Consider the following 473,667-nt stretch of genomic DNA (forward strand, 5'->3'; position numbering starts at 1 on the left):
AGAGACTATGCTATTTTAGAATTTTTTTTTATAAAATGCTAGTGGGAAGAAAACTTAACATTTCATAGGCAACAAAACAGATACTACATTTAATACAGTGTTTGTGTGTATTAATGCACACCTCTCAAAAACAAAGGTCAGTTAATTTAATTGTGTAAAGATAAAGAGAATGAGGTTGAAGGAAGAAGAACCGAGAAAGCAATATACACATATAAAGGGGAAACAACACAAAACACTTACAAGACATCAAAATTCAGATCAATGTAACAACCAGCCCTGATTCCTGAGGACTGGTGATGAAACACACCTGTTTGCCCCTCTTTTAGAAAGGTAGATGTCAGCCTACAGGTTCAGGAGGAGGCATGCACTGCCTGAAACTATCAGTGGATAGGTTTGTTTTGGTCAAGTCCACATCTATTACAATAGAAAGTTCTATCACTAGGATGAAAGGAATTAGGAAAAAGTGACGGCACTCTTAACATCAATAAAACATTATTAAAATTGAGAATATAGCAAAAAATAACTTGTGGTTAAAAATAAAATAATCAAATGAGTAACAGCTGTTTTAGGATTTGACGTCTATATGGCATTCTGACAAAAAACATCAATGAAACTTTTTTTTTAAACTGAGAATATATCAGAAAATTATTTGGGGTTTATTTTTTTAAATGCAAAGTAATAACAGTTATTTTCAGATCTGAGACACACACACGAGACATATATATGTGTGTATATATGTATGTATGTATGTATGTAAGTATGTATATCAGAATCACCACCATAGTAGCAATAGAATTAAAGAACTAGAAATCCAATGCAGCATTTTCTTCTCATTGAATGAATGGGAACTTCAGGAAATCTTTTTCTTTCCTGGAAAATTGTCTGGAATAAGATATTACTCGTAAGCATGTTGGAGAGAGAACAAATGGGACAGCAGCTTACAAAACCTAGCTCAAAGAGATAGATGCACAAGTGCAGCACACTATCATATATCTACACACAATAAGTGATGAAACTGGGGTGTGTGTGGCTGAAATGAGAGGTTTTGTAATATATGCTTAGAAGAGCACAAACAAGATAAGGAAACTAAGAAAAAAATTGAAAGGGGCTAAATTAGGATAATTGCCTTTCCCCCTCTGATTTATTTTACTTTTATTAGTCCGTTGAAGTCCTCTGGAAGGGTCAAAAATATTTGCTTTTGTTTTGGTTTCCAGCCCTTTTTTTTTCAGTCTCAATAATATTGAGAAGAATCCAGCAGTATTTCATTTATTTTTTGGCACCCACAATTTTATATCATAGTCAAGAACTCAGAAATATGGGGGAAAATGCTTCTGAAAAGTCAAAAGAAAGTTCATATACTCAAGATTAGCTGACGTGTTTTATGCAGAATCATACAGAGTCAGAAGGAATGTTAGAATTCATCTACTCTCACCACCATCTAGAAGTCCAGACTGATTTGCCCAAACTAGTGACAGAAGGATGATCTTAGTCCAGGTTCCTCTGTCTTAAATCCAGCATGTATTTCATTGGGCTTACGACAACTCCATTGGAATCATTCTGACTCTTATTTGTACTTTCAACATAAATGCCAACTTTAGAGAAGAAGGGAGGAAAAACTATAATTTCAAAAATCATGGCTGAGTCCGATTAGAATTGGGCAAAGAGCTCCTCCCAAATACTAAGTCATGAGAAAAGAAGTGGGCATAAACCACCTTCATTGCTGGGCATCAATTACCACAGATTCTTCCTGTTCTTGACATTTCATTGGTAAAGGGAATTCTCAGGTGAAGGGATTACTTCTTCTCATGCAGCAGCAGCTCTTACCTTTTCTGCAATTTAAAATCTTAGAGAATCCTTGCTTCAAGGACTTGGAGGTTATATGTCTTGCCCCCCTTGTATCAGAAACAACCCAGGTCCTTTCTCCCTGGTCGTCCTCTATATACATTAATTATTCCATGCAAATTCTCTATATGATTTAGTAGGATAGGAAAAATGTAAAATAGCTGTTAAGACATTTCATTCAATATAATTCTGATAGTTTTTCTTGTTGAAAGGGCAGAAGGACGACTCTTTAATTATGTGAAAAATTCACTCATGAGAAACACTTTCCTTTCTATATGGTTTAGTAGAATAAGGAAATGTGTAATACCTTTTATTAAGACATTCATTCAACATGATTCTGATAGTTTTTCTTGTTGAAAGGGCAGGAGGGATGCCTCTTTTTAATTATGTGGAAAATTCACTCATTAGAAACACCTCTTTTCTTGATAGTGTTGAATAAATGAAGGCTGACCTTATTGTCAAGGCTTAAAGATTCGATATCAAATTTAATTAATTTAATTAAGGTTTCCAACTTAATTAGAACAGCTACTGAACTATGGTACAAAGCATCAGTATCAACTTTTGTCTTTGATATTTTCAGGACCAAAAACATGTTGTTCTTAGAACACCTTCATCTCCAATGATTGCCCTGATCCAAAGGGGGCCAGGTTTGAATTTTAAAAAAGATTATTTCCCACTTATAAACTTCTTCTGTACAAGGTTGATGATGGCAGACATCGATGCAAGATGGAATTACCTGACCCAGTTGACTGGAACCCAGTGAGAGGCTTTGCTCAGCTTCTCTAAGACCCCTTTGAGTTCATTGTATGTACTCTGGAGATCTTCATTCACCAAGACTGCATCCACCAAATGGCCATAATGCTGATCAATGAAGGCTGCTGAGGAGAGCATCTCCTGTTGCTCTTCACTCTGCAAAGAAAGGAGCCATTATGGCAGAACAGGGAAAAAAATCTTAGTAATGATCCCTGCTAGCATCCATATAATGCTTTAATGCTTTATAACCATCTAATTTTGTCTTCACAATCCTGGGAAATAGATACTATTAATCCCATCGTACAGTTGAAGAAACTAAGAGATTTGTTCAGGGTCTGATGGCAAAAAAAGTAGCCAAGGCCACATTTGAACTCAGGTCTTCATGATTCCGAGTCTATTGCACCACCTAGCACTTTTAGAAATGGGAATATCAACCACACAAAGCCCGTAAGGACTCAGTGCCCCACAGTGTTCCCTCCTATTTTTAAAGTTGCAATCAGGCAACCATGTTATTAGAACTTTGAGGACCTTTAGCTGTGTTTACTTTATAAAGTGTTAGAGTAGATGTTTTCTAAGTTTTCTTTAAGCCCTAGAAAGGATGAATATGACTAAGATCATATTCATAAGCTTAGTCATGAATTCATGAATATGGGTGGTTAGTGTTTATAATAAAAATTAAAAAGCTAAATCCTCACTAAGTTACTTAACCCAAATTAAATACAGTCTACTAGCATTGAATTCTTCAATATAGTCAGGTACTGGGCTAAGTGATAGGGATACAAAGAGAAGTAAAAATAAAAAGTGCCTGCTTTCAAAGAGCTCACAATCTAATGAGAGAAGAGAGCTTGCAAACAATTACGTATAAGCAAGATATGGATGGGATAAAATGGAGCTGGTTTTAGGGGGAAGGTATGCAGAAGAATCTGAGAACCTGTCTGAAGCCCAGCTCTTACATTTAATATCTTATTGAGACTGTGTGAACATCTCAGGGCTTCAAAATGTCCTGGTGTATAATGAGATGGCATTAGTTAAAATGACACAAAGTCCTTTCCAGTCCTAAATTTATATTTGTCCCAGAATCATAAGGGGCAGCTAGATGGTGAGATAGATAGAGCATCAGTGGTCTGGAGTCAGACACTGAGACCTGAGTTCAGATACTTATTACCTGTTACCCTGTGCAAATTATTTAACCTTGTTTGCCTCAGTTCCCTCATAAAATGAACTGGAGACGGAACTGGCAAATCACTCCACTATATTTGCCAACACCCCTTAAATGGGGTGTCCAGAGAGTTGTACTGGTTTGAAACAACTGAAAAAGGGTCATTAGGAATAAATGTGAAGCAGATCACATGACTGGATGCCCAATTATGCCAAATTAAGGGCTTCTGGGTTCATTTGGATGCTCCTGTATAAATATACCTTTAAAACTCAGGGACCCTGACACCTCCACGAGGCAGAGAAAGGGATGAAAGAACAAATGCTTTCTCGATTCCAGAGCCAGAAGTCTTAGACATCTAAATATTTGTCATGAAATCAGGCCAAGAAGTAGGATTCATACCTAGAATCCTTCATACCTAATCAAAACTTCCAGTCTTGAAGCCTGAGTTTTCTCACATTTAAAATTAGCATGAAGTACCAGTAACACCTTCCACAAAGATTTATAAGGTCATGGAATCCAATCCCCTCATTTTAGAGATGAGGAAATTTGGGTATACAGAGGTTAAGTGACTTCTATTACCTTATTAGAATATTCTAATTATTAGAATCTTTAAATTTGTTGCATTATTAAAGAGGCAAAATAGCTCTTTAAAGTTTTGACATTAGGAAATACATAATTGCATGGGGAAAAGGGAGCTACTCTTGGAGCTATAAAAGCAGAGTCAAAGTCCTGCCTCTGATGCATGTACACAACAGGTCACAAGTTTTCAATATTCAGAACATGGCTCTAAGACTCAAGATCACATCCATACCATGAATGTTTTCTTTTTGTCTTTATAACCCTATCCTTAAGCACAATAACTGGTGCTTGATAAAAAGCATCTTTATTTCCTGACTGATCATTGAGAAAACAGAAAATGAGATGTGCCACAAAATAAACTACTAGTAAATAAACTATCCTGCACAACTAGAGGCAGATAGGCAATGCTATGGTGCTCATAGTGCCAAGCCTGGAGTCAGGAAGACTCCTTTTTCTGACTTTGGATACTTATTAGCAATAATAAGTAATAACTGCTTTCCTTATATATATTTCTCATATTTCCACCTCATTTGCTAGAAAGGGAAGCGGGATCACTAAAATTCGGACATGACTGAAAAACCACTCAACAACAGTTTACACAAAGAGACAGCCTAATTTAGTAGTTAATTGAGCTAAAAGGAAGATCTGAATTCAAGTTCTATCTTTGACACATAATTGCTGTGTGACTCACATAACCTCTCAATAATCTTGGCAACTTTCTAGAGGTGTTCTTAACCTGGGAACTCTAAACTTATTTTTAAAACATTTTGATAACTACATTTCAATATCATAGATTTTTTTTGTAATACTTTGTACTTAGAAACATTTTTCTGAGAAGGGATCCATAGGCTCTACCATACTACCTAGTGGGTCTGTAAGAAAAGGATTAAGGTCCCTTAGATCCTAAAATAAGCTGCAGAGAAAGTTCCAATCAGCATTGGTAGAAGGGTTTTTCTTCTCAGAAAGTTCCCTAGCCCAGTGAAATCATAGGTATAGATCCTGTCCCTGGAAGTGACATACATTCAGACACCAAGATTAGAGGGGAAATATCAGAATAAACTTATAACCAAGTCTTTGACTTTTACAGCTTTTTAATAAAGACACGGAGAGCCACTCACTCCTCAAGTCTGAGAAGGAAGGGCCACAGCTTGTCAAAGAAACTGTTCTAATTATTTTAGTATGTATGTTTCAAGAATCTGTGATTTCCTGGCTGAAGTTAGAACTGGAATTCCCCTCTTTTCTATTGATCCCTATCTTTGCCATTTTACAGTTGGGGGAACTGAGAAACAGAGAGGAAAGTTGCCTCTTGCCCAAAGTCATACAGGCAATTCTGGTAGGAAGATACATATCTGAAGGATAAACTGATTCAAACCAGTTGAACCTATCAGCACTCATGAATTTAGGGTAAAATCTACCTCCTTCCCTTTTGTAGGACAGCAGCTTCCTAGTAGGCAGAAAAGAATTTCACAGCTTTCAAGGGCTCAATTCAATTATTTAAGCATATGACATCTATATATGCAGCCTTAACCTCACTCCTGAGCTCCAAACACACTTCACCATTTCAAACTGGATGTTCCACTGACATTTCAAACTCAATACAACTTAAATAGAACTCATTACTTTAAAAAAATTCCTCTTCTAATCTTGGGTGCTGATGAGGGTACTGCCATCATTTCAGTTATTCAGATTTACAATCCTGGACCCCATCCCTTTCTGCCCCACAAATCCTATCAGTTTCCAAATTTTGTTACTTTTGTGTCCTCAGCATCTCTCCAGATACACAATTATCATCCAACATCACTCCTTACCTGGACCGTTGCCTTTTATGAGAATTGCACATGTTTTAACCTATATTGGATTGTTTGCTGTCTTGGGGAGCAGGGAGAGGGGAGGAAAGGAGCAAAATTTGGAACGCAAGGTTTTGCAAAGGTGAATGTTGCATATATTTGAGAGGGATAAAACAAAATTTTGCATATATTTGAGAGGGATAAAACAAATATCATTCTATGGAGACTTCCTGCCTCAAGTCTTTTCCCATTCCAATCTAACTTCCATTACCCCAATGAATTTCCTAAAGGGAAGGTCTGACCATGTCACCTCTTGACTCAATAAACTGCAATGGTTTCCCTGTTCCTTCTAAGATCAAATGTAAATTTCTCTGAGAAATTTTGGCATTCAAAGATCATTACAATATGGCATCTTCCTACCTTCTTAGTCTCCTTACATATTAATTTCCCCCTCACATTCTACAGTCTAGCCAATTGGGTCTATTTCCTATTCTTCACACACCATGCTGCTTTGCTCTGGCTATCCTGCTTGCCCAAAATGTTAACACCCCCTAAAATCCTTGATTTTCTTCAAGATTCAACTCAAGCACCACCTTTTTCCCTAGTCCTTCCCACTGCATCTTAGCAATGGAACAGAATGAAAACCACTGCCCACTGACAGAGAATTTCTCTCATATTTATTAGCTTGAGCCTCTGGAGAGCTAAAGATTTGCCTCGACATCCTATGGGAAGGAAGAGAAGCCATCTTGCAAGAGTGGTGAGATCCAAAATAAGAAAGTAGAAGCAAGGATGAAAGCAAGAGGCAAACAGATCAGTCAGATGGAGCAACTATGTAAGCCTAAGTGCTCATGAGAGTTGGGGTATTCTGTCCCTGTGGTTTGTCTTCATTTTTGAAGAGGACTAGAGACATCACAGGTGATGTCTTAACTTGTGTGTGAATTGGATTTAAGGTTATTCACCAGGATTTTATTTTTATCATAAAAAAGTGATGTTGATTCTTTGGGATTATTTAGGAATCTACAGTGTATGTTCACTCCTTATTCTAGAGAATTGTCTAAGCATTTTTTTCTTTTTTTCAAAGCTGCAGAAAAGTTTTTTTTTGAAGCAGAGCTGCAAAAGTCAGCAGCTTCGCTCTTTCTTCCAGTCACCCAAATCCAATATCTGGACAAAACTCAAGGCAAAGGGGGATAGCCTGACATGGAGTGGACGACTTTGGCATCTCTGATGTCTGACCAAGCTCTCAGGGCACCACAGAGCCTGCCTCAGTCACTTCCATGGCTAACTATCTCAGATGCCTTCATGGCTGTCCAAGCAAATTGTTCTCATCCGCCTATTCTTCAAGGGAGAAGTCTTCACGTGTTTGAGGCTGACCCATAGGTATGAGACCTGTCAATTACCCTCAACCTGGGTTAGCCCATCTGCCAAGATGGTTAACTGCAGTATACGTGGTACAACTTTTTGGAGAAATGAACCACACGACTTAGCAAAACAAACTAAGGGGAAAGGAAGCCCAGATACTAAGACAAAAACTTAGCAGAGATAATATGGAAAAGGTGGAAAGAACAGAACTGGCAAATCAGGACTTTGCTATCCTTTGTCTTATTCCTATTCCCTCCAGAGAGAGAACTAAGCTTGTTTCCCAATCACTGTTTCTAAAGAGTTTATTTTGTTTCCTCTTTTGTGGTTTCTCTGATATAAAGTATTTAACTACTGAAGTGTGTGTGTGTGTGTGTGTGTGTGTGTGTGTGTCTGGCACAGAGAGAGAGGTAACAGGTGGTAAATTATCTAGGAGAGAAGTGGATAGATTTTTATAATAGCTGGGACTTTCCCAGAATGGGGGCTGAGAGTTTTATAGAAGAAAAAAGGATTGATTCATGTTTTTTATAGCTTCCCAAAATCAGATAAAGAAAAGATGGATCTAGGCCAGTTCTAGATAAGATTAACTTGGCAGTTCCTAGTAGAGGGAAAGGGTGAGCCATCTGGATACTGGTTTTGCTGAGTTAGTGACCTCAAACATCCCTTCTTTCAATTGTCTTCCCCTGGAAAATCTGAAAGGGAAATCATTTCCCTCAGGGATGAAGCCAAGGGTTTTTTTCCAAAAAAAGTGGCCCCTGAAGGAGGGAACTGGAAAGATTGGTACTCCCCACATCAAGGTGGAGGTTGAAAAAGAAAACTCAGATGAATTCTTTCCCCTCACAGACTTCAACAGCCACAACAAAAACCTCTTAAAATTATTTGATTTTATATCAAATGTGTCTCATTCTGGTATTAAATTGATATATCTTAAAGGCATTGCCAAGGAAACACATGCTCTGGAAAGTACTACCATGCTAGAAAGGCTTTGAGGATAGTCCTAAAGACAAATCATAACTGCTCTCTGAGGACCATCCCAACTAAGTAGAGAGAAGTTCATCATCTATAGGCTAGCCACTTGGGGACAAATTCCTTGGCCATGGCAATCCATGAAACAAAGGACCCCTTTTGATTTCCTCTGTAACATGGCAGACCGATGGAAAAGAGAATAGATAAGTTATTACCATGTCCCCTGCTCATCAGGGATGGGAGCTGGGGAGGAGGAATAAGCATATAGTGCTGACTTTGTGCCAGGAACTATGCTAAGTACTTTTATAAATCTGTTCTCATTTGATCATCAGCACAATACCTACCCCACACAACTGCTAGCTTCCATATGATAGCTATTATCTATTCATGTTGTCTTGTCTTCAAGAAGGTGAGTTCCTTGAAGGCAGGGATTATTTTAATTTTAATTTCACTTCCCCAGGGCTTAATATGGTGCTTAGCCCATAGTAGATTATTAAGAAATACTTCTTGACTAGTGGATTGATTCAATTATATGACTTAGTTTAGTTTATTAGGAGAGTAACAAACTTCACTTATGACTTCAATTAGCTCAGAAGCCACCACTGGTCTTCCAATGTGGTTGTGGCTGAAAATTTCATCTCATTCCCCATCCTCCCCTACTTTTCCCACCCACCCCCTGCTCTAGCCAATTCCAGTATGAGACCTTCTACATTTATTCATACTCACTTTTAAATCTTGTCAAGTCTTGGCAGAGCTTGGGCTGTGCTAGGGTAGCCTTCTTGAACCTAGGGCCATCACCAGTCATGATTTAGCATCAGAAGGGGATTTTAGTAGTGGGACAATAGAGGGATGCTATTTTCCAGTTAAAAAAACTAAAGTTGAGAGCAGATAAGTTACTTGATCATCACACAACTTGAAATGTCAGTAGTAGAATTTAAAATCCCTTATTCCAACATAAGAAAACTCCCTCAACCAACAAAGATTGACACCTCCTCTTTATAGGAAGTTGCCTAAGAGCACTGAAAAATTAAGTGAGTCAACTATGGTCACTCACTTAGTTAGGATCAGAGGCAAGACTTGAACATAGATCTCTATCCAATAATCCAGTTTCACCTCTCTTAAGAAAAATAGAAGAGCTAAGGTAAGGTGAGGGGGCCGTGACATTGAACCCACAAGCAAACTTGAAAGCCACATTTTATTTTCTTCTGAAAAAGTCAACTTTTATTTTCTCATAAAATCATAAAATACCCTATCAGCAGATTCTTTGGTTTTTGTAAAACTCTTGTTCCTTTCTCTTGAGTATTGTCATTGTTCAATTACCTCCAATGATTACCTTAGGTTGCAATTGTCTCCTTGTGTATTTTGTTTTATATATTTTTGTATTTTTATCCTTGAGGCCTATTTCCATCATATCACATGTCTTCTGTCTGCTGGGATCCATGAGTAAGTGAACATTTTCTAGCAGCTAATACAGGGGATTTTAATCTAGATTTGTCTATCTGATTTCCAAAGATATTATCTATTCCCTTGCACAAATCTCTGACAATCTCAACTCATTTACATGTGAAAGGAGGGTCAATGATATCTAATAAATTTCATTCAGTAGGATTTATTACTTAAAATTTAAGAGATATAGGCAGAATCCCAAATAAGAAAAGCATTAGTATTTTCATGAAAGAAAAATATGTGATGGTACTCTGAAGTAATGAGAGAGAGAGAGAGAGAGAGAGAGAGAGAGAGAGAGAAAGAGAGAGGAGAGATGAAAAAAAGAGAGGGAAGGAGGAAGGCAGAGAGACAGAGACAGACCCATAAAGAAAGGCTTCCAAGCAAATAAAATTTTAAAGGGAATATTTAACCTATCTAAAATGATGAACTTAAAAAAAAAAAAAGCTTTAGAAAGTAACTATGCAGAAAACCTATGTTCCTGGAATTATGCTAAATGCTTTTATAAATCTGTTCTCATTTGATCATCAGCACAAAGGTGCTGGGGGAAGACTGATTTTGCCTTTCTTTGTAACCTTAGCATTTAGCACAATGCCTAGCATAGAATGCTAGGGAAGGGAAAGGGAACGAGTATTTATTAAGATCTCACTATGTGCCAGGTTTACACTAAGTACTTTACAAATATTATCTCATTTGATTCTAATAATCCTGGGAATTAGGTGTTGTTATAATTATTTTTGGGAAACTGAGGCAAAGCTAAATGACTTGCCTGGATCTGACAGCTAGTAAGTATCTGAAGCTAGATCTGCACTCAGATCTTCCCAACCTCAGGCTTGGTCCTCTAGCCACAGAGCTTCTAGCATTTCTAAATGAGATTCTGAAAAATCTCTACATCAAGAAAAATGTAGGTTTTCAGCCTGATACGTAGAAGACCCTGAGCCAGGTTTCTTTTCTTTGGGGCAATAGGAGGCCACATTTCTCCATGCAAATGCCAATTTCTCTGAATATCAGACCTTCAAGTGCTTCAGGAATCAAATTTCTAATCTTCTCCTTGGGTAGTAACTAAAAGGATCCCACTTAGTAAATATTGATGGGAAAGAGAGTGGGGGGGGGGAAGACAACTTTAAAAAAAGCATTTTAGGTGAATAGGATTGAAGTTAATGACCAGATCTCTTAAGCTAGAACAGAGATGTTCTGTTTAGGCTAGGAAGCAAGGAATGGTGCAGTGGATGGAATATTGGAACTGGAGTGAAGAAATTTTTTTGAAATCTTTCCCCTGATACTTACCAGCTATGTGACCTTGGATAATTTCTCTGAGACTTAATTTCCTTACTTCTAAAATAATAACTACCCCACAGGATTGTTGAGATGCTCAAATGAGATAATCCATATATAGCCCCTTGAATCTTTGTCTTGTAATAAATCAAATTATTACCCACATCACATGGAGTTTTAATTATTTAATTAACAACTTAAAAGTGCTACATAAGTCAGTTATCACTATTACTAAAACTGGGCAGCTCCTGACTATGACAGCTCTCCAACCACAAATCTATGATGGAATTATGAAAAATTAACTTGCATTTACTTTGAATTTTTTGTTTTCTTTTGATTGTATATCTTGTTCCTCTCCCCCCAAGAAGTGATAAACTCTGTTTGAGCAGGTCTTGATTTGAGAGTCTCGAGTCTGGGATTATAGTTCTGATCTATCCCCAAAACCCAATACAATGGCTTAACACAGAGTAGAAGCTACATAGCAAATGTTTGTTGATTGATTTTTCAGAAACGATGCTTAAATCTCTTCAGTGAAAATTCTGCCTTCTCAATTCTGCCTTCTTCAGGCTTCTCAGGAAAGGTTATGTTAGCATCTGGATAAAAGAGGAATTTCAACCAAATATAGCAACAGGGAGAGAACACAAGATAGGGCCGTGTTTAAATCCCATTCCTCTTACTACCTAAAAAACCTGAAATGAGTTATTAGTTTCTCTCTGGTTATTAGTTTCTTTCTCTGTAAAATGAGGGGCTTGGGCTAAATGGTTCCTTTTCCAGTTTCAATTCATGGAATATTACTTCAGTTTGATGCTGTAGATTATTTTAGAAAGCCAAGAACTTTATTCTGGTCCAAGTTGGATGGGGGGTGGGGAGAAACATGAGACACACACATATAGAGAGACAGCAAGTGACAGAGACAGAGAGAAAAAGAAAAGGACATAGACAGAGACAAAGAGACAGAGAAAGAAATAGAGACAGTGAGAAAAAGAGAGAGACAGAAATCCACAGAAAAAGACAAAGATAAAGAGAGAAAGAGAGAGGAGGGGAAAGCAGAGAGACACACAGGGAAAAAAGCAGAGACAGAGAGAAAATTAGACAGACAGAGAAGACAGACAGACACAGAGAGTGGAAAGAGAGAAACAGACAAAAAGAGATAGAGCCACAGAGAGAGACAGAGAGGAAATGGGAGAGAGTCAGCTAGCACTTATTAAGGACTTACTGAATATAAGGAAATGTATCAAGCACTAGGAATACAAAGAAAGGAAAAAATAAACAAAACAAACTAAAACCACCATCCTTCTTCTCAAGAAGCCTACATCATATGTGTGTATTTGTGGAGTGGACAGGGACCTATGGGGAAGACTGTCAGTGTAGAATTGAAAGTTTGTTGAAGTATTGATTCAGAATAGAATCCACATTTGACTTTGGTATAGAGTTCAACAGATTCATTTATAGCTTGTTACATTCTGGGAATCTAAAAATCCTCCTAAAATTTAGAAATTAGAAGGGATCTGAGAGGTCATCTAGCCCTAACCCTTTAAAAAAAAAAGGATGAAAATAAGCCCCCAAAAGAAGTCATCTACCCAAGACTTAAAAGAAGGCAGTCTGGTTTGAGGCACTGAGGTATTACAGCATATCCTGTGTGTCCACAGCATTGGACCTGGATTTGATTTCAAATCCCACCTTAGAAATTTATTATTGAAGGATCCAGAGCAAGTCACTTAACCTGCTTCAAAACCTGCTTCAATTTTCTGATCTATAACATAATACCCTCTACCTTTTAGGGTGGTTTTGAAGAATAAATCAAAATAATATTTTAAGAGTGTTTTGCAAACTTTAAAATGCTATATAAAATGCTAGCTAGCTAGGGGCAGCTAGGTGGCTCAATGGATAGAGCCCCAGCCCTGAAGTCAGGAGGACCTGAGTTCAAATCTGGACTCAGACATTTACCACTTCCTAGCTGTGTGTGACCCTGGGCAAGTCACTTAACCCCAATTACTTCAACCACAAAAAAAGCTCAAGTATCTGAGCTAGAAAAACAGGAAAAAGTCATATATATATATATATTCATAATAACAGAACATTGTTCTTCCCCCTCAGCATGAAAACCAAGAAGGTTACTTTAAGGCAAAGTAAAAAAAAAAGTTCAAAATCAAAACTTTCATCCTTTGCCTGGAGAGGCCCTGAGCAGCAAGCCTTTAACTTTCTCTGATGGAACAAGTCAGTATTTCTCAGCTTCTCTCAAAGAATACTTTGTAAAGAATCTCTTTATATTCTAATAATAAGAAATAGGAATTTAGGAAAAGGGAATTAAATGTTATTATAATCATTTTGAGCAAACTGAGGCAGACTAAAGACAGGGGTCACAGGGGTCTATGTGTAAAAAGCAACTTTCTTTCCTTTCCAGGGGACCCTTGGGATATTTTTCCACATAAAGATCATTCAGGAGAACTTTGACCACCAGACCTCCAGAAGAGAGAATACAAAAGGGTTAACTTACAAGAGGACCTGAAGTTTCTTCAGAAGTTGGTGACATTGATGAGTTCCTCTTCCCTTCTTGGATGCAAGGTTTTACAAATATAATGTAGGGTTTAAACTCAGGAGTCCTTAACTGTTTTATTGCCTGGGAAAAGGAAATGGGAAAAGGGGGAAGGGCTATGATTACAAAGCAGGATTTTTTAATCGTACCATCTTGGCAGAAGCACCAAGACAAAGACATCATTCAACTCAGTGGACATGTCTGTAGCTCCCTAACAATGACATTTCTAGTCCCCTTCAAACCTCTTTTCCCTCAGCAATAGAATTTTCAAAAATCAGAGAGCTAAAAGAACAAAAAGCCTGTTTTTGTTGGAGGCTTTTAAAGAATTTTCATTGATTTTGGTCCTACATCTGGATTTTTAGGTTAAGTGATTTGCCTAGAGTCACACAGCTAGTAATTGTCTGAGGCCAGATTTGAACTCATTTTCTCCTGACTCCAGAGCTAGTATACCATCAACCACCTCCATGTCTATTTTTTAGAATATATTCTCTGAAAGACCTGATGAATGTCTAAATCACCAGGTGACAAAATACCAATAATTACAGGATCATAGATGGAAGGGGCCATGTCATTTAAGTCACAGTTCCTCATTTTACAGATAATAAAACCAATCCTCAAAAAAGATTATGTGTGTGACCCTGGGCATGTCACTTAATCTAGTTTTATGCCTTGGTTTTCTCACATGTAAAACTGGGAGCATCATAACACCTATTCCACACTACCCTGGTAGTGTAAAATGAGATATTATATATGTAAAATGTAAATTGAGATAAATGTAAAATGTTTTATAAACCTAAAAGCACTTTATAAATGATAGCTATTATTAATGCTGGTTATTTAAAGATGAATTAACCCTCTCTCTATGTCTCTTCACAGTCCCCCAGTGAATAAATCTTAATATTTATTTTTATTTATATGTGGCCTACCCTTATGACTCATTGTGCTATTGAGTTGACCATGTATTCTTAAAGGCAATAACAGTAAAACACAAGCTTTGGGAGGCACTACCAAGCCAGAAAGGTTTTGAGGATGGTCCTGGAGGCAACTATAACTGGACCAGTCCAACTAACTAAAGAGAAGTTCAGCATCTGTAGGCTGGGATACCTGGTGTTAGATTCTTTGGCCATGGCAATTCATAGAATAAAAGAAAATATAAAATATCCCTCAACAGTGGCAGAGAAAGGAGGACAGAACATGCTTTAAGAAAAAACAGTCATCAGACTAGCTTTAAATAGTCACTTAGCTGCTAATATTTAAGGGAGGATGTGGACACATAGGATAAGGCAGGCACAGATGGGAAGAAACACTCACATTAGGGAGATCACAGATTCTCTAAAATATTGAAATGTATGTGAATACAAAAGTTAATAAATTGTGCCCCACTAATGTAGGACTTGTCACAAGATTGAAAAATCCAACAAAGTATTACATAAATGTTAGCTATTACCAATTATCATCATAATGTTATCATCATGATCAGCCCTGGATTACATTTTATTTTCTGCTTTTCCAAGAAGACAAGTCTTGCTTAAAAATCAATCGCCCACCAAAAAGGAAAATGACCCATGTTCAAAGGGCTTTGGGAAAATTGGAACATTAAAGCACTGTTATTAGACCTGTGAATTAGCCTATATATTCTGCAAACAATTCAAACCTATGCCCCAAAGTTACTAAACTATTCCCTGGATATCACTACTAAACTCATGCCTCAAAGTGATTAATAAAAAAAGAAAAGTACTATGTGTACAAAAAATATTTATAGCAGTTCTTTTTGTATTAGCTAAGAAGTAGAGAGTAAGGGGGAATCCATCAATTAGGGAATGGCTGAACAAATGATGGTATGTGAATATAATAGGATACTACTGTGCCTTAAGAAATAACAAAAAAAAAGAAGAGTTTCAGAGAAATCTAGAAAGAGATATGAATTGATGAATTGAAGTGAGCAGAACCAAGAAAAAGATGTTTACAGCAACAACATTATGGAAATGAACAACTATAAAAATTTAGATTTTTAGATGTAATAAATAGGTGGATGGATGGATGAATGGGTAAAATCCATAAGTATTTATTGAACACCTGCAATGCACCGGTGCTAAAGACACAAACCAACCCAAAAATGGAACAGTCCTTCAAAAAATTTACAAAAAAGGATATGAAAATCGGTAAATGGAAGGTTTAAATAAGATTTCTAGGAGAATAGGCAGTTTTTAATTTAAGTATAAGAACTGATGAAAGCTATTCAACTAGTTAATGGTTTCTCTACAAATGATGGTATTAAATATAAATTAATCTTATTTATTCATCAAAGGTAATGGTCTCTCCTTGTAAATCTTTTGGTAGAAAGGGTTAAAATCTATGGGTGCCTAATAATAATAAATCTATGTCTTTAATATAACCTATAACTTGGACTTTTTATTAATTCTTCTGGCCAGTCCCCTAAAGGACAGATTCCTCCTACTTTATCAGCATCCCCAGCTTTATACAATAAACGTGTCTCAGGAAATTTGTAAAGTAAGATGGATTCTACTTTCCCATTGAATTCTGTTAGGGAAGATATGAATGAGTTCCTATGAGAAGGGGGAGAGTGTAAAAGAAGATTGGGTTAACATCTTTAAAAAAATGTGATGGCAAACCCATGAGATGGCAGAGGTTTGGTATTAGCCATGCTTCTGAAGCACCTTCTGTCTTTCCTTTTTTATTTCTTTTCCTTCACTTTTCCTGATCTAGGATCCATAACTAACAAATTTTAAACCTGGGACCAGGTCACAAAGTGTACCCTCACAAATGGTGCTGGAGAGACCAGAGGGGTGAGGAGATGTGTCAGCAATCTGGTAAAGGATTTTATCTTCCAGTATGCATTCACATTCTAGCTATGCTTCTTATTACTTGTGTGATTTTCGGTAAGTCACACAATATTTAATCCTTAAAGTCTGATTCTTCATATTGTTGTTAGTTAGTTGTGTCTGATTCTTCATGATCCTATTTGGGAAAGATACTGGAATGGTTTGCTATTTCTTTCTCAATCTCATTTTATTGATGGGAAAACTGAGACAAACAAGGTTAAATGACTTGGTCAGGATCACACAGCCAGTAAGTGTCTGAGGCAAGATTTGAACTCAGGAAGATGAAGCTTTCTTACTTCACTATGCATTATGGAGCCATCCTAGCTGCCTTAATCTGAGAGGTAACTGGGGGGGGGTATTAGAATTAGCACTAGAGTAGTGATGTGGTCAGCCTTGCATTTTGGGAACATCCCTTTTCAGTTGTGTGAAGAAGGATGAATTGGAAAGGGGAAAGGCTTGCGGCAATTAGAGACCAATCAGCAACTACTGCAATAACACAGGATAGGGGAAAAGGACCTGATCTATAGGTTAATTATATGAATAGAGGAAATTGATGTGAGAGGTGTGGAGGAGAAGGAAAAAAGATATGGCAACTGACTGGATCTGTGGATATGGCATTGGGATGAGCAGTTGAGAATGACAATCATGTTGTGAGAGCCTACTGAAAGTTTGGAAGAGGAAGGAGTTTTCAGGAAAAGATAATGGGATCTGGGTCCTAATTTATCCATATCCATACCTATTCTTCCTATGTTACTCTCTCTGCCCCTTACAAAATAAAAAGTGGGCAGGAAGGATGTTACCTACACTGCCTCAATTGCAGAATCCACCCTCTCTGGGGAACCTGCCAGAGTCACAAAAAGATCTAGGGGCAGCACTGAGGTAGGAAACTCCATCACCTGTGAAGCTGCCGTGGGTAGCAGTTAATTTAGGATTTTACTGTCCTAAACCACCTCACACTTGACTCAGAAGAGTTTCTATTGCAGTAGGAGTGAAGGAGGGAGTTAAAGGAGGGGCAATTGTGTTAGAGACAAGTCCCCGTAGCAGAGAAGGTAGAATGCAACTTGTTTTCCCACCCTCTGGTTAATCACATATCCCATGGGTGTGTGAATCAGGCCACAGATGCCTAGAGTAATAAATATCATTGCCCCACCATTAAAGCTCACAGCGCTAGTTGGTAATTCCCGAACTGCCAAGTCCATAAAACAGGTTTCCATTAAAAAAAAAAAAAAAAGATGGCAGGAATAAAAAGTTGTTAAAAGACTGGTCCCATAACTCACTTCTGGTTCCACATCCACCAAACAAACTTTGTTTTGGGCTATAACAGACTGAATCGCCTCCAGGCTGGTACCATAGAGATTTTCTTTGTATTCTCCATGCTCCAGGAATCTAAAATATTAAAGGGGAAAGAAATTTACTTCCTGGGATCTCTGATATGGTCAAAGAAAACTAAGGAAGTTCATTTAAAATTGACCTCTCTTCCACTCCTCTCTTGGTTTCCTTTTAAGAAATACTTTCAATTTGCAGGGAATGTGGGAGTGCAGGACAGAAATATGAACACATACACACATACCCACCACACACATATCTATTTGGCAGACTATTTGGCAGACCCACCAACCTACTTGTTATGGTGCAAATCAGCCTCAAATGCTTGTTTAGAAACAAAATTATATTCCACTCCTTCTTTTTCATGACTCTTCCGGGTCCTGGTTGTATCTAAAATACAAAGTGAGAGATCATGGAGTGAAAGTTTTAGGAGCCCAGCTCCCTAATCCTTTCTAAAACTTGGAGCAACCCCCACAGTCTACATGAATATAAATGCTTAAAATAAAACATTATCAAGAGAACCAATTATGTTGAAAGAAAGATAGGATTTTTCCTGTCCATCTTCATGGATCCCCTGAAATCTATCCGTCAACCCTTAAGAATTAAGAACCTAGAACTAGATACTTTCCAGCAAACTGGTTCTAAAGAAAATTACTACAAAAATGAGGATTCTTTCCCATTGTCTTTCATTAGAATTGTAGGATATGTTCCTCTGCCTCAAAAAAATCTAACTCTTAGGTATAACCAAATCACATAACAAAGAATACAATCCATGATATAAAGGAGAAACAGAATAATGACTGCAAAATAATCTTCTGGGTCTAACTGGAACTTCCATCTTGCTAGCTACTTACCCATGACCTTCTATAATCCTCTGCGCCATATTAAAACATGGTAAGACAGCCACTTAAGTGGGAACACACACAATCTTTATTATGATAATAAAAAGAAAAAAGAAAGGAAAGAAGGGAGGGAAGGAGGGAGGGAGGAAGGAAGGAAAGGAAGGAAGAAAGAAGGAAGGAAGGAAGGAAGGAAGGAGAGAAGAAGGAAGGAAGGAAGGGAAGGAGGGAAGAAGGAAGGAAGGAGAGAAGAAGGAGGGAAAAAGGAAGAAAGGAAGGAAGAGAGGAAGGAAGAGAGAGAAAAAGGGAGAGAGGGAAGGAGGAAAAGGAAGAAAAGCTGAATTTTTTATAGTAGTCCAAAACTGGTGTCCATGGATTGGGGAACACCTAATCAATTTGATATATGGTGTGGTGCCATTAAAAGAAAGAGGACTAGATTTGAAGTCAAAGGATCTGAGTTGGAATCTCATTTCAGTTTCTTGTTACCTGAGTGGTCCTGGACAATTCACTTAATCTCTATGTTCCTATTTCCTTGGGTATTTAAAGAAAAAGTTAGAGGGAAAGGGAAAGAAAAACATATTTTTATAAGCTTTTATATTAATACCAGGCAAGGCACCTAGATGGTACAGTGGATAGAGCAACAGCCCTGAAGTCAGGAGGACCTGAGTTCAAATGTGATCTCAGACACTTAAGATTTTCTAGTTGTGTGACCTTGGGCAAGTCACTTAACCCCAATTGCCTCAGCAAAAAAGAAAAAAAAAAATCCTAAATTTGCCTCTATGAAACTTTCACATATTGCTCCTTTGGGATCATGTAGAATAATACTAATTTCTCTTCCACTTAAGCACGTGTCAAGTACTTAAGAGAGAATTATATGCTCTCCAAGCCCTCTTTTCCAAAGGCTAAACATCCTCAGGTTCTTTGACTGATCCTTATGTGGGGTGGATTGAAGGCCATCTTGTTTACCTTCTTCTGATGACTTTCTAATTTATCAGGGTCCTTACTTAAATGTGTTGTATAGAACTGAACACAATATTCCTAATATTGACTCAAGTAGAGCTTGCAATATACTAAATATAGTACAGTTTTGTTAAGCCTACATCTAAAGAGAATGTTGTACCCAATGTATGTGGGAGAAGGTCTAAGAACCTTTTTGCTGATGCAGGAATCCATGTTTAAAAGGAGTGTATTTCACTCCTTTTATTATGATTATTATGATATAGTATTTCATCTATATCAGATTGCTTGCTGTCTTGGGGAAGAAGGAGATAAGGGAGGGGGGGAAGAAAATTTGGAACTTGAGGTCTATAAAGATGAAGGTATTTTGAAAAATAAAATACTATTGCTAATGCAGGAAATCCCCTATTCTACAATATCCTGACAGTCTTCCAACTTCTGTTTGAAACAACCCAGCACCTTTGAGACAACCATTGCATACAAAAGACAATGTTTTTCCATATTGAATTTCCATGGATTATCTGGAATTGTCATATATTTTGAAGGTACTTGACTTTGGTATCTCCTGTCATTCAGATAGCATGTAAGTCAGGTGGCAATCAAGCAAGGCTGGACCAGAACCAGGACAGAGAAGCAACGCACAAACAGCCCCTTACGTGGAACAGCCACGCCATATTGTTGGGGATTCTCAGCCACCACCTTCTGTTTTAGCTCATTCAGTCTGGCACCCACAGAACCTGCAGAAAATGAACATGAAGTTAACAAAAGGCCCAGCCCCCTTTCTTGAATCCCAATCTTCCCATCCTCTAAAGAAAATCACTCACCAATTAGGACCACGAGCCGGTGTCTCTCTCCAGGCTGATGTTGGTATTTAGTCACTTCTTCATATGTCAGGAGCTCAGGAGGCTCTGGCACCTTGCCTTCGTTTTGACTGCTAGGTCTTTCTTTGCGGCTCAACCTGAAGCTCCTCCGGAGCCCAGCTGAGAAGTCAGAGGAGAATATTACACTAATTTGGAACCAACCCAGAAGGGATTCTCCTAGCCAACCCCCGTCAGCCTTTCTTGTATAAAACAGTCTTAGGGCAAAAGATACCATCTTGCTTACTATGCTAAAGTGTGGAAATGAATGAGGAGACTCCAAAGAGATTCTTTCCCACTGGATAGAATCATCCCAATATCTTTTCTTGGAATCTCTCTTGGAATGGGAGTTTCTCTGATCATTTAAAAACCTCACCCCTTTATCTTAGCCCTTCTTCCTGGGCTGGAGCAATGCTGGAGGAAATATTCAATTGTGCTGACTTGTCCTTCATAAATTTATATTATCTTATTTCCCTACTGCATGGAAATCCTTTTACGCTTCCCTATTTGTCTAACACATTCCCCACCAGTCTTTCCAAATCTTCTCTTCTTTCCTTGAGCCTTCTATATCACCTCCTCCCCACACCAAGCTGAGAATCGTCATTTATGCTTGACTTCTCCCTCTCCCTCATACCTCATATCCAATCAGTTGCCAGAGAGTAGTGATTCTACCTCCACAACATCTCTCAGAGCTATCCTCTTCTCTCTGTTCACCTAGCTCAACACCCTAGTTCAGATCTATATTATTTTTTTCTGGGTGACTGTAATATCCACCTAACTTGTCTCCCAACTTCAAACATCACTCCCCTCTCCAAAAGATTCTTCATATAACCATCAAGACATGGATCGCCTCTATTTCCAAAGCTGGTCATGTCATTCCCCAGTCCAGAAAGTCCCAGCACCTCCTTATAGTTTTCCCCATAGCTTAATTTACAGACTCTTCTGTTTAGCATTTAAAGCCCTTTACAATCCAGCTCCAGCTTTCCTTTCCAGACTATGTATTATTCCCCTTCACATACAACAAATTACACCTCCTACTCTAAACCTTCTCATGGGCCCCATCCCTAAATCCCTACTTCCACCTCTTAAAATCCTTAGTTTCTCCCAAAGTACAGCTCCTACAAGACACCTTTGCTGGTACCTCCTGCCCATGTGTAATTATTTTGTGCTGACATTATACAGATTTTGTATTTATATAAATGTGCATATGTTGTTTCCAAAGCATACCTGCTTCTTGAAAACAGGTGTTGGGTTTTTTTTTTTCCTTTTTCTTTATCTCCAGTGCCTACCACAGTAGCTGGCACTTTAAAATGTATGTGGATTGATTGCTCTTCTTATACTCACTGGGCCTGGGTCTGAGATCACAAGGATCTCAGAAGAAAGCTAGCACAGAGGTCCTTCACTTTTTGTGTGTAATGGATCTTGTGGAATCCCAGTGAAACCCATGAAATCCTTTTCAAAATTTAATGATTACATTTTTAATAATGAAAGGAAATGCTCAATTTTAATTAGAAAATAGGGAAAATAAAGATGTAAACTTTTCCCATTCAAATCCATGAACTCTCTAAAATCTATCTATGGACCTTAGGTTGGAAGCCCTTGGTTTAACAATTTACAAGAAGGAAAATCTATAACCTCCCAAAATTGGAGTCCATTCTAACTCTGGACAGCTGTAATGGCTGGGGCTTTTGTTCCCCTAATCTCTTGTGTTTATTTACCTCTTTGCATCTTCCATCTAGTTCTGCCCCCTGAGGCTAAGTCCACCAAATCTAATCTCTCTTCCCAGTGACAACTTCCAATTCTTTTAAAACAGTTAACAAACATCAGCTTGATTTTCTCTGCTCCAAGTAACTAAACACTGGTCCACCCCCAATTCCTTCAAGTAATTCCTACATTTTAAAGTCTAGATCAGGGTGGGAAACCCTTTTTTTTTTTGACAAGGGCCATTTGGATATTTATATCATCATTTGAGGGCCATACAAAATTACCAACTCAGAACTTAATTATGAGAACTCAAGCAGGGGGAGTCTGTCATACAGCTCATCATCTGTGGTGTCAGAGAAAGGAAGGAAGTCTCCCAGATTCATCTGGTAGCTCTGCTTTTGCTCCCTTTTGGACTATTATATAAGGCACTGGCTACATCTGGGTCATGAACAAGAGGTGGGGGGGTCCTTACCGATGTAATGTCCATTGTAGTAACCCTCACAGTCACAGTTCTCTGTAAATCAAAGAGAGAAAAAAGAACAAGGAAATGAGATCCAGATCCAGGAGAGAATGCATCTCCCCTGCAGTGGGAGGGACAAATTCATATCCCAGAAGGGACTGTAGGGGCTGAAAGTTGGACAACAACAAAAAAAAAAAAAATCACTCCACTCTGCTCATTTGCTCAGGACCTGAGGGAAATTAAATGAGGCCTTCTGGCAGATGACCCAGAAGGAAGCCAGGTAGAAATCTTGCTGGGCTGGCAGCCTGAATTGCTCTCATGTGACTGTGGTGAACCTGTTGATTTTCTGACTTTAGGCCCCAAACAGCTTTTCTAAATTGGTTATCCAAAAGCTTTAATAGCTTAATGCTATACTAAGGCTTTTGAGACAATCTATATTTCAAGAGGTCATCAGTAGCTAGCATAATCCCCTACCTGAGTTACAGAACACTTCCTAGTCTCCCCCAGTTGGCAGAATTAAGGAATCAAGTCAGGTTTAAAGAAGAATTTTAATACAGAGGGAAAATGTAGGTCTTCTACCCAGCACTCCTTCCTGATCCCTTCTAATTATCCAAGAGAACATCTTAGGATGTTGGGAGATAGGGCAGGGGAACAGGATCAATGCATTTAGATAGGTTGAGGCAACCTTTTGCTTGCTAGGAAATTAGCTTTGGCACCAATTCAGATGCCAAAAGATCAGAAAAGTAGGTATGTTTGCTAAAGAACATGTGAGGATCACACAAAAGCCCATCCCCAACACCCAGGGAGTCTTAAATTACTCTCCCCTCTCAACTAGGTTAGACAATGGATGGCTTCCAGTGCCAAAGAATCTAGAGCAGGAAGATGACTGAAAAACGTAGTCTAAATCTTTATTTTACAAGTAAGAGCTTGTCCAAAGTCACACATGTGGCAAGCAGAACTCAGAGTCAGATATGAATCCAGTGATGCTATTTCTCCAGAGAAAGATGTGTGAATAGCAGAAGAGAATACGAAGCAAGCACAGGATAGTGGTTGGAGGTGGTTTTTTTTTTTTAATATCACATAATTTGTGAACAGCTGTCAGACATTTGAGGGGAACACAGAGGAGGACAGAGGCTAGTTCTCCCTTCCACCAAAACAAACGAAGAGCCTACCTTTATCACAAGACTGATCATCTTCCGTTTGCACAAAAGACAGATAAAGCAGAATTAGAAAGCAGAAATGTGGAGAAGACAGCCCACTGCTGAGGGGCATCAGCTTCCCTGGGTGCTGAGGAACTCTCCATATGTCCCCTTTTCCTCTGCCCCAGCAAACCAGTGACCTGAACTGAAATGGATTATTAAACCCAGCAGCTTTGGTTTAATTAGTTTGCCTGTGTTTGGCTCATTAAAAACCCAGAGGAAACCAACTTCATTACATGCATCTTAAGCAGCCTGATTGAAGCTAATTTATTCATGGGCACCTTTTGTTTGTCTGTAATTTCCTGGGGACAGTTTTTAACCAGGAACACTTTGCAGTTGGCTTCAATGCTGGCCTTAAAAACAAGCAAAAACTTGAAGGAGACCTGCTCTTTGGTGGCTGAACAAGGAAAGAGATCATATTGCCTCCTTCCTCAGGGATTGGAATTACTACTGACTTCAGAGCACCTGTTTCCATTCTGAACTTGTCACCAATTCAGATGCCAAAAGATCAGAAAAGTAGGTGTGTTTGCTAAAGAACATGTGAGGATCACACAAGCCCATCCCCAACACCCAGGGAATCTTAAATGGCTGAGGCTATGTTCATTCAGGGGTAGAAGAAGATAATAAAACACACCTCCTTTTTTACTCTCCCCTCTCAACTAGGTCAGACAATGGATAAAGCATTGGAGTCAGGAAGAGCTGAGTTCAAATTCAACCTTACATATTTACTAATGGTGAGACTCTAGGCAAGTCCCTTAACCTCTGTTTTAGTTTTTTCAACTGAGGGAAATTAAATGAGGCCTTCTGGTAAATGACCCAGAAGAAAGCCAGGTAGAAATTTTACTGCTCTCATGTGACTGTGGTGAACCTGTTGTTTTTTTTACTTTAGGCCCCATACAGCATTTCTATATTGATTAATTCAAAAGCTTTGATAGCTTAATGCTTTTGAAGCGACCTTTATTTCAATAAGTCATTAGTGCCCAGCTATAGAAGGGGGATAATAAACAAATGAAATAGTATTTTTAAAGCACTCAGCTCCTATCTTCACATTTCTATTAACTTTTATCTAGGGACCCTCACAAGCGCCAAATTTCCAGTCGATTGTAAATTATTTCCTTCTTCTCTCCCTTCCAATCCTCTACTGCCCTTCCCACCAAAACTTCACAGGAAGATAGCAGGGAAATCTAAAATCATGCAATCATAGAATGTTAGAAGGGAACTTAAAACCCATCTAGTCCAGTCCTATAATTTGATAATGATTGATGGTGATGAGGATGATAGTATTTCTATAAGACTTTAAGGCTTGTAAATCTCTCTAAAATTATTTCATTTTATCCTCACAACAATGCTAGGAGGTAAATGGCATTATTATTCCCATTCTACAGTTGAAAAACTGACGCAGAAAAAAATGAAATCACCTGATGATAATCTCAGAGCTAGTAAGTATCTGAGGCAACTCAAGTCTTTCATACTACAGGTCTAATCTTTTCTTCCCTCTGCTACAGGGGAGAGAAATATCTAAATTTACAAAATTAGCCGAGTGAATAGCTAAAACCAAGCACCACATCTCCTAACCCCAAATCCACTGATTTTCCCATTGTGTGAAAATCAAATTGGGGGATTTATTATCTACTTCCTGCTTTCTTCTCCAGTTTACTGGAGTAACTCATACTTTTGCAGAGTTTTCAGCTTTAACAACCTCGTGAAGGTCATGCAAGTATCATCATGCCCATTTTAGAAATGAGAAAACTAAGACTCAGAGAGATGATATGACTAATTGGTCACAAAGCCAAGAAGTATCAGAGTTGGCATTTGTACACTCATCCATTATGAGTGTAAATTCTTTGAGAATAAGAATGATTTCATTCTTCATACTTATATCCCCAGCCATTGTCATAATCCTTAACACATAAAAGGTGCTTTAGAAATACTTGTTGATTGATCCAGCTGGTGGAAAAATTGCCTAATTCCAGATCCAAAGCTCTTGCCATTTCACCAAGTTGGGCTCCCTCCCCTGGACCTAAACCCCAAGGGTGTCTCCCCCTGGGGCAGAAGCATTCTCTGCTGAGATTCTCCCAACAAACCCAACTTACACGATGGCTTTTTGATGCTCCGTGGGCTCTGCAAAGTACCCATGGCTCTCCTGTAGGTCAAGCGCCTATAGAAAGATGCAAAAGGTTACCTGGGATTGAGGGACAGTGGAAAGAAAAGCCCTAAGGAGCTGAAGAGCAGGTGGCAAACACCTGCTACCTGCCTTTGTTGTAGAGTGAACTCTAAATGACCTTCCTTGGACCATCAAAAGACATTTTTCAAGGGAGTTGGTTAGAATGCTGATAGAGGCAGGACAGAGAGAATTGGGAGGGGGGAGGGGCAATCAAGTGCTCCTTCTGTGGCCTATTACTTGGTTATCTTATCCTAGCTAAGTGTTCCAGGAGTGGAGGCTAAAGAACGCATCCATTCATCAGGAAATCACTCTTCAACAGAAATCAGGTATATCCCAAATAATAATAATTAATAATATTACTAACTCCTTAGCTAATTTAATTTTAATTACTATTACTAATAACTCTTTAATATTAATTGCTTTTTAAGACTTGCAGAGCATTCAATAAATATTAGCTCATTTGATCATCACAATAATCCTGTTACATAAATACTGTTGTTACTATTTCGAGAATGGATCTCCTATCTTTCCCTGGCTGGAAGTGCAACAACCGCCCACAGGGCCCAGTACTGATCTGCTTGGAAGTTTTGACATATTCCAATTTTAACCTGGCTCAGTTAACTCCTCCTTAGGTTGCCTTGTGCTTTTTTTAGGGGAGTGGGCAGAAGGGAAGTGGGGGGCCCTCATACCATATTAGGGCAAGAATTAGTTCAGACCCCTGATTAGCTTTAGTCCTACTGCAGCTCAGAACTCTAAACTCAAACAAAGCTCATGCTTATCAGCAGGAATTACAAACCGTTCCACCAGATACCAGTTCCTATACCCTGAGGTAGATGTCACTATTATCCCCATTTTACAGATAAGGAAATTGAGACAGAGAGGTTAATGGTAACTAATAAGTAAGTATTTGAGATAAGATTCAAACTTCCTCATCTTCTGGATCTTGTTCAGCATTCCTCTGCTCCATATGCAGTAGATAATAATAATGATTTAAATAGCACTTACTACTTGCCAAGCACTAGGCTAAGCACTTTACACTTATTTCATTTGTTCTTCACAACAGTTATAGGAAGTGGGTGCTATTATTATCTGCATTTAACAAATAAGGAAATTGAAACAAATACAGATTAAGTGATTTGCCCAAGAGTCACACAGCTAGAAAGCAGCTACAAAGAATTAAATAAGTCACTGGCTAAGATAGCTAAAAAGAACCTTAGAAACTATCTTGAATAATATGTTCACTTTACAGAGAGGGAATACTCAGGAACAGAAAGAGGAAGCAATCATAGTATACCTAAAGAATATTTTTAAAAGCTACTGCTGGTCAGCAGAGGACCAGTGCTGGAGTTAGGAGGATGTGAGTTCAAATTCAGCCTATTCAAAACTTGCTAGTTGTGTGACCTTAGGCAAGTCACTTACCTTGATTATCTTTTTTTTAAAAAGTAAATGAGGTTAGATTATTCCTACCTCTTTAAAAAGAGAGAGAGGGGAAAGAAGGAAGGAGAAAAGGAGGGAGGGAGGGAGGGAGAAAGGAAAGAAGGAAGGAGGAAAAAAAGAAGGAAGGAAGGGAGAAACTATAGGTCAAAAGAACACAATTTATTATTTTCCTAGAATAGTCCTGACAACAGACAATGTATCTGGTATCTGAGATCCACAGAGAAAATCTTATTAAATTGAAGGAGGGCCACAATCTACATCAATAGAGAGAGCACCCAGACTGATTATATCTGATTACATATGATTATATCTGAAGTACCAAAGGAAGAAATCTCTTAGTCTTTAGAACTAGGAGAGACCTTAGAAGTTATCTGGACCAGCCACCTCCCACTCTTGGATTTGTTCAGTTGTGTCCAATTCTTCATGATTCTATTGACATTAGTTCTTAAACTGTGGTTCATGATCCCATATAGGGTCTCATAACTAAATTTACAACCACTAAATTATGATTGTCAACAAATATTTGATTTGTATACCTACTTTATATATCCAGGGTGACATAAAAATTTCTCAGGCAAAAAAGAGTCACAAGTGGAAAAATTTGAAGAAGCCCAACCATAGACCATAGCATGCTGATACTGTCCATGGGTTTTTCTTGGCAAGTATACTGGAGTCATTTGCCATTTTCTTCTCCAGTGAATCAAGGCTAACAGGTTAAGTGGCGTGTGTGTGTGTGTGTGTGTGTGTGTGTGTGTGTGTGTATACATCTCCCTTAACTAACCAGCCAACAAGCATTTATTAAGCATTTACTACAAAAAGATAACATGAAATGTGCCCCATCCTCACCAAGCTTCCATGCAATCAGAATAAAGTGTGTCCATACAGTACCATACATATATACAATGTATATAAAATGAATAAAAGTAATGGGGGAGAGGGAGGGGGAGTACCAAAGATAACATTATTTTCATTTTATAGAGGAAGAAGTCACAGCTCAGAACATTTAATAGACTAGCCAATGCTCTTGATACTTACATATCCAGGACTATCAAGGGAGGAATTCACACTGGGGTTTTTCTGTAAGCCCTTTTTTATCCACTCTTGCATGCTGCAGTTCCAGCCTCCGTCCCCCCAGCTCTGCTAGGTCCCAGGTGACTGATAATATAGACCCACCTTTCTTGGAACTGCTTGGAGGGAATGAGACCGGCACGGAGGTTGGTGTCCCCTACACGCTTCGCCTGCCACCATGTGGGGTCATCTTGGCTCACCACTTCAAGGATATGTCGTCTCTGAAAGGGTAACCCTGCCTCCTGACAGGGGATAGCTTTGTCCTCCCTGGGGTTGTAGTGGAAGAGAGCCCTCATGAATACCTGAAAAAGGAAAAGAATCTTGGAGTGAGGGTCCCAGACTCTTCTGCCAAGGGAAAGCTCCTTCATAGCCAAGGTGAAGCAAGGGGAGGAAGAAGAAGATACAACTACCTGGATGATCAGCCTTTGAGGGAAAAAAATCAACATCTACATAATCTGTTGTCTAAATGGTCCTAAAAAACTTCCATTTAGCTGTAGTGTCAAATAGCCAGCTCTGGCTTTTATGGATCTATGTAAACACTTAGTCTAGTTCTGAGATTGCAATCCCAAATTTATGATAATAAAGGGACACTTGGATTAAACAGAAGTAAAAGGAGTGAGGGGATCCTCAAGGAGATTACTGCCTTGTCTTCATCACCACTCTGGTTTTTTGTTTTGTTTTGTTTTTAATGGCCAGGCTCCTGAGATTTACATAACAATTTCTCTTGTAAACAATATTTTCTAGTCTTGAAAAATATGCATATATTCCAGCTAAAGACCAAATTGTAATTAATGTTCACTGGGAGAGATGGATTAGCTTGGAGAATAGAAAATTAAACAGAAACACATGTATGAATTTGCTGATTGTTCTTTCTTCTCTTGTGGGCATCAGTTATTGTTCAGTTCAGTCATAGATTAATTCCACCAACTGAGAGAACAGTAAAGACAATGTGCCAACATAAATATTCATTTTCTTTTATTTTTTAGAGAAATGACAGCAGTCTTCATTAAGGATTTTCAGAATACCAAAAAAGGATATTTTTAAAAGGCAATTAATTACTAGCTATGAAAGCAAAAAAGTAATCACAAGCACAAATGATTGCTTCGACAAGTTCAAAAATTATTTCTGATATACTAATAGCCAGAGAGTTCAGTTGTTGTTAAGTTATGTCTGACTCTCTGTGACTTTTTTTTTTTTTTTTTTTTTTTTTTTTTTTGGCTGAGGCAATTCTGGTTAAGTGACTTGCCCGGGGTCACACAGCCAGGAAGTGTTAAGTGTCTGAGGCCATATTTGAACTCAGGTCCTCCTGACTTCAGGACTGGTGCTCTATTCACTACATCAACTAGCTGCCCCTTTTTTGTGTCTTCTTTTAGGGTTTCCTTGGCAAAGATACTGGAGTAGCTCACCATTTTCTTCTCCAGATCATTTTACAGATGAGGAAACTGAGGCAAATTGGGTGAAGTGACTTGCCCAGATAGTAAGTAACTGAGGCCAGATTTTAACTTAGAAAAAGGAGTCTTTTCCAGTCCAGACTGGACTTATCCACTGTGCCACTTTGCTGCCCCAAGCTAACACATAAATAAACAAATAAGAAATATAACTGCTGGAATATAATAACTTCTTGGTTATTAATAATAATGATGATTATCATTATTTTTATAGTTATTATTATTATCATCATGGCTATTAATGGAGAAAGCACCTTAAGGTTTGTTAAGCACTTGACACACATTATATCATAACAACTCTGGGAGGTAAGTGCTATTATCATCCCCATTTTATAGATTGGGAAAGTGAAACTGAGATAAGATAAAACTTGCCCAGTGTCACGCAGGAAGTAGGTCTGAAAGGTTGGATTTGAAAAGCCTCTCTGGCTTTCAGGAATGTATCTCTAACATTCATTTGAAATACAGCATTTTAGCAGCTTTGTCCTTTCTCATCTCAACTATCTGATGCTGTAGTCAGTCTCACATTCTACCCTGATATGTTTCCTCCCCTATGTAGAGATCCTGAGGGAGAAATGAAATTATGCGCTGTTTCCAAGTGAAAATCTCATTTACCTCAGTGGCCAACGTGGTTTCCCCTCACTGGTAACAAAGTCAAGTCACCTTCTATGATATGCTAACCAGTAGGGCTTGGGTGAGGTAACAGTGATAGAGACACTAGCACAGGCTACTAGAAAGAAAAGGGTCAGTTAGCTCAGGGTCTCTCTCACTTCCTCTGTCATCTGTTGAAAGGCCATTTCATCCCCAACCCTCAATCCCCACCTCAGGGGACAGTTTATACCTTGCTATCTTTTAATCGATCTTCTTCTTTGATGGCTGGAATGATTTTTAAAGTGATAGATCCTTGGGACTGGGCCTGAAAAGTAGAGAATATGGAAAAAAATTCTTCTTAAATGAAGTTCATTTCCATTTTTTTCCATTCCTAAAAACTCAACTTGAAAAAGAAAGAAAGGAAAGGAAGGAAGGAAGGGAGAGAGAGAGAGATGGGGGGAGGGGAGAGGGAGGAAGGGAGGAAAGAAGGAGAAAGGAAGGAAAATAAAACAGAAAAGAAGCAGTTTTCCTAAATTTTCTGTATATCTCCCTTAATAGAAGTATCTACAAATAAAAAAGATGCTCAGATTGACTCCATATTTCAGCTCACTCTCCTGACAATGAATTTTTCAAAATGCTTCTTTCTTATTGACACATTTTGTCCTTTACTGGGTTTCAATTACTTTCTTCTCCTCTCCTCCTGTCTTCATCATACCTTTTTCTCTTCCTCTATTTCTTCACTATTACCTACCAATCCATAATCTCTTGTTTTCTATTTTTTAGGAGATGTTTTTGAGGCTGCCCCCATACATGCTTCTTCCAATTGGTCTTCTATTTTCTAATCACATTCTTCTTTTCTCTGCTTTCCTTCACTCTTTTTAAACTGCTATCCATCCTGGATGCTAATACCCTAACCCTACTGGTGAATGCTCTCCCTTTGACCAATCGGACAAAATTGTACAGATTTTCCATTTGCAACTTACTCTGACATCAAGAAGAGAGGAAGATAACAAATAAGCATTTATTAGGCACTGATTCCATACTCTGTCATCGGTACCATGCTGAACATTTTACAATTATTAACTTGATCTTCATAACAACCTTGGAAGGTTTTTTTACACCAATTTTACAGATGGGAGAATTGAGTCTCAAGTTAAGAGTCACAGCTAGAATGAGGGCACTGGTTGAAAGTAAAGTTGGATCATCCAGATTCAAATCCTGTCTTTGCTATTTCATTCAACCAACAAGAATTTATTAAAGTATCTTTCTATTTTGAGTTCCATGTTAGACTTGGGAAGTAAAAGATGAAACAGGCACTACTTTTGTGACTTTGTTGTAAGTCATTTCTCTGGGTCTCAGTTTTCTCATCTGTGACCCAAGGGAGTTAGACCAAATGATTTCATAATAGGTGCCTTCCAAATCTAAATTTAAATTGAGTAAATTAGGTCACTTTCCCCAAGGGAAATAGTTTCTAGGAGTTGGGGAAGGGAGGTAGAGGCCTTTGTAAAGGGTCCATCTGATCCAAGATCCTTTCAAATACCAAGCTTTCCAACCAGATATCTCCAAAATCTTTCTAACTTTCACATCATTGACATGAAAAGTCCAGGAGAGTGTTTGAGGGACAGAAGGGCAATGACCTAGAGATGAAAGAGATCTCAGAGACCATTTAGTCAGACTCCCTCTTTTTAGAAATGAGGAAACTGAGCTCCAGGGAAGTTAAATTATTTGTTCAAGTTTACACAGTTACTAGAAACAAGTGTTTTGATTCCCAGGATAGTACTCTTGCGATATATCATGTTGCCTTCCTCATTCTTTTACATTCTCCAGGGAGTCACTTAGCTAGAAATCTGGGGGAATTTTCCTACACCTCACTTGCAGAACTATAAAATGGAGATAATAGTATCTGTCCTTCAAATGTTGAAGGGGATATGGGGAAAATAGGATATTATTGCATTGCTGATGGGGTTCTTAATTGATCCAACCATTCTGGGGAGTAATTTAGAGCCACTCCCAAGAGCTAGAAAGTTTTGCATACTCTTTGACCTAGCAATACCACAATTATGACTGTATCCCAAAGAGGTCAAAGGAAAAGGAGAAAGACCTGTATTTGCAAAAATATTTATAGTAGTTCTTTTTTGTAATAGAGAAGAATTGGAATTGGAGGAGATGCTCATTAATTGGAAATGGCCGAACAAGTTGTAATATATGATCATAATGGATAATTCTGCTTTATAATAAATGATGATCAGGATGCTCTCGGAAAAATCTGGAAAGACTTGCATGATGCAAAGTAAAATGAGCAGTACCAGGAGAACATTGTACACAGTAACAGTAATACCATAAGATAATCAATGGTGAATGACTTGGCTATTCTCAGGAATGTAATGAACCAAGACAGGGGATATAGTGAAAAATGCTATGTACCTTCAAAGAAAGAATTGTTAAAGTCTTAATACAGATCAAACCATACTTTTAAAAAAAAACCCTCTATTTTTTGAAGGGTTTGGTTGGTTTTTTTTTGGGGGGGGGGTTGGTCTGTGATTTCTTTCACAAATTGTTTGCCTTCCTAATGAATGGAAAGGAAGATGAAAATTTAAAACTCAAAATAAATTTTAAATGAACGTCCCAACATGTGGTTGGAAAAAAAATAAGATTTAAGAAAAATAGCAATAACTTTCCTTCCTATTTCACAGGGATGTTTTGAGGACAGAATAATCCTATGTCAGTTTTGGCAGCAGTTAGCTTTTGTCAAAGAGTTCACAGTAACACCTCTCCTATTAAAATGGGAGTTACTAAGGCTGGATGTGATGATGAGACATAAGGATTGGATGAGGGGGGATGAGGAATAAGAAATCTATAAGATCTGAATCCAAATTCTTCTCCAGTCCCTTACCTAAGTAAGATGCTTGCTTTCCCTTTTATACAGACTGTATCCTATAAATACTCCCTCAGCTAATTACCTCCAATTCATGCCATATATATCATTTGTACATAACCATTTACAATGTTGTTTCCCTCTTACTGTAAGCTCCTTTAGGGCAGGGACTGGATTTTGCCTTTCTTTCTTTGTATATCTCACACTTAGCACAATGCCTGGCACATAGCAGGAACCTGATAAATGCTTATTTACTGTTAAATGACTATAAATAGGAAAGCAAAAATATTAACCTTGAGCCCTTTGGGCTCCCAGAAAGTCATCAAGATGAAACACCCCCAAAACCCCAATGAAACACTCACCAGAATTTGACTGATTTCATCCGGCCGCTTATGCAGGACCACAATCCCATTGACTTCCCTCAGCTCATCCCCAACATGTACCAAACCTGAAAAAAGACAGGAGGTAATGGATGAAGGAGGAGGAATTGTGATTCCTCATTTTCCACCTCCTTAACCAAACCACCAGTGACCCTGCCTTGTCCCGTGAAGCACTTGTAATAATGTCACCTTTAATGTTTTGAAAAATAACAATAATTCATTCTATTTCTTATTTACAAATAAATTCCATGCTTACACACACACACACACACTCAACTCAAAGGAGGGGAGCAAGTTTAGAGATACAGGAAGAAGGTTCATTCACTGAGAAGCATTTATTAAGCACCTATTATAAGGTAGATAGAGGACCAGTCTAGAAGTGAGGAAAACCTAGGATTGTGCCTCAAACATAATGTGACTAACTGTGATCCTGGGCAAGCCAATCAATAAATATTTATTAAACACCTATTAAGTGCCAGGTGTTGTACTAAGCATTTAAGTTGCCTCAAGTGCCTCAAGAATAATTTTAGGAATACAGTAGTATGAGAATTACTTGCAGCAAGCAACATTTTTATAGAGTTTCACTTTATGACAGCAAAGGTCATGAGTTTGTATTCCTACTGGCACATGAGCTGAACATCTGCTGCCCCTGACTGGATGAAACTGCTTATTGAAATAGGGCTGATTGCATAAGTCAGGGTTTTGTTGACATTTTTTTTGATATTGTTGAACATATGGGCTTTTTCACAAAAATGTCTTGAAATAATTGAAGAAAATCATAACCCTTTGGGGAGGTCATCCACTCAGAAATCCACATTATGTCAAATTCCTGAGCTCACCTTCTAGCGGGGTCTTGGGCAGCCTTACCTTGCCATGTCCTGTTGGAAATCTCTGAGGTTAAATCTTCCCTATTCCAGTACTGTCTTTCCCTTTACCCCTCCCCCATGCCACGTGCTCTCTCCTAACCCCACCATACCTTGTAGTGTCTGTCTTAACTCCACCATGCTTTGTGGTGTCTCTTCTGACCCCACTTTCCTTCTTATTGCTAGCTAGCTCTTTTGGGGTGCTAAGCTTGCCAGCTAAGGTCATGTCTCAACCTCATGGAGTGTTTCCTTTCTCCTGGTAAATGGCAAATTCCACTAGGGAACTTGCCCTTTCCTTCATTAATTATTAAAACGCCTTTCTATGCTCTCCTAACACTATTTCATATTTACCATTCCTGATGTCTATTTTATTCCTTTTTTTTGTCTGTAACCTATTGCTTTAAATAAATCTACCTTTTGCCAAAGAGAATGGCCATTGTGAATTCTTCACATGACCAAACCCCAGCTTTTGGTTCCTACCATCATCTGGTTTCTACATCAACCACATCATTATATATGTTAAAAAATAAATATAATCTATAATACATTATAATATATTATATGTGTGTATATCTGTATTCATATAAATAGCTACATATAGCTATAGAGATTATATAGAGATAATCTATCTATATGTCTATATTTATACCTATCTATATATATATCTCTATCTATCTATATGACTATATATATATATATATATATATATATATATATACACATATAAACAAAAGCTCTCTGGAGGGTCCTCAGTAATTTTAAGAGTATAAAGGGGACTTGAGAACAAAAAGTTTGAGAACCACTCATTTAATTGTTTTACTTTTCCCAAGTAATTTACACATCACTATCGGAGTGCCAGAGGAATTGCTGATCCACACTAGTGGAAGAGGTTTCCACACAGGGATTTCTTTACATCAATAAAATCATAGTTAAAACACTAAAAAAAAAACCAAACCCATAAAGCACTGTCTTGGCACAAAGATCAAATGAAAATATCCCTGCCTTCAAAAAGCTTACATCCTACTGGAAGGGTACAAACAAGCCAATAAGTAAAGATAATGTAATTGGGGTGGAGTCGGGGGGGGGGGGGGGGGAAATAAAGTCTTAACAAGAAGGCAAGTCAGAAAAGGCTTTCTAAAGGAGGTGACAAATACCTTGAGCTCTGAAGGAAATTAAGAGGCAAAGGTTAAGAAGTGCTTTGGGAGCTAGCCTGTGAGAAGGCAGAAAAGGATATTCTTTAAGATATCTTAATACACACCCATCTCATTGCTTCTATGTCAGTAAAAATAAAAAATGTCACAAAGTTTTAAAAACCTTTGAAGCTAGAATCCCCATGTTCTCAGGGGCTGGGATGACAGATTGTCCTTTGTTCCATTTACTAAATAGGAATTGCCCCCCTCATCCTCAAAGTTCTTTGTGGTCTATGCTTACTTTACCTAAAATAAATTTCTTTTTTCTTTTTGGACTTTTGATAAGTACTCCATGTTTACCTTACAGCAGGAACTCAACCTTTTTTTGGATCATGGAGCCCACTGGTATCTGGTGAAGCTGATAGACTACTCAACATCATGTTTTTAAATGCATAAAATAAAATATGTAAGATTGCAAAGGAAAACAATTCTAGTAAAATAAAAGTGTTGTTTTTCCCTATCCAGGTTTACAAACTTACTGAAATCTATCCACATAACCCTGAGAACCACTGGAACCCAGGTTAAGGATTCATGCCTTAGAGAAAATTGAAGTTTCCTTCAACAGGAAAGGAAACCTATGCTCCTGAGACTGCTGGTATATGTCTCCCCTGGGAAGTTTGGGGGACAGTATAGCATTTAAGTAGAATGACTCCATCACTTACCACTCCGATCGGCTGCACCCCCTCTCATAATTCTGGCCACAATGACTGCCCCTGAGTGTTCATCCCTCCTGATAGTAGCACCCTAAATCAGACCCCCAGAGAGAAAACAAATAACTGAGGTGAAAATACCAAAGTCCAGTTCCCTGAATGCCCTTTCTTCTGATTCCAGGGAAGGCTAGGCAAATTGGGTTTGGGGTTGGGGATGGGGGAGGGAAAAGATTCTCCAACACTGAGAGGAGACAGAGTTCTCCCTTACATAAGATATCCCTCAACAGGAAAAGTCAATGAGAAAAATTAGAATACCACTATGACTATCTTGCATCTATACAGTCAGTCAGATACTTATTAAGTTTTTCTCAGTGCAAAGTATTGGTAGAATGAATTAAATTAAATCTTAAGATTAAGCCAGAAATTCTGGTGCCTGTGGATCCCTTCTCAGCATAACCTTTTTAAATACATATAATAAAATCCATAGGATTACAAAGGACATCAATTATAATGAAATAAAATTATCAACAATTTTTTTCAACACTTTTTTAAGGTTTATGGACTACAGGTTAAAAACCCCTGGTTGATGTTTTCATACCTGTTATTTTGTTTCTGCCTGTGAAATATTATACCCATTTTTCAGGGGAAAAAACTGAAACAGGAGCGATCTCCATCTCTCTAGCTAAATGGTTTCTCTAAAATCATCAAGCACCAGATTTGAACTGAAGCTATTACCCACTCCCACCCCTAAATCTCAGCCCTAAATTTTTAGCAGGAGAACAAATTTTAGCCAGAATCCACAATCACATCAGCAGAATTAGAGAGGGATGACCAGGGCTCTATATTTTCTCAAATGTGTTTGAAAGGTTGAGGGAGAGTAGGAGATTGATGAATAAAGTGACTTCTGATGTTTCAAAGAAGGGAACAGAAAAACTATTCCCCAATTTACTAAGAGAGTGGATGAGAATGAAGAAAGAAGGAAGGGATAAAGAAGGATGGAAGAAGGGAGAAGAGGAAGCCAAAAGGGAGGAATGAGGGGAAGGATAGATGAGGACTAAAAGGAATTATGTGAGGAATAAGAGTAGGGGAGACAAGAATAGGAGAGGAGGATGGGGGGTTGATAGGAGGAAAAGATGGAGGAATGAGAGGAAGGGGATGGAAAAATGAGAGGAGGGGAATGGGAAGATGAGAGGAGATGAATGGGAGAATGAGAGATGAGTGGAGGGAGGAATTAAAAGGAAGGGATGGAAGAATGAGACAAGGGAGATGGGAGAATGAGTGGAAGATAAGAAGAGAGGAATGGGAAAATGAGAAGAAAGGAAGCTGAGGGAATGGAAGGGGAGGCAGAGAATTGGAGATGAAGGGAAGAGAGAATGGGGGTAAGAATATGGGAAAATGGGGTATGAGAAGTTGGAAAGAAGAAGATGAAGGGATGGGAAAAGGGAAAAGAGTGATAGGAAGAGGATCTATTAAAGGATGGGGGAAGACAGATTAGGGGAGAGTGTAATGAGGGGGAAGTACAATATACATACCAGAGGTTCTTTGTTTTTCACAAGACGGACAATTTTCACTGACTCCTCATTAAAATCTTCCTCGATATTCTCAGGCAGAGGGGGAAGAACAGGGTCAAAATTCTTCTGAGCAACAGTATCATGTACCATGAGCACAGCCTGTAGGGGACCAAGGAAAGCTGAGGGCTAGGACCCCTAGGAGACAGACAATGGCCCTGTGGCAGCCACTGCTCACAGACTCATCAGAAAACCACCACCATGGAAAGGCTTCCTAGGGATGTTCCCAACAGAAATGTCCCTGACTTTGTAGCAAGAGTAGCCCTTCAGGGCATGGCTGTGGCCCATTCTCCCCATATGGCATTAACATCACACACAAAATACATGAGTTGAATGAGCTGTGACTTTTTTTTTTAAGAGAAATAAAATATATGCCCAGCAATTAGTGAATGGCTGAATAAATAATGGTATATAGATAAAATGGGATGGAAATGAAGAATATAAAGGAATCTTTCTATGAAATGACAAGGAACAAAGAAAACACAACCAACAGAACAGTTAGGGATTGGAGACTTGTGTTTTCTCTGGTACAGAGAACTCCCAAATGAGAACAATCCTTCTACTAATCCAAGTTGGTACCCCTCTGTAACTTAGAGTCTTGAGAGAGTTGCCTAAAGCACTGAGAGGTTAAATGGCTTATACAAGATCACAAAGCCAGTATTCAGAACAATAAACACAATTTTTTTCAACCAAATCTGTAATTCCATCAATGTAGGAAACTTTCAGAGAAGAAACTTCTACCAAAGCACAATAATGACAAGAATGTAAATAAAGGCATCAGAGGAAAATAACACAGTTTCGGTCAAATGACAGACTTTTAAATGCATACAGGGATGATTTCATCTTTCATTTTTGTATCCTCAGTACCTTGTACATTGTTGTTGTTGTTCAGTCATTTCAATTGTGCCTGAGTCTTCATGTGCCCATTGGAGTTTGCTTTGCTAAGATACAAGAGTGATTTTTCCATTTCCTTCTTTAGTATATCACAAAACCAGTAAATGTCTGAAGCTAGATGTGAACTTAGATGCCACTAACTCCAAGCCTGATGCTCTATCCACCACATCATCTAGTTGGCCAGTCTTACACATAGTAAGTGCTTAATAAATGCTGTTGACTGGTTGATCCTTCCTTTTTGTTGCCAGTCAGTAAACTAACAGGGAAAGTATTTTCTAAAAAATGTTCCTTAGATTTGAGAGGAGAATGAATAGAGTTAAGAAGAGGACAAGTGGGGGCTAAAAGAGATGAGGAAAGATGGAAGGATGGGGAATGGAGGAGAGGAGGGGAAATGGGAGGAGGAGAGCATGAGGGATAAGAGAAAAAGGGAAAAGATGAGATAAGAAGATGGGAGAATGAAGCGGAATAAGAGGGGAGGAAGGTGTTTGTTGTGTTAAAAGAAAATATATTAATGCCATTAAGAAAAAAAATTATCTGGGTAAGGACTAAGAAATGCCAGGGGTCAGTACCCTGAGATGGGGAGTGGACAGCAGCTGGAGCAACTCCCTCTCATCACTGTGAACTGATGCAGCTTGTAGCTCTTCTATAACCTAAACACAAAGAGAACACCAGAGGAAAAAGGGAATTAGCTGAATGCTAAAAAAAATTTCCAACTAATGATAGATTTTTCCAATTGTTCCTAAGCAGTTTTTTTGGTCAAAATAGCTGCTCTTGGGACTTTTGACCCATGGTCCACCCCCAAACCAGCTGCACAACAAAGGAGTCTTATTACATCCTTTGCTCAGGAACTGGGGGATCAATTCTAGGCTTTATAAACATCCCAGGCTCTGGGATGTAGACATGGGAAATCCCTGTTCTGGCTCACAGCTCCCCAGTTAAGAACTTACCAATAAAAGTTAATGGGTCAAATTTAGAGCTGAAAGATCTTATTCAATCTCTCTACTTTAGAGGGAAAAAAGGGAAGGGATTAAGTGATTTCCCCATTGTTTTGAGCAAGCTAGTGGAAGAAACAGGACTTTAAAACCCAATTTCCATAAAGTCTCCAACTATTATGATTACATAACATCTTAGGGATCATCTAGTAGAATCCTTTCATTTCTGAAATGAGGTGCAGAAAGGATGAGTGTTTTGTCCAAGGTCAAATAGAAAGGCAAAGACAGAGTAGGGGAAATTTGGGGGGGGGGCTCACAAGCAGGGCTCTCTCTCCACTAGACTGTGAGATGTTCAGTAGAGAAACAAAGGGGAGAAACATTCTGTGCTTTTTAGTTTCCAGGGTGAATGCCTTCTAGATAAAGACAACTTCCAATACAGAGAGTGGGAATCTACCAGAGAGGGGACACTTACATCTTCTGCAAGGGCAGTGGCACTGTGCAGAACAGGAGTTGGGCTCTGTCTCTCATAATAGCGAAGTTTCTCATGAATCTGAAATGACAAGTGAGGGTTCTGGAGAGTGAATACAAACCCAATTAGCTCCCCAAGCCCTCCACCCTGACCAAAAAAGTAAGGATTTGGGGAGAACGAACTGTAATCTGGGCCCCAAAGCATGTTACAGGCCACAAGGTTAGTCACTCTATAACAGAACTCTTTCTGAGCCAGGGGAAGAACAGAGCTTCCTGAACACAGAGGAATGAATGAATGACCTTTAAGAGTGCCCAGGGAGCTAAAAACATCTGGAAATTCCAACTGGACCACATGAAATTTAATTGAACAAGCATTTATTGATTGTACATGTATAACTTAGATTATTTGCTGTCTTGAGGAGGAGGGGAGGAAGCAAGGAAGAAAAAATCTGGAACACAAAATCTTATAAAAATGAATGTTGAAAACTATCTTTACATGTAATAGGAAAAATAAAACTATTGAAAAAAAAGAACAAGAATTTATTAAAGCACCTTCTATGTGGCATGCATTGGGGATACAAAAATGAAATACCCATATGCTTGTAACAAGGATTTTGTTCTTGTTTCTCAATTGGGGAAGGTGTATTTTCATTGGTTGAAAAAATAATAAAAAGATTATTAAAATTTGCTTAAGGGGAAAAAATGAAATAGCTCTGCCCTCAAAGACTTATAATATGCATGGGAAAAAAAACGAGCAGTGGGAATGAAACAAAAGTTTACCTTCATTAAGTAACTGAGGCTTTTCTCACTAAAGACATCTCTCAAGAACCCCATTTCTTCTTTATGGTTGGAGTCTGGTCTGAGCTGAGAGGTCAATAGGGCCAGGGTTTCATGCAACCCTGAGGAAAAAGGAAGAGAAAACAAAGAGGCAGGTAGAAAATGAAAACTAAACTGGGAACTTCCTTTCCTAGGAAGTTCAAAATTATAAGGAAAGTACTTTGTTTCTTTTTTTTTCCCCTTTTGCTGGGCAATACAGATTAAATGACTTGCCCAGGGCCACAGAGCTAAGAAGTATCAAATGCCTGAGGCTAGATTTGAACTCAAGTCCTCCTGAGTCCAGGGCTGGTGCTGTATCCACTGCACCATGTAGCTGCCCCCACCAAGTATCTTGAAGGTCATGTAGTCTAATCCTTTCATTTTATACATAAGGAAACTGAAATCTAGAAGAGAGATTTAATAATTAGCAGAGACAGGATTTGAACCCAGGTCCTCTGACTCTAATCTCTATTACTAATTTTTCAGGGTAACCTCCATTTTTCCTTTTACTAAAAATGTAAATTTTAAATGTAACATAAAAGACTTCAGACTGCAAAAAGATTTTGGACAATCATACACTAGTTAAGATATATCAAGAATTAGTTCTACTCTTTTTATGCCAGATCCCCGTTTAACTAACACCCGACTCTATTTAACTGGGGTTGAGACACCTACTAAAAAAAACAAATGCACAATCCCACCAATAAGACTGGGGAGGTTCAGTGTGGTGAGTCCCAAATTCGTCTATAACAAGTCAATATAAAACACCTTGCATGAGGCTCTTTCCCCAATTAAGCTCAGAAAATATTTTCTAACTTATATTTCCCTCAACAGTGTTCTAATCTAAACTTAAATCTGGGAACATTCTGTTTCAATTGTTTTCAACTTTTTGTGACCCCATTTGGGATTTTCTTGGCAAAGATACTCCAGTGGTATCTGCTCCACTCACTTGACAAATAAGGAAACTGAGGCAAACAGGATCAAGTGACTTGAGTGGGGTCCCACAGCTAATAAGTGTCTGAGGGCAGTTTGTAATCTAGGAGATGTCTTTCTGACTCATCCTGGATACACTGTGGTGCCCTGCCCAAGAGGATCCTTAAGATCTTTAAAGCTGGAAGATTTAAAGGTTTTAATAGGTTCCACTATTATTTAATTTTCTCACTGCCTGATTTTTTTCCACCCCAATCCCATGGGCCTTGGGAGAGAAACTCACCTGAATCTTCAGACAGCACTGGCATGCTTGTCCTCCCAAAGGAAACTTTCTGGTTAAAATGAGGCTTCTTCTTCTGTTGCCTAACATGGGGAAGAGAAGAGGGAAGGAGGTTCTGCCCCAGGATTCATCCGGCCAATAACTAAGAAGTGTCTATATTCAAGTTTAGTTCTGATTAAGTTGTAGGACATGGATCAAAGAGGTAGCCCAGACTAGAGATCTTGGACTTGATATGACTTTAGGCAAATCACTCCTTTAAGGTCATCAGTTTCCTTCTCTGTAAAATGAAGAAACTACCTTTGATGGCCCCCATCCAACATTAACATTCCATGGCTCTCAGATTTTTCTTCTGAGGATGAAAATGTATTGTGTTTCTTTATGGCAGGCTTTGGCTCAAACAAGTTAATTAGTTTCCTAGCTGACCATTCAGTGTTTTTCCCTATGGAGACACTGTCCCTCCTGCCATCTCTCTTAAGATACCCTTGAATGTACCTCTGCCCTCTATCAACCAGTCACAAATCAACAAGTATTTATTGTATGTTCATCATGACATTCCCTTTCTTTTCTCTTCCCTCATTTTACCAATCTTTCAAGCTCCAGGACGAAGGGAAAATAGAAAACGGGAGAATTGAAAATCAAACCAATGAGTCACCCAACCTAGGATTCTACCACTAATAGCCCTTAAGAATGGAGTGGCAGTCATATCCCTTTTTGGGGAGGCTGGAAAGGAGGAAGGGAATGGTACCTTCTGATCCTCTCCCACCCAACCCATAACTATAGCAGCCAGAGATGGATTTCAGGGATGTGTGTACCTTCCTTTGCACCCCTCTTCCCAAAGTTCTCATCCCGCCTGACTCCCTCCCTGGGTGATACTAGAAAGTCCGGATCTCTTTGGAATTGGGGAAATGAAAAAGAAAACCTGTAGCCGGGAAGAGGTTGTAGGAAGGAAGAGAAGAAGGGTCCTGGAGATTGCTAAAGGGGAGGGCCTGGGAAGGATGGATGCAGGGGCAGCGGGAAGGGGAGGGGGAAGAGGAAAAAAAGATTCAGAGAAAGGAGTATGTTTTAAAGGAAAGAAATAGGGTCCCTTGGGGTCCAGAGCAGAAAGGGTCTGAGCGCCCAGTTGGCCCCCTCTCCAAGCAACGAGCTCTTTGAGAGGCAAGCTCTCTATGAAGCCGGGAATGTGTGAGAATCGGGAACTGCTGGCCCATACGATCTACTCTCTGCAGACCCTCTCCTCTTCTCCAGTGTCCTGGACCTCTCCCTCCTTCCTCAGCTCTCCCACCGGAGAATTCTACCTACCCTCAGTTTTAGAGCTCTGCCAAGCGGGGTCCAGGGTCCAGGCGCTGGGGGTTGCTGTCCAAAAGCTGGGGCTGCTCTTTTGCCCAGGCCGTTCCAGCCTCTCGCTCCGCCTTCCCTGGCTCCTCCCTGCGCTGCCGCCGTCGGGTAGCGTGTGGGTGGAGGAGGAGAAAGAGCTGAACGGAACAGTAGGAGACAGATCTGATCCCCCACAGAGTGTGGCGCCGCCCCTCTAGCTCGCCCCATCTTTCCTCCCTGCTCATCTCCGAAAGAGCCTCTCACCCGTATCCTCTGCCCTCTATCCCTCAAAACATTCATCACCTCATCCAGACCTTTGCAGTTCCTTCCTCACCATACTCTTCGCCCACCTCCCCCTCACAACTGGCCCCAGAAAACCCAATTTCTTCAAGCCTATCCTCAACCCACTTGGGTCAGGCTGACCTGAAAATAGAATCTAATTTTATCAAGGCCGCTACTTGTTATGTATGTTTGTGCGGAGACGGAGCGGGGGAAGAGAGGGGTGCTTAAGGAGAGAGAGTGGGGGAGAACGATGTGTAATTCTTGGTGAAAAAAAAAATGAAAAAGAGGATGTGGAGGAGGGCTTGAAAAGAGAGCCCTGGGGGGCTGGAGAATGTGTGCATTGAGGTGTGAGTAGAGCGAATGTTAGCAAAGGTCTGCAAAGCATATATGTACTGATACGCTGGAGGTGAAGAAGCATCCTTAGAGCAGGTGGATGTGTGGATGTGTGTGGAGGGGGGTGGGGCAGGGTTGTGAAGGGAGGGATAGAATAATATTCTGGGGAGGGGGTGGTCAGAAAGGACGCCAGAAGCTGACGTGTGTGTGTGTGTGTGTGTGTGTGTGTGTGTGTGTGTGTCTGGGAAGGAAAGGAATTTAGTATCTGGGAAGATGTCCAAAATATATGACAGGAAAGTTGGGGAGGGTCCCCCAAGGATGTTAGCTCACAGAGAGACTAAACTGGGGTCCCGTCATAGGGAAAGGAATGGAGAATTTGCATGGAAGATAGCGTAGAGGTAAATAAAATCAACACGACTGGAATCCTTAGCACGTGGGCAAATGCAATACATTTGGGACCAATAGGAGTGTAAAATTTCGTTGTGAGCATCACTACTACAAATTACGGATCAATGTTTTGTTGACTGGCCAGACTTAAAAGTACAATTCCCCCCCTGAGATCCAGTTTAAAACACTAGCTCACAAAAACCAGATGTTTTAAAAAGGATAGACTGAGCAGGAATCTGTGGAGAATGACATGGGAAGACAAAAGATAAATCCCCCAAACTGTGTTTCGCATTACACAAAATACCTGATATAGAAGAGATCTCAAAGATCCATCTAAACAGGAAGCCTCTCTTCGCTGACTTTGTTGCAGTCCTGTCTCACTTAAGTCCAATTCAGTAACAGGTCAAAACATTACTCTAGTGATGTCATTGGTCCTCTTCCAGAAGGAAGGATGATCAACTGAATGAAGGTCATTCTTCCCCAGTTTAAATATTCTCATTAACATGGAATTTTCTCTCTTCCAAGACAACTCATTTTACTTTTGGATGGCTCTAATTGTTAAGAAGTTTTCATACATTTCTTTGTCACTTCTACTAACCACTACTAGTTCTGGACCTTGGGAATGACCAAAATAAGTTTGTAGCAATTGTATCATGTATTTTCTTTCATCCTATTTTTCCTTACTGTTCTTTTCTCTCTTTTTTGATCCTATTCTTCCTAAGAAGTGTATTTTATGACCAGCAGGATGAATATAGAGAGACTTGGAGAGAATTACATGAACTGATGCTAAGTGAAATGAGCAGAACCAGGAGATCAACAATGATACTGTATGAAGATGTATTCTGATGGAAGTGGATTTCTTCAACAAAGAGAAGATCTAACTCAGTTTCAATTGATCAGTGAGGACAGAAGCAGCTACACTCAAAGAAAGAACACTGGGAAATGAATGTAAACTGTTTGCATCTTTGTTTTTCTTCCCGAGTTATTTTTAGCTTCTGAATCCAATTCTTCCTGTGCAACAAGAGAACTGTTCAGTTCTGCACACATATATTGTATCTAGGATATACTGTGACATATTTAACATGTATAGGACTGCTTGCCATCTGGGGAAGGGGGTGGAGGGAAGGAGGAGAAAAGTCGGAACAGAAGTGAGTGCAAAAGACAATATTGTAAAAAATTACCCAGGCATGGATTCTGTCAATAAAAAAATTATAATTATTTTAAAAATAATAATAAAATATTTTTAAAGTGTATTTTACACTGCTTCCCTAACCCTACTAAAAGTCCCTCCTTCATCCTCTTTTTATGCTCTCCTATTTGTCTGTAAGTTAAAAAGACTTTGATATTCAACTAGATGTATATATTATTTCCTCTTTTCCTCATTGCTTGCTCTCCATTCCATCCTCCCCCAAATAAAAAATATTTTCCATTCATACTTCTTTTGTATGAGATAATTTGCTCTATTTTATCTCTCACCACACAATTTTATTTCTTAGGATTATCCCATCATAATCAACTCAAACTCAAGCCCTCTATCTATGAATAATCATTCTAACCACCCTAATCATGGTTATATTCTTAAGAATTATAAATATAATTTCCCTATAAAATATAGCAAACAGTTTAGTCTTAAGTTTCTTATGATTAGTCTTTAATGTTTACCTTCTTATGCTTCTCCCAATTCTCATATTTGAAAGTCAAATTTTCTGTTCAGTTCTAGTCTAGTCTTCAAGAATATCTTTAAGTCCTTGAATTCATTAAATATCCATTTTGCCCTTGTAGGATTACATTCAACTTTGCTGAGGAGGTTATTCTTGGTAGTAAACTCAGCTTCTTTGTTCTTTTATAGAATTTCACATCCTTTGGTCTTTTAATGTGAAAGCTGCTAAATCCTGGGTTATCCAGCCTGCAGCTCACAGTATTTGAATTGTTTCTTTCTAGTTGCTCATAATATTTTCTCCTTAACTTAGGAACTTTGAAACTTATTTATAATTTACCCATGAATTTTCATTTTTGGATCTCTTTCAGGTAGCAATTGGTAGGTTTTTTATTTCTATTTTGTTTTCTAGTTATAAAATTTCAGGACAATTTTCCTCAATAATTTTTTGAAGTATAATATCCAAACTCTTTTTTTTTGATAATGACTTTCAGGGAGTCCAAGAATTCTTATGATCTCTGCTTAACTTGTTTTCCTGGTCAGTTTTTTTTCCCTAATGAGATAATTCATGTTTTCTTCTTTTTTTCATTCTTTTGATTTTGTTTTGTCAAATTTTTAAGCTCTTCTAAAAATTACTCTTGGGTTTGCGGCCATTTTTGGAAGTTTTACAAGTAGCTGTTTTGACTCTGTTGTCTTCTGGGTTTGAACCATTATCTTCTTTATCATCATAGTAATTATCCAATGCCATGTTCTTTTTCTGTTATTTGCTTTTTTAACAATTTACTCTGGGTCAAATTCTGCTCTTGGGATGTAGGAGATAATGTATTTTCTCTTGTGCATGTGTGTTTTGTGATGCTGTTTTTAGAGTTCCATCTGCAGGCTCTAAATTTTGTTTCATCCAATGTGCTATGATCCAAGGCTAGGTGTGGCCATTCCTCTTCCAGCTTCTGTCTTGGTTTATAAGTGATCTCAGACATTCCTCTCCACCCCTGAGCCACTACTAGCCCCACTCTCTCCATTACTGCTGCAATGTTCTCATTCCCTCACAATCCCAGAAATCTACTACCAGACTCAGTTCTCCCTTATCCCTTACCATCAGTTCATGTTTCTGCCCTGAAACAAGAACCGAAGACTGTTCTTCTGGTGAGCGACTGCATTCAGTCCTCTTTATGATGAAATGATGATCAGGGTCCCCATATTTCCCAATGCAACAGAATATACTTACTCATCTCCCATAGCCACAATCCAATCAACATGCCTAGGTCTCTTAGCTATTGCTAGTAGAGAGTCCTCAGGATCTTCCTCCAAGATCATCTTCCTGATCCCTCCACTGTTAGTCAGACAAAAAGTTCTCAAAGATCTGGCTGCCACCATTACAGCTGCTCCCAATGCTTGCTGTTTATTGATAGGTGGTATCTACATTTGGCTTCAGTAAGCCACCTCAGTAGATCAGATCTTTCCTTAGCATCAGCTCAAGTTGTCTTAGTCCAGTCAGGGTTTCTTTATCTTTTTCCACTTGTGACTCCTTTTCACCCAAGAAATTTTTATGTGACCCTGAATATATAGGCATATAAAATACATATACAAATTTAGCATATGCTGATAAATCAATTTCATGACCTCCATTCAGTTACATGATCTCATGTAGGGTTAAAAACCACAGCTTAAAAGGCTGGTCTGGATGACTGACTTATCCTGACTTTTTAATACTTCTGCCACTCTAAAATTCATTTTGAAGCATTGTTTTAAGTTATTTGGAGGGAAATTTGGAAGAGACAGGTAATTTCCTGCCTAATTCTGCCATCTTCTCTCAATCTCATATGGTGTAGTTTTCTCCTGGGTTCCTATAGAGTCCTGAAATTGCCTTTTCTCAATGTCAATTGTTTGTTCTCAAACAAAAATGCAAGTGTTACTGAAAGTTATTTATATTCTGGGAATGCTGCTAAGATGCTGATGAGAAATCCAAATATTCTGACTTTCTAAAGATCATCAGGTCATTGAATGAAAAAAGAGGGGAGGGGAAAAGGGGATTGAAGCTCATTGCCTTTCCTCTAAGAGAATTTCCTGAGAAGGGGCTTGATTGTAATGGCTCCCCTCTGCATTGACAACTTATCAAAACTGGGTTCCAAACTGGATTGTTCTTTTATAAAAGACTCACAAGATTGAACAAGTTTCTCCAGCCAGTCCAATTATATTTCCTGAATTATGTCACTTCATTTCATTGAATAGCTTTCAGGGATTTCTAGTCTGATGATTGATTCATTGATTCAGTTCAATTCTTACCTGGTTGAGGTAGTTACTTAAAGTGGGGCCAAGTGTTTGATTAACTCAATTAAAAATAAACTAGGTGTCAAAATGTATAGAGTACTAGATTTGGAGTCAGAAAGGAATTTATTAGTCATATGACCCTGGGCAAGTCTTTTTAACCTCTATCTACCTCAGTTCTCTCATCTGTAAAATGAGGGTAATAATCATACCTACCTCCCAGGGTTATCATGAGGATTAAATGAGAAATTACTTGTGAAGTACTTTGCAAACCTTATGGTTTTGTTGTTGTTCAGTTATAGCTGACTCTTCATGATCCCATATGGGGTTTTCTTGGCAGAGATACTGGAGTAGTTTGCATTTCCTTCTCCAGCTCAATTTACAGAAGAGAAAACTGAGGCAAACAGGGTTAAGTGACTTGCCCAGGTTCTCACAGCTATTAAGTTTCTCAGGATGCATTTTGCTGATCTTCACCCACAACTTCCATGTCTCATCTCTATGACATTGTACTGGCCATCTTTCATGCTTGGAATATCTTACCTTTTCAACTTCTGCCTTTTAGAATTCGGAAGTTTCTTCAAAGCTCAGTTTAAATGCCAACTCCTCTATAATCTCTTTCCTGATCCTTCAATTGTTAGTCTCTCCCCTTACCAAATTATTTAGAATTTGCTTCATTTATATTTTGTCTATAAGGGGGAATTGATCAGGGACTATCCTAGATAAATTTAAAATACCCAGTTAACCTGATGTTGACATGTTGGCCATTGTTAGATCCTGGTTAAAGAGAAAAGTTCCCCCAAACCACATGGCACAGGGAATTCCTAGTGATTAACTGATTGAAGAATCAGCCACTATTTCTTGTGACCCATAAAATTAAGATGAGCAGACTCTTTAAGGCCCTAACCTCTTAGGAACTCATTCTTTGACTATTTCCCTGTGGCTTCTTCCAAAGTGTAACAAAGGACTACAAGAAAACCAAGTCCTCAACAGCTGAGAGCCCCAAAGAGTCTGCTCAGCTTAATTTTGTAGGCCACAAGAAAGAGTGGCTGCTTCTTCAATAAGCTAATTTCTAAGAGTCCCTTGTGTCCTATCAATTGGGGAAATTTCTAAAGCAAAATTTATGTCACATATCCTGCCTCTGCCTCTCCCGTCTCAACATCTTCCTCCTCCTTCTCCCTTTCTCTCTCCCTCCCTCTCTCCTTTCCCTCTTTCCCTTTTTTCTCCTTCTCTTCTTTTTCCTCCTCCTCCTTCCTACTCTTGTCTTCTCCTTTTCCTTCTTCTCCTTCCTCTTCTGCTTCTTTTGCTTCTACTTCTGCTTTTTCTACTTCTTCTACATCTCCTCCTCCTCCTCCTCCCCCTCCTCCTCCTCCTCCTCCTTCTCCTCCTCCTCCTCTTCTCTTGCTCCTACTGCTGCTTCTTCCTTCTCTCAGTTCTGTCTCTGTCAGTCTCTCTCTCTGTGTCTCTCTCTTTCTCCAATTGATCCCAGCATGGCATTTGGGGAAAAAAAGTCCTGGGCAACCACATTTTAACTTCTCTAATCTTATCCAGGAAACGGCAGTGTTAAGACTTATTCTTCAGGAGTTATTCTGGGGGTAGAATAAGATAATACATGTAAAAAATTATGACATAATACATAAAACACATATATTATGGGAAAATCACCATAAAAATGAAAGAGTTTTTGGATGATGAGATGGGTGCTACATCCTATAATAATGTGTTCAACATCTTGAACTTTCCTGTTGAGGTTCTCAGGTAGACCAGCGACAAAGGAAGATGAGGAACTCTTATTAAAATATTATAGAGCTTACTATGGTGACCCTCTGGAACAACAATTTTAAGTAGGCAGTGAAATTATTAGTTGTTGTACAATATAAGGTCTTGACATAGTTACTCTATGTATAGGGGACGAGGCAACAATAAAGGTAAGAGTTACTTACTCAGAGTCACATTGGTTGTAAGTATCTGAGGCCAGATTTGAACTCAGGTCCTACTTCTCCAGGACTAGATGCTCTGTCCATTGTGCTACCTAGCTGCTTCCCTCTAACTCCATTTCATAAAGGAGATGGTAAGATGCCTCTTACCCAGAGACAGAAAAGACCCAAATGAATCCTTAGCAAGCTGGTAAAACTTTTTAGAAATAGAAATAGAAAATAAATTTCTATTAAAACTTACAATTCTAAGAGTCATGGTATAGTAGAGAGCTGACCATAAAATCACAAAGACCAATCTGACATAGACTTTCCGTATGACCTGAGCAACACATGGTTTCTTGATGCTTTAGGCAACTGTCTGGGATTATAAATTGCAAAGAAAATATTGATCTTTGTTGATAGAAGTTCCTTTATCTAGGAGCTCTCCATAGCAATGAAATTACAAATCCTTTAAAAAAAAGTCCACATACATCTTCAACAATGAGATGAACCAAATCATTTCCAATAGACCAGTAATGAATTGAACCAGCTACACCCAGCGAAAGAACTCTGGGAGATGACTATAAACCACTACATAGAATTCCCATTCCCTCTATTTTTGTCTGCCTGCATTTTTGATTTCCTTCACAGGCTATTTGTATACTATTTCAAAGTTCTATTCTTTTTGTATAGCAAAATAACTGTATGGACATGTATACTTATATTGTATTTAATTTATACTTTAATATATTTAACATGTATTGGTCAACCTGCCATCTGGGGGAAGGGTGGGGGGAAGGAGAGGAAAAGTTGGAACAAAAGGATTTGCAGCTGTAAGTGCTGAAAAATTACCCATGCATATATTTTGTAAATTAAAAGCTATAATAAAAAATAAAAGTCCATAAAGGCCTCATTTCCAAAATATATAGAGAATTAACTCTAATTTATAAAAAATCAAGCCATTCTCCAATTGAAAAATGGTCAAAGGATATGAACAGACAATTCTCAGATGAAGAAATTGAAACTATTTCTAGTCATATGAAAAGATGCTCCAAATCATTATTAATCAGAGAAATGCAAATTAAGACAACTCTAAGATACCACTACACACCTGTCAGATTGGCTAAGATGACAGGAAATAATAATGATGATTGTTGGAGGGGATGCGGGAAAACTGGGACATTGATGCATTGTTGGTGGAGTTGTGAACGAATCCAACCATTTTGGAGAGTAGTTTGGAACTATGATCAAAAAGTTATCAAACTGTGCATACCCTTTGATCCAGCAGTGTTACTACTGGGATTATATCCCAAAGAGATTATAAAGAAGGGAAAGGGACCTGTATGTGCACGAATGTTTGTGGCAGCCCTTTTTGTAGTGGCTAGAAACTGGAAACTGAATGGATGTCCATCAGTTGGAGAATGGCTGAATAAATTGTGGTATATGAAAATTATGGAATATTACTGTTCTGTAAGAAATGACCAACAGGATGATTTCAGAAAGGCCTGGAGAGACTTACACGAACTGATGCTGAGTGAAATGAGCAGGACCAGGAGATCATTATATACTTCAACAACAATACTAGATGATGACCAGTTCTGATGGATCAGGCCATCCTCAGCAACGAGATCAACCAAATCATTTCTAATGGAGCAGTAATGAACTGAACTAGCTATGCCCAGAAAAAGAACTCTGGGAGATGACTTAAAACCATTACATTGAATTCCCAATCCCTATATTTATGCCCACCTGCATTTTTGATTTCCTTCACAAGCTAATTGTACAATATTTCAGAGTCTGATTCTTTTTGTACAGCAAAATAACGTTTTGGTCATGTATACTTATTGCGTATCTAATTTATATTTTAATATATTTAACATCTACTGGTCATCCTGCCATCTAGGGGAGGGGGTGGGGGGTAAGAGGTGAAAAATTGGAACAAGAGGTTTGGCAATTGTTAATGCTGTAAAGTTACCCATGTATATATCCTGTAAATAAAAGGCTATTAAATAAAATAAATAAATAAATAAATAAATAAAAGTCCAGGAATGCATCTTCTACTAGGCAGTGGGTTCAAGGTTTCTCTTCCCTTTCTTTTCCTTTCTTCTCTTTTTTCATTTTATTTCTTTTCTTTCTTATCTTTTATCTTCTTTTCTCATTACCTCTTCTCCGTCTCTCTGTCTCTCTGTCTGTCTCTTACCTCATTTCCCTACCTCACCTGGATTGGAAGCAGAGTATTGTACTGGGCAGTGCACTTTTGCCCCCCCCCCCCCATTTACTGTGTCTAGCTTGGTTTCTTGCTGTGAGTGGGCTACAACTATGATCAGGAATTAATCCCAAGAACCACCTGTGTCCTTCCCGGCTATGGGGAGCATACATCTAAAGGCAATGGTGCAGAGGGCTTGGGCAGTTAGAGAAGAATTCAATCCTCATCCTTGATGTCCTAAGAATATTGCTTTCCGTGGCTTCATCCCATTCATGGGATGGGGGCAGATAGATAGCCTTAGACGTTCTTCTTCCAGGACTTTTCCCCTCAAGGTACAGCAGGTTCAGGTAGAAGGTAATGAAATTCCTGTGTCTTGGTCACAGGGGCCCAGCACCCCATGTCTATTGAAGCCCATGAAGAAGCCTCCTGTCAACCAGGAGGTGGGGACCTCCTAATTGAAGCTAGCTATCCTAATTGAATATGTTGTAATCATAGTTGGCAGCCCAGGCACTCAGTTCTATACCTTCTGAGCTAGATGGACCCTCTTCTCTTTCTAGAACAAGGTTAAATACATTTCATGAATTTGAATATCTGGTACTTCTTCCTCTGAAGCTACAGCCACCTAGGGTATAAATTCCACTGCTCTACAAGTAATAGAGTCATATATATATATATATATATATATATATATATATATATATATAAAAGTGGTCATTCCACTGGTCATTTCAGCACACTCTTTGAGTGGTTTTCCCAGCTGTTTTCCAGCTTTAAAATGACCTTATAAATCCTTTTAATGTTCACAGGTTCCCCTGTGGAAGTCACCATAGGCCTTGTTGAAAAAATTAACTCTGTGACTTTTCATGGCTTTTGATAAAGTTATGCTCCCCAAAACTTCTGGCCAAGATGGAATGAAAAAGAAGCAGGCGACTGTCCACTTTAGCAAAAACTTGGAATTCGTACCAGACTGAATAATTTTGATCAAGAAATCTAATGAGAAACTACAGTAAGGTAATTTTTCCATCCTGGAACTCCCCAAAAGCCACCCAACAGACCACAGGCACTATGAAAGGGATCCCCTGTCTCACAAAGACTAGTTTATAGACCTTTGGGTATAGTTTCAAATTTCTCTACAAAATGGTCAAATCCATTCACAATTGCATCAATGCATTAATATCTCATTCTTTTCATATCCCCTCCAACATCTGTCACTTTTCTTTCCTGTCTGATTAGCCAATCTAGTAGGCATGTGATAATATTTCAGAATTGTTTTAATTTGCATTTCTCCAATCAATAGTGAGTTAGAGCATTTTTCATATGGTTATAGAAAGCTATGATTACTTCATTCGAAAACTGAGCTTATCAGTTTTTTATATAAATTTGACTGTTCTCTATATGTTTGAGAAATGAGGCCTTTATTAGAGACACTTGCTTCAATTTTTTTCACAATTACTCTTGCAAACTGTATTTCTCCCTTATTTATTCAATACTCTCCCTCCTTTGATCCTGTCTCTTCTCAAAAGAGTCTTGCTTCTAACTCTTCCCGAATCTGCCCTTCCTTCTATCACTTCTCCCCTTATCCTCTTTCCTCCTCTTATCCTGTAGGATAAGATGGATTTTTATACCTAAATGAGTGTATATGTTATTCCCTCTTTCAGTCAATTCTGATGAGAATTCATTACTCATTCTCTCTTATCTCCCCACTCTTCCCCTTCACTGTAAAAGCTTCCTTGACTCTTTATTTATTTATTTAATTGTTTTTCGCTGGGGCAATTGGGGTTAAGTGACTTGTCCAGGGTCATACAGCTAGGAAGTGTTAAGGGTCTGAGACCAGATTTGAACTCAGGTCCTCCTAACTTCAGGGCTGGTGCTCTATCCACTGAACCAACTAGCTGCCCCTACCTCCTTGACTCTTTTAGTTATGATAATTTACTCCATTCCACCTCTCCTTTTCCTCTTCTCCAAGTAGATTCCTCCCTCATGCCTTAATTTTATTTTATTAGCTATCATCCCTTCACATTCAACTAACATGTGTACCCTCAGTCTATATATATTTCTTCTAATTGGCCTAGTAATGAGAAAGTTCTTATGAGTTGCAAGTATCATATTCTCATGTAAGAAGATAGTTTAACCTTAATGATTTCCATTTCAGGGAGTGATTGGTAGTTTATTTCAGCTTCTATTTTCCCCTTTGGTTCTAGAATATTAAAGCAGTTTTCCTTGACAATTTCTTGAAAGATGTTATCTAGGCTCTTCTTTTGATTATAGCTTTCACATAGTCAAATAATTTTTTTTTATTTTTATTTAATAGCCTTTTATTTACAGGATATATACATGGGTAACTTTACAGCATTAACAATTGCCAAACCTCTTGTTCCAATTTTTCACCTCTTACCCCTCACCCCCTCCCCTAGATGGCAGGATGACCAGTAGATGTTAAATATATTAAAATATAAATTAGATACGCAATAAGTATACATGACCAAAACGTTATTTTGCTGTACAAAAAGAATCAGACTCTGAAATATTGTACAATTAGCTTGTGAAGGAAATCAAAAATGCAGGTGTGCATAAATATAGGGATTGGGAATTCAATGTAATGGTTTTTAGTCATCTCCCAGAGTTCTTTTTCTGGGCATAGCTAGTTCAGTTCATTACTGCTCCATTAGAAATGATTTGGTTGATCTCGTTGCTGAGGATGGCCTGGTCCATCAGAACTGGTCATCATATAGTATTGTTGTTGAAGTATATAATGATCACCCTGGTCCTGCTCATTTCACTCAGCATCAGTTCGTGTAAGTCTCTCCAGGCCTTTCTGAAATCATCCTGTTGGTCATTTCTTACAGAACAGTAATATTCCATAATATTCATATACCACAATTTATTCAGCCATTCTCCAACTGATGGATATCCATTCAGTTTCCAGTTTTTAGCCACTACAAAAAGGGCTGCCACAAACATTCGTGCACATACAGGTCCCTTTCCCTTCTTTATAATCTCTTTGGGATATAATCCCAGTAGTAACACTACTGGATCAAAGGGTATGCACAGTTTGATAACTTTTTGAGCATAGTTCCAAACTGCTCTCCAAAATGGTTGGATTCGTTCACAACTCCACCAACAATGCATCAATGTCCCAGTTTTCCCGCATCCCCTCCAACAATCATCATTATTTTTTCCTGTCATCTTAACCAATCTGACAGGTGTGTAGTGGTATCTTAGAGTTGTCTTAATTTGCATTTCTCTGATTAATAATGACTTGGAGCATCTTTTTATATGATAGTCAAATAATTTTAAAACTGGATCTATTTTCCATGTTGATTTTTTTTTCCCTAATGAGATAACATTGTCTTCTATTTTTTTTTCATTCTTTTGCTTTTACTTTATTGTTTCTTGATTTCTCATAAGGTTATTAATTTCTATTTGTGCAATTCTATTTGTTAAATTATTTTTAGAGGGTCACAGTCAGTAGGGAAACTCTGGGTGAGGTATAAGACCCTTCAGCCCAAAGGGAACCTGCTAACAACGTCTGGTTCGGCTCCCGATCTTCCCTAAGGGCTTTCAGCTTTCCTGAGAAGTCAGAGGGTGGTGACAACATGTGTTGTAATTGATACCAAGAGGCAATCTACATACAACAGCAAGCTCTTTATGTGGTCCCACCACAGTAGATACTTAGTGCATGCTCAGTGTTGTTTTGGTTATATAAGGGTAGAAGGGTATATAAGGGTGAAAAAACTTGGAATAAATGAACTCCATGTTTTAACCATCCTCAGGAGTCTCACCTTATCACTCCTCCACTAAGATGGTATATTTTAATCACCCCAGTATGGGGGCTCTAGAAAGCACAGTACGTTTTGTCACTTCAACTTGGGGGTTCTAGAAAGCAGAACACAACATTAATATCTATGTATAATCAGAAAAACAATAAAACAATTAAGTTTATAAAACAATTTTTATCATACTTTATCGATTTCCTTTACCATGTCCTAGTCTATTTTTAAAAGTTTTTTTTCTTCAGTGTTTTTATATCTTCTTTACTAAGCTGTTGACTTGTTTTTCATGATTTTCTTGCCGCACTCTCATTTCTCTTTCCAATTTTTCCTCTATCTCTTTTACTTAATTTTCAAATTTCTTTTTGAGTTCTTCCATGGATTGAGACCACTTTATATTTTTCTTGGAAGCTTTAAATGTAGGAAGTTTGATTTTGTTATCCTCTTGAGTGTGAGTTTTGATCTTCCTTGTCACCATAGTAATTTTCTATGTTCAGAATCTTTTTCTGTTGTTTGCTCATTTTTTTTTTTAGCCCATTACTTCACTTCTAATTTGATGTTAAAGTAGGACTTTGCTTCCATGGTGGCAAACACACTGACCTAAGCTTCAGGGATTTTGTGCAGTTGTTTTCAGAGATATTTCTAGGGCCCTGTAAGTTTTCAGCTCTTCTAAAGTGGTATGATTTAAGAAGAGATGTGTTTACTACTTTTCTGGCAAATACTCTGATCTTTGAATGACCACAAGCACTCTTTTCTGTCCTAGAACTGTGAGGACGGTCTCTACTCCACTGTAGCTATAAGCTGGGACTGACATCTTGAACTGGGATCAGGTTCCAAATATGGGCAAAGCAACAGTCTTGACTCAATGCTAGCAAAGAGAACCCTCTAACATCTTTGTGACCAGGTGTTCAATCTCCTTACCATTTGTAAGCTGAGAACTCCAGAAGCTGCTTTGCTGATGCTACTGCTGATTCAATGGCTCCCAAGGCTCACTCCTGAGTTGCTGGGGCTGTCCTGGTGCATTCTGTGCTTCAGTCTCATGTAGGTGAAACAAACCTTTCCTGCCAACTTTCCAAGTTTCTTGGTGTCTTTGGGCTAAGAGGTCTGGAAACTGCCACTGCTGCCATGGATTCAATTGCTCGGGCCAGGGCTATTCTGTCATGACCTATGCTGAACTGTACTCCCTCCCTCACCCTGGTGTAACAGACTTTTTCTGCCAACTTTCCAAGTTGTCCTGGGCTGGAAAATTGTTTTCATGCCATTTTTTTCTGGTCCTAACACTCTAGAATTTATTTAGAGTCATTATTTAAAGCTATTTGTGTAGAGGGCCAGTATGGAATAAGTCCACGAACAGCAAGAGTGTGGTCCAGGGATTACTTGAGACCTACTCATTTTAGGGCAAACTATTCAAACTATATCAGCTCCCCATCTCTTTAACAATTGTAAAGACATACTTGGTAAATTCAAGACAATCTCGATAGAGTGTTTGCAACAGGAACAAGGCATTTTAACTATATAATGAATCAAAATACTTGAGGTAAATACATTAGTATAATCATTTTTGCTCTGTATTGAAAATATCACTACTATTTACAATTCTGTTGATGTTGATGAGCATCACAACTATTCCATTTACAATTCTGTGTTGATAAGCATCTTGGTATTAACAGTTAAGGTGGATACAAAAATGCCCTAGAAGCTAGCAATTTTGTAACACTAATCTAAAAAGTATATAAATGCTGACAGATTAATAAATGGAGATTGCAAAGCACATCTTCTGCCTGGCCGCTGGTTCTCATTCACACTTATAGTATTTACTGGATCTGGACCCCAACATATTTGGAAGAATTTTGGGGAAATCTTAAGTGAGTCCCTGCCTTTACTCCATCATCTTGGCTCTGATTCTTGATTTCCAATTTTTAGGCACTACAGAAAGAGTTGCTAATATATATAACACTCTAGAATTTGTTTAGAGTCATTATTTAAAGTTATTTGTATAGAGGACCAGTATTGAATAAGGCCATGAACAGATATATATTACAAATGGGTGCTTTTTCCCTTTTCTGGATGTCTTTGAGATATAGACCTAGTAGTGTATAAAACTACAGAGTTTTATAGTCTTTTGCACATAGTTTCAAATTGCTTTCTAGATTGGTCAGATCAGCTCACAACTCCACCAATAATTGTATTAGTGTCCCAGTTTTCCCATATCCCCTTCAACATCTTTTTTTTTTTTTTTGCTATATTAGCCACTTTGATGTGTATAGGGTAGTGCCTCAAAGTTCTTTCAATTTCTCTGATCAATAAATGATTTAGAGCATTTTTTCATGTGAACTATAGATAGCATTAATTTCTTTGTTTGAAAACTACCTGTTAATATCCTTTGAACATTTATCAATTGGGGAATGACTTGGGTTTTTATAACAACTCAAAATATTTAATAAATTTGACTTTTGTTTATATTAAAAAACACAAAATTTATAAATTTGACTTACTTCTCTATATATTTGAAAAATGAGACCTTTAAGAGAAATATTTTTTTGCAACATTTTTCCTGTTTTTTTGCTTTCCTTATAATTTTGGTTGCATTGATTTTGTTTGTGCAAAAACCTTTTAACTTTATTTAATCAAAATTATCTATTTTACATTTTGAAATGCTCTATATATTTTCTTTGGTCCTAATTTTTACCTTATCCATAAATCTGACAAACTATTCCATGCTCTCTTGATTTGTTTATGGTATCCCTCCTCATATACCCATTTTAACCTTATCTTGGTATACAGTGAGAGATGTTGGTCTATGCCTAGTTCCTATCATCCTATTTTCCAGTTTTCACAGCAGTTTTTCTCAAATAATGAGATTTTATTCCAAAAGCTTGGATCTTTGGATTTATCATATACTGGATTAGTATAGTCATTTATTATAATGTAATTTATACCTAAACAATACCACTGATCCACCACTCTGTTTCTTAGTCAGTAGCAGATTAATGTATAAAGGGAAAATAAAAGAATGAAACATTATTTCTCATCATTGAGGTACTTGGGGGCAGAGGGGTAAAAAAAATGGAAGGGGTAAGGGAACAGGCATCAGATAAGCCTCACTCTTATAAGAAATGGACAAAAGAAGGGACAGCTAGGTGGTCCAGTGGATAGAACAGCAGTCCTGAAGTCAGGAGGACCCGAGTTCAAATGTGACCTCAGGCATTTAACACTTCCTGGCTGTGTGACCCTGAGCAAGTCACTTAACCCCAATTGCCTCAGCAAAAAAAAAAAAAGGACAAAAGAATATGTCACCTGTGTCCTGACAAAGTTAATGGACTCATGTTGCAGAAAGAGGAAGCAGAGTTTTAGTGGGTGACCCATATGCATATGGAAGGATACAGAAGGAGACTAAGGACCTTCAATCAGGATATCTCTCTAGGGATTGTCACTACATTAATATACTATTTTAGATAGCAACAGGGTGGTATAATAGACATAAAGGAAGAGGGTCTAAAAGGGAAACCCTCCCTATTAAATTGTTGTGGAGTGCCCTCAGCAAGTCACCAAAACAAGGAATATAGTCTCAAAGTATTTCTCATCTTCTGAGAACCAGTTTCTTGATCCTGCTGTCATGATTTAGAGAAGGGGTAAGAGCATATTTCTCCTTCCTAGTATACAAGACCCCCAAAACCAGTCCCTTCTATCACCCCACAGGCTTTCTATATTCTAGTTTCAGAGGAGTTCACTACTTTGATAAGGTTTACCATTTTTCTTCCAAGTTATTTATTCTCCTTCCATATATATATATGATTATTTATTTCATTTTTTAAAAACTTAATTTTTAAAAAATTTTCCACAAGAACAATCAATTTTTTCCTTTAATACTCTGCTAGAATTTCTCAAGAAATTTCTCATATCTTTCAAGGTTTTTCATGGGCTAATGTTGCAGAATTATCCATGCATATGTTTAAAAAATAAAAAACTTTAATAAAAAAAGAAAAAAGAGAATATGTATTTTAAAAGTTAATATGCAGGTATAACCAGAAAAAAATAAATTTAAATAATGTTAAAAATAAAATTTAAAAAATTACTCATATCTTCTTTGAGAGAATCTCTATATTTATAATTGTTGGGTTCACTGTTTGGGGTTTTTTAAAATATATATTCATATATATATATATATATATATATATATATATATATATAGTATCTTTGGCTTATCTATCTTTCCAGTTTTAGATCATGAATTGGGACTTTATGCCAAATCTAAGTTCCACTCCTTCCAGCATGTTTTTTGAGGTAGTCAGCTCAACTTAGTCTCACCCAGAGTCATCTAGATTCTTGCACTGATTTCCTCCTCTTCTTTTTTCTTCTTTCTTTAGTTAGGGCCCTTGGATTTCTAAGGTTGAGGGCACTGAATATTGAGAGTCCTTTATCATATCTCCATATAGTGTTAGGACCCTCATTATACTGGAAAGTCCCTGTCTGAGCCCCATTGATCCTGATTTCTGGTATTCTCTGGACCTTCCATGGGTCCCACCCATGAGACTTAAAATTTTGTTTTAAATATTTATTTGCATTCTTCTGTTCTCTATTCCCCCACCCTTCCTCTATCCTTTGAGAAAGCAAGAAATGATATTACACACACATACATGTAAGTATATATATATATATATTCATGCAAACATTTCTGCATTAGCTATGTTGCATAAAAAAGCAAGAAAAATAAAGTGATAACTAACTTAAGAGGGATGGGGAACAATGATTTTTTTATCCTGTACTTCCATTAGAATGTAAGCTCCTTAAGGATAGAATGTTTTTTTTTCTCCTGTATTTGGAAGATATGGCTCATTGCATTGTTCATTCAGTTATATCCTACTCTATGCAGGCCCATTTTGTCCATGGGATTTTCTTGGCAAAAACAGTGGAGTGGCTTGCCATTTCCTACTCCAGTGTGCCACCATTTTACAGATGAGGAACTGAGACAAATAGAAGGTAAGTAACTTGCCCACACTCACAAAGCTAGTAAGTATCACGGCTAGATTTGAACTCAGTCTTACTGACGTCTAGTCCCATGGTCTACCCACTCCATGACCTAGCAGTCTCACAAGACACATAGTGAGCATTTAATAAACATTTGTTAATTTGAGGCAGCTTATGCAAAGACAGAGATTGGAAATGAAAGGTCATGTACAAGAAGCAATTGGTAGGCCAGTTTGTCCAAGACTAGAGAAAAGGCAAAGAGAAAATTTGGAGGAACAGAAAGAATTAAAGAGTTTTTCCATTTCAGTTCCTCATTCCCAAGAAGGGGAACAGATACATGCTTTAAGTGGAGATGAGGAAAGAGAGGAAAAGATCAAAGAAAGATTAAAAGGGCTGGAACAGTGTCTCGGGAATAATAGGGGAAGCTGATTTATGGTTTTCCTTGACAAAATGCAAAAACAAAAATCCACATTTCTCATCACCTTTCTCTTCTCTTCTTCCCCTCCCCATAATTTAAAATCAGCCCAGAAACAAGACAGAGACTATTTAGGGTCTTCTTATCAACCTTCTGCTGCCACCCCGTGGTCATTTTCATATACTACTCCAGGGCCCTTGAACTTGAATGGAGATGGATATGAGGCTGTGCTGGAATTGAGCAGTCAGGGGTCAGGGCTAGTTGCAGACTGTGTGGTGGCTACTCAGGGCTAGCAAACGCAGGGGAAAAAAGGTTTGTTATTTTCCCAGTGGCAGGGTTGGGAGGGGGGCAATAAGGGGGCAAAGAGGGGAGCTCCTGGTTTCTGTGGGTTCTAGGACAGAGTAGGTCAATCGACAGTCACAGGAAAGAAACCTGAAGAATCAGCGGACAGAAATCCCTCCCACCCATATGGGCAAGCACAATCCCTTTCCACATTCCTCCTCACTCTTTGGAAAGTGGAATGGGTGTGTGCTTGTCCATATGGGGCCGGAGGGATTTCTGGAGGAAATGATGCTTCTGTGGGAAACAGATAAAAGGGGAAACTGACTGTTGTGATCTCACTCTCCTGCTAACACTTTGAGAATCAGTGGGAGTCTCATCTAGCTCCAACAAACCCTTCTCTATAAGGCCAGGACAAAGAATCTCCTTGCCCAGTCCTTCTGAGTCAGCCCTAGAACAGACAATGAGATTTCTGCTACTCTGGGGGTGGATCATCATTCCAGGTAAGAATAGAATGGATTTGCCCAGAAAGCCCTGGCATGACAGGAGGGACCTGGGGGTTTGGGCTGAAGGTCTGCAAGATACCCCAGCCCATCCAGAGTTTGTGTTTGAGCTTTGTATTTTCCTCCCCTATTACCAACCTTTCAGGCCAAGTCTGATCAACCTACCTGCAGCCTCCCTCCTCACCCAAAAGCTCCCAAACCAACAATATCCATTTTTCCTTTTCCAACTTGAGATGGCAAGAGAGGTCTTGGTGGTTTCCTGAGGAGAGATGCTCAGTCCTTACAGAAGGGCACCTGAGCTCAGGATCTTGGACAAGTTACCAGGCTATTCTTGCCTCTGTTTTACAATGAAATGAGTTCATTGCTTTCCTTGTCTGACACCTTTTATTCTCCCAGTTGTGACAATGGAGCCCCTATTCCTGACTCCAGGAAACTGGGGGCCCTCAGAGAGTAGTAAGAGGAAGAATCAGAGCAGTGCCGAGGGGGAAAGACCTCATTCCTTCTTCTCTGCAGGAACTAAGCCTGAGTAACTGCAGGAATTGCCAACTTGATTCTACTTGATTTCAGGTTATGGAGCCATGGTGGGTCCGAAGGAAGTCAGTGGGCCAGAGGGAAGCTCTCTGTCTGTGCAGTGCTCCTATGAGGATAAGCATCGGGAAAGGAAAAAATACTGGTGCAAAAACAATGGATTAATTTTTAGTCCCTGTGCCACTGTCATCATCACAGAGGCAGGGAAAGAAGAGACAAATGGCGAAGTGTCCATCAAGGACAATCCCCAAAATGGAACATTCACTGTGATCATGAGGAAAGTCACCCAGAAGGACGCAGGGAAATATCAGTGCGGGATTTCCATTTTTGGATTTGATGAGATTTTTGAGGTGACAGTGGTTGTTTTTTCAGGTAATCTTTTCTCCTTCCAAACTAAGAGGACTGAGTCCAAGATGAGCTGGGGTGGGAAGGATGCTATGGGGTTGATCAGAGAAGAGGAATAATGTATTCTGAGAGTGAAGGATTTGGCGCAGTTTTGAACTTTCCCTCACCAAGATGACAAGTATGTTGTACTCTCTATGTACTTCAGTTTCCCCAACTGTAAAGGAAGGAGGTAATGATCTTTTATAAGAGCAAGAGTATAAATAACCACTAGAAGATATTCTTTATATTCCACACAAGGTCCCCAGAAGTAAAGCCCCCTCTACTCTCCTCAGGACACCACAGACCCACTATTCCCTGCAGTTCTCAGCTTTCCACCACCACCCCAAGCAAAATGAGGTTTTTTGGTTTGGAACTGAGGATCCTAAAAAGGTTGAGTAGTCTGAGCCATTGAGAAGATTGTGGGTCTTAGGACAAAAGTCATTTAGAGTTGTGGGGATGGAATCACTAATAGCTTTGGATGCTTGAAGCCAGGACCACTGAGGGATACAAGAGAGGAAAGAATTTGAGATGGGGTCATAAATTCATTGAATTTCTTAGTTATAAGGGACTTTATGGCTTAATTTTCTCTAAAGTTCCCTCTCTAAGACCTCAAGGGATTATTAAATGACTCATCTGAGAACATACAGTTATAACTCAAATATTCTTACAGGATACTTTTTCATCATCTATAAAAGGAAGGAAATAAGCCTTTATTAAATTACTATTTACTCTGCATTGTGCTAAGCACTTCATAAATGCTTAATATTTAACACATACACATATTAAGCCTCACAACAATGCTGACAGGTAGGTGATATGATGATCTCTGATTTACAGTTAAGTTACTTGCCCAGGATCTTACAGCTAAGGAGTATCTGAAGTCAAATCTGAACTCAAATCTTCCTGAATCTAGACCCAGAACTGTGTGGATACAGGGCCACCTAATTGACAATTGCTTCTTCATTGACTTCACTGGGGAAGGGGCGGGGGTCATGAAGAGGCTTGGAGCTAAAACTATAAGGGAAATTAAGTAGGGCTGGCCAGAGATCAGGAAAAATGAGACTTCTTTTTTGTATAGGACAAAACATACCTAGATTTTCAATAGGTGTCACATGTTAGCTTGGCTAGGAAGAGAATGGTCAACTGAGAAGCCCATGCCCAATCAGTTTTTATTGGGATGGGGATGACATTACAACTGAATAAGAAATGAGAGGACAATGGAAGATTTTTGAACAAGGAAATGACATGATCCAATGGGAATCATAGGAAGATCACAAAGATTATACAGTTATGGGCTGGATAGATTACAGGGAGTGATACAGATTGGATCCTCAGAGACCAGCAGGTTAATGAAGCAATCATAGTGATGGATGGAAAGGCAAATATGGAATAAACAGCAGAATGAGCAAGTTGTATGAGCCGAGGCAAGTTTCCTCATCTATAAATGCATAGGAAGTAATGTTTATACACATACAAGTCTCTTAACCACTTTAGGCCCCAATTTTCTCATCTGTAGGGATTGACCTAGGTTAGTTTAGGTGGTCTCCAGGGTCTTTTCTGGATCTAAATCCAATGGTTCTCCAGTATTTTCCAATTTTTAACATCCTAGAAATGAGTTTATATTATTAACATAAGAACATAAATGAGGATGATTTCTGGCAGAATAAAGAGAAAGGAATGGATGTTTTTACATGTGTATTTTGAAAGAACAAAATCAAAGACTTGGTAGCTGATTTGGATGTGGAGAATGAAGAACAAGAAATCAAAAATGGTTCAAGGTTTTAAGCCTGGGTAACAGGTGAAAAGCTTCCAGGAATCAAACGGGACACTGGCAAAGATTAAGGGTGGTGTTGTAGTGGAGAAAACTAGACTTGGACATTGAGAATTTGGATTGTAAACCTCTTCTTCCATTTAACTACCTGTGTGACCTCAGATAAATAATTTAAACTCTCCGGACTTCAAGATGCCCTTCTATAAAATGAAAGGGTTAAGTCCCTTAGAGATATAAATCTATGAATCAATGACCTGGTATTTGAGGATTGTCAGCTCCACTGCTAGGATTCCCTCTCTATCAAGGAAAACTGAGAGGTGTCTTTATTCCCTTTCAATGAGCACAAGAGACTGATTGCCCTTGACTGAGAGATGGAGTAGCTGGGACTTCCTCATATAGAAAGTTTCATTTGGAATCCTGAGCTGTTCATATCTGTTGTGATGGTCAGTCATTATCAGTCCAAGACAGGATTCTGCCTTCTCCTTTCTCTTTTTAGGGCTCGAGAGTTCTGACTCCCTAAACCCCTCTCTTCAGCCTCCCTCTACAAGGAGTGATCAGCAGGGGGTAAAGGTTTGGGAAACTCGGTCTCCAGAGCTGAGTGAGTGATTGATTTGGAGGGTTAGGGTTGGGATGGGATGGGGACTGACTTCTATGCTAGAGAAGTGTTGTGTCAGTAAGGCAGTGCACTGTGCCCCTGTCGATAGAGGGCAGGAAAAGTAGAAAGAGATGCTGCCTGTTATTAGCCCCCATCTTCCTTTTCTGTATGATCCTGATCAGTGTGTCCATTAACATAAAATCAAAGGATATTGAATGAGGAGGTGTGCAATGATGTAATGAACTGTATTAGCTCAAGATCCTATTGTTCAATTTTTCAGTGGGAGTATTTGCACCTCAAAATTAGGGAAACACTACAGTTCAAGGGATGATTTACTATTTTTTCCACTTATAGACTTGGGAAAGTAGTGAGATAAATGTTAATATTGCAGATTAAACTTAAAATGTATCTTCTATGCAATTTTTTCAGAGAACCTGTGGTTAAACATTTACCAACATTCCCCTAGTTATGGGTGAACAAAGCAAAGGTCTGGGGTCATGGTATAGGGTTTGGAGTCCGAGGGGCTGGGTTGAGCAAGTCATATCCCTTTTTAGATATCAATTTCTCCTGTGATATATTGGAGGTTGAACCAGCTGATCTCTAAGGTCTTTTCTATCTCTAAGTCTATGACTGTAGGAACCTATGATTTGTTCCTGGGACAGGAAATGGAGCTCAGTTGCACAGTTCATATTATTCCTAATCAGTGGAGGGATTGGGTATACGAGGACAGTTGGGATTCTAGAGGCAGAAATTCTATGGATATATGCAGTGTGTGTTGATGCAGCATACTTGATAAGTAACTTATTATCCTGGATCATAACCAGGGGTGAAATGGATAGAGGAACACAAGTACTTCTGTCCAGAGTGGTCAGATGTTCTTGAAATGTGGACTATTCAGAATGGGTGGGATTTGGGCTTTTTTGAACCCATGTGAGCCAACTCCTATTTGAAACAGTTCAGAGAAAATGATGAGGGAAAGGGTGAGACTAAAATATTCTTTTTTTTTTCACTTGTAGCATCTTCTAATGTTTATTGGCCCAAAGACAGGATTCTGCTTTCTCCTTTCTCTTATAGGACTTGGGAGTTACATATCCCCCAAACCTTCCCTTCAGCCTCTCTTTACAAGAAGGGTCCAGCAGGGAGTAAAAGTTCAGTCAAGAGTGATCACCCCCACCCAGGAAAAGATAAAGCCAGCAACATTCACAAATGTGGGGACCAGGGCTGCAGTCCTTCGAAGGGGCCAAGAGATTCTTCAGACAAAAACCCAAGAAGATGTGGTCCAGACGGTCACTTCCCACTATAGCCCCAGGGATACGAATCCAAGGTCCAGGTGAGCTCCAGAGCTGAGATCTCCTCCCTGAGGGCTGCAGACCTGTCTTGTCTCTCACTCTGATAGTGAAGGTCAGAAAAAGATTCTCCCTCTCCCATCTCCCATCTCTCTCACTCTACTATGCCCCTTTCTCTCTCCCTTCTCCCTTTCCAATATCCCTCTCCCACCTTCTTCTCTTTCTGTTCCCAGGATTTCCATCCCATTGATCCGTATTCTGGCTCCATGCATCATCCTCCTGTTGCTATTGGTGGTGGCTATCGCAACCCTCCTGATCCTATTAGCAAGAAGAAAAAAAGGTGAGTGCAATGGATTCTTGAACTGCACCTCCAACATGCCCTCCAGCTCTGATTTTCTATGGTTCTCATCTGGCATGGAATTAGAAAAATTGTCACCTTGGTGAAATATTTGCTGGGAGCAGAGAGAGAGGGAAATGATGGAGGCAAGACTCCTTTGGAGTATATTGTATAAATCTATCTCTGCTCCTCTACTCACTGAGTGACTAGGCAAGTTACTTCTTCTGTCCCAGCCTCAGATTCTGCTGTTGTATAAATTTAGAGAGCAGGACTAGATGTTCTTTAAGGTGACTTCCAGTCCTGAATCCAAGACATCTAGACATCTTCAGCATCAGGCTATGTGATTCCTCTGATCTCTTCTTAGCTTCAATTAAATCAAAAGAACACATTACATCTCTACTTTGTACAAAGTTCTCTGCTAAATAGAGTTTTGTACATAAGATGCCTGAGCAAGGTTGGAGTAGCTTCAAGTTTGGGATTGCTGCTGTAGGTCCTATCTTGGCAGGCAGATGTGGGCAATGTAATATTATCTCAGATATCCCAGCATATATCTTGAGCTACAGGAGGTCTGAGTCTAAGGTTGATAGGATAGGATTGGCAGAAGAGGAATAGACACTGTCCCAAGCAGACTGCACTGGGATAACCCATTCCTGGGGGTCTAGACTGAATTGAGCACTAGGTTCCCTTGGTGCCAGAAGAAGCGCAAACCCCCCAAAATTTGAACGCTTAGAGGTAGACTGAATAATCTTATTTTTCCAAGTTCTTTTAAGTTCTTTTAAAAAGTTTCCCTGAGATTTCTTGCCACTCCTCTCAGAGCAGTTTTTATTAGCCTTCTACTTCTGGAATCTCTTTCAGCTCAACTTGTAGTGGAATCAGGAAAGAATGGACAGTTTCACTACTCAAATTCAGTAAAGGAATCACAAGATTGATGCCCAATCCAACAGCATTCTCACGTTGAAAGATTCTCACTCTTGGAGTCTTAAAATCAGATGTCTGGATTCCATCCACTGATTCCTCTCTCCAGGACCTGGACACCTTCTGTGATCTTGGGCTTCACGAGTGGGTCAGGAAAAGGGCTGGCTTCGGAATGAGTCTCACCTCCACCTCTTACTTGCTGTATGAAGATGGACAAATCAGTTAACCACTCTGAGCTTCATTCAGTTTCTTCATTTGTAAAATAACACAATAATACCTAGAGTACCTACCTCACAGGGTTGTCGTGAGGCTCCAATGAGACTGTATATAAAACGCTTTGTAAATCTTAAATGTTGGCTATGATTATTAGCCTTTGATTTCTTGACAAAAAAATGGGTTGCTGGTTAGTGCCTTCTTCCTACCCACAGGAAACATCAAGAAAAGGAGTTCAACATGGGAGGAGTGGTGACTGGGAATATTAGCCAATTCCTTGATCAGTCAAACAATCTGATTTATGAAGTGTCTGCCATGTGGTAGGTATTGTGTTAGACTACGGGGATACATAGAGAGTGAATTAATTCCTACTCTTAGAGGACTTATATTCTTGTATGAACACGTTCCCAAGGGGGGAAAGGAACCGGAGAAAGAGACAGAAATATCAAGAGCAAAGAGCTTTGGTTCAGAGAAATGGGAAGAGCCCTAAGGAGTACATGAGGATATGCAAGGTTATGCTCCCTACAGGGCTTGATCCCTCCCATATGTCTTCCTCCATCCAATGCTCCCCTTGCTTATGGCTAAGCCCTAGAAATTTAGGCAGAGCCAAGGAATCCTGGCAGAAATCAAAGAACAGGGGTAATTCAGATATCCCCATTGCTAGAGGCAGATGCTTTAGTAGAACTCTCACCTTCCCTTACTGGAAAGTCACTCCAATTTCAGGTAAAAAGTAAAAGGTGATTCAAGATAATCAAAATATCCCTAAATTCAGAGTCGGTCCTTTGGTCAGTTAATAAACATACATTAAGTGCTTAATAAATACTAGTCATTATGCTAAGTCCTGGGGATACAGAAAGAGGAAGTCACAATCTTCAGGGGATCAGCTGCCAAGATTTATTAAACACCTTTTTCATGACAGGTACCAGGAGATGTAGAATTATAAATCTATCTCTGCTCCTCTACTCACTGAGTGACTAGGCAAGTTACTTCTTCTGTCCCAGCCTCAGATTCTGCTATTGTATAAATTTAGAGAGCAGGACTAGATGTTCTTTAAGGTGACTTCCAGTCCTGAATCCAAGAACTTCAGTTTTCAGAAAAAAAACGTTCTCACTTTTCCCTACATTCCCATCCCCCTTCCCTTGGTTGTTTACAATCCTGTCTCACACCTCATTTCCAGAGAAGGTGGAGACTAAAGGGATTTTGCCTTCTTTCCTGGCGCCTGAGAAAGACAAAAGATATAGATCCCTGATAACCCTTGGGATCCAGCTTTAGGTGGGGGTAGGAGACACTCTTGGCATTTTGGGTAGCAAGAGGAAACAGCTGTTGTTTTTCATAGGAAAGACCACAAGGCCAAAAGTGCCTCCAAAAAATGAGGGATTTGGGGCAACTTCCTTTCTATTCAGTCCTTGATCAGTCAATCTCCTGCCTCTATGCCTTTGAAAAGCTGTTATCCCATATTTGGAATGCCCTCCTTCCTTACCTTTGCCTCTTAGAAACTCTAATTTCCTTCAAAGGGACTTCTACATCAGGCATTTCGGAACCCCCTCCCCCAAGTTGTAACAAGAGAGGAAAGGCAAGGAAAAGGAAGCCAGTAGAATTGGAATTTGGTCTGGTCCATCCTTGATTAGTTACACAGGAATGTCACTCTTTAACCTTATTTCCTGGGGACAGAGAGAGCACATTTGAGATGTTGACCAATGACTTAGAAGTAACAAATAGAATAAGTATCTAATAAGAGTTTCAGAATGCCTAGAAGAGATACCTGCAGCCCCATTCCCAAAATTCCCATTCCTTCTACCAGACTCCAGAAAATGTGACTGTTGGAATATGTTTCACAGACTGCAGCCAAGAGACCCAACACTTTCTATATTCCCTTTAAGGACCTCACTTTCTTCTATGAAAAGAAAAGAATAAATCATCTCTAAAGTCATATGTAGCTCTGGCCTTCTATAAGATTGTGAATCTCTAAGGAAGAACAGTCAAAGTGATAATTAATGATGTTCTTGCAATTTCTCTGTCCAATAAGAATCAGTCCCAGGACTGAACAGCACCCCATGGTGCCATTAAAAGGCCTGAAGGAAGGAGAGGAAAGACAAGAAAAACAGTAAATACTTCACTTTTAGGGACAATTTTCTTCACAAAGTGCTTTTATATTCAATTAATCCTCAACTTTCACAAGAGTAACATTCCTAGAAAATGGCATGAAAATCAAAAAAGGGAATGTTGATATATTAAATCTATAGGAAATAGGAGATTGGGCTCTCTCAGCCACCAAAAATTGCAGTTTTTGCCAGAGATTGCTGAAAATACACCAATTTTTAACAAAAATATTAATTCAGATAACATGCACTTTTTCTACCACAGTAATCATAAAATAAGCCATAAAACATAGCACACAAAATAAAATTGGTAGCATGAATTTCAGAGCAGCGAGATTGCACAATGGATGGAATGCTAGGCTTTGAGTCAGGAAGATTCCTCATCCTCAGTTCATATCTGGTCTCAGACATTTACTAGTTGTGTGACTCTGGGCAAGTTATTTCACTCAGTTTCCTCCTCTGTATTATGAGCTAGAGAAGGAAATGGCAAACCATTCCAGTATCTTTGCCAAGAAGACCCCAAATGGGGTCACAAAGAGTCAACTAAAACAATGTAAAACATTATTTCTCTCTGGCAAAATTCCCTAGAATTCTGTGATCTTTTGTGCTTACATCTCAATTTTAAAACATATTCTAGGCAATATTCACTTTTTATAACACATGAAATATGTATGCATACCATTAATATTGTATAGCAAATAAAATCCTTAAAACTAAAACATTTTTAATCTTCCACTGTGTCAGATGACATTATGAGGGCCTTTTACTGTATAATATACTATTACAAATCTCTCTACCTTGGCCACCCTCTGAAAACCAAGGGAAAGGCTGCTGGAACTATAGTCACTGCTGTCAGAAGACATCAAGACTGATGGGATCTTGAAATTACCTCCAACTTCCTGACCTGCATAACTAGTGAACAGCGTTGGAGATCATGAAAGATACACCATCTTGAAATAATTCATCCGTGACATCTGCTTTGTATACCATTTGAGATCGTTAAGGAGCTAGAAATATGGGAAATCCTTAAGGATCTAGAAATATGGGAGCACAACAGAAGCAAGTTGATGTTTGAACTTGAGACTTCAATCTAAGATGGGATTGACAGCTTCACTATCTCTGGCTAGTTGGTCAATTTGCCAAGCCACCCTAGTAGGAAACAAGCCATTCCACAAACTTCCACAAGTCACCTTTCATTTTTTTCCACTACCGTGATTACCAAAAAGAAAGTGAAAATGAAGTTACTAATAAAAATCACATAAATGCTTGAAATCAGTAAATGTTGAAGATTGATTGTACATTATCTCATTTGGTCAGCACAACAAGCTTATGAGATAGGCAAGGATAATTATCTCCATATGACAAATGAAGCAAGTAAGACTCAATCATTTATTAAATAACTGCTATTTGCCAGGAACCTTGATAGGTACTGGGGACAGAAAGAGAAAGAGAGAGACAGAGACAGAGAGAGAGACAGAGACAAGAGACAGAGAGACAAAGAAAAGAAAGAAAAAGAAAGAGAGAGACAGAGAGAATGAGAGGGAAAGAGAGAGAAACAGAGAAAGAAAGAGAGAGAGAAAATGAGAGGGGGAAAGAGAGAGAGCAATATAAAAACATGTTGTATGTATATATATGTATATGTGAGTGTATATTATATATAGAGAAAAAGACTATAAAGCTATATATGTATATGTGTATATACATATATATAGAGAAAGGGATCTATAAAGATATATATATATATATGTTTGTGTAGAGAGAGATATAACGACATATATGTATATATGTATGTGTATGTATATAGAGAGAAATAGTTATATATACACACATATATATATATAAAAGTATATATGTGTATAAATATATTGGAGGCTATAAATATATATATATTTATGTTTGTGTAGAGAGAGCTATAAAGACATATATGTATATATGTATGTGTATGTATATAGAGAGAAATAGTTATATATATATATACACACAAATATATATAAAAGTATATATGTGTATAAATATATTGGAGGCTATAAATATATATATATATATTTATGTTTGTGTAGAGAGAGTATAGACATATATACGTATATATATGTGTATGTATATATAGAGAAATAGTTATATATATACATACATATATATAAGTATATATGTATATAAATATATTGGAGGCTTTTATAGCCTCCATATATATATATATATATATATATATATGGATATATATAGGCATGCATGTGTACATATGTGTATATATGTATTGTGTATTTATATTATACACACATATATGTCTTTATATTCCTAGCACCTATCAAGATGCCTAGCATATATTTATATCAATATATGCTGTGTATATGTGAATATGTATATATTATAATATATATTTATAAAGATGTAAATTAAAATTCTCTGCACTGAAGGAGATCATATCCTGTATGGGGAGATAATATGTGTGTACTTATAAATATGTAAAATAAATCCAAGGCAATTTGGTGGGGAGTCACTAGCAATTAGAGAAATCAAGAAAGGCTTCATGGAGGAGGCAGCATTTGAGCTGAGTTTTAAAGGAAAGCAGGAATTTTAAGAGAAGAAGTGGGGAGAAAGATAGAGTTCTGTCTGGGTCATATTGAGTGTGAGATGCCCACAGGATATCCAGCTCAAAATGTTCAAAAAGTGGTTGGTGATAGAGGAGTGGAGCTCAGAAGGAAGACTAAGGTTCGATACAGATTCAAGAAATCTTCACAGAGATGGTAATTGAACCCAGGGGAGCTAAGAAGGTCACTAAGTAAGAGAAAGTGGAAAAAAAGAGAAAGGTGCCCAAGACAAAGCCCTGGAGTATAGGGCTCATGATATGGATGATAATCTAACAAAGAAGGCTGAGAAGAGGTCAAACTGGGAGGAGGAGGAGGAGAACCAAGAGAAAGGAGCTTCATGAAAACCCCAAAAGGTGAGAATGTCCAGGAGGAGGTCATAAAGGCTCTCAGATGCTTCCCAGAGGTCAGGAAGGAGGAGGACCAAGAAAAGGTCATCAGATTTGGTCATTAAAAGTGATGATTTGCATTTGAGTCATGAGGTCCAAAGTCAGATGTAAGAGGTTGAGAATGAGTGAGAGTAAAGCAAATGAAGACAATGGAATGCAGGCAGATTTTTTTTTTCCAGGAGTTGGCTGAGAGAGGAGAAATATGGAATGAAAGCTTAAGGGGAGATGAGGTCAGGCAAGAGGCCTTTGTTTTGTTTTTTCCAGGAAGGGAGTGACCAGAGCATGTTTATAGTCAACAAGGAATGATCCGGTAGATCTGGGAAAACTAAGTTTAGAATGAAAGGAGAGATTATTATGGGGGCCATCTATTAAAGAAGTCAGGAGGGATTAGGATCAAGAATACAGGTCATAGTAAGGTTCCTAAATACTATGTGAATTCCAGAGAACTAATGGTAACATGCTGCCCACCTATTAGAGAGAGCACAGACTCAGAGTATATAATGACACAAATTTGGGGGAGGGGACATGACCAAGGCAAGATTCATATTACTAAATATATTTGTCACAAGGATTTTGTTTTTCTTTTCTTTTCTCTTTTTTTTTTGGGGGGGTGGTGTTTTTTGTTTTTTTGTTTTGGTGGAGAAAGGAATATGGGATGGAGAGAAAAATAAATGTTTGTTAATTGAAAAGACAATTTTTCAAACAGAAAAAGCTGCAGAAGACACAGACTTTAAGCATCAGAGTTCTACATGGTGAACCTGAGCTGATCCCCTAACTCTTAATCCAAATGCCTCAGTGATATGAGGGGAAAGGATAGAACTGGGGAGGGGAAAACATCAAGAGATCTGGGTCCTGCTCTCTGCTGTAACAATGAAATGGTTGGACATGGGATAATAATATCTAGACTTGAAATGGAACTTTGATGCCATCCCATCAAACCTCCCCATTCTGCAGTTGACAAAGCAGAAGATCAGAATGCTTTTAATGGCTTCTTCAGTACTACAAGGTAAATAGCAAAGTTAGGATCTGAAATCAGCTTCCCTGATTCCAAATCTATTTCCTGCCCTCATTCCTGTCCTCACCTCTCCCCAAGGACTTCAGGACTGGGATGCTCAGCCCATCTCTGGGAGATGTATTCAGAAGATAGATAGATAGAAGGAGGGAAGGAGACAGAAGACAAACAGATGGATATATAGAAAGAGAAAGAGAGAGCTGGAAGGAGGAAAGGAGATAACAGATGAACAGATGATAGATAGAGAGATGGAAGGAGGAAAGGATATAGATGGATGGATGAATGGATAGAGAGATGATAGAGGGAAGGAGAAAAGGAAATAGCTAACTAGCTAAATGGATGGATGGATAGATGGATAGATAATAGAGAAAAAGGAGGGAAAGAGGTAGATAGTTAATATAACCAATATGAGGATTTTCTTTTGCTTGATTATATATGACTGTAAGAGAAGTGGTTTTTCTTTCTTTGTTTTCTCAATTGAGGAAGGGAGAGTGTAAGAGAAAGAAGGAAAATCTTCATGAAAATAAAATTTAAATTTAATTTTTAAAAAAGCAAAGATAAGAGGGGAGGCTATGGAGTCTGTCTGAGACCCATAAATCAGTGCCTCTAGTTATAAGATTATACTTAAGCACCATCTTAAGCACCATTAATCAACTCTAGCCCCAAGAAGGAGTATTGAACTAACTTGGAGTACTACACACCTGTCAGATTGGCTAAGATGACAGGAAAAAATAATAATGATTGTTGGAGGGGATGCGGGAAACCTAGGACACTGATACATTGTTGGTGGAGCTGTGAACAAATCCAACCATTCTGGAGAACAATCTGGAATTATGCCCAAAAAGTTATCAAACTGTGCATACCCTTTGATCCAGCAGTGTTTCTACTGGGCTTATACCCCAAGGAGATACTAAAGAAGGGAAAGGGACCAGTATGTGCCAAAATGTTTGGGGCAGCCCTGTTTGTAGTGGCTAGAAGCTGGAAACTGAGTGGATGCCCATCAATTGGAGAATGGTTGGGTAAATTGTGATATATGAATGTTATGGAATATTATTGTTCTATAAGAAATGACCAGCAGGATGAATACAGAGAGGCTTGGAGAGAATTACATGAACTGATGCTGAGTGAAATGAGCAGAACCAAAAGATCATTATATACGTCAACAACGATACTGTATGAAGATGTAATCTGATGGAAGTGGATTTCTTTGACAAAGAGACCTAATTCAGTTTCAATTGATCAATGATGGACAGAAGCAGCTACACCCAAAGAAAAAACACTGGGAAATGAGTGTAAACTGTTTGCATTTTTGTTTTTCTTCCAGGTTATTTTTACTTTCTGAATCCAATTCTCCCTATGCAACAAGAAAACTGTTTGGTTCTGCACACATACATTGTATCTAGGATATATTAGGACATATTCAACATATATAGGACTGCTTGCCATCTAGGGGAGGGGGTGGAGAGTGGGAGGGAAAAATCGGAACAGAAGTGAGTGCAAGGGATAATGTTGTAAAAAAATTACCCTGGCATGGATTCTGTTAATAAAAAGTTACTATAATAAAAACAAACAAAAAAAAAAAATAAAGAAGAGTTAAAAAAAAAAAAACTAACTTGGAGTCTTTCATCCTCCTCTCTCCTCCTCTCAGCTTTAGAACCACTGATGACAAGACCAAAGCCAACACAGAATAAAGGAATTCAGCCCTAACTGGTTAGGCCTTAGTGACATAGAGGGACATCAGTGGGCCAGTTCTATAATAGTCATGCACTCACTACCAGATCAATCCAGAACTCAGGGCAAAGAGGAACAATTAGAAGGTGGATTGGATAGAGCATAAGACTTCGAGTCAGGATGACCCAACTTGAAATCTTGCCTCAGACTATTACTAGCTATGTAACCTTGGGCAAATAAGCCTATTATTCTTTTTTTTTAATAGCTTTTTATTTACAAGATATATGCATAGGTAATTTTTCAGCATTGACAGTTGCAAATCCTTTTGTTCCAACTTTTTCCCTCCTTCCCCTACCCCTTCCCCCAGATGGCAGGTTGACCAATATATGTTAAATATGTTAGAGTATAAGTTAAATACAATATATGTATACATGTCCAAACAGTTATTTTGCTGTACAAAAAGAATCGGACTTTGAAATAGTGTACAATTAGCCTGTGAAGGAAATAAAAAATGCAGGCAGACAAAAAAAGAGGGATTGGGAATTTTATGTAGTGGTTCATAGTCATCTCCCAGAGTTCTTTCGTTGGGTGTAGCTGGTTCAGTTCATTACTGCTCTATTGGAACTAATTTGGTTCGTCTTCATTGTTGAAGATGGCCAGGTCCTTCAGAATTGATCATCATATAGTATTGTTTTTGAAGTGTATAATGATCTCCTGGTCCTGCTTATTTCACTCAGCATCAGTTCATGTAAGTCTCTCCAGGCCTTTCTGAAATCATCCTGCTGGTCATTTCTTACAGAACAATAATATTCCATAACATTCATATACCACAATTTATTCAGCCATTCTCCAGTTGATGGGCATCCACTCAGTTTCCAGTTTCTGGCCACTACAAAGAGGGCTGCCACAAACATTTTTGCACATACAGGTCCCTTTCCCTTCTTTAAAATCTCTTTGGGATATAAGCCCAGTAGTAACAGTGCTGGGTCAAGCCTATTATTTTTTTTCTCAGTTTTCCCATCTGTAAAATGAGGATTATAATAACATCTATTTCCGAAGGTGTTATGAGGATTAAATGAGATATTTTGAAGGTTTAAAAAAATTTTTTTATCATATTCATTTGTTTTATTTTCGAGTTCCAAATTCTCTTTCTCCCTCCAGCTTCTCACCCACTCACTGAGAAGACAAGCAACATAATATACACTACACATGTGAAGTCATGCAAAACATAGTTCTGCATCAGCCATATTGCAAGAAAACAATCAGGAAAAACAAAGAAAGCGAAAAAAATACTTCAATCTGTACTCAGTATTCAGCAGTTCTTCCTTTGAAGATAGATAGCACTTTTTCATAATGATTCCCTTGGAACTATGGCAAGTTATTGCATCGATTAGAATAGAATAGATTAGAAGTCTATCACAGCTGATCAATGTTTCACTATTGCTGCAACTGTGCGCAACGATCTCCCAGTTCTTCCCACTTAATTTTTCATCTATTCATATCTCTCCATGTTTTTCTGAAACCACTTCTCATCATTTCTTTCAGCATAATGGTATTCCATCACAATTATATTCACACGTTTTTGAGCCACTCCCCAATAGATTGATAAGCAACCCTTTCATTTCCAAAAGATCTGGTATAAATATTTTTATACATATGGGTCTTTTTCCTTTTTCTTTGCTATGAGATACAGATTGGGTGATTATATTGCTGGTTCAAAAGGAATGAACAGTTTTATAAACTTTGGGGCATAGTTCCAAATCATTCTCCAAAATGGTTAGACCAGCTTACAACTCCACCAACTATTTTTCCACATCCTTTTCAGCAGTTATTTTCCTTTTCTGTCATATTAGCCAATCTGGTGGGTGTGAGGTAGTACCTCAGAATTGTATTAATGTACATTTTTCTAATTATTAGTAGTTTAGGATAATTATTAATTAGTAAATTAGAATAATTAGTAATTTCACATGATTATTGATAGCATCGATTTCTTCTGAAACTGACTACTCATATCATCTGACCATTTTTCACTGGAGAATGACTCAAATAAGAATAATCATAAAGTGCTTATCCAGGAACTCTGCACATAGTATATGCCTAATGAAAACCTGTTTCTTTTCTTCCTTCTTCATCTGTAAAATGGGGATAATAATAGGACCTTTTCCCAAGGCAATTGTGAAGATCAAATGAATTAATATTTGTAAGTGCTTTGCAAACTTTGAATCATTATATAAATGCTAATTATTATTACATAATACAAGTGGAAATAATTGAGCTTGGAACTTAGGAGGCTTGCCTTTTAGTCTTCATATACACTAGCACAGCCTTATTGACTTCATTTTCATTCTCTATAAAATAATAAAGGTGGATTCAGCGATCCCTAAGATTTCTAGCTTTGACATTGTATGAGATATCTCTTTCCCACTCTTCAGGACACGTTTCTCTCCCTCCCTCCTTCACACACACACACACACACACACACACACACAGAGAGAGAGACACTCTTATTCTATAGTACAAAATACAGTAGAAGGAAGGATGCTCCACAGCCTCTCTGAATGCATGGTCCCTTGTTATTCAAAGGGCCCATTGTGATGCTCTATTGTCCATGTGTGTTTCTCCAAGGTCCTCCAGAAGCAGCGCCTAAGCAGTTCCTTGAGTCAAGAGGCAGCAGGACAGGGAGCCCTTTGTCATGTCTTTCCTTCATTCTCTTCAAGCCTTCATTCACCCTCTCCTCTCTGATACCAGGGGGATCTCCTGTTCAGTTTTCAATGTTTTTGTTCCAGCCCCTGGAGAGTGAGATGCTGGGGAAGAGAAGGAAGCAGGAATGGGTCCCTGAGCACTGGGAGAGGGGAGAAAGGAATGGAGAATTCCCCTCAAGGACAAGATGGAGTTGACCTACAGAACAGGGGAATCTTCTGCAGTCACCATTACCTGCAAGCAAAAGGGATGAACTAGGTTTCTGCCTTGATCTGTCTTTGATCTGAGGCTGTCCCACAGCCTACTCCAACACTCAGACCACTGATCTTTGCCACAGCTAGACCTTGTAGAAACAGCAATAGCTAGGGCTGCTAGAACTATCAGATTGCCTATTAAACAATGTAGGGAAATGGGGAAGTGGGATGTTTTGCTCCCTTTCCTCGTATCCTCTCAAGTTTGTAACCACTAAATGATGCCCATGGGACTAATCAAATGAATGGGGAAAATACATCACAGGATCACACAATCTCTTCAGGTCTTATATCCCCTTTGTCCCATTTTAGCCTGTTCAAAAATAGCTCCATCATGATTTAGATGTTCTAAATCCCTTCAAATTGTGCTTGTGAGGTTGTGATATCTATTTGATGTAGCCTTCTCCCAAAACCAACACACACACATACACACACACACACACACACACACACATAGTGTACAACAGTTGGCTATAGGACTCCTTCCTACTTAAGATAGACATGAATGCAGACTTTGGATTCAAATTATCCAGAGAAGCTTCTCTTGAGCCTCAGTTTCTTTCTCTGTAAAATGGAAGAGTTGAACTAAATGATCTCTAAGGTCTAAATTCTGGTAATAGGATTGGAGAGAGCAATTTGCACCAAATGATGAGATTGGGGTCTGGCATCAAATGATGGGGTTCAATAGCAATTCAGATGTGAAGAATTAAAAAGGGCCTTTTCCTTGCCAAAAAGCATTTTTAGGGGGCTGAGGCAATTGGAGTTAGGTGACTTGTCCAGGTTCACACAGCTGGGAAGTGTTAAGTGTCTTGGATCAGATTTGAACTCAGGTCCTCCTGATTTCAGGGTTGGTGCTCTATCTACTGCGTCACTGAGCTGCCCCCCAAAAAGCACATTTATTTATGAGAACAAGTGATAGACAAAATGAGAAGGTAAAATAGACAGCAGGAATGGTAAATATGAAATCGATTTGGAAGGGTATATATTAGCAAGGAAAGGGTCTTTAACAATTAACAAAGGACTTATTTCAACCTTTTTCCTGCCTCAGGAAGTCTGGGAAAGATCTCCTTGAAGAGACTTCAATCCCTCCCAGAGGCTCTAGAAATGTTCATAGGGCCCAATTTATGTTTATAAATAGGTTGGGGGATAACTGCTCCTATTTGTATAAACTTTCCTTTATTGGAAATATTAGGTAGGCTGGAACCCATTCTTTAAGACTCCAAACCCTTTCATTCCCTAATTCTCACAAGTCAGAACTAGATCCTGGACCCCAGTTATCTTCTAGGAGAACAAAGCTGGGGTGGGAGAAGAGAGAGGGGAGAAAGGAATGGAGAATTCTCCTCAAGGACAAGATGGAATTGACCTACAGAACAGGGGGATTTTCTCCAGTCACCATTACCTGCAAGCAAAAGGAATGAACTAGGTTTCTGCCTTGATCTGTCCTTGAGGACAGTACTTTCCAAAATAAGACTTTAGCATTACCTCAAGGGATACTTAATCAAGGAGGGAAAGGGGGGATAGGAAGGGTTGGAAAGGTAAAATTATAAAATTTATCACTCCTCATCTTCCCCTTGATGGACAAAGGAGGGAAGAGGGAGTTGTCTCCAACATAACAATAGTTATTACTTCTGTATCATGGAGGTTAGGGGCCCAGAGCACCCCACATTTGGAAAATTCCTGTAAATTTTTGGCCCTCCTTTCATACCAGAGAAGTCTGCATTTCTTATTCATGAAGGCCTAACATTCACCTACTCTGTATTCTCCATTCAAATGCTCAGCATCTCTCCATCTGTCCCTTAGAGATCTCTCAGGATAGTTATAACCTAACCTTGAGACCCAGGGAACCTGTACACGAGCAGCTGAGTGAGAACCTCAGAGAAAGTCTGCCCTTCTCCCTTGTACCTGGTGTGCCCAAACTCTGATGCCCAGATCACCTTGGGGCTATAGCATCTGGTTCTTGGCTTGCTTTGCATTTCAAGGCAATGATCTATGAGTCTGCTCCTCCACCTCTTCTCATTTTCATCAGGCTAATGAGTCAACAGAATGAGCAGGAAGGCACGGGTGGATTCCAATCTACATCACGGATTTCATTACAGATCATTCCCTATAAAGATTCCCTTCCCCCCAAATCCATCCCTCTTCCAAAATTCCCTATTACTGTCAAGAGTATAACCATCTTTCTAAGTCATCCAGCTCACAATCTATCATCCTTAATTCCCCACTCCCACATAATCCAATCAACTACCAAATCTTGTCATTTTTCTCTTTCTCTATTTCTGTTTCTGTCTCTGTCTCTCTGTCTCGTCTGTCTCTCTGTCTCTGTCTCTGTCTCTCTCTTTCTGTGTTCCCCGTCTCTCTCTCTCTCTCTCTCTCTCTCTCTCTCTCTCTCTCTCCCTCTCTCTCTCTCTCTCTCTCTCTCTCTCTCTCTCTCTCTCTCTCTCTCTCTCTCTCTCTCTCTCTCTCTCCCCCCGTGTCTCTGTCTCTATATGTTTCTCTCTCCCCTCTCCCTCCCTTCCCCCTCTAACATCATTACCATTGCATAGGCATAGCCTACCCATGAATACTGAATATTCCTTTGGCTATTTAAGTTATTTTCAATTAATCAACAAGTATTTATTAAGAGCTTACTATGTGCCAGGCTCTATGCTAAGTTCTAGGAATACAAATAGAAGAAAAAAGAAAGACAATCATTGGACATAGGCAAACAATAGAAACCTAGGCAGCAATCAGGATGCAGCTAAGGCATTCCGTTAAATATGGAGAATCATTAATTAGGGCTCTTCCCCAAAATGATTTTTCTTAGAAGAACTAACTAATGGAGGAAAGGGCTTGCAGGAACCTTTTCTTTGTTTCTTGAAGGAGTATTTTGTAATTTAATGATATAAGTATCAAATGTACTTTGGTAGACTGAATCCAAATACTTCACACTTTTTATAGTAATTTTAAAAATATTTCCCTTTCTATCATTGCTTTTTGGATTTTGTGGTTATTATATGAGAATGCAATTGATTTGGGGGAGGTTTATTTTGCAGCCTGCAACTTTCTATAGCTAATTCCTCAATTAGTTTGTTTGCTCATTCCCTTGGATCTTCTAAGTAAACTATCATGTCATCAGCAAATAAGCATAATTTTATTCCTTCTTTGTCTATCTTTACTCCATTAATTTACTTCTCTTTTCATCTTGCTAATAATAGTGGTCCCTTTAAGAATTGATTTATCCTTTCTTTCTGATTTGCAACCTCACCTAGCTGATGGATTATCAATCCAGGAAGCTAGGACCTTTGATTCACAAATCCTGGTCCCTTTGAATTCCAATAAAAGATCCGGGCCTGACCCAGCCACAACCCGGATCTGAGCCAATTTGGGCTCTCCCAGCCCCATTCTAATGATCTGCTCAGGTTTTCCAACCCCCACCAAGCAAACTCAAACCCCAACTGAAAGCCCAAAGGAGCCAACTTGGGACTCCACCCACAGGACTCTTTAGCTAAATCTCTCATTATAAAAGAGCCAAACTAAAATCCTCTTTGCAGAGGGTCGAAACATGCCAGCCTTACACCTGGCACGCCAGGAATTTCTGTCCATTAGAATCCTGTTTCCAGTGTCCTTTTATCTCTTTATCCTTACCTATTTCCCTAACTATACTTTAACCTTACTTCCAAACTCCATAATAAACCTCTTTTATCAATCTAGCTTTTCGGGCCTGTAAATTACTTTGCAGAGGACTCCCGCAGCCACTAGACCTCATTTAACTCCATATCCTTGTGCCGAATCCAAAGGGATTGCAGGGGAGCTCTATTTGACTCTCTGTAACCCGAACCTGCCACTAGACCTCCATTAAACCCTAATTTCATTTAGGTACCCTGTATCTAGACCTCATCAATAACATTCCTGTAACAATATTAAATAATATAGAGGAACAGCGTTGTTTTTTGTGTGCCCTCACAGGCTCATCTCTACTTGGTGCTCTGTATGGTGTGTGCTCCAGTACAAATCCTAGCTACAACAGATGAAAAGCAAGAAAGATTGGAAAAGCGGCCTAGTTTAGTTGTTGGTCATTTGGAAAGGGTTAATTTTCTAATCCTGCAACAGTGATCACAAGGAATGGGATAATCTGGAAATCCACCCTGCTGAAGGCCAAGAGGGTAACTAAATACTGAAGCTCAGTCTGAGCTCATAAAACTACAAGAGAGATAAGAGAAAACGCTGGGTAGAGAAGAAAATGGGTGATTGGGGAAGGTGAGAACAATTTGTGTCTTCTAAGGTTGAGAGAATGATTTGAAGTCAAGAGGGTAGCAGCTGAGAAGGGGAATAAAAGAGGAGTGGGAGAAAGAGAGTGGTGTTTTTACCTTTTATAGTTAGTATCTTAAATTCCTAATTAAGCTTATACCTTTATGTGTTTAGACTTCCTTAAGTCCCAGCTAAAACTCCTCATGTCATGGTCCTCTTCCAGAACGAAGGACAAACAAGAAGACAACTATGTCAACAACAAAATATTACCTTCTACAGGAATCCCTACTTTAAATTCCTTGATTCTGGTTATTCCCTATGTTGATCATCTGAAATTTATTCTATCTACAACTTTTCTATATGTAGTTGTTTGTATGTTGCCTCTGTAGACAACAATTAGACTGTAAGCTCCTTTTAGGAGAAGTTATTTTTTTTCCCTTTCTCTGTATCCCTCACACTTAGCCCAGTGCCTGGTATATACATTGCTGATGTTGAGTTATTTCAATCAAGTCTGACTTTTTGTGACCCCATTTGGAGTTTGCCATTTCCTTCTCAAGTTCATTTTACATATGAGGAAACTGAGGCAAACAGGATTAGTGACTTGCCCAAGATCACACAACTAGTAAGTGTCCGAGGCTGGATTTGAATTCTTCAAAATTCCAGGCTCAGAACTCTGTTCACCCACCTACCCTTTTTTTAAAGCCTTTAAAAAAAATTTTTAACACGTCTTCTTTGTCTCTATTTCTTTCACTTTACTTTTTGTAATTCTATTAACTAGACTAAGGGTAAAATTAGTTAAACCCAGGTATCCTGAATAACTGCCTCCCACAAGACAATAATAACACTGACAACTCTAAAAGGAACAGCATAAAGTAGAGGAAGACCAGTTTTTATTCAACATAAGGGGAAATTTCCCAATAATTAAAAATTGTTCCTAACGATAATTGGGAAGTCAAGAAGTAATGAGTTTGGGGGTTGTGTTTTAATCATATGAAGTATTCAAGAATAATTGGAAGACAACTTTTTAGGAGCATTGCACAAAGTCAGACTTTGACTTTTTGAGTTACCCTCCAACACTAAGACTGTATCAAACAATACAACCAACTGCTGCACCCCCCCAAGACTTGGGGGTGCTTTGTCCTCTCTTTCTCCATTAAGGATCCCAGTGCTCTGGATTCATGCATTCAGTCAGACTGGATTAAACTCTACACCCTGACCCTTACCTCAGTTCCCTAAGTGAAAGGCTGCTTACGGCTTTTGTCCCCATAGGAAAGAGTAGGAAGGTATTCAGAATATAGCATGTCACATATGGGACAGCTATTTAATTCCTACAAACAAATGAAATGCCTGGCTTTTTCAAAAGCTCTCACTAGCTCACATTAACAGCCTTAACTAACAGTCACATCCTACTCCCCACTGCTCCTTAAGAATAGGGGTTGTACCTTTTTCTCCTTTGTAAGCCTAATGTCTTGCACACAGTAAAACCTTGTGAAATGGTTTATCACTTTTCACATAAGAAACTGAGGCAGACAGAAGTTAAATTGAACTCAGTTCTTCCTCATTCCTTCCTTCACACAACCCACTGCATATATTTCAAATATTGCACTGAAAGAGACAGATCCTGATGTATTCTTGAACTTTGCTTGTGGAAGCACCAATCCTTCACTCCTGGACACTCAATGAGAACCATCTTCTCTATTCCTCCTCCCCTCAAAAAAAAGTTAGAAACACCTTCTCTGTTCCTCCTCCCCTCAAAAAAAAAGTTATTGGCATCTGTTTCCTCTCCCTTTGCCTCTCTCCATTCTCTCCTGGAATCTCCTTTCATTTTATTCCTTTTTACTTTATTCCTCACTCCCTTCACTTAGATACACTCAGGGCTCACCTGGTGACCAGTTCATTCAACCTGGACAATAAATAGCTGAAATGAATGTGCAAAACTTTATGCAATGCTCCTGAAAAGTTGTCTTCCAATTATTCTTGAATACTTCATATGATTAAAACACAACCCCCCAAACTCATTACTTCTTGACTTCCTAATTATAGTTAGGAACAATTTTTAATTATTGGGAGATTTCCCCTTATACTGAATAAAAACTGGTTTTCCTTTACTGCTCCTTTTAGATTTTACTGCTTCCTCGTTGCTCCTTTTAGAATTATCGTGTTATCCCCTACTCTTCTCCCAGCCCCAATCTCCCACACAGTTCCTATGTTAGGACTGTACAGACACCTAGCGATCAAAGGCAGGAAATTCACCTCCCAGATTCACTCCACTTTCTCATACCCCATCATTCATCCCTATTAGGAATCTGAGCCACTGCTGAGTCCTACTCCAGATGTGTGGAATTTGTAGCCTGATTCTTTTGTTGCTTTTAATTCTGAGGACCTTCCAAATCTCACTTGGTCATTTCTGTTTCAATACAGCGATATGAGGTATGTGCAGTAGATTGAGTGTTGGAATGAAAAAGAAATGAGTTCAACTTACTAGCTATATATGATCCTTAACCTCTGCCTGCCTCTGTTTCTTATGTGAAAAAATGTTAATAGCAGCACTATCTCACAAGGTTTTACTGTGTGTAAGACATTAGGCTCACAAAGGAAAAAAAGGTACACTCCTTAAGGAGTTAATAAGGATGGGGAATCTCACTATTAATTAGTTATATGTAGTCAAAACCAAGGTTCATTCAAAAACCCTGACCAGAAAAAAAAAACCTTTAGCTTTCTTCTGGCTCTTTTTTGCTTAGCTGCTGTTCTGATAAGAGAAATAATTATGAAAGGGGAGATGCCTGAGGCCTTCCCCATCTGAAGTTAATATGTGGCCTTTTTGTTCTATCTGTTTTTGAGTTTTTTCAGATGAAAGAGTATTGGTGACAATTATAGACCCAGTGGGCTTTAAAAGGCCAGAATATGGAGTCACCAGAAATTCAGGATCTGGAATCCATGCCAATTTTCACAATAAGCCCATCTCAATATCGAGGTTCTAAAGAATGATCTTTGTTTGGGACCCCAGACCAACAGTAGCTGAGAATAAGACATATCTAGCATCTGTGCTGCTTGGAAGTGGACTCATGGGAGTGGATGATATAAAGAAACTTGTTAAGTTGGAGCCCATTTTGCCAGAAATCAAGACGAAAAAAAAGGGAGAGTGTGGCCCCAGCTGTTGGGAGAACATGTTCACAACTTCTGTTCTTGCTTTATCTTTAAAGTAAAATATTTTGTAAAAGTTAATTGATTATAATTGGTTAAATGGAACTGAGGTGCTAAACACTTAATAGTGGGAAAAATATAACAGAATGGGTGCTTGAGCTGAAAGCATTAGAGAAAGCTGTCCTATTGCCCTTGAAGGATACTCCTAGGACTCCAGGAAGGAGATATAGTCAGCCTCACAGTTATGACTACATTCATAAATGAGTATGATACAAAGTAGACTCTAGGAAAGGTGACTATCAGAGAAACTTCTCTAAAATATTCTAAGAAAAAAATGATCATTTTTAACTAGTGGGGAGGATTTGCAAAGGTGCTCTGAAAAAGCTTTAAGGAGGTGATGAATCCCTGAATTGGTCCTGGAAGGAAGAAAAGGATTTTAACAGAAGCAGATAAGGAAAGTTTGATTTAGACACAGAGGACAAACATACACATACAAGGAAGGAAACTACTATTAATTATTTTAAAATTAATTATTAAGCACCTATTATGTGCTAAGACTGCTTAATGTTTTGCAATTATTATCTCATTTTTATCTTTACAACAGCCTCAGGAAGTAGGTGCTATTATTATTCTCATTTTACAGTTGAGGAAACTGAGGCAGATTGAAGTTCAGTAACTGGATCACATAGCTAGCTAATGTCTGAGGCTTGATTTGAACTCAGGTTTTCCTGGCTCCAGCATTATTCATAATTTTGTAGGAGACAGAATAGTATAGGGAGAAAAAAAGGAAGAGAGCCAATTGTTTACTTTGGCTTAAACAGAGATTTGTGAAGAATAATGGGAAATAATCCTGCATCCCATACCCAGGTCCCAGGTTTGGTTCACTTTTGTTTAAAGAACTTATCTCTCATGAGATTGTAGTGTACCAAGTAGTCTGTCTGGAACTAATCACTCTGCCCAGTAATAGCAGTTAGTTAAAGTCTCAGAAGAAGGGCACAGGGAAGCAAGGATCAGAAGACTATTCAACCTTGCCTACTTGTGAAGGATAAGATGGAGAATGAACATAGTTTTTCTGACTTCTTCCTCACAGAATTCTAAAAGAGAAAGAAAGAATGGAAGGAAGGAAGGAAGGAAGGAGTTGGGGAGGAAAAGAAAGGAGGGAAGGAAGGAGGAAAGAGGGAAGAAAGAAAAAAAAGATAGTTTCAGAAAGCCAAATTCAAAGGCATCATTTAAAGAGCAGAACTCTGGGATGTATCTGCTTAGATGCTTCATCTCCAAAGCAATGCTCTTTAAATTGAGAGTCTGGGAATCCTAGTTAAAAGAGAAACTGCTTAATGAAGTCTCAGGAAGTTGTGAGCCTTTAAGGATCTGTTTCAAAGAAGGGAGAAAAAAAGCTTTGAAATGAACATATCAACTGTTGGAATATAAATAGGTGATTCTAAAATGCTTGAAAAGCTGGCCTTCTTAATTATGTTTTTGGAAATCTTATCATTTATTTAGCAGACTCTCCCCCTGACCACATCCTCACCCTTAGAATCTTTGATCTCCCCTTCCTTTGCCCCTAGCCCACTAGAATTCATCTCAAATACCAAATAAATGAAGTATGAATTAATGAGGTCCTATTTTATTGTACCTGGTAATATTTTTGCTTTGTCCCAGAATTTTAATCTCCTAGAGCCTTTTTAAGCCCTTCCTAATATCCCTGCCTTCTATTTTTTTTTCAATCTGTTTTACAATCACATTTCTTGATTAAGTTTTTCTTATTATATCATTACTCTGCATAGTTTTTCTCTCCCCATTTTTTTCTTTTTTGGGGGAAGTTATTCTGCTCCATTTTTGACCCTTCCTTCCTTCTTTCCTTCTTCTTTCCTTCCTTTCTTTCTTTCAATAAACATTTATTGAATACCTTTCTGGTATTAGATACTGTCAAATGCTGAGAATATACAAAGAAAAACAAACAAACAAAAACCCAAAAGCTATCAGTCTTCCAGAAATTAAGTTCTCCTATGATTCTACTTGGTCTGTGAGGATAGGAATAGTATATGATTTGTGAAGCAGAAGATGCTTAATGAATATGTTTAGAATTGTTTTATTTGGATAGTTTTATCTTCAATTTTATTTTTTTAAGTTAAACACATGCAGTTCTCTTAAACATATTTCCATATTTGCCATATTGTGCAAGAAAAAACAGACCAAAAGGAAAAAACCAAGGGAAAGAAAAAGCAAACAAAAAAAAAAAAAAAAAGGTGAAAGTATTATGATTTGATCCACATTCAGTCTCCATAGTTCTCTCTCTGGATGCAGATGGCATTTTCCATCTCAAGCCGATGATAGTTGGTCATCACATAATCTTAAGGTTACTGTGTACAATGTTTTCCTGTTTCTGCTCACTTCACTCAGCATCAGTTCATGTAAGTCTTTCTACGCTTTGCTGAAATCAGCCTGTTTATCCCTTCCTATAGAATAATAATATTCCATTACAGTTACATACCACATCTTATTCAGCCATTCCCCAATCGATGGGCATCTACTCAGTTTTCAATTTCTTACCACTACAAAAAAGCTCCTACAAACATTTTTATATTTGTGTGTCCTTTCACCTTTTTAATGTTCTTTTTGATACAGATCAAAGGGTTCCAAATTACATTGAAGTTCCAAATTAATCTGCAGAATGGTTGTATCATTTCATAACTTCATCAAAAAAGCATTAGTGTCCCTACATCCACTCCAGTATTGATCATTTCTTTTTATTTTAGCTAATCTGAGAGATATGAAGTGATACCTCAGAGTGGTCTTAATATGCATTTCTTTAATCAATATAATTTGGAGCCTTTTTTCATATGTCTAGAAATGGCTTTAATTTCTTTAACTGAAAATTGTCTGTTAATATCCTTTGACCACTTATCAACTGAGTAATGACTTGGATTCTTATAAATTTGAGTCAGTTCCCTATATGTTTTAGAAATGAGACCTTTATCAGAAATACTGGCTATAAAGTTTCCCCCCCCAACTTTCTACTTCCTTTCTAATTTTTGCTGCATTGGTTTTGTTTGTGTAAAACCTTTTTTAGTTTAATATAATCAAAATTATACATTTTGCATTTCATAATATTCTCTATTTTTTGTTTGGTCATAAATTACTACTCTTCTCCACAGATCTAACAGATAAATTATCTTTTGTTCTACTAATTTGCTTATAGTATCACTATGTCTAAATCATGAACCCATTTCAACCCTGTCTTGGTAGAGGGTATTAGATGTTAGTCAATGCCTAATTTCTGACACACTATTTTCCAATTTTCCCAAAAGTTTTTGTCAAATAATGAGTTCTTAAAGCAGAAGTTAGTCTTTGGTTTTATCAAACACTAGATTACTATAATTATTGACTATTGTGATGATCTATCTTTTTAAGGAGACCTCAAACTTTTATCTCCAGCTCTGGACCCATCTTGCTTTGGCTTTCCCTAGAGATGTTAGACTCCTCTTCAAGTATATCATCTCTTACTCTTCCATCCCACTCCCTTCCTAGTTAAGGCTTCTGACCAGAGCAAAAGAGTTGGGCATCCTATCTTGAAGGAATTTGTTCCTAAAAGAGTTGCTGAAAGGCACTGATCAGAAGATGTCAGAAGATGTATTCCTGTTTCAACCCCTACTAATTGTATCATCTCAGGCAATTCACTTAACCACTTTCCAGCTTAATTTCCTCATCTGCAAAATTGAGATCATGATATCTACCCTATTCATCTTGCAGAAATATAGAATGAAAAGATTTGGAGATTTAATACAGCACACCTTTTTGTGTGGGTTATTATTAATATAGTCATAATACTCAGGGATTTTCTTGACAAAGTTTAACTACCATCACCCATCACAGAAGTTTTTAAGTTGCATATATCCAATGGCCTGATTCTAATTTGACTGAGTATGTTGAATGAATGACTGAGTGAATGAAAAAAGTAATTATTAAATATTTACAATGTGCCAAGTACTGTGCTAACTGAGAATACACTGGGAATACAAATAGAAAAAATGAAAAAAGTGAGTGAAAAAATTCATCCTTGCTCTTAAGAAGCTTGCCTTCTAGTTGAGGGAATATGATATACAGAATTCAGTTTTGTTTCAGGGCAAATAAAATCCTAAGGATATGGTGGTAGATCAGAATTAGGCCTTCTTGAACTTCTTCCATTCAACCAAGAAATTTTTACATGACCTCAGGTATACAAAACAACATTTACTGATAATAAATCACAATTTTGTGACACCCCCCCCAATTAAGTTACATTACTCCATATGAGATTCCTACTCACAGTTTAAGAAGCTTTGGTTAGATGATAAAGCCCAGAGTTCCTTTGGTTATATCGAGTGTGCTAGGGAACAAACAGAAGGAAAGCACCTAATATCTTTGGTTTTCATCAGAAGGTTGAACAGCCTTATGAGCAGCCAAGAATAGCTGAGCAAAGGAAGAAGGCAAGGGGAAAGGCCATCTCTGATGGAGGCAGCTCTTTCCTGCACTAGTCCCAGATAGTATCACTTCCCCATCGCCTGAATATGAAACAGACATAAGTGGGGGAGCTCTCATAAGTCTGGATGATAAATTGCTATCAGTAATGGAGCCGCTCAATTGAATCATCTCAAGATGTCCTTAATTACTATTCTTGTTGAATGAATACTCTTCTTCTTCTATAACTAAATAAATCTCCTTTTGTTAATTGTCTCATTATCTCCCTCAGTATTAAATCTAAACTATCAAGGGACTGGTCTGAATCAGGTCCAGGCCAGAGCAGTTGATCTGGTTGGGATGATTGAAGCATATTTAATTCATCAAAATGGGAAGAAAGACCCAAGTTTCAGAGTAAGGTAAGCCTAGATTGACCTTCATGCTTCCGGTGGTACTTTTGGTGATATCTCTAAAAATGGGGGTCCTTTACTATGAGACATTCATGACTATTGGAAATTGAAGGATAAACTGTCTATGGCCATTTAACAGGAAAGATATAATGTGAATAAAGCTCTGTGTTCTTAAGACTATACCTTGAAGATAATTGTGATAAACTGTCAAGAGAAATGATTCATCAAGAAGCCTTACTAAAACTCTAATCAGTATTAGTCAGTTCATTATGATTTTATAAGGGGTAATGATTGTTAGCAATTATTTTAAAATGTTCACCTAGTAATATAAATTTAGTCAATCATCTATTAATAGGTACAAGAATAAGCAAAATATAAATCCATACTATTGTATGTCACATAGGAATAGAGATTCTAATGGAACTCTAAATACAGCATTAGCATAATGAATTACTTGTTTACCAGATATGGAACTCACTTGCACAATCACAAGAATGTTGATAAAGATATTTCTATTCTGTTTTGCTTAAATTCCAAGACCAAACCATATTTTTGGAAATATATATATTTCTGCCATTTTATCCTATCTAACTAAGGAGGAGTCCATCCAGTTTATAATCCCCTAGTCAGTAGAGATATTCCTTGCTTCATTCAACTCATGCTGCTAACATATCATTTTTGCTTATTTTAACTTTAGCCAATGAGATTCTGTATTGTCATGCCTCTTTTGCATATTTGAGTATCAAACTTTATTAATACAAGGCCCATGGAAGAAGGGGTTAGATCATGAGGAAGATCTGAGGTTCGCTGCATAAGAAGGGACCATGGACCCTTTAATAAAGTGTCATTGACTCAGAGTCCTGCCTCAGTTTCTTTTATTATAGGTTAGACAATTTTAATCCCCATAGTGCATTTTAAGCTCTTCATCTTTGTTGGGTTTTCAAGCCTGGGGATTTAAGCCTCCTATAAGTTCTTCTAAGGAATCCCTCCAAAATTCAGTTTACCTTCAAAGCAGCCTAGAAGGATTGAATTTGGAGGTGGAGATGGATGTGTAGAAATAGAGAAGAAATGTTCCTCTCATTAGAAAAGTACAAATCCAGAAGAACTAGTTATGCTGAGCACTTGCTGGAAACATGCTTTTGTAGAGTTAGTGGTCATGATTGCCCAATGATGACAGGGGGAGTTCTCCTGGAAAAAGGAAAAAAAAAAAAAAAAAAAAAAAAAAAAAAAAAAAAAAAAAAAAAAAAAAAGGACTCTCTCAGCTGACATCTGTCAACTACTTGTTTTTAAATGATTTTTTGGAAATGACAATGCAGCTAAATCAGCAATCCTCAATCCTATAACTGTATATGGACATAGCTAGCCAATAAGGGTCCCCAACAGTGAGAGAATGCAAACCAAGGCAAATCCCTGCGATTTTAGGATTGTATAACTGTGCCAAAGAAACTATTTTGAGTTTTGTTCTTTTTTTTTTTTTTTATTTGCTGTAATCTGGAATTTGAGAGGCTAACCACAATTTTGCCACAAGGATTTTGTTGTGATTCTTTGGTACAAACCACAAGGGGAAGTACATAAAATGACAATACTAGATTCTCCCCAGGAGCCAGAGACATTTTTAGAATTGTGGATATGGTCCCTTGTTTAATTAGCTGAGGATGGGCATGGGAGCTATATCACTCTGAAGTTTCTACCTACCACATGGACCTAATTATTCATACCTGAGACTGTCTTTCCTGGGCTCTCCTAAAATCAGTCATACCTTTCAAGGGATCTTTTTCTATTGTTTCCTTTTCCTTTCGTTATTTTTCTGTTTATGTTTTAGTTTTTCTCTTCCTCTTTTAGTGCTACTTGAATTCTAATATGAAACTAAACTATCAGGAGACTGCCCTGAATCAGGCTCTCTTGTTTATGTAAACTTGCTTCTGCCCAGAAGTCTGGTATGCACAGCCCAGCCATCTCTGTAGCTTTTGGGCCCTCCAAATGGAATCAGTCTTCCTCACTCTTCCCTCCTCAGCCAATGAGACAGAGATATGTCCCTGTCTCTTTACAGAGATCAGAACCTCTCCTCTAATCTCTACCCAGTGCTACCATTAATCACCCAAGCCAAGGATTCATTCTCACTGGATTTCCTTTTATGTAAAGGGGAAATAGGTCCATACGTAATAACAGTGATAATTAGCAATTGGGGAACAAATCATTTGTAAAGAAACAGCTGTTGAGTTACTGTGACGGGAAATAGAATCAGCTCCTTCTCCCAAGCTCAGCCCTCTCCTGAAAGGAAAAGAAATAATCTACAAGTTTAACAGAGACGTGAGCTTTGAGCTAATCCCTCTTTAACAAACAAGTAACAGAGGAAGCAAAGCACCTTCTGGCTCCTCTGGAATCTCATCAACAGCTTTTCAGCTAGAGGGAAGGGTTATCCCCTTATTTTTCTGCTATAGGAGCTCTTAGGATTTTAAAGGTAGGGAGACATGGGAATAATAGCCCCTCCATGAGCCATTTGACCAGGTCTCTACACTTATTTATTTGTTTGTTTGTTTGTTTATTAATTAATTAATTAATTTATTTATTTTAATAGCCTTTTATTTACAGGTTATATGTATGGGTAACTTTACAGCACTGACAATTGCCAAACCTTTTGTTCCAATTTTTCCCCTCCTTCCTCCCACCCTCTCCCCCAGATGGCAGGATGTCCAGTAGATATTAAATATATTAAAATATAAATTAGATACAAAATAAGTATACATGACCAAACCGTTATTTTGCTGTACAAAAAGAATCAGACTCTGAAATATTGTACAATTAGCCTGTGAAGGAAACCAAAAATGCAGGTGGGCAAAAATATAGGGATTGGGAATTCAACGTAATGGTTCTTAGTCATCTCCCAGAGTTCTTTCCCTGGGCGTAGCTGGTTCAGTTCATTACTGCTCCATTGGAAATGATTTGGTTCATCTCATTGCTGAGGATGGCCAGGTCCATCAGAATTGATCATCATATAGTGTTGTTGAAGTATATAATGATCTCCTGGCCCTGCTCGTTTCACTCAGCATCAGTTCGTGTAAGTCTCTCCAGGCTTTTCTGAAATCATCCTGTTGGTCATTTCTTTTTTTTTTTTAATTTATTCATTTTTATTTATTATAATAACTTTTTATTGACAGAACCCATGCCAGGGTAATTTTTTACAACATTATCTTTTGCACTCACTTCTGTTCTGATTTTTCCCCTCCCTCCCTCCCTCCACCCCCTCCCCTAGATGTCAAGCAGTCCTATATATGTTGAATATGTCCTAGTATATCCTAGATACAATATATGTGTGCAGAACTGAACAGTTCTCTTGTTGCACAGGGAGAATTGGATTCAGAAGATAAAAATAACCCGGGAAGGAGAACAAAAATGCAAGCAGTTTACATTCATTTCCCAGTGTTCTTTCTTTGGGTGTAGCTGCTTCTGTCCATCATTGATCAATTGAAACTGAATTAGGTCTCTTTGTCAAAGAAATCCACTTCCATCAGAATACATCTTCATACAGTATCGTTGTTGATGTATATAATGATCTCTTGGTTCTGCTCATTTCACTTAGCATCAGTTCATGTAAGTCTCTCCAAGCTTCTCTGTATTCATCCTGCTGGTCATTTCTTACAGAACATAATATTCCATAACATTTTTTTACCACAATTTACCCAACCATTCTCCAATTGATGGGCATCCATTCATTTTCCAGTTTCTAGCCACTACAAGCAGGGCTGCCACAAACATTTTGGCACATGCAGGTCCCTTTCCCTTCTTTAGTATCTCCTTGGGGTATAACCCCAGTAGTAGCACTGCTGGGTCAAAGGGTATGCACAGTTTGATAACTTTTTGGGCATAATTCCAGATTGTTCTCCAGAATGGTTGGATTCGTTCACAACTCCACCAACAATGTATCAGTGTCCCAGTTTTCCCCACATGCCCTCCAACAATCATCATTATTTTTTCTGTCATCTTAGCCAATCTGACAGGTGTGTAGTGGTATCTCAGAGTTGTCTTAATTTGCATTTCTCTGATTAATAATGATTTGGAACACTCTTTCATATGAGTGGTAACAGTTTCAATTTCATCATCTGAAAATTTTCTGTTCATATCCTTTGAGTGTTGGTCATTTCTTACCGAACAATAATATTCCATAATATTCATATACCACAATTTATTCAGCCATTCTCCAATTGATGGGCATCCACTCAGTTTCCAGTTTCTGGCCACTACAAAGAGGGCTGCCAGAAACATTCTTGCACATACAGATCCCTTTCCCTTCTTTATGATCTCTTTGGGATATAAGCCTAGTAGTAACAGCGCTGGATCAAAGGGTATGCACAGTTTGATAACTTTTTGAGCATAGTTCCAAATTGCTCTCCAGAATGTACATAATTCTACCTGGCAGGTACAATATGGATAGTAAACAATTTTAGCTTCCATCTACCAAAGCTTCCAAAATAACGCCAGAACACCAAGTTCAAAAACATCACCAAACTAATGAACTGACTTTAGTTCATTAATCTAGCCCTTATTATATAGGTTCTACAAATTTTTCTGGGAAATGCAGATGATATAAAAATAAAACATGTCTTAAAAAAAAAGCTAGCCCAGACATTGAGCTTCAAACTCTATTTTGCACTAAGATGTGCTATATAAATTATGTGATAACTGAAGGATCCCAACACTGATTTGGAGAGAAAGCTGGGAGACATCCACTTTCCTTCCTTTGTCCCTTTGCCCAAGCTCATGCCTCAAATATCCTATCCTTTAAAGTCAAATGCTGTGTCCTCCATGAAATCTCCTCTGATTTCCCCAGTGAGTAATGATTTTGTTCAACTCAACTCTCAAATATCATTTTGTTCATGACTTTATTAGGTATCTAGCTTATGGCAGGAGGGCAGGGGTTTATTTTATTTTTTAAAATTATTTTTGTAGTATGTCATTTTATAATTAAATATAAAGATGGTTTTCAACATTCATTTTTGTAATATTTCCAATTTTTTTCCTCCTTCCTTTACCACCCTCCTCCTCCTCATGCTAGCAAACAATCTGATATAACTTAAACATGTACATTCATTTTTAACATATTTCCATATGAATCATGTTGGAAAAGAAAAATCAGAACAAAAGGGAAAAACCACAAGAAAGAAAAAAAAAAGTGAAAATAATATGCTTCAATTCACATTCAGTCTCCTTAGTCCTCTCTCTGGATGCAAATGGAATTGTCCATCCTAACTGGAATTGCCTTAGAATAGTATACTGCTGGGAAGAGCTAAGTTTATTTTAGTTGATCATCACACAATCTTTCTATTGCTGTGTACAGTGTTCTCCTGGTTTTGCTCACTTCATTCAGTATCAGTGACAGGAGCTATTTTATTAAAAGCACTCTCAGCTCAATCTGACCAGAATTCCAATTTGACCAGACCAGATCTGATTCTGGAAGGTGACCCCAAAAGAGTTATTTTTTCTTGCTGAATGATTGTCCCCAGCTGGAGTAACTCTTAGAGAGTCCCCTAATATATTAGTCATGGCTCACAATTAAGTTCCCTAAATTAGTAGAGGGTCCCTAGTTCCCATAAAGGCATTCAAATTATTAAATATAGTAAAGAATGGGATAAACTTAATTTTATAGCACAGAACAATTTAAAGACTTAAAGAACTCACAAAGTCCATAAGCAGATACAGAAAACACATAAGAATGTCAAATATCCTGTGTCAAATTTTTTAGGTTCTTCCAGAAGAGAGATGATCATGGAGTTGCTAAGTAGTACAACTATTTGTTCCTGAAAGCACTAGTCTCCTTTAAAATTCACAATACCACCCTGTGGTTAGCATTATCCCTGCTTTTCAGGGATGTAGAACAAGCAGTTCCCTTTCCATTGTGCCAGAATTGTGGGAGTAACTCACTGGCTTTGCTATCCAGATAGGACCCCAGGCAGGAATTATATGGACAATCTTCATTTAAAGATGTACTGTATTAGGAAATCCCTTTTCTCTTCAGAAAGTTGGACTCCTGAATTATCAAATTCAGGAACTCTTGAACCAAACCCCAAATCTGGTTCCACCCAAGAAATCTCTCTTCTCTGTACAGATGGTTGGATTCCCAAATTCTCAAACTTAGGCACTCTTGAACTTGAACACAAGGCAATCCCCACATCTGCTTCTATCCAGGAAATCTGTCTAGATGGTTTGATTCCAAGTGCCTGAGAAATTCAAAACTCTCCATCCTCAACAAAGAAGGTTGGGGTCTAGGATACTGCCCATAAAATACCTCTCAGGGCATGGGTCTAACTTGGCCATTTGCTTTACAAGTCACTATCAACTGCTCCTGGCCTTCCTACCCCTCAGATTTCAGAATACTTTGTCATATTGGTTTGTCTCCTGAAGGAGTGAGAAGAGAGGAAAGAGAAACAGAGAGGTCTTCTCAGAGTTCACTTTCATAGGTCATTAATGTTGGAAAGTGTGATGGATTTGGAGTTAAAGATCTGTTTTCAAATTCTGATTTTCCACTTACCATCTCTATAGCTAGTCACTAATTTGGGGTCTCAGTTTCATCATCCATAAAATGAAGTTTATTGGATTAAATGGACTCTTAAATTTTACCTTCCAGCTCTAAATCCATCATCCTATAATCTTTGAGCCTATAATTGAGTTCCCTGTGTCCTATTAGTAGGGTTACAGTGGATATAGCCATACTACATGGGGAGATGCCCTTCAGATATCTCCAAAGGCCTCATAATCTCATCAAACTGAATGGAAATTATGACTTTCTAGAACAATTCTCTCACAATAATGATGATGATAATGACAATACACATTTCTAAATGCTTCCAGAATTCAGTGCTTTTTTCATAACAATACTTTATAGGGGATGGTGCAAGTATTATTATAGATGGAGAAACTAAGGTCCAGAGAGATATCCAAGTGTCAAAACTTGGATTACATTACAATATTTTGTCAAGCATATTTGTTTTGTGCTATACTATATCGTACCACAGTGTAAGGGAAGATTGTTGTTCAGTTATATCCGATGCCAATGCTGTCCGCAGGGATTTCTTGGCAAAGACATTAGAGACATTTGCCACTTCCTTCTCCAGTAGATTAAGACAGAAGTTAAATGACTTGCTCAGAATCACACAACAAGTAAATATCTGAGTCAGGTCTTCCTGACTCCACATCCCCAGCTGCCTAAAGTACTGAAAAGCTAAAGGACTCATCTCAGTCAGTAAATGTGAGAAGTACTTGAACCTGGGTTATTCTGAAAGGATAACTCTCCCTCCAGGACGCCATGCTTCTTATAGTTTATATTTCATCATGTTATATTGTATTTTCTATATATGTCATCCATCATAAACCATAGCAATATATATTGTTATATTTTATCTGTTATAATGGTTGCTAAGTCACTTTTCAGTTATGTTCTACTCTTCAAGTTGGGTTTCTTGGCAATAATACTTGCCATTTCCTTCTCCATCTCTTTTTAACAGATGAGGAAACTGAGGCAAACATGATTCAGCGACTTGCTCAGAGCCGCACTTCCCAGCGATGATTTGAACCCAGGAAGATGAGTCTGACTCCAAGCTGCCTCTGTCAACCTTATTTGTATCATGTTATAGTATCATGGAATATAATATAATTCATAAAATAGATCATGCTATACTACTACATCACATTCATAATATACTATATTATGCCATGTTGTATATCATGCAGGGGTCCTCAAACAACGGCCTGGGCCAGATGCGGCAGCTGAGGACGATTATCCCCCTCACCGGGGACTATGGAGTTTCTTCATTTAAAGGCCCACAAAACAAAGTTTTTGTTTTTACTATAGTCCGGCCCTCCAACAGTCTGAGGGACAGTGAACTGGCTCCCTATTTAAAAAGTGTGAGGACCCCAAAATCCCTCAGCGAAGTAGCTGCACTAAATAGTGAAGTTCTTTACTTCCCAGAAGATGACAAAACCATAGGATTGCATACAACAAGATTAGGCAGGACAGGATATGTACGATAGGCAGCCGGGTGACGCAGAGTTCTGACTGTTGGTGTTTCTTTTCCAAAACACAGCCAGGTGATAAAAGTTCAGATCTTTTTTTGTGTCCTTCAATATAGCCCGTTTAGCTCAGGGCTGTCTCTCTGCTTGGTTCCAAGAGCTCTTGCAGCTTTGTCCTTGGCTTCTGCCTCTGCTTTCTTCAGCCTCCAGCCAGCACCAAGCTGCAAGATGCAATGAATCCCTCTCCTCCAAGATAGAGCTTGTGGGCTTCCTCCCAGAGAGGAAGTGCTCCTCTCCGACCCCTGGGAATGTTCCCCAATAACTCCCTCTAGTGGCTCACTGGAGCTGTATTTATGCTACTTCTCAGAGAGTGGGATTGTGGGATATCTCCCAGCATGCTCTCTGGCCCTACGAACTTTAAGGGAGGTGTGATTTTTATTTATTTATTTATTTATTGTCCATCAGCTGTTTCAAGTTCAGGCCCAAAATATCTCCTTCCAAGACCAAATCAATCATATTGAACCATGCTAAATTAGGTAATTATTGTCTCTTTCAACTCTGATGGCTTAAGTTTGTAGAGATTCCACCGTCTGACCGGATTTGCTTCCTAGCTGGGTGGCGCTAGAAAAGTCGCTCACCCTGTTTGCCGGGTTCGGATTCAGCCGCAGCCACTAGTAGCCGAGTCACTTTGGGCAAGTCCCGTAACCCCGTGCCCCTCAGTTTCCCCAGCTGTGAAATGGGAATAGTAGCAGGACCTGCCTTCCAGGGCCGCTGTGAGGACACAGGCGAGGCGCGGAAAGCGCAGAGCCCGGCGGGACACGGCTAAGCGCGGAGCGCGCTGCGCTGGGGTGATTAAGAGTAACATTGTATTTGTATGTGATAACTGAGTGTCCTTCTTTTACTTTTATGAGTTCCGCGTGCCCTATCCGTGCTTCCCGGATAACGACGCTACGAGCCTCCCATTCAGTTCCCGGCGCAGCATCCTCAGGGCCCGAGCCGGCACGCGCCGCCCCTCCGGCCTCCCAGCAGGGCTGCGCAGGGCACCAACTCGGTGCGCAGCCGCAGAGGCGGGAGGCGGAGCCTCGCGGTGACCACGCCCGCAGGCGGAGCGTCTTGCCCCGGGCCTAGCCCCGCCCCCGGGCTCGGCTCGCTCCCCGCCGCCGCCGCGGTCTCTCACCCCGTCCCTTTGCTCTCGGCTCCGTCTGCGCGCGTCCCCGCGCCCGGGCTGCAGGGTTCTGGAGCGCGCCGCGGCGGCGCGCGCCTGGGGGGAGGGGGAAGAGGAGGCGGCGTTGGGGGGGCCGCCGCCGCCGCCGCCGCCGCCGCCGCCGCCGGGGCAGGAAGATGGTGGCGAGCGCGCGGGTGCAGAAGCTGGTGCGGCGCTACAAGCTGGCGATCGCCACGGCGTTGGCCATCCTGCTGCTGCAGGGCCTGGTGGTGTGGAGCTTCAGCGGCCTGGAGGAGGAGGAGCCCGGGGAGGTGAGCCCGGCCCCGGGGTGGGGGCCGGCGGGGGCGTGCTGCTCAGAGGCAGCGGCCCGGGGAGGGGGCGCGGGGCGCCGCTCCGGGGGCGGACTCGAACCCGCGGCTGGGCTCCCGGAGAGCGTGGGGGTGCGCGGCCCAGAGGCCGGCCGGGGGAGAGGGGGCGAGGGCCAGAACCCCCTCCCCCACCGCCGTCCCTCTCCGGGGGGGGAGCCCAGCCCCGGCGGGGGCGGAGGGAGGGTCCGGGTCCTGGGAAGTCGCGAAAGGGGGCCTGCGGCGGGAGGGAGAAGAGGCGCCCGGCGGGGAGAGGATCCCCAGGGAGGCAGGGGAAGAAGGAGGGAGCCCTGTGAGCTGTGAAGGTCAAGGGGAGGGGAGCGGGCTGCGGAGGGGCAGGCTGAAGCCGGGAAAGCGGGGTGGCCGCAGGAGTGCCGCTTCTGGGGGAGTGAGCTCAAGACCGGCCACGGGAGCCCTGGGCCAAACTTTTAGAAGTTAGGGCCGAAGGAGGGAGCCGGGCAAGGGGCAGGTGTGCCGGAGGGGAGGGCCCCACCTGGGAAACTTTGGGGACCTCCGCCTCGGCGGCCCAGGAGGAGCGGGCTGCACGGGCCGGACTGGCAGCTTGGAAGGAGCGGGCGTACGGCAGACTGGGACTCGAGCCCCGTGCATGGGGCTCTGCCCCCCCAGAAACTGGAGAGCGGGGGACCTGATGGGGGAGGGGATTGGGTCTTCCACGGCCCAGAGAGGGAGTCTCTAAAGTGTCTGACTTGGGAGGACCCGGGAAATGTGGTCCCCCTCCCAGAGGAGAGAAAGGAGCGTTAGGGGTGTCGGGAGGGGAGCGGAAGACGCCCCAGGGGGTGGGGATAGCTTGCCCGTCACCCCCTTCCCTGAATGGAGCAGCCTCTGCATTTTGCCCACCCCGGGCTCCCCTCCGACGTCCAAGAGCAGAGTCTGTGCAGAGGTTCCAGCTCCAGCCTTTAATTTCACACAAAACTTTCGTTCTGTTTAGACATATAGTAGTCCTGGTCAGGTCTCACTCTGCTCCGGCATCAGAAATCTCAGTCCTAGTAAGGCAAGAAGAGGTCATGTGTTCTCCCAAAGGCTGCTCTTTCTGTGACCCATCGCCCTGCTGGGCTGGGGTTCTCACTTCCAGCTGAGTGCTCGCGCAGAAAGCGCAGGCCGGGAGACACGGCTTTCCTTGGAGGGACCCTGGCAATTCCAAGGCCCGGAGCTGGGTCCCCAGTCACACTGATTGTTTGCGATGGGCTCCCTGGCTGTGCCTGATGAGTCCCTCCCCTGCTTGCTCTCCACCTTCCCAGGATGAAAGGAAAGGGAAAAGAAGGAATGAAGAAAAAGGAAGCTGAATCTTAGCCTTACAGATTCACACGTCACAGAATATCTGAGCTGGAATGGTCGCTGCTAGTTCAACCACTTTATCTTACAGGGACTCACAGGTGTCCCCAGTCATGCAGAGTTCTTTTTCAGCTCCAAAATAAGAACAAGACATTTCTTCTGCTTTCCTTGTAGTGGGGCAGTTGTAGACGCCCTGGAGATGGATGCTGCACACAACTGGTGTTGTTTCTGAGCAGCTTAGGGAGCTCTCTGTTCTCATTTGGGGGTGGGGGTAGCATGTCTCTTATATTAATCCCCATCCTCTCAACCTGGGGATGGAAAGCTGAGGTGTCACAGTCTAGAGACACATAGTTCCTTTTTGCCCTCTACCCCGTGTCCCTGAGCTCTGTTGAAGCAGCAGGGTTAGATTTAGATTAAGAAAAGTACGTCCCATTCAGAGGAAGCCAGGGCCCTGAGGTTTCCTTTTGTCCTCTGTGACAAGACACACACTGGTGAGGAGGCAGGTAAGCAAGCATCCAGGACAGATGAACACAGCCAGGTCACAAGGGCAGTCAGCCCATCCCCCTCCACTTGGTGCAGAGGGGAAGCTGGCTTTAAGCTTACTGAGGTGATAAACTTGCAAGAGAGCATTGTGTCTGCTGTTCAAGGCCCTCTAGGGACAATCGTGTGGGGAGCTTTCATCATACCTGTGTGTTCTCACAGATAGCAGGGAGACTCCACAAGAGTGGAAGAGCTTTCCCAGATATCAGCCGATGGGACCCGGAGGGGCAAGGAGGAGGGGTGGTTCTTTCTCAGACCCCCCCAAGGTCACCGGCCAGGTCCGACCCAGAGGTCTCCCAGTGCTTTCTTCGCCCCCGGCTTCCTCTCAGCTTGTCCTTCCTAGAGTCAGTCAGCTCTGGTGCAGTGCATGGAGATGCCCATTTTCCTACCCACATCCTGTCCCCAGGCCACAGAACTGCTTGGCCTGTTGCCTTATTTTCTGCCCTCCTCCTTCCTTCCACTCCCTTCTCTCCCCCTCAGCCATAGTGTCTCTGACATCAGCACCCACCCCAGAGAGACCACAACAGTGTTCTCTCTCCTATTCCCACCTGCCTGCACCTGGCAGTGTCTTTTCACACCTACCATGTGGCACAGAACTAGGCTAATGAGCCATCTAGCCTGCCATAAACTTGAATTAGTGGAGTCTTTTACTGTCTAACTTTTCCTGGAGACTGCTTCTCCTTAACAGGTATAGAAATGAAGAGAGTTCTCTGTCAGACCATCCTTTTCCCCCCTAAAGGATTGCTATTCCAGCCTGGAGACCCTCCCTTTCCCCCCCCCAAACCTCTCCTGGGAACCTGTCAGGAGAGAAGATAACACAGCTTCCTTTGTTCTGTTCCCAGGGGACCTCAGTGTCCTTAAGGCAGGGCTCCTCTGATTCCCTCCTACTTTTAGGGAGCCCTGGGCTATAGTATGGCTTGGAAGTTGGGAGCTACCAGGGGAGAAGAGAGAAACCTACTTGATTATCAGGCAGAAAAATAGAATCAGGGACAGCAAGAGTCCAGATGGGTTGGTGTGGCTGGAAGAGTCAGCCCAGACTCTAGCTAAAGAATCCTGTGGAGGTTTGGGGAGTCCAGGGAATCGGGAGAAAGGAGAGGAAGGTGTCCAAGGCTCCCCTAGATCCTGCTTTCTGCTTCATGGTGAATTTTCTCTTGCCACAGTGATAAAAGACTAGGAGAGAAGGGGGAGTTGGAAGGATGTCAGGAGCAGGAAAAAAAATTCAATTTGTATGTATTTCTGTAGCACTTACAGTGCATCTTCCTCAAAACAGCTCTCTGTGCTATCCCTCCAGAGGAAGCTGTGGCTCAGAGTTGTTAAATGATATATGTGCAAGGTCACACAGGGCATAAGTATCAGTCAGGACATGCACCAAGAGCCTCTGACTCCCAGGTCCTGTGTCTCTCCCAAAGTCTCCTGAAGTGTAAATGGCTTGGAGGAATTAGCCAAGGGGCCAAGCGGTGCTGGAGTGGGAACCACAAGGCTCGGGCTCTGGGTCCAGCTTGATCCTTGGCTTGTGTGGACTTATTTCTGTGGGCCTCTGCTCTCTGTAAAATGGTCAGCCCTTCCCTGTCCCAAACAAGTGATTTTCTTCTTCCAGGCTTAGCTCCCAAGCCTCAGTGTAGCAACAAATGGGTGTAGATGACCAGGTTGACAAAAGTCTGCTGGTTCATTCATTCCTTTACGTTCATTTACGTATTTATTTGCAGAAAGGGAGACAGAGGAAGCCACGGCCACCAGACCCAGGCGAGGGCTCTAAAGACAGAGATAGTTCTGCCGGTCGACGGGGAAATGCTGGCCGGAGACACGGGCGCTGGAAGGGCCGAGCGGATAGCCCAGGGGTGTTGGTGGCCAAGGTGGTGAGAGCCGTGACGGGCAAGCACAGATTTAGCCGCCGGGTTCCCCCCATCCCACCCCGAGAGCCCCTCAGCCGCCAGAACCTGAGTACTGGGGGTGGAGGAGAGGTGCTACCTGGGGCAGGTGTTGCAGGCGCCTTCCAGCAAGGCGACACGGGCAGCGTGGAGGGTGCTCCCCAGCCCACAGAGAATGGCTTCACCCCCAAGTGTGAGATCACGGGCAAGGACGCCTTGTCTGCCTTGGCCCGGGCCAGCACCAAGCAATGTCAGCAGGAGATCGCCAACGTGGTGTGTCTGCACCAAGCAGGGAGTCTCATGCCCAAGGTTGTGCCCCGACACTGCCAGCTGTCTGGTGAGGCCCCAGAGGATCGGGTAGAACTTCCCTCCCTCCCCTTACCACCCAACGCAATTCTAGCTCTTTGGTTTGGGGACAGTCAGCTCTGTCCTTGCTTGGGAGGTGTGGTGGAACCCAGCCTGGGGAAGAAGCTGCCCTCACAGGGAGGAGGTGGGGAGCCCTCGGGGCGAGGGGCCTGCTCTTTGTGCCCTCTCACCCTCCCCTCCTGCCCTGCCCAGGAAAGGTGAGCCCCATGATTCAGTGGGACGAGAGCAGAGTGCAGCTGCCCCCAGGCCGGCCCTCGGTGCGAATTGCCTACATGCTAGTGGTTCACGGCCGTGCCATCCGGCAGCTCAAGAGGCTTCTCAAGGCTGTGTACCACGAGCGGCACTTCTTCTACATCCATGTGGACAAGGTACCCCTGTGGGCCAGTGGGGAGGGACAGCTGAAGCCGGGGGGGGGGGGGGAACCTGACCCGGGAGAGCCCAGGGATCGTGGGGCAAGGACAGAGGAGGAGCCGAGAGGCTCATGCAGCTGTGCCCACGGCTTGTTTCTGCTCCCAGCGCTCCAACTATCTGCACCGAGAGGTGGTGGCTCTGGCCCAGCACTACGCCAATGTGCGGGTGACCCCCTGGCGCATGGGCACCATCTGGGGGGGTGCGAGTCTCCTGAAGATGTATCTGCGTAGCATGCAGGACTTGCTGGAGGCACCTGGCTGGACCTGGGACTTCTTCATTAACCTTAGTGCCACCGACTACCCTACCAGGTACTAGGGGCTCCTCTCCCTTCAGGACCCTGGGGGGTCAGCTGGGTCAGTGCCAGCAAACAGGGATTTTTAGGGAGCAGGGGAGAGAACATGAGGGGGCTTTGAGGAAATGAGAGAGATAAAAAATCTTACATTTTGTGCTCCCAATTATTGTTATTATTATTATTTTTATTTTTGCTGAGGCAGTTGGGGTTAAGTGACTTGCCCAGAGTCACACAGCTAGGAAGTGTTAAGTGTCTTAAGTCAGATTTGAACTCAGGTCCTCCTGACTTCAAGGCTGGTGCTTTATCTACTGTGCCACTTAGCTGCCCCCAGTTATTTTATTTAGGCCTTTATACATTTCTAAGAAGGTACCCTAGGCTTCATCATGATTTGAAAAGGGGTGAAGAAGTGCACTTTGCAATCATTATGTCTAGACCATCAGCAGCCCCAAACAAGGATGTCCTTCCCTGCCTCTCCCCAGAAGAGAGTCATCAGGTCACAGATTTAGAATTGGAAAGGACATTGGTGGTCCATTTTATAAGTGAGGATTACAAAGGGGCAGCTAGGTGGTAAGTGGATAGAATACCATGTCTACACTCAGGAGGACGTGAGTTCAAATTCAAATTCAGATACTTCCCAGCTGTGTGGTCTGTGTAATTTAACCACAATTGCCTTTCCTCCCCTCCAATAAATGAACAAATGAAAAATAAAAATAAAACTAATCAGGGTTGCCTCTGGGGCTTCCCCCGGTTACACAGGGAGATAACAGCAAGGCCAAGATTGGAGTCTTCAGAATCCAAATACAATGTTTTTTCTGCTGTATATATTAAAGCATCTCAGCTTGCAATCACTAAGTTGGGAAAAATATATTTTCTAAATACCAAAATTCAATTGTAGTGAATTGAATTTTCTGTAGAGAAATTGACTGATTAGATTTATACTGGAGCTGTGAATGGGCAGAATTTTTTGGAAATCAATAAGGTATTATCCAATTAGGAGTTGAAAAGCTGTTCATGCCTTTTGACTCGGGCCTCCCTTTATTGGGACCATGTCTTTAGACTATTACTGATGGGTGGGAAAGACTTATGTGTGAACAGTATTCCTCAGAGTATCATTTGTAATAGAAAAAAACTGGAAGGAATCCCACATGTTTAGTAATTGAAGAACGGCTGAACAAATTGTAGCATGCAAAGAAAATAATGATTTGTATGTAACAATATTATCCCACCGCTTAAAATTACAAATAAGAAAAATACAAAGAAATGTGAGAAGGTTTATATGAAATGACTCAGAATGAAAAGAAGTGATTCTAAAAACATTTTTGTGTTCTTGTGGTTCCATCCTGTCTGATTCTTTGCAGCCCCATTTGGAGTTTTCTTGGAAAAGATATTGGAGCAGTTCAGCATTCCTTCTCAAGCACATTTTACAGATAAGGAAACTGAGGCAAACAGGGTTAAGTGACTTGCCTAGGGTTATATTGCTATGCTAGTAAGTCATATTGCTAATAAGTGTCTGAACTCGGGTCTTTCTGATTCCAGGCCAGACACTATCCCCTAGGCCACTTAACTGCCAAATAACATTAGACACACTGGTTTTGACTGCATAAGTAACAGTCATTAAATAGGCAAATAAAATAAATAGACATAACAATTATAAATCATTTTTCTAATTATATATTATATAATTTCTTCTATATCTAAAAAATAAGATAAATTTTTAAAATAGGCAGTAAAATCCAGGGAAAAATACCCAAAAGGAAAAGAATTCAGAATACCCTGAAACAAACTTAATTTTTTATTTAAAGTTAATATACATTTTTCCCAAATAATATTTTCTTTTCCCAAATACATACAAAGGTAGTTATCAGCATCCACTTTTACAAAATCTTCTGTTCCCAAGTTTTTCTCCCTCTCCCTCCTCCCCCCACGACAGCAAGCAATCCAATATAGATTTAACATTATTCTAAACATATTTCTAAGATTAATATACACTTTGAAAAAAACTGTTTCCTACTCCAGGACCAATGATGAGCTGGTGACATTCCTGTCCAAATACCACGATAAGAATTTCCTTAAGTCTCATGGCCGGGACAACTCAAGGTGAGAATGAGGATGAGTTATGTGTCAGTAGGGAAGAGGAAGCATGAGCTGTTCAGAAGGATCCCCATTATATCCTGCCCTGCAAATTAGAAGGATTGACTCACTGATTATCAGTCAGGTTTGTAAGTTTCCTGATAATTACAAAGTAGTGAATGGTCCCGAAGTCCATCAAGCAGCTGGTTAGGGGTGTGGGACAAACCTTTTCCACCCTAGATTTGAAGATCTCTTCCCACTGGCCCTGCCCCAGCTTCCTCCGACCATGCTGTCTCTAAGTCCGTCCTTCTGTGTCCTTCCTCAGGTTTATCAAGAAACAGGGCCTGGACCGGCTCTTTCACGAGTGTGACTCCCACATGTGGCGCCTGGGAGAACGACAGATCCCAGAGGGCATCGTCGTGGATGGTGGCTCGGACTGGTTTGCCCTGACTCGCAGCTTTGTGGAGTACGTGGTCTATACAGACGACCCTCTCGTGGCTCAGTTACGTCAGTTCTATACCTACACACTCTTACCAGCTGAGGTGAGTGATCAGTCCTTAAAATCGTCTGGAGGGGTGGGAATGCGAATGACTGATGGTGGCTAAGAAGAGATGGTCAGTAGAGGCACGTGGCACCTCATGAGGGGGCTGGCTCATCTCCCTCTCCCCTCCCCACAGTCCTTCTTCCACACTGTGTTGGAGAATAGCCCTACCTGCAACACCCTGGTGGACAACAACCTGCGAGTCACCAACTGGAACCGTAAGCTGGGCTGCAAATGTCAGTACAAGCACATCGTGGACTGGTGTGGCTGCTCCCCCAATGACTTCAAGCCTCAGGACTTCCTTCGGCTACAGGTGCTGCCCCTGCCCACCTAGAGCAGACTAGCTTGTTGTCCCTGTGTGCCTTTCTGATCCAGGAATGAGGGGACAGGGGACTTTTAATTTCCTGGGCAGAGTGGGATGAGAGACAGATAGCCAGACATGGGGCTGGTGAATAAGAGTAACAATTGATTTCATATCCACTCCTTCACACACATCCTCACCCTCTGTAGAGAGCCCCCTACCAAGGGAATAGACCTCTACCAAAAACCTACCAAAGGTTTGAGTGAGGGGTCCTTCCCTGCAACTTATAAAGTTGTCTAGAGCCAGGCGGTTAAGTGACTTTGTCCAGAGTCACATAGGTGTTTGAGATGGGCACTTGAACCCAGAGCTTCCTGGATTTAAAGCCAGCTCTGTAGTCCTGTTATGTCTCATATACCACTTAGGGACAGCCAGGTGGCTCGGTGGAGTCAGAAAGACCTGAATACCAATCCTGCTTCAGATGTTAACTTTATGATTCTCTCTCAGACAGTTTCCTCATCTACAAAATGGGGGTGCTAACAGTCCCTGTTGCAGGATTGTTATGAGGATCAAAAAAGATTATATTTGGAAAATACTTTATAAACCTGAAAGTACTATATCAATGTAGTTATCAACCTATTCATATTTAAAAAGCACTTTGCATATACTCTCTTATTTATCCTGAGTAACTGCAATAGCTAATTCCAGTTTCTTAATCCCCATTTTAGTAATAAGGGGATGTGGAACAACATGATGTGGAAGATGGAGAGTTGGTTCAGGTCCTTTCTCTGACACATACTGACCAGCTGACCCTGGGCACCCTCTCAGAGCTCTAGGCAAATTAGCTTCAGAGAAGATGCTGACCTGCATTAGTAGAAAGGAGTTTCCTATACCAGTGAAATCATAGGGTTGGTTATGCATTTAGTAATAATAATAACTGCTGTTTATATTGTACATTATGATGCATTGGAACTCTAGGCCTGGAGTCAGAAAGGCTCATCTTGTGAGTACAAATCTGGTCTCAGACACTTCTAGCTGAGTGATCCTGGACAGGTTTGCCCAGGATTGCCTCAGTTTCCTCATGTATAAAATGAGCTAGAGAAGGAAATGTCAAACTACTTTGGTTTCTTTGCCAAGAAAACCCCAAATGGAGTCATGAAGAGTCAAACATAACTGAAAAATGATTGAACAACATTTTGAACTTTTAAAGTTTGCAGGATTTGTAAAGATACCACAGATCATCTCAAAACAAACTACTCCAAAGAGTTGATGCTACAGATATCATTATTATTCCCACTTTACAGATTAGTAGACTATGCTTCAAAGATGTTAAATGACTCATGTATGGTGATATAACATGGAATACACACACACACACACACACACACACATATATATTATAACATGGAAGGTTACCCCAACTGGTTCCTGACTCTTAAATCTAACATTCTCCCACAGCAGGCTACTCATAGAGAGCCAAAGAATATCAGAGCTGCATTGTACAGCTGACAAAATATTTTACAAATGAGGCCCAAAGAAAGGAAACCAATCAATCAGTAAGCATTTCTTAAGTGCTTGCTATATTCCAGGCTCAGGGCTAAGGGCAGGCAGTTATAAGGAAAGACAAAAATAGATCTTGTCTCCAATAAGCTTATGGTCTAATGGACCATAACAAGTTCAATAACTAGTTAGTGGCAGTGCTGGGACTAGAACCTGCAGTCTTCTAGGTTCTGGCCCAGTGCTTTTTGTACCTTATACCATGCTGTTTTCTAGGACCCTGCAGTTGATCAGTAGTAGATCAAGGCTCGGATCTCCTGGCACTTTTAGAAGCAGACCCTTGCTACATACACATTCAACATCAATTCAGAGGCTGACTTGATCCTCACTGCTATCTTTGGGAGACAAAACTGGGGAAATGCAGGGATCCTACAAGGAAGTTGGGTATAAAAATGAAGCTATCCTTGAGGTTACCGAGAGGCGATATGGAGATGGAGTTAAAGCTGAAGTCAGAAAGACATTTTGCACATTTACCTGGCTGGGTGCCTCTGAGCTAGTCATTTGAAGCTTTAGTTTCCCCATTCTTAAAATGAGAGGGTTGACCTCTGAGGTCCCTGCCAGTTCTAAATCTAGCCAAAATCTTATTTATGGCTCCTTGTCCTTTAGTAAGATGTGGGTAGAACCCAGAGATCTCTTTGCTCCATGTGGTGATGTGTGGCTTTTAGTCTCTGCAATCCCAACAACTGTCTTATGTTATTTACATTCTAGCAACTCTCCAGACCTACCTTCTTTGCTCGAAAATTTGAATCAACTGTGAATCAGGAAGTGCTGGAAATCTTGGACTCTCACCTTTATGGTAGTTACCCTCCCAACACGCCAGCGCTCAAAGCGTACTGGGAAAATGCCCACGACATTGCCGATGGCCTGGGCGGGCTCAGCGACGTCATCCTCACTGCCTACACAGCTTTTTCCCGCCTCGGCCTACGGCATGCTGCTGCCATGGCATCCCCTCCAACTAATCAGCTCTGCAGGTGGGAGACACCACCCCGGTCCGCTTGCTGAAGTCAGTCATTCCCTCTTTCTTCCCGTTTTGATCACCCTTTGTGGACAGTGTCCCATAAAATTTAGGGGATACAGAAGGGTGTGGAAACATGGTCCCTATCACTGAAGAGTTCCTTCTTTGATGGGCAAGATGCTGTCTCTTTCTTTATGGAGCTTTCATTACCATGAGGGATATAATCTTCCCCTTATCTCAAGAATTCTGAAACTAATGGGGAAGAAGGAATACATAAATGAGGATTTTTTAAAAAGGGAGGGGGCATTAAGAGCACTTGGAAAAGAAAACTGTATAAATGAGAAACTTATGCTGTAGCGAAGTGGAGGGTGGAGTTGATGCAGGGTGGGGTCTAGGAGGGTCCTTTCTGGGACTTCCCATTCCTGACCTGTTTCCTTGACCAATGTCTTCATCTCTCCTTCCCCATCCCCAACATCCATCATAGGTTTGAGCCTAAAGGCTTCCCATCCAGTGTCCACCTGTATTTCTATGATGACCGTTTCCAGGGCTACTTGTTGACCCAGACAGTGCAGCCTGTGGCCTCTGGGCCCGAAGAGGCGCTGGAGATGTGGCTGATGCCTCGGGGGGCCCTGAAGCTGACAGAACACAATGGTCAGGCCAACCGGCTGCAGAACCTGGAGGTGGGATGGGGGCCTTCATCCCCTTATCCCTTGTCCTCTGCCCCCATTCCCCTGGTACAACACTACATTCATGGGTGTCCTTTGGTCTAGAAGGCAGTGATGGCCTAATATCCCTCCTCTATGTCCTTTCAGTCCAATCTAGATTAAATGAGGGGTGGAGAGAAAAGCTTTTGGATCTCAAAAATTAAGCTTTGACTTCCTTAGACAAATATTTATTGAGCACTTACTATATGCTAAGCACTGTGCCAAGTGCCAGGGATATAAACAAAAGACAAAAATGAAACAGTCATTGTTCTCAAGGAGTTTACATTCTGGTAGGGCAGACAACATCCTATAAGTACATGCAAAATACAAAGGTCTTTTTGGGGGCTCTCACTCTGCTTTGTAGAGCATTCTCCTTCCTGTCATTGCAGAGTAGTTGAGAAGAAAACTACATAGTGATCATGCAGTCAGATCTCTTCATTTTAACAACACAGAGGAAGGGGAATAAGGTGCCTCCCCTCCCCTTCCTACTCATCCTTCTGCAAAGACCACCACCAGCATCTTTTCCAAATGCTTCTTCCTTCCTCACAGGTAGGCACAGAGTGGGACCCCAAGGAGCGTCTCTTCCGGAACTTTGGGGGATTGTTGGGGCCTCTGGATGAGCCAGTAGCCATGCAGCGTTGGGCCCGTGGCCCCAATCTAACAGCCACTGTTGTTTGGATTGATCCCACCTTTGTGGTGGCCACCTCATATGACATCACAGTCGACTCTGAAGCTGAGGTCACTCAGTATAAGCCTCCCCTGAGCCGGCCCCTGCGACCTGGTGCCTGGACCGTCCGCCTGCTGCAGTTCTGGGAACCCCTGGGAGAAACTCGCTTCCTGGTGTTGCCCCTGACCTTCAACCGCAAACTACCTCTCAGGAAAGGTAATGAATGATGATGTAGCCCCAGGATCAGTCAGAATGGGGATTATGAGGCCCAGAGAAGGATGAGCTTATGGCCACACAGCAAGTGTTCCTCTTGGTAGGGATGAGGCTGGGATTAGAGAATCCTGGTCCCCAGACCAGGCTAGGGATTCTTTCTTGACCTGTATGTGGGCTTGTCCAGCAGAGTGGGGAATACTGATTCTGTGTCCTTCCTATGCTTATTGCAGATGATGGGAGCTGGCTACACGCTGGGCCCCCTCACAATGAGTACATGGAGCAGAGTTTCCAGGGCCTGAGTGGAATCTTGAACCTTCCCCGGCCAGAGCAGGCAGAAGAAGCTTCTCGGAGGCACTCTGAATTGACGGGCCCTGCCCTGGAGGACTGGACAGATAGCACCTTGGGCAGCTTCTGGTCAGTGGCAGGGCTGTGTGCCACAGGCCCCTCAGTCTGTCCCAACCTGGAGCCCTGCAGCCAGACCAGCTGGAGTTCCCTCTCTCCCGACCCCAAGTCAGAGCTTGGTCCCGTCAAAGCTGACGGCCGGCTGAGGTAGCGGGACCACAGTGGGAGCCCGGGGAAAACCCCGGGGCGTTGCACCTTAGGAACTCCATGGAGGAAGAGGTGATCAAGGGACCATCCTCTCCCATGGGTGAGAAGTTGGGGTCTATCCTCATTGTCCCATTCCCCCCTCCATTCGTTGGCTGGAGTGAGCAGCAAGTGGACCCTGATGGGCTACTTATCAGACAGTTCCAAACTGGGGACCAGAGAAGAGCAGAGAAAACTAGGGTTCCTTCAGTTACCGAGCCAGTGCTGCTCCTGTGCCCTCTTCAGTTTGTCTAAGTTCTACTTGTTTTTTTAAAGATGGTTTTGTGGAGAGGGCCTAAAGACAGGAAAAAGAGAGAGGAGTGAAGTGCAATAAAGTCTCAGGCAGCCCCAGGGAGATATGGTGCCCCTAGGATCTGCAGAACAGGGAACCAACCGGGCACTTCAAGGAGGTTTCTGAGATAGCCTGGGTCCCCTCCCTTTTGCCCCAAAAGCCCAGGTCAGTAGAGCTGAGGGCAAAGGATGCTGCTGGTCTTGTCCAAAAGAAACAAACCCAATCAACAAACAACCCATCTCTAAAGAGTTCCTAGATAACTGGGTAATCTGTGGAACCAGGCACCAGACAGGCCAGGAGGCCAGAGAGGAGATACAGGAAAGGGAAATGTTCAGGGCTCCTGGGTCTGATGGTCTGCTGTCTCCTTTATGTGAAATGGGTGCTGTCCTGAAACACCCATGGTGCTGACAGATTAGGCTCTGCAAAGCAGGAAGCTCGAGGGGTCCTGGACACAGGTGGTTCCTGTGACAACAGGAGTGAACTAGAGAGAGCAAAGCAAGAACTGCCCTCTCAGGTCGTTCCTGAGAGGGAACCAGAGCAGTGGTGAGCCTGGAGCGCTGTGTAAAACCTGAAATATGCAACAGCAGAAATATATCTCTTACATCTCTAATAGAGTCCCTAGTGTGCTTCCTGGAGGAGGGGCTCCTGCTGAGGGGAGTGGGCACTGGAGCCTTATGGTGCACTCCAACAGGACTCCAGCTGGCCCCTCCCTATCTTTTATCCCTCCCCCCATCTTGATTGCCACAACCTTGACTCCTCCCATAAGCCATTCCGAGCCAGCTCTTTTCTCTCCTTCCCTCTACCAGATTACCTAAGGAACTCCAGGGCGCCATGGAGATGTTAGGGGCATCATATCTGGGTCCACTGGACTTCAGGGATAGGACACTTTGCCCCCTGGACTTTTCTTAGGGATGGCCCCCAAATTTCTGAGCCCCTTGAAACTCTCTAGAAGGCTTAGCTGTTTTGGCACTAGGCAGAATCCTGGGCAGTTTTGATGGTCATTTTCATCCCAGGTGACCCTTCTGTCCTTTAATGTCATTTATACCATAGTGTAATTGTTAGTGGTTTACCTTCCTGTGGGCTATTTGCATTTTATGCCTTATCCCTAATTGGGGGATGAAAAGAATAACTAGTATTTATGTAGTGCTTTAAGTTTTACAAATATTTTACAGATTTTATCCCATTTGATACAACATTCCCAGGAGTAGGTGCTATTATAATCTTCATTCTACAGTGGAGGAAACAGTCTGATATGAGGTTAAGTAACTGGCCTATAGTCCCACAGTAAGTGGCCACTGAGTGCACTTACCACTGTTTTCTATATCACTGAACAGCTAGGGTTTAACTGGGGATCAGAAGTGCCATCTACAGATCACCAGTAACCCTTCTTTTTACACATCAAGGTAGGAAGGAAGCTAAAGGAATTTAAAAGAAACAAGTTTGGGGTGGGGGAGGGCTTGAGAGGATGGAGAAGAGAGCTTGGGTACATAGTACTAGAAGAGGCCATTTTAATGAGTTTACAGATAGGGAAGATAAATGGCTTGCTCCAGTCAGAAATTGGATCCATGAGTGGATGAGAGAAATAACACTCTACTATAGCGAGTCACATCCTCTTCCTAGAAACCAGCAGTCTGGACCTAAGGCCACTTTGAGAAGCCCTCGGTTCTTCGGGAACCACACAAGGTGGGCAGTGAGGAAGGATGAGAAAGTCCAATTGAAGAGATCTGGTTTCTAGGGAATATTATGCTACATCACCAGGAGAGGGCGTCCTTAACTAGGAGCTTGCCACACAACTCCCAGTTTTGGGGATGACCCAGAAAATGGAAGCTGGGAACTCAAAGCAAGTGAAAACGCCTCTGGATTCAGAGGCAGTTTTGGTGATCTGTTGGGAAGTTATTTTTCTGATTTTAAAGATGGAAAGAGCCATGGCTTCATTCTAGTTAAAAGCAAAACAACAAACTTTGATTCCCAGTTCATTTAAATATTTTCCAAGGACCAGCCAAGTTTGTGTAAAAGGGGAACATGGAAGGCTCACCACTGGTAGTCTGATGACTGGAATGAGTTCTTTGCCCAAGGCAACCCATGAAATAGTTTGTGTGTGTGGTGTAGTGTATATATTTACAAATCCAATTGCAACTAGCACTTATATACTGCATATATTATTTCCTTACAACAACCCTGGGAGGAAGGTGCTGTTATTATCTCCATTTTATAAATGAGGAATCTGAGGCTGAAAGCACTTTATATAAATCTGAATGTCACCCTAAGTCCCTAATTCTATCCATCTATTGAAACAAAGGTAATTCAAATGTGATTATGTATGTGTAAACAGAGAAAAAGAGTGATGAAATGAGAAGATGGGTGACTTTGGGTGAAGGAAGAAACCAACTGATATTTATGAAGTCCCTACTATATACTTGGGGACATGAAGACAAATGACATCCAGTCCTACTCTCAAGAAGTTTACAATCTATCTGTAGAAACAATAGCTCCACATAGAAGATATACATAGAATTAAAGAATAATTGGGGTAGCAAGGGAATGACTGAGAAGTAGAGCAGGAAGACCCTCATGGCAAGTCTGGCAGTTAGACTGAACTCTAAAGAAGGCTGGGAATTTTCAAGTGGCAGAAATGTAAAAGAACTGTTCTGGGGCAGGGAAAAGGGGAAACTCTTTTGAAGGATCCAAAATGGAAGATGGAATATTGTGTGTGGTACAGCAAAAAGGCCATTTTGAAGTATAGGAAGAAGAGAAATATGCAATAACTTTGGGAAGGGCTTTCAATGCCAGAAAAAGAGGGTTTTTACTTTTGATCCTGATGGACTGAACAGAAATACGTGTTTTAAAAAAATGACTTTGGCAGTTGTATGGAATATGGCTTAGAAGGGAAGAGAATGAAATTAGGGAGACTAATTAGACTGTCAGTGAGTCCCAATGCATGATAAGAACATAGGATCAGATCTGATCTCTGACACACCAGTTGGTCCACCTGTTCAAGTCACTTAGTTTCTCAGTACCTCCAAGTTAGGTGCTGGTGAATCAAAGATAAGATGGGACAAGCCTTTCATAGCCTATCTCCCTTCTGCCTTTCCAGTCTCCTTATATAATTTTTTTTCCACATAATCTACCATCCAACTTCCTTGTTCTTCCTCTCTCAGGACACATCACCGGAATTTGGACATTTTTTCTGGTTGTCCCTCATACCTGGAATTCTCTCTTTATCTCCTGGCTTCCATAAAGTATCAGCTAAGATCCCTACTTATGCAAAAAGCCTTTCTCCTTCCTCCTTGGTTTTAGTGCCTTCTCTCTGAGATTACCCCCAATTTATCCTGTATGTATCTTGTTTGTACATAGTTGTTTGCATGTTGTCTCCCTCATTAGACTGTGAGCTCTTGGAGAGCAGACTATACTTTAAAACTCTTATTTTTGCCTTTTCTTTGTATCTCTACTACTTGTCATGGTGCCTGTTACACAGTAAGCACTTAATAAATGCTTGTTGCTTCAGTCAAGGTTACATTGTAACAGGAGAGGAGAGACAACATGCAAAATATATACAAATAAATGCAAGTTAATTTGTTGAAGGAAGCAGTAGCTGCAGAGGAAATCTAGGAGATTCTTCAAAAGAGATAAACACAGAAAAGGTCAAGGAAGATTACTATGGGATTGGGAAGAAGACCTTTTAAACTTAAACAGTTCTCTAAGACAGTGAGCAGCAGATGAACGCCAGATACACACCAATGGAGAGAATTTCCACACTTTCCTCATCAGTAAAATGAGCTGGAGAAGGAAATGTCGAAACTCTCTGACAAAACAGCTCATTTTACTGATGAGAAAACAGGCAAACCAGATTAAAGGACTTGCCCAGGGTCACCCAGCTAGTAAGTGTCTAAGGCCAGATTTGAACTTGAATCTTCCTGAATCCAGGTCTACCATTCTTTACTGTATCATCTCCATGACCTTCCTTGTACATGGTAGGTGCTTAATAAATGCTTATTCCCATCCCCTTCTTAGAGTCACCTGTATTCTAATGGAGGAGACAAACATATAAAATATATATTATCAATACAACTATATTTTAAATAGGAGTGAAATGGAAGTATAAGGGAAGGCACTAACATTTGGGGTGATCAGGGAGGCCTCTGGTTCAGAGGAGAGGCTCTATGAGACCTTCTGAAGGCAGTATTGTTTCTTCCTCTGCACAGGCTCCAAGACCAAGGCAGCAGAGACAAGATAACAAGCAGAGAGCTTGGGCTAGGAAAAGCTTTTGCTCCTGCCATGCAAATAATTAAGACTTGGGAGTTTTTCTTGAAGGTGCCTTCTATTCAACTTAAACCATGTGAGGCTAATGTATTTGTATTGAGAGATGCAGATAAAAAATTTTAAAGTGTGGCAGCTTTGAAATCCTCCCTTGTATGGCTCCTGGTGATAGAGCGAGATCTGGAGGGAGTTTGGGGCTTCAAAGACTATACAATAACCCCTTTGGAGAATCCAAAAGGAAAAAAAAAAAATGAGTGTGGGGAGAAAGAAAGAAAGAAAGAAAAGGCCAGGTTGCTGCCCTGAGGAGAGCAGCTTTTGTATTTCTGCCATGTGTGTTTGGTCTCTGTGGCAACGGGAGACACATGGCTCCATGGAGTAGCCCCCAAGGCTTGGATGCAGCCAATTAGGACTGGGAGTCCGGTTTCTTGATCCAATGGGAAGTGCAGATGGGTGGAAAGGAGTTTGTCTCACCACAGGAGGGGATTGGGGGGTGGGTCGAGGGGACCAAGATGCAAAGATTCAGTCTCAATTGGAGGACCAATGGTGCCAGCGTCTGGAGCTCCCCAGGGGCCGATGGGAGCTTGAGTCTGAGCCAGGGGGTGGGGAGGCTAAGTCATCCCAGCAGGTTTTCTATGGGAGCCACGTGCTGCTATAGATGGAGCAGCTTCCTGGCAGTGCCTGGTTCAGGGCCCACCACTGACGGGGCTGAGCAACTCCTGGGAGCACTGCCTGTGGCATGATACCGCCCTGGACAAAGGCCTGACCAAACCTAGAGCCTCCTCAGCCAGATCAGAGGGCAGGAAAGGCTGAGAACCCCCCCCCCATTGGCATACGGGGACTGATGCCTATGTAGGCCCATCCTGGCCAGTGGTGCTGCCTGCCTCAGGGTTAGCTCTTGAAGTCAATGCCTTCTCCCAGTATCCCACTAATCTGTATAAAAGTTCCCCAACCCAGGATCTCCATGGACACGGACATTCTCGCCATCGCTATTGCCACAGGTGAGTACTCCTGTCGGATGAGACAGACTCCCTTGCCCCTAGTCCTGAGAAGTGAACCCTGCCTTTCACTCAAAGTGGTAGAGTATGGGACAGCTGGGCCACAGGCTGTCACCCCCATCCTGGGTCACCTTTTATCCAAAGAACACTAAAGAGGTGGGGAAGGAGCTGTTTCTTCTTGGAGTTGGAAGTATGGATGAAAAGACAAAAGGGACAGAAAGTTAGATGTTACATTTTAGGGCAGGGAGTAACAAATGGGAAAGTGTCCAAAAAGAGGATGCTGAGTGAAATAGAAACTGTCCTGTGAAGAAGGTGCTAAGGATGGTTAATCTGGAGGAGAAAATTTAGGGAGAATGTGATCTTCAAGCTGCTGTCATTCAGGACAAGGATTAAAATAACTGTATGGTTCTCTGGAGATAAATTTTGGCTCCATATAAACACTTTCTAATAACACAAACTGTTCAGAAATGGAACCAACTGCCTTAGATCATAGATTTAGAATTGGAAGTTTTTGGAAGTCTTAGCAGAAGCCTTTTATTTAAAATGTGCAGAAACTAGGTTCTAAGTGACTTCATGGTCACATGAAGTAATGTTTTCACTACAACCACATTGACAGTAACTTGCCCATCCTGAGAATGCTTAAGCCAAGGACAAACACTGACTCCTTGTATGATGCAGATGGGATCCTGCTTTGTCTAGAGATTTGAATATGCCCCTCTTTAGGGCTAAGACTCCTATAAAATCTAGAAGTTACTTGAGTCAAGAAGTCCTGAGTTGGAATTTTTCTCAGACAGTTGGGACCTAATGCGCCGCTTGCTTAACTGCTAGGCCTAAATTTATTCATGTTTAAAAGAGCACCTACTTCAACTACCTAGGGTTGTTGTGATGACCAGCTTATTAAAAATGCCTGGCAAACCTTACAATACTAAATGTTAGCTATTATTATTAGGGTTTACCCAAGTGGATTCCTAAATTCTTAGCTCCACCACTGATGCTTGGGGTGGTCCTAGGGAAAGTTCCTCCCCAATTTGTTCAGTTTCTTTGTAAAGTGGGATTATTTTATCGTCAAATCTCCCAAGGCTGATGGAAAGAGGTAAATCACAATCTCCGAACTGGGAGGAGTCAGAGAGATCAAGTCTCACCCCCTACTGACCAAATAGTTCACTCAAACTTCCCTGTCTTTTCAGGAGCAAGGAGTTATATACTCTGCATGTTTCCAAGGTCAATTATGTAATCAGAAACAGGAAGCCCTGAGCTTCTGCCTTAGTTTCCACAACAGGATATTCCCCCAGGCAAGTCATGCTGCCAGTATCATGGGGGAGGAGGGCTGGGTCTAAGGTGGACAGGCACTAGCTACTCCCCCAGCCTTGGGGGAAGAGCTGGGAAGGTTCAGGAGGCTGGGCCCCTGACTGTGCCTTGGTGTGGGGGTGGGTAGTGTCTTTCTTTGTGTTTGTTCTGGCCATCTTGCTGCTACTCCTCTACCATCGGGACCCCCAGTGTTGCCAACTCCTCTGTTCCTGCCGCTTCCTCCAGGGTCCTAGCCAGTGTGTGAGTACTTACCTCCCTTTCCCAGCCTTGCCTCTACCTCCCCAACATATCCCTGTACTAGACACGTGCATGGAAAACATTCTTGGGAACTGGGGCTTTCTTTTCAAAGCAGCAAAGGACACTGTCCAGTCCTGCTTGCAATGCACCCCTCTTCTTTCCAGGACCTTTAGCTTAGGGTCTCTAAGACTGGGATTGCTTAACTTCCAAATCAGTAACAGGTTGGGGAAGGGTTAACTCCTGGGCTCTTAGTCCTCAAGTCAGGAACAGTGGGCTGGGGAAGGGTTAACTGCTGCTGAGCCCTCCCCCCACTCCCATTATTGTCCAGAGCCAATGCAGAGAGCCCTTCTTTAGGAAGACAATACTTTTTCTCACGGTCTTAGCAACAGGGCCCTTTCACTTTATCTAGCTTTGAGAGGAAAACCCAGGGTCCCCTGCTCCTGAAGTAGACAAAGGACAGAGAAAACCAAAATGGAGTAACCTACGAAGAGACAGTGCTTAGGAACATAGACACCATCAGCATTAAAAGCTTATCAGAGGTTTAAAATCTGACCTAGCAGAATGAGTTGGGAGTAAGGGGAGGGAAAAAAATATGAGAATCCCAAGGACGTGGGCCTTTGTTCAAGAATCAGGCAGGTGCTCACGGACCTGAGGAATCTAGAGCTGGGTGAGGGTCAGATGGTTCACCTTTGCTCATTCTCCCCTAGGACAGTCCCCCTCCCTACTTTAGCAATAACCAGGACTTGATGGGACCCTCAGCCAGATCCCAGACATCAGAGAGGATGAGAACTAGGGTGCAGGTGAGTTGGTTCTATTGCAAATAAAGGAATGAGGGTTAAGACTTTTATGTAGAGAAATCAGAACAACGAATTCAAAAATGGAGAATGAAAACAAGGAATGGGCTATGAGAAACTGGAGATATTTGTGTTGAAAAAAGGATCCTTAGATAGGTTGAAAGAAACGGGAATTTGGGACACAAAACTCAAGAAAAATGTTCAGAAAGGAAATCCATACAATGGCTAATGAGTACACTTGCTCTGTCTCCTTCCTGAAAAGGAGAGGGTCACTGGATATTGTTGATTATAGGGGCACTTCCAGGGTGATGAAGTATTCTGTGTGGGACTGCCCAGTAACTATCAGCTGCCCCATTGGTATCCCCCACGTCTTCCCAGCTATGAGAGTGTTCGAAAAAAGGACCGGCAGCAACAGATCCACCGACTGATTGCACATCGTTTTGGACTATGGGCCTGCAGAGAGGTGGGTCCTGTATTAATCACCTCTTTGGGGGTTTCTAAGAAGTTGTTCCCTACTAACCCTTATCCAGTCCCTCTCCATTCTCAGCTTATAGAGTTCCCTCATTTAAATCACTGATATAGACAACATCTAAGACATCTCTGGGGCAGAGGAGGATAAATTTTCTTTACTGAGGGAAGGACAACCCCTGTAACAAGACTTCTACAAAGGGCACTGAGGGGTTGCCGGGTGAGAAAATTATTCAGCCCAACTTGCTTCTACAAAGGGCCAGAATCATAAAGGAGAAAAGAAAGCTGAATGGAGAGGCCAGTGGATGGGCAAAGTGCAGAAACCAGAGTTGGGGCCGCTTCCCTCTTTATAGTTATAAGAGCTGACACGTCTGCTTTTTTCTCCAGCTTCCACCAACCTATGAGGAATCCCTGGGTTCACTCCCTGAGGTACCCCCCAGTCCTGGCTCTGCCCCTCCATTCCAGAGAACAACTGCCTTCCCTACTCAGAGAAATACTGCAGTGTAGGAGCATGCAAGCAGCCTCCTCCTGGCTACCTTCATATCCCAGACCAACACAGGCAGCAAAGACAGTGCCAAGTTGCCATCGGTGGAATCCTCTGCCAAACTCCAATTGTGCTAGATGCCCTTTGGAGCTTTCAAGGTAGTGCAACAGGAAGGGCTCATTGATGCCACATCTTCAGGAATGCTATCTGTGGCCATCACCCCTTCCATCTCCCCAGCTTCTATTCTCCTGATAGCTTTCTCCAGTGTTTGCAAAGAAGTGATGAGCCTAGGATTACTGCCCACAAGCACAAAGGATAAAGTGAATTATAGAAAAGGAAGTCTTGTTCAAGAACACAGGGAAAACAAGGAAAAGATTTAAAAGTGGATTTCAGGAGTCCTAATCTTTTCTGTTCCAACTTCCTGAGGTTTCTGGAATGATCAGAAATGGATACTTTATTCCAATTCTAGAAACTCTTGATCTCTTTAGGCTCCTCTTGGCAGAAATAGCCAGAGGGACCACAGCCACCAAGCTAATCACTTATATGTGCCACACCAGACAAGAGGCTGACAGGGGGATGTGTCTTCTCCCACACAGAGTAGAATAAATAGTATAGGTAAATACATATTCAATCCTGACCCCTCAGTTTTAAAGCCTAAGCTACCAATCAGCTTTTAGCACTGAAATCCCTTTAAGAATATATCTTAAAAAACATTTTCCTTACTGCCACTTACAGTGTTAGACGAAGGTATGAAAGGAATGTGTCTGAAACATTCAGTGTGATAGGTTTGGTGTTATATAGTTAACCAAAATCAATTGGAAGGTCCAGCATTCCCTGGAAAGACAAAAGTTCAATCAAGACAAACCAGTGATTTATGTTCTTTGGACTTTTACCTGCTGCTTCTGCCATAAACTCTTCCAGATAAGAACCCAGGAAAAAAATGAAGAGAAAAGAGGGCATTTCTAGGTCCACTTTGTGAAACTGGAGTATGGTAAGGAACTCAATAGTTCCATTACTCACTACCTAAGAATTGAAGTCTTCTGTACATCCAAGCTTACCCAGATTTATTTTTCAAATGATATGAACTCACGGTTTGAACTCATTTTATTTTGGACCTCAAATAAATCCACCCTCATTACTCCTTGGCTGGTTGCTTCATATAGTCTCTTCTGTGTTTGCAGTCAACCAAACTCACTCTCTCAGGGAGACTTGTTTCCACCCTGATTCCATGGCATCTAGCTTGATCTCCTTCTGGCATTTTGACTTTTATTTTCAACCAATGACATGGTCAAAAGGCTCAGAGCATAGCCACCAATTTGAAGGTGCCCACAGGCTTGGCAGGGACAACATGGACAAAAGTCTTGTAGAGCACAGCACCCTTGGGCAGTTGGGTGACCAAGTCTATACCTTCAGGACTGCTGGGACTGGGCACATATACTTCCTTTGTGTAGCGGACAGTGCCCTCTTCTAGGGCATATAGACACTTGTTCTTACCCAGTCCTACCTGGAACACACAAAATCTTATCAGCCGAATAGCTAGGATATCTCTGGACAAATGAAAAAATCCCTAGGGCTTTAGGGAATACCTTCCATAATGATTCTATTCACTGGAAGCAGACTTTAGGATGGGAATGGGGAGATACTAGAAAGTTAGATAGTTCAATTTCAGGTTCTGTTTTCTAATGCCTGAATTTCTTTCCCTTCTACTGCCTTGCCATTGATTCTATAATGTCTCCAATAATGTGACAGATGGACAAAGTGAGCACCACCAAGGGCTAGGTTTGTAAAGCATGTTCAATTACCATGGGAAAGGAAGTGCTAACTCTTAAAACATAGCCAATTTATCCTCCTTCAACAATATCTTTCCCTAAGTCTAGGAAAACCTACTTCATACAGGAAAACTAACCAGGGGTATACTCTGAACTCAAGTAAGGAAAGCAGGTCCTATGAAGAAAAGGAGAGGCCGAAAGGGAAACTCACATGAGCTCCTGGATGCCAGCGGAACTGACGCTGAGTTCCAATGATGTTACCAGCATGAACATATTGACCTAAAACAGAGAAAGATTTCAGGGGGGGCCCTGAAACATTGAACCACTAGGAAGAATGGTTACAAGAGGCATTAATTCAGACTCCTAAGGAATAATGATGAATCCTTACATCGTGACCTAAGTGTTTTAACTCAGCTTCTGAACTTGCCACAGTGTGGTATTTTATAGTGACTTGAAATCACTCACATGGAGAATTTCCTTCTCCAGTCATATCTGAGTCCCCATGCCTTGTCCAAAGGCAAGCTCCAAAGAGGACCCTCATGTGCTAGGCTCATAGTACAAAGCATGGGGCTTTCATCATTTTCTTTCAGAAAAACAAGAGGGTGAATAGAGAGGGGACCACCCTGAAATACACACTCACCCTCCAATTTCTTGATGCCATAGTGTTTGCCTGGTGACTTCCCGCCAAGATTTTTTGAGCTACCTCCAGTCTTCTTGGATGCGTATCTAACAGAGGCAACCATGACCTGAGGGGGAGACAGCCCTGCAGTAACTGTAGAGAGATGACAAGAAATGTTATTCAGGGGGAGAGCAACCCAGACAGATCAACTGTCCCTTGAGAAACCATGTCTCAAAGAAAGCATTTACAGCGTTGAGAAGGGGCAGTAGGTGGAGTAGTAGTCTGTTAGGAGATCCAGAAATGGCACCAAATGTGTTAGTTTTCAGGGAGTGTCCTGTGGCCCTTGGCTGTTCCTGGACAGTAAACAACCAATTCCTTATATTGTCTGGAGCATAAACACTAAAGGGAGTCTATAAACAGAAAGAAAAAGAAAATAAACACCCTGTACTCTGGGTACATCCAACCCTGTCAAGGTAGAACACAGACTATTTGAGAATGAGGAGAGAGACAACAGTGCCAAAGGACACCCACAGAGCTACCCACTTTGGTTCCACTGAACCATCCATCTAGAAAACCCTACAAAACATACACAAAAACAAATTAATTGCTTTTTAAGCTAAAAAGTATAGCCTTGTCTAAAGGAACCCTCACCTCTAGCTCTTGGCTGTTTCAAACTGGTAGGTCTTAGGCCCTTCCTTCTCCCAACACCTAATATAGGAATTCATAATCTTTTTGGAGTAGCTTGATTTTGTGACTCTCTTCCCACCACCATTATAAGTGCTGACAATTATTTTTAAAATAAAAATTAATTTAAAATAATTTGTTTTGGAAATTTTGCAGCACCCTGAATATAGAGACCTCTTTAGTGTTATATCACAAACTCAATATTGGTAATCATTACCTCAGGGTCCCTAGATACAGTTACTGATTATTTAGAATCATATGTAGTCTTTTTTTTTTTTTTTAAATTACATATAAAAACAACTTTTAACTTTCATTTTTTTAAATTTTAAGTTCCAAATTCTTCTCCCTCCCTCCCTTCTCTCTTCCTTAAGGCAATTTGTGATATACATATATAATCATATAAACTCTCTTTCCCTATTAGCCAAATATTTGTAGTATTAAAGACATTTAGAAACTGCAGGCAGAAGATATGGGAACTCTTCAGGTGGCTAAGTCTTTAGAATCTCAATGACATAAGGAGCTCTCTTTAGGATCAAATTGTCTATGAAAGAAAAGAATTAGATCACTTAGTTCAGTCTGCAGCCATTAAGCTGGTCTAAACCCAAGCTCTCCCAAACTGTTTTGGTATAAACCGAGTTTTACAGAATAAAGAAGCCTTGGCTGCATCTCCAGTAAAACATAGTTTAAGGAGTGAACTCTACCCTGAAGCAGCGCTTCTGAACCTTGCTGATAATTTCCCTCAACAGTCTGGTCAAGTCTTTAATTATTTATTTTTTCTTTCCTTTCCTAGGGTCAATGTTGAAAAATTATGCTCAAGTCTCTAAGGTTCCTTTCAGTACTGGATCCTATGATCCTCTGGCTTTTTTGGATCATGGTTTCCTTTTATCTAAGATAAGGGGTTGGGCTAGAAAGCTCTAAGGCCCTTTCCTAGATCTATGCTTCTATGAATCTCTCTAGAACAGGGGTTAATTAACCCTTTTTCTATAAAGGACTCCAGAAATCTAGTGAAATCTAGTGAAGTCTATGGGTCCCTTCTAAGAATGTTTTTAAAAAGAGAAAAATACATTGTTACAAAAGAAACCAATTCTATTGAAATAGAGTCAGCAAAACATTTTTTGAACCTTTGACTGTGAACTCCTGCTTCAGAAGTTATCTAATTTAACTTCTTGATTCTACAAAATTTAATTGAAATACCCAAGGTAAGCCAGCATGTTAAACCCAGGGTCCTGTTTTTAATTCCAGTGCCGTTTCCAACGACAGAGGTATATATTAGGTAACCAAGACCCAGTGAGGCCTCAGGGATAAACAAGCTATTTACCAGAGAGGGGTTAAAGACAGAGATGCCATAGTGAGGCATGGAAAATTTCTGCTAGGCAAAATTATGGAATCTTAGGAGTTAGAAAGGACTTTAGAGGTCTAATCTAAACTTTTACTGTCGTAGGAATGTCTTTTATAAAACCCATCTCACACGCCTCTGACTGAATATTTCCAGGGACAATGAATTTTTTACTTCACAAAACAGTTCCACTTGTAAGAAAATCCTTTATGTTATGTTATATGACAACTAACTTGTTTCCCTATAATATCTAGCCTTCAGTCAGCTGGTCTGAGTGACTACAAACTACTTTGCTTAGTATTCTGGATACCCCACTGTCTTGACACAGCCTGTCTTTCCAGCTTTATCGCATAACTAGAAGGAGTCAAACTCTTGTTATTACAGCCAAACACATATTGGCCCCATTTCCCCAAACCCTGGATCTACCCAACTTCATGCCTTTCTTTAGCTTATAATAGGCTTATAATGTCCTTTAACTTAGGGAAATGAGATAACGGGTAGAGAATTCTAATGTGCAATCAGAAATCAGAAAGAGACCTGGGCTCAAGTTCCACCTCTGAGGCAAGTCCCGTAACTGCTAGGTGTTATAGGTTATAAATGGCGGGAAATATGCCAATATGCACTGATATAGGAAGCCTCTTTAAAAAATGCAAATCTACAGAACTATCTTTTCAAGCCTAACTCAAATATCTCCTAGAAGAAGGCGGCTCTTCCTATTTCCCTCAGGGAATCCCACTTAGACTACACTCGAGACTACCTGGTGCTATCTGCGTTTCATTTGGTAACTAGAGAACCCATTAAGTACTGAAAACATAACCTTCGGTGCCTTAGCCAAACTTTGCATCTTACCCAGCATGCAAAGCTCCACCCTGGATATAAAAAAATAAAAAGGTAAGACAGCCGGCGCTGTATGCAGCCCTGCACTCGGCAATAAAAGCCAGTGATCCTTCCCACTAAGTCTTCTCTCGGACCAACATCGCCCGCTCTTTTATCTCCGCGGTTCTCCCCCTCCCTGCAGACTGTACTCGGTGTTCTGCACGCCACGCTGCACACAACGCTCCTCACGTGGCCCGGCAGCCACACAACACAGCGGCGCTCATAGGGTGAGGAAATCAGGAACGCCCCCCTCAAATCTAGATGCTACGCAAGCCCCGCCCCCTTCCCGCCCCCCAACCAGAAAGGAGGAGGTAACGGAGGGCCACTAGGGCAGCGCTTCTCGCCCATTAATCACGTGACCCGTGACCGCGTCCTTCCTGAGGTGAGGAGGGTGACGTGGCCCGCACTAATCCCGGCTCCCTCAACCCCTGTCGCGGCCCTCGTGGGGCAACCCCATCAGCCCCTTCCCCAGGAGGTGAGCCAAAGCAAATTACCCGCTCCCCTCGCCAAAACGGGGCCCGTTTTCTGCGCCAGCAACGCCAACAGCGCCGACGCTGCCATGGCTACTCTCTAAAAAAAATCTCCCGCTTCCGCTTCCGGTAGCGGTGTTTCCGGGTCTCGCGATATTTCGGAATTTTTGAAACGTCTGCGCGCGTACGGAGTCGGGAGACCCTTCAGGTGAGCGGGGAACTTTCTTCTCTTATGCACAGCCTCAATTCCTCCCCCCTCCCTCTCCTCGCTGTTCCCAGGAAGTAAGGAGAGCTAAGGCGACACGAGACCCCCCCCCCCCCCCCGGTGTACTGAGGGTAGTCAGAGTGAGGAAGTCCCATCTCTGGGAGAAGTCAGCGAGAGAAGGCTTTAAAAAACAAGGCGTTTTATGGCCAACAGAACAAGCGTTTTATGAAGCGCCTACTACGTGCGGGACACCTGCCTCGCAGCGCTGGGGACCCGAATAGAAAGAAGGAAACAATCCCTGTTCAAAAAAAGCTTTCACCGACGGAGGAGACGGCGAGAACGTTCTGGATGCATGCGGCATAATAAATAATACATATTTGGTCCATTTCATTAGCGATACAAAGTATTTAAGTGCAAACTCTTTTAGGAGGGAAGGTGCTAGTTGTTGGGTGGGAATCTTGCAAAACATGATGCTTGAAGTACGTTTTAAAGGAAGGACTCTGAGATAGAGGTAAGGAGGGATCCCAAGCGAGGGAGAGGGCCGTGACAAAGCACAGAGTCGGGAGATTGAATCTTGGGATTTAGAAACGGAGAGAAGGCTAGCTGTCCGGAATTTAGGTGGAAGGGGAGGGAGTATTGCCATACGCAGCCGTAGATTTGCGCTGTGCAAGAAAAAAGGAAGGAAGGGATTGCCAGGCACACTGGAAGATGGCTCTAAAGAGCAAAGCGCAAGCATCGTGGGGTGGCAGGGTGGCTCCGTTCTATGCCTGGTAAGGGAGACTTTTGGTAGTGGGTTGACTTCCTGAGTAGTCCATTTCTTCAGAGAAGCATTAGTCCTTGACGGAGCGCGGTAATTCCAAATCCAGTAATCCCTTTCCACTGGAATTCCACTTGCATCTTGAAAAGAGCACTAGGTTCCAAGTAAGAAGCAGCCTGATCTTGGTGGACAAGGTACTCAACTTAGTGGGAGTCGCGATGTTGTCAGGTATTTAATTATTATGAGATCCTGGGCCAGTCACTTTTCTCCCTCTAAATAGAGAGTTTTGATTTGATGGTTTTTCAGATCCCTTTGAGGCCTAAATTATGAACAGCATCTCAAAGTCTCCAGTGGCTCTCATTTAACAAATGAGGAAACTCGGATACACTAACTTGCCCAAGATGGCACAGCCAAACTGGAACTTGAAACCAAGTCTGCATAATGTCACACCTAACTTCCCAGCTCACCTGTTTGATGTCTGCTACTGCTTTGCTCCTCATGATGACTTCAGTCATAAAATTACAGGATTAAAAAAAAAATTTTATGTTAATACTTTTAAAAAATCATTGTCACTTCTAAATAACACCGTCATGATGTCATGTTTAAATAAAACAAATCAACACTAAGCCAAAAATGATAGGATTTCAAATTGGAAGGTGAAATAACTTACCAAAAGTGATGGAGATAGTAACAGGGTCAAAATTTAAACTCAAGTTTGGTGGCTTCCAAGTTGAGTGCTCATTCCATTATACCACATTCATTCATTCTTTAAGGCTTCCACTATGGCCTTCCCCTGATGCTCACTAGCTCTTCAGGAAGAAAAAATGTCTATAGGATAGGTATCTTTCTTACCCCTTTAAATTGTGGTTTTCATTACACTCCATGATTAGAAGAGGTTCATTTGATTTAGTAAAAAGTGATTTAGGGACAGCTAGATGGTGCAGTAGATGGAACACCAATCCTGAAGTCAGGAGGAGCTGAGTTCAAATTTGGCCTCAAACATTTAACACTTCCTAGCTGTGTAACTCAGAGCAAATCATTTAGACCCAATTGTGCCTTAGCAAAAAAAAAAAAAAGATTTACATCCAGATGCTTTTACAACTTATATGAATGTGAGGAAAGTTATTTCAACTTTCTTGAGTTTGTTTCCTTATCTGTAAAATGGGGGCGAATAGTACTAGTATTGCCCAGTTTCTCAGGTTGGTTGCAAGAAAAGTTCTGTGTTCAATACAAAGTTGTATATGGGATCCTATTACTGATCTTACTCATATGTGAATGAATCAGACACTATATTCTGTATCTCCCTCACAGTGGTCTCTTTGCAGGGAAGCTTGAAGGCATTTTAATGATGGATCTGAAGAAGATACCACTGGATACCAGTGAGAGTGACTCTGAGGAGTTACCAACATTTACCTTTCTGAAACAGAAGCCATCTTTAACAAAGAGCAGCCAAGTTGTGGTCCACAGCTCAGATGCTGAATGTTCCTCTTTATCTCCAGGGTCAAAAGAACTGCCAGTAGTGCAAGAGGCAGCCAGATCTGTTTCCCCCAAAGAGCCAGTTACAGTGCTAAGTAGTGAGAGTGAAGAGGAAGGGGAACTTATTCCTCTGGTGCAGAGACTTCAGTGCAGAATAACAAATAGTTTATCTAAAGCACAAGAATCAAGTCATCATGATTCAAGCTCCCAAGCTAAATGTGCTTTGGGCCATCAACACAAAGAAGGAACAGCAGGTAAATGCGAAGAACATCCTTTTCCAAAGGCCCTTGTTCTCTTTAACTCTTCCTCAGTAAAAGATGCTTCAAAAGAATCATGCAATCATCTTTCAGCCTTCTCATCTGCCTTCCCAGTGCAGAGTAGAAATTTATCAGCCATAGAGGAAAGCTCAGTGCTTTCTCCTCCCCAGAAAAAAACCAAATACACTCAGAAGGAAAGGGGAAAAGGTTGGCAGGGTCCCTTCCAAACGCCTCCAAAACAGAAGGAAACTGAGAAGAAACAGCAGGAGAGAGAGAGGAAGAAAGCACTGGCCAATATGCTAAAAGCACAGAAGCCAGAGGAGTGTCTGAAATACATCACAGTTGTATTAGATCCAGGTATTTTTGCCTTTTCTTCACTTCACATTGAATTGCCTATTCTCCTGATCCTACAGTGACAGTGCACTTTGCAATTTGCTGCAGCTCTCTTACAGCTTGAAGGTGGTGGTCAGGTCCTCAATGCTCTGCAATCTATGGAGTGTCATTGTGCAGTCGAGGCACAGACTGTTCCATGTAGCATTACTTGGAAGAGGAGAGCCAGTGTGTCTCAGGTAAAGGCCTTTCCAAAGTTTATGTATTCTTCCCAGAGTCCTTTATCATAAATAACTTTTGTCCCTCAAGTTAGTCTGTCACATTATTTCTCTGGTTTGGGGTCCATCATGCCTCCTGTTCCCTCTTTTCCTTCCTCTGCTCTTTCAGAAAGGTACGTAGACAGAGAGCTGGCCTCAATCAGGTAGACCTGATATGACCCCAGACATTCTCCCTATGTGACATGGGGTAAGTCACTTAACCTTTAATTACCCTCTCAGTGCCTCTGTCAATTTTCTAAGAATGTTATGTAAAAAATGAGTAGCTGGTCTACTTTGGTGAAAGTTGTTTGCTGGCTGGATTTGTTTGTAACCTACAAACTTCCGGCCTCTTCAGTCATTGAATCAATAAACATTTATAAAATATATGATTAATAAACATTATTATTGTATGCCAGGCACTGGGGATACAAAAGGTAGTAGACAGTTCCTGCCCTCAAGAAGCTTACAATCTAATGGGGGAAGACAACAAATATATACAAAGCAAGCTACATACAGGATAAATTGAAAATAATCAAGAGTTTCTCTGGGGATTAGGGGATTAGAAAAGGTTTGCTGTAGAAGGTGAGATTTTAGTTAAAGGAAGTCAGAGAAGTCAGTATGAAAGAAGGAAGGAGGCATCTATTGTAGATAGCTTTTTTGAGGGCAAAAGGGCAAAAGAGAACATATAACAATAGCAAGGTATGGAAGGATCAAGTAAGTATTTTTTTTTTTTTTAGAATGGGAGAAACAGTAGAGGATAAACCATTAGAAAGAGATTTAAAACAAATGAAAGAGGTGGGGATGACAGAGTGGTGAATCTTTTGGAGAAGTTAGGATGGAATGTAAGTGCTTGAACAAGTAGAAGAGGTAATAGAACGAGGAAGGCCACTTTTATCATATGAGACAGATATCAAGGAAGCCAGAGTTGCAGATGCAGAAGGCATCTGAATGATGGGACATGAAAAAGAGGGGAGAAAAGGGAGCTCATTTCTAATGTTTGTTTGTTTGTTTGTTTTCCTGCAAAGTATGAAGCAAGGTTCTCAATTAAGAATATGAGAAACAGAGTCATGAAAAAGTTTAGAAGAGCCAGTGTGGAGAGTGGGAGTTGGATTGCCCAGCAGCAGTGAGGGCCCAGTTCAGATTGTGTAACAAGAATTTGTAGTGGATCCATTCAGAACAGTTGTATGATTTTCTCCACCTTCATTCAGTAGCATTTGGATAGAAATGATAGGAGTGACCCAAGGAAGAACCTTGACTGGGCATAATCAGAGATTCAAGAGGACAGTGAAAGGTTAAATTGGTTCACCAAAGGTAAAGGTGGGGAGAAGAGAAAGAAGTGGCTAGTGCTGGTGAGATAGCCTGGGAGAGAACTGAGAAGGATTGAAGGTCACAGTGTGGGTGAACAGTAGGCTTATGTAAAGGAAGACAGGGAGAGTTGAAGAGCCAGTAGATTTGGTTAGGTGGAGGGATTTCAAAATCTTTGGTACATTTGGGGGTGATGGCAAGATGAAGCGTATGACCATTTTTGTGTGTGACTAAGGTGAGATAGAAGAGTAACTCATGAGAGGTGAATAGATTGAGGAATTGAGTAGTAGGATATTTGAAAGAGAATACATATGTTGAAGTCCCCTAGTATGAGGGTAGGAATCGAAGAGAAATTATAAGCTAGATTTTGAACTAGTTGAGAGAAGGGACACTAGACAATAGCTATCAGGATTTTGAGGGGACAGTTTATATGAATCGCATGAATCTCAAAGCTACATCGAGTGATGGAGGAAGTGGGAGAACTTAGAAGTGGCAAGGGTTATTCCTCCTCCTCTACCTTAACCAGCACTGAGAAGAATGATTGAAGAGTGCCCAAGAAGGCTATCTCATCAGAAGGGAGCTAGGTTTCAGGAAAAACTAGTAAATGGAAGGACTAAAAGAGGAAAAGTTTGTTGTCTATGGAAAAGGCATTTCAGAAGACACAGTGGAAGAGCTGGGTGAAATCACAATGAAACTTTGAAGTGGGAGGATTGAGGGGCATGGGAATAAGAAATAGTAAAGTGGAAGGTATGTGGAATGGAGTTTGGATGATGATCTATAGTTCAGTCACTGGGATTTGAAGAGTATATATATTTGAAGAGCTATTCCATACTCCTTTTTTTAATATGACAGATGTTATAAGTGCCAGGTATAGGCTCCCTGGTTCTGCTTTAGCTACACTCATCCACACCTGGCTCATTCTCTTGCTTTTTTCTAGCCAGTAGAAAAAGCATGCAATAAACCAGAAGGGGGAATATATTGTCATTTGTCTACCAGGTGGTACTCTACTCCAATATCTGAGTATGAGGGCTTTCTGAAGAAATAATGTTGCTTATACAAAAACAAAAAAACAAAACCTTTCCCCCTGGACTTTGTGACTGAATACATTTATTTATACTCGCTACCAAATTCAAGTCAGTTCATGGAATGTTGTTTTAATTATGAGGATCCTGGGATTTTCTATATGACTGTACTCCATCATATGTGGGAATTTTTTTTTCATCCAACCAATTCAATACTTCCATTTCACTTTTCATATACTGTTATGGCACCAAAAAAATTAACGAGTTGCATGTAAAGAGCCATTCAAAAGGCAGTACTTCATACTTTCTTCAGGTAGTGAAATGATTAGAAGTTATAAATCTGGAACTTTCATTAATTGGGACAAAATACAATTATCACTGTAGGAGTGGAAAATGTGGCCTCCCTCAATTTTATCAGTTGAGATAGCTCCCAGAATCTCCCTGTTCAGGTGTTGCAGAATCAGTTTTGATCTAGATCTAATTCCAAGCAGTAACAAGTCCTGTAGCCTTGAAAATCAGCTTATGTATATGAGTCTAGTTCGGCTTATAAAATTTCTAAGATGGAGAAATTTCATTTCAAAAGAAAAAATAGTGACTTCCCCCCCCATAACCTTTGGTTGAAGACAAAATATTAGAATTTTAGAACTTCAGGGGACTAAGAAGGTAGCTAATACAGCTGCATCATTCCTCTCACTCTACTTTTAGGACAGCTGCTCACTCCATTGTAAAGGCTGAAAATCCTGTCTTTGGAGAGTAACATTTTGAGAGGGCCTCTTGGAGATTTAGGAGAGAGGTGATTGACTGCCTGGAGATCTGAGTTCTAAAGGACTTGGCAAAGCTGTAGGCAATTTCTGGGCGCATTCAAACAAGAACTATACCTCCCCTAGTGATACCAGTAGCCCAGATGCTTTGTTGTGTGTGTATGTGGGGGTGGGGGCTGGGGGTGTCTGTCATTAAGCAGTGGCTATTATAGTTGCATAGGGAGACCACAAAGATTTAAGTGGTGTCTGTTATTGAAAACATGAATGCATATTGTGCACTTAAGATGTTAGAACAACCAGATTTAAGCATGATGTATGCCTTTATATTTAGTTTAATGTGATATATAATCTTGACAGATGATACTTTTCTGGGTAGGTAGTCTCCCAGAAACTTACATCAACATTCTACTTCTTTCCCAATCCCTGCATATTCACTATCCTCTCCCTCTTGACAGACTGGAGAAGGAAACTTGACAGAAGAGCCGAGTATTCTGGTGCTGCTCCAGGAAAAGGAGTTTATGACAATGATCTCCAACTCAAAGCAGGTTGGCTGACTGGGAATAGCAATACCTTTAGGAACAGCTGAAGTCACTATTGCAATTACACTAATTACCATTTCCTAACTCTTACTTAGGACAACCCTGAACAGAAGGAAACTCTGCAGAGCTTTGTAACTTGGGTTACAGCAAGGACACTGGGGAAAACACTCTCACTGGCAGTCGTGGAACAGGAAAAATATTTTAGGTTTGGATTTGCTCTGGGGTAATTTTTAAGGGCTAGGGAACTGAAATTCTTTCCCTAACCAAAATCCATCAATAATGTACATGCTGCATCTCTTATGGTATTCTTCTACCCAATAAAGTAGGGACTTTCCTCTCAGTTACTCCCACTGAACAGAACTAGGCCTAGAGCTGCTATCCTTTCATTTTTCTTATTAGCTCTTCAAAACCCCCAAGGAGGCAAAAACGGGGAGTCATGGTGAACAGAGAGCAAGCCAGAGGGAAGGTAAATCAGAAGAGATCAAATAACACAGAATTCACTCCAACACTGTCCAGAGTAGCAATAGAAATGGTAAGTAGAGCTGCCTCTTTCCTGAGCTTGTCACATAACAAGTGGACACCCATTTTTATTGGTAGGCAATATAAAAAGGGAATTTTTTGCCACACTTCCTGAGGATCTATATTGAGCGTTGGTTAGGTAACAGGATCTCTGAATCATGTTAAGTGACAGTGAGAATAGGCTGCCTACACCGTTTTTATTTCTTTCTGTGCCCCAGGTTTTCATTGTTGATGTGCTTTCTAGGCTTTGGTGGAGCTGCAGCTTCACACAGAAGCCCAGATTAGAATCCTGAAGAGCTGGAAGGAGCTGGCTGACTTCATCTGTATGTTCACCAAGGCTGTGGCTGAGGGACCCTTCAAGTAAGTAATATAGTAAGGACAAACTTTAGGTTGGGCCTATCCATATTTTTGTATTCAAAGAAAACATCCCTTTCCCATGATCCTGGTTCCAGTGCTCTTAGAGGACCACTGAAGATGAAGATACTGCCCAGGCTGACTTAATGCTCCTTCCTTATAAGCCCAGTAGTAGTAAAAATGCATGGAAAATTCCCCTAGTTGGTAGCAGGATACCAAATACTGGAGCAGCAATACTTATATTGATGGATTTTGTTGGAGAGAACCTGAAGTCCCTGTTAATACACTTGTATGTTCTAAGTACATTCTTTTCATCATCTATTTGGAAGAGAGTTGGACAAAATTTCCCACGATGTAGTTGAGGTTCTGTAGTCCAACCCCAGTACAATTAAAATCTTTTCAGAGCAAGACTTCCAAGTCCCAACCTGCCCATTTATATCAGTGTGCCTAATAACAAAAATTTAAAGCTATTTAGTATGTATGCTAAGATAAGCTCAGTATTGATGTCACATGGTGGGCATGGAGCATTATGGAAATCAGTTCTGTTGGGATTGATTTAAATTGATATTTTGGGAGCTGGGTGAGAAAAGATGGCTTTTTACACACTGTTCCTTTGAGCTACGTTATTTATGTTCATTTGGGTCATTTGTAGGAAATCTCGGGACTGCACTAATTTTTCCTTCTGTCTGGCGAGTGACTGGGCTGGAGGGGTGAAGGTGGACTGCTCTGGTAAAGGACTTGCCCTGGTCTGGAGGCGGCAGATTCAGCAGCTAAACCGAGTTAGCTTGGAGATGGCCAATGCAATTGTAACTGCCTATCCCTCACCTCGGCTCCTCCTACAAGTAAGCCAAATACATTGTAGCATCCTACATTTTAAGTTTGACATCACCTTTAAGCTGACAACCTGCCTTTTAACTTCACAAATGAAATGTCTCATTCTCTACTAGAAAGTAGGATTTTAAATCTTGACTTTTATCCATGTGACCTTGTTAATGTCACTGACATTGTAAAATGGGGTGACGGATACTCATGTTGTAGCTTGGCAAAAACCAGCTTGTTGTGAACAGAGCTGCTTTTTCCTCCAAAAAAAGAAGCTGCAGCTCTCAGCCACTGAGGTAAAGGGCTAATTTGTTAAAGGTATTTTGACAACATTTATTGGTTTTTTTTAGGCATATCAGAAGTGTTTATCTGAGCAAGAACGTCACAATCTGCTTGCAGACATCCAGGTGCGCCGAGGGGAGGGTATAACATCTACTTCTCGCCGGGTTGGACCAGAGCTCTCTAGGCGCATCTATTTTCAGATGACCACTTTGCAACCAGATCTCTCTCTGGATGTCTCAGAATGATTCTTAATCAAAACGGATGGCTGAAAGCACTCTAGTATCCTCTTACAGAAATAAGTGGGAGCAGTGATCCTGTCAGTTCAGTATCATTCCCCTTCTTGAAGGAAGCTAGCATGACTATACAAGAGGGTAATCTAGAGAGAACTTGTTCCCCATTGTCAATTTATCGAATTCTTCCTTACCCATCAAGTTAGGCAAAAAGTTAAATCTACATGCAAATGGATCAAAGATATCCCACAAGACACTTATTTTAATAACAATTATAAAAACCTAAAAACAGTCCATTATAAAGTTTAAGAAATTCTAACAATTGTGATTGAAATGGAGAGTTAAAGCTCTTGGTGGGTTTGTCTGTGGGCTTGCTCACTATAACCAATCCCCTCACCTTTTAGAAAATCACAACATGGAATGGAAATCCCTATCAATTGGGCAGGGGTGGATCCACTGTATAACTCTGTATACTTGCTTAGTTATATGCTTATACAATAAAGTAATTATAGAAATGGTCCCAGTGCCTGAAGGAAAAAAAATATTATAGTCATTTTTTACTACCACTCATGACATGTGTTTCAAATAAAAATAGTGAAAATAGGAACAAAAAATCATTTTCTCAATGCTAGGAGAGCCCTGACAGGTAGGCAATTCCACATCACTGTGCTAAAATACTTGTTTTGTCCTTGGAATTGGTAATATCCTCCTCTTATCCCAGGAGGCGTTTTTTTTTTTTTTTTTTAATCAGATATTTTTCCAGTGAATAAGCATCATCAAGGGGCAATAATTCCTTTCTCCCTGAGAAAAAGACCTAAAGCAAAATTAACCCCCTGTGTCTAGCTTAAACTGGCTGTCTGGCTTTGTTAATATGCAAAAAATTAATTTTGCACAGTATTGCTGATGCCTCTTATCAAAAGGCTGTGCTATTAAGAGGCAGGAAAACAGAAATTTGAATTTGGTTTATAAACCTTAGCTCTAGTAAAGTAGCATCTATTTCCATTAAGAATGACCAATGCTGCAGATAATAGCCCTCCATCAAACAGCAACAAAAGGTTTTTTCCTGATATGCCTTGCCTCTACTTAGAACCTTTAGGTGGTCCCAGTTTTCTTAGAAGTGGCAGGAATGCAAAAGTCTGCATGAATATAAAAACTAATTCTAGGTTGCCACTGAGAAGTAAAAGATTTCTTCCTTCAGTACTAAAAGTCAGGCCATGTTCCTATCTAGGCTCCTGAGTTTATATAGATGTGCTGAAAAGTTTCTCAACACTGGATTAGGACAGCTGGATTCAGGCTATCACAAATTATGCCACTACAAAATCAGGGGGTTGGACATTATATGTTGCCAAGATCCATAATCCAGCTATTAAAAAAATCCATTATTTTTGTAGGTACCAAATTGCTTTAGTGTCTGATACAAAAGAAAAATAGGTATTTTATCTCAGACAGTGAGTTTTGCATTTGTTGCCTCCTGATCTGGTTTTTGTTGTCAGCGAGATCCTGGCCCAGGAAGTTATGGATAGATTTGTGACATACAAAAATATAAATGTGGAGACAGCTGACTTTTAGTAAAAATATGCCTCACCTTTACATAGCTTTGGATACCTGGATTAGAAAAGGGGAACGTTTGTGTACTCCCCTTTAGCTTATTCCTTTAGGTATGCAGGCTACTGCTCCTCCCACCCCCCCACCCCTTTTCGTTTTCTAAATCTACAGGGAACAGAATCTTGCATAAGGAACAGAGGCAAGTTCTAACATGGATCTCCTAGGACATAAAAATGGGTGTCTCAGGTACCAATTAATTGCCAGTTGGTGATGATATAGTAATAGGTCCAATGCTATAAAAGGTAGTGTCTGGCAGAAGACAATTCCATAGGAATCCTGGCTCCACAGATGATGAGGCAGCCAAAGCTGATAATACACTTATTGCTGAGAGTTTGGCTGTAAGACTCGCTGCAGGATCTCATGGCTACGAAGCCCATGGACAACATTCTCATAGATGGTGTTCACATTGATGCAGAAAGGCTGCCATTGTAGATCCGTCACCTGACAGGCAACTAAAACTCCTGTGGCACTGAGGAGTACCATCAGCAGCAGCTTTAAGAAAGCCCAGGACCAGGAATGCTTTTGAGGGCGAGACTTCACAGAGCGGGAACCAGACTTGGCCTCTGGAATAACAAAGCATGTTAGAAAAGAGAAGGCTCTAGTGGACAGATCCTCCCCACCCTGTTCAGAAATATACCAGAATCACATTCTGCTAGTCCATTCGTAACACTTTTTAGAAAGGAGTAACAGGAAAAGTGCTTAAGATTGTTTCTTGGACATATTCAAAAGGATCAGATGCAGCTTTCCCCTCATTTGGCTTTTTTTTAAAAAAAAGTAATCTAAAGCAAAGTTTACATATAATCTTGATGATGAAAGTTTCCCTACACAAAATACACCAAGTCAGAGACTGACTTAGAATTTGGACACATTGGTCTGGATTACCAGAGAAAATGTTATTTCCTAAGGCACAAACCCTTATGGTATTTCCAAACTACAATTCATTAGCTTAACAGATGTAGTTCCTGACACTGAACACACAAGACAATTCTGAGCTATCACTTTCACTGCAAAATTGTGATAACATACTTGCAGGCTGATGTGTCTCCTTCTTGGGCTTTTTCTCCTGTTCCTTTTTATTATTAGCTGCTTTGACAGCATCATATTCCTTTCTCCGACGTTCCTTCTCCTCTGCCTTTTCCTTCTTTCTCACTTCTCGTTCTTGGGCTTCCTTGGCTCGCTGCTTGGCCTCACGCTTTTTCTCTATTTCTAAGAGTACAAGAAATAATTACTTTCCCTACACTGCCATAATGGAAACAGTATAGGTTTTTAATTGTAGCCCAGCCATTTTTATGCTTGCTTGTTGAGTAAGTCTAAGCCTCAGGATTTCTGTAAATTGTAATGACTGGATCAGATGATCTGAGGTCCCTTATGTTTTTCCTACAAACCTATCTAATTCATTTTCCAAGAAGAACTCCATCTAGTGGGAGGGAAATTAAAGACAGGCTGATTTATAAAGTAAAGTTAATGAACAGTTAAATCTGACAAGGGATAACTTTTATGCTACAATTCTGGTCTACAATTAACATGTAGAGACCAGCACAAAATATTTCAACAGACAATCCTTAAATCATGAACCAATCACTTCAAGTTTAAGTTGGCTCCCTGGAATACAGAACACTTTATTCTGCAGAAACAATAATGTTTAAATTCCAAGGTGATCCACAGAAACATATTGAATCTTTCAGTCTCTACCAAAATCCTGCCACCCCAAGCAACAAAAAGTCCTGCCAGTAAGGAAGAATGAACCTATCCCCTATCATAGCAGCACTCTATTATATGTAAGGAACAGTTAAATTAGAAAGTCCATGTATCAGAGAATGCCTGTAATTATATATGCTAAAACATATATATCCCACAACTACTTGTCAAAATTCTCCATAAGCTGGATGAGGAATCACCTACCTACTTCTACTTACCCTGCTGCTTTCTAGTTTTTGATATTCAGAAAATATCACTTTTGCTAAAGATACCAATGATTAACTTGACAAAAATCTGGAAGGAGTCTTAAAATCAGAAATATTCAAAATCCATATCCCCAATCCCAAGAAAAGTTAATCCATTCATCTTCAGAGACTTAGCCCAGAGCCCAACCCTGGTGATTGGTGACTAGCCCACATAGCTATCTATGTTTAGTGACTAGTCCAAGGTACCAGACCATGCTCACCTTCACATCCCATCTAGCTCTTACCATCTAGCATGCTACCAATCTCCTGGTGCCTCTTCCCCCGTTTCTTCTCTTTCCAGAACAAAAAAACTCCCTTCCCTGGTCACTACTAGCATAACACATGTAGTACTCCTAGCACTTACATAGTGACTAGTACATAATAAGCATTTAATAAGTATTTTTTCATAAAAAAAAAAAAAAATAGGAACTGACCTCTCTCAGCCTCCAGCCTTCTTTGTTTCTCTCGTTCTTGATCAGCCTGAACCACTTTCATGTGTTGCAGTACCTGCAAAGAGTCAGTACTACAGCATTTACATATGAAAAGAGCAGTTCAGCAAAACTAAACCAACATACTGACCACATCTGACATGGAGTATATGGTCTCTTACCTCTCTGATGAAGGGCAGAAAATACATTTTCTCAGTTCTCTCCTTGGACCATGCTTAGTCATTAAAATTAAAAAGTGTTAAGTTTCCTTTGTTATATTTGCACTGTCAAACTGTGTAATATATACACACATACCCCAGTTCACAAAAGTCCCACACTTCTCTGAATTCCTATTTGCTGTTTCTTTTTTTTCCCCCTTTCCTTTTTTTTTTTTTTTTTTTTTGCTTAGGCAATTAGGGTTAAGTGACTTGCCCAGGATCACACAGCTAGGAAGTGTTATGTGTCTTAGGCCAGATTTGAACTTAAGGTCCTCCTGACTTAAGGGTTGATACTCTAACCACTGCACCAAGTAGCTGCCCATTATTTGCTACTTCTAAAGCTACATAATATTCTTCTTTACATTCTCATACCACAATTTGTTAATCCATTATCAAGCAACTGATGAGTACTTTTGTTTCCAATTTTTTGCTACCACAAAAAAGAACTCTTAATTCTTATAATTAACTATACTAGCTCAAAATAACCAAGTCCTAGAGTTGAACAAGCAATATCTTCAAACTTCTTCATGCCCTTTTATCATTTAAGCATTTGAGACTTGTAGAAAATTGTATTCCTGTCCTTGCACCCCAACCAATCATGGCTGGACAAGATGCTTAATTCATTAAAGTAGTGTGGGAAAAAAAAATATAGGCCAAAGGAAATATTCTCTTGAAACACAGCTCCATTTCACTCCTCATCCTGAAAGCTCTTATCAGCTTCAGATAAACTGAGACATTGGAAAGCAACAAGGGCCGCTCCAAACTTATGTAAGATGTAAGGAAAGTTTTTTTCCCCCTTTTTAAAGAAGATACTGTCTATTATGAAACAAGGGAGTAAAATCTGAACTGTTAGATGTTAGGATACAATGAATATTTCCACATTTTGCTGCCATATGTAGGCAGGAAATTACAATTTACCATGATAAACACAACATTGGACACTTATTTTCAAATGTGTTGAAATGTGTCAAGACTTGGGGTCCTGACATCTCAAAACTAACCATAAACAGTAAAAACAGGCAGAGGAGGTCAGATACAGTGAAGTAATTTCTTCAAAACAATTTGCAAGTCCCAGGGGCCAGAGTTTAAAGAGTACTAGACTATATGACACAGAACTGAAACTTGCTAAGTTCAAATATGTCTAAAACCCTTTGAAAGGGAAGTACATCTTAATGCATGAGTAGACTATTCAAACAACAGGTGTTTGTTTCACAGAAAGATCTGGAGAAGAGCCAAGCACATCAGCAGAAGTTAGCCAAAGTTCAAATTCTCTGGAATGCTAGACTCTTAGGTGTTTAAATTTACTACCACCCCCTCAATTCCTGTTATAATGCATATTAACCATAACCACAGCACAGAAGTTCATGTAAGATAATAATTAGAGATGATGGAACTTAAAACCACCACTATGAAATGTAAGCTCAATTAACACTGATTAGTAGATATTTCCCTATTACACCATTAAGAAATTAGATAAGTGGTATGAACCACAGCATTCTATCTAACCTGTGAAGTAGAAATATAGTACAGTAACTGGGATTATATCCCAAAGAGATTATAAAGAAGGGAAAGGGACCTGTATGTGCACGAATGTTTGTGGCAGCCCTTTTTGTAGTGGCTAAAAACTGGAAACTGAATAGATGTCCATCAGTTGGAGAATGGTTGAATAAATTGTGGTATATGAAAATTATGGAATATTACTGTTCTGTAAGAAATGACCAACAGGATAATTTCAGAAAGGCCTGGAGAGACTTACATGAACTGATGCTGAGTGAAATGAGCAGGACCAGGAGATCATTATATACTTCAACAACAATACTAGATGATGACCAGTTCTGATGGATCAGGCCATCCTCAGCAACGAGATCAACCAAATCATTTCTAATGGAGCAGTAATGAACTGAACTAGCTATGCCCAGAAAAAGAACTCTGGGAGATGACTAAAAACCATTACATTGAATTCCCAATCCCTATATTTATGCACACATGCATTTTTGATTTCCTTCACAAGCTAATTGTGCAATATTTCAGAGTCTGATTCTTTTTGTACAGCAAAATAACGTTTTGGTCATGTATACTTATTGTGTATCTAAGTTATATTTTAATATATTTAACATCTACTGGTCATCCTGCCATCTAGGGAGGGTGGGGGGGGGGAAGAGGTGAAAACTGGAACAAGAGGTTTGGCAATTGTTAATGCTGTAAAGTTACCCATGTATATATCCTGTAAATAAAAGGCTATTAAATAAAAAAAATAAAAAAATAAAATAAAATGAATGAATGCATGAATATTAAAAGATTCAAATATTCATCCCGAACATTAAAAAAAAATAATATATATATATATATATATAGTACAGTAACGATTGTTATGGGACAGGTCAATTCTCCGAGAGCCTCCACAGCTGTGGATCATAACTTCGGAAGGGGTTGCAAGGCAGCCTTTACTGATACAGATGTTGTAGACTGGGAACGAGATAAATTGGAGGCAGAGGGAAGAGGAAAGAGACAATGCAACAGCCTCTCAGTAAGAGAGGTCAGAGAAGAGCAACTGCCTCTCAGTCTCCTTGTATCATTCTCTCACAAGAGATCTATTCTGGATTGTACCTCCAAGGAGCCACTGTTAGATAGTTCCCATGTATTTCAGCAGCTCTCCCATGTATTCCAACAGACTATGATTTAAGAGATGAGAAGAGCACAATGCCTAGATCTATGATGGTGGCCTTGTGTACCAATTGCAGAGTGTGTTGATGGACAGTTAGCTGTGGAGGTGTTTTTAGTTTTCATATTAGTAAAGGCAGAACATGTTATCTCCTAATATACACACTAAAGTTAAATAATAACCAACACTGATATTTTGCTTTAAGATTCGCAAAGTGCTATATATAACTCATCCCTTTAATCAACAAAAAAGATTTAAGAGAAAAAACTAAGAGATGCCAATAATACTATGGGAACACAAGAATCAGGGAATACCTAAAGATGAAATACAGGGGCCACATACTTACCCTGATAGCGCTCTGCTTACATTGCTTCTCATCCAAGCAATCACCAGCTACTTTGGCCAGGACAGGATCTAGAGGGTTATCTTTCAGATCTAGCCATTTCAAGTTCTAAAGGGGAGACAAAGACATAGATTAAGCCAGAATTCACAAACATGTTTATCCAAAGTAAATAAACATAAAAGGAAGAATGTAATTTGGGTTATAAGTGACTGAGGCAGTCATGTGAAATAATTCCCTCTTCAGGAAAGAAGAGACCTTGCCAAAATCTCTTCAGAGATAATACACTAGCGTGTAAGACATATTTGTCAGTGTTTGGCATTAGGGAGAATTGTTACCTTAAGTTGAGCAAAGCTGACAGGCAGAGTGACAAGCCTATTGTTGAGGAGGTCCAAGTGTTGTAGGTTAACCAAACGACCAAAGTCGGCAGGCAGTTGCTGCAGGCGATTTTTACTCAAGTCCAGTTTCACCAGGTGCGTTAATCCACAGAACTCAGACTAGAACCCAAACCAAAGACAATTTAGAACGCTTAAAGAGATTTCAATGACAGACCTAGTCAAACCCTTGCACATATTGTCAATGAAGGCCATACCATCATCAATAAATTAAAACAGCATAATGGAAAGAAACATGAACGTGGAATTTGAAGAAATTTGAATTCAAATCTGGCCGCTGACAACTATTATCTGTGTAATCCTGAGCAAGTAACCTAACCTCTCCAGGATGCTTTTTACATGTATAAAATGAGAATTAAAATGCTATAGTGTCAATTTTTTATAAAGCTGAAAGCACTCTAAATGTCAGCTATTGTGATTTAATAGCACATCAGATACTGTCCCAAGAGTACAGATAACCCAACAGATATTAAATAGGGAAGAGAGTGGTAAGAGAACTACATATGCAGAAGAATGGCTTCCCGAAAAGGTAAAATTTCAAAAGTTTCATGAATTCCGACTCAAATAATCAATACTCATTGAGCATTTAAGGTGTGAAGGCAGGGCAGAGAATAGGAAATATAAGCAAAACTCAATCCTCCAATTTAGTGAGTAGTGACTTAAGTGCCAAAAACTGAAGCATCAATAAAACATTTTAAAAATTATATTGGAAGTTCAGAAGGGGGACACAAAGAGGGCAACTTTGTTACTAGGGTGTTAAACTATGGACTTTTAAAAAAATTTCATAAACTGATGTTCACGGTGGTTAATGATTAAGTTCATATCACAATTTTTTTTTTTTAACAATCCTACCCTCAAGTATGTTAATAACTATAATTTAAAGCAGAGTATGCTAAGTCCTATAAGAAAAGTTTAAATACAGTGATATAAATATAAAGGAGGGAGAGAGCATAGCCAATTTGAGAAAGTGGTGGGAATATGGAAAAGTGCTCATAAAAGATGAATTCTTCAAGAACAGATTCAGACAAATTTTGCATAAGATACTTATTCAGATAATAGCAAATTACCAAGTTTGACTACAGTGTAGGAGACACACACACACACACACACACCCTGAGAGTGCCCATTACCCTATAAATGCTCCAAGGAAAACCTGAAGTTATTTCAATTATCATCCTATTTTTCCAATCTGAATTTTCTCCCAAGGCACAATCAATACTTTTGGTGCCTTTCCACAGCTTACAAAAACTTTCTTTGTTTCTATTCCCTTTTTTGTTCCCTTCTCTGTAAAATAAGAGGACTGATTATTTTAAAATACTTTCCAGTGCTACCAAATCCTGATCCTGACTTAGAATACAATGAGCAGTTATCATGAAGTCTTGAGAAAGTGAAAAAGTGAGAGACAACTTTGACAGTAAACTAATCGTAGATGTTCAGCTACTGTCCAATTGTAGGTATTTTTTGCCCATTGCCAATTAAAAAGCTGTATTTTTGTACAAGCAGGTTTTTAACTTTTCACTGTATTTTTAAGATAAAACTTAAATCAATGGAATCATTGGTTTAAAGGTGATTAGTGTTGTAATTCTTGCTGTATACTTTCATCCTGACTTCCAAAAAAATTTGACACCACTGTGCCACCAGCAATGCAGTATGGTGCCTATTTCCCTGTAGCCCCATTTTAGCGCATCTTTAGGACTGTCTTTTCCATTCTTTTGTGAATTTACATGTACATGTCCTATCTCCCAATTAGAGTATACTTTGAAGGCAAGGACTATATTTTTCATGTCTTCCCCCTCCTTTCCCTACCTAATTAAAGGATTAAAGGATTAAAGTATGCAAAAGATGTTTAATAAAAACTTATTCAACTTTTTTTTTTTTTTTTGAAATAACAATCGGGTCAGTGCTAAATGTGATCACGAAATCTGGCGTTAACTAGATAAAAGACAACCAGGACCTGAATTAAGTTAGCACTTATAGGAATGGAAGATAAATGGCAGATTTGAGAGGAGTTGTGAAGTACAAAGCAAAAGGAACTGGTAACAGACTGGATGGAATGACAAAAAGTGGTTAGTCTCAAATTTATAGTTTCTTACTTGGGCAGCTGATGAGCTAGTGGCCATAGAGATGAGTCCAAGGCCCAATAATCCTTTCCTGTCCCCACCAAGGAAGCATGTTGTTCCTAAAATACCCTTCTTCCTAGGAACTCAAAGCGATTCACAAAATTGTTTCCATTCTCCTCAGTGATGTGAGGCATGAAATATTTTCCTCACTTTGCAAAGGGATAATCTGAGGCAAAAAGAGAATGAGTGACTTGCCCACATTGTAGATAAAGCAAGGATTAAACCCCAGGTTTTTAATCTCCTAATCTGGAGCTTTATCCACTCAATCTCATATCCCTGAGTCTTAATGCCACCAAAAAAAAACCAACCACAGCCTAAGCCATTCTATGACAAGCCTCTCTTGTTCTGGAATTTGTCAATTTCCCTGCAAAACCCGTTTCTCTTCAGGACTTCATTATCATTTCTAAAGACTAAAAATCTACCATCTTTGACTCCTTCCTCCTTTATCTGCCACCTGTAATCACCAAATTCTGTTTTTACCTCCACAAGATCTCTTTTGTCCATTCATTAACATGGCCAGTGTTCAGGTGTGATAATTATACTTCAGTACCCTAACTGGCCTCTCTATTTCAAAAGAAAACCCCCTTTACATGATAACAGATGAATCTTCCAAAACACAAAACTCTAATCATAAAATAATTCATACTCAAAAATCTTCAGAACTGAACAACTTCAAAGTTCCTTCTGGCTTTCAATATTCTCTGATTTGTACCCAACTTTTCTTTCCAGAGCCCCCATATTAAGCCCCCTTTACAACCTACACATACTGCCCAGAGCCTTCCAAATATGCTAATTCAAACATAGTAGATGTCAAACTCCATGCTTCTGACAGTTTTAATTTTGGTGTCTTAAGATATGGCTGCTTTTGACCTAATCCAAACTTCCCTCTTGAGTATGTTTCTTAGCTTTCAAAACTTCACATCCCTACTGCTTCTCTTAGTTTTTTAGCCAGTTCCCAAGAATGGCTTTCATGCATAGCTTGTGCTGAATCTGCCCAAAAGAGGAACTAGTAATCTGTTTTAATTCTCAAACTGGGAGCTTTAATGACTTAAATCATAAATCATTTAGAGACACCCTCTGCTGGCCCCAATGTCCCTCCTTCTACACTTGTTAGCCTCTAGTTCCAGAGATAAAAGCACAGACACCCGAGTTCCTTAGATTTTTCTTCACATACATATACACACATACAGGTGTACATACACTCCACACGGAAAAACCATATTCCTCTCCTCTTATACATGGTCTAAGACTCTCTGCTTTTTATATATGTGCAGTTCACCTGAAATGATCATTCTCTCCAACTTCCACCTGTCTACCATGGAAAGCCCTAATGCAAATTACATCTCTCAATCTCAAAATAATTTTTACCAGTAGAAAGGACATTAAAAAGGCATTATCATATGCATTGCACCCTAAGAACTGTGGGACTTTTTCATTCAATTTGCAGCTAAAACCTCCCATTTATCATCTCCATTGGAATGTAAGCTTTTTAGGGCAGAAGTTTGAATATTTTATCCCTATCCCCACGCAAGCCAGAAGTAATTTCTTAGAAATTTCTCTAAGCTTCCAAAGCACTATTTTCATGAAGAAAGAAAATATTTTATTGTTTGTATACTTCCTCAGAATATATCACAGGGTCTTATATATTACATATATTCAGTAAAATAATGAAATAAAGACTATCCTTATCAATCTTCTCCTCCCAAAACCAACTACTAGCCTCCATATATTTGAATAGAGCCATTGGCTCTCCCAAGTATTTATGCCCATAGCAAATCCCTCAGCCTGAAGCAAGAAACATCCCCCCCAAGTGCTCCAAGAAGAACCAGAGTCCTTTGTAGAGCTTACCGGTAATGAAGTCAGTTTGTTGCAGGACAGATCCAGTACAGTAGCCTTTGGGAGAGCAGCCTAGAAAAAGAGCAGAGGAGAAATGTAAAATCCATATTTGGTCAGGATACTTGGTGACATCTATGTACTACTGGAGTATTTTCTGGAATAGGGGAGTTGTAATGAGCTAGAAAAGCACGAAACCAGAATGAAATGCTGAGGGGGGTTCAAAAAGAAGAACAAAAACTGAGACCAGTCATCAGTTATTTATAAAATTACATTAAGAGCAAAGTGTGGCTATAGGGCATACAGTGAAGGAAAACTTGGATAATAGAAGAGATCTTAAGAATTTCAGAAACAATTCATAAGAAATACATCTTAAAAAGTCTTCAGAACCACCCCTTCTTCTGGCTAGCCCAGGGATTTTTGACATTTTTTGGCCTGAACACCTTTGACAGTCAAGTGAAGCTTAAAAAGGTCACTTCTCAAAATAAAGCTGTTTTTGTTTTCCAAAATTCGAAATTGAAGGTAACTCTAAATTTCCATGAAAGGTTAATGGAAATATAATGTTTTTCTAAGTTTATGACCCCCATCTTCTCCCAAATATCCAACTAACATTAAGAACTCCTGCCCAATTTGCCAACTCCAGTCTGTTTGGGGATGAAACGAGAATGGTCTCGCCTTTGAATTAAAATTGGAGACAAAAAATTCCAATTCATGATATTTTACTTCTAACAGGACCCAAATAACTGCAGAATATTACAGTTAAAAGCAACTCTGGAGGTCACTAGCCTGTCCTAATCCACTCCATCTACAGTTAAAGCACAAGATGCCTACAAACGTAAAGTGACTTGCACAAAAACACAATGCTAACAAGTGGTAGAACCAAGATTTAAACCCAGGTTTTTTAGGTCGAATACTGCTATCCCCACCTTTGGGGCAAGTGACTGCCCTTCCTGGGGCTTCACACTTCCTTATCTGCAATAATGAATAGCCCCATCCCCAAGGTCTTTTGCCGTCCTAACGCTCTCCCAGGTTTGAGAAAACGACGGTCACTCTGACAGAGAGGCCAGTTCAGCCCAACTTTTCCGGTCCGGCAATCCTCAGGCTAGCCGCCGGCAGAGCAGAATTCCCAATTGTCCCCGAGCCAGCCACACCCAGATCCCCGGGAAGGCCTGCTCCTCCAGGGCCCCAGGGAGAGACGGTGGGATCCTCCCTCCTCTGAGGTCTCGGAGCCATGACCGTAAGTCGGAGCCCGAGAACCCCAGCGCGCCTCGGCCCCTCACTGTACAGAAAAGGAAACTGAGGCCGGGACTGGAGAAGGGGCATAGCCCGAAAAGCCGGGGCGGGCCTGGGAGGGGGCCTCCGTGGCCCCAGCGAGGGAGGACCCAAGCCCCCCGCGTGACACGTGTCCAGTCCCGACTCCTGGGGCCCGACTCCCGCTGCCGCTCGGACCGGGGGCGGCGCCCACACTGACCAGCTCCTTGACGGGCACCTCGGTGAGGTCGCCGAGGCTCAGGTCCAGCTCGTTGCCGTCCAGCTTATCGCGCAGGCTAGCGCCCTTGCCTCCGCTCTTGGCCATGGTTCCGAGAGGTGTAGGGAGTGGAGGGGGGCGGCAGGGGCGCGCGAAGAGGCGGGGGGAGGAGGCGGCTTCCGGCGGCGGGCGCGCGCCCTGACGCTCCGCTAGGCTCCGCGCGGCTCCACAAGACGGCCGTTTAACGGCCGGAGATCCGTTTGCCAAGCACAGCGTCAGGCGGCTGGAGGCCGGACACCGCCGCGCTCCTGCCCTTGCGACCTCCTCGTATCCGTGGGACCGATGCTGCCACCGCTACCCTCCGTCCAGGATACAGTGACCAGAGACGCCGCAGCGCCGTTCCCGCCTCCGTCACTGCCGCCGCCAGCCACTTCCGTGTCCACGTCTTCCCTCCGGGAGACACCGAGGCACTCGGGTGGAACCAGAGAGGCTCGCGCATGCGCGAGCGAGCGCCCCACCGCCCCCTAATGCTTGGGAGGCTCCCGCGAGGCGCACTGGAGAGCACTGCCAGTGCCCCCAAGAGGAGGGTGGTAGCCTACGCACGCCCGGGTGTTAAACCCTGCACTGTCCTGGGGAAGTTCTAGTCAGTCAGCGCGCCTTTCCCAAGCATCTTCTGTGTGCGGGGCACTAGGGTGGTCGGTTCAGAAACGAAACTGTCCCTGTTCTCAGCCTGTTTCAGGAAGGAGACGAGATAGCTGCAGTGCCTCACACGCGCGCACACACGTACACGTATGTCCTCACACATGCACGTAACTGAAATCAGAGGCCTCATGCGTGCGCGCGCACGTTCCTGCCGGGCGCCCGCTACCTGCGTAGTACGTAGTACGGATGCAGATCCGTCCGAGGCTTCGTGGGCTACAAATAGAGACTCAGGAAAACCTGGCCTGAAGTTCAAATCTGGCCTAGATGTTTATCCGCTGCAGGGCCGGGGGGGGGGGAGGGTCACTTAGCCTCAGTCTGCCTCAGCTAACTCGTCTGCAAAATGGGGAGAATAGCACCTGCCTCCCAGGATGCTGGTTCGGACCAAACGGGATATCTATCAAACACCCGGCTCCCGGCGGCTGCTCCGCTTATCCCCTGCCCGTTCCCCTTCTCTGCAATGAAAAAATATTTGCACTTTGCAAACTTTCAGATATCTTACAAATGTTGGCCATGATTGTTGCTGCTGTTGGAAGCTTTGTCTTCTACTACTACTGCTGGTTGTCCCCTTCCTCTAGGGCCGGTCACAGAGCTAAGGGGTCAAGTGACTGACTGGCCGGTCCCGTGGCTTCCGTTGGATTTACATCCACTCTCCAGGACCTTTGCTGCCTTAGGGGGAGACGTACAGAATCCTAACCAGTGCTCTTTGAAACCTTTTTCTTTGATTTAAAAGATACCAATCTCATTCTGTTTTACACAGATTAATAAATAATCACCATCAGCTCCGAACTAGCTCGTAGGAGTGTGATTATATAAACAAAAATAAAAATGATTATATAAATAAAAAATATAAAAATTTATATAAAAATATAAATAAAAAAACAAATTTCCCCATTTCTAATGGAGACACCATCAGCCTTCCAATCTCCCAAGTTCAAAACCCCCTACGGCCTATACTTCGGAGATTCTCAAAGTATGATACAGAGACCACGTAGGGGGTCTCTGAAACCCTTTTAGAGAATTTGCAAATGCAAAATTAATTTTTATGTTTAATATTAGTAAATGTCTACAAATATAACTCACATGAAAACTCTTTGGACAAATCTTCAATAATTTTTAATAGTATAAAATTAATGAAAACAAAAGTTTGAGAACCACTGGTTTAGCTGCTGTTATAGTAAGGAATTCTACAAGCTGGAATCATGAATGAAACCAGCTTCTCCATGTAGAAGATGAAGGTGAGAAGGGAGTAGTTCTGGTCATTCAGATTAGCCAGTACAAAAGCAACAGAGAAGAGACACTGAATGATCTGTGTGAGAAACATCGAAAAGACAAACAGTCTGGACCAAAAAAAAGTAGGAAGGCAAGTCATGTAGGATGAGACTGAAAAGATAGGCTCAGATGGGCAAGGGGCTACAAGAGTTGGAGAGTAGCTTTTTTTTTTTTTTTTTTTTTTTTTTTTTTGTAGGGATAATAGGAAACAACTGGAATTCACTGAGCAAGAACATAATATGATAAGACCCACACTTAAGAAAATCTACTTTGGCAACAATGTGGAAGATAGATTTAGAAACATAAAGGGCCTATCCTGTCTATAGGCCAAGTGTGTTACTTTTCACCCTTCCCCCTCTAGAGAGAAGAATGGGTCTAGGTTAACAGCTTACCTCATTTATTATATAGCACAGTCCTACCAGGTTCCAGTCCGAAGTCCCTCTTGGGCTTGAGTCCCAGCCAGCCTCATTTCTTGGGGCCTTCTCTGCTACATTAGCAATAGCATCTAACCTGGAATTCTATTCTCCAGGTTCACCGTGGCTCAGTTGAGATATGGGGACTCTATTTTCTGCACTTAAAACTGAAAAGAGCAAATGAAACAGAACCACATCTCAAGCACGTTTCTTGGAAACAAAGGACTTAATGGAGGGAGGGAAGATAGTCCTTACCATCCACCCAGCTCAGTTCATGATGCCCATGCTGTGGATGAATTGCACCATCCCTGCCTAGCATAAATTGGAAAAAGAAAAGAAGAGGGGAGGGAAAAGTAGAGAGAGAAAGAAATGTATCCTAGTTCTTGTAGGTGAGGTAATCAGGGTACCACACAACTGGTCCCAGTCACACAACTGGTAAATGTCAAGTGTCTGAGGTAGAATTTGAACTCAGATCCTCCTAAATCCAGGATCTGCACTCCATCCACTGTGCCACCTAGCTGCTGTTATAGCCTGATACTTTTAAAGATAACCAGGGGTCCTCAAACTATGGCCTGCGGGCCAGATGCAGCAGCTGAGGATGTTTATTCCCCCTCACCCAGGGCTATGAAGTTTCTTTATTTAAAGGCCCACAAAACAAAGTTTCTGTTTTTACTATAGTCCGGCCCTCCAACAGTCTGAGGGACAGTGAACTGGCCCCCTATTTAAAAAGTTTGAGGACCCCTGCAGTAACTGTGGAAAGATACTGTTCCTATCCATATAATAGGGGATAATGTCTTTTCCTAGCAGCAAGTCCCTGATGTTTTTCACGACTCTGTAATGTGTCATGGCTTCTATATTACTGCAAAAGTTTCAATCATGATTCTGCCACAGCTAATAACCACATATTGGGAAAAGCCTCTTTGATGCCTATAGAATCCAAACTGGGATACATTCCCTAGTCAGCCCAGCTGTTCCTTTGGGTCTAAGTATTCGCTAACTTAGCTGTGGGGTGTTTATTTGTTTACTTGTTTTGGGGTTTGATATCTTTAAATTGCCTCAACAATGTTTTTTCCTTCCTGTTTCAGGTTAAAAAGACTAAAGGTGGCTCCTTTTTAATGAGCTGTGAAAGGTCAGTACAACAAACCACTGGAGGGTTGAGAATAGAGTTTGTATTGGGTTCAATAATCCAGCACTGAGTCTCCAAGGAATGAGGATTGACAGCTCTTTGGAATTTAGCCCAGTAGTAGCTGAGACATTTGAATTTGAATTTGATGAGATCAGTGCTATGTAGAGATTATGTGAAATCTGAACTCACTCTCCCCAGAGCCTGAAGTGGTACAGGAATGGGTATATTCCACAGGTACTGAGAGAGAGAGGGGAAATAGTTCTACTTATGTTTTTGTTAACTTCAAGTTTCCCTTTCTTATAACTTCAAATATCCCCCTATAAAAGCTAAAATTTTGGATACTTAGAACTAAGGGATTAGTTATTGTGGTTGATAGGGAAGTATACCAGAATGGGGTTCAATATAATGATAATTTTAAAAGATGTCCCTGGTTCAAGGATGCTTCTACATTTCCGAAGGAAATAATGTAGCTGATCTCACTCTGAAAGAGTAAGGACAATTTATTGCTAAATAAGAACTAGAGATTAGGGTCTGGATTTGGGAGTAGAGATGGGGAGCAATAACTAGGGCAAAGGAGTAGGGACAGAATCCTTGAATTATAAATATTGATGTTTATCAAATTGTTTCTTTCTTCCACTTCTGTTTCCAAAGAAATAGAAGAGTAGGTGAGAGGAAAGTATAAAAATATAGGATGGAGGAAAACACAAAATTTTCCTCCTTCAGGGTATTTGTAAACACATGGTGGGGCCCTTGGAATCACAAGGAGCAATGGTGTCTAGGGCAAGCACTTCAGCAAGGATGCTCAGACCTAACTCCAGAATTCCAAGATCCCTAGCCACTTGTCTTGATATCATAAAGGATTTTGAATGGAGAACACTTTGAATCTTAAATATGAAGGTAGGGAAAGGTAGTTAATTCCAAGAAGAAGAGGTTAGTGTAAAAACTTAAGGAATCCAGATTGAGACCAAGCAGGGCAGACCATCACATCTAAAAGTACAAAAGGGGACAGAGGTTAGTCCTGGAACAAAGCTCCAATTCAGGAACTATAGCTGGAGGAATTAGTAAATCAAAGATGACACCAACCAGTATCAAAAAATCATTATAAATCTAAAGATTCCCCCAAAAGGAAAGAGTAACTCCATTGTAATTGCAAGCAGAGATTCAAATAAAAAAGGGGATTTTCCACAAAGAATACATAGACAACTAGAAGAAATGACACAAAAGATATAAAATAAATAAAAGCATAGGAGGAGACTATAACAACTTAGAAAGCAGTAAACTTTATTTCCTAAAAACTAGAGTAGACCACTGAAATCAATGATTCCATAAGACAAGGAATATTAGAACATGATAAAAAAGATTGAAAAATAGAAGAAAACATAAGTTGTCTTATATCAAAAACAACTTTCCTGGAAATAAGTCAGAGAGATCATTTAAGAATTATTGTACTCTCTGAAAAACATGATCTAAAAATACTCAATAAAACCAATTCTGAATATTATTTTTTTTAAGAAATCACAAAAGAAAGTTACTCAAATTTATTATTAAAAGATGAAAAATAAAGATAGAATCTACTAAGCACTTTCTGGAAAAAAGAAAAAAGAAAAAAAGAAAAGTTCCAGGAATATCATAGCCAAAATCCAAAGCTTCTACATATATATTTTACAACCATCCAGAAGGAAACAAACAGTGTAAGAACCAAGGAACACAGGATCATCCCTAAACCTGGCAATTTTTGCTAGAAATGACAGATTTGGAATACATTCCATAAAACAAAAAATATTTTCTTACAAAGACAAATAACTTACTTTGCACATCTGAGTATGATTCTAAAGGTGGGATGAGAAGGAAGGGGGAGGACAGAGAAGGTATTTAGGATTGGGAGAAAGAAAATAATGGATCTTTAATGAAATAGGGAATTTTCAAGCTTTTCTGGTGAAAAGATTAGAACTGAGTAGAAATTTAGAAATGCAAACACAAGAGTAAAGAGAAATCTAAAAAAAAAAAATAAATTTATATGAATTATTAGAAGGATCTACAAGATGATGTAGTACTCACTGTCTTTTAAGGAAATAACCCTTCAGGACTTTCTTTAAAGAGAATTGAGGGAATCAAAGAAGAATAACAGAAGAACTGGTTGGTTCTGTTCTGAGGGTTTTGAGAAAGGAAAGAGAAGGGAGACCAAATACCAGAAACACACCCCTCCGAATAATTTGGTGTAGAAATACATCAAACTAAACAGCAAAATAAGAAGAAATGGGAGGATGGGAGGTGAGGAGGAAGGAAGGTGTTTGATAAGAAAGAGAATAATAGAAGATATTTGATAAGAAAGAAAGGGAAGGTATTTGTTAAGAAAGAGAAAAATAATGTCCCTGATCCTGAAGGGGAGATTTTGCAAACTTTAAAGAAAAAAAAGAATTAGAATATGGGTAGAGAGGGGTGAGGAGGGGGATACCCATCAGACAATGGCTGAACAAATTGTGGTATGTGAGTATAATATATTTTTGTGCCATAAAACATGATAAAAGTGATGCTAAAAGATAATCCTGGATGGTGCAGACTGACCCAAAATGAAACAAATAGAACCAGGAGAGCTGTTTCTATGAGGATAACGTCATACAGATAAACTACTTTGAAAGACATAAGAATTCTGATTAATGCAGTGACCACACATGTCTCCAGAGGACCATGATAGAACATGTCACCCACCTCACAAGTGATAGACACTAGATGAACAAAGAGATATACATTTTGGATACATGGCCCCTCTATGGATTCCTTTTTGCTTGATTATGTTTAGTTGTTTAAAAGTCATCCTTTCCCTATCTTGATTTTTTAAATTAGGGATTGGAAAGGATAGGAGAGGTTAAAAATATTGAGGAAAATAAAGGGACCGTTGAAATATTGGTTTTAATAGCAAAGAAGAGAACAGAAGAAACCAAAGAAGGAAGCAAAGTTATACGGGACAGTTTTGAAAGAAGTAGTAGTAGTATTGTGGTGGTGGTGATGATAATAATAGTTGTTGTTGCACATATATATGTTATATAATGTTTTAAAATTCTGCAAAATGCCTTATGACTATTACTTTATCCTCACCACTACCCTGGAAGATAGGTAACATTATTACTTCCTTTTACAGATGAGGAAACTGAAGCAGACAGAAATTAAATGACTTCCCAAGTCACATGACTGGTATGTGTGTTAAAATTGTGTATTGTTAGGGTTCCCCTTCCCCACATTTATAAATTGTATAAAGTTGTAATAGTGGGAACTAAGATTGCCAAGGGGAACCAGAAGTCTTGTACAAACTATCCCAAAGATCAAAGGAGCATAATTTACAAGTCATATCTATTAATCAAAAATCATACCCTGGTAAGATGTACTGAATCAAGGGAAGTCATCTAGGGTTTGCTGTAGGACTTTTTAGTTCTGTGATGTGCAAATCTCAGACATCTGCACTAAGATCAGCAAAAAATCAAATGGTGCTGGTGAATTTGTGATAATGTGTTAACTTTAATGTTTTACTGACAATTTTGAAGTATTTTGAATGTGTTAATGAACTAACCCCAAGGTAGCACTTATTATAATTAGTTTGATTTCCCCAAAACCCTACAAAGTGAAACTTCAAAGTCTTGCCCCCCAAACCCTCATTCATTTCCATCAGGTCCATGATACTGAGTATCCCCAACTCATGCCTCTCTGTCTTCCCTCCGTTTCTCATGCTGCCTGCTTTTTTTCAGCACTATATTTCCATCCCCATGCTATCTCATTTTGTACCTCCTTCATTAGTTGTCCCAATACTTTCTGTACCTATTTATTGCTACATCTTCTGTGAATTATTAAAGTGTAATTGAAATCTCCCTTCCCACTGTCATCATGGTCTTTTTTGGCAAGTATCCAAAGAATAGAGAGTGCTTCCTCCATTTCATAAATTATCAGTTCAGTATCTGAACTCGTTTTCCTGACTTTTAGCCAACCCTCTATCCACTGCCCCATGTTCCCCATTAAAATTTTATCTTCTACTGGAAGTCTTCCTCAATCCCTAATTAATTCCAGTGCTTTTCCTGTATTAAGTTAATCTGATATATGGCTTATGCTGTATATATTTACTTATCTTCCTCATTAAATTATAAGCTTATAAGTATAAAATCTTAGGGATTGTCTTTTAACTATTTTTGTAATCCGTACTTAATGTAGTGCATGGCACATAACAGACCATAAATATTTATTGATTAATGATTGACTTAGTTTTCCCTAATGCAGTGAATGTATTGTTACTTAAAAATAAAACCAGTCAACATGAAGTAGATATCCATGGTTTTGTATACAGTTGTTTGTTGTTTTTTTAACTACCTGTAATGTAAGAAATGTTACTGTTATTTAAAAATAAAACCAACCAGCATGAAATAGATATCCATGGTTTTGTATACAGTTGTTTTTTAGTTCTGCTGGAAGTTTTTTTTATAATTTTTTTTAAAGTTCTAGCTCCTGCTTCTATTTTCTCTATTTTTAAAAATTCTGAACTTAGCAAGTATAATTAAGGTAAGATGTATGCATATAAATGTAATGGGCACTTAACACATAGGACAGTTCCTCATCTAGAGAAGCTGCAGATGGACAGAGCATAATTGTTCAGGAGAGTTATGAAAATGCCCTGGGGAGAAGGCATTGACATTCTGTAACTGGTTCCAATAGACTAACTTCATAATGAAGATAAGAATCTTCAGAAACCTTAAAAAAGGCCTTAGAAAAGTCTATGATCTTGAGGTCATTTTTGTCTTTTGTTCTTGGGGATCTTGGTGACTCCTTGGCTCAGACTGTCTAGAAGAGACAAGGCTGTGAAGTAAGAAAGAAGCCTGTTGGCCTCCTCCTCTGAGGTCATGTGGTCCTGTGAAAGGGTCTTGGCCCTTGGTCTCTGCATTTGTTTCTTTCTGTTGTAGATGAAGAAACTGGACCTCTTCAATCTTATGAATTTCTAGAGCTCAGGAAGGTATCTTGACTTTCTAATTTTTCCAGCATCTTTGGCAGCATCAGTTCCCTTAGGGAGCAAGGAATGATCTTCAGGAGTGAATTCTGGATCTAAACCATAGGAAATTGAGATAAGGACTCATCCAATAGAGAGGCCAGATGTGAATAGATGGGCCTGATTTTATGTAGAGTGTGAGTGTCCCCAAGATATTAGAGAAAAATGTACATTGGTTCTTTGAATAGCTTTGAACTAAATATCCATTTTTTTCCAAGTCAATCTTTGTGATTTTATTTTTTTGAATCAGAAGTCAGCAACTTTAGCCCTTTAAATATCCATTTGTAAAAGCTAATTAATGTTAAATAATTAAATGGAGCTTGAGAGGCTAGTCACTAGCAGTTAGCAATAAGGAAACTGAGCTGGGAGAGTTTAAGCCAATGACAGTAGTTAAAAAAAACTATAACTCCCCACTGTCTTGGGGACACTGGAACCCTGAGGAAAAGATGTAACTTTCCTGGCTCTAGAAGAGAAAACCTTTATACAAAGTAAACCAGAAAAAGATTATACATGAAGTTGCAAATCTGTATGGCATTAAATATTGAAGTATTTAATTAAAATACATTTCTTTTTCAACTCTATCTTCAAAATGCTGTCTGTATAAAAATATACCTTCTCTCTTTCTGGATCTTTACTTTTGTTCATCACCTTTCTATGTCTATTTGTCTCTTCTGCCTAATTTCAATGTATATGATATACTCTTAGAGCTGTTAAAATTCAGCTCCTCATATGAACCAGTAAAGTATTTCACATATGCATCCCTAAGCTAATAGTTCTTCAGTGAACTCTGAGTATTCCTGTATACTTTGGAAGTTTACACTTCTGTTTTCAAAGAAAGACTTGGGAGAATGTGAGTATAGCCTACTGAAAAGCCAAAGCTAAATGATGCCAAGTTTATCAAACTTTTAGAATGTGTATTTAAAAAGTATATGACCATAACTTCCTATGGAAGGTGACAACACAAAGTAACATAGAGAAAGGGAAAAAAAATAGGCCTGCTATGTACATGAATTTTTTTTCTTTTTAACTTCTTTATTTTTAAAAAAATACATTTTAACAAAATAGGATTTATTTGATAGTAATATAGATGTGTTGTGTGATGTGGTTTTTTCTTTGAAATCTAAATTATATTTCATATCTAATTACCTAGGTCATTCTTTTATTATTATTATTAATGATATAATAATATATTATTACATATAATATGTATTATATAATAATATAATATAGTAATAATATATAATAATAAAATTATTATTAAAATAATACTTTTATTGTCTTCTTAGGCTATGCCTAGATAAAAATAATTTTTTAAAGTTTTATATTCTTACCTTTGTTCCAATAGAAATGTGAGGTTCCAAATTATTTTTTATCTTTAAACTATAAAAGAAAAGTTATCTCCAGGAAAAAAAAATTCAATTTTATTTTCAGTTCCAAATTCTCTTCCATTTTTCCTTCATCCCTACCATGAGAAAGCAAGAAAAACACATAATCAAGCAAAACAAATTTCCACATTAGCCATGCCCCAGAAAAAAAAATGACTCATCATTTCTCTATGTGGAATTGGGTATCATGTTTCTTCCTGAGTGCCCTGGAATTGTAGTTGATATAAATTTTCAGAGACACAGTAATTATGTTCTGGGCTAGATACAAACTATCTATCTGTTTTTGCCTTTGTTTTTAAAATCAGAACACTGACGTATTTGTGCACATGAGCTAAGGGGGAAACTATGAATGCTATGATGTAGAATGTTTAAGTCATAATTTTGAAAGTAGAAATTTCTGAGTCTTTTAGATAAATAGTTTTGATCCACACACAGTGTAAATGTTAAAATTATATGGGCACTCCTAAGGTTTAAAAATATTTTTTTTCCCTAATCTTGTGATTAGGAATCTAATAGACTTTAGAATCTTAATTGTATATTTCATGACAACCAAAGTCCACAGTTTTGTCTGATCTTCTCTTCCATGTTAAAACACGGAGGCTGTTTTAACATTTATTTGAAAATGTACTTTGTAGTTCCAAAAACTAATATGATAGAGGAATTAGAGATTTTCAGTCCCTTTATTTGGGTTCTTTAACTTTCTTTCCATTCCTGTTTAATTTTGTACTTTGTTTCACTATTTTGATCATCAATTATACTCCCAAATATGTGACTTCTGGACATGCTATTATCTTCTTTCCCTTTTGCTAAAAAAGTGGCAAGTTTCTTTTGAATTTATTTTTGGGAGTTGGGAGTAAATAAAAAAGCTTAATTAAATGCTTACTATGTTCTAGAGATTGGAGAAGTAAACAGAAAAAAAAATACAATTTTGCTCTCAGGGAACTCACATTCTAATGCAGACAAAAATTTAGGTTTCAACTACAAATCAGGTGAAAAGATCCCAGGGACTAATTCTGAATAGTAGAGTCAAAACCTTGGAAAGTAAATTGCAAGAATTTCAGTCTTTAAGATAACAATTTCAGAAGGTTCTTAATCACTTACAATTAGAGAAACTCAAATTAAAACAACTCTGAAGTTTTGTTTCATATCCATCAGATTGGCAAAAATGACAAAAGACAAAAATGATCAATGTTGCAAGGGCTGTAGAAAGGCAGATACATTAATGCTCTGTTGGTAGAGCTTGAATTAGTCCAATTTGTCCAGAAAACAACTGTCATTACTCTGAAAGCAAACTATGCATGCTATGCTTTTGACCTATTGATACCACTTCCAGGCATGCATGTCAAAGAGGTGAACTAAAGAAAAGTATTATACATATACAAATATCTATAATGGTGAGATCAAAGTATTTACTGGAAGCAGAGTGAATGACAAGACTTAACCGAATGTGACTCATGGATATAATGATTGTATTATTATGTCTTAAGAAAGGATTATGGGAAGACAAAAAGACAAAACCAAACCAAGCCACCTGTGTACCGGTTAAGCTAAAATCTGTCAGAGAACATTTTATTGATTTTTTATTTCTGGAGAGAAAGAGAATTCAGATCTTGGCCATATTCTCCCTTCAATTTCTATAGTTGACAAGAAAAAACTGCTACCAATGTCATTTTTCATTTCACATGTTTAGGGAGTTTGTTGCTTGAGCTGTTAATTCCCTTTGGAATTCTTTCTTCCATAGCTCTCATTTCCTTTCCAATTTTCCCTTCAAGCATAGTCTTTCCTCTTATAAAAACATTTTTAACTTTCTTTAAAAAAAACTTCTTATTGTCATATCATAGTTATTACTCAGTTAAAATATTTTTAAAGACAGAAGGAAAAAGCACCTTCCTATCAGGATCAGGATCTATTGGGAGGAAGGAGCAGCCACTTTGACTATATTCTTCATTACTCCATCTAAGACATGGGCAAGAACATGGTAAACCTGTTTGCTTAATTTAAAAGTTGTTAGAGGATATATATACATGTCTCTATGTTGTCTTGGAATGGAAATTCTTTGGAGAGATGGTAGAGCATGTAGAGATATTATGTAAATGATATTTGCTTATTCCACTGTAATCCTTTTGATTGTGTAATGAGAACTAGGGATTGTCTTCAAAAGGATACTATTTAACAAAGCCTCCACCATTATGTTCAGATGAACAATCTTAATGGATTTTGTTGATTGAGATTACAGCATCTAGTGAGAAGCGTGCCTGGAAGGGAGAACAGGAGGATTCCTTCCGTCCAAGCCTATGGGGTCAGTGAATACAGGTATTGGTTTTCTGTGTCCTTTGGTGTTTTATTTTAGGTGAAGGGAATCAGAATCCAGGTTTTATAGCCAGTTCAGCCTTGATGCTCTAAAGAGCTAGAAAGGATTTTTAAATGTACTTTCTGGACTCAACAGGTTATAATTGAACCAGTTGTGAAGCCAGATTTAGAAGTAAACTTGGAACCAATGCTATGTAGAAACCGAGCTAAATTTGAGTTCACCCCTGGAGACTGTGCCTTTAAGGTGTTGGGGGGAGGGCGGGAAATATCTACCCTTTTGCTATTGCTATCTTTGAGTATATAATACTTTGCAAGCATTACCCTCGCAAAAATTAGTTAAAACTAGTTAATAAGTAATTAAAAGGAAATGGAGCACTAGTAACTGATGGCTATAGTGAGAAAAACATATAGGACCCTGAACCAATAGCAATGAAGAACAGATGCCTCAATGTGATTTTCCACCCAGAAACTACTATTGCCAGTCACTCCTAATTCCCAGGCCTTCAGAAAAATCTCTGGCCACTGTCTAATACAGTGCTTCTTACCAATCTTAACTCAATCAGAGGTCTTCAGAGATCTCTGGTCACCCCTTCAGTGAGCGGTGGTTCTACTTTCAACAGAGTTCTCAAGGACAGCCACATGCAAACTTTAGATCTTTTATTCTGCGTGTTCACATCCTGCCCTAACTGACCTCCTGCTCATTCCTAATGAGCTCCTGACGAACTCCTAATAAACTCTTAGTAAAACGCCACCTACTTCCTGGTCCCCACAGTTTATATAGGGTCTGTGAGGTCACACGCATAGCCAATTAGAGAAGGAGACACCACCTGTTGATGACAAGGATCTCAATGTGACCAGAGCTTCCTGCCCACAAGGCAGTCTGTGCTGGTTACAGAAAACCACATTGGGGATCTCAGGCTTCAAGGCCTTTGTGCTTCCTGACTGAACTGTCTGTGCTTTCTCTTCAGACCCTTACACCCCAGTCCCTCAGAGATACCTTAAAACTCTGAAGGGGAAATATAGTAGACAGACTGTGGGATAGTAGGTTGAAACATTTTGGTTACATGATGAAGTAAAAGAATTGCAATAGAACATGTCCATCACTCTCACCTCACATTCCCTTAAACTCAGGGTGCACACTCCTGCAATATGAGCACCAGTGGGAAGAGTGATCGTACATGGGAACACCAGAAAAAATTCAGACACATGGGGGAGCAACTCATACTTCTTGATAAGCCAGAGCCTCCTGATTTGTTTTTCTTTGCAAAGACTTCAAACTGCTTTTATTTGACCTGTTCTTTGCTTGTTACAACATATTTTCTGGACATGTTGCTTCATTGAGCTTTGATTTTCTTACCATATAATCTCTGTTGGCAAATACTCTCTTGGATATATATAATCTCCTATTGGCTATTGTTTTTTAGGATCATGTCTATAGGACTATCCATGCCATATTGGGTAACGTATAATAGATAGAATCCCTTTAATTTTTCAAAATTAACTTTTATTTCAAATAAAGATCAGTCTTCTCTGCCTCTTGCTTCCTTTCCACACCCCAGTGAGAAAGCAAGAAAAAGAAAACCCCTGTTACAAATACATATAATCAAGCTATGATGTTCCTGAGAGTTTTCATTTTTAAGTTTCTTTCAGGAGGTGACTGATAGATTCTTTCTATTTCTACTTTACTTTCTGGTTCTAAAAGATCTGGACAGTTTTAAGAATTTTCAAAATAAGATGTCTAGGCCATTTTTTGGTCATGGTATTCAAATACACCAATAATGTAAAATTTTTATTCTCTTTGATCTGTTTTCTCAGGTTGTATTTACAAGTTTTACTCTATTTTTCATTTTTGACTCTGTTTTAATATTTCTCATTTCTTCATGGAATCAATGGCTTCTGTTAGACCCATTCAGGTGTTTAGGGAATTTATTGCTTGAGCTGTTAATTCCCTTTGGAATTCTCTCTTCCATATCTCTCATTTCCTTTCCAGTTTTTTCCCTTAAACATTATCAGTCCCCTTATATAAATATTTTTAACTCTAAAATCTTCTAGGAATTTTAACTCTACCTATGCCCACACTGTGTTTTTTTCTCTAATGCATTGCCTATAGATTCTATGAAATCATTATCTTTAGTAATTGTCTTGAATGCTCCATCGGTATAATAGTTCATAATATTGGGGTTCTGTTTGCCCATTCTTCCAGCTTACTTCCTGATTTTGGACTTGATGTTAGAGCTGGATTCTGTGATATTTCTAGAGGAAAGATTTGGGTGGGTCTTGTCGCTATTTTTTAAAATAATAACTTTTTATTTTTCAAAATACATGCACAGATAATTTTCACATTTACCTTTGCAAAACCTTGTGCTCCAAATTTTTCTCCCTCTTTCCCCACCTCTCCCCTTCCCTAGACAAGTAATCCTATATAGTTTAAACTTGTGTTGCTGTTTTCTTGGGGTATAGAGTGTCGTTATTTTAGGATCTCAGAGTCAGGCTGGTGACCTTCAATCTTTCAGTGCTCTTAGAGTGAGCTGATCTAGGGTAAATCTGATTGCTTCTCCCTTACCTTTTCAAATTCCTGACTTGGGGTTTGGGTCTGAGAAAGAATAGCAAGAGCAGGACTCTGCCCCATCAGTCAAATAGAAAGCTTTACTGGTTTCAAGCAGCAGAATTGTAGACTCTCCTTATACCTGGGAATCCCACTCTGAATATTCCTCTGCAGGCAATGTTAGACATGAGAAATAAGACCCAGCTTTAGGCCAGAGACCTGAACCATACTGTGGCTGCAACTGCTGTTGCTGTTTCTGGTTTCTGAACTTTCTCTGCACACTCACCAGGGTTCTCCCTACCCAGGAATTCCACTCCTACAGGCTAGTCCTTTTCTCACTCCAATCTGAATATGAGGTCTGGGACTAGGTAGTGGGTGACAAAGTTGTCAGTTGGCACCTGTTCCCTTTGCAGTATCTTAGTGTGGATCTAGGGTATGGGTCTCAGACCCATGAGACCTCCTTTTGCCCTAAAGCACAATTGTCTTCCCTAAGTAGGGTGTTAACTGATTTGCCCCATCTCCAATGTCTGACAACCAACCATCCTATCTATCTTCTTTGTTGAGCCAAAAACTTGTGTTTTTGTTTTTGTTTTTCTGGATTTCACCATCAGGAGTTGATCTGATATATTTTCTAGGTTTTTTTGGAGGGGAGGGGGGTAGTTTATAAACAGGAGTTTACTGCATTGCTTCCCCTTCCTGATAATTGGTTGAATATACTTGAATCATGGGAAATCCACCCAGAGCTTATGGAAAGATAGATAGATAGACAGACATATAGATAGATGGTTAATTAATTATATGGTCAAACAGAGTGCCCACAGGTTAATATTAGGAATTTTCATTTTGAATCCTGTTTGTTTAGAGATCAAAGTTTATTCTGTTACAGATAGTTTAAGATTCTTAGATACTCAGAAAGATCCTCTCTGGCTTATTTGAGCCAGAACAAAAGGTTAGCTAAGGTCAGCATTCTATCATCTACTTGTCCTACACTCCTGTTTTTATTGTGCTTATCTGCCAACTGTAAATAAAGCTCTGATGCTTCATTTTGCCCAGGAGAAAAATTGTTAATCTCAACATATATTTTTAGTCATGGCCAATATGGAAATGTATTTTGCTGGACTATGCATGTTTAGGAAGACAATTTTCTTTTTTTTTTTTTTTTTGTTAACAACAAAAGTTGTTAGGGAGGTTCAGTGGGGAGGTAATGGGAGAGATAGAGTATAAATGAATAAAAAATAAACAAATATATTTATTTTAAAGAGAAACAAAAAGAAAACCCTTAGTCTCTCTTCAAGAAAAATTGAAAGGAACTTTTGAAAACTTATATGAACTGGCAGCCAGGTAATACAGTAGAAAAAGCACCTTGCCTAGAATCAGACCTGAGTTTAGATTCAACCTCAGATACTAGCTGTGTACTCTGGGATAATCATTTAACCCCTGTATGACTCAGTATTCCCTTCTGTAAAATGGATATATCTCTCAGGTTGTTACAAGAGTCAAATATCAATTATGCTTCTCAAATATTTAGAGAATTGAATAAAATTTATAAGAATACAAATCATTCCCCAAATGATAAATGGTTAAACATAATGAACAGATAGTTTTCAGACAAGGAAATAGAAGCTATCTATAATCATGTGAAAATATTTTCTAAAATGATGAAAGAAAAAACAAGTTCAAACAACTCTGAGTTACCTGTCATACTTACACATTAACATGAAAAGAAAAATGATAAATGTGGGACAGGATGTGAGAAAATGGGACACTAATGCATTGTTGATAGAACTGTGAACTGATCCAACCAATCTGGAGAGCAATTTGTAACTATGGCATAGTTCATACATAATTAATAATGTATATCCTTTCACCTAGCAATACAGATAAATCTGTATCCCAAGATCCAAAAAAAGGAATAAGAACTTGTCTGTATAAAACATAACAACTCTTCTGGTGGTAGCTAAAAACTGGAAATTGGGGGGGTGCCCTGTAATTGGGAAATGGCACAACAAATTGTTGTATATGATTTTAATGTAATATTGTTTTACTATAAGAAATAATGAGCGGCATGATTTCAGAAAATCCTGGAAAGACTTATATGAACTGATGCAGAATAAAGTGAGCAGAACTAAGAGAATATTATACATAGTAACAGTGACATTGTATGAGGAATAATTTTAAATGATAGTAATATACCGATTCAGGACAATCCCAAAGGACTCACGATAAAAACTGTTATCTGCTTTCAAAAAAAGAACTGATGTCATCTGAATTACAAAACAAAGTTTCCTTCCTTCCTTCCTTCCTTCCTTCCTTCCTTCCTTCCTTCCTTCCTTCCTTCCTTCCTTCCTTCCTTCCTTTCTTCCTTCCTCCTTTGTTCCTTCCTTCCTTCCTTCCTTCTTTCCTTCTTTATGGTGGATGGACATTTAAAAAGAGAAAAAGAAAGCTAAACTTTTTGGAGAAACATAGCATAAGTTTATAAAAAAGATAGCTTTCTGAGTGCCATACTACTATTTAATAACAAATATTGACATAGAGATTTAATGATTAACTCAGTGCATGGTATATTGGGGTAGTTTGAATAGGGAAAGGTAGAAAGAAAACTTGAGGGAGATCTCAGATCTTGGGGCACAAGATTTCAAGGGTCAAGGAACACAGGACATCAATCAATAGGGGGAGGAGAAGGAGACAAAGAACCAAAGCCATTCTGTGGAGGATCCTGAAGACATTTCTTCCAATTAAGGAATAGGACTAATTAAAGAAAAACCAATTTCTAATACAGTAAAACATTAAGTCTGCCTCACCTAGTGTAACCAAACATTGTTAGTGTTCTTTGTAGAAGACCTCGTATGGATCCCCATATCGAGCAGCATGATACAGGGAGCAGAGTACAATCTGTTCTTCTAAAATGTAGTTATTCTAGAAGAAAGGGCAATTATCCCCTGGGGAGCACAGCCCACACCCACAGGGTTGCATATTATAACATCAAAACCACTAATACTAAGAGGAAATACTGAATAGGAAGAGTTTAGTGGTAGAAGGCATATGTATCTAATATATTATATATACATGCATTGTATATGTATATATATTATATATTATGTTCATAATACATAATTAAATATAATACACAAAATTATACAAACTAATGTAAATATATAGAATGTAAATAATGTGAATATGGTATGTACATGAATTATATCATTCACAATATAATGTAAATATACTATATAAAATATGAATCATGTAATGGGGAATACAGAGATGTGGGAGAAAGGAGGTTTGATGATATAGAGTGATTACATTAGGGAGTAGGCATCCTGCCATGAGCATACTCTAGCTCATAAAATGTGAGTCAAAGGAGTTCTTGTAGGAAAGAAACACATCATTAGAGAATTGGGAGGCTTGGAGTAGTTGGGCCCACAATGTTGATCTACTTCCTTTAAGTTGTCCTTATAGAAATATGCCATTATGTACTAATAAACTAATATAATAATGAACTAATAAATTACATAAACTAATATGTATATGGCACCTTACTGTATTGCAGTAATAATACTTACTGTATTATTGTGTTAAGTGCTTTACAATTATAATTTCATTTCATCCTCACAACAATCCTGGGAGATAGGTGATATTGTTATTCCCATTTTACCAATGAGGAAACTGAGGCAAGCAGCAGGTAAGTGGCTTTACCAGTGTCGTTGTTGTTCAGTCACATCCAATTTTTAGTGACCCCATTTGGGATTTTCTTGGCAGTGATATTGGAGCAGTTTGCCATTTCCTTCTCCAGTTCATTTTACAGGTGAGAAATGGAAGCAAATGGTATTAATTAACTTGCCCAGGGTCACACTACTAGGAAGGGTCTAAGGCCAGATTTGAACTCAGGAAGATGAGACTGGCTTTCTGATGTCAAGCCCAGCACTCTATCCACTATAGGTGCCATCTTGCTGCCCCTGGTGTCACAAATAGTGACTGAAATTAATTTTTAAAAATTCTTTTCCCTCCCTCACACCTTCACCACATTTGAAAAAAACAAAACAAAAAACCTTTGCAACAAATAAACACAACCAAGCAAAATAAATTCCTACTTTGGCAAGGCCCCAAACCGTATGTCTCATTCTGCATTCTGAATCCAGCACCTCTGTGCTAGGAGGTATGTAGTAAGCTTCATTCTAAGTCCTCTAAAATGATGTTTGGTCATTATATCAATCAAAATTCTTAAATCTAAGCTGCGATATAATATTGTTGCTAGGAAGCAGGAGAACATTTTACACAATAACAATAGCATTGTAAGACAAGTAACTTTGAAAGACTTAACTCTGATCAGTGCAAATAACCACAACTGGCTGCTGTTGACAATAGTATTCTGTTATACTCATATATAATACTTTGTTTAGCCATTTTGCAATTGATGGGTATTTCCTTAGTTTCCACTTCTTGCCACCACAAGAAGAGTTGCTCTGAATATTTTGGTAACTATGAATCCTTTTCTTCTTTCTTTGATCTCTTTGGAGTATATGCCTAGTAGTGATATTGCTGATTCAAAGGGCATGAATAGTTTAGTAACTTTTGGGCCATAGTTAGTTTGCTTTCCAGAATTGGTTAGACTAATCAAAGGTAACAGTACAATGTTATTCATGGAGTGCTGGTGTCACTCTGATGTGTGTGACTCATCCTGCTCAAGCATCTCCAAATCAACCAACTAACCAACCAACAAACACTTACTAAGTTCTTACTACATACCAGGCACTGTGCTAAAGGCTGGGATCATAAAGGGAGATTCTGTCCTCAAGAAGCTTACATTTCACTGAGGTAACCAACCAACAAACACTTACTAAGTTCTTACTACATACCAGGCACTGTGCTAAAGGCTGGGATCATAAAGGGAGATTCTGTCCTCAAGAAGCTTACATTTCACTGAGGAAGACAATATATAAATAAATAGGTACATATAAGATACTACATACAAGATACAAGTAGAAGGAAGGAAACCTTAGAGGTTAGGAAGCAGGAACAGTCTTCTGTAGAAAAAAGGTCATTAAATTGAGAGTTAAATGAAACTAGGGCCTCTAAGGAGTGGAGTTGGAGAAGGAGAATGTTCCAGGCATGCAAGATAATCAGAGCAAAGGCATGAACTAGGACAGGCTGGAGTGTGTAAGAAGCAGAGACTAACCTGGTCTGACTGGATCATGGAGTGCATGGAGAAGAATAAAGTGTTTGTGCATCAGGAATGAGAAAGCAAGCTAAGAGTCGTGGACAGTAACAAGAAAATGTTTCTGTCCTTGATAACCACTGAGCTTGCTTCTGTGTTCCTTTTTCTAAAGAAAGCTGCCAGATGAGTAGCCCATGAGCTCTCAACATAAAACTTACTAACAATCTAGGCAATATATGCTAAGTGCTAACTAAGGAGTCTGCATGGCTGCTATGGACACTTTGGGAGAGAAGAATGACTAGTTTGAGTCAGGGAAAGAGACAAAGGCAGAAAAATACAGAGATACAGAGAGATGAGAATGTGAGAGAGATACACACATATACACACACATACACACACACACACACATACACACACATACATACACATATACGCTCACAGATTCGCTCACTTGTATAAACACGTTCTTGGTTGTATTGTCTAGTCGAAAGTGATATATTGCGGGAGGGGGGAATATAAACTCATGTCTAGTAAGGTTTATTAATATAATAATATGTCTATCGATCATTGATTATATGAATAAATTAATTGATATTTAGTATATATCTTAATATCTAAACACTATATATCTGTATTGCTTTTATCTAATTAAATGTCTAATCATCATTCATATATTTGCACCATAATGGAAATAAACGCGCGTCCGATATTAATTCTCAATTGATGTCCATTTAAAATGTTGTTGGCCTTGTTATGTAAGTCTGCACTTTTAATGGCGTCCCCCAGGCTTCCACCCTGCTGATAAACCACCCCCAAATTAAAAACTACCTAATGCCGTAACGATCACTGGAGATGCTGCGATATGAGGCCAAACAGCATTGTTACCATCACAAATGCCTCTACGAAAAGCATGGTTGAGCTGAAATAGGAACAAATGGGCCTGAAGTAGCAACCAATAGCCAGTCAGGGGAAAGAAGGTTCATCCACAAGTTATGGGCTTGCTCTGAAGGATATAGTGTCTTCAGATGGCGGGTTGCTGATCTCTTGTGAGTGGAGGATAAAGGTATTCCTAATGGTGATGATCTGCTAGAGGAAGTAGGTTTGTTGATCTCAGTCCATGGAGTTGATGTCTATGTATGCCAACATTATATGTCTTATGTAATATATACATATTATGCATTATGTACTATTATGAATAATATTAGTTTAAGATATGAATGTATTTATTAATGATTAGCAATATATTATATTAATGTATTTAGTAATAAATGATTAATATGTACATTATTATATGATAGAGAAATATAAATGTATGTTCTATATACATAAATATATCTTTATACATTGATATATGTATATACATGAATAGATATTTTTACTTAAATTAAAAATTTGCAAAAATTTTGCAAAAAAAATTTAATACTGGGATAGTATACAAATTGAATTTTGCAATAAAAATAAATAAATATTTTTAATGCAGGAAGTAGTTTAAGTAGAATATCGGCTTTGGACGTTGATGGCAGGGCATGATGCCTTCTTCCTGATGGGTCCTAGGAAGGAGTTTACCTTCATAGCTGACTTACAAGGCCAGTATTTTGGTTAAATTACTTGGACTCTTCATTTAGGTTTTAGTATATAATTTTCGAATAGCCCTGCAAGAGGTATTAGGACAAGAATAAGCAAGAAGGAGAGTATAGAGGCTAATTGACTGATAATAATGAATGGCTGTTCTACGGGTTGGCCGCCAATTCAGGTGAGTGTGACTAGGTTGGCGGTGAGAATTCAGAATAGGGTTTGGGAGACTGGGCGAAATATTATGCTTCGTTGGTTAGCGGTGTATAGTAGTGGGATGATTAGAAGAATTAGGATGGATGCTAGTAAAGCGAGAACACCTCCTAGTTTGTTAGGGATAGAGCGTAGAATAGCATATGCAAATAGAAAATATCATTCTGGTTTGATGTGAGGTGGTGTATTTAATGGGTTGGCAGGTGAAAAGTTATCTGGGTCTCCTAATAAGTCTGGTGAAAAAAGAGCTAGAAGTAGAAGTACAAGGAGAAGGAATATGAAACCTAGGGTGTCTTTAATAGTAAAGTAGGGGTGAAATGGGATTTTGTCTGAGTCTGGGTTGATTCCTGAGGGGTTATTAGAGCGTGTTTCATGAAGGAATAGTAGGTGAACAACAGCTAATGCTATGATGATAAATGGTAGAATGAAGTGAAAGGCGAAGAACCGTGTGAGAGTTGACTTATCTACTGCGAAACCCCCTCAGATTCATTCTGCTATAGTGGTGCCGATATAGGGGATAGCGGATAATAGGTTGGTAATTACAGTAGCACCTCAGAATGATATTTGGCCTCAAGGAAGGACATATCCGACAAATGCTGTTGCTATCACGGTAAGTAGAAGAATCACACCGATGTTTCATGTTTCTTTGTAGAGGTAAGATCCATAGTAGATTCCTCGACCTACATATAGAAACAGGCATATAAAGAATATGGAATCCCCGTTAGCGTGCAGGTTACGAAGTAGCCAGCCGTGGTTAACATCACGGTAAATGTGGGCTACGGAGGAGAAAGCAGTAAGTGTATCTGAAGTGTAGTGTATTGCTGGAATAGGCCTGTGAGGATTTGAATAATTAGGCAGACTCCTAATAGGGATCCAAAGTTCCATCAGGCAGAGATATGAGATGGAGCGGGTAGGTCAATAAAAGAGTGGTTAATAATTTTTAAAAGAGGGTGTGTCTTTTGTATATTGGTCATTAGTTTTTGTAGTTGAATTACAACTATGGTTTTTCAGGTCATAGGTTATGGTTTAAGTCCATACTAAAACTAATATGGAAATGATGCTTATCTTTGTGTTGTCCTTGATATTAATTTTTGGGTTTGTGGCATTTTCTTCTAAACCCTCACCTGTATATGGGGGTTTAAGTCTTGTGGTTAGTGGAGGCTTGGGCTGTGCTATTGTTGTTAGTTTAAATAGTATGTTTTTGGGGTTAATTGTATTTTTGATTTATTTGGAAGGAATGTTGGTAGTGTTTGGTTATACTGCTGCTATGGCTACTGAAGAGTATCCTGAAAGCTGAGTAGGTAATATAGTGGCTTTTAGTATACTGTTGCTCAGTTTATTGATAGAAATGATTTGATTTATAGTGTCAGGGGAGGTAGAGGTGGTTACAGCTATTGAATTGTTTGATTCGTTAGGTAGTTATTGTGTAGGTCAGGATTGGAATGGAGTGTCTATGTTATACGGTTGCGGGGGCTGGACTATGGTGTTGTTGGGTTGGATTTTATTTATTACTATTTTAGTAGTTTTGGAAGTTATTCGTGGTTTTTAGTTATAGGATTAGAAGGATTAGTGTTATAGAGATTATGAAGGAAAGAAAGTAATATTTGATAAGTCCTTTTTGAGTTGAAGTAATAACAGAAGATATGGAACTGTGTAAGTTAGCTTGGCCTTTTGGTCCAGTTTTTTCATATCCTAGATCAATTAGTATGGTAGCGATGTGTTGACCTATTTGTAGACTTGCTAGGGGGTTTAGTCGATGGAAAATGTGTGTGAAGTAACCTAGTATATTTGAGAAGTTATGTGTGTGGATTAGAGGTATGATTGGTATTTTGTTGGTTAATATATTTAGTTCAATTGAAATTAGGATGCCTGCAACAGTTACTATTAGGGCTGAAATTTTTAATAGGGCTGGTATTGTTATAGGAATTATTGTAGTAGGAGGGATACTCGTTGTGAGGAGGAAAACTGTGAAGACACTACCTAGAGCTAGTCATATAATAGGGTTAGTTATATTTGGGTTATTTTTGGTTATTGGAGAGAGGGGTAGGAATCGTGGTTCATTTAGTAGAGCAAAGTGAATTACTCGTATACTGTAAAAAGCTGTAAGTATAGTAGCAATGAGTGTCATGCATAGGGCTCAGGTATTTACATGTGATGTATTTATGGCTTCAATGATTGCATCTTTTGAGTAGAATCCCGCTAAAAATGGGGTTCCTATGAGGGCTAGACTGCCTAGTATAATTGCAGAGGATGTGATTGGGAGGAGTATAAGTAGTCCTCCTATTTTACGGATATCTTGTTCATCACTGAGGCTATGAATAATGGAGCCAGAGCATAGGAATAGTATTGCTTTGAAGAAGGCATGTGTACAAATATGTAAGAATGCCAAGTGTGGCTGGTTTAGACCTAAAGTTACTATTATTAAGCCTAATTGACTCGATGTAGAAAAAGCTACGATTTTTTTTAATATCATTTTGGGTAATAGCACAGATGGCGGTAAATAGAGTTGTAATTCCTCCTAGGCATAGTATGATAGTCAAAGCTGTTTGGTTATTCTGTGTAGCAGGACTAAATCGGATTAGTAGGAAGATACCTGCAACAACTATAGTACTAGAGTGTAGTAATGCTGACACAGGAGTAGGGCCTTTTATTGCTGAGGGTAGTCATGGATGCAGACCGAACTGGGCTGATTTTCCAGTTGCAGCAAGGATTAACCCAAGGAGGGCTAATGTATCAATATTTGTTATGAAGATGTGTTGGATATCTCAGGAGTTATTATTAATTATTAGGCATGCTATGGTTAGTATAAATCCAATGTCTCCAATTCGGTTGTATAGTACAGCTTGAAGGGCAGCGGTGTTTGCGTCGGTCCGTCCAAATCATCATCCAATGAGTATAAATGATATGATACCAACACCTTCTCATCCAATGAACAGTTGAAATAGGATTTTGCGGATACAAGGATGATTATGGTGAATAAGAAAATAATTAAGTATTTGAAAAAACGGTGAATGTTTGGGTCGGAGTGTATATATCAAATTGAAAATTCTAGAATAGATCATGTGACGTATAATGCAATTGGGATAAAGATGATGGAGAAATAGTCTAGTTTAAAGCTTATTGTTAGGTTAAATGCATTTATAGAAAATCATTGTCAATTTGTAATAGTAGATTCTTGTCCAGAATAGATGAAGAGTGTTAATGGGATAAGACTAGTGAAGAAGGCTAGTTTAACTATAGTTTTACATAATAGTGGGAAGTTAATAGTTTTGTGTGGTAGAAGTATATTATAGGCTAAAGGAAAAGTAAGTATAATGATGGCTAGTAGAAGAGAAGTATTCAATAAATAGTTAATTACTTTTATTTGGAATTGCACCAAAATTTTTGGTTCCTAAGACCAATGGATGACTATTATCCTTTAAAAGTGAGAAAGCCATGGGTATTAAGCATGGGGTCAAGAGTTATCAGTTCTTGTAACTTTCTCGGGCATATAAGGGGGTTTAAACTCCTAATTTTAGATTCACAATCTAATGTTTTTATTAAACTATATTTGCAGTATGTAATACTGAGAATAAATTTGGGGCAGATGGAAATGGTAAGTAAAGGTAGAAGATGTAGGGTTATTAATATGTGTTCTCGGGTGAAGGTTGGTTTGATGGGGTATATGTGGTCTGTGAATTTACCTCGTTGAGAAGTAATTAATATATATAATGAGTAGAGGGCTGTGATGACTGTGTTGGTACCTAGTAGGATAGACACACAGAGACAGAGACAGAGACAGAGAGGAAGGGAGAAGGGGACAAAGAGATGGGGGAGCGAGGAAAAGAGCGTTTTAAGAGTTTAATATGTGCTGTATACAATGTCATTAGCCAAGAATATAAAGATAAGTAAACAAGATAGTCCCTACCTGTAGTCTACCAAAATCAGTACTTTTTTTCATAATATTATGGTACTAAACAAATGCATAATTATGATTTCTGCCTTTGGCCCTGCCCCAATTATTTTTTCATTTTGTTTTAACCAAAATTTTTATTGTAGGTATAATGGCGCATGTGCAGACCTCATCAGCTGGCTCAATTGATGCAACCTCTCCAATACAAGTCATGGCTTACAATTAAATTAGTTCAATACTGATGCACTAAGAAGCAAGAAGTAATATTTGGAAATGACATTTGGAACCTCAGACTAGAGGAAGAATCCTTCTGGGAGACATGCTGCATCTGTACATGAACTTATGTAGCAGAAGCTATGCAGGAAATTCATTGTAATGAATGTATTTGAACAAAAATCAAAGTGATAAAAGGGAGATGTACTTTGGGAATATTGGGGGAAATGCTCATAGAATTATTCTTGTTATAGCTTTGAAGTAAAAACTACTTGATATGAAATGGAATTGGGGTGCTAATAATGGAGCTTTAACGATGGGAAAATATAACCCATTGGAGCTTGAGGTAGTATCATAGAAAAGAGATACCCTATGCATGAGGGGAATTTCCCCCCGAGGGAGAGATGTAGCTTGCTTGTCTGTGAGAGAGAGAAGCCCAGAGCATACTAATAATGATAATAATGACAATAACAACAATAAAAACTATGATGATGATGATAATAGCATTAATATAATGCTTACTATGTGTCAGGCACTATGCCAAATGCTTTAGAATTTTCATCTTTTTTGATCCTTGCAACACTTCTGGAAAGTAGACGATATTATATCCATTTTACAGATGAGGAAACTGAGGAAAACAGTTTTTTAAAATAATTTGCTTAGGGTCACATAGCTAGCAAGTGCCTGAGGCTACATTTAAACTGGATCTTCCTGAGCTCAGGCGCAGTGCTCTATCTACTCTACTAAACTTCAAGTCTTGATCTTGTGCCTCTCGAGTTCTTGTGTCTTGCTCTCCCAAATTAAAAGTCTCCCTTCAACTAAATAAGAATAAATTAAAAACTAAATCCTAATTCTTGCATACAGCTCAGAGGGAAAGCAAAACATCTTAAGGTGCTTTCCTCATCACATGATCTCTCACTGGACACAATAAGTAAAGAAGTCACTGAGTTCCACCAGAGGTGGTATGGTGGTATTTGTCCTTTGTTCTCCACGAGGACCATATCGTCAGGGAGGTGATACTATGAAATGCATGTAAATTTAAGTGAGGGAGGACTGGGCAAGGTCATCTGCCTTACCTTACCTTCCAGAACCATCTGGGTTCAATGGCTAGATATAGATCAGGATACCTAGAGATGTCCCTGGATGCAATGAGAGACCTTGGCCTTTTTAAACTAAGGTCTTCAAAGAAGTCTCATTTTGACTGAGGCCGTACCCATTCTGTGATTAAAGCTAAGTAATAACTGAAACAAAAAAATTTACTCTTAATCACAGAGACCATCAGAGCTGACTCAGGGCTTTTGGAAGATGTTCATAGTTCTAGCTACAGAATCAATAGGAAAAAAGTTTTCTCAATTATATGGTTAGTCAACTGGGACTAGTTACAGAAATTCATGTATGCTGTACAATCTCCCCAAGGGACCCTCATTACCTAGTTCTCCTGGAAGCCATATCCTTAGCCTTCCTCATGTGAAAAGATTGCATCAGCCAAGCAAGATAATGAGGTCTGCTCATATACCACACACATACACACATACATCCATAGGGATTTTCATCTTTTACACATACACCTACACACACACACACACGTATCAGTCTCAGTGGTTATACTGGTAAGACAGAGCATGTGCTTGTCCTGGTAAGCAAAAGGCTGGATCTCAAGTCCCTTGCTGCCTCTTCTGCTTTTGGTTTCTTTCCTTGCACATAGGTGACTGACCAGCAATCCTTGCAGATGGATATTTACAGTCTCAGTAGCCAGTCTTGTGAGCTCAAGAGGTCAGGAGTCACTGAAAAGTCTAAATACTTGTTATCTAGTGGGAAATGATTGCTACAGCTATATATCCTTCTTGGAGAAAAAAGATGAGCTATGCATGCCTGACTGGCCAGAAGATAACACCTCAAGGTGAATTGCTGTTCAGGAGTATAAACTAAAATGAGAACAAAATCTGTTTAGTAATCCCACAAGCTGCTAAAAGGATAGTAAGTGTTTTGAATTATGGGATTCATGTTTAAGTATTTTATAAATTATCATTTGTGAGTCTTATGTTTAAAAATATATTTTTTATCATGTAGGAGACAACAAATAGCTTTCCTTTACCTAATATCTACTACCATATATGTTGAATAATTTTCTGGAAGGGATCTTTTAGAGGAACCCTAGATATGAGCTAAATCTAAATTGTGCTTTAGCTAAGTTAGCTAAAGCTAAATTGTACCCCTGGGATTCTAGAGGTAAGGATATAATGATCCAGAAAGTAGAAAATAAAAAATCTGACCCTCTTTTTTGGGGCCAGATTTCCCTAGAACTCTATCCTTGTGAGTAGAAAGGTCCTCTTTTGTTAGAAGTTACCTTCCCTGGACTGTGGGTTAAATATAAATTTGAGACCCTGTTTCTTTTTCAACACTAGACATCGCTAGCAAAAACGCTAAGCCCCTAGGTAAGTGTTTTGGTTTTTAAGAAATAAAAAATAATATAATGACACCTTCTATAGTTGAAAGATGGGCTAAGTTTGAGCCATAATGGAATGAGAGGAAGGAAAGAGAGGAAAAAAGAGAAGGGAAAGGAAAAGAAGCGAAGAATGTGAAGATGGAGATGGGAAGAAGAAAAGGGAAAGAGAGAAAGAAAATGGGTCTCCAAGAATGACTTCATCCTGACAGGATCACTTCTAGTAAGCTTTATAGGCTGAGGAACTTCATTTTATCAGTTCACCCACAGGTGATCAGGTTCCAAAGAACCAATTCAAAATACTCAGACTCACAACAGATTCATTCATGAGCCAAGATATCCAGTTACTAATTTACATTGGAAGGCAGAACTGGCATGATCCCTGGTTCTGGTCATCCAAACAAAGTACTCTCTCCTACTGAGTAGATGTATCCAGTAAATTACAGAAAACTAAGGAGGTTGATTGTTGAGCATAGAATTCAGTGTTGTGCTTCAGAGACATTTCCATTTAGCTATGTTAACCAGATAAATTATGTTTCTCTATTCTAGAAATATTTATGTTTAGAGTTATAATTAGGATATTGCAACTGGAGCTTGTCCCCAGGAGAGTAAAACTTTGAAGTAAAAAAATTAATAACTGAATTTAGCACCTAGTTGGCAAAATGCTTAATTAAAACAGGATGCTAATAAATGTTTACAATTTTAGTAACCCATGACTCACTTTGTAATTAACTCCTTCCCCCATTCAATTGAATTTCATGGAATCACAGAATTTAGGAGTTAGAAGGGACTTCAAAGGTTATATATCATGACCCATACATGAAGGAATCTTCACTGTGACATATTTAACAAGAGTTTGTCAAGTCTCTGCTTTGAGCTTTCTGAGAAGTAACCTAATCCTTCCTAAGTGTTAGGAAATTTTTTCCTGGCATCAAGTCTAAATTGGCCTCTTTGAAAACTTCTAACATTCATTTCTAGTTCTGTCGTCTGTGGCCAAACAAAATAAGTCTAATTTTACTTCCAATACTTGAACATAGATATTGTGCCCTAAGTTTTCTTTTTTGCAGATCAAACAAATCCCCAATCTTCAACTAATTGTAGTGAACTCAAGGCCTTTCACCATCCTGTTTGCTCTCTGCTGGATAATCTCCAGCTTATCAGTGTCCTTCTTAAATAAGTTCAGGCCAGAACTGAACACAATACTCCAGATAAGTTCTGATAAGATCAAAGGGGAGTGAGATTATTACCTCCTTGTTCCTGGAAGTTCTGCCTTCTCCTTAAGTAGTCTAAGATTGTATTAACATTTTGGCCTAACGTGCAATATGCTGATTCATAGAATTCTTTACATCATTAAAATCCCCAAATCCCTTTCAGATCAATTGCTGCCTATCCATGCTTTCCCCATCATATGTTGGTGGCATTAATCTTTAATCTATTCTTTTCTACTTGCTTCATCTACAAGATTTTATTGAAACCTAGCTTTCCCCTGATGACACAGCCTTCCTGGGCATCCTTTCCAGTATTGGTTGTTCTTTTGCTAATTCTCCTAGGCTGACTGGTCAGGGCAGAGGAATTGAGATACTTCTTGTTTCCCACTGAAATCTTTAGTTTCTCTCCTTTCCTTTCCTTTGTCACTCAACAACTTCTCTACCACCCAATCAAAATCCTGGCAGTTGTTGTTTACAGATACCCAGATCATTCTCCTTCTTTCCTGTAGGAGTTCAACACCTGGCTTATAAATTTTTCCTCCTTCCCCAACTCCTGCCCTCCTACTAAGAGGTTTCCACATACATATTAAATATCCATATCCACTTAGTACTTCAACCAACTCACTTTGCCATGAGCTTCTACTCTACCTCACCTTACCTCAGTCACACAGAAAGATGATCATACTCTTCATCTGGCCATCCCATAAATGTACCACTTTCAATGTTCAAAAATTCTGAAATCCTCTTATCTGACCATAATGTAATGACTTTTTTTAACCTTTCCCTCTGCCTTCTCTTATATATTCCTACTCTTTAGCCTCACCATGATTTCCATTCCCTTGACCCCTCAATTCTTTCCCAGTCCATCTCCCCCGTACTAGCTACTATCTCTTCTCCCTTTTTTTGATCCTTTGGTGAACCAATATAACCTTTCACACTTCTCTTGAATCCCTAACCTCCTTGTCACATCTCTGATTATGCTCAGCCAAGCTTCTTCCTTGGATCACTTCCACCAAACCCTGAGGGACACTTGTGGTTCAAGGGCACAATATGGAAAAGGATCCAGTAAAGAAGATAGAGGACTAATCAGATAGGTTGAAGGAAAACCAGGAAAGATCACTTTGCATTAATCCAAATGCTGGTAAATGAAAGTGGAGAAAATCACACAACTGTTCTGATGGTGTTCACTATTTATTTAGGTTACACAATTGAAATTGGACCCTCACTACTGCTAGGCACTCCTACTATACCTCTGGTATCAACTTTCTATATCCCACTCTCTACTGTGAATCTTTTAAACCATTTTATCCCTCAAACCTCCTACAGTTTCCCCTACTCTTACTTTCCCAGCTGATAACATTGTCTCATATTTTACAAGAAAAAATTTAGGCCTCTTGCCAGAGCTCCCCCTTTTCTATTCCTCATTTATTTATCACTCAAGTATCTTTTGCCCCTCTCTACTCTTTCACCCCCCTGCCACCATTCTAATGCTACTAACATGAATGAGAACTGTGATTCAACACCCATCACTTAAGCCTGAACTTTTGTAGTACAATATTGGTATGCTTGCCTTTAGTCTCTCCCCAGCATAATCCTTCCTCCATTCAGTCACCAAAATGATATTTCTTAAAATTCATATCATATCACCTTCCTATTCAATAAAATCCACTGGTTTCCCCTTGCTTCCAAGAATAAATACAAAATTCTATGTTAGACATTCAAAGCCCTTCATAACCTAACCCCCTTCCTACCTTTATAGTCTTCTTATACCTTATTCCACAAGTGCTTCCATCCAGTGATACTGGTTTCTTGGCTATTTCATGAGAAAAATATTCCATTTTTTGACTCTCAGTATTTCTCCATTTCTGAAATGTTCTCCCTCCCTTGTTCTGACTGCTGACTTCTTTAGTTTCCTTTAAATTCCAACTAAAATTCTCCTTTCTCTAGGAAGCCTTCCCTGACCTTTCTTAATTTTACTCCTTTTCCTCTTTTAATTATTTCCTATATATCCTGTATAGAGCTTACTTTGTATATATTTGTTTGTGTGTTGTCTTCCCCAGTAAATTGTAAACTCCTTGAGGATAAAGACTGTCTTTTGCCTTTTTGTATCCCTAGCACTAAGCATAGTACCTGGCATATAGTAGGCATATAATATAGGCATATAATTAATTGGTTTAATTGTTTATTAATTGACTGTGCCCAAGTGCAAGATTTATCTTTATCCCTATTGAATTTCATCTTAGATTTATTCTTATTGTTTTTTATGCCCACCTTTATTTTCTTTTAAGAGGACATTTGCCCTTCACCAGGCTTGTGAAACCTTTTCTGTTTTCTATTATCTTTCAGATATCACTGACAGTGGTTCTTGAATGTCTGCCAATTCTTTCAATACCCAATATCTATTCCAAGGGACTTCAATTCAAGAGCAATTGAGTGCTCTTTACTGTCACCTTACTTATCTTGGTTATCAACTCCCTATTAGTCATTTTTTGTTATGTCATTTTCAGTACCAAGGTCATTCCCCTTTGTAGAGAAAACAAAAACAAAATGAGTTGAAAATCCCTGGCTTCTATCTACTGTCCTGTAAAGTCTTGACCCTTTACACTGTCCAATTATCATCATCCTCTCCTCTCCAATCAAAGTCACTAACCTTTCTCTGGTCTTTTCTCTACCAATATACCTTTAAAACTTTTTTTCTTGTTCTTAGCTTCCCTTACTAGCCTCAATTCATTCTGAACTTCAGCATTCTTGACACTATTTTTATAGGATAATGCCACAGACATATTCATCTTCTGTTACCTGGCCTTGGTTTTATTTCATGTACATTTCTTCTCGAAATTTAGGGTGGTTGGTGAGATCTCTATGTATCTATATTCATATCTTTCATCAAATCCCATTTTTCTATCCAAATGAAATTGTTTTCCATTGTGTCTTCAGAATTCCGTTCTTAAGTATCTCCCATCCTCCTGAAACTAACTTCCTTTGAGGTATTTTTGGTCCATGGGACTCTACCTAATATTCCTCTGAACCTCTTAAAATCTTTCTCATTATGTAAGGTGTATGTTTTACTATGATCAGTTTCCTCTAACATGTCTTGAATGGAATGGTCATTTCCCCCCAATTTCCCTATCATTTTCACCCCAGGAGCCTGGAGCCAGTTCATTCCAATTAATGAGAAATTAGATTCAGAATAGAGTTTATTCCTGTCATTTCCTCCACCTAAGTTCCAAATTCAACCTATTTCCTCTTTTCAATTCCAGGAACTAGCTCATTGTTCATCTATAATGTCTGTTCAAGACATTCTGCCAGAGAAATTTTGTTACTAAAAGAAAAAAAAGGAAAACATGCCAGTTTGAATAAGATAAAATGTCATCCACTTAATAGTTCTGTTCCTTGATAAACTTGGCTTCTGTTGTACTGCCACCCACATTCATTTAAATCCTTCATCTGCAGTCATAAGCATGAATGAAATATGGACCAAGTGTGCCAGAACACCTTAAGGGAACATTTACATTGGTCCTTCCCTCAAGGAAACATCATAACTTATTAAATAGACATTATAATAATTGTCCATCCTAAACAATCTCTTTTGAACTTGGGAATGCTCCCCCTAAGTGTGTTTTTGTTGTTAATATATAAATGTTTTTGTTGTTTAGTTGTTTTCAGACTCCTTATGACCCCATTTGGGTTTTATTGGCTGAGGTACTGGAGAATTCTCCATTTCCTTTTTCAGCTCATTTTACAGATGAGGAAACTGAGGCAAAAAGGAGTAAGTGACTTGCTCAAAATCGCTTAGCTATTGTCGGAAGTCAGATTTGAACTCAGGTTTTCTTGACTCCAGGCCTGGGGCTTTATCCACTGCATTACCCAGCTGCCCCAAGACAGAGATCATGGTGTTGAATCCCAGTTCTCATTCATGTTAGTAGTTTGCCATTAGCAAACTACTGTCTTTCTTTCTCTGGTTCCTCATCTACGAAATATGAGAGAACTAAATTGTCTTTGAAGATCTTTTTCAGCTATAAATATCTGATCTTTTGAATCCTTTGATTTCAGTCTCAGAAATTTTTCCTGTCTGAGATTTTCTACTTTTACCATCTATAAAGTGGGCCTAATAATCTTTGCTTCATCAGTCTTTACCAGGTCATTGTGACAAAAGTACTTTGTAAACTTTAAAGTTCCCTCTGTAAATAAAAGTGGAACGTGTATGCTTATCTCATCCTTCTAGAGTTAGACTAGATATATCTCTCAGCATTTGATGAAATAATCCTTAGGATTTGGGGAGCAGTCTCTTCTCTGCTGCTTAAACCCCTGACAGCTGAGTCCTCTAACACCATTACCACCATAGTCAAGAAACAATGACCAGTGCCCCTGTTCCATTGAACCACTTAATAATGAGTATCGCTGGGACAATAAGGTGGTGCAGTCCATTTGCTCCAAAAAACAAGTACCCTCTGCAAAAGGATATTTACTTCAAAATATAACATTTTCTTCAACAGGGATCTCAGAGCCCCTGAGCCCACTGTTTCTCCATTTAAATACTGTTATACTCCAACTGGTCATTATTGTTACTGGGGTCTTTCAAGATCCTCATTGTGGATTTCTGATACCCTAAATCTTTCTTCTGATCTTATGTTCTTGCTACTTCCAGATATAAAGCCTTATAGACTACTACTATTTCTGGATGAAGAAAGGCTTCTGTTTTCTTTTCCAGCCCTGAGACTGGCTTTTCTAGCAGGGTTGTGAAATATTGCTTGTGAACTTCTGGCTGATTTTAGTTGTAATTCTGGGTGGATTAATTCTCATAATGGTGTTTCTCATTTCTTTTTTTTTTCTTTTCATCCATCATGACCAAAAGTCCTTTGGATTGTTTAGTTATGCTTTTTTTTTTTAATAACATCAAAGTGATTTTCAGAATGATTGGATTAATTCATAGTTCCACCAATTATGTATTAGTGTACTTAGGAAGGAATGAATTGATGGATTAAAAAATATTCCAAGCACTGTGCTAAACACAGTGATACAAATGGAAAAGTGAGACAGTCTCTGCTGATGACTTCATGTTCCAAATAGGGGAGACAACACATAAGAATGTTCAGCTGAAGGGTAGATGGAAAAGCCCAGTGGACACACATTTAAACAAAGTTAGTGTCAATTATTGAAGCAGTATGAGAAATCATGTGTACTTCATAGGTAGGAGCATGAGAGAGACCTGAGCCTAGAACATTTGGAAAGAAGAAAGTAGACTTGAATTTATTTATTTAAAACAAATGCAAAATAATAAAAAACAAAATAAAGACAGAAAAAAAAAACCTCGTCATATGCTCAGCAGAACATTGGGGAGTATTCAAAGTATGTGACAATAAATATCTATTTCCAAAAAGCATATGTAATAATAGAAGACATTATATTCATAACTTCATTTTTCTTTGCTTTCTTTTAGGTTATTCTTTTGTTCTCTGCTGTGCACTTTTCACTTTATTCCTTTTCTCCCTCTTTCCCCACCCCTGCCTTCCCCAAGAGGACTGCAGTTAAGCATGGAGATGCATACACACACCACACACACATACACACACACACACCCCTACTGCATATACAGATATATACATGCACATACATGCACACATATATACATATGCATATACATTTAAAACAATATGTCTGACATTTAGTATAGATTCTCTCTTTATTGAGTCTTTTTAAAGTTTGATTTTTATCTTAGATCAATGATTACTATCCCTATTTTTTTCTAATAAATTTTATCCCTTATTATGTTTGTGTATATCTTTTTTTTTCCTATCTCTAACTCTTCTACTTCTACTTGTTAACTTCCTTGCTATCAGTTAACCTCTGCCACCACTCCCCCAAGGATCTCTCCTTTATCTTCTCTCCTCACCCTTTCCCTCCCTCTTTATCTTTTCCAATTAATCTACTTACCTTATCCCACTCCCACTGATTTATACATGCTTCTATATGCCATCTTAACGTATTCTCCCAAGGAGGACTGGGGATGGAGGATTGGCATCCAGTTAGGAGAAGGAAAGGGAAAGTATGTTGGCAGAAAGTTTGGTGGGCTGAGTAGATTGGGGCAGTGGGGAGGGCTTTTCAGGACTTATTCAGCTATGCCTAGTGAGATATGGGTGGGAGATTGGATGAGACAAAGAGAAGATATGCCTCCTCTGAAGTGTGCACTCTTTTGGATCATTTACTACCCAGTAGATTTGATTTGACAACCTGGAAAAGGGCAGGGGAGGGGGGAATTATCTTCCAAAAGAATCCTTCAACATTAGCAAGTTCTGTTTTTGCCATCTTTGTCAATCTATTGGGCAGGAAATAAAATTTCACTTGTTTTTAATTTGCATTTTTCTTAATAGTGATTTTAGAGCATGTTTTCATATAACTTGGTGATAGCACAATGCATCTTCTTCTTCCTGCTGCCAGCCCAATCTTCTAACTAGAATAGAGAGAACCTTCAATACAAAGAGCAACCCTCCCTTTGACTTAAAGCTTTCCATCTCCTGAACCACCTGGCCTTTGATGGTAGAGTGGCACCCTCCACTCAAAGAAGAACATTCTCACACCTGGACATATCCTTCACATTCTAGTGACTTTGAACTCTATAGATCATTATCCAAAACCCTTTTCTTCAATGCTCTCTACCACCAGATTCTTCATTCCTATCTCTCTTTTTACCTCAAAGTTTCATACTGACTCTACCCAGTGCTTCCACTGTGTCCTCTGTAATGCCTGTACCACAGGCAACAAACTTCCCTTCATCTTAAATCTCTTTCTTTCTTATTTCTTCCATTTACTAGCTCTTACTGAAATTTGGCTTTTCCCTCTGATGATATAACCTTTCTGGTCACCCTTTCCAATACTGACTGCTTCTTTACTCATTCTCCTCAGTTTAATTGGGAGATGGAATACTTATTCCCTATGGCAGCTTCCAGATTATCCACCCTCCTCCACTACTCAATAATGTCCCTTTCTTTGGGTTTATGCTATTCAAATTTACCACCCATTTAAAAAAAAGGATCCTACAAATCCCTTTCTTTCTCAATGAATTCAATACTTGGCTTACAATCTTTCTTTCCTCCTCATCACCTGCCCTTATATTAGGGGACTTCAAAACACATATTGATTCTTCCTCAAGCACCCTAACCACTCAGTTCCTCAAACTATTCACCTCCCATGAGCCACTTTTCCACCCCCAACTCAGCCACACAAAGAGATAGTCATACCCTTCATCTTGTCATCATCCACAAATGTACTACCTGCATGTTCAAATATTATGAAATTTCCATATCTGATCAAATCTGTAGACTTTTCACTTCTCTATCTTTCCTTATATAACTTCACCTTACTACTCTTTACCCACACTATGACTTTTAATCTCTTGGCCCCTCACTTCTCAACCAAGCCACTTCCCCAGCACTAGCTACTTGCAACTCTTCTCAGCATCTTTACTCCTTAGTCAACCAATCCATCTCTAGTCTGTCCTCCCCTCTTCAATCCCTACCCTCCTAATTGTACCACTGACTATCCCTAGTCAAGTCTCATTCTTGGATCACTCCCATTCTTTGTGACCTTCACAACTACACATGTACAGTTGAACTATAATTTTATGTCACATAAGTGCCACTGGGCCCTAACTGCTGATAGGCAATCCTTTTATATCTTCATATCAACTTACTATTTCACTCTCTACAGTAGCTCTTCAAAACCTTTTTATCTCTCCTCAGACTTGTCATAGATTCCCCTCCCCTTCCTCTCTTAGCTGAGAATCTTCTCATGTTTTTATTTTATAAAACATTACTTATTTTTAAAATTTTGAGTTCCAAATTCTCTCTCTCTAGCCCCTTCAGCCTGGAAAAAGCATGGAAAAAGCAAGCAGTATCAAGTGGATTGATGGTTATGTGCTTGAAAAGAAGGAAATGTATATAAGAGATGGTGGGAAGGTAAAAATAACAAGATTTAATAATATATTGGATATTGGCACTTATCTTGTGATTTTGGGGGGCAAGACAATGGTGATGCCTTTGATAGTAATATGGAAATTGAGAAAAGATGGGGATTTAGGAAGGGATGATAATGACTTATCTTTTAGACATGTCAAGTTTGACACACCTATGGACATTCAATTTGAGATAATTAAAAAGCAGCTGGTGATGCAGGACTGTGGCTTAGGAGAAAGAGATTAGATATATCAATGTGGAAATCATTTGCAGAGACATGATGAGTAAATCCATGGGAGCTGATGAGATTAACAAGACAGAAAGAATAAAAGAAAAAGGGAAGAGGGTCCAGGAGAGAATTTTAAATAATACTCATCTTTAGTGGACATGAATGAGGAACAAGCAAAAAAAAAAAAAAAAAAAAAAAAAAAAAAAAAAGACTGAGAAGGAACCATCAGACAGATGAGAAGAGAAGCAAGAGGGCACAATGTCATAAAAACTTAGGGAAGGGAATCCAGAGAAGAAGGCAATTAACAGATTCAAATACTGCAGAGAGCTGGAGAAAAATGAGGAGTTTCATTTGATTTAGCATTTAAGAGATCTTCTTTAATTCAGTAACATTTGAATAATGAGATCAGAAGTAAGATAGCAGAAGATTCAGAAAACAAGTAAAAGAGAGAAAATTGAGGAACCAATTGTAAAAACTTTTTTTTTTCAAAAAATATAACCAAAAGGAGGAGGAGAGATATGGGATAGCTATATGGCTGATGTGTACAGTTATTTGTTTTGTTTTGTTTTTAAACTTGGGGAGACATGGACATGTTTGTAGGTATCCCTGAAAAAAACAGTAGATAGAAAGAGATTAAAGACAAGAGAGAGAGCAGGTAGGTATGAAATAGGGGACAATAAAATGGAGAAGATGAGAGGGGATGGAATGAAGTCTAGGAGAATGATGAAGTTAGCATTTATCAGTTCTTTTTTAGAGCTTATCATTAAAATTTCATTGTAAGCAGTTGTACCCCAGAAAATGGCAAATCAAGACTTCATCTATTATTTTGATTGTCTAGACTTAATGTAGTAGGATGGGCAGCAGTGGATAGAGCACCAGCTCTGAAGTCAAGAGGACCTAAGTTCAAATTTGATCTCAGACACTTAACACTTCCTACCTGTGTGTGACCCTGGGCAAGTCATTTAACCCCAATTACCTGGGGAGGGGGGGTAAAAAAAAAGAATTATTAGGATGTTAATACTGCAGATTAAACTTAAAAGGTACATTTTTTAAGAGAACCAGTTGAACACTAATGCATTATGGTGGAGTTGTGAAATGATCCAACCGTTCTGGAAAACAATTTGGAATCATGCCCAAAGGGCTATAAAACTTTGCATATTCTTTGATCCAGCAGTATCTCTATTGGATCTGTATCTCAAAGAGATAATAAAAAAGGGAAAGGAACTGATATGTGCAAAAATGCTTGTAGCAGCCCTTTTTGAGGTGGCAAGAAATTGGAAGTTGAGTAGATGATCATCGATTGGGGAATGGCTGAATAATGATATATGAATGTGAGGGAATATTATTGTTCTATAAGAAAAGACAAACAGGCTGATTTCAGAAAAGCCTGGAAAGACTTACTGAACTGATGCTGAGTGAAGTGAGTAGAACCAAGAGAACATTATACATAGCGACAAGAAGATTATGTGATGATTAACTGTATGGAGTTGGCTCATTTCAAGAAAGAGGTGATTCAAGACAATTCCAACAGACTTGTGATGGAAAGAACCATCTGCATACAGAGAGAGAACTATAGAGACTCAATGTGGCTTAAAGCATAGTATTTTCAACTTCTTGTTGTTCATTTGCTTGGGTTTTTTCTCTCTTTTGATCTGATTTTTCTTGTGCAATATGACAAATATGGAAATATTTTTAAAAGAATTGCATATGTTTATCCTATATTAGATTGCTTGCTCTCTAGAGTGGAGGAGGAGAAGATGGAGGGAGAAAAATTTGGAACACAAGATTTTGCAAAGATGAATCTTGAAAATTATCTTTGCATGTATTTGCAAAAAAAATTTTTAAAAACTTGAAAAATAAAATAATTGAAGACAGCTGATTGTTAAACATTTACTCATACTTCTGTATTAAAAGTGCATGTGGAGGGGTTTGTTGGCAAGAAGAAAGAGAGCTTAGCCAATTCAGGGTCACAATGAGGACTTAAGATGTCCTAAGGCAAAAGAAATGATGGAATGGTAGAAAATTATGATCAGAAAAAGAATCAGACAAGAGTTACTTGAGTTGCTCCATTCTCAGACCTGCCATAAACTCCCTCCTTCCACCATACTCCATATAGATGAGCTTCCCTGAAGCACAGATAAATGATACCATCAAGACTTTGGTGTAACTATCTATCAAGACCTAAAAGTAACCTCCTGGTTTCATTGACCTTGGACCATCATTGATTCTCTTCTCCTATTGACTTCAAGAGCATTATATCTGAGACCCCCTAGTAACATCCATGTATTGTATCTTTTCTCTCCCTTTCCCTGATCTGTTGTGGAGGTACCAAAACCAGCCTGGGAAGTTTGGGGATACAGGAGACAGGTACGATTGGGACAACTGTCCTAGTTTGGAGGTGTCAGTCTAAGCCCTAAGTCATCTCTGGTAGGTTGCCCCCGTATTTTTTTCTTTTCCCTCCTTCTTTGGACCCCTGCCTGTCTTTTATTTAGCCATATGGGTTTCCCTCAAACATGACAAATAAAGGATGACTACTGCTTTGAGCTTTGAATGACTTGTTTCATTTTTCTGTGAAACCCCTTTATTTCCTGATAGTAATGGAAGATAATAAGATAATAAAATAGATTATGAAATAAGACCATAAAAACCTAATAAATGGTCACATTTATATTGAGCTTTAGTATTTGCAAAGCACTTTCCTCATAGCATCTGAGAGAGGAAAGTTTTGCCATGCAGAAGGTCAAAAAGAAGGAATAGTCCATGTCTTTATGATGCCATAAAAAGGTCTGATCCCATAATTTCCATAGAAATTCACATGCTGTTCTTTTTAGCTCCTATATACACCTCCTATATAAATCACATCTGTTCCTCACATCACACATTTCTCTCATCTCTCTGCCTTCTCTTGTATTTTATAGAAGATTATTTCAGTAAATATCACAAGAGCATTTTGATATTGTTTCCTGGGAAAGTATATAACCTTTCCCTTTTGTTTAATCATTTCAGTCATATTACTTTTTGTGATGCCATCTGGCATTTTCTTGGCAAAGACACTTGAGTAGTTTATCATTTCCTTCTCCAACTCAAATTGACAGATGAGGAAAATGAAGCAAACAAGGTTAAGTAACTTGCCAAAGGTCACACAATACACAGTCTGAGATGGTATTTGAACTCACCTCTTTCTGACTCTAGGCCCAGTGCTTTATCCACTGTATCACCTAACTTCCCATGGTACCTTAAAGGTACCATGGTCCAAAGCAAGATTGGGGCAATATCAAGCTTGCCTAAGTGTAAAGGGCCGAAACTCTTGAGTCCATGCATTGAGATTCAGACAACCAGGCGCTTATGGCTAATTACTTATTGGACAATACTCCAATTAGCATATGCTTAGAAAATGGCATGCCCCACTATTCTGTGCTGGCTTAATCTGTTGGTATATACAGAGAAGTAGAGGAGGGATTAGAAGGTAGAGTAAGACAAGCCAGAGTAACTTCTGGTCAGGAGGCAAAGAGCAGAGGTGTGGAGATTCCTGTGTCTATTCCTCTCACTTCAACAAAGAATAAAGACCAAGGACTTTTACTTATCCTGATTCCAGCTGATTCTAAAGTATTTAGGGTACTAATTCGGTCCTTACATCTAAGAGTGTATCTAAGAGAGCATGAAGGAACAAGCATTTTTTTTTTATTGCAATGAAGGTTTTTTAATTTTCTTTTCCCAAATACATGCAAATAAAGTTTTCAACATTCATCTTTGCAAAACCTTGTGTTCCAATTTTTTTCTCCTTCTCTGTACCCTTAGCTCCTCTCCAAGACAGCAAGCGATTCAATATAGGTTAAATATGTTACAATTCTTGTAAATATATTTCCATATTCATCACACTGCACAAATCAGATCAAAAGGAAAAGAAAAACACAAAGAAAAAAAAAAGCAAGAAAGCAAACAAACAACAACAAAAAGGTGAAACTCCTATGCTTTGAGCCACATTTAGTCTCCATAATTCTCTCTCTGGATGCAGAGAGCTCTTTCCATCTTAAGTCTATTGGATCACCTTGTATTGCCTCCATTTTTGAAAATATTCAAGTCCATCACAGTTTATCATCACATTATTTTATGCTATATGTAATGTTCTCTTGGTTAAGCTGTCTATGTATCTACATATAATAGATACATGTATAAGTATACAATATATCATATATAAATCATTGATTAAGTATCTACTATGCGTCAGGCCCTGTGCTAAGCACTCTACAAATAATATCTCATTTAAAACTCATGCAACCCTGAGAAGTAGGAGCTATTATTATTTCTATTTTTTTAGTTGAGGAAACTGAGGTGGGCAGAGGTTAACTGGCTTGTCCCAGATCACACAGTGAATAAGTATAATATAATATAATAAGTAATATAATAAGGTTTCAAACTTAGGTCTCCTCAACTCCAGGCCCAGTACTCTACTTACAACACTACCTAGTTGTCTCTAAGGTTAAAGTTCAGTATAAGCTATTTCAAATGGATATGGCTACCTCAGGGCTACTAGGAATGAATGCACCTATATGACTGGTAATTTCTATCTGATTCTATGGCTGCTTTAATAAACATTTCCCACCTTGTAACTCTCATATAAGTGATTTCTAAAATCTTGAAATTTGAACTTGAGCATTAATCAGCTCATCTATCAAGATAACACATACAAGCATTATGTTCCCCAATTCACATGTGAAAGGGTGCCCAACCAAATTTCATCAAACTTGAAGGTTGGGAGGGCAGAGACATTGAAATGTAAGAGGAAAACCCTATCAGATAATAAGAAAGCACCCCATACCTTAGAAAAGGGTCTAAGGCTTGAATAGCTCAGCAGCAAATGAAAAGACAGAAACAGATACTGAATTTGTTCTTCAAAGTAGATTGACTTTATATCTTTGTCCTCATGTATTCATCAGCATGAGACACAACTGAGACTGGAAAGTATAAATGATTGCTACAAATACTGAGATTTTTCCCTCAGTTTCTCACTGAGGGAATCTACTTTGAACCAGGAAAAAAAATTGGTTAAACAAGAGAGGTTAAGCCTCTCTCCATCTCCTTTCTGGAGGTGAAAAATCTCAGAGTAAACAGTAAGAGGTTCAAAGAAGAGAGGATTCTACCAATCTAAGCTAAAGACCTTTGCCTTTGCTAAAAGAGCACAGGAAGATTTCAGCTGCAAAGAGTGCTGTAATGGTCAAGTCATAAACCGAAAGTGATAAAGATTTTAGTTCCCTATCAAAGAAGGACCCTAGTTGTGTTTATGGGAAAGCATATTCTGGGTTTGGGGAAAATGCTTTTTAACTAAATTTTTTGCTATGCTGTGTGAGTAAATGTCTTTTCTAATGAGTTTATTGACTGATTATAAAGGGAAAGCACACTGATGGAAGCTTCATGAGCAAGAATTTTAGGAGGACAGCCACCCTTAGGGTTTCCCTTAGAACTCAAAGTAGTAGTTTCCTCTCTGAAGATCCAGTCTGTTAGTGCCAGTACAGTTAAAAGAATAAGCCTAGAGAGAGGGTACTACCTACACATGAGGAAATTAAGATTGTGAGAGATTGAATCATTTGCCTATAGTCACACAAATATTATCTATTTGAAGTATTGTAACAATGTACCAGATTCTGGAAGCAACTCTCTTTACTCTAGCACTTTTATCCTAGACTTTGCTTTCCCTCAATTATTTAAATTTTAGTTGGAAAAATAAAAACATAAATTTTAACAAAATAATAAAAACAGTAATTAATTTTTGTTTGCATCCCTTTCTGATCACTTTTTCATCAATGTACTTATTAAGTTCTTCAAATCACAATCTATCCATGCTGTCATTCTCTGTGATTCTTATCTATAACCTTCAATAAGTTTTCTATAAAGGGAATCCATCCAGTGTGCCAAGGCCTTCCTTTAGAACAAGTTTTCTCAACTTTTTTGTGTAATGAACTACTTGGGCAGCCTGGCAAAGTTTTTTTTTTTTTAATTTTTTACCAGTTACATGTAAAAACCTTTATTTTATTACACCTGTACATTCATTTTTTAAAATGTATTTCCATATGAATCATTTTGGGAGAAAAAAATCAGAACAAAAAAGTATTCAGACTCCATATTTTTCTCTTTAGATGCAGATGATGTTTTCTATCCAAAGTTTATTGGAATTGCCTTATATCACTTAACTGCTGAGAACCAAGTCTATCAAATTTTATCACTGCACAATCCTACTGTTGCTGTGTACAGTGTTTTCCTGATCATTCTTGTTTCACTCAGCATCAGTTTATGTAAATCTTTTCAAGCCTTTCTAAAATCAGCTTGTCCATTTTTTATAGAACAAGAATATTGCACTACTTTCATATATCTTAACTTATTCAGCTATTCTCCAATTGATAGGCTATCTACTCTTTTTTCCAGTTATTTGCCACCACAAAAAGAGCTTCTACAAACATTTTTGCACACATGGATCCTTTACCCTCTTTTATGATTTCTTTGGGATACAGACCCAGTAGTGGCACTGCTTGATCACAGTTTAATTGCCCTTTAGACATAGTTCTAAATTGTTCTCCAAAATGGTTGAATTAGTTCACAACTCCACCAGCAATGCATTAATGTACCAGTTTTCTCACATCCCCTCCAACATTCATCATTATCTTCTCCTGTCATCTTAGCCAATTTGAAAGATATGAGGTGGTACCTCAAAGTTGTTTTAATTTAAATTTCTCTAATCAATAGTGATTTAGAGCATTTTTCATATGACTATAGTTTTAATTTCTTCATCTGATAATTGTCTTTTCCTGTTCTTTGACCATTTATCAGTTGGGGAATGACTTGTATTATAAATTTGAGTCAATTCTCGAATCAGCAACTGAGACTCTTAGTCCTGACAAACTTTTGAACCTTCTCAGAATGTTTTTAAATTCATAAAATGATATACATTGGATTACTAAGGGAACCAATTATATTGAAATAGTTATAAAAACATTAAAAACTAATGAACAAATTACAATTCATGGGCTCTGAGTTTAAATCTCTTAACATTAGGTAGACACTACACAAGCTGGTTCATTTCTGGTCATATGCTTCTCTAATAATGTTCCCTGAGCCATTTTTTCCTGAAAAGGTAATGTATTGTTTCTTCATGAGAAACTGTTATAGTCTACTTACATTCATTATGTGCCTTTCTATTGCCATTTGAATGATCTGGCTTTAATGATATAATAGATCCATTAAAGTCTCAAATGTACAAGAATAAAATTCCTTCATATTGGCAGGATTGGAGGCAAGAAATAATAAGGCTCTGAACTAAGCTGAGAAGGATCATTAGGTTAAGTGAATTGCCTAAGGTACTATCATAGGCAATAGATAGCAGAGATGAAGCTGTTGGCTGAAGGAATCAACATTAAGAAGTGATAATTCCAACAGTGTAAAGAAAAATAACTTTGAAATTTATGAACTTGATCAATGTAATAACTAGCTTTGTTTCCCAAATATTGATGAAGCATGCACACTATCTATCTCCTGATAGAGAAGAAATGGACTCAATGTGAGAATTTGTTTTGCCTGACAATTCATATTTGTTACAGTGGTTTTGTTTTTCTCTTTTTAAAATAGGGAATTGGAAAGGGAAGGGAATTCTATTAATAGAGTTTCCTCCCCTCCAAATGTGAAGGAGACAGAAAGAATCACAGACTCAATCTTGAAAGTTTTATGTTGAATTCACAACACTAAAGACTCCCCAGTTTCATGCAAAAGTCCTTTTCTCCTGTTCTACATTTTTATAGAAACAGAAATGCTCACTTTGTTCTTTGATAAATCAGGAATAAATTTTTTTTTAAAAATAACTCATGATTCTCAGAGACAGTATGAAGAAAGATCCAGAAGAATTTAAAAACCAACTGAATTCAAGGGAAAGCAGATGAAAATTGTAATATACTGTATCATACTAGAATCACAGAGAGAAGGAATATTCTAACCTAGTACACTTTGCAATAAATAAATGCTTGAATGCTATTGCAAACTTCAATTTATTTTCAGGGGGCTTCTTCCACTTACCTTTAAGGTACACCTAAAAACAAACCAGATTCTTGCTTTCCAAGAGAGAATCTGAATCAGGGCATGAGTCAAGGAGAGTATTATTTGTTAAGTCCCCCAAGCTATGAACTTGGATTCACTGGAGCTCACTTCTATTAGCTAATCAATTGATTGATCAACAAGCAATTGTCAGGTGCCTGTTATGGTGTAGAAACTGTGAGAGATGATAGTACAAATATAGAAGTAAGACAGTTTCCTTGATTAGCTCTCTAAGGGAACTTATTTTCCCCTAAAACTTTTAATTCCAAATATATCCTTCTACTAATAAGATAACCCTTGAAACAAAGCATAAAAAAGAGAAAATAATAGCTTAACAAAAACTAACCAACACATCAACAATCTAACAGTATATATAATGTTCTACACCCATTGTCTCTTGCCTCTACAAGTAACATTTTTCCATAAAAATTTACATTTTAATAGGAGGACATAACACATATGAACATAAAAAGAGGCAATATGGTCTAGCAATAGACTGTATAGAATTGAGAGCTGAGTCCCAATCCTGCCTCTGAGACTTATTAGCTATGTGACCCAAGGCAAATCACTTGACTTGTTTCCTTATCTGCAAGATACTTCTAAGATCTCTTAAGATTACCACCAGCTCTATGTCTGTGGTCTTATAACATAAGGGAGTTGTGGTCAGGAAAAGGAAACCTGGAATCGCTTGTCACAGGGATTGTGAATGCAGCTATAGGGAAGTAGACTGTCATACTCTTTCCATAGCATTGATGGCATAAATTGAAAAAAGTTCCCAAAGCAAGAGTGATAATTGAGGCATGGGAATGGAGGTGGGATTGGGATTGGGATGAGAAGGTAGATTCACGTGTAGGTTCGATGTCTTGGTGTTTGGCTGGATGGAATGTAAAATGTGGTCTGCCATCAACTTGATATATAGTAGGTTTGTTACGTTTTTCTACTCACCCACTTTCAATCAAGACAAGATAGCCTTAGGACAGAATCCCAAGGCTAAGTGAAATTTGTAAGGTGGAAGTGGGGAAGAGAGGAAATGAGTATTGAGTGACACATTCCTACTGTTTATAAAAATAAAATTTTTGGAAAACATTTGGAATTTGGAAAACATTTTAGGGAAAAACAATTTAAAGACTCCTAACCTCAAGGGAAAATAGAATGCTGATTAGAGAATCAGCAGAGAAACAGCAGAGAGCTTTGGTTGGTGACAGAGGAAGGAAAGTAGACAAAGAAAAAGTTTATACTTTTGGGTTTTTGTCTCTACCAGCATCTGCTCCTGCCCTACTCTGGCACTGGAGCCTGAAGGTTTGCTTAACCATGGTGGTGAGCCCATCCATTGCATAAGCCTTGAAAGGTGTTTCTTCCTCCTCTCCTACTTTAGAACCCTGGTAAACCCTTTTCAAAAGTCCATTTGAGTTTTGCAGTCATACCTAAGATCAGAAAGCAAAGCAGCAAAGGCCTGAATCTTAAACCTGAACTCAAACTGAAAGTTTCTTCTCACTATTTTGTTGCTTTCTGATCCTGGCAAAGATTCTTATAAAGGAATAAAGGTCCTTTAAAAGAGGGGCCTTCATAGGATTAGCTGATTTTGCAATAACACAGTTACCAACCTCTACAGGGAGATTAGGAAAGACTATAATAGATCATTTCACCTATCATCACTCCTTGAAACTTTTTCTCTTGTTGGTGAAGATTTACTGTAGAGGGTTAGGCCTGAGGGCTAGAGATTCTGACCTGTCACTCTTTCTTTGAGACCAAGCTTTTTCTTATTAGGTCAAGGCCTAACTTCTGTCCTAACACCCCAGAGTTACTGACTGGGGCAGAAGAAAGGATTTAGGTCTCCAACCAGCCCACACCATTAGCTATGCTTACTATATTTCTCTCCCTCCCTCTCTCCCTTCTTTTCTTTTCTCCTTTTCTCCTTCCTTTCTTTCCTTCCTTCTCTTTTCTTTCCTTCTCTTCCTTTTCTTCCTTCCCTTTCTTCCTTTTTTCTCCCTTCCTTGCTTCTTTTTCTTTTCTTTCCTTTCCTTCCTTCCTTCCTTCCTTCCTTCCTTCCTTCCTTCCTTCCTTCCTTCCTTCCTTCCTTCCTTCCTTCCCTCATTCCTTATTTTCCTTTGTCTTCTTCCCTTCCTCTCTTCCTTTCCCACAAAATGATTAATATGGCATTTTTGTAAATGATTGCACATGTATAACATATCAAATTCTGAAGGGAAAGAAAAGGGAAGGAAAGAATGGAATTTGGAAAACAAATCTTTTAAAAAAATATGAAAAATTGTTTTTATATGTAATTGAGGGAAATTTTTAAAAAATCAATCAAAAGAATTTTTGCTTTGGAATCAGAGAATCTGGGTTTTGATCTGTGCATTGTAATTCTAGTAACAGATGGAAAAGGGGCTGAGAGAATTCTAACCTTGATGTGGTAGGTAGCAACTCAATCTGGGAAAAACAGAAGCCAAACTTGTATTTTTACTTACCTCCAGTTATGGATGAGGATATGAGGAGAAGTAAGTTAGGGTTAATTTTATTTCCAGGTAAATTAACAGCTGTAGGCCTTTTGGGTAAGAAGAATATAAAAAGCAGTTTTTAGCACTTCCCCCTGTTGATTGTTGATTGTTTTAAACTTCTTGACCATGGTTTTTTCCTTCCCAAAATGCTTTGTAACTGCCTTGAGAACTACTATCTGAAAGTGTGTATATTTTAGCAAAAAAAAAAAAAAAAAAAAAAAAGGTTTGCTTGTTTGGACCTTCAGGCTCTGAATGATCTATTGCACTAGATATGAAAAAAAATAGAAAAAGAGACTCAGACTGTTCCTCAAGTAGACAGCAAGACAAAAGAAACAACTCTCCCTCTCCTTTAGGTAACACAAAAGGTGCCCTTGGAGGGCTAAGTTAAGTAGCTCCTTAATATGTTTGAGATCCCTTAAGACCTACACTGCCTACCAGTGAAGCACCCTCATGGTGACTTTAAAGAAGGTACTGAACTGGCATAATGGCTGGATACCATACTTGCAGAGAACTTGGAGAGAACCCAGGCCAACTAATTCCATCCATTTCATTGTATGGATAAAGTAAGTGAAGCCAAGAGGATATTAAGGGTCAGAGGCAGGACACAGATTCAGGTCTTCAACATCAGAATCAATGTCCTTCCCACTCTACTCTAAGAACAAATAGCAATCATATTGCTCAATGTTTATAACCCTTCCTTTGGAATTTTGTTGTTCAGTTGGGTCCCACTCTTTATGACCCCATTTGGTATTTTTTTGGGCAAAGATCCTTTCTTTCTCCAGCTCAAGTTACAGATGAGGAAATTTAGGCAAATAGGGTTAAGTGACTTGCCAAGGGTCACACAGTATCTGAGCCCATATTTGAACTTAAATTCTTCCTAATTTCAAACTCAATGTTCTATCCACTGTGCTATCTAGCTGCCTTTTGGAATATGTACTTACAGTTTGGCAAAGGTGAAGAAGAAATGCTTGTAGCCTAGGGATTTTTGACATAGAGTACATATACCCCTTTCCCAAGTTGTTCATGGATAGATTTAAGGGAGGGAATCTGTGAATATGGAAAGGGAAAAATTATTTCATTATTTATAAATACATCTGAGATGGGGTTATAGCACACACACACACACAGAGAGAGAGAGAGAGAGAGAGAGAGAGAGAGAGAGAGAGAGAGAGAGAGATTAAGAACCCCTGCTGCATTAACTACAGACACCTAGGAGAAAACTTTGTTCATCGATTTCTATGTATATTTGTGAATTGGTAGTATTAAGCTATTGTTTCTCTTCAAAAACTGGATATAAATGTTTCCAGCTTATGGCAAAACACTTCAGGAGGCACTGGAAAGCAGTTTTATTTTCAGAACCATTCCTAGAGCAGGAGGACAGGATCTTTCTTGGGTGCTGATACCCATATTTACAATATTGTACTCTTGATCTGAGCTTCCCCTCATAGGCCTCTCCAGCAGCATTCTCAGATTTTTGCTGCTAATTGAAGTAAGGGTATTTTGCATGCTTAGTGGCACAATGGATAGAGTAGTGGGCCTGGAATCAGAGTTCAAATCTGGCTGCAGATACTAACCATCTTTTTTTGCCTCATTTTCCTTAATCTGTAAAATTAATTGGAGAAGGACATGGCAAATTACTCCAGTATCTTTGTCAAGAAAACCCTAAATGGGGTCATGAAGAGTTAGGCTTCAGAAGTGAACAACAAACAATAAAAAATGCTATCATGCTTATTCCTTCTGGTGGGAAAAAAATAATTGGCCACATCTCTTTCTAGTTGGAGGTCAATTGCTTGATTAGATGAGGCAGCTATTTTTTTTTTAAAGACAGAAGTATTTTGACTTTACTGATTGTGTAATCTTAGAAAAGTCACTTGACTTTTCTGGGCTTCAGTTTCCCCATTTGTAAAATTTCAGCAAAGTTTCTTTGCATAACTAAGTCTAATATCCTGTGATCTCTGGGAAAGAAATGTTAACATCTTTCTTCCAGCTTGTTTCCACTTCACAGAAGCTGGAATCCCAAGACACTATTTTGTAGAGTGGCTATTTAGTCATCTACCAGCCAGTCAAAAGTTATTTAAGTTTTTTTTTTTTAAACTGAGGAAATTGGGGTTAAATGAGTTGCCCAAGGCCACACAGCTAGGAAGTGTTAAGTGTCTGAGGTCACATTTGAACTCAAGTCCTCCAGACTTCAGGGCTAATGCTCTATCCACTGTGCCACCTAGTTGCCCCAAGGTTATTAATTTTTTTTTTATTTTGTCAGTTTTGTGCTAAACTCTGGATAAACTGAGGAAGGAAAAAGCAATCTCTGTTATCAAGGAGCTCACATTCTGCTGGAACCAGTTAGACCAGACAACTTCTGAAGTCCTTTACAATGACCAGATCCTATGGTTCTGTGCTTTTTGATAAGAAACCTTTGAGTGTTTTATTTTATTTGTCAAATTAGGTTAGACTAGATAATCCCTGAAGTTCTTTCCAGCTCTAACTTCTATAATCATATGATCCTTCCCCTCTTCACATACCCAGGAGACTTTTAAGACCTTCTAAGTTAATTCTCTAGAATTAACCTGGAGTTTTTGTTATACTTAGAAGGTCTCAAGTATAACAAAAACTCCAGGTTAATTCTCTAACTTGAAAATTCAGGTGACAAACCGGGGATTAATATAGAATGAAAGGGAGAAACATCTGAACCAGGATCCAGTTCAGAAATTGCATAGTCTGATAAAGTGGAAGATTTTCTGGCTACATTGTAAAAGTAGAAAACAATCCCCCCCCATTTCTGAAAACAGATCTTTCTTTGCCAATGGACTTCCTGCAGTAACATATCTATAAGGCTAAACGAATGTTTTGTTGTTCTTTATTCCCCTACTCACCGCTTACACACATCATTTTCACTTCCCAGTTACTACTCTTTTCCTTCCCAGAGCCCTTTCTTTTTCTTTCTCTTTTCCCCAGATATATGATAAGAACATTTCTAGCATTCATTTTTACAAGATTTTGAGTTTCAAAATTTTCTCCCTCCCTTCCTCCCTTCCCTCCCTTCTTCCAAGGAAGGTAAGCAGTTTAATCTAGTTTATGGATGTATTATCATGTTAAATATGCTTCCAAATTAGTCCAAAATAGTTGTGAAAGACAACATAACTCAACATGAAAAAATCAACACGAGAAAGGACAAAGTGAAAAAGATAAGTTTCGACCTGCATTCAAATTAGTATAAGTGAACAAAATTGGCTCACTTTGGCCGTGTTGGAAAATGCCTGATAAGAGGTCCACCACCTCCTAACTGAGTGACCAGAGGGATGCTTCGATATCTCTCTAAAATGAGTCCCAAAGCTTTATTCCTAGTACAGGATTTAGGACTGGAAGGGAAAAATTTGCCACAGACTTCAAGAAGTTCGAGGTGGGCGGAGGCAGGGGCGGTTCAGAAGCAAGTGACACACCTTTAGTCTACAGGAGCAGATAGACTTGTCACTAACCACTGCCTTTCCCTCCCACTTGTGTTTTTTGCTTTTCGATGTATCCCTAGCTCTTGGCATATAGTAAACATTTATTAAATGCTGCTGAATGACAGGATATGGACAGATCTCCCTCTCCAACCCCGGATTAAGAAGGGGACAGCAGCTGTTTTACGGAGCAAAAGAACAGGTCCCGTTCCAGTCATCTTACGTGGACTTACGTGGACCCCACCAGTCCCTGAAGGGATCTCCTTGACAGACCACCCTTTCCCCAACTCCCACTTCTCCGCCCGGGCCAAACAACACTATCTTCAATAGTACAGAAAAGAGAGGGGGAGTTTCCGGGATCTAGTAGTCTTGGGGGCAGAGTGGGGAGGCGGGGTGGCTGAGAGACACTCCTTCGCCCCGCCTCTGCTCCAGTTCTGGGGTGCCGCCATAGGCTAGGAACCCCTACCTCCCCCTTTGCTCTACACTTCTCCCCTCCCCTCTCCCCCTCATCTTCTCCCCTCCCCCTCCGCCCAGCACCCGTTGCTTTAAAAGTTTAGTTGCTGCGTTGGACTAGAGGTGCTGACTGCAAGCAGAGCCATGGCTGTCTCGTTTGGGGTGCGACGGTTGGGGCAGTTGCCAGTGGGACTGATGGGGGTATTGGAGGTTCGTTCAGCTTTGGCACCTGTTCGGGGCTGGTGGAGAGCGGAGTTCCAGGGAATCCGCCTGCTCAGGTACTGGGAGCTGCGGGATCTGGGGGCAGGAGCGGGGGGCGATGTTGGGGTGATCGGGTATGTAGGAAACAGATACTCCAGGAGGGGTTACTTGGGGTCGCGGGAAGCTGAGCAGCTCCAATCTATGGAAGGGTGCTCTGCAATCTCGTCGGGATGCTCTTACCTTCTGGATCCCAGCGTTTTCTGGACCTGAAGCGCCTCTCAGCCTTTCTGTACCCACAGTCTGAAGTTTCTTACTCCCCTGCTTTCCCCTGCCCTGACATTCTGGCCAAGCTCTGTTTGGCCTGCACTTTTCTAATTACAATTAGAACTTTCCCTCTGAGGCCACAAGAAGTTAGCACCTTTCTGTGGCTAAAATTCTCAGGCCTGAGGGGACGTAGGAGAGGGAAAGGATCCTTTCTCCTGGGTTCTCCACATTCAACTTGAATACTTGTGCCTTCCTTGGTAAAACCCACTCACTCTTTAGGGGAACTCTCTTTCATCACAATTTCAGATCCTCTTCTGCTAATGGGGATTAGGTATTAAGTGGAGTGAACTGAGAAAGACTTCCAAATTGTGACCTCACAAATATTGAATCTGTAGCCCTCCCTGATTTCTTGCTTCTGACTGATTTCTTCTTCATTCCCCCCTGATCTGAAGTCAGGGTGCTTTGTGGTAAGGGCCAATTGCCGAGCACTGGGAATGTTTTTCAGAAGTTAGTTAATATTGATATTCACTCTCTGGATGTTCATTAATCTTCTAAGGCCTGGTGGGAGCCCAGGATAGGCTCAGTGGGTGCTGATTGAGACTCTGGTTCCCATTCTCTCTACATCTATAGCCGGGAGCTGGAGAGGGGAGACAAAGAAAGAGAGAAAGACAGAAAAGACAGAGATAGAAACACACACACACAGAACTAAAACAGAAAGATGTAACAGTGTTCTAAATGCTAGAAATACAAACACAAGCAAATAAGACAGTTCCTCCTTTAAAGAGCTTACTTTGTAATGGGGGAACACCACACAAAAAGTGGGGTTGGGTAGAAGATACCTGAAAAGGGGTAAGAGTTGCTTGCTCTCTTACAAATTGGAGAAGGCCAGAGAGTGAGTTCAATCTGGCATGACATTAGCATGAATGTGGACCTTCATAAAATGGTAAAACTAGAAACTCAGTAGTTGGAAGAGGCCTAGAGAGACCCTGTAGATCTTGGAAGATCATTGACTGACTTCAGAGGTGGAGAAATGATTAGGAAGATGGTAGGTGTGAAAGTGAATTTAATTTAAAAAGAGAAAAAGTAAAACCAAATCAGTTTGGATAGTTGAGATATGTAGATACACAAAATTCTGAATTTGCCTAGAAGGGTTGCATTCTGAGAAAAAAACAAACATTGTAGACAATTCCCTGTCACTGAAGGTATTCTCAGAGGCTGGATATCCACTTGTTTCTGATTCATGCACAGGGACTCTTGATTCAAGACCTCTAAAATATGTTCCAAGCAATGGGGGATTTAAGCATGGATTAAGTGAGTTACAGATTAGGGTAAAGGTCTTTAACCTTTCTGTGTGAGTTGGACACCTGGGCAGCCTGGTAAAGTTTATGGACCCCTTCTAAGGATAATGTTTTTCAGTATATAAAATGCATAAGATTGCAAAGGACATCAGTTATATTGAAATACATTTATCAAAATATTCATACAAAATTAACAAGTTTACAGTCACAAGAGTAAGTACTTCATATTACTTCCAGTGTGGTTCAGGGGAAAAAACACTGAATTTGGAATCAGGGAACCTCTGTTCAAATCCTGGCATTACCATCTATTACCTCTAAAATTTTGGGCAAGTCACAGGGCCTCAGTTTTCTCATCTCTAAAATGAAGGGTTTGAACTAGAACAGGGTTTCTTAAATTTATTCCACTTATGACTCTTTTTCATCCAAGAAATTTTTACTTGATATATTAATATATAAAATAGGTATACAAATTAAACATTTACTCATAACAAATCATAATTTTGCAATCCTCACATTCAGTTACACAACTCCATATGGGATGTAACCCAAGGTTTAAGAAGCTGTGGATCAAATGACTTCTAAAACTATTAACCAATAATTAGGAGGGTCATCTACATTTGAGACACATTTACTGCTCTTAGGAACCAGGAAATAAAGGCAAAGGTGAAACACTCTGCTATCAAGGCTGGAATTGAACACATACACAGACAAATAAATACTACATAAACACAAAATAATTTCAAAAGAAAGAGGCCAATAATTGGTATTGGGAGGGAGAGGGTAATTAGCAGATGCATTAGATACAAGATAGCACTTAATCAGTGCTTAATTAACCCATAATTCCAGTGCCTTAGCTCTGTTATTTCCTACTCTATATATACCTTGCTTCTATATGTTTATTTGCATGTTATCTTCCCCATTAGATTGTAAGCTCCTCAAAGGCAGGAACTGTCTTTTGTGTCATTTGTATTCCCCAGTGTTTAGCATGGTCCCTGGCACATAGTAGGCACTCAACAAATGTTGATTAATGGAAACTGGTGATTCTTAGGGGTTTAAGATAAAAAGGAAGTACATTTTTTCCATTACCAGATTGGGTTTTGTTTTTTTTTAATTAATGAAAATGCTCTTGCATAATTTATTTCATCTACATGCCAAAAAATGTTTTCAGATAATGAAATTTTGTAATATATGTTCTTGTTTGTTCTTTTTTTAAAAGTAGGATGAACCTCTAAATCCTGATCTAGTGTAGAGCCTTGCGTTGTGTTCATCTCATTGGACTTACAATTCCACTGTGTACCAAGAGTCTGTGATTCTTAGGTTAAATTATAACCTCCATTTTGATATTTTGTTGGCAGCAAGTCAATAAACATGTATTACTTACCTCCTATGTATGTAACATACATTGCTAACACTAGTGAGAGAATTTCATGGAGAATCTGATTGGTGAGCAGAGTTGGGACTGGAAAACATGGGGCTACCTTGGGAGTCACAAGACCCTGCTTTTAGACCTTCTCCCCCAGCTTGGACATTAACTAGCTAGCTTTATTGATGTTAGAAAAGTTATTTTCCTCTCTGGAACTCAGTGCCTTTATCCACTAAATGAAGGCATTGTATTGGATGGTTATCAAGATTTCTTCCAGCCTAGACCTCCTAGAAACCCACCCCAAAAGGAGACCCAACATTTAGACAACTGCTTCCTCTTCCCAGGCCAAAATGAAATTAATATGCACTTTCCCTCTTCTTCCCCAAACACTATCTGTTTGCCTCAAATCCTAAGGAAAGGTTTTTTGTAATGTTCTCTGTTTTCCAGTTCTGATTCTGGCTGAGTTTGTCCAAGCTTATATACTCTCTTATCAAAGGTGTGAATCTTATAGAATTATAGTGAGTACTAAGTACATGTACTGAACTAGAGAACTGTTAAGCACCCTGCTAAACAACCATTGTCTCTATCAATTCCACTGACTTAGCACCTTGTTTCAAGTTCTGGCCCATAACAGTTTTTAACCTGGGTCCATGAAATTAACCTGGATCCATGAAATTCTTCTTAATATTTTGATCCTCCAACACAATTGTTTCCCTTAATTATCCTATGCATTTTTTATGATTTTTTAAAAAAATATGATGTCTAGGTTCTTTTTTTGGCCAGGGAATTTCCTTTTTTTTTTTTTTTTTTTTTGTGTGCTGTGAATACTTCAGACTTTTCCCTATTTTTTCCGTCTTTGACTTTGTTTAAATATTTGTTTAAATATTTCTTTGTTCTGATAGATTCATTCCACCCCTTGTACTTGTCAGGAATTTTTGTTTGTTTGTTTGTTTGGGCAAGGTTTTATACATCTTTTGCCAAGCTGTTAATGCCCTTTACCAGTTCTTTCTTCTGTAACTCTCAGGTTCTTATTTCTTTACTATTTTCCCCCTCTTCATTTCATCTATTAAAACTTTTTTCAACTTCATTTCTTGCAAAAATTCTAGCTAAACTTGTGTCCAACTGTATTTTTTCTTTGAAGTTTTGCTTTTAAATGCTCTGGAGTTATTCTCTTCTTCTGGTTTTGTGTCTTGAGTATCCCTATCATCATAATAGTCTTTTATGGTAGTATTATTATTTTTTTGTCTTGATGTATTGAGTTAGTCTGGAATGTCAGGGATAGTTCAGGCTGGAGACCTAAAAGTTTTCAGTGCTTCCAAAGTGGTCTGATCCAGGGCAAATTCTTAATTTCTGCCCTTCTGAACTCTTCAAGTTACTGATATAGATTTAAGTCTGAACAAACCTGTGGGCTTGCCCTATTTGGAGTTATAATAGACTGTTTTGGGCCTCAACCACTTTAGTCAGCTGGAAAGTTCTGTTCTGGAAAGTTGGCAGAAAGAATGGCAGAACTATAGGCTTCCCTTTGGTACGAGATTACTGACCTGGTCATTCCATAGCAGACTTCAGATAGTCCTAGAAGCTAGAGTTAAGACTTAGTTAAAACTAATTAGAAATAAGAACTAAGAACTAAAGTTAGAATTAAGACTTTTTTTTGGGAGATGGAATCAGAAAGCTGCTGCTTGCTTCTGAATTTGTTCCTTGCTTGACTAGTCTCCAGCCTGCACCCCCTTCTCACTCCTAAATGTCACCATTATGTACAGGACCTCTCCTCAGTCCTCTCTAGATCTGTAATATAAAACTGGGTAATGAGTTCCCAGTTGAAATATATTCCTGCCTCCTACACTAGACTGGTTCTCTCTTCTTTCTCTCTCTCTGTGCTGAAATTCTCCATGAGACTGTTACTGGCTAGATATCCTTCCTTACAATCTGAAAATCTCTTGTTTTCTCTCTTATTTTGACCTTTACTGAAAAAATGATTCACTGATTTTTTTTCATGGATTTTCCCAATCAGGATTTGGTGTAGTGAATTTCTGCTTGTTTTATTTTGTATCATATCATTTTATACATATGTTTTCATGCTAATTTATATTCAACAAGTTCATTGTTTCTTATATCACAATAATAATATTTAGCCATTTCCCATTTGATGGGTTCTAAATTTGTTTCTGGTTCTTTGCTACCACAAAAGTACACACACACACACACACACACACACACATACACACACACAGACATATATTTATGTGTGTCCTATATAAGGCTTTTCTTTCCTTCCTTGCTTCCTTCTTTTCTTCCTTCCCTTCCTTTCCCTTCTTTTTCTTCTTTTTAATCAAATATTGACTTGGGATACATACTTAGCAGTAGAATCTCTAGGTCAAAGGGTATAGACATTTTAGCCAATGTGTAATTTTGAATCTTTTCTGACCTTGAGCAAACATTGCTCAATGTTATTGTTTTTTCTCTTTTTCTCCCTGTTTTGTTTCCCCTTTAATCTAAATCTACTTTTGCACAAAGATTACCTTTTCCAAAGGGTAGAGAGGAAAAGGTAATACTTAAAATATTGACACTAGTTTGTCACCCCTGGAGTCTGGAGTTTAGAAGGATTGCTTATCTGTGTCTCTGGTGCCATAGAAATATTCTATCCTTGCCTCTGGCAGCTAAGAGAATCCCAGGCATTGGGTCTTATTTCCTATATTCCGAGTTTCTCAAAGGAATTGTCCTCAGAAGTTAATTCTAATGTATAGTGTTGTGGTAATATATACCGCCATGTCCCACTATGGGGAAAATAAGACCCTTGACAACATCTAGGCAATTTGCTAGAGAGTCTTAAATCTGGAGAGAGTCAAAACTGCCACCCATTCCCTCTTGCCCCTGACTCTTCCTATAAGTATCCCTAGCTATCTTTAGCAACCAAGCCAATCCCACCTGGCCCTTTATATGGGAAGAGGCAAGGCAATTGAGTTTAAGTAACTTGCCCAGAATCACACAAGCTAGCAATTATCAAGTGTCTGAGGTCCCATTTGAGTTCAGATCTTCCTGACTCCAACACCAATTTGCTCTATCCAGTTGGGTTTTTTTGTTTTTTTGTTTGTTTTAATCACAACCTCATAAGTACAGGAAAATGCCAAAGTGCAAGGGCAGTAATCTAACAAAGCATTTTATACTAATGGTGGCACTAAGGGACATTTTTAGGGGGCAATAGCAAGGATATAAGCCTCAAAAAGTTAAGATATTGGCTCAAACATCCTTAGCTTTTCTTAATAAGGAGAAGAAATATGATGTAATGTAAAATACACTAGATTAGGAATAGGCTCAATAGGTTCAAATCCTGCCTCAGACATCCAATTGATTGATACACACGTTATTTCACCTCTCTCAACTCACAGAAGAGGCAGCTGGGTGTTGTGGTGGATAGAGCAGTAAACCAGGAGTCAGAATAGAGCTGAGTTCAAACCCAACCAAGGATACTTATTAGCTGTTTGATCCTGAGCAATTCACTTAAGCTCTCTCTGCTTCAGTTGCTTCATAAAATGGAGAGAATAACGGTACCTACCTTCAAGAATTGTTATATGGATCAAATGACATAATATTTGTAAAGTATTTTGCAAAACATTATTCTTGTATGATATTATATATTATACTATACAATACTATACTATTATTATATATGAAATTTTTTTTGCAAATCTTTGAGTGCTGTATTAACATCTGTTATTGTAATTAAGAAATATAACAATGATTCATTAATAGCTATCCATCTGGCATTGCCAAGGAATAAGACTACTTTGTATAAGTGAATTATATAGATGACCATCCTAAAACTTGTTTGTATTTTAATAACTATTATGCCTCTGAATTTCTAAAATGCATTCCTTACTTCCTGCCTCCTTAAATAGAATACTACTTAAATATGAAGTACTATTAGATATCTTCTGGGTAACTCGGGGAACTGTGCTAAGTTCCAAATTAGAGATGTCCTTAGTGAAATGGGTAGGTTTGTTGCCATTACACTGAGAATTTCCAAACTGTTATGTCTTTTGAGTTCATAGTATAGGTCATGCTCTGGACTCAGTTCCATGAGGGCAGCTGACTTTTCTGCCAATTCTTTCAACCAACCCTAACACGTTTTGTCATTTGATTTCATTCAGTGATTCATTCTTCTCAACTTGATTAGCTAGATTATTCCCATGTAGATGATGCCTTCAATTGATTAATTTAATATGAGCCCTAGTTCATCCACTTTACAGCTTTGATTCTGTAACTTAATCAAAAAGGCATTCTCACATAGTTAAAGGTATCTAGACATAGTGTATTTTGTTAGTCACATTCATTAATGTTAGGGATGATTCTTTTATAATCAGATCTTAAATTTAGAGCTGAATAGTACCTTTAGGAAACTGAGGGCAAGAGAACAGAAGTTAGGGCTGGAATTAAAACCTTAGTCTCCTGATTTCACAAGCCAAATTCATCTGCCAAATAAAACAGTCTTTATCTTGTACCAAGATAAGGTCAAGTTAGTTACATAATTTAAACATAAAGGGTAATACTATAAGCAAATTAGGAGAACAAGGGATAGTCTACTTCTCAGATCTGTGGAGAAGGAAGACATTTATGGCCAAAGAAGAACTAGAGAACACTATGAAATGCAAAATGGATAATTTTGATTATATTAAATTAAAAAGGTTTTGTACAAACAAAACCAATGCAGCCAAGATTAGAAGGGAAACAGAAAACTGGGGAGGGGGGAGAATTTTTATATCCAAGAGTTTTGATAAAGGCCTTGTTTCTAAAATACATAGAACATGAACTGATGCTAAGTGAAATGAGCAAAACCAGGAGATCATTATATACTTCAACACCGATACTGTATGAAGGTGTATTCTGATGGAAGTGGATTTCTTTGACAAAGAGACCTAATTCAGTTTCAATTGATCAATGATGGACAAAAGCAGCTACACCCAAAGAAAGAACACTGGGAAATTAATGTAAACTGTTTGCATTTTTGTTTTTTTCCAGGTTATTTTTACTTTCTGAATCTAATTCTCCCTGTGCAACAAGAGAACTGTTTGGTTCTGCACACATATATTGTATCTAGGATATACTGCGACATATTCAAAATGTATAGGACTGCTTGCCATCTAGGGGAGGGGGTGGAGGGAGAGAGGGGAAAAATCGGAAGAGAAGTGAGTGCAAGGGATAATGTAAAAAATTACTGTGGCATGGGTTCTGTGAATAAAAAGTTGTTATAATAAATAAAAAAATAAAATATATAGAAAACTGACTTAAATTTATAAAAATACAAGCCATTCTCCAATTGATAAACAGTCAAAAAATATGAACAGTTTTCAGATGAAGAAATCAAAGCCACTTCTAGTAATGTGAAAAAGTGCTCTAAATCACTGTTGATTAAAGAAATGCAAATTAAGACACATCTGAGGTACTACTACACATCTCTCAGATTGGTTAAGATAATAGGTAAAGATAATGATAAATGTTGGAGGGAATGTGGGAAAACTGGGACACTAATACATAATTGGTGGAGTTGTGAACTGATCCAATCATTCTGTAGAGCAATTTGGAACTATGCCCAAAGAGCTATCAAATTGTGCATGCCCTTTGATCCAGTAGTGTCTCTACTGGGTCTGTATCTCAGAAAAATTTAAAAGAGACACATATCCTTGAACCCACATATGTAAAAAATGTTTGTATCAGGCCCTTTTTGTAGTGGCAAGGAACTAGAAACTGAGTGGATACCCATCAGTTGAGGAATGATTGAATAAGTTATGGTGTATGAATATTATGGAATATTATTGTTTTATAAGAAACAATCAGCAGGATTATTTCATAACTGATGCTAAGTGAAGTGAGTAAAGAACTAAGAGAACATGGTACACAGCAACAACAAGATTATGTGAATATCAACTGTGATGGACTTGACTCTTTTCCAATAGATTAGTGATGGAGAGAGTCATCTGCATACAGAGAGAGAGCCATGGGAACTGAATGTGGATCACAACATAGTATTTTCCCCCTTATTTTATTGTTGTTGTTGTTTGCTTGTTTTTCTTACTAATTTTTTCCCCTTTTTGATCTTATTTGTCTTGTGTAGCTTGATAAATGTGGAAATATGCTTAGAAGAAATGCACATGTTTAACCTGTTTTAGATTGCTTCTTGTCTAGGAGAGGGAAAAGTGAAAGAAGGAGAAAAAATTGGAACACAAGATTTTGCAGAGGTGAATGATGAAAACTATCTTTGCATGTATTTTGAAAAATAAAAATATATTATCATAAAAAACAAATAGTGCAGTCTTGAAAACCAATGTATGTAAAGTAGGTCATATTGATCATTATTCTATTTATTTTGTCTATCTCAAATCTGAGCCACAATGGAAAAGTGAAGAATGAGTCTGAACCTGGAAGGGAAGATAATAGTGTTTTTGAAATAATTAGGGAAGATAGAAGAAGGGGAAATTTTAGGGAGAAGATCAAAATTCTAGTGTATTTCTTTTCCTTCCCAGTTCTTTTCTATTAAAAGTTCATTTTCATCCTGAAGACTAGATTCATTTTTGCAGAGTACATTAGTCTTTTTTTGGTAAGCCTTTATCTTTTGGCAAAAAATTTCCTGTAATAATGTTTGCAGCATACTCTTTTGTAACCCTGACTATGATTCCTTGGTTCCCGAACTCTTTTTGGCTTTTTTTCTTTGATTTGTAAGCTTTTGATTTTTAAACAATTGATGTAATTTTTCCTATAATTTCACTCTGACAATGGATTCTAATAAATCTAGGCTATTTAATTTTATGATTTCTTGAAATATGGTGTCCTTGATTTTTGTTTAGTTTCAGGTTTTATGGTGGGATGTGAAAGGCCCTGGTAATTCTTTTTTTTTTTTTTAATAGCTTTTTATTACAAGATTTTTGCATGGGTAATTTTTCAGCATTGACCCTTGCAAAATCTTTTGTTCCAACTTTTCCCCCTTCCCTTCCCCTAGATGGTAGGTTAACCAATACATGTTAAATATGTTAGAGTATAAGTTAAATACAATATTAGTATACATGTCCAAACAGTTATTTTGCTGTACAAAAAGAATCAGACTTTGAAATAGTGTACAATTAGCCTGTGAAGGAAATAAAAAATGCAGGTGGACAAAAATAGAGGAATTGGGAATTCTATGTAGTGGTTCACACTCGTTTCCCTGAGTTCTTTCACTGGGTGTAGCTGGTTCAATTCATTACTGTTCTATTGGAATTGATTTGGTTCATCTCATTGCTGAAAAGAGCCATGTCCATCAGAATTGATCATCATATAGTATTGTTGTTGAAGTATATAATGATCTCCTGGTCCTGCTCATTTTACTCAGCATCAGTTCATGTAAGTCTCTCCAGGCCTTTCTGAAATCATCCTGATGGTCATTTCTTACAGAACAATAATATTTCATAACATTCATATACCACAGTTTATTCAGCCATTCTCCAATTGATGGACATCCACTCAGTTTCCAGTTTCTAGCCACTACAAAGAGGGCTGCCACAAACATTTTTGCACATACAGGTCCCTTTCCCTTCTTTAAGATCTCTTGGGGATATAAGCCTAGTAATAACACTGCTGGATCAAAGGGTATACACAGTTTGATAACTTTTTGAGCATAGTTCCAAATCACTCTCCAGAATGGCTGGATGTATTCACAATTCCACTAACAATGTATCAGTGTCCCAGTTTTCCCACATCCCCTGCAAGATTCTGCATTATCTTTTCCTGTCATCCTAGCCAATCTGAGAGGTATGTAGTGGTATCTCAGAGTTGTCTTAATTTGTATTTTTTTGACTAATAATGACTGGGAACATCTTTTCATTTGAATAGAAATAGTTTCAATTTCTTCATCTGAAATTTGTCTGTCCATCTCCTTTGACCATTTATCAATTGGAGAATGGCTTGATTTCTTACAAATTAGAGTCAATTCTCTATATATTTTGGAAATGAGGCCTTTATCAGAACCTTTGACTGTGAAAATATTTTCCCAATTGTTTCCCTTCTAATCTTGTCTGCATTAGTTTTGTTTGTACAAAAGCTTTTCAATTTGATATAATCAAAATTTTCTACTTTGTGATCAATAATGATCTCTTTGGTCACAAATTCCTTCCTTCTCCATAGGTCTGAGAGGTAAACTATCCTATGTTCTTCTAATTTATTTATAATCTCATTCTTTATGCCTAGATCATGAACCTATTTTGACCTTATCTTGTATACGTCGTTAAGTGTGGGTCAAACCTACTTTCTGCCATACTAATTTCCAATTTTCCCAGCAGTTTTTCTCAGTGAATTATTATCCCAAAAGCGGGGTCTTTTGGTTTGTCAAACACTAGATTATTAAGGTTATTCTATTTTGTCCTGTGAACCTAACCTATTTCACTGATTGACTGGTCTATTTCTTAGCCAATACCAAATGGTTTTGGTAAACGCTTTATAATATAGTTTTAGATCTGGTACAGCTAGATCATCTTCATTTGATTTTTTATCATTAGTTCCCTTGAAAGTCTTGACCTTTTGTTCTTCCAGATGAATTTTGTTGTTATTTTTTCTAGGTCATTAAAATATTTTGGGGGGAATCTGATTGGTATAGCACTAAATAAATAGATTAGGTAGTATTGTCAGCTTTATTATATTTGCTTGACCTATCCAAGAGCACTTAATATTTTTCCAGTTGGTTAGATCTGACCTTATTTGTGTGGAAAGTGTTTTGTAGTTTTGCTCATATAGTTCCTGACTTTCCCTTGGCAGATACATTCCCAAATATTTGATACTATCGACAGTTACTTTAAATGAAATTTCTCTTTGTAACTCTGTTGCATTTTGTTAGTGATATATAAGAATGTTGATGACTTATGTGGGTTTATTTTGTATCCTGCAACTTTGCTAAGGGTGTGGATTATTTCTAATAGCTTTTTAGTAGAATCTCTGGGGTTCTTTAAGTATAACATCATATCATCTGCAAAGAGTGATAGTTTGGTTTCCTCTTTACCTACTCTAATTCCTTTCATCTCTTTCTCAACTTTTATTGCCGAAGCTAGCATTTCTAATACAATATTGAATAGTACTGGTAATAGTGGGCAACCTTGTTTCACTCCTGATCTTATTGGGAATGTTTGGCCCTGGTGATTCTTGAATGATCTTTCCTCCAACCTGTTTTCTAGATCATTTTTTAAAAATAGTAGACACTTCACAAATTCTTTCAATTTTTTGACTTTTATATATTGTTCCAATATTTCTTGGTATCTCATGTAACATTTGAGTTACAATTATTCTATTATGTATCCGCTGCCAAGGTAAGGTTTTCCTATTCATTAGAATGCTGAATAAACCACATACTCTCCTTCCAATTTTTTCCTCAGTATTTTTAATCTCTTGCTTCATTTTTTCTAGTCACTCTGGGAGTTCTTGTGGTCAAGCCATTCTTTTCTCTGAAGTTGTTCATAATTATTATAGGGTTTATCTCTTTTTGGCTTGTCTTAGGTTTCTCTTACCCCATCTTGTTTCTTGATTGTATGTAAAGCTTTCTTCTGTTTATTCCTGTCTGAATTTCAGTTCCTGGATTAGGATTTTGTGCCTGTACTCTGCTCCTTTTCAAATCTTGGGTGAAGATAGTCAGACCCCGTTTGATTATGTCCCTTGTGTAGTCTGCATGACCCTATCGCTATAGTTTTGGAGCCTCTACCTCTGTTGCAATATGACTTCTGTCTTCATCTTCTAGTTGTCTTCCTTGAAGTAGGTGAGCACTGTGCTGGTCTTGTCTCCTGCTGTTGCTTGGATGAGAGCAATATCTTCTAACTTTTCTTGGAATACCCTGAGAAATTCCCTGCTCAGCCCTGCCTCCTTATACACCACTATGCATCTTGCTATTGCCCTTGGGTCACCCAAACCTTAATTCTTCAGAGACTTGGTATTTCATGACTTAAAACCATATAGTATAGCATGAAAAAATAAGATGTTAAAACATGGGCCTTTGCTTCAGGGGGAAATTCTGGATTATTAAATGCACCATGCAATTCCCCAAAGGTAATCTAGGCCCTTTGCTCTTTTTATTCCTTTCTGGGCCCAGTTCATTGTCCATCAGTCCTAATGACACAGTTTTGAAGGCTGCCTATCAAACTATATATCATAATCTGGACAATAGACATTTTTCATCAACTTAGTTTTTTCTGTATGGATGATTAGGCCAAACTCCTTTGAGATATTATGGGTCTTGTACTGTAGACTCTCTAATGTGCTGCATCTTGATGTAATTATCATGTCATTCACAAACAAAATAACTTGGAAGATTTAGCAGGTAATTTACAAATTATGCAAACTCCTCCCCTCTAAACTCCTCAAAACCTCTAGAGGAAATGATGATGAACATATGGGCCTGGCTTCCTGGATCACTGGTCAAAATAAAATGGATAAACTGTCTATTTCCTTAACTGATGCAATAGAAACACTGGGTCCCAAGGACACTTACTTTTGATGAGCAAACACCAAAACGATAAAATTGCTGGAGGCTCCAGAATACAGCAAAACAAGATCTCATGATACCCAATAGTTGGGAAATTGTCTCAAGGGTCAGGAACAGGTAGGCTTCCAATAAGACTATAAGATATCATGAATATAAAGAAATGAGCTCCATCTAGACTTTTACCCTAACAGCTATGTAGATTGGTCTATGGTTATATCTGTTCCTTGATTTCATGGGTAAGTTAGAACCAGTAACCACCAACCTGCACTGACTATTTTATGTTCCTGATGGGAAGACAGGGAATGGGATGGAGTAACTTTAGAGCCTTTAGGTGTGACCAAAGATGCAGAAACTCTGTGAGCATATTGCTAGATGAATGTGCATAGGCTGCTAACTTATTCATTAACAGCCCTGCCTAATCCATTGTAGATAGGCCAAACTAATCATCTTGGAAAGTATTTATAAAGGACGCCTGAATTCTATGTCAAAACTTGGCTTAGGATCCTGAAGGAGCTAGCATATCGAACCTCTGTTTTGTTTCATTTTGTCTCTGCTTCATTTGATAAATCTGATGGGTGACATTTTCACATAGACTGAATTAAAATTCTTGATCACCTATCCCAGAGATTCATAAGCTTTTTTATGGTATAGACCTTGTGACAATCTGATGAAACTTATAGAATCCTTCTCAGAATGATGTTTCTAAATGCAGTAAATACAATACATAAGATTAAATATTATATTCAAATAGTTATTACTTTAAAAATTCACAGACCCGTGGTTAAGAATTCTTGTCCTCAAGGGAATCTTCTACACTGTCCATTGAATGGGAAAGCCTATAAAGAGTCATAGGCTCACAGGAGGTAGAACTATATGGGACCTTAGAGATCATCAAATTTTGTTTCTCATTTTACAGATGAATATACTGAAATACAGAAATCTTATTAAGTAACTTATTCAAAGTCACATAGTATACTGACAAACTGGAATTTAAATTCAGAACCTGATAAATTTACTTCCCTTTCCAATAAAAGATGATGGGAGTGATCTGTTAAATGACCTCTCCCAAAGGCTGAATATTTCAAAGATAGAAAGGATTCTGTTGGGGATTAAGGTTTATAATTGTGAAAGCAGAAGGGTGGAGTGAAAAGAAAATGGCATTAGGTCAGGATGAGTTACAGCTCTGACATATTAGGGGTTTAGTTAAAAAATCAATGATTTTCTTTTTAAAGAGCTTCTCTGAGACTTACTTCCCTCATTTCTAAAATAGCCATAATAATATGGCTTCATTTTACTCATTGGGCCATTGTTTTTTTAAAACCATCTATTTTTATCTCTTCTTCCTACTGCTCTCCCACATCTTCAACAATAAAAGAGAAAAAATAAAACTTTCATAAAACATATATAATAAAATAATGTATGTAAAGTATCTTCTTTGTAAACTTTAATGTGCTCTATAAATGCTGCTTCCTCCTCTTCCTCCTCTTCTCCTTCCTCCTCCTCCTTCTTCTTTTTTTCTTTTTCTTCTTCCTCCTTTCTTCTTTTCTTCTCTTCTTCCTTTCTTCTTACTCCTTCTCCTTTTTCTTCTGTCTCCTCTTCCTCTTTCTCCTCTTGTTCTTGTTCCTCTTTTCTCCTCCTCCTGTCCCTCTTTCTTCTCCCTTTTGTATTCTAATTGATAAGTAGCTAGTTTATCTGTAGCCTGGCCTAATTCTTGCAGGTGTGCATCCCTCTGGGGCTGCATCTTAGGAGCTCTCAACTGGACTCCCTAAAAACAGGAAGGAACTCTCCCCTACTCTAAGTCAGAGGGTGGAAAAGTAACCAGAAAGGTAAGCAAGGATGAAGGAGTGAAGGTTATTTGAGATGACAGAGATTAGCAATTAACTAAACTAGTAGAAGAGGTCACTTTGGGGGAGGGGAGAGGAAAGGAAGAATAAAACCAGATATGACCAAACTAGAACCAAGTAGGTAGCAAAAACCCAAGGACAATATCTGAAATGGGAAATTGGAGGACGAATCTAAAAGTCCTGAAAGTATGAGGAATTCTTCATGGAACGTGGTCAAGAAAATGGCATGAAAGGGACAGGCATGAAGAATCAGCAACTGACTATTGATTCCAAGAAACCCCAAGAAAGCACTGTACAAAGAATACTCACTTTGGAAAAAAAGGAACTGGATTCAAATTCTGCTTCTGAGACCTCAATTTGCTTAACTGTAACATGAAAGAGTTCAGATGAGCTTTAAGGATAGATGTATACATCTATTTCAAATTTCAAGATGAACATTTATACCTTGGAAATTGGCAAAGAGTAAAATCAGGGCTGATTTATTGTTTTGTTGATTGTTTAGACTTAAGAAAGTGATGAAGAAAATGTCAATTCAAGTTAAACTTTAAAATGTCTTATATGTGTTCTCATCCCCGCCCCCAAGAGCTGGTTGTAAAATATTTACTAACAAATACCTCTCTGGATTTAAGATCTCTTCATGCTCTTAATGGATGAAGCAATGATTGTGTACTTTTAGTATGCTAGCCATATATTCTTTAGTCAACTGCATTACATTTTAAAATGTGTCATATACATTTTCCGATCAAAGAGCTGGTTAAACATTTACCAAAACTGCTGCCTGACTTTAAAATCTCTTCAAACTCTAAATGGATGAACTGATAATTGGATGCTTTTAGTATGCTTGTATTATATATAATGTCTTTGCTCAGCTGCACCTGTGTACAGCTTGGCGCCATGGCACCCTGGCATCAAGATGCCTTCATGCTAGAACTTAAGCAGCTACAAGTGAAGGGTAGCCAGAAATGAAAAAATGAAAGCAAACAAAATGGGGCAAAGAATTTGTCTTTACCAGAGAGAGATAGATTTGTGAAGTATCACAGATGTAAGCAGGCAGGAGGCTGAATCAGAGAACTCAGTGAGAGCCAGAACATTTGGGCTCATCTCTTAAATCTGAATAGATTTTAGAAGCCAAAGATACTGGCCTCAGATCAGTTATTCAACAACCATTTATTAAATATCTTATACGTTTTTATCAGGTGACATACGTGGCAAGTAGATGGCACAGTGAATAAAACTCTGGCCCTAGAGTCAGGAGGACCCGAGTTGCAATCTGACATTAGACCCCAGCTGTATGACCCTGGGCAAGTCACTTAATCCTATTTACCTCAGTTTCCTCATCTGTAAAATGAGCTGGAGAAGAAAATGGTAAATCATTTCAGCATCTTTGCCAAGAAAACCCCAGATGGGATCTGAAGAGTCAGACATGACTAAAAACAACCGAATAACAAAGACACTAAAACCTACTTGAGATAAATTAAGCTAAGGATTTCAAAGGCAAAGGAAAGAGGGAAAACATGGACCTTTCCAGGTATGAGAATAGACAGCCTGTATAAAGACCCTGAGATGGGAGGTCATCTTTATAGAATGTGTATATTGTGGGACTTTAAACCCCATGAAGCATAAATAAAGATGAGCTTATTAGAGGCCATTCTGTAGAGCAGGTGCTAAATTGCCCTGGTCACTTTATTTTTAAAGTTCATTGAATGACTTCTTTTCCTGGTTTAATGGCTAATCACCCTGTGATAGACAAACCCTTAGTTGAAAAGAAAGCAAACCCAAGTGAGAGTTGAATTCATGTAAAATATAGTTTCCCTGATCTCTTTTATTTGGGTCTGTTTTGACTTTCACTTTGACTGAAATCAATCAATCTGAAATACCTGCCTTTTTTTTTTTTATTTTTTTATTTTAGCTGAAGAATAATAAATTTAGCTCTAGTCCTTTATTTTAACTCTGTGTCTTTCTGTTTCTTACAAACAGCTTATTATTGGATTCTAGTTTCTAATCCAGTCTGTTAATTGCCTCCATTTCATGGGTGAGCTCATGTCATTCACATTCACAGTTATGATTACTAACTGTATATTTCGCTTTATTCTATTTTCCCCTAATTATCCTTCTTTCTCTTTTATCTTATCCTTTCTCAAGTCTGTTTTGCTTTTTACCATTCTCTCTCTTAATCTACTCTCCTTTTTATAATCCTTACCCCTTTCTCTTTTCTCCTTTCCCTCCTATTTCCCAGTTGGATAAGATAAATTTCTATGTCCAACTGTGTGTGTGTGTGTGTGTGTGTGTGTGTGTGTGTGTGTGTGTATTTTTCCCTATTGGAACTAATTCCAATGAAAGAGAGGTTTAAGCACGGCCTGTACACTCTTGCCCATTTCCACCTTCATTGTAGAAGTTCTTCCTTATTCCTTATCCATGCCCTCTGTCTATGTAGAATCCTATCACCCTAATAATGATGAAGTTCTTAAGAGTTAAATGTATCATCTTCCCATATAGATATATAAACAGTTTAACTTCAATGGGTTCCTTATGATTTTTTCCTTCCTGTTTTACCTTTTTGTGACTTTTTTTTTTTTGTCTTATGTTTAAATGTTAAATTTTCTCTTCAGTTCTAGTCTTTTCATCAGGAATGCTTGAAATTCCTCTATTTCATTACATTTTTTTCCCTGAAAGATTTTATTCAGTTTCACTGGGTAGTTTATTCTTTGTTGTAATTTAGCTGTGTTGCCTTCTAGAACATCATATTCCAAACTCTCTGCTTCTTTAATATGAAAGCTACTAAATTTTGTGTGATACTGACTATAGTTGAATAGTATTTGAATTGTTTCTTTCTGGCTATTTAGAATATTTTCTCCTTGACTTGTAAGCTCTGGAATTTAACTATAATATTTCTGGAAGTTTTCATTTGGGAATATCTTTTAGGAGATAATGAATTCTTTCAGTTTCTATTCTACCTTCTGGGTCTAGGATATCAAGGAAGCTTTTCTTTATAATTTCTTGAAATATAATGTCTAGTAATTCTTAAATTATATTTTCATGATCTATTTTCCAGAACAGTTGTTTTTCTGATGAGATATTTTTTTAAATTTTCTTCCATTTTTTTTTTATTCTTTTGACTTCGTTTTATTGTTTCTTGATGTCTCATGGAAGTTGTTAGCTTCCATTTGTACAATTCTATTTTATGGAATTTTTTCCAGTGGCATTTTCATGCCTCCTTTTTCATATGACCTATTCTTTTTTTATTATAGCTTTTTATTGACAACATATGCATGGGTAATTTTTCAACATTGACCCTTAAAATCACTTCTACTACAACTTTTCTCTCCCTTCCCTCCACGTCCTCCCCTAGATAGCAGGCAGTTTCATACATGTTAAACATGTTAAAGTATATCCAAAATACAATATATGTGTACATATTTATATAGTTCTCTTGTTGCACAAGAAAAATCTAATTTAGAAAGGTAAAAATAACCTGGGAAGAAAAACAAAAATGCAAGTAGTCCACACTCATTTTTCCCAATGTGCTTTCACTGGGTATAGCTGGTTCTGGTCATCACTGATCAATTGGATCTGAATTGGGTCCTTTCATTGTTCAAGATAGCTACTTCCATCAGAATTGATCATCATATAGTGTTGTTGTTGAAGTGTATAATGATCTCCTGGTTCTGCTAATTTCACTTAGCATCAGTTCATGTAAGTCTCTCCAGGACTTTCTGAAATCATCCTGCTGGTCATTTCTTACAGAACAATAATATTCCATACATTCATATACCAAAATATATATAACATATATCAAAATATCATATTTATTCAGCCATTCTCCAATTGATGGGCATCCACTCAGTTTCCAGTTTCTGTACACTATAAAGAGAGCTGCCACAAAATTTTTGCACATACAGGTCCCTTTTCCTTCTTTAATATTTCTTTGGAATATAAGCCCAATAGTAACACTGCTGGATCAAAGGGTATGCACAGTTTGATAACTTTTTGAGCATAGTTCCAAAGTGTTCTCCAGAATGGTTGGATCCATTCACAACTCCACCAACAATGCATCAGTATCCCAGTTTTCCCATATCCCCTCCAACAATTATCATTGTCTTTTCCTGTCAATTTAGCCAATCTGACAGGTGTGTAGTGGTATCTCAGAGTTGTCTTAATTTGCATTTCTCTGATCAGTAATGATTTGGAACACTTTCAATTTCATCATATGAAAATTATCTGTTCATATCCTTTGACCATTTATCAATTGGAGAATGGCTTGATTTCTTATAAATTAGAGTCAATTCTCTATATATTTTGGGAATGTTCTATTCTTTTTTAAAAATTATTTTCTCCAGTATTTTTTGTCTTTTTAAAAAATTAAGCTGTTAATTCTTTTTTCATAATTTTTTTTTTTTGCATCACTCTTGTTTCTTTTCCCAATTTTTCCTCAACAACTCTTATCTCTTCTTTTAATTCTTCTGGGAATTCTTGTGGGGCTCAAGTGCAATTTGCATTTTTTTTTTCTTTAAGCCTTCCCTTGTAGCTGTTCTCTTCTTTTGAGATTGTGTCTTGCCATGTAATTGCTTTTTATGGTCAAGTTCTCTCTTTTTCTAGTTTACTTAATTTTCCAGCTTATTAACCTTGAAATTTATGTTAAAGTTGAACTCTGCTCACCTAGGAGTAAGGAGGCACTGTGCCAAGCTTCAGGAGGAGCCCTTGCCCTTCTACAACACAAGTGCTAATTCTCCTCTCTGCTTTGGAACTGTGACCAGTGCTCCTGCTCTCTTTTCACTTATCATATCTTCGCCATTCTAGAACTGTAACTCAGAATTGCATATGAGCAATCATGTTGCATAAAGTGACAATCAGCATCAACTGTACCTAGTGCAAACAAAAGGTCCCCCATTATCTCTTTCTGACAAGTTGTCCTTACCATCTGTTGTCCCTTTACCACTTTTGGGTTGAGAGCATCTGAAGCTGCACCCATGACAGCCTCCAAGGTTCACCACTGGTGCTGCTGCTGCCCCCATCACAGTGTTATGAACATCTCCTGTTGATCTTCCAATTTGTCTTGGGCTTGAAAACTGTGCACTATAACCTTGTGTTGGCTCTATTCTCCAAAATTTGATTTGAGGCATTATTTTAAAGTTGTTTGGAAAAGAATGTTGGGAAGGTTCTGCTGGATTGTCTCTATTTTTGCCATCTTGGCTTTGTCCCATCCATTGCATTAAAAACATTTTTTAAAAATTGAGTTCCAAATTCTATTCTGCCCCCTTCTACTCCTTGAAAAAGCAAGCAACAGGATACTCAATTATATTTGTAAAGTCATATTTCCATATTAGCCCTGTTGCAATAGAAAACAAACACACACAAATAAGAAAAAGAGTGGAAAAAAAAGTATGCTTTAATCTGCCCTCAGAGTTTATCAGTTCTATATTTAGAAGTGTATAACATTTTTCATTATGAGTCCTCTGGAATTGTATTGGACCATTGTCTTGATCGGAGTAGCTAAGTCTTTCATACTTGATCATTACAATATTGCTAGAACTGTGTACAATGTTCTCCTGGTTCTGCTCACTTCACTTTCCTTCAGTTCATATAAGACTTCCTAGATTTTTCTGCAATCTCTTGTCAATAGTCTTCCATCACAAGCTTATACCACAACTTGTTCAGCCATTCCTCATCTAATATTAGGGGATGTTTTAGGACATCACTGAAGTGAAGATCTACCCACCAGAAGGAGTTGGGCAGTTCCCTGTAGAATAATCCTGTAATGCTGCCAATTTTGTATGATGAGGAATATAGGATTTCTGATTGTTATAGAAACTCTTGGGGGGAACAAGTTGAAAAGGAATAGGGAAAGAGAGTGCAGAGAGAGAGGGAAGAAAAGGGAAAGCAAGGATTTGAATGACTGACAGAAGACCCAAAAGTTTCAGACATGTGAAGAAATCTGGCACCCCAACAAATCCTATGATTCTCGATACCTGTACCCATAGAGATTGCTAAAAGTAGTCTTCTAGAGTAAGACTATCTTCCTCTCCTTGGATGAGCTGAAATTTCATCTCTCTTGGGAGTGTGTGGTATTCTATCACCTAAACTAATCTATATAACTTTCTCAATTATTGTGTTGCTTCTTGCCTTGATAAATATGTTTGCCCATTATTTATTATTGTCCTTTATATTTACATTTCCTGTTTTGTGTTCAGGAAACTCTTTTCCTTCCCCACCTGGTATTATTGCTTCTCTTTTGCCCTAGAGTCAGAAAAGGGAGGATATCTTATGGATATAATCTAGCCTCTTTCCCATTCCCTATCCCACCACGTTCCAGGTATATCCGGGTTCACAAGAATTCTCCCCTCCTGCTATACAGGAGCTGTGTATATGTGTGTGGGGGAAGGGGTGTGAATCTCAGGGGAATGGCTGGATTCACCCTAGTGGTCTGTGCAACAGTAAATCGACTCTGTCTTGGAGTAGGAAAGGGAGCCAAAGAAGGGGGTGAGGCAGCTGGGTGGGAGCCAGTTCAGGTGATCATGATCCCAATAAACCAACTTTCTATTTGAAGTTCTCCAGACACTAGGAATTATACAACACATGGCAACCTCAGCTATTTCAAAGGGCCCACGGATATGAAGCTCTCCTCTAAGACAGTGGGTCAGTGTCTTGAGGACACAGCTCAGATGTTTCCAGATAGAGAAGCCCTAGTTGTCTCACACCAAAACATCCGGAAGACATATGTACAGATTAAGCAGGAGGTAAGCTCTCACTTTTGATCCTTGAACCTCAGCCCAGGGCTGTTGTTGACTTGGCTATGACTAGGGATTCAATATTAGGGGAGGGGTGGGATCAAACTCCAAGAACTTCTTGTGAACCCTAAGTTCCTCAGCTGTTTGCTCTCCTGAATTCTAGGTCATGATGAAGTAGGGATGGGGAAGCAGGGATGTGCTAGAACCAGCTCAAACTCAGTTATTAAATGTTTATTGTGAGCATTTACATCTCAAAATTTGGTGGATGCTATAAATCAGAGCTTGAATGATTGATTTATTTTTGATTGTTTAAACTTAAGAGAGGTATAGAGAAAAAAGAGCTAAAGAAAAAATGTTAGCAGTGAAGATTAAAGGTAAAGAGTGTCATGGGTTCATTGTTTTTCTGGTTGTTAAAACATTTATCAGCAAGCTTCTGAGGATAGGTAAGTATCAAAGAGGAAGTGCAAAGGACCAGTTGGTTTGAATGGAGGGAGGAGGGCTGGACCCTGTGCCTGCAATCAACTGGTTTCTTCTTTGTTTCAGGTGGACACTGCTGCCTTAGGGCTTCTGAGCCTCGGCCTCAGCAAAGGGGACCGGCTCGGCTTTTGGGGACCTAATTCCTATGAATGGGTGTTGATGCAACTGGCCACTGCACAGGCTGGCATCATCCTGGTGAGGAGGGGGTACTGCCAGGATGAGTTTCTGGGAGGGGAGGAGGAGACCCAAGGATGGAATGGAGAGTCTCCAAGGTTGGAAAAATTCCAACAAAAGCAGCATTTGACATAGCCTGGAGAACGCTCAACAGGGAGACCTGGGTTGAAATTCAAGGTCTGAAATGAATTTGCTGTGTAAATTGGGCAAGACCCTCCTCCTCTCTGGGTCTTAGCCTCCTCACTTACTCTTCTTCAAAGAGAGGTGGTTGGACTAGCTTCTTTCTCAGTTTTCTTCCAGCTCTTAACATTACACAATTATGCAATTACATTATTGGGAATGAGACTTCACCAGTGGCTGCAAGTCTCAGACCTTGTTCTGCATCTGGCCACTTTGACACAAAAGGATTCATATCTTGGAAATGCAGATGCTCTCTCTGGGGGCACAGGAGGGGAAGGGAAGCACCTGAGTGAGTGAACAGTGTTTTCACTTGAGGAAGAGTGGAGCGAGACAGCCTCTGAACCTGACACAATGGATGACATTTCTGCGTTGTCCTCTTGCCAGGTTTCTGTGAACCCTGCCTACCAGTCCCAAGAGCTAAAGTTTGTTCTCAAAAAGGTACAAGCCCCTGGGGGATGATGGTGGGGAAAGCTCTTTGGGAGTGAGAAGGGGGCAAGGATAGGTACAGAGGAAGGAGCTCTGGCTATGATCCCTGCCCCCGAAGCAGAGGAGCTGCATCTCTCAGCTATTGCCAGCGTCCCATGGGGCAAAGTTGTGCCCTAAATCCAGTGATACCTTCAGACTTCATGGAGTAATTTGGAAGGAATAGCAGGTACTCTCTTTTTTGTCTGGTGAGTAAAAAGTGGGAGTGGGGAATCCAGTCTCATGGAAGCAGCCACATTTTAGAGTGGAAAGGCCTGGAAAACCGGGGGCCTGGGTTTGAATCTCTGTTGCTTACTCCTTGGAAGGCCTTAGGCAGGTATTTACCCCTATGGACCTCAATTACTTATGTAAAATGTACTAGATGATCATTAAAATTAATCACTGCTCCACATTCTGTGAGCCTTTCCTAAAGAGTTGGGAGGTGAGAAATAGGGCTAAATATCTTGGCAATTGGATGAGGGCATGGAGAGTGGGGAGGCTGCTTATGGTACAGGGGAAGAGTTAATGAGGAAGTTATATTTATCAAGCGCCTGTCAAAGATGCTCTCTAAAATTGAGTAACCCTGGCACCAAACCTAGGGTTTCTCAGGGACTTGGCATGATGTGAATATGGAATTTTACTTCCTCAGGTGGGCTGCAAGGCCCTTGTCTTCCCCACCACGTTCAAGACACAGAATTACTATGATATTCTGAAGCAGATTTGCCCAGAACTGGAGACATGCAGCGCAGGGGCATTAAGGAGTAAGAAGTAGGTATACTATAGGAAATGGAAAGAATGGGATGTTGGGGCAGAGAGAGGATGCAAGGCTTGTTGGTCTCTAACACTGTGATTCCCAAGCTCTGAGGGAAGTCAACTCCTTTCCTATTGAACCCTTCATCCCACCAAGATTCACCTTCCAACAAGGACTAGGGCTGGTGAATCTTTTGTGGTCCCACCCTCCCCACGCTCACCAGAATCTTACTGATCCTACCTTATCCTCTCCTGGTTCAGTCTTCCAGAACTGACCACAGTCATCGTCCTGGACTCCAAATTGCCAGGAACTTTCCACATGAATGATGTACTACAGGCTGGGAAAACTGCCCAGCTGGCCCAGCTCAAGGACATCCAGAGATCATTGTCTTGCCATGACCCCATCAACATCCAGTTCACTTCGGTAGGACAAAGGGTTTGGGGCTGCAAGTCCAGTGCCTCCCCGTCCCAGGCGTATGGTCTTTGCTTAGGAACACATCCCCAGGGACCAGGAGAAGAAGGAATCAGGTAGTGGGCATCCACCCCCTTGCCAGGTAACTAGGAAAGGGCTTGGACTACTACTGCTGTTATCTAACCTCCCCAGAAAGATTATGCACATGGTATGGCTCTTTCTCTGAAATGCACATTGCCTCCTGGGCATCCCTCTGGGATATCTAGGCTGGGATATCCAGGCTGACAAAACCTTTGTGTTGCCAGGGAACAACAGGCAGCCCTAAGGGAGCCACACTTTCTCATCACAACATTGTTAACAATGCCATCTTTATAGGGGAACGGATGAATCTTCGCAACAAGGTAAAGAGTGGGAAGGAGAAGGGAATGGAGAAGACTTGGGGGAACATTTTATTCCTTGGGAGTAGGAGCCCCATAGCAGTATTGAGGTGGTTAGGAGGGGGAAAGGGGAGGAGGTGGATGGGGCGGGTTAAAAAGAATACTAGTTTTGGAGTCAAGGGTCCTAGGTGCAGATCTCAACTTTGTTGCTTGTGATTGAGTCATATAATCTACTGAAGCCTTGATTTCCTCATCTGGGTTGGAGCAGATTATTGCTATGGTCCCTTCTAGCTCTTATGCCTATGGTTCTGGGAAGGAATTAAACAATATCCTGAACTCCAATTTCTAATTAAAGGGAAAAGTTCTTGGGTGTTTAGCCCTGGCTTTGGGCCCCAGGGCTTAACCTCACACTTCTGTCTATCTGGGACTCCAGGAGCCCCGGTTGGTCCTTCCCAGCCCCCTGTACCATTGCCTGGGCTCTGTGGGGGGCACGATGGTGTCCATACTGTACGGTGTCACTCTCATCTTGTCATCTCCGAGTTTTGAGGGCAAGAGGGCACTGGAAGCTGTCACTCAAGAGAGGTGGGCATCTGAGGCCACGCTCCTCTTATTTACCCCCCTATGACCCAACATTAGAGCAGATCTGTCTTTCCCACTGTCTCCTGGCGACCCTCTGGCTCATAGCAGTTAATTCATGCCCTGTCTTCCCTGGGATTTTCTCCTTCTTCACCAAGGGGTCCTGGCTTGATGTGGGAGGGGACTTAAAAAGAAGTCCAACCTTGGTCATCCAGTATTCCCTAAATTTCCTTTCACCCAGGTAACAAACAGATATGGCACCGGGGGTTCTGTATATTTCAGGGAACTAGAGAGAGGATTATGGAAGGAGAGGGCATCCTAACACCCAGGCCTAATTATGAGGTCATCCCCTCTACAGGGCTACAATGATCTATGGCACTCCCACGATGTTTGTTGACATGCTGAACCAACCTGATTTTTCCAGCTATGACATTTCGACCCTTCGAGGAGGTTGGGAGTGGAAGCCAAGGGTTGGAGGGTGTAGGGGTTCTCTGGGACCTTCATTTAGAGAGGCCAAACTGGTGGGCTGCAGTGCTTCAGGGAAGGAGGGAGAGGAGGGGGAACTGATTGCCCAGAACCTTTTCTCCCCCAACCCTGGGAAGTGGATGGTGCACAAATGTTGGGAAGGACCCTTCCCTGGGATCCAACCCAATAATAGCCCAATCTGTGGTATGTACGACAGTATGGATGATAGACAGGTGCAGGGTTTGATAGGGAAGTGGGAGGAGAGAAGAAGAGAGACTGAGTTGAGAGTAAGTGCTGTCTCTGATTCAGGTGTGATTGCGGGGTCCCCAGCCCCCCCAGAGCTCATCAGAACCATCATCCAGAAGATGAACTTGACGGAAATGGTGGTGAGCTATTCCATACAGGGATGAGATCCCTTGGGTTTTGAAATTTCCAATATGGATTTTGTAGGTGGGTGAGAGGATGGCTTGACAGGGGTTGAGGGCAGACCTGCTGGGCAGACGATAGAAGGCTGAAGGGTGGGGTGGCAACCAGGGAGAAAAGGGAAAGATGGGGCTATGTCTTCATATCCAATTCTTGAACTGGAAAACGGACATAAGGAAAAATACAATTTGCTCTCTTCAGAGGTTGGGTAAGTCATTGACACAGGTGAGAGATAAATATTATACATGTGTATTTATATAAATCTAGGAGGGAGAAAAATATAACATAGGGAGGGCCAGTCAGCAAAGCACAGGTATCCTGCTGGAGATTCCCGAGGGCAGGGCCAAGGGGGAAGAGGCTCTCTCTCCATGGTAGGGCTGTAAAGAATTAAGGGTGAACCCTTTGGGTGGGATGTAAGAGGGGAGGAATAGGGTTTCTGCTTTCCAATTTCAGAGGACACGTGATAAGGGAAGGATTGTTATAAATATATGGGCTGGTAATCCTGACCTTAGACTATCTATTGGGATAATTTGGGATGGAGAATATAATTGGTTGTTGTGGAAGAACTCTTCTGGCCTAGAAGGCCACCCCCCTCAGTATCTAGGGATGGATAGGTCTCATTAGTATAGGGGCAGGAAGAGAGGATGGACCTGATTTTGGGAGTAGAAAGAGGAATCATTAGTTTCTCTGATGGGACAAAGAGGCCAGTCACTGGAACTGGCAGATCAGAACCTAATGAGGGATGAGGAATTATGATCAAAGTGACCTGGGACTCAGGATAGGGAGCTGAGACAAAAAAATGGGGAATCTTCAGAGAATTGTGTTAGAGGTGGAGCCCTCCCCAGAGAGACCTCGGGCTGGGGTGGGGGAGATCTCCCATCTCTCCCTTCCCCTAAAAAGAAGCCTATCCTTCAGCTATATCCCCTTGTCCAATGGACCAGTCACCCTTTGGTATCTTGGGCTACATTTCCCATTTTCTTCTCTCCCACTGAACCCAGCTCCTCCAACCCCTTCAAGCCTTGCTGCCAGGTGATAGAAGTGAATGAGAGAGAGGGCCTTCTTAGTAACCCATACCCAGCTCTACTCCTTTCCCATGCTTTATTACCTGTTTAATGACGGCTGGCTTTCTTAGATCTCTTGGTGGGGAATTTACAGCCTCGGAAGGCTGCCGTCTCCCGGATGTGTTGACCTCGGAACTTAGTGGGAGATGCACATGTTGCATCAGGGCGTGAGGTTTTGGCCTCCAGCCACCTGACAGGGAAGAGAGATTTGGTAGGAGCCAGGACTAGTGGGTACTGGCTTATATGAGTATTTTAAGATTTAGGGCACACCTATTTGGACTTTGTATGTAAGAGGAATGAGGGAGGAATGAGGAGAAGGAATTTTCTGCTCTAGGGACCAAAAAAAAGCAGATGATTGGGGATATCTACTCCTAAAAGTAAGGTTTCTCTTCTAATCTAGTTTTTTTTTTCCTTCAGAGGGTCAAGGAGGAAGAGTCAGTCTCCTTTATTTCCATCCTATCTTCCTCTGAGTCAGGGCAGGGGTTTTATGCCCACCCCCCAGACCAGGAAGTGGAGGCAGGGTTTCTTATGTGATCCCTAACATTTAGGGGAAAGTTTCACCTTCGAAGGCCATGGAGCTGGCAAGTGCACTTCCAGGGATTATTGGCCAGGGTCAGTGTCTCCAAACCATCAAAAGGAAAGTTAGCGGGCAGCTGGCTCAACCGGTTGTTTTCCAAGTGGACATGTTTTAGGGTGGTCACACCCAAGAAAGCACCATCAGAGAACTAAAGGAGAAGATAGATGATGATTATTTGAATCTGGCTACAGCTGGTCACATGAATGCCACCTTCTTTTTTTTTTTTTTTTTTTTGCCTCTCAACTCTTAGTTGTGGAGCATAGCTTTTCCCCACTCCTTATTCCTTATTGGCTTTGAGCTCCGAATCACTGTGTATCACTACCTTTTAGCCTGATGCTAAAGGGGAAGGAGTTGGGGGGAATGGCGAGGAGGTAAGCAGACTTTATATCCAAATGTCCAAGGCTTTTGAATGAGAAACCTATGAACTATTCAGTGGTGATAGAAAAGGAAATCATTACATATACATACATTGAAATTTATTCCATTACTTGTTATACATTTTGTTTGTATCTGGGGGTTCCTGAAAAACCATCTATTAATGCTTTTATCCTGAGTTTAAGTATCTTCTTAGCACTCCTCCCTAGACTAGCTTCTGTTTCCTGAAATTCTAAGACTAATGTTGCCAGAGGCCCCAGAATCCCTGGAGACATGGAAATGTCCAAACTCTCCAATGTAGATGAGCTCTTTCACTGAAGGCAAGCCGAAGCAGTTTAGGCTTGAGGAAAGGTGGAGTAGAATTTAGGCAAGAGACATTATGGGGCTTCTGAGAAACAACAACCATTTCTACTAACCAAAAAGCTGCATGATCAGCTAGCTGCCCTGGATAGTCTATTTCCAAGGCTGGAAACCCCATACAGATCCATCCTCCTTCCCTTATACCACACCTCATAGTATTTCCAGTTCTTCCCCATCTGTTATTAGTCTTGGAGTTTAAGAGATTCCTGGCTCTGAGACTTGTCCTGTTTAAAGCCCTCCTCATCTATCCTGATGCTTTTGCTTCCTCCAGCCTGATGCTCTCAGCAGGCAGGGCTGGCACCCACCCCAGCCTCTTTGCCCAGTCCTCCTGGCCCCAGACTAATTTTCCACCATTGCAAAGAAGGAACCCTTCCCTGGAGGGCTTTTGAAAGTCTTACCAAAGTACTTCATAGATATCAGATTTGCCAAAGGAGGGAGATAGCTTTTTGATTCCCAAGGGCACAACTGAGCATTTATTTTTCACCACTGTCCCATTTTCTTCAATCCCCAGTTTTTTACCTAGCCCTGAGGGGGGAAGATGAAGGGCAGAAGGCTCACAGGACTATATAGTATGTTAAAGGAGGAAGGGCCATCTAGTTCAGAATTGGTTTTCATAATAGAAAGGTTTTTGTTTTTGTCTTCCAAGGGTCACAGTCAGTGCTAAGGGAAACTGAAAAGTCGATTAGTTTGGTATAATGGGAAAGAACATTGGAATTGGAGTCAGAGAAGGTACCTAATTTCAAACTTTTCCTTTTACACTTAGACTAGCCTGATAATCTTTCTGAATCTTAGTTTTCTCATTTGTAAAATGGGCATAATAACGTTTCTTCCCACAAAAGAAGAATTGTTGTGAAGACCAATTGAGATAATATTGGAGCTGTTGTTGTTTGTTATTGTTATTTTTTTTTATCTCTAGTAGAATGCTGGATATAAAATTAGGGGAGCTAATTTCTTCAACTGTAAAATGAGAGTTGGACTAGCTGATCTCAAAAATTTCTTCCATTTCAAAATAAATGATTATAGGTGCCCAGACTCCATATGCCAAGGGTTGAGTAGATTATGGTGTTTGGACTTCCTGGGATAGTGAAAACAAAGTGCCTAAAACTTTGGGGGATGGAGTGGGGAATCCATGCTCTGACGGCATCAATTGTGACAAAGTAAACAGATGAAAAACAGTTAAATTCTGTTGGGCAGAGGGAGATTTCTTGAGAAAGTGCTTGTCTGGGGTCCAAAGACTCTTTAAAGGCTCAGCACTTGTGCCCCCACTTTGGTTCTGCAGAGCAGGGATTCTGCTCTTGTCTCAGCCTCCCTGCCCTTTCTTTTCCTTACTCACTCCACTAGCCATAGCCCCACCAACACACAAACACACACACACACACACACACACACACACACACACACACACACACTCCCCTGCCCACAAGGAACAGGGTCTCTTTGTGGGATTGACTCAGCTTAAGTTCTACAGGAGGGCTCATCAATAAACAAACCTCCCTTTATAGGTTTTACAGGAGGGGGGGGGGAAGGGAGAAAAACCAGAGAGGGAAGGTTTCTCACTTAGGTCCAAATGAAAAGGGCAGCCAATTGTGAAAGAAGATTTTGGGTGGTGTAGGTACCATCTCAGGCTGGCTCCCAAACCTTTTACAAGCAAAGGTCCTTGGGTGGAAATGTCCAAGAATTAAAAAGCCTGGACAAGGTCAAGTAGAAAAGAAAAAATCCCAAGATTTCTCTTTCCCAATGATACTTGGATGCCAGCCTGAGAGGAGACAGTAGAGTGGAACTATGGGATAGGGGGTGAGAAAAGTTCATAAACCCTCGATAGATCACAATGCCAATTGATTTGGTATCTTGGCTGTGTCCAAGGAGTTTTTTTTTTTTCTTCCAACCCCTTGCAAGGGGAGAATGAGGATGGGCAAAAGGGCTTGCTCACCTTCTCCAGATTCATGTTGTCCAGGATGAGGGTCTCCAAGTATCGTCCAAAAGACTGGAAGGCTTGGTCTGGAATGACCTTAAGTGGGTTGTGAGACAACTTGAATTCCTCCACCACTCTCAGCTTGCTCAGGGCAGCAGTGGGGTAAGTGGAAAGCTGATTCTTGTCCAGATGGAATTTTGCAAGGTTCTCCACGTCGTCCAGAGCTCCAGGATGCAGGGTGGTCAGGGCATTGTCCGACAGGTAGAGCCAACGCAGGTCCTTGGCACCCTGGAAGGCTCCCGGGCGTAACTCTCGAATTTTGTTGCTACTCAGCTGAAGGATGAAGAGGTTGACTAGAGGGGAGAGCAGTCCACGCGGCAGCTCGCTCACCTTGTTGTGGTCCAGGTAGAGGTAGGTGAGCTCAGTGAGGTCGTCAAAGGCTCCACTGCGCAGCACCCGAATGTCATTGTTGGACAGGTACAGGTAGATGAGCTGCTTGAGGCCTCGGAAAGCGCCTGCAGCTATTTCACGCACCTGACAGTGTTGGAGATGCAGGGAGACCAGGGCCGGGGTGGCTTTGAAGGAGTTAGCGGCCAGCACTGGGAAGTTGTTGCGCTGCAAGTTGAGTAGCCGGGTCTTCTCGGACACCTTTGGGATCTTGCGCAGCCCCACGTTGTCGCAGATGACATGCTGTAAGTCTCCGCCGTGGCAGTGACAGTTCTGGGGGCAGGCGTGCAGGGAAGGCAGGATGCCGACCAGCAGCAGGCAGAGACCGACCAGGAGGGCTGGGGGAGCCATGGTCGTTGGGAACGGAGGGAGAAACTGGCGGGAGTTGAGTCCTGCAATCAGCTAAAGTCTCCGCCCTATATATGCAGAATCCCAGACCGCAGACGGCAGCAGAAGCCAACTTTCTACGTGGAGTTGTCGAGGCTTAACCCCCTCACCTCTGGAAATGTCTCCTTCTAGTCTGGGGGGCGGGACCCTCAAGGGCTCTGCCCAACTATCCGGGTTCAGATTATCCTTTGAACCTCTTTGCCTCTTATCTTCCCCATTCCACTCTACCATAGAGTTGGCAGCATGCCTCTTACTGGAAGGGATGGGGGTGGGACGCGACGGGTCTTAGATGCCTCTCAACGGACCCCAGATTATTTCCTTTCTAAATCCTATCTAAGGTGAATTCTGAGCCAGGACCCGCTGGCGAGACGCAGATAGTGGGAAGGCGCCCGGGGTGTATATCTGGGTCCGACTCTTTGGTTGGATAAGGGGATGCGGCGAAAGGGTGTGTATTTCTGGGACTTTCCCTGAAGTTTGAGATTCCCTGCTCCCTACATCCCCCCCATTCCTCCCACTTCTCCTCCTGCTTATTCCCCCGGGCAAGGGGGAATCCCGCCTAAGACCCCGCAGGGATTGCCGTCGGATTTAGCGTTTCTAAGCTGCCCACTAGGGCGCGCCGCGTTAATAGAGCAAGGCCTTGTGCCGCCCAGACTGAACGTGAGAGCTGGCTTCAGTGTCCAGTTCCCCAGCTAGCCCGGGGCGGGACAAACCTCAGAGCCCGCCGCACCCCTTGGGCGGCCAAACTCTGCAGGCGGTTCCCTATCCTCCCCTCCAGGCTGTACCTTTCCCAGCTACTTGCGGCTATAGCCACTTTTTCCGACAGCTGGAGTTGGAAAAAAAAACAAAAAAACAAGCAAGAACTCCAGGGCTTGTTTGCATACGCGGATGGGCACACAGAGAGCGGCTTAATCCTAATGACTGCTACGCGTGTGCAGATACACAAATAAGGACTTCCACACCCACCACCCAGTATGCCGCAGCTTGCAATTAAGCTAGAGAAGAGGGTGTACTCTTCGAGGTACTGCATAGGAAGCCTCGAGGTGCTGATTAGCCCCCTAGCGAGCTCCGCCACATCCTAAACCTTATCCTGGGATCTCGGTTTCCATGGGCTTCCTTCTCGTCAGCGGGGTGCTAGAGTGGGTTCATTCCAGGCAATGCCCATCAGAATCTAGATTTCTGGCCAGGACGAGGCTACTTATTGATGGGCAGGGAAACTAGAGATGGGGGAGAATTACTTGCTGGGGAGCCTTGAAGGAGTTAATAAGAGTCGGGCCAGTTCAGGCGGCGGGATGTTCCGACTGGGATGGGAAAAGTTCCCTCTACTCACCCTCCCAATTCCCTGTCATTCCCCAAGGTCTCCCTGTGCTTTGCCAGCCGCACATTTTACCCTAAATGTGCACCGCTATGTCCGGATTCCTGCGGACAGGGGAGCGGCTGTCAGTGGGCGTGAGTGTGTGTTTGTGTGTGTGTGTATGTGTATGTATAGGGTGTTGATGAGCAGTGGATCAGGCTCCAGGCCAAGCTTCAGCCTGATGGCAGGGGGGCACAGCCGGGGAGGTGGCAGGGAAGGAAGGAGACCGGGCAAAGAGGTCTGGCCAGGTCTTGGTGGTGCCCGCTTTATGCCAGCGGCGGGTGGGAAGGGGACAGACTTCAGCAACAAAGGGCCCGGTGTCTGGGTACTGGTCTGGGGAGGTGCCCAATGTGGGATGGGGTGTAAGGTATCTAGAAGTGTGGGAAACCCAGTCTCCTAGTCCTAGATCTTGAGGCTAGATGCATACTACCGCCCTTAAGGACCCCCTGCTCCCTCTTCTGGTAACTTAGTCTCTTCTGCTCCCCTCCACCCTCTAATTCTCGAGTAGGGGAACTTTTCCTGTCCCTCTTTTTCTCTTGTGTGCCAGGTCTGGTTTCTGGTTTTTCTATTTTTTCGGGCTGCTCTGGCTCCTCTCGAGCAGACAGCTGAGCATTGAAGTTCTTAATATCCTCGTTTTGGATATTTATTTTATTTTTATGATCATAAATTCACAGGAAACTGCTAACCTTCCAGGGCCCTGGAGCTATCCAGGGTAGGGGCCCTCCACCCAGGGTTCTTTGGCCAGGGTAATGCTTGGGTAGAGGTGTGTCTCTTGGTCAATTCCCAGGTCCTGTCTCCCACCATCACTCCCCTCTGACATACAAACACACCCCACACACACTCCAATCAAGAACTAAGCTGGTTTTCTCATCAGGTTTTATTGGCATCTTTGGAGTTTGTGAAAGGGAAGGCACTGCGGCCGGAAACCAGCAAGGGGGGTTTGGAACTGGGGGGCTGCGGTCAGACGTATGCCCCTGAATTGATGAGACTGTGGCTACTGTGGGTAAATAAGGAAGCTAAAAGACTGAACCAAGGGGACCAAAGACTATTTAAGGTTGTCTGGGATTCCTGTGGACAGGTTTAATAATTATCTAGTCCTTCTGTCTCCATGAATTAATTACCATTTCCATTTTCCTCCTGCACCCTCTACCTTTTGTTCTTAGGAATTCCTTAGCCCTCTTATGAGTAACTTAAAAAGAATGTGTCCTTTCCCATCACCACCACACAGCTCTCCATAACCCTAATCTTCCTAAGATACCCAATTCAGTCCTATTTCCCAATTCTGTAGGTTGCATATGGGACCACAGAAAACAGTCCTGTGACCTTCATGAACTTCTATGATGACAACATAGAAAAGAAGATAAACACAGTGGGCAGGATTATGCCCCACACAGAGGTGAGCACTCCAATTCCTAGGATCCTCTACCTAGAGCTGGAAAGGCCCTTAGAAGCTGCCTAGTCCAAATTCCTCATTTTATATTTGAGGAACCCAAAATGACTTGCTCAAGGTCACAAAGGCAATTGACACATCTTGGATTTGATTTCAGGTCTTTTGGCCTCAAATCCAGCACTTCCTTCAATGTACATACTCTTCTCTTGAAAAGGTCAGGCCCCCAGTGCTGCCCCATCAGTTCCAGTCCCACCCAAACCCAAACAATTCCACACACACTTCTCGTCTCCCCCGTTCCCCATACTTGACGAATGACTAGAATGTTGACCAATGAATAGAAGCTTTCCTTTACAAACACTCTACTTCTCTTACAAAATAACCCCAGCCAATTTCATTTTAGTCTCTCAGAAAAGCCCACTTTCTGAAATTTCCTGAGTCTGGAAGAATGTTCCCATGTAACTGAAGATGAGTTCAGTTTATCTTCCTCTTCAAGTCTGGAATCAGTGACCAATTTCCTGAGAGAGTTAGACTGGTGGCCAGCAAAAACAGATTTGGCTAGGCTTACTGACTTTCCTCCCTGTCTCAGTCATATTATTGTCGAGTTTTTGTTATGCAGTTCTTTCAGTTAGGTCCAACTTTTCATGCCCTCATTTGGCTTTCTTGGCAAAGATACTGAAGTGGTTTGCCATTTCCTTCCCCAGTTCATTTGACAGATGAGGAAACTGAGGCAAACACAGTTGAGTGAGATGCTCAAGTTCACATATCTAGGGATCTCTGAGGCTGTATTTGAATTGAGGAACATCTACCACCCAGTTGCTCTGTTGCCAGTTTACCCATATCTTGAGCTGCCACCATCTAGTCTCGTTCAAAGAAGCAAAAGAACTGATGTGACTTTCTGTCTGTGATTTGATTCTTCAGCCTTTTCTTCCTCCCTCTCATATTACACACACACACAAACACACACACACACACGTCTTTGACTCCTTTTCATTCCTGTTCCTTTCACTTCTCTGAAGTTCATCATCTTTGACTGGCATGCAAACTTTACTAATATAATACTGGGGACCTCACCCCAAATTTTAGGCCATAGCTACTATTTTTTTCCAAACACTGCAGAAATCCCTCACTGAAGATGAAAATTGTACTTATCTTTAAAGCTCATAGTTAATGTTTTGTGTATTTAGCTTTTTACTTTATTTCGGGATTACCCAAGAAAATGGTTTGCAATCCTGGTGCACATGTTATTTCATTTGAGCCTCCCAAACAACCCTGTGAAGTAGGTGCTAGCTTTTTCCACTTCATAGCTAATCAAATCCAAAGGTCAGAAAACTAAAGTGAATTGCCCATTGACACACTTCTAGTAAATGTCAGAGGTGGGATTCAGAAGCAGATCTTCCTGACTCAAAGCTCAAGATTCTTTCCCCAAATAACCTGTGTACTCTTAATCATAGGAGTATGCCAAGTAAAGTCCAGGTCTCTTGCAGCCATGTTTTGGACTAGACTTATGATAAAATTTTATATTAATGCAGATAGGCCCCTGAAATTTATAGTCATTTTTAAAAATTTATTTATATATTTATAATATACATTGTTTTATGAACTATGTTGGGAGAGAAAAATCAGAAAAAAGGGAAAAACCATGGGAGAGAAAAAAAAAACACATTAAAAATAAGTAGAGATTGAATGTAAGTCAACACATACTAGTTCCTTTTCTGGATGCAGGTGGCATTTTCTATCTAAAATCTATTGGGACTGCCTTGGATGAAATGTATAGTCTTAAAAAATTGTCTGTGACACCAAGTAGTTAAATGACTTACCCATGGGGCATACGATCAGTAAGTATCAAGAGTAACACTTGAACCCAGATCTTGCTGACTTAGGTCATTCTCTATTATAACATGGTATAGTGCTGTAAGTAGTCTGTACTGTAAGTGCTTAATAAATGTTTGTTGAATGATGAATGATAACATGCCCCTTCCCACTGATACAATGGAAGAAGAAAAAAAAAAAACAAGCACCACTAAGAACCAAGCACCATGCTAAGCATTTTACAGATATCTCATTTTTCATTTTTCACTCTTTTTGATACAGTCGTGTGGAAGTGGATGAAAGCAGTGAGACTTGAGTTTGAATCTTACCTCAAACATTACTTAAATGAAACTGGGCAAGTCACTTAACTTATAGGGACTTTAAGCTATTCTTTGAGATTTATGGTGGAAGATGTTCCCACAACTGGCATTCCCTCCCCTGGATGGGTTTGTAATACTTCATAGTGCTTTCATTGCTATTTTCACAGTGGATCTTCACAATGTCTTTGTGAAGGAAGTAAGAGAAGTAGTATGACTCTTTTTAAACTGATGCAGAAACTGAAGCTGAGAACAATTGTAAATATAGTGCCCATGCTCTGATTTTCTTCATTTTGCTTTCTTGGTCACATTTTCTTATGGATCCTTGTCTACTCCCTCAAAATACTCCTCTGCCCCATCTTCTTTAACACTCCAACAGCTTAAAGCAGAGGTTCTTCTCCTTTTGGTATCATTTGGCCCTCTAGGAAAGCCTATGAACCTCTTCTCTGAAAAATGTTTTAAATGTAAAACAAAAAAAAATCAGATAACAAAAAACCCCATCATATTGAAATCATTCTCTCTAAACATATATGTGTGTATATTTGTTATACAATTTTGTCTGATTCTTTGTGACCTCATTTTGGGAGATTTTCTCAGAAAAAGATACTGGAGTAGTTTGCCATTTCCTTCTCCAGATTATTTTCCAGATGAGGAAACTGAGACAAATAGGATCACACAGTTAGTAAGTATCTGAGGCCATATTTAAACTCAGGAAGGTGATCAGGGTTCTATCCATGGGCCACTTTTTAGATACTATAAATGTATAAGTGTTTAAACATACATATATGTGTGTGTGTGTGTGTGTCTAGATAGATAATTCATGGACCCATTTAAAGAATTTCTAGCTCAGTGATAGCTTAATACTTTATAAAGGAGGCAGGTAGATTGTGCAATGGAAAGAATGCTGGCTCTGGAATCAGAAATATCTGAGTTCAAATACAGCATGACACTTATAATCTATGTGATCCTGAGCTATGTCCTTCAGGTTCCTTATCTGTAAAAGGGAATAATAATCGCTGTACCTTCCAGGTTTGTTGTTTCAGATAAGTGATTTGTAAATCAAACCTCACAGTGCTTTGTCAATTCTAGTTATTATTATTAAAGAACTCTTCCTTACTGTTTGTTTTTTTCTTCTCAAATATTTTTCTTTGCTTCTCAGGATCTCCTCTATATATTCTCCTAACTACTTTGACTACCTCAGGCTCTTAACACCTTCTGGCTTGGCTTGGTCTGGCGCTCTCTTTTCTCCCTTGTCTTTTGCCACTCTAGCATCAACTCAGTCCTCCAGTCTTCCCTCCTACAATGAGGTGAGACTTCTGCCTCTCCTTTGATCATGAACTGAGTTCAGTTTGTTCCTCCCATACCCCTCCTGTCATGCTTATTTGGCCAGGCTCTCCCAATCCTGAATAAGTTGGCGTTGGGAAGGGCCTAGCTTGAAGTTGTCCTGTCCCAGGCCCAGATCCTGGACCCACAGACAGGGAAACAGGTAGAGATAAACATGCCAGGGGAGCTGTGTATCCGTGGTTACTGCGTCATGCTGGGCTACTGGGATGATCCTGAGAAGACAAAAGACGCCATTGATGAGGACAAATGGTATTGGACAGGGTAAGAGGACATAAGGGGTCAAATCCAAGAACGAAGGGAGAAGATTTGGATTGCCAAGGAAGAGGAGAGAGATCTTTTGGAAAGAAGGAAGAAAAGGGGCTAGACATCAGGACCATGGTTTTAAATTAGGATAGAAGCCAAGGAAAGTGGAAAGTTAAACAATGAAAGAGAAGAAAGTGGAGAGGAGGGGGAAGGGATACCAGGCTTAAGGGAAAGAAGATTTTTATATTGCTAGAGGCTGGCAAAGAGGATTTATGTAGTCAGCTGGAAGGGTGGACACAACTCCTAAGGGTGTGGAAAATATTGAATGGGGGCAGCCTAGAGTAGGACTGAGCTGGAAAGAACTGAAAACAGAGCTCAAAGTTTTTTGCTATAGGGACATTGCTGCAGTAGATGAAGAGGGCTTTTGCAAGATTGTGGGCCGTTCCAAAGACATGATCATTCGAGGAGGAGAGAATATATATCCAGCTGAACTGGAAGACTTTTTTCACAAACTTCCCCATGTGCAAGAAGCCCAGGTGAGCTACATCTGACCTCCTGAGAGTGGCCCTCAATGGTGGGAAGTATGAGAGAAGGAGGGGAAGGCTTGGATTATGCTCTCAACCCTACTTATCTCCCTATACCAGGTGGTTGGAGTGAAAGATGAGCGGATGGGGGAGGAAATCTGTGCTTGTATTCGTCTTAAGGCCAACTATGAAGGACAGATCACCCCCGAGGAACTGAAAGCTCACTGCAAAGGAAAGGTAGGTGGAGTGCCCACTGACTGTCATGATGGAGTCAGTCAACCAGCATCTATTAACTCCTACATTGTCCCAGGCACTGTATTAAGAGCTAGAGTTAGCAAAGAAAGAAAGAAAATCATCATCCCTGCTCTCAAGGAGCTCACCTTCTAACAGGTGAGACAACCAGCAAACAACTGTGTGTGAACCACATATGCAACATAAGTGAAAAATTATCTCTGAGAGGAAGGCATTGCCAGTAGAGGAAAGGGAGACCAGGAAAGGGCTCTTGCAGAAGGTAGGATTTCAGCTAAGTCTTAAAGGAGAATAGGGAGACCAGGAAGCAGAGGGGAAGAGAGAGCATTCCAGGCATGAGGTTTAGTCATAAAAAAATGCACAGATTTTAAAGTTGGAAAGTCTCACAAAAAGGCCAGGAGGCAGAAACAAAAGAGAAAGAGCATTTTAGGCAAGGGGGTTTGGCCAGGGGATATGCACAGAGGTTGTCTGAAATGTTTCATGCAAGGCTACTGTTGCTGGGTTACTGAGTATGGGGCAGTGGAGTTGTAAAAATGGAAAGATAGAAAGGGTTGTTTAAAGCCCTAAAGAGGATTTTATTTTTGATGCTGAGGGGCAATAGAGAGCCACAAGAGTTTCTTGTCTAGGAAGGTGATATATCATCCCTGCCCTGTAGAATAGTTACTTTGGCAGTTTAGTCAGGACTAGTGCATACCTCCCCTTGCCCAAGACCCATAGGCATGCTAATAATTGTCCCCTTCTTTAGTTCCCCCCTACCCCATGCTTCTAGCTCTGGAACTCTATCCTTACTCTCTGATCTCTGCAGCTCTCCCACTTCAAGATTCCTCGATACATCGTGTTTGTTAAGGGATATCCACTCACCATTTCCGGGAAGGTGTGTAAAGTCGGGGCAGATAAAAATAAAGAAGGAAGAATGGATACTGGGAGCCTGGGAAAAAATCATCAAGGGTGGGTCCAGGAGGCCTTTGTCATCCATACTTTTACATGTCTTTTTCCTTTAGATTCAAAAATACAAACTTCGAGAATGGATGGAAAAGCATCTGAAACTGTGAATCCACAGCCAGGATGGGAAGGACTCCTTTTGAGGCATCTTCTTTCCAGTCTACCTGCACTTCCCCCATTACCCTATCCTGATCCCCGTATCACTTTTCTTTACTTTCACATAAAGAGATTCTGCTTTCAATTCACGTTTCAGGTGCTTTGATAAAAAAAAAAAAATCTAAAACATAATAGCCTCTCTTTTGGAACAGAACAATATTCAAAGAATAGGGGATAAGGTTCTCCTGCTACTCTTATAGGCAGCAGTAGATCTTCCTCAGTTCAAATCTTGTCTCAGACACTAGTTATGTAAACCTGGGCAAGTCACTTAATTCTGTTTGCCTCAGTTTCCTCATCTGTCAAATGAACTGGAGAAGGAAATGACAAACCACTCCAATATCTCTGCTAAGATCCCAAATCAGATCACAAAGACTTGGACACAACTGAACAACAACTACTATTCTTATTAAGACATCTGGCTAAGCCCCATGTTCCTTTCTCTTCTCTTCATCACCTCACCTCAGAAGAAGGAAGGAGGTAAAGCTCTTCTGAAGAGTATTTCCTAGTGGATGGACCAGGACAAGGAAATAGAAGTGATCAGAAGCAAATAGAAAGTTCAACTTAGTCTGGTTTATTGATTTAGAAATAAGGAGAAGCTTAAGAGCTCTAATCTGACTCCTTCAAGTTATAGAAAAGAAACTAAGGTACAAGTGATTTGTCTAAGGTTACTCAGGTAGTAATAATGGTAGAGTTCTCTGACTCCAAAGAATGTAATTCATTGGATAGAATACTGGCCCTGAAGTCAGGAAGATATCTTTTTAAATCTGGCTTCAGTCTTGTTTAGTTTTGTGATCTTGGATGAGTCACTTAACCCTATTTGCCTCAATTTCCCCATCTATAAAATGAGTTGGAGAAGAACATGGCAAACTACTCCAGTATCTTTGCCAGAAAACCCCAAAGAGATTCACAGAGAGTTCAGCTGGACTAATACAAATGAACAACACCAAACACATTGGTCTCTTAGAAGCCTGGGGATAGGCTGGAAGGGACAGAATTGGTTCAGATGAATAAGGGTTAGCACAAACTCCCTTCTAACACCAGCCCAAGATTGTAAAGTTAAACTTCTTCGGTCCAGAGTCTTCTTTCCAGTTTTATTATGCTTAATATTTCCCCATGTGCTCGGTGACAATGACTTCCTCTGAGCAAGATAATACATTTCTCAACTCCAGGTATTTCCATGCTTTCCCTCTTCATCCCTTTTCATCTCTTTGTTTTCCTGGCTTCCTTCAAGTCTTTCCTGTTATCTTAATTTTAGTTCCCTAATTATCTCCAATTTCTCCTGCCTATAATTTATAAATACTTGTTTGCATGTTGTCTTCCCCAACAAATTGTGAGCTTTTTATGAGCAGGGACAGACTTTTGCTTCTCTTTGTATTCCCACTGTTTAGTATGTAATTGGCACAGAGTTGTCACTTAAATATTAGCTGACCAACTGACTCAGAGACTAGAAGCAAATATGCCCCCATTTCACAGTAGGGGAGACTAGACGCAGAAGGAGCTTTCCTTTTCTGATGTCCCCTCTCCTTTTAAGTGTTCCTCTTTTCTTGGCTTCTACTCCCAGATTTCAAATTATACTAGGAGAACTTATCAAAATGTCTGATACTAGGGGAAAAAACCGCTAAATCAGTGGAACATGTGAAACAATGACAAACTAGAATCAAATTGATACAGTAACCTAATGTTTCATAAACCTAGGGTCACTGAATAATGGAAAAAAAATCATTCAACAAAAGCTGTTGGGAAAATCGGGTAGCACAATTTGGTGAAAAATAGGGATAAACCAAAATTTTAACTATATGGCACAAAGAAGGAAAAAGGAAAAAAAGAAAGGGAGAAAGAAAGAAAAGGATTGAAAAAGAGAAAAGAAGTGCTTACAGAGTGCCTGGTGCTGTGTTAAACTCTGGTATACAAATGCAAGCAAAAAGACGATTTCTAACCTCAAGGAGCTTGTTTTCTAATGGGGGAAGACAATAAACAAAAGGAATCTGAAAAATGGAGAGGAATATATAAAAGTGGGAAAGGGGCCACAGTTTTTAAGTTTAGAAAGTCAAAAAATGTGTCTGGCTGAGGAATGAAGCAAACTGGCTTAGGCCCTTTGATAAAATGAGACTTCCAAGAGGAATTCACAAAGGGGGTTAGCTGGAGGGAAGAGGCTTGTTGGGACATTTGGATGGCTATTCCAGAGTGATCAGATAACAGTCTTTTGATGGAGGGGCATTGGTGCTAAGAAAAATTCTTGAATGAGCCAGCAATAGATGAGACATGATTTTGAAGTTCAGAGTCGTAAAAACGGTTGGCAGAGAAATGAAAGTATAAGAGTATAAAGAATAAGAGATATTTTTTCACAACTATGAAGAGGATAACTTCTTAAACTGTGACCTAGAGGAAATTATGAAATGTAAAAAAAAAAAAAAAGATGACTTTGAATGAAAATAAAAAGCTTTGCACAACAAGCACAATGCATCCAGAATAAGAAAAGAAAGAGAAGAAAATATTTGTATCAAACACTTCGACAAAATTCTGATACAATTTTGTAGCTCAAATTCATTTGAATAAGGTCATATTCCAATTGATAAGGTGTCAAAGCATGTGAGTGGGGAGGTCTCAGAAGAAACAGCAACAATCACATGGAAATATCCAACATGTCTAGCATTAATCAGAGAAATATACATTCTACAAATTATAAGAGGAGCAAATGAGATAAGAAAAAAAAATTACCTGAGGGCTCACACATTTACTATCTGTGTGACTGAGCAAGTCATTTAATATTTCTGAACCTGTTTCCTCAGTTGTAAAAAGAATAGGTTAGACTCAATGCCCTTCTAAATTTCCCAATGGTAAATCTGTGGTTCTTTGACTTCAGTTTGAATCTTGGTTCCATCACTATCTATATGACTTAAGCCAAATCACTTTATCTCTGTGTTAAATCAAAAAACATTTTTTTTAAACTTCACCCCCACCAAACTCTTCTCAATATTGTGATGATTCAAGACAATTCCAACAGTCTTGAGATGGAAAATACCATCCGAATCCAGAGAGAGAACTATGGAGACTATGGCGAACTATGGAATGTGCATTGAAGCACAGTATTTTCATCTTTTTTGTTTGTTTGCTTTTTCTTTCTCATGATACCCCCCCCCCCGTTGGTCTGATTTTTCTTGTACAAAATGACAAATATGGAAATATGTTTAAAAGGATTGCATGTATTTAGTCAGTATAAGATTGCTTGCTGTCTTGGGAGAGGAGAGGTAAGGAAGGGAAGAAATTTCTGAAACACAAACTCTTACAAAAGTGAATGTTGGGGCAGCTAGGTGGTGCAATGGATAGAGCATCAAATCTAGTCTCAGATACTTGACACTTCCTAGCTGTGTGACCCTGAGCAATTCACTTAATCCCAATGGCCTCAGCAAAAAAAGTGAATGTTGAAAACTATCTTTATGTGTGTTTGGAAAAATACTATCAAGGGAAAAAAACAAAATCAGGGACTTGCCCTAAGTGCTGAGAATAGAGACCAAAAAAAAAAAAAAAATTCTGCCTTTAAGAGAATTTATATTTCATCTAGAGACATGTATACATATAAGTGAGCACAAAATAAAAGGTTGGGAAGTGGAAAGTTCAGGTGTTTGCAACTGCAAATACATTCCAGGCATGAGGAAACATCACAGCACCAAGATCAGGGATAGAGTATTGTGTGAGGGAAAATGATAAAAAGGTCAGTTAAATTGGCCGTTAAAAAGACAAACTAGAATCTAGACTTATTAGAGATAGGTAATGTATTTAATATTAAAAAACAAACAAACTGGAAAGGTGATTTGAAACCAGGGTGGAAAAGACTTTAAGTTCCAAAAACAGTTTACACTTGATTAGAGGGGTAATTGGGAGTTTCTTGATTAACATGGAGTGATATGATCAAACACTCTTGATTTGGCAATATCACTTGGTCAATTGTGTGGAAGACTGATTGGAAAGGAGAAACAAATATAGAGCGTCCATTTAGGAGGCTACTGCAATAATCCAGGTAATCCGTGGGGAGGGAGAAAGGAGTCTTCAGTTTCCTTATTTGTAAAATCAGGGGGTTGAATTTTTTTGTTATTATTCTTTTTTTCCCAATTACATTTTAAAAATTATTATTAAAGATTTTTATTTTCAAAACATATGCATAGATAATTTGTCAACATTAATCCTTGCATAGCCTTGTGTTCCAAATTTTCCCCTCCTTCCCCACCCCTCCCCTAAATGCCAAGTAATCCAATATATGTTATACATATTAAATATATGTTAAATCCAATATATAAAAACATATTTGTACAATTATCTTGCTGCACAAGAAAGAGCAGATTAAAAAGGGAAGAAAATGAGAAAGAAGCGGGCAATTGGTGGTGCAGTAGATAGAGCATCAGCCCTGAAGTCAGGAAGACCTGAGTTCAAATCTGGTCTCAGACACTTAATACTTCCTAGTAGTGTGACCTTGGCAAGTCATTAACCCCAATTGCCTCAGCAAAAAGGAAAGGAAGGAAGGAAGGAAAGAAGGAAGGAAGGAAGAAAAGGAAGGAAGGAAGGAAAGAAGGAAGGAAGGAAGGAAGGAAGGAAGGAAGGAAGGAAGGAAGGAAGGAAGGAAGGAAGGAAGGAAGGAAGGAGGAAATAAAATGCAAACAAACAACATCAAGAGTGAGAATGTTATGTTGTGATCCACATTCAGTCCCCACATCCTCTCTCTGGGTGTAGATGGTTCTCTTCATCAAGAGATCATCGAAACTGGCATCAATCATCTCATAGTTGGAAAGAGCCATATCCATCAGAATTGATTGTCATATAGTCTTGTTGCCATATACAATGATCTCCTGGTCCTACTCATTTCACTCAGCATCAGTTCATGTAAGTCTCTCCAGGCCTTTCTGAAATCATCCTGCTGGTCATTTCTTACAGAACAATAATATTCTGTAACATTCACATACCACAATATATTCAGCCATTCTCCAATTGATGGGCATCCACTCAGTTTCCAGTTTCTGGCCACTACAAAGAGGGCTGCCACAAACATTTTGGCACATACAGGTCCCTTTCCCTTCTTTAGTATCTCTTTGGGGTATAAGCCCTGTAGTAACATTGCTGGATCAAAGGGTATGCACAGTTTGATAACTTTTTGAGCATAGTTCCAAATTGCTCTCCAGAATGGCTGGATGTGTTCACAATTCCACCAATAATGTATTAGTGTCTCAATTTTCCCACATCTTCCAACATTCGTCATTATTTTTTCCTGTCATCTTAGCCAATCTGACAGGTATGTAGTGGTATCTCAGAGATGTCTTAATTTTCATTTCTCTGATCAATAGTGATTTAGAGTACCTTTTCCTATGAGTAGAAATGGTTTTAATTTCTTTGTGTGTGTTTATATCTTTTGACCATTTATCAATTGGAGAATAACTTGAATTCTTATCAAGTGAGTCAATTCTCTCTATATTTTAGAAATGAAGTCTTTATCAGAACCCTTAAATGTAAAAATGTTTTCCCAATGTATTATTTCCCTTCTAATCTTGTCTGCATTAGCTTTGTTTGGACAAACACTTTTTTAGCTTAATATAATCAAAATTATCTAATTAGTGTACAGTTATAAGTTCCAGTTCTTCTTTGGACACAAATTTCTTCCTTCTTCACAGATTTGGGAAGTAAACTATCCTATGTTCCTCTAATTTGCTTATAATGTCACTCTTTGTGTCTAAATCATGAACCCATTTCGACCTTATCTTGGTATAGAAGGTTAGGTGTGGTTCTGTTCTTCGTTCTTTAAGAGGATTAATGACAGCAGAAAGATGATATCTGACATGCAAGTAAATTGGATTTAAGTGAGAGAGGACTGGCAAAGTCAACAGGGTCACTTTCTTCTCTGGCGACTTCTGATTCCAGTGGCCAGATATAGACCAGGACGACTGGAGAAGGCCTCGGAAGCAATGGGAGACACTGGGGGATGATTTGGGTCAGATCTAAAAATTCTTCCTGCTTTATCTGCTTTAATCATTCTAAATAGGCCCTAGTGTCCGGCAGGTGGCGCCCGCAGACCGGAGGTCTCCAGCCAGTCCAGGGCAGGCCTTTTGAGGTTTCAGTCTGGTTAGGGACTCCAGGACCCTCGGAACTTCACCGGATCCCACGGGCAGGTCCACCCAGCCTTCTGCCGCTTCCGTGTCCCCGAGCAGAGCCCTGCTGGTTCCCGGGAGTGTTTGTGTAGGGGAGGAAAGCGGGGCTGGTGGACCTCGGCCTATCCACTTAGATAAGACAGGAGGGACGCTTTACCGTCTGCTATTCCAACTTGAGCCCCAGGAGGGAGGCGCGGGGAAGCCAGGCCGCCGGACGGCTTTGGCAGAAGAGCAGGAGACCGTGGCTAAGATCCGGGACTCGCTGCAAACCTGGCGCTTCCTGGCACCCGGGCTCGCTTTAGGGCCGCAGCCACCCTATGCACCCAACGTGCGAGCAGGCGGAGCTGCGCTGCGGGACGCGGCCAAAGCCTAGACGAGAACCTGGGGCACCCGCGCGGCTCCAAACAGCCGCCGGCGCCTGGGACCCGGAGCGCCGCGCTTTACGTGCACGTGAGTAGAGGAACTCCAGCCCCAGCTCCAATCCCAGCCCTGAGCTGGCTCCGGCTCCAGCCCTGGCCCTTGACCTTGACCCTCCCCTTCCCCCTTCTCCTCCCACTGCCACAATTCCTGTCACTGTCCAGCCCATATCTTAGCCCCTTGCCCAGCCAGTGTCTCAGCTCCGATTCCAATCTCACGTCTGGATCGAACTATTTGCTCCAGTTTGGATATTGGGAATTCTTTCCCTCAGCCCCTTGGGAGAGTGCCTGGCTATTTGTTTGTAAAAATATTTTACTATCTATATTTGGGTAGTATCGGTTTCCTTTATACGATGCATTATTTTGTGATTTATTGCTCTCCTGACTTTTCAGTTTGTGTCAATCAAATCAACTATCGTTGTTCCTTACAAGTGTATCTTTCTACTCCTCCATGGCTCCACTCACCATCTCTGTAATTTTCCAAACCAAAATGAAGGGACCTGGGATAAAGAAGCTACTGCTTCTGGTCCCAAGGGATTATTAGGTTGGGAGAAGAGTAGGATTGAGTTTTGGGGATGTTCAGATTGGGGTTTGGGGCGGAGCTGTTTCTCACCTTTCCTTCCCTTGATGAACTTATAATCATAAACACTGAAAGACTGGGATGAGGAAATAGTATTAGGAACCTAGCTGAGCCATGGAAGGGGCTGTAGCCTAAGGTCACCTGCCTCACCTAACCCCTTTCTTATTTTCTCTCTCTCTCTCAGTGGCCATACTGTGAAAAACGCTGCAACTATTGTAACTTTAATAAGTATATCCCTCGAACACTAGATGAGGGTGCCATGCAGAAATGTCTGGTGAAAGAGACAACTACACTGCTGAAACTCAGTGGAGTGCAACGGTAGGTTCCTTGGAGGACACTTCCATGGGAGGTGAAGGGGAGGAAGCTTGGAGATCGATGGGTCAATTCCTTGGTATTTATTAACAACCCCTGGGGGGGACAGACACTATGCCAAGTACAAGGAATACCTTCTGAGCACTTGCTTAGGTCTTATATCATCCCCTTCTTCCTTTCTAGGATCGATTCTGTGTTCTTTGGTGGGGGAACACCAAGCCTCGCCAGCCCTCACACAGTAGCTTCAGTCCTGGAGACTATTGCCCAGACCACCCACTTACCAGCCAAAGCTGAAGTTACCCTAGAGGCCAACCCTACCTCATCCCAGGCATCTAGGTTGACTGCCTTCCAGGGGGCAGGTATCAACAGACTGTCCATTGGCATCCAGGTGACCAGTCATTCCTCTCTCCTTATACTTTAGTATTCCCAAAACCTTCTGCTCTGCCTCCCTTTTCCCTTTCCTCCCTTCCCCCTTTCTAGGTCTTAGTCCAGGGCTAATTGGCTGAGTCAGTTTAACCTTTTTGGTGTTATGGAGTAGATTTTGGACCCCTTCTCAAAATAATATTAAATGCACAAAATAAGATAACATAAGATTATTTTAAAAATCAATTATGGAATGTAGTTATAGAAAATTAATACTCAGACCTCGGGTTAAGAATTAAGAATTACTCTTAGGATGTTTCATTTTCCTCCTTTTTTTGAACACACACACACACACACACACACACACACACTCATACACACTATCCTTGTCATGCTCATTGCTGATCTTTGAAAGATCTTTTTCAGAAGCTCTTCCTCTCCTCTGACTTTCTCCTGCCTCCATATATGCTCCCTCCATACTTTCTCAAGACCAAATTTTGCCCTCTATCCCCTTGCCAAACCAGGCTATTCTGTCTCCTTTCCTCACAATCTGTCTCTTTTCTTTCTCCTTTCCCTCTTTCAGTCCTTAGATAATAAAGAACTCCAGCTGCTAGGCAGGACACACTCAGTGTCAGACGCCTTGGGAACCTTAGAAGAGGCACGACGTGTATATCCAGGCCGCACATCTGTGGATCTCATGTTTGGCCTCCCAGCACAGCAGGTGGAACCTTGGCTCAGGCAGCTGCAGGAACTACTTTCCCTCTGTGATGACCACATCTCTCTGTACCAGCTGACCCTGGAGAGGGGCACTCTGCTCTTTGCCCAGGTCCAGCAAGGAACCCTCCCCTCCCCAGACCCAGAAGCTGCAGCAGAGATGTACCAGCATGGGCGGGAGATCCTGAGGGAGGCTGGATTCCGCCAGTATGAGGTTTCCAACTTCGCCAGAAACGTGAGCCTTTACTATGTAGTACAATATTGGATTTTTTTTTTGGGGGGGGGGGGAGGGTAGGCTAACAGTTCTGATTGCAATGAAAGAATCTGGGTCATAGAGAGAGAAAGAGGAGGCCATATGAGTAGAAAGGCTGAAGAAAAAGAAAATATTGGGAAGACACTAAGGAGTCTGAGAAGACATTGTGGCAAATACCTGGGAAGTTCCCAGGGATCCATATATATTTCTTCTTTCTTGATTAATTTAAGGATATTTATGTGAAGCAGCTTGGGTGGAGAACTTCCCAGGCTGGGCATTCAAGGGGAATGGGCCCTAAGGCTCTCTCCCCTTTGTACTAACTAACCCCTTCCTTTTCAGGAAGCTCTCAGCACACATAACTGGACTTATTGGCAAGGTGGTCAGTACATAGGTGTTGGGCCCGGTGAGTCTTAGGACCATGGGAAGGGCAAGATAGCAGAGCTAGGAGTGGGCTATATTAACAGGATTTCTCTGTTATAGGAGCCCATGGCCGATTTGTGCCCCGGGGAGATGGAGGGAGTCTCCGAGAAGCTCGAATCCAGACATTGGAACCTGACAATTGGATGAAGGAAGTTTCAATGTTTGGGCATGGTACCCGGAAGCGAGTCTCCCTGAGTGAGCTGGAACTGTGAGTATATCTGGATGAAGCTCCCCTCTCCCATAGGATATTCCTGACATTATTATTGACTGCCCTCCTTTCTCGGTATTATTTCCAAAGGCGAACTACCACATATATGTTCCAGCACACCTAACATTTAGTGAGTGTGTGGTCTATGTGTATGTATGTGTGAGGAGGAGGAGGACTCTTTTCCTCTGAATCCCTTGAGCATTGGGACAGCTCTGTTTGTATTTCTGTTTCAGATTAGAGGAGGTTTTGGCTCTGGGGTTGCGTACAGACACAGGAATCACTCACCAGGTAAAGTGATTGATGAGAACTATCTTCTCGATTTTGCTCTACATCCATCTCAGCCACAATCTTCTCTGGTTGTGCAGAGATCATACATTGACTACCATTTAGTCAATACATCATCACATAATGAATACCTTTCCCCACTGGGCCAAGTCTAGAGGCCTGTCCTGAGGGCAAGCTCTGGAGAAGGCTTTTGTATATCACAGGGTCTTCCCCTTCTCCCTTTCAAGAATCTAAAACAGTGAATCGAAAAAATCACAGTGGGAAGGAAGGAATTCTTTACAGGCCTAGTGTTTAAGCATGAGGACTGAGTTAGGTGGGGAAGCAGCAAAAATGTCAGCTTGACTCCGAGTTAGCATCAAGCTGGTCTATGAAATGGAAGTGACATTTTCCATTAATTATTTTGTTCATTGGGCAGATATGTATTAAGTGCCCTTGAGAAACTAGCAATTTAATAAAAGAGATTAAAAGCAGCATGTAAATAACTATTGCAAAGAATATGGCAGATAGATAGAATAAATGGAAATTATTATTATAGGATTTTTTAAGAGATTACTTCCTGCTGGAGTAAGCAGAGATGGATTCATGGAAGACTTGACTTTTGAACTAGGTCCTGAAGGATATGTAGGATTTCAGTAGGTAAAAGTAGGGGGAGGGAAATAAGGACATGTGGTAGAGAAGGCCTTTGAGGAAACCATGAGCAGAGGTGAGTTCAGGGAATGAGGAAAAGTTTGACTAGATTGTAGGTATCATGAAATACAGCAGGGAAGAAGAGATTTGGGAGTCAGGTTGTAGAAAGCCTAGATTGCCAAATCTTTTTTGCAATTGTAGATTGCCAAAAATCAATATTCTGACTTTTTTTTAAAAGGGGATAGAAGGGAGCCATTGAGAGGGTTTTTTTGTTTTGTTTTTAGCATCTGTATCAGGACTAGGGCATCTGAAAGATTAAATTTCTGTGGGAGTGTTGGCTATTGAAGTAATCCAGGGAAGAGATGATAAAGACCTAAACAAAATCATGGTAGTCATGGGAATGATGATAATTCCGGGCATTGGAATAATCCAACAGATGTTAAAGACCTAAATGAAAGCGTGGTAGTAGTGGTAGTAGATGATAATTCCAGGCATGCTGTGGAGATCCATTTTGCAGGGGAAGAAGGAGATAAAAGAAAGAAGGAAATATTTATTTAGCAATTTCATGTGCTAGGTACTGTGCTAAGTGTTTTGTATGCATTGTATCATTTGACCTCAAAACAACCTGAGAAATGTTATTATGCTCATTTTACGGTTGGGGAAACAAAAGCAGACAGCAATTAAGTTATTTGTTCAGGGTCATACAGCTACTAAATGTCTGAGCTGTATTTAAAATCAGATCTTCCTGACTTTAGACCCAGTACTCTCTTCACTACGCCACCTAGTGGACTTTCAGAGTTGAAGATGATCTTGAGGTTATGAGTCTGGGAGATATGGATATTTGTGATGGTTGTTATTATTCTTCCTTTGTTCTGGAAGAGGACCAGTGACATCATGAAGGTGATGTCTTGACTTGTGAGTGCATCAGATTTTAGTGAGATAGAGCTGTTCCAAGTCCTCAGCCCCATTCTCTCTTTTTTCTTTTTTTTTTTTTTTAATTAAAACCTTTTATTTTCAAAAGATATGCATGGATAATTTTCCAACAATGACTTTTGCAAAACCTTGTGTTCCAAATTTTCCCTCCTTCCCCCCACCCCCTCCACTAGATGGCAAGTAATCCAATATATGTTAAACATGTTAAAATATATGTGTTAAATCATATATGTATACACATATTCATACAATTATCTTGCTGCACAAGAAAAATCAGATCAAAAAGGGAAAAAAATAAGAAAAAAACAAAGTGCAAGCAAACAATAACAAAAAGAATGGAAATTCGATGTTGTAGTTCATACTCAGTATGAGTCTTCTCTCTGGGTGTAGATGCCAACCCCATTTTCTCATCCATAGTCACTGAAGTCCAATCTCAAGACAAAATTCAAGACAAGAAGCAATGGCTCAGAATACAGTGGTTGACCTTGGCATATCTAAATATCATGAACATAAACAGGAAATCCAGGAAAAGGAAATGTTAATAAGTTTGAATGTGAGGTCATCTGCTGCATTCCATTTGAACAGCCGGCAAAAAATTTTGTTATCATGAATTCATAATATATGAAGCACATTCTTATGACTACCTCTAACTCTGTGTGGGAGAGAGTAGGGAGATAAGCTAGTGAGGGTTATGTAAGCTTAGAGAGATTAGGAGGACTGTAATTGTGGAAGATCTAGGGTGACTGAGATCCAGAAAGAAGGAAAGCTATAACAAAAAAGAAAGATCGAAGAAATAGGGAGAGGTCAAGGGACTGGAAGTCACAACAGGAGGCTCAGTTTTAGTAAGTGTGGGAAAGAAGTAAACAGGGGAGTTAATAATCAGGATAGGAAATTTTAAGTTTCCAGGTGTGGGGAGTGGACAAGTATTAAGTGAGTGTGAGGTCTGAGATGTGACTGTCCTGGTAGATAGATGACTTGACCCTTTCCCTTCCCTAATTTTCTGTAGTAACTCAGTTGCCAAGTGTTATGAATTCTTCAACCCCATCTATTCCTTCCAGGTCTTTATCACCTTTCACCAAGGCTATTGTAACAGCCTCTAATTGATTGCCAGAATTCCAGTCTCTCCTTTCTCTAATATATTCTCCTCATAGCTGCCAAAATAATCTTTCTGAATCACGCCTCATTCTTGTTATTCTCCTGCTCAAGGACTTTTCAGGGGCAACCTGTTAACTATAGGACAAAATAAAAACTCCTTCCTTGGCATTTAAAGCCCTTCACATTCTGTCCCCAGCTTATCTGCCTAGACTTATTGTACTGTGCCTCTTCCTGTACTTTGTATTCTATTCAAACTAGTCTATTTGCTATTCCCCAAACTTGGTACTTTAGATTCTAACTCCATGCCTTTGCATAGATTTTATTGCATTGTATTGTATTATGTTGGGTTGTACTGTATTTGTACATGCCTATATTGTACTCTCTCTTGCCCACTACTTTAAGAATCCCTAGCTCACTTCAGCTCATATGCTATTTCCTCTGGAAAGCCTTTTTTGATCTTTATAGTAGTTAGTGCTTCTTTCTTCCTCTCCAGGTTATTGTGTACATATTTATCTATTTACATATTATATCTCCCCCACAAGCACCACTCCTAAGGCATATAATTTAGTATTAGAAAGCTGCCTTGAATAATTCCAATAGATTTGGGATGGAAAATGCCATCTGCATCTAGAAAAAAACTATGGAAACTGAATGTGAATCAAAGCATAGTATTCTCTTCCTCTTTTTTGTTTATTTCTCATGCTTTTTCCCCTTTTGGTCTGACTTTTCTTGCACAACATGACAAATATGGAAATATGTTTAAAAGGATTACACACATATAATCTGTATCAGATTGCTTACTGTCTTAGGGAGAAGGGAGATAAGGGAGGGAAGAAAAAGAAATTTGGAGCACAAAATGTTTTTCTTTTAAAATTTTCAGTAGTATTTTATTTTTCTAAAGACTTGTAAAGATAAGACTTTTGTAAGACTTTGTGTTCTAAATTTTTCTTCTTCCCTCCCTTACCCCTTCCCAGCAAGCAATCTGATATAGGTTAAATATGTGCAATTCTTTTAAAACGTTTCCGTATTTGTCATGTTGCATAAGAAAAATCAGATCAAGAGGGGGAAAGAAAACAAACAAACAAAAAGATGAAAATATTATGCTCCAATCCACATTCAGTCTCCATACCTCTCTCTCTGGATGCTGATGGCATTTTCCATCCCAAGTCTATTGGAATTGCTTTGAATCACATTGTTAAGAAGAATCAAATCCATCACAGTCAACCATTGCATAATCTTGTTGTTACTGTGTACAAAGCTCTCCTGATTCTGCTCATTTCACTAGCATCGATAGATATAGGTCTTTCTAAGCTTTTCTGAAATCAGCCTGTTCCTCATTTCTTAGAGAACAATAATATTCCATAATATTCATATCCCATAACTTATTCAAAAGTTCCCAAACTGATGGGCATCTGCTCAATTTCCATTTCCTTGTCACTACAAAAAGATCTGCCACAAACATTTTTGTACATATTGGTCTTTCCCCCCTTTTTATTATCTCTTTGAGATATAGACCCAGGAGTGAGACTGCTGCATCAAAGAATATGCAGTTTTTTAGTCCTTTGGGCATAGTTCCAAATTACTCTCCAGAATAGTTTGGATCATTCACAACTCCACCAACAATGCATTAGTGTGGAACACAAAATCTTACAAACATGAAAACTATCTTTGCATGTATTTGGGTAAAGAAAATACTCTTGAGGGAAAAAACTCCAAATAAATGGAAAGCCAGCCTTGAAGACAGGAAGATAGGGACTGAAGTCATCTTAGGTACATCCTGGTTGTATGATGGGTAAGTCATTTGACCTGTCGGTGTTTTCTGGAATTCTCCCAAGATACCTACTTGCATTGAAAGATGGAATTTCTCCACCCAGGAATCTCTATACCAATGAAATCACAGCTCTAGTCCCTATCCATTTTTGTTGTTTAGTTGCTTTTCAGTTGTGAAAACATTTGGGGTTTTCTTAGCAAAGATATTGAAGTGGTTTTCCATTTTCTTGTCCAGATCATTTGACAGAGGAGGAAACTGAGGCAGGCAGAATTAAGTAACTTGCCCAGGTTCACACAGCTATTTGAACTCAGAAAAAGAACTCTTCTTGACTGTAGGCCCAGCATTCTATTCACATTGCTACTTAGCTGCCCTGTCCCTATCTGGTCCCCCTCCTCACCCACCGCTAAATTGTAATAGAGTATCAGCTTTCTGAGATTGGGGACTTTATTTTGTTTTGTCTTGGTATTCCCAGTGTTATAATCCTGTACTTTATTTTATAGTTATTAAATATAGTATTAAGTGGTTTCTGGCAGATTAGATTAGATAGAAGAGATTGGCTTAACTGTCTGAGTTTTTAGAAGGGTCATCTGTTCAGATGTTGATGTTGGCTATGAACAGAATGCTAGAACTGGAGGAGAAACAGATTAAGACAGTAAGCATCACAGGCAACATGTGACACTCCCCTTAATCCCTTCCAGAAGCAGAACTCTTATCACTGCACTGAAACATTTATTGGGTTTCTGCTATGTGTTGTTATGCTATAGGTTAGGTACTGAGAGGTCTACAGAGCCAAAGAAGAAAATAAAACTGGATAACAATGGGAGATGGGGTGGAGAGGGAAACTGGATCAGATGTGGAAAGCATGGAGGAAGGAGGAAGTGTGGTTTGGAGGGTTACTCCCTAATCATTTGCAGATTCTTGGCTGATGAATGGTTGGAAGCAGAGGCAATGTTTGCTCATCCTCACTGTGCCTTGAGTTGCCCCATGCTTGAGTGAGACATCCACATGTAGCGTACACATACATAGAGTGAGATACAATGTAGCTATTCCCAGAGGATCTATTCCAGGCCTTCTACTTTATGCGGCCTGATCTAATGCCCACACTCCAGTCTTTGGAAACAAAGGACTACAAGGTTCCCGAGGGGGCAGAATTGAGGAGTGGGGTGGGATACAACTCTGATTCTGCCCTCTCCAGCACTGGCTACAGTTTGAGCCCCAACTGTCCCTGTGGGATGTGTTTGGAAAAGCTGAGGAAGTGAGGGAGCTTCAGTCCCAAGGCCTGTTGCTGCTGGACCACAGGTGAGCTGGTGGGACAGGAGGGAGGAGGAGATGCAGCAGGGAGGATGTGCAGGGATTGCAGTCTGGGAGAATCATCGAGGTTAGGCCACAGGGCGGGGGAAGCTGCTGGTTAAGGTAAGGAATGGGGGAGGGAGGATTGTTATCTCATCTCCTCTTTGTTCCAGAGGGCTTCGGTGTTCCTGGGAAGGGCTAGCTGTGCTGGATACTGTGCTGCTGAGACTCCTCCTCCAACTCCAGAATGCCTGGGAAAACCGGCCTCCTCCCATGCTCAAGGTCACTGAATCAGGAGCTGCCTCCCAAAGAGAGGATTCTAGGTGACCTCTGAGGTACATACTTTTAAAATTCTGTGGTTCAGGGGCAGCTAGGTTGTGTCCTGTACAGCACCAGCCCTGGAATTAGGAGGACATATTCAAATCCAGCCTCAGACATTTGACGCTGTTTACGTGACCCTGGGCAAGTGGTACCCAAACCACAAGAAGTTCTTTGTCCTTCTGAAGGGATAACTTGGTGGTACAGTGGATAGAGTGCTAGACCTAGAGTCAGGAAAACTGCAGTCAGCACTTCCTAGCTATGTGAATCTGGGCAAATCACTTAACTTCTCTGTCTCAGTTTCTTCAGTTGCAAAATGGGAATAAGAATAGCACTTGCCTACCAGGAATGTTATGAAGATCAAATATTTCTAATGGCTTAGGACAATGCCTAGCATATAAATGCTTATTCTCTTCCCTTTCTTTCTGTAATAAAATATTCCCGGTCATACCACACCAGAGTTTATGACAGCCCATCCACCAATGGGCAGGGATTTGTGAAGCTGTAGCTGGACCATGGTAACACAAAGGCCGTCAGATCACTCTACGTATGGAGGATCTTTCCCCAAACCTCTGCACATTAAATCTTAAGTACAATGTTCAAATGTGCTGGCTGCCTAGGAACTTTCCTTAGAAGGAACTGGAGAAACTCCTTGTCCCCAGGAATATCAGCAATTCAAGATGGTGTGAGATAGAGGAGTCCTTTAGCAGTGGGTGGTGAGGAGGTCAGGCCTTGTGCTCTGAATTAAGATGATGGAGGAAAACGGACACCACTGCCAACCCTTCTTGCTAGAGTTGGAAAGGAGAGTGAATATATAGCTTACATTTTATGTAGAGCTTTAGGATGGCAAAGATTTTCACATACATTTATTTTTCTTGGCTTCAGTTTTTGCTGATTCTCTTTATTTTGTTTTTATTCTGAACTTATAGCACTCCAAATAAAATGAACATTTCCACATACATTATAGGACAGAAACAAAATTATAAATGAAAAAAATCTCTGTAATATATATATATATATACATATATATATGTATATATATATATATATATATATATATCTTGCCTTTCTTCTCCTTTCCCCATTTAATAGTATTATATATTTTATTCCACTTACATGTGAAAATATTTTTCAACATTTATTTATTCATTTTTATACTAGCTTTTTATTGTCAAAATATATGCAAAGATAGTTTTCAACATTTACCCTTGCAAAACCTTGTGTTCCAAATTTTTCTCCCTCCCTTCCTCCTATCCCCTTCCCTGGACAGCAAGCAATTCAATATATGCTAAACATGTGCAATTCTTCTATTCATATTTCCACATTTATCGTGCTGCACAAAAAAAAAAAAAGTTCAAAAAAGAAAGAAAATTAAAAGAAAAAAAAAGCAAGCAAACCAAGTAAAAAAGTGAAATTACTATGCCATGATCCACACTCAGTTCCCATAGCCCTCTTTCTGGATGCAGATAGCTCTCTCCATCCCAAGTCTATTGAAACTGCTCTGAATCACTTCATTGTTGAAAAGAGCCATGTTTATCAGAGTTGATCATCATATAATCTTGTTACTGTACAATGTTCTCTTAGTTCTACTCCACTCAGCATCAGTTCATATAAATCTCTCAGGCCTTTATGAAATTATCCTTCTGTTCATTTCTTATAGAGCAATAATATTCCATAACATTCATATACCATAACTTATTCAGTTATTCCCCACCGATAGGTATCCACTCATCAGCATTCATTTTTATAAGATTTTGAATTCCAAAATTTTCTCTGTTCCTCTCTTCCTCTTCTTAAGATATATCTGATATATCTTATCTGATATAGACCATACATGTTCAGTCATGATAAATATATTTCCACATTAATTATGTTGGGAAAGAAAAATCAGAACAAAATGGAAAAATCATGAGAAAGAAAAAACAGAAAAGGGTGAAAATATTATGCTTCAATCTGCATTTATATTCCATGGTTTTTTCGCTGGAGATAGATAGCATTTTCTATCACAGTTCTTTTAGAATTATCTTGGATCACTGTATTGCTGAGAATAGCCAATAGCCATAACAAAGTCTATCATAGTTAATCACTGTACAGTATCGATGTATACAATGTTCTCCTGATTCTGTTCAGTTCACTCAGCTATCAATTCATATAAGTCTTTCTAGGTTTTTCTGCAATCTGCCTGCTCATCATTTCTTATAGAACAATAGTATTCCATTACATTTGTATACCACAATTATTCAAACATCCCCCTACTGATGGGTATCTCCTCATTTTCTATTATTTTCCCTTTTTAATGATTTCTCTGGGATACAGACTGAATCAAAGAGTATGCACAGTTTTCTAGAATGGTTAGATCCATTCACAAATCCACGAACAATGCATTATTGTTCAAATTTTCCTAAATCTTTTCCAACATTTATCATTTTTTTTTTTCTGTTGTATTAGTTACTCTGATAGTTGTGAGGTGGTTTTAATCTGCATTTCTCTAATTAATAGTGATTTAGGACATTTTTTTTTATGTGACTATAGATAGCTTTAATTTCTTTATCTAAAAACTGCCTGTTTATATTCTTTGATCATTTAACATTTGGAGAATGACTTGTATTCTTATAAATTTAACTGGGTTCTCTATATATTTGAGAGATGAGGCCTTTATCAGAAACAGTGGTATTAAAATTGTTTCTCAGCTTTCTTCTTATCTTGGTTACATTGGTTTTGTTTGTGCAAAACTTTTTTAATTTAACGTAATTTAAATTATCCATTATACATTTCATAATGTTCTCTGTCTCTTTTTTGGTCCTAAATTCTTCCTTTCCCTATAGATCTGACAGTTAAATTACTCCTTGTTCTAATTTACTTATGGTTTCATCCTTTATGTCTAAATCATGTACCCATTTTGACCTTATCTTGGGATACAGTGTGAAATGTTGGTCTGTATCTTGTTTCTCCTGTACTATTTTGCAATTTTTCCCAGCAGTTTTTGTCATACAATGAATTTTTATCCAAGAAGCTGTATTTATCAAACAGTAGATTATTATAATCATTTACTAGTATATTTGTAGTTGTATACCTAGTTGTATTCCATTAGTTCATCGCTTTATTTCTTAGCCAAAATCAAATAAATTTGACAGTTGCTGCTTTATGTGTGTGTGTGTGTGTGTGTGTGTGTGTGTCTATGTGTGTATATATATAAAATAGTTTTAGATCTGGTATGACTATGCCACCTCCTTTGCTGGTTTTTTCCATTAATTCTCTGGATATTCTTGACCTTTTCTTCTTTCAGATGAATTTTGTTATTTTTTCTACCTCTATAAAATAATTTTTGATAGTTTGATTGGTATGGCTCTGAATAAATAAATTAATTTAGGTAGAATTGTCATTTTTATTATGCTACATTGGCCTACCCATGAATAATTGGTACTTTTCTATTTGTTTAGATCTGACTTTGTGTGAAAAGTGTTTTATAATTGTGTTCTTACACTTCCTGAGTTTGTCTTGGGAGGTAGATTACTAAGTATTTTATAAGGGCTATAGTTATTTTAAATGGAATTTTTCTTTCTATCTCTTCCTACTCGACTTTATGGATAATATTTTAAAATGTTGATAATTCATGTGGATTTATTTTATAATCTGCAACTTTGCTAAAGTTATTCATTACTCTAAGTATTTTTTTAGTTGATTTTCTAGGATTTTCTGAATATTCTATCATATCATCTGCAAAGAGTGATAGTTTTGTTTTCTCGTTGTCTACCCTAATTCCTTCAATTTCTTTTTTTTTTCCTTATTGCTAAAGCTAATATATCTGAATACTACGGGTGATAATGGGTTTTCTTGTTTCACCTCTGATCTTAAAGGGGAAAGCTTCTAGGTTATGCTCATTACATATAATGCTTGCTAAAGGTTTTTTTGTTTGTTTGTTTGTTTGTTTGTTTTTAATAAATACTACTTAACATTTTAAGGAAAACTCAATAGATGTCCATCAATTGGAGAATGGCTGAATAAGTTAGGGTTTTTGAAGGTAATGGAATATTATTGTTCTGTTAAAAATAATGATGAACAGGCTGATTTTAGAAAGGCCTGGAAAAATTTACATGAACTCATGCTGAACGAAACAAACAGAATCAGGAAAACATCGTACACAGAAACAGCAAGACTGTATTATGATCAACTATGACAGATTGCTCCTTCTCAATAGTTCAGTGATCCAAAGAACTCTCAATAAACTTTGGATGGAAAACACCATCTAAATCCAGAGAGAGAACTATGGAGACTGAATGTAAAATCAACACATATTATGTTCACTTCCTCCCTACTCTCCCTCCCACATACACACACCCTTTTTCTTCTATTTTTTTTTCTCTTGTGGTTTTTCCCTTTTGTTCTGATTTTTCTCTGCCAACATGAGTCATAAGGAAACTTTTTTTTTTTAAAGAATATACATGTATAATCCCCCCAAAAAAGTTGTTTCTACATGTAACTGGGAAAATTAATTTTTTTAAAAGAAAAAAGGAAAACAATTACTATGTGCTCTAGTGTTTTTAATAGGAATGTGACTGTACTTTGTCTAAAAAAAACCTGTATTCTATATCTATTGACATAATCATATGATTTTTCTTAATTTTGTTATTGATATGGTCAATTATGCTGATAACTTTCCTGATATTAACATCTCTGCATAACTGGTATAAATGTCACCTGGTGATAGTGCATTATCCTGGCGATAAATTGTTATAATCTCTTTGCTAATATTTTTATTTAAAAAATTTGCATCACCATTCATTAGAGAAATTGATCTATAATTTTTTCCCCTCTGTTTTGGCTCTTCCTGATTTAGATATCAGCACTATATTTGGGCATAAAAGCATTTTGTAGGAGTCCTTCTTTGCCTACTTTTCCAAATAGCTTATATAGTATTGGAATTAATTGTTCTTTAAATGTGTCTTAGAATTCACTCATAAATCTGTCTGGCCCTGGAGATTTTTCTTTTTTTTTGGTGGGAAATGGGGAGGAGTTCATTGATAGCCTTGATAGAAATTGATAGAAATTTTTCAATTTCTTTTTCTTAAATGGTATTATTTGAATACTTTATTGCCTCTTCAGTTAATATGTACAATTTACATTTTTGTAAATATTCAGCCATTGCACTTAGTCAGATTTTTTGGCATACAATTGGGCAAAATAGTTTTTAACAATTGTCTTAATTTTCTCTTCACTAGTGGTGAATTCACCCTTTCACCATTTTCATTTTTGATATTGGTAATTTGGTTTTTTTCTTGTTTTAATCAAATTAACCAAATATTTATCATTTTATTGTTTTTTAATAAAATCAGCTCTTAATTTTATTTATTACTTCAATAGTTTTCTTTCTTTTAATTTTATTAATCTTTCCTTTGATTTTAAAAATACCTAGTTTGGTGTTTAATTGGGGACTTTTAAATTGTTTTTCTTCTAGCTTTTTAGTTGCATTCCCAATTCATTGATCTGATCTTTCTCTATTTTATTCATGTGAGCAATGAAATATAAAATTTCCTCCAGGAACTGCCTTGGATGCATCCTATACATTTTAGTATGTTGTGTCATTGTTGTCATTCTCTTTGATAAAATTATTGTTTCTGTGATTTGATATTTTACCAGTTACTCATTTTTTAGAGTTAGATTATTTAGTTTGCAATTAATTTTTAGTCTGTGTTTCTATCATCCTTTATTACATGTAATTTTTATTGTGTCATGATCTGAAAAGGATGCATTTAATATTTCTGCCTTTCTGAATTTGATAGAGATTTTTAATGGTCAATTTTCGTGCAGGGGTCATGTATCATTGAAAAAGGTATATTCCTTTCAGTTTTCTCCAGAGGTCTAGTATATCTAACTTTTTTTTTCTTCTTTTTTTTTCCCCTGAGGCATTTGGAGTTAAGTGACTTACCCAGGGTCACACAGCTAGGAAGTGTTAAGTGTCTGAGGTCACATTTGAACTGGTGTTCTATCCACTGCACCACCTAGCTGCCCCCATATCTAACTTTTCTAAAATTCTATTCATCTCCTTAACTTCTTTCTTATTTGTTTTGGGGTTAGATTTATCTAGTTGTGAAAGAGGGAGGCTGAGGTCTCCTACTAGTATAGTTTCGATATCTATTTCTTCCTGTAACTCACTTAACTTCTCTAAGAATTGAGATATTATACCACTTGATGCATATATATTTGGTATTGATACTACTTCATTGTCTATAGTGCCTTTTAGCAAGATTTAATTTTCTTTATCTTTTAAATTAGTTCTATTTTTGCTTTTTGCTTTGTCTGAGATCAGGATTGCTACCCTACCCCTGCATTTTTTTTTTTTTTTTTTTACACTTTAGCTGAAGCATAAAATATTCTGCTCCGGCCTTTTATCTGTGTGTATATCTCTGCTTCAAATGTGTTTCTTGTAAACAACATACTGTAGTATTCTGTTTTTTAGTCCACTCTGCCATATACTTCTGTTTTATGGGAGAGTCTATACACATTCACATTCACAAGTATAACTAACTGTGAATTTTCCTCTTTTCTATTTTTTCTCATTTATATTTTTCTCTCTCCTTTCATTGTCTTTTCTCATTTGTGTTTTGCATCTAACCACCATCTCCCTTCTACCCTCTCTTCTATCCATTCCCCTTCCCTTTTCTTTCCCTTTTCCTTCCTATTTCCTTATAAGGTAAGATAAATTTCTATACTCAACTGAATGTGTATATTATTTTATCTTTGAATCAGTACTGATGAGAGTAAAGTTCAAACAATGTTAACCCTTCCTTCTTTCTCTCTCCTATAATAGATCTTTCATGCTTCTTCATGTGACATAATCTGCTCCATTTTGCTGCCCCCCCTCTTTTCTCCTAGTATAATCCTTTTTCCTCCTTTAATTTTTTAAATCATGAAATCAAAGTCAACTTATACCTTCAGCTTCTAAGTATATGCTTTATAACTACCATAATAGAGATACAGTTCTTAAGAGTTACAAATATCATCTTCCCATCTGTGGATGTAACAGTTTAACCTTGTGGAATAATATGGTTTTTTTTTTCCTCTCCTGTTTATCTTTTTGTGCTTCTCTTGAGTCTTGTATTTGAAGATCAGATTTTCTGTTAAGCTCTGGTCTTTTCATCAGGAAAGTTCAAAACTCCCCTATTTCATTGCTTGTTCATTTCTTCCCCTGAAAGAGTATGCTTAATTTTACTGGAGAAGTTGATTCTTGATTGAAATAAATGCTCATTTGCCTTCCAGAATATCATATTCAAAGCCCTCCAGTCTTTCAATGTTGAAGCTGATAGGTCTTGTGTACGCCTGACTGACTTTGATATTTGAATTGTTTCTTTCTGACTGTTTGCAGTATTTTCCCTTTGACCTGATAATTCTGGAATTTGGCTACAATATTCCTTTGGAGTTTTCATTTGGGATCTCTTTCAGAAGTATATTGACAAATTCTTTTAGTAATTATTTTAACTGCTACTTTTAAGCTATCAGGGCAGTCTTCCTTGATAATTTCTTGAAAGCTGCTATGCAGCCTCCTTTTTTTTTTTTTTTTTTTTGTTTATTTTTTTCATCATGGCTTTCAGGTAGCCCAGTAATTCTTAATAATTCTTAAGTTATCTCTCTTGGATCTGTTTTCCAGATCAGTTGTTTTTCCAATGATATATTTTACATTTTCATCTACTTTTTTCATTATTTTGATATTGTTTGGCTGATTTTTAATGTCTCATTCAAATTTTTAAGAAAATTTTTTTCAATTAACTTGTGTACCTCCTTTTCCATTTGGCAAATTCTATTTTTTAAGGAGTTGTTTTCTTCATTGGATTTTTTCCCACATTTGGCCAATTGTATTTTTTTTTAAAGAAATTTTCTTCTTCAGTCAATTTTTGTCCTTCCTTTTCCAAGCTATTGACTCTTTCCTGCATGACTATTATTTCTTTCCCAAATTTTTCTTCTCTTTTGTTTGAAATCCTTTTTTGTTTGTTAAAAATCCTTTTTGAGCTCTTCTAAGAAGACTTTTTGAGCTTGTGTTCAATTCATATTCCTCCATAAAGGCTTCACGTGTGGGCATTTTGATATTGTCCTCTTCTGTGTTTGTGTTTTGATCTTCCCTGAAGCCATATTAGCTTCTATAATCAGGGCTCTTTTCTGGGTTTTGCTTATTTTTTATCCTATTTCATGACTTTTAAAGTTCAGCTCTGTTCCTGGAATACAGGAGACATTGTGCCAAACTTCTTGTGCTGGGATCAGGGATTTGGTCACTTCCTTCCTATGCTAAGGCCTCTGGGGCTTGCAGCTTGCTCACTGTGCTGAGGTAGCCCAGCCTAGTTGCACCTGTTGTGCTAAGGATCTAGAGTTGGCAATTTGCCTTCTGCAGTGAGGCTGGAAGTCTCACAGCTGGCCTGCTGTGCCAGTGGCCAGTTGAGCCAGATCCAACAGGCATCTGTTGCTAATGTGTGCTAAGAGCCTCTTGCTGGTTTTCTTGGACATTATTTGTGATGGGCTGTACTCCCCTTTTATCCAAATGAGACAGTTTTCCTGAAGTCTTCTAGGTTTCTTAAGCTGGCACTCCATCTTTTTGTGGATTCTGTTACTCTAGAATCTATTTAGAGGCTTTAGTTTATGAGAAAAACCTCAGGCAACTTCCTGTCTTCTCTCCTCCATCTTGGCTCTGCCTAAACTTTCCTCTTGCCTTTCTTTTTAAATGTATAATAAATTCAATATTTAACTGTCAAAGTTGTCCTGCTCATCTGTGTTTCTTTTCATCCTTTACTGTGCATTCTAAGTCTAAGTTCTAAGTCTTAAGTCTAAGAGTGACCCTCTTTTCCTTCTTATTTTTAGCAACCTGACTGATATTTTTTTTTCCCTTTCACCTTCTCACTCCCATATTGGAAAAAAGAAAAACAAAATTGTTGTAACAAAATACGAATACCTAAAACAAATTCCCACATTGGCCATGTCTGAAAGTACATTAAATTCTTGCATTTGGTACTCATAACAGCCCTGAGATGAAGATAGGTACTATTATTATCTCCATTTTATAGCTGAGGAAATTGAAACTTATTGAGGTTAATCAGCAAATAAGTCCCTCTTTAAATCCTCTAGTTACATTCAAGTCTTGGTTCAAGTGCCTCGTATGGTGGCATATACCTGAAATTCCTAGGGTGCCTGAGGCTGGCGGATCCCTTGAGCTCTGGAATTTTGAGCTGGAGTAAGGTTAAAGTCAACCAGGTGCCCACACTTGAGGGAGGGAGTTGGAAGGAATAGAGTGTAGAATGGAAATAGTAGACAGCAATGGCCTAGATCAGAAATGGAATGGGTCAAAACTTTTGGGATGATTAGCAGTAAAGTCAAGCCAGCGAATGAACTGTGTACTTCCAATCTACGTAAAAAAGGGAGACCAATTCCCCCCTATCAAAAAAAGATTTAGGTCAAATGCTACCATTTGAATGATCTTTTTTTGATCTACACAGCTACTAGAACTTTCCTCCCAAATAATTGTATTAATTTTTTTTTGGGGGGGGGGGTGCTGAGGCAATTGGGGTTAAGTGACTTTCCCAGGGTCACACAGCTAGGAAGTGTTAAGTGTCTGAGGTCAAATTTGAACTTGGGTCCTCCTGACTTCAGGAATGGAGCTCTATCCACTGCGCCACCTAGCTACCCCTAACTGTATTCATTTTGATAAATAATAGATTTCAGAAACACTAGCCAACACTACCCTCCACATCCCCCCACATATAGCCTGTGTATGAAGGCTGATTGGGGGTTCTGTGTCTGACTACTTGAAAATCACATCAACCCTCAGGTCTTTCTAATTGTGGTAGCTCATTTCTTTTTTTATTTCTCTATCTGGGTTCTAAGGTAATCAAGGGTTATGTTTTGACATTTTCTCAGAAATAAATAGAAATGTAGAATTTTTTCCAATTAGTTCAGATCCCTGGATTATAAATAAATGAAAGAAACCTCTTCTTCCCTAAGCTTTTCTTCTCTTTCATTCTCAAACCTCCTAGTCTCATAAATATAAACATCAATATTCTTGCTCATATGACTTACTGAGTGAAAAATAATAAAACAAAGATGAATAATTATTTACAAAGTATCACAGTAAGAAAAATTCACAGTTACCTTTTTTATTCTCCAAAAACAGGATGAAGAGATGTGAACTGGAATTTTTTCAACAATGTGACCTCAACTCTAGAAACACAATTCTCTCAGGATTGCGATGCAAGTCACCCAGGAATTCTCCACCTACTGTCTCTTCATAAGCTAAAAATTAAACTAAGTTTTCTAAAAATATCTGCTTCTTAGGAAAGAAGTTCTGTTAGTTCCTTCTGTCTATCTGTCTATTTTTCACACACACACACACACACGCACACACACACACACAATCTCTCACCAAGACAATTAACCCACTCTAGGTAAAACTGATTCTTCCTCCAAGATACTGTTTCTTTTATTCCTGGATTTATACATGTCTCCTCCAATAGACTGTAAACTTTGGGAAGATAGGCACTGTTTCACTCTTGTCTGTGTATTCCCATTGCCAAGCACAAGACCTGACACATAGAGGTTGCTTAATACATATTTGTTGCCTGATTGAAATATCTAAGTAGCATTCCAACACCAGTATTTCTGATACCATCTTTCCACTAAGCAATGCTGCCTTTCATAAGTTTTTTTTTTTTTTTCCCAATAGGGAGACGATAAAGGGAATGGCATGACATTTATAAAAACCTTATCTTTTTCCACTTATCCCCAGAACATGTGACTGATAGTAGAATGCTGACATTTCTAGGTTTACAAATGTTTTATTTACATTTATTTCATTTAATTCTTACAACAACACTGTGAAATAGCTGTGAATATCATCCCTGTTTTACAGATGAGGAAACTGAGGCTGGTAGAGGTTAAACAGGTTAACACAGATAGTATCTGAGGTAGAATTTGATCTAAGTTCTTGCTGAGTCCAAAGTTCTCTCCACTGTTCCATGTTACTTTTTATAAAGGCTTTTTGCCATCAGGGAGGTATAATTGGAATGGTAATTCATAATCCTAATCTTTTTTATTTACCTACAAAACAGGTGACTTGGCAAATTTTATTTTAATCACAAGGTCATCATCTTGACCCTGGCAATTTGCCTTGGAGGTTCTTTCTGGATTTTAAATTTCCTAGTTGAAGGGAAATTGGACTTTTAGGTTGGGGTATCAAAGCCAGGTGTCTTAAATTTGTCAGCCTCAGGATAAGGCAACACTGAGGGTGGGTACACCCACCTTTTTTTCCCCACATGCACTCATCTCAGAGCCCTGAGTCCCATGGGTAAAATGTGGACCCAAGGCCCATGTCATCATTGTATCTTTCCTCTGACTAGCCATCTTTGGATCTTGACAAATAAATGAAGGTCAGGCAGTGAGCAAATGCTGCCATTAGATACATTAGATATGCTCTGAGACTATTCTTGCCATCCCTACTCAAGTTCCACCCAACTGCCAAGATTCGTGCCACCTGAGACATGCTGCTGGCTAGCCTCTGTGTTTGGCCTGAGGGAGAAAGGCTTCCTTCCTTCAGAGAGCCAAGGGGCACTGGGCAAGAATTAGGGCCAGAGCAGTAGCTTGGGAAGTCCCACACTCTGTGTCATATGTGGGCCTTGCCTTACCTTTTCCACTCTACTGTCATTTCTCCAACACTCAGCACTTCCACTGGAAGAAGTAGAGGGTCAGGGTTGGAAAGAGGAGGATTAAATTTGTGTCAGGGTCACCAATTTTTCCTTTTCAGGTTTCCCTGATCCTCTTGTCCCAGGGGTTTTCACTGCCACACAATGGGTATACATAAGAGGATGCCTCCCTCACATTTCTGTCAGTAAATCATTTTTTAAAATAGATTTTTTTCACTCTTGTTTTTGCATTACCTAGATTTCTCTGTGTCCCTCCTTCCAGAGAATCATGCCAAGTAACAAACAGCTTTTAAAATAAAAGTTTTTAATGAACAAATTATCTGTTTTCTTTCCCTCTGTAGCACATCTCACTCTACCAATTTAAGAGAAAAATAAACTAACCTGTATAACAAGCCTGTGTCATCAAACAAAAACAATCCTTCTTGGCCATGTCCAGAAAAGTATGTCTCATTCTGCATTTGAGTTAGTCACCTCTCTGTCAGGAAGTGGGTAGCATGCTTCATTATCTCTCCTCTGGAATTGTGGCTGCTGATTGCAGTGATCAGAATTCTCAAACCTTTCAAAGTCGTTTGTCTTTATCATGTTTTTGTTATTGTATAATTTGTTCACTTGGTTCTGTTTACTCTGCATTTAGTTCATAGAAATCTTCCTAAGTTTCTCTGAAATTATTACTTTCATTCTTTCTTAGAGCACAGTAGTGTTATTTTGCATCCAATATACCATAATTTGTTCAACCTATTTGCAATTGATGAGCATCCTTTTAATTTCCAATTCTTTGCCACCACAAAAGAGATGCTGCTAGAAATATCAATGTACATATGGCTCCTTTCTCTCTCTTTTGATCTTTTGGGGAGGATAGGCCTAGTATTGGTGACATACGGTATGTATAGTTTAGCAAATAATAAAGTATTTTTTAAAAAGAAAAATAAAAAAGAGGAAGACAAGTCAACAAACATTTATTGAGCCATTCCATGGGATGTGTTCCATGAGATACATAGCTCTAGGGATACAAAGAAAGGTAAAAATCTTCCCTGCCTCCAAGGAGTTCACATTCTAACAGGAGAAGCAACATGCAAATAACTGCAAATATTAAATAGATACAATGTTATTAGAAGGTAATTTCAAAAGAAAAGCACTGGCTGGGAGGAAGTTGGGGGATATTAGCGGGAAGGCATCAAGAAAGAGCTCCTGCAGGAATTGAGTAAAAAAAAAAAATCAGAAAAAAATCTTTTTAAAAGGTCACATATAATGTTCTATACTCACAGCACCCCTTGGGGTAACTCCTTTTATTTAGAGTATGTGTGTGTGTGTCTTCTACTTCTTCTTTGGGACCAATGTAGCCGCTAAATTATTTTATAGTTAGCCAAGACTCCTTTGGTGCAGGTAAAGTCAATTCATTAACTCCATTTTACAAATGACAAAATAATTACTAATGGTCTTTTAACTCCTAAGTACAATGTTCTTCCTACTAAACTAGTGGTTTCCAACTTTTTTGAAAATAAGGACCCCTACACAATACTATTAATGTCTGTGAATTGAGAAAATACATGACAGTCCCTGTTTCTCTTTGTAGGAGCCTAGATTTAGAGAGATGGAAACTTTAGAAGTTTAGTCCTTTAATAATTTCAAAGCTTTTAGACCAGAAGCAGCATGAGCATTGGAACACTGAGAGCTGGTATTTGTGGCCCACAAAAATTTTTTATCTCCACTTTTGCTGTCATCCTGGTGGATGAAACTAAATAGCCAAAGAAGAGACTGATGATTCCAGGAACCCTGGTATTTGTGAAGAGAGTTCTAGGTCATTAGAAAAAAAAATCTGTCCTTCAGGAGGCTGGTGGAGAAAGAAGTGGAGAGAGGGGAAGTAACAGGGTACAAGAAGATTACAGGGGTGGAAGGAAGGGCTCCTTACCCCATAATGACTCATGCCAATGGCTCCTTTCATTTTCCTTCAAACGAGTTAAACAGGTACAAACCATTACATAGGTGACTGGCCTATTAGGAGCAGGAGTTGCTCAGCAAATGATAGCTGCAACTAGTAAGTCAGGTAAGAATCCTACCTAAGTCTGTTTCCTTCACTCCCAGATAACTTTTTCACTTCCCCTAAATTCTGGAGTAGGTGTTCTCCTCTGCCTATTGCCTCTCCCCACATACCAAGTCTGAAGTACTCCCTTGCTCTTCATACCAGCTGGGTAGATAGTAAAAAGAATACTCTGAAGAAAAGAGACCATAAAAATGGGAAAGAACCCCACAAGAAATATTTATAATAGCTCTTTTTGTGGTGGCAAAATATTAGAAATTGAGGGAATAGCCACATTTGAGAAATGTCTGAACAAGTTGTGGTATATGAATGTATTAGAATACTATTGTTCTATAAGAAATGAAGAGCAGGTAGATTTCAGAAAATCTGGAAGGACTTATATGAACTAATGTTGATTGAGGTGAGCAAAACCAGGAGAACATTGTGCACAGTAACTTTGTAATGATGATCAACTATGAATGGCTTAGCTGTTCTCAGCAATACGATAGCCCCAAGACAATTCCAAAAGCCTTGTGATAGAAAATATGGTCCATTTCCAGAGAAAGAACTATGATGTCTAGATGCAGATTGAAGCATACTATTTTCAGATTTTTTTGTTTTTTCTTTCTCATGGTTTTTCCTTTTTGTTCTGATTATTCTTTTACAACATGACTACTTTTTAGCCATGGGCAGCATTTTACCAACTGATTATGTATTGGGCCATAAAAAACTTCACCCTAAATCAGAAAAACGGAGTTTATTGACCAAAATGCAATAAAATTATATTCAATAAATGGCCTTTGAGTAAAGAATTAAAAACCAGTCAAAAACTAAATAACTTAATTCTAAAGAATTGGTGGGACAAAGAACAAATTGGTGGGTCATAAAGAAAGTTTCGTTAAAGAACTTAATAATGACATAACATACCACATCTTATGGAATGAAGTTAAAGCATTCCTTAGAGGAAAATTTCTATGAATGTTTTCATCAACAAAAGAGAGAAAGAATAAATCAACGAATAGGGTAAGTCCACTAATACATTGTTGGTAGGTACTGTGAACTGGTCCAACCATTCTGGAGAGCAATTTAGAATTGTATCTCCCAAGTCACTAAAATGTTGTATACTCATTTACCCAGAGATTATAACTGCTAGTCATGCACCCAAATGAATTATATAGAAGAAGAAAAAGGACCCATATATGCAAAAATATTTGCAGCAGTTCATTTTGTAGTGTAGAAATTAAGGGGATGCCTATCTATAAGGGAATGGCTAAGTAAATTGTGGCATGTGGAAATTATGACATATGGACATGGAATATTACTGCATCACAAGAAATAACACAATGGACAGTTTTACAGAAAACTTGGAAGAGCTATTTGAATTAATTCAGAGCAAAATAAGCAGAATCAAGAGAATAATTTGTATGAAAACTGTGTTTTAAGAAAAAGCAACTTTGGAAAATTTTATAACTGATTGATACAATGACAAACCATGATTCCAGAGGATCAAAGATGAAGCTTATTACCCATCTCTTCACAGAGAGGTGATGGACACAAAATGAATTATGATATATACATTTTTAGACCTAGTTAATGGGGAAATTTGGTTTGTTTGACTATGCCTATTTGTTATAGCATTTTTAAAATTTTATTTTCTTCAAAGGGAAAGGAAGAAGCAGAAGGAGAAAAATCAATATTTGTTAATTAAAAATATATAAATTTAAGTTTTAAAAGATGCATAGAAAAGTAAGTATCAGGGTCAAAATTTGAACTCAGATCTTCCCAATTCTAAGGAGAGCACCTTAGCCACTATACCACCAAGCTGCCTACAGAAATGATAAGCAAATTCAACCCCACCTATGTAGATATCCCATGAAATCCAACCTGAAACAATTTGCCTATTTATCCATCACTATTACCCACCACCACTAATTGCCTTTTTCCAGAGAGGATCATGCAACCATCAGATTTCAAACAGGAAAGAGCCTTTTGAGATTAGCTAGGTGAAGAAATTGAAGACCCCAAAGGTATGATCTAAGGTGACACATGTAATAATAGTAACTGAACCAGTATTCAAACCAAGGTCCCAAGACTTTTAGCCCTATTCTGTTAATACCATGTTACACCAAATACTGCCTTATTCCCTTTTCCTTCTTAATGTATGGTATACCTACTCTACTCTGGGGAGTATGTCTAGCTGTGGGACAAAGGACTGAACAAGTTGTTGGGTTAAAAATGAACAAATAGGAAAAACAACATATCTTTCCTAGAGAATTAAGGGTGATTGTCATAACATAGAAGACAAAATAGCTGGGTTTGTTGTTACAAAACTGTAATCCTAGCTACCGAGGACAATGAGTCAGTTGGATCTCTTGAGCTCTGAATCTTCTTAACTGAAGTAGGCTATACTTATCAGGTGTCTACACTAAGTGCAACATGGTTTAATATGGTGAAATACCCTCCTTCCCCTCTCCCCACCCAGGGAGCAAGGGGCCACCAGGCTGCTGAAGGAAGGGTGAAATGGCCCGGATTAGAAATGAAGCTGATGAAAGTTCAAAAAGTAAGATCAGGCCAATGTATGGTTCCTGCACCTCCAGCCTGGGCAACATAGGGAAATCCATTGTTTAAAAAGAAACTGGGGCAAGAAAGAAGGAAGGAAGAGAGAAAGGGTAGGAGAAAGAAAGAAAAAGGAAAGAAGGAAAGAAAAGGAATAAAAGTTTGAGAGCCTAAGATAGTTAAGTTTATGTAGGTTTTGAATTGTATTGCTATTTAATCTCATCTAACCCTGTCTGATCCTTTCTAGGGATTCACACTCCCAAACTCTCTTTGCTACACATTGCCCTTCTCACATCTTTCCTCAACAAATCCAAAACTACCTACCTATTTGTCATTAGGGACAATGTACTCTTTTTTTTGAGATTTTCAATATCTGGGGTATGGGAGTTCCCCTATTTTATTTTATTAAATTTTCAATAGTATTTTATATTTTTCCAAATACACATTAAGATAGTTTTCAACATTAATTTTTGTAAGACTTTGTGTTCCAAATTTTTCTTCTCTCTCTTTTACCTCCCTCTTCCCAAGACAGCAAGTAATCTGATATCATTTAAACATGTGCAATTCTTTTAAACATATTTCCATGTTTGTCATGTTATACAAAAAAATCAGACTAAATGGGGGGGGGGAACATTAGAAAGAAAAAACCAAAAAAGGTGAAAATATGCTTTGATCCACATTCAGTCTCTATATTTCTCTTTCTGAATGTTATTGATATTTTCCATCCCACGTCTATTGAAATTGCCTTGAATCACTGTATTGTTGAGATGAATCAAGTCCATCCCTGGTGATCATCACATAATCTTGTTGGTTACTGTGTGCAATTTTCTTTTGGTTCTGCTCACTTCATTCAGCATCAGTTTATGGAAGTCTTTCCAGGCTTTTCTGAAATTAGCCTGCTCACTATTTCTTTCTTTCTTTCTTTTTTTTTAATTTAATAGCCTTTTATTTACAGGTTATATGTATGGGTAACTTTACAGCATTAACAATTGCCAAACCTCTTGTTCCAATTTTTCACCTCTTACCCCCCCCCCAGATGGCAGGATGAGCAGTAGATGTTAAATATATTAAAATATAAATTAGATACACAATAAGTATACATGACCAAACCGTTATTTTGCTGTACAAAAAGAATCAGACTCTGAAATATTGTACAATTAGCTTGTGAAGGAAATCAAAAATGCAGGTGGGCATGAATATAGGGATTGGGAATTCAATGTAATGGTTTTTAGTCATCACCCAGAGTTCTTTCTCTGGGCATAGCTGGTTCAGTTCATTACTGCTCCACTGGAAATGATTTGGTTGATCTCATTGCTGAGGATGGCCAGGTTCATCAGAACTGGTCATCATCTAGTATTGTTGTTGAAGTATATAATGATCTCCTGGTCCTGCTCATTTCACTCAGCATCAGTTTGTGTAAGTCTCTTCAGGCCTTTCTGAAATTATCCTGTTGGTCATTTCTTACAGAATAATAATATTCCATAATATTCATATGCCACAATTTATTCAGCCATTCTCCAACTGGTGGGCATCCATTCAGTTTCCAGTTTCTAGCCACTACAAAAAGGGCTGCCACAAACATTCGTGCACATACAGGTCCCTTTCCCTTCTTTATGATCTCTTTGGGATATAAGCCCAGTAGTAACACTGCTGGATCAAAGGATATGCACAGTTCTACTCACTATTTCTAATAGAACAATAATATCCCATTATATTCATATGTGAGAAACAATAAGCAGTTATGTTCCTATAGTGGAGAAAAACTGGAAATCTGGAACTGGAAGTAGTCCAGAGAAGAGGAGCAAGGGAACTCCTGAAATCAGTTGAAACTAGGTAAAACTGGACAGAATTAGTTGTGTAGTGAAAAAAAAAGCTTAGCTAAAGTGTGCGTGCTTAATTGCTTCATAAATATTAATTTTTCCTCCTCAGGAGGAGCTAAGCATCATTTTAATGGCCATACAATACATGTAGTGGGAGAAAAGACATATTAAGGAGCATATGTTGTAGGAGGATTGGGAAAGAATGTTAACCTCATCTCCTCAGCTGATGGGGAGATAGAGAAGGGATTTGGGAGCTGGGATCTGGGATAAAAGATTGTGCTCTTACTCCTGAAAGCTGTGTATGAGCTCATTTTGAGTTTTCACACTGTTCCTTCAGGAACATATTAAAAGTTTAAACTGTTTCACTCATCCTGAGGTTTTCCGTTTATTGTGCCCTTATTTGGGGTTCTGGATTTTGTTTCCAACACATACACCATAACTTATTCAACCATTCTCCAGTTGATGGTCATCCACTCAATTTCCAGTTGCTTGCCACTACAAAAAGGATTGCTATAAACATTTTTGCACATGTGAGTCCTTTTCTCTCTTTTATAATCTCTTTGGGATAAAGATCTAGTAGTAATGCTGGGTCAAAGGATATGCACAATTTTATAGTCTTTTGGGCATAGCCTTAAATTGCTCTCCAGAATGGTTGGATCATTGCACAACTCCACTAACAACGCATTAATGAGGGACAATGTACTCTTGAAGAACTAATAGACATCTGGATTGGGAAGGATCAATCTTGGCAGTATATTAATATATGAAACAGCATGGAAAGCATCCTTTGGTGAATGAGGGGCAGGAAGAAATACCACATCTTTGTAGCATCTTATGATCAGCAAAAATTTTTTAACATTTTAAAAAATAATAGCTTTTTATTTTTAAAAATATATGCAAAGATAATTTTCAACATTTACCCTTGAAAAACCTTGTGTTCCAAATTTTTCTCCCTCCCTCCCCTTCTCCCTTTCCTAGACAGCAAATAATCCAATATAACATGTGTAGTTCTTTTGTATATATTTCCATATTTATCATGCTTCACAAGAAAAGTCAGATCGAAAAAGGGAAAAATGAGAAAGAAAAAAATCAAGCAAACAATAAAAAAGGTGAAAATACTATGCTGTGATCCACATTCGGTCCCCATAGTCCTCTCTCTGGATGCAGATGGCTCTCTCCATCACAATTCAATTATATTGAATTGTCCTGAATCACCTCATTATTGAAAAGGGCCATGCCCATCAGAGTTAATTATCACATAATCTTCTTGTTGCAATGTTTTCTTGGTCTACTCATTTCACTTAGCATCAGGACTTTCTCTAGGACTTTCTGAAATAATTCTGCTGATGGTTTCTTATAGAACAATAATATTCCATAACATTCATATATCATAATTTATTCAGTCATTCTCCAATTGATGGGTATCCACTCAAATTTCCAGTTCCTTGGCGCAACAAACAGGGCTGCTATAAACATTTTTGCACATGTGGGTCCTTTCCCCTTTTTTATGATCTCTTTGGGATGCAAGCCCAATAGAGATACTGATGGATCAAAAGATATGCAGAGTTTGATAGCCCTTTGGGCATGGTTTCAAATTGCTCTTCAGAATGGTTGGATAAGTTAACAAATCCAACAATGTATTAGTGTCCCACTCTCCTCCAAAATTTATCATTGTTTTTTTCCTGTCATCTTAGCCAATCTGAGAGGTATGTGGTGGTATCTCAGAGTTATCTTAATTTGCATTTCTCTAATCAATAGTGATTTAGAGCATTTTTTCATATGACTAGAAATGGCTTTAATTTCTTCATCTAAAATTTGTCTGTTCATATCCTTTGACCATTTATCAGTTGTAGAATGGATAAACTTCTGATAGTGAGAAATGATGATGGGAGTAGAGGGGTAGTAAATTTAAGGAGACTCCCTGAGACCTACTGAGGAGTTGTGATGATAATGGACAAGAGCCTATTGGGAGAACCTATGCTTTATTTAGAGGATCTGTTTGGCCTCTGGAAAGTGTCATTGATGTCTCGCATGGGTTGTACCTGGCAGGTGTTGCTGTAAACCGACATGTGAAGTAATAGTATATGCTTATATTCTTGGATACTCTAAACCTTCTGCTAGCCTGGCAGGGCCATACTGTCTGAAGTAGCATGCAAAGGAGCAAGCTGCTGGAGCTGGATAATCACAGAATTCCAGAATGTCCTACTTGGATTCAAAGTCATGAGAAAGCATAAATACAGTTTAGTATATCAAAAATATACAGGCAAAAGTAATTTTTGTAGAGAAGGGCACTGTCATTTGGATTGGGGGATTGCCAAGATAAGCTTTGTGTACAGTGGTGTTGTATATTATAAACTTTGAAGGAAGCTAGAGTTCCTATAGCTGAGTTTGGAGTCAGGAAGATTTACTTCCTGAGTTAAAATCTAGCCTCATACATGTCTTAACTGTGTGACCCTGGGCAAGTCCCTTTACCCTGTTTGCATCAGTTTCCTCCCATGTAAAATGATCTGGAGAAAGTAAACTACTTCTGTGTCTTTGCCAAGAAAACCCCAAATGAGGTCATGGAGAGTTGAACAGGACTGAAAAACAATAAGGGTTTCTACAAGGAGTGGACATTCTAGTCATGTTCAGAGATGGGGGAGGTAGGAGGAGGGATTTGGAATGGAATGTAGAAGGAGACTTTCAAATAGAACACTTTGGTGAAGAATAATCAAGCTTGGGGAGGAAGGATGGAACTAGGCTTCAGAGGACTTTAACTGCTAAACAGACACTGGTATTTTATCTATGAGGCAATCAGGAGTGACTAGAGCTTCTTGAGCCAAGGAGTAAACCTATGCTTTAAGAATTTCACTTTGGTAGCTATGTGGAGAATAACTCAGAGAGGAGAAACATTGGGTACAGGGAAATTAATAGTCCAGGCAAAAGAAGAATTGAGTCCTGGTAGTAAGTCTTTGGGGCAGCTAAGTGGCAAAATAGAGAGTACTGGGCCTCCAGTATGAAAGACAAATATCTCCTTGAAGAAAACCCCAAATGGGATTAGGAAGAGTTGGACACAACTGGAAATAACTATAATACAAATCTTGCCTCTCGTGTGATATCACTGATGGGATACGTAATCTAATATTGCACAATGTAACTTATCCATGCCTCCCAATTTATATGATTTTGGTCCATTCCCATAAGTTGGCTATAAAGATCTTCCCAATGGGCAAAGGGCCTTCTTTGATATTGTGTGTATATCAATAGAACACCAATAATTTATCTGCTAATTACGTACTTTGCTCTTGTTATAGAATCAGTCTTTTTTTTTTTTTTTTTTTTTTTTTGACCAGTTATATGCTTCTTTGGTAATATCCTTTATAAAAATGTATTACTTTTCCTATATGATTTCTTGTTTTTGATGGACTGCAGCCTGCTCATTCCTACTACCTGCTTCTGAGAAAAGGGGCTAGAGTTTACTATGCTACCGCTTCACCATCTCAGAGAAAATTCTACCCTGAGACCCACTGTCCTAATTGGTGGCTGCCCTTCTGAGACTACTATTTCAAGAAAGCTCTACTTACCATGCTTTACTTCACTCCCTGCTCTCTTGGCCTAACCAACTCCAATTCGTATTCAAGTAAACTCTGCTATCTACCTTCTAGAATTGTTGAGAGGACCAAATAATATATATTTTTTTAAAGTGCTGCTATATTGTTGGTGGAGTTGTGATCTGATCCATCTATTCTGGAGAGCAATTTGGAACTTTGCCCAAAGGACTAAAAACTGTGCATACCCTTTGAACCAACAGTGCCACAACTGGGTCTGTATACCAAAGACATCATAAAAGAGGGGAAAGGACTAACACATGTAAAAATGTTTGTAGCAGCTCTTTTAGTAGTGGCAAAGATTTGAAAGTTGAGAGAATGCCCATCAATTGAAGAATGGATAAACAAATTGTGATATTTGGATGTAATAGAATATTATTGTGCTATAACAAATGATGAGCAGGCAGAATTCAGAAAAAATGGAAGAGTTTTACATGAACTGATGCTGAGTGAAGTGAGCAGAACCAGACACAGTAACAGCAACATAAGTATACTGGTCAACTATGATAGACAGTTCTTCTCAGCAATATAATGATCCAAAACAATTTCAAAAGAGAAAGAACTACGGAGTCTGAATGCAGCTGAAAGCATATTATATTCACTTTGGAGGGGGGTTGTGTCTTTTCTCTTTAGTTCTGTTTCTTCTTTCGTAACATAATAAATGTGGAAATATGTTGATCATGATTGCACATGCATATCCTATATCAGATTGCCTGTTGTCTTAGAAAGGGGGAAGGGAAAAGAGAAAGGGAGAAAATTTTGGAACTCAAAATCTTATATAAATAAATATTGAAAACTATCTTTCCATGTAATTGGAAAAATATATAATATTAATAAGGGGGGAGAAGAAAGATAAGCTAAACATAAAAGAGATTCTTTTTATTTATAATTTTTTCTGTCACACAATTTATATGGAAATGTTCATTTTATTTGGTGTGCAATAAATTCAGAATAAAAACAAAATAAAGAAAATCAGCAAAACCAGAAGAAGCTAAGAAAAAATGAGTGTATGTGAAAACATATGTTTACATAATTACTCATGCATAGTCTGTATCAAATTGCTTGTTATCTTGGGGAGAGGAGAGGAGAAGAAAAGCATGAGAAAAAATTTGAAACTCAAAATCTTATAAAAAATGAATGGTGAAAACTATCTTTACATGTAACTGGAAAAAATAAAATGCTATTTACCAAAAATAAATAATTTTTTTAATTGTTTCACAGATTTTTTTTACATATCTTGTTAGGTTGATGCTCATTTGTCATTATTATAAAAAACATTTATTTTTCTTATCAGTTTTATCTGCTTCTTGTTAGTCATATGTCAAAATACAAATGATTTTTGTAGCTTTATGTTATATGTCTCCTGAATAGAGGAAGTGAGTTAGGATGTATTTTGGAAATTGTTCCGTGATTCCAAGTTGCTTCTAAGCACAGAAATATATTCTCTCAATGATGCTGAACAGTTGCAAATAATGCCATAATATCAAAGAAAAAGTCACAGACCACTAGAAACTTAATGGTTAGATACATGGTAGAAAATAAAGTCTTTCTGACTCTAAAGCTCAGTGAGTATTTCATGAAGCCTCCTTTTAGACTCAAATGGAGAGTCTAAGGAGAGAAGAGAGAGGAGAGAGGAGAAATCAATTCTGATTCTTACTCACAATACCATTAGGCCTGATTTTAGTCCAGCTCAGCAGCTGTCATTCAAGCAACAAATGTTTGTGCAGAAATAATCTGGCCCTTGAGTTTACCAGTATTGCAGCCTCTTGCAGCTGAAGAAGAGCTTATAATAATGGACAAACCTACTTGAAAGCAGCTGTTAATGGGTATGATGGGAATAATATCTGCCTGTATTTCCCCCTTAACACAGGTTAAACCTATGTCTGCCCCTCATCTCTTTCCCCTGCAACATAGTTATATTCATTCTCCTTCCCTTCTGCAACAGGATTAGTTTTCCCTGAAAGGCAACAAAGTATCTTCTGGCCTCTGTTCACTGTTGCAGTTTCCTATTTACCTAAGTTCACAAAAAGTCTTACCCTTGTGGCCTCTTGATCTCTAAAATTTGGTGAATGCCCCAGATTGTGCTCTGAATCACTGTACTCTCCCTATTGACAAGATGTATTTTTTACAAGGTGAGGGAACCCATTATCTATGGAAAGTGAAACTCAGTGTACCTATATCTTTGTTGTGTGTCCTTGCTGTGTTAGGGACAAGTAAATCTCCTATTAACTGTTCATTGATTTATGAATGCCTCTTTTCCTCTCAAAATTGAACATGAATTTGAGAGAGTGCTGTCATTAGGATGAGAAGACCCAGAGAGTAAGTGATTTGCATAGCTAGCAGATAGCCCCAAGCTTGGAACCTAGATCTTCTGATCCAAGTCCAGAGTCCTTTCCAACTGAATGAGAGTTTTGGTGAAGAGTACTAGGGAAACCTGGAAAGGAGTTGCTATCATTGGTTAAGGCAGCACTGGCAAGTGTCCTGGGTCTCATCGCCCTAGAGCACAGGAAAGGTAGATAAGCATGGATGGCAACTAGAAGACTAAACTTGGCCAGGGTGGAATACAGGAACCCCTTTCCCCCACTGACTGACCACAAGAGATGGACTTGCATCTGGTACAGTAGAAATACTGCTAGATATTAGAAACAGAAAAACTACCTTTGAATTCAGACTCTGCCATTCACTGGCTTTCCAGATGGTGACAACTTACATAACTCCTGGGCTTCAACTGTAAAATGAGGAATATTTTGTTATTTTTGTTTCTTTCAAGTCTGAGATCCTATGACTAAATACAAGTCATTTAACCTCTGTGAGGTTGTTATCAACCCCCTGGAATTGTTGTGTTTTGTAGATCTTAAAGTGATAAATTTCTGTTGAGTATTTCCTGATCTCTCTTAATTCCAGTGAATTCCTTCTGCTGTCTAAACTAAAATTTATATAGCATCTTTTTTTTTTTCACTTTAATAGTATCTTCTTTTTCCAATTACATGGAAAAATAGCTTTCAACATTTACCTTTGCAAAACACTGTGTTCCAAATTTTTCTTCCCTCCCTTCCATCCTCCTCCCCAAGACAGTAAGTAATCTGATATAGGTTAAATATGTGCAATTCTTCTAAATATATTTCCATATTCATCAATAGGATTTTAAACTTAATAGCATTTTTTTCCATTTACATGTGAAGATAGTTTTCAACATTCAGTTTTGTAAAATTTTGAGTTCCAAATGTTTTTCTTCCTTCCTCCCTTTACTCCCTCCTCTCCCAAATAGCTAACAATCTGATATTTTATACATGTACAATCATTTAAAACACATTTCCATATTAGTCATGTTATGAAAGACAAATTAGAACAAAAGGGAAAAACCACGAGAAAGAAAAAAAATGAAAATAGTATTCTTTGATCCACATTCAGTCTCCATAGTTCTCTCCATGAATTCAGATGACATTTTCCAATTCAAGTCTATTGAACTTATTTTGGATCACTATTCCTGAGAAGAGTTAAGTCTGTCATAGTTGATCATCATACAATTTTGCTGTGTACAATTTTCTCTTGGTTCTACTTACTTCACTTAGCATCAGTTTGTAAAAATCTTTCCAGGCCTTTCTAAAATTAGCCTGCTCATCGCTTCTTATAGAACAATAATATTCCACTACATTAATAGACCATAATTTATTCAGCCATTCCCCAATTGATGGGCACTCAATTTCCAATTTCTTGCCATCACAAAAAGAGTTGCTATAAAAATTTCTTCACATATAGGTCCTTTCCCCCTTCTCTATGATCTCTTTGGGATACAGACCCAGTAGATGCTGCTGGATCAAAGGGTATGCATAGTTTGATAGCTCTTTAAGCATAGTTCCAAATTGCTCTCCAGAATAGTTGGAACAATTCACAATTCTACCAACAAAAGCACTTATTTAAAAAAAAAAAATCTCATTTGGTACTCACAACAGTTCTAAGAGGTAGGTCCTTTGTTTTCCCTATTTTTACAGTTGAGAAAATTGAGGCAAATAGAGGTTAAGTGATTTGCCTAGGATCATGTAAGCTAGCAATGCTGAATTTGAACTCAGATATTCTTGACTTTGAGTCCAGAGGTCTACTTAGTTTTCTTTATCTCCAAAGTACCTTTAGATAGCTTGTTTGCATATTGTATACGGAACTCCTTCTTAGCAAAGGTCAATTTAATTGCCTTTCGTTGTGTCCTCATCCCTGTGCAGATTGCCTGGCACATAGAGGGAATTTATTGATGTTTATTGACTGAATATAAAAATGTCAGCTTGTTAAGCAGATAAGGCAGAGGCTCGATTCAGAAGAAGTTGGATTTGGAAAAGACTTGGGTTTGAATTCCGGTTCTGACACTTGCTATTTGTGACCTTGGATTAGTCATTTGTAGGGAGAGTATATTATAGGACAAAATGGAGGGCGAATTGCCTTTTTCCCAGAAGTACAGAGTTCTGAAAAATGGAGAAGGGAGGTGGGGTTGGGTTTAGACGGCTCTGAAGATGGCTGTGGGTCCCAGGATGCTGAGGTTCAAAATCTGCCTTTTCCACCTCCCCTTCCTGCCAGGGCGTTGCGTTGCCCGCCCGAAGACGTCATCACGCACAGTGGCTCGCTGCCCCCGGGCCATGGACGCCCCCTCTGGGCAGCTTGTTCCGAAAGCTATTTGTTGATCGGCCTCGAAGGCTGTGTTGCTACTGGGCGCCTGGGCGGGCGACTCCGACTTAGAGCTTCTGGGAGACGAGGTCCTGCTCGTGGGCAGGCTGAATAGGCTCGCTGGCGGGCCGCGCGGGATCTGTGGTGGGCCGGACTGGAAGCTCCAGAAAACTCGTGAAATCTTCAGTATCTCGGCTATCGGGTGAGGATGGCGTTCTCTGCTTACGGGAGGGCAGTTGCCATGGAGCCTGCGGTTGCCAGGGCGACGTCAGCTCCTGACTAGACTCAAGAACGCGGGCGCGGGCTCTAAACTCTGTCTAGCCTAAAGATTCGCGCATTGCGCTCTAGAGCTTGGAAGCTAGTAAATTGATGCGTGGTCTAGGGTCAAACTCTAGATTAGGAAAAGGGGTGTTTTGGGGGGTAATGGAGCTATGAAGTCTCACAAGAAGGAACCGCGGAGCAGAACTCCTTTGGGTAATACCTGCGGTCCTCTGGAAGATATGGTGCTCTGGGTACTTGACTGGGAGTTCTGGAGCGGGGTGGTGTTCTGGAGGGGGGAGGGGACCTGAGATTGACGTGCAGTTATGGAGAACTTGAACTAGGGCTTCTTATTGGAGGGGCTGCAGCTTGAGTTGCAGGTGCTGGGTGTGCCTGAGACGGGAGACATATCTGAGGATGCAATACTTCATAATAGAGCTAAGAGTGGGACAGGTGCTGTAAGTTTCTGATCCAAGAAGATCCCTACGGGGTGCTCGAGATTTAGGGTGCAGATGCTGTGGATGCCCGACATGAGCTTGTGCAGGCTGGAAGGCTCGTGCTGGAAGGGCTCATACTTTCAAGAGGGCCCCGAGACTGAGGGTTCAGATGCTTTCTGAGCTGAGCATATCCATGCTATGCATTTGAGATTAGAGATTCAAGTGTAGGGTTAGTGCATATATTTGGGGGTGAGGCTCAAGATAGTAATATGCACAATGAGCCTGAATTTGGGGTTGTAGTTTGTGTTATTTTAAGTAAATGCACATAGGTTTTGTGGGGAGCACTATGGAACCTAGAACTAGTTTGGGAATTTGAGGTTAGAGGTCTAAGGTGTTGTAAGGACTGAAATTGGGGGAGTGTTATAGGTACTATTTGCTGAGATGAGGAGGTACTATTTTATTTGGTGCAAGTGTTACTGGACAGATAAGTTCATAACTAATTTGGAGATATGATATTGGAGGGAATACTGGGGGATCTGAAGGTTGTAAGTATTCAGAGGGACTCCGAAATATGTACACTCCTTCTTCCCCTTTCAGGTCAGGCTTCTCAGGGAACACATGACTGCATTTGACAAAGTGATGGATTGTTTGAAAGTGGTCTTCTCTGATACAGAAGAATTCAGTGAAGGGCTGGAATAAGCAGGAAAAGGTTGTCTCTCGACCCCCCAGGATTGATTTTGGATGGTGTTAGTGAGAAGAATCAGATTCCAGTGATTCCTAATATATGGAGGAGACATTATAGTCATGTCTCTTTCTCCTCAGGACCTCTTCACACCTCAGGAAAGCTATCTGGAAATCAATTTTTCTCTAGTTCATTAGAGTCCTTATCACCTGAACATCCACATTTAATTATCCACTAATCATGGGTTTCGGTCCTGGACCCTCTTCTCTTTTCCCTCTGTAGTTTTACTTTATAATCTCATCAGCTTCTCCAGGTTCAGTTATAAACTCTATGTAGATGACTCCCCTGATCTCTATTTCCAACCCAAATCCCACTCTTGAGCTCTGTTGCCTTTTGGACATCTGGATGTCTCCTAGGCATTAGGCATCTCATATTCAATATGTATTATACAAAACTCATTGTCTTCTAAACTTCCCTATTACTTTATGGGACATTCTTTCCATTCACCGAAGCTAGCAATCTTGGTATTCTCAGTTCCTCAGTCTCACTCCATATAATTTATAGCCAAATCTTAGGATTTTCACATTCACATCTGTCCTTCTACTCCCCTACTCTCTTCACTCATAAAGTGGGTTACCACCTCAGTTGGGACAGCTAAGTGATTTAAGTGCAAGGACTTCGAATCAGGAAGAAAGAACTAAGTTCAAATCTGGCTTCAGATACCAACTGTATGACTATGGTCAAGTCACTTCACCTCAGTTTCTCCATCTGTAAAATGGATGTAATAATAATAGCACCTATTCCCAGAATTGTTATGAGAATCAAATGAAATAATTGTAAGTTGTTTAGCTCAGTGCCTGATACATAGTAAATACTATATAAATGCTATTAATATTATTATTATTAAAGCCCTCATCATTTCTCACCTGCAATATTTTCCTTATTGGTCTCCTTACTTCAAGTCTGTTCCCCACTACAATCCATCTTTCACTCAGCTATCAAAATAATTTTTCTAAAGTATAGGTTTGTCCTTGTCACCTCCTTCCCCACAAACCACAGTGGTTATCTGTTACCTCAAAGACAAAATGTGTAGTTCTCTGGCATTTAAAGCCCTTCACAATTTGGCCTTGGTTCCTTCAGGAGTCAGCTCAAATCTCACCACATTCTACAAGAGGTCTTTCCTCTAATTGCCAGGACTCTCTACTTATGAGATTTCTTTCACATGCTTTGTATGGATCTTATATGTCCCTAGATACTTACATGCTCTCTTCCCTATTTTAATGTAAATGTAGAGATGGGTTTTTTCTTTTTTTTTCTTTTTAATATCACCAGTGCTTAGCACAGTGCCTGGCACATAGGAAGAGCTTAATAAATGATTATTGACTGATTATAATAACTTCTTAATTGACCTTTTTGCATCTGGTCTTAGCCATTATCCATCCTTTATACAGCTGCCAGGATAATCTTCACAATGAAAAAATCTGTATGATACTCCTCTTCTCTAAAATATAAAATATATTGCCAAAATATGTTACCCACATATTATTCAAGCTTGTTAGCTTGGCATTGACATTATGCTTATAGTATGGTTCCAACCTACCTTTCCAGGTTTATTTCACTCACTCGATCTCCTTCATTCATTCTGTGGGCCAGCCAAATAGGTCTCATCATTTCATCATTGCCCTTATCACACATCCTCATCCATGATAGTATTTCTGTAGTTATTTTATAATATACAACATAATATTATGCATTATGAAATAGAAGATACACTATTCACATGTATATTATGTACATTTATATTTGCATATGTATGTATACATATACATTATGTATTATAAAACTAAACATAAAAATATATCTTCAACGTAAAATATTTTTATATATAAAAGAGCTCCAAACCTTCCTTCAGCAATCTGTAGCTTTCTCTTCCACTGTTCAAATTCTAATCATCAGATCCAAGGCATTTTCTCATCTCTTTTTACTTGTTACCTTGTGACACTACACTTTTCTTGAAATTCTCACCTCCCTAAGGTTCCCTGATCCATGATCAGCACAATTTTCCTCTAACCATTCCTGTTTCTTTTTCTGGTTCTTCCCAGTAACTTCTCACTCATCCTATTAGGTATCAACACAGTCATCACAGCCCTCTACTCACTACATATACTAATTACCTCCCAACGAGGTAAGTTTACACACCACATACACCCTATCAAACCAACTTTCACCCAAGAACACATGTTAATAGCCCTACACCTCCTTCCCCTATTTATTATTTCCATTTGCCCCAAATTGATTCTTGGCATTACATATTGCAAATATAGTTTAACAAAAACTTTAGGTTGTGAATCTAAAATTAGGAGTTTAAGTCTCCTTATGTGCCCAAGAAAGTTACAAGAACTGTTCATTCTTGATCCCATGGTTAAACCCCATGGCTTTCTCACTTTTAAAGGATAATAGTCATTCATTGGTCTTAGGAACCAAAAATTTTGGTGCAATTCCAAATAAAAGTAATTAACTAAATTCTTCTCTACTTCTGGCTATTATTATACTTACTTTCCCCCTAATCTACAATATACTTCTCCGGCACAAAACCAGCAATTTCCCACTATTATGTAAAAACACAGTCAAACTAGCCTTCTTTACTAGCCTTCTTCCATTAACCCTATTCATCCATTCTAGTCCAAATCTAGTCATTTCTCAAGATTTCATTTTTAGTACTGTTCTTGCTATCCACATTCTTGACCTTGAAGTTCTCATCTATTTCCACGTCAGCACAATCTTTACTTCTATGTGAATGATCCCTAAATCTGTCTCCAGCATCATAGTATTATAGGATTATAAATTTAGAGCTGGAAGGGGACATTTGGTTCAACTGCCTCATATTGCAGATCAGAAAACTTGCGATACAGACAAGTGACTTGCTCAGTCCCCCACCTAATTAGTGTCTTGGCTAGATCAAGGAGGGTTTTGGCTAGGTCTTTCTTTTTGTTAATTCATTGTCCTTGCCAGGCTACTGTGCACTTTATTGGTTAAAAATCTTTAAGGGTTACTTATTACTGACAGAAGAAAATTCAGTTTCCTTAGCTTGGCATTCAAAATCCTCCATGACTTAACCCCAACCATTTCCCCCCCAAGACTCTTCACTCACTGTATCCTATGCTCCATCCAAATTAGACCACTCACTATCTTTCTTTTTATGTACTTTCTATTTCTCTACCTACCTTATCCTGGAAGCCCCTTTGCCCCATCCTCTATCTATGAAAAAAAAGTTTTTTTTTTTTTTATTAATGTCTTTGGTTTATTGAAGCATTACTTTTTCAAGACTGTCTCCCCAGAAGACTCCTCAGTTAAGAAAAATTTTTTTAAAAACTGTGATAGACATGTTATTGACATGTTTGTCAATGTATTCATTCAGCAAGTCAGTCAGCAAGCAATAATTAAGGCATTTAATTAGCAGGCATTTAATAAAGTACCTACTATATGTTAAGTACTGGAATCATTATGTTAGCATGTGCCACACTAGGCATCTTTAATATTTGCACTGGAGAGGAGAGAGCTGTATTTTATCTTCACTCCTTGGGAAACCATATTGGTTGCTGCAGTTCATTTGAGTTTAGCTGTCCTGTGGGGTATTTTTCTTCTTTGTTCTTTTTTTTTTTTTTTTTTTTTTTTGATCACTTTATATTTTTGTCTCTTGGTTTGGCTTTCTTCATTCTCCATCAGCTCATACTAGTCTTTCCATATTTTTCTGAATTTCCCACATTTTTAAAAAAGTTTCATATCTTTTGTTTTATACTATCTTCATTTCCAGCTCTATCTTTCCCCTTTTGTCTTTAAGTTTTTCCACAGTTCTGAATTGCCCATATTATTTAAAATATATATATTTATATCTTTTGTTTTATACCATTTTCATTTCCAGCTACATCCTTCCCCTTTCACCTTCCTGTGGAATGCGTTTTAATAAAGACTTGAATAAAAAATGAGGGAAAAACCAACTCAATAAAATCAATCAACACACTGTAATCATAAGTTATTTTTTGCTTCATTATATTCAACTATTACAGTTTGTTCAGTCTTTTTCAATGAGTGAGTTCTCACTTTGTTACCAAGTTTTTGCGTTCACAAAAATGCTATGATTATTTTGTCAAACATGGCACTTTTTTCTATCTTGATTCTCTGTATACAGTTGTATACAGTTGTACTGTATACAGTACAGTTGGTGATCAACAGGTTAAACCTGCTCTGCCCCTCCCCCCCCTTGCCTCATTTTCCTTGTTGAAACACTCCACGTGTGTGAAAGTCCATCTCAGGTGCCACTTTTCTCCTTTACCTGCAACCCCCAACTGGAAATAATGGCTTCCACTTCTAAACTCGTTTAGCCTGAAAGAATAACTTGGGGCGAATTCAGTTGGGGGGGGAGGGGAAAGAACCCCGGACACCTCGAGCCTAGAACATCTCTCTCCCGCTGGGGCCGGGCAGCAGACTGAGAGCTGTCTCTGTTGGGTGACTGCGCACTGGCCTAGCAGTGGGGGAAATTGGCCCTAAGGAAGGGCAGCGATGACTTTGGGACCCTTGGAGGAATGGATTGGTCAAAGTCCAAGCTCGGGGATCAGGAAGGTGTGGCTTAAGCCAGAGAGTACTCCATTCTGGGTAGTGGGAGGATTATCCCCCTTCTCAGTGGCCAGTATGACTGCCGCAGGGTTCTAGAACTGTGCCCGATTCTGGAGTTCTGGGGCCACTGGGTCAGTTGCATCAGTGGACGCCGACAGTATCTAGTCTCCCACTGTTTTTTTGTTTTGTTTTATTTTTTGTAAGGCTCTTCAACCCCTACCCCAAGTAGAATGTAAACTTCGGCGGAATGAATTTCTTTTCTTTCTTTTTTTTTTCTTTTCCATTGTTTATTTTTTATTTTTTTTAATTATAGCTTTTTTATTTACAAGTTATATGCATGGGTAATTTTACAGCATTGACAATTGCCAAACCTTTTGTTCCAATTTTTCCCCTCCTTCCCCCCACCCCCTCCCCTAGATGGTAGGATGACCAGTACGTGTTACATATATTAAAGTATACATTAAATACAAAATAAGTTTACATGTCCAAACCGTTATTTTGCTGTACAAAAAGAATCGGACTCTGAAATATTGTACAATTAGCCTGTGACGGAAATTAAAAAAAAAAATATGCAGGCAGGCAAAAATATAGGGATTGGGAATTCAATGTAATGGTTCTCAGTCATCTCCCAGAGTTCTTTCACTGGGCGTAGCTGGTTCAGTTCATTACTGCTCCCTTGGAACTGACTTGGTTCATCTCATTGCTGAAGATGGCCAGGACCATCAGAGTTGATCATTATATAGTATTGTTGTTGAAGTATATAATGATCTCCTGGTCCTGCTCATTTCACTCAGCATCAGTTCATGTAAGTCTCTCCAGGCCTTTCTGAAATCAGCCTGTTGGTCATTTCTTACCAAACAATAATATTCCATAATATTCATATACCACAATTTATTCAGCCATTCTCCAACTGATGGACATCCACTCAGTTTCCAGTTTCTGGCCACTACAAAGAGGGCTGCCACAAACATTCTTGCACATACAGGTCCCTTTCCCCGGGGAATAAATTTCAAACGCTCTTCCAAGTTGTGGCACCCTTTGTGCCCTTCTCCACCAGTGTAATAAGTCTTTGTTGGATGAATAGCTTATATATATACATACATATATATACATATATACATTATGTATACACACATGTGTATATATATGTATATGTATATATACACACACATATATAATATTGTATTTGTGTGTATGTGTATAAATAATGCATGTGTGTGCATATGTATGTACATAGTGTATATACATAATACATATAATGCAAAGCAAGTGGGAATACAGTACCCAAGTCAATTCAATGAATATATTTCAAAGTCCTATGCAGAATACTGCTAGGTTGAGTGAGAGATACAGACTTGAGATAAGATGGGTCCTTGCCTTCTTTGAACTTATAGTCTAGGACCAAGAAGACACATATACAAGTAATTAAGGGATAGTGATAGGGACTGACAAGTGACAAGGCATTGGTCTAAATAAGAAAACTCCCTCTGTGCAGATGGGTACTTTTTCAGTATTTTATAGTTTTAGATAATTATTTAGAATATCAAAAGGTTGAATTGCTTTAGATTACATTGTATGTGTCAGAAATGAGAATTGAACTCATTTTTGAAGCTGGCTCTCTATGCACAATACACTATTGCTTCTGGAGATATTCATCATGTAAACCAATAAATTGTATATGTGTGTGTATGTGTATGTGTACACATTATAATATATATCTATTGTAATAATATGTAATGTGCATGTTACAATACACATGTGTATATTATATCTATTGTAATAATATGCAGCGTACATGTTATAATAATAGCTAGAATTTATATGGCATTTCAAGGTTTGCAAAGCTCTTTACAAGTATTATCTCATTTGTTCCTCACAACAACCTGTGAAGTAGATGCATTTGTTATCTCCATTTTACAGATGGGGAAACTGAAGCAGAAGGTTGAGCAATAATCTAAGGCCAAATTTAAAGCCAAATCCTGGACCCAGCTTGCTCCATTCACTGTGCCATGTGCTAAATGATAATCTGGGGAGGAGAGAGACAGGCTAACAGTTATGGAGTCCTGGAAGATAGCATATTAGCTGAGCTTTGAGGGAAGCTGGGTATTCCAAGAGATGGAATTGAAGAAGGAAGGCCTTTCCAAAGTGAGGGACAGATGCAAAGGCATGGAGGAAGAATCTGAGGTGTTAATTTTTGGAGAACAGCAAAGTAGGCCAGTGCAAATGGAATGTAGAGCATATAGAGAGGCAGAATGTGCAGTAAGTCAGGAGAGATAGACTGGAGACAGGGATCCTAAAGGAATTGATTGCCAAATGAGAAGTTTGGCTTTCATCTTCAAACATGAATTCAGAGGTCAGCTCTCTGTCCACTATGGCACACTGTCTTCCCATATCAATAAATATAACACAAATTCCCTCTCTTTATTGGTTTATAATTGAAGACTGACAACCATTGAGTATAGCACCAGAAAGACCATATAGTCCAGCCTCTCTATTTTATAAATAAATAAACTCAGTCCTAAGGAGGTTTCTCCACACCTAAGAAGAACCTAAGCCATATACAATTTAACTAATTTCAGATAAAATTACTGGTTTAACACATTAACATTATGTGATCCATGTGTTAGATGGAACCTTTCAGAAAATGAAAAGGTTTTTTTTTTTTTTTAATAGGATGAAAGTCAAGAATTAATTAACTCACCTAGAGAAGATTTCTGGGATGTTGTGGGATTTCAGGAATTTTAATGAAAGAAGAAAAAGTATTAAGGGACCCATAATTGACATTTGAGGCAATATTCTTAGAACTAGTCTATGGCATAGGAGAATAAACATTAAATACCAACTGTTTGCCTACTGGGTACAAAATGAAAGTGCTTTCAAAGAGTTTATATTTTATTAGGGAAAATGACTGTACACATTACACAATTAAGTTCATACAAAATAGCTCATTAGAGATATGACTGTAATGATCATATAAATAATAGTATAATTTATTTTTTAAATTAGTAATTTATTGGATCTGTCAGTCCTTACAAACTTAATTGTATATTTATTTAAAAAAATAATTGTCTGCCCCAAGTGAGGAGGTCTGTTGGAATTGTTACCATCAAACACACACTAGTGACCTGAGGAAGAAACTTTGAAGAAATCTAAGGGGCAGAAGAAGTAAGGAGATCATTCCAGTTATAGGGAAGAATTTGTACAAAGATGAAATGGACTATCAGATGGGAAAAACAGCAAGAAAGCATTTGTCACAAACATTGCCTGGTGACTCTTGTTGAATTAGTAATCCATTCAGATTCCCAGGACTGAGGCAGCAAGTTGGTGTGATGGATAGAGCACCAGCCCTGAAATCAGGAGGACCCGAGTTTAAATCTGGCCTCAGACACTTAACACTTCCTGGCTATGACCCTGGGCAAGTCATTTAATCCCAATTGCCTCAGCAAAAAAAAAAAAAAAAAATTCCCAGGACTTTTTTTGTTCTTTTCCCCAGAAGCTTGATCCTTCTGACTACCTAGTTTCTAACAAGGGCACCAATGACCTAGGCACAACCTACTCAAGAGTTTCCAACTTGGATTCTTTTTCCTCAGTGTGCACGTTCCAGGAGTTATTGGTGGTGTGTGTCAGTCCCCCTCATGAGCTTGTGTTTTCTGTCCCTTGCTGTCCTTAGTGCAGGTCCCTATTACCAGCCTACTAGACCACTGCAGAAGCTGACAAGTGATCTCTTTGCAACTCATTTCTTGCAAGCTGACAAGTGATCTCTTTGCAACTCATTTCTTGCCTCCTCTTATCCAGCCTTGGCGTTGCTGCTTGATTTAGCTTTCTTACACGCTGACAATCCTATCACTCCTCTGCTCCATGATGTTTCTCCCTCCCATCTACCAAATAAAATGTCAAAGACTTAGCCTGATGTTCAAAGGCCTTCACAATCCAGGCCAGTTTCTCCCTATCAAATCTCTCCTGGTGATCCAAACACATCTTGATCAGTGTGAACAATGAATCCAGAAGTTCTACAGGATTCAACTATTTCTATTAAACTAGGACCAATTGACAAACTTTATGATTTTATAATTTCAATTAGTGCAAATTCAAATACATGCAACACAGAATTCCCTTTTTTCACGGTACTAATCGGAACCTTGCTATATATAGTATACATTCCAAAGTTAAACCAAACTGGGCTACAATCCTCTTTTTTTCATTATATTCCTTTCCTTTTTTTCTAAGACTGAACCCAAGATCTACTTCCATGAAGCCTTTTCAGATCCCCCAAGATGGAAAAGATCCTTCCTTTGTCACACCTTTTAGAGAACTTGGAACTCCTCTGATTTTAGCAATTATTTGTTATGTCACATCTTCCATGATAGGTTGTAACCCTGTGAGGGCAGAAAGCATGTCTTCTTCTTAATCTTTGTACTTCCTCTGACACCTCACATAGTAACTACCATTGTTTCTACACTTAGTAATTATTTATTTATTTATTTTGCTGAGGCAATGGAGTTAAGTGACTTGCCCAGAATCACACAGCCAGGAAGTAAGTGGCCACATTTGAACTCAGGTCCTCATAATTTCAGGGCTGGTGCTCTATCCATTACACCAACTAGCTGCCCCAGTAATAAAATTTTGAACAATTGGTTCTACCTATAGTAACAAAATATTTGTATCTTTTTGTGATATAAAGAATTTTTACATACCATTGTCATCTTTGATTCTTTCAACAACTTTTGAGATAGTCAGGAAAGAGATTAATATCCCCATTTTACTATGGAAATAAAATGATTTGCTAATGGTCATGGAACGCAATCAGTGGGGGAGCCAGGACTTCAAATCAATGAGTTGGTGCTGGAGGTACCAAACTCATGGTCTGCAAAATTACCCACTTCAGAGAGGCAGGAGCAAAACACTTGAGGAGGGACAGGATGAAAGGAGAGAGAAAGAATAAATGGAGGAAAATACAATTAGCAATAGTAATTGTAAAAAAAAATTTCAAGGCAAGTTTCTCTGCTAAGACCTTATTTCTCAAACAGAGGGAATTGAGTCAAATTTATAAAAAAAAATATGAGCTATGCCCAATTGATAAATGATCCAAAGATATGTATGTTCTGTGCCCAAAGGGCTATAAATTCATGCATACCCTTTGACCTAACAACACAATTATGGGACATGAATACCAAAAGAGATTTGGAGAAAACAACAACAATAAAAAAGGATAATGACCTATATGTACCAAAAATATGCATAGCAGTTCTCATATCAGGAAAAAAAATTGGAAATCGAGGGGATGCCCATCAACTGGGGAATGGCTCAATATATTAACTGTGTGTGAGTTTGTGATGGAATATTATCGTTCTCTGAGTAATAATGAGCAGGATGCTCTTAGGGGAAAAAAAGCCTGCCATGAACAAAGTGAAATGTACTATATACAAAGTAATGGCAATATTCTGGATTTTGCTGTTCTTAGTAGTTAAATTATCCATGACTACTCTGAAGGACTTATGATGAAAAATCCTATCTATAGAGAAGGAACTGATTGTGTCTGAGTACATATTGAAGAATTCTCTCTTTCTCTAGCCCTCTTTCTTTTTAACTTAATTTTTATTGAGGGTTTTTATTTTTCTTAGGGTGAGAGATCTACATTTTCTTTCACAACTTTTCTTTTATGGAAATGTTTTGAATAACTTCACATGGGGTTTCTTAATTGTAGATAATGATAAGGGAGAGAATCTTGAAATCAAAATTCTTAAAAGCAAATGTAAAAACATACTGTTTTGAATGTAACTGGATGAAAATATTAAATAAATAAATAAATAAACAAACAAATGAATAAGCAAAAAAAATCATCCAGTTCAATCTGAAACAGATTAAATTGTAATTGGGAAATGTTTCACAAAATATATAAAAACTATATTTGTTGTCATTGTTGTTCAGTCGCATCTGACTCTAAGTGAACCCATAATCATTATATCCATGGGGTTTTCTTGTCAAATATACTGAAATTACAAGTTATTTTTCTTCAGTTTTATAAATGAAGAACTCAGGTAATAAGGTTTAAGTAACTTGCCCGGTGTCACATAGCTGGTGAGTGTCTTAGGCAATTTTGAACTCAGATCTTTTTGACTCCAAGCCTAATGCTGTATCTACTGTGTACCACCTAGCTGCCCCACAGTATAACACATTAATTAGGTAATGAGCTCTTTGAGGGAGTATCTTTTGCCTCTCTTTTTATTTTCCCAGCTTAGCACAATGCCTTGCATGAAGTAGGTATTTCTTGAATGTTTTTTGAATGACTGGTTTTCTAAGTCAATCTGTCCTCTTCAGAGATCCATTTCTATTTTTTTTTACATCATTCCTTTACATTATGCTCTTTGCTAAATCAGTGCTTTTTATAATAAAAATTAGACTATGCATTTATTATCCTTATGAATTCAGTTCAACAAGCATTTTTTCGCTTCTCGCTAAAGTAATGAACTGTGTTTGAAATAAGCATAGACGGTGAAATAACTTGGTGTACAGTCCCCCACTGTCTTTAATGAGACATATTAGCCCCACCCTCCCTCATCTAATCATCTATCTACTCATTGGCATTGCTATAGTAGTCCAAATGCCAGCATTTTATCCTTTAACCTGGACACATTCCCTCCCTCCACTTCCACAACTACATTTTTTTCCTTTCCTTCCTTCAAAATATTTTTGAAGAAAGGAAAGGAAAAATGTTTCGGGTTTATAGTATCTGTTTAAACTTTATGTTTAAACTTGTGCTGATCTCCTCCTGCTACTCAGCATGCTCCAGCCTTCTTCCCCAATTGCCCAGTTTGTACATGTTGGGAAAATATAAAATGTTTTATATTAGTGAAGCCAAATACAATTTAGCAGAAAACTCAACCATAAATAGAAATGGCTTTTGGATTATTTGCATAACTGTTTTGTTTTGTTTTTTTATTACTAGTGAGAAGGTAACCAGCCTTGCAGCCAAAAAGAGCAGAGTTCCAATGCTACCTGTGACATACATTGGCAGTGTAACCTTGGATACATCGCCTAAGATCTCAGTACTCTAGGCAGCTCTTTAAAACTTTAAGATGGAGAGAAGTTGCTGACTTAGACTGATAGAGTTTCTTCTTCTAGGAACCTACATTGGTTGGTTGGTAGTTGTCATTCCTTCTCAAAAAGAACCAAAATATATTGGGGTCAATCAGACTAAAAGGAGTTTGAAAGGGTGGCTCTACCACAGGTCAGGCACAAATAGTTCACATGAACATTTGGAGAGGGCTCTCAATTTATGCAACTTATGTTTCTTTTGAGCTACTGCAATTGTGCTTCACTCATACAGCAGTGTCTCCTTTGCTGCAGACATGTCATGCTGGGCTATCCTGTCTCTTGATTCTGCTCGCTTTACTCAGCATCAATTCACATAAGTCTTTCCAGGTTTTTCTAAAGTCAGGCTGCTCCTAATTTCTTAAGAATAATATTCTATTATGTACTATACTATGGCTTATTCAGCCATTCCCCAATGATGAGCATTCATTCACTTTCTAGTTCCTTGTCTTTACAAAAAGGGCTGCTTACAAATATTTTTCCACATGTGGGTCCTTTTCCTCTTTGATATACAGACTGCTGGTCACAGGATATGTGCAGTTTTATAGCCTGTTGGGCACAAAGGAACTGCATTTTTCTGGTTGTATGGTTTCCTTACCCCTTGGCACAGTGCCTGACACATAGTAAATGCTTACTAAATGCTTCTTGATTTGATTTGACCTACTTTCAAAGAGCTTACATTCTATTAAGTTTTTTACTGTTAGCTTCAATTTTTCAATACATATTGGGAGCCAGTTTTGTCATCCACAGTATTAATGATCTTTTCTTACTTCATGTCTTCTACTAGTTGAATAAATATGTCATCTATGTCTTCATCCAAGTTATTGACAAAAATATTGGAAAGAATACATATATTTTGTTCTCTATGGTACATGACAACATTCTATCTGAACACACATCTCTTTCTCCCTCCATTTTTATGTCTCTTGATCACATCAGCAGGTCTCTGAACAAATAACTTTCTTCCTAATGCTTACCCGGATATGATCTAGATTTGACCAAGTGCAGAAAGGAGCAACTGGAGGTCTTTGACTTGGAGAGAAACATATTTAGAGTTGTGTATTAAGAAAAGTAGGCAATGGTTTATAGAATTGATATGAGAGACTAGAGGCAGAGAAACCATTGCAATAGTTTATGCCAAAACTTTTAAAACTCTGGGTCACAACCCCATATGAGATCATGTAACTGAATGTGGGGGTTATGAAATTATCATTTATTACCAGCAAATGTTTGATTTGAATATCTGTTTTGTATACCTGGAGTCACATAAAAATTTTCAGGCAAAAAAAGGTCACAAGTGAAAAATATCTCAGAAGCCATGTTCTAGGCAAGATGAGGAGGATAGGAATGAGGTTGGTAGTGACATTTATGTAGAAAAGGTTTCACATGCATTATTTCTTTTGCCCTAACAATAGCTCTGTAAAATAGGTGCTAAAATTTTTCTAATTTTACGATGAAGGAGCCAAGACTCAAAGAGGCTAAGTTGCCTACGATCATACAAATAACAAATGTTTGAGGCATGATTCTTTTTGACCCTATGTCTAATCCTTTATCCTGTGTAGCCCACCTATTTTAGAAAGGGGCAGACAGCTTCAAGAGAAATTATGGAGATAGAATTTATAAAATTTGGGGGCAGGATTCAGGGGATAAAGGAGAAGAAATAAGCAAAAAATGACACCAAAGTTATGAACAGGGATTATTAGAAGAACTATATTGCAATTTATGAAATGGATTGTGAGAAGAACAGGTTTTAGAGGAAAGGTGATGAGTTCACTTTTAGGCATTTTACACTTTCTATTCCAGCAGGAAATGCAAAGAGAGATGTAGGTGGGTAGTTGGAACCTGGAAAAGAGTTTTAAGGCTAGAGATAGGGCTTGGAAGTCATTTATATACAATCAGTAATTAAAACTACAGGAGTCGTCATAGAAAAAGAAAAGAGTAGAGGACAGAACATTGTGGGAGATTCCTATATCAAAAGAGTCAGGAAAAAGATATAAAAGGAGGAAACAAAGTACTTAGTCCTGGGAAAACCAGGAGGCTTCTGTCTCAGGGAAACCAAAGTAGTAGTTTGGTTTGCAGCATCCTATATGACATGGAGCAGCAAGATGGTACCGTAGATAGACCATTGGGTCTGGAGTCAGGAAGGCTTCTTCAGTTCTGACCTCAGATGCTGACTAGCTGTGTGACCCCAGGCAAGTCACTTAACCCTGCTCGCCTCAATTTCCTCATCTATAAAATGAACTCAAGAAAAAGATGGCAAACCATTTCAACATCTTTGCCAAGAAAACCCCAAAACCCTTCTTCATGAAGAATCAGACACAACTAAATAACAATAACAATAAAATGATTCAAGAATTTCTAAGATTCATCTCCTCCCATTTTTAAAAAAATCTCATAGTTTTAAAATCTCTTTTAATCAGATCATCCAGGCTCTGGACAAACATTTGAGCTGCAATCTGTTAGGCCATTGGACTTGAGGATTAGGAAGTCACTGTGGACTCTTGAGAGATCCAAATTATAGTATATGAGGAGTGGGTGGGTGGTAGAGTAGAAGGAGCACACCAGGTAGGCTGCTGTTATTAACACATGAAGGGTTTGGCCCTTCATCCCCAGAGCCCAATGTAGTTCTCTCCTTTAGTACACCTGTATAAAAGTATTTACAGACTGTCTCTTGCCTTCCAGAAAAGAAACGGACGAAGGTTACTGAACTTGTCACTCCTCCCATCCAGGAGGAACCTGAACCTGTTAGCAATGTCCTACAGGGAGATGATATTCTGGCTTTGGCCATTAAGGAGGAGGACTTAAAGAAGGTGGGGATCCCCCTTGGTTAGCTTCTACTCTTGAGTCAGCAGTACTTTCTTTTGTAGGCACTTTTTTCCAAAGTCTGTGGTGGGTGGCTCTCTTTAAAACTGAACCACATCCACAAGTATTCTGGGTCCACTCCTCATTGTGCATCCATTGTTGTCTTTACTCATCTACCTTAAGGGAAAGACAGCACACAGGTACTCAGCGTTTAGAAAGCCAAAGGAACTCTTGAATTATATGTTGACACTTAAGATTCTTGTAAAACACTTCCTATGTAATGAAAATAAAACAAAGTTGCATGTGATCATATATTACATCAATGTAGGAATTGTTTTCTGAGGCTTGAAATGCTAGGAAGAAACTCATTGATTTTCTCTATTTCCTAGCAAGAAGCTATAGAGACCAACTATTTCCACCATTATTATCTCCATTTCATAAAACACCAATGCATTCAAGAATTTGCTCCACATCACAGACTTGGGTTGATCTGCTCATTCCTGGTCCCAAGTGAAAGAGAGTCTTCTTTCCATTTGAATTTGTCATATAATACAGAATTTTATTATTTCCTTCTTCCACTGGGGTTTCACTGAATGTAATTATGCTCTGTTCCTTGGGCATTTTTTTTAGGAGGGCCAAACAGAATTGGAACAATTGATTTTCTAGATCTAGTTTCATTGAGGAGGAGTTAAGAGTAGCCAGTCTAATGTATATGTGTATGTTTTTCTTCTGATATGATGACATTTTTTTTTGTTTCTTTAGCAACATGTTCCCCATCCTCCTGCCCAGGAAGAGAAAACTATTGCCCATCAAGTTTTGATTCGAAAGCGTAAAATTCAAAAGGTTAAGAAGGTGACACGTCATTTGGTAGCTCACCCTGCTACTCCTGAAGCAGCCACAAAACCTTTAGATTTCTCTGGTAAGATCAGAATTTATCCCAGCTCCAAATGCATAGGCCATCCATGAAAATATACTAAACTCTCCTCAGAAAGCTGGGACTCTTTTTAGAAATCTTCTGTGTGATAAAGATCAACATAGAGATGCTCTTGGTGATTAATAATCTTCAACAACTACAGGAATATCACTCCCTTTTCCTTTTACCAGGGCCAGCAGAGGAAAGCTCTGATGGTAGAGAACAGATTCTCCCCCACAAGATTTTGGGAACTCTCTATGACCTCAAGAGAATAGCGATTGCTCGAGGAAACATGAGGGTATGTTGGTAAAAGCTGTGTGGATTTGGGAAATCACTAGAGATTTTTGTCTTCCACCCCACTTCAGGCATTTTTGAGCAGAAATCATCTTGAAGGGGCATGTGTTTCAAAGCCTTACTGTCAGAGAAGTGCTGGAGCCAGTTTGAACTGACTTGAAAGAAAACCCATTGTTAAGTTGCCAGAAAATGGGGGGGAGGGGAAACGTGAAATTATCAGAACTACAAATTGGGGTTTGATTTATTATTTTGGTTGTCTAGACTTAAGTAATTGATGGAGAAAACATTAATGGTGCATATTAAACTTAAAAGTGTGACGGGTATACATTTTCCCCCCTTTGGGATATCTGTTGCTGGACATTTACCAGAACACCCCTGCTTGCAGTGTTGTATGTTAGACAGACACTACAAATAAGGGCAGCAATAACTCTATTCTGTCATATAGGAAGAATTGACTGTTTCCTTCTGTCACTACCTGTCCAAGAAACCTAAAGATAAGTGTTCCCATGGATGGGGCAGATCTTTTTGATGGACTACTCTCTATGAAAAATCCTGCTGATTCCCAGGATGTTCCATGTCTGAGGTAGTGTTGGGTATAAGCAGGGGGACCCTTCTATCTCTTTCACTCTCCAGTTGGCTGAAATGATCTCAGACACTACCGGTATGGACAGTGTCATCCTCTCGGTACCAGAGGAGCCAAAGAAAAAACCCAGAAAAGTGAAAGTAGAGCTCTGGCAACCACCTTCTCAGCATAAGTCTCTGAAGAACTGGAAACGAAATATGACCCTGAGGAAGAAACAACAAGAAGTTCTCAGTGGTAAGTAAAGTCCAGGAGCCTTGAGTCTGAACCTGTGAACTACTGGGTTGACTTCCTGCCCAGCTGTCTGAAAGGCAGCTGCTGGCTGGTGGAAAGATCCCTGGCCTCCATCCTTGATTTTCTATACTACCTTGGGGCAAGGTACTCAACTCCTGAACCTTGGCTTACTTACTGTAAAAGGGGGATAATAACATTTATACCAACCTCCTTCCATGAGTGGTAATGACCAAGTGAAATAATGAGTCTAAAGCACTTTGTCAACCATAAAATGGAACATAATTATAGGCTATTATTATTTTTGGCAATACTAATTGTGGTGATGATGTCATCTTCTCTTCTACCACCTATCCAAATCCCCCGAGCCTGAGACTCAGTTGGTTACTTCTACTGCAGGGATATGTCCAGAAATGTGCTGGAGCCATCTCAGGCATCCTGCTTGCTAATTTTCAGTGTGAGCATTTTGCACCTTAGAAATCTACAAATAAGTGCTTAACCTATTGTTAAATAGTCTAAACTTAAGAAAATTGTGGAGAAAATATTAATAATGTAGGTTAAACTCAAAAGGTATTTTCAGAGGACCATTTTTAAAACATTTAGCAACACACTTAGATCTGTCTCTTTCATGAGTCTGATAAATACATTAACTTGGCTGCAAAAAGTATTTATGGTCATTTGTTCTGACTGCTGTGGAGAGATAAGGTGAGGGAGACTAATGAGGCTGGGCAACTATGGAAAAGGAGGTGACATGTCTTTGTCAATAGAATATCTGAAGAAGCCAGTGAATGAGCTGCTGATGAATACAGGGGAGGGTTTCAGACGGGTACAGGAAGAACGGAATCTGATTGAACGTTCCATTGCTGCTTTACATTATGGGAAGGTAAGAAGAGACATCCCCCACTTTTCATTCCTATTTTTCACAGTTCATTTTTTGAGGAAAGAACCTAGTATAGACATTAGGGCAATTGATTTCATGTAATATGGAGTAAATCTTGTTCCATTGCAAAGATTTGGAGTACCCAAGGCACCTCTTCTTAATAGCAGTAATAAATATTTACTAAGCCCCTGCCATAGTGCTAGGTGCTACAGTGGATAAAGCACCAGACCTATAGTCAGGAGGTCCTGAGTTCAAATTTGAGCTCAGACACTTCTTCTTGGGTGACCTTGGACAAGAGACTAACCCCTATTTGCCTCAGTTTTCTCATCTGTCAAATGGGCTGGAGATGGCAAACCTCCCCCGTATCTATGCCAAGAAGCCCCCAAAGAGAGTCACGAAGAGTCATACATGACTCACCAATATGTGTATGACTCATGTGTAAGGTACTGTACTAGGTACTGGAGATACAGAGACCAAACCAAAAATAGTCCCTGCCTTCAACAAACTTACATTTTGTGTGAAAATACATTGTTTCTAAGAATAAGTAAGCACAAAATAGTTTTTTAGGGGGAGGATGGAGAGACAGACACATACATAGAAAGACAGACACACTTAGAGACAGAGAGAGAAAGATCCATTAATTGGATTGATCAAGAAAGTCTTCCCCCTAGGTGTTGGTATGTGAGTTCAGGTTTAAAGGAAACTAAGGATTTAGAGATGAAGGTGAAGAGGGATTTCATTCCATGCATGGGAAACAACTTATACAAATGTACAAATAGCAAGTTTGGAAATAGCAAGTTTGGAAATTTGGCTCAAATTAAGTTGTATGATGAAGAATAATGTGAAATAAGGCTAGAAGTAGTTTGGAGTCAGATTGAGAAAGAATTTAAGTCCCAAGTCAAAGAACTTGTAATTTAATCTATATCTTCTAGACAAAACAGGATTGAAGGTATGAGGAGAGGCATTCTTGTCAAAGGCAGCAAAGGAGGGAGTGGGGAATGATTTAGAGGGCAGTCACTGGTATTATTGAACCTTGAATTGGTACTAGTCCTGTCAGTGGTTCACTATGTCTTCTAGGTTAAATGAAAAAAATTCTTTAGCATTTTTTTTAACAATTCTTTACAATCTGACTTCATATTACCTTTCCAGGCTCACTTCATATCATTCCCTCTTATGGACTTTGCCCAAACAGCTTATTGGCTATCCCTGCCTTTGTATAGGCTATTCCTCATGCCTGAGGCACTTTCTCCTTACGGCCAAAGTTTCCTTAAAGGCTCTTATTAGATGTCATTGCTTCATCCCTTCCAATGACCACTAACTGATCCAATCCAATAGATCCTATGGAAAACTTGCAGGCTCCCAGTGGTTAGTGCACTATTTCCTTAAGCAGGTATGTCCATATCTGTTTACATATTGTATTCCCCCAGTACAGTTTATGTTCTTTGAGGAAGTCTAAGACTTTTAAAAATTTATCTTTGAATCTCCAGTGCTTAGCATAGAGCCATGCACATAAGTTGAATCTTTTTAATAGATAGTTTTTTTCTTTTTATTAGGCATAGCTTAAAAGTAGGATGGCCATTTGGGGAATTAAGTAACCCAGAATATATTGTCATAACTTTAAATAAACTTCTGATTTCCAAAAAGAGAATCTAGCATTTATTAAGTACCTTCTGTGTTCCAGGCCCCTTACTAAGTGCTTTTCTAAGCATCCTTTCTCATCTGTCTCTGCTTGATGTCAAGAAAAGCACATCCAGAGAAGTGACCTGCTAGGCACTTTATAGAAATCTCATTTAATAATAAAAATGTAATTTTCTTAATAAATGTAAGAGTTCAAAAGTGCACAGTAGGTGCTTAAAAGTACATTGAATTGGTCTGGATTAATGAGTTTAGGGGTGATCAGGTGATGTGCATTTAAAGTAGCTAAGGGGAGTGTATAAGGTGATGGTCTCAGGTGATGAAGGATTTTGCATCATGAGAAAAATCAGTTTCTGTATCCTGAAAGCACAGAGTTGGAGGCATCATTTCAAATAGTCTTCAAAGAATCTAGGAAATGTAAGAGGTGGAGATGAGGGGGGAAGGGTACCATAGGCTTGAGGGTTACCTTGTGGCAAAGGATATATGGCAAAGGACAACCAATAGACCAATTTGGTTGGAATGTAAATAGTCCCCAAAGGATTTTCTTTTGGATCCTGATAATTTTGCATCTGTCCTAAATAAATAGATCTCTCTAAAAGTTAGAATTCTTTATCCCTAGGAGAAAAATATGAAGGATTTTCTTATGACATCACAAGGGGTACTGTTTCATCAGAGAAAGGGCCTGTGTGCACCAAATCATATCCTTGACTTTCTAGGCTTCCCATCTAAGTATCATTTCGAATTGGGGGGGAAGGGAGTCCAGTTATCTTTCCTTATTTGCTAGGGGACTGAGGTCGACTGTGATTTTTGGAGCCAGCCTGAATTTATTGGAGATGAATTAACAGGTCTGGTGACCCAATGGCCTCGTGGCTACCGACAGCCCATCGTTCATGTCGGGAAGCCCCAGAGCATCCAAATGGAATCAGGTAAGGAAAAGAAGGGGCTCTGACTAATATCCAGAATGTAGTTTTCTCAGGTTCTAAGGGGAAGGGAAGGTTGAGTGAAAAGGAGCAGGCTGATCTGCATTTCCTGAGTGACCATGGTTTGTTCTCCAGGACTGCCATCCACGAGGGAGCCTTGGTTCCGTTTCACATGGGATAAGAGTCTCTTTTTGATTGATCGGCGAAAGGAGCTACGTTCTATTCTGAAGGAGTTGGACTTTAACCAGCCAGTAATACTCTTTTTTCTGCTCTTCTTAATATGAATCCTCCAGTGGAATACTTATGTCATTTTGGAAAAGGTGAACTCATTCCCCTTTGCTCTTTTTTTCCATTTTGAATTAAGGACATTGATGGCCTCGAAGTTGTTGGTAAAGGACAGCCTTTCTCATCTGTCTCTGCACAGCACTTCCCAGGCCTTAAGGATGTCAAGGAAAGTACATCTGAACAACAGCCTTCGTGAGTTGGATTTGATGTCAGGGGAGAGCGAATAATGTCTACTGTGGGATATCATTTCATGTAGTCCTTGTGTGCATTTCAATATATTAGTCCCTTCTAGCATTTGTGTTTCTGTTCAAGGCCAGCCCACTCTACTAACTCTGTCTAGTAGCCCTCACTCCTTAGTCTAATACTTTTCAGATTTCTCTTTCACCCATCCCTCTCACACTATTAATATTCTGCGAGATGCTTTTCTTGTACATTCCTACATTAGTCATTATAAATAATTATTAAATCCATTTTGTATATAATCAATGATTCAATAGTTTGAGGACTTGGAGATTTTAGTAGTTTTTTCTGTTTGGCTTTTAAAGCCCTTCACAGCCTTGCTCCTTCATGCCTTTTCAGTCTAATTACATTTCACTCCCTTCCTGTACTCTGTACATGGCCTTTTTTGCCCAACGCTCCATTTCTTGACCCAGTGGTCTTTTTACTTGCTGTCTTTCATGTCTAGAATGCTCTCTCCTTCTTAGGCTGGGTTCTTCAGGGCTGAGCTACAATCCTACCCCCTTCAGGAAGCTTTTGCTGGTCTTCTACTACTGCTAGCCATCTCCTCTTGAAATTACTTCCCATTTGTACTATATAGATCTTGTGTGGACATAGTTATTTGCAAGTAGTTTCTCCCATTGGAATGATAGCTTCTTGAGGGCAGGGAATATGTTTTTACCTCTTGTCTCATGATAGCTTGCATTTATATAATGCTTTAAGGTTTTTAATTCTGCGTAATCATTATTGAATTCTTGCATTTTAACTTCATAATAACTCCATGTAGGTGCTATTATTATCATCATTTTCCAAATGAGGCAACTGAGGCTGGCAAAGGTTAAGTGACAGGAAGTATCTTGAGGCTTGATTTGAACTCAGGACTTCCTGACTCTAATCCAGTGGTTGGTCCATTGCACCACCTAATTATCACCTGCATTTAGCAATGGGACTTGGATGCAGCAAGCATATTTTTAAATGTATGTTGATGAGGATGCTATGCCTTGAGCATTTCCCAATCTCAACTACCTTTATTCTGATCTGAATGTCCTGGCTGCCCTTTCTCTGGGTACTGCAGAAAAACATCCTTACAGATAATATGTCATTGATTTGTCTTCCAGAAATCCTTTAGTTAACTATCCTGATGTAGTTCCCATGCCTTTCCTTGGTCCTTCTTTGCTGTTCTGTGGGAAACCAGCATGCTGGCTTGACAGTACCCTACCACCAGGAGAGGTAAATCCTGTATACCTTTGTGTTCTTTTAAACCCAAACTGAGGCTCGCACAATAGCCTCACCCAGGAAAAAGGGCTGGGCCTCCCTACCCTGACGGTGACTTTGGCAAAATGACAAGGACTGCTCCATCTGAAAATGGCAACAGGACTGACTTGAATAAGAACAAAATCAGAAGACTGTAAGGGACTCTCAAGTCTTCTGACTTTAGACTCATAGCCTTAAATCTGGAAGGGGACTCAGAATTTATCAAATCTAATCTCATTTTCCACATAAAATCTCAAGGAATCAAGAGACTGAGTGAGTTGCTTGTGGCCCCACAAGTAGTAATCAACAGAGCAGAAATTCCAGCCCAAGCCCTTGGACTCCAGTTTTCTTTACACTGTCCCCCTCCTCAACCCCCAGCCTATCTTACCTACTGCTTTATCTCTAAGCAAACATACAAGTCAACCTTTCCTGAACAGGGAAAAAGATTTCATGATATCCTCTGAGAAATAAAGAACCCTCCAGGTGGGAAGTTGACATTAACACTAACTTGAGGGCTTCCAGCTACAGTTTGGAATCTATTTTATATCTCCTCCTGTCAGTGACAATTCCTGAGGTAGTTACCATCAGAAATTTGCTTTCAGTCTCCACAGCTCCATTTGAGAGTAGAGTCCTCCATTGGGGGATCAAACTGACTTTTCTCTCTTTTGTCCATAGAGGCAGATGGGTATCAAAACTCTCATCCTTCTTCCCCATAAAGACAGACTCATGGCCCCCTTCTCTCCCATAGAGACAGATGAGCATCAATGTCCCTCTTCTCTCCCACAGAGACAGATGAGCATCATAGCTGTCCCCCTTTTCTCCCATAGAGACAGATGAGCATCAACGTCCCCCTTCTCTCCCATAGAGACAGATGAACATCAATGTTCCTCTTCTTTCCCACAAAAGCAGATCAGCATCATAGCTGTCCTCCTTCTCTCCCATAGAAAGAAATCGGCATTGCTGTTCGTTTGACCTTTGAGACAATGGAAGGGGAGAGAACATCTTCTGTCCTAACAGTTGTAAACAATGGCACTGCAGCTATTTGGTATAATTGGAGGCGGCTCCAACAGCCTGACGCCTTTGAAGAGTTTAAAGAGAGTAGACGACAACGATTTTACTTTAACACCAAGGAAGGTATGTAAGAGAAAGTGAACTTAGTCTTCCTGAACCAGAAAAAATGTTGATTTCAAGCATGTATCTGAAAGAAACCAAGATGTAATTATTACCTGGCTTCCCTAAATCTGATGTCTGAAACCCAAGTCTTGTTTGATAGAGAATATGTAAGTATAGAGGCCAGATAAAAGCTTACTTAGTGTGGGTAGAACTGAAATTCTCCTTTAGAAGACTGGGTTGTGAATCTTGAAGTGAGATGCCCTGTCCTTCACACACACACACACACACACACACACACACACACACACACACACCTCCAAGAGATGAAGAGGGATGCTAGATCTAGGGGTACAGCTTCTGTGCTTAGTTAACTTGGACTTTGTGTATATTTTACATCCTTGTCCTGTTCAGGTGTGATTCTTCCTGGGGAAACGAAGGACTATATATTCTTCTTCAAGTCTCCAGATGCAGGAATCTTCAGGGAGTACTGGGAGTTCGGAACCCACCCAACCCTGTTAGGAGGAGCTTTACTGCAGGTCACTCTGCGGGGTGTTGCTCTAAGCCAAGATATTTTGAAGGAAGAAAGAAATACATTGGCGGTAAGAGACCTAAGAGTTTGGCAGGCACTTGCGGAGGTTATATAGGTTACCCTCATGTCCTTCCTGGTGGATGCTCATGGAGATTCTATTACCTGCCTTCCCTGCCCATAGGGGCAAGTTATTGGTCTTTGTTTTATTTAACAGAAAATTCCTTTTGCCCAAAATCATAAGGTCATTAATGTCAGTGATAGGGTTAGAACTCAGGTCCTTCAGCTCCAGAGCCAGGGCTCTTTCTTTATACTGCCAGGCAGACTTTTCTATGTAAAGTATTGTAGCCTGTTAGACTCTGGAAGAAGTTAAAGTAGGTTTGAAACAATCATAAAAAAACCCACTTAACTGAATTATGATGGAAAACATAAGCTATGATGTTCTTGCCATGCTGGGTCTCCTGACCTTCATGCTATTGGACATATTATTTCTAGCTGGTTGGTGAATGTTCACCAATCTCTTCCCAGTTCTGCAGATTTTAATGAGCCTTCCTCATCCACACACTGGGAACTTCCAGCGAAGATGATGGCCATGTATATCAGCAAGAATAGCATGTCTGTCCTGTAACAGTTAACATTCAAATGGTGCTTTAAGGTTTTATCTATTTATTTATTTATTGCTTTAAGGTTTAGAAAGCACTTTACATGTGTACCTTCATTATCTCCTCGTTTCAAGTCTGCTTGGGGATGACCGGTAGATTTTGCATCCGTTTTTAGCTGTGGCAGAACGTGGAGGGATGAGGCAGACTTAAGCAGAGAGGACTGGGTTGTGAAATTGGTGACTTTATTTCCACCAAGCTTCTGCCCTAAAGTGATTTGGGAAAGGTCTGGAGGACAAATAGGCAGCAACAGCTTGAGTTCTAGTGCTTTTCCTTTCTTTCTTCAGGCTAAACTAGCTAACCAAGCAGCTGTCACCATTGTGGAGGATGTGCTGGATGAGCTGCTGAGAGGGGTCTGGTCCCCTGAGCGAGCTGCGTCCCCAGTTGATGCTTACCTCACCGAGGAAGATCTGTTCTCCCACAGAAACCCTCAGGTGCGTGAGTGCCAGACAGTCCATGAGCCAGCAAGATGCCCAAGGAGCCAACAGGAAGCTGTGGATGGGTTCGACTCTGGTTCCTGAGCTCTGACCCTTGTGTGTGTGTGTGTTTGATTCTTCATTTCTCCTACAGCTACATTATCAGCATCAAGTGGTGCGAGAGCTCCAGGAACTATGGAATGAATACATGGTACCATCCCCTTCAACTCCTCCCGGAGAGGAAGAAGCTGCTCCAGGACAGGTAGAGGGGCAACCATTAGTTGAAAAGTTCTCAGTGGGTTCTTATAAGAGCCATATAAGTGAAAAGTCAAAAAGCTCTGTGGGGGAAAGCCAGAGGGCCTTGAGAAGGACTCTTTCAGGCAAGAAAGAATCTAAGTCATCTCTCCAATCCTCGAAGAATGTTGTGCTTAAGGTTGCTGATGACCGGAAAGAACCAGGAGCGGAGCCCATGGAGCTGCCAGAGATATCGGACACAATTCCCGAGTACCCCAAGTGGAATCTTTGTGTGGATGATTTCAAAAAGGTATTGTCCCAGAAGTGGCTTGGATGGGCGTCAGAGAATAGTTTCTCTGTGACGCTTTCCCCAGGGTCACAGGCTTCCCGGGGACTGAACAGATCTCAGGCTTGAGTGGGGAGGCGAGTCCTCCAGCTGTCCCCTTCACAGGAAGTGGGTTAGGGCAGCCCTGGGGCTGGGGCATGGAGTCGGGACAAAAGCTGTACCGTGTCTGGGCTGGCTGGGACCAGAGAGAACACTCAGGGAAGCTCCTGCATTTCACCGAAAGAAACAAATCCCCAAATTGGGGAATGTCTCCTGGTAAATGGCAGATCCTGGGCCTGGAGCGTGGCTCTCCTTACTCACAGTCCAGTGTACTGTGGTCAGGCCTGTGGGCATTCCTGCACCCCAGCCAGGGCCCTCAACCTCCTTCAGTAGTTCTATGAGGCAGAGCTGAGTATTCTTCCAGAAGCGCTTCCATTTCTCCCCACATAACCCAACCACTCCAGGGCAGAGGCTCCATCAGAATGTTCCTCCTTTGTCTGAGGCTGTCGACATTAGTCAAGATCTGTGCCTTTGTGAGCCTCTGATGGGGACAAATCAGGCAGAATTGCTGTCTTTTTGTGCCCCTTAGGCAGTGTTGGAGCTCCCTGAAGAGGAACAGCGAGAGGATGCCCTGACCAGGCTTAACAAGAGGGCCCTGGATCTATGCGCAGAGCAGAAGCCGTTGCAGTCAGACATCCTGTACCAGACGTGGTATGTTGCCCCCCCAACTTCCCTGATACAAATCACCTCATTTAAAATAAAAATTTTTTTGTTGCCACTCCAGACATTCCCTAATAGACCACTCCCTTATTGAACCCGGCCATGGAACAAAAAACAGTTAAGCAAAACTGACCAGTGAAGTAAAAAGTGACTGGCAAAAGTAAAGTAGAATTCAGCTCCCACAGACATCACTTCTCTACCAAGGAGGGGGAGATAACTTTCATCCTCCTTGTCTGGGTGGCTCCAGGAGTGATCACTGCCGTTAACCCAAGCCCAGCTGCCTTCAAGGGTTGTTTTTTCGCAGCCTGCTGTAGGGACTAGAGTTCTGCACTTGGAGACAGGATTTCAAATCATACCTCTGATGCTTATTAGCGCTAGGTGACCTTTGGCAAATCACATGACTTCTAAAATTTGGTTCCCTCCACTCTAAAATGAGAATACCATAATTAGTACCTACATCACAGAGGAGTTGTGAGGACAGCCTATCTGAATTGAATGCACTCAGTGAATGTCAGTTATGATTGTTTGCTTGTTCTGCTTGCTTTTCTCTGCATTACTTCTCGCAAATTTCCCCATGTAAAATTCTTCATATTCATTGCTTCTTAGATTATAACAATATCCCATTGCATTAATATCATTTGTTCAGCCATGTGTCAGTCAGTGGCCACCCACTTTACTTTGTTTTGTTGAGGATTTTTTGCCATCACAAAAATTGCTGTTAAGAATGTTTTTGTATATATTTCATTTATTCTTTATCTCCTTACTCTTTCTCCCCTGTTACAGAGAATTCTTCCTCTCTAGTTTTGGGGAATAGGTGTAGCTCTTTTGACTTAGGTTGGCATAGAGTGGCTCTAAATCATCACTGGCTACCATATTTTCCTCTGTTGCCCTGCTGATCTTTAATGAATGGTTATATTAAGACAGAATTCTAGGGGTTCTTCTTCCTTGTTTTTTGACTAATGGAGGACCAGAAAGAGATTAAACTGACATGCCATGAGACAAGGCGAACAGATTCATTGTGTGTTTCATGGAATGCTACGTTTATTTCTAAGTTGAATATGAGTTAAACTTTTTAAATGATGTAATATCTTTACTGGGAAACATGATCAAATCCAGATGGCAAAATTTCCTCCCAGTAGAGTTATTCATTAAAACAATTCTTTCCAATGATTATACTTTAACTCTCAATTCTTGGGGTCACCAAAGCAGCCAAGATCTTATCTTTTTCCTCCTCAAACATTCCATTCCCAAGTGAGTTTGGGGAATGAGAGTTAAGCCTACCCAATTGGGACCACCCATTGTGAGGGGCAGAGTGGTCTGAGAAATGGGTAGCTAGGTAGTAGAATGGTTCGAGTATTCAAATCCAGCCTTAGACACTTAGTGTGACCTTGAGCAATTCACTTTGCCCCAGTTTCCTCATCTGTTAAGGGAGCTGGAGGAGAAAATGGCAAGTGCCTTTGTGAAGAAAAACCCAAATGGGGTCACAAAGAGTAAGACATGATTGAACTGACTGAACAACAACAAAAAAACTAAGAAAATGGTCCTCATGTGAGAATGCATAGTCATGGTCTAATTCTTGCCTCTGTGGCCAGAGGTCACACAGTCTTCTGGGAGCTGAAGGAATTTCTTAACAAGTGCATCTTCTGAAATTTCTGGGTGGTGAGGGTTAAATCGAGCCCTTGTTTTCTCGTTTCATGCTACCCTTTGGCTGCTCTGTTGGGCAGCATTAACCAGATTTCTACTCAAAGCAGGTCAGTTGCCCTGTGAGGTTTTGAATGGAGTAGGATCTCAAACTGCCTCATTAGGTGGGTTAAGGGAGCCAGCATCTTTGAATGGCCCAATTTACTAGGTTAGCTACAATGAGGAGAGCCTTCTGCCCCGGACCCTAGGGTGCTGCTCCCTAAGATGTCTCCCATATACACATTCTAGACTCCTGAAAGATGAATGTGTTTGTTCTCTAGTTACCAGCTGTGGCGAGATGTAATTGATGGTCTGGTGAGCCATTCCATGTGGCTGAAGTCTCTGTTAGGCCTGCCTGACAAGGATTCTTTTTATGTGGAAGGCCCAGAGGAACTGAGTAAGTTATGATTAGCACTATACTGTCACTCAGGCTTTCCTTCCTTTGTTACATAGGAGCAGGAGGAGACACAGCTCCCCAGAATTTTTGTCCCCTCTGTGGCTGAGTCCCAATTGTTTTAACTGAAAATGCTGGATGAGAACAGTTTATTTTCTCCCCTCTGCATCCTGGGGAGTACTGGCATTGCCCAGCTAGGAGGGCCCTAGAACTCATCTAATATGACTCCCTCATTTTACAGAGAAAAGAAGAGAAGGGAGAAGATGAATTAATGTCAACATGCTTTCAAGTTTCCCTTGTTGGTTTTTGCTATCGGTCAGTCATTTAACTCATGTCTGACTCTTTGGGACCCCTTTTGGGCAAAGATGCTGGAGTCGTTTGCCATTTCCTTCTCTGACTCATTTTACAGACATGGAAACTGAAGCAAACAGGGATAAGTGACTTGCCCAGAATCACACAGTATAGTAAATGTTTGAGCTCAAGAAGGGGACTCTTCCTGTCTCCAGGTCAGGTACTCTGTTCACTGCACCATGAAGCTGCCTTGTTGGACCACAACCCAAATAGAATGTGCTCTGAGTGGGGTGGAGGAGGGGAAAATAGAGAGAAAATCTCAAGTTTTAGTCTTCAGGTTAATTTTTCACACTATGAGAATCCTCTCTAGAGGCTAAATTTAGGCTAAGGAGACCCACCAAGATTCTCCTTTTTTAAAGAACTGATCCTAGGAGTGCAGCTAGATGGTACAGTAGATAGAGCATTGGTCCTGGAATCAGAAGGACCTGAGTTCAAATATGGCCCCAGACACTTACCAGCTGTGTGACCCTGGACAAGTCACTTAACCTGGATTGTCCCCTTCCCTATCCTCCTCCCCCCACCCCCAAAAAAAGAACTGATCTGTGGCTTAATTAGGCAGGAGGAGGAGGGATAGACTCCGAAAGGAAGGTGATATACAAACAAAAATCATCAATAGTGTTTTTTTAAAGGAATCCTCATTTGGAAGGAATTTGAGGCATTTTACAGATCAGTGCTACAGTTATTTTTTATCCAGCTTCTTTACAGCAGAAATCCTATGCCCCCAAGCAGGAAATACCCTTCAGCTTTAGAGCCAGTGGCCCCCTGGGGAGTTGTGTGGAGGAGCAGAAAGTAATCACAGGAATATTTCCTCTTTAGTAGAGGCAAAACCATCTGGGAAAATTGGAAGAGAGGACCGGAAAGTTTTGAGCCAGGAAAAGAAGGTGTTTGGTTTAAAGGAAGAGAAGAAAGTACCTTCAAGATCACCGGGAAGAGAGGTGAGTGGTCTGTAGTACTGGATAGCTCTAGCCTTTGGCCCGGGGGATTAGCTTTCTGGGTGTCTTCCCCTGGGCTTCCCTCCATCACCATTTTTGGAAAGACTTCTGGGGCACAAGCCCATTTTATTTTTATTTTCACAAAACGGCGGCTGCCTTCTCCAGGACCGTGATCGTTCCAACAGCAAGAAGAAGACAAGGGATGACAAGAGAATGCAGAAGTCCCCAAGTCGGAACGGGAAGGACAGAATATTAGGAGATGACTTGGCTACGGAGCAGAGTATCTCCCCCTCAGAATCAGTGGATCCACAAATCCAGGAGAAATATAACCAGAGGCTTTACATTGAGGTGAGACTGGCAGAGACAGGTGGGGCCTCCTCCCCCCTCTGCTTCCTGTCTTGTCTTTTTTTCTTTACCTCTTCCCACTGCCCTTCCAGGGTCTGCTTTCTCATGATAATCCCATTTCTTGGAAGAGCACCTTCATAAAGTTGGTTGAATTTCTCTAGAAAGTGAGGGTTGTTAAAGCACGGGAGCATGACTTATTTCAAAAGGGAAGACTCAAGAGAGAACTTTTTCCCCCCTAATGTGAATATCAGGGATTGAGCTAGGACCTCTCTTCATCCCGATTCCTCCAGTGCAGTTAGATGTGATCCTCTTTGGAGGTAGGGGGAAAGACAAGATTCAGTTAGATTCAACAGGCATTTATAAAGCATCTACTAAAGATAAAGTTCTGTTCCACTTTGTAGGGATTAAAAAACCAGAAACACAAAGCAGTCTTTGCCAGCCGAGAACTTGCATTCTGTTGGGAAGACATGTAGGGGGAAACACATGTACATAAAAAATAAAATACAAAAACACATACAAAGTTATTTCCGGGATGGGGCAAGGTCAGAAGTGGGTTGAAAACGAAAGATAATGGAAGGGCAGAGGAGGGATAGAGGCTGGCAAGGGAGCCAGAGAGTTGTGATTGAGGAAGGTAGCTTAGGCTTAGGCAGCCCGCATCTCAGAATTGTTGGGACTCTTAGTGAAGCATGTGAGATCTTAGAAAACATGATCAAGGCAGAAGCTGGCGGAGTCCTAGGGCTTGGCTGATTATAGACACATGTCTGAGTGTTTGCCGTGCCATCCTCAGCAAGATCAACTCTCCTGCTTGATATACACCATTTGCTGAATAGATGATCTCTGTAGTGTTGGGAGGTACTTAAGAGAGGTCCTGACCCAGTGACTGCTGTAGAACAGATAAGACTAGGCAGGTGAGTCCACGCCCCTGCCAGGGAGATCAAAGGAAGACCTTCCAACCACTTTTTGGATTTCATGGGGAAGACAAGTGTCCCCTGGGGAAGATTAGCAACAGAAGCGTGATACAAGCTGAGCATCAGTGTCACATTCAAGGATCCTCAGTGGGCAGTGATGGGTAAGCTGGAGATCCCTGGTAAGTCTGGAGAGACAGTTTACTACCTTTAATATCAATGGTTTCAATCTGTGTTCTCCTTGTTAAGTAGAGGGTAGTGACTTAGATGGGAAAAATGAGTATACCCACTGTTAGTAGAGTTATGAGAAAATAGGGAGAGGGAACAGCTAAGTAGTACAGTGCGAGCACCAGCCCTGAAGTCAGGAGGACCTGAGTTCAAATGTGGTCTCAGACACTTAACACTTCCTGGCTGTGTGACCCTGGGCAAGTCACTTAACCCCAATTGCCTCAGCAAAAAGAGAGACAGACAGACAGAGAGAGAGACACAGAGAGAGAGAGAGAGAGAGACAGAGAGAGTAAAGATACTGAGACAAATGAGGGGAGGGAGAAAGAAGAAAGGAAAGCAGGAGGAAGAGAGGAAAAGAAAGAAAGAAAGGAAAGGAAGGAAGGAAGGAAGAGAAAGTAAAAGAGAAACAGGAAGGAAGGGAGGGAGGGAGGGGAAGGAACAGAATGGAATAGAATAGAATTCTAGGTATAGAATTCTGGGTCTGAAATCAGGAAGACCTGAGTTAAAATATAGTTTCAGATACTAACTAGCTGTGTGTACCCCCTGGCTGGGTAAGTCATTTAACTTATCTACTTCATCAGTTTTCTCAATTGTAAAATGGGGGTACACTAATCCCAAGGTTATCTTGAGGATTAAATGAAATAATATTTATAAAGTGCTGGGCATATAATAAGTGCTTAATAAATGAATATTCCCTTCTCTTGTTTCCCCTTTTATAGTCTTTAATTTTGTAGTCCCACTTTTGGAAAAATACCCTAAGGAAATAACTTGAAGAAAAAAATAGTAATTGGTACAAAGATGTTCATCATAATGCTGCTCGCAGCACTGACAAATAAAAAATAAATTTGCCCAACAAGAAAGTAATAGTTGAGCAATCAGAAGGAACCCAGGTCTCTCTGACCAAGTCTAACCTTCTGTCTACTGTGTTCTGTGGTGGGGGGGGGAGGGAGGAGGGAAATATGGGTATAGGCATGCGTGCAAAAAGAATCATGTTCATGTATATGGAATATTAATTAAATTGAAATGAGTGGGTACTCTCCATACATGGAAATATCTATGTGTAATTGTTTATATGTATGCCATTCATTTAAAGTTAACATTATGTTGAAATAAATTAAAGAAAATTTAAATTCTAAAACATTACAAAACTTTAAAATAAGTGAAAATGGCAAAATACAAAATAATAACCTGTAGAATACTGCAAGCCCATAAAAACTTATCTTCCTTAACAAAGAACACAAGAGGATTTGATGGGATAGGAATAGAATTCATTAGTTTTTTGTTGCTGTTGACTTAATGCAGAAACAAGCCCAGCATGCTGTGTTTTGTTAAAAACAAACAAACATATCCATCCAAAAAGGGTCTTTTCACCTCCTAGATCCCTCCCCTTCTCCACACTATTTCTTTCCCTTTCATCATTGGCTTAAAGGCTAGCTTTGGCTTCTAGCAGAGTCTTATGATTATGCTCTGCTCTCTATCTTTCAGGTGTATGGCCTGCTGGACTCCTTAGTGACTAATATGATGCTGCTTTTTGATGAGCTCAAGACCTCAGGGGCAACTCGGCACAATACTGTAGTCTCGTGAACCTCTCTCTTTTTCTGCCTGACCTGTCTCTGAGCAGCCATCAGAGAAATAAAAATAAATGTGTAGGTTTCCATAACTCCCATCTATCGATGCACGTTTCTAGATCTCAAAGGACTCAGGTCATTGGCCGGATCTTTCCACATCTTCCATCACACTCAGAGCTCCCCAGACATCAGCTGGCCTTTCCTTCCAACCTGGGGCATCCTACAGCAAGAGGATAATGATGTAACAGGAGGAAATGACCTCAGGGATGACAAGAAGAAGAACGAGTTGGTAGGAGACTGGTTGGGACACTGATGGAAGTGACTTGAGAAGGAGTCACCCCTGTTTGGTCTCTTCCACTTTGTACCCTTCCTTCAGACTTCCCAGATCCACCTACCTGCGAGGCTGGCTTCGTGATCAAGAGCTAGCATCCGGATGCCTGGGCAGTGGAATGTGGCAGGGCAGATCAAAAAGTTACATTTACCTCACCCGACTCTATTTTGAAGCTGCTCTCCAGTGTGTGTGTGTGTGTACATGTATGTAATGGGAAATTATATAAATCATATAATTAATCCATTCTAACTGGGATAATTGGGGCTGGAAACCATTTGGGGTCAGTCATCCTAATCCATTCTCTCCAAGTCCCAAGACCGTATACAGGCTTTGGTTGTCATTCTGCTAGCTGTCCCTTTGTTCCCACACTTCTGTGTACCTCAGTTTCCTCAGTTATAACATGGGGATAATAATATCAGGCTTGTTGCGGGTTATCAAATTAATTGGCTTATGTAAAATGCTTTGTAAATCTTCAAGAGCTAGCTAGAGGGGCAGGTAGGTGGCCCAGTGGATAGAGCACCAGCCCTGAAGTCAGGAGGATCTGAGTTCAAATCTGGCCTCAGACACTTAACATCTCCTAGCTGTGTGACTTTGGTCAAGTCACTTAACCCCAGTTGCCTCAGCAAAAGAAAAAAGAGCTATTTATATTAATGTTAACTATTATTATACTATGTAATGTGGAGTCTTAAATTCAAATCTCCTTCCTCACTTACCTAGTCTCTCTTCATTTTAATTTTGCCTTCTATAAAATTTTGGATTCACATTAATTATATCATATGAATTAATTGATTGACATTCTATCCCTCAAAAGGAAGAAATAAAATGTGGGTGCTGCTTAGAGTCCTTTGGGGGGGAAAAAGGCTCTCTGTGATCCTCAGGCACCCATTATAATTATTAATGTCAGTAATAATAATAATAATAATAAGTGTGATGTCCTGAGCCAAAGTAGCAGCAGTGGCTCCAGGGAGCTTTGGGTATTAAGTGGAGGTTTTGTACTTGGACATTAATGAGCTTTATTTAGTACAGGGGCAGGGCACAGGCAGGGAAGAGAAGAGAAACTATGGCCATTGTTCTGGTCTTTTGCCTTCCCAAAAATTTGATTGAATGTGACAGATCATTATCGCTGTCTGTTTTTTGCAAATGGGAAAATCAAGGTTAGAACTGATATGGATAAAAATTAGATTAGTGATTTTATTTAACATAGGGAACTTCCAGAGCAGGGAATCCTCCTCACCACTGCTGGTCAGCATCTTCTCCACAATTTAAAGTTGTCTTAAAGGACTGCCTAGAGTCACTTTCTATAAGGATAAGTGATTTCTTCAGGTTGTGTCCGACTCTCCATGGCCCCATTTGGGGTTTTTTTGGGAAGAGATACTGGATAGATTTGCCATCCATCTCATTTGACAGATGAGGAAACTGAAGCAAGCAGGGTAAAGTTATTTGTCCAAGGTTAAACAGCTGGCAAGTCTCTGAGGGCAGATTTGAACTCAGGAAGATAAATGTTTCTGGCTCCAGGTCTGGTACACTCTCCATTGTGTCACCTAGCTTCATGGATATGTGAGAGAGTAATTCTGAGGTGGTACTTAAACCAAGATCTCTCCATCCCACTAGGCCAAAGCCTCTTTATCAAGCTCAGAAAGCAAAAACCTGGAATCACAACCTGCAACTGTCAATAGTAAAATTAGAGGCAGCTGGGTAGAGAAGGACCTAAGCAAATCCTACCTCAGGCACATACTAGCTATGTGACTGCAGGGGAATTCACTTTAACTTTAATTTTCTTATCTGTGAAATGATAATAGCCCCTATTTCCCAAGGTTGCAATGAGAATCAAATAAGATATTTGTAAACTGCTTCACACAATGCCTGGGACACAGTGGATACTTCCTTCTCTCCCTTCTCTTCCTCCCTTTCTTTCTTCTGCCCTACTTCCCTCCTTTCCTTCCTTCTTCTCCCTCCTTTTCTTCCTTCTTTCCTTCCTTTCTTGCTTCCTCCTTCCCTCCCTCTCTTTTCTTCCTTCCTTTCTCCATTCCATCTTTCCTTCCATGTGGAAAGGAAGCACCTACCTTCCAAGATGGTTGTGTGGCTAAAATATTAATATTTGTAAATCTGTTTGCCAGTCTCAAAGTACTGTATAAATGGTAGCTAGCTATCACCAAAGGACAAAACAGGAGGTGATGGGCCATGGAAAATTATTTAGTAGAAGATAAACTCCTTTTGGATAGGAGCTGATTCATTTCTATTTATTCCTGTAGGCTCCCTTAGTGCTATAAACAGTGAATGCTCAATAAATATTCACAGAATTTAATTGGCCCCTGGGCTCCCCAAATCCCTTTGTTTTCCAAGCCAGGGAGGTATCTTTTAAAATATATTAGATCGGACTCAAAGTTTTCCTGGGGACACAGAACTTTAGCTCCTCCGTCTCGTCTCAGACGAGGACCAAAGATAGGCAGCTGGAGCTCAGCATCAAAGTGCCCGAGAGTAGTCTTGACACTTTGCAACGTTTGTGATCCATTTTTTCCCTCTGTACCGCAGAGATGGACTGCCAAAAGGGGCCTGTGTTTACATTCCCTTCAGCCACTTCGCCTAGGGCAGTGTCAAGCAATAGGTTAATGTCTGCCCACTGTGGGCTATCTCTGTGTGGGACTCTCAGAGAGCGTTGTGGCGCCTGGTGGGCAGGAAGGGGTTAATGAGCCCTGCTGCTTCCTCCCTGTGTCCTGTTACTGCTGAGGCAGACCTGCCCAGCCAGCTGAGCAACTTTCCCACCGACTATAGGAGGCAGAGCTGCTCCCCAGCTTCGCAGGGCTTGGGACCCCTGCTGGCTTCCTGGTATGGTGGGGTCTGCCCTTCCTGGGCAGGGTGAGTTGCAGGAGGGCAGAACTGGATGGATCTGAGGGCACCGGGACTGTCCCATTCCCAACCTGCTGGGACTGGCAGGTCACTGCAGAGCCTGGTCTCTGGCTCCTGGGCTGAGCCGAGCCTCCCCAGGCTGCCGCCGCTGCCGCCACTGCTGCTGCTTGTAGAGGGAGGCTGCACCAAAGGTAAGCGCTGCTGTCCCCCTCCAGAGGGCAGAGGGGTCTAGGAGAGCTGTCCCTCAGCTCAGAATTGAGTCCCCAAGGTCTACCCTGCCGCCATGGGGTAAGGGGAAGGCAGGTTATAAACCTCTCAAACAGTGGCTAGTCCTGGTTAACCAGGCAGGGCTGGGGCAGGGGCTCAGGGCCAAAGTCCCAAGATGGAGTGACTGAGGCAGGAGGAGAGCTGGCTGCGAAGGATCCCATCATCAGAAGCCCCAGTGCTACGGGGAGGACTCAGCAACTCCTTCAGACTGGTTAGTTCCCATTCTCTCCCAGCCCCAGTACTGTGTTTCTAAGATGAGCAGCATAAGTCTCCCGTCCCCCCTCCTATAGTGTAGAAAGCTGCTCAGAGTTAGGACCTCTCACCCCCCATCACACCATTTTCACTGAGCTGTCATTAGTTGTGCCTGGTACTCAGCAGGTGCTTAATTAATACAAATTAATTGATTCGTGGTCAAATTGAGAAACAATTTATAGGAATCCAGGAGGCAAAAGGGCCTAATCCTGAACGTGTGGCCCGGATGGGCCTGAGCCACACACTTCAGAAAGCTCAAGGTCAACCTGGGACTATGGGATGAGATTTTTTTTTTTTTGTAATTCTTATCTCTCCCTCCCCCCACTCTTAGTCTCTGCCTGGTTACCTTCTGACCTCCGGGAGATCTTGGTAGAACTCCTCCTGTCATGGGGGAGTGAGGAATAATGTGTCTCCCCTCAGAAAAAAACATTTTTCCTTCCAGTTCTTGAACAGCAGGGGAAGAAATCCAGTATGTCTCATCTCTGAGTTCCCCTTTTCCATCCATCTCTTCTCTGCTCTGGACCCTTACCAACCCACCCCACCACATCCCTGACCCTCTGCCACTGGGCTCCTGGCTTGTGCCTTGCCCGTTCTCACCCCGTGCTCCTTACTCCTTCTCCCACTCTCAGGCCCTCCTGCACTCCATCTGTGCCAAGAAGCTGGGTGCTGGGCTCTGTCCTCTCCACCTGACAAGCCCTGGCTCAAGGTCACTGCAGTAATTCCATACAAGACTGGCTGGTGGTGCTGCTGCCGCCTTATCGGCTGCCTGGTTTCTATTTCACTCCCCTTTATTCCTGGGCATATTGTGTTCGATAAAACTCTTTGCTTTTAACACTACTGGCAGCACTCCCAGCCTTCTCCCTCCCTCCCTCCCTCCCTTCCTCCCTCCCTGCATCTCTGTCTCATTTTTTCTTCTCTCTGCTGCACTGGCATCTCTTCCCCTATAATACTGACCCCTTTAAACTTTTGAGAAGTTGAGGGATATGGGGAAAAGACCCAGGTACCTTTCCACCTAAGTTTCCTTCCCTCCCCAAGCAGAGACTGATAGAAACAATCCCTCTTTCATATACACACTGCCCCCATCTTCTGGGGAGGGCTTCTCCTTTGGGGGAAACCTGGGAAAGACCCAGCTGGACCCCAGGTTTGCCTTCTCCTCCCAAGGCTGATCCTATTGGCATTTCCTGAGTTAAGCTGGGAGAATGAAAAGTCCCTTAAGTCCAGTCTGGGCTTGCTCCCTTTCCATGCATGGCACAGTGCCTGGGGCAAGAGGGTGAGGGTGGCCCTGCTACAGGCTGGGCTCCTTTGTGGAGTTATGATGCCCAACTGGATTAACTGGTTTTCATCGATGGCCCTCAGAAGTTGCGTGCGTTTTGGGGGCGGGTTTTAGTATAAAATTTTTTCCCATATTTATTCCACCATCCCATCCGCCCAGCTGGGAGGTGAGGACAGGCTGCTTCTGAGTCACTCACAGTGCGGGGAGGGAGGGAATAGGACAAGTTGTAGCAGCTGAGCTTCCCTTCAGAAGCCACCCCCCTGCTTCCCTCCCCAAGGACACAGCTCCTGCTCCAGCAATTCAGTGTCTTATCGACCCCCCTCAGTGGCTGGTTGAGGTCTGGAAGAGGTGGATGTGAACTCAGTGGGATTCTTCTGGAACCTCAAGGTCAGGTCTGGGGATCTAAGGGAGCTGTGCTGGAAGCTGCAAAGAAGCAGTAGAAAAGGTGGGGGAGCAGGCCTAGAGGATGATCAGTGCTGAGGAAAACCAAGGCAGACCCCTAAGTTATCTGGACCAGTAGGAAGGCTGCTGGGGGACCACCATGACTCTAAAAAGGAATATTTTCATAATGGTGTGGGTGAGATGGGGGACTGAGCTTGACCTACTGGAGCTTCAGGAGATCTGTTGGAAGGGTCTCTATTAACTCATCAAGGCCCCAGAATAGCCTCTTGGGGTGGTCCCTGTTCCTACTTGGAAGCCACAATGGAGGAATCTTCCAGCCTAAGTGTGAACCTGTGGCGTGTGTGTCTTGTGTGTGTGTGTGTGTGTGTGTGTGTGTGTGTGTGTGTGTTGGAGGAGGGGTTAGGAGGAGATTAACCACACTGTATAATGGAAGTGTCCGGTTTTGAATCCCAACTTTATTACTTTGGCAAATCACCCTCCCCCCCCCACCCCCGCCGGGGGCCTTTTTTTATCTGTTAAATTGAGGAGTGGGGCAGTTCAACTAGATGACCTCTAAAGTCCTCTACAACTCTAAAATCCTGTAAGAATAGTTTCCTCTCAGTTTTAGTGCTAACAGGGAAGACCATATTTCCATGATGCTGGGACCAGGGCTCTATATTCTCTCCATTGGATCTGGGCTGCTCTCTCTAGAGCTGGTACTTTGGGAAGGCACATACATAACTAATCTTTAGACCAGATCAAGGACACTTAACATCTCTTGGCACGGACATCTTGGGACCCATTCTCAGAACCGTGTTTCTAAATGTATAAAATAATATAGACAGTTACAAATATTAGTGAAAATGAAGATGTGATTTTTTTCCCTAGCCAAATGCATGGACTCCCAGTTAAGAATCCTCAGACTAGAAGATCAAGTGTATAAAAGATTATTCATCAACAAATATCAGGGCTTAGTTGCAAAATGTATTTACCACTTAATTGTATGACCTTGGATACATCACTTTGCTTTTCAGGATGGCTATGTCCGCTTGTAAAATGAGAGGCTAGACCAGATGACCTCTAAAGTCCCTTTTAGCCCTATCTTCCATGTTTCTGGGCTTATTTTCTAGAGTGAGAAAGGTAGTGAGGTATGGAAGGTGTAATCACCTGCAAGTGAAGAGACCTCAGTTTCAGTTCCTGATGACTTAGCTGGGTGACCTTGGCCAAAATACTTCCCCTTTCTGGACCTCAGTTTCTTCATCTTTTAAATGAGCGGGTTGGACTGGATCCCATCTGACCCTAATGATCTATGACTATTAAGAGGCTGTGCCCAGCCCTGTAGGAAGAAGACCTAAAAGGAAACAACAGATGACAATGTCCAGGCTTTCAAGGAGATGACAGATTCATGGGACTATGGGATGGGGTGGAGAGTGGGGACGACTATAACATAATAAAACAATCAGAGAATAATTACATGCTGACCTGTCTGGATGCCCAAGATAAGGACTGAAGGAGTTCGGAGAAGGGAGAGGTCAGTGTGAGCTGGAATAGTCAATGGAATGAGATTTGAGTTGGATCTTGAAGGATGAGGGAGATTTGGAAAATGGAAGGGAAGAAGAGAGAGACTTGGAGGTGCATGGTGAGAGACTCTGAAATAAGGAGTATTTCTAAGTTAAGTACTCCCTTTGCACAGAGGGGGAATAAAATCAATAATCAACCATTACATTTAGCTATCTCTGATGTAGATGAAGGAAGATAGTAACTGAAGTCAGAAACACTGTGTTCAAATTACTGGGCAGCTGGGTGGTGCAATGGATAGATCTACGCCCCCCAACAGGAGGTCCTCAGTACAAAGCCGCCTCATTTACTAGCTTTGTGATTCCAATTGCCTCCCAACCCTTCAATAAAAGACTAGTTGTTGATGAAAGCTCACTGGGGGTCAGGAAGTTGTCCTTAGAGTTCTGACCATCAAGTTTCCCACTTTTTCCAGCTCCATGAAGAACCCTTCATAGCATCGGTCCTTTCCCTACTGAGACCAGCATTCTTTGTCCACGGATTTCTTGGGGCCAGAACCGGTGAACTTTAATCCCTTGCTCTAAGTGCTTCCTTTCTGGCTGGGGGAGGGGACGGCCATCCCCAGTGCCCCCAGCCATGACGACCTCAGCTCTGAGACGACAAGTGAAGAATATTGTGCACAATTATTCAGAAGCAGAAATTAAGGTACGTGAAGCAACCAGCAATGATCCCTGGGGGCCGCCAAGCTCCCTCATGTCTGAGATCGCTGACCTGACTTTCAACACCGTGGCCTTCGCCGAAGTCATGGGCATGATTTGGAGACGGCTCAATGATAGTGGGAAGAACTGGCGCCATGTATACAAGGCTCTGACCCTGTTGGACTATTTGCTAAAGACTGGCTCTGATAAAGTGGCCCACCAGTGTCGGGAGAACCTCTACACCATTCAGACCCTCAAGGACTTCCAGTACGTGGACCGTGATGGCAAGGATCAGGGCATCAACGTTCGGGAGAAGGTCAAGCAGGTGATGGGGCTGCTGAAGGATGAGGAGCGACTGAAGCAGGAACGGACCCACGCCCTTAAGACCAAGGAGCGCATGGCCCTTGAGGGCTCCGGCATCGGCAGCGGGCAGCTAAGCTATAGTCGCCGCTCCTCCCACTACGGGGATGAGTTCAGCCGAACCAGAGGATCCCCTTCTTCCTACAACTGTGAGTGAGGGATCAGGCTCGATGGGGTGGGGAGGGGGAACCTTGGAGTAAACTTTGTTAATTCTGGGGAAAAGCACCAGCTACAGGGATGGATATGCAGACTATATAGTCCACACCTGACTTGTACCCTGTTTCCTATAGGCCAGCTCGAGGACAGAGTGCCGTTTAACTAAATAATTACCTAGGAAGGGACTGTATTATGTAATCTTTCCATCAGGTGGGCGGGGGGTGAGAGGTGAGTTGGTTTTTCCAGTTTACAGGAGAGATTTCTTCTTGAATGGACAGATTTCAGCACTCTTGATAACTACTTTTCAACATGCAGCCTAAGGGGGAAAAATGAATATCCCTCAGAATAATGAGAATATTGGAATCTCCATCCCTTGTCTTAGAGATTTCCTTCCATTGGTTTAAACCTATATACCTAAGCAATTAACGTTGTGCTCACATAGTTTATTTAAACATAGGCTAGCAGCCATGGTTGATACACATCTGAAGCAGAGTCTGATGGATTGCTTGAGTTTGGGAGTTCTGAGCTGCAGTAGGGCTAAAAAGTAGTTATATGTCTGCACTGTCTGATCTACATATGATAAATCCCTGGGAGTAGGCGCTATTAGGTTGCCTAAGGCAAAACAAAATGGCCCAGGTCAGAAACAGGGCAAGTCAGAACTTCTGTGAGGATCAGCATTGGGATCAATCCAATTGTAGCTGCTCCTCTTCTAGTTTGGGCAAGTTAGGAAGATCCAAATTTTTAAATAAGCACAGCAAAATAATAAAGCAAATTATCAAACAACTACTAAGGACCTCCACTCAAAGAGCACCTCACCAATTCATTCTCCCCTTTTACAAACCTCCTTCCAGCCTGTAGATTTCCTACTGGGAGCAACACTGCCCAGCCATGGAGAAATGGGTAATTCTGGGTCTAGTCTTCTGGTCATGTATCACCAAGATCGACAGTATCGTAGTAGTTGCCAAGCCATTTTTTTTCCTTTGGTCACTTCTCTGCCTTGTCACATTTCCGACTAGCCTTCTACCCATGCTCTCCATCCTGGAGCCTCAGCTGCCATGGCAGCTTTCCAAGATCTGTCCCAACTCTGTATCTGGCACTCTCAGCTTGAGAGGTAGCAGCTTAGTGGCAACAGAAGGCAATAGTGAGCAAACCACCTGTCCCACCAGCAGCTCTTGATTTTTGTTTCTCTGTTCTCAGCTGCATAAAAGTGGGGAGGGGAGGGAAGAAAGAAAAGGCTGACAAAGTCTCTTTCAAGGGCAGAAAAAGAGGAATATTGGGATCTGTGCAACTGCATACAACTCCTTCTATTTCCAGATTTTTCACTAATTTATTTCCCTTTGCTAAGAGCTCCCTGTAGGCTTCTGGTGGGTTGAAATGTCATTGTAAAAACAACCATTACAAATAATTACATATAACAGGGAGAGGCTTTGGAGTCAACAAGATTTGGGTTCAAGTTTTACCTCTGATTTATAGTAGCCATACAGCCATAGACAATTTTTTTAGACAAAAAGTTGCAGGTGAGTTGCTAATCTGAGTCTTTGGAGAAAATAGCAGTAAAATCACAGGGGCAGATATAAATACACATAGCTGTGGTTTATTATAGAGAGCATGGTACATGGAGTTTTTTTAAGAAAGGGGAAAAAAAGCTTAAAAAAAGAACTGCAGTTGAGTCCTAGATGCTGATATTAGTTTTATGACCTTTGGATACATCATTCAACTTCTCTGAGGCTTAGTTTCTTCATCTGTAAAAAGGGGATAATAAGACTTATCCTATAGCTTTTTCTTAAAAAAAAAAAAAAAAAAAAAAAAAAAAACTTTGTTAAAAAAAAATCCAGAATATAAACAAAAGTACTTTGTAAACTCTAAAGTGTTGTAGTTGTTATTATTCATCACCTTGCAGTACATACAGCAGGTACTTAATATCTGTTGAATTGAATCAAGGCATTTTTATCAGTCAGTCATCAAGCATTTATTTTATGCCAGATGCTATGTTTGTCTCTAGATAAATAAAGAAGAAAGTGATTTAATCCCTGCCCCTCAAGGAGTTTAAAACCTAATGTGGGATCATATAAATAAAGCTGGGTGATCCTGGGCAACTCACAAACCAGGAAAGACTATTTTCAGTTGGTGGTGCTTAAGTTGACAAAGAAACTAAAAAATTTGGCAACTGGCTGGATATGTGGGATGAATGAAAATCCTAAAGAGCTGCAGATAATATCAAGGTATGAACATGGGTGACTAGAAAGACGGGAAATTCGTGATGATGGATTAGTTCTATTTGAGATGCCTCTGGGACAAACTGTTAGAAATGTCCAGCAGCATTTGGTAATACAGGACTGTAGTTCAGGAAAGGGACTAGTTTTTGATATATAGATTTGGGAATGATCCGGATAAAGAGAATAATTGAACCTTCGGGAGCTGATGAGGTCATAAAGTGAGAAAATGGCGGGAGAAAAGAGAAGATCCCGGACTTCTACTGAGCCTTTTTAGAGATCATGATGTAGATGAAGAATCAGCAAAAGAAACTGAGAAGTGGAATTATAGGTGGAAGAACTAAGAGAGTATAGGATCACAGACTTCAGAGAAAATATCCAAGAGGGAGGTTAAAGGTGTCAAATGCCACAGAAAAGTTGAGAAGGATGAAGATGAAAAATAAGACATTAGATTTGGCAATTAAGAGTTTATGGGGGGAAGGCAGCTAGATAGCATAGTGGGTAGACCATTTGCCCTGGAGTCAGGAGAACCTGAATTCAAATTTAGACCTCAGATACTTAATACTTATTAGCTGTGTGATCCTGGGCAACTCACTTAACCCCAATTGCTTCTAAAAAAAAAAGTTTAGCAGTGACTTTGGAAAGTCACTCTCCTTGGAAGATAAACTTGGAAACCAGATTGCAGAGGATTTAGAAAAGAATCAGGCAATGAAGCAGAGATGATCAGACAAAACAAAAACCAGTATTTTTTTCTAATTACATGTAAAAACAATTTTTAACATTTTAAAGTTTAAAATTTTTTTTTAATTTTTAAAATTTTGAGTTCCACATTTTCTTTCTCCCTCCCTAAGATAATAAGCAATTTGATATAGGTATGTATGTATGCAGCTTTTTCAAGAAGTTTGGCTAAAAGAAGAAGGAAAGATGAAGGCCAATTCTTGGCTAGCAGAGTAGGATCTAGTGAAGATTTTATTTTTTTTAAGGGATGGGGGGAGACAATTATGTTGTAAGCAATAGAAAAGAACCAGTCGGTAGGGAGAGACTAAAGATTAGGAAAGGGGAATGATAATGGGGGAAGTATGCTGGAAAAGATGAGAGGGGGTGGGATTGAAGATCCATATAAAAGGAAATTTATTGGCTGGGCAAGTCACTTAACCCTGTTTGCCTCCGTTTTCTTTTCCATAAAATTAACTGGAGGAGGAAATAGTAAACCACTACAATATTTCTGCCAAGAAAACCCCCAGTGGAGTCATGAAAAATTGGATATTACTGGAACACCAGAATAACAGTAAAAAGATTGATCATGGCAAGAAGGAGTATCTCTCTCCCAGAAAGAGTAAACAAGTACAAACTACTTGTTTACTTCTCACAAGGACATACTAGGAGATTATGTCAAGAGATAGTGGGATGAGGAGGAAGGGAGTAAGAAGAGCCTATTTCAAATAACTTCCATTTTCTCAGTAAAATATAAAGGGAAGTCCTCAGCTGAGAGTGTAGGAAGATGGGGTGCTAAAGGTGGGACAGTGAGAAGAGAAGGCCTGAAATGACTGTTGTAATGAGCAAGACAGAGAATCAATTAGGGAAAAATAAATAAGATTATTATACTTCAATGACAGTCTATTTGAGATTAATTTATAGTGTATAAATTTATAGTGTATCTGATTAGCATTGTTTTATATTAGCTCCTTTGATCTCCACAACAGTCTTTTGAAGGAGGAAGAAGTTATTATGTTTCCCCTATTCAAAGATGAAACTGAAATCAGGGGAAGCTACTAGCTCATGGCAGATTGAGTGTTAGCATCAGAATTACATCCCAAGTATCCTGATTGCTAGTCTGATACTTTTTTTTTCTATGCCACCTATCTCCCTAAAAATAATAATTGCAATAACAATAACAAAAACAATAATTCATCAAACATAAGTATCTCTAAAAGAAGACTATGGCTGAATACGTTAAGAAGTTCACTGGCATTCTGAAATCAAAGCTTAAATGGGAAGAATATATTTGAAGCAATGAACAATTATTCAGTATGTGAAACTTGGGGTGTAGTTCCCTAGAGCAGTTATTGAAAATAACACTTCCTCATAAAAAAAGAAGATTGAACTTGATAGACATCCTTAGAGTACATGATAAATTTGTCAGAAACTTACAGAAGCATTTTTGAAGCAAGCAGATATGATGTCACTGAGCAATAGTAAAGGCTTAACAAGTATTCATCAATGGATTTGTTAAATGCAACCAAAAATGATTTCTCTTTAGAAGAAGCCTATGAAACAGCTAAGTCCAAAAAACGGAATATAAAGGCCCTTTGTAAGACACATCACCTAGAACCCTGGCAACTACTTTCTTTTTTTTTTTTTTTTTTTAATTTATTTAATAGCCTTTTATTTACAGGATATATACATGGGTAACTTTACAGCATCAACACTTGCCAAACCTCTTGTTCCAATTTTTCACCTCTTACCCCACCACCCCCTCCCCTAGATGGCAGGATGACCAGTAGATGTTAAATATACTTTCTGATAAAGAATAAAAGAAGTATCAGAAAAGTGGCCAAGGGATAGGGATTGGATTTTGGAAATGATTAGGGTGGAATGGTATTAATTCAGTCTGGCATCATTGCCACTCCAGAAATTATAGAAGAAATTACAGAATTACTTAAGAAGCTAACGTGAGCAATATTGCTCATGTAAGGAAATTTTCTCTGCTAACTGTTAAAAATAAATAGCACCCACCAAGTATTTAGCAAGCTATGACCTGGTGGTTACAATAATGTTGATGAAGCAGAGAAAGAAAAATGACTGAGTCAGGCAGGTTTATTGTTAGAAATAAGGGGTTCATGTGAATGATTCAGGATCAGATCATCACCTTGAAAACTTACAGGAAGATTACTCTTAAGGAGCCCAAATGTATTGAGCAATGCAGATTATATAATGCATTGACAGAAACAGCAGTATATCACTGAAGATTGAAGAAATTTATCATCTACTAGCTACCTAGAAAGATATAGCCAAGAGGCTGGGATTACACACCAGAAGCTTATTTTATTTTATTGCAAAGGGGCCTTTGATCTCCTTCCCCTTTCAGCTCATCTGATTTAAAGATGAAAAAGTGTTAACCTCCAAAGATGACTTCACAAAATATGAACATCTTTCTCTGAATGAGATGAAAGACAGAATCCCATTGGCTGAAAAACTTTCAAAACACAGAGATCTGGCTAAAGAAAATAAAACCATGTGAGAACAGGACAAGGCAGAGTTTATCTTCATCATCCATTCTGTTATTAGAGTTTGACCTGAAGATGCTTTCTACAGAGGGTGATCTTATACCCAATAATCTGATTCAGTTATAAAAGGCAGTCATATTTATCCACCTGCCCAATTAGCTATAGAACACCGAATATAAAAGAATAATAGCAGGATAAAAACATGTCACCTCTAGATGATCCTTAAAGATAATCTGTTGCTTTAAATTGGAGAACGAATTCAGGCCATGAGAAGGAATTGCTGAGGATAAATGAAAAGATCTTCGTTTCTCCCTCCTCCCTCAACTTCTACTATGATATATAGTAGCAGAACTATTAGCCTTGAGAAAAATCATCCTATAAGCAATTGGAGTCAATTCAAGAAGAAAATTGTAAAACTTGTCCTTGGTAGGTAGCTAGCTTCAGAATCACACTCCTGAGAGAGCAGAGTGTCTATCAGTTCTAGGTGCCTGTTCTTTCCAAAAGAACACAACAGTCCCCAGTTGAGGATTGTAGCTGAAACTCAAGTTGGAAAAGATAGAGATGACAGTTCCCAGGAGGAGCAAACCCAAGATATCCATCTGTGAGCTACCATGCCCACTGAGCAAGTCTAGCTCAGTAGTGGTGGAACCTACCCAGCACAGAGCCGGGGCCCATCAAAGACCAGCATAAGGATAAAAGAAGAAGCAGGAAGATCTTGCACAAATTTCTTTGGCTGCTTGTCTGTATGTATTCCCTACATGTGTGCCTTAACACCAGAGATCTCTGGGCTCATTCTTCCAACAGATGCTTTGCATATATATGGGAAAATGCTCCCCCTGTTTATGGAGGGAGGAGAGGAAGTTTTGTAGCTATTCTTACTATGCCACTTTAGTGAATGCCATCACTTTAAAGTTATTTATGTCTTCATTTATATAAACAGAGTTAAATTTGCCTGTTAATGGGGTAATCGCACCATCTGGGGCTCATGAGTTAGAATTTTGGATAGGTGACTTCACAAAGATATATCCCTTAGATATACCTGGAGATCAATCTCTGAGTGTGAGTGTGAGTTCAGAGACATATATATATATATATATTTATATTTATATATTTATTTATATATGTATATATGTATGTGTATATTGTTATACATTATATATGTATATATATGTAAATATATATTTATATATATATATATATTTAAACAGATGACAAATCTCCACTCTACAAATCTGAACCTCCAAAAGAGAGAAAAATAAAATATTTTGAAAAATGAACCAATAAAGTATACTAAACTTGGAGTATATTTTTAGACAGAACAGTTGACCAGAAACCAGGACCTAGCATTGATCCATAAAAACTTAATAATGCTGTTTTAATGGATATCATTATGTCATCCTCATGCTCTTCAAACTTTTAAAACACAGGGATCTGGATGAATAAATTTGCGACCAGGATGAGGCATAGTTCATCTCCATCATCCAACCTATTATTAGAGTTGACCTGAAGATGCTTTCTACAGAAGGTGATCTTATATACCAATAATCTGATTCAATCATAAAAGGCAGTCACTTTATCCACCTGCCCAATTATTTGCAGAATACTGAATGTAAAAGAATAATAGCAGGATAAAAACTTTATCAATTTTTTTCTACTGAAACTTCTTCCCAGAAAGATGATAACAAGAACATTTGAATAGAAGGCATCCAAATAGTGTTTTTGATCCACTATTGACTTTAATTCCCATAGCAACTGTCTGAGTAAGTACTTATGTTTTTGTTGCTTAGTCATTTCAATTCTATCTGACCCTTTGTGAGTTGAGAGTATCTTGGCAAAGACAGTGGAGTGACTTGCCATTTCCTTCTCCAGCTCATTTTATAGATGAGGAAACTAAGACAAACAGAGTGAAGTGACTTGCCCAGGATCACACAACTATTGTCTGCTCAGGAAAATGAATGGGTCTTTGTGAGTCTAGGTCAGGGCTCTATCTACTACACACCCAAGGTAGGTCCAATGTTATTAGCTATATTTTACAGGAAAGTGGGGCACAAAGATTAAGTGACTTGCTAATGATTACACTGCTTCTAAGTGTGGGAGATGGCATTTGACTTCAAGTCTAATACTGTGGAGTCTCCCCAACTCAGACCTTTGCCTGTTTCAAGATGTATTCTGAACATTTTGACTATAACAAGGATTTGAGAAGTCTGAAACATTCCTTGCCTTCCAGCCTCATCTTCATCTCCTCGATTCACCTCAGACTTGGAGCAAGCTAGACCCCAGACCACAGGAGAGGAGGAGCTCCAGCTGCAGCTGGCACTGGCCATGAGCCGGGAGGAGGCAGAGAAGGTAATGTTATCATGGAGTCACTAGGATTTGATATGTACATGTTGAGGAGGAGATAGACAGGAGTTAAGGGCAATCAGAAAGCTGCTTTACAGGAGAGAGCTCAGGTTAGTTTTCTGAGGCCGCTAGGTACCATGCTATTATAGCCAGAAGGTGATTGGCACAAAAGGAACTAGGCTAGGTTCAAGTGTTTCTAGACTGGAATAGCCCCATCCCCATGGCCCCAGCCCCAGGTGTATCCAGTATGTGCCCATTTGCTGCTTCCTTCTGCTGTTGGACTTTCTGACATGGACTTTTCTTTAAAAAAAAAGAAAAAAAAAAAAAAAGAGTCACCTTAAAAGGATAAAGGGCTTCTCTTTGAACCATCCATCCAAGAGCAGAATCCTAGCAACCTCATGCTTGTTTGTCTCAAAAAGTTTCTTTCTGCCAATCATCATGACCTGAAAGGATTCATGGGGGACACACCTTCAGGGACACAAAAGGTATCTTCCTAGGATGTCTGGGAAAGTGCCATAGGGCACATCTCTCAAAGAACACAAGAAGGAGACAACTCAAGGATCTTTTATGTCATTATTCTTCCCTGTTCCCAGACCAAGACTTCATATTCTCTTTGCAGATCCCACCTGACAAATCTGAGCACAGTGTGGAACAGCTTCTTGCCCAGGCAGGACTACCTACATTCACTCAGCAAGGGTTCAGATGCGGTTAATAGAAAAAGGAAGATTTAAGGGGTGGGAAGAGAACATTTTGACACATAAAGCTTGCAAATGTATACAAAATAATGTCCAAATATACTTTTTTTTCTCCTTTCCATTATCCTAGGGCTTGGGCAATTGACATCACAGGACTGTAGCCCAGCCCCTCCCCCCTTCTCGTTCCTTTCCCAATTTCCTTCTGCCCTAATACCCTCTATCTCAAAACAAGGCTCTTTGCTCCACAATTTTATTTCTCCTCTACCATCCCTGTGCCCCATTTCCCTTCATTTCCCATCTTTTTTTCTCTTCCTTCTCTAGGTTCCCTGGACACCATATTTCCTATCCTAGCTGCTCTTTATCCTTTTGTCCTATATCTCACCCTTTTCCATCTCCCACTTTCCTTTTGCCCGTATCTCATTCTACCCTATTCTTACCTTCCTCCTGCCCCATCTCCCACCTTTTCTCCTGCCCCATATCTCACTCTGCCCCATTTCCCATCTTCCTCCTGCCTCATATCTTACCCTACCTATCTCCCACCTTCCTCCTACCCCATACCTCACTCTGCCCATCTCCCACCTTTCTCCTGTTTCATATTTCACTCTATCTCTTTTCACTCTCTCCCCCCCAGCCCCATCTGTTCCCTACCACTATCCTACCTCCTTTCTGCTTTCTCTTCCCATATCTCCTACCCTCTCTCCTTCCTCTCTCTGCCCACCCCTTCCAGCACCCTTGCCCAAGACTGAGAACTGAAAGGGTAGGGGAAGGTGAACTGAACCAAACAGGGGAATGCCCATTTCACTCTCTTCTCCTTCATCCCCAACAGCCGGTCCCTCCAGCCTCCCACAGGGACGAGGATCTGCAGCTACAGCTGGCACTGCGTCTGAGCCAGCAGGAGCATGAGAAGGTAGTGGAGCCCCCAGACCCTACTCTGGGACTGGTGCTGGTGCTGGTGCTTCTGGGCACTAACAGGGCTCCTCTCTGCAGCTCCTCTCGGTTTCACTTGGTATTTCTCCAGCTCCTCGCTCCTGCTTGGCTCCTTAACCATTTTGTCACCTAGTCTGGATTTTTCCCTGCTGTCCTCTCCACCTTTGCCTCCCCATCCCCACCCCTGCTTTCTCTTCGTGTCTGCAGGCTCCTGGTGGATCCTCTGGGGAGCTGAGTGTTCTCCTTAGCCTAACATTGGATGCCCTGGGTTCTAGGGCCCTGGGTCCCAGGGTCCCCATGGCTCCCAAACTTAGCTGGTTGCTCCCCCTGCTCCACCACCAATCTGTCCCAACTGCAGGAGGTGAGGTCCTGGAGGGGAGATGACTCCCCCTTACCCAAAGGCGCTGGGGGCCATGGTCACCGGGACCAGGACCCTGAAAGAGAAGAGGAAAAGGAAGAAGAAAAACTGAAAACCAGCCAGGTTTGTGAAGAGATGGAGGTCTATGGAGGGGAAGAAGCATGCTGGGAGGAGGGGAATAAGGAATTGAGGGATAAAGGAATATAATGATCATGGGGGATATGCAGAAGAGGCTGGGGCTGAGGATCAGCTTAGGGGCAGTGCCATCCTCCAGGTTCTGGGGGTGCTACATTAGCTATGGTCTAAAGGAGAGGACCCTCAGACCAGCTTCTACTTACTGTGTAACCTTAGACTCTGCTCTGCTCTGAGTCTCTCTGTGTCTTCCATAAGAAACATGAGAAAGCTAGACCAAATGACCACTGAGCTCCATTCTAGCCTTGGCATTTATGACCTCAGGACTCCTGGGCTACTATTGTATTAGACTAGTGACAAGAGCAAAGTAGGTAGAAAAAAGAAATATCAGTCATCTGGAGGTTTAGGGAGATGAGGTGGTGTTTTCACGAATCCAAGTTAAGGCCATGTTGGGGTTGTTGCCTACCTCACAATAATGACCCTCCCCCAAGTCTACCTCTGAACTAGAACTTTTTTGTGAATCTTCTCCCCTCGAGGCCAGCTTTAATTTTTATTTCAACTAGATTTTCCCCCCCTAATAAAAATGTTAAAATAAGGAAGTTCATGCTATGACTTTCTTAAGCCCTAAACCTACCTAGGGATGGTCTTGGGTAATCAATAAGCGTTTACTGAGTATCTGTTGTTTGGTGTGATCTTGGGATAAAAAAACAAAGGAAACAGTCCCTGACCTCAAAGAGTTTACATTATATAAGAGTAACAACACATTAATATTATGTGTGTATATGTTTATGAAGACTATTTTTAAAATGTGAGGGCAACTAAATGGTGCCTAAGTTCAAATCTGGCCTCAGATTCTATTGCTAACTGTATGATCCTAAGCAAGGAACCCAGATTGTGTGTGTGTGTGTGTATAAACATACATATATATATGTATCTATATATACTCATGCATATATTCACACATATACACATACATATATATGCACATATACATAAAATATCTCATATATAAATGTATGTGCGTGTGTGTGTGTGCGCGCGTGCACTAGCAGCTGAGGGAGAGGAATGGTAGGAAAAACTTCATGTAAGAGGTAGATTCTGAAGCAAGTAGGATTTTAGATTTGGAGGTAGTGCTTTCCAAGCAAAGGGAATGGATAGATAGCCTGTATAAAGATAGGATCTTACCATCGGAATGGATTAACAAGGAGACTAATTTGATAGATAATGTGAAAGGGGGTGATGCATAATGATAAGTGAGAGTCTTAGAGTGAAGACTGGCCATGTCTCAGTAGAAAGAGCCCTAGATTTGTTAAGTAAATCCCAACTCTCACCCCCTCAGGCCTGTTTCCATCCTTAGAAAATGAGGTTAGACTAGATGATTTCTTCCAGCTCTAGGACCTATGACCTTAGGATACTTCTGCTGACTGTCCTGCCTTCCCCTGCTGATGGGAAGGGAGAGGATGGAAACAGAGAGAACAGGACAGGAAAGGGTTGGGAGCTACTCGTCCACCAGAAGGTACAGTAGAGGTGTTTAATAAAATAGTGGAAATGAATGAATATAAAGGCTGAGGTTCTGTGGCTCTGAGCTCCCACTTCCCAGGTGCTCAGCTGTCTCTTCACTGTCCTTCTTTGTAGTCTTCCATCCTGGACCTTGCTGATATCTTTGGACCAGGACCAGCTCCACCCTCCACACACAGCTCTGCTGACCCATGGGATATCCCAGGTGGAGTAGTCAGGGAGAGAGATATGCAGACCCCTACCCTCTGGGATCTAGAGACACCTGGGACCTCCCTCCATAGCGAGTCTCTGGGTAGACCTCCCCTCTCCCCCCCCCCCTTTCTCTCTCTCTCTCGTAGGAATTTAAGTGATCAGAAGGGGAAATGGAAGGCTCCAAATTTCTCCCTAGTGTCTTAGTTTTTCCACACATGAATTGGTTACCAGCTCCTCTCTGATAAGGAAGGTGACCAGGATAGAAAGGAGGGAGGGAGAAGGATGAGATATGGAGTGGAGAGAAGTTGCTGGGGATGGAGATAGAAAATGATGAGGTATCCATGCTGTTCTCATTTTAGGTCTCAGGTCTACAGTAGAACCTGTTGGCTCCTCTTGGGGACCCTCGGCAGACCCCTGGTCTCCAGCACCTTCTGGGGATCCTCTGTCCCGGAGCCAGCCTTGGGATTTGCCCTCGGTTCTCTCATCTTCGGAACCCTGGAAGCGGACACCTGGGCCACCCCTGTCTATGGATCCCTGGGTGAAGGATTCCCCCCATCACAAGCCCTCTGGCACAGGGACAGACCCTTGGGGAGCTAGCTTGGACACTCCCAATACACCCAGTAAGTGAAAGCCTATTGTCCTCCTAAACCATCCAGTCTGAAAGTAGAAGAGGGGATGAGATGGAGAGGGACTAGTACTCCTGACTCCATCCCTGATCCCAAAGATTTGGCTCCTGGGGTTTAAATCTTCCTGCCTTCAGTGTAGTGAGGGGTCTCTCTGGGGAAGATGTGCAAAAGGGGTATGGAGAGAGTTTCTCCAGGACAGATCTTCTTCCCATCCCCCCTCAAAAGAATACCTCATTCATCTCTTGGAGGATACAGACCCAGTGTCCTCTTCCTCCTTATCTGTCCCTCTGCCCCTCCCCCACACCAGCAGCTCTAGGTGGTTCAGCCTTTGACTTATTTGCCAAACTTCCAGAATCAACAGAAGCCAGAGAGGGGCCTGAGAGTGCCCAGACCCTCCCCTCCATGCGGCCTGGCAGCCCTGGTAAGCTGCAGGGGAGCAGCTGGGGGGAAGGTGGGGATGGTACTAATGAGAGGGCTCTAGGAAAGGAATGGGATGGGATGGGGAACAGGGCTGAGGGGCAAGGTGAGGTACAACTGAAGGCAGGGGAGCCCTGATGGGTATATCCAGACAGCTTGGATAGGAGGTTACTATTTGCTAGCTAACAGAACTCTGGAGCTGGCAATCTCTGTGCCCTACCCTAAATCCCTATTTTCTGACACTCCCATCCCTCCCCTTCTGCAAGGGATTGTGCTATAATGAAAAGGGGTCTAGATTTAGTTAGAGAATCTGAATTTAAAGCAATACTCTGGCACTAAGTCTCAATTTCTTCCTATCCTATAAAATGGAGATAATAATATCCCTTATCAGGTAGGATTGTTATGGAGATCAAATGAGATAATATATGTAAAGTTCTTTGCAAACATTAAAGTGTTACATAAATGCTAGTTTTGATGCTGATGGGACAGCTAGATGGTGAGGTGGATAGAATATATCATATACATATATGTATCTATGTATGTATGCATGTGATTGCAAAATATGTTTTAAAGTGCAGGGGCATCTAGGTGGTGCAGTAGATAGAGCACTGGCCCTGGAATCAGGAAGACTTGATTTCTAATCTGGCTTCAGATACTTACTAGTTGTGTGACTCTGGGCAAGTCGCTTAACTGTTTACCTCAGTTTCTTCATCTATCAAATGAACTAGAAAAGGAAATGGCAAACCACTCCAGTATCTTTGCTAAGAAAGTCCCAAATAGAGTCACAAAGAGTCATACTGAAATGACTGAATGACAGTAATGATGATGACACAAGTTATTTAAGCTGTCTCAGCCCTAGTTTAGACTAAAGGGATAGATCTAGATGGTGTCTGAGATCTCGACCAGTCCTAGATCCATGATGCTGAAGTTCTGTCATTTCTTTCCCACTGGCATCTGAGCTCCCTCTATTTTTTTTTTAGACCTAGACCTCTTTGGAGACCCTCTCCCTAACTCCAAGCAGAATGGTACAAAGGAGCCAGATACTTTTGATTTGGGAGGACTTGGTGGGGCATTGACTCAGCCAGGCAAGGATGGTCGAGCCTGCCAGACCCCTGAGTCCTTCCTGGGACCCTCAGCCTCCTCTCTGGTCAACCTTGATTCACTAGTGGTGGCCCCACAACCTCCGAAGACAAGGAACCCATTTCTTTCAGGTAAAGTAGAGAAATAATACTTCCTCCTTTCTCCCTCCCCTTCCCACTCCAGTCTGTCACCCTCTTCCCTTGGATTCATACCTTGAGATGTTGAAATCTGGGATATGGGGGGAGAGGCAGGGACAAGGCACAGGAGTTCCCCTGGCATTTGGCCAGTGGAGGGTAGAAGGACCTCCCAGGATGCCAACATCACAGAAGTGGGGAGTAGTTTACCTCAGGTGTGGCTGTCAAGGAAGTGGGGAAGAACTCAGCATTCTCTCAATTTCAACACCCTGAGCATATACTTCATTCATCTTACCCTAGTTATGTCTCATGTTTTCCCTTCTCCCCTTGGCAAATTAGACTCTACATTTTCATTCTACTCATGGCTTCTGTGCCAATATCTGACACCCACCTCATTAAATCCAAGTTTTTGTCTCCAGTTTCCCCACTTCAGACCTCAGGTTCCTGATCTGTTTTCTTTTCTCCAACAGGTCTCAGTGCCCCGTCCCCCACCAACCCATTCAGTTTGGGTGAGCAGGGAAAGCCAACTCTCAACCAGATGCGGACGGGGTCTCCGGGGCCCAATCTGGCCTCCTCAGTGCCTATGGGTGCTCCTGTAGGCTCAATGACCTACAGCGCCTCTCTGCCCCTTCCCCTCAGCAGTGTTCCAGCAGGAATGACCCTTCCTGCCTCTGTCAGCGTTTTCCCTCAGGCTGGCACCTTCCCTCAGATGCCTGGGACCTTGCCTCAGCCCCTGCTCCCCATGTCGGGTTCAGCGGGACCCTTGAACCCCTCTTCTCAGCCAGGCACCAACCCTTTCCTTTGAACTCTGCCCTTCTCTTCTCAGCTCTGACTTTTGTCACCTTCTTCTCACCTTCCTGGAAACAATTTCCACGTCTCTTCCTATTGCTTCTCTGCCTCTGTGCCCCGGTCAGCCGCTGGCAGCTGACCAGAGCTTTCCCTGTCCCTGCTTAAGGGGCTGGGGTAGTGGATAGGGGCACTGTCCCCACCCCACTTAGGTCAGTATGAATGTTGCCTGGATGCTTTGTTCCCTGTCCCATCTCAGGAGTGAGAGAGGGTCTTGGGGAGCTCAGGGAAAGGACATCCTAGGAGCCAGAATCCTCTAGGTTTTGTTTGGGCTGGAGGAATGGCTTTCCAGGCTCCAGCTATCCCTTGAAGGGGCTCATGTATGTATGTGTGAAGGGCTCCAAGATACCACAAGTACTGTAGTGCATAGCACAGAAGAAACCTGGTGACCAGAAGCCTTTTGGAGCCACGGCAATGGTCCCAGAATAAATACATGAATTAGCACGATAGAACCAAGTTGTGCTTGTGGCCTTCCTATGGTGGTGAGCGGGTCTATGGTGAATGTCTCTCCATGAAAGGGAGAAGTAAGTGGGCATCGGGGTGGGCATTTCTTCTGGAGTTCCTTTTCAGCATCCATCTCTCAAAGCTCTTTGAGGTGGGAAGGGGAAGAGGATGGCATCTGAAAAGTAGAGATCAGCTCTTGGGTTTGCATGTCCCTCTCAAAAAGCTTGGCCCATGAAGATGCTTTCTCTTGGTTGGATCTCTATTGCCCAAGGCCTGAACTTCACTCTTTGATTCATAGGGATTCTTAGAATTAAAATAAATTTCAGGTTATTAGAGGTAAAAAGACTTTGGGAGACGGATAAGGTAGAGACAATGCAAGAAAAGTAGAAGGCATTTCCCTTCTTTCCAAGTAATTTGTAGAACTATTGGGAAGATAAGGTATGGAAGCCCCAAAACTTGAAGTGTTCCATGGATTCATCAAATGAAGATTCTCCTCATCAAAGCAGATAGAAACTTTTCTCTTGGATAACTGGTCTCCATTCTTCCATAAATCCTCTTTATCCACTCATTATGCTAGAAGATCACCTCTAACTCTTTTAATATCTTTCACAGTTAACTATGCAACTACATTATTCATTCAATAAGCATTTATTAAGTGACTGCTCTGGGCCAGGCAGGCACTCTGCTCGTTGCTGGGAATAATACAAAGAAAAAAACCTCCCTGTTCTCAAGGAGTTTTCACCATATGGTGAGAGGAAGGGAGGTGGGGAGAAGATAAGTACTTATAAGAAATATATGTATATATACATATGTATGTAATTTTGAGAGAAGAACAACATATACAGAGATAACTAATTACAATATAGGTATTTAGGGGCAACAAAAAATTTTCACAGATAAATAGTTATTTATATATACATATACTATGTAATTGGGAAGAACAATGTATACATAGATAAATTACAAAATATCTCTATAAATATAGAGATAAATGTAATTTGAGGTGGGGGAACAAAGGACATGGATAACTACAATATATATATATACATGCATAATTTGAGGGAACAAAGTATACACAGATTACTATATTTGTATATTTAGATAGATATGTAATTCAGCCAGATAACAAAGTATCCAGTAATTATAATGTATGTATTTGTGGAGAGCTCCAAGATACCATAAGTACCATAATGCACAGCACAGAAGAAACCTGGTGACCAGAAGCCTTTTGAAGCCATGGCAATGGTCCCAAAATAATATATGAATTAGCATGTATTTGGATAAGTAATTATAATATGTCTATATATACATATATTTGTAATTTAGCAAGAAATAAGGTATAACCAGAAAAGTATATTGATACATGTATAATTTGAGCTATAACAAAGTAGTCAAATAAGCAATTATGTATGTATGTATGTCTGCATTTTTAGGAGGAGAGGAATTAAGGATTGACTTTTCATAGGAGGTAGCATAAGCTGGGCCTTGAAGGGGGTGAAGGATTCTAAGAGAAGAAGATGATGAGGTAGAGCATCCCAAGTATGAGATCCAAAGGCATGGAGGTAGATGATGTGTGTGAGAAATAGCAAGTCTACAAGATAAGGTGATTTCTAAAGTTACTCCCTTCCTCAGTCTGATATCTTGTGTGGCACTTTTCATCATTGGACACCCATCACAGCCTAGTTATGCTTAATGTCAGACTTTTTACACTCCTTAGATCCATCCACAGTCTGGATTCTTCAGTCTTATGGCCATGGTCTGAGCTTCCCAGACACATGAGATCACTAGAAATGTTTCTTCATAGCATTGAACGCACCTGGGATAATTTGCATTGTGTGATTTCCACACATGCTCCAACCACCCTCTTATTCAAATCTTGGCCAGTCTGCCATCCAGCTGCAGAATTATCCAAAGTATGTGTGTCATGATAAACTAACTCAATGGGTGTCATGATGAATAAACCCAATGATCTGTCCATCTAGCAGCATGGATAGCTTGCATCCGTTAGCCAAAAAAGCCAGCAAAGTACCAAATGTAAATGCTTTAGGAGTTCCACAACTGGAGAGTCAAAAGTCATGTCATCCAACATGAACGAGGATTTGAACTCAGGCTCTCTGGCTCAGGAGCCAGGACACAAAGGGCAGCAAAAAAGTGCCAATTTTCATGAAAGAAACCTGAGCGTGGCCTTGAAAGGCAGGGAGGCTAGAATCAAAGAATGCCATTAAAGACTTAAAGGCAAGTTTATAGAGTGTGCCAGGGATCTCTCTGGCCCCATATCTTTTTATCACAGATTTGGATAGATGCCTAGAAAGCATGTTTATATGAAATTTATAGATAATACAAAACTGGGAGGGATAACTGTCATATGGAAATTGTCAGAATACAAAGAGAAGGTGATATTAAAATGATGAACTCTTATCTAAATGAGATTTAATATACCTATAGAATTACATCCTATTATAGTAGCTGATAGTGTTTTAAAGTTTGCAGAGGCTTCAGCAGAGGTAATCAGGCCCAAATCTGCTGGACTGGGACACTTCCAATACTGCTGAACATGTGGTCTATTCTCACCGATGGGGAAACTGAGGCTCAGAGAAATTCAATCATTTGCTCATTATTACAAAGCTCATCAGTACCAAACTCCTAGCATCCAGGACTTTAACCACTATTCCATAATGAGATGAATGTTAAGTCTTACTGTGTGTGTGTGTGTTTTAAATGAACTTCCCAATTGTAAAATGGTGGTGTTGAAGTTAAACATCTGAAAAAAGATGTGGAGATTTTGTAACAAAATGAGAGTTTGGTTTCAGTGAAACTGAGAAGACTTGTATGAACTGATAAAGAGAGAAAGCATTTTATACAATTGCATCAAAACTAAAAACAGATAATTTAAAAGATTTAAAAAATCAAAGAAGTGACCAATCACATGACTGCAGAGGACTGATGATAAAGTTACCACCCCATCTCCTTGACAGAAAAATGACACTTCACTCAGAATGCAAAATAAGATATATAAAAAATATATATTTTTAAAATAGCCATGGGAATTTATTACAAAGGTTTTGTTTTTCCCCATTTGATGGGAGGATATTGGATGGAGAGAAAATCAATTTTTGTTAATTAAAAAAAGCAAAATTTAATTTTTAAAAATTGGTGGCTTTTTACCATCAGATAAGTTCACAGTATGATATGAGAATCAAAAAAAAGCAATGCTATCTTAAGCTATATTGTGAGGAATCATGTGCAAGATTAGGAAGGTCTTATCACTCATTCTACTTTGCCCTTTCTAAGGATCATATGTTCAATTTTGGGTCACATTCTACTTTGCCTTAGTCACACCACATCTAAGTACCAAGTTCACAGTTTGGGATATATCTTATGAAGGACTTTGACTAGTTAGAGAACATTCAAAGAGGGGTGACCAGGATGGAGAAGTTGTTTTGAGAGATGCCATGTCAAGATTAGTAGAAAGAACTGGGATTCTTTAGTCCAAAGAAGAAAAGTCTTAGAGGAACCATCTCAATTGTCTTCACATAGTTGAAGAGCTGGTCTGCAGAAAATAATTTCTTTTTTTAAATTTTATTTAATATTTCATTTTCCCCCAGTTACATGTAAAAACAATTTTTTAATATTTGCTTTTAAAATTTTGAGCTTCACAACTCTTTCTTCCTCCCTTCACACCTCCTCACCTTCATTGAGAAAGCAAGCAATTCAATATAGATTATACATGTATAGTCACACAAAACATTTCTATAACAATTATGTTGTAAAAGAAAACACAGAACAAAGAAATCCTCAAGAAAAATATTGGAAGTAAAAAAAGTATATTTCAATCTGTATTTGGACACCATTAGTTCTTTCTCTGGGGATGGATAGCATTAAAAAATTATATTTTCTTCAGAGTTGTCTTTGATCATTATATTGCTGAGAATAGTTAAGTTCTTCACAGCTGATCATCTCACAATATTACTGTTTCTTTGCACATACTACATTTAACTTTGCATCAGGTCATGTAAGTCTTTCCAGGTTTTTCTAAGAGCATCCTGTTCTTTATTTCTTATAGCACAATAGTATTCCATCACAGTCATTTTAATCTTGTTCAGCCATTCCCCAATTGATGACATCCTTTAAATTTCCAATTCTTTGATCCCAGAAGTGAGTTGCTATGAATATTTTGCATATATAGATCTTTTTACTTTTTTATCTCTTTTGAGATACACACCTTGTGGTATCACTAGGTCAAAGGATATGCATGGTTTTAGTCTTTGGGGCATAATTCCAATCTGCTGTAAAGAATGGCTAATCACCCACATGTGCAAAAATATTTGTGGCAGCCCTTTTTGTAGTGACAAGAAACTGGAAACTGAGTGGATGCCCATCAGTTGCAGAAGAGCTGAATAAGTCGAGATATATGAATGCTATAGAATACTATTGTTCTGCAAGAAACGACCAGCAAGATGATTTCAGAGAGTCCTGGAGAGACTTACATGAACTAAGTAAAATGAGCAGAACTAGAAGATCATTGTACACAACAACAAGATTATGTGATGATCAATTTTGATGGACATGGCTCTTTTCAACAGTGAGAGAAATCAGGCCAATTCCAGTGATCTTGTGATGATGAGAGCCATTTACACCCAGAGAGAGGACTGTGGGAACTGAGGATGGATCACAACATAGCATTTTGACTCTTTTTGGTGTGGTTTGCTTGAATTTTATTTTATTTTTCTTTTCTTTTCTTTTTTTTTTTTTTTTTTTTTGCTTTTTGGTCTTTTTCTTGTGCAGCAAGATAATTGTATAAATATGTATGCATATATTGGATTTAACATATTATTACCATTTTAAACATATATTGGATTACATATCATCTAGGGGAGGGAGTGGTGGAAAAGGGAAAAATTGGAACACAAAGTTTTTCAGGGTCAATGTTGAAAAATTATTCTTCCATTTTTTTTAAATAAAAAACTTCAATAAAAAAAGAATGGCTTAATCAGTTCACCACTCCACAGACAAGGCAATAATGTCTCATTTTCCCTGCATCCCCTCCAACATTTGTCATTTTCCTTTTCTGTCCTATTAGCCAGCTTAATAAACATGAGGTAGTACCTCAAGACTGTTCCAATTTTCATTTCTCCAATCAATAGTGAGTTAGAGCAGTTTTTTTTTTTCAGAAAGCTATCGATAGCTTTGATTACTTCATTTGCAAACTTCATATCTTTTGATCATTTCTCGATTGGGGAATAGCTTTTTTTTTTTTTTATAAATTTGACTCAGTTCTCTAGATGTTTGAAAAATGAGGTTTTTATCAGAGAAACTTGCTTCAAAATTTTTTCACAGTTGCTTTTGCTAACTGTATTTCTCTCTATGCTATTTCCCCTCTACCTTTTCTTTCTCCTTTCATCCTGCCTCTCCTCAAAAATATTTTGCTTCTATTTCTTCCTCCAATCTGTTGTCTCTTTTATTACCTCATTATCTCCCCATTCTCTTAACCTTTTTACTTTCTACTTTCCTGAAGAGTATTGAGTATGTATGTTATTCCTTCTTTGAGCCAATTCTGATGAGAGCAAGGTTCACTTATCTCTCTCCCTTTCCCTTTCTCCCAATACCTTGCTCTCTCACCACTTAATTTTATTTTTTAAAGATACCATTCCTTTATATTCAACTCATACCTGTGCCCTCTATCAATATATTCTTCTTCTAACTGCCTTAATAATGAGAGAGTTCTTATAAGTTACAAGTATCATCTTCCCATTAGGAATGTAAATAGTTTGATCTTCTTAAATCCCTTATGATTTCCCTTTTCTGTCTATCTTTTTATGCTTCTCTAGAGTCTTATATTCAGTCAAATTTTCTTTTTTCAAAAAAATTTTTTTTGCATTTTTAGATTATACATGTACATTCATTTTGAACATATTTTCATGAGTCACATTGAGAGAGAGAAACCAGAACAAAAAGGAAAAACCATGAGAAAAAAGCAGAAGTAAAAAAAAAATAGTGAAATAGTATGCATTGATCTAGTGACTGACAAACCTAAAGACCCTAGCTTTTGGGATAAAAACTCACTATTTAACAAAAACTGCTGGGAAATTTGAAACTAGTATAGAAGACACAAGGCATTTACCCACACTTAACACTGTATACCAAGATAAGGTTGAAATGGGTTTATGAGCTAGACATAAAGAATGATATTATAAACAAATTATAAGAACATAGGATAGTTTAACCTCTCAGATCTGTGGAGGAGGAAGGAATTTGTTACCAAAAAACTGGAGAGCATTATTGATCACAAAATAGATAATTTTGATATTAAGTTAAAAAAAATTTTTGTACAAACAAAACTAATGCAGACAAGATTAGAAGGGAAGCAACAAATTGGGAAACCATTTTTATAGTCAAACATTCTGATAAAGGCCTCACTTCTAAAATATGTAGAGAATTGATTCAAATTTATAAGAATTCAAGCCATTCTCCAATTGATAAATGATCAAAGGATATGAACAATTTTCAGATGAAGAAATTGAAACCATTTCTAGTTATAAGAAAAGGTTCTCTAAATCACTATTGATCAGAGAAATGCAAATTAAGACAACTCTGAAATACCACTACACACCTGTCAGATTGGCTAAGATGACAGGAAAAGATAATGACGAATATTGGAGGGGATGTGGGAAAACTGGAACACTGATACATTGTTGGTGGAGCTGTTAATGTAGCCAACCATTCAGGAGAGCAATTTGGAACTATACTCAAAAAGTTATTAAACTTTGCATACCCTTTGACCTAGCAATGTTTCTCTGCTGGGCTTATATCCAAAGAGATCTTAAAGGAGGAAAAGGGACCCACATATGCAAAAATGTTTGTGGCAGCCCTTTTTGTAGTGGGAAGAAACTGGAAACTGAGTGGGTACCCATCAGTTGGAGAATGGCTGAATAAGTTATGATATATTAATGTAATGGAATATTATTGTTCTGTAAGAAACAATCAGCAGGATTATTTAAGAGAGACCGGGAGAGAGTTACATGAACTGATGCTGACTGAAGTGAACAGAACCAGGAGATCATTATACATGGGAACAACAAGACTGCACAATGATCAATTCTGATGGACGTGGTTCTCTTCAACATTGAGATGATTCAGTCTAGTTCCAATTGTTCGGTGATGAAGAGAGCCATCTATGCCCAGAGAGAGGACTGTGGGAACTGAGCGTAGTTCACAACATAGAATTTTCACTTTTTTTGTTGTTTGCTTGCATTTTACTTTGCCCTTTTTTTCTTGTGAGGCACAATAATTATATAAATATGTATGCATATATTGGATTTAACATATATTTCTACCATGTTTAACATATATTGGACTACTTGTCACCTAGGGGAGGGCATGGGGGAAGGGAGAGAAAATTGGAACACAGTGTTTTGTAAGGGCTAATATTAAAGAATTGTCCACACATATGTTTTGAAAAATAAAAAGCTTTAATTAAAAAAAAAGTATGCTTGAGAACCCTAGAAATTCTACGAAAAAGCTATTAGAAATAATCCATAATTTTAGCAAAGTTGCAGGTAATAAAATAAATCCCCATAAATCCTCAGCATTTTTATACATCACCAACAAAATCCAACAGCAAGAGATACAAAGAGAAATTCCATTCAGAATAACTGTCAACAGCATAAAATATTTGGGAATCTATCTACCAAAGGAAAGTCAGGAATTATATGAGCTAAATTACAAAAAACTTTCCACACAAATAAAGTCAGACTTAAACAATTGGAAAAATATCAAGTGCTCCTGGATAGGTCGAGCAAATATAATAAAGATGACAATACTCCCTAAACTAATCTATTTATTTAGTGCTATACCAATCAGACTTCCAAGAAAATATTTTAATGATCTAGAAAAATAACAACAAAATTCATATGGAATAATAAAAGGTCAAGAATCTCAAAAGAATTAATGAAAAAAAATCAAATGAAGGTGGCCTAGCTGTACCTGACCTAAAACTATATTATAAAGCAGCAGTCACCAAAACCATTTGGTATTGGCTAAGAAATAGATTAGTTGATCAGTGGAACAGGTTAGGTTCACAAGACAGAATAGTCAACTATAGCAATTTAGTGTTTGACAAACCCAAAGATCCTCACTTTTGGGATAAGAATTCGTTATTTGACAAAAACTGCTGGGATAACTGGAAATTAGTATGGCAGAAATTAGGCATGGACCCACACTTAACACCGTATACCAAGATAAGATCAAAATGGGTCCATGATTTAGACATAAAGAACGAGATTATAAACAAATTGGAGGAACATAGGATAGTTTATCTCTCAGACTTGTGGAAGAGGAAGAAATTTGTGAGTAAAGACGAACTAGAGACGATTATTGATCACAAAATAGAAAATTTTGATTACATTAAATTAAAAAGCTTCTGTACAAACAAAACTAATGTAAACAAGATTAGAAGGGAAGCAACAAACTGGGAAAACATCTTCACAGTTAAAGGTTCTGATAAAGGCCTCATTTCCAAAATATATAAAGAGCTGACTCTAATTTATAAGAAACCAAGCCATTCTCCAATTGATAAATGGTCAAAGGATATGAACAGACAATTTTCAGATGATGAAATTGAAACTATTACCACTCATATGAAAGAGTGTTCCAAATCATTATTAATCAGAGAAATGCAAATTAAGACAACTCTGAGATACCACTACACACCTGTCAGATTGGCTAAGATGACAGGAAAAATAATGATGAGTGTTGGAGGGGATGTGGGAAAACTGGGACACTGATACATTGTTGGTGGAGCTGTGAACGAATCCAACCATTCTGGAGAGCAATCTGGAATTATGCCCAAAAAGTTATCAAACTGTGCATACCCTTTGATCCAGCAGTGTTTCTACTGGGCTTATACCCCAAGGAGATACTAAAGAAGGGAAAGGGACCTGTATGTGCCAAAATGTTTGTGGCAGCCCTGTTTGTAGTGGCTAGAAGCTGGAAACTGAGTGGCTGCCCATCAATTGGAGAATGGTTGGGTAAATTGTGGTATATGAATGTTATGGAATATTATTGTTCTGTAAGAAATGACCAGCAAGATGAATACAGAGAAGCTTGGAGAGAATTACATGAACTGATGCTAAGTGAAATGAGCAGAACCAAGAGATCATTATATTCGTCAACAACGATACTGTATGAAGATGTAATCTGATGGAAGCGGATTTCTTTGACAAAGAGACCTAATTCAGTTTTAATTGATCAATGATGGACAGAAGCAGCTACACCCAAAGAAAAAAAAAAACACTGGGAAATGAATGTAAACTGTTTGCATTTTTGTTTTTCTTCCCGGGTTATTTCTACCTTCTGAATCCAATTCTCTCTGTGCAACAAGAAAACTGTTTGGATCTGCACACATACATTGTATCTAGGATATACTAGGACATATTCAACATATATAGGACTGCTTGCCATCTAGGGGAGGGGGTGGAGGGTGAGAGGGAAAAATCGGAACAGAAGTGAGTGCAAGAGATAATGTTGTAAAAAAAAAAATTACCCTGGCATGGATTCTGTCAATAAAAAGTTACTATAATAAAAATAAATAAATAAATAAAGTATGCTTTAATCTGCATGCAGTCTCTATAGCCCTGGATGGCATTTTCTTTTGAAAGTTTATTAGGACTGTCTCAGATTACTTAATTTCTGAGAAGAGCCAAGACTATCATAGTTGATCAACACACAATCTTGTTGTTGCTGTCTACAATGTTTTCCTGGTTCTCCTGGCTTCATTCAGCATCAATTTATGTAAATCTTTTCTAAAATCATCCTGCTCATTTTTTTAATAGAGCAGGAATATTCCATTACTTTTCATATACCATAACTTATAAGCTATTCCCCAATTGATGGACATCTACTAATTTTCCACTTCTTTGCCACCATAAAAAGAGCTGCTACAAACATTTTTGCATATGTGGGTCATTTCCCCTCTTTTGATTTCTCTGGGATAAGACCCAGTAGTGTTACTGCTAGATCAAAAAGTATGCACAGTTTCATAGTCCTTTGGGCATAGTTCCAAATTGCTCTCTAGAGTGGTTGGATCAGTTTACAACTCCACCAACAATGCATTAGTATCTCAGTTTTCCCACATCCTCTCCAACATTTATCATCTTTTCCTGTCATCTTAGTCAATTTGATAGATGTGAGGTGGTACACCAGAGTTGTTTTAATTTCTGTTTTTCTAATCAATAATGATTTAAAGCATTTTGAAAGTCAAATTTTCTATTTAGTTCTGGTCTTTTCATCGAAAATTCTTTGAAGTCCTTTATTTCAGGACTGAAGAATTATACTCAATTTTGCTAGATAGGTGATTCTTGGTAAATTCTACCTTTTTTGCCCTCCAAAAGATCATATTCCAAGCTTTCCTGTTCTTTAACAGGAATGGTGTTAAATATTCTGTTATCCTATCTGTGGCTCTATGATGCTTGGATTGTTTCTTTCTGGCCATTTGCAATATTCTGTCCTTGACATAGAAGTTCTGGAATTTGGCTAGGATATTCCTGGGGGTTTTCATTTTGGGTTCTCTATCAGAAAGGTAATTGGTTCTATTTTACTCTTTAATTCTAGAATACTGGGGCAATTTTCCTTGATAATTTCTTGAAAGATGATGTCTAGACTCTTTTTAAAACCATGGCTTTCCGGTAACCCAGTAATTTTCAAATTATTTTTCCTGAATCTATTTTCAAAGTCAATTGTTTTTCCAATGAGATATTTCACTGTTTTCTATTTTCTCCTTCTTCTGGTTTTGTTTTATTGTTTCTTGATTTCTCATGAAGTCATTAGCTATCATTTTCTCAATTCTAATTTTTGGAGAATTATTTTCTTCAGTGAGCTTTTGTACCTCTGTTTCCATTTGACCAATGCTACTTTTTAAAGAGTTTTTTCTTCAGTGAATTTTTGTGTCTTTCCATTTGGCCAATTCTTATTTTTAAAGTATTCTTCTCTTTGGAATGAGACCATATAGCCTAGTCTGTTTCTAAAATGTTATTTTCTTCAGTATTTTTGTGTGTCTTCTTTACCAAGCTGACTTATTTTTTCATGATTTTCTTATATTGCTCTCATTTATCTTCCTAATTTTTCCTCTAGTTCTCTTACTTGTACCAATTATTATATATTTTCAAAATACTTTTTGAGCTCTTCTTTGGACTGAGACCAATTCATATTTTTTTCTTGGAGGCTTTGGGTGTAGGAGCTTTGATTTTTTTATCTTTTTCCATGTTTTGATTTTCCTTGTCACAGTAGAAACTTTCTATGATCAGAATTATTTTTTGTTATTTGCTCATTTTTCCAGTCTATTTCAATGATTTTTTTAACTGTTAAAATGAGACTCTGCTTCCAGGGTGGATAGTACACTGCACCAAGCTTCAGAGGTTTTGTGCAGCTGTCTCCAGAGATACTTCTAAATCCCTATAAGTCTTCAGTATTTCCAAGATATTATCTAAGGAAAGGTGTTTACTATTCTCCCAATCTGTGATCTGGTCTGTCCTGGCTTGTGCTTTGATCTGTGAATGACCACAAGCACTGTCTTCTGCCCTGGATCTGTGAGGATGTTTCCTCAATCACAGTGGCCACAAGCACTGGTATGCTAGTGCTCCTCCTTGCCCTGAGACTGCCACCCAGAGCTAGGACCCAAATCTGAGTATGGGCAAAGCAACAGAATTCTGCCCTGGTGCTAGCAAGAAAACCCCTGTAATCTCCTTCTGATTAGTTGTTTGACCTAATACCATCTGTGGATTAAGGACTCCAGAAACAGCTACTGATTCAGTAGTTTGCAGGTCCTGTTCCTAGTTTGTTGGGACTAGGTGTATACTGTTTCAGCTTGTGCTGGACTGTTCCACCCTCACCCTGGTGAAACAGACCTTTCCTGCCAACCTTCTAAGTTGTCTTAAATTGGAAAATTGTTCTACTTGGTCCATTTTGGGGAGTTCTGCCACTCTAGGATTTGTTTAGAATCATTATTTTAAAGTATTTTGAAGGGTTAGAGAAAGAGCTTGGGCCTTTACTCCATCATCTTGGATTCATCCAATTATTTCTTCTCAGAAACAATGAAGAAGGGGGAATACAGAGAAGTATATTTCTTAACAATTAGAACTACTCTAGTTTCATGTCCTCTAAATCTGGCATCTCATGATATAGCTCTAGGCTACTCATCCTCCTCTATTGATCTGTATTAGTTTATATTTCTTCCTTTGGATGGGGCACAGGCAGTAAACAAATTGGAATGTCCTCCCCAAACTAGCTATGTTATCTTGAGAAGGTGTCAGATTCCACTGATACAAGGAGCTCACTATATCAGTAAAATCAGGGACTTAACATCAGCAAGAGATAGTAGGAGAAATTCCAATTAAAATTACTGTAAACAAAATAAAATGCTTAGGGGTCTACCTGCTAAGACAAGCCCAAGAACTATATGAACACAATTACAAAACATTTCTCACACAAATAAAGTAAGACCTAAACAACTGGAAAAATATCACTTGCTCATGGGTAGGCCAAGCAAATATAATAAAAATTACAACTCTGCCTAAATTGATCTGCTTTTTCAATGCCATACAAATCAAACTGTCACAAAATTATTTTATAGAACAAGAAAAATAATAACAAAATTCATCTGGAAGAACAAAATGTCATTAATATCAAAGGAATTATTGGGGAAAATACATACAAAGGATGGTGACTTAGCAGTACCAAACCTAAAACTATATTATAAAGCAGCAGTCATCAAAACCTTTTGGTTCTCAATGCTGTAAAATTACCTATGCATATAACTTGTAAATAAAATCCTATTAAAAATAAAAATAAAAACATTTGGTACTGGCTAAGAAATAAAGTAGTGGATCAGTGGAATAGATTATATACACATGACACAATAATCAAGACCTATAATTATCTAGTATTTGATAAACCCCCAAACTCTAGCTTCTGGAATAAGAAATCACTGTTTGACAAAAATTGCTGGGAAAACTGGAAAATAATATGTCAGAAACTCAGCATAGATCTACATCTCCCACCCCATATCAAAATAAAGTCAAAATTGGGTACATGATCTGGGCATAAAGGATTATACCATAAACAAATTGTGTGAACAAGGGATAATTTATTTATCAGATCTTTGGAGAATGGTGGAATTTATGACCAAAGAAGAACTAGAGAGCATTATGAAGGGCAAAATGGATAACTTTGATTACATTAAATTTAAAAGGTTTTGCACAAACAAACCCAACAGAAACAAGATTAAAAGGGAAGTATGAAGCTGGGAAAAAAATCTTTACAGCCAGTGTTTCTGATAAAGATCTCATTTCTAAAATATATAAAGAACTGTCAAATTTATAAGACAAGAAATCATTCCCCAACTGATAAATATTTGATCAAAGGATAAGACCAGACAATTTTCAGATGACAAAATTAAAGTCATCTGTAATTATATGAAAAAATGCTGTGAATCATTATTGATTAGAGAAATGCAAAGTAAAACAGTTCTGAGGTACCACCTCATACCTCTCAAACTGGCTAAGATGACAAGAAAAGATAATGACATATGTTGGAGGGAATGTGGGAAAACTACATTGTTGGTACAATTGTGAAATGATCCAACCATTCTGGAGAACAATTTGGAACTATTCCCAAAGGGCTATAAAATTGTGCATACCTTTTGACCCAGGACTGCCATTACTGGATCTGAATTCCAAGGAAACCTTAAAGGAGGAGAAAGGACCCACATATGCTAAAATATTTGTAGCAGCTCTTTTTGTGGTAGCAAAGAATTGGAAAATAACTATGGCTAAACAAGTTGTGGTATATGAAGGTAATGGAATATTATTGTACCATTAAAAATGATGAACAAGCTGATTTTAGAAAGGTCTGGAAAGAATTACACAAACTGATGCTGAGGGAAACAAGCAGAACTAGGAATACATTGTATACAATAACAGCAAGAATGTGAGATTATAACTATGAAAGACTTGATTCTTCTCAGTGGTTCACTGATCCACAGCAATCCCAATAGATTTTGGACAGAAAGTACCATTTGCATATAGAAAAAGGAAACTGAATATAAATCAACACATGCTATGTTCACTTCTTTTTTCTGTTTTTCCCTCTCTCATGGTTTTTCCCTTTTGCTCTGATTTTTCTCTCCCAACATGATTCAGAAGTATTGTGTATTAAAAATAAATAAATTTACTTAAAAAAAAAAAAAGTAAATGGCCCCCTTCAAGCTACTTTTACAGGACATGATAGAAGAAAATTTTAGATCAGGATTTTTATTGAACTTTGTGGCCTCTGAAGTCACTTCCAACTTGGAGATTCTTTGATTTGGATAGGTGGAAAGAGAAGGGGCTGGGCAAAGGGATGAAAAAGAATGGAGCAGCTTGGTCTCTTCTCTCTACTCCCAGGGTTGTCTTTCTTCAGCCTCTTACTTTCCCCATTTAAGTCTCAGTTGACTCCCATGTAAAATGAAGCCTTGGACTACATGATCCTTCCCAGCTAGAAATCCTAGAATCCTAACGTTTCCCTATGACATCTGATTAGGCTGATCCAAACACTGTTCTGGAGGCTCCCAGAGAGAGGCTGTGAGGTAGTTATAAGAACATGACTTGCAGTCACTCGGGAATCTTGGGTTCGAATCCTGGCTCTAATATTTATTATTCGCATGACCTAACTTTTCTGGGCTTCAGGTTCTTCAGATGACCCCGGTGATCCGTAAGATCTTTTCTGTCCAGCTCATATCCTTCTCCTGCTCTCTTCTTCAGCCCCTCCCATCCCACCCGTAATCCCATTCTTGGCCACCGGAGGGAGCGCGAACACCAAGGATGGACGTTCACCCAAGCAATCTCGCCTCCCTCGATCTGGGAGCCCAGGCGGATGACCCAGCGCGGGCCCGAAACTGGCTCCAGAGTCCCAGGGTGGGGGGAGGTGAATGATTGGTGACGGTTGGTGACGGCGTAGACCCGGCTTCAACTCCTAGACCAGATCTTAGAAGTTAAGAGTTCTGCCCATGGGATGCGCAGCCCCTGAGCGCTGGAGGAGCAGGGTCCAGCAGCAGGGCTGTCTGGCTCTCGGGGGTGGAGCTGAGCCGCAGTTGGCCGAGTCCTGGTCCCTTGGTTCCGCCTCCTTGTCCTAGGCCCAGCCAGCTGAGTGGGATCCCCGCTGGCCCGGGTCCTCTTTTCCCTGACCGAGGGCTGCCATGCTCCGTGGCGTCCGTAGCCTCCTGGGCCGCTGCATCCCGCAGCTCCTGGAGGGGCCGGGGCTGGACTTCGCCGCAGGAACCTGCAGGTATCCTCAGGGTCACTGCAGGGGAGGGGAAACCGCTTCTCCTGGCTCCAGGACGGCCCTGGGTTAAATTTTTTTGTCTGCTGAATCCATTCCTTTCCCCACCTGTCTGGCTAGTGTATTCTTTCCCACCAAGATCCATCTCCCCTCCCACCTCTGTTCATGCTCATTCTCACATCCCCCCCCCCCCCCACCACCACCACCACCACGCTCCCAGCTGTGCAGAGCCATAATTATGTGGACCTTTAGAGATTAGGGTCTCAGATCTGAGACCTCGTGGGACTTCACTTAGAAGTATCTGCTCCCCCTCCTTTCGGGTCCTTAAAAATATCACAGGATTTATAGTTAGAAGGAACCTTTAAAATAATCTATAGGAAAAAGGATTTTTTTAAATTGCACTTTGCAGATATTCGTATCTTTTTTGGTTTTTTACAAATTGAAGGTTTGTGGCAACCCATCATTTAGCAAGTCCACCTGCAGGTAGACCATTTTCCCAACAACATGGGCTCACATTGTGTCTCTGTGTCACATTGGGTAATTCTCACAATTTTTCAAACTTTTTCATTATTGTTGTATTTGTTATGATGATCTGTACCAGTGATCTTTGTGGTTACTATTGTAATTGTTTTGGGGTTCCACCAACTGACCCCATATAAGGCAGTGAACTTAATAATTATGTCTGTTTTGACTGCTCCAGCTACTCTCCCTCTTCTCCTGCCTCCCTATTCCCCAAGACTCAATATTGAATTTAGGGTACTTAATAACCCTATACTGGCTTCTTGGATTGACAGACTTCATTGTCTTATTTTAAGAGGTTGCTACAGGCACCCCAGCTTTAAGCAACCACCACCCTGATCAGTCAGCAGCCATCAACATAGAGGAAAAACCTCCACCAAAACAAAAAAAACAAAACAACTCGATGAAGGCTTAGATGATAGAATTTTTGGCAATAAATTATTTTAAATTAAGGTATGTATATTTGGGGGGACATAATGCTATTATATACTTCATAGACTACAGTATTCAGTATTATGTAAACATAACTTTTATTGAAGCTTTTTATTTTCAAAACATATTCAAGGATAATTTTTCACCATCGATCCTTGCAAAACCTTGTGTTCCAATTTTCCTCCCTTCCCCCACCTCCTCTCCTAGATGACAAGTAATCCAATATATGTTAAACATGTAAAAATATATATAAACATAACTTTTAAATGCACTAAGAAACCAAAAATTTTGTGATTGAGTTTATTGCAATATATGCTTTATTATGGTGGTCTGTAATTGAACTCACAATATTTCTGAGGTATGCCTATGATCCAAACCTTTCATTTACAACTGAAGAAACTGAAGCCCAACCAGAGAAAGGAAGTGACTTACCCAAGATGATTTGGATGGCAAATAGTGGAACGGGGAGGATAGAAATGCTTGACTTAGTGCTCTTTCCTAGTTTCCCTAGTGGGACTCCTTTAGGATAGCTTCTTTCTATGTAACCTTGTCCCCATAGCCAAACTTCTCTAGTCTAATCTCTAATCCTTTTCCTCCCTTTTATTAATCATTCCCAGTTTCTGAGGCATCTTCCTTTCAAAATCTATGGTCCCATGATTAGACTCTTAAGTTACTCCTCCACCGTTTATCTCTAATAGTCTATTCCTCTTCCCTTGAGTGGGAAGGGGGATTGGGATGTGAAAATAAATATTGGGATGTTCCTCCTAGCACTGACTCTCCTGCCTTATACAATCATAGGTTCTTAGGTCTCAAGTTAAATGGGACCTCAGAGTCCTCCCAAAGGTGTTCATAGACACACAGATAGTAAGCATTAGAAGCAAGATGTGAACTCTGGTCTGGTGACTCCATAAGCTGGGCTCTTTCAACTTGTTTCTTGATGTTTAGGAACTAAGTATTCTGTTATATTCTGAGTATTCCTGATGAGAAGAATGGGTTTCTACTCATGAAGCCCAGTGCAATATGGGGGAGTATCTCCCTCTGGGAGGGGGAGGGAACAGAATTCCTAAGTTCTACCCATTGTGACAATTCTTATCTCACAAGTCACCATCCCTACCTACCATCTGGGATGAAGCTGTAGGGAGCCTAGCCTAGAAAAGGGAATCCCCATGAGTCATCTTTCCTCACCCCTTCAAAAACACAAGGGGACTTCTAAAAACTAAGGCTTATTGACAAACCTAGAAAGGTGTGTCGGGTTTGAATGGGACTGACCTGGGAGTTCAGTGGGGAAGAAGGGGAACTGATTGTGGGGAGGGATTTAGTAGTACACTACTAGTATTTCCTAACCTTTATTGGTGGTTCCTTCCCTGAACCCTTCAACATATATTCTTTCACTCTTTGCTCACTAATGGGTACTTTGGTCAGGGGCACACCAGCAAGTGGTCCTGTTGCTATGGCCACTGGAGCAAAGGATAATCGACAAAGCCATAACCAGACCCAGCTTCAGGTGCCCAACCGACTGATCCATGAGAAGTCACCTTACTTACTACAACATGCCTACAACCCTGTGGATTGGTGAGAACTCCTGTCACTTCTTCCCCTCATATCCCCACAACTCCTCTCATCCCACCCTATGTACTGGTGAAGAGCTTACTTTGAGCTTCTTCTATCCCTCAGTCCTCAATCCCTCTTCCTCTTTATCTTCCATTCAATGGGCTGGTGAAGGTCTCCCCTCAGCCTTCCCTACCAGCAGATATATCCTTCTCCCTCATTGTCTGTTCCATTATTCCCAACTCCACAGAGGGAAAGAGAATCTCCTGTGCCTTGACATTGTCCATCTTTTCTACACGCTACTACAACTCAATCAGTCTCACCACAATGGATTATTGAATGATATCTCCTCTGCCTGGGGCCCAAGATTCATTGTCTTATCTCCAATTTCTCTCTAGGTTCCCATGGGGACAAGAAGCTTTCGACAAAGCCAAGAATGAAAACAAACCAATTTTTCTTTCAGGTAATATCCTTCCCCATCCTTCTTTTTAGACCTAATTAGAAATGTCAATTTTAGTCTCTAGAATGGAGGGCGGAGACTATATCAAAATGTCCTTTAGGATAAGTTACCCCAGTGAGCCATTGGTCTGAGCCAGCCAACTGGAAGGATATCAACTTTGTATCTTGTTCAGTAGGACTGGGGTTAGCTATCAACACAGACCATACTTGACTCTCCCACCTAACAGTCTTTGATGGATTCTCTTATTCTACTCATCTAAGCCCTTGCTGACTACCACCCCCTGGCCAGCTCTCATCAGTTCTTCCACTTTGGCTCATCATGGCTTCCATTTATCCTCTCTCATCAGTCCTCAATGGCCCTTTACATTGCTTTTACATCAGTGACTATTCTACTATGCTCTCCTACTCCCAGTAGAATGAAAGATGCTTGAAGGTGAAGAGGTTTCATTTTTGTCTTTGTATCTCTCACACCTAGCAATCTGGCACATAACAAGTGCTTAATAAACATTGAATTGGATTGAATGAATCCAATGTGGCTAGCCCTAACTAACTATTCTCTTTGGTCAATCCTCACTGATCTCCTTATTACAATTATATAGGGGGATCTGGTCAATCCCCTTCTACATAGCCCTTAATGACCACTGCCACACACACACATATCCTGTCTGGTTATGGATCTAGTTGGCTATTCAACTTGTCACTGGTGTCATGTGATGGAGGAAGAATCATTTCGGAATAAGGAGATTGGAGAGATACTCAGCGAGGACTTTGTGAGTGTGAAGGTAGATCGAGAAGAGCATCCTGATGTGGACAAAGTGTACATGACCTTTGTACAGGTGAGAAGCCTAGAGAGTGGGTCTCAGAGGAAACCTGAGAGACAGAGGCTAGGAGGGTGCTGAATGCTGTCTCCTAAATCTCTGTTCATTCACTTCTCCAGGCCACCAGCAGTGGTGGGGGCTGGCCCATGAATGTGTGGCTGACCCCTGATCTCCAACCATTTGTGGGGGGGACATATTTCCCCCCTGAGGATGGACTAACACGTGTTGGTTTCCGAACTGTCCTTCTGAGAATCCGTGATCAGGTAGATGCATGATGTATGTAGAGGGGGGAGGGAGGCAGGGAAGAACTGTGAAGATAGAATAAAAAGAATGATTGGATGGATTGGTTAGGTGCATGTAGGGAAGGCAAGAAAGGATGGACGAAATGGCATAAGAAGGGTTTGAGAGGGAGGATAGAGAAAAGATTGGAAGTAGAAAAATGAGGAGGATTGTGGGGAAAGTCTCTTACACACCATATAATCATTCCTTGGATTCCTTCCCAAACAGTGGAAACAAAACAAAGCAATGCTATTAGAAAATAGTCAACGGGTCACAGCCTCCCTGTTGGCCAGGTCTGAAATCACTGTGGGTGATCGAGAGCTACCCCCTACTGCCTCAGCAGTCAGCAAACGGTGTTTTCAGCAGTTAGAAGAGGTCTATGATGAAGAGCACGGCGGTTTTGCAGAGGCCCCTAAATTCCCCACACCTGGTCAGTGGTTCCTGTTCCCTCCCTCTTATATTTAACATTTATCCACCTCCAGTCCAGTGGCCCACTTCTGTACACATCCTACCTCCCGTTGGGTCCTCCAACCATAAGGAATCTTGAACTTCTTCCTTCCTCTTCCTGCAGTGATCTTAAGCTTCCTGTTCTCCTATTGGGCCGCTCATCGAATGACCTCTGAGGGTTTTCGGGCCCAGCAAATGGCCATGCACTCACTGAAGATGATGGCGAACGGGGGCATCCGGGACCATGTGGGACAGGTAAGGAGAAGCCGATTGGGGAGGGCTGAGTGGATCAAAGGGATTTGGCCACATTTTGAACCCCAATATCTTTCTTGGGGTTAGGGATTTCACCGCTATTCCACTGACCGTCAGTGGCACATCCCTCACTTTGAGAAGATGCTCTATGACCAGGCCCAGCTGGCAGTAGCCTATACACAGGCCTTTCAGGTAACCCCTGACATCCTATTACCATGAACATCCAGGTCACTTCTGACCTCTATCATACCCCAAACTTCCACGTGACTCGTAACGTAGTCACCTCATGCACCAGATGTTGAGACAAAGTTTGAATCTTTTGGATTGGCCCTCCCCCATTTCCCAAAACCATCCCAGTCACTCCAAATCTTCAGTCTCTTGAGCCAGTCTTGCTAAAGGGGCACTGAAACCATGATCTTCTTTTTACCTCTGTGAATTTTCCCAAAGATATCAACACTTTCCTCTCCCTTCTTCCCCTCCACCAAACTTTACCTTTGTAGGTCTCCGGAGATGAATTATTTTCCGATGTTGCCAAAGGCATCCTACAGTATGTAAGCCAGAACTTGAGCCACCCAGTAAGTAGACATATGTTGGGGCAAAGGAAGCCTCTTCTGCCCTGTTCTCAAAGAGATAGTGTTGTGATGAGACCTCCACCCTTCCATCTTCCCATAGTCTGGAGGCTTCTATAGTGCAGAAGATGCAGATTCTGTGCCTGAGGGAGAGGTGAAGCCCAAAGAAGGAGCCTATTACCTATGGACTGTGAATGAAATCAAAGACTTACTTCCAGAACCTGTGGAAGGTGCTACCGAGCCACTGAGTCTCGGTCAACTCTTCATGAAACATTATGGGGTTACAGAGACAGGCAACATCGGAAGCACTCAGGTGAAGGCCCAGGGTGGGATAAAAAGATAAATATGGGGTAATTCATGCCCAATATGGGCACAGCTTAGGGAGCTATAGGGAGCATCACAGATGAGATTATAAATTACATAGGTAAGGGATGACCATAATGGAAGATCAGACTAAGAGTAGACATGAATGAAAGGACTATGATGAGGTAACCCCTGAAGGTCACAAGTATATGTGACCATATGGACCAAAGGAGTCTAGAGAAGCATAAGTAAAGAGGTTCATGGAGAACAGATGGAAAGACCATTGGGATAAGGCAAAACTTGATCATGGAGGGCATGAATGAAAAGAACATGGAGAGCACAGATGAAGTGGGTAATAAGGCTCAGGCAAAGGAATTGTGAAGAATGCAGTTAAAGGGGCCATAGATGAAAGAGACTTAAAGTCTTGGGTTAGAAGGTGACTTATGACCATGCTTTCTCTCTAGGTCTGTCGAGGAGATCCCTATTTACCAAAAGTAAATTTACTAATAGACTCTATTTACTAGAGTCTTAAGTTGAGAGAGAATATGGGTTGGGGCAAGAGAGTCCTTTTCTCCTGATTCCAAAGATAGAGCTATGATGAGATGCCCACTCTCACTGAGTTTGGGAACTTCTGTGGGATAGAGGATACAGATTCTATATGTGATGGGGAAGGAGATAAAGTCCATGGAGAGGACCAAACCTGTGGGCAGTGGAAGGAATCCAAGAGTCCTAATTGTCAAAATACATTGATAGACCTAGAGCCTTAGTCAAGGTGAGACCATCCCAGATCTGACACATGTGTATCTTAGGACCCCCAAGGAGAACTGCAGGGCCAGAATGTGCTGACAGTGAGGTACTCAATGGACCTTACTGCTGCTCGCTTTGGCTTGGAAGCAGAGACTGTGCGGAAGCTTCTAGATACTGGGCGTGAGAAACTCGTACAGATCCGAAAACGTCGATCTCGGCCCCGACTGGACATCAAGATGCTTGCTGCCTGGAATGGTGGGGGAAGGCAATTCTAGTTCCTTCAGATGGGTTGGAGGTGGGAAGGGAAGCAGATTCCCAGAATGCTGGCTACTTGGATAATTTTTTTATCACTTTACCCCATGCACTAATTAATATCTGAGGGAGTAGCTGAATCTCAGTGGCTCCCTTCCAGGGCATGAAAAAGGAGTGGATAGAATGAGGAGATTAGAAATGGATTGATGAGGCTATAAATTATAAACTTATAGAATTTCAGAACTAAAAAGGAACTACAGAAACCTCTTAGTCCAAAAACCTTCATTTTGCAGATAGAGTAAAAGAGACCCAGAAAGAGGAATTATATGAGCAATTAAATTCATCCTTTCCACATCACTGGGGATGGGGGTGGAGAGGTTCCTTCCCATCTCCCTCACAATCTAGAAAATCTGCATAAAATTTTTGGTCCTCCCTTTATTCTAAGATAAATCTGGATTTTTTCTTTTTCTTTTATGGGGTATTTAGAGTACCTTATTATAAAATTTGTGTTAAGGATTTGGTTTTGTAGGCTGTGTCATCTGCTCCCCCCCCCAAAAAAATAATTCCCATTCAATTTCCTAAACTAACTCTCAATATATCAAAACTGCCTTGAACAAAGTCTCAATGTGGAAAGGATAATTGTAAAATGTGTGGTAGAATTAAAAAAAATGTTGAATTTTGGACTGTAAGCCCCTCGATTTGATTCCCAACTCTGTTACTTCCCCATGTCACTTATGTGTCTTATTTCCTTATTGATAAAGTGAAAGCTTTAGATAAGATAACCTCAGAGCTTCCCCCGTTCTAAATATGTGATCTTTATGATTTCTCTGCATCCCCAAATCCTCCTTTCTTTCACATATTCCCTCCTTCCCTTTTTCTCATTTCAGGAATGATGGTGTCTGGCTATGCAATAGCAGGGGCTGTCCTGGGCAAAGAGGAGCTGATCAACCAGGCAATTGATGGGGCCAAGTTTTTGAAGAGGCACCTGTTTGATGTCAGTAGTGGGAGACTTTTTCGGGGATGCTACGCAACCATTGGGGGAACTGTGGAGCAGAGGTAAGGGTCCAACAGAAAGAGGCAGTAACAGGGCTTGGGTCCTCCACAGAATGATGGGTGGGAGCAAAGTTTGGGGTAGAGGGAAAGCTCAGATAGATGGTCAGTAACAAGAATGTGGGGAAAATTCCAAGAATTCAAAAGGGTTAGAAGAATTCTATTTTCATCTAGTGTCTCTGTAGAGGGTTTGGATATATTGAAAAAGGGAAAGCATATTAATATATCTCTTCCTTTCCCTCAAAGCAAGACAGAATGGCGTATACCTCCCTTTTAATGCTCTTCCTAGAGCAGGGGTTTTTAATTTGTGGTCCACAAAAGGAGGAGTCCATGGATAGATTTGGGGGGGGGGTTAATGACCTAGGATGGGGGAGATTACATCTTTATTTTCATTAATTCCTAAAATTTGACATTTCCTTTTATTATGAATTACTTTAAAAAAATATTCTGAGAAAAGTCCATAGGCTTTACCAGACCTTTAAGAACTTCTGCCCTTGAGCATGCTAATCAGCAATTCACTCACATTCTTATTGTTTCTCCCTTCTTTCCCATTCATCTTGACCATCTCTCATATTTGCCTTCATCCCTCTAGTTCCTCACAGTTCTGGGGCTTTCTAGAAGACTATGCCTTCGTGATCCGGGGTTTGTTGGACTTGTATGAAGCTTCTGGGGAATCTGCGTGGCTGGAATGGGCACTGAGGTTGCAGGATATGCAGGATAAGCTCTTCTGGGACACCCAAGGCGGCGGCTATTTCTGCAGCGAGGCTGAACTGGGAGGCAACCTCCCTCTTCGGCTTAAAGATGGTCAGTAAAGGGGAAGTGTAGGGAAAGGCAAGCAGGAGAGCCCTGGGAGGAGTTCCCCGGGAGAGGCAGTGCCATATAGTAGAAAGAGCTTTGGAGTTGGAGAAATCCAGATTAGGAGAAATCTGGATTGGAATCCTACTTCTGGGTAATTGAGGAATCACTTAATCCCACCAAACCTCAACTGTAAAAAGGGGATAATTAATAATTCTATCAATGGTTCTTGCCTCTAAGTATCGGCAGCATTATTGAATAAGATGATGTTTGCACAGGGTTTCAAAAACTTCCCAGCCCTTAATACTTACTGGTCATTCCATCTATCAAGATTACAGCTACCAGGGACAGTGTGTATGTGTTTTATATGTATTTATTCATATCCATACACACATGATAGATATAGAGCTAAATATAGGTTATATGCGTATATTATATAAACATACATATATGTGTATACACACATGAATATGTGTATGTATCCCTGTATGTGTATATATGGATATGTGTTTGTATGTATTTTATATGTATGTATTTATATTTATATACACTATAGATGGACATAGATACATAGGCACATTAGCTAAAATATAGATTATATGTGTGTGTACATGCACACACCTAAATATGTATACATGCATGAGTATATATATCCCCCTAGGTGTATATATATGTGTATGTATATATTTTGAGTGTAAGTATGTATATATACATATACATACACATATAGATGCACACAAACACATATAAAATTTTTAAAAATTGTTTAGTCATTTGATCATGTCCAACTCTTTGTGACCTTGTGAGCCCAACATATCAATAGTGCCCATGGGATTTTTTTTGGCAAAGATACTGAGTGGTTAACCTTTTCCTTCTTCAGTAAATTAAGCCAAACAGAGAATAAGTGACTTGTCTAAGATGACATAGCTAGTAATGTTAAACTCAGGACATCCTGACTCTAGCTCTGATGTTCTATTCACTGAGTCACCTGGCTGCCTCACACATATACACATTCCCCTCCTATATGTATATATGGATTTATACATATATATATATATATACAATAAGAAAATGGATGTATATGTATATGTATTTTTACACACACACACACACACACACACACACACATACATAGAGTCCTAAGTGGGAATACTTTGCTTGTGATTTCATAGCTGGGACTGGATTTCAGTTGAAGGTATACACATTTGAAAGCGATCAGAAGCCCACTCTTCACTCCTGGTTCCGGCTTTTCCCTTTTCAATGCCTTTGCCCCCAGGCTCTATACAAACGGGGCTGCCCGGGAAGGGTCAGTTCCAGGTCTCCTTTCAGGGCTCCTTGATAAGTCCTCTTCTTCCTTTCCACTCTCCCAGATCAGGATGGCTCAGAGCCCAGTGCTAACTCGGTGTCTGCCCACAACCTACTGCGGATTCATGCTTACACTGGCCGAAGGGATTGGATGGACAAGTGTGTCAAACTGCTGACCGCCTTTTCTGATAGGCTTCGGAGGGTCCCCGTGGCATTGCCGGAGATGGTCCGGGCCCTGTGCATCCAACAGCAGACAATAAAGCAGGTATGGTGGAGGTGGGGTGCTGAAAGGAAGGAGATGTGGGGGTCAAGGTCAGAGGAGCTAGGGATTCCTTTGGAAGTTTCAGAGTCCAGGAAGCCTAAGGGGGAAGAAGGAGGGGGCACCCAAGACACAAGCCTGGACCCCGTCATATCTCTGAGACTTTTGTATAAGCTTTTGCCTGAATCAGCACATGAATGCATGTATATTTGTACATGTGTGAATGTCATTTAGGTATGTGTACTTATGTGCCAGTGTGTATATTTGTTTTTTATAGCTGTATCTGTGAATATCTGCAAATATGTGCCTTTGTTTATATTTGTATGTCTGTAGTTGTGCCTGTTGTCCCCATTTGTTTGTGAGTTTAGGGTATGGAAATGTCTGTGTTATCTATGTCTGTGCTTATAACCATGGCTGTGACAGCCAGCAGCATTTTGGCTCTGCCCTAATTACCAAGGATTGCATTAGTTTATAATCAAAGCAGCTGGTCCAGACTGTCCTCATTCTTGGCTTTCCTCCTCTTGCTTTAAGGGACTTGGGAATCCTCTCTTGAGATCTGACCCTCTGGGGAAAGGGGAGGGGAAGAGAACCACAGCCAGAGAACAAGGGAGTAGCAGCATAAAAATTTCAAACAGGGTCTTGGGGCTTCTAGATCACCAGGTAATTCATCACATCCTCTCAATAGATTGTCATCTGCGGGAGCCCCCAGGGTCAAGACACCAAGGCTTTGATCGACTGTGTCCATTCAATCTATGTGCCCAACAAAGTAAGCCTGATATCCTCCTCTCAACCCTATTTTTCATAAAACACCACTGGCCTAGCCACAGGAAATATCATTTTGTAGTCCCATCAAATTTTTTTTTGGGGGGGGGGAAGGCATGAGAACTACTATTTCTCTACTGTTGGGAACACATCACTAAGAAACATCATTTATCTGTGTAGTTCTGCAGCTATTATGCAATTTAGAGTCTTAGAAAATAGCCTGGGATGCAGAAAGACTAGTCTGGTGATTTGCCCTGTATGTCCAAGGTTGGATGTGAATCCAATTCTCTCCCAAGTCCAAGGTCAGCGCTCCCATCCATTAGACTTCATGCTTCTCTCCATCAAACCCAGTAGGCGAGAAGTAAGAAGTAAACCTGACATTTCTAGTGAATAAACGAGTCGTTGCTAGTTGAATTAACAATGACTCCTCTGCCGGGATCTCCAGTGAATCCCTGCCCCTTTATAGGTTTTTTTGTTCATTTTCCCTTTGAGACTAGGTCATCTCCAAGATCCTTTTTTAGCTCTGAATCCCTCATAAAATTGTGATGGGGTGAGATGAAGAGGCTGAAACATGGGCTAGCTAGGACCCACTTACCCTAAGAGACATCTCCTGCTTACGTTAGGTCCCTCTAACTCACTCCAGAACTTCTCCCCCATCCTCTGCTTTTCCTCTATCCCAGGTACTAATCCTCTATGATGGAGAGCCTTCCAGCTTCCTTGCCCGGCAGTTGCCATTCCTGGTCAGGCTTCAAAAGGTAGACAGCCAGGCCACAGCTTACGTATGTGAAAATCAGGCTTATTCCTTGCCTGTCACAGAACCTGCTGAACTCCGAAAACTATTGCTCCTGTGACTGACTGATCCTTGATCGTGGGCCTCTGGGGCTCTAGGAGGAGTCTATGAGCATCCAGTCTATAGATGAACCCGGAAGGAGGGGGTAGTCAAAAGTGGGGCACTGACTCAACAGGAGCCCTGCATCATCTATTAACCCATGATAACCTCACAGGGTCATGGGCAATTCTCCCTCCTGATCCCCCCCTATCCTGTTGACCCTCCGGTGACCCCATGAACTCTATGGAATAAACCCCTGGGCCCAAACACTTTTCTGCAGTGACCTTGAAGGCAACTTGGGGAACTTCTCTTGTGGGAAGAGGAGGGAGGGGGTAGTTTAAAATCCTTGTCCCTGCCTCCCTACCTCAAGAGTTCAGGGAGATTCCAAGTCCACTGACTCACCATGGGAGTGAACTACCTAAGTTTACACTCCAACACTCATCTATTTACCCTACTGCTTCCTTTTCCTCTTAGGATCGGCCTCCTTTAGTTATCCATACATCCAATTCATCCAGTCACAGAATATCAAGTTGAAAGGGATCCCAGAGGCCATAGGATTTAGAAGTAGGGTCTAGCCCACTCAAGCCTTCCAGTGATATGGAATTCCCTAAGCTCCTGAGATAGTCCATTCTATTTTGGGATAGCTGTTATCACTAGGAAGTTTTTTCTATCAAGTGAAGATCTATGCCCTCCAATAACTTCTACATTGTGTACTTAGTTCTGACCTAAGGCCAAGTAGAACAAGGTCAGAATTGCTTCCATTTCTGACTACAAGTTGGGGGAAACAGAGGCTGGGTGGACAAAACCAAGTCCATCCCAGGGAGGATGAGAAGATTAATAGAGACAGGATGAGGATTGAAATGAGGTCCTAGCTTAATGCTAATACTATGGCACAATGCATGGAACACACACTGGATTTGATGTCGAAAGACATGTGTTTAAATCTTCATCACTTACCTGAATGATCTTAGAGAAGTCCCTTAACCTTTCAACTTCTTTTCTCTCATTTGTAAAACAAAGGGATTGGACTACATAGCCTCCGTTTCAGCTTCAAAGCTGCAATCCTCTGACCAAGAAGTCCAGAAAGGGAGGGGCTAATGGAAAAAGTATTTCTCCTTTTCAACCTTCCTCCTACCACTATCACCACCACTACCAACGCTGTCAGAATCTCAGGCTGGGAAGGAAGAAGGAAAGACAGACTTGTTCTGTTTCAATTTCACATTAGAGCAGACTAGGGATAGAGAAAGGTCCTTGAATGGGAATGACCTTAATCTTCACCCCATTAGAGCGGAGTTTCTCTCCTTTTCATCCTTGGATTACTCTCTCATGAGTGGAGTCTTGGCTTTGAAGTGAGGGTGGTTAGAGGATTGGAGGGGGGAAAGAACACCTGGCATAGAATGAGAGGAAAGGGACAGGACAAAGGGATGTATAGCTCTGGGGAACTCCATCTGTTATCCTTTCAGCAAATCCTTCCCCTCTTCCTTCTTCATTCTGTACTTTGGAGACCCAAGAAGGTAGAATTTACAACATATTCTCCTCTTTCTGACCCAAGGCTTTAGTAACCATTGTCTTAGGAACTGGATTGGGGAGAGGCAAAGGGCCCTGAGAGTAGATAAGAGGTGTTTGGCTTTTATTCAAGAAAAAGGCCTGTAAGCCTTCAGTGAGGGGTTTAGGAAGGTAATCTGTGTCTAACCTCCCATTTCTTTGTAATTGGATGAATTGGGGAGAGGGGAAGAATAAGATCCGTATAGAACCCTTTATTTTTAAAAACTGAATGACAACCTCATTTGCATATGGCTTGGTGCATTGTGGGAAGTGTCCAAATCCTTTCAAGCTGCTGGAAAGAAGGAATCTTAATGAGCACAGCAACTAGCTTGCTTCTTTCTCCAAAAGCTTTTCTTCTACTCTGACATGGCCAACTGGAGATAGAGCTTATCTAATTTGTCTTCACCTAGCTCAGCTCCATCTTTTCATTCTCAGACTCCATTCTGATCTATTTCATATTCAAGAAGACCTTTTCTGGTATCTAGTCTCCTGCTTCAGCATGAGTCCATAATTCTTGTAGTTTGTTGTCCTTAACTTCTTTCTAGTAGTGAGCAGGTCTGGACTTGCGTTCAAATCCCAGTGTGATCTTGGAGGTAACTTCACTGTTCTGGGCATCCCTCATTTTTCTTGTAAAATGAAAGGGTTGGGCTAGGTGATGACTATTAAGTCCTCCTGATTCTCTAGGAGATCCCAGGTATTCCATTAAAAATCCTTCCTGGGAATTAGGAATAAATGATAAATGACCCATAGGGAGAGAAGAGAGAAACCAGGAAACAGTACCCATGTGGCACAGTTGGAAAAACATTTACTTTGAAGTCTTAAGACCTGGTTTTGAATGGCAGTCACACAAAATCTGCTAAGTATCACATAAGCTCTCTAGAGTTCACATGTAAAGTGAGGAGTTTTGACCAAATTATCTCTAAAATATTATCAAGTTTTGTGATTCTTAAGATTTCTGAACATATGACTTATTTCCTTCCCTCCCTCCCTTCCTCCTCTCCCTTTTTTCTCTCCTTTTCAATCTTCTCTGCTCCTCTCCCTTCCCCCATCAGAAAAGAAAAAGAATCACATAGATTGGACATAGAAGGGTCCTCAGAGATCAAGTATTCCCTGTAAACAGTACAGGATGTGATAGCCAGAGGGGACAGGAGTTAGGGAGCTAAATGCAGAATACCAAGGATCTCCAGATGGGACGCGGTAGGAGGGAGTTCTGGGGGGGAGGCAATTGTTGAGTAGCTGGTTGGGGGCAGCTGTAGCTTAGATTCTCCATTGCTTGATTTATAATCAGCCTCTCCCATTTATCTGATTGCCCCATCAAACCTCTTTTCAATTAACTTTGAACTTCAGAGGCCCTCTGTTAGGAAAAAGGGAGATGGCACAAATAGGGAGTGGGAACTGATAAGAGGAGAGTTAGCTGAGTTAAAAGAAATAGACATCTTAAGAGACCAATTAAGAAGGCAAAGGGAAGACTAGGCTATCCCTGGAGAGAGTCTGTGAGGACTAACACAGTTCCTGGGGTTGGGGGGATGCCATTGTTCTGCCTGGGCATCTGGGCCCATGGTGCTGACCACTGAGCCCATCTGGAGGGGATTAGGGTCCAACATGGTCAGCTATTCCCTTTCTGGCCAGAGCTATTCCATGTTGCCAGGAAATGCAGAAGGATGACTGAAAGGAGGTCTCCAGCAGGGAAATGGGCATAGACGGCAGAAGCAGTGAAAGTATATATCTAGTGTATGTCTCATACAACTGCCATATGGAGTTCTGTTTGGCACTACTATAGTAAATGCCCTCTGAGTCCCCCAGGATACAGACCGTTGGGACAAGTGGAATTTTGGGGGAAGTTAGCTCTTTTAAAGCCTCAGAAAAAATAGACACAATTTGGCACCCTTCACTACCTGCTTTTAAATGTCTTTCCTTTTCATTGTGTCCTCTTCCTGAGTACAAACTGTGCTCATGGGAAATGTTATCAACTTTGCACTTGCTATAGTATTTCTACAAGATTACAACAGGAAGAGATATAAAGGATATTCAAGATGTAGGGGACAATTTAAGCAAAGACAGGAAACAAAGGAGAAAGCATAGCATTGCATGGGGTATAGAGACTTTGGACATGGCTGGAACATAGTATAGTAAAGGACATATGGAGGAAGTAAGTCTGGAAAAGTAAGTTGAAGCCATTCTGCTGAGGCCAAAGAATCTGAAATTTATTCAGTAGACAATGGAAAGCTATTGAAGACTGAGCAAGTCCATGACGTGATCAGAGGCATTTGAAAAATTAATCTGATTGTGCTGTGTGAGATGGGTTACAGAAGAGGACATTGGAGATGAGTATTGCTCATGAATCTTTAGCATGTCAGTTCAGGTTTCAAATAGATCTGAGCACAAATCAGTTCCATCAACTCAAAACTTTGGGGAAGCTGCCTACTCCAACTCTGCTTTCACCTTCCATTTCATGACAGCCCACCTGCCCCTAAAATACCACTTTTCTTGGAGAGTCAGAGCTGAGTCTATAGAGAAATTTAAGGTCTTGAGACTTGTCATTTACTGGAGTATGAATGGAGATAATGTCCTAACTGATCAATAGCAGATATTGATGGAAGGTATTTCAGAGGAAGTTCCACGAAGCAAGGGAGAAGTGGGACAAGATGCTTCCACAGATTGAAGGCTGGGGAAGCAAGATACATGTCCAGATAGTACCACCTGGAGTTCACTAACCAAGCTTTTCCCTTCCAGTTTTGTTTTAAGGATATATATGAGTGGTGAACTATGCAACAAGGACTCTCATGATAATGATAGGAAAGAGGAGGGTGAGTGGTGACTAGAAATTTCCAGAAAACTCTACCCCTCTTTAGACTTTGGAGCTCTTTAAAAACAGATAAAGATTCCTGTCAGAGCTTTCCATTAGAGGTAGAAACGTCTCCTTGAGCAAATCAGAGCCTTTTTAGGAGTCAGTTTCCTCATTTGTAAAAGGATTAATATAAAATCTTTGAGCTTCCTTCCAGCTCTAATTATGTGTGAATCTTAAGACTCTAGGACTTAGCCTCTTTTTGTTAAATTAGGGGTTGCACTTGATGGTCTTAGTCATCCTTTTTCTGCCTCAGCCTGGCACAGGGCTTGGCACCTAGGGACTGTTGGTAGGGTTGGTAAATCGGAGAAAGGGGGTAGGTCAATAGAATGATTTAGGTAGGGGCGAATAATAGCTAAATGTTCTCCAGGCCAAGGCGCTTTTCATTGACTAGGTCACGTCTGAACCCGATCTCCCCATTTCTCCTCCTCATAGTGTCCCCCACCCCACCCTGTCCCCCAGAGGCAGGCCTACCTATCCGAAGGAGCTGCTGGGAAACGGGGCGCAGGAAGAAGCGGCGACCGATGCAGGAGGGAAGGAGGGAGGCAAAGAGAGACCGAAAAGGGGAGGGAGGGAAGGAGGAAGGGAGGAAGGAAGCTAGCGGCCGAAGTTACCCTCCCCCGGGCGCTGCTGCTCTAAAAGGAAAGGTGTCAGCTTCGTCTCCTAAATCAGAAATAATCATCCCCATAAAAGATGACATCCTCCTACCACCCCCAGCGCCAGGTTGAGTTTAAGACACTCGGGCCCTCGGAAAGCTAAGCAGCTGCTCTCTCTCAGCCTGGGAGAGAGGGAGAGACTGGGGATCTGCTCATTAGCATTAAGTTTAAATGAGTGCGTCCTCGTTTGCATACTTCTGTAGAGCTAGCTTTCTGCGGAAGGGCAACTGGGGAGCCGACAGCGCAGACGCCCTGCCCTCCGCTCAGCACCCTGCCCCCCAACCCCATCCCTTGCGGGAGCTGAAACCTTTCCCCGGACTCGACCCCGAGCGACGGATGCCGGAGTCGGTTTTCTGTCTGGGTGTCGCAGCTACATACAGACACACATTCTGGAGAGTCCCTGGGAACGCCTGAGGTCATGCGCTCCATTCCTCGGCCTCCCGACACTGCCTTTTTCCTAGGCAAGGCTAGGGAGAAAGAGATGACTCTGTTCCTCTCTGGTACCTTTCTCTTCTCCGTAACGTTCAGAAAGTGCCTCTCAGTGTCTAACCCTCAATTCCCAACACGCTGAAATCGTAACGCATTTAGCCTCCGTAATCCCGATATCTTTCTGCGGGAGGGGGCTGGAATCGAATGAGTTGTAGGGGGAGCAATTCGGTAAAGAGGCTAGGGTGGAGAATAGGATAAGAACGACAAACAAGGGGGCTTTTATTCGCCCCGCCCCCTGTCCAGGGTGCTGGTGGTAGGATATCAGCAGCCTCCAAACGCCGTATAGAGTTAGAAGAGGAAAAGGAGACCTCGTCTGAGCGCGTGGCCGAGTTGGAGCCGCCGGCATTTGGACTCCTGCTTGGGCAGACTCAGCTCCATTTTGTTATCCCTAATTCTATTTCTTTTTGGCTTTTCCTGAAAGAATCAAGAACTGTCCAATCTTGGCACACTCCTAAGACACCCCTTTCCATATTTCCTGCTCTCGTACTGTCCCCATTCTAAACTGAGGCACGGTGAGACACCTTGAGAGGCTAAGGGGAGTGGAAGGATACTTTACTTCCAAAAGCTGGCCTTGACTCCAGATCTCTAGTTTTCTCCCAGAACATTAACACATGTTCAATAACAAACGCCTTGAAATCCCCTTCCTCGAATCGCACACCATCATCTTATTTTCCAGGGGCCCAAGAAGGCCTCCGTCTTATCTCCCGGGTGCTGAAGTCTTTCAAACCAGTTCGGGGTTAGTTCCCCACTCCACATAAACAAAAAAACCAAAAAATCAAAACCAAAACACGTTCGCTTTGTAAAGTAAGGTCCCTCACCGACCGAGACAGATCCTATCACGGCCAGCGCAGTTGTCCTGGGGAGTCAGGAGATGTGGCAGTACAGACGGCTCTGAAGCGTCTTCTTCCTATATATTTTAAAAGGTGGTATTAGAGGAGGGGACACAAGGTTATGGTCAGGGGCAGATATAGAAGAGCTGGCTGTATCTTTCCCCAGGAGGACAGAGGAGGTAACTTTACGCCCACCTCCCGGGTCCCGGGCTGGCTGTTTTCCCTTTCTCTAGCCCACCGCACCACCCCAAACCGCAAGTCCCAATCCAACCACAAGCCCCGCCCTCAAGCCTCGGGACTGCCTAAACCCTTTGGTCAATACAGGCCCCACCCCCAGTCCTTCCTCCTGTATTAGGCTCCACCTAACCGTCTTCCCTCTCCATCCTCTAGCTTGGTGTAACCAGGTCTTGGGGTTGCCACTTTAAAAAACAAAAAAATCGAGGTTTTCTTGTTGGGCCCTCATGGGCCGCCCCTTCGGAAACCCAGAGCTCCGCCCTCTACTCCCACCTCCGGATCCCCTGGATTGATCTAAACCCTCAATCCCTATTTCTTAGGCTGCAGTCCTTTCACTAGCCCTAGTTCAATTTGGGGGGCCGGGAAGCCAGGGACAGAGAGCCACAAAAGGTCCTAAGGGTCCAAGATCAAAGGAACAGGGAGACCCCAGGGGCAAGCCCCTTAAATTCCCTAAGGGCTAGCTCCCTAAATTCCCTAGAGGCTCCCTACAAGGGAGTCCTCAAGACCCCAGGAGCCAATAGGAAAAGGGGTTTGACCACTGTGGCACAATGATTGGCTTTTCACATTCCAGAGGGGCTGAGAGGTTGGGGGGGGGGGGGGGGAGGGGCTGAGAGGTTGGGGGGGGGGGGGAGAGAAAGGGCGGTCCCAGGCGTCCGGGCTGGAACCGGATTCCAGCTGTGGTTCTTTCCCACCACCACCACCCCCTTACCCGCCTCCTGTCCGCCTGCCTCAGCTTCTGACCAATAAGAAGGCGGCGTGAGGCCGGCAGCATGCTTGGATTGGCTGAGAGGATGGCTTCGGAGGGGCGGGGCCCGGGGCTTGAAGTTGGAGTGAGGGATCCAGCTGTGCTGTGCGCTGGGCTCAAAGCTTTAGCTCCAGGTTCTGGTCCGAGGAGGGAGGCAGTGGCGCCGGCAGCGGCGGCGGCGGCGGCGGCGGCGGCGGCAGCAGAGGCAGCGGCAGCAGCGGCAGCAGCGGCAGCGGCAGCGGCAGCGAAAGCTGCAGCAGCCGCATCTCCGCCCCCGGCCCTGCCCAGGACGGCCCCCTACTATCTCTCCGCCCCACCCGGACTGCTAAGCTTGTGGGGGGAGGAGAAAGGAACCTCTCCTCGCTCCCCCCAAACCCCCCACCCCAGGAGAGTCCTCCTTCCCTTTTCCCCACCGACACCACAACTGGCAACCCGCCGGGGTGATGCTGACTGCTTAGACTCTGCCCTGGTTGCTCCAGGGAAGAGGGGCACCCCCTCTGAGGCCCCCAGACCTAAGCCAGTCTTCCCCTGCTCTTCCACACTCCCTACTGCTGCAGTGAGGTGGTCGCGGAGTCGGGCGCCCAGCACCTGGACCCGAAGCAAAGAAGCCTTAACAAAGTGAGGAGGAGCCGGCAGGGGGGCGGGTGGGAAAGCCGAGGCCGAGGGAAAGCGGGGACCCGGCCAGGAGGGGCCCGCCGAGGGCCAGGAGCGCGACCGCGGATTCAGGGCCCCCGGCGGGCAGCATGCCCCTGGGGGCGGCAGGAATCGGGCTGAACTGGCCAGCCCGGGGGCAGAGCCTCCGCCCTAGAGCCCCCCGGATGCGTCCTCCCCGGGGTCCTCCGCTTCTGTGAGGACTCCCCCCCCCAGCAGGGGGTACCGCTTGCCCCGCTCCAGACCTGGGGCTCAGGCTGGCGGGAGGATGGACGAAGAGGAAGATGGAGCCAAAGCCGAAGAGTTCGGGCAGTCCAAGACCTTGGTGCGGCTCAACGACCTGTCAGGAGCTGGGGGCCTGTCTGGATCTGGGCCGGGACCCGGGCCGGGGCTGGGACTGGGGCCGGGGCTGGGACTGGGGCCGGGGCCAGGAGACAAAGACCCAGGCAGTACGGACTCGGAACCGGAGGGACTGCCCTACCCTGCGCTTGCCCCGGTGGTTTTCTTCTACCTGAGCCAGGAGAGTCGACCCAGGAGCTGGTGTCTCCGCCTGGTCTGTAACCCATATCCTTCTGGGGGCCACAGCGGGGAAATGGGTGGATGGGACAGGTAAGCAAGCAGGGAGGGGAACAGCTTGGTTTGGGAGGGGAACGAATCACAGGAGAAGGGAAGACAGGTGAAATTGGAGGTAAGAGAGAATTGGTGAAGGGGAGGGGGGCTGTTAGAGTAAGGGGGGAAGGGAGAGCCAGGTAAGGCCAGGACATCAGAGGAAAGACAGCCATCATCACCCTTCTAGCGGGGTGAAAATGGGAGCTGAACTACTAAAGAGGGGGAGACTTGGGCGGGAGGAGGGGGCTAGCGAGGAACGTGCGCCGACCGTTCAGCTGCTAGATGCTCTCCAGATATGGGGAGGGGTGAGGAGGAGATCATTGCCCTCCAGATGTGGGGAAATGCAGAAGCTATTGATTTCCCTGGCCGATAGGGGCTGGATTTGCTTTCCCAAGTTGAAAGAGGGGAGAGCAAGCAGAGAAGCAAGGAATGGGGGGAGGGGGAGCTGTGATCTGTTCTTCCTTTCTTGCCATCTCTTCCCCCCCCCCCACTTCAAAGTTTGCTACAGTCTCTGGGGTCCGTTCTCCCCACTTCGACCCTGATTGAGGTTTTCCTGACCAAACAGGAGCTGTATTGGGGGGGGGAGTTCTAAGCAAAGCACCTCCAATAACCCCCACCCCTCACTCCCCCGCAGCGGGCTGGAGGCACAACAAGGAGATTCCGGCGGCGGCTGATGTCAGGGGCTGAGAATGAGAACAAGATGTGCGGGGATGGGAGGGGGGCCGTTGTGCCCCCAAAGCTAGAGCTGAGCCCCTGGCGGGAACTGAGACGATTTGGAGACTAAATCTGAGCTCCCCGAAGTTACCCGCCTCTCTTTTCCTTATTCCAGGGTGTGGGGATGCTTCAATTTGAAGAGTTTGAATTGGACTTCCAGCGGGCGGGTGTGTGTGTGTGGTTGGGGGGGGTGGGGGTAGTTGCGGGAACTGCTCTGTAGAGAGGGAAGGATCGAGCTAGTCAGAACCCCCACTCCCAATACGCAAATGGGAACTGCTCCCTTTTATTTCTTTCAATGAAAGCTTCAATAAGGGAGAATATGATCAACCCCCGAAAAATGAGGGTTACAGAGACTGAGGGCATGAGTGTGGTTTTCCATCTCCCCTTCCCCTCCTTAGAAGAGATTTAGGTTGGCCCTTCTCCACGTCTGACTCGGCTGATCTGGTTAAGGAGCTTCCACCCCAAAGTAGAAAAGAATCATCATCCCCTTAAATTTAACCTCCAACATTGGGGCTCTCCCCTCCCTCTCCCAATAACTAGATCGGCTTCCCCAGAGAAACCCTGTTCCTGTCCTCCTTCCCTCCCCCCCCCTTCCTTCCCCCTTCCCCCTTCCCTCTCTGCTCCTTTCCTCCCTCTCTGCCTCCTGCTCATATTCAGGCATAAAGCGCCTCTCTGGAATAGGACCTGGTTTTTGGTGTGTGTGTGTGTGTGTGTGTGTGTCTGTGTGTGTGTGTGTGTGTGTGTGTGTGTGTGTTTGTGTTGGGGTTTTTGGGGTAGTAGTTTTTTTGGTGGTTGATGTCCTTGAATTTTTTTTGGGGGGGAGACTCTCTGAGATATGGTGTATCTTAACTGCTTCTCTTTGTTCATGCCCTAGGGGCTTCTTTGGGACCTTGGAATCTGGGGTAACCTAATCCCCTTTTTCCCCCTTTTCAGATTCCTGTTGCCTATTCCCAATCCTTGGGGCTGTGAGAGAAGAGGGGGGAAGGGATGTGTTCCCAGACCACCCTTCTCCCCTCTGCAGTTAAGCTCCCACAGTTCCCAGAATCCCACTCTCCCTGCTCTTCCCTTTCTCTTCTACGCAGAACTGGGGACCTGGGTTCCTTGTGTCCCCCAATCCTCTTTTCCCCCTTAAACTCTGATGGCACTAACATCCCCCTAAACCACATGAACCACAGGCACCTCACCTAATCTGCTCTGCAGTCATGAGTACCTCCTGGATTGTATCTTCTTTCTACTTCCTTTCCAAACCCCAGAATAAGAGAAATTGGAAGGGTATGTATGTGTGTGTGTGTGTGTATTAATATACTAAGATTTAGATGACTATTTAGATTTGGGTCTTCTGGAGTCCCCATTCCTGACTATCTTTTTACAATTCAGTTTCTTCCCTTCACATGGATTAAGGAAGGGAGGTAAATGCACTCACAATTCTCCTTAGCTTTCCCCCTCCACACACATTCAAGGGAAATGGATCTTGAGGTAGTGAGCCTCCATAAGCTATGAATGGGGAAAAAATGCAGCTCCTCTCATCTTTGCTACAGGGGCAAAACAAAGAACAAAAAATACTTTTTTTCACCCCTTCTAACTTACTCTGTAAATCGAGCTCTTAGGAGTTGGGTTTTTTTTTTTTGGGGGGGGGGGGGGGTAGGTTGTTTCTACTTGCCTTATATCCTTTTATCCTCACAACACTTTCATTGCATGTTTGTACACATAATCCAAGGGGTGGGGGGAGAAGAAGAGCCTAATTTACCAGTTTCCACACACTGGATATCTTTGGGCTAGGGATTGGGGAAGAGGTTAGAATGAGAGGTAGAGGCTGTTTTAGATGTAGAGTTCTGCTGATCTCCAGCCTGTTTCTGGAAGGCTGGGAAAGGAGCATCTCTTGGGAAAATTGTGGCTAGTGAGATGTCAGGCCTAGAAGTAAAGGGAAGCTAGAACCAATGCTGCCTAGACCTATCCCCATCCCCTCCTTCACACACACACACACACACACACACACACACACACACACACACCATACCCAACTTAAGGTTTGAGGAAAATGTGCCTTTTATATTTGTCAGAGACACTAAATCGAATTTCTGTCCTCTGTTTTCTTCGTCCTTCTTACTCTACATGTAGAATCTCATTCAGCCCTGTAGCACTCATTTATGCCTTCTACCCTGCCCCAAACTCTCTGCTTCCCCCACTTCAAACTAAGAAGTGAGCCAGACCCCTTCTCCGCCTGCTACTCTTTACTACTCCCTCCTCCCACCAAGGCCAACCCCCCAAAGAGGCCTTGTTTCCTGGAGAAGAAACCTGCCCAAAGCCCCATCTGGGCTGTAGGGGGTGGGGTGATGAAAGGCAATAAGGGATGGGGGCTGACATTATGTGTGGGTTGGGGGGGGGTAACCAACATGGAGTCAGGAGGAATTTCTCCCCTATTCCCATTGAATGCCCACCCCTCCAGGCACAGGTCCCTGTTTTTTCTTCACTGATGTGTACTTTTCAGTTGGGTGTGTTTTGCCTCCTTGTGTTCCTCCCTGATTCTCTCCTCCCCCCCCCCCCCCAATCAAAGGAGATCCTGAGCATTCCCTCTCCTGGCTGTTATGTCACATCTGGAAGTTTGTGTAGGAGTTCCTCCAAGCTCAGAGCCCAGCACAGCTTTTTCTCATTTAGAAATCATAGGCTGGCATTTGGGATCCAGGGAGGGGGAGTGGGAGAGCAGGGCTGGAGGGGGGAGTGGGGAGCCTGCCAGGAGGAGGAGGCCTGAGCGGCAGGAGCCCTAATGACTTCCAGAAGTGAGTGTGAGTGTGTGACTGTGCGTCATTGTGCGTGTCTGAGTGTGTGTCTGGTGGGAGGGGGAGGGCAGCGGTGCTATGAATTTTTTTCCCCTTGGAGGGTCTTGGATTTCCTGCCTTACCTGTCTCTTTCTCACCAGGGCCTGGGATAGGAAAAAGTGAGGATTTACAAAACGTCATATTACCCTAATCTCTGTCCTGACCCCCAAAAGAAACCGGGGAGTTGAGGACTTTCTATCTTATCTCTTGATTGCCACCTCTCAGGTCCATGGAGATCCCCAGGGGGTGGAGTATGAGAGAAAGACTTGGGGTGCTGGGGGAAGGTTTGAGGTGTCTGAGAAGCCAAGGAAAGGGTGCATAAAGGAGTAAAATAGATTTCCTACCTCAAATCTACCATACAGACTTCTTGCCTTAAAGACACCCCTTTCTCCTCCCCTTCCCACTGTTGGGGACTCCCCCAGCTACTCTTCCTCATGGCCCCAGTTGGAGCCAATCCTAGGATTCCCCCCTCCCCACACCCCTCCAGCTGCTCAGGCTCCAGCTCTCACCCCACCCTGTCGGCCTCAGCCAGGATGGCGACAGACACAACCGCTCACACACACACACACACACACACACACACAGATATGCTTGCACACATACAAGCATAAACCTTCTCTCACACACATATGCACATGCACGCACATACAGTCATAGACACTTGAATAGGATTTCTGGCCCCCTTTCCCTCCCAGAGATTTCAGTAGGCCCGCTGTCTCTCGAGTCTCTGTATCCATGTCTCTGGGTGGAGCTAGCTGTCTTGCTGTCTTTCTCGGCCTTTTTTTTTTCCAGTTCAGCTAGAAATCTCTCTCCCTGCACACCCACACACTGGAGAGGAGAGAGAGGCACAAGCAGTGTGTGTATGTATTTGGGGTGGTGGTGATGGGGGCTCTCAGAGGGGCTTGGACCTCTCCAGCCTTAGCTGGGAGAGGCTTCTCTTCCTGCCCACCCTAAAGTCCTGTGCTCTCTAATGTGGTTTCTCCTGGCTCTTAATGAGGTTGGGGACCTTTTGTGCCCATGAGATGATTGAAGTTGCCAGAACCCTCTCATGTCCAGTTCTCACCCTTTTCCCCTATCGGCTGGGCCAGGGAAGGTTATTTAGGATGACTTCAAATACTCTGTGAGAGGGCTCTCCCAGGAAAGGAGGGTGGAATTGAGGTGTTTCTTCTGCCTCTGCTTTCTTCCTCTAGATTGTGGGGAGGAGGGGGGCTGGACCTATGGTGTGAGGAAGAGAGCTCCTCTGGTTCCCTTCCCCCCTCCTTTCGGAGCCACTCCAGCTCGGAGAGTCACCATAGCAACAGTAGCCACGTGACTGCACAGGTCTCTCCCAGTCACTATGGCAACCAGTGTCCCCTGTTCCCTTGGTTGCCATAGGATATATCACATGGTTTCTCCCCCTTCCCCACCTGGTAACCTGTGTTTCCTCCCCTCATTCTATTTTCCCCTCCCAACTAGAGAATGGAAGAGCAGCCTTAGGGGAAGGGGGTCACCTCAATTACCATGGCAACCAATCAACACCAACCTAATGACACATCCTACTATTGCTATGGCAACAAAAGGAACATCACAGAGTGACATGGAGCTCTATTCCCATGGAAATGAGCCCCACCCCGAGATGGGGGGAAGAAGGATACCCAACTGGTAGCCTAGCACTGCTGGATTTAGTCCAGTCAGTTACACTGACCTGGGGACCACACAGCATATTCCATCTCCAATTTCCCTGTACTTTGGTTTTCCTGCTCACCTCTGTGACTTTGGAGCTAGTCAGGTAGAGAAGGAAGAAACAGAGAAGGGGATAGAAGCTTTCTGGTCAGGCCTCAGGAGATACTTTAGAAGGTGTTTCCCTAGATGAATAATCTTAAACAGGTCATTTTTTTTCTTTGACCTCATTTTCCTCATCTGTCAAATGAAGAGGCAAAGTGAGGCCTAATATTCTATGTTCTGTGTGTGGTTGAGGGAATGGGGAGGCGTCACCTCTAGTCAAGATGTCAGACCCCTGCCTCAGAATTTTTTGGGGGAGAAGGGGCACTCTATGGAGGACAGACAAGACAGACACTGTCCTTGCTTCTTCTACTTATGCCTCCCTGGGGAATATTTATACCTTTGATCATGGAAATGTGATATGTGTGTTAGCACTCATAGGATTTTACATTTAGAGCTTGATATCTTAGAGCTTGGATATCTAAGTGAGATCCACAAGATAGTTGGATCTCGAATCGAGATCCACAGGATCATTGGATCACTAAGTGAGAACTACATGGATCTCTCTAAACTCCTTCCCTCTCATCCCTTCATGTTGGAGGGTGAGAGATAGATAACCAGCTTCCCACAATCACCCTCTTCTTCAAGAGTCTGGTGCCCCACATTGTTTCTAGTAGTTTCCTAAAAGGTGAGCCCCTTCTGGCTCAAGCTAGAGATGAGTCAACTGTCCCAATTACCTGAGTCTGGAAGCATCCTCCTGTCAGCTCAGCAGCTTTTGGGGGCTGGTTGAAACTCTTTTGATGGTCTTAGCTTCCCATCCATCATTCTGCCCCCATCATAAATTGGGAAACACAATTGCTTCATCAGCACTATAAGGAGGAGAGGGAAAACCTTGGGATGGGAGACCACCTCTGGTTTCCAATGGATTGTGAAGCTAGAATTTATTCATTCAGCAAATCATTGATACTTGAATTTATTCTGAAAAAGGCACTTTGGGGATGGGGGTGAGGTGAGATTCAGAGGACGGGATCCCTGCCCTCTAGGAGTTTGAAATCTAGTAGGGAAAATGAGACAGGAACACATATAATTATACTACAGGCAGAGTATGGCCAATGTTGTAAGAGAGAAGCATGAGCAAAGTGCTATGGGAGTTATCCTGCCAACTGTGTGTGTGTTATCCGTTCCATCCGGCTCCTCTTCCAAACAGAGCCACCCACCCACTCTCATTCAGGTAAATCCTGGTTGGGCTTCCCAACGCACTCCCACACTCTCTTTCCTAGCTTAGAAGCCTTCATTTGAATTCTTGCTTCCACCCTCAGCCTCCTAGGGAAAGCCACGGGGGAGGACCACCTCCTGGGTGAGGCAGAACAAGGGACAGTCCCAGGGAAAGAAGGGCGGAACAGCTCTTTTTGGGTTCTGACCTCTTTCCCAGAAGACTCCGGGGAGAGGTTGAAGAGGCGTGGGGGCGAGGGGAAGTCGGGAGCCCAGAGCTTCTAGGAAGCCTGGCAGCTCACCCTGCACCCCGCGCCTCAGCACCCCCTCCCCCGCCCCGTGAACTCTGGCTGACCCCCTGCTCTGGGGAGAGATCCACCAGCTTCGGCTTTTCTCAAAGAAATGGTTCCATGGAAACAGAGCACTCTTTCCCGTCTTTTCTTCACCGCCTGTTCCCCCCAACCCCCCACCTTCTGACAGTTAACTATTGGAAAATCATTCTTGTAGGACACAGATGGGAAGGGGCGGTTGCAGGTGCCAGAGGTTTGGGGATGGAAGGCTGGGAGAAAGGGACGGGAAACTGCAGGGACCGGGATAGGCAGAGGGCCTGGTTCTAAGCTGGATGCAGAATTTAGAATAGGGAGAGAATGAAATATTATGGTACACTAAGACTAGCGATTGGAGGGGTGGTCGGCCCGGCAGAACCGCTTAGCCGGTTGCGGTTGCCTCCTTCACCACTGACTCCTAAGCACACCTTTGCCTTCGGGGCACCGGATTCTAGCCCTCAAAGGGCGCAGCTCCGTAAAGCAGTGGATTGATCTCCAACCCCGCCTCCCTGCGGGTCTGTTTTATCTTCCTTAGCTCCTCCCAGACTCTACATTCTATGTCCCCCACCCAGCCCTTTCTCCATCCTCCAAGGAGAGAGAGATTTCACCTTTTAAATCAAATAACTAAGGATTGTGGAGGTTCGGGATCATGTTGCTTTCTGCGCCTCTGGGGTTGGAATTATTCAACCCTGCAGAGATTATTGCAGACGCCTCCTCCGGATTTGCAGGACAGCCCTTTCCTCCGTCTGAGCTGGAGGGCAAAGAGGAGGGCTCAGGGATGTGAGACCCCAGCCACTCCCACTCCGCTGTCCTCCAGAGCCTGCCCGCTGCGGTGGTCCGAGGAGCCCAGGCTGTACCTGTGTCAGGCAGGGCGCAGGAGAGTGTGATGGAGTGTGTGCATAACTATGTGTGATGGGTTCGCTGCCGGTGCCTGAGGGCAGAAATCTGTCTGGCTCTGTAACCCTGTGACTCCTCACTCCTTGAGAGGTTCCATGGGGCCATAGAGGACCCGGCTGGATCTAGAATGTGCAGCGCTGAGAGGGCTAGAATGTGGAGGGCTCAGCAAGCCCATTTCTAAGATATCTATCCAACCAGACCAGGTTTTCTCCGTAGCAGGTCTGTCTTTTCCTGAATCAGATCTTTCTGTTGGGTAGCCACGGTATTCTTAGTTTTTTTTTTTTTTTTCTCTTGCATATACATGGGCAGGAGTGATGGGTGGGTGGGTAGTCTATGAGGAAGCGGAGGAGGGGATAGTTAAACTCTCATTCACGGCTAGTTACAACCTTGACCACTACTCGAACCTGGTTCGAACGGGTCAGCATGCTGGTTATCCTGCTGAACTGTGTGACTCTGGGCATGTTTCAACCATGTGAGGACATCGCCTGTGATTCCCAGCGCTGCCGGATCTTGCAGGTGTGTTAGTGGTGGGCAAGGGGCCAGCAGCCTCAGGGGCTTTGGGGAGGTCAATGCCTAGGTTCCAAATTTCTGCTCTGGGTGCCCCAGAGTCCCCCAATGCTTCAGCACCATTGCCCCCTGCAGGAGCAGGCCTCCTCTCCCTCCACTACCCCTTCCCCATTCAGAGTTGACCCCAGCCCCCTCCCCACTCTCAGGCCTTTGACGACTTCATCTTCGCCTTCTTCGCTGTGGAGATGGTGGTGAAGATGGTTGCCTTGGGCATCTTCGGGAAGAAGTGTTACTTGGGAGATACCTGGAACCGGCTGGATTTTTTCATCGTTATTGCAGGGTGAGTGTGAGGAATTCTAGAAACTCTTTGTTTTTCTGGTTTCCAGGTTCAAGGCCACTTGATGGAGTAGCTCTTGCTGTTTCCTGATACTATCCCCAAGCCCAAAGTCTGGAGTGAACTTCACCCTTATCCCTTTCTCCCTCTTGCTTCTTCAACTTTACTTAGTGATTTTCCATACTCTCTGAGAGTGGTATGGAAGCACCATCTCACACTCATTTCTAGAGGCAAGGTTTAGCCACTGGGGATATCACCAAGGAATCATATTCGTGCCCTGGGGCTCTAAATTTCTCTCTGTATATATTTGTTCTAAAAATAATAATAAAAGAACAGTGTAGCTTAGTAGATGGAGAACTGTCCTCCTAACCAGGAAAATCTGGATTCAAGTCCTGACTCTGACTTGTCCTGATTATATGACATTGGGCAAAGTCACTTAACCTCCTAGTGTTTTATGAAACTCTAATACTATAAATTGTAGGGGAAATGTCAACCTATACCGGTAGAAGAACTTCTCTACACCATTGAAACCAAAGTTCAAGTCTTACCCTCTTCTTACTACATGGACCCTCAGCTTTGAGACTTCCCTTTTGGGACATCCCTTGGGGATGGGGGAAGGGAGGTATGAATGTGGTATGAGTCTTGTATTATTTCTAGCTACTTGTATAGTGGAAAAATTACTGGTGTAAAAAGCGGATGAGGTTGATTCTGGTCTCAGAACCACCATGGGTGTGCTACATTGGACCAATCCCTCTCTCCTCTTATCTGTTAAACAAGTGGCCAATCTCTTAAGTCACTTTTAGCTCTATTGTGTTATAATTCTAATCTTTATTCTTGTCTGTACTTCCAGTGGACTTGAGCATTATGGTCTCTTGGTGTCCCCCTGAATGTTGGCCTTTCTCCTACAGGATGCTCGAATATTCCCTGGACCTTCAGAATGTCAGTTTCTCTGCCGTTCGGACCGTCAGAGTGTTACGGCCTCTTCGAGCAATTAATCGAGTCCCCAGTGAGTGATTCTCTCTCTGGTGCAAGTGGGCTGAAGATGAAATAAGTTCCCTCCCCCTCTCCCTAAAAGTACCTGCCCCCATGGTTGGGGAGAGGGAGGAAGGTGAGGGAAGACAGGACCAACCGAGTGTGTGTACATTTGTATCCACTGAGGGCAAATCAAAAAAATTCAGTAAGGCTGTATGAGATCTGCCTCTGGGGCAATGACAATTGATTTCTTAGGGAGTGATGATGTGGAAGGCGAAGGAGGGTGTTCGGCGGGGAGGTGGCGGGGAGAAAAGAGAGACAGAGACGAAGAGAGACAGAGACAGGCAGACAATGGAAGTGGAAAGATGGGGGTGGAGGTATTGAGAAAATGTGGAAATCTCTACCAGACCGTTCTTTATTTCATTAAGGCTTAGAGCAATACTTCTCCAGATTTTGGGTCAAACTCAAAAAGATGTGCTGCTATCCCTTTCCCTCTTTTCCCTCTCTATGCCTTATTAGTTTGGAAGGGGATAAGGTGCAAAGCTATAGCAGCAAATCTCCAGTCTGAGTTGCTCTTGAACTCCACCCCCACCCCTTGCCTATGACTTTCCTTTACTTCCCCAGTGGTAGTCCCCTTTGCCTGTGGCCTCTTTCCTCCTCCTTCACTTCATTTGGAACATTCACTAGAGCCATTATCTAAATTAAACCAGAGATGGGAAAGCTTTGGAGTATGGGGCCAGAACAGTCTTGGCAGCTCAACTCACTGCTTTCCCCCTTCAATTTGTCCATCCCCCAACATAGTCCCTGAGCCCTGCCATATAGATGAACCAGTATGGAGATGGGCTTTGCCATCTGTGTAGGGGCAGGAGTGGAGGTGGGGCAGGAATGGTTGTATCAGAGTCCTGGTGTGTGTCTGGAGGATGACAGCTTCATGTGACTGTATGTGTGTGTGCCTGTGTTTCTTTGGATGATTTGATATTAAGTGCCTCTGGGGCGAATTGAACGTGTCTCTTAGGTGTTCTGCTGGGCTGGTGTTAACACTAGCTCCAGACGTCCTGGGTGTAGCAACCCCCACTTTCACCCCCACCTGAAGTGACGGATGGCTGATTTACTGGCCTCTGTCTAACCACCAGTGTAATTCCCTTAATGCAAACCCTGAAGAATTGATCTCTGCTGCTGTGCGGTGGATTTGGGAGAAGGGGGAGGCAGTGAAGAAGCGGGGGTTAGACGTTGTGCAGGGGAGGCTGGCTGCAGTCACATGACTCGTCCAATTCTGTTAATTGTTTGTGAAGAGGGAAACACAGGAGGCCTAACTCTTCTGAAAGAGGTCTGGGCAGTAAGGAAGGCACTTAAGGAAGGGTCAGGGCTGATTCAGACCCTATCCAAAAGCAGTCTGATTGAGTCATAAACCTGCAAGTGGAAGAGAGGAAAGCCTTCCTTTAACGGGGTGGGTGAGAGTCGGAGATGAAAAAGCAATGATTTGGGGGAGGGGGGAGAGGGGAGGAAATGTCAGTCTTAGATCAATTTCTGTGAATGTCAGGTTTATGTCTCTATTGATTCATCCTGATTACAGAATCAGAATTCCAAATTGATGGATTATAAACAAGGAAGGATTATATCCTGGGAATGAAGAGCTGAAACTTGGGAGGAGAGAGGAGATATTGGAACACATTTGGTTTGGGTAGTTATGGGCAGTATAGAATTCAGTGGTGGTCCAGCAAGCCTCCATCGTGCTTTGCTTTCTGCCACTGTTTCCCCACTGATCCAACTCAAAGTCATTCAAGCCAGCCAGCCAGTGGTAGGGAGTAAGAATGAAAGGGAGAAGATGAATGGGTGGCAGTATGAAGGACTTAGAGTAGAGGACAAGGAATTTTAGGGGCTAGAGAGAACCCAGAGTGAAAAGTAATCACAAATCGTTCAGCTGTTGTTCTGCTGGATGGTGCAGTAGACAGAGTACCAAGCTTGGAGTTAGGTAGCCCCAAGTTCAAATCCAGCCTTAGACACTTATTAGATGTGTGACTCTGGAAAAGCCTTTTAACCACTATCTACCTCAGTTTCCTCAATTCTAAAATAAGGATAAATAATAGTACATGCTTTACTAGGTTGTTGTGAAGATCAAGTATCATAATATTTATAAAACAGCACACAGTAGACACTTAATAAATATTTTGTTCCCTTCCTTCCCCTAAAAGAAACAGAAATGGGCCACCAACTCCTTTCCCCTCGTTCTTCCCCTGGTCCAAGCCAGGCTAGATTGGGCTGGCCTAGAAAGTCTGATTAAATTCTATCTCTGTGTGCTTAACCTACTGCACCAATTCTGGGGCCTCCCTGTTGCCTCCCCAATTTCTGCCCCTACAGTGCCGCCTCTGCTCACCTTCTAGGTATGCGAATCCTGGTCACTTTGCTGCTAGACACCTTGCCCATGTTGGGCAATGTCCTTCTTCTCTGTTTCTTCGTCTTCTTCATCTTTGGCATTGTGGGGGTCCAGCTTTGGGCTGGGCTCCTTCGGAACCGATGCTTCCTTCCAGAGAATTTTAGCATGTGAGTATAGGGACGGCGTGTGGTTGGTTAGAATCTCTGGGAGATGGTAGGAGGGGATGCCTGGGGGTTGGGCTGAAGTCATCTTTCTCCCTGGACATTCTCATCCCTGTCTCTACTAGCTTCCAGACCCCCAATTTTTGTAGATATTTTTCACCTTATTACCTAGGATAGCCCTTCCCATACAACTCTAGGCCATCATCCCCTCTCCTTGCTGCCATGCTCCTTATCCACCAGCCATACCTATTTTCCTGCCCCTTAATTTTTAACGTCCCACTGCCCCTTCCTCCATTTCCCCACCTTCCTGCTCTTTGCCCTTCACCTTCCCATTCCCCTGTTCACTTGTCGTTCCATCCTCCCCTATATCCTCCTCCCTTGGGCTCCCACCTTGGGTTCTGCCTCTGACACCCTTCCCACTCATCCCTGACTCCCTCCCCACCCACAGCCCTCTGAGTGTGGACTTAGAACGCTACTATCAGACTGAAAACGAGGATGAGAGCCCTTTCATCTGCTCCCAGCCCCGAGAGAACGGGATGCGCTCCTGTCGAAGTGTTCCCACGCTTCGAGGAGAAGGGGGCGGTGGCCCTCCTTGCGGCCTTGACTACGAAGCCTACAACAGCTCTAGTAATACCACCTGTGTCAACTGGAACCAATATTACACCAACTGCTCTGCCGGGGAGCACAACCCCTTCAAGGGAGCCATCAACTTCGACAACATTGGCTACGCCTGGATTGCCATCTTCCAGGTGTGTGTGTGTGTGTGTGTGTGTGTGTATGTTTGTGGGGAGTGGGGAAATGGGCAGCTAGGGGCCTGGCTGCCGAATCCTGAGATACCCCCTGAACTCAGACCCCAGAGGGGTTTTGTTAGGGTTGTGGCTATCGCCCCCTACAAAGTCTGGAGTCTCTGTGGCTCCCACTCATGCTCCCCACCACCCATAGCATGAACTCCCAAGAGATAACGTGAGCTCTCTTCCTCTTCCCCAGGTCATCACGCTCGAGGGCTGGGTAGATATCATGTACTTTGTGATGGATGCTCATTCCTTTTACAACTTCATCTACTTCATTCTTCTTATCATTGTGAGTGACGCCTCTGGTGGGGATGGGAAGACATGGGTCCTGGGGTTGGGTGGTCCTTGGGAGAAGGGGCAAGCACGGGAGTGGGCAGAGAGCTGGCAATCTTTCTTAGAAGGGAAGGCTCACTCCTTCTGAATTCTTCCACCTCCAGAAATTAGGACAAGCTTTAATGCAGAATTTCTAAAGTCTTTTTTTGAATTGTGTCCCCATTGGCAGTCTAATGAAGCCTATAGATATAGGCTTTTGCAGAATAATAGTGTGTCGCCTACCTTCATAATTGGAGGAAATGTTAATTTCTAGTCAGATGTCAGTGAAAATAAGGGTGTCGTTTTTCCCTATCCAAACTGAGGTACTCTCTAAAATCTATCCATGTATGTTTTGGCAGGGTCAGGGAGAAGGTATGTGGACTCCAGGTCAAGAACTCCTGCTCTAGAGAAAAACAAGGACAGATAAACACAGAAAAATACAGAAACATAGACACCGTCCTTAACAATTCAGACAAGCCTCAGGATAAAAAAACAAAAATGAGAAACTGGGAGAGAGTGCTAATGTGACAAACATAAGCAGATAGAAGAAAAGAGAGCCAGGGACAGATTGTGAGATCCTGAGGAGAACACCCTAGAAAATAATCCTTTCTTCTTTCATTTCTGTCAAATGTACAGAAGAGTTGTCCAGCCTGGTCAGAGACATCTGACCACTGGGGTCAATTCAATTTACATCTTCATTCTGGAATGAGAAGCCACAATGAAAGGGGGGAATGCTTCACTCTATTCCTTAATTTTTTGATTGGCTGAGCTTGAAGATTGGCAGGGGAGAGGGTCTAGGTGAGGGAGATAGGCGGGCAGATAGGTGGGGGAGACCAGTTTCTATTCTCCTACACCCACCCATGACAACTCTCTCAAAACAGTGCCCTGAAATACGTTAATGAGGCTAATTATCATAATTATCAGGACAGACTCTGGGGAGAAAAATCTGCTTTGTCATCATGAATATTCATGTCCTTCATTCTGAGTAGTTTTCCCAATTGTGGCCATCCCAGATTTCTGGTTAAACTGAGGCATGTAAGGGAGGCACACAGGATAGGAAGGCTGGTGGGGTGAGACGTGACAGATCTTGGAGTGGGGCTGGTGGGAACTGTGGTGACCAGCTGCAGGCCAGGATAGGGAAGAAGTGGGGAAGGGAAAGAGAGGTGGAATTCTGGCATTTTTAGCTACCCCTTTCTACCCTGACCAGCTGTCCTGTCCCTCAGGCCTCCCCCCATCACCCACAGACGGTCCTGGGTCTGGTTCCATAGCTGACCTTTATGATCCCACTTAATTTGGAAATGCTATGGTTGTATGATTCCATGCAGCTCCATCCTATCTCCTCCTCCCCTGTCTAGCCCTGGGAGGGTCACTGAATTCATGCCTTTCTCCCTTGCTGTAACTTCTAGCCCTTCTCTGTTCCCTTTGATGTGGTTTCAGAGGGAGAGGGTTTGAATCCTGGGTGTACTCTGTATGTAACTTAGGACCAGACACTTCTTCTTAGCTTCAGTTTCCTCGTCTGTATTGGACTTGGAATTCAAGAGAACCGAATTCAAATCCAGCCTCAGACAGTTCTGTGATTCTGGGCAAGTCACTTAATATCTGTTTGCCTCTGTTTCTTTAATTGTAAAAAGAAAGAGAGAGAAAGAATAATAATAGCCCCTCCCTCACAAGGTTGTTGTGAGGATCAAATGAAATAATATTTGTTTAAAAACAAAATCCAAGTGCAGTGTCTGGCATTTGTAAATACTTGTTCCCTCCTTATGTCCTTGCTAGCCCTAAGTTCTGATAATATGATCCCTCCCATCAGGTGGGCTCCTTCTTCATGATCAACCTGTGCCTGGTGGTGATTGCCACCCAGTTCTCAGAGACTAAGCAGAGAGAGAGTCAGTTGATGAAGGAGCAGCGGGTTCGATTCCTGTCCAACGCCAGCACGTTGGCCAGCTTCTCTGAACCGGGTAGCTGCTATGAGGAGCTGCTCAAGTACCTGGTGTATATTCTCCGGAAAGCTGCCCGGAGGCTGGCCCAAGCCTCCAGGGTGGTAGGGGCTCGAGCTGGCCTCCTAGCCAGTCCTGCCGGCCGAGGAGTCTCTGAGACCCAGCCCTCCGGCAGCGGGAGCTGCTCCCGTTCCCGTCGCCGTCGCCCATCCATCCATCACCTGGTTCACCATCATCACCATCATCATCACCATTACCACCTGGGCAATGGAACTCTGAGAGCTCCACACGCCAACCCAGAGATCAGCGATGGAGACGCCAGTGAGACTCGTCGGCTCATGCTGCCTGCACCGCCCACTAGTGCCCATCCTGGGGGTTCTCCTGGGGGTTCTGAATCTGTACACAGCTTCTACCATGCTGACTGCCACCTAGAGCCCCTGCGCTGCCAAGCATCCCCTGCCAGATCCTCTCCTGAGGGTCCGGGTAGGAATATGGGTGGAGGAAAGGTATACCCCACGGTGCACTCCAGGTCCCCACCCAAGGTGCTAAAGGAAAAGGCACTGGTAGAAGCAGCCCCTACCTCTGGGCCCCCCACTCTCACTAACCTCAACATCCCACCTGGACCTTATAGTTCCATGCACAAGCTACTGGAGACACAAAGCACAGGTGAGCATTGGTGGGGCTTGGGTCTGAAATAGCCATCTGGGCTCTGACGGTGGAGAAAGAGAAAGGGGAGCCCCTCATCTGACTGATGGAAAAAGCTCTGTCCCTGCCCTTTAGGATTGTTCAGGATGGTGGAAAAAGCACCCCTCCTCCTCCCAGAGAGTTCTCCATCTGTTAGGGGGAAGGACATAGACTTAAAACTTACAAAGCTACATAAACAACTGTGAATTAACAGCTGTTATGAAAATTGGGCATGGTTTAAGACCAATGTATTTCAGATCAGAGGGTCTGTGTTAGAATTCTTACTTACCCGTGGGACTCTTTTCTCTGAGTCCCATTAGGGGATTGCAAAAGATCTCTACCGGCTCTAAGGTTCCATATCACAAATGCTAAGGGAAGTCAAAGTAGTCATCAAGAAAGCTTAGTAGAGAAAGTGCTTTGTGTTAGGTGACCACATGGCCATTTAGTAAAACCTGGCAGAGAGCTGACCATTTCCATTAATCACTCTGGTAATGAGATGTGTAACTGTCAGTCTTTTATCAAGACTGAGGAGCTTCTGATCTGTGGGCCCTGGAAGTATTCACCTCCGAAAGGAGGAGCCTTTGATGCTGCATCCTTAGATCTGAAGAATCCACAGGAATCCAGGGGATATAATTATAAACAAGGTCAGCATATTGCTTATCTGTGGCAGGAAGCTAAGTGGTATCATGGATAGAGTACTGGGCCTGGAGTTAGCAAGACCAGTTCTGGTCAAGTCATTTATTCTATATGTACCTCAATTTTCTCAATTGTATAAAATGTGGATAATAATAGTGCCCACCTCCCAAGATTATTGTAAGGATGAAATGAGATGATATTTGTAAAGCACTAGGCACAGTATCTAGCACATAGTAAATGTTAAATAAATGCTTGTTTCTTTCCTTCCTTCCTCCTTCTTTCCATCCTTTCTTCCTTCCTTCTCTTCTTCCTTTTCTTTCCTTCCTTTTCTTTCTTTTTCCTTCCCTCCTTCCTTCCTTTCTTCTCTCCTTCCTTTTCTCTCCTCCCTCTTTCCTTTTTTATACCTTTCTTTCTTCTCTCCTTCCCTCCTTGCTTCTTCCCTTCTTTTCTTCTTTCTTTCTCCCTTCCTCCCTTCTTCCTTTTCTTCATTTCTCCCTTCCTTCCATTCTTCCTTTTTTGTCTCTTCTTTAATGACTAAGCTGCTCTTTCTAACCCTACACCCTTGAGTCCAAGAGAAAGATACTCAGGCATCCCTCTTGGGATCCAGCAGCAATTTATCTGTTGGCAGAGGTGGAACCAAGAGCCTCCTTCCTGAAGAACTTAACAGTGTCCTAGGCTTCAGGAAAACAAACAAACATGGATGGTGCAGTGGAGAGTCATCCTCACTCTAAACTAAACAAACAAGACAGATACTCTTCATAAAGAAAATGCTTTAGCCAGCATTTGATAGTCCTGCCCAGAGATGGCCCTTGCTATTGTCCAGTTCTGTTACAGTTTTTCACCTGATTTTCATATTCTAATTAGTCATGAAGATGGGAAGAGTTGAGAACTTGACTATGCAGGGTAAATTGGAAAGAACATTAGCCTAGGAGAGAGAAGACTGGACTCTACCAGAAATTAGCTGTGTGACCCTGGCCAAGACATATCCCTTTCTCTCAGTTTCAGTTTCCTCTTCTGTAGCTGAGTTGGATGATAGACTCTGAAATGTCCTATCCAGCTCCAATTTTGTTTAATATTCTTGAAGACTTGAGACCATCTGTGTCTCTTAACAGTTGTCTATTTCTAGGTTTCTTTTACTTCTCTTTCTATTAATGTGGTTACAGAGATTGGGTTTCTGGTCTAAGGGGCAGCTCTCTGACTTCTGATTTCCTGTGTTCTAGGTTCGTGTCAAGGCTCCTGCAGGATTTCCAGCCCCTGTGGAAAGGCAGAGAGTGGGGACTCTGGCCCAGATAACTGTCCCTACTGTACTCCAACACAGGCGGGAGAGGCTGAGCTGATGGACCCAGAGCTGCATGACTCAGATAGTGAGGGCATCTATGAGTTCACACAGGATGCCCAGCATGGCGATCACCGGGACCCCCACTGGGGGCCAAGCCAGGGCCAGGGCCAAGAGCCCAGCCCCTTGATGGCCTTCTGGACACTGGTCTGTGAAACTTTTCGGAAGATCGTGGACAGTAAATACTTTGGTCGTGGGATCATGATAGCTATCCTTATCAACACCCTCAGCATGGGCATCGAGTATCATGAACAGGTACAGATGGGAAGGGATCTTCCTCTTTCCCTCCTTTCCTCCTCCCCTTTCCTCTCTACCCTGCTCTCCCTGGGGGTTGGGGTTGGCTGATTTCTTTCTATTCACACCTGAATGATTTAATTTATCCTGCTTTCACCTCTTTTCCACACAATACAGTGGAAAGGGAATCATTTGGAATTCAGGAAGTCTTGCTTCTAAGACTAGAAGTTCTTAGTCTGGGTCCTTAAATTGGGCAAAAAAAAAAATTAGATCTTTATTTTCACTGTGATTTGTTTCTTTTGTAATGTTATGTATTTTATTTGATACATTTAAAAATATGATTCTGGAAGGGATCTACAGATTACCCAGAGTGTCTTTGACTCAAAAAAGTTAAGATCCCCCTGGTCAAGACCTGTCGTTGTTCAGTTGTTTAATTGTGTCCCAGTCTTCGTGATCTCTTTTGGGGATTTCTTGGCAAAGATTTTGGAGTGGTTTGCCATTTTCTTCTCGGGTTCGCTTTACAGTGAATTGAGGTGAATAGGGCTAAGTGATTTGACCAGGGTCACACATCTAGGAAGTATCTGAGGCCAGATTTGAAATTAGGAAGATGAGTCTTTTTGACTCCAGGCCTGACATCCTATCCACTTTGCTACTTAACTGTCCTGAGGTCAAGGTCTAGTTTCTCCCCTTTCTAGTTATACAATCTTGGGCAAGTTCCTTATCTGTAAGGTAGAGATAATGATATCTCCTCTTCCAACTCAGAAGACTGAGATATATTAAGATATATGTGTGTGTGTGTACATATATATATATATATATATATATATATATCATCAAGAAACTACAAAGTTATCTACAAATATAGTTGAGCATCATTAGCTTTATAGTGACTCTTTTTTGCTGAGTGCAGAGAGTAGATATAGGCTGTGATGTAGCGGAGGAGTACCTGGGACTGGGTGTCAAGAAACCCATTTTCCAGCTCTCTTTCCACAACTTACTAACTAACCATGGATTGACTGATTAATAGGCTGTAGAAGTTTCTTTTCCCCAGAAATAAAGAAGATAAAAAAACAAGCAAACAAACAAACAAATTACTAGCTGAGTAAATCTGAACAAGTTTTTAAACCACCCTGAATTTCATTAGTTTTCCATTCAGTTTTTAAAATAATTTATTAATTAAAATAACAATTCACTCATTAATTTGAAATATTAAAAGTCTATCCTGTGGGAGGTATGAAATTCAAAATAGTCCTAAATTACTGGGACAGATATAATATGTACACAGAGAAGTAAATACAAGGTAATTTGAAAATAACTGGATCATAGATATAAATTGAAAAGGGAGCTTCAGAGGTCATCTAGTCCAACCTTCTCATTTTTATAAATAAAGAAAATGAGAACTAGAAACATAAATTAATTTGCCTCTGATCATACAAAAATAAGTATATCAGGAAAGGCATCATCAAAGAAATAATAATAGCTTATATAGAATTTCAAAGTTTGCAAAGCACTTTACAAATATTATCTCAGTTTAGCCTTATAATATCCTAACTGAAGGCAGGTGCTGCTCCCATTTAGCAAATGAGGAAAGTGAGGAAGATAGAGAGTAAATGATCAGGTGAAACAACTAGAGATGGTATGTTTAGCTATGGAGAATAATCTGTGTGAAGAAGACCTGGAGACCTTTGAGTTCAAGGAGCAATGTCCTGTCAGGCTGGAATATGGAATGCATGGAAGTGGGATGTAATTTGAAAGTAATTTGGAGCCAAATTTGTGGAGGGTTGAGGAGTGGAAACTTGTTTCTGGAAGCACTAAAGATCTTGGATCTGATACGTACAAAAAGTCTTATAATACAAAATAATACAAGATAAGCACATTAGAGAGACACAAAGTGCATTGAAAAGTCTAACGGGGGAAAGGCTATATCACTAGAAACCTTTCTCACTATTGTATTCTTTTCTCCATATTCTCTTCTGCCTCAGCTTCTTATGATGTCATTTCTCTCCTGGTTTTTCCTTCTATATTCCTAACTACTTTTTTTTTTCTGTTCCTGATGGTTTCTTCAGTCAACTGACTAATTAAAAAGCACTTACTAAGTGCCAGGAAGGAAGGGCAATGTGGTATAGTGGATAAACATCTGGCCTTGCCTGGTTTTCCTCCTATATTTCTAATCACCTTTTTTTCTGTTCGGGGTGGTTCCTTTAGTCAATTGACTAAGAAGCATTAAGAAGCAAAAGTGCCATATAGGAAAAGCAGTGTGGGATAGGGGATAGATACCTGACCTTGCAATGAGAGTACAAGTAGTTTCTGATATATAGTGGCTATACAGATCACTTAATCTTTCTGAGTTCCATTGCCCCCAAGAAAAAAAGAAGGACGGTTGGGATGGAGTTGGACTTGGGATGGAGAATAGGGAGAAAGGAGGAAAATTTCAAGTTCACAGGGGCGTAGATTTAGAGCAAGAAGGGATCCTCAAATCCATGTCGAGGCTGAACAAAGTTAAGTGACCTACTTGGTCTCATAGGTAGTAAATATCTGAGGCAAGATTTGAACTCAGATCTTCTTGATTGCAAGTCCAGAATTCTATCCACTATTCCATAGGTGGAAGGCAATAGGAGGTGGGGAAATATGGTCATGAAATTAGGACAGTGAGTTTGGCTGAAGCAGAGTTAAGGTTATGGAACTGCATAAGAGAAGAATGGAAAGTTAAGTGGCAATCATTGAAGGGTTTAGTCAGATCTACGTTATGAGGCAGCAGTGACTTGAGCTGAGACATGGATGGTTTGGTTGGAAGCTGCTATAATAGTCTCAAAGGGTGGTAGTTGTGAGAACCAGAGAAGAAGAACTGTATATGAGAAACTTTGGGGAAGTCAATTGTACAGCACTTGGCAACTGATTAATTATGAGCTATAACAGAATAGAAAGAATCAATAATAACCACCAAGGTTTATAACATTGAAATCTGGCTAAATCAATAATCAGAAAGTAGAGATTTGGGGGGGGGGAAAGGGATGCTTGCCTTCTGGCATGATCCAATCAATCCACAGTCATTTATTAAACACCTACTATACTCTGTGCCAGGAACTGGGCTAACAGCTGGTGATATAAATACCAAAGTGAGAAAATACTGCCCTAAAGGAAGTCCATTGTTCAAAGAGAATGTTGAGTTTGAGGGCTGATGAGGGATCCCAGGAGCAGTTGAAGATGTGGTCTGGAGCTTAGGGAAAAGGTCAAAATTAGATATATAGATTTGTGAGTCATCTACCTGGTATCGTGATTAAAACTGCCAGGCTAGTAAATAGAGTGAATTAGGGCGAAAATATATGTAGTATAGGAAAAACCAAGTCAGTGACAGGACATTAAGGAATACCTACCTTAAGGCATCAGGAAATGTGTGTATGTATATATGTATGTATGTGTGTGTATATATATATATATATATATATATATATATATGTATATATATATATATTATATATATATATATCTGTTATTGTTGGGCAAATCACTTAATCTTGTTAGCCTCAGTTTCCTCATCTGTCAAATAACCTGAAGAAGGAGATTGTAGACCACTGGCTGTAATGACCCTTCCAACTCAAAGTTCATGATCCTATGAGTTGTGTGGCTCCAGACAAGTTACTTAACCTCTCAGTGCTTTATGCAACTCTAAGGACCCAAGTTACAAAGAAAATGTCATCCTGCATTGTTGGAGAGAACTTATTCATCCAAAAATTCCAAATGTCAAAAAAAATCATAGAATCAATCTTTATTCTCATCCCCTATATGCCAGGAATTGTACCAGATGCTGGGACTTCAATGACAAAAATGAAACTAGTTTCTCCCCTCAAGGAGCTTGTAATCTAGCCAGAGAACAATGTTCTTGTCATTGTTTGGTCATTTAAGTTGTATCCAACTCTTCGTTGAATCTCATCTGGGATTTTCTTGGCAAAGATACTGTAATGGTTTGTCATTTCCTTCTCCAGCTCATTTTACAGATGGGGAAACTGAGGCAAACAGGGTTAAGTGACTTGCCCAGGACCACACAGCTAGTAAGTGACTGAGGCTAGTTTTGAATTTAGGAAGATGGATCTCCGAGATTCCAAGCCCAGTGTTCTATCCAGCTGCCTCTGGAAAGAATATTAGTGTCCATGAAGTCCAACCTCCTCATTTTACAGATGAGGGAACTGAGATAAGTGACTTGCATAGCTGGTGTATATCAGAAGAAATACTTGAGCCCAGGTCTTCCTCTTTGCAAGACTAAGTCTCTAACCATTATCTCACACTGCCCTTCTTGCCTGGCATTTAGTCGGTGCTTCTTAATTGATCAGTTGACTGAAGGAACCATCAAAATGGTGGTTAGGAATTTAGGAGGATAACCAGGAGAGTATGGTGTCATAAGAAGCTAAGGAAAGTAGAGAAAGGAATACAATAGTGAGAAATACTTCAGAAATATCAAAGAGGATGAAGGCTGAAAACACCATTGGATTTGGCAATAGGTGAATCAGTGATGGTGTTTGAGAAATCAGTTACAATAGAGAGATGTGAAAGGAAGAAAATCAGATTGTAAAGGGAAGAGTATGGGTGGGAGAGGAAGACCTTTCATGGAATTTAATGGTGAAGGAAAAGAAAGATCTAGGTTGGAATCAAGAGGAACCTTGATTATTTAATTTAATATTGACTCATTATTGGGAGGCCTTGAGCATGTTGTTAACTAAATGAGCAAAGAAAGAGAGATTGCAGATACGGAGACAGTAGGGAAGCTGGAGGAGAGGTTATGGAGGGGGTTCCAGGACACGGGGAGAGGAATTAGCATAAATGAGGAGTGGGGATACCTTTTCATTTGTGGTTATAGGGAAGGAGAAGAGAGTAGATAACAGAAATGAGAAGTTCTGAGGAAGGGGGGAGGGACAAGGGAGCTTCTGGAGGATGACCTCAGTCTTCTCAGTGAAGTAGGAGGCTAAGTCATCTTTGGTAAGTGTGGTGGGTGGGAGTGTAGCTGAGGCTTGAGGAGAGAGGAAAAGTTTGAAATAGCCTCTGTGTGGAATGAACTAAGAAACTGATAAGAATAGAGTAGGATTGCTGAACGGCAATGAGGACCCAGCTGTAAGTCTGTGCACTAAAAATGTACAGTGGAAATATCATCCGAATTTCAGACCTTTCTCAGCAGCTTTCGTGCCTGTGTTACTGTAAGTGAAGTGCCACAAGATTAGTGATTGATCCGGAGAGAATTCTTGGAGAAGACTGGGTTTAAAATAATTTTTTAAAGTATTATTGATGCTTTTGTTCTGATATCACAGTTATTTCTAGATATAATCTTTATTCTCAGGGAAATTTCCCTTATAACAAAGATAATAATACAGCCAGGGTATGATCTTAGATCTTTGGATTCTGAAAAGGAATTAAGAGGAAAAGCTTAGATTAATAGAGAAGAAATGAGCAGGGTAAAAACTTGACCAGGCTATCATCTAGAAAGGCCTTTTAAAGTTTGTGGTAAAAACAAAACATTATTTTAATGTTGGAGGCATGTAGTGTGTAGGTACACAGGGTTTTTATGGGAGTGCAGGAGCCCTGTTTGAGGTACTAAATGCAAGTACTAGGCTCAAAGTATCCACTCAAACATTATCCAATAAATAAATGAATGAATGAAGAATAAGTAGGTAGAAGCAGGGGGGAAGGAGAAACAGAGACAAAGAGGCAGAGACAGACAGAAAGAGTCAGAGACAAAGAAAGAAAGAGAGAGAGGTGGGGGAGAGGCAGCAACAGAATGAAAGTGGGGGAAGAGAGACAAAAAGACAGACACACGCGCACACACACAGAGACAGAGAGAGTCAGAGACAAAGAAAGAGAGAAAGGTGGGGGAGAGGCAGCAACAGAATGAAAGGGGGGGAAGTGACGAGAGAGAGAGAGAGAGAGAGAGAGAGAGAGAGAGAGAGAGAGAGAGAGAGAGAGAGAACACAGAAAGAAACAGAAGGAGGAGGGAAACAGAAAGAGGAAAGGAGACAGAGACATTCATTGACAGAAAGAAACAGAGAAGACGAGAGAGAGGAGAGAGAAACAAAGAGAGCAGAGAGAAACAGAGACACAGGTAGAGAGACAGAGAAACAGAAAGATACACACAGAGAAAATTTATTTGAAGGTGTGGCAGGCATTTTGTCGACAGAATCCCTGAAACCTGACCTAGCTGAAAAACCAGAATATTGTAGGGATAAGAAGAGGCTAGATAGATCTGTGTTGGGAGCTGCAGGCTGGGCTTTGGCTCCCAAGTTCACAGGCACACTTAAGACTGAATTAGAGGATGAGATATAAAGTTAAAGAAGGGTGGAGTAGTCTTTCTTATAGACTTCTCTAAATCAGAGTTATCTTATAGGGCTTTTGAAAAAAAACAAAAAAACAAAACATATTTTTAATGATGTCTTTTGTCCCTACATCAAAGATGTTTCCACATCTTCCTTTGCGACAAAGAAAAACAATTTAACAAAAACATTACTTTATAGAGACTGAATTCAGTGCGATTTGAAAAGCATTTATTGAGTCCTTACTGTGTACCTGGCAATGCTTGCTGATTAAGATGTTTATATCCTATGGGGGAACCAATAAGTATGTAGAAAATTAAATATATAAGGGTTTGGGTTTTGGATGAGGTTGTTTTTGTTTTTGTTTTTGTTTTTTTGAGCAGACTTGTGATTTCATTGCTATGAAGACCTCCTAGTGAAGAAAAATCCAATGTTGGTTGACCCACCTGCTCAGAAACTTACAATCTTAGAGAATTGCCTGGGGTATTAAGAGGTTAGATGGTATGATCTCTTAAGTCATGGAGCCAATATATTTATTTTGGGGTGGGAGACAATCAGGGATAAATAACTTGCCCAGAGTCACACAGCAGTAAGTGTCTGAGGCCAAATTTGAACTCAGTTCCCTGCACCTCCAGAGTTGGTATTCTATCCACCATGCCAGCCAATATGAATTAAAAGCAATATTGGAACCCAGGTTTTCCTTAGAACCAATTTTCTATCCATTATTACATGTCACATATACAGTATAGAGAAGACAATTTCCCAGGGGGAGGGTTCTAACACTTGGAATGAATCAGGCTAGATTTCCTGGAGGAGAATGCACCCGAGTGTGGCTTTTAATCAAAAGCATTGATATCACCCACTATGTACCAAGTACCACCACAGGCAATGAGATTATAAAGGCAAAAACAAAACAGTTCTTGCTCTCAAGAAGTTTATATTCTAATGCAAAGGATAACAACTTATGTATGTATGCATACATGTACATGCAGAATAAATGCGAAGATATACAAAGTCTAGAAATACAAGATAGTTGAAAGAAGAGTATATATTAGGAATGGGGGGGATTAAGAAGGTTTCATGTGAAGGAAGTTAGAGAGATGAAGAGGGACGTCAGAGCCAATTCTAGGCAAGGACGACAATTGCCTTGAAATAAGGGATAGAGAATGTGTATGGAGAACAGCAGGTAGGCTCTGTAGGCTGACCCACAGCGGACAAAAGAAATAGATGTACCATCAGCCTCTCTGCTCCTCTCCTCTTCATGTTCCCCTACCTATTGTGGTTGTGGTCAGAGAATCATAGCCCTCCCTTTCTGACCTTTTCCTTTACCCTGCAGAATTATGGAGGAACCCATGCAGAGGTGTTAGGGGCTAGCTCAGGATTCTAGGTTAGAGATAGACTTGCATAAGGTTTTTTTAATTATTAAAGCTTTTTATTTACAAAACATATGCATGGGTAATTTTTCAACACTGACTCTAGCAAAATTTTCTGTTCCAAATTTTTCCCTCCTTCCCCCACCTCCTCCCCAGATGGCAGGTAGACTTGAAATAATCACATATGGTTTAAGACAAAAAAAAAAAAAAATATATATATATATATATATATATATATATATATATATATATTGGTATCTTAACCTAGAGTCAAATCAATTTCTTGATGGGGAATGGCGTGGTCAGACCTTTGCTTTAGGAATCTGGCAGTTATGTGGAAAATTGATTGGAAACTGAAAGACCAATTAAGAGGCTGTTGCTGTAGATTGCGTGAGAGGGGAGAGGAAAGAATTCGATTTTGTTAAGTGCCTACTATGTGCCAGCCAGGCCATGTGCTAAGAGCTTTACCTCCCAACAACCCTGTGAGGTAGCTCTATTTTGTACCTGGAGGAAAAAAAAAAAAAAAAAAAAAAAACCTGGAGCAGACAGAAGTTAGGTGATTTGTCACAGCTAGTGAGCCTCTGAGGCTGGATTTGAACTCAGGTATTCCCAACTCAAGCCCAGTGTTCCATCCACTTCACCACCTAGCTGTCTTTAGTTGTGAGAAGCTGGGAGGGATTGAATGGAAAATGTATACAATATTCTCTCCTAGTTGTGCCCCATTTCTCTTTTGTGAGGGAGGAGGTGTTTCATTCCTGAATTTTTATTGATTTTCCATTTACTCAGAATGTATCTCCCCTTTAGTGATCTTTTCATTTATGCAAGGCTCTTTTGTGAAAGCTGTCTCAGAGCCCGTTTGGTGGATGGGGGGGGAGGGATGGGTGGAGAGTGTGTGTATGTGTGTGTGTGTGTGTGTGTGTGTGTATATGTTTGTGTTTTCGTGTGTGGAATGTAGCAGTGGAGGAGGGGTGGGCATGGGGAAAAATATGGTTTCCTCTCTCAGGGATCCCCATAATCAGGAATGTTGGACAGGAGCAAAGCTTTCATTGGCTCTCCCAAATGTCTTTCTTGGCTGATTGTTTGGAAAGGGAGTGAGGGTTGCTGAAGGGTGCTTCACTTTATGAGTAGTCTTTCTAGTTAACTCACTTGCTTATTTAATAAATATTTCTGCTGAAGAGTTTCCCTTCCCTAGTTTCTTGGAGGCCTTGGTGGGAGAGGGAGACTCTGGTGAGATGCTTAACATGGATCAGCCCGGCTGTATGTTCCCTCGCCTTCCTCTCCCATGGCCAATGACAGACCAAGTTCCTTTTGACCTTGTCGGCTTAGGGTGACCTTCCTTGGTGTCTTTTGGGTTTGGATGCCATGGTGGTGGTTGGAGGTGCAGGTTTGCTACGGCCCCCTCTTAAATCTGCAGGGCCTGGTGAGGTGGAGGTTGGGGAGGGGTACCCAGAAAATGCAGGCCGTGTCCCCATTTGTGACTTTGATGCCCGAAGCCTGGAGGTGTAGACGGTGAGAAGAGTAGGGGTAGCGAATAGAGAGGAAGGGACCACGGGCCGAGATTGGGAAGGGGTTGGCTGTGTCCCGGGCGTCGGGCGCCTCGCTGGTGGTGACGCAGACACCGCAGACGGCTTGGAAGGAGAATCGAGACCCCGAGCCAGCCGCAGTCCCGCAGTCCCCGGGTGCCAGGCGGCAGGGAAGGTGGGAGGGGGAGGGGTCAGGCGGGGCTGGCTTGCCTAGCTGGGGAAGGGAGGAGGGAGGAGAGCGGCGGGCAGGAAAGCACAAGGAGCCTCTGCTTGACCCTGGGGCTCTCATCCAGCCCGCTGCTGGGTCTGGGTTGACTGGGAGAGCCGAGGGGCGCCCCATCGGAAAAAGGGAAGAGAGAGGGGAAATGTCGGATGGGGACAATCGAGACAAGTCATGATTGGGAGCGGGAAAGAAAGGGGACAGCGCCACAGACCCGAAATCAACACCGCCCTAGTTAGAGACAGAAACCTCTGCGTCTCTTAGAATATCAATTCAATTATGAATGGGGACAGAAGTCTGGCACCCCACGCCACAGCCGGTCGGCTCCTCGGTGCTCTCCCGCCCTCGGTGCCTCCCCACCAGCCTCTTTCCCACCCCCTCAATCCTGTCCCTTTAGGGCAGCCCTCCAGCTGGGTTCCCAGTTCCTCTTCTAAATTCCTCCTGGATGGGGGGAGGGGGAGTAATCTTCCCCTAAATCAGGAGTTATTCATCTAAGGCTCATGGGTAGATTTCAGAGGTTCTGAGAACTTGGGAAGGGAGGAATTACGTCTTCATTTCAATAGAATTGGCTTCCTTTGTTATCCTTTGCATTTTATTCTATGCTTTTAAGAACATCCCTCTGTGCTGGGGCCCCAAGGCTCCAATGGACTGCCAAAGAGGGAGTGGAAAGGTTATGATCTTTTGCTCTCAACCCGCTGCCCCCCACCCCAACTCCTTCCAACTCCAGGATCTGTCCCGGTGCCGGCTTCCTCTCCTGCTTTCTCCTTCGCCACCTCCACCCCCCTCCAGCTCCCATCCCCCTCCCCATTCCGTTCGATTCCTCCTCCCTACTTTAGGGAGCTGGGGCGGGAAGGGGTGGGGGTGGGGGGCATTGCGTCGCCGTACAGGGAGTAGAAGAAGGAAGGGGGAAGGGCAAACTCGGAACCAGGCCTGACTGGTAACGGAGGCTTGCGCTCAGTGGCTGTGCCAGCGGGTGGGAGAGAGAGTGTGCTGCGGGCGGTGGGTGTGTTGTGTCTGGGTGCATGTGCCCGCGTGGGTGAATATACACACATCCAGATCTCTGCCAGGTTGTCATCACCTCTGTGGGCACCCACTCCCTAAGTGCCAGGAAGAGGTTCTCCTACTTCACCTGGGGGTGGAAAGGGGGGTGTTTCCTGCGGCTCCGTTCCTTTAAGTAGAGAGACCGAAGATCGGGACAAGAAACCACCTCCTGCAGGGGCCGGTGGACCTCCCAAAGGGCTCCTCTTTTTTTCCTTTCCCTGGCCTTCCACCTTCTTGACCTGGTCCCCTGCACCCCTGGGTTATGTAGAGGCCATTGCAGGGATCTAAGAGGCTAGTTCCCATGAACTGAGTAGCTAAATAAGTCAGTTTTGAATGAACAAATGAGATGAGGATGGGGAGGGTATGAACTTTGGACTGGGTCCGATTAGTGATGCCCATTTTTCTCTACTAAGATGAAGCATTGAATAAAGGAAAATGCAAGTAGGAGGAAAGAGTTCAAATTGATGTACAGAAGGACTTCTGCACCACTGGGAATGGGGTGACAGAGTTTGGGTGCAACTCCTCCCCCCTCAAGTTCATTAAGAAAGGACCAGTAATGGAGGTAGTGGACTGACCTAAGTGACTTCCTCTCCATCCTGAATGACAAGGGAGTTTCTCCTGAGGCTGCAGTGCTAGGCCTTTCACTAGACCAACACCTGCCTGCTGAAGTGCAAACGGGGGCAGAGGTGGAAAGGAGTCCCTTGGGCAGGTCAGGCAGAGCAGCTGCACGATTCCTCATGCTTGGAGGAAAAGGCTTCTTGCAAGTAGAAGGCAGGAGGATCTCTGGGTAGGTCCTAAAAGCAGCAGCTACAGTCTCATCATAGGCACTGCAGCATAAACGGCCCCTACCATCTGGCCCCTGGAGCTGGAGCAGTCCTATTTAAAGCAAGGTGAGAAAGGAAGCAAAAAGGGGTAGTAGGGGAGCCCTGGGAATAGGGGCTACAGAGAATGATTGGAGAAGCACATGCAGAGGGAGAGACAAAGGCATGGAATGAATGAGAAATCCCACACAGAGAGGCACACACACACACAGATACTGGCAGACAGAAATGCGGGCACACATACAGCGCCAGAGAGAGAGAAAATGGACATGTACAATAGATATCAAGAAAGACAAAGGAAAACAGAAGATGGACTCAGTGCCTGGATCTAGGGACACTAGTTTTTTATACTGTAGTCTGCAGATGGTTTTTTGTTCATGGCTATCTGAAATCTAAGAAAGGGCCTTGTCTTCCTTGAGAAGCGATAGAGTAGAAAGAATATGCTTCAGATGCACTCTGTTACTAGTGAGATAATCTTGGGCAAAATTGTTCACCATTCTTCACTTGGGGTCTCAGTTTCCTCATTTGGGGTGGACTACATGGCTTCTAAGTTTTCTTCTAGCTTTAAATCTTTGATCCTATGAGTTTGGGGTAGGGGGGAGAGAAAGGAAGAGAGAACAGCATTGTGGGAGAGGAAGTAGGGTATTTCAGTCGCTTTATCGGGAAGCAGGTTGGTAACAAGGGAAAGTGCTGAATTTAAAGTTGGAGGATTGGAGTTTGAATGGTGGCTATGTTTGGTGTCTACGTGACCAAGGACAGGCCATCTCACCTTCCTAGGCTTCAGTTACTCACTGAAAAATTGGGGAGGGGGAGTTGGATTAGACTCTTTACAGAGATAACTCCCCTAGTGCTTATGCTTTCTGTAATAGAATGCCGTGCAATCTTGCCCCAGGAAAAGAAGCCAGTTCCCCTGGGTCTCCTCTTCCCTCCCTTGGGCTCAAGAATTTCCTTTTATCTTTGATTCCTTTATCCTACTCTATGTCCACACATTCATTCCCTATCATTATAAAGTACCCAGTCCATCCACGCTATTCTTTCTACCCTCACTTTGACGTGCTATTGAAGAGCTGATATTCCTTCTATCTACTTCTCTGTCCCCATGACCTAAGCTCCCTTCCCCTGTTAGATTGCTTGCATTCCTCCCTTCCCAACTTCCCCTCCTCTTCTCCCTGGACTCTGTGTGAATCTGTGGCATTGTCAAGTCAGTCAATCGATAAGCATTTATTAAGTGCTTGCTGTGTGCCAGGCGTTGGGAAAAAAAAGAAGCGCAAAAAACATGATCCCTGCCCTCAAAAAGCTCATTCTAATGGAGGAAGACAACATGCGTGTAACTGTATATAAAAGATATATTGATATGGTGAAAATGGAAAATATACTCAGAAGAAAGGTACAAGGTGAGGGGTGGAGGGAGAACTAAGAAAAGACTCTTACAGACGGTGGGATTTGAGTTTGGAAGGAAGTCAGAGTCAGGAGCTGGAATGTCCTGGGCATCCAGTCTCTTCCCTCTAGCTGGGATGGCAACATGTACCCCATGGGTACCAGACAATGTCCTGAGAAGGCAAGGCCTTTACAAATCTTACTGGGCTCCTGGGGCATTGAGTAGGGGAACAGGTGATAGGGAGGGAGGGATTGTCAGAAAAACTGCTGCTGTAAGAGTTACAACCTCCAACACCAGCAGAGGCTATTAAGTGATGAAGAGTGAGTGATGACATTTGGGGCCCAGGAATTTTTTTCTTCGCTCCTGCACTTTGCACCCCCTCTTGTAAGCCCATTTGTCTGGTGTCTGGGCCAAGGTGAGGGGAAGTCTGGTGAAAGGTAAAGAACAGAGCTGGAGATCTAGGAAATACTTTGCCTTCCTCACCTTGATTCTATATCTGTCTCTGCTACTTGGAGCAGGGGCCTAGCAAGTCCTGGAACAGAGACAAGGATGGCTGGGGGAAGGGGAGCATGGCTGGAAGAGCTCAGACCCATACTTCTCCAGGGCTGCAGGGGTTCCTTAGGTGGGAACCATAGGTAGCCAGATGGATGGGCAGGCAGACAGGTGGCAGACAAGCAAACAGATGGACAGGCAGCCTGGTGGACAGATAAGCTGATATAGCCCCAGACCACTCAACCTCATCTCTCAGAGATGATCAGTGTCACAGCCAGACACATGTCGGGACAGAGTTTCTATTTATAAGTGAATGAGGTTGGCTGTTCTAAGAGGGGAAGGGCCCCTAGGAGGGGGATGAGGAGCCAGGGAAAGAAGGTGATGATTAGTCTAGGCCCTGGGTTGGTAGGCAGGGGAATAGGGGGATGGTGGGAGAGAACAGGCTCTGAAGGGGCTATAGTCCCCAGACTTTCTATGGTCCTAGAAAGGTGGGAGGAGGAGGGGAGTGCTTTTACTGTGTTAGATATCAGCTGAGTGAGTATTCTTGTTCACTAGGGACCCTCAGACTTCAGCAGACATATGAAAGCCTATGGCATCTCCCTGGGCTTGCCTGATTCAGGCTACACTAACTCCCCTTTCCCCACTAAAAGGTTTCTTCCTGATAGCTAGGAGATGTGGTGGGAAAGAAACAGAGACAGAGAAAGAAAGGTGTTGGGGTCTTAGCCCCAACAGGTTCACATACAAGAAGGGGATAATTTGATGATCAAGAGAGAACAAATGGGAATTGAGGGTGAATGGTACATATGGAGGGCAAAAGTATAGTATTCTCTGCTAACTTCCATTACCCAGTCTACATCTTTTTTTTAAGGAGGCAATTTGGATTAAGTAACTTGCCCAGGGTCATATAGCTAATAAGTATTACATGTCTGAAGCTGGATTTGCACTCAAGTTCCCTTGACTCCAGGGCTGGTACTCTATCCATTGAGCCACCTAGCTGTCCCTCCATTCCCGTCTACACTCCTATATCTGGGTCCTATCATACCATATCACTGTCCTGGTGCCAGTCCAAAATTTTCTCACCTCATGCCTGAGCAATTAATTGATCATCCTTTCTGCATAGTGTTACCAGCTCGCTCTCTCATCCAAATATCAGTTGGATCATGTCATTTTCCTATTAAAAAAATTTTAGTAGCTCCCAATCATCTGAAGAATAAATTCCAAAATCCTAAACTGGCCATTCAAAACTCTTTACAATCTGATGTCAGTTTACCTTTTAAGTTTCCTACTACTCCCCTTTATCCCAGCTTCTTAAACTGTGGGTCATAACCTCATATAGGTCTTATAACTGAATGTGGTGGTGAAATTATGATTTATTACTAGTAAATGTTTGGTTTGTATATTATTTTATATACTATGGACCCTGAGTCATGTAAAAATTTCTCAGGCAAAAAGGGATCTTGAGTAGAAAAAGTTTAAGAAGACCTGCCCTGTATGATCTAGGACATTGTAAACAGGGCCAAATCATTCCTTATAACTCCCTTGCTCCTGGAAGTATCACAGGTTACCTATTAGTCTATGAATTATATTGGAGTTGAGAATCCAAAATTCTACTTCTTCCATCCAGGTTCCCCTCTCACCTGTCTCCTAGCTCTCTGAAGCTAGTGAAATCCTTGGTTAGTGAGGGAGAAAGGAGTTTGTATGCCCTGAATTGGATGGATTCTAGGGAAATCTCTGGAAGAGACCCCAGGCATTCATTATCTCTAGATATAGTCTCTTACCCCAGAGTTTTCTTCTTCTGAACTCCTAGCATTTTTTGTTCTAATAATGGCTAATATTTAAATGATGCTTTATGGTATGCAAAGCAGTTTACATATGTAATTTCATTTGATTTTCACAACTCTGTAAGGTAAATACTGTTATTATCCCCATTTCACCAACGAGAAAAACAAGACTAAGAGAGAAAGAATCATTATCTCCATTTTACAGATGAAAAAACTAAGGCCACATATCTATTCAGTATCTGAGGCAGAATTGTAACTCAAATACTCAATCTACTGCGCCACAAATTAATATACTTGATATGTTTCTGCTGGCTTCCTTCCCTGCTGTTGCCTATACTATATCTCTGCCAGGAATGTCCTTCCCTTTGATCTAAGTTCTTCCCTTGTTCAAGAGACAGTTCAAATGTTTCCTCCTCTATTGCCTTCTCTTTCTTTCCTCCTCTGAACTCTTATAATGAATTATTCACCTGGCATTTACTTTGCATTATTTATTTATCCTTTGAATGTACTTGTCCTGTTCTCCCTAACTAATTTGTAAGCTCCCCAAGGGCAAGGACTAAGTCTCACACAACATTGTTTCTCCAGTGGCTTGTACAAAGTAGGCACTCTAGGTGTTTGGTGGTGGTGGTTGTTGCTGTTCAGTTGTTTCAATGCAGAATCAGCTGACTCTGTGTGACCCCATTTGGGGATTTCTTGGCAAAGATACTGGGGCAGTTTACCATTTCCTGTTCCAGCTTGTTTTACAGATGAGGAAACTGAGACAGCCAGGGTTAAATGACTTGCCCAGGATCACACTGCTAGTGTACGAGATCAGATTTGAACTCAGGTTGAGAACCTTTTCACTTGGTGCTTTATTCTTTGAGGTTACAGTCCTGTTTCTCATACATACTGTCTGCATGGTTTTAGGCAAGGTATTAAACTTCCCAGGCCCCACACAGCTTTCTCAGATTATAAATTGCAGAGAAGGTACAGCCAGAATTGACAAAGGGAGTTCCCATACCAATATAATCATGAGTCCAGCATCCTTCTCTATCCAAAAGGATAATCTGAATAAAAGTGGTTGCCATCCTGGGGAGGGATGGAGAGTTTGTCCATTTCTTATTTTTCAGCCTGTTTCTATTACATAAATGTTTGGGGGAATAGAAGTCCTCATTGTCTGTGACAGAACTGAAAACCTTTCTAGAGACCATTCCCAAGCCCATCATTTTCATGTTCCATCTATCAAAGGCCTTGGCAGCTGAGAACCAACAAAGTCTGGATTTCAGAAATAATTGCCCTGGTAAAGGTAGAAAGGGCCACTGAGGGCAGATTGTGCCCAGAAATGTGCTAACCTGCCTGGAGGCAAGGGAAAAGAGTCCTGCCTTCTTGCCAGGTCCGTTGTAGTCAGAAAGATGGTAGAGGGAAGTTTTGGAAAGATGAAAGGGATAGTTTCACAGGAGTTATGGCCACTGCACTCCTTCCCCCACACCCCAGACAGCTGGGTTGCTCTATTTTATGCTTCATGCCCTCGATCTGCCTTTTCAAAACTTTCCCAGGCTCGTATTTACAGCCCTGCCTCTCCAGGGGGATGATGATTCTTTTCCTTGTACCCAAATGCAGACCAAGACCTAAAGGGAAAGGAGATTTGTTCTGGCTCTATTCAGTGTGTCATAGGTTTACAACATGAACACCATCTTACACACATCTGCTGAACTTAAGAGTCAGGAAGATCTGAATTCTAATTCTATCCCAGTTACTTACTAGCTGTGGGATTCTATAGCCTCAATTTCCTCATCTGTAAAATGGGAGGGGGGCCTCTAAGAACTACTACTTGAGAAGAACTACTTCTCAGTCTGACAGAAGGCCACCTGAAGTGTTGAACTATAATTAATAATTGCTGAACCTTGCTGAACAAGGGCAAGGATGGGGGAAAATCACCTGGGGGACATACCTGGGGACACCATGTGTTTCCTTCCCCCTTAAAGCAGTAGCTGCTGCTTGAGGATATGAAGTCGGGGGGAGGAGGCAAGAAAATGAACGTTGGGATGAGCCCACTGCTGCAAAAGCCCCAGTAGGCCAAGGAGAAGAAGCCCTCTTGGATGCTATTGATGATCCCTAAAACTTCCCACCCTCAGACAAAGTCTTGATTCCCCCTCTAGTTACAGTTCTCCCAGCTGAGTATGTCCCTGTGCTTTGAGACCACTGGGTATGTGGAGGTTCAAACCATTCTGCTCTTCACTCTAGAAAAGAAGGAACACTGTATGTTTCCTTGGGGAAATATCATGGCCCTGTAGGGCAAGAACCCTGATAGGAAGAGTCCTGCTATCATATCACCAAAATATGACTTTTTGATGTGTATATGAGCACAGATATTCTTTCCCAGGAAGGGAATTGAAAAATTGTAGAAAAGCGACTTAGGAAGGGAAAGGTGTGTGTCTGTGGGTCTATGTGTTCTTGCATACATTTACATCACAGGAAGATGATTAAAAAGAGACAAAAATGAGCGGGCCAGGGGACCATCTTGCTGAAAGTCTGTGCAGTTCAGCTAGGGGAGAGAACAATGTCCTCTCTCGGATACGATAATATCTTCCTTCCTCGTATTGCCCTAAAGCCTTCAGTCCCAGGGCTCCGACAAGCCATCAAAATTCTCTCTCATCCTGACCTTCCTCTAACGAAAGACCAATTTAACTAGGTCAGGAAAATGCTGTCCCCACCCCTATTATGTGGAGCATAGAAAGCAGCGAGGTTTGGCTGGTACAATTACCCCCTTCCTCAGCCATCCCAAGTCCTAGAAGAGCTCATTCTTCAGGTAGCTGGTGTTCTGCTCTCACCTTCCAAGCTAACTTTGATTGTTCTTTCCTATCCTCAAAGAACTCAGGTTGGACATGGGCTTAAGTTTTGGGAACATTTCTCTTTCTGAATAATCTTTGATGATCAAGGAACAGAAATACCCCTCCCAGCTATTCTTCCTCTGGTACTATAATCAGGGTGGAAGAGAAGACCCTTTCAGGATGGAGGTTGGAAAAGGCTTAGAGTGAAGGACTCAGAATTGCCCTCCCCCTTTCTGCCTCCCTACAGGCTGGATACACTAGATTTGTATCTAGTCCTGCTCAGAGTTGGACATGAGCACTCTCTATTTTGGAGAGGGTCAGAGATGGCATCTGGGCAGACAGGTGGCTTGATCTACAGGACAGTGCTTAGGTGAGCACCTGATTAGAGAAACAAAGACTGACATATGGCAACTTTAAGGTTTGCAAGTATTTTACATACATTATCTCATTTGATCTTCCCAATAATTCCATAAGGTCATAACTGTAGAACTTGAAGCTTGTGTGTGTGTGTAAAAAGATCCTCATCCATATTATATAGATGAGGAGAATTGAATTAGTTTGACCATGTAGAATTACATAATTAATAGCAAAGGCCTGGTCTTCCTGACTAGATCCAGCTGTCTATGAGATAGTGAGGGAATGGCTAATTCATATATTTTTTTTTAAGTCAATTGGAGTTAAACGATTTGCCTAGGGACCCATAGCTGGTAAATGTCTAAGGCTAGATTTGAACTCGGGTCCTCTTGACTCCACTATATGATTTAGCTACCCCTATTCAGATTTGATGGCTGCTCATTTATAGTAGTGGTTGGCTCAGTGGAAATTCTGGCAGGATAAAGTGGCCATTTAGAAATGACTTTTTAGTGGTTCTCTAATGTTTTAGAATTGAAAAAAATACTTAAATCTGAAGCTTTCTTCTGCTCTTTTCTATTTGTGAGACTCAATTTCCTCATCTATAAAATGGGAGTAATAATATTTTTAGTAACTAATTCAAAGAGTTGAGAGTATCAAAAAATAATATATGTGAGGTAAATTGAACACCTTAAAGCACTCTACAAACCTTAAAACATGATAGGTATCAGCTGTCATTACTTTGAGGTTATGGTTATTTAACTAGTTAAATGATAGGACTGGAAATTCTCATTCCTTATGAATGTGAAGGAAAAGACATTTTTCTTTTTTATAGATATGGCAACTGAGGCACAGAGAGGAAGTTTAAGTGACTTAGTAAGTTGGTAGGTTTGGGGGCAAAGAACAGGACATAGGTGAAGTCTCAGTGCCTTCTTATGCCATCCTCTTCCTCTTTTTGCTGAGAGGAAGTGTATGTGTGACTGTCTATGTGTGAGTGTTTAGAAAGAGGAAAATGTGGTCTGCAGTTGGCCAAGAAAACTCTGCCAAATCCACATAGTAATAGTAGATCACGTGTGAGTCCGGGTGTTCGCGCAAGCGTGGATGCTCTAGGAGGCATGATGCTGAGTGCAAATCCACAGAGATTATCCTTTGACTTCTAAATAGCATATAGCATCAAAATAGGCTTGGCCTGGGCCCATGGAACTAATTCTGCAGCACCAGGAAAAGCTAGAACTCTAGGGGAACGAGATAGTACATGAGGATGGACCAGAAGCATCCTGGCACAAGAAGCACATGGAGGAAGGTCCAGAACTGGGTCTGGCCCTCAGTGGATCAGAAGCAACTGCATGGAGTAGAAGTAGAAGATGAGGACTATAAATTGGCCTATCTCTGAGATGGTTTCCTTAGTCTATATGAGAATATGCCTAGAATCCTTGTGGGGGATACTGTATTCCCCCATACCAACTTCAAGAATCTGGAAATGGGGGTATCTCCTTGATTTTACTGACTTTCACAGCCAACGATGGCAAATCTATCAGCAACCAGGAACCGTAAAATTGTTTGAATTTTGGACACAATTGGGGACTAAATAATTTGCCCCACTCAACCATGAGGTGATTCAGGCCAGTTCCAATAGACTTGTGATGGAGAGAGCTGTCTGCATCTAGAAAGGGGACTATGAGAACTGAATGTAGATCACAACATAGTATTTTCACCTTTTTTATGGTTGTTTGCTTGCTTTCTTTTTTTCCTTTCTCACTTTTTTACTTTTTGATCTGATTTTTCTTGTCCAGAAATGTTTAATAGAATTGCACATATTTAACCTATATTGGATTACTTGCTGTCGAGGGGAGGGAGGTGGGGGGAAGAAGAAAATTTGGAACACAAGGTTTTGCAAGGATGAATGTTTGAAAATTACCTTTGTATGTAGTTTAAAAATAAAAAGCTATTAGTAAAAAAATTTTAAAAGAATAACTTAATAAAAAAAATAATAATTTGCCCAAGAACATACAGTTTAAAAAGTATCTGAGGCTAGATTTGAACTCAGGTGCTCCTGATTCTAGGACCAGTGCTTTATCCACTGTGCCACCTGGCTTCCCTGAGAATTGTAAAGTTTTTCAGTGAGATTTTCCTGATTCTTATTTTTATTTTTCTTGGGTAGAAAGGAGTGGGGTGGGGGGGGGAGGGAACACCAGACCTCTGATTTCATTATAATTAGGAACTCCAGCTATACAGTATAATGTTAAAGTGTTGTCTAGGCACTAAGAGGTTAATTAAGATCATCAACACCCAGTATATGACAGAGACTGAATTTAAATTCTGGTCTTCTTGACTCAGAAGCCTAGTACTCCATTGTACTAGGTATCCCAATAACTCCTTAGTTAAGACTCAGGGGAGGTATGGATGGGGAGACTCAACTCCTCAGAGAGACACTGGGGAAAGACTTATCCGTATCTTTTTGCAGAAGTCAGTGCTCCTCCTTGGGTCTTGTTATTAGCAAGTTACTTTGTTTTCCGGGCTCCAGTTTCCTCATCTGCAAAGGGAGATGACAGTTCAGTTTTGTTTCTATTCTGATCCTATGATCCATCTTCTCCTTTTTCCCATCTCTGCCACTTTCAGCCTGAGGAACTCACCAATGCCCTGGAGATCAGCAACATTGTCTTCACCAGCCTCTTCGCCTTGGAGATGCTGCTGAAGCTGCTGGTGTACGGCCCCTTTGGCTACATAAAGAACCCTTACAACATTTTCGATGGAGTCATTGTGGTCATTAGGTAAGTCCTGCCTTCTCCCAGCTGGCCTCCCAAGCAGGACTTGGGGAGGGAAGAGATCAGCTTGGAAAGAAGTTAGCTGGGAAGAAGGCCATGGGTCTCCTTCCTTTCAGCACCAAGGGTTGGCCAGGTGGGAAGCAGGATGATTTGACAGATAAATCCCACTTCAAGTCAAGAAAGTGGGGTTCTAGTCCCTACTTTGTTTAGCTTTGTGACCCTATAAGAGTAATTTCATTTGAATCTGTACAATGATGTGGTTGAGTCCCATCTGGGACTATTTTATATTCTCCTCCCATAAATCTTGCCATTTAGTTTTTTCTGGAGGAACGTCAGAGGGCTGTCATATCACCAACCATCAGTAATAGCATCCTTTTCACTTCTGTCTTGTGCTTTACTCTTTCTTGGAAATCCCCCCTTTCTCTGTTTCTCTCCATTACTACCTACAGTTCTACATGCCAATCAACTAGTATTTATTTATTAAGTATCTATTATATGCTAGGTACTGTGCTAAGTGCTAGAAATATAAAAAAGGCAATAAAAACCAAAACCAAACCAAACAAAAACACTCCCTATTCTCAAAAAGTTCATAGTTTAATTAGGAGAGACAACATGTAAAAAAATATGCAAATGATACAGACAGGATAGATTGGGGGTAATCTCAGAGGGAAGGCATGAAGATAAGGAGAACCCTGAAGGGCTTCTTGCAGGATTGGACTTTAGCTGAGTCTTGAAGGAACCCAGAGAAGCTAGAAAGGGGACAGCATTCCAGGCAATATGTGTCCTAGAATACATCTCCGCTCCCTAGCTCCCTCACATCCCTTTCTGCCATCTTCCCTCCGTTCCAAGCCCTTCTGCCTATCCCACTCATTTGGGTTGGGGTGGAGGGAATAGAATTAGGAGTAGCTGGCTTTGGTGAAAAGTATTTGAGCAGCCCATTTTGTAAATTGCTTGGAAACCCTTGTGGGTGCTCCCAGGAACTCAGTTTGGGATTTCCATATCATTGCTCTACCCCAGCTCAGGCTTGGGGCCAGGAGAGACAGCTTTATTACTTTTTTCTGTTTGGCTTTAGATTTCATTAGAGGAGAACAAAGCAAATATTTCATAACCTGATGCTGTTCCATAGGCTTGATGGGAAGGAGGATAGGGGGTTAGGAGGGGCAGGAGGAGTCCTGTTGGCTGCAGTAATGGGGCCCTCTGCCTGGTAGAAAGATGAGAATAATCATAGGCATAGGGCTGTTATTTAGAATACCAGCATTTCTGAAGCACAGTTTGAAGGCAGAGATTATTTTAGCACCTCGATTTCTTTTTTTTTCCTTTTATTTTTAATAGTATTTTATTCCTCCAAATACATACAAAGACAATTTTCACCTTTGCAAAACCATGTGTTCCAAATTTTTCCCCTTTTCCCTTCTCCCTCCTCCCCAAGAGAGCAAGCAATCCGATACAGGTTAAATATTAGCATCTCAATTTCTTTGGGCTTCTGTGGACATTAATCCCCTCTCCCCATTATGGATCAGAGAGAGCCCCTCCCACTAAGGAGAGAGAGAACACTTTGATCCCCATCCAGGAGATGGGGGATGCCAGAAGAAACAGAAGACAAATTAAAGATAAGTGGAGGGGGAGAGAGGGATAGGTTGGAAATAGGAGTGACTGTTCATCTCCATAGTTCTGATCCAAACATACCTACAGGGCAGTTTCCCTTAGAGTTTACCCAGGTTTGTTAAACAGGCTAACGCTGTCCCTTCTTCTCCTTGTCCTTGTTCCAAATCCCCTGTCTCTTACACAGCGTGTGGGAGATTGTGGGCCAGCAAGGCGGAGGTCTGTCTGTACTTCGGACCTTCCGGTTGATGAGGGTGTTGAAACTCGTCCGTTTCCTGCCTGCTCTGCAGCGGCAGTTGGTGGTCCTCATGAAGACCATGGATAATGTGGCTACTTTCTGCATGCTACTTATGCTCTTCATCTTCATCTTCAGGTGAGAAGGGAATCGGGGACCTAAGCCTTTTTGTGCAGGATTCCAAATCAGGATATTGCAACTGACTTAAACAATTTTTTTTCAATTAACAAGCGTTTATTTTTCCCTACCTAGCAACCCTCCTCCTTGTTCTGAGAAATAAAAAATAAAAACAAAACACTTGTAACAAATATGCACAGTGAAGCAAAACAAATTCCCACATAGGCTGTGTCTAAAAATGCATCTCATTCTGCACGCTGAGCCTGTCACCTTTCTGTAAGAAGTTAGGAGCATGCCTCCTCATCTCTTCTCTGCAATCATGGTGGTTGGTCATTGTGTTGATCATAGTCCTTAAGTGTATTTTTTTTTCAAAGTAACTGGCCTTTTGGAAGCACCTCAAACTGGGGCTTGGATCTTGAGTATTTTCCAGTTCTTTCTATACCAGAGAAATTCTTCACCTCTTTTGCACCATGGGCCCCTCTGGCAATCTGGTGAAACCTTTAAATATATAAAATGCCTAGGATTACAAAGGAAGCTAATTATATTGAAATAGTTATCTCTCTGTATTTTCAAAAGCTGACATACCCCAGGTTAAGAATCTCAGCTCTGAGCTCTGAGGGTTGAAGAATGGGGACGTGAAGCATCCTAGATTCTGGGGACAGGACTGGGTATCAAAAGGGAACGGTGGGGAGGCCTTGCATTAGCTTTTCCCTGTGGGAGCTGGCCGAGTTATTCCCTTGCTTTACACGTTCCCTAAAGAAAAACTGGATGGAAGAGAAGCCAGCCACAGCCGACATCTGGCGTGGTCGCTGGCCCAGGGATCCTGTCGCTGGAGAGCAGGGATGCTTGACTTGACTCAGCGCAACTGAGGGTGGTAGAGTTCAGCATATGGGCTCCCACTGGGAAGCTGCTTGGGGGGAGGGGGAGGAGGCGCACAGGGGGTTCCAAACATCCGCTATTTTCCACCAATCTGCCAGGTCACAGACTCTTTTCCTCTCCATATCTTCCTTGCCTTTTTTTTTTTCCTCTCCCCATTATTCACATCTTCAAGCTTAGGATGGAATAACAGCACTCTAGGTAGTTTGATTTCAGGTCAAGTTTGGAATCCCTGAGCCTACCCACAGGCACCTCTACCCCCTGGTTCTGTGCCCAAAGGAAACAATGCAGAGCCACGCAGGGTTACCTTATTGTATCTCCCCCTGCCTCCCCTATCTGGAAAGTAGAACATTGGAAAAATCTGTTGTCTGGGACTGGGAAAAAGTAACCAGGTAGCTAAAGTGAGGAGGAGAAAGCCACAGGGTATGGTTCCCTCCTGCCAGGGGAAGGGAAGAGGGAGCAGAAAACTGCGTGCTTTACCTTCCTTCCCCTTTTTATGTTTAGTATCCTGGGCATGCATCTCTTCGGCTGCAAGTTTGCATCTGAGAGAGATGGGGACACGCTGCCTGATCGGAAGAATTTTGACTCCTTGCTTTGGGCCATTGTTACTGTCTTCCAGGTATATGAGTCAATTGGACTTTGTGGGTGGGTCCTTATCCTAAGATCCCAAGGAGAGATGGAGAGGAAAGGCTGCTGGAAGTTCTGATGTTTTCTAGTTTGTGACTCTGGGCAAATCAAGCAACCTCCCTCGGTCTCAATTTCCTCATTTGTAAAATGGAACTAATAATAGCACCTACCTCCCAGAATCTTAAGGATCAAGTGAGACCACATATGTATAATATAAAATAGAGTAGAGACCACATATGTATAGAGTAAAACCCAAAGCCCCACTATAAATGTTAGCTATTGTCATCTTAATTCCCTAACCTCTGATCTCTATGGCAGATCCTGACTCAAGAGGATTGGAACAAGGTCCTCTATAATGGCATGGCTTCTACGTCCTCCTGGGCAGCTCTCTACTTCATTGCCTTGATGACTTTTGGCAACTACGTCCTCTTCAATCTCCTCGTGGCTATCCTGGTTGAGGGATTCCAGACCGAGGTAACCCACCTGAACACTGCTACCCTGTCCCCTTGAGAACAAAATGAACCATCACTAAAAATGCCACCCCTTAGAATGAAGCAACCCAGAAATCCTGGGCTCAGCTTCCAGACCAAAATACTTTCTACTCTAGGTTCTCTTCTAGATGGATGTAATCCGTAAGGATTCTTTTTCCTGGTTCTCTTATTCTTCCAGGCAGAAATCACTCCCCTCTCCCTTAAGGCCCCCCAACTCTTACCCCTAGAGCTAAGTCACCCCTCTATAAAGTGCTGTGCAGCCCACCCGCCCACTTTCAGAGGGAGCAATTGCCAGCCCCTTCTAGCCCAAAGTAGTCCCTCCTATGCCCCACCCCCCAGTAAGGGAGGTCGTTAGGGGAGATTAGAAGAAGGTTTTGAGGAAGGGTGCGTGGGGGGAGGACTGGAGGGTTCTTGGAACAGTTTATCCTGAGTCATTCTGGAGAAATGCTGGAGGGGGGGTGGTGTGTGGCATTTCAGTTGTTAGAGGATGGAGTGGAATTGGACACCTCCTATCAAGTTAGTCACTTCTCAGGATGATAAAATAAAAGTTGAGTTGGAAATGGATGATCTCTCAGGGTCCTTCCAGCTCTTATGTCCATCCAGGGTCACAGGCCATTGCCTGTCACTCCTCAGAGCCACTTCTGAGTGCGACCAGTCTAGGTTGCATGTTTCCCGCCCCCGCATTCCCTATTTTCTTTGAGAAATCTTTTGGGGAGCAGGATGACAACACTTGATCTAGAGAGTCCGATCACCCCCCGAAACAAAAAGGGGGTTCTTCAGGTCCCTTTGGTTCCTCCTCCTCCTCCCCAATCGTGCCTCAGAGACCACGGTCTCGGGACTGGAGGGATGTGGACACATTGAAAAATGAGCCTAGTTAGAGACCTCTAAAATGGAGATGAGCCGTCTATTTCCAGATCACGCCTCCGTCGTCACAGGCCCCGTCATCGATTAATATTGATTAACATCGATCCAGCCTTAGCCGAGCCCGGGAGGTCTGGTCCAGCCTCCCCCCAGCCACCCCCGCAAGGCCACGCCTCGCCCTCATTTCTCTTCTCCTGCCTAGGTCTTTCCTCCCTCCCCCTCCCTTCCTTCCTGCAGCTCCTTTATCGGGGTCCCGCTGGGCGCCTGGAAAAACCTCCTGGTTGGGCGTCGAAAAGCTGTCGGGCCAATTCTTTCCCGGTGACCGGGATGGAAACTCCCGCAGCGGCCCCGGCTATAAATACCCGGCGGGGTGGGAGGGATGGTAGCGGAGCGATGGGTGTGTGTGGCGGGGGGAGAATCGGTTTTCCTTCCCTGGGTTCCCAGAACCTTGGGGAGGCCGGTTCTCCGCAGGAGATTGGGGGACAGAGAGCATGAGCTGAGTCTGAGCACGGCCGGGGTCTGGGAGGAGGCTGCATTTGCTGCGCGCGCGATTGCCCCTCCGCACCTTGGATAGCTATCCATCTTTCTGACCCAGAAGAACGACTGCTGGGGGCAGGGGGGAGGAAGAAGGGCGTCCAGAAGGGGAGACTGGCTGGGAGCCAAAGCTTCTTTAAGTAGTTAGCAGTCTTGTACTGGCGCTTCCCCTCCTCCCCCCTCCGCCCAGTGGGCAATTACTCCTTCGGGGAGGGGAGATTGAGGGGAATTTATTGTTTTGGCTCTTCCGGGCAGGAAAGGGTTAAAGCCCTTGCGCCGGTGCGCGAACTTTGCATTTGGTAGGCGCTATACACTTTAAAATTTGATTTGGACTGCATTCGTGCGGTCCTTCCTCCTCTCTCTTTATAGGCACAGAGTGCCTGGAGTTTTTCCTTCTCCAACCGTGGGGGGGTGGCTAGAAAGAGGAGGGGCCATTTCCATCTTCGCAGTCTGGGACCCGCTTCTTCCCGGCTTTTGAACCGGAGTTCCAGACAAGCACCGGGGTCTAGGGTTCCCCATTTAATGAGGAGAAAATAGGGAACTGGCCTGTACTCTCTTCTGTCTCCCGCCTTCTCTCAAGTGCTATCTTCTGGATACCCTAAGTTTAGGAGCCAGCTGTAGCCCCTCTCCTATCTGCCCGGTCACTGACTCCTCGGTCTGCCACCCCCGCAGAAGAGCCTCTCCGCTCCCCGCCCCCACTGCCCCTTTCAGCAAACACCTTGTTAATTTGAGTGCAGCTGTGCTGGGCTCCTGGTTGCTAAGCAGCAGCAGAGTCTGTGAGAGGATAGAGAGCCGGCTGGGGCTCCTCATGCCTCGGGGTGGGGTGACCCTGGTCCTGTCGGGTGGATGGAGGGCCATGCTAGATGTTCAGTTTGGCGATGGTGGGGTAGGGTGGGGTTTACTGTATGTGTCCTACTCCTATAGGGGGAAGATGGAGTAGATATCTAAAAGGCCACAGTTAGCCAAGCCAGCCCAGGAGGCTGCCTTGGTATAGGGGATGGGGAAACATTTACTGTAATCCCCCTTAGGAGAGTTCTGTCAGGAGGAGAAAAAAGGAGAGGGCATCCTACTACCGGGATCTTCTGGATTCTACAATCTAGAATTTGAGAAGTCTTGTTAACCCCCCCCCCCAAGTCATCTTGAAAAGTTCCTAATGTCCAGATTGTCCCCCTGGGAGAGAGACTTTTACTTTTTTTTTTTTTTTTTTACTTTTTACTATTTACTTTTCCTATGAATTAAGTAAACTCACAGGTTGCAGATTCAGATGATGGGAAGAATTCCTGAGCAAATCTCCCTCTCCCATTACGGTGTTTGGGGCCTGCCTCATGCTTGGATAAGGCAATATCCATTCCCCAAAGTTGGAGTTAGGTTTAGGACCTGTTAGTATAGTGGAAAGAGTTCTGAATGAGTAGGAAAAACCCAGATTCACCTCCTACTTCTGGGTCTTTGTAAAATGAAGGATTCTTAACTTTTTTTTCCCCACTGGCCTCTTTGGCAGTTTGGGGAAGTCTATGGAGACCCTTCTCACAATTAGTTTTTTATGTATAAAATAAATGACAATGGAAACCACTTATTTTGAAACAATGACCTAAGGTTAAGAACTCCTGAATTAGATGGCCTCTGAGATCCCAGTCCAGTCCGTATACTTTTCACAACTCTGAGATTTGGGGTTAGGAACAGAACATCTACACACCTTCAAACCTCTTCCTCCTTACTCTGGCATTTTTTTTATACAAACTGTAAAGGTTAGGCAACATCATTGAGACTGGGATGTCATTCATCTCAGTTCTGTTTCTCCTTCAGAAGAAAATGGTGGGACAGCTATATGGTGGAATGGATAGTATATGACCCTGGAGTTAGGAGGACTGGAGTTCAAAACTGGCCTCAGATACTTACAAGCAGTATGACCCCCGGCAAGTCACTTAACCCCAATTGCTTCCAAAAAAAAGAAAGAAAATAGTTTTTAGATTCCAAGTTTCCATTAAAAAAAAAATCCAAACATTAGCAGCAGAGATCTGAGAACCTGCTTCCCAATCACCATTTTTGTGGGTTAAGTTAGAAACAGCCTCCCTGAAGGGAGGGAAGTATTCAAGTTGTGTCCTACCTTCAGTGTTTGGAAGAGTTTTGGCTGAACAAGTTTGGTCAGTCAGAGGCACCCACATTCCAATGCTATGTATTACTCCTGTACATAGGTTCATTAAATGCTCAAGTTGAAGGCCTGTTATGAAACCATTATTTGCTATGAAGGGATGTTATTACCATGTCATTTTATCACATTTCCTCTCAACGGGGTCACTTTGAGAGACCCTTCGCTTTGAAGCAACTTAGTTCAAGGGTATGAGACAAGAGGCTCCTTTTTAGCCTGATTTTTGCTGAGTCTGTCACTACACACACACACACACACACACACACACACACACACACACACACACACCTCTTTCCCAATTCCTTGCCTCTGAGGGGAGTTAGGAACCCTGGGTCCTAGTTCTGGCTTTGTCACTGTAGGGATGACATTGGATAAATCATTTTATTTCTTCATATTTCTTGTCGGCAAAATGAAGAGATGGAACTAAATCATAGATTTGAAGCTAAATGTAACCTTGGAAGCCATTTTATACATGGGGCATGGAGACCCAAAGGAGAAGCAGTAGAAATGGGATTTTAACCAGTAAGAGGATTTTTTAAAGTCCCTTCTCCGGTTAACATCCTGTAATTCTACTTTGACTGCTATCTTCCTATCTTTTGTCCTTGCCTCATTGGTCTCTGCTTCTGTCCTTGCCCTCACCTTCATGGCTCTGACTCCTTCACCTTCCTTTTAACCCAGAAACCTGAGGGGGCTTTCGTCCTGAACCCTGGTATGATCTGCCCTACCACACACTCCCTCTAAAGCAGGCCCCTGAATGTCTCTCGTCTCTCCCTTTGCTGGAGGTGATTTCTCTTCCTTACTATCCATTCTCAATTTGGCTATTTGAAGTCCTGTGCAACTGTGACCAGTGCCCACCCTGCCTCCCCCCCTTTCCCTGTAGGAAATCAGCAAACGGGAGGATGCAGGTGGACAGTTAAGCTGTATTCAGCTGCCTGTCGACTCCTTAGGGGTAGGTACCCGTTCAGCATGACTTCTCCCCTCTGTCTGACCCGTACCAGCCTTGTCCTTCCCTCCCACCGCTGTCCCTCCCGTTTTGGTGTTCCTCCGGTCCTTCACTCTTGCCTGCATTGGTGGTTGTGATTACTTTGGTGGTTTCTGTGGATGTTGTGAAGTTGACTTTGATTTTAAGTCCCTTCCCTCTTAACAAGCTCAAAGAGGCTCTCTGTGCTAGGACTCTTCTTGGCTCTGGCTCCTTGTAGGAGTAAAAAGCCTCTCACCCATCCTCATCAGATTGTGAAGGAAGTGACTTAGAATCAAGTATCTATATTTATATGTGCGTGTGTGAGAAAATAGCGAGCCATTCAGGTTTTAGATGATAAAAGACTCCCAGTCCCGGGTCCCTCACATATTTCTCCTTCTTCTTTTATTCTTTTCCCAGGCTTTTGGCTTTATGGGGTCCCTCTTTAAGCTGCTTAAGGGCCACTGGGGGAAGCTTCTATCAGAATCATACCCATATTTTAATACTACTTCAGCAAGAGTATTAAGTGTTTGATTTCAGTTTTAATTCAACCTCTTTTTGCATCCAGAAAAGCAAATAGGGAACATAAAGTTTCTGTTCCATGGTCTCCCCTTGGACTTATCCCCTCTCCGACTGCAGCCATTGTGGTCCTTAGGGGTTTCAGGTGCAGAGAATGAAATTAGGGACTTAAGGAGAGAGAGAAAGAGGCAGAACATTAAATCAGCATCCCCAGGAGGCTCTGCCTCCTGGAGCAGCACCCCAGAGCTCCCACTTGATAATTAAAGGCCTTGTTAGGGATGTAAACTGAGTTAATGAAAATGTTCCCCTGAGATGCCAATTAAGCAATATTTATATCCTTATCAAAAGTAGCAATCAAGAATTTTTTTAATAACTTAAGGACGAGTGTGCAATTACTAGGAAACCTACTGACCTGTTAAGAATGGAAAAAAAGGCCATCCCAGAGATGAGAAGAGGGATTGAGAAAGGTGGCAAAGAAGGCAAAGAAAAAGCCAGGGGCAGGCCAAATCTCAGAGATGTTGGGGCCTGGAGTGAAACAGGATAAAAGAAGTTTAACTACTGGGGCAAGGACTACCTGCTGTGTAGGGGCCGAGTCTCCCCCAAGGAGCTCACTCAGGTTTTGTTTGGGCAGAGGGGATGGGGAGCCCTGGAGGGAAGGGCTGCAGAAGCCCAGGTGGTCATTTAATAATGAGGCTCCATCTGCCACTTCAGAGTTCCAGCTTGTGCACCACCAAATCCCGCTCCCATTCAAGCACAATCCAGTTCATCCACCTGGGATCACTGGGAGCTGTGTTCCCAATTGATCTAGTTCTGTTTGTGTCCATTGGAGCTAGAAATGTTTTTCCTCTGACTAGTGGCTGTTGGGGTCAGAGGAGTCTGTGCAATCTAGCTCGGGCTGGCCCCAGGGGAGCCCTACTTTGTGAGGACAGGGCTTCCTGGTGTGAACAGATGCAGGTGCATGGCTCATGTTGTGATCAATAGTTCCTGTGGTGTGTATGTGTGTAATCCCGGGTACGCCCAGTGATGGTGAGAAGCCCCAGAGCCCTGATTCTCCCCTCCTCTCCCTCTCCCTAGGGAGATGCTACCAAGTCGGAGTCGGAGACAGATTTCTTCTCACCGAGCCTGGATGGGAAAGGGGACAGGAAGAAGCACTTAGCCTGTGAGTAACCCCACCACTCCCGGGCTGGGGAACAAGAGGGAAAGGGCTGGACTCTCGGGTGCGCTCAAGAGATAACCAGGAGCTTTGTTCTCCTTTCCCACTCCCACCCCAGTGATGTCCCTGGGAGAGCATCCAGAGCTGAGGAAGAGTCTCCTGCCGCCACTCATTATCCATACCGCCGCCACGCCCATGCCTTTGCCCAAGAGTGTTGGCTTAGGGGAAGCTTCGGGCCCTGCTTCTCGAAGACCCAGTGGTAGTGGATCCAATGACCCCAATGTGGCCCATGAGATAAAGTCACCGGTAGGGCCATGTACATTTTGGGTGGGCAGGGGGGTTGGAGGGGTGAAGGCGACAGAAGGGGGAGGGTCGTGGGAATCCAGTGCCCATCATGGATGGCCAAAGGTTTGAGGGGAGACTGGAGCCCTGGTAGAGAAAATGGAGAGATAGAAATTGAAGGGGCAGCAGGAGAGATAGATGAGCAAATGAATGAAAAGTTATTGAGCAAATGAATGAAAAGTTATTGGGGGCTTTCTATGTGTCAAGCATTATGCTAGATATATAAAAGCATGGTGGGCTCTGTCCTCTTCCAAAAAATTACAATCTAATGGGATAAACAACATATATAGGGGAAGAGCAAATAAGAGGAGAGAGAAGAGTGGGAATGAAGAAAAGGGGGGCTTCTTTTGAGTCAACTCTAAGATGAAATGATGTTCCTTAGACAATACCCAAAGCACTTCACACAGTGAAGACAATAGCCAGAATTAATCCTCTTAATTTTGGCAACAGTGTGAATTATCTTCCTTCTCAATTCATCTGTTAAGCTTTTCCAGTGTGCAAAGCCCTAGACATTGAAGGAGAATAGAAAATTTGGGTTAGTCATGGTCCCTGCCCTTGTGTACAGTCTAGTTATAAGATTCAGATTGAGTGGACTGGGCAGTGGGCTTGGTAACAGCAAGACCCAGGCTAAAACCTGCTTCAAATACTTATTAGCTATGTGACCCTTGGTATCACTTAAACTATCTGGGTCACTGCTTGTTCATCTGTCAAACGAGGAAGCTGGACTAACTAAACTCTTAAGTTTTCCTTGTGGTTCTAAATCTGACCCCACGGTTTATAATACACACAAATTACACGGTAAATGCATTTGAGAGGTCCAGAATAAATGTTCTGTGAGACCTGGAAGGAAGGTCATTCCTGACTGGGGAATGATCAGAGAAGACTTCATGACATTTGAATTGGACTTTATAGGATGGATAGGAGTACGACAGATGATGGGAAATCTTTTGCTTCCTGCCACCCATCTGTCCCTATACCTTTCTGTAGAAAATGATGGTTCAATGGCGGGAGGCTGGGGATGTGATAGAAAGGTCAGGGGGCAGAGCAGCCTGGCTGACATCTCATCCCACTTGGCCCCCTCCCTAGCCCAGTGTCCGAAGCTCCCCCCACAGCCCCTGGAGCGCAGCGAGCAGCTGGAACAGCCGACGGTCCAGCTGGAACAGTCTTGGCCGGGCTCCCAGCCTGAAGCGACGGAGTCCAAGTGGGGAGCGTCGGTCCCTGCTGTCCGGGGATGGGCGGGAGAGCATGGAGGAGGACGAGACCTCGGATGAGGATCAGGCCAGTCGGGTGGGGAGTGACCCCCGGGCAGGTTCTGTGGACAGAGAGACCAAGGGCTCATTCGACCTCCAGGACACGCTCCAAGTACCAGGAGTGTATCGCACAGCCAGTGGCCAGAGCTCAGCCTCAGAGCACCAGGACTGCAATGGCAAGACAGCATCGGGGCATCCTGACCGAAACCTGCAGCTGGACGAGCCCCAATTAGAAGGGGATGATGCTGATGATGAGGGCAATATGGTGAGGGTCATTGTCAGGTGTGGAAGAGGAAATTCTCTTCTTGGAGATCAGCCCTCTGCCTACTTCCCTCCCTTCTTTCCCTTCCCCCCCCCCCCCACTGTTTGATCCAAAGAAAACATGATACTTAGTCATTACTCAATGGAGTTCAGCTCCCCTAGGATCCCAGATGGTAGTAATCTTTTGGGTAGAATCTGAGCATCTTTTGGTTCCTTTGACATGGCAGTTTCTCCAATGGTTGTGCTTTTTATCTCCCTTTCCCTTGCTCTGGCCCAGAAAATAATGGAGCAGACTTCATCTTGTGCCTGGACCTGTTAGCTCAGAGGTAGTTGGTGGATATGGATGGTTTTGGGGGCATATGTGTATGAATCTTTCATAGCCCTCCCTCTGTGCTGGGGAGAAACCAATCATTCATCTTTCAGTGCTGATTCCTTCCCTTCCCCTAACCCATATTAAGTTCCCTAATTCCAGGGTAAAGTCTTATTCATCACCCTGCCTGAGCAATCTTCCTTTCAACTCTTGCAGTTCAATTAAAATGTGGGTATGGTGGGTAAGAATAAAAGGGAGTGATGGAGACAGGAGCCAAATCTTAGGGATGCTTGGATGTCAGGATAAGTAGATTTGGAGGGAATAGGATATGTTCCTTCTACCCAGGTGTATCTGAGAACAGACAGATGTTACCGGGAATGAAGTTAGATAATTCACATATCTCTAAAAATTGCGAGAATGGAGCCCATAGTTGAGACAGATTGGAGGAGGGCAGAAGAAGTGAGAGAAGAGGTAATGGGGAGAAAAAAGGATAGGCAAGGGGTTGAAATGGTGGTGAAGACAATGAAGAAATGTAAGGGAGATTGAATAAAGAAGGGCAGAAAGGGGCTGAAGAGATGGGGAGAGAGGGACTAAAGAAAGGAGGTGAAAATATGGGGAAAGAGGGGTCGAGGGGAAAGGGGTTCTGAGAAGAAGGGATAGGGTCTGAAAAGATGACAACATCCTTAATTAATTACGTAACTTTGATTCTCATTTTCCTCACCTATGAAACTGGGTGACCTACTAGGTCTTAATCTATGATCCTAAAAATCAGAAAAGGGAAGACCTGCAATGATCAGGGAATAGAACCTGGGAGAAGAAGGAGCAAAGTCTGGATCTTGGTCCCTTCTTACTTTCACTGACTGTTCTTTCTGCAGAGCAAAGGGGAGCGATTCAGAGCATGGATCCGATCTTGGCTCCCCACCTGCTGCAGGGAGAGAGATACTTGGTCTGCCTACATCTTCCCTCCTCAGTCTAAGTAAGAGGGACCCCTGATCTTCTGGGAAGGCATCATGGTACAGTGGGAATAAAACTTGCTCTGAAGTCAAAGGATGTGGCTTCAAATCCCACTTCTGATATTTCAGTTGCATAAATGACTTCACCTATATGAACCTCTGTTTCCTCATTTATAAAATGAAAGAATTGAACTAAATTGCTTCCAAGGTCCTTATCAACTCTAAATTCCATGAACCCCTACTCTCATTTACTTATCTTGATAGAACCCAGAATGAGTGGGCCAGTCTGCCTCTGCCCAGCTCAATGTACCCTTAGTCCCAGGCAGATGAGCTCCTAGAGAGATGAGGTCACCAAAGGGGCTGGTCACCCCAGGAGTAGGAGGTCCTTGGATGGGGAAAGGAAGTTTGAATGTGATCCCTGTGTCTCTCTTTGTCTCTTTCTGTCCTGTGATCATTCTATGTTCTTGTCTCTCTCACTTTCCCATGACATCCCCTCTTCCCTATCTCTGTCTCTGTCTGTTTCTCCTCTGTATGTCTCTATCCTGGGCCAGGTTTCGACTGATGTGCCATAAAATCATCACCCACAAGATGTTTGACCATGTTGTCCTGGTCATAATCTTTCTCAACTGCATCACCATTGCCATGGAGCGCCCCAAAATTGACCCCCACAGTGCCGTGAGTACCCCATCCCCACCCTTTCACCTGGCCCCCATTCCACATGCCTGAAGCAATCCTATGTCCTGGATTTCCCAGGATTGTCCCCATTTCAAGTAGTCTGTCCCATTGCCCTCATAAACCATCTGAAATGTCCTGGAAATCCTAATATTTTGGCAAATAGTAACTGAATTAATGAAGTCAGCAAATGTTACAACAAAAATACACATAAGTCACAAGAGACTGGGAGTTATAGAAAATGGAGAAGTGCAGGTTAAAAGAATATTTGAGGGCACTTGAAAAAATGGGAGCCTTCTAGCTCAGGTAACTATTGCTATTTACATAGGAGACAGGCTTCTTGAGCACATGTCATAATGGTGATAACTGACCTTGACCTTTCTTGTCCCAAGGCCCCTAAGGTCCCCAGGTATTGAGTTTTGCAAACGAACTTAAAATCCTGCACTCTTGTGGCAGCAGAGAAAAGATCCTGAGCCATTCATACTCAGTTTGGGATTTGGAAAATCTGGTCATTGTACTCACAGCAAATGATTTTTGCATTAAAGAAGGCCTCTACCTCAGCCTTTTCCACTTGATTCCCTCAGTAGCATGGAGATAAATAATCATCATCATCACAATAGCCAGCATTTATGTAGTGCTTTGAGATTTGAAAGGCACTTAAGTATATTAACTCATTTCATCCTCACAGCAACCTTAGTGTTGAAAAGGGAGAATACTTGTCTCCCTATATTGGCAAAAAAGGTAGGGTTTGTGTAAATAGGGAGGACGTAGAAGTGAGCATTAAAGGAAAAAAAATATTCTTCGTGTATAGGTGAGTATGTCTTTGCCAAAGGGTGGATTTGTGAGAGTGTGTGTGTATGAGACAGACAGACAGAGACACAAAAAACACAGACAAAAGCACAAAGGGAAAGGAGGAAAGAGACAGACAAACAGAGAGGGAGAGAGAAGAGAGAGAAGGGAAAAGAGGAGGAGCTACTATCCAGTTTCTAAGTCCTCTCATTTTATTTTGGTTTTTCTTAACCCTGCCCTCAGGCTTAAAATGTCTCTGATTTGAGGTCAGTCTAGAGGGATGCCCAGGAGCTTCAGACCTGGTGGTAGCAGTGTTGAGGAATCTGTCCTGCTTGCACTTTCTTGGCAGGATAGAGGAGCAGTGGTCTGGGCTCCAAAGATATTCCCTCTGCCCAATGGTCTGGCGTCCTGGAGAGGAGTTCCTTGGGTAGCTTGGAGAAGGCACTCCTCCTTCCTGCTCTGCATCCAGGGCCCGGTGCCTATGTCCACAGGTTTTCAGAGAACAGTTTTCTTCAGCTTCCTTCCAGAGATTTGAAAGTGCTATATTCACTAGCCCTGAGCCCCAAATTTGGAGATGGTTCCTCCTTTCTGGTAACTTCAGCTTTTGTCTGTGCTGGAGGGATGGGAGATAGTTGGCTGGTTTCTGTTTTTAGTATTTTGTATGTTTGTTTGGATGTTGCCAGAATGGCCACCACCACCACATCCCTCCTCCCACCATTGTTTAGATTTTGGATACTACTCCAGCTTCTATTTCTCATTAGGATGGAAGCTGCCAAGCAGAGGGGTAAGAATGAACCTTGGGAATGGGGATTTTAGTGACAGGGACGTTTTCCAGGACCCTGGGATTGGGGAGGAAGGGGGTTGACTCAGGAGAGTGTCCCAATCCCAGCCTCTTCCTTCTGCAGCTATGGAATTTTTTTTTCACTGGGGGGGGGGAGGGGAGGAGAAGGGAAGATGGGGTTAAGTGATGGTACAAAGGAGATAAGTCAAGTTTGTTCAAAGTGGAGCCAGGAACTGAGTGAAACATGCTGTGGGGAGAACAGAAAGACTCTCAAGTTCCCTTTTCCACTCTCTTGGGCTGAGGCACAGGCCATTCTGTACCCATTGTTCATCATGGGGCAGTATCCCAAAGGACAGAACTCTGGAAACACTGCTCTCCTTTCCAATGTATTGCCAATATGTATTTCTCTATTCCACACCCGAGCTCTCCTTCTCCCTTTCCTCTTCTCCCTCCCTCTTCTGTCCCCTCCCTTCCTTTCAGCCCTTCTCTGCCATCTGTACCTTCCTCCTATTCCATCCTTTCCCCTTTTCTCTTTCCCTTCTCCCTTTTCCTTTCTCTCTTCCCTCCAACACCTATCCTTAAGTATCGGTCTTTCTCTGTCCTTTTCTAAAGAAAATAGAGTCAATCCATGCTTTACAAACATCAAACTGAAAGTGCACATTTCTTTCCTATATACTTTCTACCTTCCCTCCTCCCCCCAAATTATATAGTGGAGATGTCTGTGAATAGGATACCAGTTGGGATTTTGTAGTTCTTTACTTTTGATGGGCTTGGGTCAGGATCAAGGAAGTAAAATGTCAGTCAATCAAGCAATAAGCATTTATTAGGCACCTACTGTATCCTAAGTACTACGCTAAGTGCTGGAGATAGAAAGAAAGGCAAAAGACAGAACCTGCCTTAAGAAGCACACAATCTTATAGAAGAGACAACAACCAAAGAAGTTTTATACATGATAAATGGAAAATAATTGGGAAGACACTGAAGTTAAGATGGATTGGGAAAAGCTGTGATGATGATGATGATGATGATGATGATGATGATGTGTGTATGTGTGTGTGTGTGTGTGTTTGTGTGTGTGTGTGTGTGTGATGGGAAATAAGGACCACAAGTGATGTAGCTATGTGAGTGATCTTGAGCAAGTCACTTCCTTTCTCTGAAATGAATAGATTAGATTAGAATTGTTCCAAGGATTGCAACAACACTGTCATTCTACATCCCTGTCATTTAAGATCTTGAAATCGAGCCTCAAGATTCCTTCATTCATAAGCCCTAACACTTATTTATTTTCTCACTGGGTCATCAGGAATGTGCTGGTAAAGTTTAGCAACCAGCTCTCCAAAAACCAAATTTAGATGATCGATAAAACAACGGATCAAGTCCTGATTTGTTACAACAAAGTTGTGGTGAATTTTGAGGTGTAAATACTTATATGGAAAGTCCACTTGGTCATTTGAGTTGGTTCCAGCATACCACAATTGAGAACCAGGGAAGCTGTGTCCATGAAGCAAACAGTCTCATGTTGACCAACCTGTCTGGAAAGTGGGGCCCAAGTGAAGAAGTTTGGGAGAAAGAATGGTGACCTTTGTGGATGTGGAGGTTATACCAATAGTGGGATTATTCTTCTGAAATTTCGTTTTTAGGGAGAAAAAAAGAACAAGTTTATTTTTTACTCCAAGTCTGTATTAGATGTGGGGTAGTCTGTATGTCAGTGTAAGGTGGGTTTTTCTTGGGGGGGGGGGCAGAAACAAAGATACAATTCTCATTGAGCAAGGGCTCCATGAGGTAGGTAGGTAGTACAGTGGATGAAATATTGGTTCTGAAGTCAGAAAGACCTCAAGTTCAAATCCAACCTAATTCATTTCATAACAAGTCACTCTGCCATTATTTTTTCAACTGTAAAATGGCACTCTCTAGGATTGTTGTGAGGATCAAATGAGGTAATATTTGTAAAGTGCTTAACATGGTGTTTGGAACATATTAGGTGCTTTGTAAATACTTATTTCCTTTCCCCTCCATCAAAAAATTCTCTCTCAACTTTTCTTTCTCAGGAGCGAATCTTCCTGACGCTTTCCAACTACATTTTCACTGCAATCTTTCTGGCTGAGATGACAGTGAAGGTGATGGGCAGATAGCATTGATTTGGGACCCAGTGGATTATTGGGGTGGAGCTTGGGGAAAGAGGGTATACAGTAGGATTGGAGAAGAGTGGTGAGAAAGACAGTAGCTCTGGGCCTGTGTGAATCTGCAGTTGTAGATCAAAAAGAAGAAGAAGTGAGCAGGCTGAGTTGGATGGGGGAGAAACTTGGGATAGATAATAGGCTGCTTGCATTGGGAGAGTTGAAGAAAGATGGGCTGGGTTGAAAGGGGAAAGTTAAGGGTTGGGAGATTGGTGGGGGCAAATTTAAGGGAGAGGGCAGCCTGAGTTGAAATACTTGAGGAGATGAGAGAATGAATTGGGGGGAGGTTATGGAAAAAATTGTTTGGATAGAGTTTGGGGAGAAACAAATTAGAGAAAGAGAAAGGACTGAGAGGAACAAACTGAGGTGAGTAGAATAAATTTGAGGCAGAGCTAGATTGGGTTGAGGATAAGAGATTTTGAGGGAGAAAATCAAGGGGCCAATGGAGGAAAAGGGCAGATTGAATTGAGTAAGAAAACTGGGAGAGGGAAAAGCTAAAGTTGAATAGAAGAGAGTTGTGGAGAATGGGGTAGATTATGTTGAGTTGGGGGAAAATAGGAGGGTTCAGTGGAAGAGATCCGGGAGAGGGGTAGACTAGGACATGAAAAGACTGAGAGGTGACCATGGTTGGGTAACTGGGTTCACAGGTAGTAGCCCTAGGCTGGTGCTTTGGGGAGAAGGCTTATCTTCGGAGCAGCTGGAATATACTGGACGGGCTGCTTGTGCTCATCTCTGTCATTGACATCCTGGTTTCCATGGTCTCAGACAGTGGTACCAAGATTCTGGGCATGCTTAGGGTACTTCGGCTCCTCCGAACACTCCGACCACTCAGGTAACACCCTCTCCCAAGGAAATGTGACTAACCAACCCCCCCAAGGAAGTGTAACTAATCTGCCCCCCAGGAAGTACGACCACCCTCTCCCCCCCCAAGTATGAGTACCTTACTCCTAACATTTTTCTAAGAGAATTGATCCTTCCCTCAAAGAATGAAATAACCTGCCCACAAAGTAACACCCTTTTCTTAAGACTTTTGAATCTTTCTCCTCCAAATCTCACCTTAGGTATGACTTCTCTCCTTTCCCCAACTTCCCTCAGGGACTATGACTACCCCCCAAAAGTAACTTCCCCACCCCAGTTACTTTTTGCTCCTAGGAGAACAAGATTCTACCTTACACACTTCAGGTAATACATTTGGATGCTAGAAGGAGAAATGGAACCATCCAAAGCTGGGTAGGTGGGCTGTGGCTTGGAGTTGGCTGCTCTGTGCTGAAGAATAACTTGCACCAGGGATTGGGGACAACTGAGCTTCCAGGGAATGTCAAAAGAGAGGAGGAGGGCAGGGTTCCTGACCCTGGAGTCAGGCCTTCTCTTCTAAGTCAGGATCCTCTTTGTTGCCTCAGAAATTTTCCCCCCATTGTAATTGCCATTATCCCTTCATTCCTCTCAGGGTCATCAGCAGGGCCCAGGGGCTAAAACTGGTGGTGGAGACCCTGATGTCATCCCTGAAGCCCATTGGAAACATTGTGGTCATTTGCTGTGCCTTCTTTATCATCTTCGGCATCTTGGGGGTGCAGGTTAGGAGGGCTGGGAAAATTTGTGGAGTACCAAACTGGAAACGTGTGGGATTGGGGGGAATCTCATTATAAGGGACAGAAGTGACTCTATCAAAGGGAGTCTGAAAAACCTTCAATAATCAGTAATTGGGGTATCCTGGGGCTCCCACCACTGCTATTTTCCTTTATTCTCTCCCCCTTAAGCAACAACAAGCAGAACAGAGAGGGCATCCTCTTGTCTCTTTTCTTTCTTCCTCCATCATTCCCTTTGGTTATCCCCTGGTGAGGTAGGGTAGGAGAGAGGAATAACTGGAGTTTGGACATTCTGTGGATCTAAAGGGACTCAAGATTTCAGAGATGCCCCTTTGCAAAATTATTCCCCAGGCTCAGGCAATGAATCCACTTAGATCCAGGAGCAGCATCCCTTCCCTTCCATTATACTCCTACCTAGAAGGGTGGGAGGCCTGCCTGGGGATCAGGAGCCGAGACAGCTGGGCCCAGTTAGCAGCAGGCGCAGGCCTCAGACGGGACAGGAAGTGAAGGATGGGGCTGGGTTGGGGGGAGTATTGGGGAAACTTGGCCCCCAGCCCAGAAAGGGAACTTTGCTTTGCTTTGGCCCCAGGATTGGGAGATCCCGACAGGGAATAGCAAGACCAGATGTGGGTGGGAGCCATGGATGGAGGATCTGGGGAGGGGCTGTGGAGGAAAATAATAGAAGCTACTCATTGCAATGAAGCAAATTAACCTCAATAAATGCCTAAGCTTCATTTCCTGATCCTACCCTCTTATTTCCCCAGCCCCCCACATGCCTTCAGAGCCCCTAACTCTGGTTGTCCTAGCTATGACTATTTGGGGGGCACCAGGCCTGGGGATGTTCCTATAGGAGTCTTTCTCATCATGGAAACCACATGAACACTAGTTCAGCTATCTCCTGTTCTTCACCCTCCCCACTCTTGGTATTTAGCAAAGAACTGAGCACATTTGCACCCTTACTCTCTTTCCAGGGATGGGATCCATCACAGAGGGTCTGAAGATCCCTATTCACCCCTTTCATTTCTCTCTCACAATTCCCTTTTTACCCATGATACCTATCAGTTACTGCCTTCTTCCTCCTCCTCTCACCCCTCCTCTAAAACAACCCATTCTTTAATTATCCCTTTGCTTTCATTAAGTTGCTTCCTCCCCAAATCACGCTTTTCTCAAACTTGTGCCTTGATCAGCTATTTCACCATCTTTGCACTCCCAGTGACTCTGAATCATATCAGGGAGGCTATGTACCAAGTGGGAGGTCAGGATTAGGATGGGAGGTGGGGGTGGGGGTGTTCATTCAGAGCAGGATTCGAGGGAAGATTAGTGCCATCTCTGTGTTTTTTGGGATTTGGGCTCCAGCCCTCCCACAGACGTTGCACCAGCTTTCGCAAGAAAGGGGGGGAGGAATTCTCCTGCTTCCCTAAATGGGTCCCTCCCTTTCACCACTAGTCCCCTCTGTGGAGCTAAATTGACTGGGGATATGGTCGGGGAAATCTTGTACCATCTTTGGTGCTCACAGTATATCTCTCTCTCTCTCTCTCTCTCTCTCTCTCTCTGTGTGTGTGTGTGTCTCTGTCTCTCTCTCTCCCTCTCTCTCTCTGTCTCTCTCTCCAAATATATGTATACTTTTCATTCTTTGGGGACAGCTCTTCAAAGGGAAGTTTTTCATATGCCAGGGTGAGGACACAAGAAATATCACCAATAAGTCAGACTGCACTGAGGCCAGTTATCGGTGGGTCAGACACAAATACAACTTTGACAACCTGGGTCAGGTGAGCACCGTGGGAGAGATGAACCATGAAGGGGGGAGCTCAGGGAGGCTGTTCAGTTATTTCTGTCACATCTGGCTCCTGACCCCATTTGGGATTTTCTTGGTAAAGATACTAGAGTCATTTACCATTTCCTTCTCCAGCTCATTTTATAGATAGAGAAACTGTGGCAAGCATTTTACATTAAGTTACTTGCTCAGGATCACAAAGCTACTATGTATCCGAGGCTGGATTTTAACTCAGAGCCAGCACTCTATTCACTGTACTGCCTAATGGCAAGCAATGGTGTTGTCAAAGAATTTTGGCTCTTTTCCCCTTTATATCCTGGTTTTGCTTCTTGTTGTTTTCTCCAATAAGATTAAATTCCTTGAGAGCAGAAATATTTTTTTTCTTTTAACCTTTCTGTATAATCAGTCCCATCACTTAGCACTTTACCTGCCACACAGTAAATGCTTAATAAATACTAGTCGAGTTTATTCTTTTCCCCCAGCTGATACTAACATTTTATGGACTCCTAGTGCCCATGACCCTGTCTAGTTGAAGTCAGGATCTATACGGAGATTTTAATGATGGTTCCTTTAGCTTCCAAGTCTTGGTTTACAAAATGGAGAGACCTCCCAGGCTCTGGGATGCTTCTCCAAGCTGACAAGCGATAGAATTTATACAGCCAGGGAGTTGCTGCTAATAGCTGAGGATGTTTTGGTGTGGGATGGGAAAGCCTTTGGCAAAAGGACACTTCTGGGGACATCCTGGGCTGCTGACATCCGTCTCTCTATTCTCGACTAGGCCCTCATGTCCTTGTTTGTGCTGGCCTCCAAGGATGGCTGGGTAGACATCATGTATGATGGGCTGGATGCAGTGGGTGTTGACCAGCAGGTAGGTAGAGCAGGGTCCAGATGGTTACTTGCTTTTCAAGTTTGCCCATGGTGTGGGGTCTGGGTCCCTTTAAATTCCAGGCCTAGTGAAACCAGACAGTAAGATTGGGAGAACTCAAGACACCAGAGCCTAAGGTAATGAAGCTAATAAAAATGAGGCCCTTGTCTTTTTTTTTAATTAAGCAATTAGCTTGCGTTTTGTTTTCGTTCTCATTTTTTGTCCTTTTTTGATCTGATTTTTCTTGTGCAGCATATTTGTGGAAATATGTATTAAGAACTGCACATGTTTAACATATATTGGATTACTTGCTGTCTAGGGGAGAGGGTGGGGAGAAGGGAGGGAAAATTTTGGAACACAAAATAATCCATGCATATGTTAAATAATCCATGCATATGTTTTAAAAATAAAAAGCTTTAATTAAAAAACAAAGCAATTAGTCTTAAGGGATTAGTCATTGGTGCTACAAAGCAGAAGTCTGAGGGTGAGGGTGGAGGGACCCGGTCTCCCTCCAAAGTCTGGGGGCTGCTTCGGCTCAGAGATGGAGGCTGCGTATCTGTGCTCCCTAGCCCATCATGAACCACAATCCCTGGATGCTGCTGTATTTCATCTCCTTCCTGCTCATCGTGGCCTTCTTTGTGCTAAACATGTTCGTGGGGGTGGTGGTGGAGAACTTCCACAAGTGTCGGCAGCACCAGGAAGAAGAGGAGGCCCGTCGCCGGGAAGAAAAGCGGCTGCGGCGGATGGAGAAAAAGAGAAGGAGTAAGGAGAAGCAGATGGCTGGTCGGTAGTCTTTCCACATCTCTCTGAATCCTGCTTGACTCTGGCCGTGGCCTTAGTAACCCCCGGCGGGGCGGGGCGGGGCCGAGGGGCCCTCCCCGCCGCCTCGAGCATGTCCGCCTCCAGAGCCCTGCATGATCGAGACTAGCTCAGCCCGCAGAGGGGACGCTGGCCCTAGGAGCCCCCTGCATGGTTTTTAGCCTACGCCCTGCCCCATCCCCCCCGGACAGCACTTTAAACAAGGCCAGGGGAGACCTTCCCCCTCTCTCCCACCTCGCCCACACTGTGGGCCGGAGCAAGATGCACCTGAGGTTCCCCGAGCCTACCAGTGGATACCCCAGCCTTGGCCCCCGGGTGGGACACTGCGAAATGGGAACAATTTAGGAAATGGGGGAGTTTGCCTCAATCTGTCCAAGAGCTGAGGCTCCAGAGTGAGTCTCCGCACTGATGGGATGAGGCAGAGACCTAGACCCGCCCTCCTCTCCCTCCCCTTCTAAACTATCTGACTTCTTGACCGTTTCTTTTTTTTTATCTTTTCAAGTTTTGGCCCTGGCACAGAGAAGACTTGGGTCAGAGGTCAGAGCGACTTTCCATATAGTCCATGGCCCATCGATCTCGGATTATTATTTCTTATTTCCTCTCCTGCGTCTCAGCCTTCTTTGTCTCGTTCACCTCTCCTTATTTATGACCCTTCCTCAAAATACGCTGCTGTCTCTTATAATACCCCCTCCCCGTCCCATCCTCCTTCCATCCTGGCTGAACATTCATGATCTCTGAGCACTAGCCCCTTTCCCCAACCCCTTTATACTCTGAAATAGCTTTCAGAGTATAGGGATTCATCTTCTAAATGAAGGGATCACACTAAAATGATCTCTGAAGTGCCTTCCATCTCTGAAAAAAAAAAATGACCTGAAGGGAAAAACAGGCCTGTCTCTGTGCTTCTGGGCACCCATATCCTTGCCTTTCCATTTCTGACTGCATGACTTTCTACCCCTGCTTGTATTTTTTTCCCTGTACTGGTCTTTCATCTCAATGAATCTGTCTTTCTAGGTAATGTCTCTCAGAATGTGTAAAAGTAGCCTGCTCATATTTATGTATCGCCCTGATTTCTCCCCCTTTTAATGTGTACATCTTTTGTGTGTCCCAGTATTTCTTTCTTTCTCCATTTATGTCTCTCTGCAATACTTAACCCTGTCCCTGCTTGTGGGTACGTTTTTTTTCTGTTATTCTCTCTCCGAACGTCCCTGCGTCAGTGCATGTCTCTTTGTCACTACTGATATCTCCCTGATTCTTTTTTTTTTTTCCAATCTGTTTTTATCTGTCTCTTGATGTGCTTTTCTCTCTCTGCAGATAGATTTTCTTGACCCTGTTTGACTGTCTACTCTGTATACATTCCATTTTCTGTCCCCCAAATTAATAAGGGAATTGTACTTCTCAGAATTTTCCCTGTCATTTGTTGGAATGTGAATTTTATAAGATGAGTTAGGGGATTCTGTGCCTCTGCTTTTTTAGTCCCATCTCTCCTCATCATGTCAGAGGAGCTAGGAGTAAGGGACCATAATGTTGGAGACCAAAATAAAAGAGTTGGGAAGATGGAGGTGAAGACAGGTGCTATTGATTGGGCGAGTTATAGAAATTCCATGAAAGCCTCCAGCCTCTGACCAGTGCTAGCACTAGGGCAGAGATGGGAAACGAGGCTCCCTAAATAGCATCTCTGTATCACCTCTCCTTTCACCTCCTCACATCCTTATTTAGCTGGACGGGACATGTTCAGTCTGGGTTCTCCATGGAAATGTCTGAGGCCGGCTTGACATGCTGTTCCCCCCAATGGCAATGTTCTCTCCTCCACCTTCCTCCTTGTTTCCCTCTGCCAATGAATTTTAGATTTAAATTTATTTTTCAGGATACATGTGTTGCCCCTATGCCAGCCTGGCAGAGCTGGGGATTGGTGGGCTCTATCTATTCAAAGACATAATAATTAATCTCACATGACTGAGATTTAGGAGCCTTGTTCTGATTCTTCCCCTCCTGAAGGCCTCATAGAGCTGCTCTGGAATGCCTTTGATAGCTAGACAGAGCTGTTGCCCCTGTCACAGTGGTTCTGATAGTCTGCAAGTCATTGCTTCTCCTTAGGTATCTCTGAGGACCCAGAAAATATAGCTGTTGTCACAGCACTGCTTCCTGCTGTTAGGGGAGCTCCTGCCCACTTGTGATTTAATATTGTGGATGAAGGATGGGTTTGTAGAAACTGAGATCAGTTTCTACTGATAATGAGGCTTGAAGTTAGTAGTTGGAGGGAGTCATAGATTAAGAATTAGGGTCAATGTGAAGACCAAATATAGGAATTAGAGTCAGAATTAAGGTTAGGAGTTTGAGTCTGAGATAAAAGGTTAAGATTAGGAATTGGGAGTAGGAATGAGGATTGAGATTAGGAGCTGGGGCAAAGGGATGATATTTAAAGTTCATAAATGTGGGGTTAGGGTGAAGATTGAAGATAAGAGTTGGGGTCAGAGAGGAATGTTGAGTTTGGAATTTGGGCCATTGGTGAATATTAAAAAGAGGAGTTAGAGTAACATGAAGGTTGAAGTTTGGAGCTGAGGTCAAGAGGGAGTTTTGAGATTAGAATTGGAGTGAGGAGTGAGATTTAGAACTGGAGCTTGTAGTAAAAGAGTAAAGGTGGGAGTGGAAGTGAAGAATGAGGTTAAGATTAGAGTCGGGAGTGAAGAATGAAGGTAGGAACTGGGGTCAAAGATATCAAGATTTGGGTGTGGGGTGGTCAGTATTTCCAGGGCAAGAACTGCTGTTCTGTGCCCAGCCCAGTGCCGCCAGGTCCACTCAGTGACCAATGTCGTTTCATTCTTTTAGATCTAATGCTGGATGATGTAATAACCCCCGGCAGCTCTGCCAGCGCAGCACCAGGTACTGCGGCTATTGGGTAGTTGGTCCGAGGGGCATGGCCTGGGGGATATCACTGACCTCAGGCCCTGCCTGCTTCCCAGTTTCTGTGTCATTTGTACATGAATATGTCATTTGCTTCCTCTCCATGACACATCAATCTCATTCTTGTGGGGTGAGGGTTGGGGGTTGAAGGGTCCCCTTGTACTACCTAAGAAGACACCATTTGAAATCCTAGGTCTTATCCAACAGAGCTTATTGCCCAGTTGGGCAGGGCCTAAGGACTTAGGTGAGGCCATATCCCCAACCTCTGCCTTACACCTCTGAACTATCAACCTTCCTGGCAAAAACCAGGCAATGTGGTCCAAGAGTCAGCCACAAGCTGGATCACTTCCCTGAATTTCTTGCTATCTTGTCCCCTTTCTTTCTCAACTCCCCCACTACCACCCTTGACTTTTCAGCACAGTGGCAATTATTACAGCTGCAAATCTCTCTAGTCTCTTTTTGTCTGAAGAAGAGACTTTGATCTGAGGGAGCATTATGAGAGGAAAGAGGATTTGTTTTTAAAATGTAACGATGAATAATTTAACAGACACATTAATAGTCAAGAAAACGCAATCTCTACGTCAGGGCTACAAACAACAGAAATTAGATCAAGACCTGAGTTAGCCAAGATCCTCTCCCCCCAAAAGCCAAAAATTTGGGAGAAGGTCTAAACCATTTGTTGGAGACTGTCTTTGGACACAGACAGTCTCCTCTCTCTACCATCTGAGATATGGCTTCCCTTGATTTCCTCATCTGCAATACACCCATGAGGTCTCCCATGAAGTTTCAAGCAGCTGTGTACCAGCCCCTAACCCTGGCCATAATTCTCCTGTGTCACTGCACGCTCCCTCCCTGCACGGACTCACAAAGGACTCACTCCATGGGTATGTGGCTGTTGGGTCAGTGCCCCATACCAGGGGAAGGCTCTATAATAGCCCCAGTATTGGAACCACAAGGAATTAAGTCAAGGATCTATCTTGTCTTTTAAGACTCACTTATCAACCCAAAGTGAGATATCCTAAATGTCTATTTTACATATTGTATCTCAAAATCATCCCCTAACCTGCTGTAACTTCACCATGATCTATGTTGTACATCCACATAGGGTGCTGGTGGTGACATGTCCAGTATTGAGTGGAAGTCTCCCTGGAATAATCAGCTATATGTTGTGTCTGAGTCTCCTGGGTCCATATGTTATGTTAGAATTTCAGATCCCTATCATGCTGTGTTTGAGAAGACATGGACAGGAAGAATTCTATCTATGCTCTTTTGAATGATATAAACCCTGACACATGTATATTCTGTCTGTCTCTCCCCTTCCCTCCCTTCCCCCTTTTCTCTCCCTCCCTCCCTTCTTCCTTCTCTCTCTGTCTCTGTCTCCTCTCCTTCTTTCCCCCCTCTCTTTTTCTCTCTTCCCCTCCTTCCCCCCTCTTTTTCTCTCTCCCCTCCTTCTCTCCCTCCCTCTCTCTCCCCTTCCTTCTCTCTCTCTCTCTCTCTCTCTCTCTCTCTCTCTCTCTCTCTCTCTCTCTCTCTCATACATAATTATACATGAGCTCATACACATACTGTCATTCAGGTCTAAAATAGGGGCTTCCAATGGTCCTGTTGCTACCCAACACATAATCTTAGATACCTACTGTTTCCCTGTCTGCTTACCTTGTTTCCTGTTCTGGGCCTGTGGCCTTCTGTGATTCAAGTAGCTACATTATATATGATCCAAGCAGAGGGTCCCGACCAATGGACAATCCTCACCTTCCAGTCTAGTGTGATTGTTGGATGTCCAAAATTTCTATTGCACCCATCCTCCACTTATATCCAGGTTTCCTCCCAATTAGGAGTCTTAAGAGTAAGAGCATCAGATCAGTCAGTCATTGTCTAGGGTGGTTTGAGGAACTGAATTCCTTCACAGGTACCACCAGATGGGAAGGGGAGCAGGAAACAATGACCCCAGGTTTTTTGCTAAGCAGGTTTGGCTATAGATAGATGAAGACTGAGTTCGGTTTGTAGGCAGTGAACCCCACAGCCATGAAGTACCCTCTTCCTCCTTCCCACCACATCCCCATCTCAAAAACCAGACCTGGTCAAAGGAGCTGAATGCGAGACCCATCCCATGTGGGGGATTGGGTCATAAGTCCCTACCTCCTTACTTTCCACCTGGTTCTACCCTTTCACCTGGTCTGTGCCTGAAATCTACTCAATGATAACTCCAACTAACCCACTTTGCCTGTTGCCCTCACCCTTGGTCCTGTGTCTTCCTCTCAGCCACCCAGTACTTGGGGGTGTTGTGTAAGGAGGGACGGGAGTGGGAGATGCCTTACTTCCCATCTTGTGAATTTGTCTGATATTTACTGAGCCTGCTATGACTCATGCAGCTGGAAGGGGGCAAGGGTACAAGGGAGAAAGGCATGGACCCCAGGATAATTTCCAGTCAACCAAGGACTTCCCCAATGACTTAAGTAAGAGTTTCCCCATACCTCTCCCTCCTTCCCCGCCCCCAATCTCCCTGGGCTGTTGTGGCTGAGACAGTAGCTTCCAAAGCAACTAAATTTGTGGCCCCCTGACAAGGTAATCTACATTTACACTAATCTGCATGCCAGGCATGTGGGGGATGTGCCACCCCCTGCCCCATGTAGCCAAGAGAATGCTAAGCAGGGTTGGATCGCCTCCGCGAGGGTTGCCCACAGGTGGATGCCCTTGAGGGTTTGTGTCTAAATATGATCAAAAATATAAAATAAAACCCAACAGTGCTTTGGAGAGGGAGTGGCGAAAGGGGCGGAGAGGAGGAAAATGACTGCATTGGGAGCCAGGGAATATGTCTTCTATTCCCAGTTCTACCCCCTAGCTAGATATGTAACCTTGGAAAGATCAGGTCAAATCCCTGAGCCTCAGTTTCCTCCTCTATAAAATGAGTGGATCGTATTAGACAATCTCTAAGGTTTCTTCCAGCTCTGATGTTCTAGGTTTTGATGCCTCTGAAATATCAATGAAGGATTTCTAGATGTTTCTCCATGTTATGGTGGGGGATGAGGAGGGGCACAGGGAGGGGGAGACAGGGGAGGCTGCCTTATGATTGCTTGGGATGGTTAGTGATCAACCCTGCTCTAGGCAGACACCCCCACTCCTGCTTAACCTTGACTCCCTGGCCTTTTTTGGGGGGCGGGGGAGAGTCTTGGAAGACTTGCCTGTCAGGAGCACCTGACTGAATCCCACTGTGGCTATCACTCAGAGGGATAGAATGAGAACAGGGGCAGAGGTGGGGACCTTTCAATTTGGCCACCAAAATTGCACAAGAATTAAGCCTATATAAATATTCAGTTTGGGGTAAAGGGATAAGGAAGGTGCCCTCCCTCCCTCCAGTTCCCTTCTGCATTGTCTCAGCTAATAATGGGGCTAATAAGAAGACAGTGTTTCTAGCTTAATTGTATTCAAACATTTTGGTTAATTCCCCATTCATATTTTAGCATAATGGGATCGGGTGCTCTCAGCTTTTATGGAGATTAATGTAGAGCCAGAGAAATCCCGCCTCTCGAGCTGCACAGCTCAGCTCCTTCCCAGCTCTTGCAGGGATAGAGGGAAGAATCCTCACTTGTCTCCAGTCAACTCTCTGTTATCCACCCAATGTAAGATCCAAGATTTTGTTGTTCTCAGCCCAGACTGACCTTCCCCCCTCCTACCTCCCGCTAAACTGGCATCTTTCCTTAGGGAGATCTGTCTTGAGTCAACCATCATTTAGAGGATCAATCTTCAGTGCCTGGAAATAAAACAAAAATCATAATGTATTCTCAAATTGAAAAGACAAATCCTAGGATACTTTGGTTTTGGGAGTGGGGGGAGGCAGAGATTATTCACATCATTGTCATTAGTCTAGATAACTGAGAGTTGACTATATGAGAACTGCTTGGTTTTTTGTTGCTGGGGTTTTTTCACCTATAGAGAATTTCAAGCCCTGACTTCTTTTTTCAGTTTTCATCTGGGTCCCACCTCCTTTGCTTTTCCTGATTCAGTTTATCCCTCTGTTAAATAACCAGTACTAGGATGGGGTCCTAAGCATGAGCTGGTTTAGGGTCAAAACTTCCTATTGGAACCAGCCAGCCCCATTCTGGGGTGCAGTCCATGCTGCTGATGGGCTTGTGTCCTCCTAGGCCTCCCTAGGATGGGGGAGAAGGACTGTCTGAGATCCATGTCTGTTTGATGGAGCTGCCAGGGAGCCTGATCAGTCCCCAAAACACTTTCCCCCAAATGAAAGGAATGTCACTCTTTTCTGCTCTCCCTAGATCCACCCCAACCCTCAGTCTTTATCTAGGCTGTATCTTGCTCCCTAGATTTGTCCTTAATGCCTCTAAGGGACAGTAGTACTCCTGGGGCAGTGATTTTAATCACTGGCTGATCTGCTAATTACAAGAGTAATATTATGCTTCTGACAGATCTCAGACAGCCTCCTCCACTCCAATATGCATTATCATGCTGCCCTGAATTTATGGTCTCAGGCTGGGCATTTCCTCATTAGAGATTAGGTGAGCAAATTAGTTTATCTCCTCAAACATTCAGGATTCCAAGAGCTTATATCTAGCATGAGAGCAGATCCTCTTCCTCCACCTCCACTCCAGGAACGCCATGGGCATCAGAGCAGGGTTTGTAGAGGGGAAGGAACTTGGGAGGATGGGGCTGGTGTTATCCCCCTCCCTGAGACCCTGTCCTGGAGATGTCCAAATTCTAATCTCTACTTTTAATTCCAAATCTTTAGCTCCATTTAATCTTTTTTGTAGCACTTTTCCACCCCACCGAGCTTCCCCTTTCCTTTTTTTTTTCTTCCTATTTTTGAATCTAGTTTTGTCTAAAGAGTGGAAAGGTGAAGGAGAGTGGAGAAAGTTTTCTTTTTCTTCTTGAGGGATAAATGCTCTTTGGATCCCAAATGTAAGGCGAGGAGGTTGTCTCACCTGTTCCCTAATCTGGATTAGGAGCTGTGCATGTTCAATGCCCTACCTTACCTGGAGAGGTATCAGTAGAAATGCTTAGACTAGAGAGAGCAAATGCCTGTGATACCCTCTCCCAGCTCCAACTCCCCCCCCAAAACAATTTGCCCTTTTGGGGAGGGAGTAGGAAGAATGGAGGTGCTGATAGAAGTAGAATGATCATCTCTGGTGTTGGGGCTGGTGGCTGTTTGGGGAGCCTGACTTGGGAAGGACAGGGGAGATGGATGGGGCAGGGGGAAACTAATGGTTTCTCTGTTCTCTGGCCCTGTCATTGGCTTCTCCCCCACCAGAAGCACAATGCAAACCTTACTATTCAGACTACTCAAGGTTCCGTCTCCTCGTCCACCACATGTGTACCAGCCACTACTTGGATCTCTTTATCACCGGTGTCATTGGCCTGAACGTGGTTACTATGGCCATGGAACATTATCAGCAGCCTCAGGTAAGAACTCCCCCTCCTGCTCATACACACAGCCTATTTGCCACCGCCCCACCCCCATCCCCTACATATTGGAAGGTACCTCCTCCTCCTCCTCCCTGTTGGATAGCTTATCCATATGGAGAGACATCAGTGTACCATTGTGGGGGGGGGGGGGGAGAGGAAGGGATTCCCCTTCAAAATTTTTGACAGATGGGATTTCTGAATCCCATTCAAAGTCATGATTCCAGTGTAAGAGAAAAATAATCAGGCTTTTTCAGTGTCTCAGTGGATAGAGTGATGGGCTTAGAATCAGGAAGGCCCGAGTTCAAATTCTGCTTTAGGTGCTTATTAGCTGTATGACCCTGAGCAAGTCATTTAATGTGCCTCAGTTTCCCTATCTGTAAAATGAGATGATAATAATAGCACCTATTCTATAGGATTGTCCTGAGAACTAAATGAAATAATATATAATAATAAATGCTACATACATGCTATTATTATCTTATTTAATATTATCATTAGATTATTTGGATTTAGATTTAGATTAAAATTATATCTCTACTGCTTAGAAACAGTGTGCCTTTGGAAAAGTTCCTCCCCCTCTCTGGGTCTCAGTTGACCCATCTGTAAAGAGAGGGAGATATATTTGATGATCTCCCAGGTCTCTTCCAATGTTGTGGCTTCTAGCCCACAGTTATTCAACATACCCTCTGTCCACCACATAGACCAACTAATTCTCTGTCACGGAGTCTCACAAGGAGAGTGTTATCTCCTCTGGCATCAGTGATGATGTCCTGCATCTGTTCCCCCTAGATCCTGGATGAGGCTTTGAAGATCTGTAACTACATTTTCACCGTTATCTTTGTCTTGGAGTCTGTTTTCAAACTTGTGGCCTTTGGTTTCCGACGATTCTTCCAGGACAGGTAATTGAGAGTGGAACTACAAGGTGCCTTTGTTCCCCCTTGGGCTAAATCTCCAGAAAATTCTTGCCATCCCCAAGCAGTCTTCTTGGGCAAATCTGAGGGATACTGGAGCCTCCCACTGCCTTTCTCTCACAATTATGGGAAGGGGAGGTGACCCAAAGGTTTCGAGAAGGTTCAGGATACAGTGCCAAACAGAGATCTGGAGATGAGGTCCAGAAGAAAGGAGATGGGGAGTGCTGAGAAGATTCCTATGAGATGAAAAGGACCAAGAGAGATCAAGAGAGCTGGGTTCTAGTCTTTCTTGGTGTGAGGAATTGAGAGCCTCCGCTGGCCCTACCATAGTCAGATTCATCCAGGCAGCTAGGTGGATAGAGCTCTGGAGCTGGAGACAAAAAGACCCCTGAATTCAAATCTTGCTTCAGACATTTATGATCTTGGGCATGTCACTTAACTGCTACCTGCCTCAATTTCCTCATCTATAAAATGAGGATGATAATAGCACCTCCTAATGAGGATAGTAAAAGCACAACAACCAATAGGTTATTGTGAACATAAATGAAGAGATATTTATAAAATGTTTTATAACCACTATAAATACTATATATTATTAAGAGGCAACCTGGTATTACAGAAAGAGAAATCAGAAGATCTGCATTTCATATCCCACCTTTGAAATTTCCTATATCTGTGACCCTCAATAAGTTACTCCTTTGTAAAATGGGGGGAGGGTGACCAAGATGTCCCTCTAATATCCCTACCAGTTTTTTAAACTGTGATCAAATGGATTCGCAAGAACTGAAGGAAAGTCTGGATTTCTTTATGGGCACAATCCTGTGGGATGGAACAAGAATCTGGTTAATAGTTGGCATTTGGCAGAAAAGAGAGTAGAAGCAATTATTGAGTATTAGATTTTGACAGACCTGGGTGCTATTCCTAGATCCACCACTAACTAACTAGGTTTTTGTGACCCTACATCAGTTTGTCCTCTTCCTCCTTTCCAAAATGTTGGATATCTTTAAAGTCTGTTCCAGCTCTATTCTTCAGGGTCCCAAAAAATGTCCTTATGCTTCCTGCCCCTCTATCCCAACAAACCCAGCACTTCCACCTTTTGGGTTCCCTTGGCCCCTACCCCAGAATCCCTCCATCCCCCCAGGGAGACACGTTTCGGGTTTCCAGGTGGAACCAACTAGATCTGGCCATCGTACTGCTATCCATCATGGGGATCACTCTGGAAGAGATCGAGGTCAACGCATCACTGCCCATCAATCCCACCATCATCCGCATTATGAGGGTGCTCCGGATCGCCCGTGGTCAGTGTCTGCTGGAGAGGCTCACCCCAGCCACACCAGGAACTCTCCATCCTGCCTTTGGAGAGTTAACAGCTGGGGGCAGGAAAGCTAATATCTTGGAGGTGGATTAGGAAATGAGATCCCCTCTGGGATAGAGTCCATTCTGCCCAATAAGTGAACCCATTTTACTTCTGTACAATATGAAATTGCTTTTATATATCATATATATATATATATATAATATATATAAAACTGCTTGGAAGGAAGGGAATCTGGGCTGCTTTAGGACTTCTGGCCAGCTCCAAGTTAAATGTACTGTTTCTCAATTCATCCAATCTGACCTTTCCAAGCTCATTCATCTCTGCTGAGTAAAAAAGATTGTTGGGTTCCTCAAAGCTCCCCATTGCCTTCTTCTCTCTATGGTGGGTGGGAAAGTTGTTCTTGGCCCCTTCCCCACCTAACACTTCCACTGGAATTCTATTGGTCCTGCCCTTCAGCAACATTCTGGGGCCTTGAGACCTCAGGTTGGGAATAGGGGAGAGAATGGACTGTTCACCCTCATCCTGTCCCTTTGTTTCCTCAGTGCTGAAGTTGCTGAAGATGGCAGTAGGCATGAGGGCACTGCTGGATACAGTGATGCAGGCCTTGCCCCAGGTATTGGAGGAGGCTGGGATAGGGCAATCATTTGCTCTCTGGGTCCCCAATCACTCTTCCTTTGTTTGGAGGGCCTAATTCTTCCTCCTCTATGAACTGGAGGACAGGATTGAGGGAGAGGAAGGGAGAGAGGAGGAAGAAGAGGAAAAGGAGGAGGAGGAGGAGGAGGAAAGTTTAGGACTGGACTGGGATAAACATTTGCATCTTTGCCTTGTCTTTTCCTCTTTTCCAGGTGGGGAACCTGGGGCTCCTCTTCATGTTATTATTTTTCATCTTTGCAGCTCTGGGTGTGGAGCTTTTTGGAGACCTTGGTGAGTTGGGGTTGTATGTAAGGGAACTTTGTCCCATGGCCTAGAAGTGGGGAGTGGAGGGTCCTAGGGTCTGGGGCAAAAGAAGTAGCTGATGGGGGCTCTCCTTTCTCTCTTATTCTCTTCCCTAGAGTGTGATGAAACCCACCCCTGTGAAGGCCTGGGCCGCCATGCCACCTTCAGGAACTTTGGTATGGCCTTCTTGACCCTTTTCCGAGTTTCTACTGGTGACAACTGGAATGGCATTATGAAGGTGGGACCCTCCTCCTCACCCCTACCTTGCATCTTCCTGGCTCTTCCTGGAATTGGTCTGTCCTCAGAATTTCACTGTAATAGCCTGAGCTAAGTATTGTTAGGAAGTTGAAATGATACTATGTAAAATCTTGTAGCATTCTCCCCTTCTCTTTCATTCAAGGCAACCCATAATTCAGTTTTAAGAACTCCTTTGTTTAGAGGAACAAAATAAGCCTCTGAGAGTTTTTTCATCCTTAGGACACCAAACCTCCTCTTTTTCCAGAAGATATACTATAGTTTCCTCCATATTCAAGATACCTAATAACTCCCCTCTCACCAAAACATTCCATAACTTTTCTATCTTCCTCTGTCGTCTAACAGCTCCCTTTTTGATACCCTCTAATTCATTCCATATCCCCAGGACACTCTATTAACTTTTCTTCTCTTCAGATTACTCCATAACTTCCTCCGAGTTCAATAAAGCTTTCTTTTTTAATACCTCATAGCTCCCCCTCTTACCAGCATACCCTATAACTCTCCTTTCTCCCTAAGAAGTCCCACCTTCCATCCCTAAAATATATTCTCCCTTTCCCTAACACAGCCCATAACTAACTCTCCCTTCTCCTTATAATACCCTATAACTTTTCTGCCTCCTCAAGAGATTGCTTTCTCTTTTCTCCCTATAACTTTTTTACCTCTTTTGCCAGAATACTTTATATCTTCTGCTCTTTCTTTAGAGAGAAACTTTAACTCCCTTTTCTCCTTGGGACACTTTATAACTCACTTCTGTGTATATATACATATATGTGTATGTGTGTGTGTATATGTACAAACACATATACACATACACCCACCGCATATATTCTCTTCTCTAAATAATCTTCTAACTTCTTCCATTCCCAACATACTTTCTATCTCCTCCTTCTCCCTTGGACATCCTGTAACTCTTCTCTCTTTTTCTGATACTTTATAACTTCTCTATTTACTAAGAGAGTTTAAACTCAGGATACCCTATAAATTTTCTCCACTCTCTCCTCCAAGATACTCTCTAACCCAAGGGACTCTGGTGAATTCTCTAGCCCTCCTCTCATAATAATTTTTTTAGAGTTTTTTATTTTCAAAACATATGCACAGATAATTTTCAACATTCACCCTTTTAAAACCTTGTGTTCCAATTTTTTTCTCCCTCTCTTTCCCCCCTAGATGGCAAATATATGTTAATATATGTTAAACATGCAATTCAGAATAATTTTTAAGCACATAGCATTAAAAAGGAAAACAATTATATTGAAATATAGTTATAAAAATATTTTGAAAATTCAATTTATTTTATTTTCTAATCCTTTTCCACTCTTTCCCCTTTCTTCTTCTCTTTGAAAAAGCAATGAAAACAAAACTCATATCAAATATTTTATAAAATTTTATAAATATTTATATATTTTTATAATTTTTAATTTTTTATATTTTAGAAATATTTTATAAAATCTTTATGTATTTTTTATATTTCAAAAATCTTTTATGAAATCTTTTTGTAATATTTTATAAAAATTTCCAGGACTTCCTGAAATCTATCTACCAATCCAGGTTAAGAACTTCTGCTCTTATCTAACTTCTTCATTTCCCCATTCAGGACACCCTCCGAGACTGTGACCAGGAGTCCACATGCTACAACACTGTCATCTCCCCCATCTACTTTGTGTCCTTTGTATTGACTGCCCAATTTGTGCTGGTGAATGTAGTCATTGCGGTCCTGATGAAGCATTTGGAGGAAAGCAACAAGGAAGCCAAGGAAGAAGCAGAGCTGGAGGCTGAGCTGGAGATGGAGATGAAGACCTTGGCCCCATCCCAACCTCCCATGCCGGGAGACCCCTTCTCCTGGCCTCGGGGAGAGGGAGGCTCTGACAGCCAGCCGGGCAGCCCGAAGCTCAGAGCCCCCCAGGCCTTGCATGTCAAAGTGGCTTCTCAACTCTCCTTGACCCACCCTACGGTGAGACCCCACTGGGGGATGAGGGGGACTGGGAAGAGAGGGAAGGCCCTGTGGGGCAGGCAGGCAGAGGATGGGAGGAATAGGAACCCTTCAGTCATAGGCTGAGAGCCAGCCACTGAGCACTTATTTGCTGCTGCTTTCCTCTCCCCTAGAACCAGGTTCTCACTCTCATCCCAACTGATCAAGCCCCCCAGCCACAGGCTCCACTACCTCCCTAGAGGAGACAATGAGAGCTTGAAAGGGCATCGCCCCAGGGGATGGTGCTGACAGAGATGGGGCAGTTAGGGAGGTTGGGAAGGTGCTCTGAGTCCTCAGCAAGGCTGCTGTCAGCAGCAAAGCTCTTGTCTCTTCCTGTCTCCTTCAAGGGGAACTGTGGCAGTAAATCATTGCCCCCAACACTGGGTGGTCCCCAGGTACCTGTGGGATCTGCTTACCAGGCAGCCTGACCAGCCCTGACCTAGAAGAGTCGTGGTGCTGCTCTCAGCACCCTGTCTCTGCTCTTCAAAGGGCTAGGAGGGAATGTGCGAGCGGTGACAGCCTTCTCCCGCCGGGGATGGTGCTTTCTGATAGAAGCAGAGGGTTAGTCTCCTTGCCAGAGGTAATAGAACTCCCCCTCTGACTTTTTCCTCCAAGCAAACGCATTTGTTTTCCAGTGCTGATCTGGAGTCTCCTTCCTTGAATCAGGATCGAGCTTTCTAAAAAGCTTTCTTTGTTTTAATGCCCTCTCATATCCTTCCCCTCATCTTCTCTCTACCCCTCTTTCTTCTTATTTTCCTGTTTTCTCTTTTTTACCCTTCTCAATTCACACTTTCTTTAATGTTTCCTATTTCCTCTTCATATCTTCCTTTTTTTGCTTCTATCATACTCTGTCCCTCTCCTTCTTCATTCTCTCCATTTCTATCATTCCATGACATCTTTACTTTCATTCCCTCTGTTCTGAGCCTTTCTTCTCTCTCTCATTCCTTCCTTTTTCTTTATCCTTCTTTTCTCTCTAACTCACCTTTTTTCATACTTTCCATCATTCTTTCTCTTTCCCACTTCTTCTCCTTAATCCGTTCTTCCTCATCCTCACTCTCTCATTTGTTTTTTTTTCTTTATTCCTCATCCTCTTCTTCTTCACTTTCTTTCCCTCTATTCTGAGCCTTTCATCCTTTGCCTCATCCTTTATCTCTCACACCTTCTCTCCTTCATCCTTTCCCTCAATCTTTCTCTCTCACCTTCTCTCCTTTATCATTCCCTCATTTTTTTCTCACTCTTTTTCTTTCATCCTCTTTCCTACTTCCTTTCCTTAATCCTTTCTTCCCTACCTCACTCTATTATTTATTTTTTCTTTATTCCTCATTCTCTTCATCTTCTCTCTCTATCCATCCTCTCTTTACATCCTCCATCTCTCTCCTTCATTCCCCTTTCTCTATCTCCTCTTCCCTTTGTTCTCTGTATCCCACTCCTTCCAAATCCTTCTTTCTAATAATCTCATCCACATCCTTTTTCACTCTCAACCCATCTTCCTTACCTTTTTCTTTCTAATTCTTTTCTCTCTCCTTATTTCTTCTTTCCTACTCATCTTTCCCAATTCATTTCCCCACTTCCTACTTATTTCCTTCTATCTCCCTTTCTCTATATGTCACTCTTCTGTCTGCTTTCCCTTTCCTCTTGGACTTTCTCTCCCAACCCCTCTTTCTTCCCCAACTTCTCCTTGGCACCACTCAGGACAGACAACTGTTTGACACCATCTCCCTGCTGATCCAGGGGTCTCTGGAGGGGGAGTTGAAATTGATGGATGAGCTGTCCAGCTCTTTGGGCCGGCCCTACACCTTCCCTCCCGCCCCTGGCCAGGGCGACTCCGAACCTCAGGTTACTGTCCCTGTGTTGTGTGCCCTGCCACTCTAGTATTGGAAGGGGGGGGTACTGTGTCTACCACTAATTAAGGTGACCAGTAAGGAGAGAAACCTAGGGTTACAATGTAGGTTAGGAAAATATTCAGCATTCTAGCAGGTATTTCCTTGTGTTGGGATGGTCTGTTTTAATATAAGAGGAGACTGGAAAAAACATTAAAGAGAGAAAGTTGGTGGGTCAATGGTGGTGGAAGACTGTTGTGGGCATTAGAATGAGAGATATGTAAAAATTCAGGAAAATGCTAAAGGGATTCTTAACCTGATGTTCACAAATTCCATAGGTTCCATGGATAGATTTCAGGGCGTCTATTAACTTAGATGGGGAAAATTGCATTTTTTGGCAAACTTCTAACCAATGTTTATCATATATCTTAATTATTAAAAAAAAAAAACATTCTTATGATAAGAAGTGCATGGGCTTCACCAAAATGCCAAAGGTCTCCATGACTCACAAAAAAAGAGGTTAAAAATCCCTGTGCTACAAGAGAAAGTCATGAGAGAGTTTTTAGGGCCCTTCCAGGTAGATCACTGAGGAGGAAAGGAATAAAGAGATAGGAACAGGGCCTAGGAGATCAGAGGGACTATGGAAGGGAAGGGGGATCAAATACTTGTGGGACAAGGGAGAAGGGGAAGGGGCAAGGAGATTTTCTTGGCAGTGCTGATTGCCCTACTTGAGCGTTTGGGAGGGATTTCCACAAAAGACCCTGGATGACTAACCTTGGAACCAGGATTAGACCAGTATGTATCCATCCAGACTGAGAGGCTGATTCCTCTCTCTGGACCTGGCTCCTGCAAATCATCCAAGATAGTGGCTTCTCATTATGTTCTTGTTTAGGCATGACAGATGCTTCATTTATCTGATTATTTTAAGCCCAAATTTATCCTAAAAAGAGATTTGGGAGTTGGTAGAAGAATGGGGGCAGGAAGGAATTAGGCCATGACACTGATCTCTAAGAACATGCGAGATGTGAAAAATGAAATGGATGTTTTCCTATTCCCCTCCCTATCCATCACAACTCTATCATGCCCCTGGGGACTTCCACTATTATAATTCCTCGTTCTCTTGCTCTCTTTTAAGCTCTTGTCCATTCGTTCTGCTACTTTCTATCCCCCCCCCTTACTATGCCTTTTCTTCCCTTCCCTTTCACACCCCTATAATCCTCTCTCTCTCTCTCCCTACAGCAAAGGAATTCGTTTCCTAAATTAGGACAGGGAAAAATGGCAACTTAGGGTTTAAGGGAGTTCTGGTTGTTCAGAGACCAAAGGAATTAGCTTTAAATCGCCCATCCTCTATTTCCTGTCCTTTCTTCCTTTTCAACTTCCCAGTCTAGTTCCTCCTCCAATTAAAGCTACAAAAGCATTGAACCCCAAGTCTCCTATAGGATGAGAAAGAAGTCAGAGCTCACCTGCCCACCTTTCTCCCAACATTACATCATCAGAGTGGGGAATACGAGTATCAAGGTTTACTCCAGAAGCAGAAAGTAGCAAATGGGAGCATCAGGAATGGGTTTTAGTGTGATTGGAATCCTAGGAAAAGAGAACCCTTTAAAAATATTTGAAATAAGATGGTAGTAGGGAAGATTTCAGATAGGAAAGACTGGGGAAGGAAACATCAGAGAAAGCCCCTGAACTGAAATAGGAGATAGTTAAAGAGCCCAGTTTCCCACACTTAGATTCCAAGAGCTTAGAGCTGGAAGGGTAGATATCGTTTTCCCTAACCTCTCATTTTATGGAAAAGGAAACTGAAAGGGAAGTGATATACCTAAAAGAGAGCAAAGGTGGGATCTGAAGCTACATCTCATGCTTTCTCCATGACTCCACTCTGCTGAATGGGGGGGTAACAGCAGGGGAAGCGAATGCTTGGGTCTGCCCCTATGTATGTAGATACATGTCCCAGTACATTTGGTGGCTTTGAGAGGAGGAGGCCATCTCAGCGTTTCTGGAGACAGATGATGTCTGTGGGAGAAGGACAGATGGTGGGATTGAAGGAGTCAGAAGTTGAGGCTTTGACAAACCCTTTTAGATGTAGAGGAGATATTAAGAGCATAGCCAGGCTTTCTGTGGTATTGTCCCCCCTCACCCCCCTTTCCATGCCCCATCCCCCTCCATGCTGCTGCCTCTGTCTGTAGAGAAAAGGGAGAAAAAAATCATCTTTCTTTTCCTTTTCTTTATTTCCCTCTCTCTCTTTTTTGGTTTCATCTTTCATGACTGTGTCTAAAGCCCTCCCCCCTGACACAGGGTGGCAGGGGGTGGTCTAAGAATCTGTGGGGATCTTTTTTATGTGGTTTCCTTGTGCTTTGCTATTCAGGTTCAGTCAATGTTTGCTCTCAGTCCTTTTGTATATGTGGCGACCCTTCGAATTCATGCTCTGCTGTGTGTGTGTGTGTGTGTGTGTGTGTGTGTGTGTGTGTTACAGTCAGGAAAGTCTAAGGGATGTCAGTTTGTTGGAGGTGGTGGGAAAGAGGAGGGAGGTTTTTGTTGTACTTTTTTCAGTGTGTTTTGTAAAAAAAAAAAAAAAAAAAGAAAGAAAGAAAGAAAGAAAAGAAAAAAATTTTCTTTTTTTTTTTTTCTTTTTTTTTTGTCCTGGTTTCTTATGCTTGATCATCTCTCTCCTTGTTTAGATCCCTCTAGCTGAAATGGAGGCTCTGTCTCTGACGTCAGATATTCTGTCTGAACAGTCCTGCTCCTTAGCTCTGACGGATGATTCTTTGCCTGATGATACTCACATACTTTTACTTAGTGCCCTGGAAAGAAATGTACATACATAGATCCGCTCACTCTCTCCCTTAGCTCGGTGCAGGGCTCTGAATACTGGCATTGGGGCTTTCCCTCCCTCAGCCCTCTATTCCCACTCCCCTCTTCTCAAAGCTTTCAGTTCTCACTCTTCACCCCAGATACATTAATTCAGTTACAGCTCTTATTTTTTCTCCAAATTAACATCTCTCACCAACTCTCCTTCAAAAAGAGTAGAGAGACACAAAGGTTCAATGTGTGTGACCTTTTCCATAAGGAATACAAGGAAGGGGGGGAATATACCTCAAAGTATTAAACTGGGTACTTTCCATACTCCCCTCTGGAATTGGTCTTGCCAGGCTGCAGAACCAGGCAGCTGAGGCTGTGCATTCTGGAGACCCTAGACCTCTGCTCTGGGGGTCCAGACTCAGCCCCCTGTATTTGGAGCCCTGCCCAAGCTGTACCCCCATCCCACCTTCCCTTCTTCTCCATCCCTCCACTCCACCCCTATCAACATTAGACATTTACCACTGTGTAGTGGGGTGCTGCTTTCTCCTCTGCTTTGACCAACATGATTTCTTTCCCCACTTTTAGAAGGGGACCATTCTTGTTTTCTCTGTGACTCTCCATGTCTCTTACCTCTTATCCTAATTTCTGAGGACTTTCTTTGTGTTGCTGATAAATCCTCCAGTCTCCCTCATCTCTCCAACCCTGTGTGACTCAGATCTTACTCCCCTTTCCCATCCCAGTCATCCCCCAAATCAGATTCCCATGGTTGTGGTGCAAAAGAAAGAAGCCTTTGGATCTTGCTGGGGGAGGGAGGTGAGGTGAGGTGAAGCTGTTTACCAACTAAATCTTCCTTTTTCCAGTGGGGCCCAGCTGCACCAACAGAAATGCACTGGGCCAGAGCCTATAGCTTCTGGTTGGAAGTCCCAAGAGGGCTTTGGGTTCTTAGCTTCAGTAGTTCCCAGTGCTGGGGAAGTGGGAGCTAAGGACACAGTCCTGTCCCAGGCTCAGACATCCTCAATCGAAACCCTGAGTTATATTCTTGTTAGGTTGCTAAATTGGGAATGAAGAGAACAAAACTGATGATTGAGCAGAGGAAGGAGAGAGACCATAGTTTTTGGTCCTGTGGAGTCAGTTTCCATACTGTCTGGCTCTGAAGCTGAAGGAATAATCAAGGGGAACTCTGTCCAACATCTTCATTTAGAAAGACCTATCCCCAGAGGAACACTTGAAGTTCTGATCCTGTGATCCTGGGTGAACCCTTTTATAATTTCTGGACAGGGATATCTAAGCCTCCTTAAAATAAATAGCCTCCACCATCCTTTGATACACACACACACACACACACACACACACACACACACACACACACCTTTACCATCTAATGCTATGTATAAAAATGTATTGATGCCATAAACTATAAACCTGAGGGCAAAGCTTCCTCCCCATCCTGCCTCCTCCCTGAAAACTCATTTGTCTCCCTTTTCTGTCTCTGTGTTCCTTGTTGTTCCTCTTTCCCAAATCCTGTGACATTCTGCATGCCCATTGTTCCTACCTGCTGGGGTGGGGAATTTGGTTTCCAACTGCCTAATTGTGCCTCAGTGGCCAAAACTGTGTGTCTCCTCTTCCTCCCTTCCTTCCCATTTTCTTTTTCAGACTGTGACTCTTCCCTATCCTGAAGGGATTCTGGCCACTGGACCCTCTGCCTTCCAACCAAGTCTGCTGACTATCCGGAAGTCAGGGGTCAGCAGGACCCACTCCCTTCCCAATGACAGTTACATGTTCCGAGATGGGGGCTCCTATCAGGGCTCCGTGGGGCAGAGGGCCTGGATGCTTCCCAAATCTCAATCAGGTAGGAACTCTAAGGGGATGGAGTGGCCATCCATGGCCTTCCTAAAGCGATCAATGTACACCTACTCAAGTTCATATTTCAATCTTGTGCTGAATAATAGATAAAGATGGAGGATAGTAGAACAAAAAGAATATATGGTCCTCAGTCTCAGGAGGCTTTCAAACCTTTGGGGGAAAAAAGATTTACCATCAGAGAACTGATCAGGATTTTAAACAAGATTATAATGGTTTAGTAGACAGGAGTGAGACAGGGCTTCATAGTTTGAGAGAATAGTAAGATCAAAACATCTTTGATTACAGGAATGGAAATGAAGACCAAGAAGAGATATTAATGGGGTTGGAGATGGGTGGAAAATCAAGGAAGATAGGTTTTAGGGTATATTAGTGACATCTTTAACCTTCATAATAACTCCACAGCAGGCTCAACTACTTCCATCCACTCCCAGCCAGTAGATGCCAGAGCCCTCCTCCAGCTTCCCAAAGATGGGTCCCACCAGCTCCAGCTCTATGACCTCTCCAGCTGGGGAATGATCCCCAAACTTCCCCCACCGGGGTGCTCCCCTTCTGCACAGAGGCAACTTCGGCGACAGGTGAGAGGAGGACTTCATCTCCCTTTGTCAAGTAGGAAAATGAAAAGATTTTAGTAGAAGGGTGTGAGCATTTGAGTCCTGGGTTCTCTACAGGAACTGGTCTAGAATGATGAACTAATTGAGTAGGGAGAGATCTTTTGCAACCATCTAGTCTAATTCCCTCATTTAACAGATAAAGAAACAGTTGTGCAAAGAGAAGTGGCTTGTACGAAGTACATTAGGCAGAGTGTGAATCCAGACTTACCTGACTTCATGGGTTCCATATGTGTCTCTTTAAAAGTTATGATTGTTAGCTTCAGCAAGTCACCAACTCTCAGAGGCTTTAGTTTCCTTATCTGTAAAATGAAGAGACTCGATCAGATGGCCTATTACTAAAAAAAAAAAAAAAAAAATCATTTGACAATGCTTGTGCATGCGCGTACACATAGAAGTGTTCAGGTTATCTGCATTTGTGTACAAGAATGAACACACTGGGACAGAAAAACAGTGGGAGAGGCACTTTAACCAAGGGCCTCAGAGAAGACAGGGAGTTGTGTTATATTGGAAAGAACATTGAGTTTGGAGTCAAAGAATCCCACTTGTTTACTGTTTGTGTGACTTTGGGCAAAAAAAGTTAATCTTCCCTTGGCCCTCAATTTTTTCAGCTGGATTAAACTAGATGATTCCTCAGACTCTTTCTGTCTGATTCTTGTGTTCTTGTTCTATGACCTGAATTCAAATCCAAGTACTTGTGTGATTTCATGGAGGTCATTACCCCCTCTTTTCCCAATTTCTTTCTCTCTAAAGTGAGGGGTAAGAGGGCTATTACAGAGATGAACTAGATGGTTTCTCTGGTTCCTTCCAACTCTAGAACTAGAATCCTATAATAATCATGATAATATCTAAGTTTTATTATCAGTTCATTCTTACTCCTCCTGCCGATATAATAACTCACATTTAATTAATACTTTAATTTTTATAAAGCATTTCACCTATATCATCTCATTTGATCCTTAAAAGAACCTTGTGAAGGTTACTATAACCAGGGTTACAAAGCTAGTGAGCATCTGAGATAGGATTTATTTGAGGTTCCATACAACTCTTCATTGACTATTGTACCACCTAGAGAAGGAAGAGGAACAAGCTTTGAAACCTCTGAAAATGGCTTCATTCAATTCCAGTTCTAGAGCTCTAGAGCACCAAACTAGATCTAATGTTTGTAGGTGGCAAAGGATCCAGAAGATGCTAAAGCAAATTAGGTCCCCAGCTGGGGTATTGACCCTTACTGTGATTGCTGCCATGGCTCTCCATGATAGGAAGTAAATCAAATCCAAGAATAGTTCTATCTTTTAACTCCCTTCCCCAGGAGGGAAGCAAAGACCTTGTTCCTGCTTCCTTCCTCTTCTCAGATTAGTTTTATAGACTCACCCCATTTTCTTCCCTCATACCCTCTCCTTCTTTCCCTCCTCCCCACACCAGGCAGCAATAAGGACTGACTCTGTGGACATGCAGTTTGTGGGCAGCAGGGAGGATGTTGTCGCTGAGGTGAGTGTGTCCCCTACCATGGCTCCCCAGGACACTCCCAGCTGGGGCCGTTCCAGCATCAGAGTTCAGCAATGTCCTCGGAACCAGTGCAGGAAATCCAAGCACACACCACCAGCCCCCTGCCTGATGCGAGAGGCACCTCTCCAGGACAGGTGCCAGCCAGGCCACGAGGCATCGGAGACCATCAGCTGCCTGGAGCTGCATGCCCAACCAAGCTGGGGCTCGAGCCCTGGGCCTCAACATCCTCCGACTCAAAAGGGGGGAGAACATCTGAGGGACCTGAAGAAATGTTACAGTGCAGAGACCCAGGGCTGCCCTCGCCGGCCTACGTTGTGGCCCGATGAACAGAGGAGACACTCCATTGCGGTCAGCTCTCTGGACAGCTGTTCCCAGACCTGCCCAGGCCCTGGTGCCCTGAGCCTTGGGGGCCAAGAGCTGAACAGGCCAGGAATAGGGTCCAAAAGCTGGCCCAAGAAAAAACTGAGCCCTCCTTGCATCTCCATAGAACCACCTGACAGCCAGGGTCCCCGGCCCTTGCCCAACCCTGGAGTCTGCCTCCGGCGCAGGTCTCCGTCCACTGACTCCAAGGACCCTTTGGCCCCTGACAGCATGGCCATCTCCTCGCCCCCCCCAAAGAAAGACTTGCTGATGCTCTCTAGTTTCTCTTCTGATCAGTTAGATCTGGAACCCTGAATCACCTTCCCCTTCCTCACCAGGCTCCACCAGGTGCCAAACCTCTCCTTCTGGGCTATATCCTTGAAAAAAGTTCGGTGTAAACCAAGGAGGATATCACTTTTGTCATCCTAACAGGCAATGGGTAAACAAAGAAATAGAACTTCCAAAGACAGTTTAAATGCAGCAGTTTGGGGTCATGAATGATGGTGGCTGAGGGGCACCAGACAGAGTGAAGGGACGGGCCAGGAAGTTCTTCCAGGTACCCAGGAGCTATTGGGAGAAAGCAATACGTCTGTGCAGAATCTCTATGTATATTCTATTTTATTAAATTAATTGAATCTAGTATTTGCGGGATGTACGACATTTTGTGACTTAAGAGATTTTTGTTTTCCTCTTATTTTATGTGTCTCCTAATATTTCCGAGAAGGCATCTGTCTCTTGGCTATTTTAACTTAAAATAACCAGACTACTTATAATCCCTCTTCTTACAAAGCACAAGCTGTGACCGTGAGTGCATTAAGTCCCCAACTGTGTCCCACCTTCGGCAGTGAGAGAGAGAGAGGGGGGGGAAAGAGAAAGGGGAGAGAGAGAGACAGAGACAGAGACAGAGAGAGGAGAAACAGAAACAGAAGAGAAATGGAGAAAAAGTTTTGGAAACTATAACGTAACTTATTTTCTCTTTAACAAAGTCATTGTTTTTGGAAGGAAAAAAGTCATTTGGACAAAGAAGTCATTTTACAAATACAATGGAAACCTTTTTATATATACATATATATACACATATATAATAAAAATGACTTTCCAAAATAAAAGTTAATCACAATTCAGAATAAAAGTAGGGAAAAAAAACAGAAGTGTTCAAGTCAGACAGAGATAATACCCAAGAGAACAGATGTAGTTACCCTAAGGTGTTTGGAGAGCATGAGTGTGAGTATGTGATTATGGGTGAGTGTGAGTGTGTGTGAGTGTAGTTGAGATGCACTACCAAACTCATCAATGACTGAAGGAAAAACCATCCCAAGTTGAAAGAAGTTTTAGGAGAGGCTGGTGAGGGAGGAGCAATTTGAATTGAAGATTGATGGTTGTCTCTTAGTTACTAGGTTCTGCCTTGAATGTCTTTCATTTTAGTCTCTTGTTTCTTCTGACAGCCATCAGTGATCCATTGAATGTTAGAAATTGATGTTAACAAAAGAGTTTTGCTGATGATTACAGTTTCTTCAGCTTTCTCAAGTTTATGGGGTTGGGCAGAACTCTTGGGTGTAGGGTAGCAAGGAAGAGATATGATATGGATCCGAGGGGTAAGGACTTGAACTGTTTTTCATTTTCCCAGAATAGATATTTTAACTTGTGTTTGATGGTACGTTTCTTGTAGGGTGGTTTACAGTAGGATCTGTGTAATCTATCATCTAAGATGCTGTTTCCCTAAAGCCTGGGGAAGCATTATTGACTGTTTCTGCAGTAAAGGACTGTGGGGATTCTTTCTGCATGGGGCAAACCTTCTATCTAATCACTCGGCTTCCAGCTTTGACAATAATATCATTAGAGCTGTCACCATCAGTGACTGCTCCATCACCACTTTGCATTGGACAGGATAAAGGGAAACAATGGGATTAGGGTTGATTAAAGCGGAGCTGCATCCTTTCTGGCAGCAATGGGGGGTGCAGGCTGCAGTGTGGGCCTGGGGTGAGCATAGAGTAAACCATCTGGTAAATTTTGGGGGGCAGGGGGCACTGGGAGAGGGCTAGCAAGGCCCCCTGGGAGGGTGATGAATGAACAACATCTAGGTGTTTACATGGTCTGGTGCTGCCTGCCAAAGGGAACCCCTTTCTATACAGCCGACAAGAAGGGGCAAGTGAGAAAGATGGGAGGGAGAGCCAAGGGGAGGGAGACAGTCATGGGCAGAGAGTATCACGGAAAAGAGGGGGAGATAGGGGACAGGGAAGAGCTATCTTCCTGGTGCTATAATATGCAATATTTGTGTCTGAAATCTGGTGCAAGGAGGCAGTGTCATCTGATCCACACGGAGCTCAGGTCTGCTTCTCATCCTTCCAGACACCTGCTCCCTAACACAGTCATCCCCTAATTCCTCTCGTATTCCTCCCACCAATCTATTACTTTTTATCCCTTCTCTAACTCCTATCTGGACCCCATCCTTCCTGTTCTCTTGGCCACCCCCTTCCTCATCACATTGACATGTATGTTTCCTCCCCCAGGGTTGAGGTTACTGTACTCCAGGGCTAGGGAAACTGTAGGTCCGGTTTTTGTCAGCCCAAGAGTAGACCAGACCTGATAGGGTAAGGGATGGGATGGGGGCACTCAGGGCCTGGTCACTTTGTAAAATTGTGTATTTTCTAAGCTGTGGCAAGCTTTTCTAGTCACTCTTTTGAAGAAAAACAGTGCTAATCCTTAAAGTAAAAACCTGGTTTGTATAATTCTGGGGTGTGCAATAATGTTGGGCTTGTTTTCTTGGGGTGTCTGGGGAGGGATGGGTTTATAGGATCTTTTTTTTTCTTTTTTTTTCCTTTTTAAAAAAAAAAAAGCAAAACTAATACAGAGCCCCTGGGGTTCTATCACCTGGTTCTGTTGATAGAATTTTTATATTTTTGTAGAATTCTCTTAGCTGTTTGTCTGTATCCTTTCCCTGGAAGGATATTCGAGGGGGAAGGGAACAGGGGTTGGAGATTTTTCTCCCCTGTGGGTTAGGAGGGGCTCTACTTTAGATCAGAGAAGGCCCTACACTATGGCCAGAGAACTGGACCTAAAGTCAGCCCACTCCTCTCCCTTTTATCACCTCCTTTAATGTCCTGACCCCAGTCTTCCCTTGGATTCCCTTTGACTTACTCCTCTAGCCTATCCTTAGCACACCAGCACTTTACAACTGTGGAATTTCTTACTTTTATCTTTTTGGGGGTGCCAGAGTCCCTCTTCAGTGGACCCTGGGAGGGGGGAAACAGAAAAAGGGAAGAGTCATGGGTTCCACGAAATTCAAAGACCCTTCCCCCTACCCTCTTCTCCCTTGTAGTGGTCAAAATAGCTTTTATGGTTTATTCCATGAGATGGATTTGTTTAGGGGCTAAGAAGCTGAAGATATATTTCAAGTGGGGGGGGGGGGGGAAGGCTCTCCCTCCCCTCTGGTTCCAGCCAGGGGCTGTTCAGCTGGAAGGCTGTAGTGAGACAGAATTCTCTGGAATTCTCTGTTTTTTTGTTTTGTTTTTTGTTTTTTGGGGGGTTTTTTTGTTTTTTTTTTTTTTGTTATTACACCTCAAGCCCGGAGGGGGCAGAGCAGGAAAGAGATCCGGTATAATGGAAATTGTGGGGTCAGAGTGAATTTAAAACAACAACAACAACAACAACACAAATAAGTGTGAAACCTGTACAAATGTTGGAAACCCAGTGCGACTCTTGAAGGGGTTTTGAATTGAAAATCATGATGGTTCTGAATATTAACAATAATAGTAATAATAATAATAATAATAACGATGATGATGATGATAAATAATCTTGTCTGGATGATTATTTGCTTCGTCGGTCCTGGGTCTGGGTGGAGGGGAGTGGTGAGACTGCCCGGTGATGTCTGTAGCATTCTTAAATTTTGCAAAAGTCTTTTTTTTAACAAGCATTATCTCATTTGATTTACACAAAAACCTTGTGAGTAGATGGCTGTTGCCCCCATTTTATAGACAAGATAAGAGTCTCAGAAATGTGAAGTTGGCTTGTCCACAATCATAGAGCTGATAACAGTCAGAGGCTGGGTTGAGAACTCAACTCTCGGCTTACTCCCAGTACAGCATCCTTTCTCTTACTCAATTCTGTCTCTGTGGGAGGCTGGGAAGGGGATGGGAGTGAGATGGGGAGTGGGAGATGCAAGTAGAATGGGCTTTCTCAGAGTAATTAGGTACTAGCACAGGAGGCTTGAAGGATGGATTGCTTTTAAATAAGTTTGGAGACAGGGGGGCCTCCTCTGAGCTGGGCAAGATCACCCGTCTTCCTATACACAACAGAAAGTTATACAGTATCTAAAGGAGAAACCAGATACAGTGTCCTAATATACCCACTGTTCCCCACTGGGGAGTAAGCCCTCAAGGAAAGAAAGGGTAGGCAGCCAGAGGGACTGGGGCATGGAATGGAATGAGGGACACATTTGAATACTGCTCTTTATAAATGCACATATTTTTGCATGCTAGAAAATTCCATTCTCTGTGGCCTAAAACATTTATTTTGAGATGTCCAAGTACACATGTTACAATAAAAGCTTCAAGTTGTCAGTGTCCAGTCACACACAGGAGGCACAACTTTCAAACATTTTCCAGGTTACACAAATATCTCATCCTGACTCTGAGTATATTTATGGGGCCATCTTCCCCATCCTTTCATACCCTTTCTCACCCCCACCAAAGTAATCTTAACTTATCTACATGGATAGATTTTAAAGTCCCTAAAATTACAATAATAAAATGTTGTGATCACGATATTTTAACATAACTAATTTCCTTGGTAATCCTGTATATTTATTTTATTTTCTGCATTTAAAAACATTATTGTGTTTTTAGCTAGGTGCACGATAGAGCATCAACCCTGAAATCAGGAGGACTGAGTTAAAATCTGGCCTCAAATACTTATCACTTTCTGGCTGTGTGACCCTGGTCAAGTCACTTAACCCCAACTGCCTCAGCAAAAAAAAAAAAAAAAAAAATTGTTGTGAGGAGGAGCCCTTCACCACACTGCCAAAGGAGTACCTGATACACAAAAAAGTTAAGAACCCCCTGCTTTAAAGGAGGGGAAACTGAAGAAAATGTTCTAGCATCAGCACTTAGCAAAAATCTTCCCACCCTGAGAATTTAGGGGAGGAGTTCACAGATGATACATTAGAAAAAAAAAAAAAAAAACTTGACTTTCATATCCATAGGTTAACCCACCTATCAAGATTGAGATGAGGGGTGGGATACCTTCCACACAGATACTCAGGTCATTCATTTCCCTCAAGAGATTTTCTTTTATTTTGGGACAGTGTTTGAGTTAGCTTAAGTAGAAATGCTGATACAGGAGGGGATCCACTATAATTCTCCATCTTCCCTGTTCCCCATTCCAAATCTACTAGGGATAATCTTGGACTAGTTCTTCACCCTGAATCCTTCGTCTAACAGTGAAATCCCTTTTAGGATGACAGGAATTTCACTTGTTTTTTTCTGACTTGCACAGCACCTACCCACCCCCTACTCCCAGAAGAAATAATGATACAAGAGTATGGGGACTGAATGTTTTATGGAAGAAAGGGCTTTAAAGCCCCTCAGGAAAGATATCCTCATGCTTCAAGGTCTTCTCTGTCACACATAAAAAAATATCAATTTTGTTTCCCTGGATTTCCATCCAGTTTGGAGTTGATAGAAGGGCTTAGTCAGGACTGAGAGACACACGGTCTTAACAAAGGGGCCCTAAACTCCAAACCGGAGTGAGGTGTCTTAAAGTTGTTCATGGAGGCATGGGAGGAGCCTCCAACTTCATGTCCTAATACCCAGAGTGACAATGTATGTATGTTCCTTCTAGAATGTAAGCTCCTTGGGGGTAGGGACTGACTATGTAATAAAGGGTGGAAATTCAGGTCCAATAACTTCTGTCATATCCAATTAATGGGGAATCAGGGGAGGGACTTGTGCTTCTGGATAGGAAATAAAATCCTGTCTTTAGTAGTTTCAAAGGTGTGTCTACTAACCTAGGCACCCATTCTTGCAAAAATGTAAAATAAATCTTTCCTGCATTCGAAGAAAAGACAAAAAAAAAAAAAAAAGAATTCGTGGAAAGAAAAAAAGGGAAGACAGGGCTACATTGTTAAAGCTTTTAATGGTAAGTTTTTTAAAAATCCCAAGATATCTTTGAAAATAGCCTGCTAGAAGGAACTGCAAACCTCTACACACAATAATTCTAGAAACACATGAAAATAAATGATACCTCTCCCCCATATAGCTGAGCTCCATTAAAAATACAGGATTTATACTTGCAGGCATAAATACATGCAAACACACACATACATGAGCACATTGCTTTGGGTATTACTATGTCATTATGGAATAGTTAGGGGAGAAAAGAGAATCAAGGCAAAGGAGAAATTAAGCAGCCTAAAGGGTGTACTAGATTTCAGGAAAAGCTGACTCTAGAAACTGCCTCTTCCTCCCCTCCCCTTGCCTCCTCAGTCTTTCTCTTCCTCCTCCCCCTCTCTGTCTCTCCCCTCACCTGTGTCCCCATCTCCCTTCCCTGTTTTATAGACATCTCTTAGTACATATTCATAACTGACCTTTAGTCCTAGCTCCTTTCTCCTTATTTATCTGGTACTCTTACCCTTTGCTCTTGTTCAGCTATTCAGAACCATGTCCAAATCTTCATGACCCCATGGATCCTGCCAGTAGGGTTTTCTTGGCAAAAATACAAAAGTGCTTTGCTATTTCCCTCAGGGTCACAAAGCTAGTAAGTGTCTGAGATCAGATTTGAAATCAGGTCTTCCTGACTCCAGACAAACCAGTCCCTGAAACGAGTCACTTGCTGCCTTTATCTAACACTCTTGTTCAAATCCCAGGACTCATTTCTCTTCCTAAACAACCTCACTTTCCAGGGCTACTATACTCTCCCCTTATGCCTGGGAATTCCCATTCCTACTTAAGAGTCCTATTCCCTCCCCTCATCTATGGTGGAAGCAACAATCATAAAGGTTTCCTGCCATCTGGGGCAGTCTAGAGCTTTGTTGTTGTTTCTATTGTTCTGTTTTGCTTTTCCAAATAGGCAAAGAAACTGGATTGACCCTGGCAGGTGTGGATCCAGTAGGGGAGTTTGAAGGGTTAGTCATCTAAAGGCATAAAAAAAGCTAGCTAAAGGATATCACTGACCCCCAGGCTTGGTGAATGTCCCACAGTCATACAAGTTAGAGCATCTTGCCCTTTGGACCAAGATGTGTTTCTATGTAGAGATAAAAGAGTGGGGAGAGTTGGGTCTGCAAATATCTTACAGTCACTGTCTTGGTTGGATTTCCTTTCTGACAGGTAAGCAATCCCAACTGTTAACAGTCATTTCATTCCAATCTTGAATAAGAAACATCCAACCAGGCTTAACTTCCAACAGTCTGGTAAGAAGAAAGGACTGAGTTAAAAGGCATCATGATGCATAGTGGCTTAAGTGTGGGAAGAACATTGCAAATGAGGGGGACAGAGTGACAGGATGGTCATATGTGTGGCAAGAGCCATTCAGATGGTCTATAGGAAGTCCTTGCAGTGGAAAAGAGAGAAAGCCCCATTAATGGGGAAGGAGGGAACAGACATTTATTAAACACCTACCATGTGTCAAGCATTGTGTTATCATTTAAGGCTCACGACAAGCCTAGGGGTACCTGCTATTATAATCCCCATTTTAAAGTTGAGGAAACTGAAGCAGATTAAGATTAAGTGATTTATACAGATTCACACAAAAGTGTCTGATGGACCCTTGGAAAGATGGAGATCACTGGATTTGAACTCGATTTCCTGACTTCAGGTGGAGCATTCTATCTACCTACTGATTACTCCAATGGCCGAAAAAAATAAAGATACCATCAGGTCAAGCATTCTCTGGTTTTTGTTAGCAATCAGAGAAGCTGGATAGCACAAATAAGGAATATTAAAGTAAACCTGCTGAACACATTCATCATCTAAAGAAAACTCTTGGTTTTGAAGGACAATTACATGGTGGCAGGATAACTAATGGATTTGGCAACATCACAAATGATCGATATGATGCTGGTGAGAATGGGGACTGGCAAACTGCAGGTAGGAAATGACAGACCACAGAGTTGGGAATTGATCCAAGGGTTTTGCTGGAAAATGTGCTAAATTCTACTGAAATCAGGAGGAGGAAGAGGATAAGGAAGAAGAGGAGGGGAAGGGGGAGAAGGAAAAAGAAGAGGAGATGGGTAGAAAAAGGAGGAGGAGCTAATCAGACTGAGTGCTTTGTGGGAATGTACATTATGAAGTTTGCATTTATGGGCAATCCTACCATGGGCAGAACCAAATGAAAAACCCTTGATGTTGCTCAAGATATTCTGTATAGTTAATACCAAAGAATAACAAGGCTCCTGGGAGATAAAAGATATTTCCTCTCTATTGATGGAGATGATGGAGGCTGTAATATAGGCTGCAATATTTTGCTATAACAATTCCCCAGTGCGGAATGGTACCCGGAGGATGGTACCTGGTGGTGATAAAGTTGCAAAAATAAAAGAGAGGATCCTTGAAAGCATTTTAAATTGTTAAAGAAGACAACAGAAGGGAGGCCAGAAGGAAGCAGAGACAAGTGGGACAGCTTTGAAATTGTATATTGAATTGATCATATACGTCAAAGGAAAATCATGCTTCATATAATAGCCTTAGTGTGTGGGATGTAAAAAGACCCTTACCCAAAATGACTACTCAGAGATCACTCAGAGTAGGAAACAGAAAGATTGTTTACTGAATTCTCATGAGGATGAGCAGATCTACCACGAGATAAGGGAGAGAGAAGTAGTAAAGATAAAGATGTAATGATACACAGCTTTTATATAAGAGATTACATCACAAGTAAGAGAGCATTGAGAAGGGGAGGAAGAGGCATCTAATTGGCTCTTGCTATCCGGAGAGATTAGAATGGAAGCTTTCAGTTTCCCCCAAATCACCTGATTTCTAGAAAACAGAAAATCAGGCCTTCAGGCTTTAGATAATCAAACAGACTGTTTAAATTAATAGTCTAAACATCGATAAATGTCAAATACTGATAAATGTCATCAGCTCAGGTTAAGTAAATATGTCTCTAGCTGGCCAAGGCTCAAGTAAATATGGGCCTGCACATATTGTACTTATGCAGGTCATGGAGAAACAGAAATAATAAAAATAAAATACAGAAAAAGAATTCACACATTCCTGTAAGTTCTTCATCTTCTCTCTCCATTCCACACAACAGCTTCATGTACATATCTTTTTTCTGGTTCTATTATTTATATGGAAGTTTTCATTTGGTATTTTAGTTCAACCTTTTAAAAAATTAATTAATTAAGAAAATTCAGTATTCATTCTGAACATTAAGTTCTTCAAGAGAGAATGGTTCAGAAAAGCCCAGATAATTCTGGACATGAGCTAGGACCACCTATTGATATATGCTTCTTCACAATTTAAAAAAGGAAGCCCAGAAGCTTACTGTACCCTTCAGGTTTTGAAGAACTCAGAATCCCCATCTGGGTTTCTGGATAGCTACCCCATATACCAAGTTACTTTTGAGTCTTTTTTCAAGTAGGTCCTGGGATGGGTTACAACCAACAACAGTTGGGTTACAACCAACAACAGTTGGGTTACAACTTTGGAAGACCTAAAGCAGACTCTTCTCCTGAACTCTTATTCAATCAGTGAATAAACATTCATTAAACACTTATTGTATATTAGGCATTGCTAACCACTGGGGATAAAAAACAAGCAAAGAAAAAATTAAAATATAAAGCAAGCCCTAACCGCAAGGAGCTTCCACTCTAATTGGGGAGACCACATATGAATAATTAGGCACAGACAAGGATATATACGGAAAGTAACTGAGGGAAATCTGAAAAGAGTAGGGGCACCAGGAAATATTTCAAGTAGAAGACAGATTTTCATATGAATCTTGAAAGAAGGTAGGGAAATTAAAAGTGAGGTGAGAGGTCAGGGCATTACCAGCATGAGGGAAGGCTGGTGTAAAAGCATGGAGATGTATTTGAGGAACTGCAAGTAGGCTAGGGTAGCCAGATGGTAATGTGTATGCAGGAGGGTTAAAATACGTGACACTAGAAAGGTAGTTAGGAGTTGGGTTATGAAAACTTTTTTAAACTTTTTATTTTCAAAAAAACATGCAAAGATAGTTTTCAACATTCACCCTTGCAAAACTTTGTGTTCCAAATTTTTCTCCCTCCCTTCTCCCCACCCCTTCCCTTACACGGCATGTAATCCAATGTGTTAAACATGTGCAATTGTTCTATACATATTTCTACAAATATCATGCTGCACAAGAAAGATCAGAACAAAAAAAATGAGAAAAAACAAAAAGCAAGCAAACAACAACAAAAAAGATGTGATCCATATTTAGTCTCTACAGTCCTCTCTCTAGGTACAAATGACTCTTTCCATCACAAGGCTATTTTGGCTTGAATCACTTCATTGTTGAAAAGAGCCATGTGGATATGGCCCAGTGTATAGAGCACCAGTCCTGAAGTCAGGAGGAACTGAGTTCAAATCCAGCCTCTCAGTCACTTAACATATCCTATCTGTGTGACCCTGGGCAAGTCATTTAATTCCAATTGCCTCAGGGGAAAAAAGACAGAAAAGAGCCACATGGGGGCAGCTAGATGGCACAATGGATAGAAAACCATCCCTGAAGTCAGGAGGACCTGAGTTCAAATCCAGCCTCTCAGATATTTAACACTTCCTAGCTGTGTGACCCTAGGCAAGTCACGTAACCCCAATTGCCTCAGCAAAAACAAAACAAAACAAAAAAAGAGCCCTGTCCATCATCATATAACTGTGTACAATGTTCTCTTGGTTCTCCTCACTTCACTTAGCATCAGTTCATGTAAGTCTCTCCAGGCCTCTTTGAAATCAACCTCCTGATTGTTTCTATAGAACAATAATGTTCCATTACTTTATGAAAACTTTTTAAAGCCACACAAAGGACCTTATATTTGATCCTGGAGGTAATAGGGAGCCACTGCAATTCATTGAGCAAGGCGTAACATGGAGAGACCCATGTTTATTGGAGAGAGGAGAGATTGAAGGCTGCCTTAAGGAAACTATTGTAGTAATCCAGAAAATGGGTAATTAGGGCTTATGTTAAGGCTATATCTATGTGATTAGAGGATGAGACACATACCAGAGATCTTGTGAAGGTAGAAAAAAAAATTTGGCAACAGATAGGATTTGTGAAATGAGTGAGTGAAAAATGGATAATACCAATGCTTTGAACCTAAGTGACTGAGAGGATGATGGTACTCTCAACAGTAATAGCGAAATTTGGAAGAAGAGTGAGCTTGGAGAGAAAGATAATTTTGTTTTGGACATGTCATGTTTAAATGTATATTGAAGAGATATGCAAGAGATAATTAATTGGAGATGCCTAGGACCCCATACAGGGGTAGCCAGGTGGCCAAGTGGAGAGTGCCAATGATGGGAATTCTGGACCAGTTTGTGCGTTGGACCAGCTTATGTTTAGAAATTGTTTTAAAAAACAAAAACAGACCAAAAAAAACCCCACAGACCATTCTGTATTCTATTGTCAAACATGTCGGTTTTCCCAGACTATGCCTCTAGCCCATAAGCTTGTCCAGAGTTCCTATCATCTGAAGTTAGGAAGACTCATCAGATTTGGTCTCAAATTTGGCCTCAGACACATGTGTGATCTCAACAGTGTCAAACAGATCCCTGTTTGCCTCAGTTTCCCCATCTGGAAAATGAACTGGAGAAAGAAATGGCAACCCACTTAAGCATCTTTGCCAAGAAAACCCCAAATGGAGTCATGAAAATTCAAACACAATAGAAAATGCCTGAACAGCAATAACAAAAAGGACCCCATGAGGCCATTGTTTTTGGAGATCACTGTTCATAATGAGCAAACTGAATGATCTTTAGCAGGCAATAGGAGCACCAGATGAAAGAATTACTAGACTCCTGGAATTGCAAGCTCCCAAAGCAGCCAGTTTTGAAATAGTTACCTATCTGGTGCTGAGCTTTAGTTGGTATGAAAAGTATGACTCATGGCCATACTCTCATCCTTTGTCCAGAGTGTTCTATTATCAGTGGAGTGATGCAAGATTGGTCTCTTAACAAGGTGGGTAGGATGTAGGAGGCCCCTATCGTTAAATGGAAACGTACATTTAAGATCTAGTCAAGATATGTCACTGCCATGCCAGTCAAGACCCCATTGTGGCAGCTGCCATCAAAGCTGTCATAGGACATATCCTTCTTCCTTATGGGTCCTCTTGAATTATTGTCTTTGATTGGGGCAATCACAAAATAAAACAAATTAATTAGCAACCTCAGCTTCATCAGCATATCCAGAACATCTGGAATGAACAGGAAATGCCAAGAAAACATCAAAGCAAGCCCCTTAGTTTATTTCTTGAGGCTTCCCTACTGCAGGATATTGTCTTTTGCGCCTGGTTAGAATGAGGCTCCATTAAAGTTCTCCATCCTCAAAGTAGACCTAAAGTTGGCATCCAATCATCATATCTGCTTGATTTTTCATCTCTTATACTACTCTTGGGAAGGGAGAAGGCTCTCCATTCCAGCAGTTTCATAATTCTATACTTCAGCAAGATTTACTTAATAAGAGTAGATTGTTTTTTTAAAATACTGGTTGATACCCCCCACGCCCTTCCTTATTGCATCTCCTACAATTCATATAAATTTCAAAGTTCCTGTACCTTCAGAGGACTTCCTTGAGAAACAGCTCAGGTTCTTTTCAATGGTCAGGTTTCCTTTTCACTGGAGAATTCAGATGTTTTCTTTCCAAAAAGGACTTGGGGGAACCATGAGGTAGAATTGCTGACAGGTAGATTGTTTTCTATTGACTTAAGGAACTAAAATTACCTCTGCATAGCCATGT

The 473,667-nt window shown here is 41.1% G+C and overlaps 14 protein-coding genes and 3 long non-coding RNA genes across 44 annotated transcripts; 12 read left to right on the forward strand and 5 right to left on the reverse strand.

Moving 5' to 3' along the window:
• Positions 1–1,094: 1,094 nt before the first annotated feature.
• Positions 1,095–44,008, reverse strand: MPP3 (membrane palmitoylated protein 3). Its single transcript, XM_031966364.1, has 19 exons — positions 43,732–44,008; positions 42,436–42,515; positions 41,187–41,305; positions 40,411–40,488; positions 39,576–39,656; positions 38,077–38,214; positions 36,557–36,638; positions 33,824–33,909; positions 30,837–30,911; positions 28,656–28,852; positions 25,975–26,039; positions 23,855–23,875; positions 22,695–22,736; positions 20,486–20,641; positions 20,318–20,398; positions 18,162–18,255; positions 17,817–17,925; positions 13,658–13,780; positions 1,095–2,751 (listed from the first exon to the last, which is right to left on the reverse strand). The coding sequence occupies exons 2-19, from the start codon at positions 42,458–42,460 to the stop codon at positions 2,575–2,577; spliced, it is 1,749 nt and encodes a 582-aa protein (XP_031822224.1). The 5' UTR covers positions 42,461–42,515; positions 43,732–44,008; the 3' UTR covers positions 1,095–2,574.
• On the forward strand, positions 6,811–13,631 carry LOC116423314. The gene is made up of 2 exons (XR_004233870.1): positions 6,811–6,952; positions 13,565–13,631. It is a non-coding gene; the product is annotated as an uncharacterized LOC116423314 (long non-coding RNA).
• Positions 44,009–62,532: 18,524 nt separating the features above from the next.
• Positions 62,533–68,564, forward strand: CD300LG (CD300 molecule like family member g). The gene is given in 7 exon segments (XM_023502296.2): positions 62,533–62,724; positions 63,292–63,624; positions 65,904–66,005; positions 67,077–67,332; positions 67,522–67,543; positions 67,545–67,628; positions 68,481–68,564. Coding segments are annotated over 6 exon segments (813 nt in total). The 5' UTR covers positions 62,533–62,684; the 3' UTR covers positions 67,605–67,628; positions 68,481–68,564.
• A 32,186-nt stretch (positions 68,565–100,750) lies between these two features.
• Positions 100,751–116,966, forward strand: XYLT2 (xylosyltransferase 2). The gene is made up of 11 exons (XM_031966365.1): positions 100,751–101,158; positions 104,752–105,250; positions 105,472–105,647; positions 105,796–105,998; positions 107,999–108,079; positions 108,378–108,594; positions 108,730–108,906; positions 111,157–111,419; positions 111,888–112,083; positions 112,657–112,990; positions 113,218–116,966. Exons 1-11 carry the CDS (start codon positions 101,024–101,026, stop codon positions 113,538–113,540), a joined length of 2,604 nt encoding a protein of 867 aa, XP_031822225.1. The 5' UTR covers positions 100,751–101,023; the 3' UTR covers positions 113,541–116,966.
• Positions 116,967–119,082: 2,116 nt separating this feature from the next.
• Positions 119,083–123,033, forward strand: LOC116423627. The gene is made up of 5 exons (XM_031968666.1): positions 119,083–119,196; positions 120,470–120,664; positions 121,369–121,461; positions 121,748–121,918; positions 122,311–123,033. Exons 1-5 carry the CDS (start codon positions 119,083–119,085, stop codon positions 122,428–122,430), a joined length of 693 nt encoding a protein of 230 aa, XP_031824526.1. The 3' UTR covers positions 122,431–123,033.
• A 421-nt stretch (positions 123,034–123,454) lies between these two features.
• MRPL27 (mitochondrial ribosomal protein L27) lies at positions 123,455–128,291 on the reverse strand. Of its 2 annotated transcripts, none has more exons than XM_003768146.3 (4): positions 128,186–128,291; positions 124,817–124,948; positions 124,388–124,455; positions 123,455–123,911 (listed from the first exon to the last, which is right to left on the reverse strand). In XM_003768146.3, exons 1-4 carry the CDS (start codon positions 128,250–128,252, stop codon positions 123,705–123,707), a joined length of 474 nt encoding a protein of 157 aa, XP_003768194.1. In that variant the 5' UTR covers positions 128,253–128,291; the 3' UTR covers positions 123,455–123,704. The 2 variants fall into 2 exon arrangements, with proteins under 2 accessions (XP_003768194.1, XP_023358079.1); XM_023502311.2 differs by lacking the exon at positions 128,186–128,291 and adding an exon at positions 127,665–127,838.
• On the forward strand, positions 128,278–137,851 carry EME1 (essential meiotic structure-specific endonuclease 1). Of its 3 annotated transcripts, XM_031966367.1 has the most exons (10): positions 128,278–128,369; positions 128,580–128,877; positions 130,449–131,213; positions 131,298–131,425; positions 134,987–135,076; positions 135,166–135,275; positions 135,470–135,602; positions 135,834–135,949; positions 136,596–136,785; positions 137,113–137,851. In XM_031966367.1, exons 3-10 carry the CDS (start codon positions 130,469–130,471, stop codon positions 137,287–137,289), a joined length of 1,689 nt encoding a protein of 562 aa, XP_031822227.1. In that variant the 5' UTR covers positions 128,278–128,369; positions 128,580–128,877; positions 130,449–130,468; the 3' UTR covers positions 137,290–137,851. The 3 variants fall into 3 exon arrangements, with proteins under 3 accessions (XP_031822227.1, XP_031822226.1, XP_003768217.2); XM_031966366.1 differs by lacking the exon at positions 128,580–128,877 and having other exon boundaries at positions 128,293–128,369; XM_003768169.4 differs by lacking the exon at positions 128,278–128,369 and having other exon boundaries at positions 128,492–128,877.
• LRRC59 (leucine rich repeat containing 59) lies at positions 137,075–150,480 on the reverse strand. Its single transcript, XM_031966368.1, has 7 exons — positions 150,290–150,480; positions 148,834–148,893; positions 144,809–144,967; positions 144,477–144,581; positions 141,257–141,329; positions 139,906–140,085; positions 137,075–139,442 (listed from the first exon to the last, which is right to left on the reverse strand). The coding sequence occupies exons 1-7, from the start codon at positions 150,392–150,394 to the stop codon at positions 139,198–139,200; spliced, it is 927 nt and encodes a 308-aa protein (XP_031822228.1). The 5' UTR covers positions 150,395–150,480; the 3' UTR covers positions 137,075–139,197.
• Positions 150,481–153,431: 2,951 nt separating this feature from the next.
• On the forward strand, positions 153,432–176,590 carry LOC116423315. Its single transcript, XR_004233871.1, has 3 exons — positions 153,432–153,799; positions 156,936–156,988; positions 176,035–176,590. It is a non-coding gene; the product is annotated as an uncharacterized LOC116423315 (long non-coding RNA).
• Positions 176,591–184,071: 7,481 nt separating this feature from the next.
• LOC116423316 lies at positions 184,072–203,363 on the reverse strand. The gene is made up of 4 exons (XR_004233872.1): positions 202,842–203,363; positions 199,449–199,554; positions 198,478–198,554; positions 184,072–184,967 (listed from the first exon to the last, which is right to left on the reverse strand). It is a non-coding gene; the product is annotated as an uncharacterized LOC116423316 (long non-coding RNA).
• On the forward strand, positions 202,465–242,409 carry ACSF2 (acyl-CoA synthetase family member 2). Its single transcript, XM_031966369.1, has 16 exons — positions 202,465–202,678; positions 224,404–224,593; positions 225,128–225,256; positions 225,800–225,853; positions 226,527–226,645; positions 226,889–227,051; positions 227,345–227,440; positions 227,850–227,998; positions 228,351–228,442; positions 228,767–228,843; positions 236,639–236,746; positions 240,320–240,471; positions 240,848–240,989; positions 241,098–241,214; positions 242,032–242,100; positions 242,228–242,409. The coding sequence occupies exons 1-16, from the start codon at positions 202,545–202,547 to the stop codon at positions 242,276–242,278; spliced, it is 1,842 nt and encodes a 613-aa protein (XP_031822229.1). The 5' UTR covers positions 202,465–202,544; the 3' UTR covers positions 242,279–242,409.
• CHAD (chondroadherin) lies at positions 229,090–234,090 on the reverse strand. Its single transcript, XM_003770326.4, has 4 exons — positions 233,184–234,090; positions 230,503–230,666; positions 229,986–230,131; positions 229,090–229,257 (listed from the first exon to the last, which is right to left on the reverse strand). Exons 1-3 carry the CDS (start codon positions 233,961–233,963, stop codon positions 229,990–229,992), a joined length of 1,086 nt encoding a protein of 361 aa, XP_003770374.1. The 5' UTR covers positions 233,964–234,090; the 3' UTR covers positions 229,090–229,257; positions 229,986–229,989.
• Positions 242,410–248,146: 5,737 nt separating the features above from the next.
• On the forward strand, positions 248,147–270,248 carry RSAD1 (radical S-adenosyl methionine domain containing 1). Its single transcript, XM_031968667.1, has 12 exons — positions 248,147–248,152; positions 248,435–248,543; positions 248,706–248,905; positions 249,636–249,769; positions 249,947–250,151; positions 250,710–251,075; positions 251,433–251,496; positions 251,574–251,721; positions 251,955–252,009; positions 257,628–257,731; positions 257,896–258,057; positions 268,191–270,248. The coding sequence occupies exons 1-11, from the start codon at positions 248,147–248,149 to the stop codon at positions 258,047–258,049; spliced, it is 1,545 nt and encodes a 514-aa protein (XP_031824527.1). The 3' UTR covers positions 258,050–258,057; positions 268,191–270,248.
• Positions 270,249–284,110: 13,862 nt separating this feature from the next.
• On the forward strand, positions 284,111–318,661 carry MYCBPAP (MYCBP associated protein). Its single transcript, XM_031968668.1, has 21 exons — positions 284,111–284,169; positions 284,262–284,377; positions 284,464–284,550; positions 300,114–300,241; positions 300,996–301,152; positions 301,338–301,444; positions 302,074–302,257; positions 303,019–303,134; positions 305,551–305,692; positions 305,822–305,937; positions 306,051–306,163; positions 307,306–307,417; positions 308,386–308,575; positions 308,966–309,153; positions 310,027–310,173; positions 310,310–310,699; positions 311,304–311,425; positions 313,396–313,511; positions 314,676–314,794; positions 314,957–315,139; positions 317,755–318,661. The coding sequence occupies exons 1-21, from the start codon at positions 284,111–284,113 to the stop codon at positions 317,851–317,853; spliced, it is 2,991 nt and encodes a 996-aa protein (XP_031824528.1). The 3' UTR covers positions 317,854–318,661.
• A 2,036-nt stretch (positions 318,662–320,697) lies between these two features.
• On the forward strand, positions 320,698–344,114 carry EPN3 (epsin 3). 8 transcript variants are annotated; one of them, XM_031966373.1, is made up of 10 exons: positions 320,699–321,206; positions 325,179–325,910; positions 333,585–333,703; positions 335,219–335,299; positions 335,678–335,800; positions 337,445–337,532; positions 337,879–338,139; positions 338,456–338,566; positions 339,543–339,773; positions 340,247–344,114. In XM_031966373.1, the coding sequence occupies exons 2-10, from the start codon at positions 325,340–325,342 to the stop codon at positions 340,579–340,581; spliced, it is 1,920 nt and encodes a 639-aa protein (XP_031822233.1). In that variant the 5' UTR covers positions 320,699–321,206; positions 325,179–325,339; the 3' UTR covers positions 340,582–344,114. The 8 variants fall into 8 exon arrangements, with proteins under 8 accessions (XP_031822236.1, XP_031822233.1, XP_031822235.1 ...); XM_012550043.2 differs by having other exon boundaries at positions 320,700–321,206; positions 338,453–338,566; XM_012550044.2 differs by having other exon boundaries at positions 320,701–321,206; positions 338,498–338,566.
• An 11,909-nt stretch (positions 344,115–356,023) lies between these two features.
• On the forward strand, positions 356,024–368,270 carry SPATA20 (spermatogenesis associated 20). 3 transcript variants are annotated; one of them, XM_031966378.1, is made up of 17 exons: positions 356,025–356,381; positions 357,191–357,347; positions 358,749–358,898; positions 359,273–359,337; positions 360,015–360,169; positions 360,271–360,414; positions 360,659–360,860; positions 361,002–361,132; positions 361,217–361,321; positions 361,630–361,704; positions 361,802–362,011; positions 362,811–363,003; positions 363,888–364,056; positions 364,643–364,854; positions 366,216–366,415; positions 367,095–367,175; positions 367,852–368,270. In XM_031966378.1, the coding sequence occupies exons 2-17, from the start codon at positions 357,310–357,312 to the stop codon at positions 368,020–368,022; spliced, it is 2,301 nt and encodes a 766-aa protein (XP_031822238.1). In that variant the 5' UTR covers positions 356,025–356,381; positions 357,191–357,309; the 3' UTR covers positions 368,023–368,270. The 3 variants fall into 3 exon arrangements, with proteins under 3 accessions (XP_031822237.1, XP_031822238.1, XP_003770376.1); XM_031966377.1 differs by lacking the exon at positions 357,191–357,347 and having other exon boundaries at positions 356,024–356,381; XM_003770328.2 differs by lacking the exons at positions 356,025–356,381; positions 357,191–357,347 and adding an exon at positions 358,297–358,569.
• A 7,282-nt stretch (positions 368,271–375,552) lies between these two features.
• On the forward strand, positions 375,553–461,452 carry CACNA1G (calcium voltage-gated channel subunit alpha1 G). 16 transcript variants are annotated; one of them, XM_031966379.1, is made up of 38 exons: positions 375,553–376,559; positions 384,675–384,786; positions 384,984–385,117; positions 386,020–386,117; positions 388,465–388,624; positions 389,067–389,367; positions 389,606–389,698; positions 391,529–392,321; positions 394,196–394,566; positions 415,248–415,399; positions 417,183–417,368; positions 418,728–418,842; positions 419,169–419,324; positions 423,763–423,831; positions 425,434–425,518; positions 425,631–425,818; positions 426,941–427,369; positions 428,551–428,651; positions 429,180–429,303; positions 432,919–432,987; positions 433,695–433,879; positions 434,495–434,621; positions 436,277–436,402; positions 437,186–437,275; positions 437,842–438,055; positions 440,918–440,971; positions 446,256–446,407; positions 447,200–447,309; positions 448,486–448,619; positions 449,182–449,252; positions 449,485–449,563; positions 449,692–449,813; positions 451,425–451,781; positions 453,492–453,635; positions 456,298–456,432; positions 458,072–458,267; positions 458,684–458,856; positions 460,315–461,452. In XM_031966379.1, exons 1-38 carry the CDS (start codon positions 376,264–376,266, stop codon positions 461,071–461,073), a joined length of 7,260 nt encoding a protein of 2,419 aa, XP_031822239.1. In that variant the 5' UTR covers positions 375,553–376,263; the 3' UTR covers positions 461,074–461,452. The 16 variants fall into 16 exon arrangements, with proteins under 16 accessions (XP_031822239.1, XP_031822240.1, XP_031822241.1 ...); XM_031966380.1 differs by having other exon boundaries at positions 458,687–458,856; XM_031966381.1 differs by having other exon boundaries at positions 437,842–438,034.
• The last annotated feature ends 12,215 nt before the right edge of the window (positions 461,453–473,667 follow it).

Source organism: Sarcophilus harrisii, chromosome 4 (genome assembly GCF_902635505.1).
Source record: "Sarcophilus harrisii chromosome 4, mSarHar1.11, whole genome shotgun sequence".
Classification (NCBI taxonomy): domain Eukaryota; kingdom Metazoa; phylum Chordata; class Mammalia; order Dasyuromorphia; family Dasyuridae; genus Sarcophilus; species Sarcophilus harrisii.

What these genes read in the sequence shown, in the direction of transcription:
- MRPL27 (XM_003768146.3), bottom strand. Translation starts at nt 128,252, where the DNA reads ATGGCAGCGTCGGCGCTGTTGGCGTTGCTGGCGCAGAAAACGGGCCCC. An exon ending in TGGCATCAAGAAATTGGAGG is followed by an intron (nt 124,456 to 124,816) that starts GTGAGTGTGTAT and finishes TCTCTGTTTTAG; the next exon opens with GTCAATATGTTCATGCTGGT. An exon ending in GCTGGCATCCAGGAGCTCAT is followed by an intron (nt 123,912 to 124,387) that starts GTGAGTTTCCCT and finishes TGTGTGTTCCAG; the next exon opens with GTAGGACTGGGTAAGAACAA.
- EME1 (XM_031966367.1), top strand. Translation starts at nt 130,469, where the DNA reads ATGATGGATCTGAAGAAGATACCACTGGATACCAGTGAGAGTGACTCT. An exon ending in CACAGTTGTATTAGATCCAG is followed by an intron (nt 131,214 to 131,297) that starts GTATTTTTGCCT and finishes AATTTGCTGCAG; the next exon opens with CTCTCTTACAGCTTGAAGGT. An exon ending in CCAGAGTAGCAATAGAAATG is followed by an intron (nt 135,603 to 135,833) that starts GTAAGTAGAGCT and finishes TGTGCTTTCTAG; the next exon opens with GCTTTGGTGGAGCTGCAGCT.
- RSAD1 (XM_031968667.1), top strand. An exon ending in AAACTCAGTGGAGTGCAACG is followed by an intron (nt 249,770 to 249,946) that starts GTAGGTTCCTTG and finishes CTTCCTTTCTAG; the next exon opens with GATCGATTCTGTGTTCTTTG. An exon ending in TCCCTGAGTGAGCTGGAACT is followed by an intron (nt 251,722 to 251,954) that starts GTGAGTATATCT and finishes TTTCTGTTTCAG; the next exon opens with ATTAGAGGAGGTTTTGGCTC.
- SPATA20 (XM_031966377.1), top strand. Translation starts at nt 356,293, where the DNA reads ATGCTCCGTGGCGTCCGTAGCCTCCTGGGCCGCTGCATCCCGCAGCTC. An exon ending in GGGGGAACTGTGGAGCAGAG is followed by an intron (nt 364,057 to 364,642) that starts GTAAGGGTCCAA and finishes TCATCCCTCTAG; the next exon opens with TTCCTCACAGTTCTGGGGCT. An exon ending in CAATCTATGTGCCCAACAAA is followed by an intron (nt 367,176 to 367,851) that starts GTAAGCCTGATA and finishes CCTCTATCCCAG; the next exon opens with GTACTAATCCTCTATGATGG.
- MYCBPAP (XM_031968668.1), top strand. Translation starts at nt 284,111, where the DNA reads ATGGAGGGCGAATTGCCTTTTTCCCAGAAGTACAGAGTTCTGAAAAAT. An exon ending in TTTGTTGATCGGCCTCGAAG is followed by an intron (nt 284,378 to 284,463) that starts GCTGTGTTGCTA and finishes CAGGCTGAATAG; the next exon opens with GCTCGCTGGCGGGCCGCGCG. An exon ending in AGGAGGAGGACTTAAAGAAG is followed by an intron (nt 300,242 to 300,995) that starts GTGGGGATCCCC and finishes TTGTTTCTTTAG; the next exon opens with CAACATGTTCCCCATCCTCC.
- CACNA1G (XM_031966379.1), top strand. Translation starts at nt 376,264, where the DNA reads ATGGACGAAGAGGAAGATGGAGCCAAAGCCGAAGAGTTCGGGCAGTCC. An exon ending in CCCATGAGATAAAGTCACCG is followed by an intron (nt 425,819 to 426,940) that starts GTAGGGCCATGT and finishes CCCCCTCCCTAG; the next exon opens with CCCAGTGTCCGAAGCTCCCC. An exon ending in AGGGCGACTCCGAACCTCAG is followed by an intron (nt 453,636 to 456,297) that starts GTTACTGTCCCT and finishes CTCCTTGTTTAG; the next exon opens with ATCCCTCTAGCTGAAATGGA.
- CHAD (XM_003770326.4), bottom strand. Translation starts at nt 233,963, where the DNA reads ATGGCTCCCCCAGCCCTCCTGGTCGGTCTCTGCCTGCTGCTGGTCGGC. An exon ending in ACAACATGAATCTGGAGAAG is followed by an intron (nt 230,667 to 233,183) that starts GTGAGCAAGCCC and finishes CTTCTCCTTTAG; the next exon opens with TTCTCTGATGGTGCTTTCTT. An exon ending in CAGCTCCATGGCCTTCGAAG is followed by an intron (nt 230,132 to 230,502) that starts GTGAAACTTTCC and finishes CTTCCCTGTCAG; the next exon opens with GTGGCTGGAGGCCAAAACCT.
- XYLT2 (XM_031966365.1), top strand. Translation starts at nt 101,024, where the DNA reads ATGGTGGCGAGCGCGCGGGTGCAGAAGCTGGTGCGGCGCTACAAGCTG. An exon ending in CCAACTAATCAGCTCTGCAG is followed by an intron (nt 111,420 to 111,887) that starts GTGGGAGACACC and finishes CATCCATCATAG; the next exon opens with GTTTGAGCCTAAAGGCTTCC. An exon ending in ACCGGCTGCAGAACCTGGAG is followed by an intron (nt 112,084 to 112,656) that starts GTGGGATGGGGG and finishes CCTTCCTCACAG; the next exon opens with GTAGGCACAGAGTGGGACCC.
- LOC116423627 (XM_031968666.1), top strand. Translation starts at nt 119,083, where the DNA reads ATGGACACGGACATTCTCGCCATCGCTATTGCCACAGGTGAGTACTCC. An exon ending in TCCAGGGTCCTAGCCAGTGT is followed by an intron (nt 120,665 to 121,368) that starts GTGAGTACTTAC and finishes ATTCTCCCCTAG; the next exon opens with GACAGTCCCCCTCCCTACTT. An exon ending in GGATGAGAACTAGGGTGCAG is followed by an intron (nt 121,462 to 121,747) that starts GTGAGTTGGTTC and finishes TGTTGATTATAG; the next exon opens with GGGCACTTCCAGGGTGATGA.
- LRRC59 (XM_031966368.1), bottom strand. Translation starts at nt 150,394, where the DNA reads ATGGCCAAGAGCGGAGGCAAGGGCGCTAGCCTGCGCGATAAGCTGGAC. An exon ending in AGGTGCCCGTCAAGGAGCTG is followed by an intron (nt 148,894 to 150,289) that starts GTCAGTGTGGGC and finishes CTCTTTTTCTAG; the next exon opens with GCTGCTCTCCCAAAGGCTAC. An exon ending in AAGGCTGGAGGCTGAGAGAG is followed by an intron (nt 140,086 to 141,256) that starts GTCAGTTCCTAT and finishes TTGTACTCTTAG; the next exon opens with AAATAGAGAAAAAGCGTGAG.
- ACSF2 (XM_031966369.1), top strand. Translation starts at nt 202,545, where the DNA reads ATGGCTGTCTCGTTTGGGGTGCGACGGTTGGGGCAGTTGCCAGTGGGA. An exon ending in ATGTACAGATTAAGCAGGAG is followed by an intron (nt 224,594 to 225,127) that starts GTAAGCTCTCAC and finishes TCTTTGTTTCAG; the next exon opens with GTGGACACTGCTGCCTTAGG. An exon ending in GAAGCTGTCACTCAAGAGAG is followed by an intron (nt 227,999 to 228,350) that starts GTGGGCATCTGA and finishes TCCCCTCTACAG; the next exon opens with GGCTACAATGATCTATGGCA.
- MPP3 (XM_031966364.1), bottom strand. Translation starts at nt 42,460, where the DNA reads ATGCCAGTGCTGTCTGAAGATTCAG. An exon ending in CTACAATGGACATTACATCG is followed by an intron (nt 20,642 to 22,694) that starts GTAAGGACCCCC and finishes CTGACTTCTCAG; the next exon opens with CTGGGCTCCGGAGGAGCTTC. An exon ending in AAGAAACTTCAGGTCCTCTT is followed by an intron (nt 2,752 to 13,657) that starts GTAAGTTAACCC and finishes CTTTCTTTGCAG; the next exon opens with AGTGAAGAGCAACAGGAGAT.
- EPN3 (XM_012550043.2), top strand. Translation starts at nt 325,340, where the DNA reads ATGACGACCTCAGCTCTGAGACGACAAGTGAAGAATATTGTGCACAAT. An exon ending in TGACCCATGGGATATCCCAG is followed by an intron (nt 337,533 to 337,878) that starts GTGGAGTAGTCA and finishes TTCTCATTTTAG; the next exon opens with GTCTCAGGTCTACAGTAGAA. An exon ending in CATGCGGCCTGGCAGCCCTG is followed by an intron (nt 338,567 to 339,542) that starts GTAAGCTGCAGG and finishes TTTTTTTTTTAG; the next exon opens with ACCTAGACCTCTTTGGAGAC.